The sequence below is a fragment of the Rhipicephalus microplus genome, chromosome 4 (genome assembly GCF_043290135.1).
Source record: "Rhipicephalus microplus isolate Deutch F79 chromosome 4, USDA_Rmic, whole genome shotgun sequence".
Lineage (NCBI taxonomy): Eukaryota > Metazoa > Arthropoda > Arachnida > Ixodida > Ixodidae > Rhipicephalus > Rhipicephalus microplus.
In genome coordinates, this window is record NC_134703.1 from 61,670,360 (window position 1) to 62,214,004 (window position 543,645).

The 543,645-nt window shown below is 44.3% G+C and overlaps 23 protein-coding genes across 31 annotated transcripts in view; 13 read left to right on the top strand and 10 right to left on the bottom strand.

Moving 5' to 3' along the window:
• Positions 1–8,247: 8,247 nt before the first annotated feature.
• LOC119172046 (acetylcholinesterase-1) lies at positions 8,248–23,392 on the bottom strand. The gene is made up of 3 exons (XM_075892853.1): positions 21,825–23,392; positions 19,394–20,929; positions 8,248–8,557 (listed from the first exon to the last, which is right to left on the bottom strand). Coding segments are annotated over exons 1-3 (1,698 nt in total). The 5' UTR covers positions 21,827–23,392; the 3' UTR covers positions 8,248–8,397.
• A 16,390-nt stretch (positions 23,393–39,782) lies between these two features.
• Positions 39,783–53,198, bottom strand: LOC119171407 (glutathione S-transferase 1-like). Its single transcript, XM_037422237.2, has 5 exons — positions 53,028–53,198; positions 48,695–48,787; positions 48,139–48,257; positions 43,144–43,248; positions 39,783–40,292 (listed from the first exon to the last, which is right to left on the bottom strand). Exons 1-5 carry the CDS (start codon positions 53,158–53,160, stop codon positions 40,131–40,133), a joined length of 612 nt encoding a protein of 203 aa, XP_037278134.1. The 5' UTR covers positions 53,161–53,198; the 3' UTR covers positions 39,783–40,130.
• A 16,210-nt stretch (positions 53,199–69,408) lies between these two features.
• On the bottom strand, positions 69,409–110,709 carry LOC119172047 (uncharacterized). 2 transcript variants are annotated; one of them, XM_075892855.1, is made up of 8 exons: positions 110,368–110,709; positions 108,674–110,120; positions 108,447–108,581; positions 107,997–108,170; positions 89,002–89,154; positions 87,781–87,975; positions 80,390–80,544; positions 69,409–70,319 (listed from the first exon to the last, which is right to left on the bottom strand). In XM_075892855.1, exons 2-8 carry the CDS (start codon positions 110,109–110,111, stop codon positions 70,164–70,166), a joined length of 2,406 nt encoding a protein of 801 aa, XP_075748970.1. In that variant the 5' UTR covers positions 110,112–110,120; positions 110,368–110,709; the 3' UTR covers positions 69,409–70,163. The 2 variants fall into 2 exon arrangements, with proteins under 2 accessions (XP_075748970.1, XP_075748971.1); XM_075892856.1 differs by lacking the exon at positions 80,390–80,544 and having other exon boundaries at positions 70,162–70,319.
• A 25,065-nt stretch (positions 110,710–135,774) lies between these two features.
• On the bottom strand, positions 135,775–181,736 carry qvr (glycosylphosphatidylinositol-anchored protein quiver). The gene is made up of 4 exons (XM_075892854.1): positions 181,582–181,736; positions 160,411–160,461; positions 158,899–159,039; positions 135,775–150,559 (listed from the first exon to the last, which is right to left on the bottom strand). Exons 1-4 carry the CDS (start codon positions 181,634–181,636, stop codon positions 150,288–150,290), a joined length of 519 nt encoding a protein of 172 aa, XP_075748969.1. The 5' UTR covers positions 181,637–181,736; the 3' UTR covers positions 135,775–150,287.
• Positions 181,737–188,018: 6,282 nt separating this feature from the next.
• LOC119172692 (cyclic AMP-dependent transcription factor ATF-2) lies at positions 188,019–220,018 on the top strand. Its single transcript, XM_075892858.1, has 11 exons — positions 188,019–188,537; positions 188,634–188,736; positions 188,821–188,978; positions 190,911–191,257; positions 194,149–194,341; positions 198,245–198,355; positions 202,017–202,141; positions 202,767–202,832; positions 207,307–207,424; positions 215,960–216,077; positions 217,016–220,018. Exons 1-11 carry the CDS (start codon positions 188,487–188,489, stop codon positions 217,174–217,176), a joined length of 1,551 nt encoding a protein of 516 aa, XP_075748973.1. The 5' UTR covers positions 188,019–188,486; the 3' UTR covers positions 217,177–220,018.
• A 6,554-nt stretch (positions 220,019–226,572) lies between these two features.
• On the top strand, positions 226,573–267,070 carry LOC142814290 (colorectal mutant cancer protein-like). The gene is made up of 16 exons (XM_075892857.1): positions 226,573–227,093; positions 229,175–229,419; positions 230,649–230,797; positions 230,887–231,143; positions 232,619–232,728; positions 232,878–233,020; positions 233,391–233,627; positions 234,308–234,502; positions 235,411–235,572; positions 235,700–235,922; positions 236,785–236,962; positions 237,686–237,917; positions 243,982–244,155; positions 250,810–250,979; positions 254,747–254,849; positions 259,984–267,070. Exons 1-16 carry the CDS (start codon positions 226,969–226,971, stop codon positions 260,071–260,073), a joined length of 2,793 nt encoding a protein of 930 aa, XP_075748972.1. The 5' UTR covers positions 226,573–226,968; the 3' UTR covers positions 260,074–267,070.
• Positions 267,071–268,704: 1,634 nt separating this feature from the next.
• LOC119172050 (FAST kinase domain-containing protein 2, mitochondrial) lies at positions 268,705–280,621 on the top strand. Of its 2 annotated transcripts, none has more exons than XM_037423020.2 (10): positions 268,705–268,850; positions 268,958–269,153; positions 269,242–269,371; positions 269,760–270,168; positions 272,343–272,519; positions 272,965–273,418; positions 274,273–274,512; positions 275,705–275,825; positions 278,573–278,687; positions 280,440–280,621. In XM_037423020.2, exons 2-10 carry the CDS (start codon positions 268,976–268,978, stop codon positions 280,554–280,556), a joined length of 1,941 nt encoding a protein of 646 aa, XP_037278917.2. In that variant the 5' UTR covers positions 268,705–268,850; positions 268,958–268,975; the 3' UTR covers positions 280,557–280,621. The 2 variants fall into 2 exon arrangements, with proteins under 2 accessions (XP_037278917.2, XP_037278916.2); XM_037423019.2 differs by having other exon boundaries at positions 268,969–269,153.
• On the bottom strand, positions 280,606–311,470 carry LOC119172693 (tetratricopeptide repeat protein 21B). 4 transcript variants are annotated; one of them, XR_012894901.1, is made up of 37 exons: positions 311,329–311,470; positions 311,130–311,259; positions 310,922–311,032; positions 310,770–310,834; positions 310,593–310,694; positions 310,403–310,485; positions 309,395–309,580; positions 307,586–307,670; positions 306,724–306,822; positions 305,368–305,560; positions 304,589–304,686; positions 303,857–303,964; positions 301,952–302,044; positions 301,650–301,779; positions 300,580–300,737; positions 294,445–294,565; positions 294,289–294,386; positions 293,617–293,855; positions 293,436–293,508; positions 293,226–293,336; positions 292,887–292,939; positions 292,692–292,780; positions 292,178–292,304; positions 291,644–291,709; positions 291,457–291,559; positions 291,267–291,377; positions 291,043–291,124; positions 289,985–290,135; positions 288,385–288,546; positions 288,014–288,074; positions 287,789–287,923; positions 286,718–286,831; positions 286,571–286,617; positions 284,483–284,539; positions 282,072–282,192; positions 280,960–281,027; positions 280,606–280,733 (listed from the first exon to the last, which is right to left on the bottom strand). XR_012894901.1 is itself a non-coding variant. In XM_037423843.2 (37 exons), the coding sequence occupies exons 1-37, from the start codon at positions 311,353–311,355 to the stop codon at positions 280,656–280,658; spliced, it is 3,942 nt and encodes a 1,313-aa protein (XP_037279740.2). In that variant the 5' UTR covers positions 311,356–311,470; the 3' UTR covers positions 280,606–280,655. The 4 variants fall into 4 exon arrangements, 3 of the variants coding, with proteins under 3 accessions (XP_037279740.2, XP_075748974.1, XP_075748975.1); XM_037423843.2 differs by having other exon boundaries at positions 286,571–286,624; XM_075892859.1 differs by lacking the exon at positions 306,724–306,822 and having other exon boundaries at positions 286,571–286,624.
• Positions 311,471–312,282: 812 nt separating this feature from the next.
• On the top strand, positions 312,283–313,248 carry LOC119172051 (thymidylate kinase). Its single transcript, XM_037423023.2, has one exon. The coding sequence runs from the start codon at positions 312,429–312,431 to the stop codon at positions 313,068–313,070; it is 642 nt and encodes a 213-aa protein (XP_037278920.2). The 5' UTR covers positions 312,283–312,428; the 3' UTR covers positions 313,071–313,248.
• A 730-nt stretch (positions 313,249–313,978) lies between these two features.
• Positions 313,979–328,494, top strand: Prp3 (pre-mRNA processing factor 3). Its single transcript, XM_037423024.2, has 9 exons — positions 313,979–314,262; positions 315,528–315,945; positions 317,451–317,544; positions 318,747–319,356; positions 319,947–320,046; positions 322,947–323,060; positions 325,012–325,205; positions 325,955–325,998; positions 328,147–328,494. Exons 1-9 carry the CDS (start codon positions 314,118–314,120, stop codon positions 328,294–328,296), a joined length of 1,869 nt encoding a protein of 622 aa, XP_037278921.2. The 5' UTR covers positions 313,979–314,117; the 3' UTR covers positions 328,297–328,494.
• LOC119172053 (protein KTI12 homolog) lies at positions 327,838–335,788 on the bottom strand. Its single transcript, XM_075892861.1, has 8 exons — positions 335,611–335,788; positions 335,411–335,462; positions 335,298–335,350; positions 334,667–334,722; positions 331,046–331,125; positions 330,821–330,986; positions 330,123–330,204; positions 327,838–328,420 (listed from the first exon to the last, which is right to left on the bottom strand). Exons 1-8 carry the CDS (start codon positions 335,750–335,752, stop codon positions 328,293–328,295), a joined length of 759 nt encoding a protein of 252 aa, XP_075748976.1. The 5' UTR covers positions 335,753–335,788; the 3' UTR covers positions 327,838–328,292.
• A 281-nt stretch (positions 335,789–336,069) lies between these two features.
• On the top strand, positions 336,070–343,088 carry mRpL9 (mitochondrial ribosomal protein L9). Its single transcript, XM_037423026.2, has 7 exons — positions 336,070–336,389; positions 337,451–337,613; positions 340,499–340,623; positions 340,929–340,976; positions 341,472–341,573; positions 341,854–341,955; positions 342,825–343,088. Exons 1-7 carry the CDS (start codon positions 336,318–336,320, stop codon positions 343,044–343,046), a joined length of 834 nt encoding a protein of 277 aa, XP_037278923.2. The 5' UTR covers positions 336,070–336,317; the 3' UTR covers positions 343,047–343,088.
• A 4,466-nt stretch (positions 343,089–347,554) lies between these two features.
• Positions 347,555–358,415, bottom strand: LOC142814291 (riboflavin kinase-like). Of its 2 annotated transcripts, none has more exons than XM_075892863.1 (4): positions 358,168–358,415; positions 351,370–351,521; positions 349,525–349,627; positions 347,555–347,870 (listed from the first exon to the last, which is right to left on the bottom strand). In XM_075892863.1, the coding sequence occupies exons 1-4, from the start codon at positions 358,283–358,285 to the stop codon at positions 347,728–347,730; spliced, it is 516 nt and encodes a 171-aa protein (XP_075748978.1). In that variant the 5' UTR covers positions 358,286–358,415; the 3' UTR covers positions 347,555–347,727. The 2 variants fall into 2 exon arrangements, with proteins under 2 accessions (XP_075748978.1, XP_075748979.1); XM_075892864.1 differs by lacking the exon at positions 358,168–358,415 and adding an exon at positions 354,121–354,309.
• An 822-nt stretch (positions 358,416–359,237) lies between these two features.
• Positions 359,238–365,454, top strand: LOC119172056 (serine beta-lactamase-like protein LACTB, mitochondrial). The gene is made up of 7 exons (XM_037423028.2): positions 359,238–359,685; positions 359,796–359,862; positions 360,240–360,430; positions 361,494–361,589; positions 362,614–362,713; positions 362,806–362,971; positions 364,702–365,454. Exons 1-7 carry the CDS (start codon positions 359,350–359,352, stop codon positions 365,234–365,236), a joined length of 1,491 nt encoding a protein of 496 aa, XP_037278925.2. The 5' UTR covers positions 359,238–359,349; the 3' UTR covers positions 365,237–365,454.
• A 1,835-nt stretch (positions 365,455–367,289) lies between these two features.
• On the bottom strand, positions 367,290–439,527 carry LOC119172694 (alpha-mannosidase 2). Of its 2 annotated transcripts, none has more exons than XM_075892865.1 (24): positions 439,392–439,527; positions 410,345–410,524; positions 404,714–404,956; positions 402,916–403,063; positions 400,620–400,791; positions 398,410–398,537; positions 397,934–398,107; positions 396,761–396,947; positions 394,836–395,013; positions 389,395–389,597; positions 388,490–388,675; positions 386,444–386,558; positions 385,377–385,450; positions 385,116–385,278; positions 383,223–383,353; positions 381,032–381,128; positions 380,069–380,194; positions 378,766–378,877; positions 376,345–376,481; positions 375,407–375,548; positions 373,940–374,073; positions 370,319–370,539; positions 369,148–369,262; positions 367,290–367,468 (listed from the first exon to the last, which is right to left on the bottom strand). In XM_075892865.1, the coding sequence occupies exons 2-24, from the start codon at positions 410,501–410,503 to the stop codon at positions 367,310–367,312; spliced, it is 3,504 nt and encodes a 1,167-aa protein (XP_075748980.1). In that variant the 5' UTR covers positions 410,504–410,524; positions 439,392–439,527; the 3' UTR covers positions 367,290–367,309. The 2 variants fall into 2 exon arrangements, with proteins under 2 accessions (XP_075748980.1, XP_075748981.1); XM_075892866.1 differs by lacking the exon at positions 439,392–439,527 and adding an exon at positions 430,381–430,515.
• A 28,005-nt stretch (positions 439,528–467,532) lies between these two features.
• LOC119172057 (uncharacterized) lies at positions 467,533–471,615 on the top strand. Its single transcript, XM_037423029.2, has 3 exons — positions 467,533–468,271; positions 470,112–470,260; positions 471,364–471,615. Exons 1-3 carry the CDS (start codon positions 467,595–467,597, stop codon positions 471,534–471,536), a joined length of 999 nt encoding a protein of 332 aa, XP_037278926.2. The 5' UTR covers positions 467,533–467,594; the 3' UTR covers positions 471,537–471,615.
• Positions 471,616–479,566: 7,951 nt separating this feature from the next.
• LOC142813921 (uncharacterized) lies at positions 479,567–482,471 on the bottom strand. The gene is made up of 3 exons (XM_075891877.1): positions 481,778–482,471; positions 480,596–480,744; positions 479,567–479,819 (listed from the first exon to the last, which is right to left on the bottom strand). The coding sequence occupies exons 1-3, from the start codon at positions 482,410–482,412 to the stop codon at positions 479,668–479,670; spliced, it is 936 nt and encodes a 311-aa protein (XP_075747992.1). The 5' UTR covers positions 482,413–482,471; the 3' UTR covers positions 479,567–479,667.
• A 1,312-nt stretch (positions 482,472–483,783) lies between these two features.
• Positions 483,784–487,364, bottom strand: LOC119172059 (uncharacterized). The gene is made up of 3 exons (XM_037423030.2): positions 486,666–487,364; positions 485,814–485,962; positions 483,784–484,086 (listed from the first exon to the last, which is right to left on the bottom strand). The coding sequence occupies exons 1-3, from the start codon at positions 487,319–487,321 to the stop codon at positions 483,932–483,934; spliced, it is 960 nt and encodes a 319-aa protein (XP_037278927.2). The 5' UTR covers positions 487,322–487,364; the 3' UTR covers positions 483,784–483,931.
• An 11,351-nt stretch (positions 487,365–498,715) lies between these two features.
• Positions 498,716–503,699, top strand: LOC119171409 (uncharacterized). Its single transcript, XM_037422238.2, has 3 exons — positions 498,716–499,531; positions 500,958–501,106; positions 501,883–503,699. The coding sequence occupies exons 1-3, from the start codon at positions 498,885–498,887 to the stop codon at positions 502,065–502,067; spliced, it is 981 nt and encodes a 326-aa protein (XP_037278135.2). The 5' UTR covers positions 498,716–498,884; the 3' UTR covers positions 502,068–503,699.
• A 2,699-nt stretch (positions 503,700–506,398) lies between these two features.
• Positions 506,399–511,484, top strand: LOC119172060 (oplophorus-luciferin 2-monooxygenase non-catalytic subunit). Its single transcript, XM_037423031.2, has 3 exons — positions 506,399–507,138; positions 509,727–509,875; positions 510,748–511,484. Exons 1-3 carry the CDS (start codon positions 506,480–506,482, stop codon positions 511,005–511,007), a joined length of 1,068 nt encoding a protein of 355 aa, XP_037278928.2. The 5' UTR covers positions 506,399–506,479; the 3' UTR covers positions 511,008–511,484.
• A 5,093-nt stretch (positions 511,485–516,577) lies between these two features.
• On the top strand, positions 516,578–520,151 carry LOC119172695 (uncharacterized). Its single transcript, XM_037423845.2, has 3 exons — positions 516,578–517,391; positions 517,976–518,124; positions 519,756–520,151. The coding sequence occupies exons 1-3, from the start codon at positions 516,739–516,741 to the stop codon at positions 519,920–519,922; spliced, it is 969 nt and encodes a 322-aa protein (XP_037279742.2). The 5' UTR covers positions 516,578–516,738; the 3' UTR covers positions 519,923–520,151.
• Positions 520,152–523,141: 2,990 nt separating this feature from the next.
• On the top strand, positions 523,142–527,477 carry LOC119172061 (uncharacterized). The gene is made up of 3 exons (XM_037423032.2): positions 523,142–523,872; positions 524,374–524,522; positions 527,208–527,477. Exons 1-3 carry the CDS (start codon positions 523,229–523,231, stop codon positions 527,408–527,410), a joined length of 996 nt encoding a protein of 331 aa, XP_037278929.2. The 5' UTR covers positions 523,142–523,228; the 3' UTR covers positions 527,411–527,477.
• A 4,474-nt stretch (positions 527,478–531,951) lies between these two features.
• The window catches only part of LOC119172064 (toll-like receptor 2), an 18,269-nt gene continuing 6,575 nt past the window's right edge, over positions 531,952–543,645 (top strand). The window contains exons 1-2 of one of the 2 annotated variants that reach the window (XM_075892867.1): positions 531,952–532,706; positions 535,291–535,439. In XM_075892867.1, coding sequence (XP_075748982.1) covers positions 532,039–532,706; positions 535,291–535,439 — 817 coding nt within the window. In that variant the 5' untranslated portion in view covers positions 531,952–532,038. Of the gene's footprint in view, positions 532,707–535,290; positions 535,440–541,826; positions 542,283–543,645 lie in introns of those variants that run through there. The other variant, XM_037423035.2, reaches the window with a different exon arrangement.

The window sequence follows — 543,645 nt, forward strand, 5'->3', positions numbered from 1 at the left end:
AAAAGGTTTAAAACATTAAAAATTGACGTTATGGCTACTATACGGTAGCCTTGTTCACAGTCTTATGAACACATGAACATCGTACTATAACTTTGAACAATGGTAATGTGTTCATTTAACCTTGAAGTGGAGCTTCACGGCAGTGCAAATTTTTCTTAAATAAACGTTTTTCACCGTCTAGCATTTCTGTAATGCAGTGAAACTATCTTTATAAAAGGTTACTGACAATTAAATAATATACATTCAAATAGGTGCTTTTACGGCCCACCCTTCCATTACTGCAGTGAAACAACTTTTATAAAAGGTTACATGCAAACTACTATCTGTTTGTTTGGATCAGTGCTTTCACGGCTTTGCAACCCTTCATTGCTGTGACATCACCTTCACGGAGATTACACGTGGACTAATATACATCTCTTCGTTCATTTCAAATACTTCGTTTCAAATACACAATGCCACAACTGGTACCTAGCAAAAGCTATTGTCCTCATCCCTCTGGCTCTGTTGCCCGGCTACTCTCAAGGCAAATCTGGCTGTTTGGACCAGAATTTTTTTTTTTTTCATTTTTTAGGTGACATGCACTTCACACTCCTATCCACCCATATTCAGCCTTACTTGGATTCACTTTTATACTCACGTATCCTCACACGTATTACAAAGCAGTACCTTTCATACACCATTTCAATTTTTATTGATCAGATACGTGAATTAGATATGGGGTTCCCATGACCTCGCCCCGGCAACTCTATCAGTGAAATTCTCGATAAATATACCTGATGTTGTCACCTCTTTCAAGAAATATGTTCTTATTTGCTTGTAACTCCCCATAAGTCGTATTCCAACGTACTATATCAAAAGACGCCAAGAAAAGTACCAATTACGTGAGACATTGGCATCGACTCACTCGAACCCACTCAGACACATATCGAGCCGTGAGTCTGAGTATGAGTGAGTTTGGGAGAGTAATATTTCGGTGAGCTTGAGTCCGAGTGAGTTCGGTTGAAAAACATTTTTGTGAGTGCGAGTCCGAGTCAGCTCGAAGCGCAAGATATATTTCCTGAGTGAGTCAAAGTGTGCTCCGCATTTTTTGCCGACCTGCCCTTAACAAGGTTAACTATTAACCTACATCACTTCAGTATTTAATGCGCACTCCGTCCTGATTAGAAAGCTGTGCTTTGAATGTTGCCAAAGCTTAATTACATGTGATCTTAGACCCTCTATCGCTGTGGGGCTCTATTTTCTTATGGTTTTATTCTTTTAGGCGGGCATTTCAAAGTGTCGAAGATTAATCACAAATAATGACACTGGCTTTACTTATATAATACACTAAGAGCATTTCTGACTTAATTTCAGGGTCACCAGACACAGAGCTCTGAATTGCAGCAAAAAGTTCCAGCCAAAAACATAGCAGGCCGATATCTTTCAATTCAAAAGTAACAGAAAACAAATTACATTTTAAAAGTATAATCTAAACTTCTCTGTTTGGCTGAATTGCAAAAGCTTTGCCAAAAAAATGAACTTTTGTTTAACTTTTCTAGTAGACCTGCTCATGATCAACACAGAATTCGCAGCTTGTTTGGTCACACTGAACCATTGTGCAAATAGGTAATGTTTTAATTTAGAGTGCAGCGTTTACTTTCCTGCGAAAAGCGGCCTTTTTATTTTTTGTCAACATTCACCATTATTTGCCGAGGTTGGAGACCAGCGAACTCAGCTAGCTTGGCTTTTGCTTTTTACATATTGCCGGGAAACACCCAAAGAACCCACCTCAGGACTCTCAATTATGAATTAGGCAATACTAAACTTGTGGCAGGTGATTGCACAAATTAGGTTCATAGAAAGTTTGAGCAGAATTAATTGATCGGTTATTGATACGCCAGCAACAAGTAGCGACATGCATCTGTGAGTGCAGAGAGACTTAATATCGAAATATACGACGCTATTTAGGCTTCAAACCACGTTCGTTCCCATGGCAAACTTAGCCCAATTAAAATTAATTAGTAATTAGTATCTGCTTACGCTTTCTCTATCTCAACTAATCGACATCTTCTCTGGTTTGACGTAAACAGAAGCCCAGAGTGACGTTCCACGCGTACTGCGAGTATTGTCGACGTCAGAGAATATTCCCTGTGCGCGCCCAATCATGCCCCGACTGGCACCCTATGAGAATATTGCGGGTCACCCCTCTCCCTCTGTTGTCGCGGGCTGCTCTCAATATGGTTTTGGCTGCTTACACCAGGAATTCTTCTCGTTCTTTTCTGAAGGTAATTCGCTCAAAGCTCTCGCATTGTTTCATTCTTCACCACCCGCGAATCCCCCGATTTGAAAACAGCGCGTTTAGCGTCACTGAAGCTTGAGCGCACGTGATCTCAGGCACTCCGCCGCTGTGGGGCGCCAGTTTCTTGTGGTATTTGGCGGGCGTTTCGAACTATTGCAAAAATGTTATGAATTACCGATGCTAGCAATAGGTATACGGTTCGTTTGAGCATTTACGACTCGATTTCAGGATTGCTAGAAGCAAACCCACTGTGCGCGTAAAATATTCGTAAAGCCAGTGCGCGATGTGCCATAGAAGACAACGATATCTATGGGGCTCGTGCGATATCGTGTAAGCGCGGCAAGTGTCGAGGGGAAGAAAAAAAAAGCATTTTGTGAGCGTAGCTTGAAACAAACGCCTTTTTATGTTGTATAATACATTATATATTATATTATATAATATATTATATGCTATGGTTGAAACCCACAGAAGGTCTCGATGGCACTTCCGGCTTATTACGTGCTCGCTGCCTTCTCTGGTTTACCAAGGAGTCTGCTGAGTTAGTTTGTTCGATCGATCACTTGGTGCTTCAGAAAACTCGTAGTGACTTCCCACTTTGTTTCGCGAGCATAAAATTGCAGGGGATTTGAAAGTTCTCTCATGATAAAACTAGAAGCTACGTTCTGGCTGTCAGATTCGGCTCTTTTTCTTATCTTAGGTAATAGGAAAAAAAAAACAAAGACGGTTCTAAAGGGTGAGTGGGGGGGGGGGGGGGGAGGTCAGTTGCATACAAATTCAGCAGGATTAATTAATTCAGTTCACATATGTATAAACAGATGTTCCCAGTCATCGTGGCTTGGATGCAGCGGCGCCCTGCTGCTCACAAATTCGTGGATTTGATTCCAGGCTGCGGCAGCCCGTATTAACAGGCCCGCTGCATTGCAAAAAAGGCTCGCCCGATGATGGAAATTTTAATGGACAGAGACGAAACTCAACTGGTCGAAATTATACCTGAACCCCCCATTGCGGCGTGCCTGTTGCTGCAAAGCAATGAATTATTCTAGCACAAAGCAACCTAGTGTATACATCGTTACAAGTTTGCAATTCAACTCGAACATATAAAACGACAGCGTATTGACGAAGGAGCCACTCTGCTAAAGCAATAAATATTCTAGCACAAAGCAACCTAGCATACATTGGCACAATTTTGCAATTCATCTAGAACATCGAAAAATACTGCGTAATCACGAAGTAGTCACGCTGTATTCATACACTTTTCTTTCTTATTCTTCTTCGGATTGGACGGAATAAATAAACAGGTAGGTACGTGAGTTTTAACATCCCATAACCACCATATGGTTATGAGAGACGCAGTAGTGGAGGGCTCCGGGAATTTCGACCACCTGAGGTTTTTTAACGTGCACCCAAATCTGAGCACACGGACTTACAGCATTTTCGCCTGGTGACACTACCGAGCCAATCGAGTACTCTCTGGCTTTCGCCTCCATTGAAAATGCAGCCGCCGCAGCCGGAATTCGATCCCGCGACCTGCGGGTCAGCAGCCGAATACCTTTGCCACTAGACAACCGTGGCGGGGCAGATTAGAGCGGAGGTAATGTCACTAGATTAGCTAATCTTGGGAGGAGTGGTGCGATGCAGATTGCCGCCACCTCATTAGGTGCAAAGAAAACCCAGCAGGAAACGGGAGCGCTAAGACATGGACACGAAAAGAGGGCTGCGTCCGCGCCTTGGCTTGCACTCCTGAGTTTTCACCAACACACTAACCTACAAGTCATCATCATCATCATCATCATCATCATCATCATCATCATCATCATCAGCCTGACTACGTCCACTGCAGGACAAAGGCTTCTCCCTTGTTCCGCCAGTCAACTCGGTCTTGTGCTTTCTGCTGCCAATGTATACCCGCAAACTTCTTAATCTCATCTGGCCACCTAACCTTCTGTCTCCCCCTGACCCGCTTGCCTTCTCTGAGAATCCAGTTAGTTACCTACAAATACTCATCCCGGCTGCGGCGGCTGCATTTCCGATGGAGGCGGAAATGTTGTAGGCCCGTGTGCTCAGATTTGGGTGCACGTTAAAGAACCCCAGGTGGTCTAAATTTCCGGAGCCCTCCACTACGGCATCTCTCATAATCATATAGTGATTTTGGGACGTTAAACCCCACATATCAATCAAATCAATTACCTACAAATACTGTTATGCTTACACAATATGTCCTACAACCGGTGCAACTTGACAGGACATCGATCACTCGCAGTACTGCAGCGCTTTCAGGACTTCCTACGCCTATGTCATAGAAACCGCGGCTGTTGCGCCTCTCTCATGAGAAAAACGAAGGTCCCAAGCGATAAAATGTTGCGTACAGTAGCAGGAAGTATCCCCGCGGTGCGAGCCTCCGCCGGGGTCACAGTCGGCTTATTCGAGGGTGTCGTCGTTTTGCCAATGTGGTGGTTCAGTTAGCATTAACGTTCATAAATCGATCTTTAGTTAGCACGACTACTTTTTGCTGGTGTTCCTGGTGTGTTTTGCAGCACGCTATCAGAACTCTTGCATACACATATCTAAGGGCTTTTTCTAGAGCCCGGGGTTAGCGGAAAGCATTGCACTACAGTAATTCTACATAACATAACGTATTTGAACACAACTCCTAGATGCTCGATGATACTTACGCGCAGGCGAAAGAGGAGGCACCGTTTTACGGTCCATCTTCAGGTGCGAAGCGCCGCATAGGAGCTAGATTTGTCGACCTCTCCCATTGTCATGGTGTTTCATGCAGTCACGGTCTATCATAAAGCTAACCTCACGTGGTCACGTCACCAAGTAATGGTGTCATGATGACACAAGGTTGACAAAACATGTGACGCATTATGATGTGATGATGGCATGACGAATCTTCTTATAAGATCTCGGGTTGTCGGCGTCTAATGTCGTCCTGGTGTGTCGCAGTCACGGTCCATAATAAAAATGGGCATACATGCGCCACAAAAGTTAGATATAAATCCCACATCCACCCACCGGTCTACAAAAAAAAAAGGAGGAAGAAGGCAACAGCTGTCCGAACAAATAGCCGACGACGTCAGTGTATCTGAAACACCCATGCATGCCATAGAGAGAACTGAAACCGGGCACGAAGAGAAGAAGAAAAAAATCATGCTTCACCCACCCCACGTTTAATGTTAGTGGAGCTTAAACAGCCTTCCCTACACTTCTCTACAACGCAGTTATTATTTTTTAGCATCCCTTGACATACTTCATTTACCTAGGCGCTTATGGAATCCTTAAAGCGTACAACACCCCTTTCATTCACCTGGGTTCGTGTATGGAATCCGTAAAGCGCACAACACCCATTTAAGGCTATGCCGTACATCAGAGACGGCTGCAACCTAAAGCGGAAACAAGGTTACGCTCTCAGTTCTTCCTATACCTTGTCTCGGCTATCAAAATCAAATCAAAATCAACAATCGAAGCAGTCTGTCACGTAGACGGCTCAAGCTCCGAAGTCGGCTGTCGGCCATCAGATGAAATGTAGATCACGCGAAGCGATACCACGGTTCATGTCGACCGCACCACGTGCGCCTTATCAACTTGGGTATCACCGCTTATAGTTTCCGCATGCAGCAACCAGGGTGTCATTTTAAAGCGCGGTAGCTACGGCACTATGTCGGCGGCCCCGTCAGTATTGGAGGCGACAGACACAGAAACCTTCTGGGCATCGAGATCGTCTGATCGTCTCACATGTCAAGCGACTCCAAAAGTCCGTGCCTATAAATATGCAGCCGGTACGGTATACGTTCGCCCTGCAGGGGTCGCCCACCGTTATCAAACGAGAAAAATGTCATGGCACGGAAAGCGTACAAAAAAGTTAGCGAATACTTACGGTGATGGTGTGGTCGCAGTCATCTTTAAAAAAGAACAGATAATTGTGATGATTCCACTTCTCACATTTCACCAAATTGAAAAGTGATGCCTAGGTGATTCGCGACGACATCTACTCGGTTTATTAACATTAGGTGCACCGCTATGCAAGCTAGCGAGACTTCTTGCAGCAAATGCGTTCGCATCTACCGCAACAAGTCTCGCAAGCGCCCGTCGGCAACCTTTGACTGCAGCGGATACCTACAAGCGGAATGACGCAACTTCGAGACAAAAAACGCGTTCCCACAGCGACTGATGCTGCGCGGGAAATCTGAATTTTCTAGACAGCGAACGTGGCTCTCACGCGCCAGCAACTAAAGTTGTAAACCCATTTAAATCAATCGCCTCCCGCAACACGATATTTCTTTGCGTTTTCAGGCATAACAAGAAATGGAGATGCTTTGTGCCTTGGACACAAACGAACTCGTTGTTTATATACGGTTACCAATATGTTCCGCTTCGCCTCTTCGTTTCCGCAGTGTGACCGCGATGAGTTCCGGCAGCTGGAGTCGATCGCGGAGGCCACGTTTACGACGAAAGCCCATGCGCGAGACGCGCCGATTTACACGTTTCGCTGACTGAACAGTTTCCGCGGCACCTTACTTATGAAAGGGAGTGTATAGTAAGCCCGAAAGGGGCTACATAGAATCATGCTGTTCACGCGCATATGCACTCCAAAGATTCAGTGTGAATCAATAATAATAATAATAATAATAATAATAATAATAATAATAATAATAATAATAATAATAATAATAATAATAATAATAATAATAATAATAATAATAATAATAATAATAATAATAACATATGTGAAGAATAATTCGCCGAGTAGGCACGGTGTTGCCTGGTGCTCTTTGCTTGTCCTTATTAATTATTTTTTTCGTTCGCGTTGCGGCTTCCTCAACCCAGGAAGCCGCTGCGTTAATGAAAAAAAAATAATTATTATAATAAGTAATTCACCAGAAGTCCTGTATTGGCCGTCACATAAGCGGGACCTTTTGTCCGTCCAACTAACTTGGAGGACATTTAATTAAAGTTATTCGCATGTATTCGGTCACACTGCGGTTTTAAATACGGAAGCTGGGCAGTCCACCGATCTTCCCGTAGTATCACAAAGTCTGCCAAAAAAAAAAGCAAACAACCGGTCATGCAAGAAGAAAGTGCTTCAAGTTAACGCACTCGTGATGAACTCGTTGCACCACTGCACACTCGCTATCGTAAACGGCACTGCGTTCCGGGGAACATTTCTGTATCTGCGCAGAAACCCAGACACAGTTTCCAGAAGAAGCCGATGTAGAAAGTTCTCTTCTGCCTCGACAAGGAGGAAGTGAGTCAAGATATTTTTCACGTCACTGTTGTTAAAGTATAATCAGTTCACTTATGACCGGGTATTTGATCTCTGTCGGCCAACACGACACCAATAGTGACTGCAACACGAAAGGGCATGTTTACCTTATAATGCAGGAGCTGAAAGCTGGAAATTTACCTAACCCTTACGAGCAAGTTCTATCCACCACGACGACAGTTTGAACACCATCTTATCAAAAAAGTACTGCTATCACTGGCGTAGCCAGGAAATAGTGAGGGGAGGAAATAAAATTATTTCCCGAAAATTTTCACACACGCTCGTATACAAACGCACCCTGGAACATACAAAAAGCATGGATGAACCCCCCCCCCCCCCCAACCCCACCCCAAAGGCCTCCACGCTCCGAAAAGAAATGCCAGGCTGCGTCACTCGGCTGATCACGCTGCCCGAACTCATGTCGCAGCACCAATAAGAGCTTGAAACTTATGAGCAACTTTGGGAGGAAATCCCCGCTTGCTGTACACTTTTCGCACTTGTCTTTCTGAGGAACAAAATTTGCTACCGCACCGGCGTCATGGTGCGTCTGCATGAGCACACAGCCTATAACGCACTCGGCCATTCTTTTTACAACCCCGCAAAAACAAAGGGGGTAGGGGGGGCAGAAAAAAAAGCATAATCAGACTCACACAGATGTTCTAAATTGCGTATGATGGCAACTGCGGTCTCATGGCGTAAGCCGTGCGGTTACACATTTGGTTTAATGTTTTGTACTTTACTATATATATTTACAGATTTGTAACAAGTTCAACGACATGACATAGAGCATGAGAGAAAGAGCTGTACACAGGATGGATGTGCGCTGGGGTCCGTTGAGAGTGAAGGGCCACGGTCACCAGTAACCAGTGGGAACGAGATACTTTCTCCAGAAGGAGCACAGCTTCTTCCGAAAGTCGATGCCGTGAGAGTAGTTCTTGAGGTTGATGTTCAGGTGGAAAGCGTGGTCACGAGTGAACCTCGGCCAAAGTTGGCCTCCCACAGTCGGCGGCTTCCTGAAAGTGGAAGGATGGAAGAGAAGGTAGTGAGCCATACATCGTTATAGCGTCGCCTCTGTCTGTTGTAAAGACCATGAAAAGCCACGTTGGCAGACGCGGCTATAAGAATGGCTGAATCGCGGGAACGTTCTGTTCATGGGCACGAAATTGCGTGTTCAAATATAGTCGCCGCGGTGGACACATACCCAACAGGGCTGAATGCAAGAACACTTGCGTTTAGGTAATCACACTCTTGCGCTCCTTCGTTCTCTCAGCCACACCCATTATATATATATATATATATATATATATATATATATATATATATATATATATATATATATATATATATATATATATATATATATATATATATATATATATATATATATATATATATATATATATATGGTATGAAGAAAGGCAGGAAGTTAACCAGAAAGCCAGTGTCTGGTTTGCTATCCTGCACTGGGGAAGAGGAAATGAGAGACAGAAAAGTAAGGAAAGGGAATGAAAGAAAGAGAGCGGGATAAAAGCGAAAACACACAAACACACTGTGGAATACAAAGGAACGTATAGGCTTGCGTTCCCGACACTGAGACTCCAATATAGGCGTTTTTTTTCTTTTGTTCGTTTTCTTTCTTGGGTGTCATCCTCGCTCTTTCCTAAAAGACTCTGTCGAGAACCACGAGATGTTGGGTTTCCTCGTTCCGGCGTCACAGAAGTTCATGTATTCGCCTTCTTCTATTCGACAGTCACACCGAATAGCACAACCGAACGTAAGGACTTGCGTACGCAAGCATTGTTGGCGTATCCAAATTAGAAGTCTCTAATAACGTCTATCTGATCAAACTTGATCTGGAATCTTTCACTAGAGATTTTTTCTCGCAACTAACTTAAGCTCAATATTCGCTTAAGCCGAGTATACTTTTTTCAGTGCCTGGACTTCGAAGCTTTGTATGCTTGTACTAGTCCAAGCGCCGAGCTTATATAAGGAAGCTATCTATAGGGTGCAGTCTGACAAAACGACAACTGTAAGAATAAGAATGTCGTTAACTTGTCCCCTTGCCACGCCCCCCCCCCAAAAAAAAAAAAACAAGCCAGCTAACGTACAGGTATAACGGGTTAACGTAGTTTACGCAACCAGCAAGCCAGGAAAAAAATCTCCGAGGTATAGACGTGTTTTTGTTCGTTTTCTTTATTGCGCACAATCCGCACTCTGCCGCATAACGACCGTAACACTTTGATTAGCCTATTACTTAAACGTAAGAAGTCTACGCGGGTACTTTATCACTAATAGTCTTCTTCATCATCAACATTGCAACGCATGTGAGATTATTTCCGATTCAAAGAGGCATCGTTCTGATAATAATTTTACTTTCATATGAAAGAGGCTATAGTATTGATATAAAAAAGGGAAAAGTGGAGATAGAAAGAAAATCAGTAAATATTCGATTGCTTTCGTAAGCTTAGAAAGGGGGACGATACATAAACAAGAATAAATGACAGCAGGTGCGAACGATACTTTAGACCATATTATACTTATATAACGCGCATTTTGGCACTTCTTAAACTTTTCGTTGGCATCATCCGCAAATGTTCACGATGTTACGGTGTATTTCAAGGTGTTCTGTTTCGTTGTAACTTATAAGGTTTATTACTTTGGCCGAAGTCACAAGAATTTAGATTTGTGTGTGATCTTTGCAATCGGAACACCGATTTCGCTGGCGATAATTCCAACATCAAAATGGGCTGAGTTGTTCGCTTCTGAACAAGTACAGCGTGAGTCCTACGCACTTGGTCCTTATTTAAGTACATGTTACAATGCCTACATTGCATTTTCACAGGGAGATTGGCCTGTAAAAAAAAAAAAAGAGCGAGAACGTCTTTCGAATACTGCGCAACCCGGCCGTATACGCAATCTGCGAACACCGCAATCAAATTAATTTCGCAAAAGGACCCCACGCGCACAGAAAGAAACGCACTCCGTTGTGCGCAAACCAACAATTCGGCGCTCATTAGGAGATTACGCGATGGATAATGTAGCCGTTAAACAGCAAATACCGGCGGCGCCATCATAATGAGAGCGTTTTCACGGCACGAAATGTGGAAATCGCTCGTTTTAAAGGCTTGTTCTTTCCGAACGATCAACTTGGTACATATACGACCACGTTTCCCGTATATCTGCTGTTTCCCCTCCCCCATCTCGCTTCCTCCCTGTACAGCTTTGCGGCTGTGGTCTACTTACTCGGAGATTTTCAGAGGCGGTATTTCCTGTCTGTGGCGGGGCAGTCGCCCGCCAACTTTTGGCTGCTGTTATAAAGCAACACTTTATGCTAGCCGCCGCAAGGGAAAGATGAAGAAAGATAAAAAAGAAATAAGAAATAAACGTCGCGGTCTGAAACGCAGTAGCGAAAGTAAAGCAGAACCCATCTGTGTACGATTCCGTCTGCAGGCTCAATCTCTCGTGGGCTTCCGTCTTTCTGGAAGAAGGAAATCTCGTCGCGGAAGTCGAAGCGATTCGCTCCGTCTGTTTTCCTCTCTTTCTTTTCGTTCTGTCATCTGTGTACGTGTGGGGACGTTTATTTTTTTTTTCAGCGAGCGTCCTAATCTGTAAGAAACCACGCTATCGCCCGTTCAACGGGGGTATCCGCAGTAACCCCGCGCGCATTTAGTCGGCAATAATTTTTTCCCTCTTGTCTCTAGATAGAAAGAAGCGCTGACCTTGAAACTCCAGTCAATCGAGCGTTTATCGTCTTCGGCAGCGGGACACTTGGCCCTCGTTGTTTCGGCAGCAATCTGACGTGACGCTTTATGCTAGATGCCGTTTGTTTCTCTTCTTGTGATATATATATATATATATATATATATATATATATATATATATATATGAGATATAACAGACAGTAATGCCAAGGAATGTACAGGGGAAGTTATTAAAACCAATGGAATGTAAATAAGAAGAAAGAAAAGTGGATGAAAAAATTACCAACTGTGAGCAGAATATATATATATATATATATATATATATATATATATATATATATATATATATATATATATATATATATATATATATATATATATATATATATATATATATATATATATATATATATATTGAAAGACGCAGGCAGACTAGGTACGGCGAGCAGGCAGGGCGAGCAGAAGCGTTTATTCTGCGATGTCTGGCTCGGCTCAGAACCACACCAAGAGAGAGAACGATGATGATGGGTATGTGCAAGTGAGAACGATGATGATGGGTATGTGCAAGTGAGAACGATCAAATGCTTGGAATGTGCTTACAATTTCCCCCCCCCTCTGCGAAGCGGCCAACCTGGCCGCCAGTCAGAGATCGGCCGAACGAGTAACAAAAGGCTTCATGCGTGAGACGTGAACTATTTGCGTGCTGCGCAGACGGCGGTCAGTGACAGACTGAAGCGGGGTGACGAGGTAGTTAACTGGAGATGTCTGTCGTACAACGGTGTATGGGCCAACATACCGGTGAAGAAATTTCTCGCAAAGGCCCGACGCTCGAACCGGGGTCCGTAGTAAAACCTTATCGCCAGCATTAAAGGCCACGTCGCGTCGTTTTTTATCACAGCGATGTTTTCTCTCCTTTTGGGTTGCTTCCGTGTTTTTGCGAGCAATTTCACGGCATTGTGTGACTCGGGCTGCGAACTCTTCTGGGAGCGAGGTACTGCTTGGAGCCGGTGCAAAGAAAAATGCCGTGTCGAAGACCGAGGAGGCAGATCGGCCGTACACGAGAAAAAACGGGCTGTAGCCAGTTGATCGTTGTACCGCAGTATTGTATGCGAAGGTGACAAACGGTAAAATGTTATCCCAATTTTTGTGGTCAGGATGCAAGTACATCGATATCATGTCAGAGAGTGTTCGGTGGAAGCGCTCGGTAAGGCCATTCGTTTGCGGATGGTATGTAGAAGTGGTTTTATGCACTGTATTGCACGCCTGCAGGACTTCATCCAGGACCTTGGAAAGGAAGGCTTTGCCACGGTCACTCAAAAGGACGCGAGGGGCTCCGTGGCGCAAGACGATGGAGTTCAAGAAAAAATTGGCGATTTCTGTGGCGGTAGCAGAATGAAGAGGTGAAGTCTCGGCGTATCTTGTTTGATGGTCGACTGCAGTGACGATCCAACGGTGACCGGAAGGTGTCAACGGCAAAGGACCATACAAGTCTATTCCGACAAATTCGAATGGTGTGGTGGGACAGGGAAGAGGCTGAAGGAAACCAGCAGGCGGGGATGTGGATCGCTTGCGGTGCTGACACAACGCGCACGAGCCCACGTATTTGGCCACCGTTGTGGACAAGCCAGGCCAGAAGCAGCGCGTCTTGATGCGATCGTAGGTCTTGTGGAAGCCTAGATGACCGGCAGCAATATCATCGTGGAATGCTTCCAAAACTCGAAGACGAAGGCAGCGGGGAAGAACTGGCACCCACTTGTTACCGGTGGGATGGTAAATGTAGCGCTTAAGCACACCGTCCTGAAGGCGAAATTGTCGAAGCTGGCGTCGCAAGCGGCTGTTGGGTGGTTTAGTGACACCGCGAAGGCGATCAATGAAAGACCGACAGTAGGAATCTGCCAGCTGAAGTGAACGTAAATCGGAGTTCGAAGATAGCTGCATTGGATCCAGCGATGCGAGCGATACGTGTTGTGAGGCAAGCTGGGTGTCAGAGTCATTCGAACGCGATGCGGTGGACGTATTGTCACGAGAGAGCGAAAGTGGGCACCGGGACAGCGCGTCGGCATCATGATGACATTTGCCAGACTTGTACGTAACTGTAAAGTCGTACTCTTGTAAGCGCAGTATCCAGCGCGCAAGACGTCCTGACATATTCTTCATTGATGAAAGCCAACAGAGTGCGTGGTGGTCGGTGATGATGGTGAAGTGCCGACCGTAGAGATACGGGCGGAATTTCTGTATCGACCATACGATAGCCAAGCACTCCTGCTCCGTGATGGTGTAATTCCGCTCAGCTGTTGACAGAGTCCGGCTAGCGTAGGCCACAACCTGCTCTTTAGAGGTGGAATCACGCTGCAGAAGGACTGCTCCAATGCCTTGTGCGCTTGCGTCAGTATGGAGTATGGTAGGCGCTCTCTCATCGAAGTGGCGCAGCACTGGTCCGGAAGTCAGGCGTTCTTTCAAAATTTCAAATGCAGATTCGCAGTCGTTGGACCATGAGAAAGGAGCACCAGTGGCCAATAACTTATTTAGCGGAGCCGCTAAGGTAGCAAAGTTGCGTATAAAGCGACGAAAATAGGACGCGAGACCAAGAAAGCTGCGCAACGTCTTTTGGTTGGACGGTCGAGGGAACTGTAGCACAGCTGCGATCTTCTCGGGATCTGGTTGGATTCCGTCTTTGGAAACGACGTGACCGAGGACTTTGATGCTTTTGCTGGCAAATGTACACTTCTTTGTATTTATCTGAAGGCCAGCCTTGGAGAGACATTGTAGCACCTCGTCTAATCGTTGAAGATGTTGGGCAAAGGTACTTGAAAAAACAACGATATCATCTAAGTAACAGAGGCAGGTCTTCCATTTTAGGCCACGAAGAACAGTATCAATCATTCGCTCAAACGTGGCTGGAGCGTTGCACAAGCCGAATGGCATTACATTAAATTCATAAAGGCCGTCCGGTGTGGCAAATGCAGTTTTTTCTTTGTCAGCCTCGTTCATGGGGATTTGCCAGTAACCTGATCGTAAGTCAAGGCTCGAAAAATAGTTCGCCCCTTGCAGTGTGTCTAAAGCGTCATCAATTCTAGGCATAGGATATACGTCCTTGCGTGTGATCTTATTTAACGCGCGGTAGTCAATGCAAAAACGAACAGAGCCATCCTTCTTTTTAACTAAAACGACTGGAGATGCCCAGGAACTCGAAGAAGGTCGTATTATATTTCGCGATAGCATCTCGTTCACTTCTTTTTCAATTATTTCTCTCTCTGATTGCGAAACCCGATATGGGCGACGGCGTATCACACGAGAACCGTCGGTTTCAATGCGATGTACAGCCGCGGAAGTCTGACTCAGTGTTGTGGTACAGCTATCAAAGCAGGCTTTGTGCTTAGCCAAAAGGGCCAATAGTGCTTCAGACTGTTTTGGTGTGAGGTCTGAACCAATGACAGGTCGAAAAGGGAAAGAACGTGAACCTGGAGCTGGTACTGGTGACGAAGACGGGCAGAGTGTCGCGATGGAGGTCAATGGAGAGAAGTCAATCTTTGCCACTGTCATTCCCTTGGGCAGCAGCACAGATTCTGCAGTTGTGTTAGAAACGGGCAGAAAAGCGCAGCCAGAGGAAAACCGGAGGAGGCAAGAGGCGACGAGAATTCCACGGGAGGTGCAGCGAAACGAAGGAGCCACAAGTGCATCACCGTCGGTTACTTGGGTAGATGCGACAGCTATCACGTGTTCGTGACCAGGGTGCAGGACGCAGTCTTCAACAATGACCAAGTTGGAGATCGAGGGTGATGAAACTGGAATGGGCGCATCCGTTGTATCCGTTATGTGAATGACGTTCTCTTTAAAGGATATAACAGCGGAAGCAGAATGCAGAAAGTCCCAACCAAGGATAAGTTCATGAATGCACGTGGGCAACACAATCATCTCGATGTGGTGACGTATACCATCAATAGAAACACGAGCCGTACACTGTCCGTCAGGTTGAATCAGCACGTTATTTGCCCCACGCAACACAGGTCCCACATAGGGCGTTCTGACTTTACGGAGGCGCGAGCACAAGTCACTACGCAAAACAGAAGTGGTTGCACCGGTGTCAACGAGAGCTTGCACAGGAATACCTTCAATAGTCACTGACAACATATTAGCTGGGCGAACAGGAGGTATTTTTGTTGGTCGACGGGACGCAGTTTTCCCTCCAAAAACTGCAATCCTTAGTTTTCCGAAGATTGGTCAACAGGACGGGAGATGATTGGACGAAGTGGCGATGCGGAGCGGCGATAGGGCGATGGAGAGCGTCGTCTGGAGGAGCGGTATTCCTGATGTTGACGAGGGGACACTGGAGGAGACGGAGACCGGTACTGCGCGGACGGGTAGGTGTCTGGAGCATAAAGATCTGGTCTTCGGAACCGGTCTCGTTCGAACTCAGCATAGCCTCGTCGTTCCTCTTGCTGGCGGCGACGGCAGTAACGAGAAATGTGGCCTCGTATACCGCAGTAAAAGCAAACAGGACGGGATTGACGCCACTGAGGATACAAGGGTGCAGCAGTCATTCCACCTCGCATAGCAGCCAAATGGCTACTAGCAGTATCCGTAGAGCTAGATGCCCCGGGAGCAGGCGGAATCGCAGCGATCTCCGCATATGTGGGCATTACCGTTTGAACAACCGGTGCTGCCGGTGTCGACCTGGGCGTCACATCGGCGTATGTGGGCATCGGGCGTGCTGGCGGAGCGACCGGGGATGTCGGTGTCGCCATTGCCGCTAACTCCTGCTTAACAAGATTCCGCAGGTCGAATGGTGGAGACGGAGCGGAGGCGACAGTGGACCGCTGCTGTTCAAGGTCTCGAAGTTCTTCCCGGATAATTGTGCGGATAAGGGTTTTTAATTCAGAGGGAGGCATCAGGCGTGGATCACTGTCTTGTTGAAGCCGAAGGGACTGCAACTGGTCAAGGCGTTGGCATGTCGAAATGACGTCGTTAACCGTAGCGGGATTGCCAACAGCCAAGGCGTTGAATGCGATTGGGCCGATTCCTTTAAGGATGTGGCGAACGCGCTCATCTTCCGTCATGTCTTTATTCGCACGGCGACAGAGGGCCAAAACATCCTCGATATACGAAGTGTACGACTCATGTGCCAGTTGTAGACGCACAGCCAGCTTCTGTTTCGCGGCTTCGGAACGACCCGATGAGCATCCGAATATTTGTCGCAGTTTGTTGGCAAAGGTCGACCAATCAACGAAGTCAGTTTCGTGATTAAAATACCAGGTTTTGGCTACGCTGGTCAAATAGAAAGGAAGGTAGCTCAGTTTCTCTGCTTCGGTCCATCGATTGGCTGAACCCACACGGTTGTAAAGGTCAAGCCATTCCTCGACGTCGTCACCGCGAAGACCCGCGAACACGGGCGGTTCGCGCTGAGGGCTGGTGACAGTAGATGAAGAGCGGGCAGCCGCCGGCGTAGGGGCTGTAGCGTTAGGGCTAGGCGTTAGGTCCGATGTCTGCATACCTGTGTGGGTGGCTGGGTGCAATCGGCGACCAGATCGGAGCTCCAGGTGGGAAATGAACGTAGGAGGACGTCGGGATCTTACCCCGGCACTTCCACCACTCTGAAAGACGCAGGCAGACTAGGTACGGCGAGCAGGCAGGGCGAGCAGAAGCGTTTATTCTGCGATGTCTGGCTCGGCTCAGAACCACACCAAGAGAGAGAACGATGATGATGGGTATGTGCAAGTGAGAACGATGATGATGGGTATGTGCAAGTGAGAACGATCAAATGCTTGGAATGTGCTTACAATATATATATATATATATATATAGTGGGTATGGACGGGGAACTAGGTGGAATGAAGTGGGCGAACGAAGTGGGAAAAGTGGCGGCAGCAGTAGTGGACGTGGCGCATATCCGCAATCGGACTTTTGCCTACTATGGTTAAATCTCACCGCGATCTACGATGGCCCCCGGCCATGAAACGTTCGACTAATAACAGCCTCGCTGTTAAAATTAATATGCAGCCGTATATCATTGCGAAACCTCAACCACTTTCAGCCTAGCATCGCTGTTACTATACCCTGAGCAAACAGATATCAAAGAGCCAGCTTCCACACATAGATGTAAGAGGGGTATAGTATATGAGGCAAGTATGGTACGTGACAAGAGATTATTCACATTGTAGATTACACAAAGCATTGTGGATCACTCGACCCAAATCTGTCCACCAGAGAGGATATACGCTGTCATACGTTTCCGTGGTGCACGGATCTTCCGCAATGTAATGTCGAGTTCACTTTTGCGAGCAAAACTATACTTGCACACGAAGGTATACAAGTGTTCGTGGAGGTGGGAAAAATATAATATAAAAGAAACTATACACGCAAGTGTTGGATGTCACTGCGGCTGGTGCTATACAAGTTAATCTATCGGGGTTACTGGCCATGTTCGTTGCTCGACAGTGAAATGAATGCGCCAATAACAGAGCAAGTGTAGAAAAAGTTGCATATCGAAGAACATCTCCGCTTGTTACATAAGGGTTGGTTACATGGCCAAGATGAAAACACTGCCCCCCCGTGCAGGACAACTAACAGGAACTAACGCCTCAACTTCCTCATTTCGCACTCCTTTTTCCTTTTTGCAGGCACACAGACACAGGAACAACACCGGCAGCGACCAAAAATAGAACGTTTCAAACATTGAATATACCTTCACTGAGTATATAATGCCACAATAACGCCACACCAAAAATGTGTGACGGCCACAACCGAAAGACCGTGGCTTCCATTCGTGTTTTATGCATTTCACGTTTTACTTAAACGCAGCTACTGGGCCGACTTGCGGCGATATATAGACAAAAAGCTGCGGAAGGGACAATGTCCTGCACGGCGTTCTCTCTATATATGTTTTCACTCATGCCAGCGCTATATTTACACCAACAAAGAATATGACGCTATTGTTTCATCGTGCTATGGACGTTACCTCGGTCGTTTCATATCATAACGGGGCCTTCTCAGCGCGGTTATGCGGTGCTATTTTATTCTACGCGCCATTGTTCTTCTTCCACAAGCGTTTCCTTTTCTTTCACTGCCTCCGGCTACAGTTATCTGGCATCCTTTCGAACACTGTAAGACCCAGCAGGATGATACTTCTTTAGTTCGGTATATACTTATACTGCCCCAGTAGCTCATCAATTACGGCATCTTTGCGCTGAATACGAGGTTGTGGTTTCGACTCCCTGTAGCTGAGGCTGAAATAACTTGGGACAAGCACTACTTCTACCGCACCTTTCGTGTACGTTAATGTGTCAGAGATATATAATATCAATCTGGAGGCCACGGCTTACGATGTATATCGTGATATGGCTAATTGTTCAATTAAGCAAGCAAGCAAGCAAGAAAGAAAGAAAGAAAGAAAGCAAAAAAGAAAGAAAGAAAGAAAGAAAGAAAGAAAGAAAGAAAGAAAGAAAGAAAGAAAGAAAGAAAGAAAGAAAGACTTTTTTTTTTCATTTTGATGGGCTAAGCTAAGTTCAGCGACTACAACCTTCTGCACTTAACAGGGCAGTTGTTTTGATCCCAGCATAAACTATATATATATTGAAAAGAGGTCCTCAACAAAAAACTGTTCTATCTTGCTTACCTTGGTTTTGAAAAATCTGGCCGCCTGTAGAGACACTGGAGCAAATATTATTATTGTGTCCGTGCACTGCGACGACCGAGACAATCGCCTGAGCGACAAATGGACATGATCTGCCGCAATCTATTAACGTTACGCAGCATGTCAGGTCTACTCCCTAACCATTCTCAACAGCGATGAGGTTTCGAGTCACTATTTAATTACCTCTCAGTTAATGGCCCAGTTAAAAAGCTTCAATAATGGAATATATTTCACATAAAAATGCCTAAAGTCACTTGACATCCTAGTTGCAAATATTGCTATCAGTTCCACTAGCACATTTTATACTTGTTCGTATTTTTTATTTTGATTGCTTTTTTTAAGTTTCCTCTGGAATCGTTTAATATCATACATCATCCCTACACGAAGTAGCATGCCAGCAGTAATATACAAGCCGGCAAAAACGTGCTTTTCTAATATAGGAGTCTCTCTGTCTATCAGCATCCTTAATAGCAGGAACCTCTATACTGAATCTTAATAAAAATAATGTATGTGCTCACCCAGTTCTCGCAAACGTCGACCATATGCGCATCATCCTTCTGGACAGGATCTTCTCTTCATCGGTCGAGTGTTGCGGATAGAGGAGCGGGAAGCCGAACACAAAGCCGAGCTCGTCTCCGTGCGCCACGCCAGTCCACGGCTGGTAGACGCTGAACGAAGGTCTGTGGTTGAATATATAGAAGTACACGTTGTTCTTGCGCTTGGCGTACGCCTCGGCGAACAGCTGCGATGGGCAGATGAGGCTGAAGTCTCCGACGGCGTCGGACAGACGGTTCAGCGCCATCCACGAGTCCGTCTCGTTCAGGTCGCTCAGGTACAGCTCGCGGATGGGCGCCGGATTCTTTCCCAGAATGACGCGGAACACCAGCAGGCTGTAGAACCATATCTCGTCCACGGTGATCTTGCTGTAATCCTTGAAGTTGAATATCTTCCAGAAGAAGTGGTCCACGATGCCGGTACCTTCGTTCCGGACGTTGCCGATCATGAGGTCGACGTCATGGAACTGACCCCTCTCTGTGGCCAGCACGGGCTCGAACGGCAGGAATTCGCTGTAGTATGCCGGGATCATGTAGTGCTCTTCGACGCCGAACACGTCTTTCATGGCCCGGTATATGCTTGTGCGGCTCCTGGAACGAATGCAGTCGATGACCTTCGTGGGTTCGGCCAGAACGTTGCCCCTTTCACCGACGGGACAGCCTAGGCCGACGGCCAGTTGCTGAACCTTCAGCTTGCCCGTGAAGGTGTTGTCGGGAACCTTCCAGTAAGGAGTACCGCTCTGCATGATGACTCTCTTGAAGAGGCCCCTCGTCAGCGGAGAGAGCAGGTGGTAGCCTATGGAAACTGAGCCGGCGCTCTGGCCGAACAGCGTCACTCGATTAGGGTCCCCGCCGAACATGGCGATGTTCTTCTGTACCCATTCAAGGGCCAGGATCTGATCGTACATGCCCATGTTTCCCGGTGCGTCGGAAACATTGGCGTTCAGGAAACCGAACACGTTGAGCCTGTAATTGGGCACCACCACGACGACGTCGCCGAACAGGGCCAAATAGCGAGCGTCGTAGACGGAGTAACTGTTGCCGCCGAACTGAAAGCCGCCGCCGTGGAAAAACACCATGACGGCTTTAGTTGTGCACAGTCCGATGTTGGGGTGGAAGCAATAGCGGGCGGCCGTCCACACGTTCAAATGCAGACAGTCCTCGGTCGTGTTGGAAGCGTCAATGGTGAATCCCTGCGTGAGTTCCCAAGACTTCTGCGAACACGGAGGTCTCTTGTGCGTGGCGTAGTAAATGCCTTTCCAAGGCAACGCGGGTCGAGGCTTACGGAACCTTAGATAACCGACGGGCGGCTCGGCGTAAGGTATACCGTAGAAAGCGTCGACGGGTCGGTGGCCGACGTTTAGGCGAATGCCGCGAACTAAGCCGGTCCTTGTGTGAGCAAACGGCTGGTTCGGATCGTCCCGTATCCTTGCCTCTGAGTGTGTCACAATGAGCGGCGAAAGCACCAGCGCTGTCACCGCGAGGATTCCGTGCACAAGCCTGAAAAGGTGAAGCGACGGGGTAAAGAACAAATAGGTCCACTAGAGGACTTACAGCGACCGTACGAACGCAGAAAATGGTTCTAATCGGCCGATTCCTAACCCAATTTTCCTTTAACCATGATTGAACTGGCAAGGGCGATCCACCAATTTTTTATGTTATATACCGCGGTTCTAAATAAGTGCGGTTTGAAAAAGGCGATGGTTCACCCGTTGGAGTGTAATAAAGCGCTAGCATACAGAACTTCTACGTTGAATACTTTAATTTCGCCTTTAAGCGTAACAACGAGGAGATAGTGACCCAACCGCGAAAGAAATTGTTGGAGAAATTGGGAGACTAATAGAATCCTACGCTTCGATGTCAACTTTGTTCCAACTAAATAATCAAATTTCAAGCGATCTATAGAAAGATAACTGCTCCGTAAGGAAATTGATCTATAAGTATACCTGCAAGCTGAGTTATTCTTGCACCTTTAAACTGAGACATAACAGAATACAAACATGCAAGGTTCAAGCACGCACACAAATTTCGTAACCTCATTATCATTTTTGGTCGCAACAAATTTACCTTTGCCTAAGAAATGAACGAAATAAAATCATACTGTGCAGGACAGTTAGCTACCAAGAAAGACAGTACATGTGACTCGCTTCAGTCATAATGCTGTGATACCCAAGTCGCCGTTTTAATTTCTCCGTTAGAAATCCACTCGTCCTAGCTGCTTACTTTCAGACTACGCACAGTTAGATTTGTTTCAATATGTTCTCAGTAACCTTGCATCCCCGCATTCCACTTCTAATCTCGAACACATTCAGACGCGACAGAAACACTCTGGCGCGCGCGTACATTGCACCGCGCGCAGTGAAAGCAGGAACGAAGAAGCCGTGCGCATACTCACATTCTCTTATCGCCGCACCGGCACACGAGAGTAGATGACTGGCGACGCCGCAAGGACAAGCACGACGGCACGGAAAGCGTGCGCTTCAGGTGAGAGCCAGTCAAAACGGGTGCACAGCCGAGGCGGCGGGAGCGTGACGGCTCGCCGATGCGGACGCCGGGCCACGCGCGCCGATTCGAGCGACGCACGTTGAGCGAAGAAGAGAGCAACTTGACGATGTCCCGTTAAGAAAACACAGCGAGAAATTAAGACGGAGCACCTTATCCCGAGGAGTTCCCCGCCAGCGTCGCCGCCTCCTCTCCGCGTGTATAGCCGGCTGGTCTCGGGCTATCTTCTCTGCCCACACAAAACTACAACAACGGCCCGTCCCGTACTCGTCCGCTACAACTGTGGCCCCTTTCGCACGAGATATGAGCGAGCGTGCGTGTGTTTTGAATCGGCCGCTCTCGGACAGCCCAGCAGTGGGTGACCCTTCCATGCCGCTCCTTCTCTGCGGCACCTCTCTCGCAAGTCCAGTGGGAGGCTGTGCTTCCTGAACCGACAGACCACAGCTGGCAAAGGCTGGCGGGGAGGTCGTCCACCACCCTCTCTCACTTTCTTAACGAGGAAAGCGAGATGAAAGAAAGGGGGCCACTAGTGACGTCGGCACCCAAACATTTCGTGGGCCGACGACATGTAGACGTGCTTCCAAGTTCGCAGTCTATCTTTTTTGTCTGTTTGTATGTTCTTGCCTTCGCTTTTCGTCGAATAACGGTGAAACCACCGTGGGAATTATAACGGAATATTGTCCGTTGGGCAGTTCGTAACAACGAAAGGTTTGTATAGCTCGTTCGCACACGCGAATTGCTGGTTCCGACCGTCACGTCCGGGACGCGGAAATGCGGTTGTTTGGTTTGGAATTTTTTAAAAAAGAAAGAAAAACGATACAGTGGGTTAACTGAAGAAATAGGCGCAGTGGGGCGGAAATTTCGCTTCGAGAGAGGCTTAGAGCGTGACAAAATTGAGGTATGCGCATGCACAAGAACGAATTCGTTCAAAAAGATCGAGCTGCTGAACGAGATCACGTAACACACAAGCGGAGAAGTACGGCCAAGTGAGCCCCCATTGTTAGAAGGCCAAATATCCGAGCCAACTTGAAGTAGATCGAACTTTCGCGTGCGACGAACCAGGCGGCAATGAAAGCCCTCACAGTAGCGCTCACAAAACGCTTAAGCCGTCAGAACTGAAGAAGCGGGTGTGTCCCAGAGCATTAAAAGAGGGGTATGAGCGTGCGAATAAAGCGATGTAATTGCTACGCCTTGAAACTGTCACCATATCTCTAGTTTCTCGTAGCCGAAAGCAATGTCATATGTTAATATCGTAGATTGTACTGAGACAGCTAACGGATCGGACCTTAGTGCAATCGAAATTGACACGTGTTCACAAAAACTGGGCAATGCTTCAAGTCCCCAGTTAACACATAACGATAGTACATTCAGATTGTTTGGAAATGTTCCTTTAAAATGGCAGTAACAAAATAAGGCTGGATAGTTGCAACATTCCCGACGCCTGTTTCAATGGAAGCTGCAGTGCTTTCTTCCATTTTTTTTTTGTCCCAGAGAGCATTTGAAATTTTGTCTAGACAAGTCCTCTTCCTTCCATCAAGCAAAAAAGTACAGTATATTTGTGATTATTTAACAAAGTTATAACTAATACATGAATAAAAATATAACCACAGCAAGACAGTTATGGGTGTGACCCTATGACAGTGCCCTTGATATATATTGGACAAGTCTACGAAGAGGTGCGTCGCATTGTGCACATAGTGCATGATCAGTCGTGGATCCACAGTGTATACTAATAAAAATTAGTATACACTGTGGATACTAATTTAAAAATTATGATATCGGAAGGTGTAGACACACCTTCCGATATCATAAATGAAGCGCAGTTTAATTTATGACATATAAGTCATAAATGGCATATATGACATATATGTCATTAAAGCTTACCGTATACGGTGAGTTTTAATGAGCGTATCTTTTTTTTTCTCCACTGAGTCTCATTGTACCTCCAATTTGAACAAGAGTGCATCATTTATTATTGAATACCAGTTAACTTGGAATGATCGCTCCCTCGAGGCAATATAGCATTTACTATCTGTTGACAAACTTGGCCCTTCACTGCCTGTATCTTCTGTGTTCCCGATTTCACGAGGTGTACTTTGTACTAAAAACAACTGTACCTATACTAAATACACCTTTTGAAATTTGGCTCAAACACCACTTGAAGTTTTCATCGCTTTTCCAAGTGATTCTTCAGTCGCCGAGGCCACGCCGATCTCCCGCGGCTATGCTAACCATCCGCCCAACGTAAAATGCAAGAGGACACCGCTGCAGGGTTCCCGGTCCTCCGTAATCTCGAACGCACGATCGACACAGTTCTACACTCCAGCGATGCTCGCTTTGCCGTCTTCTTCCGAATATTCGAACTCGTTCGAACGAAAGGCTTTCACTCAGAGGCACGGGCGGTGCTCTAGAAAGCGGGCATAGAGCGATGTGGATCGACGGGATGGCAGGAGACGGGCGACTCCGCCATGGCGCGCGCAGCGCCGGTGTGGGTGATGATGGTCGAGAAACAAATATAGCCGTCACGATCCGAGCTGACCTAGAGTGGGTCAGCGCGTCACGCATTCCGAGTTTACACAGCAGCGGAGGGCCTTTGGACGGACAATTTATGCGGCCGACGGATGCTTGCCGCGGGTCTTTGTCCGCGAGCCGCACGGTGGGCACACGCGCGGATTCAACGTCGTCGCTGCACTCAATGGTCGCGCGCCGTCATAGCTCTGGTCACCGTTGATGATATCTCGACGGTGACGACAGCAATGAGGCCCCAACTGGCTCGTGCTAGGTGAAGCATACACGCGCTCAGAAGAGGGTGGGAGAAATTCGTTTAGGCCTGCAATTAAAGAACGATTGCTTCCTTATTCTACGTGTGACTGGAGTCTATTGCTGAAAAGGAAGGTCCAAAAAGGTGATCATTTACACAGGAATCGTTTAGCTATAGAATGTGGGGATCGCCACATTATCCGGGCATGCAATCGTAATGTATACTGGCACAACTTTAGAGACAGCGGCAGGGAGAAATGCGGTTATCGCGAAGGAATGGCGGATAGGTCGGCCGTGTATAGAAGATGCACGCCTCTGTTTCGGCGCTTCGTGCAGGCAGAAACGAGGCGTCAAAGCGAAGTTATTGGCAGATTGAGCGGAGTAAGTACTATGGACTAACATGTACAAGAAGTAATATGACACCTACAGTCCGCTGCTACATGTATAGGCAACTATCCTACTCGCGTGTGCCTGGGATTCTGACTATGTTTTGTTCAATTAACACGGGTGTGCTTGAGCCTTGAATGAAGGCCGCTTACTTCAATGAGCACCGCATTATGGCCCGCGCACTTTCTGTGTCCATTTCAGGCTGCCAGAACCCATTGTTCTGAAAGCGGGCGACCGTATAAATGAAACAGGTTCAGCAGACCGAATCATGGATGGCTGTCTTAACGCTCTTACCTTTATTGCTTGCAAACCAACAATAGATCGATACGGCGATTCACTGTGGTGTGCCTTCACTGAGCTATCACCGCGTAGCAAAGGTCGAGGTGGTCAGAACGTAGTATAATTACGGTTCTTTATCGTAGCGGCCGTTGCCTGCAACAACTAATAACAATATCATCTGAATAATGATGTACAGTTGTCTTGCAATCCAGACTACCTCGCCATTTGGATAGGTAGTTTTGGGGGTCTTGGGCAACAAGATCTATAATACAAGTTCACTGCGAGTGCATGCATACGTCAGAGGCCAGCTAACAAGCACATTCACAAGTCTGTTCGTACCAATGCACCCGGCGTTCCACTTACCCCATTGATTGAGTTTGACAACAAAAATGCTATATAAACAATCCAGGCTAGTACACTTGGAACATATTTATCTGACCTTAAAAGAGCATATGGAGGGTGGTTCAAAGCACCTACTCAGTTCAGTGCGAAAGCCCGCGACGACAATATTCCTCTTCGTTGGGGTAGTCATGTTTATTGTACAAATACACGATTTATAATCGACTACTGTGAATGACGTTGACCCAAATACGAGTTCTTTTATGGAGGTGATGGACCCTTACTGGGGTTGGCAAAATATCCATCGTGCTTCGCAGATTCATTGTTGTTAGACGGAGGATCACGGGAATACGTTCTCGCGTCAAGCGTAGCATCTCATTTTGTAAATTATATGAGCAGACAAACCACAAGAACAAAAGGAAAGATGTCGCATCTATAGGCTGAGTCACCTCCTTGCGTTATTCGATAATATTTCATATTTAACTTTCACACGGAACCCTTCTTAGGCTTCAGGCAAGTTGCGGTAGCTACAGGCGTGTACATAGTTATCGAGAACATGATGCGAGTGGTCCGCTTGAGCGCCTATTGTATAATGTCCCCGTGGTGACACAGCGCATGCAGTGACATCAGAGTCAACGCCATTTCACCATCAACCAGCAACTGAACAGCAACCCAACATCAACGCCAACCACCATCAACCGAACGTCCACACCAAACGCTATCGGTGCCACGAGCAGCCAATCTCCCATCGGAACAGTGAACCACCGCACCCAAACGTCAACATCCCCACTAGGGCGTCTACAGAAATGCGATTTAAGTATTTATGGTCGCTACAGTGAATGCGATGAATGCCGGACGACATATACTCTCGACCATCTTTCACGTTTCCTTTTTCTCGCTCTCTGGATTTCGTGCCGACCGGTCGTACCCCCGCGATCTCCGACGACAGCGCAGCTCTGGCCGACTGGGCTCGCCTATACGCCATCTCCTGACGCCGACAAGAGCTCTCGCCGAGTGGTGCCCCGTCCTCGGACTCCTGCGACCGTGTCCATCTTTCCTATCTCCTCCTTACTTCCGTCGTTTGCAGTCGTTCGCTGTCCCTGCGCCTCGCTCTCTCCTTCCTCTCTCTCTCTCTCTTTATCTTTTAATTCTATCCATTTAATCCCTCCTTTACCGCCCTCCCCCATCGTGAGCTAGTATTGAGGTGCCCCCCCCCCCCCTGAGAGACAGTTACAGGCCTCACTTTTCTCTTCTTTTGATTTAAAATAACTCACACACGCGTTTCTGTTCTCACGCCCAGACGGCCGCACACGTAGAAGGAGCGCCATGCACTTTCTCCTTCAAGTGCTGATGCGCGAGCGCAACTGGGGCGAAGGCCGCTCGGCATCTGTTGGTCTAGACTGCCGGAGAAGACGAAGCCGTCGGGAGAAGAACGGGTCATTTAAGCGACCCGTTCGGTCGCCGCGTGTGTATCAGCTTGCGCGTAGACGCTGTTACGAAAGCAAACAGTCCTGGCCGATCTATTGTTTCAGCCGGGACAACAAGCGGTCATTCTTTTCGCTTTCTCCACCCCTTCTTCGCGTCAAGCGCCAGTTTGTTTTTTTTTTCCTTTTATTGCGTCTTTGTTGGCGGGTCGTGGAGTCGACGGCGATGACGCGTGAAGTCCTTCGTGCCGCGCCGGTGCCCAGGTATGCGACGTCGACCACGAAGAGTCCTGCCGTCGTCCCTCGGCCCGCCGCTCCCACGGTCCAGCGGCTTTGAGGGAAGCCCGCGCAACGTTATGGAACAGTATGTACCTGCGGAGAAAGTCGTCTCGACTTGGGAACACCAATGAAGTCGTCCTTGAAGTCTCTACTGGGAGGATGACGGGTCTTAAAAAACAGTTCGCTCTAAAGGAAGCAAGATACGGTATTGTGATAAAGATACAATTTATGCACGCAGGTCTTTTTCCTTACTTGACCGTGTCTGCAGGCCACGTTTTTACAGTGAAGCCGTCTTAGTCTGCCCTGCGCCATCGTCGTCGTCGTCGTCGTCGTAGTAGTAGTAGTAGTAGTAGTAGTAGTAGTAGTAGTAGTAGTAGTAGTAGTAGTAGTAGTAGTAGTAGTAGTAGTAGTAGTAGTAGTAGTAGTAGTAACTTTGGTCGCGTGACTAAAGGTAGTGAGTGAATAAATTAATCAAACAAAATTATGACTGGGGTGGTGATGGTTTCTTTTTATTCAAAAAAATAAAACTAGGAGTATTATCATGATGACTTTTTGTGTACGGAAAGCCATCATCATTCCTGCAGCTTCGCAGTCCGACGGTTTCCACGGCATAGAACTGGCTGAATAGTTTTTTTTCACTCTTTTCTTTCTTTTTTTTTTCTTACGGTGTATCCCTATTCAACTCTTTGAAATTTCTCTTTTTCTATAAGATCTGATTAGACCATAGACTTTCAAGCTCACTTGAATGCATGACTCTGCGAGTCCTCATTGGCATGGTGAAAGATTTCGACGTAACAAAGGACGAGAAACTGAATTAGCGTGGACACTTCCGCATAGGCCAACCACATTTTCTCACCCAGTATATACAGAATGTGTAATTGGTGTGACGAGCAATTCTAAGTACCCCGTATTTCAAGCGTGTAACACGTTTGTGGCCACAGCTTGACGAATACATTGAATTCCGATCGCACCATGAAAGTTTACCATGGCATATAAGTAGTGACTATACCGATGAATATACCTTTCTTTAAAGTAGAAGTGATGCGCCAGTTGAAATTATGGGCTTTAGGGAGCTCGAGTAGAAACCTAGTGTTTTTTTTTGTTTCTTTTTTGCTTCAGCTAATCGGTGCCTTTCACAGCCAGGATACGAAAGCAACCGCAGCTAGAGACTGCGACTTCCCAAAATAGCGAATATAATAAGTTATTATCTGAGTTTGCCCTGAAATAAGCAAAATACAAACAAGATGAACCCTCGCGCCCCTCATCCTATTGTTAGTAACTGCCGGCCTTTAAGCCGGCAACTATGTACTATGTGGAGCGCATTTCCTATATATTCTTTCGCCGTGTCGTCGACCTGAGTGCATGGGCGCATACATTGCAGACCATGTCAAAACTATACCCCACATTATTGTGAACCACAGCCCGGAGCATAACGAGAAGCGAGTCTGCGTCTAGTCGCCCTAACCTCGCGTGCATCCCGCCGCAGAATGCGAACCGAAGTTGTAAGAAAGGCACACTCGATGGAACAAAGGGGACTGTCATAAAGCCAGGGAAGCTCAGGCCCAGACGTCTAATGAGGCCAATTAGGGCCTTGACCCACCCGGACGCGTCGCTCTTGTAGCGGGCAACGAGGGGACCCCGAAATACCCCATGTGCCACCGCATGTCAGTTGCTGCGTGAATCTGCGGCCAAGTGCGACACGCGTGCCCGTTATAATACCGGGACAGCACCGACAAACGCGAGTATACATTCATTCGTTGCTGCCCGTGCGAGTCCAAGCAAAGAACTAAATAAAGTTGAAAAGAATGCCATAAACAACAAAACAAAAGCGCGATCACTCGAAAACGACCTCCATGTTTAACAAATGACCTAGACACGGGCGACAATGGAACATGCGGAATTATAGTGGTGGATCATGGCGTTCTGTATTCGCACGCAGTGCCGTATATACATTCCTACACACACACACGGTAGCCCCTCGCTTTCTTTACCTCGTGGCGTTGAGAATGCTCTCAACGAGAAAAAAAAATGAAACAATGAACGGCACAAAAACAAAGTGGGTCCCTCCCATCTTGAGGGCGATTTGCATGCGAATCGGACAAGAAGTGTGTCATAGGGCGCGTAGAGAATGGAGCTAGCGTGCGGGACAAGCGGTGGCATGGAATCAGCTGACCGTCTATGGCCTTTTGTTTTCCAACCTTTCGTGACCCTCTCTCCAAGCGCTCGGATTAGACCGCGCTGAGCAGGACGCGCTTTTTCGCATCTCGGTGAAAGGTTGCAACGAGTGTGATGACAAAACGAAGATGCGCTTTGCGGCCCGGTCGAGTTACTCTGTGCCAACCCAAGTATAAGCGCGTGAAACGTGGTGTGGTGCGGCAGTAAGTGGGGGACGTTCTCTTTTTCTATTGTTTCTTTCTATTTCTTTTTTCTGCTGACGATGTCGTCGAGCAAGCGCGTTGGTGTCGTTCACATCGCGGGTAGCATGCGTGCACCCACCTGTTTAAATGTGTTCGATTGAGGCCATGGCATTGACTAAGAAGAGAAAGTTTTAGGCTGGTCCAATTTATACCTCGTCAATTCGGCGTTTGACAGTCGGCTGCCATCATCTCAATAATCGGACGTCAAGACACAATCTATCCGATCGCCACAAATAGTGTCGCCAACATTGTTAACCACAACACACATTCGCTCCGCCAAAAGGGGCCGCAAAATGCAGTATAGGCCCATTTGCTCAGATTTGGGTGCGTTAAGCAACCCCAGGTGGTCGAAATTTCTGATGCTCTCCAATACGGCATCTCTCATGATCATATGGTGGTATTGCGACGTTAAGCCCTACATATAAAGCAATCAATCAATCAATTAATCAATCAGTCAAGGAGGCCGAAAAGAAAACAGGCTTGTTTAAAAAGTTTTAGAGCGGAAGTGTCGTACAAACTTGCCACAGAGATACGTTTTGTTAACAATGTCTGCTTACTAGAAATCTTCCATAAACCTTGAATTGTTTTCGGTTTATACTGCAGGGATAATTCTCACCTGCTTACTCATGTGCACCAGTTAGCACTTGAGTCACTGTACCGCCGTCGCAGCTACATATTATTGAAGTACGTAGCAGATGAAGGCTGCTTTGTTCAGCATCATGCCAGATCTCCATCTTCAGCTGGTGACATCGGCGTAGCATGTCGCGGCTTGACACGGCCTGAAGGTCACCTACAATGCTGATTTTTTATTTTTTAACTTTTTTAAACCTTTTGGCCTTCACAACACTATATGGTTTTTCATCAACACCATATCGCTGCAGGGGCGTTTTGCCATAGTGATTTACTTTAACAGCTGGCCAGCGCAAACGACATTGACTCCTTATTCTTGGTTATCTCACCCATAAGCGTTGTTTGGAAATAAATATTTTCAATCAATCAATTACTCAATCAATCTGCCTCTTATTATTTCGTGTTGTTCTTCCCGATATGTATTCCGACAAGCAGGATAGATATGGATGTCCTGGTGAGTAGTGTAGTCAGAAACTTTCGTCTCTGGGGATTCAACCATACTTCATTCCCGCTACCGCGTCCAGTTGTATGTGTGCTCGTGTACTGTGATGATGTGAATAGTGGTGCGTGGCCGTGACAGTACGAGGAGGCAGCTGGTGACGATGATTACCGTGTGGCCACAAGCAAAGAGCACATGATGATGATTGCGGTAAAGAAAGAGCACGGACCGGGAGAAAAAAGGAAGACCGGAAGGAGAGCGCGGGCGTCAGCGACGGTAAAACATTACCGTGCCAGTGAACCCTGACCTTTTCAGATCTTTAGAGTATGATTCGTAGCTATATCTGTCAAGAACAAGAGATGGTTTGACCGCTTGCTCAGCAACCATTTTTTTTGTTTATAGGCAGTTTTATCTCGAAACTAATTTTTTAAAATTGGTTTTAATTTCATTTTAGTTTTAAATATCCTGCCACTCGGTTTTTGGCCCATCCCCCTCTGTGGGTGAGCACCATCCATCTGAGGCCATCAGCATCAGCATCAATTCGTGATGTTCTCTGGTGCTCTAGTGGCCTGCTCTTCGAGCAGCCTGGTGTGAGTGTTCCGGTGGCGCCGAGATCCCACACTTAGTTCCTTGGTGCACCAGCGGCCTGCTGCCCTAGCGGCCTGGGGTGGGTGTCCCGGAGCGACCAGAGGCGATGCCGCAGCTGGAAGTGGCTGGCTAACCACCAGCCAGGCACGGCAACAACCTTCAACCAACCGTTGCGAGTACTTGCCGACCTGTCACAACCGGGGCGCACGCGGTGACGAGCCATCGCGACCTCTGTCGGGCCACGCAGCGACAGCTGATCGTCAGGCTAATGATGATGATTATGATGATGATGATGATGATGATGATGATGATGCAGCGACAGCGCCGCGACGACGACCACCACGGTGAAGCGACGACAGCGTGAGGAGGTGAACATAGGAGTGCGCAGCACGTCGCGGGAGTAGACGGACGGTTAATTGCCGAACAGTGAGACTCTAAATATTTTGTCGTTTCTAGTGTTGTCTATATAAAGTCGTCTGTATTTCATGTTTGAAGGCCCTGATCGCTGAGTCATCTTAATGAACAGATCCTGGGCCCACACCTAATTGCGTTTCCATCACATATACGCATGCGAAATTAAAACTTTTCGGGGGTACGGGTTTGAAACCGCCGACCCCATTCCCTCAGTTGCGCCAGTTATCGTGATCATTAGCTAACACTCGCAATATAGAACAATGACCGAGACTAGAATGGTTAAACTTAAATTGAAGTAATTCACAAGTGAACATCTTCCTAGCTTGCGATTCATGCAATCTTTTTCGGGGTCAAGCTCCTTTCATGCCTGAAGAAAATGAATTCACTGCAGCAGACCAGAATGACGTACGTGACAGCGATAGTGTTTTCCGCAAACTTTCTGCCACGGCCTCCCGGACATGCACACGCACTGGCACATATCATTTAACGTGTACGGTTTTAAAGAGTGGGCTGAAGTGCGTAGTGGTAGTGAAGCTTGGAAAATCGCTTGGGTGTCTCATTGCACTCAGTAAGACCGCCAGTCGTATCGACTCGCTATTGCTCGTGACTCGAGGGCGCCATTTCTTCCGAGACAGCGAATCGTAGGCATATATGCATACAGTCGTATTCAATACATACCGTCGGCTTCACTCAAATGCGCGACGCACGAGTTCCCCGCGTGGGACTTGTAAAGAGCACCGTTACAATAGGACTGCGCGACACTAGCTCGACACCAACGATCGCAACGATCGCGTGACCCACTGGTATGCAGCCTTGTTGGCACCGCCAGTCTCTCGATCTTGCACCGCTGAGGTTGTCGCAGCCGACGGCGCCCCAAGTTGCTGCAGTGCCAACTTGGCACTGCTGCCAAGCCGATGACAGCGCCATTTCTGCTGTCCTTCGATCGTTGGTGCGTGGTGGTAAGGAATCATTTACACTGTTTTTCATTTTCTTTTTTTTTAATTGTTTCGTTTCTCACGGTGCGTCTCACCGCGCTTTACAAGAAATCAAGTCACATTCTTCAGCGTTCCCATTATCGTGCAACAGGGCATGCAAAACGGCAGGTTTTGTGGGAGTGGCCTGTCTGTGTTTATCTATCTATCTATCTATCTATCTATCTATCTATCTATCTATCTATCTATCTATCTATCTATCTATCTATCTATCTATCTATCTATCTATCTATCTATCTATCTATCTATCTATCTATTTACGTCTGGGTGCTCTCGTGATCACCCCCTTAACTTAGGGTAAAATAAAATTAATTTGCGAGAAGACAGAAAATAAACGTTTATTAGTGTATTAGTACTGTCTGTTAGTAATTAAAGTGGGTGGGGCCTTCTTCTAGAGCTCCACTGGCTCTAGCGGCTCGCAGGGCCTGGTCCAGGTTTGCCAGTTCGCTTCCCGAGGCCGAGTCGCGCCTCCGACGACCAATGTGGCAACGTGTGCGCTTGTATGAGCGTCGAGTTTGCCGCAACAGGACGCGAGGGACAGCTGTCTGTAATGTGTGTAAGGGTTGGTATTTCTCCGCACCAGGGGCGCTCATCTTGATATTCGGAAGGGTGTATTTTACAAAGTGTGTGTAGGTTGGGGTACGTTTAGTTTCGGGTGAAGTGGTGCCATAGTACGTCGCTCCAGCCGTTTGGCTTCGAGAATGTCAGCTCGACCGCGTGGCCTGTCATCGCAGTCAGTGATTATGGTGTCCCCTATCGGCGCGTCTATCACGGTACGTACTTTCGCGAGCGAGTCGGCCGGCCCCTGCATTACGGGGAGCACCCGTATGTGTCGGGCATCAAATGATGCCGTGGTCAGATACAATGTGTGCGCCAAAGATTCAAAGAACAGTTCGTGGTATTGTGTAATGCATGTAAAGTCGACATGCTGGTAAAATGGCTTGACGAATACGGCTCACTGGTCTTGATATGAATAATGTGACATAATAACGTCATCAAACACTTTTCTCCAGACAGTGGTACATACCCACGGACGGGTATGTGCCACAGGCGACTGACACTTTATATGTACCCAGGACCGGCGAGAACATACATGGGTAATCTTGACATGAGCAATGAGAGAAAGCTGACAGCGGTAGCGTTGACCGGATGAATGCAAAGGACAAATGTCATTGTCCCAGCAGTAATCCAACCCTAACATTTTGCGAGGCAATCAAGCATTCTATTACAGAGCCACGCCAAGTCTCGTATCTACATTTCAAATAGATTTTCCACTATCAATCATCACGAAATGCCGATTGTGGTTGCAGCGCTGGCTTTCGAATTTTATAAATATTGCATGTGTACTCTTACCATACCATACAGCCGTCACGTCGGGTTAACGTCAATTGTAGTCAGGTGTCATCCGCTTAAGTCTATATATGTAGCAGTGTCCAGTGATACGATCCTCGCAAGCAGCAGCGCTTCATATCAGCTTACCGCTTCTGGTGCTGCTAATATCTATGTTGCTGTTGACATCGTTGCGCAACTGTAAACAACTGGTGATGTAAAACATATGTGGCCGTTCAGCGTATGTCTGTGTGTGCATTTGTACGCATCATTAACGCAACTTCGTAACGTTTCGCTCAATAAAAAGTTACTACAGAGTCACCTTGGATGCGCATGCTTCGAATAAAATCTATTCCCAAGGTTCGTGAAATCTGCCGAAAATTTTCAACTTATGTTTATTTATTTTTTTATTTTTAGTAGCCTTATTGTTACGCTTTGCTGCAAAATACAGTGAAATGTGGTAGCCCAGGACGCTAAATACCCCAATCTCTCTACAGCAATCAAGTTACATCAGAACAAAACAGAAATTAACAATGAAACATTGCTACAGGATTCTATATGGCCATATATATATATATATATATATATATATATATATATATATATATATATATATATATATATATATATATATATATATATATATATATATATATATATATATATATATATATATATATATATATATATATATATATATATATATATATATATATATATATATATATTCGTTTTCTTTTGCCTATAGTCTCATTAGGTTCTTCACGCCTTTAAACTGAAATTTGCATAGTGTTTTCCGATAAAAGAGAGATTCAGCAATGGAGTTAGCGGTGTTGTCACATTGTTTATTCAAGAAAAAAATATACAGACAACATCGGAAGCCAGGCAATCTCACAATCTCTGGTCGCGTACGGACATTACACTCTCGAATCGTGCATGTGCGCGCTTGCGGGTAACCTTTGACACGGCGAAAGCAGATGATCGTACAGGCCGCTACTCACTTGACAATGACTTCCGCGTCGTATACTTTCGAGGAACGATTTCCGCCATAGCGGACACGTTAAGTATATCTACAGTGATCTGGAGCAGCGAATGGCGTCATTATTTTCGCTTTAGTTTTATGGCTATGCATATCTATCAAAATCACGACGTGAAAAGAGCCGGCACTAAAGAGAAACAATGACTTGGTTTAAATTGACAGGCTTCAGAGAAATCTAATGCCATGTGTTTCGCTATCATAAGTTCATTATCAGTGGAAAAAATCGAGGGTGAAGTTTCATTCCTAAAAAGGCCCCGGAACACTTTTTCAAGCAACCATAGAATGGGTTCACTTAAAAAGCTTATTTCCTAACGAATATAACGCCGAAAACATTTTGAGAATGTGTCCAGTACGAGCTCAGTTACAAAGATTTGTCGCACGCTGCAATCGCATTCTCTCGTCCCAACGAAAGAGCCTGAAGCTAAGCAGCAGGGTCAAAGAAAAAACGTCACGCGCCTCGTGACCTTGAATACTTTTTTTCTTCGAATACGCGGCTTTTTCAGTGTGATCACGTGCGCACGCGTGGACAAGTCACGGCTTCCCACGGCGATCCCTGTAATGACCAAGCGCGTCATGTTCAAATCAGCCAATGGCCGACAGAAGGCCTTCTACGGGTGAGTTTGGAGCATCTTCCGTCATTTGTCGAGAGACTAAAAAACAATTTTCAGCTGACTTTGATCAGTTATTGCGAATTCCAGGCCAAGCGCTGCGCTATAATATTGGGATCGCGCATTCTCGGGAGCCTCTACTACCAATCGGTAGAATTTTCTGACCATGGTCAAAAAGTGTTGCAGGGCCCCTTTAAATTTATCGCCGAAATTGCCGCTCGTGACGTCAAAATTTCCAAAATATTTATTTCGTATTTTACTTTGTCTGGATTAAATTTCCTGACACTTCGAATGCTATAGGTCCATGGCAGCCACAGATGACGATGTATTTTATTTTTATCGATTAGAAGCTGCGCAGCACCCAGTGGACGCCTTCGAAATCTATGACGTCACGGTGTTTTGTGCGGGAATCTCAAGGTGGCGTTTCCACCCGCATTTTTTTTTCTTTTCGCGAGTTCTCTCGCTTACCAAGCGTCGTGTCGTGGTAAGGCTGGTGTTTTCGAGATTGTGAAAGCGTGCTTCACTAATACGAGAAAAATCGTTTTGCCCTATAGTGTCCCCTTATAACCTACGTACTTTACATTAAAGTGGAAACTGAGCAATAGGTGCGCACGCAATCCGCTTTTGTTGGTGATAAATATTACATCGACGTCGAAACTAATAAATGTCAATCGACCTGCTAATGCTGAGGTGTGTAGGTGGCAACGAAACGAATTATCAACAACATCTGTACATGCAGTGACGCCCCACAGCGACTTGTGTAGAGGAAATAGAAATTAACACTTCGTCGACGAAGCTTACATCTAGCCTATGTCTTATGCCTTAGATAATTTCACTGGCGTTAAGATATTCTTATTATGCGCTTGCCAACATACCGAAAACACAGTATAGTTGAAATCAGCTTAGATTTTTTTTTCGGTAATGCCACAAATGGCAAGGCATGCCCGACAAGAAGACGCTTAACAGTGCGACATCTTTTAATCGCATACATAGTGTTGAGTTTCAATAAAACGGTATAGAATCGGGCCATAAATTATTCGTTCGTTTTATCCGATATCCGTTACAACAGCAGAGATTAAGATCGACACTAACAAACGGGCAATATTACTCGTGCGAAAATCACGTATAAAAAAAGTGCGCATTTTGCAATGCTGCACTAGTGGCGCAAGGCTGAAACCAACAATGATGCTAGTGTTCGACCTAGCTATGTTTGCCGGTATTGCTAGTAAGCTTTTGCTAGGGATGCTAAATTTTGGTAGCAGTACTAAGTATGGCTACGCATGGTTATTGTTCTCCGGTTTCGGTCGGTTCCGGACTTTAGGCACCGCGTCACGTGTTTTTGGCGGGAACATGCCACGTGGCTATGCTACGTAGTGTTTAGTTGTGTGAGTGCTGTTACGCGATGAAAAAACGAGTTATCCTTACCTGTCTCCTAGTAGCAGTGCGAAATAAGTAGACCGGAACATGTGAAAAATTAAAATACAAAAGACTTAAGTTCATTTGACTGAACAGGCCGGCGCTCACCTTTATTTGAAGAATGATTCTATTGCGAGCTTGAAGGAGTATGGCTGTGAATTATATTTTAGTCACCTATCTTGCTTTTTATGCTACCTTTCGAATTTCGCGCCTCGCGCCAGCAATATATTCGCATGTTTTAAAAGCCGATATCGCAGCAGCTCTTACGTTTTCAGTTTCGTTTGGTAACTTTAGATGAAGAAGTGAAGTGAGACTTGGTCCCCATTGCACGTTTCTTCCTCCCTGGATATCAGAGATGCTATTCGGCGTCGAACATTCGCCCTGGCAATAGCGGCACTTCAAGCGAAGGCGAAGAGTGAAGCGACATCGCGTGACACGTGTGAGTGAATAAGAAGTTTGGGAAAATTGTAAAAGCTAGGAAATTATTACGTGCCGGGTCGTGCTTTAGGAAAACGACACGAAGAGCCACCACGTGTCCGTCAAACTGGCCGTATATCACAAACACTGATTTGCTGTACACACACTTATCCAACATTCTTCTCGCCCGCGTGGAAAAAAAAATCACGCGGCTCGATCAATATCGGTGAACAAAAGTTTCCAACGCTCCTATCCTACACAACCATCTTCGTGCGAGTGTTCGAGGTGAATCACTGATCAAGCTATCGCGTTGCATGCCTCATACTAAAGCCTTTCTGCATGTTTCGTTAATCTGTATTTGTCAAAGCTATCAGCGTCATCACCGCCATATTTAGGCGAAGAATGAAACTTCATTTGTTCGCGTTAATGACGTTACACATTGAGAAAAAGGGCGCAACAAACGAAGCACCTGCCACAAACATATCGGGGTGTTCAAATGCTTACCATAATGATTTACATATTTAGTGGGAGAGGGGGAGGGCTGCTTTGCTTCAACGGGCTGCTTTAAAAGGAAAATCGTCAGAAGCACATTTCAATTATATGATCAATGTATGGTCCCCTAATAGTTCGTCTGTTCATTTCCTCGGCAAGGGTGATGTCATCGATCGTCAACCTATCTGCAGAAGGCGGTACGTTGTGCTACTCCCTTCGGGCAAGACAAACACGCAAAGATAATTTGCTCACAATTTAACACTTCACGTCCGGTCTAATTTCGCTTTCCGCAGCGACAACCAAGCGCAAAGCAAGCAGGAAAGCTCCGGAAGTTGTTCGACGGAGTACTGCAAGGCATTCAAAGGCAACGCTCATACGATCGCCTCACTGCGTCATGTCCGCGGGGTCCGCTCGATCTATAGCAATTGTGGTGCGGCAACACCTGATCTCATCTACTCTACTTTCGTCTACATTCAGAGCACGACAATGCGACGTGGACAACTCAGTGTCGCGATGGATCACCAAGACTAGCGTTCATCTAGGGTTAACTGGAGCATCAAGTCCGGAGAGCTAAGTAGGAAGTGACCCTCTTCGGCTTATCCTATTTACTCGAGGATGCCGATGCTTCACTGCGATTGTGTTGATAGGCAGTCGTCATGCAACCGTTCTCTTGTTGTGTTAACTGTGCTCATAAAAAGCCTGTGCATAACGTTATTGCACCTTATCACCTTTTGAATACGCAGAAACGTGAGCGATGGTCATACAGCTGTGTATTGCGCTAAGGAGGGTGGGGAAGTCTCAATGCGTAAATGGGATTCAAATGACGGACCCTGTCGTGTCTCGCCTGTTTTTCTCATTGAACCTCATTACGAAGCAACTTCTTCGTGGTGTGGTAGCGTCGAAGTCGTTAGCAAGTTACAGCCAGCTAGGGCTAAGGACCTAACAGGTCTCACGCCAACCACTGGACTGTCAGGTCCACCGTGGTCTGGTCAAGCATAAGCGGTGACACGCAGCGCTCAGAATACAGCAATAACGGCTTCAAGCAGCGTCACTGCACGGCGAATTGTGCACCATCATCACCATCAGCACTCTTTCACTGATTTACAAGATTCGAAACGAAATTGACATGTCTAAGAAGAAAGTAACAATGCTCACTTTACTTACAAGTGAGCGTCATACCTCTCTAGTACCAAACTGTTCTTTATAAGCGTCTTCTTGCCTTACAATTGAAAGTCTTTTGGTTATGGTTTGTTTAGTGTGCTAGTTCAATGCACCTTCCTTTCAAAGCAATTAAAGTTGGCCTATTGCTACCAGTGTTTGTACCCACTGACGAAGTTAATTGTGACTGTATCTGTACCCTTACACACAGACCATACTACTGTTTGTATGTGCTTCATCTTATCGTTATCAAAACCTCGTTTACTGCCCGAGTCTTTATCGCTGCAATATTCTACGCTGAATCTAAGAAGTACTGTACAAATACAATATGTAAGGCCGGACAAATTGGGCCCAGTTGGCTCTGGCTGCCACGGTTTGGCGTCCGTATCACATGCATGACTAAGCCTGTTTACATTGTCCATTGCAATGACCACTATTATGATGGCAGACGTTCCAGCATTATGGTGGATTATGGTAATGGAAGCAGGACATTTCGGTAGATGGGCTTTCAGGATTATATCGATACCTGGCATTCCCATATTCAAACGCAGTTCAAGATAACAAAACCTCCGCGTGCTTCGCAGACATGCGACGCATGTCAGCGTCCGTCGTGAAAAGTATAAGAACGTCTTTCATCTTCCCGCTTCTCTGGTGTGACTGTTGTTGCTAAACCATATCCTTATTCTCGAATAACGTTTGCTTTTCCTTCGCTTTTCACCAATAATCTGTTCGCGCAACGCTGCGCGCGTAGACGCCCCTGTACATGCATAGTGTGCACAGTGTTCTCTTTGATTATGCGGCCGCCTGTTGCTGGTCGAGGAATGCCCGCACCAGGGGCAGGGCGGTGACACGCTCGTAGTGCGCCTTCAGATGCGCGTGGCTGTCCAGGGCCCCGTGGAAGCGCTGCAGCAGCTGCACGCACGAGAACGTCACCGCCAGGTCGGCCCACGTCAGCTGCGCACGTCATACATGCACCGAAGGTGCTGTGTCACGCACTGGTTGGTTGTCACTCGAGGCTGACGTACTTCCGCCATACATAGTTGTATATACATAATGGCGTGGTTTTATAGAACTATATAAACACTTCAGCATAGTACTATCTTTCTCGTTAAAGTGGTGTAAATGTACCAAGCACTTTTTAAACCGATGCTTACACACGTCACTGAAGTACAGTGTATGAGAAGCATCTAGTACACTCTTGCTAAAGTAAACTTCACTGATCGAGGACTTGGAAGCATCAAGCTTTACTATCACTATTGTGACGAACACACGCAGCTATTGAATTGATGATTGAATGAGAATAATTTCGTGTCAAGTATAAGTCATGTAACCCTAGGAAAAGAATGGCTTAGTTAGTTAGTTAGTTAGTTAGTTAGTTAGTTAGTTAGTTAGTTAGTTAGTTAGTTAGATAGATAGATAGATAGATAGATAGATAGATAGATAGATAGATAGATAGATAGATAGATAGATAGATAGATAGATAGATAGATAGATAGATAGATAGATAGATAGATAGATAGATAGATAGATAGATAGATAGATAGATAGATAGATAGATAGATAGATAGATAGATAGATAGATAGATAGATAGATAGATAGATAGATAGATAGATAGATAGATAGATAGATAGATAGATAGATAGATCCACGCATTATTTGATTGCGCGACAACTTGCACAGAAGCGCTTGCTGAAACTGACAGAATTCATTTCACATTCGTATGCTTTTTTCCTGTTCAGTGGGAAGGTGAAAGCAGTCCCTTAGCGTGTACTATTAATCTAGGAAGCATCCCCTCATCCTCCCGTGCTAACTCATTCGTGATTCAAGCAATAAGCACTTGGGAAGCACTTACTGCTATTATTTCAAGCAGTAAGCTCTTGGGAAACTTCTGTTCGTGCCACACAAGCTCGCGAGACGTGCAGCCTATCCGCAACCTCGGCTGTTCCTGAAGTTGAATCGTCGAAACGCCACCGCTGGGTCGCGAGAGCCCACCGGGAGCGCAGCAATGTTGATTCACAGCGAGCGTGCGGCGGCACTTACAGCCGTCTACGCCACGAAGAGCCAGTTCACGCTCGTGACGATATACGGCCGCGGTTTGATCCCAGAAGTGGGACGGGTCAAAACGGCGCCGATGGCTGCTAAATATGGAGGCTTCTTCTAAATGCGCACAACGGAGAACCCGTGTCTCACGCCACCGTCGAGGAAGAGGCCGCCATGATACGCGCGCTCGCTTACCGTGCCACAGCAAGGTGGCAAGAGGAGGCGGGGAAGGAAAGGGCCGAGGGTCAAGTGCACGCGCGAGCTCGCCAATGCTCGTCACGCTTCGGCCGCTTCCTCGGTGGCTCTTTGTTCATTTCACTTCTCGACGCACGCTTGTCTTTCGTTACATTCGCTTTCTCTTATTTCATTTTTCTCGTAGCACAGAGGCGCTTTGTTTATCTCCTCGGAACCAAACAACAATAACGGCCTTCACACGGCGGAGGCGAGCGCCATCTAACCCGATATACCGTCGTGACCGCAGCTGTCACTTAGAAGTGTGGCAACTTGGGCTAGTTGGTATGGAATGACGATAGTTATAACGCGAGAACGAAACGACGACAAAGAGACAAGAAGGATCCTTCGTGTCCTTATTGTCTCTTTGTCGTCGTTTTGCTCTCGCGCTGTAACTATCGCAGCTGTCATACCGAGGGGTAATTCTAGACGCCTAAAGCACCACAGGACGAAATAATCACATGAGAAAGAGCGTATATATTACCTGTATATATTTCCTGCGTTTCTCCTGCAAATAAATCAGTTGCGAGTTGACGCTCTTTGTGATTATTTCTTCCTGTGGTGCTTTAGGCGTCTAGAATTACCCCTCAGTATGACGAACCAACTAGCCCAACAACAATACTTCTAAGTTACTTTGCACCTGTCAAGTTGGATCCCGCAGTGCACAACGATGAACAGGCATTCTTAAGGCGCAGCGCGGATGCAGATTGAGTTATTTCAAAGCGTCACGTACGCGACTGACACCTGCTGAACGGAGAGCGTCCTTGACAGGCTGTATACACAAGCTGTATACTGTATATTACACGTGGAAGTCACGGTGACTGCCAGATGCAGATGAAATCGATTTCCGGCCATTCATTATACAGCTGCCCGGAAATGCTGTGCGAGGCGCCATACACGTAGAGACGAGATTACCTTGCAGTTTACGCATATCCCCTATATCTAAGTGTCTGTTTCATATAGTGTCGTTAGAACATACACACCTTATAAAGAACTGGGGACGTAAAATAGAATAAATTACCTATTTGAGAGATGCCTTAATTGCTCCCATGAAGTGCTCTGCAGTTTCGTCCACACGACCCTATAAAACGCGTCCATCTGTTCTCTACTTTTAGCCATCAAAAGAAGGGAATATCTTGTTCTTGCATTTATAATTTTACATATATCAGTCAACGTGTATATTACCTATGAGGGTTGAATTGCTTCGCTTCGGCAAGTAAGTTTTAAGATCTGACAGCTTTTTTTTTTTTTCGAGGTCTGAAAACACGTGAGAGCTTTCACACCAGATATCTATAGCACTGATAACTGTACACTTGAGTATGCAAACATGAACGTCGCGCCTCATTTCACTTTGTTGTGACGCTGAACCTTGACTACTTATTCGCACCATGACTCTTCCTATCTGAACTACTAAAGCATGGAAGTATACTACTCTGAAAAAAAAAACATATTTTCTTACCTAATTAACTGGTTAACAATATTCGTTTTCCTTTAATTTTCGCATCACTATAGGCAAGATCCTGCATCACCCACCTGGTCGCCTACGAAGTATTCGGTGCCGTTGTCATTGAGGAGCTTCTCGAAGTACCTCAGGTATCTCGGCACCTTCTCTCGTAAGTCCTTGGCTTCGGCGAGTTTCTGCGAGAAGAAACGCGATTGCACAGCTGAAGAATGCGCGCTGTATCGATGAGCACATGCCCTTGCATCATTGCTGAAATCGTTCAGATGGTTAGGTAGCCACGTTTGCGAACCAGTGAATAAAGCAAAGAATTGATTCGCCGGTCCTCGGAATTTCGTCTTTTGCTCTTCTCGCCTGCTGAGAGAAATGTAACTGGCAGAAACGTGCTAGCCTAGGCTAAATATTTCAAGAGAATGATCGAGACATAGTTAATATTTGCTAAGGCCTCGGACGCCAGTGCGGAAAGCCGTATTGAAAAACCTATAGAAATGGCACTCATCACAATGTCCCCAGACGACGCCTTGATGGATTGTTTATGGCATGATCGCCCAAATACAACTATAGCTTGATGTGCAAATCCTCCGTCAACGTTAGAAACTCTTACGCTGTCAGTGCAAAATCTGACAGGCCAGGGTTCTCATGTAATGAATTCTAAATAGAGGCGCATAAGCCACACGAAGCTATAGCGTATTCCGAATATAACTCTCTCCTTTTCATAACCTCAAAGCTTACGCTAATTCCCCAGTCAGGAAAACAGCGGGTCTACACAGAGAGCTGTTATTTTTCATTCTTTTCATGCAACATTATACAACCACTTTCTACTAGATTACCGAGGTTGACTTTTCTCCTCCTTTCTTTCTTACATTCCAACTTACCCTGGGTACGGGCCGAGGGCGTGTTGTTTTTTTTTTCTGGTTAACATTCTGCTTGTTAACATTTTGCTTGTCCTTTCCTTCCAACCTTGATGTGCTATATTCGGGTTAAACCAGCTATGCTGAGCCAACTAAACTACTACTACATTTCTAGCAATATTCATTTCAGTAATTGGCATGGCATCAGTCAACGTATCGTTATTCATAAATAAAACCGGCAGGTTGCCTTTGTTGATTAATATAATATCATTATCTTTAGCCGGTAAACATGGTCATATCTGAACGTACTATGAATCATGACCACAGCATGTTCCCCAACATATTCAGCTTTAATTCAGTATTCTCAACTTAGTCCGGTCTTGTAGGGTTCAGGCTCAAACACCTATATTTAAAGTTTATCTATATAATATAGATAACCTCTACATCTCTCGTTTCTCTCCATCTCAGCTATACAGCACCAGGGCCTTAGCCGTTCCTTTTTTTTTTTGGGGGGGGGGGGGGGCTGCGTAAAAATGTTGTGGGCAAGGGTGTACAGACAGCCCAATCCCCTCCTCTCAACGCCAACATGCAGTACTAAACCACCGTTAATTTGCCCTCTATATATCTATTACCATTAACCCTACCACTTTTTTCCGTTCTTCTATTGTTCCCTCCATAACCCTATAGAATTTATCCAAAACATTGTCCTCGTCCAAGTTTCCGTCGGCCCTCTACCCTAGAGCTTAGTACTTGTACAGCGCGTTGATTATAATGATCACCAAGATACAATGTGCTAAGAAGCGCTAAATGTGCTTGTAAAATTGCTCACCCTTGGTGACCTTCAAGATTGATTCGACCATGATGTTTCCAACTCGTTGCAGCCGGCACACCAGGAGGGTTAGGCACAAAGCAGCGCCACGTCGACCCAGTGCTTGGAACACACGCCGCGCTATTCCTAGCCTACTAATTCAATGAAGCCCTCCGAAGGCGCCTGGCCCTCACAGAGAACTTCCCGAAGAGCAGACTTAAGCGCGAAGAGCAGATCTTAAGCGCTTCGATTTTCATTAGGACGCCACCAGCAGTAAATAGACTAGGCAAAATTAATCGACGCTGCTACGCAGGTGAATAACGGTCAATTTACTTCTTGTACACTCAGCCTATGATGCAGGAAACTCGGCAGAATGAAAGAAGTTCAGAAAGCCATTAATTAAGTTCGATGCACTGCTTGTGCCGTATGGAAGCGCAGGCCTACGATTCTTGCTCGATGTCAACGAAGACAAAATGTCCCCCGCAACCTTTTTCGGCTATCTGTCTTTTTGTGTGTGTGGCTTTCTTGTTACTCAATAGTCGCAGACATACAGAGTTGGGGTATGCGTTAGAGTATATAGGCCATGCCGAAACACATGGCTAAAAAATTTTGACTGCGCAGTTCCTATAACCTCGCGCACACGCTGCACGAAAAAAAACGACACATCAAATTTACGAGTAATGTGAGCTATTAAGAAAAAAAAAAACAAAGCCAGGAAATGCAATGCACAGTTCGTTAATGATCAAGTGAAAGTTCAATAAAACACTACTACTTGCTAGACACACGAGTGTTCCTCTCACGTGGTCCATTCATAAAACGCACATTACACGCAGTTTTTAAAGTGTACTAGTCACATAAATGTAATTGATGATTTGATTGATATGTGGGGTTTAACGTTCCAAAGCCACCATATGATTATGAGTCATGCCGTAGTGGAGGGCTCCGGAAATTTCGACCACCTGGGGTTCTTTAACGTGCACCCAAATCTGAGCACACGGGCCTACAACATTTCCACCTCCATCGGAAATGCAGCCGCCGCAGCCGGGATTTGAACCCGCGACCTGCGGGTCAGCAGACGAGTACCTTAGCCACTAGACCACCGTGGCGGGGCACATAAACTTAATTGAGTACCTGTCTATCGGGATATCCTGTAAGGCAGTCAGGGCACATCTTTGTTTAGCGGGGTCTCTCTCATTCTGCAAAAGTGGGCAAGCCTTTGCTTCGACGCGTTCAGCATTTCAGCACGCACCGACATTGAGCAATGTGCCCAATTTTGATTGAACTTGGGTGTGTGTGTGTGCACGCGTGAATGTGCCCGGAGTTTGCTGTCAAGTCAAAATTTTTAAATGTTCTACCAAATAGCCCAACATTACAACACAGTATAGGAAATGGTTGCGTGCCTTCAGAGAGCCGTGGTCACCACCGACAATCGCGTTTGTTGGCACGTAACAAGGTTGAGCGGACGTTTCGAACACGGGTTTTTGAGCCGCATTCACATTATGAACGAAGTAGCAAGTGACAAAAATGTGTGGCTCTTGGAGTAAAAACAGTAAAGAAAACAACATTAGACCATCTCCCGCCAAAGAGAACCATGTGTATAGATGCGAAGCAGCGGGCGCTAACGCTCACACTGGCGGCGACGTTGACGCTAGCGCTCAACGTGCGGCACTGCGCAGGAAAGAAGACTGTGGAGTCGCAAAGCACGCAGTGATGGACCGGTGCTTCCTACTGGTACACGTCAATCGCTGCTGATGGGCAATGAAAAACAGAAGACTCCTATTGGACGCAGGAACCCGCAGTCCACGTTTAGTTAGCGCACACGCTGCGAATATTTATTTTTCAACATCTCCCACCGGCCCTATACCTATGGGGGTCAAGATCCAATGCCTATATATATATATATATATATATATATATATATATATATATATATATATATATATATATATATATATATATATATATATATATATATGGGGGTGGCCAGTGAACAGTTGTGCAGCTCGAGTAGTGGGTTTTAGGGGCGAAGCCCCTTACGCCATGGGTCGTATGTTCCGTCTCGTCGCATAGTAGTCGTAGTCGTCGTAGTAGCCAGTTGCATTCCATTGCATGTCAATAAAAGCGGTATCACAGCATATCCACGGAGTGAGTGATGACGAGTGGGGCGAAGCGTCCATCAGTCCGTCCGTGCTTCCGTCTATGTGTCCGGCCGTCCGCTTCCCCCCCACTTTTCATCATTCACCTCGTGGATATGCTGTGATTTTTTTTTTCAATCAAGAAACTTACTAGTAGACGTTGTCGGTGTTGCGAGGAGAGAGGAGGGAGTGTGGGAGAGGAGGGAGAGGACACGCGCATGCGCAATGGAGGTGTAAACGCCACGGGGAGGGATGCCTAAAGGAGAGACGCTGCTGCTTCGCATCCCAGCAGGGTCCCCTTTGAGAAGATTGTGTGAATATCTTACTTTTTTTCTCTTTACCATTTCTTAGGTATTTTTCCTTTCTCTATTCATATTTGTTCCTCTCTTTTTACTTATTTCATCCTCTTTCCTACACTTTCTATTGTTGTTCTTACTTTCTCTCTTTCTCTATTTCACCATTTACACGTTTTTTCTTTGTTGTAATGCATGGTTTTGTCCTCGCTACGTCAAGCGACGACAGCATACGACAGCCTGGGCCCCTAATGTGCTCCGAACCTAATATCAACACCATCACGGTGCTCGAAGAATGAGGGAAAAAGGAGTCCTCCTTGTCGCGAGCTCGCCCTCACGTATCATCGTCAAGGCGATAGAAATGCATGAAGAAGAAGGCGCGCCCACATCATTTTATTAGTTTCAGCGCCTGTGCGCCTCGATTTGTAAGGTGCGCAGTCAAAGTCACCAGAGCTCAATCAATCTATATTACTTGAGCGCACGTCCTCTGAGGCGCTTGCTTCCCCGCAGTAGGGTGCCAGTTTCTTACGATTTCAGATGCGCATTTCAAAGTAACGCCAATATATATATATATCCGTCATAATTAACGACGCTGGAATTACTTAAAAGATACGTCAGATAATTTACGATTCAATTTCGATATTACGAGACACAAGGCTAAAAATTCTAGTAAAAAGTCACGAACAAAGATTTTGCTGTCAGGGGTCTTCTAAAAGACATTATGAAGCTGCAGACGACTACATGGGCTGAAAAACCACAGAGAGACTTCTATAACTTTCTAAGGGTCTTGACAAAACTTCATATATAGTGCGTTTGAAAGATCTATCGAAGGCGTTAGCTGCAGCTAAATATATTGGTCGGGTTTTACTTCGGGAGTGTACATATACGTATATTCTTCCAGCTTTCCCTGTTTCTGATTACACCTGGAAAAAGCAATCAAAAGTGCCTAATCAAACTTTTTTTGTTCTTTCCACACACTCACGTCTTCTTCGGGAGCCAATCTCTGAGGCTTTGCATGACGCACGCTGGAGAAGAGAGAGGCGATGCCGGTGACAATGGTAGCGCACTTGGTAGCCTCCCGGGCGTCCTTGCCTTCGAGACCTGCGTGACGCACCACGCGTGCGCTGAAATGTATGCGCCACTGCTCTCGCATTTAGATACTATTACGACATGAAGGTTGATTTATTGATTTATTGATTTATTTTATGTGATTACGGAATTCAATACCGAATGCAACTATGAGAGGCCCAAGCAAAAGTTATAAAAGCAAGTGTACAGTCGGAGTAAAGACATTACAAAATATTTCAGCACTTTGTGACCACAGTCAGTCGAACTGCACAGTATAGGTTCACATGTTAGCGTATTCTTGAACTGGCTAGAAATAAAAAAAATTGAGGCAGCTTGTCGAAGGAGCGGGAATATTCGGCTTCGTCTTGCGACTCGTGGTTCGTAAACTTTAAAAGCTGACTGTGCATATAGCGCATGGCTATACAGTATGTGTCGAGTCATGCGAGGGTGTCCACTCAGCGGTCACTCACCGTACTGCCTGGCGATGTAGACGCAGATGGCGTAGTCTGCGCCCAACATCTCTCCGTCTGCGTACAGCACCGGCAACGAGCCGAACGGCGCGTCTGCGTGGGTCGTCCCCAGAGTTCCGCCGCCGTGAAAAGGAGAAAGAAAAGCAAATTCACTCTTAAAAGCTTCCTCATATTCCCCTAGTCATATTCCCCTAGTCTAGAAAACCTAAAGGTATTGACTTGCATTAACCACCGGCTTCTTGGCCAATCCCCCTTAGTGGGTGAGAGCCACAAAACAAAAGGAACAAGCAAGCAAGCAAGCTTCCTCACTAATCTCCAAGCTTTCTCGGTGTAGCCACAGTTTCGGATACCACCTGGAAAGGGAAAATACGAAAGAATACGAACAGCGCGTGCTCTTTCGTTTGAGCTATCCCAAAGTACCAACTATTCCGATCACAGCGTGGCTCAATTTACCTCGTTTGGTACATAAAGGGCTAGCTGTATCGCATCAGATGTCAGACAGCACGCAACGCAAAAAAAAAAGAAAGAAATAGAGACACGTAACTCCTCAGAGTTCACGATGATCGTAAATTTCGTCTGCAAAGCATTGTTTTCTGCGTGAGAGAAGGCGACAAGCGGATGTACCAACTGGGACCGCACAACAACGCACAACGTGTAGGAATGGCATACTGGGCGTGTTTATTCAGCATATTTTGAAGTGTAAGGTGAGGTTCGGCAACGGAAAAGATGAAAAGTCATACACACGGAGGCGTTCGTTGTGTATGTACGATCACCGTTCATTGTGCATGTATGATGTTCGGTCTCAGCAAGTTAGCTCTCGCTTGTTACTCTACAATGGGGAGGAGAAAGAAGGGAACGAAAGAGATATGAATGACGGTGGTAAGGTAGAGAGAGAGATGAGAATATAGTCCGGATACGCTAGAGTAAATCTAAACACACAACACGTCAAAATGTGCCTCTCTTTCATATAGTGCAGATACGCTAGAGTAAATCTAAACACACAACACGTCAAAATGTGCCTCTCTTTCATATAGTGCAGATACGCTAGAGTAAATCTAAACACACAACACGTCAAAATGTGCCTCTCTTTCACACGGAACCCGGCTATACGACTTGGAAGTCCGCTGCGTGTGTCTCTGGAAACGGTGACGACGCACCCAACAGGACAACATAGAGAAAAAAACGAGAGGAGGGGGGAGGCAATTATAGATTCCCCCCAGGCATGTCGTTATGTGACCTAAGCATAGGTTTCGCAACTCCATTCTCGTAAGCTCCCCAAGTCCAAAGAAAGTTCTTCTCCCGAACAGCAGCGTAGGACTTGCTTAAAATTAATAACATGGAGCCAGCGTTGATGCAGAGATAACGCTTTATAAAGCTGCCCGTGACACTTACTACGCTGCCCTCTACAAGTCATGGTGCGCTTCTCTACCCTGGATGCCTCCTAGTACCTTAAGTTATCACCTTAAGCTGCAGAGCGAAAAAACTATGATGTCCTAAATTTGCGCCCACCAGGAGCAACCGCTCTTTTGTGTATAGTAGAAGTCTGGTTTCTTCGATGATTCGAGATTCTTAATAGTTTGATGCTCCGTGGACTTTTATTGTCTCCGGACTTATGAAACTGCACAAAACTGAAGTGGCTTCGTAGCGTCGAGTCGGCTGCATACACCTTGATGACTCCCTGCACTGCAGCGTAGCCTGGCAGGGAGGGGGGCTACGCTAGTGCACCTCTCCCACCGAAAGTTTTCGATTTGGCAAGTGTATAGCATACAGCCACAAATAAAGCCCACACGCCGTCATGCTTAATGTATGAAAGTGCCCCTCCCCTCACCACCTGCCCTCCCCACCCGAAAAAAAATTTCGGCCTGCGCTAGTGGCTTCCCTGCAATACCGGTGTAGGTGGCAGGCATCGGGTAGACCATGCACGGGTGGGTGCCTCGGAAGTCTGCAAGCATTCGCGGGCGCCGCATCGCAGAAGGAAGCAGTCTGGCGTGAAACGCGCCGCGCCGAGCGAGTCTGGAGCAAATCAATTTCCTGCAGCCAGTCATGCTGGGCGGTTGCCGCAGCTGCTTAGGACGGCGTCCACCGAGACGTCGACGGTTACAAAAGGCCTGGTGCATAGAGCTTAGAGCGAAAGCAACGGCGAGAGGGTTGCCCAAAGCCCAGTTACACGACTCGTTTGATTCGGTTCCATATGCCACGGATGACATACCGCGGGGGAAACGGAAATTTGGTCGCAGCCATGTGGCCTGACCCGTTTACCGCGTAATGAGTGGGCAAAAAGAAAACGATACACGGAAGGAAAATTTCTTCGATGCGTTCGAGCTTTTTACGCCTTGTCATGCCGCTGTACGTGTCCCTCTTACGGCGAAACTATAGCGAGGTCTGTTTTAAGATCAGCATAGAATGAATATCTTTTTTTTATTTTGCGCATGAATTTACTCTTACTACCGTTATGTACCAAATAGAACATATATATATATATATATATATATATATATATATATATATATATATATATATATATATATATATATATATATATATATATATATAAGGGAAAGAAGTGTATACCTAAGGGCTCGTTTTTCCGTGTTTTTAACACAATAATAATGAGATATAACAGACAGTAATGCCAAGGAATGTACAGGGGAAGTTATTAACATTAATGGAATGTAAATAAGAAGAAAGAAAAGTGGATGAAAAAATTACCAACTGTAAGCAGGAATCGAACCTACGACCTTCGAATTACGCGTTCGATGCTCTATATATATATATATATATATATATATATATATATATATATATAATGAGATATAACAGACAGTAATGCCAAGGAATGTACAGGGGAAGTTATTAACATTAATGGAATGTAAATAAGAAGAAAGAAAAGTGGATGAAAAAATTACCAACTGTAAGCAGGAATCGAACCTACGATTCCTGCTTACAGTTGGTAATTTTTTCATCCACTTTTCTTTCTTCTTATTTACATTCCATTAATGTTAATAACTTCCCCTGTACATTCCTTGGCATTACTGTCTGTTATATCTCATTATTATTGTGTTAAAAACACGGAAAAACGAGCCCTTAGGTATACACTTCTTTCCCTTATATATATATATATATATATATATATATATATATATATATATATACTAACAGCGGTGCACAGCGCAGGCTACAATTCCACAATATTAGGCCTATGTGTAGTCGGGAAAGAAAACGAGGCAGAGAAAGTGCAATATGCTGGTGAAATTTCAAGCGATTCCCAATTCTTAATTACTGACTTCCCCGCAATTCTGTCTGTCTATCAGTCACTCGTCCCCCCTCCCCCTTTCGAATAGTAGATAACTCAATTAAGGCTATATATACGACGTTTATCATACAAATATTTTAAAAGCACACGCGGCATTCCACAGCTGCAGATTTGGGAAAGTTATGATCTGAAGCCGGTCAAGTGCGAGCCTCTTGCCGTGTGGAGGATGTGCACTGGTGGGAGTTCGCTGTTGTATGCAGTGCTCGTCGTGGTAAGTGAGAAGTGTGGAACCTTAGCTCCCGACTTGGTGTACCGACGCCTTTCCGAGGTTTGGCGCTGTCCCCACAACTTTTGACGTCACCAAAGAGTATCTTGAATTTTTTTTTTTTCAGTGCGAACGAGACGGTGCACAAAGAAGGGCGTAGAACACAAACAAGTGGTGTTTGTGTCCTCTTCTTTTTGCTCCATCTCGTTCGCGCTGAAAAGTTTTCAAGAATGCATCAGTTCCAGCTCGCCTGCCTCTACATTGATGCACCGTAGAGTGCACAGCTCTCCATTTCCCTCCCCTCCCACCAATCCTTCGGTCCACCCGTAATGAGAAGGCACCCTTAATTGCAACGGCGACGCCCAAAGTCTGCCGGGCGCTCGTTCAGCGCGCCTGAGCTGTCGCATAGGCGTCCTAAATAGAGAGACTTCCCATTTTCTTTGCATTTAAATAATAAGTGTTTTCAATTGTCATCATCTACAGCTGCATGCAATTTTTCATTTCCTAAAACTCTGATCACCATGCCGAAGCAAGAAAGCTGCTGTTCTCTACGCACGAGTCCTTTGACGTGGTGTCTATCTGTACCGCGACTGGCGTATCGACTGGTCACATTTCACTTGACGCACCTGTTTTCTCGAGTAATGGCCTATAACGAATGCTGCAGCAACCATTACGAAAAGCGCCAAAGTTATTAACGCTTTTCAAGCAACCCCGTACGCTATAAAGTGTAGCTCATTAGCGAAACTGCGGGCAATCGCGGCGAGTACATACGCAAAGCGGCGTTTGCGACAGGCCGGTAATCTCGTTTCGCTTACCGGCTTCAGCTTCGGCCGCCTTGGACTTCTCGAAGGTGACGTACTCGAACTCGACGCCGGCGTAGGTGAACAGCAGCGCCGCGAGGCGACCGGACGAGGGAACCTTGTAGTCGACCAGCTTGTACTGCGGCATTTCGGGGCCTGCGCCAAGTGGTCCGAATGACTGCGCTTGTAAAAGCCATTACGACGACGTGGTGCGGCGATGCAAGAGCCTCGCACGCCCGATGTGCGTGTATTCGGAAATCGGACCACCTGTCAATCAAAATGTGCAGCGATAGCCTAATAAAAAAAAAAGAGTATGTGTAGCTCCTTTCGCTGATTCCCGACTTCCCACGTACTATGTGACTCTTTTTAAAGAGACACGCTAACTCTCTTTCGGTTTTCCCGACTCCCCAAAGAGTGTACACACGTGTCTTGAGATAGAGTCATATACGTGATGAATTATGATTGAAATGACTCTTCTTCTTCTTTTTTAGAGTGTAGACGAGCTCAGGTTCCATATAATTCAGAGGAGGAACGTCTCTTTCCTTAGTCTCCGTGATCGGTGGAAACCAGTGATCCCCTATAACTTGCAGAAACCACGTGATTCCTGTTCCGTGAAACGTGGACTTAAACTTACATTCAAGTAAAGCTTTCGTACGGGCAAGTTGGCGCAATCTTGAACACACATTCGGGCGAAAAAAAAAAAAAAAACACGGGCGAAAATCTATAGCGATCAAGGTGAGGTGTATCGGCTCAGTCCACGACCTGTTGCACGAAAGTGCAATCGACATCCAACCTTGATCAGCTCTGTTGCACGGACTCCCCCCCCCCCCCGCCACGCTCGCGCGGAACGGGCCAATGAGAAAGCTCCTATGCTGTACTAAAAACGCGTTTTCAAAGTATGCACTATACTTACATTGTACGGCCATCCTCCACTGTTTCTCGAAATGAGCGAATTTCCTCTTGCACGTCTACCTAAACCCCGCGAAAATGGCAACTGGGCGGGTTGGTATGCACTCTTAATTACGAAGCACGCACGAGAGACACTGCCTTGTTTCGTGGTGCCCTTTCACAGTAATCGATCCCGCAGGAGAGCCAGGAACTTCAAAAGGTTTCGACAGACTGAAAACAAAATGCGCCGTTAGATATAAGAAAGAAAATATTAATTATAATAGTTTGGGTTTCACGTGCCAGAACGATCATGTTGATTAAGGTAAAATAAAGACGTGTACGTAAAAAACACAGAGAGCAGCGAAGGTACGCATGCCCTACATTTATTTATGCCATATAACTTCGTTGAGAAGTTGTTTTATTAGTTACCTATAACTAAAGCTAATAACAAATTATACACCGCAATGCACGTAAGTTTCTTGCACTTTTTTTTTATCGTTCTCACTTGGGAAATCGATCAAGCGCACTATAGTTTTCTGTATTTCGGGCAAAATGTCAGCTTCTCCCAATTTCATCGTCGGCCGCGGTGGTTATTATGCTCGGCTGCTGGTCCGAAGGTCGAGGGTTCGATTTCGACCGCGGCGGTCGCATTTCAATCGAGCCATCCACAACGGCGTTGCTTCCAATCATACTGCGATTTTGGGACACAAAGCCCCCGATAATATTATTATTTTCCAATTTCATATTTCACGCTCTTATAAAACGCGTATTTATTTCGTGGTGTAATATAAAAAAACGTCTCCAAGAAGAAGTAAAGGCGCAGCGCACGATCACGTGATGCAGTTGCGATTTATTTTTTTGACCACGCTGGCTTTTAGGTTCTTGGTCGCATTCACATGAGATCACGCGTTTACTCGAATGTAACACGAAAATATTTCTTTCTAGAGATTCTCGTAGCCTGAAGTGGGCCCTCACGTTCCATTCGAATTCACCAAGTTGAAGTGCAATAGCACATACAATTATTTTATTTTTGTTCAATTGTTTTCTCTTCCTGGACGCAATGAAAAATAACCCCTCGCGTTACAATAGTCGTCGCGTTACAATCGAGTAAATACGGTATATAAGGTTTTCGCCCTAATAAGAGCTTTATTTCACTAATAATGCTATTTATATACCAAGAAAAAATAAAGGACAAACGAGGCGCATGCTGTAAGAGCAAGCTGCATCAGGCCAACATGCTACTTGCAAATAAACTCTGTTTGGCATGGTGATAGGAGTTTCAAACTAAGGCGTTTAACAACGAGTAAGAGCACGGGCTGACCAAATTCCTGCCCCTTCGACAGTGTTGAGTTACAAAATTCACCCAGCTTGCTCTTCTGATTCATAACACGTACGCAGATCCTTCCTGCTGATCGTTTTGACTGATACACACGGCACGTTGTGTTGCGCCAACTACTATGATCCAATGCAGCCACTGTGAGCGTGCGTGCACTTGGGTGTTTCCGTTGACATTTTACTTGGTGTACTCTCTATGTTGGCGCAGCGCCGGGTCGCTGCTAGTCCCCAATAAACAAGCAATTAAGCAAAGTGATCTATATTATTTGCTATTTCGCTTGTGCCTACTTACCGCGCCACAACATGCAAAACGCTTCACATGCCTTGGAAAGGCACAAGCGCAGTTGACGCTGCAAACAGCGAGGATATCTGTCATCATACTCGACGCTTTCAGTATGGCGAAAGCCACCGTCAAAAAGTGAAAAGGTGCCAACGCGTGCCGCTCCGAAAGGATTGTACGCGATTTCGATCCGTTGGACACCCGAGAAATGCAACGCCTACCTTGAAAACGACGACGCCAGGGATGGCGCTCGCCCACGCCGTCGATGTGGCGAAGCCCAACTGCCCGTGCGAAGGGAGGATGCGGAGCGGTCGAACGGGAGAGGAGGGGATCGCGTCGTGGCAAGCCGGGCGCGTGAAAGGGAGAGGTATACGCGCCGCCGCCAGGTGCTCGGCTTTGGCCTCGGCTCCCGGTTTTCGCACCCCGTTTTCCCAGCAGCAGCGGATTAGAGACGCCGATTTCCGCCAGCGGCGCGCGTAAGGGGGGCTTCACGTGAAAGCTTTCAACGTCGCTCAAGCGGCAGCTCCCCCCCCCCCCTCCCTTTTTTTTTTTGTTTTGCATCACTCGCGTGGTACGTGAAATTCGAATCGCGGCAAATGCCTCGAATCGACGTCGCAATACGGAAGCGTGCCGTGATCGCAATGTGCGCCGCTCTTGCTTGCAGTTATTTGAAACACGACGAAACGCCTTGTTTCGTCGCGTGGGGGGGGGGGGGGGGGGGCTCATCTTATGTGTTTCATCCAGATATATGCGCCAACAAGCCCAACAGCGAGCACTAGTCAACGAATTAATACGAAAGGAGGGGTGGGGGCTATAACTGCTTCTTTTATTCTGTCAGAAGCAGAGCATTCGCTCGTCTATTAACAATTTCTGAAAACTGGAATTTTCGGCTGCACACTCGAGTGCTGTCGATAGCTTGGCAAAATATGGTCTACTCAGAACGAACTATTGCGGGGAAAGTACTCGACCAAGAAACAGTTAAAAGCGAATAGCCGCCGGTGCGCTGGACGAGACATTGCCTTCAAAGCTTGTTTATAAAATGGGTTGCGTGACACAGTGTTGGTGTGCAGGTGAAAAAGTTCATTCCGGTGAACCTGGCACTTTTTTTGAATTTCTAAATGTGCGAATTATATAATACTCTTTCCTATGTGCCTCAAGAGAGAGAGAGAGAGAGGCAAAGGAAAGGCGGGGAGGTTAACCAGATTGTACCTGCGTGTTTGCGCTTTACGAGGGGTTCAATACAAAGGTCATTGCAATTAACGAATCGTTTACACGCATCAATCCGGATACTGCAGTAAGCGCTGTAAACGCGTAGCACATGTTCGATCACTTATCTAAAGATCTACAATGAGTCTGAACTCAATGTATACAAATGGTAAGATGCCAGTGATATTGATGTAAACAGAGTAAAATTATCCGGCAGCCTTTTGAATCTCGCATGGTGACCGAACCTTACTCAGTCACTCGCGAATACGTGCGAGTACATACTCAACTTCCTAGCATTCCCGTGGATGGATGGATGGATGGATGGATGGATGGATGGATGGATGGATGGATGGATGGACGGACGGACGGACGGACGGACGGACGGACGGACGGACGGACGTATCCGACTGTGCCCTTTAGATCGGGCGGTGGCTCACGCCATCTAGCCATAAAGTTAAGTACTATCACTGTGTGTTTAAGGATTGAATTTCACTAGCGCCTCGATTGTAGCCACCAATCAGTTAGCCTCCTTCTGGTTATTTCTACCCGTTTAAAGTCTATTTTGCCTTCACTGTCCCTAAACCCCAATGCTTTGAAAAATTCAGCCCTATTATCTTCGACTGTAAGGTGGAGCCCTTTACAGAACATTATGAAATGTTCAGCCGTTTCCTCCACCTCTCCACACGCAGTACATACCGTGTCTGTGCCTTTGTATTTTGCTCGGTACGTTTTGGTTCGCAATTCCCGTTCTAGCCTACATGCCTGCAGGTGCGCCGCCATACAGCGAGCGCCGCTTTTCAGCGTCTCGTAATCAGGACCTCCTCTATATCCTCTATAAACTTACGACCTGCATGTCACCGCTCCCCATGTCGCCAGGTTTGCTTTTGCTTGTTTGTGCTTTCCTGCTCGGTGCGTGCGTGCATTGACTCGTTTTAGGAGCGAAGCTCCTTACAGCGGCACCCGTTCGTTCCGCGTAGTATGTAACCAGTCTTACGCTTTGACCTGCAAACATTTTGACCTCCAAGGTGGTGCCGGTGAGAGATTCCTTCTGTGCGTTGTTGAACAACAAAAAATAGTTCTCAATGTACATGCCAATAGCTGCTAATGGGGAATGAGAGACAGGAGCATTCGGCTTTTAGTTAACGTGCAAGCTGCGATCCCCATTAGCAGCCATCGCATGTACATTGAGCACTATCTGAAGGAAAGGGTTGCTACGTTATACCCGCTGGGTGTAACCACCTTAGTTTTAAAAAGGTTTAGCGAGCGTTGAGCCGCAGTGCCATGAATACAATGAACTAGTATATACCATGAATGAACTCGAGGTAGTTAAAGGTGGGAAGTAGATACGAAGTGCAAGCCGTGAGAAAGTAAAAGCCGAATTCTCCTGTCTCTCATTTCCAATGCAGCCATTGGCATGTACATTGAGCTCTATCTGCCAGGAAAAGGTTGCTACGTTATACTCGCTGGGCGTAACCTCTTTGGTTTTAGAAAGGTTTAGCGAGTGTTTGGCCGCAGTGCCATTAATACAGTGAACTAGTATATACCATGAACTCGAGGTGGTTAAAGGTGGGAAGTAGACACGAAGCGCAAGCTGTTAGAAAGTGTGCGTGTGCCACCTCTCGTTTAGTCGTTGGAATGTCCGCTGGATGGCGGTGTTTCTATATGGGGTAAAACGGGGGCTTAGGCAGGGGTGCCCCCTGTCACCCTTATTATTCATGATGTACCTACAAGAATTAGAGGCAAAATTAGAGGGAAGTGGACTGGGCTTCAACCTCTCTTTAGTGAAACAAGGAAAACTTATTGATCAGGCACTACCAGCATTAATGTACGCAGATGATATAGTGCTAATGGCCAACAACAAGGAAGATTTGCAGAGATTGATGGACATCTGCGGTAATGAGGGAGATAGGTTAGATTTTAGATTCAGTAAGGAAAAATCAGCAGTCATGATTTTCAATGACAACGAAGGTAGTGAGCTTAGAATACAGGTGGTCACGCTAGATAACAGATAAATACAAATATCTGGGCGTATGAATAAGCAATGGGACCGAGCACCTGAGGGAACACGAAATATACGTGACGACTAAAGGTAACAGGAATGCAGCAGTGATGAAAAATAGGGCACTGTGGAATTACAATAGGTATGATGTTGTGAGAGGAATATAGAAAGGGGTCATGGTTCCTGGGCTGACGTTCGGCAATGCGGTCTTGTGCATGAGATCAAAAGTTCAAGCAAGGTTAGAAATTAGGCAACGTGGAATAGGTAGGCTTGCTTTAGGAGCTCACGGGAATACACCAAATCAGGGAGTACAAGGTGATATGGGATGGACATCATTTAAGGGCAGGGAAGCTAGCAGCAAGATAAAATTTGAGAAGCGATTGAGAGAAGTGGGGGAGAAGCATTGGGCTAGGAAGGTTTTCAGCTACTTGTACATGAAGAATGTCGATACAAAATGGAGAAAGCGAACCAGGAAGTTGACTGGTAAATACTTAGAAAACAGCAGGTGGCCAAACCAAAAAGAACTATCGGTTAAGAAGAAAGTGAAGGAAACGGAGACTGACATGTGGAGAATGGGCATGATTAAGAAGTCCGCACTAGAGATCTATCGAACTTTTAAGCAGGAAATTGCCAAGGAAAGGATCTATGATAATACTCGGGGTAGTTCTCTGCTGTTTGAGGCCAGGACGGGAGTACTGCGAACCAAAACATATCGGGCCAAATACGAAGGGGTAGACACAGTATGCAGTGCGTGTGGAGAGGAAGAAGAAACTGCTAAACACTTGATAATGTTCTGTAAAGGGCTTCACCCTATAGTTCAGGATGATGGCGCAGAGTTTTTCAAAGCACTGGCGTTTAGGGACAGGGAGGGCAAAATAGACTTTAAGCGGGTAGACTTAACTAGAAGGAGGTTATGTGATTGGTGACTAAAGTCAAGGCACGAGTGAAAATTAAACTCTTCACTGCGAAGTACGAATCCTCAAACTCACTTTTTAAGGAAAAAAAATAAAGCTTTTGGTTCATTAAGTATTACAGCTTGGTGGCGCTAGCCACCGCCCGATCTAAAGGGTACAGCCATATCCATCCATCCATCCATCCATCCATCCAACCATCCATCCATCCATCCATCCATCCATCCATCCATCCATCCATCCATCCATCCATCCATCCATCCATCCATCCATCCATCCATCCACCCATCCATCCATCCATCCATCCATCCATCCATCCATCCATCCATCCATCCATCCGAATATATGATGAAAAGATGCGAGATGGTGGTATTTGGAGTGTTGAATAGATGGACGAACGGACACACAGACAGATGCATGAATGGACGCATGAACGGACGCAGGGGCGGATGCATGGACGAACGCAGGAACGGACGCACGCACGGACGGGCGGATGGACGCATGGACGGTCACACAGACTGAAGGAAGCAAGAACGAATGGACGGACGAATGCTTCGCCCCACTCTCTATAATTCACTCCGTGGATATGCTGCCAATTTTTTTATGCCATTTGAAGGTTAGCGTTTGTCAGGATATTTGTACAGGACTCGGGAACGTCAGGTTACGACAGGTACAGCACCGTTCACATAATAGTGTACTGCTGCGTTCCATTCTGCAAGTTGATCGGCCGGCGGTCAACTGGGATATCGTTTGACGAGTTTTCCGTCACTTAAATGCAACAGCGTCAATGCTAAAAGCTCGTGGAATAGAACAGGGGCAGTGCAAAGTGATTTAACCAGTTAGAACGCATGGTTTAGACTGATACTCGCGTTTCAGGAAACCATTATTCTCTTTACGGAAATGGAGCGCGACAAAAGCTGTTGTCACTTAATGCATTGTATTTTGCTGCTCCAGTGATAAAAGCTTGGTGACATCGCCGGTGATAAACACACGGAAACGCCAGCAGTGCTCGAACAGTGGCAATAAGTGCAAAGAACTGCTGCAGGTGCGAGAAATCACTGTAACAACATTGCGGTAATCCGCCGGTATTATTGCGCGCTTCCATAGATCGTTCGACGTTCGCCAGACGATAACACAACTACTCCCTTCTATTGTTATCCGTGAACAGTATCATTGAAGGACGATATGCAGGGCATGAAAACTTAGACGGGTCATCGCATGCGTTGTTAGTACCGTATGCGTCTTTATTTGCATCGCAGAAACTCCAATTTCAGGTTTCAACTCGTTACAAGATAACAGTCTTGCCCACGGATTAGTTATTCCTGCACCTTCTAGACAGCGTTTAAGTGGGGCGCACTGCGCAAAACAAACGGGTGGTGAGTCGCATATTGCTCGCGTTCGCCTGCGCTTAGACGAGGACACAAAAACGCGCGCTCGCACAGATAGAATTCCTATGGAGTTCCTGTAATGAACATCCCGGAGCCAACCACCATGGTGCTTCTCACAGCTAGAATGTTGCTTCGATTCGACAAGTCTGTGGGTTGCTCGATCGGCGCGTTATAAATAAGATAAAAAATCGCAGAAACGCGCGCGCACGAGTGCAGCGCGTCGTCTGCTATGATGGTAAGTCGTGGCGGCACCTTGCGGTATCTCTGGTCCCTACAAGCCAATTTTTGGGTCCACACGCCTCCATAGGTGTGGCGCCGGTGAGTAGGTCGTAAGTTTATAGAGGAGGTCGTGCTCGTAATACGCGTAGAATAAAACGGAAGTGCGTATGTTACAAAAGCTCCATGACGTTATAAGAATGAATCTGATGTATTACAAAAGCACACAAGGCCCTCCGTAGAAAAACGAACGATCCGACGACTGTTGCTTTTGTTATAGTGCCAAGGCTGGGCTAGCCGCCATAGCTGGGCGGCAGGTGATGCACCATACTCAAGGCTCTCTAAATTGGCGGCAATTTTAAATTATGTATATTGAAATTATGAACAGTACCTTCGATTATAGCCCTATAACTCATGCTAATTTATTGCTACCACCATTCTTCTGCTTCAGTGATGCAGCATCAGGAAAATGCCAGAAAACTTACCTGCACCCTGCTGTGAACATCTATAATTATGACTATTTTAATTTCATTACTTGTGACTTTTACAATGAAAATACCTGTGCAAAGTGAACACTTTGGATTGTACAAACAAAAGTTCCCACTCATCTGTAATGTAAATGCATCTGCAGAAGCTGCATATACAACTAACGCATAGCACTGCGACCCCTCCCCACCCCCAAACACATGCACACATCCATTCTTAAAACCCTAGAACTAAAACAAACAGCATTATAACCATGCGCAACCACGAGGCAAATGTCAACAAATGCAGTGGTGCCTGCATTCGACAAGATGCCTGCATTTGTTGGTGCCTTGACCCAAAAGTGGTGCCTGCATTCGTCGAAATGCCTGGACCCAAAGTAACAATAAGGACAACAGATATGACATTGGTGGTGAGCCGATCACATGAGTGGAATCAGCCACTGATTATGCGGTTAAAATAAAACGTAACTATACTTTCCATGAACGTCTCTCTCTATATTAAAAAATTTGTTAAAAGCATTTAACCAGCCCTTTTGCAAAAAGTTGTACATACTGACATTTGAAGCAAAGTGATGTGTCTGAAAATCGATTTCCAGATTCAGAGCACTTCCTCACAATGGCATATAAACTACACCTGTAAAATGTCATACGCTACATGCAGTTATGAGCAATGCAGAGTAGAGCATGCAGGTTCATTCAAGCATGGAAAACTCACAAACGTACAACACTTACACAAACACGCAACGACTGTGGGCAGCCAGACAAACATCCTGCGCGCTGCCCGTTACACGAGCAAGAAACGGCCACAATTACCCACAAAATGCAGACTTGCGTGAGGTATCCGACATCACAATCCTCATTTCAAGTACACGACGTTCACTTAAAGTAGCTTTGTCCTGGGCAAAAACTTGTTTTTGCCAAAGTATGGGACCTGCTGCTCTTACACTTACTTCATGATCTATTATTGTAGCCACCACCAGCCAGTTTGGTCGCAAGGATGGCTGCATGCCTGGGGTACGGTGGCCCTTACATATCTAGGCTGGCTATCATTTCAGCAATGGCAGTTTTAAGCAAGTATTTCATGTAATGTGGCCACTTGTTGCTCTGATTTTTTATTGACTTCAACCCACACGGGCAACTAAAGGTCTTGATCTATCTGGTTATGACAGTTCTCTTGAGAAGCATTAATTGTGGCTGAATCGTGTTGAAAGAGAATGTATTCCTCTAAAAAAAAAACCTCTATAAAGAGCTTCACATTGGCATCAAGCACACTGATATTGCTCATGGCATCAAGCACATTGCAGGTACAAAATAGCAGCAGCAAGCACAGGACCGAGTTGACTGGCGGATCATGGGAGAGGCTTTTGTCCTGCAGTGGACTTGTCAAGATGATGATGAAGATGAAGACATTGATATATGCAACCACACTATTCAATAGGAAGGCAGAAATTTCCAGACACTGCAGTCTGCAACCAGGCTGACAAAAACTGACATTTCATATCTGAAATCAAACTGCATGCTCATGTTGCTATGTCGATGCAAAATACAGTAAAAATACATGCATACACACATGCACATGTGTGCAATAAAATTGAAAAAATTTAGCAACACCTTGCAGACATCCCATAGCTATTGTCTATATCAATAGCAGGTAGTGCTCTCACGTACATCACGCATTATGAAGAAATTAAATAAATGAATGCTGTGGACATCCTGGCTTACAATACGTAAATAACATCAGAGTGGGAGTTATTTGTGTGCTATAGCATATATGCTTCATTATGGCAGTGGTGAGAAATTGAACAAGGAATGGCTCTAGAACAGAGCGGTTACGTTTCAGATTTGTTGCGTTCTTTGAATAGAAAATTATCATCATCATCATCATTAACTGGTACACATTCAATCACCACCCAAGCACACTGTACAGATGATTAACAAGAAAAGCTGAAACGTGCAGCCTCTGTGTTCGTCGCAGGTTTAACCATGACGGTTCCATTAAAGTATCCCTCAGCTAAGGCAGCGCGAGAACAGAGAAATACAGACATAGAAATAAAGAGAAAAGCTGAGAGAAATAAAGTTAAAGAAGGCAAAGATAAAAAGAGAAGGAATTAGCCACAGACGAAAAAGAGATAGAAAGGCACTAACTTAAATAAGAGATATCAAAAAGAATCGTATAACAAGGTGTACGAAAGACACAGGTAAGAGGGTAAAAGCTTAGCCAAAACAGGACCGGCTGGGTACCCACCAGCTCTGCTGTGGCCTAGCCTTGTGTGACTTAAAAGTCCATCTCACCACTGCAGTTCAGCACTACCAAGGCGGGACCAGCCCTACCAAGGTTCAGCACTACCAGGGTGCGAGCAAGCCGCACATTTGCTCAGCAAAACATAGTTCAGATATAATTAGCTTACAAATGGCAAGCCTGGGATGTGTGCACTTGTTGGGCACTTATGCCACATCGGTGTGCAACATGTTTATTATTCTTTGCATTAGTGTTGTATCTGTAACCAATGAAAATTGTGATAAATAGTCAACATGGCAGTGCACACGCCGACGCGACTGCCCGCTTTGATCCAAACTAGCGCTTGTTGTTCACCCACTGTGTTGGCAGCAACAAATAAATGGTGAAACCGGCCATCACTTTGTGCCATCTCATTATGCAGACAAAGCATCACGTACATTGTCGTTATTTTTGAGATAATCTGTTTGTTTGGCCATGCCTGCTAAGCTTAATATGCCGAGAATGTGATAATGATTCTTTCAATTGGTGCAATTTGTGCAAGAATGCATGATCAACGCAAATTGAGCCTCCCATCCCTAAGCTCAACACGTAAACAACATTCAGAAAAGACTTGTTACTACCCTCCAAACCAACGAAGAAATCCCCGCAGTTGACACTCACCTCCTACACTTGTGGGAGGCGCGCCGAAGCTTAACAAAACGTTGGAAAAAGCAGACGACTAATCGCAAATTACGTATCCGCATAGCCCAACTCACGGAACAGGCTGCACCGTATGCTGCCCAACTTTCAGATTCAAATTGGATAGCCCACTGCGACGCCACAGCTCGTCAGATGAGCTCGAAGGGGACATGGCGTCTCTTTCGCAGTCTCATAGACCCCTCTCAAACGAGAGGGGAGGCGCAGAAGCAGCTCCGGCGAGCTCAGCAAGGGTACCAAAACACTCCGGCACAGCTTGCAGATGCTCTGTGCGATAGGTATCTCTGTCGTACGGAGGACCCGCCTGGGCCGGCGTACACGTACTCTGGTAAGCCTAATCACCAACTCGATGCCCGTTTTGAGTTGCATGACCTTAAAGCGGCTTTAGCTAAAATGCGCAGGGGTACGGCTCCGGGGCTGGACCGCATAACAGTAAAGCTGTTGGCAAACCTCCCTGACACAGCCTACCTCCATTTATTCGAATACATGAACGAGATCTGGGACGGCCATGCGTTCCCTTCCGAATGGAAAACGTCACTTGTGACTTTTATCCCCAAAGCAGGCAAGGCCGTTAATAGGGAAAATCTGAGGCCCATAACACTGACTTCGTGCGCGGGCAAGCTTATGGAGACAATGGTACGGGATCACCTCTCCCCATACCTTGAGGGCAAGGGCTTCTTTGCAGACACCATGTTTGGGTTTCGCCCACACATGTCTGCACAGGACGTCCTTCTCCAGCTCCATAGGGCCGTCATACAGCCCATAACTATGCAACACAATGATAAAGCCATCCTCGCCCTGGATCTGAAGGGGGCTTTCGACAATGTTAAACACAGCAGCATCCTGGCTAACTTGAGTTCCACTGATTGCGGAGCTAAGGCCTTTGCATATGTCAGAGATTTTCTCTCTAAACGCCAGGCACTTCTTTGGATCGAGGACGAGGAATATGGCCCGTACATTATGGGAACACGGGGTACCCCACAGGGAGCAGTCTAATCACCGCTCCTTTTCAACATTGCTATGATGCGCCTTCCAAGCGAATTGGCCAGGGTGGAAGGCACACAACACGCAGTATATGCCGATATTACAATCTGGACCACTGAAGGGAGCCTTGGTGAAATGCAGGAACGCCTTCAGCAGGCCGCATCCATAGTCGAGGCGTATGCCAACGAGTGTGGACTCCAATGTGCTCCAAACAAATCAGAGCTTCTGCACATTAGAGCGAAGCCAAGACATAAGTGAGCCATACACATCTCCCTGTCTGGCGTTCCCATCAGAGAGGTGGAGGAGCTCCGGATTCTGGGCCTGTTCATTCACCACAGACTCAGACCGGACTCCACTATAGCGAAGCTCAAGAGAATAGGCGAACAGGTAGGGCGCATGATCCACCGCGTTTCCAACAAGCGGGGTGGTCTGCGGGGCAGGGACGCGCTTCGGCTCGCCCATGCCTTCGTGACTAGCCAGATCCTCTTCGCCGTCCCATACCTTTGCACTAACAAGCAAGAAGGCGAAAGAATAGATGCCATCATTCGTAAGGCTACTAAACGAGCTCTGTATCTCCCGGTGGCCCCTTCCAACGCCAAAGTGAGGGCGTTAGATGTGCTCAACTCCTACCTGGAGTTGCGGGAGGCCCACCTTATGAATCAATATACGCGGCTCGTGCAGACGGCTCACGGGCGCCACCTGCTGAACCGCTTACATATACAGCACACTTGCACTGCAGAGGAGGCGGAGCGTATTCCGGAACTGTGGCGGCATATGCTCTCGGTCTCTCCACTCCCCAGTAACATGGATAAGCACACGCACGAAAGCAGAAGACAGGCGCGGACTCGGACGCTTGAGAGGCAACACGGCTCCCGACCTGGTGTATTCTACGTAGATATAGCAGGGCCTTCGCCCACGGGATTTTACACGGCCTGTGTAAAATCCCGCCAGAGCCGCACCACGCTTACAAGAAGATAGTGCTCGAGCCAGTCCCTATTCATCGCGGTAGTCCCAGCTACCAAATGTATTCCAGCGAAAGTTCCGCGCTGGAACCACTCGCTGCTATCGAACAGGACGTGGTGACCAAAGAGGCGTCTAAAGGCAAATCGGCATACCAAGATATCAACGAGAGTATCCCGCTGGAGAAATTTGACAAGGATAAGGTTGATTCGGAGGACAACCCACCACAAGAGCTGAACATATTCGACAAACCTGAAGTAAAGTTATCTAGCTCAGATATGAAACATGAAAAGCTTCTGGGCCAGGCCGACGCAGGTGTCTCAAAACCGCTGCCTGACGAAGTTGCATGACCTTAAAGCGGCTTTAGCTAAAATGCGCAGGGGTACGGCTCCGGGGCTGGACCGCATAACAGTAAAGCTGTTGGCAAACCTCCCTGACACAGCCTACCTCCATTTATTGGAATACATGAACGAGGTCTGGGACGGCCGTGCGCTCCCTTCCGAATGGAAAACGTCACTTGTGACTTTTATCCCCAAAGCAGGCAAGGCCGTTAATAGGGAAAATCTGAGGCCCATATCACTGACTTCATGCGCGGGCAAGCTTATGGAGACAATGGTACGGGATCACCTCTCCCCATACCTTGAGGGCAAGGGCTTCTTTGCAGACACCATGTTTGGGAAAAGCATGTCAATGGGCTCTCGTTCCGAGCACAAAATGCAGAGCGCGCTGAGGAAGTCGCGATAGCGCTTGCTGCTGCGGACCCCAACTCGAAAGTTATCATCACGGACTCCCGAAAAGCATGTACTCATTACTTGGCAGGAGAGATATCCCCCCCCCCCTAGCCAGCCAAATTCTAAAACGGGCTCTCGCTGATCCAGCCCCAAAACGCATCGTATGGGCTCCTGGCCATCAGGGCTTACGAGGTAATGAGGCCGCTGACGCGGCCGCCCGAGCGCTTACCCACCGGGCTCCTCACCTTGGCTCTTGCGACTCGAAGGCCAATACACCGCTGCTGTGGTTCGAAGAAATTCTCACCTATTATCGAGACACTCACCACCTTTACCCGGCTCCTGCAAAGGGGCTGAGTAAGGCGGAAGAGCGAACTCTAAGGCGCCTGCAGACAGGTACTCTACTCTGTCCTGCAATCCTAAAACATTTCGATGCGAACACAGATGGGCGGTGCCCACACTGTGGGGAGACGTGTGATATCCTCCACATGGTGTGGGCATGCCTGAAAAATCCCCACCTACCCCCTACCCCTACGCCTTCCCGAGAGGCATGGGAGACTGCCCTCCTCAACTGCTCATCACTAGAGTCTCAACAGGCTCTGGTGAGACGGGCGCGAGTAGGGGCCTCGTCATGCGGTGTCCCGGACTAAGGACGCCGACCATGTAGCAGGGTCATGCTTTGGCCCCGTACCTCTCTTTTATAATAAATGTTTTCATCATCATCATCACACTCTCATATTGTGAAAAAACTGCTTTCAGGCTTTGCTATGGTCGCAAACGTTTTGGCTAGAAAAAATGCAGTTTCCAACATGAAGATCATAGTTGCGGCAGGGGTGGGGACTCAAAGCTGTTTTGTACCTGAAATTCGGGCTGACAACCTAAAAAGTCGAATGTTGAACATTTTTAGCATCCGAAATTTCGGATGTTCTCATATTATATTGACGTCTGTGAGCCAGATTAGGAAACTCAGACTCGAAGGGAGCACGCCCTTATCCGCTGCATCAGCCGAGCTTTCGCAGAAATTGAAAAAGGAGAAGAGGCTGAAGAAACGCTAACAGCTGATGATGATGATATGTAGGGTTTAATGTCCCAAAACCACTATATGATTATGAGAAACGCCGTAGTGGAGGGCTCCGGAAATTTCGACCACCTGGGGTTCTTTAACGTGCACCTAAATCTGAGCACATGGGCCTACAACATTTCCGCCTCCATCGGATATGTAGCCCCCGCAGCCGGGATTTGAGCCAGCGACCTGCGGGTCAGCAGCCGAGTACCTTGGCCACTAGACCACCGCGGCGGGGCGAAACACTAACAGCTTTGCCCTTCACGTGCAAAGTGTTGTCGCCAGCACATAAATACAATTCGGCCTCTGCATTGCCTCCTTCTTGATAAGGCAACTATAAAACACCACACTGCCACCGATTCATCAACTTCGCTAAAAGGAACACTTTCATGTTGCTATCTAATAAAAATATGCTTACGAATCCTCTCCAACTCCTTTTGTCCAATATCACTTCGATGTACATGAAAAATTTTCTAGGAATATTCTAAAAATATTTTACTCAATTCGATTCGCACTCACACTTTGCTATTCGAATTTGCACAGCACCTAAAATTTTACAATTCACACAGCTCTAATTTAAATGACAGAGATAGTGCAATTGAAATAAAAGTAATCAGTGTTTTGCATTTGCTTGCATTTCTTTGTCACAATGTCAAAACTATATGAGTAACATTCACAGCTTGCAAAGAGCTCCACAACAGCCTTCGAATTCTCATCAGCTGTGAAATGATGTTTCAATGTTTTGCATCTCTAGTAAATTTAGTTTGGTATGGTTTTGCAACAGATTGCGATCACTCAGGGCAGACTTCTGTGAGGAGCAATGAAAGCCGGGCAGCCCGAGTTCGGATTCACCGTTGTAGATACTGTGATGATCAAATCATTGGGAACTTTCCTAAAGAGCACAGGACTATGCCAAGAAGACCAAGTCATCAGTTCAAATTAAAAGTTTTGAATTTATGAACTTCTAATCAACGAGATTTTACTGTATAAAACAGTGGCAAAGGAATGCGAACATAAATGACCCATGCTGTCGTACAGGTTTATTTTCATTGGTTCTATGTACACGTATTTAGTGGCAATCATGCGTCATATACATTACAATTTGAGCCTCTAGCAAGAGCTAAAGGATCACTTGTTTCTCTAGTGTACGGCATGAAATGCTCTGTTGCAAGCTGGTGCCAGCTTATGCCATCTGCCACTAAGTACTCCGACATGTTGCTTTGCTGAAGTGACACAAGCACGTCACAGATCACAAATTAACCCAGGGCCACAATGAGACCCTGAGCATTGCAGAATACAGAAAAATTACTTTTATTTCCATTTGTGAAAGCTTCATTTTAAAGTAAAAAAACATACAATACACACATGGTGCTGAACCTGACTAGACATACTGCTTTCTTCAAAAAAAAAAATGTTATGGGGGGACACAACACTTAACTTTTTTTTTAATTTCTAGATCAATTTTCAGATACAAATACCCAGATTAAGGCAGCTTTTCCAGGCAGCTTTCAGGCTGCTTTCAGACACCCAGGCAGCTTTCAGATACAAATACTCGGACTAAGTCCCAACAAACATTTCAAATGATGTGGCGGTGGTGCAGGAAGGGCAAACCTTACATTAAGAGCTATCACCTCATATTGCAATGAATAAGGCACTCGTCACATGGGCTAAACCTTGCACGAAATTTCAAACAATTTTAAGTTCTGAATGATATTTCTCACCTCAAAACAAATGAGGCAGAAACTACATGACGGACAGTCATAGTTAAGTTTTTCACTCATTAAACTTGAGGTCGTAAACACCAACAGTGCCATGCAGGTAGTTTAACACATAAAGTTTGTTCCTATCCGATACAAAAATTCCTGAAGGTCGGGTGATTCCAGACGTCATCTTCACCACCGTGATGAACTTTCCATCAGCATCGAATGCCTATGAACAAACAAAAAATGAGATAGAGAAGAAAATATTAAGCAAGCTCAACTTATTCCTTTACACAGTTTTGCTTGAATTTCTGTGACAGAATCTTCAGCATCACACACAGAAAAACTTTTAGAAGTGCTTGTGCACTACTTTGAGCCTCTTTTTTTTTTTTCTGTTGCAGGTAACACTGTTTTCTGCAACTCCACAAAAACTGTAGGATATACTGAAAACAACACTGCTTGAAACAAAAAAACAACATTTAATGCAAATCACCACTAATTATTCCTTTGATTACAACAACTTTTTCCTAGAAGTAGCTTAAAACAGTGCCCCTTAGCAACTTAGTTGAACATGATTAGACCTAAATACATGTACATTGAAGCCATCAACATTGCCATATCACTTTGTTACACCCTGTTTACTTAAACCACAGCGACCTACTGGTTGTTCTTTAAATTAAAGATATTGGAAGAGATTTGAGCATAAGTTTCCTAATAATACACTATAGCAGTCGTTCTCAAATGGGGGGAACCCTCACCCACATTTTTTTAAAGCGTGACTGTGCCACGTGTTGATGCCCTAAACTGTCCAAAATGAAGCGATGTTTAACGTTTGTTTGATCCTTTTGGTAGCAATAAAAGGCACCTGTTTCACGACCCAGTTGTGTGAATTTACCTACGTACCCCCCCCCTCCCTCCCCTCTGCTGCAAGGGGTTCCTCATCACTTCCACCAGTCCACAAGGGGTCAACACCTCAACACATCCATGGCTGAGAACCACTGCACTAGAGAGAACTCCGGCGCTAGTGTCCATGGCAGCTGCAATGCATGGTGCTTCAGCAAGCATGAGAATTATGGGTAGTACACGGATTTGCCAACTCTTCGTACTGTACGTTCCTTTTGAGCGTGGCTTGAAGCCGCTTTGGCACGAAACAACAATCTGCAAATGTTCAGCAATTGCACTTCACCACCTTAACCTTTCAGGCTTACTGTTTCAAATCGGCTGATGAAGTTCAAAAGGGTTGGTTCTTTCATACTAAACAAAAATGAAACACAGCAATAAATGAAGCCACAAGTGCGATTTGCCCCCCACAAGTACGAAGACTTAGGCAAATCACTACACATCATTCCCATGGTCAATGAACGATCGCAACTCAAGAGTCTCCTCTAGCTAATTTTAGGAAACTATCGATCTGAGCAATAGGGAAGTACAAAAAACAAATTTCAACAACAAGAAAGAAAAACTAGAGGCCGCTTCAGCTTTGCCTTCAAGCGATAGCGTAATCGGGTGTTGTGCACATCGCATTCTGTCTGCTTTGGTTCTTGGTACATGCGTCATCCACATGATTAGTAAAGGAACGACTGTATATGTAACATTAGCCGTTTCAAAGTATCACTGAATGCCTATTCTAAACACAACTAAGTGCCCACTTCTTCACAATTTTTCCTTTTGCGAATCAGTGAAGGGCCTACTACGCATTCGTCGGGCAACCTGCAAACCTAAGCAAAAATTGTCTATGTTGATGGTTTCGCTGCTATGCTTTGTAATAGGTGGTGGGCTCTTAAATAACCCACTCGTTCAACTCGCATCTTTTGACAGCTGGCGCGATTCTGCGCTTCCACTACGCAATATAAGATGCATTAAAGAGAAACTGAAGAGGTTTCGGAATTCGATAAATTTTCATGTTTGGAAGGATAAACATTATTGCCGATGCTGTCATAATTTTTTTTGCGGTTTTAGCAGCAGGAGCTTTAGAACACCTGAAATGAATGCTTGTCTTGCTCTGCCCCGGCGTGCAAGCTGTAATTGTGGGCATGGAAACATACGTCATCTCAGTTCCTCTGTCCTGGAGCCGTTCTTCACTCCGACATAAGGCTCGGTCGCTCACTAGACATGTTTAGCCTTTGGTTTAGCTGAGCATCTGTTACACTCAGCCACATGCAGATGTAGCTTCTCGATACAGTGCAAGTATAGCAGCGCAGGGGACTAAATAGATTACATGCTTTTAATGAGCATGTTCCAACAAGACGTGGTCAGCCTGGCTGCAAAACGACGGCGAAACCCAAGGGAAGGCACCTTCACCCTCCGCTTAATTGACCTCGCAAGTGAATCGAGAAACACACTCTGTGTTCCGAGTACTAGGTGAGCAACAGTCTTTCACATCTTCAACAATGGCCTTCGTGACTAACTCATGACTGCTGGAACTAATCGAGGAAGCCGCACTTGAGCGGTGCTGCTGTTGCAGATGACACGGCATACCGGGCATGACGTCACTGAATTCGCTCAGCATTTCAAGAAGCCCAGTGGCCACAGCCTCTGTTTTTTTCACTAAAAAGTGCCAGCAACATGGCCAGCAATATGCATCAGAAAAATACCAAGTGCCCATACTCAACTCGGTGGTTAAATTGGCAAACAGCTATGCAGGAAGAATCCCTATAAGTATGAAGTGGTGCAGCATGAGGCATTCGGAAAAAAAAGTGTTTAGTTCCATAGTGAAATGAAATTTTCACTGTATACATAGGCTATTATGCTCGCTACATATATGTAATCAGTTTTATAAAGAGTTGCATAGTTTTTGTTTTGTACTATGACAATGTAAAATATGGTTCTTTCTGGACACACACTAAATTTATATGGCTCCGAATCAATAATGGCCTATATTGCTCCACATTAACTGTGGAATGCAAAAAACTAACAAGAAAGAGCGTATCGGTCATGCTAATGGACAAGAATTTTATGTTGTAATGCGAGAAGTCTTATAATGCTCAGACTATACCGATTGCTTACTTCACGTTCGCAGTAATTATATAGCTGACACCCAATTTTGAAGGAGATACTTGCACTCTTCACATGTTAAGAAACATGTGGGCACGATTTCATCTCATGCTGGCTATCAGAAGTACCAAAAACATGATGTCAAAACTCTGTAAGTTGTCTAAAATTGTATCTTGAGAAAAGCACACCTTAAAGATATAAATGAGAGCTCATCCATGCGACAAAGATATGTTTTTAAACATTTCTTTCATCATAACAGCTTGGCAATGATGGTTATTTTTAACATGTGGCTTTGGTGAACTGCTCTCATGAAAAACGACAAGCAGCAGAGGATTCAAGAGCCCCCTCAGTGGTGTCGCTCGTATCTTCTGCAACACCCACACATACCAGCTAACTTGAAACAGTTCTGCTCCATCATAAATTCAACTTAACACTGAACACTGCCGCAGGTGAACTGTTACCAGCAGGTGAAAAGAAACTCCCCTTCAAGGATTAGAATAATCCTGAGCAGCAGTCTTCTTTTTCTTTTAGGGCTGTTTGACAGCTTCGATGGCGCCTAGGTACAAATGCTGGACAACTGCTATAGTGTTAATAGGTAGAAACAGCAAAACCACAGCTCTAATGCAATCCAATGAGACTTGCATCAATTCATTCTCAAGGCCAACGATTTTCTGCTATTCGCTGTGAACAGTGGTCAATGAGGCACACATACTTTTCAAAGAGCTTTGCAGACGTCTATGCTTTTTTGTTGTTGCAGTGGATGACTCAAGACGGCAGTCATGCAGTTTTGAAGCACCTCGGCCTTCAAGCTGAGGTGATTCAAATACTTCAAATACACTCAACGCCAAGAAGTGAAAGTGTTGCGGTTCCTGAAAAGCTCACCCAAAATGCAACCAAATCCTGTCCTTGGCATGCTTGCTGCTAGTGCACACCCCTTCATTGAATGGAAGCATTCTGCTTAACAACCGTTAAAAAGCAGGGCACATTCATCCACGCTAAAGATATTGATGACCATGTAGTCCGTCAGACAGATTGTGTTAGAAAAACTAGCCACCCTATTTACGAGGTGTCTCCTGACAGGAAGAGTACCAGAGTCTTGGAAGAATGCTAACATCATCTTAATACATAAGAAAGAGGATGAGAAGGACTTGAAGAACTGCAGGCCGATCAGTTTGCTCTCCGTAGTATACAAGCTATTTACAAAGGTAATCGCTAACAGAGTTAAGAAAACATTAGAATTCAATCAACCTAAGAACAAGCAGGATTTCGAACAGGCTACTCAACAATTGACCACATTCATACTACCAATCAGATAATAGAGAAATGCTCAGAATACAGCGAACCCCTATACATAGCCTTCATTGATTTCGAGAAGGCGTTTGATTCAGTAGAAATATCAGCCGTCATGCAGACACTGCGGAATCAGGGCGTCGATGAAGCATATATAAACATCCTGGAAGAAATCTACAGGGGATCAACTGCTACCATAGTGCTTCATAAAGAGAGCAACAAAATACTAATCAAGAAGGGTGTAAGGCAGGCGGATAAATCTCCCCAATGCTTTTTATCGCGTGCTTACAGGAGGTTTTCAGAGGCCTAGAATGGAAACAGAGATAAGAGTTTATGGAGACTACCTTAGTACCCTGCGCTTTGCCGATGACAATACATTGCTGAGTAACTCAGGGGACGAATTGCAACTGATGATTATGGAGCTAAACAAGGAGAACAGAAAGGTGGGTCTTAAAATTAATCTGCAGAAAACGAAAGTAATGTACAACAACCTCGGAAGAGAGCAGCGCTTCGAGATAGGCGATAGCGCACTTCAAGTTGTAAAAGACTATGTCTACTTAGGACAGGTAATAACTGCGGAGCCTAACCACGAGATTGAAGTAACTAGAAGAATTAGAATGGGGTGGAGCACTTTGGCAAGCACTCTCAAATCATGACAGGTAGATTGCCGCTATCCCTCAAGAGGAAGGTGTATAACTGCTGTATCTTGCCAGTACTTAGCTACGGAGCAGAAACCTGGAGACTTACAAAGAGGGTTCAGCTTAAATTGAAGATGACGCAGGGAGCAATGGAAAGAAAAATGCTAGGTGTAACCTTAAGAGACAGGAAGAGAGCAGAGTGGATTAGGGAACGAATGGGGGTTAAGGATATCATAGTTGAAATCAAGAAGAGGAAATGGACATGGGCCGGGCATATAGCGCGTAGACAGGATAACCGCTGGTCATTAAGGTAACTTACTGGATTCCCAGAGAAGGCAAGCTGGTTAGGGGGAGACAGAATATTAGGTGGGCAGATGAGATTAAGAAGTTTGCGGGTATAAAGTGGCATCCGCAAGCACAAGACCGAGCTGACTGGCGGAACATGGGAGACGCCTTTGTCCTGCAGTGGACGTAGTCAGTCTGATGATGATGATGATGATGATGATGTAGTTTGTCAAAATGTGCCTTAGCTTTCCAAGTTTTCAACATTCTGTGTTAGTTATGTTGCCACTGGCATCTTCTACAGTTACGGTCATTGTGTAAACACCATGTTTTGCACCCTTTAGCCAGCTCATTCCTCGCACTAACTTGTTGCGGTTCAGCTATGTACGCATTAGGTGGTGACTTCTCTTGGCTTGAATGCAAGGAGCATTCCACTCGACAAAGTAAGAACAGCGTGTGTCTGCTTGTCCGGTGACGGCAGCGGGTATCTATCGGCGGGAAGACGCTACTCAAAGGCAGAAAATGCTTTCTGCAACCAATAGGGTCAATGGCAACTCAGGGCATCTGCCAAGTTGTGTTTCTCATTCGCGAAAAAGGCGATATGTGTTTTCCAACTTTAGTCGCTGGCATGTCATAGGCGCGTTCACCGACTAGTAAATTCATATTTTTCATGAAAGGCCGGTTGCTATGGGAATGCGGTTTTGCCTTGAAGTTGCGTTTTCCCTTGAATCAGCATCCGTTGCCGTCAACAGAGTGACGGGCACTCGGTGTTATTCATATGGCCAATCGCTTCTCAAAAGTTTCCTTACCTAAAAAGTATACATATTACACTATGGCCATGGAGCAAAAGAAAAAAAAAAAGGCCTTCTGGATAAGTAAAAGTCTAATGAAAAGGTTTTTTTTTTTCCTTGGCAGCTATGACCCCTTCCCAGTGGTGCTTCCTCCGCATTTGGAAAAAGTGAACCTTAACAAAAACAAAATTTTTTTCCAAGGGACTCCTTTTTTTGTTAAACACAAACGACCAGACAGTTGAACCTAAGAAAGCATAAGGAAAAAGTAACCGTTTCACCACAAGAGCGAAGGAATGAATGCGAGAGAAACAACTTGGAATATAATGCTGAGAACGACAAGCAGATTGAAACGTGCAGCGTGCTGCTCACGCACAAATGACGCATGAAAACAACACACACAGAACGAAAGCGAGCTAACAACGTAACAACATAATGTGCTGTTTAAACAAAAACAAAGTTGTTATACCTCGCTGTGTAAGAAAAGCGTGCTCATTTCACAAACGGGGCTCGGCAACTAACGAAATCATTCCAGTGAAAGCCCAAGGGACAGGATTCTTCTCACCAAAGCATAAGCGCGAGCACACAAGCATTCAACCCCCCCCCCCCCCACCACCACCACCAATTGTGGGGCGAAGTAAGCGTGAGAAATAAGCGCGCATCAGCGCATCGCAAGGAGCTGGGCATCGAGCATGAGTGGCTTTTCTTTTTTTCATGAGTGTTCATATATATATATATATATATATATATATATATATATATATATATATATATATATATATATATATATATATATATGTATACATATACGGTCAATGACTGCGTCGGCGGCAGAAAGCCAGCCGGGACTGTCCATATAATTGCTATCGCAACAAAATTATTTATTATTAAACTGTAGTGTACCAACTATGACAAGTTAAGGTGACTCAATGTGGACAAAAAAGCACCCTTTCCTTCAATGAATCCTAGGCCACAACCTTTGAATTACCCATCTAAAGCTATACCGATTGAAATATGGCAAAAGGCACTCCCCCATCCCCTCTGTTGAGTATTTCTGTGCATGCAATACCTGCGAGTGTCAGGCAGCGCCACTTGTAGCCAAGGAAGCGTGAATAAAACACTTTTTTATCCAGGCTGTATCACCTGGCACATCTTTCCACAAGGTGGCAGCTGACCAATAAGCTCTCTCTTGCTACCTAAAGGCATTAAAAGGTTCACGAAACGAAAATGAAGCTGCCTAGTTACAACATTTTCTCCTTACAAAGATGAAGCTGCCAGGTTATTATTTTCTCTACTTCAATGAGGATCAGATATGCCAATTATGGAATACTCCAGCAAATTATCCAGTCTACTACAGGGGCAGATCCAGCCAACTATATTATAAGGGGCGGCCGCCAAAAGTAACACTGGTGCGGGGGACGTGGTAATGACTTTTTTTGTTTTTACTAGCAGAAAAAACCCTTCAAAGCATATATACTGTTAACGTGTGTTCACAGAGATTTCACTAATTTGTCTTAATTTGCGATAGCAGGTGGACTACGACCACTGAAGTCGTACAGTTTCATACAATACCTAGAGAGGAATTTGGCACTGCGATCGTGTACCCTCATGGGAGTTATGGGAAGTACAGGCTTCAGACTGGATTACGTTAGCCAACGAACTGTCTACGGATCTTTTTCTACAGTTTCAGTTTTGTTCTTCGCGTAGTGTGGGTAGTGGGGTGGGTGCAAAGGACTGAAGCTGCGCCTTTGTTGTTCAAAGAAGCTGAAAACTGCTTGGCCTCTGAATTTACTGCAATGCTGGAGCTTTAAAGTCCCGTTTGACTGTTTAGGCGAAGCATCGTCTACTTACCACGTCGCATAGATGTAGCGTCCCATGCCAGTGCAGGATATTACATCGAGTTCACATTTGTTGTTAGTGTGTCTTGCCAAAGCTCGTTGAAATCAACTGCAAAAGGACGGCGACGCGAAGTAGACGCACCGCCCCTCTTTTTTTGACTCGACTTCGCAACAAAACGAGAGGTGCGTTGGGGGCAGACCACTTTAACAGACGCACCTGGCATCGCAGCAGACGAAACGTCAAGTGTTTTTCACTTAATACTGTGCTTCTATTTTCATAAATAGGTATTGCGTACTTTCGAGGGCAAAACAAGAACGTTTGTTTTGAAATGTTGTAAAGAATAATTCATTACACCTTGATGCTAAATCTGGAACACAATGGCAGAGCAATCCATACCCTGGTGGTTAACTTTGTCCAGGTTTCACTTCTACTGCCTAGTCCCGAAAATCTTTTGCATTAAAGTTTGCAGACAAAAAAATTAAACTAGTTTGAATTAGACACAACCTTATATCACTGTTTTACACTCAGCAAACAAGTGTCGTGAATCTCAAGAACGTTATTCATCCGAAGCAGATCCGAAGCCTGTACTTACCTTAATTAACATGGGGGTACAAGTACTGCTGAAGGAGCCCTCGTAGACACTAGCGACAGATTCCCCTCTAGGTATTATTGTATCAACTCTAAAGCTGAAGTGAAGAGGGGTGCTGACAGACTATGGGAAGGGGGGGGGGGGGACTGCTTTTACTGGCCCCCCTCTGGATTCGCCACCGCTCTACTATAGGTAGTGGCTCCATTTAAAATCGCAGTTTTTTCTGGCTCCTACGCGACCGTGCAGCCCCCCTACCGGCCACCATAGGCACTAACATGCAATGTCAGTGAAACGTCATGGTAAGAGAAGTAATAAACAGACGGTTAGCTGTTTTTTTTTTTTTTTGCTCCGAAATGATGGATGTATAGGAATCTAGGCAAGAAAAAAATAACAATTTTAACACTCTGAGCTTTGTATTCTGAAAAAGTACAGTGAGTGATCTGCTTAGTTTTGCTTTCAAGTACATCTGAGTTCCGTCATCTGTTGCCTTCACTAGCTCTGCGCAGAGTCTCAGTGTTCTTTTTAACTGGTTGGGTTAGGTTGCACCTAACAGTGTGTCTTGGGTGGCTTAGTCCTCAGTGTGCTTAGAGTGTGTGCCATCAGACTGTGCCGCACAACTTGCCAAAGGGGAAACAACGTTCGTGATAGCTTTGCGACGCCACAGTCAAGATTCAATGATGCTACGAACAACCTCGGTCAACTATGGCTACGCAAACATTGCTGCATTGCCATTTCTTGTCGGCCAAGGATTTTTCACTGACCGACTTTAAAGTGACGTCGGCTGTATAGTTGAGGAGCACGTGAGTGGGGAATCGAAATTGTCTTTTTATAGCTATTAAATAAACCCAGACGGTGAAACCAGTCAAGGTATAATATTGAATGTATGACCAGGATTCTTTAAACACATACAACTGAAAATTTTCGAAAACCAATTCATGACCCTTTCAAGTCTGCTGAGACAAGTCCTCGATATGAAAGAAGGGAACTCTGAGGTTAAAGGGGTGGTGCCACCAAATTTGTGGCATGCGTGTTCTTTGCTGTAAGCAAGTCCTTCCACTCCAAAAAGCATGATACACGCACCATGATTCGTGCATTTTCGCTAAATAATTTATTTTGTTCTACTTTCTCGGTTTCGTTTTCATGGCGCCAAGTTGGGCAGTGACTCCAGCTCCAAGAAGCATGATACACGAACCAATATTTGTGTATTTTTGCTTAATATTTTAATATTGCTCTACTTTCTCGGTTTCGTGGCGCAAATTGGGCAGCGACATTGATGCATAGGTGGCTTAGTCACGTGACCACACAAGGCTGTGCTGAGTTTGGTCTGCTCTCACACACACATGCCACACAAGCACCAGCAAAACACTGAATATCTTCGCAGGTTTGAATGCGTAGCACTTAGCCAAGAGGCGATCGAAACTAGGTGAGTAGTACAGCAACCGATGCTTTGATGTTTTGCTGGTACGTTAGGTACGCTCATTTCGATGATGGCGGAGGTCACTCACGTCACTACAGATCTGGTGTGACGTCAAGACAATTGCCGCTGCTTCTTTTATTCTGAAACGTCAGTGTTGCTGCGCAAGCGATGGGACTAGATCACGAGAGTGAGCATTCAGCTACACTTTTAGAAGTGAATTAAAATATATTCTACGCATTTGTTGTGTCCGACCCTTCGCGAGGAGAGTCCTTGCATACAGAGAAAACCCACAACAGGCTTGGGATAGCCTCGAAATTTGGTAGCATCACCCATTTAAGAGCTGTGTATTTAACCCTCAATGCTACAAATGTTCAGAACTTCCCAATCCTGCCTAATTTTTTTTTTCTCTTTCTCTTCACAGCTTTTCGTGTCACGTTTGCTGTACGATAGTCGAAGACTAACCTGCACCCGGTTGTTCTTGCTGTCTCCAATGAAAATGCAGCGGTCCGTAGCACTTACGCCAGACGGCTCAAACATCTTGCCATATTCCTTGCCCTTGGTGCCAAAAGTACACACCAATGCTCCCTTCAAGTCGGTCTTGTACATGCAGCTCAAGCCTGCAGTAGTGGAAAAGGTGCAATTTTGCACGATGCTCTCACTGAAATTACAGTATCTTCATTTCATGCAAGTATGGCACTGCAGAGTGAAGCATCACAGCAACTTTACATTCAGTGCAAGCTGCGGCAAAAGTAAGAAAAAAAAAAAAAAGCAGAGGCCGCACATGCCTTCATATATTGCATATTCCTTTCGAGACAGTATGCACATCTGAGAATGCATATAGATTTTGCCAGTTGCAGTTGGAGAGGTAGTAAAGAAAAGCGAAAGACTATTACGCTCTAGGTCAATCAAACCTCCTATGAAGCCAGTCTTAGTGTCCTGCATATAGCTGCTTTGGTAGAAGTCTGCAGACATTTTAAAGAACATCTGACGTGCTGCTAGCAAGAGAAATGGTAAAAGATTTCTTTTTCGTTTCTTTGATCAAAATGCTTTCAGTCAAAAGTTGACCTGAGCCTGTTTCCTTCGAGTCTGTGATCTAACTCTCTTAACACAATTGTGCAATGTGATCTCCTGCACAATAAATATGTCATCACTCCACAGTTGATGTGCTCCATAGAATTGTATACAAAGCAGAATCCTACTACCTCAGCATTCTTGCAACAAGGTGTCTAGAGCGTTGATATATGTCACTGGCGTTTTGGCGCCCTCATTCACAGACCCCCCATGTTTTGAACATTGTAACTTCACCACATGGCAGTAATCACCATCAATATTGCACACATTTGGCACATTCTTGTCAGAAAATGAAATACTAAGATGTGAGAAATGTTGAGTACACAATACTAAAATGGACTGACCCCAAGCATTACCACCTTCGCGACTGATTTGTGCAAAGCAAAAAAATAAAATGGCACTGTGTCGATGACCACAGTGTCGGGGAAATCTAGCTCGGCATTGCTCGACTTGCCACATGTGCAGTGAACACAGTAGCTTGTAAGATGCTCCTTCCGATAGTGGGATAAGCAGTGCTTGTTCCCCCAAGCCGGAGCATGTGCTTTCACAAGATAAGTATTTATTTGAGTTATTTTAACGTCGAAGCTGTTAAAGCTATTCATCTGTCATATGGTGTGAACAATAATAATAACATATGGGGTTTCATGTCCCAAAACCACGACATGATTACAAAACACCTTAGTGGAGGGCTGTGGTGTTCTTCAACGTGCACTCACATCACACAGTACACGGGCCTATACCATTTTGCCCCCATTGAAATGCAACTGCCGCAGCCGAGATAAAACCTCCTACGGTGTGAACAGAAACTTGGCGTAGCTAGCCTTTGCCACGTTCAGCCTAGTTAAGGGGAGACGCCACTCGAATAATTTTTTTTAATTATTAACCCTAGAGCAATGAAACTTGAGCTGTTCATAGAGCTTTTTATGCTGATTTCAAATTTTTGATTAGTTTTCTTCCAAGTCGCATACTTTTAGTTCTGCAACATGGCAAAGTGAGAGCCTTAATCATTTTGCCCTCCCCATTTTCCATCACTAAACTTCCATAGTTTTTTACCGTTGATATTTAATTACGTTTTAAAAAATGTGTAGAATGCAGAAAACTAATTAGGAAGTGCATACAAAATATGTAAGAGACGTGAAAATGTGCATATTTTTCTTACTGTTGTAATGGTTTACATAACATTATTATTATATAATAAAATATAGAAATTTAAACAAGATAATTGAATTTTTACTACTTTAGAAAAAACTTGAGCAAAATTTCATGCAGATCTGAGCACCAGAGGTACCCCAAAAAAAAGGGGGGCACATAGAAAAAAAAACAAGATCTGTGTTTTGAGAAAAATGTGTTTTAAAGCTAAAATTGAATGTTTAATTTATGAAAGATGTCATTAGGTGCAATAAAATTTGCAAAAAGAAAAATCCTTGTAGTGGCCACTACTACTAAAATGCGCCAGCACCATAAGCTCATCTTTCACGGCTCTCTTGAGCTGACTCCTCACAGACATTTAGTCACAGACAGGGCCATGAAATGCTTGCCAAACTTCTGCTCCATCTAGTAGAACCTTGTGCTGACTGCAAAATAGGGAGATGTTTGATAGGTCTTAGAAATCTAAACAAAGTGCAGTGTCGACAGACACAACAGTAACGATGGCACTGTGGCTATTGTGGCCGTGTCTGTGCCACGTATAGTGGTAATAATGGCAATGTTGTCCCAACTAACTTCCCTCACTGTGAGCTAGCTCCCTCAACTTCGCAAGATTGGCACATATGACATATATTGCCACATCACAAAATTTCCGGCTGATGGCTGTGAAATACTTATGATGCACTGGCTTTTGCAAGCCAAGAATTGCTGCAAATCGAGACCAGCTGCTCGTAGCCCATTCCTACAGAGCGCGCCGCCACAACAGCTTTCACGTTGACAGCAGAGCTATTGGGTGAGCTACGGCTTTTTTCATCCATAATGGAGATAAACCCACTGTAGTTTAGCTGCGCTGCTCACTGAGACATGGACTCTGCGGCAAGCAGGCTTCACAGCACATACAGGTGCGCAGCAGCCAATGGCGACCCCCTATTCGTACCACGTGATTTCAAAGCCTGCCATAGCCTTAGAAAAACATGGCAAAAGTATGCTTATTTTTGTTATTCTTAGCACTTCAGCAGTGCAGGAAACCGTCGTTCTTTAAAGAGTGAGGTTCAGCTCTTCCCCTTATGCGATTGACAATGGCGAGCGGCGGCGCATTATCAGTGGAAAGGTGCTCGAAGACAGCTCACTTTCGTTCTTTTAACAGCCACTTTGTGCTCCTTACACGCAATTTTGAAGCATTTCCAGTTGAGTCTTGCATAATTTTTTTCTATTTTTTTTTTTTCAGAGCAGTATAGGTACTCATAATAGATGAAAACAAAAAATCGGTTTTTTTTAGAAAACTCGTATTTTTCAGCCCGCATCTCACCTTAAAAGTTAGATGGGCCAAGTTGAACCAAGTTAAGTACGTATAGCAGGGGTGAGGCAACCGAAATTCAAATGAGGGCAGCTTGTTCAGAATCCAAATTTTGATTTAAAAAAAGAACCTTGATTTGGAACAGTTAGCAACATTTAATGTCATCTTAGAAGCGTGAAAAAAAAAACAAATTTGTAGCACCCTCAGGGTAAGTAAATATTTTTATCAGCTTAGGACAGAATACACAACACCAAAACAGCCTCTGGAGAAGGCTGCTTTAACAGCCAGTTGTGAACTACATTACCTTTTTACATACCACACAACTTATAGCCTGAGTAACAAACAACATGTAAAATAATTACAGGTTCTGTAAACTATGTTCTCTTTATAAGCATTTGCAAAAAAAAAAAAAACTGAAAAAGCATCACACTTCTAAAAAATAACAAAAATCGACAGCACAAGAATTCTAGTTACATAGCAGTAGGCTTATGCTTAGGATCGGTAATAAGATTTAGCAGACTACTGCTATGGCTTTTTGTAGGTCTGCTACTATTTAGCTCATCATGCTTCCCCACAGCTTCCAGATGGTCAGTATAACTTTTTGGTCAAAAGGAGATCCCGATAACCACCTTCAGCTATGTACTCTGCCACGACGTTGACAAAGCGTCCAGTACGCTATTTATTTGTTTATTTGTTTATTTATTTATTTATTTATTTATTTATTTACAGTACCTTACAGAGCCCTCGAGGAGCATTGTGTAAGTGGGGCGGTACAGATAGTATGTTAGAAAAATATACATATATATCTACACATACATAGGCAAATATTGAATATAATAGAAAATGCAGTCCAACTTATGAACATGTAAGCAAAATACATACTAGAAAAGTGAGTTACAGTATGTGAAGGTGAAATACAAAAAAAAAAATATTATGACAGTAACTACAACCTCGCAATAGTGCAAAAACATCGGCAACAGTCCTATAAACACTGATGATTACGAAGATGTGATAGAGCAGTTTTTGGTGCATAAGTATTTTTTAAGAGTATGATAGAACTTTGTGTGGTCATGTTCTGACGCAAGATAATCTAGCAAATCATTCCACAAACGAATAGCTTGTGGAAGAGCCGACTGGTTGAAAGAGTATTGCCGTACATGCGTGATAAGCCAAAGGTGTTATGTAGTCTGCTCGAAGTTCGATGTGCTATATTAAGGTGAACAGACGGCATCATCCTGGTGTGGATGAGTTTGTGAAATAGTGATAAAAGTGAGATGCCGCGGCGAATTTTCAGTGGCTTGAGTGCAAGGCTATGTTTAATCTGTGTTAAGCTGGACGGGTAGCTGTAATTACGCGCAATGAATAGACTAGCTCTGTTCTGTACACATTCTAACTTATCTATGAGGCTATAGCTATGTCAACCATGCTTTCGATAGGCAATAACAAAAGCGCGCTGCACTGCCATTTGCTGCCGCGTTGTGCAGAACAGCCATCAAGAGTGTCTCGTCAAAACACGCGCATATGGTACCGCAAGTGCTGTGCAATTTTAAGCATATTGCATGCTTTTTATTAGAGGACAACACAAACATGCTTCCCATTGGTCCGATACTGCTTTCTCGTGCAAAACTACTACAGCATCCTAGAGATGCATCGCATGCAGGAAGAGAGTTGTTGCCGCAGTGAAGCACCAAGACACTGGCCTAACCCATGGATGATATGACACGCAACGGTAGGAGCACTTTAACAGCAAAAGTGCACTTTGGTGATAACATGCAGCATCGAGGTGAGAACCACAGCGAACGGAGGGACAAGCTTTGCACAACAAAGAACATGAGAGTAAACCCCACTATGAATGCCACTCGATAGTTTTTCTTTTCCCTTAAGCAACCATATTGTCAGGACACCCCCTAGCGAGTAGAAGCGGCACGCTCAGGACACAGCAGCGCATTTTTGGTGGGTCATGCATACACTCAAACCTTATTATAACAGAGTTGCATCTTACAGGAAAATAAATTTATTATATAAAAAAAAGACATTATAAAGGTTTATTCTAACGCTATCTATCGCAAGACTACCTTTCATTTACTTCGTTATAAATCTTATTTCATCATATCCGAGTTCTTTATATTGCCGCACTGAATAAGCAGCACCAAAAGAACAACGAAGAGCACGCACAGCGAGAGAGAAAGACGAGGTTCTAATCCGATCAGTTTGCCAGTGTTCTGGTACAATTAAAGCGAGTTGTCCAGTATTCAACTGCTGCTGTTTCGGCAGCAGCAATACCGAGGTTTGAGTGTATTTGCAACAGCCCAGAGTAGATTATGACGGCACTATGGGAGCCTTCATTAAAAAGGTGCATAGAAAAAACATACTTGGGTGCATTTATGGCCCTTGTTCACAAAGCAACCTTAGTACTCATGTTTAACCCTTCTTACCTTTTTGGGCAGCACAAGGCATTTCATAGAGAAATATTATACTTATGTGTTCTTCAAACATCTCATTTTCTCGATATCCCTGGTGCTGCTAGACACTGCTTGGAAAATTATGTCAACTCAGCCTCTGCCCTCTACTGAGGCAAACGATGGGGATCAAATTTTTTTCATTTTAAGGCTGCTTTGCAGAAGTTTGGTGCAATTATTGCAATTTTTATGTTTTTGAAGCAGCGTTGAGAAAAAACGAAGTTGTATTAAATGTGCAATATATGCAGCTGTCCTACCCCAGGGATAAGCCATGCCTAATTAAGCCTGAATAAGCTTAATATTCCCAATGATAGCAACCATAATGAAGTTCAATTAAGACTACCTATTTCAACATACCTAAGCTTTCCTTTACCTTATTAAGCCATATTAGTCGATTTGACTATGGCGTCAAGGTCGAGTATATTTCATTAGTGTTCAGACTGACTAATTGATACTAATTAAGTAATGCATGAGTGAACCAAGCTCAACAGAGATACTTGAAATACATGTGGCCCAATAAAGTTAACTTATTCTGATTAATTGAATCCAGTGGAACCTAACATTGGCTTGTGATCGAATGACGGAGACTCGATCAATTCGAATCCTTGATGAGCCGTAACCAATACAATAGCAATCGACAGTACATTGATGCAAACTGACAATAGATCAGTAGCCAAATTTAGCAATAACTTTAATTGTGTAAATTAGCAAAACATAGCAATAAGATGGTGTAATTTAGCAAAACCTAGCAACTTAGCATAAGCCTGCAATAACTTGACCAAGCTAGGACTAGCTAAGAAACCAACAGCTCCACTGAGTGGCCTAGTGCTACGTTTTTGTTTTTGAGAACTGTAGCAGAATGCGATAGGGTTCATGTTTTGCTGCAGTTAGACACAGATGTGGAATATCAGCAACATTTTTTAACATCTCGTGCTCTTTAAGGAGTCCATAAACAGCCTCTGATAATTTTTTTTTAAGATTTCAAATAAACACATGCATCGTGCGCAGAATGCCGTTGCAATCAACGATTCTACACATGGCGGCGCTAGGAGCCGCTGACGTGCCACAAATTCCAAAAAAAAAAAGCAATCCCTCCTTTTTTCCAAGCCTCCGCGTGACGTGCTGTTCCATATCTCTGACGCACTGAGCCAAATATGCTTTGATTGGTCGAGCAAGAGCCTACGACTTCCGGTCAGTCTGCAAGCAACTGTCTGCGCTGCTTGTTGTTGTTGGTTGTGTTGCCTGCATGCGTGCACCTCATCTCGTGCGGAAGTTGTCTGGCACGGCGTGTCCCTGTAGGGGTCCGTAACGTTGGCGATCCTTTGAAGGTGCGCGCGCAACGCAGGGTCCATACCGACACGATTACAGCAGCCATAATTCGCCAACAAGCACGCAGAAACTACGCAATTGATGGATTGGACGGTCAGAGTCGCGCCAACCGAAAGTAGACGGTGTGTCAAATAGCACGTCAGCGATGACGTATGAACTGCAAGATTGGAAGGGGTAAAGGAGGGGCGCTCGGCGAGAGGGCAAAGCGGCTTGGGGGAGGATACCAGCGGAGGGATGTGCAAGAAAAAGCGAAATGAGTGATTGCCATGGTTTCGATAATCAAATGCATCATGTAACTCCACTATTACTGCACCGCTTCGAAAAATTCTCACGGATCCGTGTTGGTCGTACACTCATGCACAATTTCCTCACATCTGAATTTCGACCTCTGGATGGTTTACCGGCCCTTTAATGCACACTTAAATTCAAGTACATAGTCCTCTAGCATCTCGCCACCATCGAAACACAGCTGCCACAGTCGGGATTTGATCCAGTGACCAGCGGGTGATCATCATCTGTAGCACTGATGGCTAACTAGAGTTTAAACGTACCCAGGTCAGAGACAAAGATGTGGTTGTCGTACACATCCATGAAGCGGCACTTGGAGCCAGAAGATGGTGAAGGCGAGAGTGGTTCATATGCAACACACTGCTCAAAGTTTCCTGATGCGCTGAAGCACCGCAGCGTTGGCACAGAATCACCAAGAGAAAGGGTGAACAAATTTTCTTCTCCATGTAATGCGAGGCCTGTAATGCAAGGAATAGCAACACTTAGGTGAGCGGCCACAACGAAAGTCATCCACAAAGGCTAAACTATGTAAATACAAACAAGGCAGGATGCCTTACGAACATAACTCGAGGAATAGCATTAATGAAACTGTTCTCTAAGAGGCTTCGACTTTTACGACACCAGAGATAACTTTTTGCCCATCCTCTCTTTCTTCCAAGCACAACATTTTGCACATTAAGCATGCTACCTTTCTTTCTTAAAGCAATCAACACTAATTTGAATATTATAGAACCAAGGAGAGGTCAATGAAACATGTACAGTAAAAGCTCGTTAATACAAACTTACAGTATTCGAACTGACACCCTAGTTCCAGCAGCCTAGCCCTGTGTATTGCTACGGGAAAAAACTCCCAAAAATTCGAACACATCTGTATTCCTGATGATAAATTCAAACTTTTCAAGAGCTTACAGGTGATGCGTACCATCATTAAACTAAACTACACATTAAACATTCTCATGCACCCTGCACACTGCAGGCAGTTACACTCTGATTGAAAGTTATTCTGCTAAACCATAACAGGGCACCTGGCTTGTCTTATTTGGAAGAATAACGTATGCTTCTGCACACGTCACGCATAGAACCATCCTTCCTCCACTGCTTGTTATGTGGGCGCTGCTTTCATGTCTGTTTTATTGGTGAACACGCCTTGGTGAACTCACATGATCTACGCATACCGATTCTTTAGTCATGTTTGTTCACAATCTACCTTATGAAAGTTATGACAAGCCAGCAGAATCACAGATGCTGCCATAGATTAGGAGTGCTTGAAGCAGCCCCTCTAGACAGAGCTAGTCTTTCAGAAAGCAACTGTCAAGTGAGTACAGAAAAACGTTCTGAGCACAGTAGTAGCAGAAGCGCTGTATCCTCGAGTATATTAAAGGTGGCAGCACAGTTCTGTGAAAGCTCGCCGAGATTGCCAAGATACAAAGTAGGGCAGCTTCTGGTACTACGGGCAAATTTCTCGCTTCTTGAAAGCCCCTCACCATAAGGCCTGCTCAGGCTGCTTTTTCCAAGCGCCCGAATGAACTCTCCATGTTTGGAGAAGTAGTATATGCAGCGGTCATCCTTCACTGCATACGACTCGTCTTTGAAGGCAACAACTGCTGATGGTCGCCGAAAACACTCCGATGATTTAGCTGGAAAAGTATTGGGCAATTAGAAACGGGCAACAGCATGCTTAATGAACATTCAGCTTTTCTCACAACTGCAAAAAAGGGGCTTTCTCACAACTGCAAAAAGGGGCTAGCAATGCTTTCTAACCCGATACCCCACCTGATCTTTCACATGCAATGGCAGAAAAAAAAAGAGAACATGAAATGTGCTTACAAAAACGTAAATTCAACGTATTTTAGGGTTTAATATGTAAAATAATTAGGCCTACATGCTTCTGGAGTTATCTTTTCTGCAAATTTAGGGGGCGTTTTTGGAGTTCTTTTTTTTGTATATATTTGGTGTTTATAGAAACTTATTTTTCATAAATCCCAAATTTTTCAAATTTATTTTGGTGCAAGTATGACACTGATAGGAGTTTATTATTTGTCATGCCTGAATTCTTTAGAAGTCAGAGTTCATTTTTGCATTACTCTCAGTACTCCCATATTTTAGGTGACATGATACCTGAACATGAGAACATCGGAACACAAAGTGTATTTCAATTGCTGGAACGCTTGAACACACAAGCACATGCACATATAAACTGTAGTACTTGAATACAAAACACCTACACTAGTGCTTATCACTACCTTAAAAGTCGTTATATAGACACAAGCATACTTTACAGGGTGCGAATATTCGATGTCACCGTCTGGCAGACCTCAGTGCCAGCTGGTGACCGTATATCAAGATTTCTTCATCTTGCGCTTTCGAGGACCCCACATATGCTGACTTCGCCTGCTCTGTGCACAGGCCCTTTGATAAATATGCAATGGGTGCCATCTAGGATGTGCTATTGACGTGAGGTAATGTTTGCATCAGCTAAACTGGCCAATGTATCAGTGACCGCTTAGAATTTATCCTGAACTTCACTTTGAAACAACAGTAGACACGAACAAAAGAAAGGAAAACGAACGACACTGCACTCGCTCTCAATTTTATTGAAGAATTGCAAGGCATGTATATCTGTCAAGTATGAAAACCTTGACATGCACAAGACACGAAGATACCTACATCAAGGCAGCATTTCCAAAACTACATGTAATCGAGATGGAAAAGGGTAAACGAATTCCTTGCATCTTTCTGGCTTGCAGAGGTAGATGGTGGTTTCTGTAGGTACTCGTTGATTCGGACTCGGTTAAACCATTTCAACTTGGCTAAATGGAACCGGCGCTTTGGTACTGCACAGCCTTGCATATTGCCGTAAAAAACTATCGATAATTTGAAGGTGTCGGTATGCACGATTAATCTGAACTGGCAGGCCGTGGTTTCACCGGCCCAGATTAATTGCAGTGTTGCAAAAACAAACCAAACAAAATTTACTAGAGATGCAAAGCAACAAAACAGCACCATTTAACAGCAAATGATAATTTGGCCACTACGCTAGAGCTTTTGGGCTCAGTGGAAATAATGCTGATGGGGTCCTGACAGAAGCAATGCGAGCTGACGCAAATTACTAAATACCTTAAATTTTTCTTGCATTAACTTTGCCATGTAAATGAAAGTGTTTTGGAACATAAATAACATCCCATATATTAACATCAAGGCTCACTGCTCGCAGCATGAATTGTTACGCCCGACTCTATGAAATCTTTTGGCAGGTGTCATTGTTTGTGAACCTGTTAATCAACAGGTCGGAATGAGGCACAAAGCGCCGCATTTTCTTAAAGGTGGCTAATGACCGCGCGGTCAACCAGGCTAGGATGCAGTCATGGATGGGTTGCGAGCAAACAATGGGGATTTGTGAACACCCCTCTCTTTTGCAGTGTTTGCAGCATAGGGCGACAGCTTTGAAGAAAATCTTAGTAAACCACAGAATTCTTCTACTTGAGTGCAGACAAAAAGGTTCGCATCTGTTTGAGCGGGCTGTCTCCTCCGATGTCGATGACCTCTCCCTATCTCCTCCCCGGGAGAGATCTTAGGATCAAGCCACTCCAAGTGGGAGACTAGTGCATTGACCTTGCGCAGTACACTCGTGATTTGATAAGACGTCTTAGACTATACCTTCTTCAGGTGTATTGTGTGGTGCCTTCACCCTTCCTCGTAGGCTGGGCATCGAGACGGTAGGGCACCGTACTGGCGGGAGATGCTGACACTGGTTTGATCGCCTCAGTGTTGACAGGCGTGGGACTATAACACCGAAAAACCTTTTCTACTAATGTCTCTTCTTCATCTTTGTGTTTTATATACTTCTGTCTTCTTGTATCAGCACCTCTCCTTTCTGCAAAGTTGGACTAGGAATTCAACGAAAGGGGTCAGCTACCAACAACACCCGCTGGACCCAGGATCTGAACAACTGGTATTAGAGCCGAGATGCTGGTAACCACCGGGCCCAACTAGTGGAGATGCGGCTACCCAAGAACTCAACAGAATGCATGCCGGTGCTTGTCTCTCGTGTATCACTGACTAATCAACTAAATTGTGTGTGCTCCTGGAGCTCCATGAACTTTATTTATGGAATCACTTGCCACAAATAAGTAGTAACGCTTAATTTGCAATTACGAGTCCATAGGAGGCTTCTTTGAGTTTTGGCCGTGCGATCTATTTTGATGTCAGCTTATTCTAGCGTCCGTCCGCCAATTCGAACTCTGCTTAGAAAAGTTTTATAGTCCCCTTCAAGTTAGAATGAGCTTTTACTGTGTTGTATCTGTGCAAATAGTAAGTTTTAGGTTCGAAACAAATTGCAATTTGACCAAACTATTTTTAATTGAGTTTGAATGATATATATCACAAATTATAGAGGAATATGAGATTATTCAACATGACCCAACTAAGATAAGCTGAACAATATATTTTTAGAAATGAAAACAGCCATGTGCAAATGTCATATTCGTTTTGATTCAAAGGAAGCAGAAGCAACTTCTAATAGTAGCAGGATTTGACTTTCGGTAGAATGGAAATGGCAACCTGGAAAATACGTAACATTTAAAAACTTACTATATTGAAAGCACATAAAGTGTTTAACAAGCTTTCGAACTTTAAAAACTATGAATTGAAGTGAAAGTAATTTCTTCAGTTAACCTTGAAGTGCGGTTTCACGGCAGAGTGGATTTCTCATAGAAACATGTATTCACAGTATTTCACCCCTCCACTGGAAATTAATAACATTATCTTGGTTTTTACGTCTTAACATCACAATCTGATTATGAGAGACGCCATGGTGGAGGGCTCCGGAAATGTTCACAATCTGGTGTTCCTTAATGTGCACTGACAATGCACAGCTTCTCCACTGCAGTGAAAGCACTTTTACATACACCTATTCATTCAATTCAAGTACTTCGAAATTCCTAACAATTTAAACTCTGATTGAAGTCCCGAATCGAATACTGTAATATTCCTTCCAATATTCAATGTGCCTGAAATATCACACATGCCTAATGCACACGTCTCACAATTATTAAAATATCACTTGAGACTTAATGCAAAGTTTTGTTTTTTCGTTCATGTCTAGCGTTGTTTTTCTAATTAAGTTGAGGATCAATCCGAATCAACTCGCCCAACTTGCCATCTTGACCACTTAGAACACACTCTTTTCATAAATAATGGAAAAGAGCACCACTAGTCGTTTTACTGCCGAGTGTTTGTTGGACAACATTAGAATTCAATCTACCAAAGCAACAAGCAGGATTTCAAACAGGCTACTCAATGATCGACCACATTCACACTATCAATCAGGTAATAGAGAAGTGCTCAGAATACAGCCAACCACTATACATAGCCTTCATAGATTACGAAAAGGCATTTCACTCCGTAGAAATGTCAGCAGTCATGCACACACTGCGGAATCAGAGCGGTGGCAAAGCCTTGTCGAAATCGAGGCTAGCCTGCCGCCTCGAATCCCACAAGGCTTTGCCACCACCCCGATCCATGAGTCATGTCCAGACATGCATGACTCCCCTCCTCTGCTATCTGCTGTGCTGGGGGGATCGAGAAGTGACGTTTAACCCCTCTCACCTGGTAGCGGATGTCGACTGTGGCGCCGTACGCAAAGTCTCTTGAGGCGTTTCGCGCGCCCGCGCGTCGGGAGTGAGTCAGATTTTTCCGTGACAGCTGACGATGAGCACGCAATCTCTTTTCCGTTTGTCAACTCCCATAATTTGGGGCTGGTCGGATTTAGCAACGGCACCTCCCAGCCGCGGTGACCGCTCACTTTTTGTTGCCACTTGCGAAAGATAGGCCAAAGAGCGGCGCAGTGTCCTAGTGCGTGGTCAAACTGCGCCGACCCATATCTCTCCAAAGCCAACGCAAGCGCCTTTGCCCTCGCTCAAGCAGCCGGGCCTTTGTCCCGGTGTATTCGTGAATGACTCTTACCACGGAGACGTGCTTGCAGCACCCCTGTGTAGTACTTCTCGCCCGTGGCGTGGTAAGCCCATTTGCTTTCCTGCCACGCCTTTACGCCTTTGCGCCGGGCTCTGTACTGCGTTTTGATGTTGCCGTAGACAGTAAAGTGTTGTGACTTTAAGCAGTATAGGGTTTTCCCTTTGACGCAGTTAACGCGTGCCCTGCAGCTCGCTAATACCGCACCCACGCTAGTGGCCGTACTCCTTCTGGATACGTGTACACTACAGCAATATAAACGTCCTACAAGAAATCCACAGAGGATCAACTACCACCGTAGTGTTCCATAAAGAAGGTCACAGAATATCAATCAAGAAGCGTGTAAGACAAGGGGATACAACCTTCACAATGCTATTTACTGCGTGCTTACAGGGGGTTTTCAGAGGCCCAGAATGCGAAGAGTTGGAGATAAGAGTTAATGAAGAGTACCTTAGCAACCTGCGTTTCGCCGATGACATTGCATTGCTGAGAAACTCAGCGGACGAATTGCAACTCATGATTACTGATTTAGACAAGGAAAGCAGAAAGGTAGGTCTTAAAATTATTCTGCAGAAAACGAAAGTAATGTACAACAACCTTGGAAGAGAACAGCGCTTCAAGGTAGGTAATAATGCACATTAAAGTTGCAAAATAGTATGTCTACTTAGGACAGCCAAACCATTAAAGTGAAATAACTAGAAGAATAAGGCTGAGGTGGATCAGATTCGGCAAGCATTCTGAAATTATGACTGGTAGATCGCCACTATCCCTCAAGAGGAAGGTAAATAACAGCTGGATCTTGTCAGTACTTACCTACAAAACAAAAACCTGGACACTTACAAAAAGGATTCAGCTTAAATTGAGTGCAACACAGCGAGCGATGGAAAGGAAAATGATAGGTGTAAGCTTCAGAGACAAGAAGAGAGCAGAGTGGATCAGGGAACAAACCGGGGTCAAGGATATAACTGAAATCAAGAAGAAGAAATGGACATGGGCTGGGCATGTAGCGCGTAGGCAAGATAACCGCTGGTCATTAAGGGTAACCGACTGGATTGCCAGAGAAGGCAAGTGGGCTAGGGGGTGATGGAAAGTTAAGTGGGCAGATGAGATTAAGAAGTTTGCGGGTATAATGTGGCAACAGTAAGCACAGGACCGAGTTGACTGACTGAACATGGGAGAGGCCTTTGTCCTGCAGTGGACGTATTCAAGCTGATGATAATGTTCATTGGTGGATAAAACATGAAGCCCTAGAAACGATAGTCAAAAATACGATCTTCGACAAAAATATCATGAATATATGCAGCACTCTATGGATAACACACTAAGTAAACAATAAAAGATATTATGCAATAGAGAAAATGCTTCCTGTTTTCCTAGCAAGGTAATGCTGGGTGTAATAGATGAGGGGTCGGCGACCTTTTCAGATGGAGGGCCAAGTTGCATGAAGCAGACACAATGGGGGGCCACACAGAAAAGTAAGAGGGGGGTGGGCATTTGCAGAAAAAGCAGGAAATTTTGGCAAAACGGTAAACTAGTAAAACTGGGTTAGAAATCATGTTGATTTTCAGTATGCTTGCCACAAAGTTGCAATCAATCATCGGTTACAGGCGAAAAAAACCAATTAAGGTCAAAATGACCGTGACAACCTTCAGATAGGTAGTGGAAAAGAAAAGGGGTTCGACACCGAGTCTGGAGATGCATAATACTTTCACGCAGGCCACAGATTGCCGGCTCCTGTTCTAGATCATCACTGAAGCGACACACGCTACATAATGTTACTTTTTTTTGGAAAGCGAATGCAGTCACTTTACAGTAGATGTGACAAGTACTCGAACACTGGCACAGCATACGTTTGACAATGTATTTGTCAGCCATCGAAAGGCGGAAATTCATTTCATTACTGAACTTCTGGTGACTGCGATCAACAATACCAAAGGGTGTGTATTATCTAGACTTGCATTCCACAGTATAGTATATACAGTTAAAGCTATGTTATAGAATTGAGATTTAAGAATTTCTTTATCCAAAAACAACAACAAAAAAAATTTCCCAGCTAGTACCCATAGAGTTAGATGTCATCAAAAAGTACAAAACTATCACGGTGACAAACCCAGTTTATCAGAGTTCTTCCAGAAATAAATAAGAAAGAAAATGTGGTGATTTTCCTTTTATTTTGTCACAGATACCTGGTTTTCCCTTGGAGCTCTCTACCGCTGTTGTACAGAAGCATCTAGGCGCCTAGTCCTGGCTCTCTCGTTTTCTTTTGATGAGAGGACACATGTACAAAACAAATTTTAAGAGACACTGAACCAAATTTTCACACAGAAATTTTCAGCCAGACAGAATGATTGGTGCTGAAACTTGTAGACACAACCTCAATTACAGACAAAAATTAGTGGAAAACAATGAATTCAATGTTTTTCACACACTGCAACTCTAAGCGGCCACGCCATGAACAATGGGTTAATGCGATGTAACGCCAGTCACCAGGAATGGTCTGTCGTGCCAGCCTACGCCAGCATCTCTCAACCGGCTCAGCTCCCACAATGGCTCCTGGAACCTCCATGAATGGCACTGGCCACAAACAATGTTCCCAGGTGAGGTGAAACCCTCATAGAGTGGGGCACACATTAGCACCTTTGTAGAATGCGAAAGGGGGACGCCGAAGAGAAGTGTCGAAAGGGGACTAGCAACACAGGTAAACGCGCACCCTGCAGCCACGATCCTCCAAAACTACAGTTAAATGTTCCAAAATAGGTGAAAAAAACTTTTTGTCGAAACATTTACATCTTCAGAGTAGAATTTTGATGTTTTCTTCGTGTTTTCATATTTTGGCTCCGTATTCCTTTAGCAGACAGCAACATTTTCACGTAGAAAATGGCTATAGGGGAGGTGATGGTTTAATGTCCAAGTAAATCTTCTGCAGGAACACTAGTTACTTTCATCATTCCATGGTTTGCAAGACAGATGGCACTGATCATTTATTTACAACTTTCCTTGCTGGACCTGCTTTGCATGACCACCGGGCACGTTTTCCAGTATTTGCATTGCAGAAGCCTGTCGTAGCTTCACGTGATCATCTACATGACCTGCATCAACTAGACATGGGAGGTGCTATATCTGGGTTGACTTTTCTACTTTTCACAGGCTCAGGAAAGGCTCAACAGTACTTTTAATGCCACAGTATCTTCTGGGAGCCGCAATGTTACTATTTTAGGTTACAAAGGACCGGAAAATCCTTTTCTGGAGTGTACAATCTTCCCGGTCAAATAAAATAGTACAAGTGCAACCATCACTTTGTGAAATTGAGTTTAAATTGCATCACCGTTAGACCTTGTCAACTATAAGCACAATAAGAAGAGGACATCAAAACGAAAAGTACACCAGCATAAGCACTCCTTTGAGTTATTGTTAAATATTGTGTGAACGACAAAGAGCGCCACTATCATCATTAGGATTAGAGCAGAGTGTTCGGAATAAAAAAAAAGAGGTAATCGGGCATGGTAATCGCCATGGGCATGGTGGCTCGTGTTTTCCTCAACATTTTGGTGCCGAAACCCGGGAGGAAAGACCTTCGGAGGTGAGACGGAGCAGCCTTCACGAATTTCGACCGCAGTTGCAGCCTTAAGGACTTTTGTGAAGGCGCCGTTGGTTGACGCTGATGTGCGAAGTCAAACCGTTCCCGAGAACCAGATCAAGAAGCATGACACCTCGACATTGCTTGAGACTTCGTGCTGCAAAGCGTTTGTGACTGACACCACGTTGACTGCGACTTCACCTATTGACGCGACCAGCCAGTGATTTCTCATGTTTCTGACACTGGACTAGATAATGGAGGCCCTGTTCGCAAGGTGGAATGAAGTGCGCAAGGCCGTCACAGAAGCCATCGCCAACATTGAACGTCTAGTACACGTGAAGCGTCCGTCAGTAAGCGAGTTACGATATATTCGTTGTATTTTGATTGAGCACTACAAGCTTCTTAAAAAAATTTACAACGAAGTAGAAGACGCAGTTCATATCGATCATTTGGAAGCAGAGATGGAGGAGGCAGAGCTTTATGAACACCAGATCATTCTAGCCAAGGTCAGAGAGGAATACATATAAGATCACGAACGTATTAAATGCTCGACAATCTCGTTTGGAGGCCATAGGACAAAGGATTTGGACAGAAGTACAAGCTAACGTGCACTCTTCATCTGTGGTGCCGCCATCTAGCCTTTGCTTCTTTTCTCTCAAATGCCTCTTGATTTGCTTCTGTCAGACATTTCTACGCGTGGCTACGAGGACTGTGCAACTTATGAATCTGCTGTCCTTGGCTTGCACCCATTCTTAATATCCCTTAAATGCTCGTTTAGATCTTGAAAGGCTTCCCGCTTCTCATTATTAGAGCTTTGTCCCTCCACCATATGCCCCTTTTTTTTGTTATTCACACAATATTTAACAGTTACATTCAAGATGAACCAGCATTTTAATCTGCCATAGCTGTTCTTCAGTGACCAAATTTTCACAAGAGATATTTGGCCTAAAATATATCTGCAGCATTAAACAGCTGCAACAGAACAAAACATCCAATCAATTCTGAAATTTTCTGATAATCGTGGTGCTTTTTCATAGCTCATAGTTTCAAACACAACTTAAATTAACCTTCGGTTAATACTATTTTCAAACTGCAAGAAACTTGCTAGTCACATGTGTATTCATAAAAATTATCTGGATCTTTTCTTTTTTTTTTTTGTCAGCACTTGATGGGTCACCAATTCAGCCCTCATTGCACCTACAAGCAACAGAAAACTCTTACTAACTTGGCTTGGCATTGTTTTTAAATCAGAGCAATTTGTTGGTAATGAACAGCAAGTTCCCGCCTTCGTGAGTGCAGTTTAACACTGTAGTAGGATGCAACTTAGAAGACTCGACTTGCTGTACAAGCTGAAAGAAAAACAAGAGAGGAGACAGGAAAGAGTGCAGAGTACCAACTGTTTATCCTCAGCTCACAAAGTAAAACGATTGGTAGTCTGTGCTTTTTCATGTATCCCCTCTCATTTTTACTTCAGCTTGCACAGCAAGGCGAGTTTTCAAATATGAACCAACTAGTCTATGTAAAGTGTTGCTGCAACTTAAGAAGTCCTAGGCATTTCCTCCTCAAAGAAGGATGCACACAAGCATGCACCAACGGGCACACACTCCTGGCTGACGTGAGCCGGACGGCCGAAGACCTCGTCTTGAACATCAGCATGTGCACGAACAGGACTATTTTTTTTTTAGTCATACGGTGGTTACTGGTGCCGTGCTTCGGTCATTTGAGTGGGGCTTCTCTAGACTTCTTAAGTTGTATTCAACTAGAGGTTGTTTTGAAAGCATGGTGCCGACTCATGTCACTTCACCTTGAGATGACTGAAGTGTACGGTCAGACACCAGCAGGATAAACTTTTTTCAGTACTAGATTCATTTTGAGTGAATTTTCGCAGGACATTTTAAAAACTTCGAACAAGACGAAAATTGTAAACCTTAACGAAAATCCTGGTGTACTGAAAGAGTGCAACAACCATATACTCTATCTCAGAAGTTCCCTTGAGCACTGTGAAAGATACAGGGTCCTTAGCTAACAGGAAGGGTGATTAGCCCCTTCACCTGCATTCAACCGTGTCGCGTCATCTGCTCAGTGTCACCCTGGCATCTGCTCCCATGTGCAGGGCATTAAAGCGAACACACCACAAAAAAAAAAAACATGGCTGCACCCGTCACAGCTGGTGCCCTCCGCTTCGAATTTATTGTAACCACCGTGAACTATGATCCATAAGTTACAAACAGGTGCTTGCCTTTGCTTTAGATTAATGTGCTAATGATTTGACAGTGATGTATTCGTGACTGCATCAAATTTTTGGCACGTTCGGCTTAGCAGGCGTGGCTGATCAAACAGCTGACCTTGCAAATAATTACAAAATGTGCCCGATGCTTTGTCCTTAGCACGAGATGGCATACTATGATGGCTCATTTCGCCATTCATTTATTACTGCCATTGAAGTGAGCAAATAGCAAACACAAGTTCGGATGGATGCGGGCAGTCGCATATGCACGAGCGCTGCAATGTTGAATTGCAACTATATTTACCAGTGTGTACTAATACAGTAATTAGTAAATGCACACGACATCAATGCAAAAACAAATGAACATATCACGTGTTGATGTGATTTAACTTGAACCAGACAACTGGAAATATTTAAACCCTGTCAATTGTAAGGTAATTAAATCTGGAACTATCTTTTGCTGCACAAACGTAAGACCTGCTTACCACCCTATAACCTTAGTAGTGCTGAATGGTAGAGGTTAGACGAGGTAACACCTTAAGACAACAAGTTGGGCCAGTTAGTCCATATTCATCTTGAAATCAGTGCAACACTACAAACATTGACACAAGGAAGAAGGAAATGAACACGGCGCTAACTCTCAACTTTCTCGTGTCCGTGTTTTTAGTGTTGCACTGTTGACACAGTTCGAAATGAAGTACAGCCAGTCTTTTTTTTTTTTTCGTTCTCTCGCTCTGTTTTTATGCTAAACAAGCCAGCTATTACAGGTCACAAAGTTTTTAGGTAGGAGTGGTGAAAGATACGAGGAAATGATTTAGAGGAACACTAGAGTAAATAAAAAAAATTTATGTCAAAATGAAAGCTCTATGTATGACAACGTCTAGAGCGACAATATTTAACAGCAGTGCCCTACCTACAGAGAAATTGAACTAAATGTATGAGAACAAATGGGCTACAAGTAGGACATTTGCAAAATAATCCTTATGAAGTCAGAGTGACCGCCTACAATTAATCACTAGTAGTCAAACTAGCTGAACTAAATGAAGAACCTTCCGTGCATCAAGAGACGTAATAAAATGGTGCTCATTCGTTTCTGTTTGGTTCATGGAAAAAAAGAACCGCCGGACGTTACTACGGAGAATGGCATAAGTGGTTCGAAAGTTCAATTTTCGCCTGGCTAAACTGGACAGGTCCTGTCATCTAGCGGGGCCCAGTTGAATCAAACACGTTTGGCACCTCGGAGGTGATGGCAGGAAATTGTTCAATGGCTGTTGTTACTTCTGTGGCCCCCACTACTTTCACTCCTCTGCTACTAGTGTCGGCGGCCGTGCAGTACAGCCAGTCACTGTCGCGTACGGCAACAGTGACGTGAAAGTTTCCCCCTTGAGGTGGGTAACTTGAAGTGTGCTAACGCGATGCGGACCACTAAAACGTGTTTTTATTTCAAACTAAGCACTTCATTGGCACAAAAGTAGCACTATGAGTGTTTTGGGCCTCTATTTCAGCAATCAACATGGACAATATCTGCCTTTGGTGTCTCTTCAAGTAGGAGCTCTTTTCTCATCTGCTTCATATAATGCCACAAAATACTGCAGCATTTCATACCTCCACAGGTGTATTGACTAATGAACAACGTAGAGGGCACATTGTGATTTTTTTCAATAGCAACAGGTCTCCATTCCCAGCTACTATACAGCGCCTTGATATCCATGGCCGAACTATGGCTACTAAGCTTAGCAAGCACACTTGACATCCGTATGCGAAGCGGGCAGTATGGCTAAACCGCTGCTGCTACCTTTGCAGGCACTGACTTAGATCATCGCCGTGATTTCGTCAAGTAACGTGCGCGAGCAGTTTCCACTGCTGCTGCATGAATACGGAAACAAGACATCGGGACATCGTACTGGACAATCTTTGGTCGACAACGGTGACGTCAGCGATCGCAGGCGTTAAAGAGGGAGATGCTAGTCGAAGACACTTTTTCTTTAATATTCACCCTAGAGCAATGAAACTTGAGCTGTTTATGGAACTTCTTATGCTTATTTCAAGTATATAATTAGTTTTTCTGCAAGTTACACACTTTTAGCTCTGCAACGTGACAAAGTGAAACCCTAAACCCTTTTGCCCCCCCCCCCCCCCTCTTTTCATCCCTAAAACTCAAATTTTTTACCACTCATAGTTCATAATGCTTCAAATAAAGTGTAGAGTGCAAATAACTAATTAGGAAGCACATACAAAATATGTAATGTGTGTGAAAAAAATAGACATAAAAAGTCCATATTTCACCTACCCTAGTAAAGGTATACAATTTTTTTATTATAAATTAAAATATTAAAGTTTAAAAGATAATTGCATTTGTCATACTTTGGAAAAAATTTGGGCAAAATTTCATGCAGATCCGAGCACTAGAAGTGCCTGAAAAAGGAGGGGCACATTGGAAAAAATTGGCAAAATTTGTGTTTTGAGAAAAACGAGTTTTAAACTTAAAATTGTGTTTTTATTTATGAAAGATATTATTAAATCAGATGAAATTTTCACACCAAAAAGAACAATCCTTCGTGTAGTGGCCACTGCGACTAAAGTACGCCAGCACTATGAGTTTGTCCCTCTCGGCATTTTCAAGAGCTGACTCTTCACAGACATTTCGCTCACAGACAGGGCCATGAAACGCTTGCCAAACTTCCTCTCCATGTGGCACAGCCTTGTGCCAACTACAAGCTAGGAAGAAGTTCGAACAGGACTGCGAAATCCAAACTAAGTCCAATGTCATGCCATTTTGCAGCCATATTTGTGCCACATACTGTCATACATAATTGTCGTACATAATGGCAATGTCGTCCCTGCAAAGTTCTCTCACTGCGAGCACTTTCAACCTCTAAAGATTGGCGCTGACGTCATCCATTGCCGCATAACAAACTTTCCCGCTGACGGGTGTGAATGACTTTGATGCATTGGCTTTTTCAAGCCAACAACTGCCGCAAATCGGACCAGCTGCTCGTAGCCTATTCCTACAGAGCAAGCGGCACAACGGCTTTCACTTGCAAACAATGTTTTTTTTCTTTCATAACGGAGATAATTACACGAGAAAAGCATTGTTCAGCTGCGCTGCTCAACAAGACATGGACCCCGCAAATAGGTTTCACAGCACATACAGGCGCGCTGTGGCCAATGGCGGTCCCCGATTCGTACCATGCGATAAGCCAGCCGCAGCGCTCGAAAAACGCGCAGAAGAGCGATTCTTTTTATTATTTCTTGCTCTGCTTCGAGAGAAAGTGTTGTTATTTGAAGAGTGAGGCTCGATTCTTCGACTCATGCGATCAAAAATGGCTAGTGGCGGCGCATTATCGGCGGCAAGGTGCTCGAATACTGCACACTTTCGACCTTTTAACAGGCACCTTGTGCTCTTTAGATGAAATTTTAAAGCATTTCCAGTTAAGCCTCAACCTGCATTATTTTTTTCATAACAGTAGAGGTACTAATCTTATCAAAACAGGCGAAATTAAAAAATCGGTAATTTTGAAAAAAGCTCGCGTTTTTCGACCCGCACCTCCTCTTAACAACGGACACAGCGACGGCTACATCAGAGGGCATGGCACATGCCAAGCGGGCAGGATGGCTAAACCACAGCTGCTATCTTTGCAGGTTGGTGTACAGCCTTGTACAGCTTGTAGCAAAAGTGACAATAGATTCTTGATTGTTGTGCCGTGCCCTCGGCAATGTTGGTCCGTTGCGGTGGAGTGCTGGTTGTCATAAGTACTTTTGTTAACTTTGGGGGATGTAGAAGAAAATCCAGGTCCCGAGACTGCTGAATTGTTGCACCAAATTTTAGATAACCAGAAAGAATCTGATGAGAAGATAAACGCAATTAGAAAAGAAATTGCTGAAATGAAAAGTCGGAAAGAATGAACAGCTATCTTAATGCCATGCAAGATATGCAAAAGAAAATCGAAAGGTTAGAAAATATAGTCCAGCAACAAGCAGAACGACTAGTGGATTATGAAAACAGAAGCCGAAGAAATAATCTACTCGTGTTTGGGGTTCGCGAGGCCAGAAATGAGGTCGAAGCAGATTTGCGCGATGCCGTTATAACATTTTCAGAAGCAAGCTAGAGTTAGACGTTAAATCAGTAGAAAGAATTCATCGATTAGGTAAACAAAGACAAGACAAAGCAAGACAGTAATTATGAAATTCATAGATAACCGTGAGAAGGAGAAGGTAATGCGTAATTGCAAGAAACTAAGGGCTACTTCTTTCAGTATCAGTAACGATTACTCAAAAGAAACAGTTAAACTAAGAGAGAAACTATGGGAAAGTTTAGCGCCTGACCGAGCTAAGGGAGCGAGGGTCTCAATGATGCATGATAAACTGAAGATAAAAGGGAGCGTGTTTGTCTCGGATGATCAAAAAAATGAACCCCGTCTTTTTCAATACTAGAGTGACAAGAATGATAGCAAAGTTGAAGCGACGCCAGTATCGAGTGCGCATGACCGAAATGAATTTTTTTACTCTTACAGCTCTGCTGGTAGTTCAAAAAATCAATCCCAATCATAGCTACGAGTTCTTGTCCAAAATGCTCGTAGCATCGAAAATAAAGTTACAGAATTAGAATATCTTTTGTAGGCACATAGTCCCCATGTTGTATTATTAACAGAAACATGGCTACGCGATGAAATATGCAGTGATTGCATTATTTCTCCAGGATACAAGCTTTTCAGATGGGACAGAGATGACACTTCTATCATAAATTTTCTCGAGCTTCACTTTAATGATTTCGAGCGAGCATCACATTTCGGATCTGTGAAGCAATTGTGGCAGAGATACAAGGCCAACGTTGTAACTTGCGTTGATCGCTTTGTCTCTACTCGTATTGAGAAAGCACCTAAACGAAATCCCTAGATAACAAGCAGCATTATACATAATATGAAACGGCGAATTAAGAGATTAAGGAAAAGTAAAAAAAGAGCGGCGAAAGTTGCAGCTATAAAAATCAAGTTAAAAGAAGCTCTTGCGAATTCCAAAAAAAAAAAAAGTTCTTTGGCCAAACGCTTATGAACTTCCTTGAAAGTTCGCCATCCCAATTATGGCGTTACTTCAGTGACAGGAAGGAAAGAATTGAGCAAATCGAACACGAGGGTTGTATCCTAACAAAAGTTGAAGACTTGGCCGATACTTTTAATCTCTTCTTTCAGTCTGTTTTCCCAATAGAGCAGGGCAGTAAGATAGGGGCATCCATCAGTAACAATGCAACAACCGCAATTGAACCTGTTACTATCAACCACGAAGGTGTTTTTCAGTTACTGCTTGAGCTAGATACGAGGGAAGGGAGTGGTCCGGATAACCTACCAACAGAGTTTCTCAAGAGATATGCAGAATGGGTCTCCTTTTATTTAGAAATAATATTTATGAAATCGGTTGAGACACGATCACTTCCACAAGACTGGCGTAATGCAGTTGTAATTCAGATTTTTAAAAACGGTAACCATTCGTTAGTAAACAATTACCAGCCCGTATCCTTGACGTCGGTTTGTTGTAAAATTCTGGAACATCTAATAACAAAACATATTCTTAGTTTTCTTGATTCTAACGAGTTGCATTGTGCAAGCCAACATGGGTTTTAGCATGGTCTTTCTACTGTGACACAATTAGCTGAAACGCTCCATGATTTCAATAAAAACAGTGATGCCCTTCTGCAGACTGATGTAATTTATTTCGATTTTAGGAAAGCTTTTGATAAAGTCTCTCATCCTAAATTACTTTTCAGGCTTGAAAGATTAGGAATAAGCGAAGAAGTATTAAAATGGATAGAGGCCTATTTATCCGCACGTCAACAGGCTGTAAAAATTGAAAATTACACTTCAAGACCACTGGCCGTGTACTCGGGCATTCCCCAGGGATCTGTTTTAGGACCAATTCTGACCAATTCTTTTTCTGATATTTGTTAATGATCTATGTTCAATAGTTGATGCTCCTATTAAAATGAAACTTTTTGCAGATGACTGCTTGATTTATTCCCCAGTTACTTGCGAAGGCGACCAAATTAATCTGAACAGGCACTTACATGCATTAGATCAGTGATGTATAATATGGGACATGGAAATAACCTATAGCAAGATGACATTTACACATATTCACTCTAGTGGGCGTGAATTGTCATTCATGTATCACATCGGAAGTCACCCTTTAAACAATGCCACTTGTTTCAAATACCTAGGAGTTAGTATTATGCACACATTGAAATGGCGTTCACATATCAATAAAATCTGTTCTAAGGCAAACAAAAAACTATTTTCTAAAGAAAAAACTGGAACATGCCACACCGGATGTAAAACTAGCTCCTCACAAAACATTCATACGTCCTGTCTTAGAGTACGCTAGTATTGTGTGGTCGCCTCACCAGAAGGTGTTATGGACAAAAATTGAAAGAATACAAAAATTAGCAGTCTGTTTCATATGCGGTAGATACCGACGCACACACTCAGTCACAGCTTTGTTAAAGTCCTGTGAGCTTGAGTCTTTGGAATATTGCAGGCGCAAACATCGCCTCAAATTTTTTTTTAAGATTATAAGCGGGCAAACAAAAATAAATAAGGATTTATATCTTCAGCCCCCTGGAAGGCGATGTGATCGTCTTAATAATAGTAGAGCAATTCAACCTTATTTCACATGCACAAACGCTTTCCGCCACTCCTTTTTTTTCCCAGACACAATAGATATGTTGAATAGTTTACCCAATGCGGTTGTGCAACAAACAACATCAGTGAATTCGGAAAATGCATTAGACGGTTTTCTTTGTAGTGATGTGTGCTAAATTATGTTGTGAGCATTTATTATTTGATTTTTATGTGTATAGTCACTGTTTGTTATTTTTCTGTTGGTTATTCATCTCGTATTTCTATGTGCTTTTGAATTTTTCTTTTTTATGCGAACGTTATGCACTTTGTGACACCCTCGCTGTAATGACCCCAAGCACGGGATTGACAGTATCAAATAAATAAAAAAATAAAATAATTGTGGGTTTTTATGCCCAAAACCGACACGATAATGAAAGATGCCATAGTGAAGGGCCCCAGAAATTTTCATCATCTCGTGTTCCTTAAAGGGCCCCTGCCACCAAAAATTGAAACCTCAAGACATTTTGCGTTGCAAGATTCGCCAGTATACATGAGCTCTTTTGGCCATTCGTTAGTGGTGAACATTGGCACTTTAATTTGGCTTTAAAGCGAGCGTGAGTGCTCATATGAATTGGCAGCACCTCGCGACATCACCGCGTATATGATGTAGACAAAGGCACAATTGGTTTACAAGAAAAGAGTATTGTCAATGTTGCATATGATTCAAGAGGTGCACACAATGATTTGTCAACTGGAACACCCTCAACTTCTGTTGTCGTACTGCTCTCAAGGTAGCTTCCATCGCTTACAGAGAATCGCTGTTCTTTTTCCATAGGGGACATGCGCTTAACAGCCTAACTCGTATCAAAGACCCGCCATCATTTCATTCTTTACTGCGTGCAGGGCCGCCGTGATTTGAGAAGTGCGCTGTCAATGTCATCAGAACATGAGCACATGTGCTCTTGGGCACTAACGCCTGAGGAAGCACTAGTTTCTTACACTAGTTCAGCAAGCATTTCGAAGTGATGCTAAGATTGGTCAAAATTAACGATATAGCACTAATGAGTTAGATCGTGTATGATACATTAAAACATTTACGATTAGATTTGGCATTACTTGACCCGAGGTTATATATAAGTTACAGTAACGAATTTGCAAACAAAACTTTCGCTGTCAGGGCTCTTTCATGACATGCTTAGATCCGAGTGAACGGGCCTCTAGCATTTTGCATTCGTGGAAATGTGGCCATTATAAACGGGATTTGAACCAACAGCCTTCAGGCCAGCAGTTAAACAGAACAACCACCAAACTACTATGGCGTGTTGTCTTTTAGCAGCAAAGCTGTGTAAGCAGGATGTAGCAACTTTGGTGTGTGCAGAAAACCACAAGCGGGTATTTACCACAGGTATTGCACATGCCCTGCTATTGAGCACAGCAGGTACAAGCATTAAACAAAAGCTTTTGATCAGCAAAGTGGCACACATAAAACACATGAAAGAGAGAGGGAAAAAAGGGAAAAGGAAAGAAATTAAGAGAGAGGAAGGGATAGAAAAAAAAAAGAGAAGAACGGTGAGAAACAAAGCAAATAAAGACAAAAATATTGCAAGAAAGAAATACACAGAAAAAGAGAACGAAACAGACACAAAAAAGAATAAAAAACATACAGAAAAATAAAAAAGGAAAGAGGAAAATTAGAAACAAACAAATAGAAAGAAGCAAATAGAGAAAGAAAGGAAAGAGAGAGAAATAACTTTAAATAGAGCGTGAACGCAAGAAAAATAGGTGGGAAAGAAATCTAAAGCAACGGGTAAAAAATCAAATACACGAAAGAGCAAAAATAGAACAGATACAAGAAACGATGCGAAATAAAAAGAAAGAGAACGAACAGGAAAGTCAAGAGAAAGAAGGAAACTCGGCTCAACTTTTTTTCCCGAGACCTGGCACCACTCATGTGAACATGGCATAAGTTTCTTCTACCAATTAGCCGTACTATTTCTCGAGAGACACTGTTTTCCATTACTTCTTTCTTTTTTTCCCATTCCGCGCACTAGGAGCTTTCGCATGTTGCAGAAATAAGAAAGTGCGTGTGCTCACAAAAGGTGGCCTTGTGAAGATCGCGTCCATTAGGGTCAAATACCATAACCCTGTCCTGAGAAGTATCAGCAACGATTATGTTCCCAGATGCTGTGGCTGTAACGCCGATTGGGAAGGCCAACTTTGAGTTTTTGTAGGCATCGAACTCGAGTGACAACTTGGCACTGATTGTTCCTGAAATGAGAAACACCAAGGGGGCATTAGTAGTAGTAATAGTAGTAGAAGTATTAGTACATGAGCAAGTAGATGGTTAGCTAATAGAAAAAAACCTTCAATTTAAAAGAATCCGATAGTATCGTATACTTGACATCCTGCATTATGATTGGATTTTCAAGATACCTGCAGAACACGGCAATAACAGGGAATAGAGCTATGCAGGAAAAGGTGCTGCAGACACAGTAGAAAGAAGAATAAACAAACCTTTATTCTGGATAACAATGCAATGCTTACCTGAAAAACTAACAGGCTTTTTCTTGCAAGTTGAAAGTGGTGAAACCTTTGCACTCCGCCTTGTGGATGAGTCAGGAGCAATGGCTGTCACAACGTACGTTGGCTTCAGGGGCTCTCTCACGCATATTCCAAAATCTGCAGAACTTGGTGTAATGCAGCTGACCATACTTTTTTTTTTAGCAATACACATATCTCATCCAAATTAAAAAGTGGCCATTAAAACTCACCGGAGTATGAAGGAGATGAGCCTGGCTTGTCATAAAGCAGAGATGAACTGCTCAGAGAAGCTTCTTCATTCAAGGCGACAAGAGAACGTGTGAAACCCCCCCCAGAAGAACTCTGTTCTTTGGAGCTTGCCATACTTTGTGTAAATCCATTTTGAGGGCTCTTTTGGCCATTCAAAATGCCAGAGTTTGTTGCGACCGCCTCCTGGAGAGGGGGCTCGATTGGAGTGAAAAACCTACTAAAAGCATTGTTCGCATGCGGTTCAGGAATTTCGCTGGAGAGGTTAGAGGAGCTCGGTCCTGCCACAGTTGACAATAAGGTTGGTAATACTGGCTGCAGTTCATTCGTGGATGCCAAATCAACCTCGTAATGCTCAGGAGGATATGAAACCGGAAGGTCTTCTGCAACAGCACGTTTGGTCATGTTGCGATAAGTGGCGCTCCCCACTGCAGGACCGCGAATGTTTGCAGCCACTGCTCTATCACTGAAGCCAGGTACCATGCTTAGATCATTGTGATGCTCTTCAGGAGCAAGATCTGAAACCCGAAGGTCTTCTGAAATAGCAACTTCGGTCATATCGGCATATGTAGCATTCGCCGCGGCCGCACAGCGAATGTTTGCAGCCACTGCTGCATCAGTGAAGCTTGCTACCATGCTTTGGCCTTCATCCGCGGCGTCTGAGGATCCAGCATGAATCGGCAGCACCCCGTGCCCCACTGCACTCTGGTGAACAGTTATCCGCTGTGGGCTTCCACTGATGTCCCGGTCGTACAGCGCCACGCGGACTTCGTAAATTCCTTCCCGGCACACCGAAAACTCCAACAGATACATGCCATTCATGAGATCAGCATTCGACACTTCTATCTCTCCCTCGCCTGCCCCATGACTTACACGAGCTGTGATGTAGCGCATCAGACACGGGTCGCAGCCCTTCGCCGACAGGTAGTAAATTTTCACCACACTTCCGACGCGGTACACGTGCTCCTCATAGTTTTCTATGAAGTGCATGGTGTGCGGTAAGGCAGCAGAGCCGCGGATGTATGCAAAGGACTCGCAGGCGAAACCCTGCACGCGTTTCACTTCGAACGTGAACAGTGAGAGCAGTGAGTCCGAGTAGCCCGACTTGGCCGACTCGTCTCCTTGCGCGGCGACCCGTGCCTCTCGGGTCACTGCGTCCAAAATACGTAATTTGTTGTCGAGCGTACTTCGAACTTTGAAAACAAGCTCTTCGCGCAAACGGTGCAGCTCTCTATCCACCTGGGACAGCACTTGGCCTTCCTGAATTCGTAGCATCGTGCTGAGGGCTGCCACTTTGTCTTGGTATTCGTGCTCCGAGTCGCCGGGTTCGGGTACTAACTGTTTACACACGTCAAGCAATAACTTTTCATCTTGCAGAATTCTCAGGATTTCTTCCTCGCTCGGGACGCTGAGGCCGGCCATATCTGTAACCTGCGAAGGTTGAAATAAAAAAAAAATGCACGATTCCATCCACTTATATTAAGTTCAGTAGGCTTAAACGTTCAATGCAAATGCTCGCATACTGCATTGCTTGCACGCTCTGTGCAGCATAAACTGATAAACAAAATCGAGTTTACCAACTTTACGTTACCAGGGTGCGTTCAGAGGCGTGCACAACAGGCCGGCACAGTTCTCACGCAAGCAAACGAAGGCGTCTGCGACGCGCTTTTGCACTCACCTCCAGTTTGTAGAACCAGCTCGTTCTGACGCGCCGTGCGTTCTCAGCCTTTAAAAAAAAAAAATGAAAGCGGACCACCGCAGCCCACCTAGCACCAAACGCCAATGTTCCTAGAACGTTGCTAAACGCCGTAAACTATCGCACATCCGACTGAACTGAACGACAGCCCTCTTGCGGTGACGACTCACGTGACTGCTCTCACGTACGGAACTCGCGGACTAACTTAATTTCCACGTATCAAACGTGCGTGACCTGCGGCATAATCCACAACATAACCCACAGAAAAAAAAAATACCCATAGAGTTTCCTGTGTCATAAATCGAGGTTGTGTGCCTCTACGACTATTCACCGACGCTTTGCCGGAGCTGCTCGCAGAGGCCACGCTGTGGAATGTAGCGGTTGCTGCGGCCTAGCCGCCGCCTGGCGGTGGTGGTGTCGTGCTGCTGGCGTCTGCTTTGGACCACGACCATAGAGTTTGGAAACTGTGACAACGACCTCCTCGTCGCCGTCGAAACTAGTTTTACAGTAGTTCTTGAGAAGAGGAATAATTTCTGCAGTCCTTCAGGAAGCACGGCGCAGTGCCTTGTAGGGGGAGGAAGGATAGAAGAAAATAGGTGAAGAGATAGAGAGGGCAAGCGACGAGAAAAGAATGAGAAGGGAAAGTTTGTAGCTGGCCGAAAAAGTCCAAGGACGAGGCGCCACTCGGTGAAAGCTTCACGGCGTCAGGAGATCGTGGAGGGCACAACTGTTCATCTTGAATTTCTCTGAGCAACTCCAGGACTAGGGAGCCTAGTGTAACCGTATACATGACTCTTAAGAGAACCGTGCAGCTCTCTACTTTGGACCGCAGCAGTGGCCGATTGGTTAGACCGCCCGCGTCCGAAGCGAGAGGCACTACATTACATACGTAATGACTTATGAGTTTCATTTCCAGTGCCATCGGGCAAACTCCCGTTTCAAATGCGAATGCATTTGTTAGCCGGGCTATGTCAGGCGTCCGTCAGGATCCGTCCACCACCCTCTCCCATAACAACTGAAGCGCGTGCGCCCCTAGCAACCAGAGCCCCCACCCATGGCCTCCGAAAGTGCAGGCGTGTGGCGTGGTTCTCTCCGGCCGTCTCAGTTGCCGCGCTCCCCAGCAAAACCAGCGAATCTCGCCTCATGCGCCCAGCTACCGCTAGAGGGCGCGTTTAATGTGAGGTTTAGGGACAATGAGGGCAAAATAGACTTTAAGCGGGTAGAATTAACTAGAAGAATGTTATCTGATTGCTGGCTAAAGTCAAGGCACGAGTGAAAACTTAACCCTTCACTGCAAAGTACCAGTCTTCAACTTCACTATATAAAGAAAAAAAAAAGATAAATGTGGTTTTTGGTTCATTAAATATTGCGGCTAGGTGGCATTAGCCGCCACCCGATCTAAAGTGTACAGCCATATCAATACATCCATCTATCTTAGAGCAGCGGAGATCATGGCAGAAAGCAGAGCGCGCAGGATTTCAGCGTGCGTATGTTTCCTTTTTTTTTTTTTTCGCGCGTGCGAGCAAGAATAACCGAGAAATCTTCTGGCTGCACTTAAGAAAAGTATTTTTTTTTCTGTTACTGCTTTTATTTCGGTCCTATTGGCGAATAACAGCATGACAACGGCTGAATTTTTCTTATATAGATCATTGCAAAGAGGTATTATTTCGTCTGTGACAGAACCATTCAAGCATTCCCCCTTTCCGGAAACGCGTATATGGGTGAAAACTGGGCTAATCATCGTCGTTGAATTACATTGCCCTTCTATCTTTAGAGATCGTACTACTATTCTATCGCGTACCAATATTTATCAGGTGGTCAACCGAATTTCATTTACGCTCTAGATAATTAAGTGTCGTGATTGTGCCACTTATTATTGTGATGAGTTTTTTTTTTTTTTTTTGCAACGCAAAAAAGAAACAGTGCAGGCCGCATATGTGCTCAGTGACTCCGACCTTAACCGATACTCTCTGCGGGTGCCATATTGAACCACCCTGTGCAGCCCCTATAGGTGATGAAACTTGCGAATAGGGAAGACCAGTTGTGGTTGGCGCGGCTGGACGGCCAGCATGTTAACCTACGAAGCGAAGAACGATAAAAAAACGTCGTGGCGCAGCTGTGATCACATAAGGGCGTCTGGAAGAATTATCGAAACAGCGTTGCCATAAAAACCGCGCTAGTTCAATGAAAGCAAGAATCCATTCAATCGATAGTAAAAAGTAATCCATGGACGTTGAACGCTGCAGTCGTCTGAGCTCGCTTGCAGATCGGGCTGCCATTTTTCTTTCTTCTTCGCCGGTGTCCCCCCCCCCCCCCCTCCTTCTATACAGCTCGCGAACTTCGAAGTATAGTTTCGAGCACTTGCGAACCTCTTGCAGAGGCATCGCAATTTTAACTGCTCTAATATGGGCGGCGCCAATCTACAGCAAGATAAAAACCCCATTAGAAAATAAAACGCCCCAGCATTGCCTTTGCCCCTCGTACTCCTTGACCCTACATTCCCAAATGAGCACGAAGCTAGATAAAAGCGCAAAGCCAATTTTTCTCGTCACATAGAAGCTTCACCAACAGCGCGGCAGCCTTTTGGATGGATGGATGGATGGATTTATATGGCTGTACCCTTTAGATTGGACGCCGGCTAACGCCACCTAGCCGTAATACTTAAAGAACCAACAACTACATTTATCTTTTTTCCCCTTTAAATAGTGATGTTGAGGACTGGTACTTTGCAGTGAAGGATTGAATTTTCACTCGTGCCTTGATTTTGGCCACCAATCAGATAACCTTCTTCTAGTTATTTCTATTCGCTTAAAGTCTATTTTGCCCTCGCTGTCCCTAAACCCAAGTGCTTTGGAAAACTCTGCGCCATCATCCTGGACTATAGGGTGAAGCCCTTTACAGAACATTATCAGGTGTTCGGCAGTTTCCTCCTCCTCTCCCCATCATACACTGCATACCGTGCCTACCCCTTCGCATTCGGCCCGATATGTCTTGGTCGTTGAAGTATATATAAACATACTGCAAGAAATCCACACGGGATCAACTGCTACCATAGTGCTTCATTAAAAAAAAAAGCAACAGAATACCAATCAAGAAGGGTGTAAGGCAGGGGGACACAATCTCACCAATGCCGTTTACCGCGTGCTTACAGGATGTTTTCAGAAGCCTAGAATGGGAACAGTTAGGGATAAGAGTTAATGGAGAGTACATTAGTAACCTGCGCTTCGCCGATGACATTGCATGGCTGAGTAACTCAGGGGACGAATTGCAACTCATGATTACGGAGTTAGACAAGGAGAGCAGAAAGGTGGGTCTTCAAATTAATCTGCAGAAAACGAAAGTAATGTGGAGCAACCTCGAAAGAGAGCAGCGCTTCGAGATAGGTAATAATGCACTTCAAGTTTCAAGTTTTATTATTTCCAAAAACAAGGTACAAAATCTAAGATATACAGACGAGGGTCCCAGAGCCAGAGACTTTAGTGGAACCCTCGGTTTGTCGATACAAATCGACGGTAAAATTTATACAGAGCAACAGAAAATTCTTACAATATACAGACGTCAAAATGCACTTTTATATCACAAATCAAGCCAAAACACGCAACATGGTATAAAAAAACGAAGAACAAACGAGTCAAACAGGTAAACGATCACAAGTAAAGTTATTCGAGAAAATGATTTTTGACGGACTTTTTGAACAAAGGAATTGAAGTGCCACGCTTAATGCTAGAAGGTAACGCATTCCAAAAGGATATCGCACTGAAAGCGGAAGTTTTTTGCCCATAATTAGTATGAGCGGGGGGTGACAGGAAATTTTTATCAGCCGCAAATCTGGTCACATTATTATTCTGCAAAAGATCAGATGCAATAAATGGGAATGCGAGTTGATTATACAGCAGTTTGTGGAATAAGGTCACAAGATTTAACCAAAACAAAAAATTTACTGGCAAGGTATTGTAAGAGCGTAGTAATGTGTAGGCGTTGGATTGCGAAGAACTAGAAGGGACAATGCGGATTGACCGATTTTGAATGTGCTGTATTGATGATAAATGACAAGCATAAGTGTTGCCCCATGAGACTACACCGTAAGTAATATGACTATGAATGAACGCAAAATACAGCGCCAGTAGAGCTTCACGGGAAAAGAAAGGGCGAGCTTCGATTAATGCGCGGATACCAAACACTGTCTTCTGCTTAAGATAGTTAAAGTGACTGCGAAGGGTAAGGCATGGGTCAAAATGTATGCCAAGAAAGACGACATCAGAACAAGCAGAAATGGAATGAATACCAAGTTGTATTAAGGGAATAGCAGATAATGACCTCTGAGCACTTTTAAACACCATAAATTTAGTTTTTGTGGTGTTGATAACTAAGTGATTACTGCTGCACCAATTCATAAGGGCACTTAATGCAAGATTTAACTTTGAAACAAGAGCATCAATGTTTTTATCAGATGAAAATATTTTTGTGTCATCATCAAGTTGTAAAAGACTATGTCTACTTAGGGTAGGTAATAATCACGGAGCCGAACCACGAGATTGAAGTAACTAGAAGAATCAGAATGGGGTGGAGCACAATTGGCAAGCACTCTCAAATTATGACAGGTAGATTGCTACTATCCCTCAAGAGGAACGTATATAACAGCTGTATCTTGCTAGTACTTAGCTACGGAGCAGAAACCTGGAGACTTACAAAGAGGGTTCAGCTTAAATTGAGGGCGACGCAGCGAGCAATGGAAAGAAAAATGGTAGGTGCAACCTTAAGAGACAGGAAGAGAGCAGAATGGATTAGGGAAAAAACGGGGGTTAAGGATATAGTAGTTGAAATCAAGAAGAAGAAATGAACATGGGCCGGGCATGTAGCGCGTAGACAGGACAACCGCTGCTCACTAAGGGTAACTAACTGGATTCCCACAGAAAGCAAGAGAGTCAGGGGGAGACAGAGGGCTAGGTGGGCAGATGAGATTAAGAAGTTTGCACGTATAAATTGGCAGCAGCAAGCACAGGACCGGGTTAACTGGCGGAACATAGGAGAGGCCTTTGTACTGCAGTGGACCTAGTCAGGCTGATGATGATGATCATGATGATGTCTTGGTTCGCAATACTCCCGTTCTGGGCTCAAACAGTAGAGAAATACCCCACGTATTATCATAGATCTTTTCCTTGGCGATTTCCTACCTAAAAGTTCGATAGATCTCTAGTGCGGACTTCTTAATCATTCCACATGTCGGTCTCCGTTTCCTTTACCTTCTTCTTAACCGATATTTCTTTTTTGGTTTGGCCGCCTGCTCTTTTCTAAGTACTTACCCGCCAAATTTCTGGTTCGCTTCCTCCATTTTGTACCAACATTCTTCATGTACAAGTAGATGAAAACCTTCCTAGCCCAACGCTCCTTCCCCATTTCTCTCAATCGCTTCTCAAATTTTAGCTTGCTGCTAGCTTCCCTGCGCTCGAATGATGTCCATCCCACATCACCTTGTACTCCCTGATTTGGTGCATTCCCGTGAGCTCCTAAAGCAAGCCTACCTATTCCACGTGGCTTAATTTCTAATATTGCTTGAGCCTCTGATCTCATGCTCAAGATCGCATTGCCGAAAGTCAGACCAGGAGCCTTGATCCCTTTCCATATTCCTCTCACAACGTCATACCAATCGTAATTCCACAGTGCTCTATTTTTCATCACCGCTGCATTCCGGTACCTTTAGACGGTATACGTATATTTCGTGTTCCCTTTGGTACTCGGTCCCATTGCTTATCCATACACCCAGCTATACTTGTATTTATCTGTTATCTCTAATATGAACTCCTGTATTTTAAGCTCACTACATTCATTATCATTAAAAATCATGGCTGCTGATTTTTTCTTACTGAATGTGAAATCTAACATATATTCCTCATTACCGATAGATGGATGGATGGATATGGCTGTACCCTTTAGATCGGGCGGTGGCTAGCGCCACCAAGCCGTAATACCTAATGAACCAAAAATTATATTTATTTTTTTCCCTTAAAATTGAGTTTGAGGATTCGTACTTTGCATTGAAAAGTTTAATTTTCACTTGTGCCTTGACTTTAGCCACTAATCAGATAACCTCCTTCTAGTTAAGTCTACCCGCTTAAAGTTTATCTTGCCCTCCCGGTCCCTAAACCCCAGTGCTTTGAAAAACTCTGCGCCATCATCCTTAACTATAGGGTGAAGCCCTTTACAGAACATTATCAAGTGTTCGGCAGTTTCTTCTTCCTCTCCACACGCACTGCACACTGTGTCTACCCCTTCGTATTTTGCCGATATGTCTTGGTTCGCAGTACTCCTGTTCTGGCCTCAAACAGTAGAGAACTACCCCGAGTATTATCATAGATCCTTTCCTTGGCAATTTCCTGCTTAAAAGTTCGATAGATCTCTAGTGCGGACTTCTTAATCATGCCCATTCTCCATATGTCAGTCTCCGTTTCCTTCACTTTCTTCTTAACCGATAGTTCTTTTTGGTTTGGCCACCTGCTGTTTTCTAAGTATTTATCAGTCAACTTCCTGGTTCGCTTCCTCCATTTTGTATCGACATTCTTCATGTACAAGTAGCTGAAAACCTTCCTAGCCCAATTCTCTTCCCCCATTTTTCTCAATCGCTTCTCAAATTTTATCTTGCTGCTAGCTTCCCTGCCCTCAAATGATATCCATCCCATGTCACCTTGTACTCCCTGATTTGGTGTATTCCCGTGAGCTCCTAAAGCAAGCCTACCTATTCCACGTTGCTTTATTTCTAGTCTTGCTTGAACTTCTGATCTCATGCACAAGACCGCATTGCCGAACGTCAGCCCAGGAACCATGACCCCTTTCCATATTCCTCTCACAACATCATACCTATTGTAATTCCACAGTGCCCTATTTTTCATGACTGCTGCATTCCTGTTACCTTTAGTCGTCACGTATATTTCGTGTTCCCTCAGATACTCGGTCCCATTGCTTATCCATACGCCCAGATATTTGTATTTATCTGTTATCTCTAGCGGGACCTCCTGTATTCTAAGCTCACTACCTTCGTTGTCATTGAAAATTATGACTGCTGATTTTCCCTTACTGAATCTAAAATCTAACCTATCTCCCTCATTACCGCAGATGTCCATAAATCTCTGCAAATCTTTCTTGTTGTTGGCCATTAGCACTATATCATCTGCGTACTATAATGCTGGTAGTGCCTGATCAATAAGTTTTCCTTGTTTGACTAAAGAGAGGTTGAAGCCCAGTCCACTTCCCTCTAATTTTCCCTCTAATCCTTGTAGGTACATCATGAATAAGGGTGACAGGGGGCACCCCTGCCTAAGCCCCCGCTTTACCTCTGCAGGCTTGGATACCTGTTTTTCCCACTTTATAACTACCTTGTTACCTTTATAGATACCCTTTAAAAGATTAGTGACTACATGTTCCACGCCTAGTGTGTGCAGTATTCCCCACAATTCCTCTTGAACCACGCTATCGTACGCTCCCTTGATATTCAAAAATGCTAGCCACAGGGGCCTGTGTTCCTTTTCTGCTATTTCGATGCACTGCGTCAGTGAGAACAGATTGTCTTCCAACCTCCTGTGTTTCCGAAACCCATTCTGCAGTTCCCCCAGCATCCCTCATCCTCTATCCACGCCTACAGTCTTTCCTTTATAATCTGCATCGCCAGCCTGTAGACCACTGATGTCACCGTGATAGGACGGTAGTTGTTTATGTCAGCTTTGTCCCCCTTTCCTTTATAGATCATGCTCATCCTGCTAAGTTTCCATCAATCGGGAACTTCACCATCGATTATTATTGTGCTCACTGCCTCTCTCAAAGCCTGTTTAGACTTCGGACCTAATGCCTTTATCAGCCTAATTGAAATGCCATCTGGGCCTGTTGATGTACTACTAGGAACCCTTTTCTCAACCCTTTCCCACTCTTGTTGTGAAAATGGAGCCATTGCACCACTTGATTCGTCCTTGTCTATTGTGGTGCATAAAGTACTTCTTTGTTGAAATTTTTCTGTCACCCTTGTTCTTATATATTCAATAGCTTCGTCCCCTTCTAGCCTAGCACCTTGGGCTGTAGTTATAAAACTCTGCTCAAGGCTCGTCTCATTTCTTAGGGAGTTTAGATGGTTCCAAAATTTCACAGCTGCCTTTCTATCTTCTTTATGTACTTCTGCCAGCCACTGAGCTCCCTTCCTTCTAATCTTTTCATTGATCAGAAGGGATGCATCCCTTCTACAGCTTAAAAAGGTTGCCCATTTCTTCTTTCAACATCATCTGTCGGTTCACCCCGCTGCTTAGCATGTCTGTAATCCCTAGAGGCTTCCTGACGTTTTGCTATGGCTCTCTTAACTTCCTCATCCCACCAACTTTTGGGTTTGTGTCTTCTTTTCCGGGGTGACTTGTCACGCGTCTTAGCAAGCTCTAGCTCAAAGAGTCTAATTAGATTCGTGTATGTCCACACTGTCTTAATATCCTCCGTGATTACTTTCTCAATTTGTTTAGTGGCTATTTCAATTTGCCTTTCTGGATAAAAATTTTCCACTAGTTGCTCATCTTGTCTCCTTCCCACTTTCACTGCTCTTCCAAAACTTAGCTTGATACGTTTGTGATCGCTACCCAAACTTCTGGAGCCACTTTCATCTATGTGCATTCCTCTGAGCTTATCATACATCTTATGTGACATCAGTGCATAATCTATCGTCGACTGAAGCCTTCCTACCCCCCATGTTATTTGCCCTTCACACTTCTCGGTACTGTTGCAAATGATCAAATCAAGCCTTTCACACATATCCGTGATCATTTTGCCTGTCGGGTCGGTATACCCATCTATATCTTCTATGTGCGCATTCATGTCTCCTAGTATAATTATTTCGCACTCTCTTCCTAACTCCTGGATGTCCTTTGATATACACTCTACCATTGCCTGGTTTTCCTCTCTGACCTTTGCTCCCGTCCACAAGTACACGAAACTAAGGAGTGTCATTCGACCTGCCACTTTCCCTTTTAGCCATAAATGTTCCTTGCACTTCTGCTTGACCTTTTGCCAGTCTGTACTTTTATGAATGAATGCCCCAATAACACCCCCTTCTTTCTGCTGCCTTCTGTTCTATTACAATATTTCCACGCGTGGTCCGGATTGTTCGGAGGTTGTGCCATGTCCCTGAGATGTGTTTCTACAAAACCGTATACCATCGGCCTCTCTTCCCTTAGCTGTTCTGCTATCTCTTCCCACTTCAGCCTGTTCCTACCACCCTGCATGTTAATATACCCTATGTCTGAATTGGCTCGGTGCTCGTGGCTACGTCTATTTATGCTCCGGACTCTACCTATCTTAGATATTGGTGCCACTTTGGAATCGCATCTGTCCATACCAGCTGTCGAAGAGTCTCCCTGGTTGTTTTCCCCGTTACTAGCTATCCTGCGCCCCGAAGGGCTCGCTTGCCCCCCAAAAAAGCTACTGTGCGTCCTGCAAGTCGCCAACCCACCTCATGACCTAGCCGCCCATCGAAGTGAATTCTGTCTATTTGAACCCACCCCCCCCCCCCACCTATGCACCTCTTTGTTTATTTCCACCACCTCAAAGCCTTTCTCCCGACTCATCCGCCATATCTCTTGGTTTGCGTTGACCACCGCTCTTTGCAGGTTGCTATCACGCACCGGTACCTCCGGTATCGTGCATATCACTACCTGTACCTTAGGAGAAGTGGCGCGCATGTCATCGACGCCTTTCGCCAGTGTGGCTGCTAGTCCTGCTGCATCTTCATTTAGGACATCGTTTAAACCGCCTGAAATTATCACGAAGTTTCGTCTATCAGCTGTCGTTTTGAGCTTTGTACTCGCTTGCCTCATGACTGCTTCCAGCTTGCGTCCTGGAAACGCCCCTACTGCAACCCTCTTGTCACCTCTTACCCTCTCTTTGATGGCTTCTGTGCATCGATTTAAATTCGAGTCCCCGGTGATTATCACATGCTGTAACTTTTCAGCTGGAGCGTTCTGCACCTGGGGGCTACTTGCACCTGTGACGCCGGCTGCTTTGTTCCCTCCCTGCCCCACCACTACCTCGCTGAAGCTGGGCCTTGGGACAGTTGAACCGGCTAAACCTGTTTTTTCCAAACTTGCTTGCTTTTCCTTCTCCGCCATTCTGGTTGCCGGTTCCCTACTGTTCTCTCGGTAGGTCGCTTCTTTGTTCAGCTTCGCTAGCGCTTCCTCGGCGGACTTCAGTCTTTCTCCCATTGCCCTCGTTTTCTCTTGCTCTGTCGCCAACGTGGTCTCGAGGTCGGCGATTCTCATCAGCAGTTCACTCTGGGCAACCATCATTTTCTCCATTTTTTCCTCGACCTCACATTGCCTACACTTCGCGTCAGCCTCTTCTCCATCCGCTTCTACGCTTGGGACCACTTTCAAACCCACTCCACATCCTGAACACTTTACAGTCTTTTTAACCATGCCTTTCTGACACCGATTGTCCCTATACTCGATAATTACTAAACTCGAGCCCTGCACTACGAAATAAAAAAGAAAGTCTAAGCTCTACTACAAAAGTTTGCGTGTTCAATGTACGCGCACCTCCCCCACGGGGTGGCAAAAGAAAAAAACAACAAAAAAATTCAAACACCCACACCCGCACTAACTAATAAATACCTGGTGACTGGCCCCCGAAAAAGCCGTACCATAAAATAAGTGCTACGAAGATTTCAACTGCTGCCTTATAATTATAAAGACAAGCTCAAAACATGCAAAAACACTTATCTGCGCAGTCGATCCGGAGCGCTAAAAAACACGTTCATCCACGTTGACAGCCCGAACTGAACTCCGTCCCTACCGACCGAAAGAAAGAGCGCCGCGGTGCGGACAAAAGATCGGGCCCCGCCCACCTTTGGAAGACGTGCTCTCCGTGCGATTGGGACGGCCGGAGAGAAACCCGCCGTTCGCCCGCGATCTCGGAGGCCATGCCCCACCATGCCATGCTTCGGCAGCTGCCAGCAGCAACTGCGAGCGCTTATACTCGTCCCTAGCAACCAGAGCCCCCACCTTCTTACCTTGAACGTGACTTACCACCACTTCAATGCTGTGCCTCTGAAACGCATTTGCAGCGTTTGAGCTGCCAGCTTTTGTGTAGCGTTTGTGTTGATAAGACGCTGACATTATGGCCGTCTGGTACAATGACAGGTGCAGTGCTTCGCCGCTCCTTCTCTCGCTTCTCGCTCTCTCTCCACCCTGCCCCTCACTTTTTCCTCCGCTCCCGCCTCACTCTCAACCATTCGCTGGCTGAGAGCTTCTAGAGAACATGTAAAATGTTAAGGTTCCTAGGAACCTTAGCAAATGTGTGCTCAAGACACCGCTGTGAAACGCCGAGCCGAGAGCTCTGTTTTGTTCGCTTCAGAGTATTTTTTAACTGTGCACGCTATAGGCACCCGAGAGTGGACCAGAGGGCGCGGCGAAGCTTTCTGGGCCGCCTCAGCATTGTTGTTACCGGCCGCCAGGAATACCAAGAAAATTAAACTCTCGCTGAACACATTGAGACGCTGAAATGTCAATGCCTTTTTGGGCGAGTTTTCAAAGAACGCTTCCTGGGCGCTTACATACTGAGCCATGACCCGCCTTTTCCCAACTAAAAAAAAATGGCAGCATATCCACGGAGGGAATGATGGATAGTGGGGCGAAACATTCATCTGCCCATTCGTTCTTGCTTCCGTCCATTCATGCGTGCGTCGGTGTGGCCGCCCGTGCGTCCATCCGCCCGTCCGTGCGTGCATCTGTTCGTGCGTCCGCACGTTCATCTGTGCGTTCGTCCTAGCCTTCGTTCAAGCATGCGCTCCTGCGTCCGTCCATGCGCCCATCCATCCGTGCAGCCATCCGCGCGTCCGTCCATGCACCTGTCTGTGTGTCCGTTCATCCACCTATTCAACAATCCAAGTACCACCATCTCGCATCTTTTCATCATATATTTCTCATATAGAAGCACCGCCATCCAGCGGACATTCCAAGGACTAAACAAGAGGTGGCACACGCACACTTTTTTATACGGCTTGCGCTTCGGGTCTACTTCCCACCTTTAACCACCCCGAGTTCATTGTATATACTAGTTCACTGTATTCATGGCACTGCGGTCCAACGCTCGCTAAACCTTTCTAAAACCAAGAAGGTTACGCCCAGCGAATATAACGTAGCAACCTTTTCCTGATTGATTGATTGATATGTGGGGTTTAACGTCCCAAAACCACTATATGATTATGAGAGACGCCGTAGTGGAGGGCTCCGGAAATTTAGACCACCTGGGGTTCTTTAACGTGCACCCAAATCTGAGCACACGGGCCTACAACATTTCCGCCTCCATCGGAAATGCAGCCGCCGCAGCCGGGATTCGACCCCGCGCCCTGCGGGTCAGCAGCCGAGTACCTTAGCCACTAGACCACCGCGGCGGGGCAACCTTTTCCTGTCAGATAGTGCTCAATGTACATGCCAATGGCTGCTAATGGAGATCGCCGCGTGCACGTTAACTAAAAGCCGAATGCTCCTGTCTCTCATTTCTCATTAACAGCCATAGGCATGTGCATTAAGCACTATTTGTTATTGTTCAACAACGCACAGAAGAAATATCTCACCGGCACCACCTTGGAGGTCAAAATGTAACAATTAATACACACTACGACTACGAGGGACGAACGGGTGCTGCTATAAAAACATTCGCCCCTAAAAGGTTTTAGTACTTGCTAACTTTAGGGTAGCAATGGTGTATCACATATGTGACAACCCTGGTAGTAAGCGCAGTTAGTAACTGCGAGGGTGCTAGCAGTTACCACATTTGCTGTTACTACCAGCATTTAGTAACTGTTACTACCCTAGTCATTACCTCGTATGGGTAGTAACTTTTAAAGGTGTCAAGAAGAAAGGTCGGAACCGATATTACTTTGTTCATTATTTTGGCATATTATTTCTCCACTGCAAATGTTGCCCAATCAATGTCTCATCACTAGACAACTTCGGGTAATGAAGCGTGGTGTGCCATAAACGCGAAGAATATATAGACCTAACAAGTTCACTATTTTTTACACATACATGTTGTATGAAGTTTGTGTGGGGTATATATAGCCCCTGCTTTGCAGGGGCATGTCTGGCAAAAGGGAGCACTTGTGTTTCAGTATGAATTATAACACATTTTTATCTACAGCACTATAATATACCACCACATCTCGTGTGTTTGGGGACGTAGCACAAAACTTTTAATCAGGATTACTTAAAAATTATATGTCATATTTATTTATTATAAAAGGGTCACAAAAAGGCAATATTTACAGTGGGAGAAACAAGGTTATGAACTCATCCTAAGTGCCTTTGAATGCTCAACACGGCTAATATATCACCCTTTGAAAGGTAATATTCGTTTTCGGGCTTTGATGCGCCAAAACAATGATAATGTTTGGAGACACGCCGCAGTGGATTAATTGTGACCGTCTTCGGGGCTGTTTGTGACCACCTGGTTTTTTGATCCTCCGGTCTTGTTAATATGTGCTGTAATTTACTAAGTTTGTTGTAATTGTCTATTACAATGCGTGTAGCACTTCCCTGTGGTTCGTTAACTTGTACTTCTCCGTTTCGACAATATCAGAATGACGTTTACATGTCTCAGTTGCGTAATTTAAAACAAAATGTATTTTCTTGATCGATGGATATCTCCAGCGTCATTTTTCCGTTTCATGATAATACATCGAGACGATTCCTCTAATAAATGATCAGAGTCGCAGACTATTTTGCATTAAATAGTCAATAGCTGGTTAGCAAAAAGATATTAACGGGGCAAGAAAGGTAATAACGGCTGTAGTTACTGCCTATTTCATTCCTGTTACTATCTTTTTACTAAGGTAGCAATAAGGTCGCAAAAAGTTAGTAACGGTTGCAGCTAGTAACTGTTTACTAACGCAGATAGTATACAGGTAGCAAAAGTGTAGTAACGGTCCAAAAAAGGTAGTAACCGCTGCAGTTACTACATATTCACTCGCAGTCACTACCTTTTTACTAACTTTTTGAGGAGTGTAAGGGAAACACGAAAAAAGTGCCGCCATATCCACGAAGTGAATGATGATGAGTGGGCGAAGCTCTGGAGGAAAACCTGGTGAACCATGAGTCTTCCGTACATTTTGCCTACTCGATTTTATTACAATGCTCCCCCTAGCGTACGTCGCCGCACTAAATCGAACGATTGCCTTCCACCAATGACACGTGCCATATGTGACATCATTCTTATTTTATAACATCTCGCATCTTTCATCATCAACTACAAGTACCGCCGTCTAGTTTATAACATCTTGCATCTTTTCATCATCAGCTACAAGTCCCGCCATCTAGTGAGCACGGAAAGAACTAAACGAGAGGTGGCTACATGCAGGAGACGGAGCCGCCATCTAGTGAACACTGCAAGAACTAAACGAGAAGAGGCGACATACAGGAGACGGTACCGCCATCTAGTGGACACTGCAAGAACTAAACGAGAGGTGGCTACATACAGGCTACAGGGGACGCACAGCCCACGCCCTAAGGAGCTTCGCCCCTAAAATGACCCCCGGTACGAATGCCAATCCTTCTGTGCGGGAGACGACGAGTCAGGTGCGGGAGACGCCGAGTCAGGTGCGGGAGACGCCGGAGTCCACCCGAGCTCCCGCGCTACAGAGTTCATCGCCGCAGCTGCGCGTTCTCCATCCGACTGCACAAAACATCAAGCAATTACCACTCCTTCCCCCCGACGAATATAAAGTGACATTCCGCTCCCAAGGAGGTGGTGGTAGTGGTTAGAAGAGGAAAAATGCACCTAATTTCTGCAGCCCGCAGGGAGCACGGCACAGTGCTTGCTCCCAGGGTGGCCCTGACCTTACGACGTTGTAACCACGCTACCTCCTGGCCGCTTTCATGCAGGCCGCTGAGCTGACCGGCCCTTCTACGCTGACTCTTCGGATTCACCCCGTCAACAACACTTCCGCAGCGTTTGCGATGAATCAAGAGGGCACGCTCAAGCTTGTGCAGCTCCACCAAATAACGTACGAACAGCATGAGTATGCAATCATGACGGCATACATCGCACCACCCCCCTCTCCCCGATGGCTCGGTCCGGGGAGTTGTTACAAGCGCCTACTGCAAAGAATCGCCACAAGAACTACTCGTGGGCTTGATCGCCCGCAACCCTCACGAAACCATACTAGACGCTCGTCGAACGGGACTCACATGTTCAATTCTCATAACGTTTGGTCAAGCCACAGGTCCCCCGGAGAATCGTTTATGGTGGACTGCATCTGTGCATGCCCTACACACCAAGGGCCGAGACGTGTAGTAACTGCAGGACCATTGGTCACCACACAGATGTATGTATACAACCTAGGTCCCACAAATGCCCCAGATGTGGCCAGTTACATCCCAAGGAAGCAAACCCTAAATGTACTCCAGTCTGTATCATCTGCGAAGGGCCGAATCTGTCGGGTAGCCGGGAGTGCAAGCACCGGCACCTACCTAAGATCACCAGGCTCACATTAGAGCGTGAAGCACGATCCCAGGAACGAGTAGACACCACAGTACCAGATTCAAGCGCCCAACGCCCTGAGCAACCTGCTACCCTTCGAGACGGACATTCAAAAAGCTCCAGCCGACCTACATGGGCCGACAAGCTGAAGACGCTCAAGGGGACCACCATACCAGTGACCAACACGCCGCCTGCCCCGGACCTCCATGACCAGGAGCTCCGGGCCCTGCGTGCGGAGCTAAGCCATCTTACGACCCTCATAAACCAAAGCCCTGCTCCATCCTCATCACAGTTGCCCCCGCACCCACCCACTCAGACCCAGCCCATCACAGAGTTATCAAACAGGTCAGCCACACACACCTCGCCCACTCAAAAAAGAAGCGCTGTTCGGACTCAGACGATGATTATCACGCTGACCTCAGAAACTTGGAGGCCAAATTCGATGCCAAATTAGTAGCTCTGGAGGCGTGCCTCGATGACAAATTCTCAACACTAGCCGAGCAGCTGTCTAATCGTTTCGAGAAACAGATGAATGCACTATTCACACGCCTAACGCAAACCCTAGAAGGTAATTAACTTCTTTGGCGCAAACAATACGGAAAAAAGGAAAACAGAAGGCGAGGAAAGAAACAGATTGACGCCAAACTAACAACTACTTTATTCTTCACACAGCAACGCATATATATGCCGAAACCACATACATTGCATGCGCACGCACAGCTTCGTATCGTATACGTAAAAACGAAAAATTCCTAAACCTTAACACATCACACCACACACCTGAATGTACACGCGTGTTGTCATATTACACTTGTAGAACACGATATCTTAACCAAGATGAGTACGCAAAAATTCATATTCGATGGCATGCAAAGAAACGGAAGTATCACTGATACAGTCAGCTCCGCTTTTCTTAATATGATAAGCCTCCAAAGCAAGTCTTGCATCTTCATTCCTGCTCCTGCCCAGGATCATCGTATCATGAAACCGTGGCGAACATCCAATGCAGGATTGCAAGTGAGCAACAAGATGTGCCCCTTTGTCTACCTTGTTAACTATTTTTTGCGCATGTTCCCTAAGACGCTCGTTTATGCAACGTCCCGTTTGCCCGATGTAGATCCTGCCACATACCAGAGGTATGCCATATACCACACAGGTGATGCAAGAAATAAAGCAGACACCGTGTTTTATTTTGCACTAAAGCAGACACCGTGTTTGCACGGTGTCTTTTATTTTGCAATAAAGCAGACACCGTGTTTTATTTTGTGTGTTGGGCTTACAGTCCCCGTGTACAGAAAGAGCTGTTACATTTTAAGTCGGCCCACTCGAAAGTGGTTAAAAGAGGAATAGTCTCAACCTGCATAGATTCAGCTCTCAGAAAGTCGTGCGCTCATAAAATGCAGGAGAGTTTTGAAAATCAGGTACGCCGTATTTTGGCTGCAGGTTACCCTATGACGCTCCTTACAGCCGTAGCTGAAGCCCTGCTTCAGAAAAGGAAAACAAGAAAGAAGGCGACATGTGAACGTGATACGTTCAGGCCTGTTGTGATACCTTATTTACATAAGGTCACACATCAACTCAAGAGAGTTGCTAACAGGCATGGGGTCTCCTTGGTATTCTCTGCGCCCAACAAACTCTTGAAGTTGTGCTCCCGCACCTGCGGTAGTAGCAAAACTGGGTGCAAAATAAAACACGGTGTCTGCTTTATTTCTTGCATCACCTGTGTGGTATATGGCATACCTCTGGTATGTGGCAGGATCTACATCGGGCAAACGGGACGTTGCATAAACGAGCGTCTTAGGGAACATGCGCAAAAAATAGTTAACAAGGTAGACAAAGGGGCACATCTTGTTGCTCACTTGCAATCCTGCATTGGATGTTCGCCACGGTTTCATGATTCGATGATTCTGGGCAGGAGCAGGAATGAAGATGCAAGACTTGCTTTGGAGGCTTATCATATTAAGAAAAGCGGAGCTGACTGTATCAGTGATACTTCCGTTTCTTTGCATGCCATCGAATATGAATTTTTGCGTACTCATCTTGGTTAAGATATCGTGTTCTACAAGTGTAATATGACAACACGCGTGTACATTCAGGTGTGTGGTGTGATGTGTTAAGGTTTAGGAATTTTTCGTTTTTACGTATACGATACGAAGCTGTGCGTGCGCATGCAATGTATGTGGTTTCGGCATATATATGCGTTGCTGTGTGAAGAATAAAGTAGTTGTTAGTTTGGCGTCAATCTGTTTCTTTCCTCGCCTTCTGTTTTCCTTTTTTCCGTATTGTTTGCGCCAAAGAAGTTAACTTCTTTTTTTGTGCTATGTACCAACTAGACCCAACGCAAGTTTTACTGAAGTTCCTTTCTAGTACAGTGGGTCCTTCTTTTTGTGTGTCTCCACCATATTCTTCCGCGGACGTCAATGCATTGCTCGACCACATCATTCATGCAACCTGCAGAGCAAGAGTGTATGGTTTTTCCCTGCGCAAAGGATTGATTCCGGCAGATGTGAGTGCTTTGTTTGGGCCCATATGTCCCTCGTGGGCTCACACCAAGAGACTGTGTAAACTTCTACGGTCAGAGATGTGGCGACAAGTTCGTTTCTTCCGGGACTGGCTTTGGAATATGTGCCTTTCCAGTGTTCCCTACTGGCTGGCTCTTAAAAAGTACCGATCTTTGATTCGGCTTGCGGGCCAGCTCATTGAAGCTAGGTGGAAATGCCTTTTAAAGGTTTTGTGCATTGCAGCAAAGAAGGACAGTCCTAGGTCCAAAATTAACGTCAAAGTAATAGGTAATGTTAGCCTGCCTGAAAATGTTTCTCGTTTGTTGTCCAAAGGGCCCAAGTTTTGCATGCCTTCCAGTATTCCTGCGCATGAATTGGTGGCTTTCAATAGAAATGTGGCTTCAAAGGCACAGCAAGTAGTGCGCGATCGATGCCTACTTGAAGGGGTGGAGTGCCTAGATAAAGCTGTGTCCAAGCAAGGAGCAAAACGCATGGATTTCAGTGTTAAACATACGTTGTCCTACTTAAGGAATAATAACCTATGTCTTTTGCAGGGAGACAAGGAAGGTGGTTTTGTTGTAGTAGAAAGGGGGGCTTTTAATGAAAAAGCGTTACAAGCAGTGACAAAAAATTTTGTAGCGGTTAAGAAAAGCGAAATTCGCGTAAAATCAAGATTCGTGGAATTTTGTAACAAGTTGGCGCTCGCGCCGCTTGCGAGAAGCATTCAGAGAAGTAAAGCCAATTGTTTAAATGTGTTTTTCACAGCTAAAACGCACAAGCCTGAAACGCCTTTTAGAACCATTATTAGTGAGTCTGGGTGTTGGCAACACAACGTAAGCCAATTTTTGCAGAAAAAGCTGGGGTGGCTAAGTGTCAACGACCCGTTCCGCACTAAGAATTCTGAAGATATAGTAAAATTTTGTAGTGGGAACGAAAAAGTGGGCTATGTTTTCTCGGTTGATGTCCAGGATTTATTTTACTCTGTACCGCAGCAAGGGTTATTGTTATCTGTGCATGAATGCATTGAAGAAAACGGTGCTATCTCGTTTCAGAACGAGGTCGGGTTGAACGTGGCGAATTTTATGAGTTTGTTAGAATTCTATCTTAAGGTCACATTTATAGTTTTTAATGACCAGCATTTTATTCAGCGTGATGGCATTTGCATCGGATCCTGTGTTGCTCCTGTACTTGTCAACATTTTTTTAGCCCATGTCGATAGGTCTCTACAAAATGTTTTTAAAGTTTTTAAGGTTTTAAGAGTTTTTAGATATGTAGATGATTTTATTGTGTTTTTAAATATTGGCTCTGACTACAGTGATACGGTGACTGATGTTTTAAATGCTTTTAAGCAACACGGACAAGGGCTCACTTTCACGCATGAGCTGCCCCAGGAAAATGTCTTACAAGCTCTTGACCTTAGTCTAGAGGTATGTTACCGGCATGTGTGTTGGGCTTACAGTCCCCGTGTACAGAAAGAGCTGTTACATTTTAAGTCGGCCCACTCGAAAGTGGTTAAAAGAGGAATAGTCTCAACCTGCATAGATTCAGCTCTCAGAAAGTCGTGCGCTCATAAAATGCAGGAGAGTTTTGAAAATCAGGTACGCCGTATTTTGGCTGCAGGTTACCCTATGACGCTCCTTACAGCCGTAGCTGAAGCCCTGCTTCAGAAAAGGAAAACAAGAAAGAAGGCGACATGTGAACGTGATACGTTCAGGCCTGTTGTGATACCTTATTTACATAAGGTCACACATCAACTCAAGAGAGTTGCTAACAGGCATGGGGTCTCCTTGGTATTCTCTGCGCCCAACAAACTCTTGAAGTTGTGCTCCCGCACCTGCGGTAGTAGCAAAACTGGGTGCAAAATAAAACACGGTGTCTGCTTTATTTCTTGCATCACCTGTGTGGTATATGGCATACCTCTGGTATGTGGCAGGATCTACATCGGGCAAACGGGACGTTGCATAAACGAGCGTCTTAGGGAACATGCGCAAAAAATAGTTAACAAGGTAGACAAAGGGGCACATCTTGTTGCTCACTTGCAATCCTGCATTGGATGTTCGCCACGGTTTCATGATTCGATGATTCTGGGCAGGAGCAGGAATGAAGATGCAAGACTTGCTTTGGAGGCTTATCATATTAAGAAAAGCGGAGCTGACTGTATCAGTGATACTTCCGTTTCTTTGCATGCCATCGAATATGAATTTTTGCGTACTCATCTTGGTTAAGATATCGTGTTCTACAAGTGTAATATGACAACACGCGTGTACATTCAGGTGTGTGGTGTGATGTGTTAAGGTTTAGGAATTTTTCGTTTTTACGTATACGATACGAAGCTGTGCGTGCGCATGCAATGTATGTGGTTTCGGCATATATATGCGTTGCTGTGTGAAGAATAAAGTAGTTGTTAGTTTGGCGTCAATCTGTTTCTTTCCTCGCCTTCTGTTTTCCTTTTTTCCGTATTGTTTGCGCCAAAGAAGTTAACTTCTTTTTTTGTGCTATGTACCAACTAGACCCAACGCAAGTTTTACTGATTTTCCTAGAAGGTAAGTTCGCGCAATTTGAGACCCGCCTGCAGAGGCTCGAGACCACTAGCAGCTCATCACGTGAGGGGTCTTCTACCTATATCACACACACACACCCTCCCCCCTACCTCACATCCACTACAGCCACAGCAGCCAGCTCCGCCCACGCTTAATATGGCGGGTCGCGATAATTCTAACCATCTATCACTACTCCAGTGGAACTGCCGCGGCTTTCGGGGTAAGCGCGCGCCGCTCTAGCTTTTAGTATCTAGCCTTCCTGCCATACCTAAACTTCTTTTGTTACAGGACACACAACAGCAAGCTAAACTTCCCAGTTACAATGCAGTACACTCAGACACCACCGACGCTCCCCGAGTGCCAACACTCATTCCCTGCACCATTACTTACCAAGAACACACCATCACCTCCCCCACCCCATGCGGACTCATAGAGATCATCCTCACAAAACTCGACACACCTCCAACATTGAAAGCCAATATCTAGCACACCCCACGCCAGGAAATGGCCACTATCGATGCTCTACTGCAGAGAATTCACCGCATCGCGGGCCGAAACACCCTTCATATGCGGTGAATTTAGCTCCCAAGATACCGACTGGGGTTATCGGTACACCACAGCAAGGGGTCGCAGGCTTTGGACTACCATTCAAGACCTGCGCTTCACTACACATAACAACTTTCACACACCAACCCGAATCGGCAATAGCGTAACCATGGACGCTAGCCCAGACCTCACACTAAGCCGCTCACTCAGAGATATTTCGTGGTCCCGTACGCAACACACACTTGGAAGTGACCATTATATTATCACCATACAAATACCTTACACCCCACAGGCATCGACTACCCACCCACAACATTATTCGATGGGACGCTGTACGACCCGCTTGTCGGGAGCTCATCAATACCCCGGTACAAGACATTGATCATTGGGTCACGCCTCTCCTGAATGACGTTACCGCACGCACACAACACATTACCACACTACCCAACACTCTTCCATTAGACACACACGGCCTAGCCCACCTCTGGGAGGCGCACCACAGCATTCAGGAGAGATGGAAACGGCAGAAACCTAACAGAACGCTAAAACGCCGACAGGCTACGCTACAAACACAACCGCGCACGCCGAGGAGCTGTGCCGTTCCAACTGGAGCCAGTTGTGCAACAGCATAGCAGGCAACCTTTCCACAAAACGTGCATGGCACCTCCTACGGCACCTTATCAATTCCACACATTCACTCACAACGTCACAACATCACATTATACGCCTACTTCACAACTCTACGCTTTCCCCTGACAGTCTTCTGGACCATCTCCGCACAACACACATAGCATCCGGCACCTCCTTCCCTCTCCCACCCTACACAGGAGGCTCGAATGAAACTCTGGACAAGGAAATTTCGGAGCAAGAGGTTCGTATGGCCCTCCAAAACATCCGCACAAACTCTTCACCAGGAAAATACATGATTAATAACTCTAGGCTCCGTAACCTGGATGATCAATTGACTGCCCAAAGAACAAAATACTTTAATAGATGCTGGAAGGAAGGCACCCTGCCACAATCCTGACGCCATGCCAAGATTATCTTTGTCCCTAACCCTAACAAACCAGTTACCATATAAAACCTTCGGCCTATTTCGCTCACATCGTGTCTCGGGAAGCTTCTCTAACACGTTGCACTAAACAGACTAACTGAACACATGCACGACCACAATCTATACCCGCACATACGGTGGGCTTCCCCCCATGTCTCTCCGCTGAAGATGCCATGCTTCAACTGACGCACGACATCATTGATCCTACAATCCCCGCTCATGCTAAAGTCGTCTTGGCCCTGGACTTAACGAAGGCCTTTGATCGCGTACAACACCAAACGATCATGGTGGCTTTTCCCCCCTCAATGTGGGCGTTTGCATGTACGCCTACATACAATCCTTCCTCTCGGGACGCACAGCCGAGGTTTGTAGGGCCCCCATGCGTCCTCTTCATACACCTTCAGTTGAGTAGGCACTCCGCAAGGTTCAGTCCTTTCCCCTTTTCTCTTCAATGCCACACTCATTCGCTTAGCCCGTGCTCTTCACAATATCCCTCACCTTTACCACACCCTCTATGCCGACGACATCACTCCCTAGAAACACCCACGAGGCATACCATTCGGCTCGCCCCCCCCCCCCCCCCCCAAACATCCGGCTCGCCATGTGGAGCTGATCTGGGTGCCTGCTCACTCTGGGAATCCTGGCAACGAAGCCACCATTGACCACGCCCGAGGTCTCACCAACCGGGCGGCGGTGGACTCCGAGTCGGGCTCTTCCAGAGAGCGCATGCATTCCTTCAGCGAGATGACTGAAACATGCCGCGCGGAACGCCAGCTATACCCTCCACCAAACCGCACACTTCCCTCCCCCTATTTCCTTTCCCGCACCTACCAGGGAGCACTCAATGCACCCCCACGCTTCCCTTACCCACATCCTCCTCGAATGCGGGTGGACCCTTCCCCGCGGGGCCCGCGGCCACTGACCACATCGGAGGAATGGAAGACCCATTTGCGCTCGACGGACCCGGCCAAGCAAGAGTCCGCCACTGACCAGGCCGCCCACGTCATGCAACTACATGAACTCATGAACGCATAGCGCAGTGGGGGTCGTGCGGGGACCCTGGGCCATACGTGCCCGAATCCCTTGGCCAAATAAAGTTTTTACCACCACCACCCCGCTAATTGGGCGAGCAGTGGAACGGACGCTTTTGAGCTTGGTTGCGGCGGCCCTTTTGATGTACGCTGCCGTCAGCTGGAGACATCTCGCACAGCGGCACAGGCACGGCGAAGGAGATCCACGTTGGTGACACATGGCCGTGCAGTAGCATCGCCTCAATTTTGGATGTCACCCCGGGCCGCGCATGCTCGTCGCCCTCGCAGGTTATGCGTGATCCGTGATTGGACAGTGCCATCTGCACGCGTTTCCTGATATAGGGATCTGGAGAGAACATGCCCTTTATAATGAGCCACCCGGCTCATTCGAAGGAGAACCATGTAGAAGAGAGCCATGTAGAGGAGTGCCACGTTTGAGAGCTCGCAATGTACCAGAGCTCACCATGTACATTATGTAAATAAACCCTCTCTAATAAGTCAACTTCCTCCTGCCTCGACAACTTCATCCCGGATCTCCGGTGCCTGCGAACCCCTGTCGGAACACCTCGTCGCGCGGTGAGCGAGCAGCTAGGGTTCACCTGAAACATTCTATCAATATTTTTATTTGACTTATCGGGAACACGTGCATACGCTTATAGAAAACTACAGCTGACAAGTCTGTCAGTTTAGCAAGTAATGCGGCAACTTACTTGAGGTCAAAAATAATTACTCATCATTTCGAGCTGTCATCGGTTTATAGACTTAAGGAAATCTTTTCAAGCCGAAGCAGTGAGTGGCGCAGGCTGCCGGCGCGTACCTGAAAAGGACGCTTCATGAGCTCGGTCACCGTTTTCCTCGAAATACAGCTTTTCCTCCATCCACCCATACCAGCGGCGTAGCCAGTCTTCTTTTTTTTTCGGGGGGAGGGGGGTGTTAAAAGTTGAAAGTTTTCTGGGGGGAGGAGGGCGGCTCAGTCTCCTCCCCCCGCCGAGAATCGGGCTACTCTACACTCACCCTTCTCTTCCCGCAAGATCCGCGACGGTGGTCTATAATGGCTGGACACTCGACTGTTAACCCGCAGGTCGCGGGTTCGAATCCCGGCCACGGCGTCCGCATTTTTGATGGAGGCAAACGTGCTTGAGGCCCGTGTGTCTAGCTTTAGGTGCACGTTAAAGAACCCCGGGTGGTCGAAATTTTTGGAGCCCTCCATTACGACGTCTCTCATGATCATATGGTCGTTTTGGGGCGTTAAACCCAAGAAATTATTACTATTCCCTTCCCGCAAAAGACAGTAAGTTCTGGCTATATGCCTCGATGTCAAATATTTCGAACTAATGGTCAGTTTAGCGTGCCTCGATAGTGTCAGATTATTCAAAAGAATTGAATGGAATCAACGAAGCGGGTTTAATTAACAATTATGACACTTCGCGCGTGTTAGAACTTTAGAATTGAACATTCGGTTAAATAATTACTTTTGATTGCAATCAAACGTGGAAGGTAAGCCGAATAGTGTGTTTTCAACGGTGGAGGTCAATCTTCTCACCATACGCTTTGAGTGACGATGCTTGCGAAGAAGACAAGTGCGTAGCCAGACATTGTTTTCGGGGGGGGGGGGGGCGGTAGGGGCACCACCCTGATTTCGGAACAGGCACCCCCTTAAAAGGGCAATTTTTCGCTCTCTATGCCATGGCAAAAACAAATTTTGTGGAGGAGGTCCCGTGCCCGGCGTGCCACCCTCGGTTTACGCACCTAAAAGAAGCATCACCATACAAGGTTGCACTAATCTTGCCTTCGCAACAATTGAAATTGATTGATTTGTGGGGTTTAACGTCCCAAAACCACCATATGACTATGAGAGACGCCGTAGTGGAGGGCTCCAGAAATTTCGACCACCTTAGGGTTCTTTAACGTGCACCCAAATGTGGGTACACGGGCGTACAGCCTTTCCGCTTCCATCAGAAATGCAGCCGCCACAGCCTGGATTTGATCCCGTGACCTGCGGGTCAGCAGACGACTACCTTAGCCACTAAACCACCGCGGCGGGGCGCCACATTTGTAGCCATATGGGCTTATGCATACCCTGCCGAAGAGTAGGCAGACCACGTCGTACTGTGTGGGACGTTTAATTGATCACGGAGGCTCTCCAACTCACCTTGAAAAAAGCCAGATGTCTCCGCATCAACCGAAACTGCGAGAACAACAGTAAACAAAACGAAACAAACTGTTCTTTCGTTTTATTCTTTTTTTATTTCGAAAAAGGCTTAACAAGTCTTAATACAGAGCTGTAACAACCGCTCGCTGAACGAGAGAATGTATGAAAACACGCTGAATTATGGGTGAGAGTCGATCACACGGAAAGAACTTGCAAACTCTTTTCCAACTACTCTGCGCTTTCGTCTATTGCAGACTCCTATAATTTGAAATATATATATATATATATATATATATATATATATATATATATATATATATATATATATATATATATATATATATATATATATATATATATATATAAACGAACAGTGAAGAAACAAGCAAACAGACGTCCGTTCTTCCATTCTCTCTTTCCCTCCCACAACCGGCATCGTCTTTCATTCAAATGACTTGCATCTTTGTCGATAACTCAGCTGCAATGCCCAAGGTAACAATACATTCACTGCGCACACACTCATCACAACGTAAGCCGCGGCCATCGCGCTCATCTGGCAGCATCGGTGAAGCGAACAACTTATCGAGAGCTGCTGCACATACAAGTAAGAAGTAGGAGCGGGCAAGAGAAGCGCTTGGTGATCCAAGCTGTAGAGGCGCATTGCGAAACTTTAGGTTAACTTTCGCTCAATCACACGCGCTGACAGGTAGGTAAGCAACATTTCACGCTTATGCATACACATCCAAGCGTCCTTCTCATTTAACGCTGTAAAAGCAAGTGTGTGGTACATGGGACGCCACAATTACGGTTTATGAACCCATCAGGAATTCAGAATGTACGCAGCGAAAAAAAAAAAAAAAAACTGAGTCTCTGAACTGATGGACGTCACTGAGCGCAACAGTTTTCGCGCGTACTTGTAGCACGCATAATTCATACCTTTGTGCTGCTTGGTAAGCTATAAATAGATACTGAAATAAGGGATGGCGAGAAGCATCTGCCTTTGTATTTTTACCTTGCCTAGAGTGACTAGGGGTTAGATTGTTTTAAAGGGACGCCGAAGCGAAAAACCATTTTTACAGTATTAGTAAGTTACGCTCCTTCACAATACCTAAATCACCACGCTTACTGCGTGAGGACGTTTGGTAAGCAACAAAACGCACGAAAAGGAAATGCGGATGGCGACGCCATCTTGAAGTTCCCGCACCAATCACCGTGACACTATAGATTCTGTCGGCGTCTACTAGGCCATACGTATAGTTCCGAATTGTCAAATACAAAGTACGTTGTCCTCTCAGGGGTCAGAGGGCATACCGAGTTTCAAAAACAAGTTCACTCGCTGGGCCAGTGAGGCCAAAATACGAATAAGACGTTTTAAAAACCGTGACGTCACATGCGGAGATTTAAGATTAATATTTGTGGGGTTTAACGTCCCAAAACCACCATATGATTATGAGAGATGCCGTAGTGGAGGGCTCCGGAAACTTCGACCGCCTGGGGTTCTTTAACGTGCACCCAAATGTGAGCACACGGGCCTACAAGATTTCCGCCTCCATTCGGAAATGCAGCCGCCACAGCCGGGATTCGATACCGCGACCTGCGGGTCAGCAGCTGAGTACCTTAGCCACTAGACCACCGCGGCGGGGCTGCGGAGATTTAAGCGCGAACGGTTTAAAAACGAAACTTGACCGTTGATTTCTCTTATATTACTATGGTGGTGAAATTAACGACAAAGGAGTTTACAGAGTGTAAGTTGAGCAGCGCAAACAAATCCCATGTTTCACTTTATTCTCTGTTTAACCGATATAGTCAGTTCTATAAATGTGTGCACCACTCCCCTTTATAGGGACCAATGTCCACCGCGGCAACCACCCCTCTTCCCCTTACCAAGTTCTTTTCGACAATCTCCCGCTTAGTCCCATATGATTAGTGTAAGGTCAGATTGCAATAGGGGGAGGGGGGGAGCTCCACTGCGCGCACGATCAGCTTGTTTCGCGATCGTTCTAAATTTTGCCGATTCCTCAGGATTCTTACCATCCTGTCCGCATGTTCAAGATAAACTTCGGTTTTTATATGCGTGAGAACGACGTGTTTGTAAATGCCAGGGCTAACGTCCGTTTTAATAAGTGTAGAACAGACAATCGATGCTTCGGGGCGTCTCCAAGACATTTCTTTCTACAAGCCACAGTGAATGGTGCGGAACGCCCGTGTGCTCAGATTTGGGTGCACGTTAAAGAACCCCAGGTGGTCTAAATTTCCGGAGCCCTCCACTACGGCGTCTCTCATAATCATATAGTGGTTTTGGGACGTTAAACCCCACATATCAATCAATCAATGGTGCGGAACGAACGCATCGCTTCAAAGTAAGCGCCAAACTGCGGCAAGCTTATCGTATAACGGTCCGCACACTTCGAGACGTGGCGCGCTTGCAGGAAAAAGAACCAGAATAATAAGAAAGGTCAAAATGAAAAAAAAAGCAGCTCATGAAATTGATGTATTAGAGGTGCACATTTGGAGGATATTGTGTTTCTTTCAAAACACACACGAAAAAGAATCGAAATAAGAAAAACACCAGCACGTCGCTTTCTTTCCGAGATCCACGTGCATTGTTTAGCGAACGCTCGTTCATATCATCTAACGCTATTGGTGAAAAAAAAAAAAAAACAAGAACGTGTCCTATCGGCATAAGCGTATGCATGCGGCGTTGAACGAGATTCGAATCCACTGCCAGACGAACTGACGGAAACGGCGATTTGTAGTACACTGTGTACGGCGAACACACACCACTTCTGCCGTGAAATCAGTTTTATATTTTTTTCTGCCTCTTCGCGCCTCCATATGTCGACCCTTAGAACGGGATAATACTCCTTCTCTGCTACGTTTCGTTTATCGAGCTGTTTCTTGCTCGAGTTCCCGTAAAACTTTCTCAATGCAGCTGGAAGAGACAGACCAAGCTTTAAGCAATCCGCGTAAACCAAGAAACGAATAAATAAACAGGAGAAAATATTCATTCTGCGTCAGAACGAAGTCTCTCTGGCAGTGGGTGTACAGTAACGTATGCTGTCGGGCTAGTTGGTGTGTAACTGTGTAGGACATCGCTGGCGCAAACTTAAAAGACGTCGAAAGAAGAGACTCGAAGAAGAGACTGTGAACCGCTGCTGCACTGTACGAGAATATTGCTAAGAAGCAAAAACAAAGTGGCACGTGAATTGGCAGAGGCGATGTATATTAGACAACTTGGCGAACAATGTATCAGTGTTCCATCTCTGTCATTGTATGATAAGGAATTTGATTTTTCTCTCTGATAGATTGTGATTATGGTTGGTTGGTCTTGTGGTTGTACGCATGCGTGAGGGCTATATAAGACGAGCTTCGGATCAATAAAAGTCAGTTGCGAGTGTGCGCTTTTCCGAGTCTCTTCTTCGACGTCTTTTAAGTTTAAGCCAACGATGTTCTGCACTGGGTGTACACTCAATATACACACAGAAAAATTTTGTGGGCCAACGAATTTTTTTTTCGGATAGGCACGCGCATGCGTCTGGCACTAAACGGAACTTATAGTCTTCGGCAGACACTAACCTTAATAAGGCTTCAAGCCCACCGCGTTGAAACAAGGGCGGCGCCAGAACAAGTGCACTCCTTCCTTCGGGAGACGGACGCTTAACTTACGCAATGTGTTTGGACTGTGTTTACTCTAAGGAAGACAGGGGGGCAAAGGGGGTGTAGGTAGTGTAGGCGAGAATAAGGGAGGGAGGGGGGGAACCACTTTTTCGTATGCCCCCCTTCCTCTCTCCTCGAATGAACATCCCTCAAACGCGTGCGCTTACACGTGGTTTTCGCATGCGCCCACACATGGGAAGCCACAGCGGCGTGTGCATGCAACTCAATAGAGTTCTGTCATCCGAACGTATCACATGATTCCGAGAAGCACACATACGCATATGCAACGAGGAAATGCGTCCTCAGCCAATGCAGACGAATGACTCATGCCATATGGCTACATCTCAACATAGAACCCCTGATGCATTACTCGGTGCAGCATTTGGTTGTGTTCGACGCTCATAAACTTTCACGACGCAGATAGACAGAAAGTGGATGTAAAAAAAAAATTCACCCCGTGTGGTTGCGATTATTGCTCTTCTTTTTTTTTTGAGATCTCGTGAGAACTTGGCAATGGAAACAAACAAGACAATCCTGTCGAAATAGCAACCACCCCCCCCCCACCCCCTCGCCCTGAGTTCCACTAACCTTTACACGCGAGATACGCGCACGTCTTAAAGACCTCGACGACTCCGGCGGAGGCGTCCCATTGTAAGTTGTTGTGCCAATACGACGCACAAACCTCGTCGGGTGCGTGTAGATGCATCGTGAATGAAATTTAAAAAAAGAACAAAGAGCCGTTGCGTCACTTATTGAAGAGGCGGAATACGTCACTTGAAAGACTATTATAGGACAACGTGTAATTGTTACAACCTCACACGCCCTGTCTCAAGCGCACTCGCACGCATTCACACACGCGCGCTCCTGCCTTCCTACGTACTAATTATCTCACGATTATTAAAGCTCTGGTGGACAGCAGTATGCCGAGAAATGGTATGGCGCATTGAAAAAACACAACCAAGTTTGAAGGGCGGTCAAGCATTCGCGTTGAGTTTGCAATCGTCGATGTACTAATTCCTACAATAGTGTTTCAACACTTCGTCCCTATTGGATTCTACATCATTCTAGAATGTACTTAGCATAGATTTATAAGCCTATTATAGAGTTCGAAGCAGCCGCTGTGCTTGTTCCGTTTCTTAAACAGCACTGCTGGCAACTATGTTATAGAGATACGATCGTGAGATTAAAGCTGCGCCCAAGCACAGCTCTAATAGAACACTTGGTTGAACCATAACGAATTATATATTTAGACCCCTGGCCCAGATGTGCCCATGTGACGTAGCGTGACGCAGACGCCTGTAGCATAAACTCCCTAGAGACTTCACTGTGGGGACTTCTCTGTATCAGCGCTCGTAGGGACCCCTATAATGCCGTCCCTTTCAACCAAAACGTGCATATATTTTATTTATTGCGTTGACTGACAGTATCCAGCTAATCTGCGGTCGCAGACTTATTGGCATAGTCGTCAAGAAGCCATATTGCGTCCTTAATTGTGTCAAGATAAACGACACGTCGGCGTTGTCTCAGACCGTTGCTATGACAACAGGCGCTGTCGACAGAGGTGGTCGCCAAGCGCAATCGCTACCGCGTATCTGCTTCCTCACGGGTTTCTAACAATAAGCACAGGGCATATAAGAATCACTCGTATATGTAATGACGTCATTACGATGTATATAGTAACTTCTCGCGTTGAAGAGTGTTCCTCCCACTCTTCTCTTTTCGGAGCACTTGTTATAAGTCCCGTAAATGACTTATGTTGTGTAATTGAATAAGCTTAGCTCTCCTAATTTGATTTATTTCAAACATACGCTATATCAAAAGATGCGTTGAGGTCTAGAAACTACAAGAATAACTTCGTTGAGCGCCTAATAACTTTTTTTTCAGGGAGGAAGAGGAGGATCGAAAGAGGAAAGATAGGTTATAGCCGTTTTTTTTTTCGGTATTGCACACATAAATATGCAGCCGAGTTTGCATTTACTCCCTTCTCCCACCATCCTACGCCTAATTTAGTCGAAGCTACCACGAGGAATCGTCGTGAGCCAAAAGGTATCAAATATAGCGCCGAAATCACGAACCACGAACCTTGACGTTTGTATATACTGCCGTCGCAGTATATATGCAGATATCCAGCGACTCTAAAGACTACACGAAGTGGCCTACGCGGCCTCTGCACTATATCATGTAATATCATGTAAAAAGAGTCAGTGCGGTATACTTTTTTTTTCTGCCAGAGAACAATAGAAAGGTAAATTCATTTGGACGAAAGTTGGAGGCTTTCAGTATCGAAATGCCCTTTTCGCCAGCTTCACGTTGGTTCGGGACGTTATAGTTTTCCTGCTTCTCGTTTCTTTCACCTTTGCCATTGAGTTTAACTAACTGCGCACGGCATCTACTACAGCTTGTTTGAACCACTTTAGTGAAGTGGCCGCGGCGATGAAATAGCTAGAGCCATTGTTTACATGGAAGGACTGGCTTCGACTCCTGACGTGTGCTTGGGAGAGCACGCTTTATACGTGAAATAGCCGTGGAGATAACTGGGAGGGAACAATAAAATGAAACGCAGCACAAGAACTGGATCCGCTATAGGCATCACGACCTGCAATGTATGGTGATGAGAACCTAGAGTAAATACAGCTCGCTACCGAATTAGTTGACATGTTATGCGCTACCGTTGTGGGTCGCCACTGTCGCCTTTCATAGTAGACTGGTAATCGTTAGTTTACCCTTCTAGTTGGCGACGCAGTTAACGCAGACAAACAATTTCGCCCACAAATTTCTTTCAACTGCGTACAAGATCGTGGTATCGGTAAGTGTAGACGACGGGCCAAATATGATGGACTATTCCAAGCCTATACACCGTCAATATCCGCAGTAGCCGGTCGCTAACCCAATAAAATGTGCTTTGTAACCTAAAAGAAAGATAAACGATCAAGCCTTGATGTTCCGTTTACGATGGAGCGAGAGTGGACGAATCTGGAAATCACGAAAATCACGGACAAATTTAGGCGCTCAGCACGGTCGCATTATTGGTTGCATATATATATAGCCCTCAGCACCCTTCTAGCAAACCGTAGATATTACCGACTCCGAACCATAAATGCACCTGTTATAAGTAGTGCATTACTACTACAACAAGGGCTGGCGACACATATGGTGAAGTCGATGAATACTTAATTATGTTGCCGTGAAGATCCCTGAGCCTATTGACGGTTGACTGACACCATTAAAAGTATACACTTCGCCAATTTTCTGACCTCTTCACAATAATCAGCCCAAGTACCTGATAAAACAGTGATGAAATAGGACAGCGTGCCTTCTCATATCCGTCCACTCTGTCCTGCCTCATATTTGCCTTTTTTTTTCTGTAGCAGCGGTATGTGCTAGCACTCATTGTTATGAACAATGCAGCTCCAATCAGCCTTCCAACAAATTTTATTTAGCTAAGTGGTCACACGCCAACAACGTTTCAACCGCGCACCCGTTGACACAATCAAGCCGATTGATCTGCAAGGCCCAAAGAGCAACCATCTTCAAATCGGTGGCCTTACCAGCCCGCAAGACACTGCTGCTGACAATAGGTCTTGCCGAAGCACCTCGCCTGCATGGTTGAAGTACGGTGGTTTTCTAGACTGAGACGACGCGTTATATTGCTTGCATGGAATCTGTACACGTGCGATAGAGACGCTGCATTTAGGTTTGAAACCTAATTCGTTTACTTTTTTTGTAAGCCTACAGCCATTACTCTTACGATTCAGAACTTTGTCAGGACTGCCACAATCGCAGTAATTTTAACCACATGCTCTGTAGGTGCCCCTATTTACAGGGAAAGTATAAATAATTTTCCGAAAATGCCTTCAGTTCGTGCTCAACAGCCCGGTCCTCATATACAACAACTCAAGGCTGTCAAGAAGGCCCACGATGAGGCGAGGAGCCTAGGCCTCCCCGTCCCTACGTGCCATGGAAGCGGCCCGCGATCTTACCCCTATAAGACGAAGGTGGAATCCTTCGATACCCCGGAAAAGTTTTTCATCCATTCATCCACCGTAAAGGGAACACCGACTCGTTGATTTATTCCGTCTTAGACTTTAGTGCCGCAAGTTGCGCGTCTGTGTCAAGTAATACGGCGCCCAAAAGACGTCGCGTACGTGAATACACCAAGGAATGCACTTCACTTTGTATCGAAAGCATATAAGTACACGCAATACACAGTACGGTTCGCAAAACATTCTTTTTCATGTTCTTATATTGGAGCGAGCTGTATTTCGGGGCTTGCATCTGCCACCGAGACGCACAGACAGAACCTCGACAACGAAACGCACTTTTTTTTCACTTGAGCAGAGTTTGTACTATGTGAACATTACAGAATCATCGAGGAAAGATCTCGTGTCTCCCTGGCGACCGTGCTATAGACCCCTTTAGCACAAAAGGGTAGAGCTCGTGTCACCAGGAAACGTGAAAGGAAAATACGAAAATAAAGCAAATACGCACACGGGGCAGTAGTAGCGATCTAACGGTAGGAAGGTTAAGGTATAGAGTGATGGGCGACAGGAAGTCACCTCCCTAAATGTGTCGCCATAGACGTATATATCATGGCGGAGACGAAGTGGCGAAATCGCGAATGACCGCAACGTCCGCACTAGCAATGGAGGAAACGAATGAAGTGGTGACTATGGTTGATATATATATGTAGTTTCGATCGAGGAAAAGAAATGAATAACATAAACGTATGTACAAGTGAGTATGTGTGTGTCGTCAACTTCTATTTCTCTTTTTTTTTCGTTTAGAGGAGAATGAAAACGCCCTACGAGTACGCTATTTGATTGACTATAAGGCATGGCCATAGCACCCTACTGTATGTACACATCCGGCGAAGAATGAAAACGAAGAAAAAAAATAGAATGGGTCACCTCGTCTTGCGTATACATGGACAGAGAACTGCACAACAACAACTGACTTGACTCGCCTTGCATGTTCTGAAACTGATACGGCTTTTGTATCTAGTGTGTCGACTGGTACTTAGAACCAGTTTGACTAACAAAGATGCATATCTTGCGGCAGAATTCCACCGTTACTGTCAAGCGCTGCAATGGCAGCATTTCAAGCCAATCAGAGAGGCCCCAGATGTACTGCGGACCAGTCAGAACCGACAAGATGGCGGATTGGACGATGCTTACCTTAGCGTACGAGTTCAGCCCGTGGTTTTCTTTGCGAGTAGACTTCATCGTGGGACGCGGACCCTCGTAGTCGATTAGGTAACGAACTGTGGGAATTTTTTGCCTATGTGATTTTTCTAGCAGAAAAGATGAGTTCAGCCTATCTGCGCTCCCTGTATGTTTCGAAGCTTCCCGTTATATTCCTCAGCCGTAGAGTGAAACGCGAACGCAACCGCACAGATATTCTAGACGTATACACTGACAACAGTCTCTCGTCTTGCACTCAATTTCTCGCTTTATTTATTGCTTCGAAGGCTAGAGTCCTCGCCACTTCGTGTCGCGCAAGCGTTAGGACTTCATTGCTATAGTTATTTTAGATTGCAAGAGCGTTGATAGCAGTAATCTTGACGTGATTTGCTAATATTGCAACTTGGTGCCTTCCAGTAAAAACGCTGTTCAAGTAAATGGGAGTCCAGTGCCTGTTTATTTTAAGTGGAAGGCTTTGAACATAATTGGTGACGCAACATGCACTTTTTTTTTGCAATACTTGCTACCAGTTTCGTCATAACACTCAATTTTTAGTTGTTTTTCTTTTCATGAGTATTTGTCAGCTACAGTTCAAGCTGCCAGCTACCTTTCCAATAGTGCGATTCAACCACGTTATCTTTTACTGGAAAATTACCCTAACGGGCAAAAATTGTTTCGGCTGCTAAGCAGCACACCTTCGGTATTGATGTTTGCATAAGACACCGGAATCTACTAGCGTTCCGCAGCTTGCATTCATCCAGTTATTTATTTTACCAGACACAAAATAGCACTGCGCGACACAGGAATATATGCCTGTAGCGTTTGAGGCTGGCTATAACGTGTATGGGTGCTGTGAAAGTAGGCGTATATATATTTTTTTTTTCATGTCTTGCATATCGCCACGAACGAAAGTAATCAGACTCGCAAACAGCGGCCGTCACCGTTTCCAGCGGTGCTCAGGCGTGTTGCACGCGATTCTCCACACCAACGTACGTTGCCGTATACGTACATCCCGAAACGAGTTTAATCTGATATGTATTTGGTCGCAAGGTACCGCTGCTCTTCTTTAATGAGAAACTGCTTTCCCTATCTTGGCTACTTAAGCCCGGCTACAACAACATCGAATTGCGTCGAGATAAATGTGGTTAGCCTAGCCCTCAAAAATGCACGTGGTAGCGCAAGCATTAAGTCGGAATGAATGATGAAGTGCGGTAAAATACTGTTCGTCTAACTGGCAACGTTATGCGTTAAATTTTGCAGCACGTTCGGCGTGTTCATGCGGTCAAGTCATTGCACACACAAGAGAGACCATCAGAGCAGCTTTCGTCCTCATTTTTATCCTTTCTTTTTTTATCAACACATAGAAGCTTGCAAAAGTTGCTTCCTGGTCTGAAAGGCGAATCAGTTCGTTCTTAGCGCACTAGTACGTGTGTTGACGTAAATAAGTGCATGTTTGTTGTTGTTGTTGTTGTTGTTGTTGTTGTTGTTGTTGTTGTTGTTGTTGTTGTTGTTGTTGTTGTTGTTGTTGTTGTTGTTGATGTTGTTGTTGTTCCACGAAAATTCTTACCGCAGAAGTGAATTCAAGCGGGACAGTGTTATCGCATGAGTGGACCGTAACTTCACTATCTAATTTCTAATTGACTAATTCATTAGCATTAGCTTCATTAGCGTAACAAATGTCAAGCACTCATTAAATGCATGCTATGCTACGCGCTTATTTATTCGGAAGGGTAATCGTCGCGAAGTTCACCTTTGGATTGGCTGCGTTTGAACACACGTCTTTGAGTTATCGTATAGTACACAACCGCAGATAAACCTGTCAGCCCTCACCGGTGACTGGGTAAAATTTTTTGCTCTTCACAAATATATATATATTTTTCCTACTCGCGTCAGAAACCTACTTCAAAGGAGCACCAAGCATTTTTTTTCCCTATCCTGAGCAGTGACTCCTAAATCTATATAGCTTATTTATGTGTTTTAGAACTTCCGTGCGACGTCTATACGCCTTCTGTAGAAGCACAAGTTTCATCGGAGGCGGGCACATACGTACATACCAAGCAAGTCTTCACAAAATCCAACACCCGCACTACTATACGAGCACTATACAGCTAGAAGACCGCAACATTATAATATATTGAGCTTAAATAGTAGACGATATCTTGGACACACAATGTTCCCAAAGCGCCAGTTAAAAACTGGTAAGAAATGATAAAAAAAGACTGAATTCCATAAAGCGTCAATTATGTGAATCATGTAAACAAAAATTACATCATTCTAAAGTATGTTTTAGGCTAGCCGTACGTCGGTATCGGCATGACCACGCTTTGTTTCACAGCTGTGACATGACACACATTGTGCCCTTGATAACCACGTTCGTATCGGAGGTATCAATGTCTAAACGTTCCGTTTCGCGATAAATGACGGACAGTAGGGTGATAACGCTTTCTGAAGGCGTAAAACTTGACAGCTTACAAGACACTACCTGTCGCTCCGAATCCCCAAATACGCGACGTATTGAAAACACTAGAGTCGCTTCGCATCGCTTCAAACATTCCGAATTCGGCTCTTTGCTACAAGGCGATCGAGAAAAAAAAAACATTCGCGCGTTCAACGGCTATATCGCGACATATCATCACACCGTGCTTTTTATATATGTATACATACACATAGCCCGAAAGGTGGAGGAGTCGAAATGAAGTGAGCAGCCGAGATATCGAGCGGCGTTGCGTTTCGCGAAGACCGCGCCATTGCAAGGCTTTCTCGAATGACCCCTCTCGTGTAATAACGGGGCTTTTTTCTATAGACCAAGCAAACCTACGCGCGACTGACACGCTTTTAGTAGGCCGCGGTTGACTACTTTCCACGCACTCCCTATACAAACTATAGACTGGACCTTCAAACGCCGCCACCCGCATGAGACGTAGAAGTTCAATTTTCAGACCGGCTGATGGAGTCCTTGACGGCAAACCTCGGTGTGTTCAAGATGAACACCCTATTGATTTCTACATTTCCACGGCGACATCATTCAAATAAAGCCTTTATAAGCGAATCACTCCGAAGCTACGTTAAAGTTCGGTTTGCTTTGCATGCTTACCGATACTCCCTGTACAACAAAACTGTCCCGAAATGATATCAGCGAACCAAAACGAATGCTAGAAAAGTTCAACTTAGTACCAGCAAAGTCTTCCATAAATCTCTTTTTTTTTTCTTTTTTGATTGCCTGATATTGTATAAGTAATCTTGGTTAACAATTTTGCTAGAGGTGTACTGGTGGTCTTAACAAAACAGGTCAGCGTTTAGGCTAGAATTTTATCACAAATAAGTTTTTTGACGTTTTTCGCTTGACTTCTATTCAACCTTGCGTGGAACTTTCTTGAATAGACTTCAATTGCAGATGGTAGTGATGAGGTATTCTGTCCCGACAGCTGGCCCGTCCAACGACTAAATGCTGAGCTGCGTTGAGTGATTCTTGCGCTTTTCGTTATCAACAGGTAGGATCAAGTGTACCTGGAAACACGAAGAGAATCATAATAACTGCCAAGTTAAGAGGACATCTGACCAAGTCGATTCGCCAGAAAAGCTGCCGGTACGATTAACAGGTGCGTCGCGGTCGGATATTAACACGTCCCATTTCGAGGACAAACATCAGCGGCATTCGTTGCAGTAGGCACCAGCACAATCAACAACCTCATTTCGCATACGCTCAATTTCATGGGTGGGGTGGCGAGACGAGAACAACACACTGAGTATCAGGGCCGAGGTAGCAGTATAGTTCATCCGTCATGCGTTTAAATAGCTTCAGCCGTAGCATCATCTATAAATATCTGATATCGCAAGTATAGATTTCTCTAGTGGCGCGCACCCTGACGGCGTTTCTTGGAATGAATAAGTCGCGCAGTCTGAGCTAAAATGTACAAAGTGGCCTCTCCCCAATGTTTCGGGTACGACCAAGCACAACTTCGTGGTTATGAAGATACATTTCCGAGTTATTTGAAAGATCAAACTCTAATATAGTATACGGTATGACGTTTGAAAAGGTCTAACAATCGCTGAGCGAAGAGTCTTTTAGAGCAAAAAGCATGCCCGGGAAGTAAAGGGCGTGCGTTACCGCTTCACGGTTTGTCGCACATCTCGTTTCAGCCGTAAATACGTAATCGTATCCGTTCGAAAAAACGAAAAGCCATCGGTGTCCGCTCCGGTTATTGCAACCCTCTGGCTTATGTAGTATGACTGCTTATTTTCTTTTTTACTAGTTGTTAGTCTAAGAATATGTCTTTTCAACATCTATTCCAGAGGTTTATAAATGCAAACAACGAAATGAAGTCTAGGATAACTGCACGGAATCAAGATTTCCGTTAACTAGTTTGCGTGGATATCAAAGCTTGACTTACGCTTTGCCTCTATGAACTTTTCTATTATCTATAATAGTAGCAGTAGTAGTAGTAGTAAAGTCGGCCGGAGCGATCGTACGGAGTTAGCATACCTATAGTCCTTTTCAATATAGCAAGCTACTTCAAAGAAATGTTCTTCCTGAATGCTATCCCAATCATTGGCGAAGTTTCCAACATAGCAACAACTACATCATTCAAATATTATCGCCGTGCTACGTCGGCAATGCTTCCATCAATCATGTGACAGTAAAAAAAATGCACTAACTATATTTGTCAAGACAACTCGCATAACCACTCTCATAACACATGATGTAAACAATGGCGATGAAACGTTGAAAACATTACATTACTAGACGGAGCGATGCACTTAGTGAACACACAAGTTCAGCAACAGGCCTAAAATCGTTCTCCGCTGATCATAGCCGATCAACCCGAAAATTATCTGCGAGAACAGTCACGTCTGTTCAAAACGTGAAACAACAACAAAACACTCGAAATGTGAAGCTGCGTAACGGTGTGTACCATTTAAAGTTTATCACATCACATCCGTGGGTGAGCAGTGTCGGATATACCACTATTCGATAAACATGGCTTCATTTTCTTTGAGCTTATGAAGTGGGGATGCTAGTGAATACGCGGCTCAATGCTCCCCACGTTCCCCTCACACAGCGACGTGCACAAGCCACGGAGATTTGTTTTTCGTTATAAGTATCAATAATTTCCAATCGTATCCAAATATAGGTTTCGGCCACGAACAACGTGAAACCCTTGTTTGACAATGTCACAAACCCCACCCTTAGAACGCACAACGTGGGAAACACCCTTACGCTTCTTCGAGCCAGAAAAGTTTGATTCCGATACGGAAAGAGACCAATCAGAGCCAGAACTAGCAACAGAAGACGGATCAACACGGCTCTGAGATCGGTCAGCTAACCTACGGCCGCGTCAAGACTCTTGACGAAAACAGCATCACGTTGGACAAGTTAGAACGACACATATACTTGTTGTCAGAACTCTGTCTGGTGATGTGGACGTAGTCGGCCCTAAGTCACAGCCGCTGTTATGGCTGCGTTGAGCAGCCCCGGTGACACGGGTCGGGCTGCCTTTCGGGCGCACATCCCGAGGCCGCCGCCACCACTGAAACGCCAGAACCGGGGCTCGACGTTTCACATGGCCTCGAGTCTGGGAGCGCTTAGAGCCGCGCTCACGCAGGGGCAAGAGGATGATGTCCCGGGCGTCTATACGACATAGTGGACGGTGAAAGTCATTCCTCTATCTCTCCCTCGACGCCGCGACGGTGGTGGCCAGTTGTACACCATGAGGTCCACAGGGACCAGTGGACACGGCGAGGTCTAGGAAGTTCTCAGCCTCGCACGGGCCTCGGTCGTCGCCGACGTGGAGAGTGAGGTCACGAACCGCTGCACGGTGGCTAGCAGCAGCAGCAGCAGGACGACCATGAGTGAAGAGGCCGTGCTGTTGGCGGCCGTCGGAGCCGAGTTGCAGGCGTCACTCTCACAGAAACACATGTGGCCGCCACCGCCAGATTCGTACATGCACACGTGGTCCACTAGAAACATGTTGATCTGCAGCCGCTCGGTGCACGTGCGTCGCACCTCCTGGTCGTCTGCGGGCGAGATAACGGGCGAGATAACGAACTTTTACAAGGCTGCTTCCTCCGTTCTAATCAGCACTACATTACAACTTGTAAATCGACGAAAAAAAAAAAGAATCTTCGTGTGTATGAAAGGTTGCGCTCAGCTGAAAGCAGAAAACCACTAATTACAACGCAGACTATACTCTCTATATACCAAACGATTCCTATCGTTTCTTTGTCAAGTCGACAGACGATGATTAAGCAAACGAACACTTCGCAAAACTTCGCTAGAGTGACAGAGAATTCTAGGGCACTCTAACATCGCGGTCCATTGGACATAACGGCCTGAATTGACGAAAATGTTTGAACATAATGCAAGCCAGTCGAGATACAATACAATAATCAGGAGAAAGTGCCACCAAATAAATACATTAATTGCAAAAACTGTGAGCACTGTTTCTATTGACAATGTGGTAAACCTATGTGTTCCGTATATATGATGAGCATATTCTGATAAGAACAATCGTATGGAAAACAAACTGAAATGTATTTATTTATACAATGTATAAGCGAAGGCACATTCTGCAAACGTGTGATGATTGAACACATTTCTGATTTTTTGAAATTATCGTTTTCAGTGTTCTATTCTGAGAGCCTATTGTAAGGATTTATTGTAGCCTTTGCATATATTTATGCCTTCCTGTGCATCGAACTTGTTTTCATTGTTTCTTTATAATATTTAGATCTTGTTTTATATTCCTGTTGATATTTTTCGAGCTTCTGAGAATGTTGTAATTTGTTTTTTTTTTCATAGAACCACCACGTCTGTCTAGTAAGAGACTACTGGCCTAGTCAAGCTGTTTTCCAACAGCTTTCATCCAATGGCATCCGCCAGAACCCCTGTATTCCTTAAAATAAATCTGTGTTGTAAAGGTACGACTTTACTTTGTCTGGACTACTACTGCACACGTGAGGAGGAATACAGAAGAGAGTGCAAAAAAAATAAATACGGAAAGCACGAGTTCAGATGGGTGATTCAACTTTCTGCTTCACGAAAGAGACAACCGCAAGTGCGCAGCTCACTTGAGCCTCCTCGAGCGTGTTCTCTACTCATTAAGACGTGGAATTTACCACGACTATACAGACCGCATCTACATCACTCTTAAGTGCTGCAGAGCTGAGAGGGAGGGGGTGCCACCGTCTCCAGCGCCAAGCCTTCGTGACGTCAACTTTATTCTGGGTTCTCGGCAAGCCGAGTTTAACAGAGTGGCGCAGTTGAAAGAAACGTTTTTGTCCCTTGCCGTGATACACAAACTGAAGTACTAAAATAAGAACACGCTGCCTCTTTGAGGAAGAGGTTTATACAACATGGTGTGGCTCGCTTAGGAACATGCGACGCACAGCGTGTGGTTTCGGGTGTGCATACATAACCACGAGATCACTGGTAGACATTTCGAGACTCGCGCCCACGACTTCGAGCGCAACGAAGTCACGTAGTTTTGAGTAGTCTCCGTTACGTCAGCGCAATGCGTTGTTAAAGCAGTAGCTACATTAGTGCGAGGCGTGATAACGGAATGAGCATGGCGATGATGGTCAAACGTGGACGATATAGAGCGAGCGACTTCGCGACTTCGAAATCATGGCACTCATCTCTCCCCCAGCATCTTAAGCAAAACTCCGCTGCACTCCAAGTGTCGTTAAGCTGTCATAGGTTGGCGTTTCTATCCCCAACTCAAAATAACAGAGATTAGCTAGATGGTAGTTATTTATCCTAGAAGAGATAATGTGCAAACACGAACACAAGAAAAGAGTCAAGACACCACAAACAACGCGTAATGTCCTGACTGCTTTTTTTGTGTGTGTGTGTGTGCCCGTGCTTTAACGCCCCGTCATTTATAACCACCTATTCGAACTCCTATCGCACTGGAACGGTTGATTCACCCGTGCGCGATAACTGCGACTGTTAAGAGACAATCGATCACTTATACTGTGCCAGCATTCCGAGTTTGACAAGCGACGCCGTACTTTCCGGTGTGCCTCGACGATCGACCGTTTCCCGAGGAAAGCATCTTGGAATCCCATACACACAGCTTGTCAGGCCAGAGAGTTGCTGGAGCCCATGTGCAATACTTAAGGGCGACTGATTTAAGTGTTTGTCCGTAGCTACGATGTGAGGCGCACGTGACTCATTAAAACTCAATCTCGCTCTTTATAATCTCTTTGACACCCGTCCTCTTTCTTTATGTTTAGGGTAATACACTAGACTAACTCTATAGTTAACCTTCCTGCTATTCATTCGTTGATCTCTATCTCTCTCCGAGTCTCGGCCCCTTAAGTGACAGCAAATGAAATCTTTCACCGGAGTTAGCCTCCACGAACCATCTTCTTTCTGTCACCTCTACGTGGAACACACGGTGCCAGTCTGCCACTCATGTCTGAAGGTACCTAAAGAACTTATGCGCAAGAACGAGGCTCATCAGTGGCAGCGAGCACCAGTTTCTTGCCGCCGGATCTACACAAACAAGCGCGCTGTTCTGCAGCCGCGTGCTCGCCACTCAGTGCGTACACGTGAGCCCACTTCCCGTTGAGCGAAGGTGTTTGTTTTTAGCCCACTAGGCTCCTAAATGCGGGTGAGCCACGGCCAAAGTCGCGGTGCGAGGCGGCCGCCCTATTTTTACGTGTCGCGCCTCGAGCCTCCCTACACTTGGGGTGACGGTGGCGGCGACGCACTCGCGGTTCAGACCGCGAGGTATATCGCTGCGAAAGCGCACCTGCACCGTTTCGAACAGGTTGTTGTACTCCGCTCTGTCTCTCTTTTTTTTTTTGCCCATCCGAGATCAGGTCTTGTGGCGCACACTTTAAATGACCCAGTCGAGACGCCTTCGCTCTATCCCTTATAAAGCACAAATAAACCTCGCCTCACTGCAAATTGGGCAACCGAGCCGATTAATGACAGCTTTAAAAGTTGTCCGAACTAACCCAAGTTCACGTGTAAAGGGTCATAACACCAGGAGCGATGAGAGGATGCTCTGCGTAGCTCGCAACCGGAGCTGCAGCTTCGGAAAGTGCGCTGGGCAAGAGGGGTCGCTGAAGCACAAAGCAAAAAAACGAAGGAAAGAGGAAGGCAGGTAGGCATGAAAGGAAGGATGGAAGGAAGGAAGGAAGGAAGGAAGGAAGGAAGGAACAGGCGGGAAGATAGGGAGGTCAGCTGGTTCTTATACCAGCTGGCTACCCGGCACTGGGCAAAGAAGAGTGAAAAAGAATAGAAAATAGACACTATACAAAGAAAACAAAAGGACAATACAGCTTTTGTGCTAAAGAACGAAAGTTGCTTTTGTGTTCCAGTGAAATTCCCTTTTTCACATGATTCTTCGTGAAATCAATGAATATGATTACCCACCTAGCTTCCTGAATATTGTGCGCCATGGAAGGTTGACCTCGACGGATAGTCGATAGCTCTGTGAAAGCCGTGTGTTGTTCTAAGACAACCCGTAAAATGTTACTAACCGTGCTTGTTTTCTGTTACTAGCCGTGGTAGCTTAGTACGTAAGGTGTTGCTCAGCGAAGTTGGAGGGCGCGGGTTCGATTTCCAGCCAAGGCGGCCACATTACGAAGCGGGCGAAATGCGAAGGACACCCTTTAGAATGAGGTGTACGTCATAGGACCTCTGGTGGTGGATGTTAATTCGGAGTCCTCCACTACGGCTCGTAATAATATCGGGGTAATTGCACTAAAACTGCAATAATCGACGTTAATTAATATTATCTGTAAGACTTGTTTGAGTATACGTCAGGTGGTGTAGTGAGACAGCCCCAAAAGGATTATTGAGCGTTGGCGGGGGTGTAACTCTGCGTCATAGGCTGGTACTGGTGATTTTTTGTAAATTAACCTGGCAGAGTACCGAGAATAGACTAATTTTGTACTATAGTTTAGTTGTTTTGTAACACTATAGTGAACAGAACAAGGCTCACTATAGTTTCGCGAGCATTTTTGTTCATAAGTTAGCAGTACACTTACACAAAAGAGACAAGTACATTTATTTTGTGTGCCTTATAGTTCCTGTTAAGTACAGCTTATAGAATTTCGATATTACTTCCTATTCCCGAGTTCTGGAGCTGGAAATTGAATGCATTTTCAACTTTCAGCAGTTTAAAATTTTGACGGCCTAAAAAAGTGTGGTTTTTAAGTCGACTAGTTTTTTTTTACGGGAAGAAAGCTTTATTAAAATATATACGTTGGTCGTGTGAGGTTCCTCCGTCATGCTTTACAATCTGTTCACGCGAACGTACCATGCCAACGCCACCTGTACCCGATGCGTAGGTCTCGGCGTTCGCGAAAGCTAGCTTTCCTGCAAATAGAGCCTTTATGAGGTGAAGCCAGCCTCAGAAGATAGATTTGTTTTGCAAAAGAAAGAAGAAGGGAAAAACGCTGTAATACAAGAAGCACATATTATAGAAGAGCGTGTGTGCCTGCGTTTGTGCGTACGCACGTGTGCGTGCCTTGCAAACGACTCCACTTTTCCCAGGTCCAGTCTCTCCTCCTCTCCCTATCCCCGCTCTCTCTTGAGAGCCACTGCTGTCATTAATTAATTATAACGCCACTTAAAGAGGCATCTGTATGTTCCATGAGTGCCGCCGGTGACGTCCTCATTAGGCGATTCTTTTGAGGGCCGAGCGAACTGCGCCGCCTAAGACTCTCAGAGTGGGAAAGCTGATCGGCACACAGCACACATATATAATAAAGCAGTGGCCATTGCGCGGGCTGAGCTGCTGCCGCGGACGCACAGGCGAGGTATCGGGGTCATTTCGAGTTAACTAATGTCCGCGCGGGTTCATTTCGACTCCGAAGTGCAACGGTACGGCATAACAAGTGCCGCCAAACCCAGCGGGACTAAACGCGTGGCTGGGCGCATTTCCCGGGGACCGGCCGAGCACGTCGGCGCCGCCTGGCGGCTGGTCACGCCTGGCCAGCCGACCGCACGCGGCTCGATTACCGCGCCACCGAAGAAGGGTCAGAGGCGCGGTCGCCTTCGCCAAACCCGAAACCGCACAGAGATAGGACTACACGAGACAGAGTGCACTGCGCTTCCAGCACTCCATATGGACCTGTGTCGCTGGCCATCTTGCTTTCGACGAATGCGGCACCAAATAAGTTGCGGCGTAGTACGCGTGGTGGCTTGGCTCGGAGCGTTATTTATCACGGGAAATTCAACGATTTAACTGTTGGGCTGTAACTATTGTTATAGACTCTATAACAACCGGTATACAATATTTACTCTATATTATATACACACTCTGTAGATATATACATACTACAGAATATAGAGTATGTATTATGCATTTATTAGCGCACCTATTATATAGTGTAGCGTGCTTACTATGTGTTGTTAGCGTGCTTACTATGTGTTGTTAGCGTACTTACTATGTGTTGTTATGTCACGAACGAGATTGGTATGTGTTACGAGATGCTGGCTCGAATCATCGAATGCGTGTTACAAAGAGCGTCTAAAGAACACGTCATAACAACGACACACACTCGGGAAAGTGTGTACGGCTGTCGGGAAAACTCTTGGTGAACAAATCGAAGCACAAGAACTCCTTGCTGGCAGGCGAGATACGAAATCATCGCAAAACGGAGCGCACAACCAAACAACTAACAAGTGTGCGGTTCCTCTGAGTATAGTTTCCTAAATACATACCAGAGGGAACTCCGGCGCTAGTGTCTACGGGAGCTGCAACGCATGGCGCTTCGGCGAGTACGAGAATTACGGGTAGTACTACATGGATTTGCCTCTAACTTTACGTTCCTTCTGGCTTCGCGCGGCTTGAAGCTGTTTTGTGACAAAACAACAATCGGCAAAATACTCGCCAGCCACGCTTCGCCACCTTCACCTTTTAGGATTGACAATTAAAATCCGGTCACGAACTTCAAAACAGTTTGTTCTTTCATTCGGAACAAAACCGAAACACAGTCGTAAACAAAGCCACAAGTGTGATTCTCCGCCCGCAAGCACGAAGTCTAGGCAAACCCATGTCCTACCCGTCATTCCCATGGAGGCTGAACAATCGCAGCGCCAGAGTCTCCTCTAGTTAATTTTAGGGAAACTATATGCCTCTGAGCACACGAGACAAGCAAGCGCAATGCAGGGCAGAAATTCGCAACGTTACTAAATCTGTACTTATGTTCACAAGCCGCTGTTTGTCCTTATAGTCACATTTTCATCACCATAATCATTGCCAACAACAGCAGCAGCCCGACTACGCCCACTGCAGGGTAAAAGCCTCCCCCATGTTCATGGTAATAAGGGCTGCAGCGCGAGCACGAAGGTGCTAGAAGAAACGTGAAACGAAAGGCGAGGCAAGGAAAGCAAAGAGGACAACACGATACGCTTTCCTTGCCTCGCCTTTCGTTTCACGTTTCTTCTAGCACCTTCGTGCTTGCGCTGCAACCCTTATTACCATGGAATTTAACCAACTAGCCCAAATAGCCGTTCTTTCCTCATGTTCCGCCAATGATTCGGTCCTGTGCCTTCTGCTGCCTGCCACACGGTATACCTGCAAGCTTAATCTAGTCTAGCCACCTAATTTTCAGTCTGGCCTTCGCGCGTTAGCCTTCTTTTGGAATCCATTGAGTTACCCTTAATGACCAGTGCTTAACCTGCCCTACGCGCTACGTGTTCGGCCCATGTTCATTTCTTCTTCTTGATTTAAGCTATGATACAACCCGTTTGTTCACTGACCCACTCTGCTCTCTTCTTGTTTAGTAAGGTTACGCCTATCACTTTCCTTTCCATCGCTCGCTTCGTTGTACTCAATTTAAGCAGAACCTCCTTCGTAAGCCTCCAGGTTTCTTTTCCGCGGGTAAGTGCCGGCAAGATGCAGTTGTTATATACCTTCCTATTGATGTTTAGTCGTATATTACCATTCAAGATTTGAGAATGCTTGCGGAATGTCATCCACGACATCTTTATTATTCTAGTTATTTTCCTCTCATAGTTCGGCTCCGCGGTTACTACTTGTCCTGTAGGTAGGCGCATTCCTTTAAAACTCGTCGCGTTTCACATTTCCTTTTTAACACGTACATCAGCCACAGATGCCACTAAGGCGTATACACACGCCGTGGTCATGCTATAGTAAAACCAATGTCCATTCAGTGCTTTGCGGGCAAGAGTATAGGTGTCGCCCCTTCTGGCACTTCCAAGTGCACGCCTGGCAAAAAGCCAGTTTGGCAGCTTACGGCTACGAAATAGTTTGTAGATTTTCGTCCCTGCAGCGGGAAACTACCTTGTAAATAAGTTTAGGAAGTGTTGAGTTCACTCATAGGCGGACGCTGTAGCTTGTCGTACGGTGTGACCAATGCTTTCGGCGCTTTCAGTAACGTGACCAGCCTGCTTTCTTTAGGTCAAAGGCAACGCTGAGCTTGAAGTGTGCTTTTATATAGTAGTATAAACTTTACTGCAATCAATTACTTGTAGCCGGTTATGAATATAAATTAAGGCTTCGTATACCTAAATTATGGTGTTTACAGTCGAAGCACGACGCCAAGTTTTCGTGTCAGAAACTCTTTCATTTTTTTTTCCTGCACGCTGCAGTCCCGAAGCTTTTCGGCACGGCAGGTAGTAAGACACCGCATCACGAAATTGGATAATAGTTGTATGCAAAGATCTTCTGAAGGGGTCATCTGACGGCTCGCCGGCGCTGCAGTCGTGCACTGTTAATTGTGCGCTTCAGTTAATTAACCAGGTACATTTGCTTCAACGTGACGATGCGAGATTCATGAGTTTGTTTAGCACGAATGTGAAAATGGCGTTTCCATTGACTAAGCGTCGGTTTGAACCACGTTGAATTCAAAGATTTTGTTTCCGCTCGTAAGCGATGGTCGCTGAGATTTCGTAAATCATTAGACCCGCAATACCACTGAACATGCTCGCCTTATTTTCTGAGGTAAAGCCAACGAAGTGTGTTGGTAAAACACATAGCGAGCATGACAAAGGAATTCTTAGCTAAAGTAGAAGTACATACAAGCAACACGGTTCTAGATGTAAACAGAATATGCCTCTGCGCTAACCACACATGCCCCGATGTTTGTGTTGTGTGAACAAGTGAATAACTTTCTTTCACAGGAAGAATTAAAGTGTAGTTTGTATCAAACTTTTCCCACTAAAGAGGGACAGGTGTCTTATGATGGCTCCTATGTTAATACTTCGCGCTTAAAATATTTACAGGGTTTATGAAGTTTTAGGCTGTCAGTGCCCATGCAACAGTGAGCATTGACAAATGAACGAAAACGAACGAATGATACGAGTGAGTGAGTGAGTGAGTGAGTGAGTGAGTGAGTGAGTGAGTGAGTGAGTGAGTGAGTGGACATACGCTTTCCGTGCCTCTTGACGATCTTCACGCAGCATCCTTGGCACTCCCTCAGCGTCGGCAGGTTTTCCTCGCTGTGGTTGAACGGGTCTCTGCAGCGAGGCTCCTGTTCCGAGTTGCAGTCGTAGCACTGGATGCGCGAGTCTGCACATCGCCACGTCCAAGCAATCAACGTCACGCGAGGGGTTATAACAAATATATCTAAGGATTGGTGTGCTTCTTTGGAACCACGCAATGAAAAAAATGAAGATAAAAAGAGTATTTGAACGAAGTTCACTATCCAGCTGCGACGCTTAACGTTTAACTAAACTTACGGTCACTCAAGTGGCCGCGTCTCACAAGAACATCAGAAGTGCTTACACATTGCATATACCAACAACAGCAAAACGAATAACACAGATGTGGGAACTATAACATCCAATAACGTGACCTTATGTTTGTGAGCTTTGTAAAGAGGCTTGAATGACCCCACAGTATTTGAGCGCCTGAGTTTATGAGAGATGTTGGCTCTTGTAAGTTTTACTGTTCGGCTTAAAGCGAATTTTGTTTACTGCAGCTGTGAGCACTAAGTCGTTGTTATGTTACGTATTGGGCGTTTAATTCTACATTACGTTCTCAAAACAAATCTCGCCGTATACATAGATGATGTAAGTAGCTTTCAACCAGCTTCTTTCCTTTCTTTTTGTTAAACGTTCATATATTATGTAAAGGAGGGTAAGAAAGCACAAATTATATAGCTTGAAATTGATGACTACCGTTCCGAGTAAACAATAAATAAGCGCATGGCGAGATTTCACAACAATGTGGTTACGCGATCGTAACCTTCCGCTTTATGACAAATCTTTCGTCATTCTCGACATTCAACTCCTGAGTTTGAGTACGCGTTTATCAAGGAAACGAAAATTTGGTAATTTCCGTGTTTTACTTTCGACGAATATCAGTTGATATGATACCGTTGTTATGTGATAGCGCGCTACGATAAATGTCCATCGAGGACTGCCACCACCAAGCTTCCGCCTCTCTCAAAATGCTTTCAACATACCTTACGTAGTACATAAATCCAGTGTATACAGTTTATGGCCTAAAAGCATTTACTGATTTAACGAAAACAATGAGCAATGTAACTCGCGCACAAGCTTTCTAATAACCTGTCAAAGGCTGCTTGTGTACATTCATTGCAAACTTTCGGAAGCTTTCCAGAATACTGACCGAAACTCTCAGATAAAAAAAAAACTGTTATGTCTCGGCAGATTCGTGTCTCAATTACATGTCCCCGAGTTTTGACACAATCACAGCTCCCGCCGGCGCTCGGGGGGGGGGGGGGGGGGGGGGTACAGCCCGCAACTTTTTCTCATCCCATCTCGGTCTCTCGGGAACTGCGCCAGCCTGACGCACTCTAGCACAATTCCGCGTCAGCGTGAAAGAAAAAATAAAGAAGGTGAAAGAGCAAGAAGGAGAAGACGAAGAAGAACGGGGGTAAAAAAAGAAAAGAAGAGGAAGTTGTTGGACACTCACTCAGGCACTCTTCTTCGGCCAGGACGCAAGTAAACGTCGCGAAAAGCGAAGCTGAAACAAAAAAGCACACAAGTCAACACGGGGAGGGAAGTCCTCGGGACGGTCATCGAGACACACGCAGTGTCTGAGCAACGAACAAACAAACAGCAAGAAAAGTAAAAGATGTACAGCGCTACGAGATACGGAGCGAAAAGCGCGGTGGTCTGCGCGCCCGAGCACTCGAGCGAACAATCTACTCCAGACCACTCCCCGCTCCTCTCCCCTTCCACATCTCCTCGCTACTTCACCACTCTATTCAGCACCTCTCCCCACTAACCTCCTCCGCACCTTTTCTCCACTTCGCCGATTTCTTCCATTCAATGCTTGACCGGATTAATTCGACACGAACGGAATCACGCGAGAGAGAAGAGAAAAAAAAAAAAAACGTGACGACATATAGCTCGCGGATAGCAGAGGGCAGGAAGCGAACAATTAAGCTCGAATCTCTGCTCACGCTTCGGAAGGCAGGGTGCACCAACTACAAAGAAAGTTTGGCCTGTTCGAGAGCTGCGCAGCATAATTAATTAGCTTCCAAAGCCATTCGTTGCACAGCCTTCCGAAAGGCACAAGTCACTACCGCGTTTATCAAAGCTGGTGCGACGGTGTATCAAAACTAAATCCCACAAAAAAGAAAAAAAAATGATATACACGAAATAAACTTTTTAAGTGTTGATTGATATGTGGGGTTTAACGTCCCAAAACCATCATATGATTATGAGAGACGCCGTAGTGGAGTGCTCCGGAAATTTCGACCACCCGGCCGGGGTTCTTTAACGTGCGCCCAAATCGGAGCACACAAGCCTACAATATTTCCGCCTCCATCGGACATGCAGCCGCCGCAGCCGGGATTCGAACTCGCGACCTGTGGGTCAGCAGCCGAGTACCTCAGCCACTAGACCACCGCGGCGGCGCGCTTTCCAAGTGTTGTGCAATTGTAGCGAAGGAAATGCTGTTCAATCCCTTCGTTTGGTAATAATGACTATGCGTTAGGGATCTACGACGTCAAAGTCACTGAATCTGTCTGATCTTTCCGTCTGAATTTGTCTGGCGTCTATCTGCATATCTATCTATCTAGCCGCTTACGTCGGCTGCTCGCGTGATCAACCCCTTAACTTCGCGTGAAACAAAATTAGTAAGGGACGTTAAGATGGTTTGATGAATACGAGGCGTTGGTCAAGACATGAACGTCAAAATTCTGCCGCGAGCAGCGTCAAAGACTTCCCGCCAAACAGTGGCACATACCCGTGGGCGGGAATGTGCCACTGGTATGCGGGGTATGTGCTACAAGTGAATGACACTTAGGTATTATCAGCCCAGGAACTATGAGAAGACACATGGGCAATTTCAGCGCGTGAGTGTTAAGAAAAAACCTGCATCGATCGGCAGTGTTGACCCGACGAATGCAAATAATAAATGTCGGGGTCCAAGCAGGAATCCAACCCAAGCAGACTACATGGAAATCAAGCATTCTACCACAGAGCAACACCAGATCTCGGAACTTCTTTTCAAATAGACCCTATGTTCGTGAAACGTCAATTGTGATTGCCACGCTGGCTATTCAATTTTATAAACGTTACATATGTACTCCGACAATACAGCCGTCACGTCGGGTTAACGTCAATTGAAGTTAGGCGCCATGCGCTGAAGTTAAGTTATGTAGCAATGTTTACCCTCCCCGCGAGCATCAGCGCTTCATATCACCTTATCGCTTCTGGTGTTGCTAATACTCGTGTTCATGTTGGCATCGTTGTCTAAGCGCAAACAACTGGTTATATAAACATCCGCAACTCTTCAACATTTATGTCTGAGCGTGCAACATTTATACATATATTTAGCGTCATTTCATGAAGTGTCGCCTAATAAAAAACACATGGTCACATTCCCTCCACACGCTTCCCATAACGTAGACTCCAAGGTACATGAGATCTGATGATTCCTTTTTTTTTCGTTTTTTTATCTTACAACTATAGTCTAAAGCCGGAGGTTTCAAGTTATTTAAAACTCCATGTGGAGGCATTGCGGCATCCTGTTCATCTAGGTGGCAAGAGTAGCAAAACGACAGTCGAGTACACATCATGCGTTTGCACCACTAACAAGTGTAGCGCAACTATTTCATCCAAGGCAGTTTCCCCGAGAAAAGTTAAAACAAGTCGGCGTGCAAAGCTCTGCCGGTAATGCCCCAATATGCAAGTACGAGCTTGCCACGTAAATTAAGCACAAATTTTCGACTACCTCTCAAGGCATGTATACTCTCACACATCGTACTCTCACCACAGTCTTCGAGAACGAAAACGAACAGAAATTAAGTCATAAAGCAGATTGCGTGCAAGTTATATGCGATATTCAGTTGGATCTCAATAGCACGTAAAAGACATAAACAACACAAACAAAAAGTAAGTATATACCTAACGTTCTCTCTAACAACCTTTGTGAGAAAAGAAAGAACAATTACTAACAGCTATAGTGAACTAGTTCACTATACTACCAGCGCATGGCTGATTTAGGGCGACTAAACCTTTTAGCCCGTACCGGGCGCGTTTCGTTCGTTGCATTATATCTTTTCGCAGACAGGTTTTTGGTAGATGTAAACGACGCTATACATAAGGCATTTCATCACAACCTTTCCCGAATGATTAATCTTTTCCGCGCACACAACACTACTACATCTCTTCACAACCGGCTAAGTGCAGCGTTTGCTAACATTTGTGCGCTACACGTGTGCTTGTTTCACTCGCGTAATTTACGAAGCGCGTGCACACACTGATGAGTGATTTTATTGATTCATTGATTGGTTGGTTGATTGGTTGATTGATACGTGGGGATTAACGTCCCAAAGCCACCATATGATTATGATACGCGCCATAGTAGAGGGATTCGGAAATTTCTACCACCTAGGATTCTTTAACATCTATAGTGATTTGAATGCGCTGACGTAGTCAGCGCGGTGTTGTTCTTTCGTCGCTAACAAGCTAGAGCAGCTGAAATTTCAGGACTGCTAGCCCGCATGAAACGACGCTTAATACACGTATACGTCGTGGGTAAGAAGGAAGAGGGAATAAGGGAGATACTAGGAGGTGAACAAGACGGTTTGGTGTCCTTGTTTTATGAGAAAGGGTATAGCCTATTGATTGGTGACCACTTTATAGACTCTATGTTTGCAAAAAATACCTAGGAAACGACGCCGTAATTGAACCAAACATAGTCATAGTGGATAGTTGTGATATATTCAAACAAGAACGGGGGAGCTTGTATAGGTTTATCGCGAGTTAGCACCTGCGGGTGGCAACCAGCATTCACATTCCACGCGCTCGACCACTCGGCAGACAAGTGCGACACAGAGTGCGCGTCCAGATCCCGTCTATGCATATAAATGTCGCGTTCGTCGCGGCGATTGTCGACGCGCAAGCTGCTAAACAGGCAATTCGCTTCACCATTCACGAACGCATATAACAGCGTGAGACACGCGAAGATCAGATCCAAAGCCACAGACACGTCGCGGTCTGTAAATAAACGAGTCCCGCAGTCTGTGTGCAGTACGCGTGTTGTATTTTCGTGCAACGTGCTCTAAAAACACGAGAAGGTTTCGCTAACATGCAAAGATGCGCGAGCTCTTCTTTTCTTCAATGCAGATTCTACAGCATGCGAATTTCCCAGAATTAAGTTGACATTATGACATATAATAGGAAAGACATAAAGAGATAATAAAATAGCGGAAAGTGGGGAAGTCGACAAGGATTACGACGTCTGGTTTGCTACTTTATAATAATAATAATAATAATAATAATAATAATAATAATAATAATAATAATAATAATAATAATAATAATAATCACGGAGTTTTCTAATATACACTACAGGGAAATCTGGCGCTAGTGTTTATGGAAGCTGCAACGCACGGTGCTTCAGCCAGCATGGGAAATATGGGTATAGTACACGCATTTGTCTAATCTTCGTACTTCTGGCCTGCTTCTGGCTTCCTGTGTGTTCGTGTGGCTTGGAGTTGTTTTCTCACGTAACAAAAATTATCAAATGTTCAGCGGCCGTGCTTCACCACATTATTTTTTTAGGCTTACCTTTTCAAATCCGGTCCCGAAGTTTAAAAGGGTTCGTTCTTTCCTTTGAAACAAAACCGAAACACAGCAATAAACGAAGCCGCAAGTACGATTCGCCGCCCGCAAGTACGAAGACTAGGCAAATGTGTGTACTATACCCATCATTCCCATGGTCGGTGAACGATCACAGCGAAAGAGTCCCCTCTAGTTAATTTAAGGAAACTCTATGGTAGTAATAAGGGTAGTCATGGCGGTAAAGAAGCACTCGTCCAAGTGCAGCCAAGCAACGCCGTGCAGTTACGTCGTAACTACTCGTAATATTGCGCTGTGCAAATATGTTGATTTCCAATCACCAACTAGCCAAAGTATCTGTCTTACCACGAACGCGGAAAGCAGCAGCAGAAGCCTTTATTGAAGCAAACCATGTCAGAAACCCCTCATTTTTACCGAACTAGTCGACATCCCTATTCAGGGACGTCATTGGTCGAAGCCGCAGCTCGCGCACGCAGTTAATGGTCTCGACTTTTTACTGGAATAACTTGTACGCTAAACATCGCTGAACGCTCAATGTAGGCATCGAACAAAGACGTGTATCACCGAGCAAACGCAACGAAGGTAGTAATAATGATTGATGACCAGCAGCAACACTAATAGCGACAGTGAAAGATTGTGGTAACGTCCACCTTGCAAGGAATACAAGACGTAGCTGCAGATAGAAAGATGAGTTAAACAGCTTGACAAAAGTTGACCAATTTCAAGAATCGTCTATTTGTATTGCTTGTTTTGCTACGAGCTCGGTAACAGCATTAATAATATTTAAAACGATCAGCTAGAGAAAGTCATAGCAACGTTGGCGTGATAGTGCTACAAAATGTTACTTGGACGGTTTTAGTATAGTGTCGATGCCATGCTGAGTGCTATGACGATTATCGAATTTTCGTGTTAGCAGCTATGGATACTCAGCTCAGAAATTCCGAAAGCAATGCATAGCTGACACGTTTAATTAAATGATCTCTCTGATCGTTTTCTATCGACTGGCAGTTCGATCAGTTATTCCCTCTTTAATAACTTCGTTACCAGGCCACGCATGGTCCCAGGCGGCGGACACACAAAACCCGTAACTGTCGTAAGACAAATTTATGACCTAAATTTCGTCAGAACAAAACAAAGAAGAGTGCTTGGGTCAAGTCTTTATATTGCGTTGTCCGCAGTTTCCACAATATTCGCGCTAGTTAAAACCAGATATACCGACATATCTGAATTGCTTCTGTAAACATTCGCGTGAATTAATATGCATGCCTTTCACAACCACCTCGTCATTTATTCCCCCTTTCTCTCTTTTCCAGTATGCTTGTGTACAACAAGGAGGAAACCTTGGTCAGATAGAACGCCGGAAATTAACGACGCTTGGAAATAAATCCACCCCGCCTCGTGCTGCTAAAAATATTTCTTTGTGTTTCGTTCATTCTTTCTCATTTCAAGATAAATGGAAGAACTCGGCACGGAAACAAGCGAACAGCGCTAACCGAGGCAAATAAACAAAGAAAACAAACAACTACCTCTATACCGTCACCTCTCTCGTTCCCTTATCAGACGCCAAAATTACGGGCCTTTCGACGCCCAAGCGCCCTATACGGAAAAGGCCTGTCGACAACTGATCGCAACAACAACAGGAGAACCATGCGTGCTCGAACAACTGAGGCTATACAGGAGCAAAATAAAGGGAAAAGTACGCACAATAACACCAGGCGCGTAAGAGAACAGGTAATGATCGAACGCACGCAAACACATACAGGCGCACACGTTTACGCACGCACACGAGAGCGCTGAACGCGGTAAGCTAACGGGAACGTCCTCCCGACGTTATCTCGCGGCCCTCCAAACACACGCACGCGCTGACGCAGGCTCCACGCGCATACATGCTTATGTACCGTATACGCGGGAACCAATCTGGCACCGCTATTCCCGCGTCGACGATGATGGCCCGAGAGGAGAACAGCTTGATCGGTGCTCCCGAAATAGGCTCCGCTAAGACCCCTCCTGCTCTCTTTTCGGCGTGCGGGACGTTAATTTCTGCCAGAGACGATTACGCTAGAGCGCGGAGCCTTCGCTATACGAGACGTCGGCAGCACCTGTCCGGAGTTATTCGCCATACGCCGCTGCGGTTGCTTGCGTATAGCATAGTGCTCGGCTAACGCGGTAATCGGTAAACCACGGTGACTCTTATATAGCTATACCAAGCCAGACGATGCCAGCTGGCTTATAACAACAGCAAAATGATGACAGGAATGAAGTGAAAGGGTATCTGTTTGGTGTTTGTGTCCCACGATGAGACGAGGGCGCCCGAGGAGCCACAATAATGCCGCTCAACAATCGGCGCGTGAACGACTAATGGTCGAAATGCACGCTTTCCGAACAACTCTTGGCTGGGGCAACTGAGACTATAAGGCTATCACCTTCCTTTCGTTTTTATTTTTCTTTTGTTGAACTTGCATGAAACGCGAGCGGCGATATCTGTGAGCGATCTTCTCTATATTACGCGTAGGTGTACGATCAGGTTTAACTGTTGGTGCCATGACCACTTCCGTTTAGTAGAGTTATTGCGCGTTGTACTCTACTCCCTATAGCTAACAGAAAGAAAGAAAGAAAGAAAGAAAGAAAGAAAGAAAGAAAGAAAGAAAGAAAGAAAGAAAGAAAGAAAGAAAGAAAGAAAGAAAGAAAGAAAGAAAGAAAGAAAGAAAGAAAGAAAGAATACTGAAAGCTGAAGTGGCTGTGCCTATAGCCAGAAGCCGATAAAGATTGGGCCACTAAAATAAAAAAATTAAACTAACTGAAAATTCAGAAGATCCTCAGTTAGCATGATTTGCGCCATGAAATAATCAGACGTGAAGTACGATGAGTACTAAAACATAACAAGCTTTCTCTAAGTATAGCGATAGGAAAAGTTGGGAAAATTCGCTTTCAAAATGGCATTGATCCTTGAATGCATCACGATACCAACACGATATCAAGGGAAATTATAATTATGTTGTTTTTATGCGCCAGAACCGCGATTCAATTAAATTCAATACCTATTGGCAGGGTAAATGGTCAAGTATGTCCAGCTGTACTAACAACGAGCAATTAAAGTGAAGTGCCTACACATGCGCGTTCCTTCGTTTCGCAGACTTCGAATTACAGTTGCCGCTAAAAACAAAACCACGAGCTTGCGCTCCCAAAAGCGGAAGGTCGAAAATTCTGATACACTTTCAGGCGGATGTTAAAGGGCCCCTAACAACTCTGCGTTCGAAGACGAGGGAGTGGTTCCTTCCTCGTCTTCGCTATAACTCTTCCTAGCCGCTCATGTAGTGCAATGTAAGAGGGCCATGAGCCACTGAGCGTGCGTCTATCGGGATTTCGCGTTTGCCCGCTAAAAGCCGTCATCCCTACTGGCGTACTTGAAAGAAAAAAACACACACACACACACAAAGTGAAGCAAAAATCAGTCAATCGCACGCAATACTCATTAGGGACAAGGAAGAAAGGGTGCGTGGCTGCATGGCAAAACAGTGTATAGGAGACCAGTCACTTCTGACATTTCGCGTACATGAACCAATCGAGTGTATGCATTGTAATGACGTTACTTGAATTGCCGTTCCTGCGTCACGAATCGCACCAGAAAGACGAGACGCGCCAGAAGGGAATAACGCGGTCGTTCTTTGTAATGAAAGAAAGACATATGAAAAATAAAAAGGAAAAAAGCATTACACAGCGAGGTACAGCATAAAAATAGCAAGGGGTTTTGATTGATTGATATATGGGGTTTAACGTCCCAAAACCACCACATAATTATGAGAGACGCCGTAGTGGAGGGCTCCGGAAATTTCGACCACCTGGGGTTTTTTAACGTGGACCCAAATCTGAGCGCACGGCAGCATCTTCGCCTCCATCGAAAATGCAGCCGCCGCAGCTGGGATTTGATCCCGCGACCTGCGGGTCAACAGCCGAGTACCTTAACCACTAGACCACCGCGGCGGGGCGATAGCAAGGGGTGAGAAAGGCAAACGAGGGTAAGGAGGAAGACAAGGCCACTAGCTTCGCTGTGTCAACAGTATTCGCGCTACTAGTGCGTTGCTGTACCTATTTTTCTTTTTTTTAGGTATCGTTCTGCCAATACATTTTCAGCTGGTATTGATAACATAGCATTCGAGGCAAAGAAGGTAGCGCTCGTAAAACAGCTGCGGAAAATCGAGCAAGAAAGCTGACGAACGGCCGGGAGGGCCAATAGAGAGAGAGATTAAGGACGGGCAAATATATCGCACAATGCGCCGCTGACGGAGTGGAGTGGGGAGAAGCTCTGGGGAAGGAAGCGCGTGAATGAGACGAACACGGAAACGGCGGGAAGAAAAGGGTTAGCGGGAGGCCTTGCGCGACCGGGAAAGAGGGCTGCTTAGAAGGGAAAGGAGGCTCCCACATTGGGGGCGACAACCAGCGCGGCGACCGCGTGGCGGCGGCGTTGTCGTGTATATACTACAAGAAGCGCGGCTCCCCTTTCTGACGCAGTGCGAGGAGGCACGTGACCGTGTGCGTGGAGCAGTCGATGCCGATCACGGCCTGCCGAGCGGCGGCGGCACCGCTGGGCTGAATCGGGAGCACGGTTTCCTCCGAATCCCGCAATGAATCCCCGCCGACCGCATGCAGGACCTCCCCTTTACCGTTTCGGGATAGCAGAACGAAATTAAAGGGATAACAATCCAAGATGACCCAATATAATTAGGTTATTGTATAGTTGGGTTCAAACAAGGGATACGTCCAAGGAAAAAATCGCAGCGTATTCATGGAGTGAATGGTGATGAGTGGAGCGTTCGTCCGTCCGTCTATCCATCCGTCTGTCCGTCTGTGATACCCTAGCTGTGCTGGCTACGCCGGAGGTATGGACTATCCCTAGACCACAAGGAGCTTCACCCCTAAAATACACACTGAAAAGTAAATGAGGAAGTATAGGGTACTTGTGAAAGAGAGCACTCCAATTCAGTAAGAACAGTTAGAAAGAACAGTCACCCCTCCCTCTGTGGGTACTATTTATATGTAATAATTGTAGGATTTCCATGTCACCAAACCGCGACATGAATATTGGGAACACCGCAGTGAAGGGCTCCGCAAATGGGCCGGTGGCATTTTTTGCCACCGCCGAAAATGCGGCCGCCGCGGCGGGGATTCGACACCACGACCTTTGGGTCAGCAATCGAGCACCATGACCACTCGGCCACTCGGACGGGTGTGGTTGCTCTTCTTAAGAAGAGTTGCTCCTTCGCGATACTGCTCAAGGAAGCAGCGGTCGTTTTTCATGCAAGATCCATTTTAGGAGTCGCGGTCGACTTCTTCAACACCCGGAGGTTTATGCACGCATTTGATGACGATCCATCTCGAGACACCACATTTAGCAATAAACTTAAAAAATCTTGCTACAAACTCACGGGATTTGAACTCGCGACCCCTGATACGGCACGCACGTACGCTAAATGATGAAAAGTCTTCAAATAATTGGACCGCTTTTGTAGCCAATGTTTGAATGCGAAGAGGAGGCAGCACGCAGACGACTCCATCTTGTCAGAATCTTGACTTCGGCGACGTTATTGCATAGTTGTGTGAATTCTGAAAATCATAGAAAAAATGAAAAAAAATGTGGTGGCTTGTATTGGTGAGAAGTTGTCGAACAGGGAATACCACACAGCTGACGTTTCGGCGAGGGAAGTTGTTTTGCGAAGCTTAATGTCGTAAAGTTGGATCCGGTGGCATTTCTTGCACGACAATTTCATTCATTTATTCATTCATTGTTCGCGAATCTCTCTCGTCTCAAGAGGCTGATAAATTAAACAAGTTAGCAGAGAGAGAAAACTGGAGAGATGCAAAGAAGTGCCGGGAGGTTAACCAGACGCACGTGCGGTTCGCTGCCCTGCATTGGGGGAGGGGGTGAAGGACGAGAAGGTTGTTGATGACATTGTTCTGCTTATCACTGATTGTATACGCGTTGGTCTCTGTCATGCTCGCTCACTTGGCATTGTACAAGCGTTTGCTGCTCCTTCACTTATTCTTCAAGTTTCTTCAGTAATGAAGCAGGCACTAAATATACGCGTTTTTGGTCGTCGTTATATAAGATTTCGCTAATTCACTCGCGAAGTAAATCACGTGACACGTGCGTTTCTGCAGTGCCGCTAAAAGGCTTTGCATGTCGTTATGTAAGTTTTCGTTAATTAGTTTAAGATCGGTGCCGACAGACAGTTCAGTCAGTATTGCGCAACGAAGCACTGCTGGAGAGCTGATTTTATAAGACTACCTTTCATTCTGATCTTTCTTTTGCGACAACTCAGATGGAACCCATACGCAAACGCTACTACCACAACGCCCGCTAGCTTACAGAACGCTATTCGAAAGCTCCCTTGTGTCGTCGAGTGCGCATATTAGATTACTTTGCTAAATTAGTGATTAACTTTTTTCTTAATTGTCTGCAGTCGTTCCATCGCACAATCGTTTATGCAGCCTCCGGTATCGTCTCAGCCCACTACGTGTCCGTGTTAAGGCCTAATAAATGTTTTCACCAGCACCACAACGTATATGCTTGATTTAGGTGCGCCCACTCATCTCAATCAGCAGCGATCTGATGTGTGCTACGTTTAGTTAGCAACCATGAGTTTGGGTATACTGTTGCCATTTGCCCAACAGGCGGCAAGTTTAACATCGTATTCGTGGGCCAAGTTTATCCTTTGAACTGTGAACACTACACTTTATTAAATGAAATACGGTAAAACGGGAACTTGTGAGGAACATCTGGATTTGTACCACACGATGCTAGTTTGGATTTATGCAACTATACGTACAGAAATGTACAGACAAGAGGCAGAGTTATATAATCGTTAAACGACATCTTAGCTTAAGATATAGAACAGTTGAAGAACATGTTTGAACTTGATTGATTGATTGATTGATTGGCTTACTTACTGACTGACTGGATTTATTTATTGATTGATTGATTCCACGGCCTTCGGGTCAGCAGTGGAGCCCCATAACCACTATGCACAACCATGGCGTGTGATACACCATGAGTAGAAGTATGCCCACTTATGCTGTGGTGCCTCGTCGGAAACGCAGTTTAAATTCACGTAACAATGCCCTACTTATACTAGCACTCTCCGACACACTGTCTTCGTGAAAAAAAAAGAGTCCTTTTTTGTTATGATTCCTCACTGGCCACATACCGCATGACTCTCTTCAAAGAGGCACCTGAACTGTCTCTTGGGATCGATATACTATCGTTGGGGTGTCGTTTGATCCAAAACATAGTTAACATGTCTCCTTTAAGGGGGTCGTATACGTGGGAACCCAGTACTGACCGAAGGGATTAACAAATATCCCACCCCTCACCTTCACTTTCTTTTTTTTTCTTAGTATGCAAGCGAATTTGAGCTCTTAGCTTTTAGCAAACATGTTAGCAAAAACTAAACGATTGTACTGTCATACATTCTGACGGCTAGTTCAATTTGCAAAAACGTTTTCCGAAGCGCGTTCTTTCCGTCGCGACTCGCTTTGGATTTCGGCCCCTCTTTTGAAACATTCATATATATTCGTGACTTTCGCCACGAAATGCCAGCGGCGACTCAAAGGCAACTGAGTGGCATTTATTTATTCATTGGAATTCCTTAGGGTAACGACCAATTTACAAAATTACCATTTTAAATACATCTTATGATTTATTAAACACATTTGCGCGCAGACGGTGAAAAAAGTACATATTTACTAAAGCAAACAACAATTCTCATCCACGTTTGAATTATTTATGCTGAATACCAGAGCCTCAGCGGTCCCTTCCCTCTATGACTCCCTCCTCCTCTTTTTTGCCCGGGAAGTTGCTCGATTGTTTCTTAACCCAAATTCTCGTCGTTTCCCAGACATTTTATACCACTTGCACAACGTCTTCTGCTCGCGCTCTTCACAAATTCGCGCAACGGGCACTTCTTGCTTTTGTGTCTATTGCCCTCGAGCGCATCACGCGAAGTTAGGAGGAAACTATTCCAAGTGCGCACGCCGCCGAACAATGGTTTCTATTCAGGGACAGAATGTGGCTTCCGCTCATCCTACGCACAGAATTATTACTCCAATTCACAAAGATACGGGACCATGACACAAGAAACGCTCCGCACTTCTAAAGTCGCATAACGTTTGCGACTACATTCGAGCTATAGTTAGAAATGAAAGCGTTCCAAGTCGTTATATAAGCTTGCAACGTGAGTAAAGTTGAAATAGCTAGGCAACAAATAGCTGAAAGTCGTAATATATAACACATCTAAGTCTTAATTTGGCCAGTTAAAAGTTACGCAGCAAAAAAAATGAGAATGTCGTGCGGATTGCAATATTACTAAAGCAACAAAAACCGACGCAATAAATTTCGCTAACAAAACTATATTAAACCACTGTTTTGTTGACGTTTCCAGTTGAAGCACCAAGAAACGTAAGTTCCCCGTCAACGATGCAACTTTCAAATGGAGCTTTGGAGCTTTGTAGCAAAGCTACAAAACCGCATTTGTGCCGCGACTTTCCAGGTTTGCATGCACGTGAATGCCCCCAAAAAGCGGGCTAGGAGACGAGCACCATTATAGCTCATGATCAAAGCACCGGGCGCCTAATCCGAATGTTTTTTTTTATTATTTACAGAGTTCCTGCAACGCCATAGTGGCATTACTGCAGGGGGTTTTACAAACAAAAAAGAGGTTGGATTACTGCCGGTGGTAAGTTGCCTTTTCGTCCACCTCACTTGCCACATATATATATGGCAATTAGTTCGATACACTTGAAACGCCAGAGATAACTGCACCTTTCCTGGTTTTATTATCTGCTGGTTTTCATTAACGTTGCGTCAAACGGGGATCCAAGCGAGCCCTCAGAACTTTATTTTCCTCATTAAACCTCAAACATATTGGTTCAAAATTTAGAAGTATAGTCACCTCCCGCTATGTTATCCTCATTTTGTTTTTGTTTTTTAAATAAAACATAAAGAAATTGTGCGCGCTGACTATACTGTCGCAATAACGTTCAGCTTCTCTACTTTACAAGAGTGCTGACGCCATTTTGAGGCATCCCAAAAGGCACATTCTTATTTCCCACGCCGCACACTAACGACGTTCTCCACACGCAGGAATATATATATATATATATATATATATATATATATATATATATATATATATATATATATATATATATATATAAACCTTCGTCGACCAGCATCTGCAAGACAGCTCCACCTCAACTGACATCATTCCAACATGGCAACGCAGTTCACTGTGTTTGGGAACTCGGTGACCTGCACGCGGCCTAAATCGCAGAAATTGCTGTCAGAGTCTCTGGACGACGATTCGCTCGTCGTTTTTTCACGTGAAGCACGTGCGACTGACAGCCAATTGACAGCTGTCACTTGAACGTCGCGGGTTGTTGTCTTCTCGTGAAGTCAGACGTGAGTTGGCACGTCACTACGAAGCCACTCAGCGCGATACCAATACCTAAATTGCCGTTTTCAGCTAGAGGCATTGAAAATAAATTCAGTGCATTTCTAAACTGTACAACATTCTTTTTTTAGGATTCTCGACATCCGCGTTCTTATTTAGAGACCCGAAAATATTTCGAATCCACGTCAGTATACTCCTTTAAACGCATCATAATCTGCCACGAACGGTACAGGACAGCTGTTTTGTGCAAGACAAGCTGCGTTCTTGACGTAGTTGGTGAAATAAAGAAAGTTATGTTGTATGTTGACAAGGGCAGCAAGACTGGCAATGCACTTTGTAGTTTGATATATGGAATACTCATATGTATGCGCAAATTTGGTAGATACCACGTACCATATGAGAATCGACGCTGTGCGAAGCATGCGGAGAATAGGTGGCTGTGGGGTAATTTTTTTATTGAGCGAAACGTTAGGAAATGAAGCTCAATATATGTACAAACGTTGAACAATCACGCACGTTTTAGATAACCAGAGTTTTTTTTTTAGAATAGCGTAATGATGCCAACAGCAACATGGGTACCACGAATATACTAGAAGAGGTAAGCTGACATGTAGTGCTTGTGCTTGCGAAGATGGTAGCCGAGGATAATACTACGTCGATCAACTTCAGTGGTTGGCGTTTTAGTGTTCAAATGACGTTAACCCGACGAGACGTCTGTATCATAGAAGTACAAATTAAATGTTTATAAAATGGACATAACCAGCTCTGCAAGCACAATTGCAGTTCTTTCCAAAGCAGTTTAGAGACCAGGCATGGCTCTGCTGTAGAATACTTGACTGCCATGCAGAATGCTTGCGGTTCGATTCAGACAGACAGACAGTATATATATATATATATATATATATATATATATATATATATATATATATATATATATATATATATATATATATATATATATATATATATATATATATAACTTCAAGGAAAGGCACGATTGAAAGAACTTGCAGATAGCACATTTGAAAAGGAAATCGTATTTACTAACGTTTCGGCCGTGGCACGGCCTTCGTCAGTGTCCTTTTCAAATGTGCTATCTGCAAGTTAATTCAATATATATATATATATATATATATATATATATATATATATATATATATATATGTGTGTGTGTGTGTGTGTGTGTGTGTGTGTGTGTGTGTGTGTGTGTGTGTGTGTGTGTGTGTGTGTGTGTGTGTGTGTGTGTGTGTGTCCTGTCATTTACGCGCGTAATACGTCAGGGGATTCAGGAATACGTTCAGGTTGATTCTCACTTCTACTTCACTAGCGTGACAGCATACGCGAAAGGCAAAATAACATTACGTTGGAGACTTTGTAAAGCGTGAGGGAGAGTTGTGCGCAGTCAAAAAGAATGAAAACTACAAATACAAAAAACAGCAAATTCAGTCGCCATCTAGTAAACACAAAGTTCTTGCTGAGCGAAGATATTTCACCTCTGGCGAGGAGGAAGAAAGAAAGGCCCCGAGAAACGGAGCGGGGAAGAAGGAAGGGCCGTGTATTTTCCAAAACATTCTTCATTAGTGAATGCGAACAGAAGTAAAAAAAATTTAGGCAGTGACACACCGAGTACAAATTTTACTTGATTGAAGTTTAGTGAAAACTCGAAACACCGCTGTTCCTCCTGCTAATGGCGTATTCATTGACAGCTCGTTAGGGACACTGCCCGCTGAACACTCACCCCAAGTCTTCGCGGTGCGATAGAGAGGAGGAGCCTGCAGCAAAGCGAGAAAAAAGGCGGAGGGAAGGGGCGATCCTTTGGGCCATCCCCAGAGGAAGCGGCCGAATATCAGTTCTGAGAGGTATAGGTGCCACCTTGAACAACAACCGCATGCATTGTGCCAGCTTAGTACACAAAACATTCTGCGCAGACAGAGAAGCTTCTGCGGAAGATGTTTACATATACAGGTTTTGTGCAGAATAATAAAGCCCGGAAGAACGTCGCCAGCATGCCGATAAACTGGCAAACGATGCGCCTCTGGGTGTAGGTGTAATCGGTAGTCAGCCGACACCATGATGGCAAAAGAGCATGCACAGCTGGGAAAGGAACGTGCGAAGATCACATTCACCACTGGTCCTTCATGTTTGTAAAATACCGGCCAGTTATCTGAACAAAATTGAAAGAAAAAAAAACTTATCATATTTCTGATCTATCTTGTGTTCTCATTGTTCGTTACTAAATGTGTCTGTATTCACGCGCCTGCTTACCCTACAGCAACGTCGAAAATAAACTTTGTTAAGTGTTTTTTAAGTGTTAACAGGGTGGTTGTGACGTAATACTAATACGTTATGGCAATTTTCACTGTCACTTTAAGGTGTCGTAACACTGACATCGCGCACTTGGACCATTTGTCAGTGGTAGAGGCCAATCAACAAAATTTGATTAGGCTTGCTGGAATATAAATGAAAAAAGTGAATATAGAACAATGATCTGGTGACCGTCAGAAGTGAACTTTTTGTTTCGGACATCTTTGCTTTTATTTGAAGATATGGAAAAACGCGTGATTAAAGAAAAGAAATCGAACATATGAATTTTACAACTTTGTAACATAAGTCGGAACTGACAAACGGTGTCACAATTTCGAAATTCGTGTACAGATACAAATTAAATTATACAAAATCGGTGTGTTATACACTGCTACGAAGTGTGCCTTTAAACCGAGTAACACTTTCGAAGAAAAAAATTTAGCGTAATCTGTAAGTAGTTGTACCCAATTTGTCCAATTTCAGCGCTATAGCAGGTGTACCTCACACACACACGCACACACACGCACACACACACACACACAAACACACACAAACACACACACACGCACACGCACGCACACAAACACAACTTATACTTCTCTTGATGGAACGTCACAAACTTGTCAATTTAATTTTCTATTACAGAAATTCTGAGTGATCAATAGAGACCTGCTTATAAAACCTTGCTATAATTTAACTATTTCGCTCAAAAGCAGCAAGCAAGCTTCATTCAAATCGGTGCAGTGGTTGTCTCTAAAAATATTTACGCATCTTGCACGTATTTAAACGCGCGTCATCAGAGTTGGCCCCGAGTTTATGTAGCATTGGTTAGAAGCAACCCGAATTGACGACGTACGTCAAGTGAAGTTGGTTGTGGCTGTCGGTGCTACGAAACGACGCCTAGTAAACGACGGCTAGAATTATAATACCACATAGGTAGTGACAGTGCGCAGACAAACAAAATATTCACTGTCGATAATGTGTTTTAGATTATAAATGTACGAGTGAATCATGTAGAACGATTTATATAGCTATCTTGGTGACATTTTGTGGTACAGATGATTAAACCGTCATTCTTCTTATAATTATCATCATTCCGGCCTATACCACAACAAAGCCACTACAATTTTTCGTTCCTGCTGCGTCACATGGTGACAGGCCAAACCTTCTTTCCACTGCATAGGGCTGGCTGGTGTACTTCAAAACTAACCTGCCATTTCGTCTAACAATAGGCACCTACCGTGGAATGTCGAGTTGCCTTGTGTAGGCGATGCTACATTTGTCTCGCCTTTCCTTTTTTTTGTTTTGTTACCATTACAGGTATTTTGTCTTATTGAAGCATGTAGGTATCCGCTGTTTCTCTAACAGTATGCGCCTACCATATCACGTTGGATTTTTCTTTGTGTACGTACCCGATGCTACATTTATTACTTCTCTGTATTTTGTTCGATTTGATTTGTTACCAATTGCATTTATTGGAACTGTTTAGAAACCTGTGTATGCCCCCCCCGCCCCACCCTCATGTAATGTCTTAGGGCTTTTAAGGTGTATTAAATGGAACGAAATTATTATCGGCCAATGTATGTAGGACACTGTCGGAGACGTTGGAAATGCAGAGTCATAAGCGTCTATACATACCTGGCTGCACTCCCTCTCCCCCTCTAAAAAAGAGTAGTAGTCGCATGCACAATGTCCCTTGGTTTTGATATTTACATGCACGCTAAGCTACTTCCGCTCTCTATTTATAGAATTCTGTAGCGACTCACAAAAAGAAAAGCCAATAGAAACAAACGAACGAGAGCGATAAGGGATCCACCGCACGGTCTGTGCCTGAGAAATATCGCGTGAACCTCTCCAGAGGAAAGGCACCACACGCAGCCACTAAATGAGAAAGTGGGCTCGGGAAGCGGGCACTGTTTTAATAGAGGCGAAAAGCTGGCGCGGCTCCGATCGCTTTCGCTCGTTCGCTAATTGTAATCGAGCTGGACAGTCGAGTTGTTCCGTGACCATTTAAACGGGGAAATACCGGCAAACTGAATGGGAACTCCGCAAAGGAACTCTCAGTATGCCCATAGTGTCGTACGGTCTACTTCATTATTTCTTCCGTAACTTTATACATTTTTTGTCTGAAAAGTTCACCGATACGCAGAATTAAACCGCATTACTATTCAGGCCCGAAAAGATTCAAAGCAAGAATGATTCCGCAGAGCTAGTTGGCTCCATCTTTTCTTATCTGCACTGGGTGTGCATTGTTATTGAGTTATCAATCTTGCTCCTTTAAGGCTTGTATGGTGGTATAATTATGATGAAAAAGTTCATTCATTCATTCATTCATTGTAAGAGTCGGTATGTTGCAGGAGACAAGGAGGGAAAAAGCTGGTGAATGAGCTTCAGGGTGTAGTGCAAATGGTCGTTACAAAAAAAAATGCATACACGATATATTGCGCATGACTTATCAACACGAAAGAAACGTACTTGCACAGACAACGTAATGAAACTCTTTCGAAGATGTTTCTTTCACAAACAAAAACAAAAACAAGTGCACGGTGATCTTTTTAAAGCGAGTTTATGGCGAGGATATTGTGATTCACGAACGCTATTCAATGCATTTACACATTATGCATTGCATAGCGTTCGTGAATAGCATCTGTGACCAGTCGGAGGAATGTGCTTTTGCTTATAATCATCTGTACGTGTGTGTGGTGTATACGCAGTCCTTCTTACATGAGCATTTCGTGTATAGACCCAACGACAGAAGCACATCGACATTGCCATCATCAGCTAATATCAGTCAAAATGAACTCGACAACGTTCGCTACTTCCTGCATCAAATTCTACCCGATTTTTCGTGTGAATTTTTTTCTGAGACGACATATGACGTCCCGTGGTTTTGGCAGAATTAACGTAAGGTTTTCTGCGCGTATACATTAGCTCGTACTTTCTGTCGTAACCTACGGCGAACTAGCTAATTTAACTCACAAGGCGCCGGGTTGGTGTAGTAGATGGTTATGTACGTACGCTCATCTTTCCGTGTTTTCAGCGTTTGTGACCCCCGTTGGAGATGTAAAATGCAGAGAACACACAAACGTGCAGGTAAAAAAAGCCTGTCTGTCACCTATGGCCAGTGGCGTAAATGCAGAAAAGTTGCAAGGGAGGACCCAAACGAGATCATGGAGGCCATTTGTTACGGGTTGTATTTTCACTTACGCAACAATTAAATAATGGTTGGATATAAAATTCAAAAACGACCATAGGGTCCGAGTGCAATTACTGTATTGTTTTAGTCAATCTTCTTCGAACCGATCGAGCGGCTTTCGCTCTTTCCATAGTCCCACGCAGCTGGTAGGTATTGAACACAGGTAGCACTAAAAATAAACAGCCCTAAAAAGTTCAATGCTCTATGCTGAATTGTCAATTGACTCAAGTGTATATTGTGCTAAAGCTAAACGTAATGGGGGTACATTTGCAAGGGGTGTCACCCCCCCCCCAGCCATATTACAAGGGGGGTCCGGACTCTCCCACCCTGATTTACGCTAATGATTATGATGTTACCCAGTTATTTCGACAATGTTTCGCAGTACCACTACGGACCATTAAGCACCAATTAATCTCAAGTTATTCAGTCTTGCATTAACTTTGTTCTCCCAGATGTATAAAAAAGGGTTATGCTTCGCGAGTCATTACCATGCTTACTTGTATACACCAACACTTGCGTAGTACATCACAAAACGAACGTTCGAAGGGACGCACACATTAAGCGAAAAATGAAAATTCCTGTACAGCCCGAGTGCAAAGCGAGCGATGTCACGAGGTTCACAGAGAAAACGAACGGTGCGAAGGCTATGTACCACCACAAAGGAAGAAGCCTCGCAAATTGAGAGCCATGCCGCAGAAGCGAGCGCGCACGATACTAGCATCGCACGAACTGAAGGGCGGCCGGAAACGCGTCAGGTTGGAAAAATCTAAAGCGTTCGACCAGAGCTCCGAGTGCTTTAGTGTCAACGTCTATCTCTTAATGAACGTGTATAGTACCAGTTGTTGATGAAAGAATGAAAAGGTCTAGTTCTCTTCTTAACGCTGTACGTCCTCAAAGAAACAGCGCACCAACAATGCGCATAACAATGAAACTGTATTTCTGAAATGCCCGTACACGTTGTCGTATATATACACACTGCAATGATCGACAAAGTGCCGTTAGAGAAGCTGCGGCAAGACGAAGTTAACCGAGTGACCTTGTTTCGCGATCATCGCAAGCTGTCCGTGACGAATAGCTGCGTCGGACTCTATAGGCACCGCGCCTCAACCGAAGGAGGTTGAACGGAGGTACGTGCACTGCGTCGACCGGAGGCTCGTTCGACCTTCCTCGGGTACCTCGCCCGGAAGGTCACCAACGCTGAAGACAGCATCAGCTAATGTAAAGAAAAGCGAGCCGCTGGTTGATCAACATCATCACTGAACTGAGCTGGCCAAGGTTTCTGGTAAATCGAAAGCAAAGCCGTTCAACGCGGGGGAGGGGGAACTTGCTCACGGTGATTTCAGTAAAGCAACGTTTCAGCTGCACGCTGTAATGAGTGGATAACAACCACTCGCTGCCGATCGTGTCGACATTGCTCGTATTCACCGCAAAAACTGAACGGCAGAATGAGTATCGCGTAAGAAGAACGAAAAGAAAGCAGTTCCCTGCTGCTGCAGAGCGCTCGAGTCGGAGAGGCGAGCGCCGCAGGAAAAAATCACGGCTACGAGAAGCGAGCTCGAAACTAAGGGAGTGCTTACTTACATCGATAGCCGCGCACGCTATTCTGATCCGCTTCGGCTTGCATTTTCAGTATCGTGAAAAAGAGGGGAATGGGATTGAAAAAAAGAAGAGAATCGAGGGCGACGACGAAGAGAGGAAAAATAATACGCCGGTGTCAAGGTGAACACGGCGTGCTGCAGTTGGGTGCCTGCACTTTTTGGCGCGCGCCTTCGCTCGAACATCCCCAATACCGCGCGGCCTGCGGAAGCCCCACGCAAGTACACACTACGTTTCTCGCGAATGTTTCGACTTAGTGTTGGCGCGGAAGATCATGCAAAGTCGTTGGGCGAAATCAATGCGGAGCTTTTCCTTCGAAACGGCTCTATCTAGTAGAGAAGCCGAAACGGCTTCTCTACTACGGTGGCGCGCCAGCGCACCGCACCGCGCCACTGTCTTGGCGGGGCTCGCTGCGAGCACAGCACGGACTAGCGGCGCTCGGAGTCGCCGCAGCCACTGGGGTAGGGGTTCAAAACGCGTGCAAGACGCAGAGTGTGTTGCTGACCTGCGGCCCAGGTAATCCATGCGGGTGACGCGATGCGCCTGGGGCGCGCTGCCATCCGCCGCCGTTTTGCAGCTGGGCCGGGGGGCTCGTGCCCTGGGCTCGCCGGAAGGGCTGCCTCGGGATCGGGCGGCCGCCGGCCTTGGCGCTGCCTGCTGCCTCGCTTGCTGCTACATCCCCCTCCCTGCCTCGGAGAGCGGTGGAGTATCGTCACGTGACTCGGCGCTTCGCCATCGCGACCGGAGCGACGCCCCACACCGACGGAGAGCCCGGCCGCAGAGCGCCCGCTAGCCAGTGCCCGACGGGGAAACGGCACAGCGGCACAGACGGAAGGCTAGGGCGATACTGCGCCAGCTCATGCGGCGCCGGTAGGACAGTTGACGCTATCCTGCTGTGGCGTGCCTGTCCGCGATCAAGAGAATGTTTTCTCCTGGTCAAGTAGTGTCGTTTGCTCTAAAATGTGCGTGAAAGTTTGTAAACTCGGTCTGAAGTGTGCTCAGTGCGTTGTTACTGTACACTTCCCATTGAAATGGGGCAGAACAAATGAGGAGGCGGAGAGGAAGAGTCGTATGATAAATGTTGGAGCACTAACCAGAACAAAAATACTCAGTAAGCTGATCGGCAGGATGTAGCGGGTAACGGGAGACGTAAGGGCAACAAAAAGGAGAATACCAAGTGGAAATATGATGAGAGTGGGAAGGGGGGGGGAGCAGGTTAAAACACACAAAGAACGCAGGAACGTGAGGGTGCTGGCAAATTGAAAAAAATACTGGTCATCGCATGAACACTTTGCAGGCCTGGTGTTCACAGCATTTCAGTCGGGCAATAAGAAACTATCACGCGGCTAGTGCGATAGTTTTTTGTTGCTCTTATTATCTTATATCTTATTATTATGGATGCTAACATACGGAAAGCTTTGATGTTGTGACCGGGCCTGTTCTGTTCTAATTCACAAGTAATCCCCCGCCATGCTCGTAATACCCTAGTAGGGTTACTTAAGAGACAACAAGTGATGTCGACGACGACGCCGACGATCTTTGTTTATCTTTATTTTTACGACCGCGGAGAAATCTGCAAGCCGAAACAAAACTTTCATTGTGAACGGCAATGGCACTTCACCTAATCCACGCATGCTGTGCAACTAAGATAGCTTTACAGGGGCTTTGCAACATGGTGTTGCCGTTTTGCAACGTTTACCCTGAAGACGCACTAAAAAGAAAGTGGCAGTGCATTTCTTTCTATTTCTGCCTTAGATGTACGAGCATTTAGACGGTGGCATGCAATCATATTTATTTTTATAAATATCATTAGAGCTCCCTAATGATTACTTGATATGGGATTTCGTTTTCGAATTTCGACTGCTTCAGTATGTAGAGCGAAAACCAATATCTGCATTCGCTCGTACACGCGGGGGTAGTTTATTTATTTATTTTATTTACGAATACTGCCTGCCTTGTTTGGGCCCAAGCAGGAGTGGGTAACAAATGTCAGTGACAAAACAGAATATAAAAATATAAGAAAATACAATACTTGGTACAAAAATAAGGAAGTTCTCAGCATCAGGGAGAGTATAAATAATACATAGCAATAATGGCATTCATACTGAAATACAAAAAATCTCAGCACTAATGAGGAACATAATATATTGCACAATAAACATCAAGTGTTAGGTCATTGACGAGATGGGCGAACGATGGGCGAAGTTTAGTAGGTAAGGTGTCGCATAGCTAAATTAGAGGACGAGAGCCTGATTTTCTGGCACAATGGTCGCATTTCAAAGGGGTTGAAATGCGAAGAGCGCCCGTGCGCTTAGATCTAGGTGTCCATTAAAAAACCGAGGCAAGGTACCTGCACGGGCTAGTTAACATTCCATGTTATACTTGCGTACAGGTGGAAACTTAAGAACTCAAGGTGTCTTAATTAGTCCGGAGTACCCCGATACGACATATCTCGTAGTCCTAAAGTTTGGCTAGTAATCTTCAAGAAATTATGATTGTGAAGTCGCTCAAAGAGTGAGACATATGCTGGTACCGTTTCAATCTATACACAACACTAGCCTTACAGCACAAATCTAATACACATATGCGGACAAAGTATTATGTCTTAGGGGCAACACTTATGGAAATAATGAAAAGAAATTCAAGAATAATTGTGACGGTTCAAACCGGCCGAGTCAAATCTAGTCAATTATGAACAGACACCACATCCGTCAATTCGTAGCGGCACGGTGCATTGAATACCCTTTTTTCGGGCATCGTTATTGTGAGGCTGTAAGGCTATATTAAGGAGTTCGTTACAATACGCCTGATAAGAACACATTAATAAAACATAAATGAAAAGTTTTCAGTGTGTGAGAATGCTGAGATACAAAAAGAAGAAATGAGCCTTGTGTAGCAAACTCAAAAATCCATATTAAGCCACCTGAGAGAACGGTATACTAAAGAGGTGCATTAACAACATTTAACTTTGCCGCAACTCAAAAGCAGGCGACGTTGACAGCCAGCAGCTCTTTATTGCGCACTTTTGTAATGGCGAGTTTTGACGCAATATAACTTGTACAGCGAAATTTGCGGCGGTGCGTAAGCGAATCACTAAAACCCGGCTGGATTCGATGGTAAATTGACGCGAGAGGGAAGTGGGCCCTCCCACGCACGTTTCTCTGCTGACAGAATTCAGTGCTTTATCGAACTAAGGCTCGTCTGAACTTGGAAATGTATTGCTACTCTATATACACTTCTCTGTCTTTCCCTCTTTCCGTGTCGAGTGCAAAGCGGGCCAGAAGCACCCAAAAAGGCTTTAACCTCCTCGGAAGCACCCGACAGAAGCTGGTGCGCTTCGTTTGTGTAGTCTTCTCAGCAATGCGCGTGTCTCTGATGGCACCGCAAACTTCCGCTAAGTGCAACATGCAAGAGCTCTCAGATATCGGGACAGAGTCGGTCGACTGTTCGTAAGAAAGTGATTGATGAGCGCCCCAGCTGTTTTTTTTTTTTCTCGCTTGCAGTAAAGAGTGCCTTGATTGCTCTCGCCTTTTTGCCGCGTGTGTTAAAGTTTGCTCATAGGCCACAAGGTTGCTTTTTTTCCCCTTCTTCAAGGTGTGACGTAACCAGGTAGGGCGATGAAGTCAACAAAATTGAAGAGTTTAAAAATGTGACATTTTCTTAAATTCGAGAAGCAAAGCGGGCGACGACAACTAAACAAAAGAGTTGGAAAAATTGGTAAAAAACAAAATAAACTTAGTTTTCTCGGTCTTTTTTTTAATGTACAATTGAGGCATGGACAACGCCCATATATAGCGAGCCCATAATCATGCGAACTTGGCCTGCTCTAGTTCATACAGAATAGTAGTACATCATAGTTGATTGTTGAAAGCGCAAAATCAAACTGTGAACAAAAAAGAATTGTCGAGAAAAAAAAACTTACTTCACGAACTGAGAAGCCCCTCTTTTAACAGCCCGGAGGAAGCCCCCCGTACTCTCCGCGTATGCCCTATATGCTGCTTTAACTCTACTCGCCGCCACTGCAAGCGACAATAGCTACATCTATTGGTGGAAACAACCTGACCGAACTCGCTGCAGATGACGTAAATCTGAACTGCTGTAACATGCAGGAAGTCGATAAAGCGCAGAAAAAAGCCGCGCACTTGTCACGCACATGCATTTGCAAATATCTTCAACATATCTTCAACAATTGAGGTAGTAATAGTGCCGCAGAAACCCTACTTGTGTACCGGCGTCGTCGACACTTTGGTAAACTGAGCCGTGGAACTCTACCAACGGCAATCACTGGCTTTCCGCGCTACGCAATTTATGCGGGCTTCAGAGTAGTTTATCTGCAATATAGTTTTAAGTGCGAAGCAGCTCTTTGACTAGCCTGTGTAACGCTGTCCCTCCGTCCCCACCGTTCTTCTCGCCGCAGGTGTTGGAGCGATGCCAAGTAGCTGATGCCCTCCTAGCAGTGCGCGGTGACTAAAAAGCTGATGTCTCTCTCGCTCGTCTGCCGCGCGCTCGCGACGTGTCGGATCTCTCCAACACCACCTAGAGGTGTCTCGGTGGCGTTGATCTCTCCCGCTTCACGCTCTCCACCTTTCTCCACCTGTCGGCAACAAGAAGCAGCGAGCCGGTGGGTGCGCGTGTCTCCAGAGTCTCGATCGCAGTGCCGACTATTTGGACAGCGCGCCGCTGTCTGCCGCGCGATCGCGCCGACGGGCGGTACGTCGTCGCAGCATGCTTCCCGCAAGTGTGCGCGTACCTTTCCCGGCTGTCGCCACCGTTGCGAGCGTTAGCGAAGCCGATCGCGAATGGCGCCGTCAACACCCACGAGGCGCGAGCCAGGGAAGCCGAACGCAAGCGTCGGCAGTGGAGGACCAGCGACAACGACGAGGCGCGAGTCACGAACACCGATCGCATTCGAGAATACAGACGGCGCACGAGTAATACCGTTGACAGGGAGCCTACATGACCGCCTGGTCATGTCCTGGTCATGTAGGCTCCCTAACCGATGAGACGCGAGCCAAGGAAGCCGAGCGCAAGCGTCTTCAACGTCCCGCCTCTCGTGTCTTTGCGTTTCAAACAAACGTTTAGTCGAGTAGATGCTACGCCGAGTTTCACTTCAAACCGTTCTTCCAGCACCCGCGTCGACGCCCGTTTCAACCGGGCTAGGGAGCCTACGCTCCCTAAACCAGGTCAACGCTATGCGCATGCACCGCTGCTGCTTCGCATCCCATCAGGGTTCCTTTCGGAGAGATGGTCCCTAGCTTTTTTTCTTTGTTTCTCTCTCGCTTTTTCTCAAGGTAGGGGTGGTCATTTACCAAGATAGGTAGATAGCGATTGTGGGAAACGCACTTGGATACGTAACACGAGCTCCTCGTAACGTCACTGATTATGGCCCGTGAATTCGATCGGTACTCCACCTTCGAATGCATGTGCCACGAAGCAAAATGGAGATGGAAAGGAGGTGGGTATCGTCATACGCTCGCAGTAGCCCAGTTTATTTTATGCAAGCTTTTTTTTCGACTAACCTCACAAGGATGGCTCAGTGGGGTACGTATGGTAGGAACACAGGCGGGTACAGTTTTTTATATTTTTTTAGGTCCGAAGCTTTTTAAACCGGCACCTGTTCGCCCCTCGTCGTAGTAGCGTAACCAGTCTTACGTTTTGACCTGCAAAGTGGTGCCGGTGGGAGATTTCTCCTGTGCGTTGTTGAACAATAAAAAATTCGCAGCGTGCGCGTTAACTAAAGGCCGAATTCTCCTGTCTCTCATTCCCCATTAGCAGCCATTGGCATGTACATTGAGCCCTATCTGACAAGAAAGTGTTGCTACGTTATACTCGCTGGGCGTAACCTCCTTGGTTTTGGAAAGGTTTAGCGAGCGTTGGGCCGCAGTGCCACGAATACAGTGAACTAGTATACACCATGAACTCGAGGTGGTGAAAGGTGGGAATTCTGTAGACACGAAGCAAAAGCCGAATTCTCCGGTCTCTCATTACCCATTATCAGCCATTGGCATGTACATAACCATCTGCATAAACAACTACTTTCGAATAGGAAATGGGACTGGAATGTCGCCAAACACAATTGAGCACTATCTGACAAGAAAGGGTTAGGGTTGCTACGTTATACTCGCTGGGCGTAACCTCCTTGGTTTTAGAAAGGTTTAGCGAGTGTTAGGCCGCAGTGCCACGAATACAGTGAACTAGTATATACCATGAACTCAAGGTGGTAAAAGGAGGGAAGTAGACACGAAGCGCAAGTTGCAAGAAAGTGTGCGTGTACCACCTCTCGTGTAGTCCTTGGAATGTCCGCTGAGTGGCGGTGCTTCTATATGCGGAATATATGATGAAAAGATGCGAGACGGTGGTACTTGGAGTGTTCACTAGATGGACGAATGGACACAGAGAGAGATGCATGGATGAGCGCACGGATGGCTGCACGGACGGATGGATGCATGGATGGACGCAGGGGTAGGTAGATGCATGGACGAACGCAGGGACGACCGCAGGGGTAGGTAGATGCATGGACGAACGCAGGGACGGACGCACGGATCGACGTGCGGACGCGCGAACAGACGCACAGATGGTCACACAGATGGACACATGGACGAACAGAAGCAAGAACGAATGGACGGTTGGATGCTTCGCCCCACTCTCCATCATTCACCCCGTGGATATGCTGCCCTTTTTTTTTTTTTTTTCACCCTGACCCCAATTGCGTCCGTTGTATCCTTTCTGAGATAATGAACGGATTTGAAAATTCATCACCTATATGGGCCTCGTGTGTTCCACAACATTGTACTAAAGTCTGTAAAACTTCTCTGCATAATTGAACGCGAAGCTCCCTCAGCGAAAAGTGCCGTCACTTCCTTCTCATTTTAACATTATCATCATTAACGTAACGGTACTACTAGCGCCAGCAACGGTGAAAAAATTCACTGCTTGAGTGGGTGGCTCCGTTTGTACACATTCTCGATCCGAAAGTCACAGGGCTTTTGTTCATTTATGGGTTTCGCTGCAAGTATGCGTGGTCTGCCGTTATGTGTGTTTTGGCCGTTTTGGCTGAACAGCATGTGTGTTTGGAAAACAACATGAACGTTTCACCGACCGATAATCGAGTGCAGAACACTGTACATTTCATTTTCAGTATAGCTTGAAACTGTTTTTCCTGGAAATGCATCGCCTGGTCCGCGTTTCGACCGACGCTGAACTTCGTGACAGTAGATGCTGCCCCAGTCTTTCTGCTGCCATACCCATTCAGTGTATGAAACCTATGCTTGTGCGGATGCTCGCATATGAGTGATTGTTGGGTGACTGTGCTAACGTTTCGTGCCCGTTCGTTACGTCCACTATTCCCTTCGACGAGAGACGGTCGGCGTGTTGTGCTTTGGCATTAGCATCGATCAAACAGCAGTACAAATGGCCGAGACGGAGAAACCGTTCGCTTGCGATGTGTCTGGCTGTGGAATCGTAAGTTGTTACGCGCTGTGCATCGTTAGTTATACTTGTTCACAATTGACGTTGACGCACCTCCTTCGAATGTCCTCTTCTCTCTCTTCCCGACAGAAGTTTGTCTGCGAAGACAAGCTGAGGAGCCACAAGAGAAGACACAAGATGATGCTGTCATTAAATGTTGCGAACACAGGCGCCGGCCCAAGAAACTGCATTGGTGTGTGTGCAAATATGATCGGTTTACGGTGTCATGTGGGCATTTTCTCGTTTAACACAGCTTCGTCGTTCTTTTTACTTGCAGAGCAAACTCCAACGCCCACGAGATTTATGGAAATAATCGAAGATGCAGGCCTGTTTCAAGAACTACAACCTGATTTCACTACCCCTGAGCCTGTTCATTCGGTCAATCCATTTGAGGCGGACTTTCGCAGGGCTTCAAGTGGGGAAATCGTTACAAAGGTAAGCTGGCCATCGTGCACTTGACGATTGTCTCTGAAATAACACATCTGTTAGAGCATCACAAGTTGTAGCACTGTTGCACTGTCATAATGGTTTAGTTTAAGCCCACACAAAGTGGCGCTCGGTGAAGCCAGCAGCTGTGGAATCACAACACTGCATTTCAGAAACATTGCAGTGTGTTCGTAGTATATACAAGCAGTGCAATCGTTGAAGGAAGCCATTGATGACAGAATATATGCTTCTAACGACTCCAGGATACAGATTTGTTGTTTGCATATAATAGTATGCAGGTGTCCGAAAAGATTTTGTGCCTTCTGGACAAAACAGTCTGAATGCATTGAGAAACGTGTTGCTTTTATAGCAGTTTGTAACATGCCACGACAAACTTGCGTCACACATGCAAAGTATTTGGTACGAATAATGTTTATGTCCGGGAGTACAGCTGTGAAACTATTGACGCGTTGAAAGTTTTTGTCTCTTACATGCATTGCAAGTGGGATACTAGCTAATAGTGTGTACTGATTGCATACATGAATATGTGTACATACAGCTAACTCACTTATGCAACTAATGTGAAACTGAGGCAAATAGAAAACTCCAACCAATAATTTCATTATAAACCCAACATTTCAAAGCCAAACCAGCTTCTTCCTCAGGGGTAAGGAAGACAGAGATGTGCAGCACTGATATATGTACTCGCCTTGTGTGAGAGGCTTGCCGCGACCTTGTAAACCCTGGCAGTGAAGGGAGGGTAATGTCCCCCATGAAGCAGTTGATGTTCCCCACTGTCTGCTGAATGTGCCCGAATTCGAGGAGGAGTCGCTGGCGGGTGTTCCTTTCTTTTTCCAGAATCACTGCATCATCTGGGTGGATGTGGTAGTAAAACTTCTTGCAGTGTTCTGCTACTGCATTCGGTTGGCTGTTGTTCTTGATATGGATATGTGGGGTTTAACATCCCAAAACCACCATATGATTATGAGAGACGCCGTAGTGGAGGGCTCCGGAAATTTCGTCCATCTGGGGTTCTTTAACGTGCACCCAAATCATAGCACACGGGCCTACAAGGTTTCCGCATCCATCAAAAATGCAGCTGCAGCAGCCAAGATTCCATTCCGCGACCTGTGGGTCAGCAGCTGAGTACCTCAGCCACTAGACTAGACCTCCCCAGTGGGGTATGGAGGTTGTTCTTGCGCTGTCGCATTCTTTCACAGAAGTTTTTTGTTTGCCCAATATAGGAAACTCATTTTATTCCCAACCAGGCAGACTTCTGTCAAATGTTCACCTTCGATTCAATATGAAATCGCGTCGACTTTGACAGTAAAGATGCATAATTCATTTTCGCTTCGAGCCTCCAACTTCTGCTTGTCAAATAATGTATACCAAATGTGTAAGGTATTGATTCACATGGATGCAGCAAAAATCAAACAGGATGCTCATAACAGAGCCGGAAAAAAATTTTTCATATACTTTTTCAAACCACACTCTGCACTCTTTTCACACCATTAAAGAATGCAACAAAATGTATTACAGTCAGGATAATGCATAGGTAGGCAGTTCAAATTCGAGTTCATAATGATGTTTGGGGATTGCTACACGATGAAAACTAAAGCAACAATTTAGTAGTGTCTTGTCAAATTACTTGCTCGTTTTATCATGTCCGTACTGGTGCCCGTGCAGTTATAAATCACCAGTGTTTCTCGTATACCCTGTAGTTACTTTGAGAAAGAGGTGAGCAAGTTGGTCTGAATTTACAGTGCAGAGAGGCAGGCATGCATGTAGTTTTTGTATTGTTCTCATTTTTCTCATGCTTGTGTTGTGTAAACACACCTCTTCGTATTGCACAGGCACTGCTGCAGTTGCATGTGCATACGCGACATCAGAATCAGTGTAGTGTCAACAGTAGCAGCTAACTGCTGCTGTTTGCTTTTGCAGGAGCCAAGCCATATCCCTAGCACGAGCGAGCCGCTGAACACGCCCTGCATTATACCTGTCACTGCAGACCCCATTTCACTGCGGGCTGAGTTCACTCCAGGTGCAGCTGTCATTCCCGAATTCAGACCAGCCCTTTTGCCCACTCCCAAAGTGGAAGTATCCAGTGACAGTGCAAGTACACCTTCTAGTGCTTCGATTGCTGGTGATAGCTGTAGTTCACCTGAAGAAGCGAAAGTGGTTACAGCTGCTGCTCCCAATGAAAATAAGTTGTTGTGCACCACAGTCGGTGACAAACCTGCCGTGCTTCAGGTGAACCAGACCACCGAGGCACAACATACTGTGACTGGGTGAGTTAATTTGGATCAGAGAACATGATGTTTTAGTTCTCTCGTGTTTGGTATGTTGGCTGTAAATACATTTTCCAAAAAAAAGTATGGTGACGAAAATTCGAACATAATTTTACTACTACATCATCCAAAACTTGAATTTCTGCACAAGCTAAAGGAAAACGAGAAAGGAGACAGAAAAGAGCGCTGGAACTCTGCTCTTTCCTGCGCTCTTTAAGTGTGAATCAACTAGTCTGTAAAGAAGTATTACTGCATCACATTGATGGAAACATAGAGGTCCCACCTGTACAACATCAACCAAAAATGTTGCTTAAACTGTATTTTAATTGACTTTTGAAATTTCTAAAAGCACAGAATCAGAAACGGAAGAAAAAAAGTGATAAGGTAGTTGTGCGGGGCTGCTTTGTAAGAAGTGTACGGCACGGGTTCTGTTCGTACATATCAGAGACATGTACAAGATGGACAGTGCCGGTAGCGGCACCTGATGATGCAGACAAAGCCTAACGAGAGACCTTCACACATAAAACTGCAGTGACATGCCCACTTACTAGCTTGGTTTAAAGCATTAATGCAACAAAATATGACACTACCGAGAAAACAAACAGAAAAAATATTGTAACTGGTGAAAACGCCACAAAGTGTTGCTGCCAGCTCTGCTGCTGCTGTAACGTCTCCAGCAGCCGAGTATCCGCAAAAGTTAGGTTGTCCACAGACAAACTAAAGCTCTCTACTGCTTGTATTATACAGCATAGTGGACAGGTATGCAACAGCTTTGGTACTATGAAGTACGCTCGTGGGATTTGTGTACCTTTAGAACAGAACATTGCCCAATCTACGTACAAGACAGCAAAGCATACATCATGCCACTTACATGCTATGAGTGCCAACGTGGTCTCACTATTTCCTTCATCACTTCTCAACGTGCTACTTCACAAATGGTAGGAGTGAAAATGTTTCAGCACACCTAATACTGCGGCAGCTCCAAGGCCCATGAAAATTATCACTTCAGTCAGATGACAACACCAAGAACAAACTCGCAGCCACCGGCGAGATTGGTGAAGTAAATTGAGCTTTTCTGGCTGACTTTTTCACTTTTCCTTGCTCCTTCATCAATGACTGCACTAGATGCTGTTTGACGAACAAGCACTGGCATCACTCTACACAGCAGACGAAACAGCTGTGCTGACAACATCGCAAAAGATGGCCATGGCATCACTTGTGTTCACGGTCATCTGACAGTATTTGTCAATAGGCCAGCTATGTCATGGGCCCCCAGTGCTTTTTGAAATCAAAATTGCCTCAGGTGGTAACGTAAAAGCATATAAATAAACAATTGTCTTGCACTGGGGCCAATAAGTTTTGTCGCTGCTATTATTGAGTCAGCAGGCACTGGTTAAGAGCGGAAAGCAGAGGTTCCCAGATATTTTGTCAAGATTTTTTTATATAGTTCATTGTGAACTGTGTTTGCCTAGGAGCTTAAAAAATCTGCATAACGGCAAGTTTTTTCAGCGTTTGAACATTGGAATAAAGGACAGAGTAGACAGAAAGGGCACTCTTTCTGTGTGCTCTGACCTTTTTCCTATGTTCACGCACTGAAAAAACTTGCCAGTATGACTACATACCAAGTAGCCCAAGCTTCCACTCTTGTAAGGTACATCTACATAAACGGCATTTGCATGACTTACCTTGCCCTCTGCGACTGCACCTTGACAGTCCAAGTGTTGCTTTGTGTCTTAGACCTATTGCAAAAATGTGAATTTTATGAAGAATTTGGTGGTTTATGGAAGAAATGGTGATCTGCAAAATACATTCGCTAATGTGAACGTCTTTCGTATGCACATATTTTTATCCTGTTCATTGGGTATCTTTTTGCAGGCAGTCAAAACAGTTGTCTGGTAGCGTGGCCATGGGTGATTTTGTTTAGACAGTTGTTATAAAGATATGTGTGCAGAGTATCACTCTGCTGCTGTTCGTGGAGAAGGTCAGGTCACCTTAAAGGGTTGGAAACGCATTCTATGTTTGTTGATCGTTAAACGACCATCGACAGCAAAAGTTTTATTCACAATTTTTTTTACAGTACTTTGTTGCTTTGCATCTGGTAATCCTAAAATTAAATCATAAATACTCTAACACATCGTATAATGAATGCTAGTGTCGTTAAAATTCAGAACAATTTCGCCATAAGAACGAATATCATTAGAAATTATCATTCCACAGCTGTAAAGTTCCCGAGACTTTGTGCACTCAAGCTTTTGTGTCGCTCAACACGCCTACCTGCGGTACTACCTGGGGTATCTATAGGTAGTGAAGAAAGAAACGATGTGGGTGCTTTTAGCGTGTCCTTCTCGGAAAAAAAGAATTCCTGGCGTATGTAGCTGAAACCACTTTGAGAGCAGCCCTACAACAGAGCGCAAGGGGTGATGAACAATAAATAGTCCTGATCGGGTGCCAGTCCGGGTATTGTGCGTGCCTTGCAAATGTTCTCTCGTGTCAACATTATTCGCTTTCCTCGTGGAACCTCGCGTGGAACCTCTGTCTACGTAAAACCAGAGAAGACGTTGATTGGTGCTGATAACCGAGATAGCCCATATTTTAAAGCCAAATTAAAATATCTATGCGCAACATTTGTAACAAATAATTGGTCAGAAGCTGCCCGCATGCAGGACACTAAAACAACACAATCACCTTGAGTTTCTAAATTTGATTTCAAGAGTCCTTTGTGACGCAAGCAGGAAACTTGCAAGCATAGAAGTCAAGCAGGAGGGGCAACAAATTGACAGTGATATTCACCCCGTAGTACACAAAATTAAACAGGCTGAAAATTTTTATTGTATGAACTTATTCTGTGACAGGCAGCACTGTTGAGGTAACTTTCTTGTTTCTTTTCTCAGGCCAACTACTGCTAACAGCATTCTAGCTGCTACTAGCCCTGTTGTTCAAGTGCTTCCAGGAGTTTCTCGAAACCACGTGACACCGGTTGTAGCCCCTGTCATGGGAACACCTGTTACTCCTATCGCACCGTCCATAAACTCTCTGCCTGGCTCCAAGGCGACCACCATCATTACTCCTTCTAACATTATTCAGGTCAGCCCATTGTTTACTGGGTCTTCACCATAGTGAAGAAGTTCACAATCTGCCTTTTCCATGATGCCATGGTGCATGCAACATTCCCTAGCGGAAAAGTCGTGTAACAACTCCTCGTCTCGGAGGCCTTTGTTCTAGCAATGCCTGTTCTCCCATTCCCTACCAAACCCTACCAAAACGCCAGAGAGCAGCATTTTTCCCCGAAGCACACTGCACTCATGGACAAATGAAATGTGAAAAGGAAGTTGCAAAGTAGAATATACTGCTCAAGTAATAGATAGTGCAACATATTCACGAATTATCTCGTACCATTATCTCGCTGTGGTTCCCGAAGATAGCGTTGGCCTCATATTAAGGGGAGATGCTACTCGAAAAACGATTTTCTTTAATAAGAGTCTGAATTTAACACAAATTGGCATGATAATAGAGTTTTTTCTCCTCTTTTCAAATATGTCATTTATTTTCATGTAGATTGCTTGGTTTTCTTTCTGCAGGTCAGATACTGCAAAATTATGGCCATTGTTATGCAACAATTCTGACCTATAAAAATTTGAGTTAAAGCATGCAGATATAGCTGACTATGATCCTTTGGAACTGTAGAGTGCAAAAAACTATATAAATTTTGTGTGTAAAAAGGTGAAATACAATAATAAAATAGAAAAATTTACTATGGCTCTAGTTGCCAAGGGCTTTCAATGTTATGTAATTTTTGAAAAACATAATCAAGCAGCACTGACAATCTGAATAGATACTTGCACTCTATGGGCCTTCATCATGCTATGTGCAAAATTTCATAGAGGTAGGACAATTCTAAGTATACGAACTAGCGTGTATAAGAAACACAGATCACACAAAATGCAAAAGTAGAAAAACGCTTTTGAAAGTTTGAAACCTTTTTTTCTATCACAGAGTTGTTAGAAATGCATAATCTTTGGCCATAATGTTCAACAGAACTTTGAAAAGCACTGCAAGTTACTAGAACTGTCCTGCAGCATAGGTTGTGCCCTCACGGTCCTTGCGAGTACTCTCTTCTAGTCGTGCCCTTTTCACTCCACGACGACGGTGGGCCCTTGCTTCTGCTGTCAGACGCTCGGACATTCTCTTGATGCGCCTCGCATCGCGGGAATCACTGAAAGTAACTAGATCTCTAGATGGCAGTATGTCCAGGATGTGCTCGAAAGTAGCATGACCCTTGTTGAACCACAGGATTGCCATAGCTGCGGCAGTCTCGACAACCGTTCGGGAGACAAACTTAGTCTTGGGGCAAAGTAGCCAAATTTTGCTGTTCAGGGATTCCGATGCGTTCTGGGTTTTCCCTTTGATGCATCGAGCAAGGAGCTTCTCATCCGTTAGCCGCTTATAAATGGGCAAAACAGCCAATCCCTGTGCTTTTGTCAGGAGAGGTGTGTGGCGTGGTGCAGGTTCACCAAGTGCTTCAGCGCGTTGATGTTTGCACCACGACTCTGTTCCTGCAGGGCAATAACTCGTGGCTGCCAGCATTGTCAGTAGAGCATGAGTGGAAGTACGAAGCCCATACTCCAGTGTACATATCCCGTACACTCCCCCTGTTGCTTGTTATGGCAATCTGATAGTATGTTTGACGCTTCTGAATGGCTGGCTCTTTCATTTTCTGCCCTCGTGGTAATGGCACATGCAGCTTCCGTAGCGCGGTTCCAAGTCTCTTGGCCACATGATTAGTGCAGTCTTCTTTTTCTATATCGACAGCACCATAGACTTTTGACTCTGCAACTGCACTATATGCTTTGCTGTCACCGTCACTCAAGAATGTCATGAAATGCAGTGGGGTGTCATAAGTCAATGTTCTCTGCCAAATGCGCATTGCAGCCTCCGTTTCCATGGCATGGGAGGAACAGTCTGCATTTTTTTCACAGACTGGGCCATGGAATGCCTGCCACACTTCCTCGTCTGGGCCCATATCCTTGTGCCTACTGCACGTCAGGCAGTAATTTGATATGACCTCGAAGTCTAAGCAGAGGCCAGTATCTAAAGAGATAACTGCGCCAGTCCCGTTGTGGCTTTTGTGGCCCCTCTTCTGCCAAGTGCCGTCGAACATAACAGCCACATCAGTTTCGCCTGCTACTTCTTTCGTCAACTCTCTGGATCGGCGCAAGTTTTCACTCACAGCTGCCATGGCAGCGGTGTGCACCTTCTTTGCTATCGAAAAAAATCCTCGGTGGTGCATTGGCTTTGGGAGTCCAATAATGGAGCAAAATCTCGACAATTGCTCATGCCCAATGCCGACAGCGCGTGCAGCCACCACCGCCTTCACATTTACAGCGAAACTATCTCGGGAGCTCCCACTGTCGTACCGTTGGCTCACTCGGCTGCTGCTGTCCGCCGTAACACGCAGTGACGTATAGGAGCACGAAAGAACAGTCGCTGAGCATTCGCTGTTTTCGCAATGAAGTTCGAGGAGCAACGAAAGTCCCTTGCGCTTTTCTTCCGGCTCCCGAACGGCAAGTTTTTGAATACTGCAAGCAGGGCATGCCGCACCTGCCACAAGTGCCGTCAGCAAGAAAGTGTCGTTGCACAAACCTCATCGCGCTGTCTTACGTCTTTTTCGAAGAAGCCGAGCTTCTTTTCCGAAGCACTGATGAAAGGGAGCGCAGCGTCAATCCCTTCATCGCAGCTACTGTCGCTTGCGCACTCGTCGATGCCGCCGTCAGGCCTAGCACACGTAGGCGCGTTCTCGTTCGTCGCCGTCGTTCGGGGTGCTTTACGCCGCCTTCCCTTGAACTTGTGCTTCGTTCGAAACTTCTGCGGTCTCACGTTGCACTTTTTCGGGCTTGTCATTGCGGAAATATGCGTAGACTCGCAGAAAAGCAGACGGACCAAATGCCGATGGCCGCCACCAACACAGCTGACAATGACGCGGTAGCCAATGGCGATGCGGCTTAGGGTGCCGCACGTTTCAAACAGCTCAAACCACGTGATAAAAAGGCCTCGTTTTTTTATTTTTTTTTTTTGCCCACATACAAAACTGGCGGTCGTCGGAGCTGTAAGAAGAAGGCCGGACGCAACTTTCCCAACCGATCGCGATGGCGGGCGGCACTGCGACGGGGAGCAGCGCGCAGTCAAAGATGGCCAATATCGGCGCAAATTCACGAAATTTTGAGCCACCGCGATGCCTTCATACACATTTTTTTGCATTTTGCGGTTCGAATTTAGTTTTGAAATTTTCACAGATGAAAGAAGAAGGTTTGAAGATTACAATGCAATAAAAATCAGAAATACGAGAAATTTCGTTAAAAACGCGATTTTTCAACTCGCATCTGCCCTTAAGCGTGCAAGCTAAAATAAGGCTAATTCTAAGCTTACTTGCAGGAATAACAACATCATAGTAGATAAATAAAACAAATGTATGTTTTCTGTTTTCATCTAGACTAACGAGTTAGGTTCGTGCTTGCTAGCCGGCCTCTCCTATTGTTATAACACCTGCTTCTGTGTTATTTTTTTCTAATGTTTAATGAATGCCATCAGTATGATGGGATATGTCAGAACATGACTGACTACACGATCTTGGCATGCTGTCAGTGTCTCGCTGCTCGTCAAGTGATGTGCTTCCCTTCATTATTATTATATTCTGTTGACTTCAAGCATAACCTTTGGGTACTACACAAGTTCAATGTGGAAGTGTCCGACTTCTAGCATTCTGCAACACACAAACCAGGATTGTATGTCCTGCCCCCCACCCCCTTTGAAAGCTTCTGTTTGTTGTTCCATGCAATGTATGGCTCACAACAAAGTCGTAAAATACTTTCCAGCCCAGCTTTAACTATATTGTTCAAATGCCTCCTGAAATACACAAAAAGTTATGCCTTGCTGCATTAGTCCTTGGAAGCACAAGGTGGGTTGACCATGTTGCATTGATACCTTCTGCAGATTAGAGACAGTGTCCAGCTGTTGATTGTTGCCAACTCTGCTCCCGCCGGGGGTGCAACAACGCTATTGCCTGCTGCGCCTGCTCCTCTCCTGCAACAGAATGTCGAAAGGGTTAGTAGGATATTTTCGTAGTCAACTCGTAGTAAGATATTTTCGATAACTGCACGGCCTGAAAGGGGGGCTTTGGTTCTCAGTCTGTTGACTTAGCATGTACAGTGGCTCGAGAATCTGGCACAACAGAGTCAATTCAGTGGCATAGTACATCAGAGCACTGTTCGAAAGCTTCACAACAACACAACAACTAAGGTAATGATGTCGATGACTTCGAGTAACTTCATTTTTGACCTGCAGGCAGCAGACAATGAAGAAAGATGAGACGCTGAAGGGTGCATTTTACAGCGACAGTTGCATATGGCTAGGCCAAATGAAGAACCGTTCGTCACGAATTTCGATAATAGTCTTCATTGGCAATGTCGTTAGTGCCGCCATTCGTAATATCCAAGCATGCGTGCCATTGGCTGTGCAGTTAGTGATGTCGTCCATCCCGTCACCCAAGTTGCTGAGTCCGCACGCAGCAGTTACAACTTGCAACTTCCACTGGGGGAGGGCACGGAATATACGAATTCCTGAATAGTAGACAATTTTCCAAGGACAGCGCCGGCAGCTGATGTGTGTGAGAATTCATGGAACCTGAGTCAGTGAAGCAGTCAAGGCACAAGAACATGTCCAAGTGCCGAAGTAAAGCAGCAACTTAACACCGAGAATTTGGCAGCCTTGAGAGCCGAATGCAAACACCGGCGAGCTGAGAAATCAGTGTCAATGTGGTAATGTTGGGAACACGTTCACCGTTGACAAAGGTATACTGGAGAACGCGCGAGAGAGAGGGGAGACGCCCATGCCCTCTGCTACGGCGCTCATTGGCTACCACCGCTGCAAACCTCATTTCCACGCGCGCTCGTCTGTCCTCGCCGCCGTCACCGCGGCCGCGCTCGCGGGGTGAGGAGCGGGTGATTGCGGTGCTGCGTTGTGTCCATATGTTAGTGATCCGACTGCTTTGGGGTTGTTTCCGAACTACTGAAGCCTTAAACAGTGTCTGGGCTGACTGTGTAGACAGGCAGCATCTGCACACTCGTGGCATTACGACTAGTAGTAGACGGACAAGATTTATGCTTTGTACCGAGACGTACGGCCGTGGCCGCGGGGTTTCATAGCGTGGGGAGCTCGTTTTTCACCACGCGTGTTTTGCTCATGCCCAAGTTTTAATCCCCCATAGTTGTAGTTTCAATCCCCATTTTAACGGCAGCATCTAACGGCCGTACGCTGCTGTTCATGTTTCGAGCAGTTTGCAGTGCTTGCTTGTACTTGCGAGTTTTAAACAGATCAGTACCGACTTGTCTAAATCCAACATTTTGCAATGTACAAACCAATCGGCCCAGTTCAGTTCGCTAATTCAGGTGAACTTTCTTCATTCTGTTTCTGAAAACACTGTTTACACTTGAGCGCAGCTTACGTGTTCAAGTCAATATATGCCAAGTTTATTAAAACAGTTATGGAAGAGCTCTATTGCAAAAATATTACATTAGCAGGTCCCAGAGTTCAGAAAAACTACTGGGAGCCTATTGTGAACATGCATGTTGTTTGTCTGAAGCCCTCCACATGAAGGCAGCAAAAGTGACTCACAGCGAAGGCTTAATGTGGAAGCATAAAAATAATAAAGTGAGTTGGTTGCAATGAAAAAAGTTAATTTTTTACTCCCTTCTGCGATGCCCTCAGGCGTAGGAAGTTATACAAATAAAACATCTGGCATAAATAGACATACTCTTGCAGAAATTTATTGAAAACTAAAGTCACCCTTCACCGTCACTCAGTTTTTTTTTGCACCATCCTGCCTGTGAGGTATCTTTTTTACATTCATCATTGTAGTAAGCTACTCAGTGCCATCACAGTGATACAGTTGGGAGCCACGCACATGTTGTCAAATCTGGTTTTTGTTTTGCACTGCAACTACCTCATATCTCCCTGATTTTGCTTCGAATATTACTCACTGTCACCTGCAAGTTATACATTTGCAGTATTTTGGAGAAGGACTGCTGCACAAAGTCTGCAAAACTGCGGTAGGCATCACAAACTGACACTGCAATGTCAAGTAACTGGGCAGTTTATTTTAAAACAGGACATACTCAGTGAGTGAACAACTGTTTCCTGTTTTTGCGCCGCTCTCGCTGCTGGTAAAAAACTGACTGGGGCGTATTATGATAGTATAAACTTGCAATTACTAAGAATATGCATCGATCGTGTTGGCAAAATCGTCCGTAGCCTCGAAATCGCTCAAAACATGGAGGGTGATGTGCAACCGTACCTGCAACAGCGTAATAAGCCGACCGGAGTAAAATTTGACATGTGTTTAACAGCCGGGACGAAAATGCTGCGGGATCTACAGGAAAAAGTGAGCCCTAATGCTAGTGATGCTGCGGCAAACAAATGTGTCTTGTGGGCAGTCTGTCTATGCAATTTGCCCGAAACTGTTTACTTACGGTTTCAGTAGTTCGGAAACAACCCAAAAGCAATCCGATTCACAAAACACACTCACCATACAGCTGCTCTCATTACACCCCGACGCAGTTTGCTCGAGACTGTTTACTTAAGTTTTCAGTAGTTCGGTAAAAACCCAAATGCAGTCTCATTCACAAAACATACCACACACAGCTGCTCTCAGTACCAACAATACTGGCGAGTTTGCGGCCTACTTGGCTGCTGGCGCGGCAACCGCGAAAAAGAGCAAAAATTCTAACTGAATGCGGAAACGACGTTCATGGTAGCTGCTGCCAATGAGCGCGGTAGCAGAGGATATGGGCGTCTCCCCTCTCTTGCGCGCGTTCTCCAGCATACGGTTGTCAAACACTCCACCAGGGCCAACACTCACTTGCAGCAGAGTTTCTCGAGCGGCACTCTGGAATTGGCTGTGACGTCTGTGACCACTTGTGACCACTCATTTCAGATTTGCTGCGGCTTGGGCAGGTTGACAGAGTGCTTGGGTGGCTTGACGCGGGTATTGACGCAAGAAAAGAGTTTTCTCGTGTCCGTACATTTGCGACCACAATGGAGCCTGATAAGTAGCTTCGCTGTAATGCGTGAGTGTAATGGGGTAAAGTATATTGAAAAAAAAAAAAAAACAATCTGAAGGGTTAATGTCAAGCGGGATGGTGATGGTATTTGTATATGGGAATTCGAATAGTAAAATCCCCGTGCAAACTGAATCAAATAGCTAACAGTATTAGAAAATATTTGAAAGTTCGAATAGCAAACATTATTAAAAAAATATTCAAAAGTTTGAATATTTACACACCGTAACTTTCGATTTATTTAGCTCCTGTGCTTAGATTTACTTGTAAAGGTGTCATTTTTAAAAATTCTTTTTACAAGAACCTACTTACGATTCTCATTATTAAGGCACAAAGAAGCGATCATTTAAATTCTGTGTGTTTGAACTTGCGACATATTTGTAACCATAGCCTTGAAAGTTAATGTCTTGTACTTCCCAGGTTACTAAGTTTCCTGTGGGTCACAATATGCTAGAAGACATAGAACAGTTGTCTATTTTGTTGTTGTTGTACTCTTGTGAAGAAAATGTTCCACAAATCGTAGCTTTAGTTTCAAACATGTAATCCGTGCACTGTAATGCCAAATTTACCACAATTATTGTTTCTCCTTTAACCTAGCTTGCTGCCAATGTCTTTTTTTTTTTTTCATGATATTCTTCGAGAAACTGAAGGACCCACTGGTTGTCAAAGGCCATAGTAGTGTCACCGACAAACAGAGGGCAAAAAAATGTACGCTTTCCACGCCTCGTAACATTAAGCGCCCGATTTTGCCATCACGCCCAAATCTGAATGACAGGTAAGTGGGAGAATCACCTTTGGCAGCAGGCAACATTTCTAGAAATAATTTCTAGTAACTACCATAGAATCAGATTTTTTAACCAACCTACCCATGACACAGGTTACAAAGCAAAACACTTGTGTTGTCTGTTAGTGTAACTATTGTTACCCATGTACGTTACCCATTTCAGCATATGGCAATGCATATCGTGTGCTCTTTGTGTAACCTGGTGTGCGCTGCCGTTTGCTGTGATGTCTTACCAACTAGCCCGCCAATACATTTTAAGCATGTAATGCAAACTTCTTGCTCTTAATATTTTACCCCATGTAATGCTGTATTATGAATGTATGCTATGAATGTGAAGCGAGATTTGTTTTGCTCCTTTGATATCTGTATAGGAGTTTTAGTTACAACAAGACTATAGAATTGGCTGAAAAACATCATCAGCTCTCTCACAAAACTTGACAATTTGCAGTAGTACATTCTCATTTTAATTGTCACAGCGTTTTATTCAGGAGAAGCTACATGTGGTCATACGCATGTGGCCTGGTATTTTTTCAACTCTGCATTGAATTGGAATTTTGGTTTCTTGTAACTTTTAGGTGCTCACTATTTTTGCTTATATTATTTTTTTTTCCAACAGCAACAGTAACTGTGCAAACATGATCATTGACGAGGAACGGAAGAAGAAAAACAGAGAACACAACAGGTGATGTGCTTATGTTTTTTTTTTTTGTCATGTTGCTCATCGTTAACACTTATATCTGTTATTCAGCTCTGCATAAGCAGCTGCAAATCATGTGCTGCATGCCCCATTCATGTGCAGAACATTTGTGTCGCCAGTGCTAGCTAACTCTAGCGTCTTGCTTCATGCCCTGCGTGCCTTTTTTAAGATGTGAAGCAGCTTATGACAGAGTTGAATCCGGTGATGTGCGGCGTGGCCACTCTTACCGCGCATGCGCAACAGCTGGCTCGAGCACTGCCATAACGCGCGCATGCGCTAGCGTGTTTGGGCCTGTGTGAGGGGCTGGGTAAGACGTCGTGGCCTCTTCCACTTACACTCTCTCAGCAATCATGTGATGGCATCTAGAAACAAGATTCTGCAGACGCACAATGAACCAACGCGTTGTATCTTGCACACTGCTTCGCATACTACTCCTGGTTCCCTTTTAAAGCAATCTTATTAGTGTCGCAAGTTATCAACACTTTGATGCTGCAGCTTCACCTAGCAATACGCAGCATCTCCAACAATTGCAGCAGAACTTGTTGTTGAGCTTATTGCTAGTGCTGTGTTCATCTCACTCTAGTAACAGATGGGGCCGTCACAGCTGCTGGTAATATGGCCCAAAGGAGAAGGGAGGGTGGGTCATTATTTGTAAATTATTGGTGCATTCAGCTGGTCAAAACTGAAATGCATATCCTCCTGGTTAATCCAGAGCATTGCACTTCAGTTCAATACTAGAAGACATTCACTTTTTTCCAATTTGGCAAATTCTGACAAAATTCTCGTCACGTTGCTCCCATGTTTACTCGGAGAGCAGCAGCCTAACATTCTGCTCAGAAGGGCTATCCTTATACATAAATGTTGAGAAGGCTCCACATCGCTGCAATGAAACCTAATTTAAGATTATTTAGCCCTTGACCATTCAGTATATCTAACCCTTCTGTTGACATTACATACCTGGCATCGTTGCTAGAGTTTATTTGCACCGTATAGCAGAGAAACCTGTAAGTTCTATGTCTTTCCAGGCACCATATTCGTATACGATTCTGTAATAGCTACTCCATGCTTAGCGGTTACTTTTTTGATTATGTGCACCTGGTGGTAAACTAAGTCGGAATGTGCAATCGGCGACTGCAATCAGATAAAACTGCATCGTCTTGCCATCTGATGATGAGCATTTAGTGTTAACACGTCTCAGTGCACATCCTTTTCACACTGGTAGCCATATGTTATTACTCACTTGATTATACAGCCGAATCTCGATAATTCAATCTCGGAGGGGCCTGAAAATTTATTCAAATTAAAGAAATTTAAAATAATGTAAGGTAAATAAACGAAGGGCTCTCCATGCAGTGGCACATGGAGAGCCCTCCACACACAAGGGGGAAGTTTCAGAAGACTTACGTTTATTCACAAATCACAGGACATCCTTTATTAATTGAAGTAATCGGTGATGCGTGTCTGCACATGTTTGCCTTGCAGTGAGTCAATAAATTTCGCATGCAGCTTGCGGAGCATTTCTACTTCGGCTTCAGCATTGTCCTGGCAAGAGATGTTGCTCGTGGAAATGTCCAGCGCCGACACTTTCTAAAGACGACAACAACAACGACTGCGTAGCAGAGCATGGCCAGCACGTGACGAGAAAAGAGGAGCGTCGTCACGCGGAGAAAAGCAGATCAGCTTTCGAGAGAAAACCAGCACTTCTTGGCATCTTTTTTTTTTTCTCTCTCTCTCTTCGCGCGCGTCAATGAAAGGAAAAGGGTTACGTGGCAGGGACGGGAAAGGGGAAGCATGGCACCGGCGCGTGAGAGACCCCACTCAAGGCACAGAGCCGTGCTCCCACAAGGGGCAAGGGCTGCAGAAGATAGTGCCTTTTTTTTTTCCTTCAACCACACATTCATTCAAGCCAGCGACAGCTTTACTTTTTTTTTTTTCCTCTCTCTCTTCGCGCGCGGCATTGAAAGAAGGGTCTTTACGTGGCAGGGACGTAAAAGGGAGAAGCGTGACACGGGCGCATCGCAGATTGGCATTTGAGAGGGAGCAAACATTCCACCGCAGCCTTTTTTTTCCTTTTCATTTCCTTCGCTGCGCAGTGCAGGTGTCGCAAGTGCAGCCGCGGGATCGGGCGGAGTGCTGAGAGCATTTTTAGAGCATGGTATGTTCGAATTCCGTCGCAAGTACTTGCGCGTTCGAATTACTGGGCGTTTTCGCCCATTGGAATACACATAGCGTTGACGGGACCTCATCGTGAATTCGAATCAACGAGAAGTTCGAATTAAGCATGTTCGAATAAATGAGATTCAACTGTAGTACACGTAGCGCACTGTGGTAAAGGTCGTTTTTTTTTTCTCATTCGGTCATGCACTCAGCTCAACAACAGCGTGGTAGGGCTGAAGCCTATGCAACTCACTTTGCCCTTATCAGACATAAGGCAGGTCATCTGGGCCTATTGTTTTCTTTTAGCAGTCACTCACCTTTTTTTCTTATTTATTCATCACTGCCTGTCCATGTTCCTGTTACTCTCTGTAACCATGCAGACTGCATAGCGATTTCTTGCTCTCTATAGGCCAGCACTAGCTCTAAAGGAATGCAATCACAAAACATAGTTTCGTAGTCGTAGTCAAGATATGAAGCGTCATGATTCTAGATCAGAAACAAGACATGCAGCATTAGATTTCCTCTCCAAAACGTTGCCGATCAAATTTTGAGGGTAGCCATGCCAAACTATGGTTTGTCTGCTGTCAATGACAACTCAAGGCAATGTCGACTACTGAAGCTGATGAGTTCTCTATTAGCGAGAACACGTTCCTCACTAAAAAGCTGCATGCCTCGCTAATCTTCACGACTATTTCTTGCAGCTATATCCATGAAAGTGTTGATAAAACAAAAGAAAAGTATGAAATTTAGCCAGAGGTGCACCGTGCTAGCATAGTTTGTCTACATAATGAATTGGCTGGTTTTTGGTATGTCTGCTAGAATACTGTTGTCATGCCATTCCGGCCCAGCCGCGGTGGTCTAGTGGCTAAGGTACTCGGCTGCTGACCCGCAGGCCGCTGGATCGAATCCCGGCTGCGGCGGCTGCATTTCCGATGGAGGCGAAAATGTTGTAGGCCCATGTGCTCAGATTTGGGTGCACGTTAAAGAATCCAGGTGGTCGAAATTTCCGGAGCCCTCCACTACGGCGTCTCTCATAATCAAATGGTGGTTTTGGGATGTTAAACCCCACATATCAATCAATCAATCATGTCATTCCTTTATGTTTGCCCATTGATCATGCATTTGGGCTTCTCGTCAGGCAGCGATACTTATTAAAGGCATGGAAATTTCAAGCACAGAACATAGTTCCACAGCCCCATGCATGTACAACTTATCTGGGGCAATGACAGACGCGGCGGTATGGAACACCATTCGTGAAGAGTGGTATGCCATTCTATCTAACAGCGAATGTGTTGCCTAACTTTACAATTTTATGTTGTGGGGGATGTCTGAGATAATTTCTTTTAACATATAGTAATGGGAGGGGGGTACAGATGATAGATTTCCCCGATGCTATATTTTGCTGGTCCTGAGCCCAAGTTGCTTTCCTTTTCGTTCTTTCATGGCCCCAATGCAAAACCTCACCAATAACTGCTCACATTATTTTTTACTCATCTGCTTGCCTATTTCGTGCCATGTGCAGGACGACCTTTCCATCTGTCAGTAAACCGAAGCATTTTTTTGCAGCTCAATGCCTCATCATTTTCGGTACCATTGTTCATACTTCCATACGACATGGTACATTTGAACTTAAGGAACATGTAAAGAGGGAAATTAATGCTGTATGTGGCACCAGTTTATCACTAAGATGAGATATGTTATCTCTCTAGGCAGAGAAAAGAGAGAAGCACACTCTTCACGCCCACCGTGACCCCTAGAACTGAGTGTGTGGTGGATTGAACAAAGAATGCAACCCCTACCACTAAGTGCAGCGTGTAACCAACTATTTCACTCCGAATAAAAGGACATGGCTGCGAGTGTAAAAGAACGTGCACGCACACATTGATGCCTCGACATTGAGCGTTCCTTGTCAGACAGCATGGCGGTGCAATTTTATCTGACTGCGGTGACCGCTCATACATCCCAACTTACCTTGCTGCAAGGTGTACCAGTAGACCTGTATAGTGCTTGTGTGTATGTGTGCACTGACGTGTGTATTTAGCCTAGTTAATTGTATATAAATGTGCCCGCCTGCCTTGCCAGGGCTGTGTTGTTGTCTTCAGAACATACCAAATAAATAAAACTAAGTCAACAAAGTCAATACCTATATATGGGAACCATTATAATGCAACCTAATGCAGTGCCAATGCAGTCACGCTCAACTATGCTCGTGTTAGGCAGTACGCATGGAAGAACTTCAAACAGGGCTTTAAGAGAGGAAACAATGACTGACAGTGTTGGTCTCCTTTAATTTCACTTGTAGGTATGCTGCTCAGAGATCCCGACTTAAGAAGAAGCGCCAAAGTGAGGCCATGAGAAAGGAATTGGACGACTACAAGAAGCTGTGCGCTGATCTCACTGCACGAAACATGGAACTGATGGTTCGTGCTGCACCTGCCATGATCCTGAACAGTTGCTTGTAGCGTAAGGAGGTGGGGGGCAGTGAGCATGCAACACTACAGTGTAGACATCTCAAAGTGCCTTTTTACTCATCCTCAAGCAAACTAAACAGTGCGATAATTGAAGCTCTACCATATCTTACCAAACATCACGGAATAAGCCTTTTTAGTTTAAGTAGAAAGATAAATTTACATGTGCATAACAAAGGCACATCTCCAAAGATATCTTCACCACATGGTTGTATGAGCAAGTAAACATTTAGGTTTACTACATAATATCTACTTGTCATTATGCCCATGTTCTTTCATCAAGGTTTTACTGTACCATTGTCATGGTGTGCTGTATTTTTGCATAAAGAAGCTGTAACTTGCAGGGTCTCTTGTACTCACATGTGGGTTATTTCTGAAGAGATTTCATGTTAGGTTTCAAGAAACATAATATCTACTTGTCATTATGCCCATCTCCACAATGATTGAAATCTGGACACTAACTTTGGAATACAGAGTTTTCGTTCTAAAGTGATGCTTCAACTCACAATGACTGCATGAGGTGCCTCACAAAAAAAGAAAATGCTTGAGAGCACTTTGAAATAAAGCATTATTAATCCCAGTAGGTGAGAAAATAATGAGAGTACCATTCAGCAAAGTCACAGCACTTTCATTTAAATGCGAAGGCGCAGGGCACTAGCAAGCAGTCCTTGGGGCTACTTGTTTGAGACCGCTTCACTAAAGGAACAACTTCAATCACCTTTTATATGGCTTTAGCTTCACCAGTACAAAAATGTCCTTAAATAAAATAAAGACAAGCAGTTATCAATGTAGCAGAGCATCCTTCCAGAACTTTTTAAGAGGAGCTTATCATAAAGAACAGCTGCAGCAATTAGGTAGCTATCTCAAACACTTGTTGTAACTGCGTAGCAAGAGAGAGAAAAACATACTTTTGCCTGTCTGATTGATGAATTTAAGGCTGGCATTGGAAAAAGATTGCGGTGGTTTATTAGCAGCACATAGGTGTGAAATGTGGAGAAGGCAGTAAGACTTAACATGCAAACACTTTTACTACTGCCTCTACACTGTGTACACAGAGCACCTTTAATATCACTGCGGGATGCACCCGATCTTAAATATAGAGTCTTTGTTACCACAGTGATTATTCATCTTGTATTGACTGCATAGGGTTTATTCGTTTAATATTCGATTATTAATACCTCGAGGGTCCCGAGGGAGATTACATGAGGGGTGGGCAAAAAAAACATCAAAATAGATGAAACAAAAAAGAAAACAAATTGGCACAAACAATAACAAAGTGTAGAAAAACAGCAGTAGATCATAATTAGTAAGATAAAATATAGCTTTTTACGGTGTTTTTAAATTGATCGAACTGAGATGACATGGTTATGTGGGCGGGAAGGTCATTTCAGTCATGCGATGCCTGAAGGAAAAATTACTATTCGTTTATTAATACCTAATGAGTCCCGAGGGACATTGCCTCATGTTTCAACTGGCAGTGTCAGTATAAAGGGACTATGTCAATTGACATGTGTAAATTTGAATACGGAAGTTTTCGCATCAGGTTGGCACTGTGGCTAAACGTGCACAATTGATTGAGTGATATTTATTTATTTATTTATTTATTTATTTGTTACTGTCAACCCCATGCTTGGGGTCATAACAGGGAGGGTGTCACAAAGTGCATAACGTTCGCACAAAAAAGAAAGATTCGAAAGCACATATAAATACGAGATGAATAACCAATAACAGAAAAATAAGAAACAAACAACAGTGACTATACACATAAAAATCAATGAATAAAGGTTCACAACAGAATTTAGCACGCATCACTACAAAAAAACTGTCTAATGCATTTTCAAAATTCACTGATGTTTGTTGCACAACCGCATCGAGTAAACTATTCCACATATCTATTGTGTCTGGGAATAAGAAGTGGCGGAAAGCATTCGTGTGTGTGAAATAAGGTTGAATTGCTCTACTATTATTAAGACGATCACATCGCCTTCTAGGGGGCTGAAGATATAAGTCCTTACTTACTGTTGGAAAGGAAAAGGAATAAACGTGAATAAAAGAAGAAGAAGTTGAAAGCGAGAAACGGCGTTCAGTCTAGTTTCTTTGCCGATCGGTAGTTTTCCTTTACATCGTGGTGCCGAAACCCTTGTGCGGACACGTCTCCTTCATCGCACAACTCGAGGAGACCTTCTACTCGACCGCGTCATTTTGCGGGCGGCGAGGACTGCAACGATTCGTTCCTGATCGGCGTAGACCGGACTAGACTCCAACAACGGATCCGATGGATCGCCTCAAGACCAAGTGCTCCGCTCGACGAGCCCAGAACACCAAGCTCCTGCAAGAGGCAAGGTCACTGCTAAGTGACCCTACCGCGGACAAGCCCAAACTCACAGGTATTTACGACCATTTGTCAGCGAGCAACAACGAGCTCTGGAAGATCAATGATGCGCTCGAGGAGCACGTAGCGGACGAGGAGCTCGAAGCTGAGTATGTCGCGGCAGCAGAGTATAACGACAAAGCTATAAGCATGCTCGCTGAGATTCGCTGCAAGGTAGGCGGTTTGCGACATGGAGACAGTACAGCAGCGGCTGCTCCTCAAAGCGCAAACACATCACCTTTTGACGTGCCGACCGCAATTGGCCCAAGGCTGCCGAACCTTGGCATGCTAACATTTAGAGGTGATATACATGAATGGTCGGCTTTCTGGGAGCAGTTTGAGCAAACTGTCCACCTGAACAACGCTTTATCAACAACGACGAAGTTCTTCTATCTACGTCATTATCTTGCGGATGACACGGCAGCTGTGATATGTGGTTTTCCGACTTCCAAAGCCTGTTATGCAGACGCTATCGAGTTATTGAAGGAACGCTTCGGAGATCGAAAACGGATCGAGCAACACCACCTATCAGCGCTTCGCAATCTACCTCACACCAAATCGGGAAGCGACGTCCGCGGCCTTAGGGGACTTTACGATGCTGTGCAGCTGAATATCCATTGTCTAACTGCACTAAATGTTCCTACGCTGAGCTTTTCTGCTGTGCTGATTGACATTTTACAGGAAGCCCTACCGTACGACATCATTTTGGCTTACACACGTGCAAAGCGCAGTCAGGCACTAAGAGAAAATGGGTCTGCTGCCAATGTCTTTGAGCCAAGCATGGCAACTGCTACATCTGATGCGGAGTTAGAGGAGCTGCTCACCTATACATGTATAGAGCTAGAAAGTCGGAAGCAGTGCAAGCCCTTTAATGATTGACTGCTGGATGACCGTGCACAGAGGACTCGAAGCGGCAACACGGCTTCCGTACTACACAGCGCATCGAGCAGCTGGGTTGAGTGTTTTTTCTGCAAGTCGAAGAAACATGGCACCCGTGCTTGTGACGCAAACCTTGCCATCAATTCGAAGAAAGGAATGCTTGCAAAAGACAACCGCTGCTATCGATGCACGTCCCGAGGACATCAGGCAAGTTCGTACCGCGTCAAACTCACCTGCTCGAGTTGCAACGAGAGGCACACATCAAGTATGTGCGACCCGCACTATACATCGAACCAAATAGCGACACCTTCTCGTCCAGTTGACTCCTCCGGGAGCACAGTAGGAATGGTGTCGTCACAATCACTTATGCTGTGTGAGAAGGATTCACTGAGCGGGGGCACAACTAATCACAGTGAAGTATATCTACAAACTTTTTGCGTCTTTGTCATCAAAAACTGCAACACAAGGTATGTCCGAGGGATTCTCGACGGAGGGAGCCAGCGATCTTTCGTCACGGAAGATCTCGCCAAGACACTACACCTACAGGTGCTGGGAGAAACACAAACTGCGCTGAATACATTTGGCTGTTCGTCGCCAAGTACTGTGGAAAGACAGCAAGTGGTAGAAGTTCCTCTGCGTAGCCAACACGGTTCTGACACCTGCACGTTGCGCGCAATCGTTGTTCCAGTTATCTGCCACGATATTGCTTCCCCGAAAGCTGACAGCCATTTCGTTCAGAACCTGCGTCTTGAAGGCAAGGTCATTGCGGACGAAAAGAAGTTTGACGCGGAAATGGAAAATAGCCTCAGCTTGTTGATCGGCGCTGACCACCTCTGGCAAATCATGTTGGGACGTATCGTCAAAAGTGCAGAAGTTCCAGGACTGGTAGCATTGGATACAGCTTTTGGATGGACGCTATAGGGACCCAGTCACCAAAAAGCCTTTCTTGACTGCAGCTCTAGCCTAATGGTCTGCATTCTGAAAGTGCAAGCAATTGGTGATGACGAATCAAACTCGCAGACCTTGCAATCTTTTTGGCAACCAGAAGCAATGGGCATCGCAGATTCAACGGAACCTTCCTCCCATGAGTCTGTTGCACGATTACATGAAACCATTAGCAAGAAAAGCGACAGATACACTGTGGCGTTGCCTTGGAAGGAAGATAAGAAACCGCTTCTAGGGAACAACCGGGAAATTCCGCTATCACGTCTACAAAGATTAACACGGAGGCTATCAAGGATAGAAGGAATGTTGCAGCGATATGACAGAGTAATCCGGCAATGTCTGGAGTTGGGTCACGCAGAAGTTGTGCCTAAGGATACTCCTCGGGATCGAGATCACATCATATATTATATGCCACATCGGGAAGTAATAAGAGAGGAATCAATAACTACCAAACTGCGTGTAGTGTTCGACGCATCGTCACACACCCAAGGTGTACCATTCCTTAACGACTGCTTGGATAAAGAAGTGAACCTCAATCCAGAATTGCTGCAAGTCCGTCTTCGCTTTCGGTGGTACCCCGTCGCCATCAATTCCGACATCGAAAAGGCAGTCTTACAAATTAAGATACATGAGACTGGCCGAGATGCATTCCGGTTTTTCTTGTTTGACTCTATTTCCGTAAGCCAACACCGTAAGCTCGTTGAATGGCACATGACACGGATACCGTTTCGATCAATGTCAAGCCCTTTCTTGCTCATGGCAACTATTCACTGCCATTCAGATAATGCATGTAAAGATAAGAAGCTCGCTTCTACATTAAAGAAGGCATTTTATGTCGAGGATTTATTGGTGGGTGTGGAGACATTCCATGAAGGTCGGCGCATCCATGAGCAGTCGAAAGAAATTATGAAAGACGCTGGCTTGAAGCTCAGAAAGTGGAAGACCAATGACCATCAGCTGCAGAACATTTTTGACAATCAGGAGGAGCAAGTAGAAGGAGCATCCGGAGAAGCAGCTGCGGTCTTGGGAATGCAATGGGATATAGAAAATGATTACTTCAAATTTTCTTCCAAGTCGGTGACCCAGTATTTAGTGGCTGGCCAGCTCGACACGAAACGTACCCTACTGAAGGTTGCTTCTCCAATTTATGACCCACTTGGCATTCTATCGCCATTCACCATCACTGCGAAGTTTTTGTTTTAACGCCTTTGGGTTTTAGGCCATTCCTGGGATAAGGAACTGCCCGCGGAGATCAAGATGCAGTGGGCAGCCTGGTGGGCAGATGTAATACAGCTCGGCCACATAAAGATTCCGCTTTGCATGAGAGGCGGACTGCATGGAGCACTCAAAGAGGCTGAACTGCATATATTCGTCGACGCCAGCCTGAAGGCTTATGGAGCATGTGCCTATTTGAGAGCATTTGATGAAGGTGGAAACTCCGCTACCTCTCTTATAGTAGTGAAGTCAAGAGTGGCACCTATTAAGACATTAACGCTTCCAAAGCTCGAGCCTATGGCTGCGGTAGTGGGAGCCAGATTGCTAAAATACATTTGCTCCTCGTGGGATTTCAAGCATTTTAATTGCGTCATGTGGACGGACTCCATGATCACACTGAGCTGGATCCGCGGAAACCATAGCAAGTGGAGTCAGTTTGTAAATCACAGAGTGACTGAAATAACGCAAGTTACTGAAACAGCGTTATGGTGCTACTGCCCTGGAGAAGACAACCCAGTGGATGTACTGACTAGAGGTATACCGATAAGGACTCTACGTGCATGTCGCTATTGGTGGTATGGACCTGAATGGTTGTCCCAGCAAAAATCAGGCTGGCCTCCAGAACCCAACCAGTACAAACCGATAAACGAAGAGGCTGAGATTGAGACGCAACATGTATTTCTTCAAGTGTCTTCCAGAAACTTACACCCGGTGATCGATATAAGGAAGCATAAAGACCTGCATAAGCTCCTGCGCGTCACCGCCTGGGTCTTTCGCTTTGTGAATCGATGCCGTGGACTTCAAACTTTGCTCAGCGAAACAATTTTGGCACAGGATCTAAGCAAGTCTGAAATGTTTTGGGTCCAATATGTTCAGCTGGAAGTATTCACGAAGGCCGTCGAACAACTGCAGCTTGCACACACTCTCCCCAAACAGTCTATACTTGTTGAGTGAAAGCTCAAGACGGTAAGTTTTTCAGAAAACCAGTGCAGAGATTGTACAAACTGGAATTGAGCGACGCTACTGGGGGGCAGGAGTATGTTGGAAACGAAAGGGAATAAACGTATGCAGGCTAGTACTGCAAAAGAAGAAGAAGTTGAAAACGAGAAACGGCGTTCGGTCTGGTTTCTTCGCCAATCGGTAGTTTTCCTTTACTTACTTTCATTTGCCAGCCTATAACTTTAAAAAGAAATTTGAGGCGATGTTTGCGCCTGCGATATTCCAAAGACTCAAGCTCACAGAACTTTAACAAAGCTGTGACTGCGTGTGTGCGTCGGTATCTACCGCATATGAAACGGACTGCCAATTTTTGTATTCTTTTGATTTTTGTTCACAACACCTTCTGGTGAGGCGACCCGACCACACAATACTAGCGTACTCTAAGACAGGACGTATGAATGTTTTGTGAGCAGCTAGTTTTACATCCGGTATGGCATGTTTCAGTTTTATATTTAGGAAATACAGTTTTTTGTTTGCCTTAGAACAGATGTTATCGATATGCGAGCGCCATTTTAATGTGTGCATAATACTAACTTCTAGGTATTTGAAACAAGCGGCATTATTTAAAGGGTGACTTCCGATGTGATACATGAATGACAATTCCCGCCCACTAGAGTGAATATGCGTAAATGTAATCTTGCTATAGTTTTTTTCCATGTCCCATATTATACACCACTGATCTAATGCCTGTAAACGCCTGTTCAGATTACTTTGGTCACCTTCGCAAGTAACTGGGGAATAAATCAAGCAATCATGCAAAAAGTTTCATTTTAATAGGAGCCTCAACTATTGAACATAGATCATTAACAAATATCAGAAAAAGAATTGATCCTAAAACAGATCCTTGGGGAACACCTGAGTACACGGCCAGTGGTCTTGAAGTGTAATTTTCAATTTTTACAGCCTGTTGACGTGCGAATAAATAGGCCTCTATCCATTTTAATACTTCTTCGCTCATTCCTAATCTTTCAAGCTTGAAAAGTAATTTACTATGAGAGCCCTATCAAAGGCTTTCCTAAAATCGACACAAATTACACCAGTCTGCAGAAGGGCATCGCTGTTTTTATTGAAATCATGGAGCGTTTCAGCTAATTGTGTCACAGTAGAAAGACCATGCCGAAACCCATGTTGGCCTGTGCAAAGTAACTGGTTAGCATCAAGAAAACTAAGAATATGTTTTGCTATTAGATGTTCCAGAACTTTACAGCAAACTGACGTCAAGGATACGGGCCGATAATTGTTTACTAACGAACGGTTACCGTTTTTAAAAATTGGAATTACAACTGCATTGCGCCAGTCTTGTGAAAGTGATCGCGTCTCAACCGATTTCACAAATATTATTTTCAAATACAATGAGATTTATTCTGCGTATCTCTTGAGAAACTCTGTTGGTAGGTTATCCGGACCACTTCCTTTCCTCGCATCCAGCTCAAGCAGTAACTGAAAAACACCTTCGTGATTGATAATAACAGGTTCCATTGCGGTTGTTGCATTGTTACTAATTGATGCCCCTATCTTATGGCCCTGGTCTATTGTGAAAATGGATTGAAAGAAGCAATTAAAAGTATCGGCTAAGTCTTCAATTTTTGTCAGGATACAGCCCACGTGTTCGATCTGCTCAATTCTTTCCTTTCTGTCACAGAAGTAATGCCAGAATTTGGATGGCAAACTTTTAAGGAAGTTCACTAGCGTTTGGCCAAAGAACTTTTTTTTTGGAATTCACAAGGGCTTCTTTCAACTTGTTTTTTATAGCTGCAACTTCCGTCACTCTTTTTTTTATTTTTTCTTAATCTCTTAATTCGCCATTTTATGTGGTGTTTAACGTACCAAAACCACCATATGATTAGTATGAGAGACCCCGTGGTGGAGAGCTCCAGAAATTTTGACCACCAGGGGTTCTTTGATGGGCGAACACGCACGAAGGCCACACAGAACAAAACAGGTTAACATCTGGCGTTTTTCCTGTTTTGTTCTGTGCGGTCTTTGTGTGTGTTCACTGGTATTATGGAAGCATTCTTTTGCTACCACCTAGCCCAACTCAATGCATTAACGATGTATTTGCATGCTGGCCTTTCCAGAACCAGAGGTCTATGTCGAGAGAGACAGAACTTAAGTACAAGGATGAGATTTTCAAGCTCAAGAAACAGCTGGCCTTGCACAGCAGCTGCTCTGTTACTTTGGAACTACAAAAGAAAGGTACATTGTCATAAGCCTCTTTTTTTTTTCTTGGGGTCAGTTTCGAGTGGCCGCGGTCTGCCGTGTACTTGTTTTGGGGCCTGTCCACTGAAATTAAATAGCGAAATTTGGGCAAGTTAAGATGCTTTAGTGGTGAAGAAGTGCAACAACAACTCAACGAGAAGACACAAAGATGAAAAAAAAAAAGGCAACGCTTGTGTTCACATCTTCTTTCATGTTGTTGTGCGGCTGTTGGACTGGTTTGCCAATGGCATTAAAGCTTGAGGCAATACAAAGGACGTCTTATTGGGCATGGTATGGGTCACGTCATTGTTTACTGTTTACTGTCATGCAGAAGCAGTGGAGCAGCTGTTCATGCTCTGTGAACAGCAGCTCCTTTCGCACATATTGCTGGGCAGGCAGTTGTCGAAATGTAGGGAGACTGGTATGGCAAGCTTTTCGAGAAAGTGCACGTCCTTTTCCCCATAGAAATGTTCTTCACCTGTCTTCATAGGTGGTTGCAGCAACTGTAGCTTTAGCGGTTACCATTTGTTACTATATCTCACTAGGTATGTTACTGGAAAGTGAAAGGGCCACGTTGCTCTGTTTTGGTTATATAATGGAGAATTGACTTTTTATTTTTCTCGTCAATGGTGTCTAATGTTTACGTAGGGACAGTGTGTTTCGCATGTTTTCTTGTCCTTCACTCCTCACTTTCTTGAGCTTATTTTTTGAGTGGAGTCTTCTGAAGCCTAAAAATTGGTTTCTTTTTGCCATAGCATCACATATTGTTGTCTTTAAGTCAATATAGCTCTCACCCCTGTTGCTACACAACACACTGTGCTTTGAATTTGTCCTGTCAAACAAGTATGTTATTATTGGCTAATAATTTATATAATATTGTTTTCATGAAGTGGCAAGCCTGATAAATTTTGCTATTGTCTGTCGTTTTTTTGCAGAGGAAGACAACCAGAGGAATCAGGCAAAGCCAAAAACAGAAATTGTTACTCAGATTCCTGCCCCTCTGACATTTCAGAGAGCATTGGCATTGCCATTGCAAACTGAGATGTCGCTCATCGTTACCACAAAGGATCCACTGGCAATAAGTGTTTTGAAGTGATGAGTGAATAGAAAAAAAAACAATGCTTCCATTTTGTGCTTTCCCAACCCTTTGCTGGATAATCGACTTGTCAATTATAACTAGATAGATGACCCATTATTTGTTGAATCCTGCTGCCTTGTGTCCTATTATGTAGCAACAGAAATCACATGAACACACAAAATTCCCTCTCATTGTCACCGTGATGTCTCATGTTATTCATTAATGTGTGGGGTTTAACATCCCAAAACTACCATATGATTATGAGAGACGCCGTAGTGGAGGGCTCCGGAAATTTCGACCACCTGGGGTTCTTTTTGTGCACCCAAATTTGAGCACACGGGCCTACAACATTTCCGCCTTCATCGGAAATGTCTCATGTTATCCAGACCATACGATGAAGGTCACGTAATTCTGCTGTGTGTGCGAAGACAAGCCAAGTAAACTGGTGCCCGCTCGACTTTCGGGACATTTCTGCATGGTCAGAGCTTGAAGTCGTGTGATCTGCTAAATATTGGAGGCGATGCCCTGAATGTTAACTTTGGGCAAGAACATCTGCGTCCAAATGCCAACGGTTTTTGTCACGCTACCATTGTGCCGACGAGTGTGTGCATTCTCTCACAGTAAGCTTAATGTTTGCGCGTTTTTAGGCACATTTAGTTGGCAAGCATCTGCTGAATTTTACACTGGTCATGACGTTATGAGCCTAAGTTCATGTAATATTTCCATACTTATACCATCGTCATCAGTGCTTTACTCATAGGATGAGACAACTTTTTTTTTTTACATTGTGTATGTAAAAGTGGCCTGGCTTGTCCTCCTTTGTTTTTTGTCGTGCAGGTACATGCCGTCGTCAGAAATTATGACCTATCTATATGTGTTATTCAATTGTTTGGGATTTTGTGAAATTTTGTTTGTTTCAAAGCTACAGAGATCTTGAAAATGTTTTCACTTCATTCTCAAAGTTATTGGAAGTGCTTGTACACTCTGTATCATATGGTCTTTTAAACATTTAAAGAAGGCTACACCTAGCTGTTATGAGTCGGGACCCAAACAGCAGCTGTATCAACACCATACAACTTTCAGTAATAGTAGCTGTATGCATTTTATAGTTTTAGTGCAAAAGCATTGCTTGGCTCATTGTGCAACTTCGCTGTCACCAGAAAGCCGCAACGGAAATGTGGGACATAATCTTTGGTACTGCATCTGTGGTTTGAAAACCAAATGTTCAAACATTAAACTTTAAAAAAATGGAACTTTGGCAGGCAGTTGGCGAGATGATGCCAGAGTCCATGACAGCTTTGTATTAAGTCAGGTTGGAGTAGTATGCAGACTGAGACAAATGTATAGACATCTTTGTTTGTTTGTTTGTTTGTTTGTGTGTGTGTGTGTGTGTGTGTGTGTGTGTGTGTGAGAGAGAGAGAGAGAGGGAGGGGATATGATACTTTTTCTGTAAAGCCCTACAGTCTACGGCAGCAGGGCTGTATTTTTTAAAGCATTGGGGTTCAGGAACAGTAGAGGCAAAATAGAATTTAAGCAGATAGGTATTCTAATTAGTGACTGAAATTAAGGTAGATGTGAAATTTCAGTATGTCACTACATAAAGTGAACAAAAGAGAAATTTTGAGGGCTTGTTCTTCAGTGTATACACAACATTAATTAGGACTAACATACAAGAAAGCCAAGAAAAGCATAGAGGATATTCCTTAGCTATCTTGTCGGTTAGTTCTAATTATGAGTTATGGCTTGGTGATGCAAGCCACCACCTGATAAGAAGGGGACTGCACCATTCATCTATCCATCCAAGCAAAAGGCAAAGCAAGCAGCTGCTAAGAGTCAACATGTGGCTACTGTAGGTGGTCACTTTGCTCACGCCACCCAAAACCCATAAAGAACGTGCAAGACTTAAGGAAATGAAGAGCTTGTATAGCGTCCTTCACTCGTAATCTGGAAAGCGCTGTCTACAAGCTTAGCAACACTAATTACCACTCGCACGATGACTTGCAATTTCATCATGTTTGTGCATCATACGGTTGCTTAGGTGCTACCATAGTCTTTCTGATGTCTCATTGTCTCTACCTTTAATGGCTGTTCATGAACTGTTCACCATTTTTTCTGAAAACCGTGAAATAGAGAACTGCTGTCACCAACACATACATCTTTATGTAGCCGAATCTCATTATAATGAAATTGCGTTCAAACTGAAAGTGTATATTTAGTATGTGAAAGTATATTCAGTATGACTATAGTTAATAACTAATAAGGAAAGAACGATCTTCATTATATTTACAGGCTTGTTATATGTTGATACTACAATGCTTATCGATTCCAAGTAACATTATGAAGCATCTTTTTGATGCACAAAAGCCTGTTTTAAAGCCACAAGAGTGCCAAGACATTGTCTGAAATCAAGCACAGCATACACATGAAAGTTTGTTATCAGAATAAAAGATCACTTGAAACACTTTTCTCTGAAAGTAACTGTGCAAATATACAAGGCACTGTTGTGTTGTCTAGGCAAAAAGGGCATTTTGTGGAGTGAAGTTGCAGTGTTTTGTTGTTGAGCCCTTTGGCTCTAGCTGTTACCTACATGGCTGCTTTTTGTTGTATAATTGTGTTGTTCAGGACTTGGTCTTAAGCTGTAATCACCACAGCTGCTTTTTTTTTTGTACAGAGTATTAAGTGGTTTAGTCACGGTTCTGTTTTATTTCTGCAGCTGTAATTTACATAGTTGCTGTTGTTCAGCACCCTCATTTCGGTTTTAGTCTGTACATATATTGCAAAAGCGACAAGCTGCTCAACCTCAGACTTGCTGATGCACTTTTCATGTGCCTTCCAAATAAAGCTATTTAATATAAACATATATATTTTGTGAAATTACTTGTTACTTGACCTTGCCAAATTTCTCATTCCTTATACTACTTTTGTAAAGGTCACACATCATACCACTTCCTGTAGAGGAGTCTCAGAACTTTCATCAAAATATAACATTTAAGATGAATGATGAAATAGACCATCATACCATGAGTTATGATGTATTTCTCAGTCATCATATCTACTGCTGAATTTGAACAAGATGTGCAAAAGAGTGATTCCTGTAGTTGTGCAGCAGGACTCTCTAATTGTGTAGTCATTGTTAATTGACTAATTAGGCATTGGGAACACATTATTTATTGGGTAGGCATCGTCCTTGTAATATTATTTACAGTAGTATTGTGTCTAACAAAAAAAAAACTGGCAGATCCCACGCATTAGGGCAATCGATGAAATGCTAAGCAAACTAGCTGTACATTACATGAATAACATGATTTGCATATGTTAGGACCTGTGATTAATGTTCATCATACAGTTACATCGCACGATACCAATGTCAGTGTATGCACACCACGAGCATGGCATGTAAATGTTGTGCATGACGTGCATGTCATCATTTTCATTATACCATGTGCCATTCATGTTCGTCATAGCTACATCACGTGATACCAATTTTGGTGTACATCAAGCCACGAGCACACTGTTACGACCGCCATCGGTAGGCGCCATGCTGTCGCTGAGAAGCGTAGCCAGGCCGCGTTCCCACGCCTGGAACCCAGGTTTTCTTGAAACCAGCGTCGAGAGCTGACGGGGGAGCGGCACTCTTTTAATCCTCAAACAAGTAGCCGACTCGCCGAATGCCTATGCCCGCCAGGTATTGTCCCTGCTAGCCGGCGGATGAGACGTCATGTCGCCACAAAGCTGTAAGCCGTTCCATAGGGGACAACAAAGACAGCGTATTCCTTTGAAGAAACGGCGACCGCCGCCACAAAGTGCCCTGCTAATTGAGCGGACAGATTGGCGGACCGTTTGATGTCTGCTGTCCGAAGCTTGGGACCCCTCGACCAGCGACATACACGACGAGCAAGAGCCTCTCTGGCGCCACCTTTCAGTGCAGTGATCTCGACTCAAAATTGGATGTTCACGTGCGCCGTGCATGCTCGTACCTTTCACCTGTTGTGTGTGTGTGATTGGTGTTCCCCGCAAGAAGGAGGAGCCCGACAGGGCTTATAAGGACGCCGCCGAGTGCGGGACGTCGCTCTGAACCAAGTAAAGGTTCAACCACCACGTTCGTAGTTTGTGAGGCTCTGAACTGTGTAGCGGTTCAACCACCACGTTCGTGGTTTGCGAACTCTTAACCTCATGCTGTAAATATTTGTAATTAGTGCCATAAACCTGTTTGTTTTTCGTATCCCCATCTTGTAAGCGGTCGTTTCCTCAACCCGAGGCTACACCACGCTACCACAGCACCCCGGGATCACAACAACTGGTGATCAACGGTGGGATCACAACAACTGGTGATCAGCGGTGGGATTCGAAGCTACAAGGAACAACAACAGTCGGCCCAAGAGAAGCAGCTGGCTCGAGACATGGATCACGTATGGGTGAGTGCTTGGCTTTTCCTTTGAGTGAACCAGGTTCTAAAAGAGGGTTAAATTTTAGAACTGGTAGTTAACTTTGCCGAAAGACTCAGTTTCGCCGTTTCGGAAAGTTATTTTTGGAAGTAGCGAGCACTCAGTACGATCATGGACTTACGGGAGCTGCAGAAGTCAGACTTGTTGCTGTTGTGTGAGGAATTGGGGATCGATACAAAGGGTTTGGCACGAAAACCCATAATCATTCAAGCGATTAATGATTTGGGGGCTGATGATGAGGAACTAAGTGAAGAATGGGACCTCATCATCGAACGAAAACTAAGAGCAGCTCAGATGGAAGGAAAGAGTGAAGACGAAAGAGAAGGCCTCAAGAGAAAGTTTTTCAAACAAGACTATGAGTTGAGAATGAGGTTGGGACCCCAGCAACGAGTACTTCTCGAAAATGAGGCAGAGTTCCAGATGTCTAGGTACATGCAGCCATATGAAGTATCATGGGATATGGGCCTGTATCTTAGACTGTTTGAACGAAAGTGTAGTCAACTGAAGTGTCAGCGAGACACCTGGTCTCAGAAGCTACTCACGGTTCTGCCCTGCGAGGCAGCGGATGTTGTTGCGCGACTCAGTGAGCAGCACGCGAACAACTATGATGTTATTAAAGCAGAGCTAACCAGGAGATTTGTAAACTCTGTTAGCAAAAAGGAAGAAAGACTCAGGCCGAAGTCTGAAAGCGAGGCGCGTCGCAAAGCGCCAGAAATTGAGGCGCGTCATGAAGCGCTAGAAACAGAGATCGCGCCAGAAAATGACCCGCAAATTCCTGAATGCATCAATGTAGAGCATGCAGAGAACGAGGCTGTGGCCGGTCTGGAGGTGGGGACGATGTCGAGGGACGCTCCTTGCGTGGATGAGGAGGGTGCCAGCAGCCCTAATGGGCCCAGTAAGGAGCTGGAAACCTTCTTCGTGCCTCAGGGGCATGTTTCGACATCGTCAAATGTAGGCATGGTTAACGCAGTGGCAGATGAGAGCAAGAACGCCACGCTTCAGCAGTGCAGCGATAACACCGAGCAGCTTTGCAAACATCGCAGAAAAAGGAAGAAGCGGAGGCGTTCGTCACTGCGCAAGCCTAGGTCGGCCCCCACTCCGTCCCAACAAAGAAAGGGTAGGCCACTAATTCGTTTAAGGAAACGTCAATGGTGGCGTTCAGGAAGACCGAAGCGGCGAGCCAGATTTGGAGGGGGAAAAGAAGGTGCGTCACCCCAAGGAAAGGCGCGGTTCAGTTCGACGACTTCGGGAAAGCGGCCTTGCCCGAAGGGTCAAAGTCGAAAGGACAGAGTGGCTAAATACCGCGCAGGGGTGAATACAAAGAGAAAATGGCACAGGCTCCCCCCCCAGCTTCTGGCGTCGCTGTCAAATTCCTACGGGGAATAGGCCGATGTGTAAAATGAGGTGGGACGGCAGTGCACTGCTTAGAGTTTGTGCATTTTGTAGCTTCTGGCGTGCTCGAAAACTGTCGGGACCACGACCCCATAGGGTGCGATTCAAAAGAATCTAGTTGAGAAAGGGGGAATGGTCAGTTCGAGTAACTTTTGCACAGGCGTGTCAAATATTGTTACTCAGTGTTGCATTGGAAATGCCGATTTGAGCCACTTTAATTTTGTAAGTAACGTAATGCGGTGTAAATTTTTCAGAAGGAAAACCGCCGAACCGAAGGCTGAAAGTTAACATCGATTTGCTTTAATCATTAGGGCTAATATGTACCGAAGGTAAAAACTGGAAATTTGTTATTTTTCTAGTATTTTCAAAGGCTGAGAGTAATTTCGTATGCCTTCACTGTCATGTGGATTTGTCGTGAATTAGCATTTGGGGAAGAAGTTACCATAGGCCGAATAATTTGTAAATTGCTTGAATTTGGCGCGACACGGTGAAGCTGTCGTTGCGCGCTATGAGAATTGAGAACCATTGGTGCATGGTTTTAGCATTAATTGTTGTGAGGTGCTTTTGTTGAGTACTGCACCTAGGATTACTTTTATGTCGTTCACTGTGTGTTACAACGTAACGTAAGAATAAGTCGTTAGACCAACTGTGAGGGATTATGGTTTGGTTAATAGTACCATGTAATTTGCAACGCTGTAAAAATGGGAGTAATTAAAGAGCTCAGGCGAGCCCAGTGGTTTTTTTTTTCTACTCAGAAGTGTTCGCATAAGCAGTAACTTTGACCAAATGAACCTTCTAGAAAGCAGTGTAATCTCCTCAGTTTTGTTGGTGTTTTCTTTGAAGAATGATTGATCGAGTGACCATGAACAGATCATCGGGCTTTCCCGAACCATTGAGGTAGACCGTTAGGTCACAGTTTCGGTTAAGCTTTCGGGAGGCTGGTGAGCTTCATGTCTCAGTGGTAGACAATTATGGGCGGCCGTAAACAAAGACGGACGTTCGGACAAAAGTAGCGCTCACTGAATCCGAGTTCCTGACTGATGCTCTCAGCGGGACAGAACCGATGAAAGTAGTCGGCGATTAAAAGGAGGAGGCAGCCTTCTTAAGTGAAGAGGCAATACTGATCGTCATGCGGGTTTGAAAGCTTCTGTTGACTACCAAGAATTAACGGTTCGGTGTTATGTGAGAGATCGAGGCCTAGGTGCCGTTCTATGTCAGGACGACAGTGGTAACAAGCAAAGCTGCGCTTTACTTGAGCCAGAATTTGGGCTCTCGTGAGATAACGTACTGCGCTTCAGGAAATGAATCCGCTTGCCTTGTGTAGGCCATTGATCAGTTGCAGCGTTATCTCGGAGGTGCTAAATTTAAATTAGATACAGACCATTGTCCCATTGGCTGCAAACCGTGACATCAAAGAACAGTCGCCTTGTGAGGCGGAGCTTGATTCTTCTAAAATATCATTTTGACATTAGGTAAAAAAAAGGGCAAATTGAATGGTAACGCTGACGCGCTCAGCCGCTTTTTCTAAGCCATTCTGGGGTGCTCTTTATGTATCAAAATTGTTACTTTAGTTTTTTTTTTTCGTGCATCTTATATAAATTTGTAAGGTAGCACGTCTGGTTTTTCAGCTCAAGTGAGTCCTGAGAGTTTTGAGTGTGAGCTTCTGTTAAAGCTAGTAATTAAAATTGGTTTGCTATCCCTCTTTTGGCTTGGTTTGTTCGAAGGGGGCCGAGTGCTTGCTTGTACATGTGGTCGAGTATCAGAGATGCTGACGAAGATTCGGCGATCACCCGGACCATGCCACAAGCGAAGGCCAGTTCTTGCCATTAAACTACTGACCCTTTCGTCGTCCCTGCGAGCAGCAGTGTTGACCGCTGCCCTCCGTGACTCATCTGGCGAGGGGAAGCTGTTACGACCGCCATCGGTAGGCGCCATGCTGTCGCTGAGAAGCGTAGCCGGGCCGCGTTCCCACGCCTGGAACCCAGGTTTTCTTGGAACCAGCGTCGAGAGCTGACGGGGGAGCGGCGCTCTTTTAATCCTCAAACAAGTAGCCGACTCGCCGAATGCCTATGCCCGCCAGGTATTGTCCCTGCTAGCCGGCGGATGAGACGTCATGTCGCCACAAAGCTGTAAGCCGTTCCAGAGGGGACAACAAAGACAGCGTATTCCTTTGAAAAAACGGCGACCGCCGCCACAAAGTGCCCTGCTAATTGAGCGGACAGATTGGCGGACCAGACATGTCCGAAGCTTGGGACCCCTCGACCAGAGACATACACGACGAGCAAGAGCCTCTCTGGCGCCACCTTTCAGTGCAGTGATCTCGACTCAAAATTGGATGTTCACGTGCGCCGTGCCTGCTCGTACCTTTCACCTGTTGTGTGTGTGTGATTGGTGTTCCCCGCAAGAAGGAGGAGCCCGACAGGGCTTATAAGGACGCCGCCGAGTGCGGGACGTCGCTCTGAACCAAGTAAAGGTTCAACCACCACGTTCGTAGTTTGTGAGGCTCTGAACTGTGTAGCGGTTCAACCACCACGTTCGTGGTTTGCGAACTCTTAACCTCATGCTGTAAATATTTGTAATTAGTGCCATAAACCTGTTTGTTTTTCGTATCCCCATCTTGTAAGCGGTCGTTTCCTCAACCCGAGGCTACACCACGCTACCACAGCACCCCGGGATCACAACAACTGGTGATCAACGGTGGGATCACAACAACACCAAGAGCGGGGCACACGGAAACCATGAGCATACGGGAATTGATGCCATGTCATCATTTTCATTTTACCATGTGGTATTTATATGATCATTATTTCGTCACATAGGCCAGTACCAAAATAGGTACATCTCAAGCTAGCTAAGCTGCCACTAACGCACCATATAACCATGGCATTTCTGCGATGCCATGCGTGACATGCATGTCATGTGAATCATGCCGTTCATGACAAGTATGACATGATCTTCGATATAATTAAGACCTGGCATTTATGTTTTTCATGCAGTCATGTTATGCCATACCATTTTTACGGTCAGGAGAACCTAATGTCGTAAATGAATAGACAAGTTAGTGCACAGCAGAGCAGGTATGTAGGCAGGTAGGTGAAGGTAAGTGAGATAAGGTAAAGTAGGTAAGGAAAGTAGGTAGGTAGGTAAGGAAAGTAGGTGGGTAGGTAGGTAGGTAGGTAAGGAAAGTAGGTAGGTAGGTTGGTAAGGAAAATAGGTAGGTAGGTAGGTAGGTAGGTAGATAGGTAGGTAGGTAGGCAGGCAGGCAAATATTTCGCATCTAAAACCAGCCCTTATTAAAATTCCGCTTCTTTTTTTCAACTCATAACGAACAGAAACACAAAATCACCCAGCACGCACTCGGATTTCTATAAATGTGCATGTGTTGGTAAACTGAAAAGTCACACGCGGCGAGTGCAAGGAGCAAATCAATTGTATAAAAAAAAAACTATGTCCAAGACATTACTTAAAAGTGTGCGCGTCAAGCCAGTTAGAGCTACTTACTACCGCGAGCTGATTGCTCGCTTTCTCTTTATTTTGTTAACTATTCAAGTAGAGCAAACTTTTCTTAGCGCAAAGTTTCGGCCACGTTCATCCCCAGCTACGCGCTATTTAGCGTCGCCGTAGCACAATGGTCTGGCAACACAAGTTACTGTTTCGGGAGGGGAAATGTGTTGTGTTTTCATATCAATGTAATTTCGGTCTCAACCTTTGGGCCGAGCTGATTATTGTTTATCTTTCACACTTTCGCGCCTGAAGTCACGACGTTTTCGATCGCTAGAATATACAACAGCTAGAGTCGGTCATGCGGCAAGTAGCTACGGAAGTATCTTGCGCGCACCGAGCTATCCGTGCGATATGGCATCGCCGGAGAGGGCCCGTCGGCCTAATGTAAACAACCGACGTCCTGTTCTGTGAGCTTCGGATCGCTGCTGGAACTACGAGTCGAAACTTTTACGGCGGCCCATGGGTGTAAATGCACATGGCCAGTGACGTGAACAGTGAATCTAGTGGGAGTGATTCCGGCTCAACTCCGGAAGAAGAGCGCATCCGACGACTCTTCCAGACTTGCGATGGCAACGGGGATGGATACATTGACAGGCTAGTGAAGCTCTGATCGCTTTTCTAGCTGCAGTTCCGCTGAACTTGTCTGAGATTTGTCACGAATAGGCCAAGTCCCGGGTCAAAATCATTGTAGTTCATTAAATAGAATACGCTGCGGATATGTAGATCGAAGGGCGTTAAATGGTTTCAAACGCCACCAGTCGCCGAAATGTTCCTTAACAGCGAATAAATTTGCAGATATCTTTTCCCCTCTCTCTTTAGTTTACCCCAAAGTGTAGATGACGGTTCGTATAGTTTCCATGCTCCCATAACACTGTTAGGAAGCTTCTAACGCGTGTTAAGTGCGCGAAATTTATGCCGATGAGCCAGTTCGCATTAAGGCTATCACAGCAAATTGCAGAGACTTCAGCTAATTATTTCATCAGCACTATTAAGGGTGCATTCCTTGATGTACCCCGCATAAAAAAGTGTCCTTTCGAATGGTGGTTATTCTGATCACGCCTTGTTGGCATAGATCGGCAAAACTTGTGCTCACACAGACTCGTGAAGTATATTTTGCGCTTAAGGCTCACTCGGACGCACCAGTATTGACCCGGACTCGCTCGGACTCAAACTCACTAAAACATTTTTGATCTGGACACACTCAGACACACGGCTTAATCTGGGTCTGAGTGAGTCCTAGAAAGTCCACTTGTGGGTCTGTTAGCCTAGAATCAGCTTTTTCGACCACGGTGTTGACGCTCTGTAACACCAATAGCTCATGTAATCTGTGCTCTCCTTGGCGCCTTTTGATAAAGTACCATTGAATACGCGTTTATGTGCTCACACAGTAAGGTCATGTTTCTTAAAAAAACATGACAACAAAAGATATATTTATCAATTACTTTCCTGGAAGAATTATCAAAGAGGTGGTCAAAGCACCCCCCCCCCCTAATAATTTGTGCCTCTGATCAATAAATATCAAAATGAAGTATGAACAACACTGCTTTGGAAAACATGCGAGTAGATGTGAGTATATATAAATGTGAATCCAAGTAAGGCTGACAGTAATGCTGAAGATGAGTAGATAAAAGTTTCATAGGTCAGCAAAAAAAAAAAAGTGGAACTCGCAGTCACTCAAGAAATTTATCTTGCGCTTTGGACTCACACCGACTCAGAGCCGCCAAAATTTTGGTGAGCCAAACTCACTTGTACTCACACTCTTGAAAATTTCCTTCAACCGGGCTCACTCGGATACATATTCACCAACATATTACTTATCCAAGCTCACTCAAACTCTCAGCTCTATTTCAGTCTGAATGAGTCTACTCGTGAGTGAGTTCACCGACCAAAGCCTGTTGGCGAGTTGCACTCTGTGCTTGAACACTAAAGGCTGGAAAACAGTCCAGAAAATATTTATGAAGCATCACTTTCTCATATTTCCCTTGCAAGATGATTGACTAAACAGGTAATATAAGTGCAGGTTAAATGAACAATAGGAGCTTGTATACTTCATTCCCATTTCTCCTAAAACTGTTGAAAGGATTCAATACATCGATTGCCTACAGCGTACGTGTCTAGTACCAATACATGCGTCATATGTGGGCTCAACAATTGCCCCTTCTTATGATGTGATCCATTTCTCAATAATAGGTACACAGATACCAAGATTTAGTGTATTTATGTTTTTATGCAGGAATGTCACCTCAATGTTTTTTATTTTTCTTCTGCCTCAAGTATCATAATAAAAGAAAATTTTGCTTCAATTAATTTTTTGTAGCTGCAGCCAACTACTTAGTTCTTGCATCTGCAGCAGATGCTTGCCATCTACTGTGGACATGGCCTGTGTACGATGACCAAACGGTGAAAGTGCACTTGGTTCTGTGAAGTTGATAAGTGCACAATCTAATGATTAGGGACCATGGCTTTTACACTGCACATTATCTTACAAGTCACGCTTTAAGTATCTGCATGAAACAGACCTCGGATGTAATTTTATTCCAATAGTATGCCACTTGTAAACCTTATTGAACTTGGAAAATTATGCGTACCCTTGGAAGTTTAGCGCAGCAGTACCGATCGACAGAGTGATCTTCTTAACATGCCGTCTTTTTTTTTTTCTTGTCACGACAACTTAGCCAAGACCTGTTGGCAGTGTGCCGTCAGCTGAACCTTGAGCACAGTGTCGCTGAGCTAATGGAAGAGCTTGGAGCTGATGAAGATGGGCGCATCTCATACGCTGTGTTCCTTCGAAGCCGCATGCAACTCATGGGCGAGATCAAAGCCCTCACACATCAGGAAGAGGAAAAGGCGCTGGAACACTGCCCCACTACATCAGCGCAGGCTTCGTGTTCCTGGAAGGCCGGAAGTGATGCTAGTCAAGGTACGGTGCTAATATATGTTGATGCCAACAGAAATCTTGACAGATATAATGTGAATATACTTCTATAAACCAGTGCGTGCCATTGAGAAAGAGCATCTTCTCCATAACATCAAAGAGTTTTAGTGGTGGGTACCTAACCATTGAGTTATTTTGTACTTTTCCTGTGGGCTGCTGGTGAACTGAAGAATGCAAGGCACTTGGCACCTCAAGCACTTGGGGGCCACAACACTAACTTTCTCATTTTCAGAAATACTGTTTGTAAGACAATGCATGATGATTCAGTTTCATTAAGCAAAAATAGGGACTTTAAGCTAAATGTTGCATATAGTAGTGTAGCCCTGAGTACTAGCAATGAAGTCTGAACACATTTTCTTTTAAGCTTGTGTTGTCTGAAATTTTAATTCATTAATGAAAATTATGTGTGATAAATCCATTTACTGTAAATGGACTGACAACTAGCCAGAACGTGTCACAAGACACTGTTTGAAGTGAAAATACTGTGAATTATCGTGACAAAATTGAGTACCGTACTCTTTTTCTATATGTAAGTTGCACTTAAAATTCACAAAAATCAGTACATCGTGTCGCTTGGTGACAAGCCTTGGCACTGCACAGATGAGTAGTTCGGATTGCTATACCTAGGAATACTGTCATTAGGTTCATCACAATTCCTGCTGAAAAATTATGATCTATATATTATTTGGCATTCTTGCTTTGTTCTGCCTCTTACTGCGAAGTAAAAGGTGATGACACTGAGAAGTGGTGCTTCCTTCACGGGAACTATTGAAACCAAGTCCATCTGTGGCACATGCTCCCAGTGTCCATACATGCAGTGAACCACAGCACACAAACACAAACTGCTATAGCACTCATGTACTGCTGTTTGCAGCATGTGTTGTGTGTACGACTTATTCAGCACTGCAGATCGAAAAGTTTTGATCCCAGATGTTTCACAGTGTTTTTTGCCTTGCCACTCCATGACTAAACCCTCTGACTAGTAAACTTTCTATTTAACTACAGAAAACAGGCACCATAAAAAGTGGTCATCAGCCCCTTTAAATATTTTTCTTGGGTCTCATTTGAAGCGATTATATCAAGCCATCAAGCCAAGTGGTTTCAAGGATGGGCATAGTCCTTTGATTCTATATTGCAACAATTCACAGCACATTTCCTTTTATTCTGCCTTAAGAAATTGTCAATTATATTTTACTGTTCCGTGGTTGCCGCAGGAGCGCTGTCCGAACGGCATGAAAGTTGGGAGTTCGACTCTGGCACCAGAGACTTGAGCCCAGAGCCTAACACACTACAAAGGTTGATGGAGGCTTCTGGGGGACCCATACCCAGCAACACTACCGACTTGCTTGAACTGGCAAATAAAGTGAGCGAACAAGCTTTTCAGTACCTAACATAACGTTCCAACATGTTGGGATTTTTTCGCTCATAACACTGCACTTCCTTTCCCACCAGTTACACTTGGCTGCTATATCATCGCTGAAAAACGAGGTGTACGACCTCGCCGGTCGGCTGCAACAAGTGTCCCAGGAGAAAGATGCTCTGGAGAGGAAGCTGAGTAAGCGGCAGCTCCAACGCATGCAGGTTGCCCGAGACCAAGAAGACCGGCTAGAGCAGCAAGCGCAGCGTTACGAGGAGCGCATCACAGAGCTCCACAGCGTCATTGCCGAACTCTCCAAAAAGCTTGACATCCAGAGAGCTGCAGTGATCAAGTCAGTATCTGTCTCCTTTGGCTGTGCGCTCATTTCACTCACGCTTTTTCTTTTAGGTGCGAGGCACCTTTGGAGATTGGCTTGTCAATGCCTAATGACCTCACTGTGTGTCATGTAGCCACAATTTATCATAAACGGTATGCGTTGCAAAAATTGGGTACATCGCGCTACTCGCCACCAGTCTTCTAAAAATGTAGAAGGCAACAGTGGCCCAACAAGTAGTCGATGGCCTAGAAGAACTTTTCCCTACATGCCATAAGGCATGTAGGACAGAAGGAGGAAAAAATAAAAGCCCCTGTCATTGGGAAAGCTGCATTCAGACACTGTTTCCTAATGACATTGGTCGAGTGGAAACACTCTTCACTACATTCTCAGTTTCAGGCTTGGTACCACTAGTGCCTGATCAAACAGATCTTTCTCAACACACTGCATACATCACCCCTCCCCAGGTTTCACGTTAGTGGAGCACCCTCCCCAGTTTTTTTTGTTTGTATACTTTAATCAGGTTCCTCTAATAGTGAGCAGGCTTAACGTACTAATAAAGTACGTTGTGGTCGCCGCTTATTGTAGCTCTATTTTAGTAACTGCTTAGTATGCACGATTGTTCTATATAACCACGTCATGTTGCGATAAATCTGGTCTCTCGTAATAGTGTTGGCTCCGGTCTATGCATCCGAGTCAAAATCATGCCGATACGAACTGAAGATGGTAGAAATGAAAGTATGTGCATCACTTAGCCCTAAAGTGTCCAATTTCAATCCACAAGTGAAATTGGACTCCTATATTTACCACAAGTACACTCATCACTGGACAGTGGGAACAACAATAATCATGAGTCAGAAATACATGGACATCACTGAAATACCAGTTGACTCTGGCTTCAGATTACCTGGACATTGCTAAGTTCAATTACAGTGTGCTTATCTTGTTTGTCTGTATATGCACGTAGCTGCACTGAGCCATAAGTGAGGTACAACCAAACTCTAGCATGCTTGTGTGTTTGTAGCCTAATGTAACACAGAAAATTTGTGCATTAATTAAGCTTGGTATACAAATGAATGAAGGTTCAGTTGTAAAAAGCATTATCTTGGAAACATTATCAGCACTAATGTGATTTCCAATTGGAGTTTCGGACTTTACATTTCTTGGAGTGGTAATCGCAAAGTGAGAAAGGTAATGAGGAATGTGATCCTGGAGGCGTGATAACGGGCATGTCAACTTGCTCTGACACCGCCAATAATGAAGGGATTTAAAAAAATGCCTCCCTTATACGTTTCGTAATGAAGCCTGAAGTACGGCTGTCTTATTTACATATAAGGCTCATAAAACACACATACAGATTTCGTTACACTTGTGTACATCTTCACTGACATCTATTCATCCATGGTGCCTGTTCAAAACAATGCCGTGATTGACACAACGAGTCATTACATTATGTAAACAATTATGCTATCAATTTATGCTTTCCCATCTAGGGAAGAAGATGAGTACAGTCAACAGTCGGGAGATGAATCAAGAATCAGCGATGTCCTGAGCCACTGCACAAGCAACGAAAACTTAGCTACGGAGTCCATCAGCGACAAAGGTAGCCGCTGCATCTTGCTTTATGGACTTATACTTTTTCATGTTTTTTTGTTGTCTTCGGTGATACTTTTACAGCGCATGTTGCTTGCACTGGTAGAAAGGCAGAAGACCCCCATTTTTTTTCTCATCTTTTCTTCTGTTTAATTTCAGACAACGAATCACCGCCAGAGTTCACTGATGTTATTTCCGGAAAGTGTGCCACCACGGAAGTGGTCATGCCGGTGCAAGCTCACGAAGGAGAAGATACCAGTAGTGGCCTTGGAGACAATGAAAGTTTCGACGAGAAGCCCCAGGTATGGCAGTGATGCCCCCAGAAATACCCGCATGTTTGTGTGTTCAGCCTTTGTGCAAGGCTTATACCAATCTTACTGTAGCGCACTGGGGATGACAGTAAAAAGTGGAGAAAGACGTGCATCCTAAGAACCCCAGGTGGTGAATGTTAAATACAGTCCTCCACTGAAGCTCAATGAAGTCTCAATGGTGTTTTGGAATGTTAAACCTCGCAAAGGAATCGATTAATCGTACAAATTTCTCCACAAGGGCCGAGCCACGACAGTGTCATTATCTGCTTGCACGTCTGAACAGTTGCGTCCTCCCTGTTGCTGACCAGTAGTTTCAGCAATGAGTTGGTCCTGCTGCATGCTTGCAAACGTCCTTGTGCAGGGCTTTCGAAGTAGCAGTAGCAGCCACGGAGTACGGGGTGGTCACGTGACAAGCGTGGAGCACCGTGCCACATCGTGCCAGAGCCTACAGGCATCTCAGATGCAGGAGGAAATGGCGGCCCTGCGGTCGCAGAATGTGAGTCTTCAGGAGCGGCTAGCACGCCAGGAAGCAGACTTGCAGAGGGCAAGGGCTGCTACGGCTGCGCTACGTGAGGACAGGGACCGCTTCCAGCGCAAGGCGAGTTTTTATTTTCGTGTCCGACAAACAACAACTTCGTGCAGAACTGAGCATCGACCCTGCCCACTTTTGATTTGTGCCTCACTGATTTTTTTTGCTCAAGAGCAAATAGCTGCATTCATGTAAATTCACGTAGTAGTGAGGGTCTTCTGTTGCCTTGGCACCATTCATCTCCATTGTCACAAATCCCGCAATATCCCAAAGGGCTGTTCTGTTTCTTGAAGCTTTCTGAACGAACATTGCTGGTCCGATGGTAGAGCAAACCTTTGTCTCTTAGCACAACGGTTTGACACTGTAGCGATCAGGCCAGATTTGCACAGATGCTTCCCGTGCGTCATCTCCAGGTATCATTTTAAGACAAGAATGTGGTGCCATGTCACATAGCATGTGTGCTCTAGAGAATCATCAAATAAATTATAGCAGGTGCATTCGACTTGCATAGTTCTTTTGTAGCTTGTAGAATTAGAACATAGTGGCTGAATAATGAAGGAATTATAGAGGTTTTCTGAATGTGCTGTTGCATCGCAGCACTCAAACATTTTAACTAGGAAATAGAAAACATTTCACTCTGTAGCATATGTAGTAGAACGTAATAATGCAAGCTTTCGCCTGTGAATGGGTAGTAATTGAAGAGAAGTTTGCAAAACTGACCCCGAAGTTTCAACTGCCAACTTCCTCAGGTCCGTGACCTCCAGCAACGTGTAGCCGCGAGTCCCCAGAGTAGCTGCAATCAGATTCCAGGTGGCAGCGCATCCCCATTAACTGAGCAGGCAGCGCAACCTGTGGCCAAGATGGCTGAGCGTGTCCGATTGCGCAAGACGGAACCCCCTGCTTCACCGAGGCTTATTCTTGGATCAGAGATGGCAAACCTAGGGGTGAGTAGAGTCTGCAGTATTTGAAATGGTCACATTTCTACCTTTAAAAGCCACTGGTCAACTGGATAGACACAACATGGAAGACAGTTACTGACCGATTATTCAGATGGCTTTAGACCAGCTGCCATTTGTCCCGTGCATCACCCTAGGCTTCCAACAGTGCTCTGTCCTCTGCCTGCATGACCATGTGCTAATTGTGTCATCATCATCATGGCCAGAAAGAACAATGCCTTTATTTCTGAACATTGCCAGCATCTAGTTAAAGTTGAAAGTATCTAGCCTAGTCTAACCAGTTGTCACATTCTCCATGCGAACTGTTGGACTAGCCTAGCCAAGTTGAGCAGCTGAGATGTAAGACTGCAGCTACGTTTGTCGTGCATTTTTACTTGTTCAGTGTTTTTTTTTAACGGGCTAATTAAATAGCAATACATAAGTGATGACCATTTAATTTGTGCATTATTATGTCACGTACCGAGCAGTCAACAGAGCTTTGTCAAGCGACAAATGAAAACGTAGGGTGTTTCTGTCAGACGAGCTCCCAAAGAGAGGCATGCATCATCTCTCGGCGAGCGACAGTGAAGCTCGAAAATCTAATGGGAACGCATATTGGGTCGAGCAAGATGGCCACTACTAATGGTGACTATTGTAATCATCGATGTGGGGTGTTCTAGTTCGCACGGTGAGCACTGTCCTCACATTGCTGCGCTGGTCAAGGAGGCTGGACACCATACACAACACATGTGCAAAAAAAAAATCAAGGTAAGTTCAAGAGAGTCAACAGCCAGTTGCCTGTTGGCTCTTTTGACAACAACAAGCAACAGACAGCATTGCTAGGCGTTGGACAAATCAGTGAGAGAAATAGTAGCCAGCTGCTGTATTGATCTGTGTGTGCGGCGCCCTTTATGCAGATCTCCAGCAGCAAGGTAGCTGAACAGCTCGTGCAACAGCTGCAAGAAGAGGCACACACCCAGGAAGCCATTGCTGCCCAGCGGCTCTGCTCTTCGGGTTCTCCCCTTCCCGAGGGCCGTGTACGGGAATTTGAAGTGGAGATAGAGCGTCTAAGCAGCAAGGTATGTGAGTGTGTGCTAATGTGTGCTCGGCATTGGGCAACCACATTCTATGGCCATGTGACACATGTACAAGTTACCATGGAACTTCATTTAGTCGCGAAACTCATGCACTGTGTGTTATTTCAAGGTGGAGCACCTCCGATGTCAGAACGACCTCCTTCAGTTGGCATTGGAGGAGAGCCGAGGCCAGTGCGACCGGCTCAGTGTACTCCTGGGAAAGCACGAATCAAACCAGACCGCATTGCAACTGGCCCTGGCCTGTAGCGATCGAGCTCTAGAGGCATTTGATGCGTTGTTGGCTTTAGCTGACACCGGTCGACCTATGGCAAACTACAGAGCAGCCTCTCCTTGTGAGTAGTTTTTCGCATTGCAAAGTCGCGACAATAAATGAAAATTGGCAGGCTGTGGTGACTAATTAACTACGGCATCGCACTGCTAGAGAGTCATGAAAACAAATACCCACCGCAGTGGCCACATATAAAATGAAGCTGAAATACAAAACCCAACCATTGTACTAACAAAAACTGAGTATTTGAGGAGTATTTCAGCCATACAGTTATCATAACCTGCTTTGCATACTTTCATTGCATTATCACTTCAGTGCCGGCACTTCCTGGTCACAAACGGTGTGTGCAATATCACTGTGACTTAGCATTCCTCAAAGAAAAGTGGCAAGAGCCAAATATTCAAGAAAAAAAATGCAAGCAGGCCAGATAACAATTATAGTTGTGTGGCAAGAATCCAGTCCCTCCCACTGTGGCATTCTTTATAACTAGATGTTGATTTTTATGAAGAAAGCTCTGGAATCCTAAAATTCAATTTTGTTCCCAGCCATCTCCCAGCTGATTCAAGTGACTATTCTCAAAACAACGCTTTATCATTCAAGAGAAGTTCAGAATGGCAACAAATAACAATGCTTACAAGTCATCTCGCATTTAGGAAAACCAATTGTCTTGAGAAAATTCAACGAAAGAGCTCACTGGTGCACGTATTTGTGTGCTTTCTAATATGGAAGACCTCAGTTATTTTGCATGCTATGTTATTTCTCTGTGGAAAATGGAAGTGAAATGCCACAAGAAATGGAAAGGTGGTGACCGATGTTACAGTCGTTACCAAAGTACTAATGGTGATAAAGTGATTGGAGATGCTCTCTTAGGCAATTATATGAAGATCAATTGGGCCTGCGTAAAGCAAGTTTTGAACTTTTTTCAGTGGAGGAAGAAGAGATGATGTGTCGCGCACAAGAAGAGCGACGGCTAGCCGAGGGTCTAGCCCGGCAAGTCCTTCACCGGCTTGATCGACATTGTGGGGGTGCCTTGGCAGTGACCTCACCAGGATGTGTAGCAGCCAGCCCCTGGGAGGACCTGTCCTCCCACAGCCACACAACCAGGTATCTCTTTCTCTTGCACTTTCATCCAACAGTAGGCCCCTTGTAATGCTTTTTCTCTCAAACACATTACATTAAAAGTCTAATATTAATTCATCTCTGGTGGCTGTATGTCAATAGAGAACAGAGTATAAAAAAGTTAACGTAGTGAGCGTCTTCTGCAAGAACCTCTGTTGGCCTAAATATGTTTACCCTTCAACCTGGAACTAGTGTTTTAATGAAAAGGCTTGGGTAGTCACAGAAGCCACACAAATGCTTAAAGAATGCAAAAACATGTCTGATTAGATATTAATGTTATGAAAAAAAAAACACACATGAAACTCAGTTTAGTATATTTTGGTACATTGTTTATGGAAAAAAAAAACACAGTTGAAACTCAGTCCAGTATATTTTGGTACATTGTATGCACAGTTCCCCACGGTATAAATTACATAAAAAATATTATTTTCAAATTACTACAATTGTTGAAGCCACACAATGATTGTATGTTTTGAGTTGAATGTTTCACAGCATTTGCAGAACCTAGAGGTCCCTGGCTGTTCCTGTGCTATTGTACCAAATGTTAAAAAGAAATACTTGAAGAACCGAGGTATTTGGATAAAACAAGTGTTGTGAAACCACGACAAAAGTTCACACTAGCATGAACATCACTTCTCTTTAGCACTTTGGCAAACTTAGGCAGCATGTGTGTTCGCTACTGATGTTTTCCTGTCTTTTTTCCCGCAGCACAACCAGTTCAACTTCTAGCAGCTGTGATGGCGGTGAGCTGACCAAGATGGAGGAGCAGCGTCTCCGGGAGCATCTGGTGCAGCTACGCGAAGAGCGCGCAGCATTGAGAGCCACACTGCTGGAACTTGAGAGTGTGCACATAGAACCGCGCGGTGCCACGACCCTCTTGGACGCCCACAAACTTGACCTTGAGAATGCTGTGCTCATGCAAGAACTTATGGCCATCAAGGTCAGTCTTCTGGAAATCCAAATCTACTGGTCCATTCTGTTAGTGATGTTAATGCAATTGTGAAAAAAAAAATAAATCAGTCAGTCTATGTTCTACTTGCGGACTGCACAGTCAGGAAATTTAGTCTCCCATGACGGCCAGGACAGTGAAGAAGTTTGGAGTGGTAAAGGGGGGAGGGGGGCTATTTGAAGAAAATTTCAGCTAACGCTGCCAAATGAAAGAGTGTTTTTCGCTCGTCTTGTACATTAGCCACTTCTGAAGGAGATGAAGTGTGAAAAAACCAAGAAACGTATCAATACCAACCTCCAAAATGACAGAATTATGGATGCTGATTTTTAAATGTCGGTATGGATTTTAAATGTCGGTTATGATTTAACATATGGTTACCTCATTGGGTGCCTCATAAGCAAATGCTCGTAACCAGTAACGTCTGTGTAGCTCAGAAACATGTACTCTTATGGAAAAGAAAAATGAGACAGACACAGACATGTGTGCGCCAAGCCACAAGTAAAAGGTCTGCAGAATGCGTGTTCAGGAGCCTCGATGATATTGATATTGATGATATTGTAGCAGGCACATTAGACAATGGGAGGAACGCCTGCTTATCCATATTTGCAGCTTTTCTTAACCATAATTGAAGCTTAATCTTCCTCTCCTTTCACTTTCAGCCTACTTCTATGCACTGTTTGTTTCGTGCAATGTTGTCCATTGCAATATCTAGCACCAAAAGGAGGCGAGGTTGTTTACCAAGAAGTGTAAACACATGGAAGCCTTGAAGTTCATAATAAGGTGGTTGATGCATTTGAGTGATCATAAGTAACAATATTATCACCGTTATTTTACGTAGTGTGATTTGTTCGTGCTTCTTCAAAGAGCGCAGACACAAAAATTTTGCATCTTGCTTCTTCTGCTGCAATATGTAGCTGAGGACTTGCATATCACGGCTGGAAAGCTCTCTTCTTTGAACGCACGATGTTTAATCATTTGGGAAGAACTTTATACCACCTGGTTGCAGTTGTGCTTTCAGAGAGCGCGAGTGAGACGGGACCTAGACTACAGGTTTTCCCACTCGCTTTAATCCAAGTGCCAGCTTAAATAATCTGCATGCCATGGAAATAATCTGAGTGCCGAGCTATTTAATCCTTGTGCCAAACATTTAATCCAAGCGCCAACATATTTAATTCAAGCACCAACTCACTCAGGCCGCGTGCCATTGAGTTTAATCCAAGTGCCACCGTGTTTAATCCAGTTGCCAACGACTTTAATTCAGGTGCCAGTCAGTTTAATCCATGCACAAAAACCAGAATACGGGGCGTAAAAACGGCACTGCAATTGAAATGCAGTTCCTACAGTTTAAAAGACAATAGTCGAAGAATAGAATAAAATCTTATAATTTGTATTCGCCGATAGTATTCGTGGAAAAAAAAAAGTTACTGCCGTGGTTTGCTTGAGCTGTGTTTGGAGTGCTTATACTTTGCTATGTGCAAGTTTGTATAATGAGTGCTTGGCCCAGGTGAAATAATTTTAATGAAAACGAAAAAAAAATGCAGGAACATATTACTGGATATTTTACAGTGCAATGAAATTCAGTGTCCGTCACTAAAGCTCATAATTGGCTCTGGCACATACTACAACATTACATGACTAGGACAGGTCATGTAATGCGAAGGACAGACTATGTTTATTGGAGTGCCGGAATGCATGCCAGGATATTGAAAACCTGGCTGTGGGAAGTGATGGGTCAAAGGCAGCTACATAATCAAGAAATTAGGAGGGCATCGTGCAGCACTGTGAATTAGAGATAATTCCAAAATGCTTTTGTCCTACAGTGCACATAAAACGTAAACTGATCATCCTGACGTGGCAATGGAAGTTTTATCTTACAATAGCGTTTGCTCTTATCTTTTCATTGAAACAAAGTTAAATGTCTCCAATAATACGAACAGTACTGATTGTTCGTTAAGCTTGGTAGTTTCGTGACGTACTTGACCAACGCGATGAAACGAACACAGAGGAAACAAAACGATAATAACACGCAATTGACCTTGGGCCCAGCTTTCTTTTTTTTTCTGTACGTGTTTTTTTACACGGCATTATGCCTCTCATCGCACATCGCACATTGGAAGCTTGCGGATTCAGTGCAATCACTAAATTATTTGTTCTGTCCCCCCCTCCCCCCTCTCACTCTCTACACACACACACACACACACACACACACACACACACACACACACACACACACACACACACACACACACATATATATATATATATATATATATATATATATATATATATATATATATATATATATATATATATGGAAAACAAAAGCACTTTCTACTAATTATTCAAGAAATGCAACATAGGCACAGGTGAACGTATTTATTAAAACAGAACTGTCTCATAGGGCTTGGAGACGGACGTTCACAAGTCATCTTGTGAACGTCCGTCTGGCAGGCGCTTAATGTAATGGAGGGAGTTAGCCAAGGCTGCCTGTCCTGCTCGAGCGTGAGCAGGTGCATAATCAAAAAGGAATACAGCTTCGGTATTTGGCTCATCACGTTCTACGCGGGCCGAAACATCGCTGAGGAAATCATTAAAAACAACCCAATGAACTTTGTCCACCACAGTCCAGTGAATAACTCCATTTGCGGACATGCATGCTATAATGTTCAAGTTCACTCCCTTTGTTATTGTGGTCATGTGCACAGCTGGTTGTCCTTTAGCTGCCCCGCCAAATTTCCTGGAACACCAGATATTGAAGCTAGTCTCATCGAAATAGAAGCGGCAAACACGCGGTCCATCAGACTGCAGCCATTGGGCGTACAGCATGCGGCTGTGCTTGATAACGTCACGGTTGCGATCTGTAGGCCTCTGTGTCACGAGCTTCATCGAGTAGTAGTGGGCATTCAGCAAGCGATCGACTGTGCTTGCACTTATTGTTACTCCTGGCATTTCTTCTTCCAGGGCCTCCTTTATTAGCTTTAATTAATTTATTCATTGTTTTCGTCGACAATTCGTCTCAAAGCACTCACGATGTCATCTGCAAACTTCCTTTTTGAACCCCCACTATGCTTCAATCTTTCTCTGTCGGTAGCGGCAATCTATCTTGCTGTTTTAATGTTGATGCCAAGAGCGTCGGCCAGTTGCTTTAAGTCACCGCCACGCCTGTAGACGTGCACAATCCTAGCCCTGTCGACCACCGATACTCTGCTGTTTTTTCGACGAGGTTCATCGGGGTTCTTAAAGTGTGGTCCTCGTTTGCATCCAGTCATGACTTCAAGCAAACTCTCTCTTCGTCTGCAAATGTGCCTGTATGAAAACACACGTTTCAAGCAAACACGCTTCAGCTATACACTAAGCGTCGTCTGTTACATGAAAACAGGAGTATCTCCTTTGATGCTTTCATAACAACCTATTTCCACATGAACCCGATTAAATGCAAGTTAAGTGGTTATTTCTGATTTCAAGAACGAATGAATAACATCTGTCGGTCACTGTTCTCACTGGGCTGAGCAGACGAATGCGTTAGCCTCAGCGAAAAAGTAGCCAAATGCCGTCTGCTAAGCAGACGACACTAATGTATGCATATGCGATGGTGTAGATGGTTAGCCGGAATGAAGCAGTAGCGATGAAATAAAGACTAGCATAGACTCAATGAGCAAATACATTTAAGTACCCATAAATGCAATTACTACCCACTCACTATTTTATTTTGAAGCTATGGCACCAAAACACCAAAGTAGCACTGCGCACTTCATTTCGTAAGCGCTACCATGTATAGCCGAGGGAAAGGTTCTTCCTGTGACGTCATATTTACGTTATTCTGACATATATACCATATAAAGTGGCTAACTGTGTGTTTCTAGCACGTAGATTAAACTGACTGGCACCTGAATTAAAGTCATTGGCAATTGGATTAAATACGGTGGCACTTGGATTAAACTCACTGGCACGCGGCCTCATTGAGTTGGCGCTTGGATTAAGTATGTTGGCGCTTGAATTAAATGTTTGGCACATGGATTAAATAGCTCGATGCTTAAATTATTTGAATGGCGTGCAGATTATTTAGGCTGGCACTTGGATTAAAGTGAGAGGGAAAACCCGTAGTTTTCGTGTAAACATAGCTGGCTATGTGAGCACAAAGAACCTCATTAACGTGAGCACCGCGTTGACAACTCTTTTGAACGAAGGCTACCTTCGAGACGTAAATATGAGTGCCCCTCAGAGTATGTACTGTCAAGGCAAGGACATCAGCCTTTGTACTCCTGTGCAAGCCTGTCCCCACTTTCCATTGAAAAGGTCTGCTAGGAAAGAGTACTTACAAGGATCACGGCAGCCAACAGAAACTCGTGGTGCAGGTGGTGGTTGGTTGCTGACAAGGAAACCAGAGGCGGGTTTCTCATGCGGTGTCGTTGCATGCACATTTAAATTGATTTTGGACGTGTTCTAGGCTATATTATTCATTCATGTCTTGTAGATGATGTGTATGTGTCTACACAAATCTGTCCCACAAGTTACATATCTCGCCTTCAAAACTTTGTGCAAGTACTCCTTATTAACAAAGTTTCCATAGCCACCAGTGTTTTGGAAAGACTCGGAGGTTTGCTCTTACTGCTGGAACATTAGAAATCTCTCAAACACGGACCCTTACATTTTTAAGAAAACTTCAGAATGTACTCCTCCACTTGCATTAGATTTGATCTGCCCAGAGGCATTTGCATTCAAACAAACACTGACAGATATAGAAGCAGAATTTATGGGCTAGTTCCGACAGCCATGCAAGCAAGGAACTCGCACTTCATTGTAGTGATGCCCATGCAAAATACAACTCTGCCTTGAAGGGCCAGTAAATAGGCTTCGGCCTCCCAAACTGCAGACAACTGAGACAATCACATTCTGCAAATATCATAGCACTTCGTGCTGTGCAGGCACTTGATCTTGAAAAACGATCTCCTTACCCCTCTCCAAAGTTTGTCTAATCCTCCTTGTTGGTGTAGTGATGCAACCTTGCCCATGGATAACTCCACATGTCACTGATTTCTTTAATTGGTCTTCTTCACGCTTCGTCAATGGGCCCTCTGCCTTGGCCTTGTGGTGATGTGTCTTCGGTCATACATTCGCTATGCTGACTCTAGTGCTGCTTTCATACAAGCGTCTGCGAAGGAAGTCTTGCTCAGTCATTGACTACGTGCCCGTGAAGTAATTGCTGATGTCTTGTTACATCACCAAAGTGGGCATAATCATGACAGCGAGCTGCACCTACCCCTCTTGGCTGCCCAGAAGCGTCGGAAGAAACTGGCCCTTCTCGGCAAAATCGAGCAAGAAACTGAAACCTGCTGAAGCGAGTTATTTTATACTCTGAAACTACCTTGTGATGGTGCTTATGCATAAAATTATTGTGGCAGCATGTTCACTTGGTAGAAGTGCGTAGTTATTACTTTGTCACACATCTTGGACCACAAAGTTGTTTACTGGCTCTTTAATATTGTCTGCGAACTTGTTTTGACCATTAATACCTCAGTAGTGAGCTCCCATCATCTGTCGCCATTTTGTAATTCAGTTTGTGCTCACAGCAAGCAGAAAGTTTCAGTTATACAAAACCCTTTTCTTTTTTTTTAAGATTCAGCTGACTTTAGAAAGTGAAGTGATAGCAGTCCAAACGAAATTCTGAGATTTATCCTTAATTAATGATACTTTATTGCCAGAGTTAGTAATTGTCTTGAGTTAATCGTAGTTTTGAGTGTCACTTGTGCAGAGAACAAGCAGGGGTAGCTGACATTGAGAGAAAAAAGTGTGCATAGGCAAGTTCTGTAATGCGAAGGAAAGATAACCAATGGTCAGCTAGAATGATGGAATGGATGTCAAGGGCTGAAAATGGCACAGAGCTTGATGAGACAATAAAATTAAGAAAATTGCAGGCATAAAATGAAATCGGCTCGTGCAGGACAGGGCAACATTGAGAACATTGGGAGAGGCGCTTGTCCTGCCATGGACATAATATAGGATTATAGGATGGTGATAACGATGAACCATAGTTGAGTCTGACATCTGTTTACAGGAGGAAAAGGCTGAGCTGAAGGCCCAGAATTACCTGCTAGAGAAAGAGAAGGCCGCACTGGAATTCCGAGCTGGCAGTTGGGAGGCCCGAGAGCAAGCCTATCTGATATCCATGGAGCACCTCAGGACACAGTTGGTGGATGCACGGCCATCTCAGCAGCCTCCACTGAGACTGGCAAGTGATTTTCAGAACATTTGAATTTTGGAGTTTTACATGGCAAATTTTCAACATTATTATTACTTCGGGTGCCACCATGCACGTAAGTTTAAGCATGCTAGTGTGACGTCCCCGCAAACACGGACTGAACCCCGCTCCTTTCAGAATGTTTTCGCTCGTTTCTCAAACCCACGCATAAAAAAAAGGAAAAGAAAACCTTCGGTGTAACGAATTGGCTTTCCGGAGTGGAGTACCTGGAAGGATTATTTCTACTGTTTTCACGGGCCCCCCCGCGCAAACACGAGGACCGGGCGGCACCTTGTGGCCTACAGACAGTGCGACAGTGTGCAGTGGAAATAATCCGCGCGCACCCTTCAGATTAGTGGCATGGGGGAGCAGCAGGGCACCTTTTGTTGGTTCGGGGAATGCGACCCTGCCGCAGCGCCTGTACCGGGTCCGACCTGACTTTTTGTCAGCCTCCGTGGCTCCAGGGCTCATTACTGCGTTCTGCGCGGATGACCACCCGCGGCGTTGAATGACGAAAAAGCGGCGGCTACGGAGAATTTCGCGGGAGACATCGAGCTGCATGGAGACGTCGTGACTCGTTCTGGACATCGGCTCGTCAGAAACCGGGGCAATCGATTCGGCCGAAAACTTTTCAGCACAACACTGCAAACTCCGGACGTCGGCCATTACAGACGACGCACTTTGTCGGAAGCATCGGGACCATTGTTCGCCCGTAATTAAAGTGTCTTGGCACAGCTCGCCCACCTCTCTCTCTGAGGCTTGAGTTTGTACATTGTTACTTGCTCGCCTTTGTTTGGGAGAGGGTTTTCTACTGGCATGAGCCGCGGGGGCGGCCGTCGAAGATGATACACTCTGACTGACAAGAAAATATGCCGCGTTGATAGTGGCGATTGGTTTGGGGCCCCAGTAGGGCGGAGTTGGGTCCTACAAAAAAAAAAGGGACTACGAGACGATACGAGGGGAGTCAGAGATATACGATGCGATGAGCTCGAGAAGGTAGAGAGACCGAATGGAAAAGGAAGATAACAGTGCGAAGAGATAGCGATGAGAGGCGATGAAATGATGACTGTGGCAAGGACGGTATGATGAAGAATGAAAGTTAGGGATAGGAGGCGAGTGAATGGAACGTTACGAGAGAAGGCTAAGAATGAAATCGCTGAGAGGCACGACGAAGGCGACGATGACGAAGACGATGAAGACGCGGACGAATTGGACAATGACCCCAGGAAGAAGCCCTGAGCCCCGACTCGAACAGCCAGCTCCAAGGCCCCCGTGAACATGGACCTTTCGTGAGACGGACTTTATGCACCTTATGTAGATTAGCTTTGCGGGAAGGGAGGTGGCGTGTTGAGACATTGCGGGTTTTGGTAACTGATAACTTCATCGTGTTTGTGTCGTCATGCGTTTACTTTGTATGGTCATGCCATTTTATTGTCAAAGTTATTTCCCTTATGTATCCTGTGTCGAATGTCGCGAGTGTCTAAATCATGTGTTATAATTTTGTGTAGTGGTTGATGTATGCGGGTATACGATATTTGCAGTTAGTAATAAATTAAATGAATCAGTAAACAGAAACAGGTCGTAGCGTCTCTTACTTCCCGGCCCCAGCGCGAATCCCTGTACGTGAGAAGTGATTGAGACACGTAGCCAAGAGGGAACCGGATAGAAAAAGGGTTGAGTGTTCTTTCTTCTCTTTGGCAATCAGTGGCGTAGCGGGGGACGTCTCAAGTGGTGGCAGCGGTGGGATTACTGCTGGGGCAACAGTGCGAGATTTTACCCTCGTACTAGGGAAGGAGAGGCAGCAAAATGAGCGAGCAGGCTACCAAGATGACCGACAGAGACGACCCACTAGAAATGAGCGCGTTAATGTTAGCGGACATGGTTCCATCGTTTACAGAAGGTGATACGGGTCCGGATGTTGGGGTCTTCTTGAAAATTTTGGAGCAGTTTGGTCGCTTGGGTGGATGGCGGGATAGTGAGCTGGTCTCCATAGCACGATGTAAGATGGAAGGCGCGGCGCACGATTTTGCGTGGTGGGATGATGGCGTCGCTGCGGCTTCAACTTTTTCTGAGTTCAAATATTTGGCCCTCAAGAGGTTCGATATGGAGCCACTTATCTTTAAAACGGAACGGTTTTTAAACGCGAGGCAGAAGGCAGATGAGGAGGTGAGGTCATTTGCAAGTCGCTTGCGCATCCTCTGGACTGCCACCCTGGCGAGCTCCGATAGTCAGGATCCGGTGAAAGCTTCACTGCGCCGCGAAATTCTAGCTGAACAATTACTCTCGCGATTTTTATTAGGCCTGAGGGATCCGGTCCGCAGATTTGTTCTCTCTCGGGATCCAAAAACATTTGACGAGGCCATTGCCATAGCGGTTAAGGAGCAACAGAATGAGAAAGTGTCGAGGAGCCATTCGTTACCCGATTCGTAGAAGAGAACACAGATGTTCATGAAATGCATAGCCGCCTTGACCGCATCGAAAAACTTGTGGAGAGCTTGGCAGTACGCAATAAGATGAAACAAAATAGGCAGGAATTCCCTAAGCAGCTCCCTTATCCCGGCGGGTGCTTTAACTGTGGCAGAATTGGTCACTTTTGGCGAGGATACCACCGGTACCGACGAAGAAAGTGGAATCCGACGGGTGGCAGCCGCATTCACAAAGGCAAGGAGATGGTGGGAAAATCCGAACCTGGAAACCTAGACGCAACTCCTCCTCATGACGTTGACGTGCGGAGGTCAATCGCGGTCATAAATATTTGTGAGGAAACAAGCTCCTTGAAAACGAGTCGCGGTTCACCTTGTGTGGATGTGGTTAATGTAATTTCCGTGATCGAGGAGGATGTTCCGCCATTGAGCGGGTGTGTGTTTGAGGGGAACGCTCGTGCGCCGGTGCCACTGGGTGAAACAAAAGCTGTCGAGGTTGCTAGAGCGGATACAGACGGTTTAGCTGCGGTTTCTATCACGAAGGTCTCACAAGACGATGAGGCATTACCAGTAGGAGTAGCAGATATGGAGTTGGATGAGAATGGGTTCTCTGAGGGTGCAGTTGTCGGAGTCTTGGTCGACACGGTGGTAGACCAAACGTTAGAGAGAGTAGATGAGATTGAGGATTGCCTAGATCGCAACGGGGTGGTTTTTGTGGGACCAAAGAGAAACTGCAGCACACCCGATGTACACCGCACCAAACCCGGGCATGCGCAGCGTCGTTGGTCTTATAAGATAGCTTCGCACATGCCCAACTCCGCGACTGAGTTGAGTAGGTGGAAGTTCTGACCATCCAACGAGGGTCCGGGACTCGGAGTCGGGGAAGAGGTCTGCATACAGGTAGACCCTGAGCGCTCAGCGATCGGCTAGGGTCATAAGAGTCCACAATGTTGTATGCCATTTTATGTTCTATAATTTCTACTCGGTCATTGTGCATGTTACTTTAGTAAAGACCTTCTGTCGAAGTTTAAGTTTTTTTATAGTTTTGCTTTGGCTTGTACACTTGTTTTATCTTGTTGATTTTGTTTTGAAATGAGGCCAGGCAGGAGATGGTACGCGAGGGTAATTCAGTGTTGCTGCCTGTATGACCTATGTTCTCCCGCCATCCCGCTTTTCATTTGGTTTGAAATGTTCGATAAGGTCTTAAAATTTTGTGCATGTGTGGAATGAAAGCGTATTGAAATGTGTGTATCCTCTGTTCGGTTGTGCCGAGAGTGGACAGTGCAGGCGAAGTGTGTGATGTGCTCGCATGGTAGTGAACCTTCCGCACACATGACTGAACGCTGCGTGCCAAACCATCCGACGAGCAGCTGTGACCAGTGTGCGTCTTGTCCACGCGTCATCCACGAGTTTCTGCGGTGATTCTGAAGGTTTCAAGTGTGTTGTGCGCGGTAGAAACACGGAATCAAACTGCTTCGTGGTGAGTGATGATTCAGCGACAAACACAGATTGGTTCCTCTCAGTGACGCGCTGCCGCCAGGGCTAAATCACAAGTGTGCTGTGTTCGCATACCGTATGCCTAAGACTGCTGCAATGTCTCAGTTTTGCTGCGCAACCCGAAGGCGCTATGCGCCCGCATTTCTCGTGTTTGAATTTCCCCGCTGGGAAAATTCTTCTGCAAGATGAAGGGATTGTGACGTCCCCGCAAACACGGACTGAACCCTGCTCCTTTCAGAATGTTTTCGCTCGTTTCTCAAACCCACGCATAAAAAAAAAGGAAAAGAAAACCTTCGGTGTAACGAATGGGTTTTCCGGAGTGGAGTACCTGGAAGAATTATTTCTACTGTTTTCACGGGCCCCCCCCGCGCAAACACGAGGACCGGGCGGCGTCTTGTGGTCTACAGACAGTGCGACAGTGTGCAGTGGAAATAATCCGCGCGCACCCTTCAGATTAGTGGCATGGGGGAGCAGCAGGGCACCTTTTGTTGGTTCGGGGAATGTGACCCTGCCGCAGCGCCTGTACCGGGTCCGACCTGACTTTTCGTCAGCCTCCGTGGCTTCAGGGCTCATTACTGCGTTCTGCGCGGATGACCACCCGCGGCATTGAATGACGAAGAAGCGGCGGCTACGGAGAATTTCGCGGGAGACATCGAGCTGCATGGAGACGTCGAGACTCGTTCTGGACATCGGCTCGTCAGAAACCGGGGCAATCGATTCGGCCGAAAACTTTTCGGCACAACACTGCAAACTCCGGATGTCGGCCATTACAGACGACGCACTTTGTCGGAAGCATCGGGACCATTGTTCGCCCGTAATTAAAGTGTCTTGGGACAGCTCACCCACCTCTCTCTCTGAGGCTTGAGTTTGTACATTGTTACTTGCTCGCCTTTGTTTGGGAGAGGGTTTTCTACTGGCGTGAGCCGCGGGGGCGGCCGTCGAAGATGATACACTCTGACTGACAAGAATATATGCCGCGTTGATAGTGGCGATTGGTTTGGGGCCCCGGTAGGGCGGAGTTGGGTCCTACAAAAAGGGACTACGAGACGATACGAGGGGAGTCAGAGATATACGATGCGATGAGCTCGAGAAGGTAGAGAGACCGAATGGAAAAGGAAGATAACAGTGCGAAGAGATAGCGATGAGAGGCGATGAAATGATGACTGTGGCAAGGACGGTATGATGAAGAATGAAAGTTAGGGATAGGAGGCGAGTGAATGGAACGTTACGAGAGAAGGCTAAGAATGAAATCGCTGAGAGGCACGACGAAGGCGACGATGACGAAGACGATGAAGACGCGGACTAATTGGACAATGACCCCAGGAAGAAGCCCTGAGCCCCGACTCGAACAGCCAGCTCCAAGGCCCCTGTAAACATGGACCTTTTGTGAGACGGACTTTATGCACCTTATGTAGATTAGCTTTGCGGGAAGGGAGGTGGCGTGTTGAGACATTGCGGGTTTTGGTAACTGATAACTTCATCGTGTTTGTGTCGTCATGCGTTTACTTTGTATCGTCATGCCATTTTATTGCCAAAGTTATTTGCCTTATGTATCCTGTGTCGAATGTCGCGAGTGTCTAAATCATGTGTTATAATTTTGTGTAGTGGTTGATGTATGCGGGTATACGATATTTGCAGTTAGTAATAAATTAAATGAATCAGTAAACAGAAACAGGTCGTAGCGTCTCTTACTTCCCGGCCCCAGCGCGAATCCCTGTATGTGAGAAGTGATTGAGACACGTAGCCAAGAGGAAACCGGATAGAAAAAGGGTTGAGTGTTCTTCCTTCTCTTTGGCAATCAGTGGCGTAGCGGGGGACGTCTCATAGCGTTTTTGCCTTTCAGCCCCACCAAAATGTGGCCATCAAGTCGACATAGTCCTTTACAACTTGAAGTGCACTATTACCTATCTCGATGCATTGCTTTCTTCCTAGGTTGTTGTACATTACTTTTGTTTTCTGCAGATAATTTCAAGACCTACCTTTCTGCTCTCCTTGTCTGATTCAGTAATCATGACTTGCAGTTCGTCCCCCGAGTTGCTCAGCAATGCAATGTCGTGTGCGAAGCGAAAGTTGCTAAGGTACTCTTCATCAACTCTTATCCTTAACTCTTCCCATTATAGGCCTGTGAAAACATTTTGTAAGTATGTGGTGAATAGCATTTGGGAGATCGTATGCCCTTGTCTTACACCCTTCTTGATTGGTAATTCCGTCGCTTTCTTTATGGAGAACTATGGCAGCAGTTGAGATTATCCAAGTTATCTCTACACTAATCCACAGGTTGAAGATGGATAGGTGGAAGGAAAATTGTCCATTTTCACAAGCTTTGTATGTATGGCATGCAAGGACCCATTGACTTCTCTACACATATACAAAGTAGGCTGGTTACTCTAAACCAAATAGATAATGGCTGCTGTCAGTCCCGCTAGCCAAGATGTGTTTCGTGGATGTGTTCAAGCTCCTATCGACCTATACATCTAACCTCTCCATAAAGAGGCTTTAATAATATCTTATTCTGTGCCCTGTTATGACAACTGGGGCTATTACAAACATGTTCTCGCAGTCGTGTAGAAGAAAAAGGAAGTTTTCATGCAATTCATATTTCACGTGAGAAGGAAAATTGTATTTGTAGCTCCAGCACTTCCACTGTGCAGATGTGCACAGAGAACTTTTATGCAGTTTGAGGTGCTGTTGTGGCTCGATTGCTAAGCTTCACACTCCCTTGCAGGAAGGCACCAGCCCAGAGATTCAGGAGCTTGCCGAGTCCCAGAAGCGGGAGAAGAGCCTCAAGGCACGCGTCGACGAGCTTGTTGCTACCCTGGAGAAGATCACCAAGAATGCCGAGCTCCGCTCGCGGCAGTCAGCAGAGTTTGTCGACGACCTCAAGAGGGCCAACAGGCAAGGCCTTTGTCACACTTGTGTGTTTAAGGCTTTCCGTTCTTGTGGACAGGCCACCCCTCGGACTTGGTGAGAATGTCCATCCTTTGGGAAGCAGGCACTGCTTTGAACAGCTCCGCCAAATCTTGTAGCCGTGCATGGAAAGGAGCGTTTATGAGGGGGAGCATGGAGTTGCACCTTTCCCAAGCGTGCTCTCTTCATACAGCAGATTGCTGCCATTGGTCGACAGCTGACGTAAACCCGTGGCGGCGCTTGGATCAGATGCGCTTCTTGCCACAAAGTGCTGCCACATGCCGACGCCACACTCCGTGGCCAGCTAAAATTACACAGTTAGCCACACTCACACACAGGAATCACAATGGGAGAGAGCGACCACATTTCATCACATGTGCTCGAGGTTATGATGTGCGTTTGTTAAGTGCAAGCAAATATTTGAGCACTTCGAATATTTGAATTCGAATGAATGATACAGTATTAGAATTCGCTTCAATTCAAAATTAAATTATTGGAAATCTCAAAGTATTTGAAAGGAACGAATAGCAATATATTAACCTGGTGGGGATCTTTCACATCTTGCATAGGCAGCTCAAAAACGCCATTGATACTGCGGTAATGTTAAACCTTACTGTCCCAACGTCAGAGCTGCCTACGTCAACATAATGATTGATTTTCAGGACCTATATAAAGTGTACCATACTATGCCATATACAATCAGTCAGGGTAAGGCTGGTTTCACTTTAGTGAATGGATGCTATGCCGTGAAACCACGTATTCAGAAGAAATCCGAACTGCTGCAAAGCTTCACAAGATTAAATGAACATACTATTACCTTGAGATCGATTAATCATTTTTAGGTTTAAAAGCTTGTTATACCAGCTTATATGTTCTAAGTATAGTAAATTTTAAAACGACATGTTTTGCAGGTCATCACTTGCACTCTATTGAAAGTCAGTTCCCGCTACTATTCAATGTTGTTTTCACTTCTTTTGAACGAAAAAGAATGAAATTTTCAAACACTTTGTCTCAATTTTTAAAAATATTGTGCAAGTCACCTGGGTCATGACAAGTATGCCCATTTTTCCCATTAAAAAAATTATCTGATGGTACTATTCAATTTCATTTCGAAATTATCTGACCAAATCACCATTCGCTTGGAATTTGCTTCGGACCTAAAATTTACTATTTGAATTAGCCTAATCATTCCCCCGCCCCATCCTTTCCAGCGTGGCTTCCAGCATGATCACCAAGAAGAGAGTAAATTCTGAAAGCGTGCAATAGACCCCTGAAACTTTGCTCATTCTTAACAGATTCAAGCAAGTTTTTTGCATCAATCAGTTCGTGAGATAATAAGCTCCGATTGTCCTGCAATGATTACTTGGCAGGGTGGTTCGGTACCGTTTTAAATCTTTTTGTTCAACTTGAATATTAGAGCTCTAGCAAGCCTGGCACCCTATCTGTATTAGCCTCTAGATCGAACAGCCAGCACCTAGTGCGGTAAGGCGACGAAGCCTCATAGTGTGGATGGCGCTTTGTATCATCTGCCAGCTGCACTGTTTCCACGTGTGTGAACATCATGCACGTCCTCGGGGAGCTGCTTATTCTATCGTGTTGGCACAGTGTCAAATGCTTGTACGTATGCCTACATGATATACTCAAGCATTTTGTCTTCCGAGGCTTGTGCCCTCTCTGATGAGTGAGTGCGTGTACACTGTCGTGTTACCGTGAAAGCATGTGGCCTACGCGCTGCGGCGGCTGCTTACATCACCATCAATCAACACAGCTAAAGAAAACGCATTCACTTTTGGCCGCACCGCCCGTTGCGATACCGGAGCGGGAGCGTAATCTTGCATCACTTCTAAAACAGCCATGACTCGTTTTGTTTTCTCACAGATAACGCTAAAAGCGGTTGTGCTTTTTCTTTAGTCGTCACTTGATGGGGCTGTAGCCAGCCGCCGCAGCATGCAGGCCGTGCGCTCTCATGTTGCCTATCGTAGAGGACGGCCCCGCCGCGGTGGTCTAGTGGCTAAGGTACTCGGCTGCTGACCCGCAGGGCGCGGGTTCGAATCCCGGCTGCGGCGGCTGCATTTCCGATGGAGGCGGAAATGTTGTAGGCCCGTGTGCTCAGATTTGGGTGCACGTTAAAGAACCCCAGGTGGTCTAAATTTCCGGAGCCCTCCACTACGGCGTCTCTCATAATCATAGAGTGGTTTTGGGACGTTAAACCCCACATATCAATCAATCATTATCGTAGAGGACGAAAGTGTGCGTGTCGGTATGGCACCAGGTGTACCATCCATTCTCCGAAATTATTTGAATGTAGGTGCCACTTTGTCGGTCAAGTACATCACGTAGTGCACTTGGAGTCATCCCTTTTCTTTCCACCTATCTATCTTCAAAGGTCAATAAATTTGAGAAATGAAATGAAAAAGTGTGAATGCAAAATTTTAGAGAGACCATATCGTGAAGTGTTGGCGATTTCAAAATCATTGTGACACCACAAAGCACGAACTAGCATCTGCAAATTCAGTCAATGGTAAAAAAAGAGCTCAAGTCGCACATTTCTATGGCGATGCGCGTAGTCACGCAAACAGAAAATCAGAGTGCACAAAGGTTTACTTCAACACAATTAGTATGCAGAAATACAGGCTCTGTGTTTTTTTGTATTTGCTGGAGTAAAAAGTAAATATTTAATTGGCTCAGTCATCCAGCACCATTTATGTTTTGGCATAGGCAGAGCACAAGCTAAACATATACAAATTAAACAAGAAGAAACATCGAGTCTAGTGCAAATTGCAACTGTCACTGAAAGCTAGCACCCATTGATTGGCAGATTGTACATCTTTCAAACATACCAGAAACCTTAGGCCAGCTTGTTGTACTAATGTGGCAATTAATTAACGATGTATATCACAATCAAGCTGCAGTCAATGTGCTTTCTTTGCCAACAATTGGCTCAAACTGCTCTCAGTGAAGTGCTGCTGTGTACATTTTCGTTTACTGCAGCGCTCAAACCTCATTATATTTAAGTTGCATCTTACATGAACATTAGTTAGTTATATCTGGAAATTCATTATAAAGATATATTTATAACACTATTGCAAGACTATTTTTCATTTACTTCATTACAACTGATATTTTGTTCCATCGAGGCTTGAGTGTATATGCGCCACTGTCCACCTATCCACACTCACGCTGCTATGATGCTGCCACTTGTAGCTTAATCTTATGGCGAATAGGCTAGAAGTGCTGACATATTATGTTTCTCTCTAAATACCTTTATGACAGGGGAAATTCGGTCGAACTTTGTTGTACTATGTTCAGCCTTCTGAATATAGAACTGTAGACTGAGAGGTGTGCAGTATGTTGCACATTTTTCTCCAGCACTGAGCCCGACTTTTTTTTTGTTGCACAATGCCTGTCCAGCTAAAACAACTTGATTAAACTATTATCGTTATCAACTGCTACATTTGATGCTACATTTTATTGAAGAACATAAAAATTTGACCTGGTTTTATAACATTCTGCTCAAATATATTTTCACTTGCGATTGTGGAAAATTCTACCGTGGACAAGGCATGGTAGAGTGATGACAACAACATACTACAGTGTACTTTGTTGATAGGAATATTTGGGTAATCAAATTTAATTTGCCCAGAAGTTTTTTTAGACCACTCTCATGCTACTAGAAATGTTGCTTTTGTACTTGGTTATTCTTAAAAGTTGCTAGTGCATCTTCGAGCATTTAATTATGTTTCTTCCAACTGTAGTGCCCTGGTGTCTGCATTTGAAAAAGTCAAGAAGAAGAATATGGCCAAGCTCAGGAAAGTGGAACTACAGATGGCTGCCATGTCGGAACGACATAACTCGCAGGTGTGCATTTTTTCTTATTACAGTTGATCCTGGATGTACCGTATTTACTCGCGTAATCCTTGCACAATTCTCACACCCCCCACATCGCCCAACAAAAATACGATTTCTTTTTTTTTCTTGAGTAATTATCGCACCCCTGAAAACTGCCGCAATAAAGTCGTCTGCTCGTTCCAGCCAAAAATGATGATAGCGCGCGCCGTCTCTTAAGCATCAAGCGTACTATTGCACGGATTTTCAATCCGATCTAAGCCAAGCCCAAGTGGCCAGTGCGCGTTGCGGTGTTTTGTATGTTGTGTCGGTAATTTTGACACGTTATGGGGTGATACTGAAGCTACACGGCTGCTTCAAGTTGCAAGTGATAGATCATGCACTAAACAACGGCAACAGGGCCGCCGTTTGTCTACGAGTTTTGTGTTAGCTACTGGTGACGGCAGCTGAAAGCCACCAAGACGCATTGGGCCTGCCGTATGCCTAAAGCTGGGATTGATGGTAAACTTTATTTCTTTAGAAGGAAACTGCGGACGATTCTGTTAAATACCTATCAGCCCAATAATGACGTCCTACGCTTACCTTTTGAGGGCTCCTGTTGAGCGACGAACACTACCACTACGCCCGTAACGCCCATAAGCGCTGTGTATGGCATTCTAATTCTCGACCATTTGCTTCCACTTTTTGTCTCTCAAATAAATCTTGCCTTGTGTTGAACCTCTGCTTTTATTGTTGAGATAAGTTTTAATTAGTACTTCCTAAAGCTTGCTGTTAATTGCTGGTGTGAGAATCCCGATTTGCGGCCACCTTGTTTTCTTTTTCGCTCTATACGTTTTCATGGAAAGTTTTCCCCCTGTAATTCTTGCACCCCCCAACTTTGCATCGGTTTTACTTTGCATCGGTTTTACGGCAAAAAAAGTGCGAGGATTATGCGGGTAAACACGGTATCTAACTCGAAGGGAATCGCAAAATATGCATATTTAAGGCCTAAAAAAAGCATTTCAGGCCTCGGAAATTGTTGCAAGCGCTAATATAACGATTCGCTCACAGTATAATAAAAAACAAGGTGTGAACTGCAAGTTACTGCACTTTATTTCCCATGAAAATAGTCTGCGAAATTGTCTTGGTTCTTGCGCGCCATAAAGTTCCAGTCGTCCTAAATATCATTGAAGCTTTTTAAATAAGCGAACTCAGCTCCCTCGGCCACAACAGTGTTGATTGACACGGAACGCTGATGCAAGCTTTGTAGCGTAGCAAAAGGATGGTTAGCGGCGGGAACGAAGGCGTTGGTATATTATAACCGCATGGGAACACTTATGCGGCACCGGCAATGAAAGCCATGAACTCAGCATCGATGCGGTCAGAAACAGCTACATCAGTATCTGCACCACTGAAGTTGCTCATTGTCCGAGATAGTGGCCGGAAATGCTGATATGTCATAGAATTCACTGAGGCACCGTGCGCTATTGTCGGCGGTCATGGCACACCCGAAGTCCTCATCTAGACCGCAAGGAAAGTTTATGACGGTGCTTTACTTGGCGTCGCTCCAAGCACCAGTCATAATTTTTATTGCTACGTGTGGGTCAATGTTCTGTTCAACTCATAAATGAAGATTTATCAGGAACATGGTGAGAAGTACACAAGTTCACAAGGCACAAAAAACAACACCGAGTTTCCTAAGACATGTTGGCGATATTGATGTCACTTGTGGCTTTGTAGCTGGCAGCCGCTGCTTTCAGCTCCTTTGATGCGAAAAGCTAGAAAAAGTGTGGCCTCCGAGACATAGGTTTTAAAGCTGAAAACAATAAAATACGTCACAAGGTTGCACATCTCAAAGGCTATGCTTTTCAAGCTCGCATGCCGATGTGCACTAACAAACAAGGAAGGGAATGCGAACATTGCAACGAGATCGCCGAGTCACTTCGCATTCTCATTTTGGTGTCGTCGGTAATCGGTCTTTTTGAAAACAATGTGCCCGTGCGTTAAGACCTGCAGATCACGTATTAAACATACCAGAGCACTCGCAAACGCCACGCAACGAACAAGATTGGTGCGAAGGAATAACACTGCCTTTTCCCCACCTGCGCGCAAAAAGGGATCGGAACTTCTTAGAATGCAGCCAAAAATCGATCATTATGTGCTAGGAAAAACACATTTTCTGGGCTTTGGCGCAGCGCAGCGTTAGGCATAGCGGATGTTCCGCTGTGCGGGAGTTTGATATATGGGTGCACTGGTCCTATACTTCTGCATGGGAAATTCGAGAGGACTTCTCAACTGTTCAATATAGCCAATAATTCGATACATCCGAGTTTGATATATTCAGGATCGACTGTAATAAAGTCTGGCCATTTGCAGTATGTGCTCTTGCTCACTTTACCCGACACTTAAAAACAGAAAATGTATGTATACCTTGCAAGATTTATAAAAAAAAAACCTTTCATGGCGTGCAGCGTTTTATTTTATCGTATATTCACTAAGACTTGTGATTTTTACCTGTTGCTCGCCTATCGATTTAAGGGTTCACTGTGTTGCATGCCTCAACTAGTGGCACACATACCAATACTCGGCAGTCACACAGCCTCTCATGAAAAATGAATTGGCAGTCGTGTTAGACATATTTGTGACATACTCGTTGGTGTCATATTGCCTGGCATCTTGCGTCCATTCTACTTGTGTCATGGCCATCCTATGATACAGTGTCAAATTCTTACAATGTACTAGTGAGGCGATCGATTGAAGCCACTTCGGTGCAACTTCTGTAGCAGTTAAAATCTCGCTTTGGAGCAGCACAACAAGCTTTTGGAGCAGTTACAATACCAAAGAAACACTTTATAATGAAAATATTTGCCTCTAAGCTTGATCAGTTGTACTGCATTTTTAACAAAATTGATATATGCACACATACATACATCTTTACATAGAATAACCAGAAAGATGAAATTATGGTACAGCCCGTGGTTTTTATATAAACAACCCTAAGTTTCTTTGGAGCCGTTACTTCAGGCCCCCCAGCTTTTTACCAGAACCCACCTCGTATTTGTGAATGAATATGACTTTCCCTAATGCTTCAATCACAGTACTGAAAGTACAATCTGTGTGGAGTTTCTATGCACTCTGTTTACAATCTAGAAAGACTACTCTGATGACGTTCGTACTTTCAGAACAACTTGGTGCTTTGCTGCACGGTGATCTGCCTGTGCTCGTGCTTTTTAAAGAGAATCTTGAGAATCATATTTCATAGGTGGTTCGTAATAAACAGGGTTTTATAACTGGCCCTTTGCGCTCCATGAAATTTGCGGTAATACAAGGCTTTGTATATAACTGGCAAGTTTTCAAACTCAGACTGTCGTTGCGGTTGAGTAACAGAACAAAGATACCGGAATGCTGGGACACCATGCTATCTCAGCAAAAATTTCACAATCAACAGCAGCGAGTGATATTGCTAATAAAGTACTATTATTGTCTGGTCAGGTGTCAATTATAAATTAAGCACAGGACACAAAATTTAAAGAAACGATATCAAAACAAACAGTACACTTTTTTGTAAAACATACCAGCTATAATAAAATAGTCTTTTCAAACATGTGTGGACTGCTCAATGTAGTTACTTTACGGAGCTTAATGATATAATACAGTATTTTCGAGTAGTAGCAAAAAACTTTATATATGCAGTATGGATCACTTTAGATTGTTTGGTAGGGTTGCACCAGCAACTACTTCAATACATAGTACATGTCAGTACGATCCAATGGCCACTCGAAATTACAGCGGGGGCTTAAATATGGTTTGCAAGCACGCTCAGTCTTCTTTTTCACTGAAAAACCACAGAATGACGTTCGTTCGTGCTCAACACATATAAGAATTTTTTTTTTAAATGTAGCAGAGAGATAGAGAAACAACTTCATTTAAGTGAAAAAAAAAATTCACAGTGGAATGGCAATCAGGCCGTGCCTGGCCGCCACCTCCTCAGCTCGCTGCATGGCCCAGAGCTGTACTTCTGGGCTCGTATCTCTGAATACTTTTTCCCATTCCTCGAACGAGGGAGTGGTCAGGAGATCAGGCGGGGGTGGATCCTCGCTGCAGTCCCATAGTATATGAGAGGGAGGCGATGGAGCCACATTTTGAGCAATGAGGATTGAACAGATCGGGGTAAATGTGTGCGTATACCCGCGGGCACGGGAACGAGTTCGTTTGGAGGCGGCGCCATGTGAATTTTTGTGGTTTCATGAGTTTGGGATGCGGCGGTGGTTTTGTTCGACGTGCGAGGCGATAGTGCTGAGCAATTTCATGATAGGATATGAGGGGCTCACCGACGTTCTCTGGGTTCGTGGCGGGGCCCACCGCTCGGTTGACGAATTCTCGAGTTTGTCGGTAGGCGGCCTCGTTCCCCGAGTTTCCTGCGTGTGCTTGGGACCCAGATAAGAGATATGGGAGGCAGATCCTCATCTTCGAGGTAGGCGAGGAACTCAAGGAGCTGTAAGGTACAGGGAGCAATGGTACGGCGATCAAAATGGGAGATGGCGGTTTTTGACTCGTTTGAAATGTAGCAGGATGTAGCAGGTTTTACCTCTTGGTACAGTTTAGCGCAATCGGCACAGCTATCACGTCACTGCATGTTAATAGTTTCAGCCCCATTCTTTGCATACCTTGAAAAATAACTTAATATTCAACATGGTGTCACCTCAGTACAATAACTAATAACATACTTATCATAGTGTTAGTGTTTGTTGTATTTATTAATTAATTGCTACCGAGATGGCAAAAACAATAACTATGAAAATTCCTCGCTCTGCTGTTTGATATAACGAACTTCGCTGGCAGCCTGTTTTTCACTTCCTATATGGCCAAGAAAGCTTATGAAAGTGTGGCTGCTTGGCAGTTGCTTGGTATTAAAGCACTGCGCTCATGAAGTAGCTGTGGATTTGGCTCCCACTTGTAACATGTTACTTGTTATATTGCCTCTTGAATAATTTTATGTTCACTTTTTTTTACTTGTTATAATTATATTTGAGGTTGTACACCACAAGAGAATTGAACTGAATGTCTTAGTTCTTTTTATGCATCTTGCTCACAAAAGTAGTGTGATGCCCTAGTCTGTTATTTTTCTCCACAGCTCAAAAATCTTCACCCTCTTTTCCTTCTCCAGGTGCAGATGTTGAAGCAGCGAATCGCAATGCTTGAAGGTTCTGGTCTGCGCCATGCTTTGCCTCTCTCAGGAAGCGAGACATCCCTTTAAGGTGCTGCACGGATGAAACTCGGATGGATGAGTTGTTGTTAGCCATCGAAGTGTTATAGCTTTCTGTTTAGTTAATCAAAGTTCTTGTAGCATTTGTATGACAGTCAAACCTTGATATTACAAATACGGATGTAACGAATTACCGGTACTATCAAAACAATGAATACTCTTGTCGTTCATATAGCGGTATTCATTGAAAGTGAGTTTTTGGCTATAAAAAACTGTTTTGTGTCAAATGCAACTTTCTTAATAATGAGGTTTTGCTGTAGTCGTGCAGTTCCTTTGTGTACTCATATCGTTGCCAATGTGTTATATATCAAGTAGTACAACGTGTAGCACTCAACGAAGTTCCTCCTTTTCCTGTTTGCAGTTCCTTCAAGAATGACTCTAGGCATGTTACCGTGTAATATTCTGTGAGAATAGGTAGGAATTGTGCAGAAGTCACTGTCATAAGTGTGCACTGTAAAGAGTGTGGTCGTGACAAGATGGTCGCGACTTTTCAGGCGGTACTGTCAGTAAGTGTGAAAGTTTATGGCAGACGTGTGGCAGCTGCTGTTGTGTTCAATCAAGAACCATTTTGCCCAACAAGTGTGCTTGATATCTTGTTTTATTCTCTACTTTTGTTAGTTTTGTGTTGTGAAAAAGCTGTACTGTGCAACTGCCAAGCTCAGTGTACAGCTTTATTGAGGGAAGTCGGCCATGTTAGAAGGAAAACTTTGAAAATAACCCAGGTTCTCAAGCTTTTGCTCGTTCGCAAATGTCTACTTAGTTCACTCTGGTACCAGCTGTTCCTGATCCCCGATTCCAAAACACTTGTCGACAACTGCCTGCACACACTTATGAGCAATATGGCAGGAAACGCATGAAGCTTAAAAGACTATAGTAGCTAGATAGTCATGCCAAATGCACATTGGTAAAGCTCCTTTGTATGTATTACTAGTACTGTGCACCTAGCTATTTAATAAGCCCTTTGCAACATCAACATGTTACCAGTGTAACATTCACTTAAAAGCAGCTTTTGTGTTCCCTTTCTTACTGCTCATACGTGTAAATATATACTGCAGTACCCATATCACATGCTCCATATCTGGAATGTATTCTGTATTGAATACATTCCAGATATGGAGTTTCAAATCTTCAGCGCGGTGCAAAAGTGCCGCCTCAAATGCGTCATGTGCTGTTCTGCGCGTATGTATTGCATCGCATGTGTGTTCCATTTATGTATGTTATGTATAACTTCGAGTTGCTGGTCACAATAATACCGAGAAATTATCTCGAGACCTGTACGGTACTTCTGTTTTGCAAATAATTGTTTGTACTTCCACCCTGTAACGGCCCACTTCTGGGCTAACAGTATAAATAAATGAAATGAATATGAATCTGCACATGGTATGGATCAGCCCGTGTATGCCTTTTGAATCCGATATGTAATCAATCAGCTACCCGAGGCCGTTCTTGTGTCAGCAAAAAGACAAGGACCCAATAGCATTACATATAGTAACTGACCAGTCATGTTTGATTTGGTAGAGTTCTATCAGTATTGTTTTGTTTTCGTTTTTCGGAAATGTGAGCTTGTTCCTTAGGACCTAGTATAAGTGGTGCCTTTCATAAACATGTTTCTCTTGCACGTGATGTTGGAGGTGTCACGCGTGTTTCACTCGCAATCTCTTGTATTTTTGTTTTGCTTCAGCTAAAGACCAAATATCAATTTTTACATTAGTCTCGCAACAGATGTACTGGTTGAATCTTGTGGCATTATATTCCCTTATCTATTTCACCGGAGTGTACAATATCCTTCTTGGGGCTTCATTCAACTGACTTGACTCGGTGAGCGCCTTTACCAGCCAGGTACAATTGTTTGTAGATACAAGCAGTAGTAAAGCATCATGGCATTTGGTGAAATGTCTGTGCACACATTTGTACTTTTCCAAAGGCATTTAACTGCATTAAATGCAGAATAGTCAGAGTTTGTGAGGTGCTTAGTCCCACCCAAACCACATTTCAATTCTTGCCACTGAAATGTGGTGACTTAGTCATCTGCCTCCACCTTATCGTGTTCTGATGATGTGGGACCAGCCTTTATTGAATCTCACAGCTGCTTAGAGTAATCAGTGTCCTGAAACACCGTTCAGAGAAGAAAGCTGCTAGGCTGTGCCTTGTTCAAGGCTGATAATTTACCCCAAGTACCTAGTCATTAGAACTGCTTGTCACAGCTACCTAACCTCAGTCATAGTGGGAACATTCAGTTGTGATTGAGCCAAATTTGAATTGAAATTCTCAAATATGATTGGCTCCCTTGCCCAAGCTGTCAAAGGGAGCCGATTACAAGCTGTCTTGATATTAATCACAAATACCCTCATTTGACCTCCGTACAATTTGTCTTACCGAGCTTTGCCTAGTGCTTTTTCTTTTCAACTCTCAGTAGCATTAAAGCTCAATAAGTGGCCAGCGAAATTGCAGGTTTTTTGGTGTACAATGAGAGAAACAAACATCGCGTAATTTAGCAACTTCACGAAGTGTGTTCGGTGAATGTGTGTGTGTGATTTATTTACATTTTACATCTCTATACCGCAAGTTTGAAGGGATATTACAGTGTTTTAATAAGCAGTCTCTTTTTGTGGTCACACTTATTGATGAAAAAGAAGTTTCTTTTTTCCTCACTTGTTTACTCTCTAGGGGGCATTAAACGTTATGTTCTGAATGTGAAGCTTAGGTCCATATAAAGCAGTGACGAATAGCTCAAATAGTTGATCTGCTGAAATGGTCTGCTGACGTATCATATTTGGAATGGACATAGTAACATGGTTGTTTGGAAATATTGCTGCAAATACAGCTCAAAAGTTTTTTTGTGTGTGTGTAAGCAGTCTGAAAATGGTCTTAGTATTATACCTGTAATAGTCACGTTATAGTGCTTTAAATTTAATGAAATGTCCCCTCACTTGCCTCCCTACTTACAATTGGCTGCTATGCACCCAAGCATTGCGGGGTAAAGCGCAATGTAGCAAGAGATTTTAACCTGCAGATAGTGAAAACATATCAAAGGGGAGTGGCAAAGTGTAATCCAACTGAGGGAGCATATCTGTGAACTTTTATGACCAATGGCTCTGCCCAAATAGTGACAGCTATCTATGTGGCCTCGCTAAACAAATAGCAATGATGGTTGTGCGTTAATATCTCACTGATCAGTGCTCTTATAATATTGTACAACAGCACGGCTGGAAAACTGTCATTGCAAGACAAGCACTGCAATAATGCTTACTATATTATGGTCAAGAAGTGTTAAGTCCACAACGATAATAATTAGTTTGTATCAAAATAAAAGTTTTTTTTTTACTAGAGTTAGATACTGCAGCTATTCGTGGTTTTTAATGACAAAATAATGCGTTATTTTCAACTCTTTATCTTTGTAGTTAAATGGGGTACCGCTGCTTCTAGACTTAAAAAAAAAATACTTGAAAGCATCATAACTTAATGTAATAGCTCTTATAGACGATGTCCTAATATTGATTCTAGTGCGTCATGACATAGCTAGACAGATGCCTAGCATAGCGACATTTTGACACTCTCTCTGCCTCGGCCACTTGACTACACTGTTTGTTGCAACTGGTGTCAACATAGGAAGAGACCAAGCAAACTGCAGCTATTGAAGCAATGCAACATCCCAGCTGTCACATAACCATGTTAAGTGCAGAGCCATCAGACACTATAGCTTTTCTAGCGAACAAAAAAAAAACAACAACCAAGAACTGGCTGTACAAAAGTTATATGTTATTTCCTTTGCACAGTATCCACCATTATGACAGCTATAAGCTTTCTCACATAACATATCACTCATTGATAAATGCAGACAAGCTTTTCTTCACGTCCTTTCACTAGTCTAATTGCACACCAGATATTGAACGTGATTATCCTCCTTATAACGAATTCTGCTTTGGCCTGTTACATATGATAGCAATGTCACCCCAGCTGTTTGTACAACATGACCAAGTTAGCATGCGCCAAAGTTGGCCAAATTGGTAGCAGTAACAGCACAGTGGTAGTAGACACGAACTAAAGCTTCCTTGTGGCCTTACGTAAATGCTGTAGTTATTATTTTGCCTCTTGAATACAGCTTCGCATAGAGTGAACATGGAATCTTCGAGTCATGGTAACGGATTAATTACTCCATCACACTCGATAGAGTAGTTTCTGGCCCAGTGTGGAGCAGATTGTGAATCTCATCAGCCCAACCACGTAGCCAAATTGAGATATGCAAGATGCGCATATATTTCATGCACTTGTACTTGTCATGTGCTTGCTGTATATTATTTCTGTTTGAGAACATCCAGAAGGTGCTTTGATCAAGCTGATTAGCAGCATTGGCATGTGTTTATTTAAACTTCTTTTTAATGATCGCCTTCATATCGGTGTGCTCCTGTTACCACAGGCTCTTTTCCATGTGTTAACAATGGTTTGACTTCTGTTCCATATTCAGTGACTTCTATTCCATATTATCATTACATATTAGGTGTGAATGCTTGTACGACTTGCATCTGGCCTCTCAACAGGGTTGCTTAGCGTTAAATATTTGTGATGAGTGGCATAGAAATATATTGCATTTGTACAACACTTCTATATCGTACGCATGTAGACATGAGTGCAGTCTTGTAGTAAAGAAATATCTTTAACCAGGCTATGCATCAAATATACTTTTACAAGCAGGGTCACAATATTGAATCCCCACATACCCTTTTCTTTTTTTCTCATACTTGCTTTATCATGCTGTCTACGTGACATGGACTGTGCCATGCTTCATTTTATTTGTGCCTTGAACAGTATGGCCTGCTGCTAAGGTACGGCACTGAAAATGTTGGTGCCTGCCCGGCAGTAGCAATGAACAATTATCCCACCAGATGGCTGCCTGGTTGGAGCTATATGTGGAAATGTAACTGCCATCAGTGTTTGGCAAATGGGATTGCTAATGGTGCACTCAGTGCAGTGTACAGGAGGTTAGCATGTGTGTATGTGTACACTCCTGGCTCTTCTTAATACAATGTTAGTAGATATTGCAGGAGGAAATTCCAGTGCTGCTGGGTATCTATAGCATGGGTATTCCCTTAGGTTGTAATGTCACCTTGTACTTTCTTCTTAGAAATGTAACTAAAGCGATCATTACTGTTCATATTGCTTACCTTGCGGGGTATCTCTGTTAATGCATATGTTGTGGCTCGTTAACTTGCCAGAGGCGTCTGGACCTATCTTTATACAAGTTCTTGCAAAGTATGTCAGTGTTGCTGTGTCACTTCATTAGTATGGTTTGCCATGTGTTGCCAGCTGCCTTTGTTAGTTTCTGGCCTGGGTTTCCATACAACCTCAGCTTCAAGATGTGAACATACTAAATGCTTGTGAAGACAAAGAGTGTGCATTTTACTGTAACCATATTCCATTAAGCATACAGTTTCATGCGAAGATAGCTAGGTGGAATTTCGCTGCTGGAATTTTGCTGCTGGAGATAGCTAGGTAGAATTTTGCTGAAGAGATGACAAAGCGCAAATCAGCGCCTTGTCTTCCTTCTTCCGTCTTTGTCTGTATTTTTGTGCTGTTCTTTACATCGAAACATGAACTATCAAATCATGAATCCCTACTTTTGCTTTAGTGTTTGCAGCAATTGAAAGAATTGTGGATCAGCCAGGCTGGTAATGGTGGTCAATTCAAAGATCTGCTCCAAATTCGCTCTTCTGGCTGCTAACATTGTAGTGACTATGTAAAATAATTACTTTTAGCAAAATCTTTCATTATAACCACCGTTCAAGATGATGTGTGCGTGCAGATTGCGTTCTGCTTTCAGAAAATAAGATGGCTTCAAAATTCAAGCCATTAAAGATGGAGAAAGTGTAGTACACAAAGCTACGAGAATGTCAGTAAGCCAAAAGCATGAAGTTTAAGCCAATCCATTTACTAATCATCCACCGCCATGGTAACGTTGTCATAGTTCCATCTTGTAGTGTTAGTAGAAAGCTTATTGTTATTAGGAACTTCTTGATGGTCATGCCTTGTACTATTCATTGTTAATTCCTTTTGTTGCATGCACTATATCTTTAGAGAAGGTTGGTGTAGATGAGAAACGTGCGTTTTGAGGAGGTATGCGTGTCCTATGAAGTCTAGACCTTCAACAATAGTTAAGCAATGACATTGCCTAGTAGACAGTGTTTCTGTCTGTATGAGATGGGCGTGATTACATGCAATAGATTAAGCATACCTTGCAGCTGTCTATGCACCTCTTTGAGAGGGTCTTTTTCTTTTCCCTACGTACATCTATTCAGTCACACATCAGATCACATGGGGTGCTTATGGCGTGATACCTGACTACAAATTCACCATATGAACTGAGGTTTCTCTCGTTTCAAAGTGGCTTATCAGGGGTACACCTTAGTAACGACTCTTTCTACGTGTGGCTTTTTTTTCCATGTGTATTTGAATATGTCTAACAATTATTCACTGCCATGCTTTATTTCGTTTAGTCACTTTTTTTAAACTGATTTTATCTAGCGTGCTGAAATACATATGGTAGTTCTTTAAAACTTTGACGAAGTGTCATGCATAAGTTGTCATATTCGGGTGTATTTCAAACATCAGATGTTTCTGAGCCAAATATTTCCAAAACTTAAGTTAGTACAAACTATAGACATGAACTCCTGTATAGTTTGCCACTCTGATCTGCATTGTGTTCTGCATTAAAGGTGCATGGCCATATCAGGTTTTTATGTTTTGCTAGGCCTGATATGTTTCTACTGAGTGCACAACAAAATGTGTAAAAATGAGTAGTTTACGGCACTGAACTGTTTATGATGGTTCACAATCAAAACAGTCTTGATTTTTAAACCGTGTGCCTATTTTACAAGGTACATTTTATCAGTGGTGTCATGCTTTACTATATCAATTTTTTTAAGGGGGCCGTGTTGGCATCATATATTTACAAGTGTCTTTTGTTCAAATAAAGTCAATGTTTTATCTCTCAGCTTTGGTGTCCAGTTATCATGCCACTTGATTGTTCTGTTAACCTCAATATACTTATATGTCCATTTGTTTTTGTAAAATGCACATATGTTTCTTAGCAATTACAGTTAAAAGTTAGTGATGCTGGTACATTAAGGTTGTGTTCGGTCGCCCGCACTGGCAGGCTCAAAATACCAATGGCTACTGGCATTTAAAAGCCAGATGAAGAGGTAGCCTCTTTTATTCATGATGGCAATAAGACTACTTACACTATCAGTAGTTGCAGTATATTGTTGCATAAATATGTTCAGTAGACTGCATAATTATGTTTATACCACACCAACAGCCAAAAAGGTTACCTTAGCCCACACCTCCACTGAATTTTGGATGAAGGGGCATGTTTTGGTAAAAATAAATAATAAAGATACAGGTTTCTCAAGGCCTTCAACAAATGCCCCCACTCCCGAAAAAGTTACTAGCTACGGGCCTGGTTTATATTGTGAAAATTACGGCTTTAACATTATGTCGGACAATTGAGGAAGATATTAGGAAGTCCCGGAAGTAGTTTGTTTACTGAACCTAACAATGCTACTTTCAATGTGCATCTGAAATCTCTACTGCATTCACACTTCATAAAATTGCAGGAATATAATGGGTCCTCGTTTTCAGTGTCTTTGGGTAGCATTGGCGGGATCGAAAATGCTCACGCACAAATGTCGGAGGTCACATATACAGATTGAATGTAATGAACAATGGCACACATGCCATGTATTCACAATGAATGGGAATGGAACAAATGAATGGGGCGACAAACTGAGGCGTTGTCAGCTTTAAAAAAAAAAAAGACATTTTCCCGCTGCTTACTGTGAACTCCACTGACATAATCCAACAAGGCATATTATTAGGTTTTTGTTAAATTGTCTAAACAAAAGTAAGTTCACTTTCACCTATGCTCAGTGGCGTATGGCCAGGAGGTGGCACATTGGGTCCGTGCCCCGCCCCCTAATTTTTTTTTTGTCATGGCATACAGAGCGAAAAATTACCATTTTGAAGTGGTGCCCCTCTCCTTTCTCCCCCCCCCCCCATTCCCGAAAAAAAAAATTCCGCCTGCGGCTCTGCCCGTGCAATCATGCATAACGCGAAAGGAATGCCAAGACCGCGCGATGCTTCACTTAAAACTTTTTGCGCATGCATTTCTTGTGTTTTTCAATATCAAGGGCGTGAATAGGAAGCCCCATTCCAAGTTAAGTATGTCAAATAGTGAAGAAATCTGTCTCAAACTCACGATACACGTGCTCTTGATGACGTCTTGCAAACACGACTTCTTTGCAGAGTTCTGAGCGAGTTCAACTAGATAACCCCCGCCTCTTTCGAAGACTTTGCAATGTCCTAAAGAAGCGAGCTCGCAAGCGGATTTCAGTGTGAAAAATTTAGGCTGCAGAGAGTATGGCTTGGCGGACTTGGCACTATGTTTACGTCGACAGCAGCGTAGTTGAAAATGACAGCGCGCCTAAATAGAAACCGAAACCGCAAGTGCTGCCTTGCATTCGGCTTTTGGATTTGCGATCGGCTTTTTTTTTATATAGTCTCCTTTTATATGGCCACCATGTGCGAAATCGGTTGAAGATCGAAGAAATGAAAACTACAGTACACTGTATGAAAACTGCGTTCGCGATCGAATCTCCCGTGTTCGCTAGCACGTTCGCCGCTATGTGATTGCCGGCACTGAAACCGAACATCCGTGAAAAAGTTTGGTTGGTCTAAAGAGGAAGTAATATATCCGTTTGGTCACAATATACGAGGTGAGTGAGCATGGCACGAAGGCTGAATGAAGTGCAGCGAAAGCTCAAAGCAAACAGCGATCGTGTGCATGCGGTGGTATCCTCTCAAGTCGCTCACGGCTTACCAGCGTACTTGCAGGTGCAGAATGCTGAGGCGAATACCGTCTGTATTGTTCCGGGGCATAGCGCAGCAGTTCGTAGCGCCTAGACGGCTGCCAGCATTTAGGTCACTTTCGTCCGATGTATCGCCAAGCGACCAGATGATCACGACTACGGCCACACCGAAGGCTCCTATTACACCTAGCGCACTTTCAAAAGACGCAGGTATGCTGATCCGCGCTATTTTCCTCTGTGCGCGCTTTGGCGGCTCGACGCAAACAATCTGCGACCTGAAGCTTCGCGTATCTTTCAGATATCCTCACGGAACAACTTCAGAGGGCCAAAAATGTTGACAGACTTCTCGATGTAGTCGGCCAGCACCACCGAGTAATGAACAATGCGCAAGTGCTGACGGCGTTTACATGCCTTCACGATGTGATCAAGTAAGCAATTATAGTTGCTCCAACAAGCGTGTTGTTGGAAACTGTGGCAAGAAAACTTATTCCAATTAACAATATGTACATCGTAAAGTTGGTGGCTCAACGTTATGAACAACAACAACAAAAAGATAACTAAAAGTTATGCAGTGCATTAAGCATTGAAAATGAAGCATAGTATACCCACCAAAGTGAGCTGATCAGCACCCGCTGTACTTGGTCTAGATAACTGGAAACTGCTCAAATAGTAATTGCTGATAATAACACGTGTGAAAATGGGTACATTCATTTGTGCGTGAGTTTTTGGAGGAGAATTAGCTGTAAGTCTAAGAACATGAGCGTTGCTTGTTGTTGGTCTGCCGAATATAATACCACAGCTGTTATTTCGTTTCAGGCAACAGCCTAAACAAGTGGACTTCAAGAGCTTGACTTCTCATCCAGGCTTCCGAGAATTATGCAATCGGGCGTTAAAGCGGATGCGCTTTTACGAGACACAAGAAGTGTTATCGTTGCTCAAATTCTCCACACTTTTTCAGATTCCTGCCAGTACTGCTCTTGTCCAGGCCATGGGACAAATGCTAAAGCACAGCATCAACAGTTTATCGTTGTCAGAGCTCATATTTCTTGACATGCTCCTTCAGTGGCAGAAGTCAAGCTCTTCAATAACAGACGCATTGAAGATAGCTATTCCTCTCGTGTTCCAAGCTCAGCTTCCCATCCAGTTGGACTTCACTAACGTTCACGATGTAGTGCGCTGCTTCAAGTTTGCTTATACGAAAGAGCTGGACTCTGCCCTTGTTGAGGTATTTCCCTTCTTGTTTCATATAAAAATTTTTCCCCATACTGTGTCTTAACTCTTGCTCTCTTATGATGCCAAAGATATTTACTAATAATTTCAAGTTTAGAAAAAAAAAACATTTTGAACTAGCACATAGCAACATTAACTTGCCATTTTTTCTTTATGGTTACATTCATTGCGCGCTTCAGTAGATGATTGAGTTGTCTTAAACTTAGTGACAACTTTTCTTGGCAGTACTGTGGAAGCTACAAAACCAAACACGAGCTTGCTACCGCACCCAAAAATAGCTCTTCAGTTTACTGATAATTTTCTCATTTGCCTCGCTGAAATAAATACTGCTTATATATTACGAGATTCAAACAGTTACTGGAAGTCGTAGATAAAATGTACGTAGTGTTTGGTTAGCAAGAATGCCTTTCTTTTCTTTCCATTTCTTAGACAGCACCACCTTTTCAGCATGCCTGTTTTCCAAAGTTTTTTCAGAGTAAACATGGCGTCCATGATGTGAGTGGGTCAGTGTGCAACAGTGTTATGGACTGGACAACCCATTCCTATTCCATTCTGAGGAATTAAAACTTGCCACAATTCCGTTCGATTCAAGAAGCAAAAACAAAGAAGTGAAGGGTGAGGAGACAGCAGGTAACTGGGGCACCGCCAGGGATAAAAAAGGTACAAGGCGTAAGTGGGGGTATGCTACCGCTGTAGCTTTGCACGATGGATAACAACGGCACAGAGCCACGGTTACGTAAAAAAATAAGACAAACCTCGGACCAACACAGTCTATATAATTGAAACAACTTTTATTTGGCCCAGTAGGACGCGATGATGTCGCGCACCCGGCTTAGTGCCACGTCAGAGGGGACAGAATTATAGTAAGTGCATTATTTATAAATTTACCATGCTTGTAATCAGTTAAGCCATTTAAAAAATACTATTTCATTGTTAAATTCGAGGCTCTGACTTGCTAATGTTTGGAGTTTGAAAAACAGTGCATAGACACAAACGTGCTCGGTTTTCAGAAAAAGACCTAATTCCATTGTGTGCAAAAGGTGCTTAATTCCATTCCATTCCTAAAGGTTATGCGCCCATTCCGATTATATTCTGGGGTTGCAAAAATGTGGAACGATTCCGGAGTTGCAACATTGCTGTACAGCCATGAATGCGCTGTTTAGTTCTAAAAAAATATGCTCGTGATAGGACACCGAAATGCACTCTGAACAATCAAATGTCTTCCATTCACGCATATGTTTTTCAAAACTTGTTAACGATGCAAGCGGCAAAGTCACCTGCAAGCTGCCACACTATTTGCAGAGAAACACGAGTGTGCGGAACCCCACCTCCATTGCCTTTGCTCCACTGCCAACACAGGTTGTCGCCAAGTATAGTCTATTACAAGTTATTTGTCAATAATCGAAACAACTCTCTGTAGACCACTTTTTGATAATGATGAATCATTGAATAGGGAAGGTCGCCAAAGCCAACGTTTCTCCAAGACACGTTTTCTTTAGGGGTAGCAACTGCTTTCCTTGGAATTTTTATGAAAGGCAGATGCCACCCTGATGAAGACAAGTGTACTTGTCCAAACTATGGCTCCAGCGACATTCCTGTTCAATCATTTCTCATGACATTAGCCTTCATCCTTTCCTACATTTATCTCTTGTTTGTGTTTTAATATTGGCGACATACATTTGAAACGTTTTGCAAACCTAAGTGTATTTTAAAATATTGCAGTTTTTGTATGACAGTTTTTATGTATCTCGACTGCATTACAGCAGGAAATAGGATTTGCATATTCTCGATATGGCCCAGCTGCTCTAGAGATAAAGGGGATAGTGCCTTGTAATTTGCTGCCGTTGTACATGATGCTTTGCTACAGTGTTAAGTGCTTTAGCAATAATGGTTATACTGAATAGTATATTTGAACAGACAAATGCAATTATCATTGTTGTGTTAACATGCTGCACTATATTATTAGTGCAGAGAATGCTTTCATAGTGAAAAGTCGGCTGGAAGTTATACGAAATTATATTGCAATGTAGTGCTTGTCGTTTGTCTTGTGACCTCCACATGTAATATTGCCGAGCAGTCTTGTTACTGCTGGAATCATTACTTAGCAAGGGCTATGTCAACTGAAACCCTCATTTATGTCAATTTTCATTTTTGTTCCTCCTTCCAAAGAAAATGGCCATCAGCCTGCTTTCAGCACTCCCAAATTTGGACCCAGAACAGGCAGCCACACTAGTCATCACTGTAGGCATGAGTCCTTCAATTTCCTTCACGGTACCCTCTGTCAAGGAATTGGTGAGAGGATGTGAACAGATTATGGTGGAAAATTTATCGTCATATGCACCCAAGGTATGTGCCTCGCTTTAACTTGGTGCTAAAGGAAGTGCAGTAGGGGGCATTCATTTAACCTCGCTATACAAGATGTACCATTTTCTGTGCACTCTTAAAATGTGATTGTGTTAAAGAGTCCACGCACATAGCCATTGTTTCAACACTTGTTTCAATTTCTATACATGCTGGTTCATGTTAAGCTTCACACTGCCATTACTGAATAAATATTTTAATCGGAGAGAAAGAAAAGAGGCAGAAGTTTTATGGTCCTTCTTTACAAAAACTGGACATTTCTAAATTGCCATGTGAGATTTAACAGCAATATTCATTAAATTGTGGTCAAGTTCTCAAAGATAATTACATCTACGAGTAATATGTAGCAGTGTACAGAAAGCATATTGATGATTATTGCTTTTTGTTCAATAATATTGGCTGATCCTTTTCTTTTCCGTCAACTTGCTAGACCATTAGGGCTGTTCTTGCGAGCTTAATGCGAGATGCTCGGAAATCATCTCTGCTCGAAGCCCTCATTCATCACAGCACGGATAACCACTGGCCTTTGTCGGAGCTGAGCCTGGTGCTCGACTGCTGCTACAAGCACGAATACGCCACACCAAGCCTGTCGGAGTATGTGGCGCAGCGCATTGTCAAGGAAGAGGAAAACGTCATCCAAGACAAGAGGGTCTCTGTGGTGTGCCTTGCAGACTTAGTGGCTGCATGTCCAAAGCACACAGATCTGTTTCGCGAGGCTGCCCGCATTCTGGCCTCGTGTCAGGAAAAAATTGCCACGGTGGAGCTCTCGGCACCACACGTCTTCGCGAGGCTGGTGTCGAATCTGGCAAGGCTGCACTGTTTCCCAAAGGAGTTGCTGGGGCGAGTCTTTGACGAGCAATTTCTCAACAAGGCAAGGTTCAAGGGTGAGAAGCAAAAGTTTCACTCATTGCTCGTGCCACAAAAATAAAAAGGAAATTTGCACGCATAAACTTAAATCAGTCGGCAAGTACGACCTGCGTATGTGTAGTGCGAATAACCTGCGTAGTGCCGTATCACGTTGGCGCATAAGCATCTGCAAATTAACGCGTCACTTTTCCTTATATGTGCCAGCGAAAACAAGGTGCTTGTCTGCAACCTTGCCTTTTCACTCCGTCTGTAATTTTTGCCAACCTTGGAATCGAAAAATGCTAAATAGGTCTCACCGTGTGTTGCCAGTGACTCGATGGTGTTTAACAACAGCTGTTCAAGACAAAGAAAATTTAAAATGCAGCAGAAGTTTTACAATTCAAGATGTTGACATTTATGATCAAAGTTCACAGTTATATTTCTCTTATGAGTGCTGTGGACTGGTACTCTGCTATGTAGCCATAGCTGTAGTGACCTCAATTGTAGCTAGGACATGTTTCACCACTCCCTTCCACATGCAATGGCTTAGCAGTGGGTAAGAGAGTGCTTAGTGGCTAAAGTGTCGGGCTGCTAAGCTCGTAATATGGTTTCGATTACCTGCTACAGCAATTGTATTTAGATAGGGGTCAAAATGCAAAGGCACTAGTATATGTTAAACAACATCACGTGGTTAAAATTAATTTAGGACCTTCATTAGTGTATATTAACTATGAATTGCAAAGTGCTCCAGGGCTACACAATAGAGAGCGCCAAGTCTGAGTGACCTCGCGATGAGAATATGTTGGTTGTGCGTTTCACCTCGTGGCCACTTTAGGTTTAAGTTCGGTGTTGAGAAATTAAGCAGCGCTCTTTGTCATTTCATTTTTGGCAGCTTCTGGCAAAAAGTGGCCAGCTATGCTGACCAACCTGCTCCAGTTGGAACAGTGTGTTCGCATCGACCTCAAGGGGTACCAAGGACCGGTCTTACCCGACAGGCTGCGAAAGGAAGCCGTCGAAGTGGCAGCCGAAGAGAGCAGCTTGCTGGTTCCACTGAAGAAGAGTCTCGAAGTTGCTCTCGGAGGAGCACAGTTTGTCGCGGCAGGGCTGTGGACAAGGCACGGCTACTTCATCGGTGAGTCGGGAACGGAACGTTGAACCCGTTGTGGTAGCTCAGCAGGTGTGGTAGCGTGCCACTAAGCTTCAGGATACAGATTCGATCACCAGACAGGGCGGCATTTCAGTGGGAGTGAAATGCAAGGTGATCAAAGTTAACCCAGAGTCCTCTTCTACAGCGCTCATTATCATATTGTGGTTTTTGTGCATAAAACCCCCGATTTTTTAAAAGTAAATTTTGTTGTAAGTGCTTACTTTGCAGCAACAGCTTTCAGAGTTTTGCGTAACTCTTGGCTAAGTTGCACATAATCAGGTGCATTACATTCCCTTGATACTATTATTTATTTGATTGATTCATCAGCTGAGAGTAGCAAAAATGAGTAAACTGCCCATAGCTACCTTATTTGTTTGTGTGGTGAACTCTCATTAGACATTAACTACCACATTGGAAATGTTTTCTGAAGGCATAATTCTTCCACAGTATTATCATAATTTCTGATAAGTTGCGCTTTATATTAAAAATTGCACAAAATGTTGGCATGATGGAAATGACTCATAGGAGCACTAAGCCAACACCCTCAGGTATATGAACCAGAAATTTAAAAAAAAATGAGAGAGAGAGAACTATGCCTTAGTCATTTGATATACAGTACACTCTCATTAAACGGAACCTAGGAAGGCTGGGAAAATGTGTTCCATTTAATAGGAGTTCTGTTTACTGAGAGGTGAACTTGGTTGCAGCATTCAGGTATGAAACCAATCATATCAGAGGCAGTTGCTCCATTTAAGCAGCGCTTACATTTAACATATTTCCATTTACTGAGAGTCCACTGTACTACAGTAACCTGTAAGGGCAAAGTAAACATTGCTTGTAGTTGTAGTATAGTTTTGAAAGTTGAAGCTGAATGACACTCATAGACAGTTCTGTAAACACAGGACATTTGATGACAAATGCGTACGGGCCGTGAACTCTCCCTCACCATAACGTTCTTGACCATATCAGACTGTTCCTTTGGACTAATAGCACATCATCCATTATTGTTGCATATTGAGACATCTGAATTTTAATATATCGGCACCCAGCAAGTAGCATTTCATATTTTCAAGTGAATTTCATAAGCTGACCAGGTGTGCTGAATTCATTTTGCTAGGTCACAAGAATGGAGACATTTCTCGCATCCCATTTGCATTTTTTCCCCCCATAAATTCAGATTTTGCTGTGGTCATGCGAAAAGGCGAGTATCCTGTGGCCATAAACACCCAACTGGCATCAGCATCTGATGGCGGTTACTCTTACGTCGAAGATTTAAAAGTACCTGAGGACGCCAAGGTGTAAGTTCTAAAAATTATATTTGCAACTTGACATTTTTTTCATTGCCCCGTTGCATGTGCTGCAGTACAGTTTTGACACTGTTGTATATACTATTGATTCTTTCAGCTCTTGAAGTGTACATGAACGCGGGCTTTATTTTTGTCTGCTGTAGACATTCTGCAACGATCGTAGTAGTCTTTAGATACCTGTGTGGAATGGGTTGTGATGTTTCCTTGGCAGTCATAAAGTACCAACTATAGGAATGAAGATTTCAAAGACAAACTTGCTTTCTGAAGCCCCATTGATGTTGCCGTAATGATGAGGTCTGTATACAGTATTATTAACAGTATCGTAGCAATCCACAAAAAAAAATGGAGCACTGAAGGCCAACTACAAGGCAACGGTACTTAAAAGCGACTCATATCAGAGGAAGCAAATGTAGTGTCTGTTTTCTAAACATATTACTACACTTCAGCAGTCTGTCGTGGGTCTGCAACTTACCATTTTTACAGCGGTCTGGAAATTATGGTAGTGAAGGGAGTCCAAAATACATTCTCAGTTCCACTCACCATTATAAGCAGAATCTGACTAAAGTTTTGTCGAAAGTTGTCATAGCAATAACACAATTGTAACAAGTTGTATGGTCCAGCTGTTGTGTCGTTTGTGATCATGAGAATAGCCCCACTGTTTTTTTTTTTTTAATGCTATTGAATGACTGTAGCCAAATTTTGTCGGACTTGCAGTTACCAAATATTGTGTGTTGAATTACTGCCATCTCCCTCATAGATTATATTTTTGAGGCCCAAAATAGTACATGTCACTGTTTTTTCTAGTCAACAATGGTAAAGGGTTTGCCGTATAGATATGGACGAAATTTCCAGATAGCCCAAGCAAGAGCGAGTCATTATTTACAGTGTAAAAATTCAAAGTTATACCCCTCTAGTATATTTTTCTGTAAAAGCATGTCTATTTTTTTACATGTGGTAGTTTCTATAATGACGGTGCTGTTCTTTTCTACCTGCAGAAGCTTAAAAAGAAACATTGACATGTACATATACTAACAGTGTTTGTAGTGCAGCATTGTCAAATTGTGATGTCTCACTCAGAAAAGTTCACACTGTGCGAAATTCTGTCACATTTACAACTCTGAGCGCTGAAAAATTTTTGGAGCTACATGCAGCGTCGCAGTGCTGTCAATAACACTTGGTTTGACAGTTTCAGGGTTCAAACCTAAATTTTTAACAAACAGTGGTCTGGTAGTTAGTTATCTAGATCTGATGTGCATGAGTGATTGTATGCATGGAGCAAGCTTGTTACAGTATTGAATTAAATTAGGCTGCTCATTCAATTTTTTTGATGGTCACATTCCAGTGTAGCTAGTGGATCGCTAGTTTTAATAGATAAATGAAGTTGTGTGGATAAATTGTGATAAGAAAGGATAAGTTGTCGATAAATGAAGTTTTTTTTGACCCTGGTGAGAGTGTTATAATTAGGGTATGCCTTTCGGATTTCTGTAAAATTATAAAAGCTGAATGGGTACCACGGTTTAACCTCGATTTAACGAAGTCACCGGGACCCACGAATTATATTGTTGAATCAGGAACTTGTAAAATCGAGAATGGCATTCTTTCGTCCTTACAGATTTAAAATTGTATAGGAGAGACGCACAAAAGCTACCACATCAGTGTATTTGTCATTAACACTCACCTGCGCGCCTAGAAGGCATGCAGGTGAAAGTTAAGGGGACCCTGCAACACTTTTTGAACATGGTTAGAAAATGCTGCCGATTGGCAGTTGAGGCTCCTGAGAACATGTGAGCCAAATATTGTAGCACAGCATGCGGCCTGAAATTTACGATAAATTCTCTAAGTCGGCAAGAAATCACATTTTTTTTTTTGTCTCATTAAATGATGCTGTTTACTCAGAAATCATTGCGTCACAGACCCAAGTATCATACCATTCGCTGTTTTGATCATAGCGCACTGAGAAGTTACTGCAACTGCCGTGGTAGGCTGGAATGTGTCCACAAGTGCACATTCGAAGAAAAAAAGAGCAAGTGAGTGAGAGAAAAAGTGCTCAAGGTCATGAGGCGAGCATGACGTATCTTCTCTGCGCTTGCTATTTCTCCTTGCTCAGCTTCCAGTGCTTTTGTTTGGACGAGAGAAGAGAGAAAGTTATTGCAGCACGCAACAAATATTTGGAACTCTGCTCGTATTGGACGAATTAAAAAAATTTTTGCAGTAGTCTATTCATGAGGCAATAAGCTCCTTAAGTACGTGAATCCATTTCATGGCTACTTGTAAAAGTGTTGCTGAGCCCTTTTACTGTGCACTTTTGCCATCTGGTGAAACTGACCCTAAGCCTAAAAAGAAACGTGCAGTCCATCGTTCCATGCAGTTTCTGTTTGTAGTTTCGTAAAAACCAAAACGGGAATGCCTCTGCTGCATCCATTGTGCCCCTCCTATACTGGCAGCACATTACCAGACAATCTAGATGCCATAAATTTGAAAAAACCTCTTCTTCTATGCATCTTTTTTTTTTCCGAACTGCTTCAATTAATATGGTTTGGCGGGGAAATTCATTTCTTTTTATTTTCAATTTATAAACGTGCCTATGGGCAACTGCAGGGGGAATCCGAATTTTTTCATAAATCAGAAAATTTATGAAATTAGGCCATTTAAATAAAGTTTTAACTGTTTTTTTAAGACAGAGCTGCCTGTGCTTCTGGTGTCCTTAGATATGCTTTGATTTCTTTTCCATCTTTTAGATTGGTGGTTCTCACTGCAAATCACAAGAATTATTGGAGACACACGTCAGCTCTAAAAGGAAGCGTCTCAACCAAATTGAGGCATCTTGCATCACTTGGCTACCAACCACTTTTGGTAAATTTTCCATCTCGCTTTCGAATCCATAGTTTCTTGCTAAACTTTGATCACAGTGAAACAAAATGATAAACATTGTTGTGTAAACAAGCATTTTACCTACCAAGCATGTATGTCTAAAGGTCATGCTGCCGATCAATGCCATTTCACTGGGTTATATTTTTGTGAGAATGGTCTCATTGACAGCTGCCATACCTAATTCTTGGTTACAGGAATGGCATGTCTTTTTACAGCTTTTGTAACACTTCAGTCCATACAGCAAATGCTTACTTTAATAATGACATGCATAGCAGAAATATTTTCATTATCCTTTTGTGGGTTCATCAGTATTTTTCGCATGATAACAACAATTATTCCTGCTTAATATCTAAATAACAGGCTTAAAAATGGTATGACGTAACAGAATTAATTGGCGGGCAGGTTAGTGTGAATCAATACTGCTTTTTAGCACAAAACAACAGCACAAGTGGCACTGTGTTCTGTCTTCTTTCTTGTGGTGTCGTTTTGCTCTAAAAAGCACAATAGTATGAAGTGATTTTCACCAAAATACAATCATCAACCTACGAGATAGAAATAAGACCCATATGTTCCATTGACCCGTAAAGAGTCTTTGAAAAAGTGGGACAACAGCTGTCCCATTGTCTCATGGAGGCACTAAGCTGTAATCCTTTTGCCTCATTTTTTGCCCAAAAACGCCAGATGCAAGTACCGTTCAGAGAAGGTACTCATCAAAAAGTATGTAAAGAATAATTTGTGGTGGACCTCATTTCCAGATGTGGTAGATAATCTGTGCCTGTCTTGCTATGCCCAGAGGCTCTGTCTAAACTCTATGCATGCACAACCATTTTAGCTTCTTTCTGTCTCTTTTTGGTCTCATTGTCAATGCTCTCATAGTGGTGAAAAAGGATAAAAAAGAACTTCAAAATTTTCTATGTAATAATACACTGTCCTTTTTAAGGCACTAATGGCCATCAAACTTAAAATCCTTATGCATGCCTGCTATATAGATTTGGCTTAGCAAAAAACATGTTTCATGTTTTGTTCCAGTGCACTTCTGACATTTTTGATTGACATATTACTACAATTTGCAAAGCAAATCTACAGTTACATGCTAGAATTACTTCTTTAAAAATCCAGAAAAGGAGAAACATAGCAAAATTATGCAATTATTATGTAATTATGCACGCAACGAAACATCAGTGTAAGAAAAACAGAACAGAACAAAAGAAATTAAAACTCGATGTACCACCTATGCAACGTAAATATGTGAAATATATTTTATTGGTTTCCTGTATGTTTTCGATACATTACAGCAAAAAAGCATTAGCGATAATTGAGGCACGTAGCGGCAAATAAAGCTTTTACTGAAGAAGAAAAGGTGGGACACATTTGTCCCATTATCCCTAAAAAAGTTATGTCGTATATCTACCGCAACCAAGAAGCACTTTAGATATACTTCAGTACATGTCTGCTAATTTAATAGAATCATGTTCTGATAGTACCAGGCTGTCTTTAGTACGGTTGTCTAATTATCTCCTTGAAGTTGTCTTACATACGTGCCACCTCTCCTGAATTTCAATTCACTGCAACTAGTTGAAAATTTTTTTAATTGTGCATTTCAAGATGCACAAAGTAGAAATTCAAGCTCAACCGCACGATTCATTATTCACGCTAGCAGTACACAAGCGCTACATCCACAAACTAGGCGCAACATTTCCTTTACGCTACTACCAAGTTTCGCTTCTCTTTCAGGTTGATGTCGAGCAGTGGAAGTCGTTGCCCGATTACGAGAAAATTCCGTACGTAATGAGAGAAGCAAAGGCAGTGCTCAGCGAAGGAGATGCCTCGTGGAGCGCTCATGCAAGGTAGCTGTGCTCGGTGAAGACATCGTACACTATCTTAGGAAATAAACAATGCAAACAGTTGCCGGTGAATTACGGACCAGCTTTTTTGACAACGCCGAACGCCTCAAGTGCGAAGGTTTGCACGTGCCTTCTCCAAGATGTCCTTCTTTATCTTTGGATAGCTTGGGTATTTAGCCAGAACCTGCAGAAAGTGAGCTTTAGTGCCATGTTTAATGATATTGTTTTCAGAAAAAAGGTCAAGTAATAAATAAAGACTCAAATATTTTCACTTAGGAAAGCTTGTTATTTCAACTATTTATCTTCCAGGTTAGAAGCTCACGGTGTTCAATAGTGCAATGTAAAGAGTAAGGACTTCCACAACCCACATTAAAGTTGCATGACAGCAAATAGTAAAAGAAATTTCTTACTATATGGCAGACGTCAATGGCATCTGTGTATCGCTTGGCCTTGATGTAGTTGAAGGCTAATTTGTAGCCTGTGAAAAGAGAAAAATAATTATTGGCATTAGCCAAGCAAACTACGGTCAAACTTGTTTTTTCTGTTATTTTTTCTCTTAGAGCATAAAATGCACTTGGTAACCTACTTCCAGAAAATTTTTTGTATTTCTTATGAGGTGTTGCTCAGAGGCAGGTTATTGCTTGTAAGTAGACTAGACTTTAAACTTTTGCTGGAGCAGAAGTAACAAAAAATGCTTTATAAGGAGATCGCAGACAACTCTTGCCTATGTAGCGATGCAAGATATGATACATGAGTAAAGGGGATTCTAAACAATGTGGTGTATTGAGCTCTCAATTAATATTAAGCCATGGAAGAAAAAACAAGCATCTTATTTACAAATTCAATATTGACACGATGCACTTGTGTTAAAATTTAGTGTATTCGTGAATTTAAATGCAAGGATCTATGGTTAAGCACTTTACTTTTCAGCATATACAGCTCATGTCTTGTCGGCGTAATTTTGACTTAAATAGTTACGTTAGAGCTAACATGACCAGTCGTAGCCAGATTTACAGTGACATGACACAGTTACGACGAGCGATTGCTCATAGCATTCATTATACTAAATAAAACAACGTAGTGTATCACCCTGTGAGTACTGTACTTTTCTACATCACAATTTCATGTTCAGGCCTCATGTGCCCAAGCACATGCAAAACTGCATTCACAAAACTGTCGCTTATAATAACCATTCTTATAAAGCTATGCCGACCTAGTGTGCTTTCCAAGAGACCAAAAATGCTACTGGATGCTTCCATAAGACAGTGTAGTAATAAAATTGCAGGAGCTGGCAGTTTTTCCTTCAATACAACAGAAAGTTGTCCTTAAAGAGTGTCTCGGTGTCGGTGTTGGAGCTAACATCCTGACAAGGGGACTTTAACTTCAGATATTTCTTTATTCAAGTGATATCAGTTACTTTGTTTCTATTATATTATGAACTTCCGTATTGCTTGGGTTACTTAGTCTCGAAAACTTTGCACGACAGTCCCTAATTAGGCTTCAAAGCCAATCACAGGATTACCAATGGCAGGGTTGTTCTGACTTCCTTGTTTCCAAGCGCTCTCGTAGTACTGAGCAGCATCCTTATAATTCTGCTCCTTCTCCATGATGTAGCCCATGTATTCGTAAGCCTTTGTGCAGGACTTGGGATGTCATACAAAGGGGTAAAAAAAGCGAAGCACACATGAGAGTTTGGTTACGAGTTGTATCATTCTAACTCACCCGAAACAAAGTGCAGGCTCTAGAGACAAACTTTTCATTACCATCGTGAGGTATTAGCCAATTATTTACAAGTGGTTGTCTATGTAAACTACACTAAAAAGTCACATCTAGGATTTGCAATTCTTTGTTGTTTCGGTGGAGCAGCTTAACTTGTCAAGCAAGTGCTTACATTGCAATTAGAGTTTGTCGGATTTTGTCAGATCAAAATCGCCTGTACAAGACGATGCTTTGCGTTGGTCTCTGTAGGAGGTTACAGATATAGCAGGCGAAATGCTCCAGAACATTCGGATGAATTCGTGTTTCAGTGGTAGGACACGGAAGAAGCAATTAACTAAAGAATGTTGCAGTTGATCCTAAATGATCTGTATAACAGTTGAACCTTTTCGGAATCGATGAATAAAAAGTTAACACTGTGGTACAAACAAAGAAAATATGCTTTCTGTGAACCAAAACAACTCACTAAGTTTGTGTGAATCATGATTTGGTTTGAATGATTTCGAATCGAATTTGAATAGCACATATCACACATTGTAAAGAAAAATGAACATATTTGTCATGGCCCAACTAACCTTCGCAATAATTTTTTTACATTGAAACAAAGCATATGTAACTGTAATTCTTGTTGGTTCAAAGGAAGTGGAAGCAACTTTGAAATAGTAGCAGGATTAGACTTTCAGTAGAATGCAAGTTATAACCGGTAAAACATGTCACTTTTCAAAATTTGTGTTGCTTAGAGAATATATGCTCGCGCAACAAGCTTTTAAACTTGAAGAAAGGGAAAATCTATGTGAGGGTATAATGTTCATTTAACCTTGAAGCAGGGCTTCACGGCAGCGTGGATTTTTTTTGGAAAGACGTATTCACGTTACAGCATCCCTTCACTGCAGTGAAACCACATTTACAAGGAAGTTACTTGTAGAATAATATACACCTACTTGTTTATTTCGAACACTTTGAAATTTCCAATAGTTTAAATTCTAATTTGAAGCAAATTCGAATACCTGAATATTCATGCGTACAAGCTTACAATTAACCTTTGGTAAAGTCACCAGCAGAAAATGGAATGGAGAGATCAACCTATGCTTAATCGTTGGTCATGCCCTTCCTGATATTTTTCAGTCCAGTACTTGTTGCAGTGACTCACATTAACGTGCCAACTAATAATGTGAAGCAACTATTCTGTGTTTAAAAGGGCATGCTCATCCTACATTCGTACTCGGTCATCGATCCTGTCTTGGTATTTGCTAATGATTTGTGTGCTGGGGGGGGGGGGGGGGGGGGCTTGTACATCGAGGCATTCATATTTTGCTAAGTCTCCAAAACTTGATTAATTTGTTTAACTTTTATGATTGTAAGTTGCAGACAACTAGACAATATGCTAAAAGCTATCAGATATTATCATTCCATGCTTCTGATTTTGCTACACGCATTCTTTTCTATATTTTATATTACCGGCTCATTGTATTTGTAGATACTGCGCAAGAGAATGTTTGGGGACATTCCAGATCATTTTATGATCATCTGTTCGGCTTGGGTGTGCAAATGTGAACAGCTGAGCTTATTCTCGAACAAACGCGGCCACCAGCGGTAACGCTCGAATGTTCGATGCCACATTTAATAAATGAGAACGCTCCCTGTCATAGATCAGATTATCAATGGCTGGTTGTTGTTCACCACTATAAGTTTATAGAGTGTGTTGCTTGTAGTTTGAATTTTCGTTTAGCGGGCAAAGGTTCACCCTTATAAGAAGTTACATCTCGAACCCTTCTTCACTGCTGCCTTCGTCAACGTCACAACCCTCTGACAATGTGTAAATATGGCACGTCACTGCCATCACGATGTGCAAGTTTTAAACCAGTGAACTAACTGTGCAGGCATGTCTGGTTCTGCTTTTGAGTGTAGTACTTGTTTAATAAAAAAAAATGCTAGTTAGGAGTATTGTTTGCAGTGTTCTTTTTTTTTTCCCCCTAATAATGATGCCAAATAAGCTAAAGCACGTGTAGTTTACACTTGCTGGTGTATGCAGTAAGAAAAAAAAATAGAAAGAACATTGCATTGCTTGGGAAAACAAATAATTTTCAAGGTTTTCTACTACATGCTTTAGTAAATATATTTGTTCAGCTAATATATGCAGCACATTAACCTTCCATAGAACAAATAAGTAGTTTATCAGCACATTTTAAATTCTTGTTCAGTTAATAACATGCTCACCTTGTTGTACTGCAGAACACGTTTGAGGAGGTCAGTAGATACATCATACCTTCCAGACTGAAACGTGAGAATGGACAACACGAATATGTACTACGAGCGATGGCGGGAGGGGCACGCATGCGCTGTAAGGGTGGTCACGCTGCACACCAGATTAAGCTCAACCCCAAGACGCTTCACATCTAAAAATTAATTGTCACTGGTGGGAGTATACCAAAACCCCCTGTGTTGTATGTGGAAGACACTTCAAGCGCTCATGTCCTACGTCGATCACCATTATTGCTCATATTATTTTGTCGTCAATACTTGGTTTAATATCAACACAAATAAATTGCATTAAATGTGTGCCCACACTGAAATGAGCATTCATCCTGGATAGGGCTCACTATTGTGAGCATCACCACTGTCAATTTTCAGCAAATATCGTTGTTCACACAATGGATAAGATGATGCCAGAACAGATATGACTGCTTTAAATGTTATGCAAAGAGATTGTTAAAATGATGCAAGACAAATTTGAGCCCACTGCAAAATAAACGGCTCCTTTGGACATTCCTGATTACTCCCGTCTTCCACCGGCTGACTTTATTTCATACTTCCAAACTTTCTATTTTATTGCAAATCACACTGCCTAATGCTCTAAACAAGAAAAAAAGTTCACAGGAAGACAGAGGATTGAAGTGATGAGAAGTGGTTGAACAGGAAATGTTGCTGGAGCCAACATTATAAAAGGTGACAACGTTTCAATGAATGCAAGCCATTTTGTCAGAACGTTAGCTCCAGTGACATTTCCTGTTCACTGATTTCTCATCATTGTCTTATACCCTGCCACTTTCAGCACTGTTTTCCATTCTTTTGGGGCCATTCTATGCTTGGTGTTCATTCTATGTTTACATTGTAATAGAAGCCCACCTATATGTTCTGTAATTCGACCTGTCTAGCTTCCATTCATTTCTCTCAATCTTAACTGGAAAAAATTCTACAGATCCCACGTACCTTGGGAATCGTTGTTATGCAAAGCATGCATATGGAAGGTGAATGTGTTTTATTTTTCTTTTTATTGAGCGAGACGTTATGAAGTGATGCTAAATATATGTACAATCCATGCAGACACATACGTGAAACAGATGCATATATTTTATACTAGCAGTTGCTTACAGTTGTGCAACCATGCCAACAGCAGCATGGATATTAGCAACATCAGAAGTGGTAAGGTGATATATGAAGCGCTGGTGTTTGTGCTGCTGCACGGGATGATTGTAGCTTTCAACACTACAAATCAACTTCAGTAGATGGTGCCTCACTACAATTGATGTTAACTTGACATGACAGCTGTATCATAGAAGCACATATGCAATGCTTATAAATCTGGATAGCCAGTACTCCAACCACAATTGACGTTACACAAACATTAGGGTCTACTTCAGAAGTATATTTGAGGCCTGGCGTGGTTCTGTGGTAATATACTTCATTGCCACGCAGAATGTGCCATTGCCATGCAGAATTGAACCATAGCAGAATGCTATGGTTCAATTCCTGCTGGGGCATGGTTATTTTTGTTTGCATTCTTCCGGTCAACACTGCCTATGGCAGCTTTTTTTAACGCTCAAGCATTAAAGTCGCCCATATGTGTTTTCGTCGATCCTGGGTAGATATAAAATGTCTATCACCTGTGGCAGATACCCGCTTTTCCCAGTGGCACATACCTGCCCCCTGGTATGTGCCGCTGTTTTTTGGAAAGTGTTTGATGACGTACATGACGACATTGTGACATTATTCATGTCATGATCAGCGAGTCGTATTTGTCAAACCATCTTACCCTCCCGTACTAACTTTGGTGTACCCCAAGTCAAGATGTTGATGGCTAGACAGACAGACAGAAAGGCAAGGCAAGAAAGCAAGAGGCAAGGCAGATGTCAGAAGTGCTTGCAATGCACAAAGAAATGCTTCGCATTTGAAAACCAGCGACACCTTTCACTCTCTCAAACATACCTGGATGTAGGTTGGTACGCACATCTAAAGTGCTTGCGGTAGGCAAGGAAATGCCTCGAATTTAAAAACCAGCCACACTTTTTGCTTTCTCAAACGTACCTGGATGTAAATGTCAGCAAGAAGAACCCAGCATTTCTCCAGGTATTCTGCATCCTTCAAAAGAAGTAGGGACAATGTTGCTTTCTTTCAACAATGGCACACATTGCTGTAGTCAAGCTGTGTGCAATCTTAATCATTCACACTGACCCCAAAGTTCCAGGGAGCTTTCATCACTCTCTTGAGCTGATTTCTGGCCCTGGGCACCTGCTTCAGGATCATCTGGGCTGTCGCCATGCCCAATATGGCTCCCACGTGGTCTTTCTGGAGTAAAGTAGAGAGCTTGGTCAAAGCAGCGACCAGGCTCAAAACAAAGTACAGCATTTTGCACTTACTTCAGCATCACAAGGAAGCTTTAGCTTCATACTTTTATTCACTCAGATGCTTAAACTTCTAGAACAGTCTTGTTTTGGGCAACATTGCAACCAATGTGAATAACATGCATCAGTTCACATATTTCATGTTTCTGTTTAACAAAAAAGAAAAAGTAATAATTCCATTTCAGTAATCCTCAAAAATTCACCTTTTATTAGGACCTTTAACTTGTATTACATTTTTTACCAGAAATAGGAATCCTTCAGAAAAAAAAAAACATGCTGTTCAGTTTTCTTGAATATTTGTGCATGTATACTGGAATAATTTCATAAGCATTTAACCTTACAAATATTCACCAGCACTGCTCATGGCCGGAGCAGCAAGCAATATAGAATGTGTAAGCTCAGCTTTCATCAGAGGTAAGCAGTTACACTTTTGTCCACTCTTACTTTTTAATTTATCATCTAAACATGACAGCTGCCTGTGTGCTTCCTCTATCTTTTCTTTTTTTGTGTGATTGTGAGCTATAAAAACACTGAGCCCCTAGCACCTGGACCTGACCAGGCATTTTTGTTTATTGCCAAATTTAATGGCCAATGAAATTATAAATCACATTCTCGCTTATTACACTAAAAAGTATGGCTTGGAAAAGATACTTGATTTAACAAGTGCATAGTCCTGTCTCCGTAATAGACCACCCTGTTAGTGCTAATGTTTATTGTGATTACGCGCCAACTAGCCTAATTCGATGTGCTCTGCTGAATACATCTCACTTTAGTAACATTGCCTGATAAGACAGTCATAACTGCAGCTGCTTAGTGCTTTCAAGAATGCTGCATGTGGCTACAAGAAAAATGCTATACCTTCGTCGTACAATTCTGGCTTTTTCAGAAATTTTTCGCTTACATTTCGTTCTTCAGAGCTGAATTGCAGAAACTCGTTCAAGGCGACTTCGGCGTCAACCTTTGACTTCTTAGCCAGGAGCACAAAGTTACTCATGAGACGAAAGTCAGAGTCATTACACATCTTTGGTCTCAGCTCCTAAAGGTGACAAAAAAAAACATGCTTTGGCTTTTTGTCTCAAAATTATAAGATAGTGAGGCAAATCGGGCAAGAAGGTTAGGAACAAACATTAAGAAGTCTCTCAGCAGTTTGAATTGCTCCTTCGTGGTAGTGTACTTTAGCATTGTCACTGCAAGGAACAAAAATGGGGAAGGGAACAAAGGGCAAGATTTTTATATGTTATATTGTCTCATATTATTCACTTCATTTTACAGGTGCAAAGTAGTCATGCACAACAGGGCCCTTCAGGCGTACTGTACTGTACTGTGAAGAACAGTTACCTGATGTGCATTCAATAATATGCTAGGGATGGCAACACATATTGTTGGGCTAATAATGTGAGTTATATTCAACTTCTAGTAATCGTAAAAACATAGAGCAAAAATATAGCTGTTTCAAAACAGGGAACTTCAAACTTGATCAAACTAGACATGCCTTACCCTGCGATGATTCCACCATTGTCGAAAGTTTCACCGCCAATAGTTTCGTTGTCTGGATTGATGCATATCTCTATCATGTGATAGGTTGATATGAGACCCCAGTCTGGATCATAGCGGGCCTTGTTAAAGCTCTTCATGGCTCCAGCTGGGTTGCCCGTGTACCTAGATGGACATAAGCATGCAGTTTCACACCAGCCTCACTTTTTTTAGCATTTACCGCATCCAGCTTTCTGTATTCAAGTTCCTCGGGACTTCGTAGCATTATTATTGCAATAGCAATTATATGAACACTCTCAACTGGATTTTGCCGTCGGCGCCGGTGTCACTCACCATATTTGTATACGTATCTATATATATGAAAACGCAAGAAAGAAAAAATTCAGAAAGAGACTATAGCGCGTGGAATCGGAAGGTGGGATCTCCGCGTCGTGAATGCGAGGCGTTAATCACTGAGCAATCGAGGGGCACCTCTTTCAACGTTCAAACGGCAAGCTATTTTTATATACCACTTACCGCTGTTGGCAGGCATCTCGAGGAGAACTATCGTGTTTTCAGCATTATCAGCAAGATGGCGCAATGAGCTCGTGGTGGCTCTCATCTCTCACGCCTACTTTGACCCGAGGAGAGGAGGGGAGTGGACGATCTCTCGCGCATCCTTATCTCCCGGTGGGGAGGATCATACATCTTGGCTGGCGTTCGGCTTGCACTGGAACGATTCTGTTGTAGTTACGGGGCGCACAGAGGTGACTGCAGTTGTTGCACAGCCTCCATTTGCGAAAAGGGCGCGCTTTTCAGACATAGCGAAGTAACAACTGAGACACTTATTCGCATGCATCTGTACCTGTAAGTACGTTTTGTGCGTTATTTGTGTGTCATTTGTGTGTGAGAAATGCAGGGCACGTTTCGATCTGCTTTCCATTCTGCGCGTGACCTTCTAGTTTGTTATTATCACGTTCATTGCTTCGCCTTTGCGGCAAAGCTGTGACTTTTTGTTTTAACTTTACATGTACTAAAAGCTTTAATTGTCTGAACATTAAAAGAATGTGATTCAGCACTAAAACAATATTTGTTATGAACAGGCATGTACACTAGGCCTATTCTATGCACAGTCGGCTGAACCTGAAGCAAAGTTAGCCGGACAGGTTGCAGTTGGTTGCTCTATAAACATGTGACTTCTAGATGAATGTAACTTTGCAAGCTTCATTTCAATTACTTAATAATGTATAAAGCTGGTTTGACTAAAAGTAAAATGCTAATTCTTTTAGATCTGGCTTTTTGCTCTTGGTTCCTGATGTGTTTACAGATTGCACTTGCAACCTCAGAGTTTGTGTCTGTTCACAAAACTGAATTTTCTGCCCCCCCCCCCCTAAATAAAGGTGTTTTTCAACATAGCAAACATTTAGAAAATTCATAAATAAAAATTCCCTGTTATAACTTTCCCTTTATTTTTTTTACCTGCTGGGTTTCTCAATCTTAAAACGAAATTGCAGCATCTCAAGCAGAGTTCTTCTACATGTGTCTGATTCAAGCATAAATGTAAATATTTTAGGTATAAACTGTCCCATCTCGAGTGTAACAGAGTGTTGTAGCAAATAAGCACCATTCATGGAGCCCTTTGCAGTAGAAATAGCCTCCATTGACTCCAGAACGTGGCAGTAGATCAGCAGCCTTCTTGAGAAACTTTTCAGCTTGGTCCAGTTTGCCGAGACGTCTCATGGCTTCTATAAGCCTGGCTAGTGCAGGGTAATAGTCTGTAAAGGGATTGGCATCAAGTGTCATTCTATTTCGAGATACAACTGCATATGCTTTAATTATGGCTAAAGCAACCTTTTGATATGACAGAGTTACACACTCACACGTAAAATAGTGTAGAGACTAGAGCATGACTTAAAGGTTCAAATTTTTTTCTAGAACAGCCATGTCACATGAAAGTGGCTCAGTGCTCCAGAATGGTTGAAATTGCTCTATTAAAGCTGTACCACTTTGATTATGCCTACTTGACGAAGCTGCAAAGAAGAAAATATCTTCTTTCGTAGCCTGAGTGGTTTTGTTAAGTTCTTTGTTTTGATAGTATGCAATCATTTCACTCTACGTATAGGACATCACATCTATCTATGAGATATTTCTCATGTAATGAAAATGCCATGTGACACGCTCTTTCTGTTATCATCAATATGAATATAAAGTGAAGTTTCATGTGTTTATCTGTTTTACTATGAGAGCTTCCAGTCTTGAATATTTAATGTAAGTGTCTACAAATCCTGCACTTTTATGTTAAAAAACCATGATGTGAATATGAGTCATGGCATAGCATGGAACTTTAGGTTAACATTGACTACTTGGGACTCTCTGCCCTTTGACTGCCTTGAAATGCAGCAATCTTGACCATATGTTTTTTTGGCAACCTCTTGCTAAGCTGCACCATGCCACAGGGACCGAGCCACCATGGTGGGTAAACTTTTCAATCTTTCTTGTTCACACTGCTCACACTATATTCTGTTCATGCATCCTATGATGACGATATTAGCAGGTATTATCTTTGTATTATGCACTCACGTGTGCAGCGTGTAAGTAGCAGGTACACTTCGTTTGATGGTAGAGTGTGCTAATCCTTTATCAAAATAAATAAACTAAGAATATATGTCTCTATGAGCTCACCTGGTTTCCTCTCTAGCAGCTGCTGAAAATGAAACATGGATGATTCCAAGTCTGTTTTTCTGAACATGAGGTCTGCCATCATCTGTGATTGAAGAGAATCACAAATGTAAGAAAGAATGAAGTTTAAGATGCTTCTGACAGCGTGCGCCTGGTTTCTACTTCAAAACAAAACACTAAAGCGAGTTTTTGTGTACGGAAGAGTATGTCCAGAACATACAACGCACCAATGTGGCAGTGTCGTTATTCTTTTCAAGCTGAAGAACTGTGTTGCAGTACTGCTTTGCCGATTCAAGGTTGTTGGAGGTCATCTCCAGCTTTGCAAGAGCCAGGAGAATCTGAGCATTGGAAAATAACTGTTGTAAATAACCGCCGCATCACATGCCACATGGGGGTTGTGACGACGTCAACGCGCACCTCTATGTTAGCAGAATCGTAGCTGAGTGCCTGCTTGTAGAACCTGGCTGCTGGAACATAATCTCTCTTGAGCTCGCTATGCTCAGCAAGGCTTTTGCAGATGCTGTGAAAATTAACCAGACAATAAATTTTATGAGAGACTGATACATCAAGTGGTGCCGTATGCAGGCGGGAAATGAAAACGTACACAATTGCGAGTTGTCTCTGTTCTTGGAGGGAGTCTGGTTGCTCTTGAGGTACTCGAAGCATTACTCTGAAGGAAAAAGAAAGAGGGAGTAAGTTTACATACTAACATTTTAGGCAATGTCATATTTAATATGTGGCCTTGCCTGAGATATGAGACCGGCAAAATCTCATTCTACAATAGTATTCCCGTCACGGTTGTATAAGATTCCGGGACTTTGTGAAAATATTAAGAACAGATATTTCTGTAACATTAAAGAAAGGCCAGAGCATCAAGCCATTATATAAGGTATAGTACTACGTAACACTCAGTAGCCCTGTGCATCAACCTGTATATTTTGTAGGCACCTAAGCTTGATGATGAGTCATCTAATACTAGCATTCTCACTGACTCAAAGTTAGTAAATGCCTATGTTATTGTCTACATTTCAACTAAGTCATTATGTACGTACATGAAAGCTGACAATTACGAGTACAGCATAAGGTGGGGGCCTGTGATTAGCAGAAAGTACTGAAGACAAATACAAAATACACTTGCCTACTTTGAGCTTCAAAAGCCTTGTTGAGATCTTTTACTGATGCATCGTCCTTGTGATCATTTTGGTGAACTTGAGCGAGTAACAAATAGAACTTGGATTCCCACTGCAAGCTTGTGAGGTCAGGTTCTAAGATAAAAGATAACATTCAAGCCTAAATATAACATTTGGCAAGTCATTCAGCAATACCATGGTGTACATGTGATGTATAAGTAAATAAAAAAGAGAGCGGAAGAAAAAAAGAATTGTTGAGGTGCATTTGCAGGCGTCATTTTTATGTTACCTCGCTACTGACTGTGTACAGATCTGGAACTTGCAAAACATGCAGTGTGAAGGAAGACCATCCAGTAAGTTAGAATGTGCTACATTGCACGAAACTAAGATCGGTACAAAAGGAGTTATTGGGCTAAGCGAAAGTACTTTGAAATCTGATTGCCCTAGAGTGCAGCACTATTTTCGAAACTCTTGACAAATGCCATTATTGACCCACGGAGTTTTCACACAAGAAGTGCATACCCTTTTGAAGTGTTCCAAAAGCAGCATTGATGGCATCCTCTGCGTCCTGATATCTCTTTATTTTCGCCAAGAGTTCAGCCAAGTCATACCTTCAACAGAATGGTGCAAACAGTGGAAAAATAAAGCATGCCACACTGAGCTACAGCACAAAAAGTTATATTGTTTAATTTTTGCATGAATACCAAGTGGACTCACTTCATCTGCGGTTGTCCTCCAGACTTTATTGCAGCCTTGTAGTACGTAATAGCCTGAAACAGGTGAAAAATAAGGCTGGCAGTAATTTTCCTTTTTACGAACATAGCAGCACACATTAGTACTCGTTATCAAAAAGCCTAAATTGTTGCCCTGTTTCGGTTGGACATATGCCACATGTAGCACTTTATGCGAGGGTAGCACAGCTTAACCAACAGGAGGCATTGACCAGAAATTCTGCTTTTTGAACCTACAGAGACAGCCACTGTCATTTGCAATCTGGAACCATAGGATGGCAAATTGCAAAATATTGCACAAGGCTGGACAAATTGTGGTACCTACCCTCTCAAATTGATGTGTCTTGATGAGTGCCTGCCCAATCTTTCTTGCGACTGCACTGTCCTTGGGATTTTTGCGTAAAGCTTGCTCGTATGCCCCAATGGCATTGTCTGGCTGGAAAAGAAATATTTTCACTGATGTTGTTACAGGGCGAATTCACGATGAGATAGACCACATTTTGAAGACTGATGTACATCTGCAGTTCACACTCACCTCTTGTATTTTCATGTAAGCATCACCAAGCATTAGGTATGACTGTGGGACTGGAAACTTCTCAATAATTTCTCTAAACAATTTTGGGAAGGCCAGAGGGCAAAAAAAAGAATGTGAGGAATGCATCCAAACTCCCAGTAGCAATTTTTTACGTAAAGGCCGTGTTATGTGTTCAACACACCTATAGCAGCTTGCATACAGGCGGGGGTCTTTCCTGTAGTTCAAGTAAATATCGGCCATCTTCTCTCTGGCCTGTTGGAAGTAAGGTTGGTCTGGCCCAATGTTACGCAACAGGGACAGGGCCTCTTCCACGTCACCCCTTGCAAGAGCCAGTTCAGAGCTTGCAATGCTCACACGTGTTTCCTCCGATGTGCCTCGAAATTCGTTGGCAGCTTCTTGCATCACTCTTACTGCCTCATGCTGTTGAAGTGACAGAAACACAAGATAAGTTCAATTCATGTTCAACATCAAAAGACAATGACCTGTGCAGTAGACAAAATGTCGACCATCCGAGCCCTCACTTTTATGTAAAGCTGAATGATGTATGAAGTTGACAAAAATTCTTTCACTGGCTGCTTCAGTGTGATCAATTGTGAATTATTACCTCAGTGGCTCCAGTTATATGGCTCTTATCTGCCGTTTGGATACCAGAATGTTAGGTACCACTTGGGCTGTGGTGGTACCTGGTGTATGGTACCAGGCTCTTGATAGTCTTTTGTCCTGGTACCACAACCAATAGCCAAAACATCATTCCTTTTTGCTCTTTTGTGAAATATTTTTATATCAGAGTAAGTTCAATAATGAAACAAGATATTTTTCTCTGATTAAGTGCCAGCAAAGATTAAATGCTTACCTGCTGGTCTAGCTTGCCATACACATCGGCAAGCTCAAGGTATAAGGAGAGCTTGTCGCTTGAAGTCAGCTCTTGCTTCCTGTTCTTGCGAGATGTGGCTACAGAGTTGAAATTTTATCATAGTGAATTTACCAACATGCTTCCGAGTCTACTTACCTGATGCTGGTGCGGTGCATAGTGTCATTGCAGCATTCAACAGCTGCACTGCCTCCTGGTAGTCGCCTTGTTCTTTCAGTATCTTAGCCTTAATGATGTGAAATATGGGTTTTTCCCTCACCTGGTGGAGTTAAGCAATGTGCTTTTAGCATTTCAATGTCATAATGTATCCACCTTGCACAGTTAGTTCAGCGTTACCAGCAACAATATTTCTTGTCGCTTATTCCTGTGCTACGAAGGACAGTTGTTCTGCCACTGAAACTTGCAGATGTTCATTCCATTTGTACCTCTGTAGATTACATATTTCTTTGCTTGTGCCTTCACAGTGTAACTTATTACTGCCTCTACTCAGCAATATGCTAAGGACTAAGGCTCAGGCACATTTGTCGTGTTTGGCAAGCATAGTTGCTTCATATCTTTGCATATTTTATTCTGATAATTTCTACAGTTCTCTCATTCCTCGTTGCAAAGCAGCCTCTTATCTCTAATTAGGGCAAAACCCTGAGATGCCTCATCAGACACGAAAATCGACCAGCATCTCACGTCAGCATGTTTCATTGGCATCAAATTGAGGGGTGCAAAAAATAATCACGTGATGACATCGCCACATGACGTCACCATGATGTCACAGATCGCTGAAATTTGTAATGCCACTATGTCGCCATCATGATCTCACATACCGTCATCACGTGGCATCATAGCCTGGTAGGTCTATCTTAGAGGCAGAGCAAAACCAAGTGCAGTGCCTCCGATTCAAGAGTCAATGCTAAACCACGTTAGATGTAGAAAATCTTTTGGAAGGTGGCACAGCAAGAACAATATGATTGAGAAGAAAAAGAAGCCTTCCAGTAATCTCAGCTGAGAGCATAATGGATTCTATATCCCTTCTGTCTCACATATTTTATTTTATTTCTCTTTATAACTGCCATAACAATACTACTACGAGCTTTCAGCATTGTGTAATCTGCTCTGTAACTTCAACTCTGTAATTTTCAAGCAAACTGCTGCAGTTTTGCTGAAGGTACAACAGCTATCAATCTTTGCTCCAGAAAGTGCATACTGATAGCTACTGCGCTTCCACAATCATTACAACATTAAGTTAGTCTCTACCTCTAAGCTTGCACTATTGGATAATGTTATGCCTGCGAGTCGACAGCGAACGTCCGTGCCTCTGAAAAAGGCAATCTGTGTCAAGGCCAGCCCGCCTGACGCGAACAACTCAACGGCGTAAACACGCGCGGCGCCTTTCTGGCGCGCACGTGCAGTGAGTCAGCGCAGCCGCGAGCCCGTCGAGTAAACAACCGGCGTCTTCCTGTCTGGCGGCTGACGCAATGCGCGGCGACGTCACTCGTCCTTGGGTGCAGCCACCTGCAGCGCAGCCTCTCCAGATTCGATGAGAAAGAAGAACGCGGCCCAGCGGCGACCTCATTGGAGGATTCTGACCTGACCAGCGGCGCTTCGGGTTGGACATTTGGGTTGGACCCGGGGCATATAAAAGAAGCCCTGTGGCGCGTCGAGAGAGACCCCTTTGACAGCGGACCCATTTGAGAGTAGAGCTATGTGTTAGAGAGAAGAGCTCGGCTCTTCGCGTCTCTGTCGGCCCCAGTGCCGAATTTGTAACGTCTCTGCATATATGCTGTACATAAACCTTGTTTAACTCACCGTCGTCTCGTCCGCTCGTCAATCAGCTCTGCGCAGAAGCAGTCGCGAGCTGAGAAACCTACGCTACCAAACGGCTGGTGACCTTCCCGGCGAAGTTCGAAGCCGTGGCGCCTTCGGGACCGTCTTGGCGTCGCCGTCTTTCGAAACAGTGGTTGCAGCGGTGAGATTTCGAGGCGCCCTTCGTAACGTCGTCGGAGGTGCGCGTTGTAACAGTGGCTGGCAGCTGCGGGATCGGCCGGCGTCAGCGACATCGATGCGGTGAGTGCCTGATGTTTTCCCCTCAGTTCACCAGACTACTCTAGCTCAGGTTGTAGTAGTTTAGAGAAGGGCTGTGTGAAGCATTGAAGTGAGCTTTGATCGTTTCAAGCAAAGTCCAAGTGCTTTGAAACCAAAGTTAATGCGGAGGGGGTAAACACGGGAGTGTGAAAAATTGCTTGCGCGCCTTGCTAGTTGACTTATAGTGGGTACGGCAAGTAAATTGTTAACAGGGGCAAACAGCAAGAGGCTAGTGTGAACGATGGAGAACCTTAAAGTGAAGGAACTCATCGAAATTTGTGAGGAACTCGGCATTACTTTGGGCCGTGCGAAACGAAAGCAAGCGATCCTTGAGATCATGAAGGATGAGGGAGTGTCGGCTGAGGAAGTCGATGAGGCCTGGGTGGATGTCAAAGCACGCCGCGAGGAGGCTGAAAGGCGAGAAGCTCGCGAACGTGAAGAAGCTGAAAGGCGAGAAGCTCGCGAACATGAAGAAGCTGAAAGGCGAGAACGCCGCAAGGAAGCCGAGAGACAGGAACGCCTCGAGTTGAAACGAATAGAATTGGCAATACTACAGTGTTCGCAGGCGCCTAGCGTAGCTTCTCCGACGATTCAGGTCAGCGGTTTTAGAATTCGGGACCAACTGCCACCGTTCGTAGTAGGCGAGGACATGGCGAAGTATCTCGTCAAGTTTGAACACGTCTGTGAGCGAAACGCTTTGGAGCGGTCTCTTTGGGCCCGGAACCTGTTAGCACTTCTTCCCGGCGAAGTGTCCGACGCGATAACTTGCTTGTCGAGGGAAGCGTTTGAGAGCTATGACGAGGTTAAGGAAGTGCTTTTGAGACGTTATAAGTTGTCACCCGAGGCTTTCAGGCAAAGGTTCCGGTATGCTAAAAAGGGGTATGAGTCGCACGTTGACTTCGCGTTTCGTCTTAAAGCCGATTTAATTGAATGGCTCAAGGGCGAAGGTGTTTATGACGACCGCGATAAAGTGGGGGAATGCGTTGCATTGGAGCAATTCTACCGCTGCATTGAGGAAGATGTCAAACTTTGGCTGCAGGACAAACTTGGTGAAGTACAGCTAAACGAGGCAGCAGAGTTAGCTGAGGAGTATTATACTCGCCGAAAGTTGCATAGCAGGGCAGTGCGCGTTGAAAAGGATGAAAGGAAAGAGGGCTTTTCAAAAAAAACCTGATCAACGGAAACCCGCTCCGCACCGTAATTTCAAGAAGGACCCGTCTCTTACGAAGGACAGTGTAGGGGAAGGGCAAACAAAAGCGGAAAAATCGAGTGAGGTTCCTAAACAACGCACTGATACCACACGAGCGTTTGAATCACGGAAGCCGCTAATCTGCTACAACTGCAAAAAGGAAGGGCACATCGCGATAAACTGTAAGCAAAAATTTGCATTTGCAACAATCCGAGAATCAGAAAAGAACATGCGGTTGTTTGAGCCGTATATCTAAGAAATTAGTGTGAATGGGCAAACGTGTCGAGCACTTCGTGACTCAGCGGCAACCATGCATGTTGTCCATCCTTCATTGGTGTCTCTGGATGACTTTACAGGAGAATGCGCGTGGATCAGGCAAGTCACCGAGGAGCAGAGTGCTTGCTTACCAATCGCCACGGTTGTCATTGAAGGCCCGTTCGGTGAGCTTCACATCAAAGCGGATGTGTCTGCCGCGCTTCCCGATCGTTTTCCTTATCTTTTCTCCAACAACTCAGAGCAGCTTCTCAAAGAGCAGGGTAAATCGTTCTTCCCCAACTTAGCATACATGGCCCTCACGCGATCGCAAGCGCGGAAGCTTTTGCAGGAGCTTGATCTTGTTCAATGTGGTGAACTCTCAAGTGACCTTGTTGGCAGGTCGACGAAACCCCAGAGAGGAAATTTTCCGCGTGAGTCATGTGAGCAGTCACGCGAGCGGCCCGTCGCCGAAGCGACCGGCGCGGTTTCCGTAGCAAGGGGAGACGACATGGCGCCTTTGAATCAAAGCGAGAGGGGCGCAATGCTCTCGCCTATAGCGGAAAGTAGGAGTAAGCTGTCGAGGGTTGATTTAGAGACGCTCATTCGAGAGCAGCGTGAGGACCTCTCGATTGAAGCGCTAGTGGAAAGCCACATGAAAGCTGCACAAGTGTTGTCGAAGGAGTATAACGACAAATCGGCGAAAAAGCACGCTTTTCAAGTAGGAAGTCAGGTAATGCTGCTGCAGCCGTCCAAAAGGAACAAGCTTGAGGTTCATTGGGAAGGGCCCGCCAATGTAATATTGAAGCTTTCTGATACCAAATTTAAAGTGAAATTAGGAAGGCGGCCGAAGAAAATTTACCACAGTAATTTGATGAAACCATACGTTCAACGTCAAGCGGTCGTAGATCGTCTGTTGAATGCTTCAGAGGAAGAGGGAGCAGAAATTTTGAGTTCTAGTGATGTAATCGAAAGGGGATCGGAGGTAATCTTGGAGCAGTTGAACCTAGAGACTAGGTTAAGTGAAGTCCGGAAGGAGGACCTGAGAAGGATTGCTTCCGAGTTTGGATACGTGTTTTCAGACCGTCCCGGAAACACGACGGTGATCGAACACGATATTGAGCTAACTTGTGAGGAGCCAATCTCTAGCAAGCCGTATCATTGTTCCCCTCTGCAACGTCGCAAGTATGAGCCGCTCTTGGTACCGCATAGGTATCGTCGCTTAAAAGTGGCCAGTTACTGAGATGGAGCATGATACTCCAATTGCACAACTTTGACGTTCGCTAAAAAAAAAAGGAAACTAAATGCTAATGCAGGTGCATTGAGCCGTGCGTTCGAACTAGAACCTTCTCCACTTTTCGGTTTCTCGCTGGCGATTCGGGGCAAAATTTTGACCTCATCACGACCTGAGCTGAGTGCTCTCGTCCAGAGTGAGCTCAAGGAGCCAACTTTATGTTGTATTCTAACTCGTTACGTTGTTGTACGTGAAAAAAATTTGAGTTGTCATTTTAAGAGTCTTGTGTCCCACATGTGCCTCTTGATGTAGAGGGAACGAAATTCCGATAGACGCGTAGCTAGGTATATGTTGTACTATACTTTGTCTGGTGTTCTGTCGGGTGACCGAGGGCACTTGCTTGTGTCGTGTGTTGTCTGTTGTCGATCCGTTCTTGGCAAGTTGCAGAACCATCAGCAAGTGCTGAAACCAAGGATCGTCAGAAGAGACGAGCGAAGCTGGACGGCAAGTTGTGGCGACAAGCCAGTGGAGCTCAGATCCGTCCTCAAGAATGGGATGTGTTCCCTGAACAGAGTCTGGAGCTGCATTCTCCCCATGGCCCTGGAGACGAACCTGCGCCTGACATCCGAGCCGCGTGGAAGCAGCTCGTCTTTTCGGCGCATTGTCTGGCGGTGGGGGTGCTGTTATGCCTGCGAGTCGACAGCGAACGTCCGTGCCTCTGAAAAAGGCAATCTGTGTCAAGGCCAGCCCGCCTGACGCGAACAACTCAACGGCGTAAACACGCGCGGCGCCTTTCTGGCGCGCACGTGCAGTGAGTCAGCGCAGCCGCGAGCCCGTCGAGTAAACAACCGGCGTCTTCCTGTCTGGCGGCTCACGCAATGCGCGGCGACGTCACTCGTCCTTGGGTGCAGCCACCTGCAGCGCAGCCTCTCCAGATTCGATGAGAAAGAAGGACGCGGCCCAGCGGCGACCTCATTGGAGGATTCTGACCTGACCAGCGGCGCTTCGGGTTGGACATTTGGGTTGGACCCGGGGCATATAAAAGAAGCCCTGTGGCGCGTCGAGAGAGACCCCTTTGACAGCGGACCCATTTGAGAGTAGAGCTATGTGTTAGAGAGAAGAGCTCGGCTCTTCGCGTCTCTGTCGGCCCCAGTGCCGAATTTGTAACGTCTCTGCATATATGCTGTACATAAACCTTGTTTAACTCACCGTCGTCTCGTCCGCTCGTCAATCAGCTCTGCGCAGAAGCAGTCGCGAGCTGAGAAACCTACGCTACCAAACGGCTGGTGACCTTCCCGGCGAAGTTCGAAGCCGTGGCGCCTTCGGGACCGTCTTGGCGTCGCCGTCTTTCGAAACAGTGGTTGCAGCGGTGAGATTTCGAGGCGCCCTTCGTAACCTCGTTGGAGGTGCGCGTCGTAATAATGACTATGCGTGGGCTACACTGAACATCATTTGGCATTTATGACATGATGACATTGCACGGCTATTTAAATTATGTGTCTTGGAAAGCAAGGACTCCTACCTCGAAGTCGTAGCTCAGTGCTGTTTCTAGTAATTGGCTTGCAATCTTGATGTTCCCTTGGTGGATATGCATCTGTGCCAGCAGCAGCTGTGCACTTGTGAAGCTGGAGTACTGTTGTGTGCACTTTGAGAGCAGAGACTGGGCCTGTACCAAGTCATCTGGAGTAAAGAAATGATTTAATGGACAATCGTACCTTAAGCCACTGTCTGCTCACCATGTTACGGAATTCTAAGATTTTCCAGCATGCAGTGATCATTAGTTGTCACAGTGCAAATTTTGGTTTCTCGAGCTGTAGTGAACGTAGGGAAACATAACATTGTGATGTGTGAGACCAGTGAAGTGGACAACATTTTGTGACAGGCACAAGAAATGAAGGCTTATAGTATTAAGTCACTCTGCTTCTCTATCATGATAATCATCGATGGCGATTTCTTTAATAGGAATGCTATGTAACAACTGTGCATGCCATAGGTTCATAGGTACCAAGCAGGGTATTTTATTTAATACTTTGGCAATTGAAACTATTTTAGAAGTTATATGATATAACACACTAAACTACATCCATTGCCTACTGAAATTAAGCAATGACACACAATAAATAACAAGAACATATGATCAACAGCCTTCACTATATAAATGTATTAGCTTGCAATGTCATATGAAGCTATTAGATGTCACACTTATGATTAATAAAGGCATTTCTATACTTGAGAACTGGGAGACTTGTCATAGTTTTTAGATGCTACAATGGCAGCTATACAGGGGTCATCACATCACAGCTTTCTCTGCTAATCTTTTTTCTTATATGCCATACACTTCACAAGCCCCTGGACAAAATGGAGCATAATACATTTCACGAGTTTCATGTCAAAGCAATGCCACTGATGGCATCCGCGTGACCTCACAACTTTTACAATATTGCCACACATTCATGCATCTCATTTGTCTATAAAAAGAACAGAGAGAACAATTCCAGCGACCTAAGTCATCATCTTATATTGAAGATTCAAAAAGTATGATTGAACAATCTAGCTTAATTAACCTAATGATTACTATGCAGGAACCCTTACTTGACAGGTACTTGAGCTTTCCCATCCAATAAACTGCCTCTACAGATCCAGGACAACTCCTTAGAACTGGTTGAAGCACTGCCTGTCCCCTCTTGAGTGGCTCGGGTATCGTTTGTCCAGACTCAACAGGCTAAAGGGCAAAAACAAAACCTCGAGTGGCTGTCAGCGTTCTCATAAATGTGTGTAAACACCAATTTATGGTGACCTTGCCTATTGAGTCACTTGCCTCAAGGGGGAGACCATCCCGAAGACGACACTTGGAGAATAACAAAATAAAAATGTTTATTCTCTCTCTTACTTGCCTTATCTGGAGCATATTGCAGATATAGCTTCACAACTTCAAATATGAAGTCTGGATTCAAAAGAAGCAAGTAGTCCGCTCCCAGTGGAAGGCCCTAGTCGTCCAGGCAGCAGACAGAGAGAGGTATTTGTTAGTCATAAAATTCATTGCTGGGAACATTGGTTGACGACTACGAAATGTATGGTAGTGTTACAAGAAAACAAAGGCATAATATACAAAAAAAGAAAATGGTCTAAAGAAAGCCCACTTCATAGTTTCCTACTGTCATTTCAAGCTCTTTGTTTTCTTGTCATGCTATCATGCATTGTTTTTTTTGTTATAGTTAGAGCTGTGCGAATAGCAGAATTTTGGGTACGGAGCAAATTCGAATATTGAAGTGTGAGTGCACATCGAATCAAACATTTTAAAAATATTTCTAGGATATTTGTCGAATACTTGAAAGCAAAATTGCAGAAAGATATGTTGGAGAGGAATACGAAGTATATTCTAATGAGATAGCAACCTAAAAGTGTTTCTTCTGGTTAGATTTATGAAGTGCTGATGGGGTGGTGTTTCATATTTTTATCAAATATGAGGCAATTCAGAGGCCGAATTGTATTTATGTGCATGATTAGGTGCAACCGAATTGTTGCTGACAACACTTTACAAGTGAAAGGTAAAGGTGCTGTTTGCTCAGCCTCTTCTCCTCATTCGAATTCCGTGGAAGTCCAACTGATGTGTCAGACAAAGGTGTGCTCCTTTAGAGCCCGGAGTTCCAAATCTGCCTCGTAGATGTCTATGTAAAGAACATCTGAAATTTTGGACGCTAGAAATTTCTGGCGTCCAATTTTCTGAGCTTGCTGCCTAAATTTCGGGTCCAAAACAGTGTTAACTGAGCCCCTTCCTCTGCCACATATGCCGTCTTTATGTTGGCACCTACGTTTTGTTGGGTCAATACATTTGCAATCATAGCAAAGCCAAAAAGATAGCTTTGCTGCAATACAAGTTTGTAATGGGGTGGAGCATATTAAAAACCTAAAGGGGTCATCGTCAATTGACGTCGACTGTATGTCTCCGGGATGTACGAATATTTCGAATAGTAAAACTCTGGTGCAAATTGAATAGAATATCGAACACTATTAAAAAAAGGTATTCAAAATTTCGAATGTTTGTACACCCCTATTAATAATTTCTTACACCTTTTAATATATATTATTGTTAAATAGAACTAGCAGACAATTATTTCAAGAAAAGTATACAGGATGCTCTTGTAATAATTATGATAAAAATTTGAAGAAAGTAAATTGGGCACAAGCATAACTTGCTACCGGCAGGGAGCGAGCCTGCAACCTTTGAATGCTCTACCAATTGAGCTGTAGCGGCAATTTTTAGAGCATTGAACCAAGAAAACTTGTAGCCATCGAATGCTGCAGGTACGTTTGCAGGTGGTGGCAATTTATCTTTTCATACTATTTACTTTCTTCGCTTTTATGTCATAATTATCACAAATAACATCCCCTATAGAGCCCTGGCATTATGGCCGGTCTCAGTTCTTATTAATACTGTGCCTAAAAAAGAAAAATAAGCCCTTAAAATTGCCATTCTTTCTTTTTTTCTATACTGTGTTATCCTATATATACTGTTTTAAAGAGAAAGTATTTTGACAATAATATTATTGTTACATTTTTGTTCGTGATGTATCTTTATTTAATGATTCACAACTATTATTTCCAGTTCTTTATCAAAATATAGTCAAATGCATCTACAACAAACACCACTTCTCTGAATTGACGAATAATTTTTTACAATTTAGTTTTATTCTGACCATTACGGTATAAAATCAAATGAACATAGTGACCTCTACAATGAACCATTCTGAAGGTCCTGAGGTCTTCATTGTAAAGGCATTCCACTGCTTTGTTCTTACCTCCAGTTTTGCAAAATGGTTGTCAACAGATTGTCCTAGGTAATTAAGGACCTCCTCTGGCTTTTCTTGCATCTTTTGTGCACACAGGGCACATAGGTACAAGAGCTCCTGCATTGACCACATAAAAAAAGTAAGTGGTTCCTTAATTTTTGGTTACATTGATATTGAACATGTGGCACTTGTGTGGCTGCACACATTTAGCAGCAAAGCTAGATACAATGCTTATGCATTTATATTATATCTTCTATGTAATTTAAAAAGAACAGTGCAACTGGTAATGATTGATAAAAGCAATAAATAATGTGAGCACTTTTTTTTGCCCTCTTGTGAGCTTCCATAGGTTTCAGTTCCAGTGCCTCTCAGTGTGTTTTAAATGCTGACTGAACAGACGTTTAAGTAATGTAACAATCTCTGAAGATAGTGAAACTTCTGTGCTATATCTGGTGGAATGTATATTGGCCGTTTAATGAATATTCTCTACAGCTAGGGTGCATGACCAACTAAATGAAATAGGATAGCAAGTTGGACTATTTGGTCAAGTTCAAATGAACATATATTTAAGCACACTGTCACACAGACGAGACATTTCAAAAAGTATACAGTGGGGTGCATCACTTGCAATTGAAGTTACGAGTAATGTGGTTGTCTGTGTACACTTTGACGGGTTTTTTCCACGTGCTTGTGCATTTCAATGTCTTCTCGATAAACAGTACGGCCACAAAAAGCACGAACCGATGGCATGCTGGACGTCTTATGAATTTCCTTGAGGAGTTCGAGCTGCTGATTTGCAACATCATTCTGGCCCTCAAGCAGCTGGCACCAAATTATTCCTGCATAGAAATACCATGATTAATTGTATAACTATCAACTTATTTTTTTATATCAGATGACACTCTAACACAGCTACTGCTTGACACGCAAAAATATTAAAGCCAGTTTGATGTCTCTACAATAAACAGCGGAGCTGGCGAATGCATATAGAGTTCTTTCTTCATCTTATCTTTCTTCTTCATGTTCCCACCTTTCTTTATCCCTTTCTATAATGCCTTCTGTTTCTCCTTTACGTCTTCCTAACTCTCACATCAATTTCCTTTCCCACCCATTGCTGTGCCATACTGTACCTGGTTGTGCTATAATTTACCCGCTCACCTCCTTTCCCTTCGTCTCACTCTAGCGTCAGTCACTTTCACTTCCCTTTCCCATCCGCCTCGCTATACTGTACATATATGGAGATATGCCAGGAGCGGCTTGGCATGCATGCACTTTCTGTGGCGCATATCCGCTTTACCCTTTTCTATTTCCTCATTTACTTCCTCCTCACCCAACTTCTCTTTCCCACTCCCATGCTACACTTTACTATGCGTGGCTATGCTATGCTAGGAGCTTCTTGGCACATACGTGCTTTCTGTGGCGCACACCCGCCGAGTTTTGTGTGGACATCAACAGCTTTACCTCCAGCCTAAACAGCTCCACTGTTAAAAATGGAAAGGAGAAATAAATAAGACCCTTACCATTAAGAGCTATGATACTAGCTTCATCGGCCTTGAGAGCAGCCCTATAGTGCTTGGTGGCTTCCTTGGTTTTACTCTGCAAGATGAACTGGTAGCCAAGCTCAGCCAAGTAGTCTGCGTTGGCCGGTTGCAAGGCACATGCCTTTTCTATGAGACCTTGTGTGTGCATCACAATGCAGTTTTGCCTCGAACTCTGCCCCAGTTACAATGAGAAATATGTGGCATTAGTGACCTCAGGCTTTAGAGTAGTACTATGAAGCCTGTACAGCTACTACACAATAGTGCAAAACAGTTCTAGTTATTTCAGGAGCATGGTTGTTATGGTATGCTATGACAGGTAACATTGTCTTTTGTATATATTATTTTAACCGACAGCGACCATCAGATTCATAGTGCACAAATCTCTGATGCCATGCCCGGCTGAATAAACATAGGGAAAAACATGTCTACTCCAAGGCACTGAAGTCCGAGATCTTTGTCATAGGGTTCTGTTTAGCCCAGCATCTATCAACAAATCTCATACACTCTATATACAAACTACACTGCCAGAGTGAACAATAAGCAAACCGCTATTTTGCTCCCTTTCGTCTTTGCTGCCGTCAATGATGTCCATCCTAGCTATCAGTTGCTGGTGAGGCAGACAATTCTTGTGCATACAATCGCACTGCCACACATTCTTTTGTGAGCACTGTTTATCGCAATGGTCATGGTGCGCACTTTTACAAATGGCCTCATAGTCTCTCCACCAACTGTGAAGATCCATCTTTAGCGTGGCGCAATGCCTCAATGTTTTGCAACAATTTCATGTTCACTTCGTTTTTCGTCCCTTCATATGGCAAGCTTTTCTTGTATTAGAAAGTCCTGACAGATGGCAGAGCCACTTCAAAAATAGCCAGTGTCATGATTCAATAATGTTGTTTGTAACATGTGTAACGTACCTTAATTTTCAGGCACATTTCAGATGAAGCAAGTTTGCCTTGGCTCATATTTTTTTAAGCAGTTAGCATGAGATAGTGGCTTGTAAACAGTATGTTTACTTGTGCTGCCTGTAACATGTTGTTCATAAATTTGTACTTGCACATCTCTCACATTGTCAACAAGACACAGGTTATATTTTGGTCGCATGCGACGTTGCCTTATACTCACATATTCTACTCGCAGCTGTATGTCCTTGCAGCCTTGTGATAGTACCCTACATCGTCCATCTGTGAACTGCACTAAAGCTTGACACAGATGTCACACGAGGTACTTGATAGAAACAACATAACAAGGAATGCACTCACAGTGCTTTTTTCTTTAAAGTGCAGTTCTTTTCCCCAATTAAAATTTTAAATGGCATAATTCTGCAATACTTACTATTCGTGACAGTAGTTGAGCTATCCTGTAATACAAAACTGCGTTGGTCGGTTCTACTGCTTCAAGCAGTGAAACCAGCTCCAACAACCTGTCAGATGCCTAAGAATAAACAAAAAAGAAGGAAGAGACAATGGAGTCATCAGCATGTCTTCAAGCTGTTTTCTTAATCATCTTGAATAAGCTTATGTGCACAATGCTTGCTTACAAATGTGGTTTTTGTAACTACAAATATACTATTAAAAAAAGAGTCTTTATATTATCTCTACAAAACTATGTGAAGTTACAGATTATAGTCAGAAGCAACTTAAGAAGGCAAGGGAGGCGCCACCTAGATGACCCAAGCACGACCACCAATTGCTGACGAGGCTGATGAAATGGTCCCGCTTATGAGTTGGACAGTGCATTCAGAGGCCATCTAGCTCACGACATCAGTCTGTGAGCGCGCCTATTAGTGCTGGCTCATAATCGTGTACCTTTGAGAAGGAGATGCTGCCTTCTAAGACTGTATCTGGCTATGGCCATATTTGATTCTTTTGTAATTCAATGAAGAAAGACATGTCCTTCTACTCAGTCACTTATCCCTCACCTAAAGTCTCTTGTATGATGCAAAGATGACTGCAACACACGACATTTTGAAAACTGAGCAAGGTCTGCAGAAACGTGCGAGGTAACTGTGTCGGTTTATTACAGCAGAGGCATGCCTATATGGTACTGCTGAATTTTGCAGTGTCTCTTCTTAAATGATGGTCTTTGAGCTTTCTGAAGCCATATTTTGGGTAGGGCTAATACTTGTATCAAAATAAGTACCATGAAATAACTGCTCCCTGTTTTGTGCCCGAATTAGGGGTGTTCATATTCTTACCTCTTTGTAGTCTCCATTTTTGCATATCTGGTTTAATATGAGGTGCAGAAGGGCGTCAATGCATTTTGAGTCTTGTGAGAGGCACCTGGGTAATAAATTCAGTCACACCTTTTTATAACCAAGTCGATTCTGAATTCCTTATGTTCTTCTATCTGACTGATATTCATTATAGGCACATATTCATTGCACATTGATAATAATGGGCAACAACTTATGTTTGCTTGGTTATATTCAATAATTGGTTATATTAAGGAATGAGTGAACTGATAGGGCATCTTAATAACAGTCGTTTATTTTTCCATAACTCATAAATATATAGGATATAGGCTCTTGATATTAAGAGTTTTAATGGAGAATTGAAGTGAACGATGTATACCAGTAAATGTATGAACTTGATTAAGATAAAGCACAAATAAAAATGAACGGCTGAATGGCGTTTCCAGCGTCCATGCCATTCCCCTGCTTAGACCCGCTAGCAATGAAAAAGTTTAAAAAATAGTTACAGCAAGATGTTTCATAAATGGTGCCTTACATCATCTAGAGCATGATCAAAGTTCGTTCTGGCAAGAGCAACCTTAGCATATAATTTGTTCCTGGTGTGTTTTTATGGAGAAGTTTAAAAAATAAGCAAGACTGTGAGGAACAGTGCCAGTATAAAGCAGAAGCATTTGTAAAACCGAAAACATATTATTGAGCGCTAGCAAACAGGTATAGAAGGGATATGACAACAAAATGCAATAATTTCAACATTATTGTTTCCAGGAAACACCAAACTATTTATTTTTGCACAGTGAATCCATGCACAAGAAATAAAATTGTTGAAGTTAGTTGTTGTCATCCTTCCGTCCCTATTTCCTGCGCCTGGTATGTTTTCAAGTTCCATTTACCAATATACCCCCAAAAAAGTGGCAATGCGTTTGTAAAGCTTGGTGAATAGATAAATTCAAGAATGTTATAAGCAATCAATTTTTGAGACCCGGAACATCCCTTTCCTTAAGTTTTTAATTTTCGGTTGAAGATGTCTGTTAAACTGTTGTAACAGTTTTACTTAGTGAGCACTCTATACTTTATGGTTTTGGCCTACACTAATGATAAAACAAATAGAAAATAAAAATTATTTACTTGCATAGAAATTCTATATCATAGACTTGATTTCAATAAGAGCTTCGCTACACAGTTTTCAAAGAGCACCTACAAGCACAATTTTTATTATACTTGAGGTACCTTGTTCAAAGCGGTGAACATTACTTGTGCAAGAAGTGGAAATGCAAAAGTAAATGAATGAACTAATGAACTAGCTCAGAGGACTTTTATTGCATTGTCTACCTTTTTATGCAATCCATGCTGTTAAGAAATTTGAAATTGTACTACTGTCGCAACTGATCTAAAAAAATATTGTGCAGAGCAATCTATAACTCACAATATATTTCTGAATTGCTTCATCTATGAAGTATATTTCTTACTACAACCATTGTGTGTTGGCAGTTTAATTGGAATTGACACAACACTCGAAGGTGCAGGATTGAATCCCAGCTGCGGTGGCCCCATTCTAATAGAGGCTCATCAAGATATCCACGGTGGCTAAAATTGCCAGAGCTCTTCACTACGGTGTCTCTCACAGTCGTTATGTGGTTGGGTTAACCCCAATAGTTATTACTGCGGGTCAACACTACAGCACATTTTGTATATACATACAGTGAAAAGAACAACAAAACAAATGCTTTACACTCCTGTAAAAAATAAGAGTGATGCAAGCAGCTTAACAGGGTGTAAATTTGAGAGAATGCTGTGTGATTTTTAATGGCTTACCTGTTGCAAGAGTCCACCATTTGTTCCCAGTCGGAGAGCGCGAGGTGAATCTTCATTTTCTCAAGTAGTGCGGGGACAAAGCCAGTGTACAGGACCACTGCTTGGTTGACCACTTCCAAGGCTTTCATGAGTTCTCCGCTGCACTCAAAGCACTTGGCTTTCCCAAACAGTCCTTCTGGGACAGCACTGCCGCAAGAAACGGTCATTATCAATGGCATTCCTTGCAAGGCCATTGCCCTTTAAGTAACATGCTCTGATAGTCTATCAACCAGTCGGCTCACAAAAACTTTTGAAGAATATTGTGACAAGCTGTTCAGTAAATTAAAGGTAATGCTTTATTTTAGAGAGACGTAGGATAGAAGTAACATTTAAGAATTACTTTGAGGAAATGGCTCTTAACAGTTTTGATGGCTTGCTGTTAATATAACCTGCCCCGTTTGCTTCTGGTTCATTGATGACATACCTCGATTGCTATATAGAAAAAATATGTACAAAATAATTCGTAATATAAGGGCTAATTTTTCTTTGTTGGACACACAGTGATGCTAAGGAAAGCACAGAGGATGTTACAGATGTAATTGTAATGTAAATGTAAAGAAAAAAAATGTATGAAAAGATAACTTGCCACTGGCAGGGTGCAAATCTGAAAGGATGCTGCAAAGTTTTTACCAGAGGCAAGTTATATTTTCTTCTCCTGTTCTTTCTTCACATTTAAATTACAATGACTATTGATATGAAGCGTGGAAGCTGCATATTAATAATATATTAATACTATTAATAATGCCCCTAAACTTCTCTTGGCATCATTGTCTGTTACTGCTAGGAAAAGTATGCACAGGGTAAATGGATATATGTATGTTTTCTTGTTAGACTAGAGTAAGATCAATCATACTGATTTAGCAATCCAATAATCCATAGAATGTTTTCTTGCAAAAAATTAATTGTAACCTAGTCAAAAAGAAACGATGTAGTTTTTTTTTTCTGAGCATAGGTCTTGGCACAACTTACACTCCAGGTGACTCAAAGAACTGGATTGCAGATTTTTTGTCCCTCGTGCTGGCAATTTCATTCCATCCTTTCAGTATAAGTCCCTTTAAAGAAAGCCAGGGTTCAACCATCAATGATTATAGAAGTGGTGTGAGTAAAGAAATTAAATTAAATAAAGATGTGTGCAACCAAACTAATCTGCAGAGCTCACATCACGTGTCGGTGGTGCCACCTTGAGCATACGGTCAATGTATTCTCGTGCCTTGTCATATTTTCCAGTGAGAAACAGGAACAGCCCAGCATAGTACAACACCTGTGACCAAGTCGAGGTTTTGGAACACCAATCTTAGTGAATATACGTGCATATGTATCGCACTGAATATATTACTTTTTCTCCAGCTTGTTTTCTTGTCTCTTTAAGCTGCGCATCAAGCTGAGCTACGGCCTCCTTGTCTGGGTGGAAAAGTTTCAAAAAAATTAATGTTCAAATTGGATTTTTAAATGTTAATGAGTATAATTGTACAGAGGTCCTCAACTCACCAACGACGCTACATTTCCTATGAGCGAAGATTAAGGCCAAGATTCCTCCGAGGGATACATCCTTGCTCTCCCTGACCACATCCAACTCTCGAATTCCTTCTTGGAGACGACCTTCAAGGCGTAAAGGCAGCATTAAAACATGAAAATGAAACATCCGGTGGCGTATATTCACAGTGAATAGTCAGTCAAAGAAAAAAAAAGACGATACTTTCAAAAATCAATGACATTCCGAAGTAAAGACGATAAACTGGATCTCCCGAGTAGCGCTTCAGGCCCTCCACCGCAGCCCGCTGCATGCTGCGGAAATGCTTCTCTCGACAGTAGTAGTGTATCCGTGTCTGTAAAAGAAAGGTTGTTGTGTCATCTTTGCGGGGTGTACTTAATTATGTGCGTTAGGGAGGACTCGCCTTCAGCAGGAGCTCTGGTTCCGTCATAATTGCGCACGTTGTCGCCGGCTGTTGAAAAACGAAACGACGCGTGCGTGTTTCGGTTTCGGTTGCTAGGTGACATCGCACTTTCGTCGCCTAGCTGCGCAACCTCCATGGTATGCAATCATATCCATAGAGAAACTCTATGCAGCGCACATCACAGAGGAAGGAAAGGTGCACATGGTTGCTGTGCATAAACGCTCCATGTTGCTGTGAAATCCCGCAGATGTCGTTTTAACCAGCTGGCGATTCAATATATCGACATCGATTTGTTAAAAAAAAATAAAGTTGCAGAAACAAAAAAAAAAATGTATACAGCGAAGATTATTACTAGTTTGATTACGTACACTGCAGGATATATCAACTGTCAAAAGTAAGCATGATTTTAAATGAGACGCTAGAAATAATATACGGCCCCGCCGCGGTGGTCTAGTGGCTAAGGTACTCGGCTGCTGACCCGCGGAGCGCGGGTTCGAATCCCGGCTGCGGCGGCTGCATTTCCGATGGAGGCGGAAATGTTGTAGGCCCGTGTGCTCAGATTTGGGTGCACGTTAAAGAACCCCAGGTGGTCTAAATTTCCGGAGCCCTCCACTACGGCGTCTCTCATAATCATATAGTGGTTTTGGGACGTTAAACCCCACATATCAAATAATATACGACGCTTTGAGTTGCTGCAGCTCGCAGACTTGCACAATTTGCACAAAATTTCAATATTTTTATCCACAACAACTTTCAGAGAAGCAACAAGCACTTTAAGACATATCTGAACTCTTAAAACATAACTCACCTCCTGCACAAAGCGCTACGTGCGGCAGAATCTAAACAAAGGTGTTTTTTTTTTGTAACATTTGCTTGCAACACTAAGCGTTTTTTATTTCGGTCCCCGGTTTCGTTTTGTGAAATCATGTTTGTGGTCCGTTTGCTTGTAAGCTTGTAATTATTTTTTCCCGCTTTTTAAACTTCAAATTGATGGTGTCTGTAAATATGCGTATTACAAGTGCGCGCGTAATGTTTTGGCGGGAATTCAACGCCGCTCAACGCGCCATTTTCGTATTCTGAAACACGCAGCTGCCGCGAAAATGTCGACCCGTCGGGGCCTGTTCATCGTGTTCGAAGGATGTGATCGGACGGGAAAGACCACTCAAGTCAAGTTGCTCGCGGAGGCTTTGGCGGGCTTGGGCCACAAGACCGAATCCATAGCGTTCCCCAAGCGCAGCACCGCCACCGGCAAGCTGCTTGACGCTTATCTCTCAAAGGGCGCCAACCTCGACGACCACGCCGTTCACCTGCTGTTCTCCGCCAACAGATGGCAGGAGGCCGAATTGATACGCCAAGCAGTCGCTCAACAGAGGACGGTGATTTGTGACCGTTATGCCTACTCCGGGGTCGCCTTCACGGCCGCCAAATCTCTCGATTTCGCGTGGTGCCAGCAGCCCGACAGGGGACTGCCGGAGCCGGACGTCGTTTTGTACATGAGTGTGCCGCCTGACGCGCTGAACGCCCGTGACGGCTTCGGCAATGAACGGTACGAGAACGCAGAGTTTCAAGCCAAAGTTTGCGCGAACTACGATCGTTTGGCTGCGCTAGACAGCGGCAGTGGTCGTTGGGTAAATGTCGACGCGACACAAAGCATTGAGGCGGTTCATCTCAACGTCCTCAAAGCTGTGTTAGATGCTATGTCCAGAGGAGTCGGCGATCTGGGAAAGCTTTGGTGGAAATAGCCACGGAGCCGTTGTGATGAAGCTGCTAGAAATGCCGTGGTTGCTGTCGTTTTGATATGTGCTGAAATACCAGAGAAACTGAAATGGCACGCTTCGCCTCTAATATTCTGCGTGTAAAAGAAGTGTTGCTGTATGTACGACAGACTGACGAATATTTTCATTAAAAAGAATGCATGAATATGTGTTATTTTTCCTTGGCAAGGCAAAACGCCCCGTCTCGGCGGTAGAAACGCAGTGTTCTAGAAATGCTTCTAGCACAGCATGAAAGAAGGAAAAGCTCATTCTTTCTCCGTGTAGCACGGCAAAGCAAAACAAAATCATGTGCGAGCGATTTGACCACGAGCTACTTTTTTCTACGAAATCGTACGTTGAAGTCAAGACCGACAAACATACGCACACGTAAACAATATAGACATGCGTCACCGTTCAAAATTTTCGCGTACAAAAGGTCACACATATGGACAAAATGTCTATTGCCCGAATCCACAGATTGTGCCATGCATTCTACGAATAAGTAGCGTTCAGTGTCTCTGAGGCTCAAAAAGTTTCGAACACGGAAAAAAAGAAGTGGTTTCGAAGGATACACTTTCGTGGTAGAGTATGGACCATAACTGCATTCACCGACGTAATGGCTGCCATATTGTACACATAGTACGTGCAGCCACGCAACTATTCTTGTAAAAATCAAGTGACAATTTCGTTTGCTGCAACCGTAAAATGTCTGATTAGTTCAGTAAAAATTGTCTAAAACAGTAAGCGTTTTTTTGTGTGTGTGTTGAAATACACGTCACATCTTTAGTGGCTGTCTTTTTTAAGGTAAAGAGTCAAGTCAAGTCAAAGACAGTTGTAGCACGCTTGTTTTGAAAGTTTGCGTTGTGGTTGCGTTTTGTTGTCTGGTTTCTCAGTTGTGCACTTGATTTCACAGCCTCTGGAATCAACCACGAGTCGCACGGCTGTGTTGATATATTTCTGTATGTTGCGAAAGTCGTGTTAGTGTTTCTAGACTCGTAGATGTGTACGTGACAGCGTCCGGACTGAAGTCGAAACATGGCCCTCACTCGAAAGGAAGCCGAAGAGCTGCGGCCATGGGTCGACCGGACAGTGCACAAATTTCTCGGCTTCGAGGAACCGACGCTGGTGACGACTGCTGTGAGCTGCCTGTCGAACGGCTACGACAAGGCAGAGACGACAAGTAAGGCTGCAGATCGCTCGTAGAACGGGACGGTTAATTGCGTCCGCTCAACGGGGGATCTATGCATAATTAGCGAATATTAAGTGCTCTCTCCGGTGAACCAGTACAGAGTGAAGCTCTTCTGTCGGTGTTGAGGGAACAAAGTTTAGTTTTTGTAAACTGCATTGTCTAAGTGTTATCAGTTTTCTCGGTGAATGCATAATCATTATTGAACGTGTCCAAGGCAAAGCTACTCTCGGAGCATTGCTGTGCATGTGTTGTGCATTGAAACTTTCGCAGGCACCTATCGTGCATTGCGGTGGCATTCCTGAGCTTGCCACGTATTCACCTACCTGAAACTTCACTTTCCCGGCATAATATTCGTACCATGTTTGATTACGTGGAACGTTTCTAGTTATGCGTTTAAGTTGAGTATCGAGGGGCGTAGCCGAGATGTGCGTTTCATTGTCATAACACCAATGAATAGCTGGAGTTGCAGAAACAGCTGGTAGGAAGGCGGAATGCACGCCCGAATAATGTTCTAACAAAAAAAGTGTTACAAAAATAAAAAGACCACTGGCTGGAATTTTAACTAAGTCCCGAAAGTGAAGCCATGCCTCAGATCTTGCAAGGTGCGCCAAACACCTTGGTTTACAAAGAGGAAAAACAAGTGCTTATCTGAAATATTAGGACGTGACCAAAATAGACAACAAAATAAAAGAAAGGGGACTGGATAGGGTGTCTATTATTTTAATCTATTTGGGTCACATCCTTGATAATTTTTTAGTATGATCCAACAATTTGTTCTAGGAAGTGTTTATCTTTCTGACAGATGCTGTTCAATATATGACACTTGTTTTTGTATAGAGCCCCAACATACTGTTAAATTTTATTGGATATCAGGCCATCAGCACTAATCTGGACATTACTTTTGTTAAGAACTTAGATCTCTCATGCTATTAATAGCACTTACATTAACACAGCAAAATTACTTCCTCTGTAGGCAGGCAATACCCGACAAAATTCTGTTTCTGAAATTAGAAGGGGGCAAGCGGTGACTTACCATTGCTAGTCAGAAGATACGGGCGCTTGCACTCAAGCAACTTCTGTTTTTTTTTTTTTTCTGCAATATCTGGATTGGAGGTGACTGCAAATTGTAGAGAAATGATATAGACAGTCATCTGCTGCTCGGCTGTAGTTGTGGCTGCAGCAGCCATTCTTATTACCAGACAATCTGTTCTGTTCAGTAAAGCTGTTCCACAGTGGCTGGCCGGCTTTCATTGCAGAGAAACTGTCATCGTTGCTGGATGACTCCAAGGCAGCCTCCCTGGCGGAGCAGCTGTTGACTGGTGCCCAGGAGCAGATTCGAACGAAGCAGCAGCGTCAGTCACAGGCAGACGAGGACGGTCCACGCAAGTCTCGCTTCTCCGAAATGCCGTCTCCAATGCTGAGCCAGCCGAGTCCCGGCCAACTGACCAGTCTGCAGATACGCGAGATGATGGCCAATGCACAGCGCATGATCGAAGAGCGCAAGAAGGCTCTGGGAGGCAGCGTGCCGCCTGCCGTGGTACCCGTCGCCGCTGCTGTTGCAGACAGTCGCAACCGGATCGCTGAACTCACAGCCCAGATCCAGGCTAAGCTGGGTAGTCGGCCTGGCTTTCTTCAACAGCCTATTGCAACCCCTGCTGGTGCCACATCTGCCACGTAAGAGATCATCACTTTCTTTTGTAGTAGCATGTCATAGTGTGTTGTCGGTAATTAAAGCCAATGTCAGCCAAATAAAAGGGACACTAAAGAGAAACAATGAATTGTTTTAAATTGATAAACTGCACTCTGAGAACTCTATTGTCACAAGTTTCACTGTCATAAGTCCATTGTTAGCAGAGAAAGTCAAGGTTGAAGTTTCATTTTAAAATTTTCTATTGTAATCTCCACGCGAAACGAAAGAAATCCCACAATGTATTTTTCGTATTTTCGCGACATTGGCTCAATAAAATTTTCTGAAACTTCATATGCTAGGTCTATGGCTCCCGCAGATTACAATGTACTTCAATTTTATCTATTAGACGCTATCTACGTGGGACCCAATATACACCTTCAAAATTCTATGACATCACATTGTTATGTGTGGGATGTTAGTCCTCGTTGATGTCGGGTGTTACATGTAATATTGAGCAACGAGGAAATCGATTCGGGACATGTCAGATGCCTGACACGCCCGCGGGTCGTAATCAAAAGCCGATGCTTTTGCGCTCGGATAGTAGCTGCAATCATCACTAAACTTGTCACTGGTAAGTTCAGATAAGCTGGCATAGCTTGATTCCGTGTCGGATGACATCGCCAACTTTCTTTTAGTGCACCAGAAGAGGCACTCGAGCTACGTTTACGCCCTAGCCAGCAGTGGCAGGGTGTAGCGGATTTCGTGACGCCATCGGTGACGGATTCTCGTGACGTCATCCGATACCCATCATGCATGACGGATCAACTCCCTGTTTCTGTTTTGATTTGTCATTTATTGCTTAATTGAAATTATTGACAAGTGCCTGGGCAAAATGAACCACACTAGCTTTTGTAGGACTGTCAATACTGTTTGAAAGCAGCATTATTTCTGTATGATTAAAAATGCACTAAAGTTCCCCTTTAAGAAATGCATGAAAAAGTCAAGTTTTGAAGAGTACAAATATGGTGGTTTTTCAAACTGGGCTTCAGTGTGGATTAATCTCAGTGCAATGTTTTTTTTTTTGCTCGAAATACAATGGGATGCTTTATAAAAAATTAAGAAAAATGGATGTTTGCAATGTTGAACTTAAATAGAGAAAATTTCATAGTATCAGTATATGATGCAGAGTCCAGCATGTTGAGAGGCAGCATGGTTCCTCACTATGATGTGCTCAAATTTGCACCACCAGGTAAAGCCATCATGTGCTTAAATACTATCAAAAAAGTGACATTGTTAAGCTAATTATGCAGTTAGTATCTGGCTTTGCCAACATTGAATCAATACTATTTATAATACAAGTTTGGATCCCAAAGTAATATTGCCATGATTGAACATAAATGAAGTGGTAACTTAAGACAGCTTATCCAGGTATAAATATGCTCTTCCGGCTTAATCTCCATGCATTGTATAGCAGGATGCATGGCTTCGAATTCGGTATGGCTCATTGACCCTTTGTGCACCTACAACTGCTTGTTTCACGTATTTTCAGGCGGCCAACACCCCTCATCCTAAATGCCGAGGGCCGCACAGTGGACTCGACAGGAAGGGAAATTCAGTTAGCCCACCACACACCTACACTCAAGGTAAGGCGTTGCACACCTATTCCAGATACGGAGCAGCAAAATACTTCGCCACTTTTGGTCATGTCATGTATTGGTTAGCTCTCGTTTCTGCAGTGTGTTTCTAGCCATTTGTTGTGAAGGAAGACAGAGGTTAGAGACTACAACTAGTTGGCTCAGTAAATTTAAACTATTACCTCAAAAACCATTCAGGTGGTGTGATTTGCAGTAGTTACAAAAAACAGGCATACTCAAGCTAGTGTTGGAATCTATAACACATGTTTCATGAAATCGTTAGGAGGGTTTCCGAACCGAGAGTTCATTGATTCAACAATCAAACATGATGTGCTATATAGGACGTTTCAAATGCCATCGCGTCAATTGTCTATCGAGTCGGCGGAGCACCCCACAACTCTGTCAGAACTTCAATGGCCATTCAGCGAAAGAAGCAGAAACAGCGCGAATGTGCTCTCTCGATTAGAAAAAGAAAGCTTTAACCAATGTGTCTTAAAAACTGTATATATGATTATAATGAATTACTTTATAAGGTAGTTTTGCCACTTGGAATGTGTGGACTGCACACACACTAGATACGGCAACGTGCTTATCTTCATCATGCTGTCTTGCCTACCTTACTCACACCAGTTTCGCAGCTCAACAACATGAGAACTAATTATTCATTCATAATTACAAATAAAAAATTTATTGAAATGTTTAAAACAATAATAACAGACATATCTGTGTTTTGAAGTGGATTTTTTTTAAATCTAAGTTGTGGTGACTTGAGTACGAAAATGAAGATCGGCAGTGCCACATAACTTTTGCAAGAAATGCCTTCACCCCTCAACAACCATTTTAGACATGGTAAAGATCCTAGCCATGGTAAAGCCCAAAATACAAATTCCACTGCACAACACTGGTGCCTTCCACATTCTAGGTGTTTCATGACTTCAAAATAACTATACACTATTTGTAGTTTTTTGTTGAAGATGTAGAAAAGCACTGCTAGTTTTACATAACTACAATGCTGGAGGCGCTCGAGCTTCGCCCAGACCCGGGCGAAGCTCGAGCGCCTCCAGCATTGTAGTTATGTAAATATGAGGTTCCTTAGCTCAAAGCTTTTCCTATTTCCACCTCTAAGCTTGTCAACAAGATAGATTAGCCAGTAGCTGCTTGATCGAAACCTTGGAAACAGCACTGAGAGGTGGGCACGTCACATGGTGCAGGCAAACATCCGAGCCCAAAAGCGGGAGCAGTTCAAAATCCACCAGGAGAAAGTCAGCGAGGATGTGACTGAGTTGAACTTCTTCGACCAACGAGTTGGGGCGAAGCCCGTACAGCGTGGCCGCCGGGCCTTCCGCTTCCATGAGAAGGGCAAGTATGAGCAGCTGGCCCAACGGCTGCGGACCCGGGCGAAGCTCGAGCGCCTCCAGCAAGAAATCGCCCAGGCGGCGAAGAAGACGGGCATTTCGTCGGCCACCAAGATCGCGCTCATGGTGCCCGCTGCGCGCCAAGCCAAGGAAGGCAAGGACGACATACCCGACGTGGAGTGGTGGGACACGTTCATCATCAAGGGCGAAAGCTATGACAGTGTGATTGATGCCGTAGTGGTGGGTGGAGAGTCGCTTGAGAATCTGCTAGAGGGCGTCACAAATCTGGTGGAACACCCAATCCAAATGAAAGCGCCCACGTTACCACCCCGGGGACCGGCCCCACTGCCGGTCTTCCTGACACAGAAAGAGCGCAAGAAGTTGCGAAGGCAGAACCGTCGCGAGGCCTGGAAGGAGAAGCAGGAGAAAATTCGCCTGGGTTTGGAGCCCCCGCCCGAGCCAAAAGGTGTGTGGCATGCCCTGCACTGAATGATCTTGGTCCATTTGTCTGGCGTATCATCCGGAGGACCAAGTACATATAATGCTTGAGGACCAAGTGCATATAATCTGTTTTCTAAGATTTGGCATACATAAATGATTAGTCATTGCTCCACATTCTCTTCATGGGCGCTGTTCCTCTGCTTTTTGTATATTAATACACTTAGGTAAGCAGTTTTGTTGCTGACCATAGCAAGGCCTTTAAGAAGATGCCCACAGGGCAGTGTGTGCATGTTGGTAGTGACTTCATCCACCATAATGCTACCAATGAATGTTAAAAAAAAGTGTCAAGTCCTTTCTGCATATGTTGTGAGTAGCTTCAGTAGATATTTAGGGCTCACCTTTGACAAAATAATTCATTGTTACCTTTAATACCACATAGCCTTCTTTCTCCAAATGTATAATTGATTTGGGAATTGTAATTGCTGTCAGCAGTAATTGAGTAAAGGGAACCTAGGAACTACTACTGTATAGTAATATTTTTAAAACACTGTCCAGCCTACAGGCTTGTGGACAGTCTGGTTAACACTTGACTAGTGCACGTGTATATATTTTCAGTTCGCATGTCCAATCTGATGAGAGTTCTGGGCAGCCAGCAGGTACAGGACCCTACCAAGGTTGAGGCGCACGTGCGTGAGCAAATGGCGAAGCGGCAAAAGTAAGTGACACGTTTCACCCTAAGGGTCTGGGAGACTGCCCTGCTTGGATATCAGTATGGCTCGTTGAGAAGTAACCGTTTATTCTTAAGAATAGTGCATTCAAGGCAAGGAAGAATACAGGAAGAAAACCCATGCAAAGCACAGGCTTACCTTTTGTTCTTAGGTATAACAACTGTGGATCGCCGAGCATGCGCACTAACCGGAAAAAAAATGGTATTTTACTACGTTCAGTTTCACGTGTTGATAACAATGCCTTGGCATATTTCTTGTGTGAAATCCGATATAGGCCGTACCAGAGGCTCAGAATAATGTCGACTTAGTGGCTATAGTAGTGCTATTACAGCAAATGACAATATTGGTAGTGTTTAGTAGCAGGTAGGAACAATCATCAGTGGCACAGGAAATAGAGCAAATAAAGTAAGGTGATGATTTTCTCCTGAATTCCTCAAAACAATGTAATAGTCTTTGAAGAACTTTTTTTACAGCAGTACCTCGTTAACTCGAACCTGCATATTTTGAACAATCGGCTAAGTCAAAATTTTCCAGGGCACCAAACATTTTAATACATGTGCTATGTATATTTTTCCTTCTATCTCAAAGTATTTTTGGGTCAGATTGCAGATAAATCGAAATCTTGGCTAGGAGTAGAATGAAAATTTCGCCACTGAACTATTTCACGAGATTCGCGCGAGACTGCCATGCCTGAAGTCCGTCGATTTTTTTCTTATTTAGCCACGCCTGCCACTACGTCGATGCTTTCCGCGAATGCGAAGTGTGCCAAGTCTCAGCCTAGCAACATATCAACTTTGTAAAGCAACCCTGTGGCACATCATGTGACACATGCGGTGTGCGGGGAGGCCCTCTGCCCACGCTTGGCGTAGTTTGTCGCATTCGCTTTGTGCAGTGCACATGATTTTACCTGAGGTGTCGTTTCCATTAATCTGTGCAAATCAAGCAGTACGAATTTTTCGCTGACTGTGAGAAGCGGCAACTTAGCGTAAGTGCGGCAAGCATGGCATCAAAGCAGTGCAAGTCGCTAACTCTAGAAAAGAAGTTGCCCTAATTAATGAAGTGGAGAAAACAGGCCGAACGAAATGGAGCACCATGCAGGAATTTGGGATCCCTTTGTTTACACTTTCAAAGCTGTTGAAAAACAAGCAGAAGGTGGTGGATGTATTTCAGCAGAGCTTCTCCAGCCAGTGGAAGCGGGTTTGAGAGTTGAAGTTCCCAGAAGTCAAAGCGGTGTTGATGGTATAGCTACGAAATGCCAGAGCGGCCAACCTTCCCCTCACCACCGCAATAAAGATGGACAAGGCAGACGCTCTGGCCTTACAAATGGGGCACACGATCTTCAGTTGCAGCAGGTCTAGTTTTCTCCGCTTCAAAAAAAAAAAAAAAAAAGAGAACAGTGTGGTGTTCAAGTCAATGCACAGCGAGAGTGGCACTGTCCACGCAGCCTCTGCACACAATTGGCACAGCGGCTCGCCGAGTTGTAGGAGAATTACGCCGACAGTGACATTTTCAACCTCAACGAGGCAGCACTTTTTCATAATATGTTGCCGAGTCGCACCCTTCACACCGATGGGTGGAAAGTGCTTGGGAATGAAACAACGGAAGGGCACGGTTATTCTCCGTAACGCCACAGATGCAGAGAAGCTGCAGTTACTCATAATTGGCAAAGCTCTTTAGCTTAGGTGGTTTAGAAATACACAACTGCCCAATGGCGTCATCTATCTCGCAAATAGAGCAGCGTGGATGACTACTACTTTTTTCGAAGAATACGTTTGCGCTATAGATAACAAAATGGCCTAGAAAAACAGAAAAGTCCTATTTATTGTTGACAACTGTCCAGGCCATGGCAAAATAGAGAATTCGGAGGGCAGTAACAGTAGAGTTTCAGCCTGCAAATATGACTACTGTGCTGCAGCTAATGGAGCAACGTGTCATCGAAGTGGCCCGAAAAATTTACCGAAGGAGCCTTCTCCACGGAATTTCGATGTGTTATGAAAACGGCAAAAGCTATGAAATTGACCTGCTGGGAGCAGTACACCTTCTCAGCAGTGCTTGTCAGCAAGCCCGTGCAGCGGCTATTTCCAACTGCTTTGCACATGCTGGGTTATCACGTGCCGCCAGTTTGCCAAAAGCAGAGGTGTCACATACAGATGACTTCACAGACTGTGAGGAACTTTTTCAAGAGGTCATTAGGCTTACAGGTAATGGTGCTGCCGAAAGTGACGTGACTTTTCTAGAGTACGCGCTGTGTGAGGAGGATGTGGCGGTATCCAGAGAAATGACGAACACCAAAGCCGTTCAAACGGCGACTAACATATTGCACAACGGAGACAAAGGCAATGATGAACCATCTCGAGAGGTGCAAACATCTTTCGAGATGAGATATTTGCTGCACTTGCTTTGTAATAAGGTCGAGTGCAGCGGTGGAGAAGATCGACTGATGCGATGTGTCAAGCAGCTGGACGCCTTCCTAGGCCCAAGTATGACCGCAAAGCAGATGAGCATTAGGCAGTTTTTCTCTGCTAATAAAATGGCAGTGCGGCAAAACCCAGCCGGTTAAAGTCTGTTGTATGTTATTTTTTCTCTTATAAACCTGCACGAGAAGAAAGATTAGAAACTGCCGCTGAAGAGTCGGTCACCAGTAGTGATATTTCTGAATAGCGTTCCTGGCGAGTAGCGCAACTGCTTATCTCGAAAATCCATTTGTCTTGGAATTTTCTGTGGTTTTTAAAACTTTGAGTGAACGAGGTATTACGGTAGTATTTACAAAGATCAGTCACTGCTTTCTATGTCTGTGTGTGCCAATCGTGATCGTGCTGTGCTTAAATAAGCATTTCTTGAGATCCTGTCTGGGCTTTCGTGTACACGCTTGCTTGCGTTTGTGCAGGGCCCACGAAGAAGCAAACGCATCACGGAAATTGACCACCGAACAACGGCGGGACAAGAAACTGCGCAAGCTTAAAGAGGATACAACTCGGGGCGTACATGTTTCTGTCTACCGGTCAGTGTGCTTTTGTGTATTGTTTGTGCAAAATAGTGAGTGAAACAAGTTAACTTCTCTTAAGGGAAAAAAAGTCAAGGAGGGCAGACGCTTACTTCATATTTGAGCTCAAGATAGGAATACTACAACATTTTGACACTTTGTGCAGCCAGGTTTTGGTGTCAAGATATTCATTGTATCTTTTTTAAACAAAAACTCGGTATATTTCAGGCTTAGTAAATGTGGCATTATGGATTTCTTATGGCTCAAAAAAGTAGGGAAATTTTAAAGGCTCGTTTTTTTTTTTGTTTATTAGACACAACATTAATAGGAACTAACAGACAATAAAGTATAGGGGATGCCATTTGTATTAATTATAATACAAATGAGAAGAAATTAAAGTGGGTGAAAAGGTAACGTCCCACCAAACTGATTTTCTACTGCATGTGTTCCTGCATGTTTTCTTATAATGAAAGTTCACACAGTTGCTCCGCATTTTATGCAAGGGTAGTTCACATCTTGCAAGACATTATTCCAGTCTCCCATGACGACATTCATGCAAGCTTTATACTATTGAATGCTACATAATAATGTTTTTGCTTTGAACATTAATATTGTTGTTGCTATGAACATAGATAGAATTTTTAATTTACTTTGCCATGTAAGGCAATTTGCTATATCACTTATCACTGCACAGCATTGAGCATCTTGTTTACAATTATTTTGAATATTTTTTGTTCTGAATTTGCCCAACCCACTCTTCGAAGGCTTTGGAAGTATAGTATCGGCATTCGGTATTTATGTTGCCTGCTGCAACACTTTATCATGAGTCATAATCAAAATCAGCAGCTGGTTGCAGTTCATGACATTGAAGTGGGGATGTGCGAGTATTCGAGTGTGGAATCTGAATTGAATGACACCCAATTGAATAATTCAATATTATTTTCAAATAGTTTCAAGTAACTTGATTGATCGATATGTGGGGTTTAACATCCCCAAACCACCATTTGATTATGAGAGATGCTGCAGTGGAGGGCTCCAGAAATTTCGACCACCTGGGGTTCTTTAACCTGCACCCAAATTTGAGCACACAAGCCTACAACATTTCCGCCTCCATAGGGAATGCAGCCGCCGCAGCAGGGATTCGATCTCGCGACCTGCTAGTCAGCAGCCGAATACCACCGCGGCGGGGCAGTTTCAAGTAACTTGACAATATGAATATCTAAAGTGTGAAACAGGCCAGCGGTGCTATTTCATTAGAGTGGGGTGAGTGAAAGTAACAGTGATGTCTCTACAGGAGGCCCCTCGTTAAAACTTCCACCAATATCCTAGTTCAAACACAAGCATATGCTTATTTTATAGGAGATAAATATAGTTACACAACCTCACTTCTGGAAGAAAGGCACAGACTTCTTGAGTAGTTTGGTTGCATATACTGCAAGCGCTGTAGATCGTCCTGACTTTGGCCCGCAAAACCATCGGTGATGGGTTTCACGCGTGAAAATTTTCTGCACACTGTCGCAATCGTCTGCCACTGTCGCATTGCACCACTAATTCAGAAACTCCCATCGTATTGGCGGGCAGTTGAAACACTGCTATGTACTGGTGCCTCAAGATTTTTGGGCCCAGAGCATTCAGGATGAAGAAGCTCAACATTGCTGTTCTTTCTTTTAATTTTCAATAAAATCTTGTATTTAATATTGTTGGCCACTATTCAGCACTATTAGATTCGATTTGAAATGAAATTTCACTATTCCCACGACCATACATAGAAAAAAAAAAGATCTAGGGATTTCTGTCTTTTGCTTTTTTTGGGCACGGATTACACATCCTGTTCGACTTTCCCTATTCTCTCAAATACCATCTACCTTGATTTCATGCTTAACCGCATGCTACCATTTCTTTCAACATTTTGTCTTATTATTTTCTAGCACTGTATCAGGTACAGTAGCTTCCATTACTACTCACGCAGGGTGCTAAGCCTGACAAATCCAGCGAAGAAGTTCAAGGTGGAGATGAATGCCAAGCAACTGTTCCTGACAGGCTGTGTGGTGTTGTACCGTAACGTAAACCTCGTGGTGGTCGAGGGAGGCCCTCGACAACAGAGCAAGTACCGCCGCCTCATGCTCAGCCGAATCAAGTGGTCTGAAGACACCATACAAGGAGGCAAGCTTGTCTTTCTGCCTATGTCTGCAGGAATAAGCGGCATGTGAGATACAGTAGACCCCTGTTAAAGGAAACCTGAAGGCACCAGGAAAATGTTTTTTATAAAACGGCAGTTTTGTTTACTGAGAGATGAACAGGGGTGCGAATTTGGACACAAAACCTATCTTACTAGAGGCAGCTATTCTGCTTGAGCATCAATTTAGTTTATTGAGAGTCCACAGTACTTATGAAAAGGGGTTTGCAAACATCTGGTGCCTAAAGTTATCAATGTACAGAAAGATGCAGCACGGAATTGAATAGAATGCTACTGCGTTCGTTGCATGTGCAAATGAGCAAGGCAGACAAAAGTGACATCGTACCGACATAAAAAAAAATGTATTGATTCTTTACAAACAATGCCTTGGCAACACAGCTGTAATATTAGAAGAGCAGCCTCTGTTGGACACCCATGTATACTGAGATTATTTTTTCGTGTGTTCTTATTACTGCTTCTGCACGTTTCCTTATAATGAAAGTTTGCACAACAGCTTTGCACTTATTGAATGAGTAGTTTATATTATGAAAGACACTGATTCAGAGTTTTCCACGACAGCATGCTTTGTTGTCATATTGTTTTATTGTGCAAAAGCGCAGAATTTTCGGTTGTAACTTTTGCTCATGATGCAACCGTCAGGAGCATGGTTTTAACCACAACTTTCCATGTTTGGTGCTGTGTACTGAAGCCAAATCATGGTCGATTCATTTTGCAGAAGGTGAGAAAACGGAGAAGAATCAGTGTCAACTTGTATGGGAGGTGAGTACATTCAAGTGCTGCCTTTGGCCCAGAAGGGAGCCTTCCGATATCCATCCAGTGTACAAGATTCCTTTTTACATTAAAACATTGTAAAAACAGCACCCTATATTCTTTTGTGCTATACTGTTACTAATGAAACAATCTTTTTGGCAAGGGAAATTGATAGTTGATAACAATCCACAAGTTGGTTGCCAAGTGTGTAAAATGCTTCATTTGACGGTATGCAACCTCATGGTGCACATCACGAAACCTACTGTATTTACTCACATAATTTGCGCACTTTTCTTTCACGATTTTGGGGCCCCGAGAAGGAGGTGTGCAAATTACGAAAGGATTGCGCGAGCGTATATGAAATATTGTCACAGTTTTAATGCGCATAGTATATACACTAAGAAAAAGAAGAAATAAATTGAAGCACAAAGTGTACTTGTTAATTTTTAAAAAATTGGCAAGTACTTTAACCAGTCACTGATCCAGTCACGCAAAGTCTAGCGGCATCACTGATTGCGAACTCCGATTGGGAATCATTGTCACGGCCTCACACACCCCATTCTCCCTGCAACTAAACTTGCTAATGCAACGAAACTTGCATTAGCACGCGCACTCTTAAGCTTTCTCGCGTACCGATCGTGCCGATCGTCACATTGAAGTACGTCCCCTTGAAATGCTTCGCGGCGGCACGCTTCCCGTTTTTTTCGGCGAAATTTACAACAGCGAGCTTCAATTTTGCCACATATGTATAGTTACTGTAGCACATCGCAAGGAAACCATCAAAACGCATCGGCCGGGTGGCGAAATCTAAACTTCTGAAACAGACCAAGCATGCGTTGCAATGCGGAAGCAGAGAACGAATGGAACAGTTGGCGCGACAGGCCCTCGCATGCCTCTGATGCAGAAAGTTGTCGGTGCCGCGACGCTAGCGTGACGCGATTCTTGCCATTATCACAGTGGTAGATATCCGGAGATGGGGGAGGCAAACGCTCGAGCAGTTCCGGCGAACCAGGTGCAGTATTATACTAGGGACCCTAGTTCGGGGGACGTCCATGGAAGAAGGGGCTTCGCACTCGCGGCCTGTTTGACTGCGCTCGTCTGCTCGGCGAGGCGCGCACCTGGCCGAAGTATCGAAATGTCGAAAGGTGCACGCGTCGGCAAGCTGGCTCGGGCGGGTCAAGGAGCATGAAATATGCCAGTAAATATTTTTTTTTCGATAAGCTGGCAAAATATGGTGGAAAAGCTGGTGCGCAAATTATGGGCGTAAGTACGATATTTTGTTTCTCCGTTTGGGCTTTTACATGTCTTTTCCCTATTTATACGCTGGAAGGTTCTAATTATGCGAAGGAGATTTGCAAATTGCACTAATATTTATCATGTGTTATTCCTACAATCTATATCAATGTGCTGTTTGTGTACACAAGTACACTCAAAGCTCTAACTCGGATATAACAAAATATCGGTAATAACAAAGTAAATGAAGAATAGTCTTACAATATAAATAGTGTTAAGAATATACCTGTATAACCAATTTTTTGGATACTATGTACTTGTTTTCGTGTAAGATGCGACTTTGTTATAATGAGGTATGAGTGTTATGTACAGTCAGTTTTCTTTTTACAAAGAAGTCATAAATGTACTTTCACTATGTCTGATATCCATTAAAACTGCTCATATCAGTTAGAGACATGTTAATGTCACTGCATTGTATCTGGTAGTAATTAAGTCCTCATTTGTTGTTGGTTCATTAGATACGATATGTCCCCACAACCACAACCATTATATAGCCCGAGGTGGGCGTCGGTGTTCTTGCGGTGACCTGGGGAAAATTTGCTTACACTCCAGCCATCTTCGCCATAAGCTGCTTTATTACAGATATAGCGCTTAAATTAGTGTATCAAATGTGCCAGGGCTTGCTGCGATAGAGGCCCCTGTAGCCTTGATGTGCAAGGCACGTGCCTATTGCTTGCTTGGGAAGTGACTTTGCAATTTGCTTTTTCCGACTGCCCAAGATATTGCACCATTGTCACTGCTCAAAAGCAACACCTCAGGCAATATTCAGTAAGTAGTCTTGGGAAGACAGGAACAGCGTACTAAAGATATACATAAGGACGCACCCACTGTTTGCAACAAGGGAGGGATCCTGATGTGTTGCAGGGGACAGTCAAGTCACGGAGCTTTGGCGAGCTCAAGTTCAAGGTATGCCCAACGGAGTCACTCGCCAGGGAACACTTCCGCAAGCACGGTGTAGAGCACTACTGGGACCTCGCGTACAGCAGTACGCTACTGGAGTTAGCCGACGCCTAGCACTGGTCGCCACCACTCCGCACGTACTGGTCGAACAGCTGTGGCAATTCGGACAAAGGCTGTGTCCCACTCCAAGCCAAGAACTGCCGTCGCAGCCTGTGCAGTTTGCCAGCGGGTGGCAGCGTGTGCAGGTGGCATGTCAAGGACAATAAAAACGGGGAGAAGTTCCTCTTACATTCATCACGACAACATTTACAACGCTGCACTGTCTCTTTTTTCATAAATGTAGCATGCTACAGAGTTATAATTGAAGAGGTGTTCCAAAAACTTTGTTATTGCTAAGTGCCTGGCTTAGCAGTAATTCAGCGCCACGATTTGACACATGAAGTAATTTGCATGCAAGGGCAAAGCAGAATGTTAGGTGGGCAGATGAGATTAGGAAGTTTGCGGGGATGACAGGGCTGCAGCAAGCACAGGAATGGGTTTGTTATCGAAACATAGGAGAGGCCTTTGCCTTGCACCAGGATGACGATGATTTGTGACAGTGGGAACTGTAGCTCCCTGAAGAAGTTCCCACTGGTGTGAACGCTATGAAAAAAAGGTGGTGCTGACATCACAAAACATGAATTAACCACATGAACAGCAAATAGTGCTGCTTAGCTACATGCTTAGGCCACTCCAATAGCCTGAGCATACACTTTCTAATGAAATTTCTCAACCTTTTTGCATGTCTTGATTGATATGTGGGGTTTAACGTCCCAATTTTGCAAGTATTCATGGCTATCCAATTGTTTTAGCCTACCTTAGAGGCTATGTAATTATGCTGACGAGCGTGAGGTTCTCGGAGTGATATTCAGCAACACGTTACAGTGATGCAGAATACGAAAACACTCGCATACTTCCATTTATGGGCATTCCGAAGGATTCCAGACACTATATTCAGAAATTATTTGGTTTCTGAAGAGCTCACTTTGCCAACAGGTGATTGGGCGATGCTATCGTCACAACGCTGTAGCGACGGCGTCGCCCAAAAGCTCATTGGCCAAGCAATCTCTTCGGAAACCAAATGTCAGAATACAGCCCTCTCTTCAACTTGCCCAAAGCTCACCCCTTTCTCATTTTGAAGCTGTCCCTCAGGTTATTCTTCAGCTTTTAGAATGTTTTACTTTAGTACACATTTCATCACCTTTAGCACCTTGCCTTATGCAATTCTATGAAGCAACAGTGGTGTTACTTTTTTTTTTTCACAGATGAAGGCTACACTTCCTTTGCCTTCAACCAGGCACACAGTAGACAATGTGAATGCCGTGTCATGGTGGATACGACTGCATGACTTAGTCTTATCGTCTCTCAAATACTATAGTATTGACATTAAAAAGGCTCAGTGCTGCACTTTTTTTCTATTTTTCAACGTATGCTCCCTTTGATGTGCATTGCAGCACAAAAGGAGTTCCTCCTAATCAGTACCGAGGATGCAGTACAACTGCACGTGGCTGTCTTAGTACCTTGGGTATTGCATCTGCTGCGGCATGATCCGCTGACAGCATTTTGTGTTTGCATTTAAGCATGAAAGGAAACAACAGTGTGAGGGAAAGGGTTAAAAGCCATGTGTTCAGGGGATGTTACAAAGCCCTGTAAGCCATCATTTCATTTAATATAATTAGGTTGTTTCTGTGACCTCACATGACACCTGCTACTATTATAACAGTCTATGTGTTGGCTGAAAAAAAAAACAGGCTAAGAGGCAAAAGTAAGAGACCTTGTTAGCTTTGAGCAGTTTACGATACCTCAATAAACTGCTCTTTGCCAGTGAAATTATAGTTAAGGTGATAAATGAAACCAGCAGCCACCGCCGAAGACTACTTTTCGGTTGCAGCAAAAGGATATTGGGTCGCCAGACTGCAGCATTGTCTGCACCAAACCGAGTGTCAACTGGTCACGCTCATGGAGGTCTGCAACCAATGGTGCCTGTACAAGGAGACCATGAAACACTGATAAGAGAAAAGTACGTGCTTACGATTACTATCAATTTCATGTAACACAGTCTGTCTGTTATTCAGTCACATTATAACGTGAAACCAAAGGTGAAAGTTTTATTCTTGAAGTTCCCACTGAAAAAGTAGAGCACAAGTGTCACTGTGAAGTGACGCACATGTCCAGAGTTTTCCACCCCAGAGTGCTTTGTAAACACGTGATTTTGGCACATAAAACTCCTGCTATTGTTACCAAGCATGATGTCACATATTTCAGTCTTTTCGTATTATGGCCATATTGGCTTAATGAAATTTCCTAAAACTTGGAAGGTTTTTGGATACCTTGGAGCACAACACAATAATATTTTTTGGATTTAATTCCCATACCAGATGTCAGGATCCACGACGTTGTGGTAAGTTGACATGAGAACTTAATTGGAGAGTGGTGTCACGACCTGTACTTCATTCATGTGCGTTTTGTGGCTCACTGATTGCCTCCTTACAAGAAGTGGTGCTTTTGGTGCCTTGGAAGGGCAGTTTGCTCACACAAGTATAACTGTTTTTCTGTTTAGTCTTACTTTAATACAGAAGTGAGGTGGCACTGTCCTTACATTTTGTGTGGAACGGTGTGGTGGTAGCGGCTGATGGTCGGACAGTGCGTTTTCAACCTCCTTGGCCGCCTCTGAGTCGTTGGTGTCCCAGGACAGCTGAACCAGTGGCCGGTCCCAGCGGTTGTTTGCGTCGGGCGACTCTAGTCTCTCAGCCAAGGCAGTCATTCTGAGAGAAATAAACAAAATTTCAGGATGCCTGGCCAACCACGGGGTGTGCTCGCCCACACCTCCTGTGTGTACTGCTGTGATTGAGGCCGCTCTGCGTTCCACTGCTTGCATTGGTCCTGGGTAGCCAGCACTTGCACCTGTGTAAAGACCAAGAGACGGCGTGCATGTGTACATTTTGCTGCTGCTGCCGGCACATGCTGCATAACTATTGAATGGCACAAAGGAAGAAGAATTTATCAACAACTCGTTTTTCTGGTTATATACAACTTAAGGAACCAGCAGACAATGAAGCCAAGAAAAGCATAGGATCGATTATTTGTAGCATATAACTGTAGTGTAGTAATTATGATTTAAACATAAATGAATTGAAGTGGACCAAAAATCAACTTGCTGCTGGCAGGCACCAACCTACAACCTTCAGATGATGTATTCGATGCTCCGACAAGCGAGTTGCAGCGGCAGTCATCCCCCAAGCCTTTTCAGTGGGAATATCTGGGCATGTAGCGCTGGAGGTGTTCGCTAGCGCAGCTAATAGCCACGATGGAACACAAACACTATGAAGCAAGCTTGAACTTGTCAAGAATTTAATGCAAAAACGAGATCCAAATGAAAGAGAAAAGGCATGGCATTGTTGTGCTAGTGTCTCACTTTTGGGGCCAATCTTTAGACAGGAATTAATAGATGGCTTGCACTAACATCGCTGAAACTGCTATCTTGGTGCACTGCATGGTAGGACGAAAGGTTTGTGAGATTGCGTTAATGTTACCTTTACGTATTGCGACGGCGAAGACCGAAACTGGCACTCTGGCACAGATGCGCATGCTAGGCGAGTAAGGAAGAAGAAGCAGAATAAGAACAGCTGGCCCAAAATCGGGTGTTGTCTCTTGTTCTCTGTCTAGTACATTACAATGGCGCAGCTGACGAAGAAAAAGTATTACGTCCCGGCTTTGTCATCCAGGACAGCCGCGATAAGCGCCACTTGAGGACGGCGTCAAGGCCTCCTCGGCAACTGTTCACCTGCCGCAACTGTTCACCTGCCGCCACTGCCACCACCGTTCGGGGACGGCGTCAAGGCCTCCTTGGCAGCTGCAGTACACGTTACCGGTACCATTTCACAACGGACGCAGTCCACGCGTCCTTGGCTATGGATTCTGCCGTCAGCGCAAGCCGACAAGTGAACGCTCTGTGGGAAGCCACCGGTACGTGTCTTCGTGGTTCGTCAGCAGTGCGGGCTTCTCCATCGAGGAACGCCATTCACGCTTCCTTGGCAATGGGGTCCCACCCGCCGCTTCAGCTACCTTTCAAACCACCAGTGGACGGCGTCCAGGCCTCCCCTGGGGTTGTAGGGCATGACCTTATTGACACCCTGCCACCGTTTCGCGGAAGGGATACACACCGGCTCCTGTCCTCTGGGAATGCCGCTCACGCTTCCCATGGCCTACATTCCCGTTGCCACACTCTTTCAACATACGAGCTGCCAGGGAATGCCGTCCAGGCTTCTCTGCTCGTCAACCTCACCGGCGCGAGTGCTGCAACTGCTACTCATTCGAAGACCAAGATCACCAACGCTTCGGACTTCACACATGACAGCGCCGCGAACCTGCGGCGTACCATCGCGCTACTCCGCGTCAAGACTAATGAATTGACAGCGTCAATCTCCGAACGAGCTCCTACAATGTTGCCAGAATTGCGTGCCACTAACGCCGTGTTGGACATAGCTGCCTCGCACGACCTTGACGCAAGCCCACTGGAGCAACGCAGGCAGCTTTGGGGCACCCTCCTGCAGCACTCGACGGCGTTGCCTCAGTGATATCTGCATTCTCACGTGCCGCCCCACCATCGCCGTGCACCTACGAACTGCCAGAATTCGACGGGGTCCGGAACGACGCCGACAGCTGGGTGGCAACCGTCAACTCGCTAGCAATGCGCGCGGCCTGGACAGAGAATCAGAAATGGTATGTGGCCATAGACCGTCTTCGGGAAGGTGCAGCGGCGTGGCACCGGTATAAAGGTTGGAAGCAGCAATCATGGGCGGAGTGGAGCGTCAAGCTCATAGCTGCTTTCCCGACCTAGAGGATGCGATTCGAGCCCCTACCATCCTATCATCTCTCGGTGACCAAGATGTAGGGAACAATCACGATCGTGTAACTCTGCCTTGCACAGGCATTTCTGCTGTTGCATTTAGAGCTCCTGAGGAGCACTGGCCCAACGGTGCAGCTGTGTCCGGCGGGTCCCAGATGGCAAGCTTTGCGCAACGCTCCGCAAGAGGCCCCAACGCAGGTCGTCCGGTCGACTTAGAGGCACCGGCCCCCATCCTACTGGACATTCTACCACCTGATGAGACAGGTCTTTCGGCTGAGTCTAATAGCATCCCATCTGACCAGACGGAAGAGGATGTGCGTGCGACGCATGCACTGCCTGAACCGGTAGAGTTCTCGATTTTCGGAACGGCTTCCGTCGAGGGTTTCCCGCCAGTGCACAGCGTGGCTTCAAGAATCGCTGACTTTACAACGTCCGGGAGCCCTATAGCGACAACGCTGCGCAAGTCACGGACCACGCAAGTCACGGCGCAGGAGCCACGCCACAGGTCAGAATGAAAACTTCACCCCAAGTTCGTGCAGATGTTTAATCGCTCCGAAAAACATCTCTCGATCCGCAGAAAATTGCGCACACGGCTGCATAAGATGCTACTCGTTTCATTGCCGGATCCACCATTTCCTGCCCTGTTTTCTAAAATGTGGTGGGACAAAGGAAAGCGTTCTGTTATCAACCTGTGACCATGTCGATCCAGTCGGGGCCGCCCGCCAGAACCATCAAGAAAACCACAACACCGCAGAAAACTTCTACCACGAGAATGCCTGCTCGGTCCACCAAAGGAAAACTGGACGCGAACTACTTTCTCTGAAAAGTCGCAGCGTGGCTGAGGCGGTAGATTGCCACGCGACAGTCAATGTCGTCCCGCGGAGTCATCAACAAAGGGACCAACCAGGACTCAGTCCCCACCACGACAGGGCGAACGACCCGGGCAACATAGCCAGTGTCGGCCGCCGGAGCCAATTTCGACAAACTTCCAGCATGGTCGGGGCCAACCACGACGATGCAGCCAACCCCGCCCACCTGAAGCAACGTCAACTGCTGCAGCTAGCCTCACCCACATGAACATTGTCGTGTGGCCCATCGACAATGTTTGCAGTCATGGCCGAGTGTGACGACGAAGACGGAAACTGGCACTCTGGTACAGAGGCGCATGCTAGGCGAGCAAGGAAGCAGAATAAGAACAGCTGGCCCAGGATCGGGTGCTGTCTTTTGTTCACTGTCTAGTACATTACAGTATCTTGAAATTTATTTTGTTACTGAAGTAAAGACGCCAATAACGCTGTGGCCGCATCATTATCAGATTGAAGCAGGTAAAGTGCAATGTGAATATGCTGCCTTTACTAAGACCGTCATATTGATAAACCAATATGCTACGAGGCTATGTCTATGACGCCACCCTTTTTGTTAACTTAGTTTTAATGTGTGGTTTTGCACAGGACATTTGCAAGAATGTAACTAACGTTCCACCCTGCTTCTCGCCAACTGATTTTAAATCCTGCATAATGGTTGATTGATTGATATGTGGGATTTACCATCCCAAAACCATCCTGCATAATGGTACGAACCTCACAAGCAACTTACCACACAATGGTTTGTTCGTGCCCCACGCACCAGGCAATACAACTCGTACCGGTAGCCTGCAAAGACATGTACAAGGCTGGGTGAAAGTTCTAATCACCAAAATAGTGAAAATTCTATGTTAATTAGGTGCGACAGTACTGGATACTCATTCCGAAACTTCCTATATTGACTGTGTAAGAGGATGCAGTGGTATGTTGTCTCTCTCCGTTGCTCACGAAAACTAATTTACTGGGGGGGGGGGGGAAGTTTGTTGGCAGATAGTTTATTACATTGTATCTAAATGCACACAGCTGTTTTTCGTTGACACTGTTGGGGAGAATGAGGCAGAATGTTCGGTGGTTCATCATCATCAGCATGACTGCGCCAACTGCAGGGCAAAGGCTTTTTCGGTGTTTCGCCAATGGACCCGGCCTTGTCCTTGCTGCGGGCACATCACACCCGCAAACTTCTCAATCTCATCTGCCCACCTGATTTTTTACTGATTCACTCATCTGCCCACCTGATTTTTACTGACCAAGGCTAGCTCTTGGTCCAGTCTGTTCTTTGGTTAGTGGCTGTCATATTTTAAGCACAGGGCAGCAAGCTTTGTTTTGTGTCGTGTAAAATTCGCTGAAAAAGTCGTAGGTCAAACCTTTAATATAGTTTGGAGCATCGAGTATCACCAGACGGTCTCGCGACAGCAACCTGCGCGGAGAGGACAGTCATTCGCTTGGAATCCCTTAGTGGGAACTGTGTCGCACAAACCTTGCCACGTCCGACTTTAACTGGTCACGCAACTGCTTCTCCCGTGCCGCATCTGCAACCACAAGCATTTGCCATGTTGTACATTATACAGCCGCTCCATGTTCCCCAAGCGCTACCAAGGAAGCGTGTTTCACTGACCATCGATGCGTGCGCCAAAGCGCGCATCCTAACACACAGAAACTCGAAACATCTAGCAGCACCTGTGTAAACGTCGTTCCGCTCGAGTCCTTCGTCGTCCGAGACAAGTTCAACTGGCCACGTTCCCTTCAAGCGCTCCTTTAGCTGTCGCGCTCGAGTTGATTTGCCGCTGCAAGGAAGTCCGCACATAACTACGAGAGGCATCGTGTGCGAAATGTGTCCAACTTATCACTCCCGCAATTAATGAGCTCCATTTGGATACGACTTGCACGTGGCTTGACCAGAATTGACTCTGAACAAACATTATGGGCAGGACACAAACAAAAAGACATTGAGACGTAAACTTAAAATAACAAAACAATTTCACAATGTTTTATATAGTTTTTCTTACAATATTTTATTTGTATTTTTTCGTTCGTGTTTTGAGCAATGAAGTGTTAATTTTGTTCTCTAAATTTAGCAGAAACAGCTTATTTGTTGGGAACGCCAATGCAGGCGGCCGTGTGCGTTCGGATATTGCAGTGAAACCATGGAGTTTCGGTGAAACAAACTAAAAGATCTTTGAGACCAGTTTAATTAAAAAAACGACACCACTGTGCGCGCAGTTCACGGTGCATGATTAGGGTGTTTTGAACATTGTTCAAGTACAACGTTCCTTAAATAAGCAGCAAAATTATAATGTGGTTAGAAGAGCGATGCTAGCTTGTTCGCCTGTGCTAGTAGGAATCGCGAATATTTGCTCTCTTTACTTGGCAGCATCCGAGCCAAAATGCTGAAAACATCTTCCGCGAGTCTGAGTTTATTAAGAAACCTTCGATCACCACTCCACCAGGAAGTAAGGGTAAGTTGTACACTATGGGCCAGCTACAAAGAAATAAAAATGCTTTTGATATTCTGTTACCGCTCGCGAATGAGTCAATCAGATTTATCGAAGTTCTGGTGAATAGCCGGTACTTTTTAAGAAAAGATCAATACGATCAACTAAATTAGAATCAATAAATCAACAGACGGAAGTGCGGCTTGTACGAGACCAGCTCGAAACCAAGACGTCTTAGCAAACTGCGTGAAAAAAAAATAATAATAATGATAACTCTTGTGATAAAAGCTGTATGTGCAACGGTATACTGCGACCAACGCTTTGAAAGATTTTCTTTAAAAAAAAGTTGGGCAAGCCGTAGAAAAAAGTGACTAATAAACGATCGCCTTCTCTAACATCCTGGTAGCTCCTGTGTATCGCAAGATTTCGTAGACCTCGTTGCTCGCAGATCACTGATTTAACTAGAAAGTGTCACAAAGCCAGTGTTTCAGCCGTATGTCTTTTCTCTACCAGGGCAAAGGAAGACAACTGCACTGGTTAAAGCGTTGGCTCGAGTGGCATTCCTTGCTCAACCACAATAAATCGCTTCATGCCCTCTGTTTCGCTCAGCTCACACGACACTGGAAAATGTCATAGTTTCGTTTTTGAAGCCCAATCTCGAAGGAGCCTCGAAGTGGCTCATAGCAGTGCCACAAGGTGCACTGATGGCTGCAACAAAGCCCCATCAGCATCACATTTCTCGACGTTGGTGGGCTTCATTCTGCAGCTTGCGTAGACAAGCCAATCACAACAGAGAAATGCAATTGGCATCAGGCCCGATTTGAAATCAAAAGTGACTGTATAACACTGTGATGAGTGTCAGTGGAAGCTAGTTGAAAGTATCTCTGGTTGAAAGTTGGTTGAAATTCTCGAAATTACTCACATTGAAAGGCATGCTGATTAGCTGCTGGAAGATCATCATCAATTGTGATCTTGGCACAATATTTATATAGGAATGGGCCAACAAGCCGACACTGCTAATTGACGGAGAGATTATATAAAATTGGGCATTGCCATCAAAACATATCCTTGTTCTTCTTCTTCAGGCAACCCAGATACTCAGGCGAGTTGTCCATCCCCTTCTGTCGAAGACCTGGTACAAAAAGCCTCGATCCTTGACAAAAGAGAACTACATCTACGTCTGCGAAGAAGAGACGGAAAATAGGAAAAAACCAAACATTGATGTCATTCTGACGCAGTTTGTTGAAGGTGACTCGGTGCACATTTTTTAAACCTCCATGGTTCTGCTGAACTAACTAGATAAATTTGGAAGTTGGTAGCTTTGGTAAATGGTCTAAGTGCACAAGTTGTGAATTTTTGCACTTAGCTTGCCACAAGTTGTGAACTTGGCTTGCCTTTCAAGTTTTTACCTGACAGTTGAAATAGTTACAGAACAATTGACTAATGTTTTGGTTATCCAAATGCGTGTTGTTATGTGTGGTTTTTAGGCAGTCGATGAGAAATAAATAAATGAGCTCACACTGCTATTTCTATTCTCTCTAAGTACGCCTTTTGTAAGTGTTGCCGTGAGAGGTTTGTTACTAGGAGAGAAGGTCATTAAAAACTAAACTCCCATATTTTTAAAAAGGATAGTCTCTTGGGATATTTAAGTGCAGGATTATTGGTCTGTATGTCTGTGATGATTCAGCCCCCCACCCCCGGCCAAAGTTTAAGCACTTGCTCAACACCCAGCCATCTTGATCTAGTGGGTGCATTCATTGTTGTGAACATTATTTATCAAAAAGCCAATATTAGACGTATCTGAGATGTAACGTCAATACATAAGTATTAGGCGGTGTGTTTCTTTACACATAGATTTGCAATTCTAAATACCCAAGTGTTCCTTACGCTACACTGAAAGTGCATTGCTGTGCACGGAAAAGCGGGCATTTCTTGAGCTTCGCTGAAAATACAATGACATGCACGAAAAAGCGCTCTGCTGACAACATGGTGCTGCCACCTCGCAGTGGCCCCTTGGTTCTGCACAAGCTCATGTTTCCTGATGGCACTGCCAGATGGCATCCATATCTCATGCAGTGCTTCCCAGACAGAGGACTGTCATCTTTCGACGACATTTTTTCTCTTAGAATTCAGACTTAAACACTTTCAAGTAATACGTACGGTATACTGATATTTTTCTCTTATTAGGATCGTGTTAATACTCACACTCCCAAAATTAAGTCCTTTATATCAGATGTTTTTCGAAGTGGGTTTCATGTTTCGCAGGTTCCTCCTTGGGGTTTCACAAGCCACTGATAAATTTTCCCTGGTTCTGCATTTGCTCACTGAACTCAATTAGATGGCGATCCCGAGGTGTGATCGATCTAGGGAACCTCCATTACTCACGCCCAACCATCAAAAGCACATCTCAGTGCGTAACAGAAATGTGCGAGCTGCACAATAAATCCCGCCAGCAGTTTGTAGCTATTGACACGTCAGTAGTTGACACGTGTGACACGTCAATAGTTTTGCGCATGTCTGAGTTTCATTTTTGTGTTTGTTGCTTGATTAAATATGCATTTTGAATGCCCTCAGTTTTTATTTGTGGTCTTGTGACTAGGTGATGCAGTGTGCTTTGCGCATGTGTGGTGCGGCTGTATATTTTTTGCGTTTCTCCTGCAAGTAAATCAGTTGAAAGTTGACGCTCTTTTTCTGCATGTCTTTCTTCCTGTGGTAGTTTAGGCGTCTAGAAGTTTCCCTCAGTTTGTAGCCAGCCAGGCTCCAAAAAATGGGACTCGCGATGGCTTATATCTCGGGGGCCTTATACTACCACCATGCGCATTTTGGCTATTTGAAATAAGTACCCCACCTCTGCTACGCTCGTTTGCCCACTACCACCGTTGGTTCCGCACACGCTGCCCGCTACGCTTAGCCCTCTAGACAAGATTGTGCATCATTCAACATGAGAAAGAATGCCAGATATAGAGCGTACTCTGAAAGTTTTTTGCAGCACAGATTTTTAATTTTAATTTATTGAAAATAAAAATGAAAAATGAAGAAAGTTCGTCGGGGGGAGGGGGGGTGTCCTTAGCGCTTAATGTAGCTTAGCAGGGCTCTCTGGCACCAACGTGCTTGAGAACGCCTGCTATTGATTAAACTGCGGTTAATATTTATTTGACGTAAAATTAACCTTGCCTGATTAGTAGAGATGTACAAATAGTGCAATGTTATCTCGGAGAATCGAATAGAGATTTTATTGAAGATTTAAAGAAAGAGCAATGTCATGAGTGCCCTCGGCCCAAAAAGCCTTCGGGCGCCCATTCACAGCAGGGTTTTAACTGACACCGTACCGACAAGTGTTTCTCGATGAGTGGTGCACTGTGGCAGCAGTGACCGCACGGTGTGAAAAAATTTTCACTTGTGAAACCATGAAGGTTCTGTGGGTCGAAATTGAGACATTTTATGTCGCTTGCGGCATATGCGACTGGGATACTCAAGAAGTCCGCATTTTTACGTTTCGGGAATGAAGTTGTGAAGGGCTCGTCAGCTTTTCCGTGCATGTTTTTTTTTATGTGAAAAAATTACAATCTCTTATAAAATAAACATGGGCTCAGTTTCGAACTAAGCTATCGGTGATTTAAAAAAAAAAGCCTGCTGTAACAATGTTAGTGTTAGTCACCTGACCCTATCTAAACCGCACCATTGGCTTCTGTTGCACAAGATATCCAAATATGAATTATACAAAACTTTGAGTACTAGCTATTTGAAAGTCAAGCCCAATTACTTGGTTAGTTTTTATTTAATTCGAATTAAGAACTCTAGTATTTGCATACCCCTGTTGATGCTTTCAAAATTTATCATAATATAGCGAGAGGGTGCAGGAACTTGGTGCGACGCCACCAGTTCACTCACTCCCCCCTTTTTGTGTTTTGGTCTGATGCCTTTTGTTTTTCCTGTCAAGCTATGGACGAACGCTATATCATAGGAAAATAATTGGGGGAGGGGGTGGGCATTGTAAAAGTAGTGTACTAATTTAGTGCAGCTCTAGATAACAACTAAGCACCACAACTTTGATGGAAAATAAAGAAAAAAAGAATACATGTCTGAACAGAGCCGAATGCATTCCTCTATATCTTATAGAATATTTCTTCCAGGGCTTGGGAACAAATGGGACGTCGTGTCTGTGAGGCCATTTTACGGTCTGTCGCACTTGATTGTCCCAGGATTGGCCATGTACGCCACACCAGAAAATTTGAAACTCCGTGAGAAAATGAGGGTGGTAAGTCATCTGTCTCCTCTCCTGCATAAATACGACATGCGTATCACTCATATGCAATTCTTATTGTGTCTCTACTGTCTTAGCTTCCTTGCTTTAAATAGGTTGCATGTAAGGTGTCGTTGAGACAGTGCATGCGTAAGCTTCCTGTGCGAGGAGAAGTCCACATTTTTTGTGCAAATATTTTAATTTTATTGTCTGCTGGTTCAATATTTGTGACATTGGCTAAAAACAGGCTGAGGATGTGTATTGCGGGAGTTGAAGTAGTAGTTTATTTATTTTTCACTGGCTAATTAATTTGTCTGCAGAAAACAGAAGACTTGGGTCCAGTGTTCAGTACCCGTACTTCTCCGGTGGTAAGTAAAACATTAAGTTAAGTTTTATCTGCAAGATTACATCCCAGACAAGTGCACTAAATGTAAATGCTGAATTGGACTTGATGGATTGTAATGGTGTTGAAACTAGGCTCCCAGTAAATGTTTACATGTTTGTAAATTATGTAATGCTTCAAATTTGTGCACTTCTACCCTAAACTATGGTAGCCACAATGTACAGTGTAGATATGGAAATCTTGCAAAAAATATTAATAACACTGCTGCTGAAGCAGTAAGCAGGGTTGTTGGTTATTTAACTGATCAGTGGCCTCTCGTTAATTTACTCCCATGCATTTCACAGTAGCATCCGGGACGGAACCTGAGTGCAGTTCGCTACTATGAAATGCTAAGTGAAGAAAAAGATCCTGAAGTGGGCAGTGATGTATACTGCAATGGTTCTACGCCTTTGTAACAAGACGCATAGATTAGCAGCATTATGACTGAACTGTATTCTAATTATTCCCATTGTTTTGCCAGATGATTCGCATGCTGAAATCTACAATCATCAGACTTCCCATGAACAGGGATGAAGGATGGACGGTGGAGCCATGGCATCTTAGGATTGCCCTTCGACAAGCGGTCAGTTCTGTTCTCAGCATGCCTCGGCTTGTGATTTGGTCAAGAGATTTGGCTACGAAAAAAATCAACCTAATGCAGATTAATGAACTATCTTCTTGCATTTCCTTCTGTGTAGTGATGTCCTTTTTGTGTAAGTGGTCGATTACTGAATATCTTGATGAGCTTTTGAGAGAAAAAAAACAGTCCTTATATTTACATGCTAATACATGAAAATTATACATCCAAGTGTAAGAGGAATTTCATTGTCAGTGCAAATATAGTTCATGGCATTATTTTTCAGGGTATTACTATACCAGAGGAGGCCATAGAGCTTCCTGAAACACCCATTACTGGACCAGACTATGCTGGAAAAGAGAACAAGGTGTTCTTTGCCACCATTTATGTAAGCAAAATGTTTACACTCGCAAGTTAGGAGGGCCTTGTCAGGCACAGTTGGCTTACGGTAGACATCAGTACTACTTCAATGGCACGCTGTGATGTATGATATTAGGTGGTGGTTTGTTTTCCACGTAATGTAATAGTACAACATGTTCACCACGAAGTAAGGAAAAAAGATGCTCAAAGACTCGAAATTTAGCTTCCCTGGTACTTCCATCAATAGTGTAGATGAGGGAGGTTTTTCTACACGTACCTACTAAAACCTGCTCCCCCGTAGTTGTCGTGGGAACTTGTCTCTGCATCGTGCTTTTCTCACTCTCAAATGTCAGTACTAAAAAATGTTTTCTCCCTTTCTCCTCTATATAGTATTGCCCATGGGGCAATTCGTAAATAGACATAATTTGCTCTTCAGCCAATACAGTAGTATGTGATCATAAGTAAAAAATTTATGCTTTTCATTTCATGCTGTAGATAGCATGCTTAATGCGAAAATGCTCAGAGGCTCGTGCTCTAAGCCTGTTTACAGAGCCTGCTGTTTCTATAGTGAGTTGCAGCATTTTTGTTCTGCTAATTTTTTATGGGTATTGATAATTTTCCTATGTTCTGAAACCTTATGGGGCCCCTAAACCGCCTGGAAGCTTGATATTAGTTTGGGCATTGCTTTGTGCACGAGATAAAACACGTAGCTGTGATAGCGGTGCCGCAATAGTGGAGTTGCGTCCAGTGATCGAAATATGGCCTCAACTCGTTTCGCTGTTGTCTACAATACACTCCATCCGAAATGTTTAGAAAATATCAGAGGTGGCTTGGAGGCCGTTCGAGAAGAAAGAACGAAATCGTTCCTGCATGTTTGACCTTGCCTTCTTTAAACAGGTGAACAAGGTGGACAAAGGCATGGTCCCCTTTCGGATCCAACACGTTGGCAAGGCTGTGCGAGTTGATGAAGGTACGGAAGTGCCCTTCGAGAAATTGCCAGTAGAAGCTCTTTTTCCAGAGCAGGAGGCGACACTTCAAGAGTTCTTCCCGGAAAGATTCAAACCGCATGGGCATGCGGGCAGCACGAGATCACCGACAAAACCAACCGACTCTAGCTAGCTTGCTGTAGACCTTCAAACACTAAATGTCAAGTTTAGATTATATGTGTGATGTCTTTTTCACAGCAGTGGCTTATTTTTGCTTTGCTTCGGAATATTGAGCCAAGGTGGAGTCACGTGCGCTTAACACATTCATAACATTGCAAATTGACCTTTCTGTTACCCTTTGAACTTTTCCATTATATTGCGTGAGCCTCGAAACAGGTAGCAGCCTGTCACTAGTTGAAAGTTGATCACAGCAGCATATTTAGCATAGATATAGCATGGTCCAATCGCTCATTCAACCATTTACTCATTTATGCATGTTTAATCTTGTGCATTGCAGTTATGAATTATTTCATCACGATAAGGGTCCACTCACTATTGGTGCTCACTGGTGTCAAGTCTTTGATGTTTAATAAGGAACACACTGGTGGGTCTGCCAACAGAAGAACTTTTCATTGGACAGGAGATCTGTTTAGTAGCAAACTTAATTTTTTTTTTTTTTTGCAAATAGACGATTGAAGTTCAATGCACTTCTTTGGTTTTATTTATCCTGAACAATTAAATAAACACAAGGCACCCCGCAATGGGGAACTTTGGGATCTATTTTGAGCACCTTTAATTCTTTAATGTGCACCCCAATTTAGGTACAAGGACACCCACCATTGCCAGTATTCAAACCCACATATTCATGTTTAAGCGCACAAAAAAGCAACATTTGGAAGTTGTAAATAAGCTACACTGAAGCTGCTTTTTTTTGCTCCCGAGTGTTGTTCGATCATGGGTTACAGTAGAACAAAGGCAGCAGCACCGTATTTGCTGCTGCTTTGAAGTCTTACAGCGAGAGCTGTTACGAGATCACAACAAGGGTGCCGTAGTTGTCCGCAGCCGCCGGAGTCCGTAACCGCTCTTGCGCGAAATAAGAAAGAACATCCTGGATCAAACGGGGTTCAAACCTGGGCCCTCTCCGTAGCTGCCCGGCATTCTACCACAAAGCCATGCTGGTGTGCAAAGCTGCGCACATACACGTTGTACAAGTGTTATGTCGGGAAGGAACCACGTTAACATACGTAATATGTCGGGGTAAAAGAGCAAAATAGCAACCAGGCGTCGCAGAAGGCGAATCATGTAACCAAGCGTCGCACAATATAAAGGACGTAACTAGTGGGTCATTAAATGCTTCCAACCCATCACAAAGAGCTCAGCCATAATTCATCGTCATCAGCCACTAAATCAGTTAATGTAGCAGTGAGTACCTTGCTAGCGTATTTGTATTAGTAGCCCCAACAGAGTTTGCAAAGAGTTCTAGAAATGGCATTCTTCCAGCTTTCGCTGTGACTGTACTGCCCTTTCCGTGCAGGCCTGGCGGTTGTTTCCCACCTGTGAACCTGTTTCAGAGCACTCTGCGTGGCTTATTTTCAAGGGGCGCACCTTTATTTGGGCAGTCTTTTTTTTCCTAAAGCCGCACGTTTCACTTGGCCAACAATTCATGTACTATGCACATATATTATTGGCCAGGTAACACGTGCGGCTTTAGCAAGGTAAGGACGGTGCAAAGAAATGTAAGGCTTTTGGAGAATAAGCCACACAGAGTGCTCAGTCCACATCAGTTAGCAGTCCTGTCCACTGTGTTTGCGAGGCCTCAGCTACTGCCGAGTGCTGCATTTCAGTCTCCCAGACCTTGCACAAAACATGCATTACGTACCAATGAGAGTGTGGATGGCTACTCCCGTTATTCCTCTTAGACTTTTGAGCAAACCTCGAAAATCTGAGGCATAAAGGAAGTAACGAGCCTCTCTTTCACTGGTAACGAGTGTTTTGTGCAAAATGCAGATGCAGTCTTTGTAGTTACATCTAACAAGCAGGCTGGCTTTCATGAAACATTAAAATCATATTTTTGGACCCCTTTAAAATGCGCTATGCATCTAAAACATTTTTAACAAGTTTAAAATACTACTTCTCCCAGAGACTGTGAGAGTTGTTGCTCCTAAAAATTTTTATGGGTATCAGTAGTGCTAATAAATTTTCACCAAGTTGTTTCGTGAAAAATCTATACAAGAACCACAGAAACAAAGCACACAACTGTAACTCCTTTATTAAAATAACTGCATTTGAATCGATACATATAAAAAAAATAAAGTAGTGCCAATAGGTCAGATCTCTTTGTAAATGCACCAAGGTGGGCCTTTTCATGCATTAGAATTAAAAGATAGCACATCAGGAATTTCCAATAAAACACATGACACTGCCCAAAAGTGATGCTCAACAGCAATGGTGATGCTAGATTTGCGTGATAAAAAATGAGTTTGAGTGCCCACATCTCGCCAGTAAAACATTGTAATCTCAGAAGCTTGCATCTACAAAACGATAGAACGCTGACACAACAAGACCGCTCTGAACATTGTACAACGTTTGAAGGAAGCAGAGAAACCAAAGATGCGAATAAATTAACAAATTAAGCACATGTGCTTGAAAAGGCCACCCGACACCTTGATCCCACAAGACACACTACAACATAAAAAATCGGCTAACGATTGCAGTAGAACCTAACACATCGTCGTAATGTACAGATGACATGCGACACAAACCTGCTGCCTTCTCATAGGCTTCAGAAACATCGTAACCAATATAACTTATGAGTAAGGAATGTACTAGCAGAGTTCTACTGAACAAGTGTAACAAGTACCTTATTTAAATTACACGAGTGCAAAAATAAAATGAAAGCAGCACTTGTCAAGTCGTGAAGCTTGCTTAGTACAGTAGCATGCTTATGCTAAGCTTGCCTGCCCTGCTGCTACCTCAACAGTGAATCGTCATTGTTTCTGCAGAGCTTTCATGGCAAGCTGAAAGACTACAATCACAATCGGCCTGCATAAGCCTGATGCAGCACAATTGCTCTTTTCCAGGGGTAGTGAATCACTCTCGTCACGTGCTAGCTATTTTCCTCCTGCAATGTTTTCACATTGTCTCTAATTGTTAAGGTTTCTTCTGCCCTCAACAGTGTTATCCTCCTCTTGTGTTAATCCCAACAAATAAATAACCGGCTTTGTAAATTACAAGAAATGAACAACTCTGCTTCATATCCCAAATATCCACCGGGATGTTGGATACTGGCAATTCTTTTCTCACTAATACTGCTGACTTGATGTTTCTTCGTGTTAACATTATCTTAGTTATGTTGACTTCTTTTTCAATTTCTTTTCATACTTTTTAAGCTTTTTTTGACCCCGTAACTTAGCAGTTGACATATGTATTCATTATTCAGCCTTCCCTTCAATAACATCAGTAAGCTGCTATTCCTGTCATGGATGTATAACTAATAAGCTCTCAATTGCATTGTCAGCAAACTTCTTACTCTGCCACAAAATTTACCACACATGCTTACCTTAACTTTACAGGATCGATTCCATGCAGCAAGTAGAGGCTCTAGATGATTAAATAGCTATTAACTAATGATGCAAAAAAATTGTTAGTAAACTTTTTCAAATACATAAACATTTTTTCACAATCGCAGAAATGATTTAAACAAAGTGCCATCCAATTCAGGCATAAAAAGTATGGTACAGCTCATTGGAAATGTTCACAGTCACTTGGAATTTGATAGTCATAATTTCAAAATTAAAAAGCATGGGAAATTTACATTAGAGTACTTGCATGTCAACCATGACAGTAATAAGAAATTAACCTCCAAAGTTGACTATTTTACTCAGTGCGCTCCTATGCAGCATGAGGGAACGCACTCGCAAGGTTTAATATCTTGACTGAACGTGAAATAGAAGGGCGCCGCACGACATGCGAGCATCGCCTGGCTTATCTTTGCATGTTGAGGTCATAGCAATGCCAGTAGAACTGTGTTCAGTCATCGCTGGTAAAACTCACCATTGCAATCCCGATGTTTAATTTTTTGTCTTAACACATCTAATTTCTCGTCATCATGGGCTGAATCATGATGCGCTAAGCTTTCTCAGGGCAGATTAATTAGCAGAATGACACTGACAATTTAGCACCTTAGCCTTCTAACTGCTTTGAAACTTCCACACACAACACAGCATTTACAACTGCATCTGCAGTTAGTTCCCTCTCGCATATTGTTGGCCTAGACAACAGTGGAAGGCAAAAACGGACAGCGACACTAAAGCACTTTCGACTGCTTCTTTCAACATTGCACAGGTAACACCGGTGTTTGAAAAAAACGCATGCTTCCACTCATAACCTAGGATTTAAATACTGTTTCTAAATAATCACTTGTTCAAATGCAACATATACTAACAGTAGGAAGCATCTTACTAAACCTGCGTTTAGAAAGAAGTTCTCAAATGCATTATTTAGATGCTTTATCATTTATGCTTGAGTTTGAACGAACAACAAGAAATGATGCAAATAATTTAGTTTCTATGGAGACAATCGATGCAGAAAGCTGGCAAATTAGGTGCAATATTTCTGCAGGCACTTTCCATTCTTGTACCTGCTCAGAGTCAATCTCTTCAAGAGGAGGCCAAAGAGTCTTGCAATACTAACCCACTCACATTCGCAACAAATACATTTTTATAAATGCACTACACCGGGGATGAGGAATGTGCTTGAATTTTGGACAGGCGATGAGAGAAATGATACAAATAAGTTAGTGTGCATTGTCGCGGTAAGGAACGTAAGAAAACGGTGGTGGGGACAATTGTAAAATTTCTCTAAGAATTCCAGGATCACGTCTCCTGTCGCACGACGTCAGTGCCATTAGCAATGTTCTCGGAGAAAAACTTGTGGCTCTTGTATTGCTGCCACTCCTCACGGTCGAGGTTTTCGTTGGCATTCCGTATGTCTGCTTTGATGGCCGAAATTAGCTCGTCTGGACCAGATGAGCGATGGGTGTTAGCAGGGTGGAAGAAAGAAAGGTGAAGTCAGTGGGGAACAATTGATCATAAAACAGAGCAGAATTCACAGAACCTGCATCCTCCTACAGCTAATTAGACTAAATGCACAATGAGAAACAGAGATGTCAGTAATAACTGTAAAAAGCACAAGTACTTTTTTCAAATATTAAGCTGAGAATGTACAGCTGTCAGAACCTTTAACTCGAACGCTCCGCTGCGTGGCTTCAGCTTGCTTGGACTGAAGTCAGCGCAGCTAAGCTTTAAAAATAAAGTACTTGCTGCAGTTAACGATAGATGTAGCGCGTGTGGGTTTCACTAGTAAATTTCTGTTTCCAGTCTGTGTGACCAGCGGGTCAAATGCACTCACTTCGCATCCTGTTTTCGCCACATTTTGCTTGTGGCTACATTATCGCGCGCACCCATGATGTTAGTTGTATATACTTATCTCCACAATGAACCATTCCGTGCGACAGCTTACACACATTACGAGTTTTATATGTTTTTGCATGTTCTCAGCAAGAAATACGCATGGATATAATGCAAACAAAGCAATTTTCGAGTGTGGTTTTTGCATAAAAGCTTAAATTGTCATATTATCTTATAATCAAATTATGCTTCTGCATGGGGTATTAAACCCCACATATTATTACCTGCACAAATGTTGCGCTCCAAGACCACATCTCCCATGCAGCGCCAACTGAGCAGCAAGGCACACTTTAAATTGCGAGAACATGCAGTTCAATTCACACGGTCTGAAAATTATTGAATCAGGACATGAAAAACGCCACTGCATTTCAGATTTATTGTGTCACTTTTAGAAATGCCATGCACGTGCTTTTGCTCTAATTTTTATACATGGGATTCCTTTTGAGCAGCAGCTACGAATTGAAACTCGAAAGGTACGTAAGCTGCCGCACGTAATAGTTCATTGACAAGATAAGTATTCGATAACGAACACCATGGATGTGTGCTATAAGGTAGCCACGTACAAAACGTGGCGAAAACAGCATGCAAAGTGATTGCATTTGACCCGCCGGTCAGGCAGACTGGAAACAAAAATTTACTAGTGAAACCGACACGTGCTACATCTATCCTTAACTGTAGCAAGCATATCATTTTCAACGCTTGGTGGTGCTGACCTCAGTCGAAGCGAGTCGAGGCCACGCGTAGGAGCGTTCGAGTTGAAAGTGCTGATGGCTGCACATTGACGTAGTAAATTGGCATCTTATTTGTGCAAAACACGATTAGTGCCTTGTATATATGTTATGTCATGGGAACTTTTCAAATCAATAATGGTTAGCACAACGAAAATTCAGAGCAAACTTTACACGGAACCACTCTGCATTCAGTTTTGTTTTATTATCAGTGCTTTAATGGTAATGTACAATCTATTTTCGAACTACCGCATAAATAGGTCCTAAATCATCAATGTGTTTGTTTTTTCTAACTGCTTTCTAGGACTACAGAAATTACACAGGCAAGCTCTAAACTTGCGAAGTGAGCCCGCAGCAGCTGTTGCTGTGTAAGCATCAATATCAAATCAATTCAAAGGCTACTGTATGCACAGTTCAATTAAAGCATGAAGAAAAAAAAAGGCTGTACTATTAATAGAATGATCCAGAGGCTCACCTAGAGAGCTGAAGTTCTTTTCAGGTCTCAGAAAGCCCAGCACCACAACTTTGAGCATTGCTCCATAGAAGTCTTCGTCAAACTTGTGCATGATGTGAGTTTCCTACAGTTATCAAATGAGGGTATTGTTAAGAATGTGATCGACATCTTAATGCAGCCTTGTGCTGTTTGTTTCAAGGAGTGAAATCAACCCAACAAAATAAATGTTAGGATAACAGCTCTGTCAGCAAAACCAAACAATGTTGCTGACAAATAAAAAGTACTCAACAGAGCTTGGAATGCATGCTTACTGTCTTGCTCATTGCTATTATCTTTGGAAAAACTAACATTTATAAGTAAGAAGCTTAAGAAGCTTAACAAATAAATAAAATCCAACCTAATTTTAAACCCACTACGGTCTACTCAACATATCATACAACAACCTCGATTTTCTTTGAAATGTATTGATTACAATAAAATAAAGTGACAAACACATAGCCATGGGTTCTTTCATGCCTTACAAGATCAGCTATCTACCCAAAGCCAGAAAAAACTGCACAAAACATGTACATCATTCAGGGTTGTCTATGCGTGGTCACAGTTGGCTGTTTTGTTCAGGAAAGGTCCTGAAATGACAGTTCAATAAGAAGCAATACACTTTCTATGTGACACTCAATAAATCTATGCATATCAGCATAGATTAACCTTACACTGTTTTTATCAGATAAGCAAAACATTTGCACTGAAGAGTGATTAAGCTAGAATGAATTTTTCAACTACTACCAAAAAGTACTACCCGTAAAGGAAGATCAAAACAACTTTTTCACCTCTGTCACTGCTCATGAAAAATATAGTTGCACTAAGAACAAAAGTGTTACTTGAGTTCTTACTCAGTAAAATAATTAAATAAATAGTGTTTACTAAACAAGCCACAACAGAAAAGTGCTCTGGTGTGTAAAAATGATACTATTGTATTTACTTCATACTTCCAGCCCAATACTTCATATATACTTCATACTTCCAGCCCAAATTACCATGAGCCAATGGTACACTATGTTAGGAGGAAATCGCTGCTAAGCTCAAACAACATGGCATTGTATGCACACCTCAACGCTTGCCTAAGAAACAGACTACAGCAGCACTACCTACCGAGAACAAGGAAAAACTGCAGCTGAAAGTTAGGACAATAAGACTGGCAGCTGCAGCTGCAAGTGGGATAGAGTGCCACATATTTCACAGTCCCTACAGTGGGTCTGGCAGGTTTTTCGTACCACGGCAGCTGTGAAAAACACATTTATCTTGGGTCTGACGCGACGTGCCGCGTGGCCTAAAAGAGAGCGAGCTTTTGCAACTCTACAGATGATGAAAAATTCATGAAAACAAAGTGTTGCCGGAGCTGACATTTTGACAAGTGAAGTTGTCTCATTGAAGAATGCAACCGACAGATGAGTGTGTCAAGAAGGCATTAACTTTACACCTGTATTATAAAATTTCTTCTACAGTACAGAAGTGTAACGAGATACCAGCATCAGAAACTTTTGTCATATCACTTTATCATGAAATTTTCAGCTCTGAAATGAATCATAATTGTCACTAAAGTTGACATTTGGGTAGCACGTCACTGATCACTAGGCAATCATTTTTTTTTTAGTTTTCATGCAACTTTTCTGCTGAAAGTATCAAATGTAGCCTAATAGCACAAGAAAGAGACTGATTTCAAACGGTCGTGTAGTGATTACAGCATAATAGCTTAGCTTCGATAACTTTACCATACAGATCAATGGCGATGCTTGACGGCTTGGTCACCAAATTAGCAGCAAATGATGCCAGTAGAAACACTAAAATGTTTTTTCCCTGGCACCTTACCATAGACTTTTTCTCATTCTTGTAGTACGGGTTCCAGCCAACACTCATCACCATCTTGTTGACGGGCCCGTCATTGACGGAAGCCCAGCCGTAGTACACTCCACAATCCAGGTCCCCCGGGATTTTCGACACAAGCTCTTGCGAGAAGTTGGCTGCAGCAAAAAATTAAACGTGACCCTTTTCAATCACGCTCCACTTTTTTTCCTCGCTGAATATTGAGTACAGTAGCCAAGAATTTCAAGTCCCCGCAGTGCCAGTCACAGAAGTAAACAAACCTCAGTCACAAAGACTAAGCATTTAAGCGCTAATGTAACAGACACCATTTTCAAGTAAGCAAACATTTTTTAGTACTCTGGTACAGCTGGAAGTTTGCATTTTGTAACACTGCACATGCAATGCCAAAACTCTCTTAGCGACACCTATTCTATTCTGTGTAAGTCCTGGCAAAACACATGCAATAGCGATGACTAATTGACATGAATGAAATGTTCATTGTCTAGAAACTTACAATATTAATGCTGGCAAGTTGCAACATACCTCTAGCTGAAAGCACCACGCTTATACTTCCAAAAACATCAGAGGTTCACGGTGATTTGGAGTCATATCAATTGTAGCAAGTGGTGAAGATGATGAAGATAAGTAATTTACAATGCATCAACGCACGAGTGCCTGGCTTTAGAATGACCTGGAACAGCTTTTCAGTGTAGTTAGCAGCTATGGCGTCAATTCCACTCGCATGCCAAAACTTCAACGCAGCCAAGTGCAAAAGCTCTCACGTATTAAGAATACTATAGTTAATGCTGAAGAGCCTCGTGGGGCTAAAATACATCCACGGCTCTCCAGTAAGGCATATCTTCCATGTTTTCAATTTTATAGTTTAACCTTGAAGCTGGTATGCTAGCGCGAAGACGAGGATTTCAAACTTTTGAGTATGCCAGTTGAGAATTTCTTGAAAATCGTTAAGGTTATTCTTTGGCTTTTTGGCATAAGTAACAGTCAACTTTTATCACATAGAATTCAAATGAAAGTGAGCAGATATGATAAAAAATATCATTCCCCAGCGGGTAAAGGAACTTTAAAGATGCACCTCGTTTGTCTTTTGTATTCTCTTGTCTTCTAGCCAATCAAGCCTTTTCTCATAACAAAAGTGTGTTTCTTAGTACTACACAAAGCTAATATATCTCAAGCTGTCTTTCTCCTTATTGGCCCTTTAAAACCTAGTTAATTTGGGTTTTGGCATTTTTTTCTTTATTAAGTGAACCACAGCTTCAGAAATCATAAAGATAGATCTGCAGGCTAATCAGTACTATGCCATGGAAACGCGTTGCAGATAGACGGGGATGAAGGAAGAAACATTTCCATCATTCAGACACCAGCCACAACAAATAATGCTTAGTATTATTCCTTATTTTGAAGTAGAGATATAATATGGACTACTGAGGATGGAAATGTTAAGTTACAGCAACCAGAATGTATTTTTTAAGTTTCCACTGTTCGCAGTTCATGTGAAGTTTAAGATTTCAGCTTGTATTTTTGTAATAAATACCTACAGAACCACTGATGTCTGAAAATGTGTAGCCATGCAAACATCTACCAATGGAATAGCTTTAGCATAAATTATTTAGCAAATTCGTGGACGAATGCCATTAGTCCATGACACCCCGAGAAAATCTTGATGTCAGAAAGATTCTTGGAATAGATGACATTTGAAATGACCTTCTCACAAAGCCATGACGTATCCATCTTGAAAAGCTATAAGAAAAGGTTAGACTAAGGTACGACTAGTACCGATACACGAAACCTTTAATGCTACACCTTTATAATTTCAGAGTGGTAACAATATAGCTAATTGGACACACTTTAATGCAAATAAGGAAAAAAAAGTATATTCGTAAATTGTCTCAGAGCTAAGTACGAACAGACTCATCTTGTATATGCCCGTGACTTAGCCCGTGACAATATGAGGTGTTAAAAGTCTATATAGTGGCAACAGTAAACAAAGTGGAATTAAAGATGAAGTACACATGTTTGACGAGAGAACCATTGTGCGAGATGAATCATTGTTGAACAGTTGCACATTCCTGTGCCCAAGTTTTAAAAATCAAGAAGCAAGAGAACCCTATTGGATCAGCGATTAATTCATGACATTAATAGCCAGAAGTGTTTGCTAGTCAAAAGAATCATGTCGACAGTGATAAAAACGAACTATGAAAAAAAAAAAGGCATTTCAGACATGTAAAAACAAACAAAGCAACAACAAATTCACTATAACGAAGTGGCTTATCTGAAATAAATATGACATTTCACACTTGTTGTCATGAGTTGGGACAGCACTGGCAGAAACAAATTCTTCAACCCTGACAACATGCTAACTTATACTGACATTCGACCAGAGCGGGAACTCTGAAAGCTAGCTATCTACATACATACACATTGTGAATGTAACCAGCATTTTGAAATGGCTGAGCAACACAGCACCTAAGGTGACTGCGTAAGAAAACAAAGTGCCTCAAAAAATTCTGATGGACACAAACCTCATATTTAGGTGAAATGTAAATATTTGATTCCTTTCCGTTTGGTTTAGATGTAGCAAACTCACAATAAAAAGTAATACTGCATGACAATGTAGAGCTCACTTGACAAATGGAAAATAAAACTTAGGCTCCTTTCATAGTTTACGTATATAACATTACAATGAACCTAGCAACACAGCAGCATTTTCCAACACTTTAGAGCAATAGGGACAGTCACCTTCAAGTGAGGCCTGGAACAGGATCCTCATGACCACAAGCCTGGACGCCCAGCTCTGGGCCATCAAACGCGCTGACGAGGTGGCGACCAGGCATGGCCCGACAGTCCTTGCCACTTAGGAAACCGTCAGCTGCCTTATAGTGTTGTTTACTACTCCTACCTCCTTTCAGGAGTTTTCATGGTGTATAACTGCCAGAATATAACGATAAAATGAGACTTTCTCCTCTGAAGTCTTTCTTGAAAAGCTTGAAAAACTGTCAGAACTGTATTCGAAATACTGCAAATGCTGCGGTGACCAAGAAAAAATCGGCTAGTGTGTAAATATTACCGAGCAGACAAAATAATCGTAGAAAAGGCAAAAAACATGCAATGAGAAGTGGTAGTTTCCAAGCACATAGCTATTCATGACTATATTCAATTCAATTAATTCATATTGACAGAAATGAGACTGTGTCACTGAGATCAAAATTATTAAACTTATTTTCTTGTGCAATTACCACAGTTTGCTTGGTCTTTTTCTTGTTGGCTTGTGTACTCGGTGACAACCTACAAATTTTGTACGGGATCCACGCATCAAAACCGTGATGAACACCTGTCTTTCATCTGCATAACAGTTGTGCTAGCCTAAGCGTCCCTTGTATGCTAATATGAGCCCTATAACATAAATGTGAGTAGATTTTAGCTAAAACATTATTGTTTTTGATTGGCCAGTGAAATCTGAATCTTCTATAAAATTTACTGAGACATTCCAAGTATATGAGAACATTTGACACGCAGGTTTTTAAGGTAGAGTGAACAGCATCGCCCAGAGAAAGCAAGCGGGTGAGGGGGAGACGGAAAGTTAGATGGGCGGATGAGATTAGGAAGTTTGCAGATATAAAGTGGCAGCAGAAAGCACAAGACCGGGTTGATTGGTGGATCATCGGAGAGGCCTTTGTCCTGCAGTGGGCGTAGTCAGACTTATGATGATGAACAGTATCAAGCACTTGACGTCACATCCTCATCAGCCCCACAATGCCCACTGCAGTACAAAGGCCTCTCCCATGATCCACCAATCAACCCGGTCTTGTGCTTTCTGCTGCCGCTTTATACCTGCGAACTTCCTAATCTCACAGGCCCGCCTAACTTTCTGTCTCCCCTTAATGGGTTTACTTTCACTGAGGATACAGTCAGTTAATGACCCTTAATGACCAGCGGTTATCCTGCCTACGTGCTACGTGCCCGGCCCATATCTTTTTCCCGATTTCAACTACGATATCCTTAACTCTGGTTTGTTCCCCGACACACTCTGCTCTCTCTTCGTCTCTTAAGGTTACACCTATCAATTTCTTTTCCGTTGCTCACTGCATCATCCTCAATTTAATCTGAACCCTTCCTGTAAGCCTCCAGGTTTCTGCTCCGTAGGTGAGTACTGGCAAGATGTAGCTGCTATATACCTTCCTCTTGAGGGTTAGTGAGATTACCATTCATGATTTGAAAATGTTTGTTGAATGTGATCCACCCCACCCTTATTCTACTAGTTATTTCACTTTCATGGTTCAGCTCCGCGGTTACTATTTGTCCTAAGTAGACATTCCTTCACAACTTTCAGCGTCTCTCCACCTATCAAACAGTACTGTTTTCTGCCGAGACTGTTGCACATTACTATAGTTTTGTGCATATTAATTTTCAGACATACTCTTCCGATTTCTGTGTCCAGTTCAGTAATCATTAACTGCAATTCGTCCCCCGAGTTACTCATCAAGGCAATGTCATCAGAAAGTCGCAGGTTACTATGATACTCTCTATTAATTCTTATCCCTAACTCTTCCCAATATAGGGCCCTGAAAACCTACTGTAAACTTGCAGCAAATAGCATTGGAGAGATTGTGTCTCCCTGCCTTACACCCTTCTTTATTGGGATTATGTCACTTTCTTTATGGAGAACTACGGTGGCTGTGAATCCACTGTAGATTTTTCCAGTATGCTTAGTTCGTCAATGCCCCGATTCTGTAGTGCCTGCATTACTGCTGATGTCTAGACCGAGTCAAATTTCACACAAATGGGCCAATGTAGCTCGCTCTAGATCACTGTAGTGTTGCAGTTTCCTTGCCTATAAGCGAAGCCAGTTGCATGTCTTAGGTTGTCATAAAATGTAATGAAATTAGCTGATTGCAGGTGAAAATTAAATTACAAAAGATGTATATATTCGATACTTGAAATACCAAGAAAACTTTCAGGCCAGTATAAGATAGCCTGCAAAGAAAGCTACGGTTTACAGATAATAAAAAAAGAAAATAGGAACAGCGGGATAAAATAAAAAGGTGTGGAAGTAATCGCTTTAGTGAAAATGTTGTCGCTAATGTGATTAGTACAAAAGCACTCTATTGATAGATCATATCACTACAGCTCCTATAAGTTGTGTACGAGGCATTGACTGCAGCCAGGCTTTCCTCTCACTTCTCTCATGGGACGCTGCACCGTGAAACAGTGTTGCTTAAAAATCCAGACATGTTGTGTCCCTGAATATATGCCTTCAGATAAGGGTCTTTAAATATATATGATTCAGGTTCCATTCTACCACACATTGAATAAATTTTTACTCGAGAAAGAAGTAAACGTTTATTTGAGAACCAGTCAGAGAGAGAGGGGTCTTCTTTCTTCTCAGTCACATGAACCACTTCATTTGAGGCATTCTATCTTGAAACTGTTTAGAAGGTAGACTTTCCAAGCCACTGTAACATGATATTCTAGGAACCTGTGGGCTCTTAATTGCTGCCACGCTAGCTTAGTCCACCAGCTTTTGCTGGTCCTCCAAAGAACTTTCTTTTGTCACATGAAGACTTGTTCGAGTCTCCACTGAAAATATTAATTAAAGCACAGTGCATATCCAGTGGGCTCCGTTTATATACGGTAACTGATTCTAACCGAGTTCTCTCAGTACAGCGGCTCGACGATTCGTGTATTGGACTATTGACTATTAAGAGGGCCAAAAAGAAAGAAAAAAAGGTTCAATACAAGAACAGACAATGCAAACTGGAGAAATTCAAAAGAATTCCGATCTCATTAAACAAACTTCGGGCAACGCCAATAAAGAGTGGCTTATTTTTCGAAGCTCGAGATATTGCCAAAGTGTATGTAGTCCAACTATCTCCCCCCCTCCCCCCACCGGGCACCAGAATGTTATTCAGAAGCTTTGTAATACAGTTATAACTATATAGCTTTTTTAATGAGTGTTTAAAATTATAACATAATTACATATTTTTGATAGCTATAGTAGAGTACGGCAAAAGAGTCTGACGCCTAAGCTCAGCTAGGTTGCGCGAGGCGAAACGACTGAAGTGGTAAAGCACCCTTAATCACGACTAGTTTATTCATTCAAGGCCCATTAAGAGCTTATTTCCTTCCGACCTTCCCCAAGCTCGTTTAGCAGAACAGCATTAAACATGCCGTGCGTTGCGTAAACCCAAGGGATAAACGAGCCGATGGAGCGCAGTAAGAGAGGTCAATCAAACGAGCGTAAAGACGGCCATGTGCCAGCTCTCCACGTGAGTGCTAAGATCCTACTGCTATAAATTGCGTCTACGTTCATTACGAGAGGCAGTACGACAGTTAATCGACAGCAGAAAGATCTCGCAAGAATAAATGAAAACAAGAAGCAATGCGCCAAACCAAGGATTGCTCGAACGACGCAACAAATGTTTAATGAGGTCGCGCCAGAGAAGAGAGCCGCACAAATACTGTCAAAGCCAATATCTTGCGTAAGCTACATACAGAAAGGTTCCTCTCCATCGTCTCGGCACGGCGGAAATCTTATAAGGAAAAACCTCTGGCACAAAGGCTTCGTATAGCGGCACCAACGTGAATCCCGTACACGTTGCGTGACGCTATATATCAGAATGCCGGCTCGGGCATCGAGCGCTTGTAATCAGTGGCGGTATAGTGCGCAACATTACAGCAGGTATCAGATAGCGCCAGTAAGAACCTCTTTTTCTTTAAAAGGTGCTCGCCTTGACCGTACCTTGACATCCATTGAAATAGCGGCGGAGAGTAACGGAAAGTACTTACCGGTGGGTATGCCCAACTGCTTGCTGCCTCGACCGAAACCTTTTACCACGGTGCCGCGAAGAAACAGTGGCAAACACTTGATGCCGTTGGGAGACAGTTTGGACGGAAATATAGTCATTGGTGGTTTATGGGTTGCGAGTGGACAAGTACAGAGCAGAGTAAAGCGTGGGGGCAGCCGAAGCTAGCGCGGTTTGCCACTCCACCGACCAAGAGAAACCGAGTGTCGCCGAAGCGCGCAGACGACCCGTTTTGTACCGTCTCTTGACGGATTGGATCGGTGCTTAGTCGGCCACGTCCTCGGAAAACGAAACCGAAAACATTTGAATCTGACCATTTGCATGCCATTTGCTTATCCGTGGCTCTGAGAGTCAATTACGGATAGCTCTATGTTAAGGGACGAACAAATTTGCACAATATCAGCGCCACATAGGGAAGAAGGAATACATGCGTGAACATTTTTGTGCTAGCACTTCACTTGTGCGTTTGGAGGCAAATTCACACATCTATATGCAGCGTTTTTGGGACAACTACTTTTAAAAAAAACGCAACAGACCAACGAGGTTTAGAAACAGTTTCACTCAGCATCTCTCGACAGTGTACAAAACCCCGTCTCCTCTGCAGCATCAGGGTTCAAGGTGGCACAGACCATGTACGGACAGCACAGAGTTTCTCCGACCCGGCACTGGAAGTGAAGAACATCTCGTTAGTGAAAACATTGCGAAGTAGGTGGCCGGCAACTGTCCACTTACTGGGTCTCCTTCCAGACTGCAAGGCTTTGACCCAAACGAGTAATCGTAAAACATGGGATATAAACTTGGATCGTATTCAAACTCGTTGTGAACGCTTGGCGGGTTCACATCCGGGTCTTGCGCATTAGATAGCTTGTTAAGGAACAGCAAGATGATAACTGTAATGACAAGTATGGGTCATACAACGTTCTGTAATTATGATGAGATAATATCCTAATTTGTGTATTTCGCCTACTTGGTTAACGTACTCTGAGCCATAGAGTTTCCTAGGAAACTTTATGCTCTGAGCAGTGCGACAAGTGGCATGGACATTAGCACCAATGTTTAGTTTCGTTATCGTCGGTGTTTACGCTTGTGAACTTGAGCAAGTTTATGCGACTTTTCCGACGCCTGAATTTCACCAGCCGATTCGTGTAAAGAGGAACAAGTCAGCATGACAAAAACTTTATGTTATTATATACGTCAGTCGCTAGCTCGCCGCATCGGTGACGCTAGATCGTCGGCGCAAAGGCGGCTACATGGCGATACACGAAGCAGTCGACCTCGCGCTGTGCTCAAAACTTTGGCGATTTGCGGTGGGGCAGTTTGCGCTGGAATCGGTGGTTACAAAGCGTGGACTCGTCAACCTGCATTTACCCAAAAGGTTCTCGCTTCTTCTCCTAATGCAATGGAATCGCCCGATGCGAGCGATTGCTCAAAAGTTTCGAGACTGCAAGCTCAACTGGAAAACGCGATCAACTACGCTCACGAACTTCTCACACAAAAGAAGGTGTGTGGCCGCAGATCTTGGTCTGGCAGACTAGAATATGCCACAGTGACTCTAATTACTTCCCACGTTTTAATTAGGTATGAATTTTTTCTTCTTTTATTACATTCCAGGATGAATGGGGTGTACCCGGCATCGTCGTGGCTGTGAGTGTTGACGGCAAGACGGTTTGGAGCGAAGGTGTGCTCTTACACAACACTCAGCTTCGCACTTGTTCCGATCATCAAGGCTTGCACACAGATTCAAAAGCTAGAAAATAAGTTCCCTATGACATAACTTCATACTTAGACAAGTGTTAATCGCAAAAAAAAAAAGTTAGTTTCTCTTCAACCTTAGTGCGTCTGGCTTTAATCACCTGAAAATTTGAATTAAAGTTGACGTTTGCATATCTTTTAAGCCTCTAGAACATGGTCAATCAAAAGCTCTCTACAGCCAAAAGATAAAGTGGACGTCACGTGTGGCACTGGTACAGACTTTGTGATTTAATTTTGTGCATTTGTAGATAGCGATTGGCTATTGTTTGTGACAGACAAGTGCTTCTGCTCTACTACACCTAGGTCTTGGCTATGCTGATATTGAAAACAGGGTGCCATGTGGAAGTCAAACAGTGATGCGTATAGGCAGCATCAGCAAGCCAATTGCCATGATGACAGTTGCAAAGCTGTGGGAAGAAGGGAAGATCGATCTGGACAAGCCAATTCAAGACTACGTGCCAAGTTTTCCCAAGAAAACCTTTGATGACAAGCCGGTAGGTTAACATTCCCATTTTCCTTATCCTGAAAAATGAGCTTATTTTTAGCAAGATGGTCGATCATCATGATGCAAGGAAGCATGCACCCCAGACAGAGATACATTGGCCCTGGTGCATTTTTCATGCTCACATATGTGTGGCTGTTTCTGTGCTAGCTGTTGCATTGCTGCATGATTTTCATTACATTTCATCAGGAGCGTGGCCAGGGGGTGGCACACAAAGCCCATGCCCCACCTGAAATTCTTTTCGCCCTGGCATAGAGAGCGAAAAAAAGACCATTTTGAGGGGGTGCCTTCCCTAAAACCAAAAGGTGCCCCCCACCTTCCTCAACGAAAAAAATTTCTGGCTACACACCTACATGTTATATGACTTGTAGAACCTGCTAAATAAAGGCATTAATACTGACCAGCTGTGATACCTGAGCAGTTTATATGTTGTGCTTAACAGCACAACATTTGAAGGCGCATGAGGGCGTTTTCATTCTCAGCTACGGTCATTACATTTCGACATGGACAAAATGCACATGTACCGATTTATTTGTATCATGCACTGTAAACAACCGCAGGTGGTCATAACCTATGTGGAGTACTCCACTATACTCCGCCTCAATATATGCTTTGGCATGTAATATCTCAAAATTTAATATTATTTTTAAGCCCTAATTGCTGCATTGCCTTATTCGCTTGGTGAATTGCAAAGCGTGAGCACGGAAACTTTAACTCAGACTCGAGTGACTGCAATGTCCTAGCAAGCATTGATTTGTGTGATTAATCGAACGTTAGTTGATAAAGACATTCCATCCCGTTTACTGTTCTTGACCCTTCCTCATAGCTTGTCTCACGAGGATATGAAAAAGCTGTAACGGTTAAGTTCTATTACATGATGTCGGAACTGAATGTTGATGTTGTAGAAAGAGAGACAGGTGCCCATTGTGTGAACTGAAGATGTTTCTTTTTCCATTGTTCATGTAGAAGCTAACTTAATAGTGCAATTCTTCAATTCACTGAAGTCTGTCTACAGCGTGTACGTTTTGTAATTAATAAGTGCTAAATGACTGCAGGTCATAATCACCTTGAGAGATCTGGTTTCTCATGTTGCTGGGATACGCCACTATGCCAATTCCAAAAACAGCTCACCTACAAAAGATGGAAACAGCGTAAGTAGGTGCACACTGTTGCTTCAACACATCGCGGTAAAATATTCAAAGAATGCTGCTATCATGAGGTATAGCGCTGTCACAAAAGTCCTTTTGTGGTCATTTCACAGTGCCATTCTTTCCTATGCGAAATTTTCTACAGAATAACAGCTTCAGTTCTTGCAGCTTGTAGACTTATATTACTATGCTGAATAATATTTTAGCACCTTGGCAGTTCTAGATACCGTTATATTATTTGGCATTTTGATTGTGAGCAAAACTGCTTTATTGCAACTTCTGGCTAACAGAGACATGCAACTCTGCTCATTTAGTGTATAAGTTTGCATCTTTTGTTCCACGTAATGGTTACATCATGCTGTAACATGAAAGCATAAGCCTTGATGCTGTCTTGATTGCAAGACACTTCTTTAGGTCTTTTTTTTTTTAATGTGACACAATATTTCTGTATTGCGAGCAGGGAAATGTGTCCTCCCAGCCTTTGTTACACTGCTTGCTGTGTAAAACACATAGGATGCATGTGTGCATTTAGAATTGCACAAGCAGACTCACCTGTGAATTGAAACTAGCTAAAATCTGTTCTGTGTTATGAATGAGCTTTAATTAGCTGAAAAGAGAGCAAGTTCTCCGAGATACGTTTAAGCTAATTGAAAACTATAACTGTATGCGAGCGAAGAGCTCGACACTTGACTGACAAAGGATTTCAAAGCGCTACAGACTCCTTTAATGTTTATGCACAGTCCTCTAGGGACAGCCTGCTTCATTTAGTGGCCACAAAGAGACGCATTGTTATAGTAGACAGTCCTCTAGGGACAGCCTGCTTCATTTAGTGGCCACAAAAAGAGGCATTGTTATAGTAGGCTGGCATTCAAGTAATGTGCCTGTAGACAATATCGTACAGCTATTTTTTTGTATATAATTGGTAAGCCACATGACTGGATGTTTTTCGACATCAGGAACAGGCTACTGCCTCTGAGCAAATAAAAACAAAAATGTCTATATGTGTTGATTGCTGGAACTATTGCAGAAAGACACAGAGTTCTCAGAATTTTATAGCAACAAGAAGTTTAGCACTACTGAAGAGGCTTTGCAGATATTCAAGGACGATCCTCTCCTGTTTGCACCAGGCAAGTTTCATCGCTGGCAATGGGCATGAAGCTATTTGCAAAGAGTGGGACGTGCATGAAGTAATCTGACGTGTTACGTCTTTGATGAACAGGTACAAAGTACCATTACACCACATATGGCTGGACGCTCATTAGTGCTGCAGTTGAAAATGCAAGCAAGGAGCTCTTCTCAAGCCACTTGAAGAGGTTGCTGAAGGTGCTTGGCATGGATAACACGTACCTGGACCAAAATGAGCCCATCATCTACAACCGTTCAAGGTGAGTCAAGCAAGCAGAATGAATTCATGATTGATTGTCAAGTTAACTACCGTTATTTACTGGCAAATTGAGTTCCAACTTTAGAGTGCCTGCTTGTCTTTGTGCTTGTAATGTGTACAGTATATGGATGAACAAATGTCATTCGCCCATTTGTTGCAGCAAGTTGCAGACTGACGGATGAAATTTCGTTGACTTACCTCTACCTTCCGGGCTTACAGATACGATTTAGCAATGCATACTGCAATTCTCTGGTCTCGAAAAACACCAAATAATGTTAGCAAAATGCACTTACACTGTGTCCTGTCCTCTTTATGTAACAGGTTTACTTAATACTGCTGTATTGTTTCCTTGATACAATTTGCAATTATATTACTCTCGGTAAACTGACGAGAAGTCCTATTGAAGTCAATAAAAGAAATACTATTTTGCTTCTCTTAGGCAGGAGACTGAAAAGCCTTGTTTGAGGTCTTCAACTGGGCTTATACTAGCGAGAGACTAAATAAAGAAGGAGAATCTCGAGCGTCATTTGTTCTTGCAAACAACCTCGTGCCGTTGCCCGGCGCATTCATAAAGCCGAGTGATGAATCGCAGATTAAGCGAAATGTGCTGCGTTACGAATTTACGACTTGCTTTTATGTCCGTATAAAGAGTACACCACAGAAACCTTTTCAGTTCGTACCACCTGCAGAATTTGTATGCGAGCTAAGAGAATTTAATATTGACATCAAAAAAGATACGGTGCAAGTAGTGTGGAGTCCAGCTATGCAGATACTCCTACAACAGGCTGTGTGGGCTACAGCCCCAAATCACCCACAAAGCTGGCCTAACCCAACCCGGCAAAGAGAAGTAACATGCAGCACGACCGTAAATTTCCGTTGTGTTCTAGCTAGCTAGCCGTAGTCTAAGTGGGGCAGTGTAGGCCTAGCATGTTTCACTTGAGGTTGAAACATACGAGTGTGCACGACAGTTATATACTGACAAATTAAGTTTACTTCACTGCAGCATGGTTAGTTAGGTGATGAAGCATAAACAAGCTATTGAGATAAAGCTCTTCTAGAGTTGAAAGGAACTATTGGTAATTGCAAGAGACGACATGCGTTCTTTCGTTACGTGTGCTGCCATCTCCTACATCCGCACCAGTTCCTTAATGTCTTAATAACTTTACTCACATTTTTAAAATGTTGCTTGTGAGGCTGCAGCAATTCTTTTACAGACACAGGGATACCAGTTAGCTGTAGTTTTAGTGATTTAGAGCAGTTACAGGCATTTTCAAACACAGAAAATGAAAGAGTAAACTTTCTTAGTCTTTTATTTTTGCAGTTCGGAACATAATTCTGCTCTATTGTGGTATCGCACTAGCAGCTATTAGTGACTATAATGGTACCTAATCCAAAGTAGCCTTTTTATAAGCCCGCCATTTCAGTTTTTATCAGTCAGGCCTTCATTGTGCATTTTCAACCTGAACTACAAACAGCTTGCTATGAACAATTTTACGCATGGGTTTCAGTGCCACCATGTTGGACTGTTAACCTTTGTGTTTTGTATCAACAACTAAAAGAGTATTATGGCTTATACATGTGCATGAAAATGGTTGAATTGGTGCCTACAATGTTTCACAGCCTTATTAATACATTGCAATGTACAAAAACAAGAAAATATCGACTTAACAGCCCAAGATGGTGGCAATCACATGTCTTAGGTAAAATAGTCTATCACGCTTGCTAATGCAGATTCTACACTCGCGACAAGTCGGGCTTGCTTATGAACACGCCCAGCGTCGACTGCTCCTACAAGTGGGCAGGCGGTGGACTCCTCTCCACCGTGAACGATCTCCTGCGCTTTGGCAACGCCATGCTATACTGCGCCCAGGCTGACGGCACCAAGTACAAGGCCGGCTACCTGCGACCGGAAACCATACGATTGCTGTGGACTCCGCATGCCAAGGTGCACAACAACTGGCAGAAAACCTACTTCCAGAGCTACGGCATGGGATGGGCGCTGACCGAAACGGGCGAGAATCCCGGAGGCTGCGTCGAGTGGCCCGCATTTGCGGCGTACCACACTGGAGGGTCGGTTGGTGGCACGTCTGCGCTCGTGCTGCTGCCTTCGGCATGGAGTCCCGAGGAAACTAGCGACACCACTCGGGCAAACTCTCCGAGCCCTCCCAGAGGCGTGGTTGTTGCAGTGATTGGCAACATTTCGAACGCCGGTTACGGGAAGATGGCTGTTGGGATTGCTAGGAAGTTTGTGGAGCTCTGCTCTTAGGAGGATGTTGTGCCGACTTGCTGTTGCAAAATGTGCCAAGAATGAGTCTGTGAAAAGAATGCTTCGCAGATGACCTCGATCTCCAGACTGACTCTCAGTGTAGTCTTTTCTTCAAGTGTGTGAACGTATGCTGTATTTAGTAACGATTTATTCATGCAACAAATGTTTATTTTTTTACAAGTTAAGGTCTTCCTTCATCCCATATGTAATACTATTAAGATGTGTTGTATAAACTAGGGACACTTAAGCATTTGCTAAAATCAGACTTGCTGAACGAATTGTCAAAGCTTTTTTAATGTAAATTGAAGCAAGCTTTGTGTTGGCAAATTTTTACTAGTGCATGTGCTGGTAGTTATAAAGTTATTGTGTGTCGTGTGATTAGCTGCTGCATTATAGTTTTTCTCATTCCATAAACACTTCAAAAAGATTCCAAAACTGATGTATCAATGGACATTTACTTTTGACAAGATGTTTTCCTGTTTACATTATTTTGCAATATTTTACGAATAAAAAATAGTTAATGCCAAAGCCTGTGCGATGCGAGCTGCGACACGCAAGAATACATACTAACATAAAACACACAGTACGGAATTTGAACGCCTTTTATTTTTGCATGGCTAGTGCTCTCTGCACTTGCATCCTCTTTTGACATGATTAAACTATTCAGTTAATGTTATTTACAAAGCAAAAAAAGAAACAGCCCATCATGCTCAGTACGTTGCTTTTTCCTAAAACGCAGCGCTATGGAATGGTTGCATCGTGGGCCACACGAACACTGTATACTTACTTTGCCTCTAATGACTCACTGGCAAGATTGACACAAAGGACACAGTTTCTCCCTTGCTTCTTCTAATCACAGAAAAAAAATTAAGAACAACCTAGCTAAATCCACTGTATACACTATTAACAATTGCTCTGTTATCATATAAGTCACAATTCTGCCTAAGTTCACATGCCACATTGGAAGTAGTAGCTCTTTGGAACAGCTGCTGCTGCTGTTGCCTTCGGGCTGCACACTGCTACATACGTACAAGCCTATAGACACCCTTGGGCTATGCCGGAAGGTGTCAACGCACTGTCACATGTCTCGCTTCGGTAAAAGTACTCGAGTGCCATTGAGTGTTCAGAGGGCTAACAGTGCGTCTGGTGCAAATCACATATTTTTCACCTTTCCTGGCAACACTTAGCACTCTTTCAAGAAGGAAGACCGGCAAAAGGCAGACTGCCGATAATTCCAGCTGCCTTTTCAAGAGTGGGCACCTGCACACACTGTTTGTTAGTGCCAAGTGCCAAACAGTCTTGCGTCACTAGTACTGGTTCCATTAGGGTCATCATATGTATGAAATAAAATAATTTATATTTAAACATAAGTATAATAGATCAACACTAAAAGAAACTCATTTCTGGCCTCCCAGCCCATACAAGAATTTCTCCATAATAAAGTAGTTTCTGGCAGGTTAAATAAGCAGCTTGCTTTAAGCTTCCTTTCACAAGTTACAGTCAACTAGATGGTCGCCACATGTGAATGTGTGTGGCAACTTCACAGTCAAACGAAACGTGAATTCAATAATTCTACGGCTTTACGTAACATATAAATAGTTTATAAGATCTATCTGGTAATAATAATATTTTTTGGTACATTGAGGCACCTTATTTTCGAAGGGAAGTATAGAATCAAATGCAACACGAATATGAAGTAAATGGGCAGAAAATAAATACGACTGTTCGGACAATAGTGAAGACCAAACAAAAAAGAAAAAATAGTATCACTGAAGAAAACTCGGCAGGAGTCCAACGTGGTGAAGGTAGACTGGGGAAGACTTGAGCATCGAATGGCCAGCACGTACCGAGCACTCCCTGTCGCACACACATCCGTTGACGCTTGCTTTGCCCGACAGCAAAACATGAAAGTAGTAGCGTCGTATCTGTCAACTTGTCTGCGGAATATGCACACGGTGGTGATCAGTTTTGGCCATTCCTAAGCAAAGGGAGCAGATTTCTCCCCGCATCTTTTTGTTTTGGCAAGTAGATGATGCAAAAAGGGAATGGTTAATCTAGGGAGTAGTCGGGTGTTCACCGCCGCTGAAGCTTGTATGCAGCCATCTCGGCAGGTGAAGGCAAGTTCAGACGGGACGTCTTGGTGGACGTTGACGAGATCGTTCGTAGAAGTGAGAGCGTGGTTTCCTCCACGCTTGGTCCAAAGTATTCGGGAAACATGTCCGCGAGCGTGGTCTGAAACAAACAAAACAGGGTATAGTGGCCCTCGGCAACAAGCAGCACTGGTCAGCTTTAATCAAGGCTTGCTACAACGGCGAAAACGACAAAACAGAAAACTGCTTAAGGGAGTGGTCCTAGGCGCGTTTCCAATGGGTGCACTTGATTCATGCAGGAGTAAAACAACCACATCAAACCAGGGCCTGCTAAACAAAAAAACTCGACAACATGGAATGTAATAGAATTCACGGACAAAAACATTGTTAAACTGATGTACTGTGAATACACGCATGTATGATTCCTACATATGTGTAAAGAATTCACACCTGCTACATCTCATACCAGTCGCGCTTGTTCCCTAGAGAAAGTTTTCAGCCAGTGCTCAACAGCAAAATGTCAAGTGTATATTTATCGCAGTTAACCCACAAAAGATCATGGTTTTCAATATCGCAACCAAAAGTAGTGCAATGTGTGATAAAAAAAAATATTGCTTTTCACAGCAACTAAGTAAAATGACCGAGCTTTTAACAGTAGAGATGAAGGTTCTCCGGCTTAGTGGAACGTTGTATTTCCAACACCAATTATTCTCAAACTCTAGCTGGATTGATATTTTGCAACATTGACATGGACTCCATTTCAATGTCAAGCAGCCACTGGGCATTTAATATCAGCGACATACAATAAGTTGCAGGAACAATATTTTTACATGCCTTTCATTTCCATACACAATTTCAATGTAGAATAAGCTTCCCAATATGCACCACCGAACAGTGCCAGGTAGTGGTGCCAGGAGAGTGCGAAGTTCGTCATTAACTATATCACTACTAGCGATGATGTTTTCTCATACTTTTTTTCTTGTTGCTTTCAGTGTCATTATCTTGTTCTTTCCCATTCATTACTTTGTTTTGCATGTTATGCATTATATTGACATCACAATCATAAAGTCTCAAATCGCCAAATTTATGATGCTATGACATTACATTGTTGCTTGCTCAAAGGAGCCATTGCAAAAACATGTAAAGTGCAGAAAGGTTTTAAAGTTGGGAGAGGATCAATACATCAACTGAAAAGAAAGAGAAGATGAATTTCTCCTTTTAGTCATCTTAGACCAATGTGTAAGGAACCCTGTGAGCTTTCACATTCTCAGATGGACGAAAACTCTTGAATTTGCTTAATTATATTGGGGAATTCATTACATGCCTGTTCATTAGAAAGCTTCAACATTATGACACCTTTAAAAAGGTGTTCTAAGTGGAAAGCAAAAGAAAAAATGACACCATCTTGCGCTAAAGGGAACCATGTGTGGAAGCGAAGCAGCAGGGGAGCAGGGAGATGGTTTACTTGAGTGGGAGATGGGGTACTTTATTGAGAGCTTGTGTTGACACTAACGCTGACACTGGCGGTAGTGTTGACGCTGGTGCTCATTGCAGCGTTGCGCCGGAGCGAATGAAGCGCGAGCGCTCCGACATTTTTATACCGCTAAACTACCGTGACGCTCTCAGTGGAGTACGCAGCTTTCACACCATCCGTCGTGGGCGCCGCTTCGTAGAGTAGATGATTCCTAGAGGAGAGAGAGGGGGGGGGGAATGCGCATGCGCAGTAGGGGGTTGACGCCGCTGGAATTATGTGAGGGACGGATGGACACAGGCCCCACCATAAGCTGGTTCGCATCTAAAACATCTTACTGCTCTACGCACCATAGAATCGGTCTGCAGGGTACACCGCATGGCATATGATCGCAGCCGGCAGTCATGGGGCAGGCGGTGCAAGAACATGGCTGTTGTGTTGCTAGGGGTCCAGGACAACTCTGGTCTGTTTGAGAAATGAAAAGTAAAGTAAAAGTAATGACGTAGAAGAATCGAAAAAAAAAAAAAGCGGCACAGTTAAGGTAACCTTACAACAAATACGAGATCTCCTACGTAATGATTTCCATTCATAAATTGCTCATAAAAGCAAGATTCTAAGCTACTCCTATGACAGTTTCCTGTGTTATGCTACCTTCATTATGTTAAGGCCTGATGCTATGCGGCAGATATGACGATGCAACTGTTTTGCCGATTGTATATGTAAAATATCATATTCCTGTAAACATTAGCTGTATTTTATAACTATAATTATAAATACAAATGAAATTAACGACAGTGCACCAGTATGTGACCAGAGTATGTCGAATAATGCAATGAGTAATGCAACGCAAACAGACTGCCAGGTGCCCTGTATTGCATGCAAAATCGATGTAAGTTTCTCCCTCAATATACGTACATCCTCAAAGCAAGATTTAACAAAAGAAACGCTATAAAATGAACAGACATCTGTCATGGCTAAGAAAGCTTTTGGCAGAAGCCAATAAATGGGTGTGCTTTATGAAGACAAATCTGAACAAAATCGCGAAAATTTACTTAGTTTCACAGTACGGTGCCATGGAACCGAGAAACATGGACAGAATGTAGCACAACGAAGAAGTAAACGGACCATGCCGCCTGACTGGAGCCCTGCATAAATGCCAATCACAATATGGTGATTGCAGGGAAGCTTCTAACTATAATACTATTTAAATGGTGCTTTTGGAGCCTATTACTAGCAATCTGTTAATTGAAATAGATACTGCAGGCAATGTGTGCGGACTTCTTCACTCACAAGAGACTTAGCAGCTTGTAAATGCACTAATGCGGAGTGTTATCACTTGGAAGTTGCAGAGCCTGTTCCTGCACCAGAATGACCGAATCACCAGAAGGTACAAGGAATACAAGAGAAGAGACTACTCGATAAAGAACTACAATAGAGAGACTACACGAGAAAGAACTGGTCAATATAAAATGGAGGCTATAAAACCAAGCTTTATTTTTAGAGAAACCTATGAGAACTTACTTGGCACCCACTGGGCCTGTGCTGGGTAAGGCCAGCGTGCGCAGATTCATGAGGTGTAAATCACAGGGCAAGGGGCCACCCAAGGGTGTGAAGACGCTCTTGAGGGGCGGGTCAGACATGCGTTGAGGCCGACTGTGGATCAGTGTGAACAGCGGATGCAGCAGGCTGAGGGATGCATGGTGCGCCAGAAGAGACGGATGACTGACTGATGCAGTCTCCTTCTGTTCACAGGGAGAAAAAAAAGAGAAAAATGCGAGTTTATTCCACCCATTGTTTGTCTCGAGACGATTCCGACGGCTGTTGCAAATGTCATTTTTCTTCAATTCGTAAAAACAATGTTTACTTGGTTTTATAAACTAAAAAATTCACGAAAGAAACTAAAAATGACTACTACCATGAAGTACAGTGAAGATGGCTGTAATCTGGCAGTCTGCTGGTGAGCACCTTGTACACAAATACAAAAATTAATTACAATTGCAACAGTACTTGAAGAATGAGTAGGTTGTGGTTGCAGTACGCAGCTGTATGATTGCGATGCCTTCTGGGTATGCAGGCATGCAAGCTCTGAGCATGTCTGAACAAACAAGGTCACGTCCCAGAGTGAACATGCTCGTGAACTTCGCACGTGAGGGCCCGCCACATTCCATCTTTCTTTCTTAATGTGGCATAGCAACAGCAAAAAGGCTATAAAATGCCCAGTGCCTGTTGGCCATTACAACAACCAAGGGCTCTCGCCTCTAGCTAGCTCACGTGTCATACATACCCCTTTAACCCAGTGGCTCGAGTCAGCTGCCAGAAGAACTTCTCGAATGGTGAAACGACGCTTATTGAACTTGCGTCTTTTCTTGCCGCCTCCTTGCTTGTGAGCCCTGAAAAAGGCCTTCGGCCCAAGCTGAACGCGTGTCTGTCGTTGATCCTGTTCCAAACACAATGCCAGACACGCATGGCTCAATTTGAGAGCACGGACATATCGCACTAACCTGGCTCTAGACATTAGTTCATGGTATACTTTCCTACTGCCACTGCCACTGAGCTCGGTTCTCGCCAATGCCGCACGGGCACTTTTCTTGAGTCTGAGAGTGCTTCACGAACTGCCATATGGACAGAGTATAACATTTCAAGGTTACCTGTTAAAACAGTTGCATCTTGTTTGGAATGCATTTTTTTTTCTTGAGTAATATAATAGAAATTTATTTTGTGTGACTTTTCTTGCTTTAACACTGCCAGCCCAATACTTCCACAACACAAATGTTGTGTGCGTTATTAGTGCAACATAGCAATTCTTGACTGTGAAAGAGCAAACACTGAGTTTTTAAGGAAAAGAATGCAAGCAAGCCAGATAATGACTGTCTGTGCTATAGCAAGACACATTGAATGGTGCTTGCGAATCAAGTTACCATTAACATGCTAAGCTCTTTTACTGTTAGCACTCTCTCCCTGCAGCTACTGAATGAGCTTTGACTTTAGAAACATGCTATGAGCAGCGAAGCGGATCAACCCACACGGCCTAAAGTGTTTCAACTTGTGAAATGCTTTAAAACGATTGCTACTCAGTCAGCAAGGTACTCTACCAGTGCATATAGTGCATGCAAAATCTGAAGCACGCTATAACAAAACCAAAAGCAAGCATACTTCTATCGTCGATAATAATTTTAACGAAGAAGGTGCTGTGAATAGTAATGGGAACAAAGTACCACGTGACAACTTACTGGTTTCTTTTGTGAAGCAACCTAGAATTTCGAAACAATGTGACAGATAATATAGACACACGAAACAATACACAGAAAAGGACATGCGATAAAAAAATTTTGCCTATTAACGAGACAATTTTACATTGCAGGAAAGTAATCACTGCTTGTGCCATTGAACTTGCTCTGGCAATAAGACTAGCTCAGAAGAGGTAAATCACCACACACACAAGAGCCAGGTGTTGTTTTGGATCAACAACTAAGTAATCAAATGGTTTTGCTAATTGTTACATTTTGCCATTGTATGTGAATGGCGATTCTATGAATTTAAACCAATGCTAAACTTGGCACAAAGTCTGAATACTGAAATCCCTTGGGTGTGTTGAAGAGCATGCACCGTTTTAACACATTAGTGAAATTTTGCAGTAATTTCTGTGTAGGCATTGTAGGTGTCCTTGCTTGCGAGCGTAAAGTGCAGCACTGTCCAGGAACAATAATTCAAGGTACACGCGAAAATAAAAATAATAAAAAATCTTCGGTTCAAACTGGATCTGCGATTTGAACCTGCGATCCTTTGCTCGACTGCATGGTGCACTTAGCCGACGTGTCATCATGCATAAATCCTCTAGCACAGTGGTTCTCAAATGGGGGTCTGCGAAGCTATTTCTATGATGTGCGGAACTCCCACCCACATTTTTATTTAAGCGTGACTGTGCCACGTATTGATGAACTGTCCAAAATGAAGATGTGGCACGTTTGTTTGATGCTTTTGGTTGCAATAAAAGGCACTTGTTTGACGCTCCAGTTATGTTAACTTACTTACGTACTTCCCCTCCCTCCCCTCCGTTGCAAGGGGTCCCACATCACTTCTGCCAGTCCCCAAGGGGTCCCTGACACATCCATGGCTGAGAACCACTGCTCTAGCATACTAACGCCAAGCTATTCGTATACACCACTTAGCATTGGTCATGCGCACATCTAGGAGGTTCTTCAACGGCTTGACAGAAAACCCACTACTGCACAAGGGGCCCACAGGTGGGCTTTCCTTTGTTGGTTTGTAGGTGTCGGCCAAGTGAAGCGAGGCTATCAACTGGGAAGGCGATACAAAGACGGTCCGATTATGCCCAAGTGCCCTGCAAGTTTTATGCACGAGCATAAAGCGTGTGTGCATGACATGGAGCCTGCTCTTCCCCTTGGGATGCTCACCCCTTTGTCTAGGGTTAACTGCCCAGCTACTGGCCCCTGAGGCTTATTAGACACTCGCTTCCTACTTGGACAAACATCCTTATGCTGCTCTTTTAGGGACATTGCTTCCCTGTAATAATAGATTGAACGTCTGTCATTTTTTTCTTCTATGCTATACCCTCTACTCGTCTGCTCTGTCAAGCTCCAAAAGTGGCCGTCTGCATTCGATCCACCTTGTAACAGAAGATAGTAAACAGTGTGCACTACTCGTCAAAAGAAACTACGTGCACATATTCCGTGAATATTATCGATACATTTGAAAACATTAACTCGTAAGGAAAAGTACTATCGAGATGGGAAGAAAGGTGAACGGAGGAAAGCGTGGCTATTGACACAGTCATACTCTGATATGCCGCGACTGTAGTTTGGTAATCCTGTGCTTTCAGCCGACACCATCCGTAGCACTATAATATTGCTCCGGCTGGAGCAATCTCGCCGCAGCTCCTTATCATCCACTAGTTATGCCTGGCACTCTGAACACATGGTGTGTGACAGTGCCAGCCGAAGCGAAATTCTAGCATTATGGTGATGCTGGCTGAAAACAGATTTGCGCAGAAACAGTGAAGACATGCTGGTGATTATGCCGAAAGCCATGCTTTACACTGTTCGCCTTTCTTTTCTCTGCAACAGTACAGAAACTGTTCATCAAGGGCAACCCAGAGATGCTCAAGCGCTGCAAGACACTGACCTGGGATTCAGTGGAAAATCTCTCCACCAGAAGCCGGAACTGACTGGGCGTCTTGAGGTTATCCATGAGGCCCTGTTGCAGGCCACGCTTGTCATCCTGGTTTAGACGCCGATCCAGAAACACGTCCACAAGACCTAAACAAGCAAAATGTGGAGTGCGAGCTTATGTGTGTCTACAAAAAGAGGTATGTTACAGTAAAACTCTCTCTTCCAGAACATGACTCTAGAGTATTCAATAAGAGGAACGTATGAAGATACTAGTACAAGCACACGCTGACAAACAAGAGGCACAGCATAATTGTTCAAAGAATGCGTCATTAAGCCTCTGATCCTTCTTCACGAAGATGATCATCACTCACAATCCAGGTAGCGGTCTGCTTCTGCACGCAGCTGCATTGTGTGTAGGTCTTCTACCATATGTGCCCTCTTGCATTGAATGCTTGCATTGAATGCTTGCCTTTCATGCACCTTATGCTTCCTACACGATAACTTGGCTAAGGTATACTAATTGCCATGTTGTAAACTGATGTGACAGTACAGAATACTCGTATCATACCAGAAAATCACAGCGGTGTGACCGAAATAAAGTTGCAAAAGTAAATGTAGCCGAGTAACCAAGAACTAGCAGATTTAGACAATTTAATACTGTAATGTTTTCTAGGAAGCAACCCTTGTATTAGATCATAACACTGCAAATAAATAAATAAATAAATATGAAGAAAAATAAAGAATAGGTTGCCATGCTGCCAGTGGTAAAGCGATTCCCTCTGTGTGAGATATGGTCCCAATAGCCTCTATCTAGCCTCTATTGACTTTTGGACTAGCCTTCTGCATAGACTCATGCCTTCCTGCCACATTTCATTGCATAAGCATTTCTTGCAAATCAGTGAAAACCATGTCTGGTTTAAACCCACTGGCATAAAACATCCTTTGTGTGTTCATTTAGGAGTACTTGACTCATTTCGCATTAGGCTGACTGCATTTAAAAATTGCAACCATTATGTAATAAAAACTACTACAGTCGCAGCTACAAAATAATAAAATTTGATAGTGCTACTTATTATATAATTATATAAATTAAATATGTTATATAATATAACATATTATATAAATATAATTATATTATATAATTATATAATATTATATAACACTAATGACTTGCAGAAATTATTTTGCAGGCAAACAGCACGACAGGCACTAGCAGCAACCATAGCGTAAAAACTTTTTATAAAGCTTATTCAGTTATTTAAATAGCCACAGGCAATTTTAGCTGCCTTGTACATTGGTTTATCAAGTAGACGTCACCGGTTCAGGTAATTTCAAATAAGAGAAGAGATGGTCAATACAACAAATACGAATAAAAATCAAGCATTTCATAACACCATCAATTCTGTTTGCCAGCCTAATATGCCTACGTCAGACAAAGCAGAATGAATAGAGTGCTACATAGGACGTTACTGAAGCTCACCAGTGTACAGACTAGTGGTACCCAGAGGCTGGCCTGACAGTAGAGACAGCCTTGTGCTGTTATCTTGAATGAACATCATACTTGGCATCGGATAGACATTGCCCTGCAGCGTGAGCTTCGCCAGGGTGTGCCGCCTTGCCATCTAACGGAAAGATAAAAACAAAACTGTTACTGGATGTACACTAGCCGCTGCAAAAAAGGGAATGGATAAAGATCAAAGGCAACGAAATTTAGAACTTTGGACTAAGACAGCAGAGCCACAGAACAGCTTTGACATAAAGAATTTAGGCCCGAAAACCTAATAGAGCAGCTATGAAACACTTGCGAAGGAGATATTTAATAGGAAAAGTGTAACAGATCAAACACCATCATTGTTCATCAAAAGTGACCCAGGTCTTGGATTGTGCGGCTCTCCAGCATCACCTGGAATATTAGGCTCTGCATGTGGCAAGCCAAAAATGTTTGACAGAGATATGTTCATAATTAGTTGCAGCCACGAACAGCACGGTACATGAATCGTCAGTTAATGCACTAGTATTTTAAGGCTGCTAATATGAAAGTTTGTAGTATAGCTTACAAAGATTACCCTCAGCAGTATTATACGCAACGGTTTACACGTCTTAGAAAATTAAAGCGATTCACTAAAAATTAGGAAGTATACAAAGAAAAGTTAAATGAATATTTGAATTCTACGCATCAAGACACATGAGTAGAGCAAGTGTCATCCCTTAACGCTAAGACACTGATTAATGAATCATTTGGATTCCAACATCCTTCTATAAAGCGATGTAAAAACAGAAAAAACAAACAGGCTTAAGTACTTGACTGAATGTGTACTCCAAATGAGGTTTCGTGCACATAAAGATGTGACTATGTCAAAACACAAAAAAAAGGCACACAGAATTTAGTAAAAAACAACCAAGTGAATAGACACAAACCAGAAGCCCGTTGACATCAGTGTAGAACTCGGGTCCCACGTTGTGGACACCCGTCTTAAGACGCATTACCAATTCCTCGTTCACCGATTTCCTTATGTCCACAACGTTCTTGATGTCAAGGCCAATGCCATCGATGCCTACAAAAGAACAAACAGCTGCACAGTCAGATTTTGTAGCCTTAAATTCCATACTTTTTACTAATGGTAAGTCACTCATTGACGGATACCTACTAGTAGAACTTAGCAAGGTACATTGAGATTTGCGAGAAAAATCCACTTGCAGCCGACCACTGTCACTAATCTGTACAGTGTCGCACACATTTTTTTTTTTTTTTACGAGAGAAGATGCTCTTATGTAAACTGTGTCATTTCCCTCATATACCACATGTCAATGATATCTGCTATCAAAAATGTGTCATTTGCTGTGCTCCAATACACGCTTGCATGTTGCTGTGATGTTGAAATACTTTAGATTAGAATGTTGTTGAGATACCGCAATTACTCGCGTATTGAACACTTTTTTCTAGAAAAACCGGAGCACGAAAAAAAAAAACACAAGCTAGGTTGCTTAGCCTAACGACACACACGTACACTGTTTGGAAACAGTTTCTTTGTTGCCCTTCACTCCTCTACCATAGCTGAAGGAGCCATCTTCTTAAAGCTGACTCTGCGCCGCTCACGCACTCCATGAAAGCGTTTTGCGGCTTTCTTTTCTCGTACTCACTTAACCAAAACAGTGGTATCTGCAGTGATCTCAAAGGACACCCAGAAACGTGCACCCAGAAACGAACTTTGCTGACTTTATGGCAACCGCGAATGACGACCACGCCGCCACCATTGATGTTGCAGCAAGCTGCCACTGAAGCATGATAAACCACCGGTCACAAGATTAACAACAAGATACAACTGTCGATTCGCTGTTTACAAGGGAATTGTTAGAGTAGAAAAGGCGTTCCTTGAGGTATGCATGGATAACAAGCATGAAGAGCGAATTGCAACCCAAGCGAGAAACGAGGGTGCTACCATGTTGCAGAAATCGTCACAATCTTTTCTGGGCATCAAGCGATTTTTTCGGGTTTTTCAGAAACCTGCAACGCAACGGCGACGATGGCCCTTCGCGACAGCCATGACGACAGCAAATCCTGCTGTCGTCGCTTGAAAATCACAGGCATTAGGTTGGGCCTTAATGTTTCGTTTTTGTAGGAAGCGACTGCCTGGTGGCGTGGGCAGTTAACCTTCGCTCGCTGAGTGCTAATCAGTTGTGATGTCTTTACACTCACACCGTTCGTGAACCCCGCTGTGGTGCACAGATAATAAAGAAAAAGGCAATGGACATGCTGCACGCAGATAGAGATAACAATACGGGGCGCGGCAGCAGGCGAAGGGGGAGAGGAAGGGAGCGAGATGAGGCGGCTGAAGGGAGTCGGCATAATAATAAAAAAATGAAAGAAACCAACGGGCAAAGAGGCGCCAGGTGTCGGCGGGACTGCCGCGGACGAATGTAGGCGGTGCTTTTATTACACAGGAGATACAAAAAGCCAGATTTTGACTACTGAAGTTGGGGGTGCATTTATTATGAGAGTGCATTCATTACGCGAGTAAATAGGGTATTTATTTCTCAGTGAAGCAGTAATGACTTAGCAAAAATATAATTCATTTTTGTGAAACATTCAGTAACAATGCCTTTTTCTATATTCTTAAGTTATCACTTGAAAATACCTTTTTTAGAACCACAAATGGACAGTAAATTGCCTCACAAAATTGTACTGGGGACTTTCGCAGAATTTCGGCACCGGACCATATGGCAGTGGAAATGAATGCACCTTTGATTCTTGTTGCTCTTTAATTACCTCGCTCGAGCATAGCACCTAAGCTGCTTTTCAAAACAAAATTTGACCTTGAAATCCGATAACTCGAATGCTTCTTTTTTCATTCAAGGCATTCACATGCCACCACAAGAGATCAGTTAACACAGTCGTTCAGGTATTAAAAATAACACGAAAAAAAAATTTCATACAGGACAGCGTTACAATTACTGCTAAGTAACTTCATTGCAGGAAACTAAGGTGTCCCCAACTGCAATCTGAAATTTCGGCTGTGCTTTATATTTTCTCTAAAAATAGTGTGGCAAAAAAACTGCACAAAGCTAAACCAAGCATGCCTTCTTACGATTGTTTATTTTGGTCCTATTTCTATATTCCATTTTGAAGCAACAATATTTATGATCATTACCATGTATTATAAACATGTTCCACTGAGCAACTCTTCTTGCACAAGCAGGTTAGATATACTGACAAAAAAAAAAAAATGTGGAATGTGCTGCATTCAATTGCATGTGGGGTTATAAAAAATGACATGCCAGAGTGTTTGGTACTCCAAAAAATTCACTAAAACATAGGTACACCAAAGTCAGGAGAAAGACCTGGAGAGTTCTTGACCCTGACAGTGAAGTCAACATTCGGCAGGAACACCACGACTTCGGAAAAGAGCACGCCTTCAGTGACACGAATGTAAGGTGGATCGTAGACCAGTTCCTAAAAGAAAACATAAAACAAGACGTTTTCAGCCGGTAACCACGATGTCTTCATTACATCTGTTTCGCTGATTTGTATTCTCCTCATGTTTTTTCCTTAGTTGCGATTTGTGCTACATTTTTATACATCTCATAACAGACACCCCTCGCAGTTCTTAGTTTGAGACCTCGTTCTGCAGTATCACACTTTGTATTGGTATTGCAGTCTAGCAATGATAAATGATTGATTGATCCATAAACACAGCAGGCTGCCGCAAAAGTGTATGAAAAAAACACCAGAAAAAGGGAAAGTACACGTTCTATTTGTGCTTTGTATCATGCAATCACTGCCACAGATTATGTTTTCAGGGTGAAAGTACTTCCAATACACATGAGCTTTGAAGGCACGAAAGGAAGGCTTCTGAATTCTTGCTGCAGTGAAACCATTTTTCTACACCTAAAACAATTTGGCAATGATAGGAGAATCCAGCGCCCCCTTTTTTTCTCTATCACCACGGAGAAAAAGTGTGACCTATGAAGGGTCTCTATTTCTGGCTATAAAAATCCCGAGAACCGGTCAAGTTTCGCCACATGCGGAAGAAAAGTGGAAAGGTACATGCAAGGTCACAATGAGAACATCATGGAAATACTCTGCCTAGACGCATTTATTCGAAGAAATGATAACATGGTGGAATATAAGCAGTTTTTTTGTAGTGTCATGTTGCACATGGCTCCGCAGCAAAAACTACAACAACAAGCCTCAAGGTAAACACAGAAACTAAGAACGAAGAGAACTGGATCAAAGGCTTGTTTCTTTGTCAGACATAACCAAATGAAACCAATAAACATTGAAGCAATGGAAAGTATAGAAGACGTTAATTGGCATGTTTTACTGTAGCGTATAAGTAACAGAAAAGAAGAAGGGATAACATGTGGCCATTATAAGCGAAATTCTTTCCTGCTCAATTTTGTGAAAACTAAGAAGTATTGAAGGGACAATGGAGATGAAAGTACGTAAAGTGCAAATCTGAGGGAATGTTGCAGCAACATATCCACATCTACATCCGAAAATGACGCTTATTCGACCAAGTAATGTTCGCTAACAGTAATGACACTCCGCAAGTAATAAAGGTAATCACAACTAACATACAGATTGGCGATGCCTTCTACCAATCGAGCGTTTCAAATGACTTGAAACAAACATTTTGCTTACCCTGGCCTTATCATCAGGGAGGAAGAGGTAGGCTCCACTGCGATCCTTGTTCTTGGGGCGAGTGCCATACTTTACAAACACGGACTCAACATCTAAGCTTATATTCTGGTCTTTTACTAGAACATGCTGAAAAAAAAAAAAGAAAGACTGTTTAGTTATCAATGTCATTGAAGATATCAATTTACACTCTACTTTGAATCACAGTCCAGCGTTTCTATATGAAAACTTCACAATTGTGAATTTAAGCAACACTGCTGCAAAATGCTTTCATGCATGCCGATTGCGAACAATAAATTAGCATTGCAAAAAAAAAAAAAGGTTTAACAGCCATTGCATTTGTATATTTGAAAGAGTTGACAACAAAGAAATGCACTTAAATACTGCTAAACTCAGCAGTGAGCAGGCATTGTACACAGTAAGCATCACTATCAAGTATGCATAGTTCGATGATGAACATTGAGCTTGCCACATTGTAATCAACTTTTTCTATTTTGTTCTGAGCAGTAGCAACTTCCACACACAAATTATTCATCACTGAAGTTATGCTCGATACTCATACATTCACACAAGTGTATATACCGTACCATCAAACTTGGATATATTGAACCTGAAGGAGATCTTAAAAGAAGTCTAGAGATATATAGGTAATCCAATTTATAACAAATGTTCTATATTGAAAATAAATTCAAGGAGATTTTACAACTCTTTAGTACACACAATAATTCGTTTATGTAGGCTTAACACATATGGGTTCGACCGTCTAACTGAATCTCACTACAACATAAAAAAAGCTGCGACAAACAGGGATATTTTCCCTGAATGTGCCTTTTGATCTCTGGCTACAAATGAACTCCAAAAATACAAAATTTTAGTTGTAAAGATTGTGGCTCTATGCGTGAAAAAAAAAAAATTAGTGTGGACAATAAAAGTCAAAAGTATTCCCAGGCGAGGTAGTTGACATACCTTTAGCATTCCTGTGATGGGTGAAAATGTGGCTGCTAGATACGGTGTTTGTATACGAAAATCTTCCCTCGATTCTGAACGTGCTATTGGGAAATATCTGAACAGAAGGAAAGACAGAGAAAAGAAATTGGCCGCAATACACAGTTGACAAAGTAAGCCCATCACACGACCATTTCAGCAATCCTTCAGCATTTGTAACAGCCCTGAAGACGTACACTATGGAGATTACATTATTTTTACACACAAGATCTTAAAATAAGAATGCTTAGGCTTTCAACAGTAACATAAAGCAACTCATAAAGAAGTACGGGCAACATAACCTGAATATTATTGTTTGTATATGATTAAAAACTATAGGAACTGTGTCATCGCAGATCTTTCATGGATGCTGGTAAGTAGAGCGACGTAAATAGCAAAACTTCGAGCGTGAAGCGAATTAGAATAATAAAGTCTGGGTCTGAATGGAATCACATCGGAATATTTTTCAAATACTTCACAGCAACATTACAGAAGAAAAGTCGCAGAGGATCCCCAAGCATATTATTAGAAGATAAAAACATGAAAAAGTTTCTTTGGGCTACGTTAATGAAGAACTGAATAAATTGCATTTTCAGTTTATTGTAGCCCATTTCCCAGTTAGAAAATATCCCAACTGAAAACTACGTCGAAGTGCAATGAAAAATGTCGCACCTGCTGAGATGGCAAAATTATTCCTAAAATCACAAAAAATTGCATTAAAAGAAAAATTATAGCTCCACAATGGTGCAACAAGGTGCCATTTTAAGCTCCATCAAAAAAAAGCATTTCTCGGTCTTTGAAGTTCCCACTTCAGCTAAGTCCCCCATTCAGAAACAAGCACACAAAAAGCAAATGTCTGAAGTTCATTTTGAGGGGGGCTCTGATTGGCTATGTCCATCTTGCTGCTCCAGCACATCCTTAATTGGTACAACCCTTGTTCCAGGAGAGCGTCGTCTGCAGCTTGCGAGTATTAGAATCCCAGCTCTCAAAAATCACGCTACTTAGTGACACGTTCGCACTCAATCTGTGTTCACTGTCTGATGATCACTTAGCTTGACACTCTAGTTACGTAGCTCCTAGCGCACAAGCTCAATGATGAGACTGTATACGATAAGGCACCTGCGCTCTTCACAACTGTCTCGGACTGACCGTTCTGCATTTCACCACTTCGGACTTCATGTATAGTGATCGAGCATGACGTATATTGAAACATCAAGCACCACGACCATGCACACCGCGACTGAGTTACTGCTTGGAGTCGTGGAAAGGCCTAACTCTGTTCACGGCACTGATGTACAAGAATCCAAAGTATGTAGGCAAGAGCAGTGCGCTAGTGGACATGCAAAAGTGCAGAAGCAAGCAACAAAGTGCGTCGCCCGGTGGCTTCTCAGAACCATGGACGGGCATTTTGCGCATAAGCCATGACCAACACCGCCCCTCAACCAAGCTCGTCGCGCAGTGACCGCTTGGAGCACTGGTGGATGCGGCTGGCAGTGCCACACTTCAGTGCCCCAAAATGCAAGACCATGCATGCTGCAATGCTATTCATCTTCATTATATTTGTTTCCTATTATTATAAATAATTGTTTATTATCAGAAGTTTGAATACTTCATAAAGTTCTGGTGTGAATCAAATTGAATAGTCAACTACTAGAAAAATATTTGCAAGTTCAGCCCCATTTCGCACACCCCTATTTACAAGTGCTTTGTATACGTCTTGCGCCACATACCAAACGATTTCCAGAGCAAAGATCAAGCTCATTCAGCATCTAGCCTTTCGATGCTTTCTCCCACAATGACACTGCTCGATCACTTGTAAAAACATGAAGTGATGGGTTGTTAACAAAAAAATGTCATCGAAGCCACCTACTGTCCCACTTATCACTTATGGCCTATATTTTGCAGTGAAAATGAAAAGCATCTAGCATGAAAAGCATGGAGGTACAAGAAGTCGAAGATCACTACTTGGCAGGCACGACGTAGAGAAGGCTTCCACTAATGCCGGCAAGGATCTCGGGTGAAAGTGCAGGATGAGCGTTCTCATGGCATGCACTCCATGCACCAGAGAAGGGTACATTGTGCGTAGGTTTGTGGATGCAAAGGAATGTTATGCCCAGCATGTGGCCAAGCAGCGGCCCATACAAGACAAAAATGTCGCGGCAGGTTCACTCACAACGTGTCGGGACCCGAAACGGTATTGTAGAGCGTGACAGAAGCGCGGAAGACCATGCCGCTGATTCCCTCGATGTGTTCCACCCGGTACGTGGCCAAACCAAGGGGTGGGACGTCGACCATAAAGGACAGCTGCAACAGAGGCACAGGGATTGGATAAAGAACTCAAGAAAATCCAAGATAATTCTTTAAGGTTTCCGTACCTTTATACACTCTAATCATACCTTCATATTCGCATAACTCTTCATCCAATGCATATTGTGATTATTCACACACTGTCTCATGAAATTTAGCAAAGTGATTATACATGCTTTACTTTTGTTCTTTTGCCGGCTTGTGAACATTGTAAGGGTGCCAAAATGTATGGACCGGAAATGAGTAAACAGAATTATACTATGACAGAGCTACCAAAAAGTCACGACTATCTAGCGTAGGAAGCTTTCAAATGCTTTCCTATGTTCCTTTCAGTAGACTAAAGCACCACTCCCACCACTGAGAATTCACTGTGCTCGAATTTGTGCACTGTGAACTGCTATGTTACAATGTTGCAAAAGCCCAATCGATGGTGCGTAAACTTCCTCACTCATGATTCCAAGCCTACTAATTGATTTCTGTGAAAAGTCCAAGTCAAGATTCAAGCTCACTCGTCTTCCCAGTCCATTGATTGACTTCTCAAATGACGCAATACCTTCGCAATTTTTTGGTGTGAATATCACTGTCAATAAATAAATACTAATAGACAATAATATTCTTAATCCAGTTCCCATCATCAGTGTTCAAGAAATATGACATCGTCAACAGCAGTCATATTAACATGCGAGCACATTTAGTGATGTATGGGATATAAGATACATCATTGAGAGCAGCAATATTAACATGCAAGCATATTTATCAATGTATGAGACATTAAAAAAATTGGTATCTTTCATACATTGAAAGAATTGTTATTCAATTTTTGTGAACATGAATCCTGCATGTCAGTGCTAATGATATTCCAGTTTCTGATTGGGCATCAAACACTGAAAGCATCTTTATTATAAGAAATTATATACATGTCTTTTCTTTATTGTCTGATATCGGATCACAAGCTTTTTGAACTGTTGTAAGCATGTGTAGAAAGAACAGGGTCACACACTGTTGTAACCATTCAATGTAGAATTGAAGAATAGACTCATGGTTATGGTTTGCCTTTGTATATAAACAGTGGAGTAACTAGATAGGGCAGCACCCATGGCAAATATATTTCCACGCCCCTAATGATAATAACTATCATTATTATTATAATTATTCGTTGTGTGCAAAACAAAAAGATGTTTTCGGCAAGCAAATGAGCGACCTCTTGGTTGATTGGGCACTACAGTGAACTAAAGCCATCTTGCACATCATATGACTCTCCAGAAGTATGGGGGTCCTAGTTTTTAATTAAAAGCTGGTGACAAAGTACCACCTTGAATACTGAAGTAACTGCTGTATTCAGCTCTCAGTTAGAAAATACTTCCGATGCTCTAGCCACTACAGCATGCGAGCTTATCTCTGTTTACATAACTGTGGTATATGAATAGTAGTTAAAAAAAAAGCTGTAGAATTCTAGGACTGTTTTGAAAATAGCTGCCTTAATATTTGAAAATTATTCTATACGTACTCTATTTGGTTCTAATTTTCACTATTCGCACACCCCTGCTATGAAGTACAATTGTGGGCTTACTAGTGAAATATATACATATACATGTACCGTAGCTGGTTACTGTCTCATCTACCTTGTAAGCACAAGTTGAGTGGATGAAAACGACATGCAGTATCACCTCGTCTAAAACCATAATATAAAATACTATAATAGATCCCCATGTCACTATTAATAATTGCTATCTACGGTAGTTTCCACCATGCTGCTTACCTCAAATGTGCCTCTGATGAGCTCCTCCTTGTTCCATACAGGAGAAAGCTGGCTCGGAACGACGCTTCCGTTGGCATCGATCACCACGACGGACGCAGTTGACACTTGTAGGCTGACTATTTCGTTTCTTGGCACAGTCAGGGAGTTATAAAATACGACGTACCTGCAAGACAAACATATGCAAGACAGTGCCTCAAGATCGGCTAAAGAATCAGGGTTATTGTAGGGTGATGCTAAAGTATGCCAGACATCTTGCCTCACCTAATTCGCCCTTCCCTAGTAAAGGAGAGAAGCTGCTTGTGCGGCATACCGTCGTGAGTGTCCCGAACGTCGTCCTAGAACAAAGCGCGACAGCCGTGTTATGGCACGTTTCACTTCAGTATTTCAACCAACTCTCACATTAAAAGAAAACTACACAGGAGAACGAAGAAGAAAACAATGCAAGACCAATACAGCAGACTCTGACATGTAAATATGAACGGACATGTCCAGGGTGTGTTGCACTTTCAAGCGTTGTTATCTTCTGTGACAATTAATAAATAAAGAATGCATGATAGCACAACAAGAAATATAGAGAATAAAGGATATGAAATGAACAGAACAGGTGTGGGTCTGCATAGTTCCAATTGACTTTGTAATATGTCCACTTTCAAGCAGACACAATATACATTATAACTTTTTAGCGCACAGAAAAAACAGGACAAGAAAAAGACAGACGAGCGCTACTATCGTCTCTTTCTTGTCCTGTTTTTTGTGCGTGCTAAGAAGTTATAATATGCACACATACCAACTCGCCCAGCGATCTGTTCTACTGAGACACGAGCTAAATAAAATGAAATCAAGTCATAGTGCTTGACACTGAAGCAGTACATGAGCAACACGAGATGGTGCAGTGAGCAGGGCTCTACATCAAGTTCAACTACATGATGTGGGGCCAGATCATAAATTGCAAAAGGGTGTCTGGAAAGGCCAGCTGGTACAAATGTGTTCCTCGTTTTTAGCCACATTTGTTCACTGTTCCCTTGCAGATAATAAAACGGGAGTGTTTTAGCATTGGTTCCTACCCGAATGCACCCATCGTGGTATAACTGGGTATTGAACCCACTACATTACGCTCAACTTCTGCAACCCTCTTTAAACTGTTGAGACGTTTATCGGCGGACACTCGGCGATGGTGCACGACAGCGACAGTCAATGCGGGGACCGACTCCCAGCACGAGCTGCTTTTTTTTCGAAGAGGGCGACCAACTAGAAGGCGCTGGAGAGGACGACCCACTGTTCGAAGGCTTCACTATAAAACGTTCAAGACATGAAGACACAGTTCTTACCATCTGGAGGACAAAGAGGTCGTCTTCAATGCCACCTTGTGAAGGTGCATTGAGAAGCATATACAGTGAACCCTTGGTGATAATATCCCTCAGGTTCTGCAGGGATTTGAATAACCTACAAAGAAAAGTGAATGCATAAATAATAGAAATAATAAAGAAAATAAATTAATAGACAGTATTATAAAGGGGTAATATAAATAGGAAACAATTTACGTGCATGGAATCTGAAATCCATAGAAAGAGGCGTAACACTGCTTCCAACTAAGCTATGATCACATGTTGAGTGCTGTTCACGAACCAAAAGAAATGAACAAGCACAGAGAAATTTTTAGCCATCCCTCATTTTCTGAAGCTTCAGTACACAAACATGTTCCCTCTTCTTTCAGCTCTGTTTTTTTCCTAATACACAAGGTGTCTGTTTCTGAACTGTTCATACCATTACCTCCTTTTAGTCAACAATCACTTAACTGCTCTTTCACATTATTTCACTTAATGGCTCTTTTACATCATTCTTCAATGCCCAATAATGTTCCATAGGCTGACATCATTTCCTCCTGCCATAATTGGCCTATTGACACTGCTTTCTGCCAACATAACTTTTGTGATAACTACATTATCAGACCATTTATTTATACTTTCAAGCCTTTGCTGCATGTTCGGTACTTTGACTTATTCCATAATCAAGTTCAAAATATATTTGTTCTTCAGTCACTCTGCATAGAGATGCACACATTTGACAAAGTCCATACTAAATTACAAGGCGGATAAAAGGATTGGATGCAAATCTATTGCACGAAATATGTTAGGTTCGCACACTACAGCCATTGCGCATGCAACGATTGTAGTTCATGATGTTGGCAACATAGTGTTCACAGCTTATGTCGTCACCAAATGGAATAAAAAGCAGCCACAGCCAATTGCTGCAGTTTATTAAGGCAGAAGCTTTAGATTCTACATCCAACAAGAAGAGTGACCATCGGTGTCAATAAAGTTATGCGAAAATGACTCCTTCTGATATTGTAAAGACATCAGTGAGACTGCACATAACGCGACGTCACATGATTATGCTGATTATTATTGTAAGTGAGGTCTAGAAACCTTGCGATGCCACTGATCCTAAAGGCAGTGCACAGTCACATCAAGTGTACACAGCTTCAGGGATAACTACACTACACTCAAACCTCAATACAGCAAGATATAAACTAAAACAAAGTAAACAAACAATAGCCTTGGAATAGATAGTGTTAGAAATAACATCAGGTGTACACAGCTTCAGGGATAACTACAGTACACTCAAACCTCAATAAAACAAAATATAAATTAAAACAAAGTAAACTAACAATAGACTTGCAATAGATAGTGTTGATTTGTGGGGTTTAACGTCCCAAAACCACCATATGATTATGAGAGACGCCGTAAAGGAGGGCTCCGGAAATTTCGACCACCTAGGGTTCTTTAACGTGCACCCAAATCTGAGCACACGGGCCTACAACATTTCCGCCTCCATCGGAAATGCAGCCGCCGCAGCCGGGATTCGATCCCGCAACCTGCGGGTCAGCAGCCGAGTACCTTAGCCACTAGACCACCGCGGCGGGGTTGCAATAGATAGTGTTAGAAATAACCTTTATAACAAATGTTTTGATATAATGTGCTTGTTTTCTTGCAAGATTCAACTTAGTTATAATGGACTGTAGTAAAACTGAAAGGCAGGCGAGTTGGAACTTAGCCATCGTGGGCAGCACACAAGATTAAAACACACAAGAGTAGGAAAAGGGACAAGTGCTTCTCCTGTTTCGTTTTCTTGTGTGTTTCAATTTTGTGTGCTGCCCACATGGTTGTTATAATGGGCTTTGAGTGCAGACCGGGAACAACCATAAGGCCTCCATGTTATAGTGATTTAGGTGAACGTGTAGGGAAACTCACAAGCACTTTTAGGCGAGTCATAACTGTTTGTCGATGCGTCATTGCTCCCACACTAAAACAAATTACTACATTTTTAAAATGGACCTTCAAGAATCAGTAAGGAACGGGGCCACTTAGTCTCACCTGAGTGCATAGTCGAGAACGACGGGGGTCTTGGCGGTGCCAGTGATGCCATCATGGTGCTGAAACAGGCCTAGGTTTTGGCGAGCGTAGACCAGGCTGTTCATCATGCTGTTAACTAGCGGCATGTAGTCATTGGAAATGTAACCCATCCGTGCCCACACAAGAGAGAACATGATCTCAGCGCCCCTGCAGAAAGAGGCAAAAACGACACAGTGAAATCTCGAGCGTGCATGAAATCGCTGCTCTATGTGACGACATTCAGCACAAATAAGCTTTCATTAGCAAAGCAAGTATAAATAAGGCACATCGACTCTATAGCAAGTACAAATGACGTTTGTTCACAAGTTTTCCGTTTGATTTTATTATAGAGCATAAAAATCTAATTTTCTTCAGAACCATCTTAAGCTCATTTAAGCTACAGTAAACCCAATTAATTTGCCTAGTTTGTTCAACATGCTTGAAATCAAAATGTTGCGCGAAAATACGACATGTTCACAAGTGAAGGCATGGGGAGGCCACGAGGTCCCAATGCCCTCCCTAGCGAACTTCTTATTTTCGCGAAACCTTTTGATTTCAATCATTTAAGCTCATTCATGTTTTCCTCTGGATGCAATTTTTACCGTTATAATTGAAAAAAAAAAAAAACGTACCAGATCTATAAATATGCAGCATATGTACCAATAAACAATACATGAAAGCATTTTAAGCTTTGTGTAGGCAACATACTGAACCCTATGAATGGCAGGAAGCGAGGTTTCATACATACGTTTTTATGTAAGCTGCATCACAAATTCATTTGACTTTGCACAAAATTATGGGAAACCCAAGTAGCTTGATGCCTGGGTGTGTGTGTGTGCATGAATGTGTAGTGTATTTGCGCTCAAAATAATTTTTTGAAAGCTCACCGAAGGTGTGCCTCTACGATGCGGTCCATGTTCTTGTAAAAGGGTCGGGACGTGTAATACCCGCTCCAGTAGTTGTCGTCACGATCAGCGTAGGTGAAGAAATCCCCGCTTAGTGACGGGAAACCTATCGGCATGTTGCTGCTGTCCACTGTGCTTTCGGCACGTAGTGCGGTGAAGTAGTCTTCAAGGGTGCCAAACTGGACCTGTTAATGCGCAAACAATGTCTTTGCACTGACAGCTTCATCAAGCCTGCCCAAGACCGCAGCTACTATATTTACAAAATTGTAGGTCGACCCATTTTACTTGAATTTTAAATTCTAAATTAACGGAGGTCGACTAGCAATCGAAGCCAATACCACCAGTCACGACGGGACAAAGCAATCGGGGACGCTGTGGCATGCTTACGACATTGTGTTTGTGTCTCGGATCTAACTGTAACATATACCATATTTTATGGCGCATAACCCGCACTCTCAGCAAGGATTCACAGAAAATATACAAAGAATATGATCCCCATATATTGCCACAAAGTTAGCTTCTCTACATAGCTGTGAAGAACTGCAGCGAAGCCATCTTTGCACACCAGAATTCACATTTTTGTTTTTACTTTACGAAACAGATTGCAGAGCTAGTGGAGATACAATACAACCGATAGTTCTTTAGCGTGACTTTTTATGAGAACAGGACAGAGAAATGTGGGGAAGGACAGGTGGCGGCTTGAATTTTAGAGTCGGTAAATGTGTTGTCAGTCCAGTGCCTACACAAATAAGTTTCCTGTCAATGTGCTCACGGATTATTCATTTATTGATTTAATATTGTTTCTGCCATGCTATTTTCGATAGTGACAGGGATCGACCTGCAATCAAGTTGATTTTCAACTGTGTAATATGGTACCTTGGCGTGGCAGAGAGTATTTTGCATTACGCAAGTTTACGCAGTGCTCTGTACTTTAACTTAACTACGTAACAAATTAATAAAGTAACATCATTGAACGTAGCTGGACAATACAAGTAGACAACATGTTTAAATGTAGCATAGAAAACTGGGGGAGTTCGTAGGTGTAGGTTTTTAGTGTGCATGCTGAGAACTTCACATAATAGACAACATAGTAGCCCCGATAGCAAAAATGTGTAATGACACTGCAAAACACTAGAACCGAACATAAATAAAAGACGATACAAATATAATGAAGGAATGATGACAAAAACAGGGAACAACAAGCATCATCGCAGAGAAAGGCACCACGAGATCGGTGCTCGAGCTCCACCATCTTTCTCGTCCTGCGGCTATCTCGAATCTTACACCTGCCCGTTAGGTTCGCCCAATAAACCTCTTTACATTTGGTGGATCGTGCTGGGTAACCACATCGCCTACACCCTGGAACTCCGATCCCACACCCTGTCGTCGACCATGCAAGTTGACGCTGCCCAGCAAACAGTACCTATCGCGGTCGCTACTCGCCCCGGCCCGGTTCACCAGCGAGACCCCCCCCCCCCCCCCGATGTTTGCGGGCACCGAAGACCAGGATGTCGAGGACTGGCTGTTGTCATACAAAAAAGACGGTGGACCCAACAGGTGGGATGACGCTGCTAAGTTCGGCACTGTCAATTTTTATCTTACCAACATGGCCAAGCTTTGGTATACGAACCACGAAACCGAGTTCGCGAACTGATCTGCCTTCAAGGAGGCGATACGTGCCGTTTTTGGTTGCCCTGCCTTACGGAAGCTAAGCGCCGAACAACGTCTGCACACACGGGCACAGGAGCTTTTCAATTCATCGATCACCGACAGACTATCGCCATCTGAACGCTCTGAGCTACTTCAGCTGCTCTAACAGTTCCGTGCATGCTTTGACGTTGCTCAACCTACCCTTGGCGGAACTCCCAGTTTTTTTCACTGCATCAACACAGGTTCCAACGCGCCAGTACGACAGCGACCATACCGTGTTTCCGCCGTGGAACGTCAGGTTATCACCTAACAGGTTGACAATATGCTCAAGCGCGACGTTATCCGACCTTCCCAAAGTCCATGGGCATCCCCTGCCGTTCTTATTAAGAAAAAGGATGGTACAATTCGCTTCTGCGTTGATTACAGGCGCTTTAATAAGATCACTCGCAAAGACATATACCCTTTGCCCAGGATTGACGACGCCCTTGATTGCTTACAAGGTGCCGAGTTTTTTCGTCATTAGATTCGCGTTCAGGGTGTTGGCAGGTGCCCTTAGCAGATGCTGATCGTCCAAAAACAGCTTTCGTAACACCGGATGGGCTATATGAGTTCAATGTCATGCCCTTCGGCCTCTGCAATGCGCCGGCCATATTAGAGCGCATGATGGACTCGGTTCTGCAGGCTTTGAAATGGAACATATGCCTCTGCTACTTCGACGATATCGTCGTCTTTGTACTTGATTTCGCAACACATCTTGTACGTCTAAAACATGTCCTCACATGTCTGAAGAATGCGCAGCTCCAACTTAATCTCAAGAACTGCCACTTCGCTGCTCGAAAGCTCACCATTCTCAGTCACGTCGTATTAAAGGATGGCGTTCTTCCCGACCCGGCTGAACTACGCGCTGTCGCTGAATTCCCCAAATTGACGACTGTAAAACAGTTACGTAGCTTCGTAGGATTCTGCTCCTACTTTTGTCGGTTTCTGCGCAACTTTGCCTCCATAATTGCCCCTTTGACCCAACTTCAAAATAGCGCGAACGACATCTCGTCATGGTCTTCCGAGTGTGATCACGCATTTATCACTCTTTGCCGTCTCCTGACATTGCCGCCTATATTGCGCCACTATGATCTCATGGCTGCAACTGAACTCCATATAGACGCCAGCGGTGTCGGTCTCGATGCAGTTCTTGCTCAACGCAAGCCTGGATCACCTGAGTATGTCGTCGCCTACACCAGCAGAACGCTCAACAAGGCTGAGGTAAACTACAAGGTTACCGAAAAAGAGTGCTTAGCCATACTTTGGGCGATTGTCAAGTTTCGCCCATACTTATATGGTCGCACTTTTGCTGTAGTTACAGACCATCATGCCTTATGTTGGTTGTCGTCGCTGAAGGATCCATCAGGTCGCCTTGCTCGATGGGCTCGGTGAGTTAAAGAGCATGACATCCGCATCGTCTATCATTCCCACCGCCAACATGCCGATGCTGATACGCTCTCGCAATCACCACTGTCCGCTGAGGCTGCCTCTATATCTTCTATAGAACACGCGCTGTCAGCTCTTGACATCGACACAATGTCCTCTGCACAGAGCGACGATCCATGGATAACTTCGCTTCTGGACTTTTTATCTGAGGTACCGACACTTCCAAGCACTCGAGCAATGCGACGCCAGGCTTCGCACTTCACCATTCGAGGTGGCCTCTTGTACCGGCACCATTACTCACCAGACGGCAGGAAGTGGCTGCTCGTTATTCCTCGAAATCTGCGCTCTACAATCCGTGCATCATTTCACTCCGACACGCAATGCGCTCACGCCGGTGTCTTCGAGCCCTACAAACGTTTAAGGAAGCGGTACTACAGGCGTGGGATGTTAACTTTTGTTCGACAGTTTATTCGCGGCTGCCACGAGTGTCAGCAACAGAAACAGCCACCGAATCCAAGATCAGCTCCACTACTGCCGCTTGCATGCCCCGACCACCCATTCGATCGCGTCGGAATTGACCTTTATGGACCACTGCCATTGACCACAGCAGGTAACTGGTGGGTGATCGTTGCTGTATATCACATGACACAATATGCCGAAACCCCTGCTCTTCCTACGGCGACCGCTCAGGACGTCGCAGCTTTCATCCTCCATTAATTTGTGTTGCGTCAAGGCCCTCCTCGCGAACTCCTCAGTGACCGGGGCCGTGTATTTCTATCCGACGTAATCCAAGCACTTCTTCGCCAGTGCCACATCGTGCTCCGGATGAGTAGTGCTTACCACCCTTTGACAAATGGCCAAATTCGGACCCTGGGTGACATGCTCGCGACGCATGTGGCATCTGACCAAATGAACTGGAACCTGGTTCTTCCGTTTCTGACCTATGCGTAGAACACCGCTACCCGAGTCACCACGGGCTTTTCCCCATTCTTCCTTCTATACGGACGTCAACCATCGCACATAATTTACACTTTGCTGCCATACACACCAGATGCATCTGAGTGCACAACCGTGTCCGAAGCCACCCGTCACGTCGAAGAATGCCGCTAACTAGCGAAGCAGTTTACTACGGCTGACCAGCAACGCCAGCAAAAGGCCCGCGATGACGACCACCCTCCTGCCGCAGAGGTCGCCCCGGAACCCACCCTGTACCACCCTGTGCACCTGGTTTGTCTACCACGCTACTTTCGAATTACCATGGTCCATACCGCGTGGTAGAGCATACATCACCCGTCAATTACGCCATTGAATTGCTTACGCCGCTCGGTGACCATCGTCGGCGTGGACACGATATTGTTCACATGGGCCGCTTGAAGCCATACTTCGACCCGCTCGTTTCCACCTGTTAGATCGCCAGGATGGCTTCATCTTCCTCGACGGGGGCAATTATAATGAAGGAATGATGACAACACCAAAGAACAACAAGCATCATCACAGAGAAAGGCACCACGAGATCGGCGCTTGAGCTTTACCATCTTCCTCGTCCTGCATATATCTCGAATCTTCCACCTGCCCGTTAGGTTCACCCAATGAACCTCTTTACACAAATAGAAATACAGAAAATTAAATCGCATACTGCCTCTCTTTCACCTCTACATAATGCACACAATTGATTGAATAACATCCAAACAGTCAAACTTAACCAGCGTGCAAGTACAGGAAACCTGCAGTGCTCAAGAGTACAGATATACTGTGTCACCACCCCTAAAATACTGAGTGCAAATATATATCAAAAGGCGACCGAGAAACCTCATTATCAATGCCCAGGGACATTTAATCTCAGTGCATGGCACATGCAATCTTTAATAATATAGTGGCTGTCCTGCATCAATCGGCACAAGAGTAGGCTTCCAAAGTTGCCTTGTAATAGGCATTTCACCACTTTACGAATTTCTTTCCAGGATAAATTCGCCAAAAGGCATTCTTTTAAAGTATAGTGAACAGATGTACATATGTACACAGACACATGTTAACAAATAAACAACTATGCTTCTGTCACACAACATTTCTCACGTCAGTTCAATCAGCTAGAAAGAAACGGCACCCTTTATGGTTAGCTTGCTAAAAACAAGTGAACTATCCCACTTCGAGTCCCTCGTCTCAAACAAAACATCTTACCATCGTTTTCAATATCTAACACATAGTGCCTGTTCTTTACAATTCAAGACCATTCTCAGCAATCTATTCCATCAACTTTTGCTGTAATATGTAGCTTTCCTTCTATTCTGCTGTTATCCAACATTGGATCAAACTCTCGATTGCTCAAAGCAGCAACAATTGGCTAATACCTCTGCGTGCAGACGTTCGTTGGTATTGATGTAGTTGAAGAGCTTCTGGTAGTTGTTGAACTGGTTGTCCCATTCCGAAGGTTTGTCGTATCTGAAGTCGTCTCCAAGTGGCACCAGCACGACGTGCGATCGGAAGAGTAGAGATTTCTTGCGGTACTGGTCCAGAAGCAGCATGGCTCTGTTGGGCAGAGAGACACCGCACGATTGAAATGACCATTCATTAAATCTACTCCATAAAACTTCTTCGATACACCGCCACTTCCGACAGTCAATTATTTCATAATTAAATTCATGCCTTCTGAGGAGAAACTTGGACATGAAACACAGAGCAGCCAGTTTTTCCCTTGAGATTGTTCAAAAGCTTTCAGGTTGTCGAAGTGTCAATGTTGTGTCAAGGCATATGTTAAAACAAGACGCAACAGGCAATGACAAACTAAAGGCTATTTCAGACCACTATGAGTCCTTTGAAGTTTAATGTGCACCGGAGCCCATCAATATTTTTTGCCTTCTATCAAGTTTATACATTCCTATACAATGTTAGAATAAACATCCTTGTACATCCCAATGAAGAGAATTTTGGTACAGTAAGATAATGCTTTTGTCATTTCTATTTTCCAGGTATACATTTGATTGCATTTTGATACAACTAAGCTACAATTTTGATTAACTGAAGTATCAGCTGTAGTGAAGTGCTCAAAAAACCCCAAAAGTGATGTGTTAATGCACATTGAAAACTTTGAAGGTCTTGTTAAAGGCTACTCAATAAATACGGTAGACTCATAGAAAAAAAAACCTCGAGGCACCAGGATAATATGTTCCGTTTAACAGGACTTTCGTTTTCAGAGAGATGAGTAGGGATGCAGAATTCAAGTACGAAACCAATCACATTAGAGGCAGCTGTTTCATTTAGATAGTAATTCCGTTTACTGAGAGTCAACAGTAATACTGTATTCACACATGTTTATACCACAATTTCGGCAAGCGACTGTACACTATTGCTCAAGTCATTGCATTGAAAAGGAGTACCGTATCCAAGGAATTCTTGGTATTGTATACTTTTCAGCAATTGCAGATATGACAGCTATCAGTAAATTAGAGCTGCAGTATGTGAAAACCAACAATACACCCCACATCATATATTGTGTGATGTGGGGTATTTTGTTGTACATAGTACACACCATTGTTGTTGGCAGGATTTTATGTAGGGAAGTGCAAATCAGTGTCACATCGTGGCTGGTGGAAGGGGAGAGCAATGGTGAAGGATAAGGAGAGGGTACTTACCTATGCCCACGATACATACTTAGTGGAAATGTTGTAGTACATTTAAAAAAATTCATTCTGTTCATTACTTTGACCAGTGAATGACAACTTCAGTGCAGAATGGCAACACAAACATTACCTAGAAGCTAAGTTACAATACACTAACCTCAATAATTTTAGCACAGAGCTCCATAACTACTAAAAAGCCACAGCTTGGAGTCTACGTCAGAAACTCCACACACGAAACCTTTCGCTCAAATGTCTGCAAGGGTTAAGTAATGCAGAAAACTGTGAAGGTTGATCATTAAAATAAAATCCAGAGGTTTTACAAGCTGAAACTACAATACAATTTTGAAGCATGACAACTTTATTATTTTGACCACTAGGGCTTTTTTGACTAGCACTTAAATCGAAGAACATGGGTGCTTTTGTGTTTCGTGCCCAACGAAATGTAACCACCATGACTGTGATAAAAACTGTGACTCTGAACTTAGCGTAATGCCGTAGTTTCAAAGCCATCATGGTGAGTGCCATTAAAATGCTTTTCTGCTGCGGTTGTCGCCTTTTACACAGTCAATAGTGCATGATCACACGGAGGCTCGTAAACAGAGCAAAAACATAATATACAACCAAGGAGAAACAAGCAAAAAACACAAGGAGCTCACCGATCAGCTACATTGTGGTCGGTGATCGACACCGGAGGCACTTTCCAAGGACAGTTGATCTTGTTGCCTGGAAGCCGCTTGAAGTCAAACTGGCAGCAGATCTTGGGGTCCGGTCCACACGTATGTGGGACATCGTAGCTGTAGAACGGCATCATGTGGCACAGGATGTCTGTTGTCTTATTTTGATCTGCAGCCACAATGAAGGGAAAACAGCACTGCACAGGGGCCAGTCATTTCACCACAGCTTGGCATACTATTACATGATCGCGCAGATGAATGAAAAATACAGGGAGGTGGCAAGGCTACATGCACGAGCTGCATTCAACTGTATAACTGCCCCCTCGACTAAACAAGTGCTAGATGGTGTGGCATTAGATGGCACAGTTCTGAAGCTAACTGTAAAAAAAACCCAAACAATTAGTGAAATGAACAGTAGACTATAAAGATTTATCTTTAGGTTTGGTGATAAGAAAGAAGAGAGAGAAAGCTACCCAATTCCTACTTGTGCAACTTCACTGATGCCTTTACTGATCAAATTGTCAATACTGCTAAGGAGTGCAAAAGGTAAAAATATAAGAATAAACTGACTTGATCTTTAAGCTGCCTTGATCTTTAAGAATAAAAGGCCAGTAGAAAAGCTTCAGGCACTATGGGTTTTCACCCTGGCCTAGCTAGCCCCAGCAGTCAGAACCATTTAAAGATTTAAAAGAGCTCAGAATCTCACTACTTGTATAGTTCATAGCATTTGTCGAGTTATAGTTTGTACGTTTGCTGTTTTCCATAGCACGAAACCAAAGGACATCGATGCAACACACTAATGTTAAAAATATCTTTTCTGAGGGGGGGGGGGAATAAATACCTTACAAAATACCTTACGTAAGGTATCCACGTAAATAAAAACCATTTTTACGGGGTCTGGATCAAACTGTATGTGCTAGCGCATTATGCAAGTCCCAACTCCCATGTTGTTTACGCTTGATTTATAATGAACAACGCCTAGGAAACAAAGTGTGTCATCAGGATGCCAAATCGAATAAATTAACAGAGAGAAATATCCTTACAAAGAACAAGTGCTGCAAAGTACCACTCATTGCTTGAAAAGATCAATGGCACAGGCACGCTAAGTAGAAGCAATCCTTTTTCCAAGATAATTACAACAGAAAGTGCACACACCCCAAGGCTGACGCCAAATGAACTCGAGAGCCTTTTCCCGAGCCATGTACTTCTTGATCGAGTAGTGGACCCTCTGCACCACCATGTTGGCAAAACCCATTCGCTTAAGAAGGTATGGCATTGTGGAGGACAGGCCGAAGGGGTCAATGGCCCAGCCGTTCTTTGGACGAATCCCTGCATTTCAAGCGAGTCGAAATAAGAACCCTATGAATCCATAAGGCAATGCTTAGTACACCTTGTCAGTATCCTTGTCAGTATAAGGTCATAGTATTCACTGTGTAACACTGAATGTATCATTGATTGATATGATATATAAGAAGATGTCAGCACACAAGTAAGGTGCCGGCTACTCCTCGGCCCGTGATTGAACGTGGAACACATATCTTAAAGTACACATATGCAAAAACACACTCATACCCACATATCAAACAACACTAACACAAAGACAAATTCCTAGCTTGCATGGTCTACATTACCTAGGTTTTGCTCCACCCACTGGTGTCCTTCGACCATCTGTTCCACCATTGCAAACACATGCGTGTTAGCTTCATCGTTCATCACCCAGCCACCCGTAACAATCTCCAGTTGGCCAGACTGCACATAACTGAAAAGAACAAAAAAATGCACCAAATGCTACCAATAACTACGACACACCCACACACACAGGCAGAGTCAAGATCAATACAGAACAATACTGCAAAACATTTGTGCACATAGCTGAGCCCTTGTGGAGATCTATTGGCCAATAAACATTGAACTGCAAAAGGAGGACAAAACCTTTAAAATACATACACATATTGTCATATTTATTTATTTCCCAGTTCAAGTATCACTCAGACTATACTCTTCAGTAGACTAGACTAGACTATAAACTAGACTATAATCTTCAGTACACTGACAAGAATCCACAAGCAGCTTTCAAAGTTAGTTCAAGCAATATTTTGAATAAGACAAATATTAAGGGCCAAAAAGGGAAATGCAGCTGGGGGCTGCTCAGGACAAGCTGCAGTGATTACATTAGACAGATCATGATTACTGCAATGACTAAGTTGGCCCAAGTTAGCCTCTATATTGCAATGCAATAGACCGTAATGTCCTTGCAATATTCCTCATTAAGTCTTTCTTACAAGAAGAAAACATGCCTTAACAGCACCCGAGATACTTGTACTCCTGCATAAGAGAAAGAGCAAAGGGCACCAAAACATTTTCAAAAGGGACGTCATCTGGTATTCTAGAAGCAAGAAAGAAAAACAGACAACTTTTTACTTACTGCAAAAGACTAGTTATTGCTTTGACTAGTACCACATATGTTCTGCAAACTCCTGAACAGTCATGGCTGCTTGGACATTAAATGCCAAGTCACAACAGATGCCAAAAGACAAGCATCAGAATCGCAACAATGCCCGTGCCACAAGGGCACAGAAAGTGACATTCACTTCAATGCCATTTGTCACTTAATGCCTTTGCTAGAACTCAGTGACATTCACTTTAATGCCATTTGTCACTTAATGCCTTCGCTAGAACTCATTCGACTGAAAAATGTGTACTCTCAACACGAAAGCTTGCTCAGTGCAGTATGCAAAAGACGTTTGAAACAACGCCAGTCTTGCAAAAATATTTTATGCAAGACTTCTAACAGAAACCATGTTATTTCGCCATTGTACTACATAGAAATTCACATTGGAATTGCAATGATTTCAACATGACAGGTGCCCTGTTTGATTCTAGGCTTTAAATTTTACATGCAATAGCTGAAGCGGCTGTGGTCGATCGAAATGTTCTAAAAGGCAAGAATAAATCCAAGCTATTGGCAATATAATAGCTTATTTCTACATTTCACTATTTCCGAAAGCAGGTTTGAGTTGGTAAAATGCAAGTTTATATTTTATTATTACTCCAAAATTGCACATTTAAAAAGTCACTGTTATCGACATCGTCAGGTCAAATCCCATGAAATTTACTCGTGTGGCAGCTCGGCTAAAACAAATGTAATTCAGGAACTTAATGTCCCAAACGCTGAATGTATTTTTTTGTGCCTATGTGGCAAGGATATAAGGCATGCCGAGAACATTGTTTCTACTGCATGACTGCTCTTGGGCAAAGCTTGTTCTTTTTGCATTGTATGAAAAGCGAAACTTTCAGCTGGGATAGGGTGTGCAGGCACCGCAAGATCAATATAAAAAATATAAAAGCAGATTCTTAAAAATGCGGGAAAGACCAACAAAATGGTATTTCTTTATCTTGAGTAATCAATACAAAGCTGAACCTGATTCAAGTAGAACTCTTTGTTAGGCTAATTGGTACATGGTTTATGGAAGCAATAAGGCACAAACGAGACGAACTCAAAAATAAAAGACACTGAAGCATCTCTTCCATGTCCATGTCTCTTTTTGTATTTGTTTCAATTGCACCTTATTTCTACCGTAAAGGTGAACCTGATTCCTTATAGGCTTTATATATTTTCTCTGCACTTGTTTTATATAACACACAATTTTTCTTTGCTGGTTTTAGGAGTTACTAGGTTTTGATTGCTACTTTACCCGCCTTGAATATGCAAGCTATTATACTACTTTAATCGGACACCTAAAGTATCTGTGTGGGCAACTTTCCTGAAACCAAAAAGTGGTTGCCACATTAAAAAAAAAAATAAACAGGTACACCTAGCCAGCAAGTGCCCCATGCTTACCCCCGCACTTTGGACTTGATCTCCTCGCTTTGCTGGTCGAACCAGTGCGAGAGGTAGGAAGTCTCGGCCCAGATGAAACGCCGCCGTTTGTCCACACCGAGCTTAGCGGCCATGTTATCCAATATGTGCCGTGTTTGGTCAAGGTAATACTTATCAAACGTTTTAAGCCAGCCTAGCAGAACAAGACAAAGAACCATGATCATTACTCAATGCCACATCAACAGCCACAATCTTTTGCAACAGAAAAAAAAATTCGTACTCTAACACTGTTACTCATGACTCGTTGAACAGTGTAGGTGCATTTGCTTTAACATCACTACTTGTTTCCAGAATAAATTGGTTTTAACACTGCTGCAAAAAATGTGCAAAGCAGTATGAAGAAACAAATAAACAAGAAAGAGTGCCCCACACCCTTTTTAGTTCAGTCTTTCTTTTCATGCCTTTCCGCTGTCGTGCAGTGTGTTAACAAACACACTGCTCGTGGACCTTCATTCCTGTTGACTGTGAAGGCTTACAGAAGACTAGGCAAACATATTAAATGCAGCCTGTAACTTCACTGTGGCGGTGTTCAGTCACAGTGTTCCTCAAACCTGGCTGGAGAGGAAAGACGACAAAACGCTTCTTCAGAATTCAAATACTTTGTCAAACGCCGCAGTTCACTTTATATGCAATGCAACATAGCCGTATCAGCAGGGGGGGGGGGGGGGGGGGCAAGGGGACCTCCTAAGCTCCTTCTCACTGAAAGAAGTGGGGGGGGGGGGGCTCAGCCCCCCTAGTTTGACAGTGGACACTGTCCGATGCACGCTGGCAATAACAAAATAACAAGGCAAAATTTTCCTTCATCACTGTAATCACTCAATTGTATTGTTACGAGAAAAAGAAAATATTACGATGCCAGGGTACAATGTAGTGATAATTTTTCAACATGATAGCAGTGAAGATTTTCCTTAAAGACTTTTTCCTACGCTTTCCGCCCTGTGCAGTAGCACTGCAGAGCAGGCTAGCGCTAAACAGGTGCCCTATTAATTACAACACTTGTGCATGTTTTTATTCTGCTGCAACTGGCCAATGCAGTCATAGATGGGAACGAACAAACTTTTTATGGACCGGTCAAAACATTTGCTGCTTCAGGAAAATTATTTTCTTTGATCAAAAAGGATTACCATCACCGCTGCTCTGTCGAAGCTGCTGAGAGCACATGATTGCGACTAATCGTAAGAAAGGTTTCCGCTTTAATTTCCAATAAATCTGATCAGCCTTGCTTATAGCAACTTGGAGCTATGAAGGCAGCTTGCAATGTGGTGAAGAATAAAGCAGCAGACTCAAGCTCAGTGGTAAGCTAAAATAAGTAGATAGAAATGCTCAAAATACCTATGGTTCCTCAAGGAGTGCTTCACATTTAAAAACTGAATTCTTCGTGAGCTGTTTTTAGTCATTAAAATTTCAATGATAAATACTTACTGTTGAGGAGGCCGCCACCAATATAAATGTATTCATGAGGGAAGTTGTAGGGTATGCAATATATATATATATATATATATTGCATACCCTACAACTTCCCATATATATATACGTACCCATATATATATATATATATATATATATATATATATATATATATATATATATATATATATATATATATATATATATATATATATATATATATATATATATCGGCTGACGAGTGTGGCAGGTTAGCCCCCCCCACTCGCGAAAAAGGAAAGAGTTGGTAAGCCACTGCATCGCAACTGGCTCTTTAAAACTGCACGGCGACAAGTGGTACCTGCTAGGACCTATTTAAGGCAACACGACTTGTGGCACACATGCTTATACGCATTCAATGCAGGTGCCTGCAGATCTTCCGAGAATTAGCACAGCTTTTTCAGAGTTGCTCTTAGATGAACACAGCAGTTTATCAGCGCAACTAGCAAAGGAAACAAAAAGATGTATAGCCCTTGACAAAGATGATCTCGTACGATCACCTGTACAGTGCCGTTCATACTGTTAGCCTTCGAGCTGATATCTCATCACAAATAACCTACGTGACAGCGTTAGAAAATGCACAACTATAAGATAAGTTAGGAAAATAAAAAAGTGTTGAACGTCACTAAAGTGTGAGCTCTCAATGGGCATTCTATTGGACCAAAAAATTTAGCGCACTGCTAATTGTTTTGAATGCTATAACAGCTAGTGAATATAAGTAGTGCCACATACAACTTGCACGGTTGTTTAGATACGCGTGACAGATTGGGACGCAGAAAAGCAGTGGCACGACTGTTCTCCAGCTTCATACCTGGGTCATTGTGGGAATGAGGAACTACAAACACCCTGAGTTTCCGGTCTTTCGTCCACATCGACTCCTCGTATTCAAGTTTCCAACCTTGCTTCCACACCCCGCCGTCGGGGTTGTCAAACGCTATCTTCTCATATAGGTCATACACCTGGAAGGAAAGCAAAGCGACAAATTAATATGCAACTAGTGGATTGCTTGTTTGGATACATATTCACATTTTCTCGGCCCATGGTACACATAAAAGTAGAATTAATACTAAAGTAGACAAGGCAAGATCTGAGCCCGTGTCAACAGCTTCAGTAGCCGCGCACAACCAATGGCTCTCTTCTTCCTACAACCCCCTGCAATGAGCCATGCTGTGTGCTTCACTATGCTATTCAGCGATCCATTTTGCAACAATTATTACAATCAGTCTGAGACATAGCGTAACTTTCGCGTAAAATTTTAGGTTTGAGCTAAGAGTATGTGCATTGCAAAATGAGTGAAGATGCTTTAAAGATTTTTCCTATACCAAAACAGAAAAAAAAAGCTGCTGCTATAGGTTGCACTATCACGAGTATGTGTAGGTTATTGGTATGACATTATAAATTAAACGACACTTGCTGCAACTGAAAAACCTTCAACACACCGTGCTGCAACCTCTATCGTACCCACTTATGCTGAAGTAACTGTATGATCAGCTTATGTGCTTTTTTCAGGGCTGCGAACAAAATGATCGTGCAATCACATGCCGCACAGCTTCCCAAGATCAGTTCAACTGCATGGGGATCTTATTTACGTATAGCCAACTCAGCCAAAATAAAATATGATTGCAGAGACTGAAGATTATGAACTGCAAGGGGAGATACGTGTCAAAAAGTGCAAGTTTTTTATCCAAAATTACATATTTTTCATTCTATTTGCGTTCACAAGTTTAGTTTCTCTAAAGAACTTTAATACTGTAATTAAACTCAAGGTAGGTTAAAATTAATTTTAAGGAGCACAAGGTGGCTACTAAAAACTATGATGAGCTCATTGTCTAGAGTCAAAAGTCCGCTGGAAAATATCACCTGGCCACTTGCCACTGCATTTCGCATTAGCAGTTCACTAAATCCACATGATCAAAATAACCGAAATTCCAAAGCTCTCACAACAACAGAAATAATTTTAAAAAATCTTTTCCCTATAGATAAACTTTCACTTACACCTTTACAATTTGATTTGTTCTCATGATCCAAATTTGGCCAAATTGAGTTTGGAAACCATGTTTTTGGTATTTATGGTCATCAGTTCAGGATAAAATTCTGCCCACATATTCCTTACCACGTGAACAGTGCCAGTATCACCTTTAGTACTTGATACTTGATATCACCTATATAACTATTACGAACCTAAAGTAAGCAATCAGTAAGCGCTGAGCATTCTAAAACTTCTCACATTATAATTTTTCTTGTTGAAATGTTTTCTACGCTCTTTCTCGTTGGTTATTTGCATTCTACAGTTAATGAAAAGCAATATGAACTAAGAACCATAAAAGCTTAGTGGCAGGAAAAGTTTTTCAAAACTAACTATATTTGACATATCGTCATGGTACAAAACAAAAACTATGCAACATTTTACAAAACTGATTACATGTTTGATATCAGCATAAAGGCCTACAAATTCGGTGAAACTGTCATTGCTCTAGACTACAAATTAAAGAAACTTTTTTTTTTTTTTTCGATCAGCATCTCTCGTAAACTAGGCATAAGGATAAGATGTGGCTCTGGAAACGGTGAACACGAGACGTGCAGAGTACTGAACCCTTGAAAAGACTCACATTGTAGTCGGTAATGGCAGGAGGGGAGCTGCAAAAAGCGCAGTCGGCTGGCGAGAGCGCAATGGCTGTCCGCGATACATTCTGCAGTGCTGGTGGTGCCTTTGGGATGCCTTTCCAGCCTAGACCGGGGGCCCCAGTGAGGAAGTTGCGAACAGTGTCGCGGATCTGGGTCAGCATTATGTGGTTGTTGCGAAGCTCCTTCTCCAGCCGCTGAAGCCTCTGCTCCAGGGCGGCCATGTCCACCTAAAGTTTTGAACACCAAACTCCATTACATGCTGAAAAGATGCTACAATGCTATTCATGGCGACGACCATGGATGTCCTGTGTTCAAGATATATATGGTGCCCTAATCATTAGGATGATTTTTTTTATACAGTTTTCGGTCAGTAATTAGAAGTGTTGCATGCTCAGCAGAGAATGGGGTCTTTCTGTGAAAGGTTCCCTTACTTCTCTAAGCACAATATAAGTGACAAGACATTACTCTCTATTTCACATTGTTTGATGAAATATTAGTTCTATAAGCATTCTTGCCTCATCTAGGAAAAGAAAAGTAAAGGAGAAAAGACAGAAACATAGACACCTGCAAGTATGCCTCACTTCTGAAGGAGAAAGCAGATGATCTAATGTTTACATCTGGGTGATACCCAATAACCCGGGTGGAGTGTCATTTATAATAGGTGCATACTTGACACAGACAGTGGGAGCAAAATACAGATTCTACATGAACGAAAATGGACACACATGTGAAAAAACACTACTGCCATCATAAAATATACAGTACGGCATTTAATTTTATAATTTAAAAAATGTCCAAAAATATCCTGGGGCAGCCATCACTACTCTATATTTAGAGTCCGATTACTTCCAGAAGTGCACATACTTTATTATAGGAAGTCTAAATGAACTCATGACTTGTTAACAAAATATTGAGAAACTCATTAAAATTATTTTAATGATAAAATGAAACGGCCTGCATATCAGCAAACATACTGTACAGATGTGGACATGTGTATATAAAAAAAATTTAAAAATGGCAAGCTTTGCTTTTGTATTTGATTTCCACCTCCAGGTATCGAATTTCTTTAATGTAGAAGGGCAAGGCTCACCGACACATTTTTTGTATTTTTTTGTGAAATCTTTCCAGCAACAAGCACACTTGCCCATTGAAGGTATTGCTATGATTTCTCGCTTTCTGAAACCATGGCTCGAAACTGCAGGAGCTCACAAGCTCTAGCATATGTGTGCATCAGCTCTTTCGTATTTTCAAGGCATCACTTGGGAGCTAGTCATTAGCATGTCTCAGGAGTATGATTAATTTATGTATCCCACAGAACAATGGTATGTTGTGTACCGCTATTAAAGTGCATTTCATCTATATTGAATTGTACATTTCCCAACCCTGCTTTTTATTGCCTAGAGAGGCTAAATGGGACAAAAAAGATTGCTGAAAAGAGTTTACATTACACAAGAAAAGAGTCATGTCAGTATTCGCTCACTTTGTATGCCAAAGAAATTCGATAACTTGAGGTGTATACAAAAAGAGAACAAAGCTTTCCCATTTGCCTTTCCCTTTAACTCATCTGTGCACGCATGTCCCAAAGGGCAAATCTCATGAGCGCATTGTGGATGACTAGTTGCGAGTAGCACTCATTTACAACACTGCCTACCCCGCCCCCCCCCTTCTGAGACCAATTTTGACAGACTACACTGGCGCTTAGACAAAATGGGTTTGTGCAATGACTAAGGCTGAGAAATTAGTCAGGTTTGAAGACTGGCTTAATGACCCATCGTTAAAAGGTTTTTTGTCACAACATACCAGAGGAAAAATGGAAATAACACTCTTATTTTATATTTGACTGGTACTTCAATACACTATTGCCATTAAAATTTTGATCATATATAAAATGACACAGGACAACGACAACCGGTGTACACGTTGTTGCGATAATATTTCGGTTTGATCTTTGCTCTGCTGTGGAATATAATTTATGGGCATGCACAACTGACGTGTAATCAAGCAACATTCATTTCTGTGATCTCGTTCATTGTACTTCTACAATGTTGAATTATGTTTATATTGAAGTTATTTTCTAAGTAGGCACAGCGTATCGTGACATGAGCTATCAATGTGTCATGCACGTGCTCTGTTCTCAGAATGACGACTTTTAAGCACTACTTAAACATGTCTGGATTATTTATCAGAAATATTATGTAGCATTCACTGATGGAGAAATCTTCCTCATTGCCACTGGAACTTGTTTAAATGTGCAGCAAAGTTTCCATCACTGCTGTCTTACAAAATATCTGGGTCTACACGAGGCAACAGACACAGTTTGATTTCACACAATCAGACATAAGGTTTAGCACACTGTGACGCATCAAAGGGAAGTCTACTAAACTGCTGTACAAACAGGTCCCTTGTGCAAAAAGCTGACAGATGGAAAACCATACTTGTCTCGCAACCTTATATATATACATTGTAAGGACGAGAAATAAGACACAACGCCTTTGCTGCAGGCCGGCTGTTCTTATTCTGCTTCGTCTTCCTCCTCTTCCTTCCTAGCATGCGAGTCTGTGCCAGAGAGAGTTCCAGTTTCGGTTTTCGTCATTACACTCGGCCATGACTGCTAGCATTGTCGTTGGGCCAAACGACAATGTTCTGGTAGGTAAGGCTAGCTGCAGCAGTTGACAGTGCTTCAGGTGGGCGAGGTTGGCTACATCGTCGTGGTCGGTCTCGACCACGCTGGAAGTTTGTCGAAATTGGCTCCGGCGGCCGACACTGGCTATGTCGTCTGGGTCGTTCACCGTGTCGTGATGGAGACTGGGTCCTGTGCGCGCGCGGAGCTGGCGGTAAAGTTTTTGGTGGGTGGGCTTGACTTTGTCGCCGTGGTCGAACTCGTCCATGATGCAACGTTTCCTGACAACTCGTAGAATGCAGTTCAGGTGGACGGCCCTGACTGTTCCGGCAAGGTCGCAGAGTAACCTGGAAACGCTGGTGTTTGTCCCACCGTCGCTGGTGGACTGAACTGCAGCGGGATGCCCTGCGAGGCAGCCATGATGACGTTTGGGCCATTTCTTGAAATGAGATGGGACGCAGCTCATGGTTGGGCATAAATACCACAGCAGAACTCCCAGACGTAGTCGAGCCGGTGGCTTCTGGCGAACTGTCATGTGCAAACATCGTATGCTGGGAGGAAACAGCAGGAGGGCTGGTCCTCGGCAAGTTCTCGATGGCAGTGGCCTCAGCGTAGCTAGGTATCTGGGCTTTCTCGAAGGAAACGTTCCTTGGTAGCCGAGTGTCTGCGTGGCTGAGCATGATCGTGGTCTGGTAGGGTTCAGTTGTGTCTAATACAATAGGATTGAGTGCCTCGATGTCCTCAGACGACGAGCGCGAGGGCCGTATCTCCGGACGAAGGTCTGGTGGGGGTATTTTCAGGTCGAATACCGATGCAGAGTCCGGGACCTGTAGTGTAGGATTCCAGCCACTTCGGTCAGGGTCAGCAGCAGGGAACTCCTGGCAGCATTCCGTTGACGAGCTGCAACGAACGATTGCAGCCTCGAGGCGGGGCGCTGCCTGGGCTCCATCCTCGGCCTCGGGGAAGATCGAGCTGGACTTGCTGGAGTCACAGGAAATCCGTCCGAAAGCGGCAATCAGGGCTGCACTCCATTCTGCCCAGGACTGCTGCCTGACGCCTTCGTACCTGTGCCATGCTGCGGCAGCATCCCGCAGGCGATCTATGGCCATGTCCCACTTCTGCTCTTCAGTCGTTCCGAGAGCGTTGACGGTTGCCACCCATTCCTCGGCGTCGTCCTGGAAGCCGCGAAATTCCGGTAGCGCGAAGGAAATCGGCGATGGCGGGACGGCGGGCAGAACTCCGAAATGTGCCCCCGCCAAGCAGTTCACTTGCTCCGATACCTCCGCGAGAGAACGCCGGAGATTGCGACGGTTCTCGGGCGAGCTTACCTCGAAGTTTTGTGCGGCGGCCGCAGCCAACATGGCATTGAGTGCGCACAATGTTGGCAAGATGGCAGGACATAGCTTGGAACTCGACGCTATGAGGGCGTTGGTCGTGACACGGAGTTGCGCGATGGTATGCTGCAGCTCCGCTGCGCTGTCGTGTGATCCGCACGAAGAGCCAAGGCCCGCCTCTGCGGAGGATACAGTGACTGCGGTATTCGAGGTGGTACAATTCTTGACCAAGGACGCGTGGACGGCGTCCCTTGGAAATCCAGCTGTGGTCGGATTCGTGGACATGGGTTCCAGAGCGCTGGAAGCGTCAACGACGTTCCCAGGCAAGCGGAACCCGTGTGATGAGTTGTGACCTGGTACTGTGGCGTAGATGAAGCGGTCTTGCGCCGCCGGGTAGGCCTCGACGCCGTACACGGTGGGTGCTTGAAGCGCCGACAGGTTGCCAGGTATGGAGGAGGCATGTACGCCATCCCTAGGTGAGAGAGGCCCGTGCGCATGGTTGCCGCGACGTGTCGCGTCCCAGGACAAGTTTCCCGGAACCACAACGGAGGCCTGGACGCCATCCGTCGGTGCTGGGATCGATGCTGGCCGCGACGGACGCCTTGCGGGTCCCATCAGCGAAGAAGCGTGACGGCGAGGAGGCCTTGACGCCGTCCCCGAACGGTGGTGTCCGTAAACAGCTGCCGAGGAGGGCTTCAAGCGACGCTTACCGCGGCTGCACGTCGGCGGGCGTTCTGGATGACGAAACCGAGACGTAAGCCGTTTTCTTCGTCGACTGCGCCATTGTAAGGACGAGAAATAAGACACAACGCCTTTGCTGCAGGCCGGCTGTTCTTATTCTGCTTCGTCTTCCTCCTCTTCCTTCCTAGCATGCGAGTCTGTGCCAGAGAGAGTTCCAGTTTCGGTTTTCGTCATTACAACATATATATATGCTTTCTCATTTGTTTGCTCATGCTCATCAACTACAGAGCGTGGCCCAGTGCCACGCAAAGACAGAACGTTTTAGAAGTAATCAAAGCACAGGCGACATTTTTGCACAGTGCAATCCCAACAAATTGAGTATGGCATCAAAAAGGCAACGATGCTAATAGTGAGCTATAAATCAAACGCAACCAATAAAAACGCTGCTTAGAGAGCACGTGCCTGCTTTGCCGCTGAAAGCTGTGTTTTAAGAGGCTCCGGTTTCACTTCAAAATGCTAGCTTAGCATTTCGGTGCAGCAGGTGGAAAAGACCACCTGATCACACAGAAAGCCTAAATTCGTGAATGTAACCCTCTACAGGCCACATTTAATTTTGTTTAGGAACTGGGACCGCTTGCGTCTTTATTCGCGTAAAAGAAAACCGACCCACACAAGACCGGGGACACTACCCCACGTAACGCTCACTGGGATCAACAAAAAATTTGCGTGTTTCGTTACATGTTATTGAAGAGGAACAAACCTTGCCGACAAACGTGACCGAATCACATTTGAGAGCACGGGCGATCCAATATTGAGCATGCAATACGAAAGTGGTGTACGCGGTCGGAAGATCGGGATCAAAGGTGAACGAGTACGTGGGAACACGAGACGGAGTGCATCCCACTTTCTAGGCCAGTAGGTCCGACGTGCTTTAGCGCGGTGTTTACTATTACCGAAAGGTAAAAGAAGATTGTACGTACCTTGCCTGGAGGCCATCCTGTCAGGCCAGTAGAGCTCGGTAGGAGCCTGCTGAAGTAAACGTAGACGGCTCCGAAGCACACCAGCACACAGGCGGCACCAATGCACACAGCCGCTCTTCGTACTTGTAAGATGGTAGTCCCGAACCGCAGGCGTATCATAGCGCCCGTGTCATACTGCCGCTGCGTTGTTCCAAAGACAAGTCAATGAGCCGCTTACGCTGACAACCGCACCAGTGAGACAAACAGGTGCTAAGCGCAACCATAGCAGAACGGTGTCCCTCAATCTAGCGCCGCAAGGGTGTATGTAGTGAGCTAGCTATTGTAATGGGACCGTCACAGCAGGCTCATTACGGCGCGGAAACCACGCCGGCCGTGCAAATAACACGCCGCGGACATTCCTTTTCAGTGAGCGTCGCACTGTTTTTGTTACGGACGGTGCTGGCCACCGCGCAAAAACCACCTACAACAGCCACACGCAACTACACACGCAAAAACGCCGACGCAATAAAAACGAAAATAAAAAAGCTGGCTACGAGAGAAGCTCGGTGGGAAGCGCGAATGGTTACCCTTTCCTTCACCCCATGCCCACCGCTAACGCCACCTGAGCAAAAATACAGTTTCGGTTTCAATGGCGGAAAGATTTAAACACATTTATGACATGTCGCGACCGACACAAATTTTTCGACACGGCGCTGCAGTGTTGTGTCAGCTGTGAGCCAGAGTAGTGTCCACGAAATCAAGAGCTACTGCTGTAGTGTTGAATTCAACTATGTGCGCTTAATGCGAATGCGAAGCGACTATTGATCTCCTCAAGCAGCACTGTGCTCAGTTCGACGAACACTGCATACATCAGTGTGCCTTGAGCTGATCGGCCTTTCACTGCGCAAAAGGTCTTGGGAGCCTCGTTTCGCAGCTGTAGGATACAACACTGAAGAAATAAGAATAATAAACACGATTTGATCTTGAGGAAGGTTGAGTAGAAATATCAGCCGTCATGCAGGCACTGCGGAATCAGAGCGTCGATGAAGTATGTATAAACATTCTGGAAGAAATCTACAGGGAATCAACTGCTACCATAGTGCTTCATAAAGAAAGCAACAGAATACCAATCAAGAAGGGTGTAAGGCAAGGGGACACAATCTCCCCAATGCTATTTACCGCGTGCTTACAGGAGGTTTTCAGAAGCCTAGAATGGGAACAGTTAGGGATAAGAGTTAATGGAGAGTACCATAGTAACCTGCGCTTCGCCGATGACATTGCATTGCTGAGTAACTCGGGGGACGAAATGCAACTCATGATTACGGAGTTAGACAAGGAGAGCAGAAAGGTAGGTCTTAAAATGAATCTGCAGAAAACAAAAGTAATGTACAACAAACTCGGTAAAGAGCAGCGCTTGGAGATAGGTAATAGGGCACTTCAAGTTGTAAAAGACTATGTCTACTTAGGGCAGGTAATAACCGCGGAGCCGAACCACGAGATTGAAGTAACTAGAAGAATAAGAATGCGGTGGACCACATTTGGCAAGCACTCTCAAATTATGACAGATGGATTGCCACTATCCCTTAAGAGGAAGGTATATAACAGCTGTATCTTGCCGGTACTTAGCTACGGAGCAGAAACCTGGAGACTTACAAAGAGGGTTCAGCTTAAATTGAGGACGACGCAGCAAGCAATAGAAAGAAAAATGGTAGGTGTAACCTTAAGAGACAAGAAGAGAGCAGAGTGGATTAGGAAACAAACGGGGGTTAAGGATATCATAGCTGAAATCAAGAAGAAATGGACATGGGCCGGGCATGTAGAGCGTAGACAGGATAACCGCTGTTCGTTGAGGGTAACTAACTGGATTCCCAGAGAAGGGAAGCGGGTTAGGGGGAGACAGAAGGTTAGGTGGGCAGATGAGATTAAGAAGTTTGCAAGTATAAATTGGCAGCAGCAAGCACAGGACCAGGTTAACTGGCAGAACATAGGAGAGGCCTTTGTCCTGCAGTGGACGTAGTCAAGCTGATGATGATGATGATGATCTTGAGGTACACGGACGTCAAAAAATTTCGCCTCCACCAAAAATGCACCAGTCACAGCCGGGATTCGATCCCGCGCCTGCTGGTCAGCAGTCGAGCACCATAACAAATTGCAGAAAGTCTAGTTAACTTCCCTGCCATTCTCGCATTCCTGTTTCTTTTTCTGTCTCAATGCTGAATTGGGAAACCATGACGAAACAATATTTCTAGACCGTTAAAAAATCAAATAGTAAGCAAGAATTATGAATGGTCGAAATGTTGTGTGAAAAGTAAATATCTTGCTGCGATGAAAACAAAAAATGTCAACACGCGCATTATGGTTCGCTTATTTGCGCAGCCAGTTAGCAATAAAATAGCATCATTCCAAATACATTAACAAGGCACTACAAGAGCGCTTATTTTTCACGGGAAATTTGTAAATGTGAGCAGTTTTCCAAGAAAATGTAACAAAGTATGTGGACAAGTGAGAACACTGATGACAGCAACATCCTGCGATGCGTTTAACCAAATTTAAGCGGGTGTATATCACTTCTACAGCTTAAAGATATAGGAGCATATACGTCAGTATAACGAAGACAGTTTTATCGCATATTTTCTCTTTAAACATGAAGCAACGCGGTATAATAAAAAGGCCGTAGCACGTATATTATCTTGACACGGTTAATGAGATGGCAGAAATACATCAAGAGGTTTTTTTTCTTCCTTCTATATTAAATGAAAATATTCCGGGGCAGTATACCACTCTCTATAGAACGTTGAGGTTAACGTCCGCCATATATGAAGCGCAGCTACTAAAAACACCTGCTATTTTCAAATACGCGTTAGTGTCATTACTTCAGTGTACACCTGAAATGACACGTCTGTGCTGCGATAATTAATTCTCGATCTCTAAGGCCACGTCAACCAAACTCGCAAACCAAGAGGCAAAAAGACTATGCCGTGAGAGCAGCCGGGTATTTGGAGCGTTTGACTGACCTTCACGCTCACATAAAAGTATACGCCTAAGTGTACAGCAAGCGCAATTAGTGTTATAGGAGACTGAGCGAAAAAGAATAAGGGAGAAAGAAAGAGGGGAGGTGGCAGCAGCAAGACTGACGGCGTTTTTCCTTTTTTCATGAAAACAAAGTTACGAGTTGTGGTTTCATGTAGCGCTGTATACAGTAAGGCAGTGGATGGATGGATGGGTGGATGGATATGGCTGTACCCTTTAGATCTGGCGGTGGCTCGCGTCACCAAGCCGTAATACTTAATGAACCAAAACCTAGATTTATTTTTTCCCTTAAATAGTGAGGCTGAGGATTCGTACTTTGCAGCGAAGGGTTTAATTTTCACTCGTGCCTTGACTTTAGCTACCAATCAGATAACCTCCTTCTAGTTAATTCTACCCGCCTAAAGTTTATTTTGCCCTCATTGTCCCTAAACCCCAGTGCTTTGAAAAACTCTGCGCCATCATCCTGAACTATAGGGTGAAGCCCGTTACAGAACATTATCAAGTGTTCGGCAGTTTCTTCTTCCTCTCCACACGCACTGCATACCGTGTCTACCCCTTCGTATTTGGCCCGATATGTCTTGGTTCGCAATACTCCCATCCTGGTCTCAAACAGTAGAGAACTACCCCAAATATTATCATAGATCCTTTCCTTGGCGATTCCCTGCTTAAAAGTTCGATAGATCTCTAGTGCGGACTTCTTAATCATGCCGATTCTCCACATATTGGTCTCGGCTTCCTTCACCTTCTTCTTAACCGATAATTCTTTTTCGTTTGGCCCGCTGCTGTTTTCCAAGCATTTACCAGTCAATTTTCTGGTTCGCTTCCGCCATTTTGTATCGACATTCTTTATGTAGAAGTAGCTGAATACCTTCCTAGCCCAACGCTCCTCCCCCATTTGTCTCAATCGTTTCTCAAATTTTATCTTGCTGCTAGCCTCCCTTCCCTCAAATGATGTCCATCCCATATCACCTTGTACTCCCTGATTTGGTGTATTCCCGTGAGCTCCTAAAGCAAGCCTATTCCACGTTGCTTAATTTTTAATCTTGCTTGAACTTCTGATATCATGCACAAGACCGCATTGCCGAACGTCAGACCAGGAACCATGACCTTTTTCCATATTCCTCTCAGAACATCATACCTATTGTAATTCCACAGTGCCCTGTTTTTCATTACCGCTGCATTCCTGTTTCCTTTTGTCGACACGTACATTTCGTGTTCCCTTAGGCACTCAGTCTCATTGCTTATCCATACGCCCAGATATTTGTATTTATCTGTTATCTGTTATCTCTAGCGTGACCTCCTGTATTCTAAGCACACTATACCTTCATTGTCATTAAAAACCATGACTGCTGATTTTTTCTTGCTGAATCTGAAATCTAACCTATCTCCCTCATTACCGCAGATGTCCATCAATCTCTGCAAATCTTCCTCGTTGTCGGCCAGTTTACACTCTAAAGGTGCTTGCCGTGTCTATAACTATGCACCCTACAATAAAGGTGTTTTGACCATGACCTCTTCTAAAGACAATCTATAGAGGAGGTCATGGTTTTGACAAGACAGAACAACACCCATTATATCGGTGTATCGGTGGATGCTTTAGTTTGTCAAAACACCCTTATCGTATGGTGAGACACGGCAAAGCGTCTTCATGGTGCATGCTGGTTTGCAGTGTGCCCGTATATATATTGTGGGGTCTGATGGTGGTGAGCGCCACTACGCTCTTGGACAGTAGACACGGTCGCAACAAACCACACAAACACATTTTATTTAACTAATTTAAACGACGATATCGTCAGCCGAATTATTATAACATCAATCGTGATCAACACGCTAAGACATCCTCACACATTATTAAACAACACTCAACAACAAGACAAACAAGGCGGTGTCGCTAACGCCCGACTCACCACGTGGGCCCACCGCCACCACTGCAGGCAACCGTCCGGGTTACCGCCCAACGCCACAAGAGCCCAGCTTATTTCTCGCGCGCCGCGACCAAGGCTTGCCGCCAAGTGTCACCATTGGCACTAAACCTTTGCACCTCTGCAGATCTTTTTGACAAACAGGAGCATGTTCATCAAGCGTCTGTGAGAGCTGTTAACGTGTTGCGACGGTGGAGTTTGTGGAGGTGTAACCGGTTTGTTCTAGTGCGCGAACTGTGAAAAGCAGTACATGTGCCAGCGCTGACATTCACCAACTCCGTCATCTGCCTGTCCGCCGCAACGTGCCAGTGGTTGGAGAGAGGTCAACGTGAGGTTGGGCGACTGGCGCTGGCGTGTCACAGGCGCGCAGCTGTTGAGCCGGTCCAGGGTGACCTCGGATGGGCAAGATATGAGGCACAAGATGCCAGGAGCAAGGCCGCCTACGAAGGCCGTCTTCGCCTCATGAACAATCAACGATGGGCCCCGCGTGTATACTACCATAAAAGGCATCAGTGCACAATGGAGCAGGCATCTTTACAAGCCGTGTAGAAAGTTCTACCTATTTACTGACCCCGTCCGGGAGGACAGTGGGGGTACGAACCCGAGTACAGGAAGCGGAGACGTCGATGTGGCAGGCGGCTATGGAGAAAAAACCAAGCCTGGCCTTCTACAGAGCGCACAAGATGAACATCTCAGCCGAGCCTCTAGGTGACGTGTCGGCAGCGCCCTGCTGTTTGAGGTCCGTGCTGGAGCGCTCCTAACTATAGAGTGTGTCGACGTCACTTTGACCCGTCGTTGGCTGACAGTACTGTGCAGTGCAGGGCACGCGGGGAGGACGATGAAACCATTGAACACATTGTTCTGTCACCTCATCAACCAGAGGCCGCTACACTACCTGAGGCACCTGGCTTTGTGGATAGCTGCGACACACCGGATCGAAGTGACAGCCGAGACACCAATGTGCGCCCCCTGGCAGCATCATCAATACCAAAAGCAAGACTTTTTTTTGTGGTGGTGGTGGTCAGGGGGGGAGTGAACAGTTCTAATGTTCATGGACCCGTTAAACCTGGTGATGTGCGATATTTGTGATAATTCATTTACTTTATTGTTCCAGTCAGGACACCGCAAGGTGCCCATCCGATACAAAGTGGACGACCACAATCATCATCATCGTCATCATCATCACTAACCATGATGATGATGATGGTGGCATCAAATGGATGGATGGATTGATATGGCATACCCTTTAGATCGGGCAGTGACTAACGCCACCTAGCCGTAATACTTAGTGAACCAAATACCAGATTTGTCTTTTTCTTCCTTCAAATAGTGAGGTTGAGGACTGGTACTTTGCAGTGAAGGATTTAATTTTCACTCGTGCCTTGATTTTAGCCACCAATCAGATAACCTCCTTCTTGTACTTATTTCTATTCGCTTAAAATCTATTTTGCCCTCGCTGTCCCTAAACCCCAGGGCTTTGAAAAACTCTGCGCCATCATCCTGAACTATAGGGTGAAGCCCTTTACAGAACATTATCAGGTGTTCGGCAGTTTCCTCATCCTCTCCACATCATGCACTGCATACCGTGTCTACCCCTTCGTACTTGGCCTGATAAGTCTTGGTTTGCAATACTCCAGTCCTGGCCTCAAACAGCAGAGAACTACCCCGAGCATTATCATAGATCCTTTCCTTGGCAATTTCCTGCTTAAAAGCTCGATAGATCTCTAGTGCGGACTTTTTAATCATGCCGATTCTCCACATGTCAGTCTCCATTTCCTTCACCTTCTTCTTAACAGATAGTTTTTTTTTTGTTTGGCCCCCTGCTTTTTTCTAAGTATTTACCCATCAATTGTCTGGTTCGCATCTTCTATTTTGTATCGACATTCCTCATGTATAAGTAGCTGAAAACCTTCCTAGCCCAACGCTTTTTCCCCATTTCTCTCAATCGCTTCTCAAATTTTAGCTTGCTTCTAGCTTCCCTGCCCTCAAATTATGTCCATCTCATATCACCTTGTACTCCCCGACTTGGTGTATTCACGCGTGAGCTCCTAAAGCAAGCCTACCTATTCCACGTTGCTTAATTTCTAATCTTGCTTGAACTTCTGATCTCATGCACAAGACCGCATTGCCGAGAGTCAGACTAGGAATCTTGACCCCTTTCCATATTCCTCTCAAAACATCATACCTATTGTAATTCCACGGTGCTCTAATTTTCATCCCCTTTGCATTCATGTTACCTTTAGACGGTATACGTATATTTCGCGTTCCCTCAGGTACTCGGTCCCGCTGCTTATACATAAACAAGATATTTGTATTTGCCTGTTATTTCTAGCGTGACCTCCTGTATCCTAGGCTCACTACCTTCATTATCATTAAAAATCATGACTGCTGATTTTTCCTTACTGAATCTCAAATCTAACCTATCTCCCTCATTCCCGCAAATATCAATCAATGTCTGCAAATCTTCCTTGTTGTCGGCCATTAGCACTATATCATCTGCGTGCATCAATGCTGGTAGTGCCTGTTCAATTAATTTTCCTTGTTTGACGAAAGAGAGGTTGAACCCAAGTCCACTCCTCTCTAACACAGCCTCTAATCCTTGTAGGTACATCATGAATGACAAGGGTGACAGAGGACACCCCTGCATAAGCCCCCGTTTTATTTTTGTGGGCTCGGATACCTGTTTTTTTTTCATTTTATAACTACCTTGTTACTTTTATAGATATACTTTAAAAATAGTGACTCCATTTTCCACAGCTAGTGTGTCAGTATTCCCCGCAAGTCCTCTTGAACCACGCTATGGTACGCTCCCTTGATATCCAAAAATGCTAACCAAGGAACCTGCGTTCCTTTTATGCTACTTCGATGCACTGCGTCTGTGGGAGCAGATTGTCTTCCAACCTCCTGTGTTTCCGAAACCCAATCTGGAGTTCCCCCAGTACCCCCTCATCCTTTATCCATGTCTGCAGTCTTTCCTTTATAACTGCGTAATCTGCCTGTCGACCAATGATCATAAAGGATGGATGGATGGATATGGCTGTACCCTTTAGATCGGGCGGTGGCTAGCGCCACCAAGCCGTAATACCTAATGAACCAAAAACTATATTTATTTTTTTCCCTTAAAAAGTGAGTTTGAGGATTCGTACTTTGCAGTGAAGAGTTTTGTTTTTACTCGTGCCTTGACTTTAGCCACCAATCAGATAACCTCCTTCTAGTTAAGTCTACCCGCTTAAAGTTTATTTTGCCCTCCCAGTCCCTAAACCCCAGTGCTTTGAAAAACTCTGCGCCATCATCCTGAACTATAGGGTGAAGCCCTTTACAGAACATTATCAAGTTTTCGGCAGTTTTTTCTTCCTCTCCACACGCACTGCACACTGTGTCTACCCCTTCGTATTTGGCCCGATATGTCTTGGTTCGCAGTACTCCCGTCCTGGCCTCAAACAGTAGAGAACTACCCCGAGTATTATCATATATCCTTTCCTTGGCAATTTCCTGCTTAAAAGTTCGATAGATCTCTAGTGCGGACTTCTTAATCATGTCCATTCTCTACATGTCAGTCTCCGTTTCCTTCACTTTCTTCTTAACCGATAGTTCTTTTTGGTTTGGCCACCTGTTGTTTTCTAAGTATTTACCAGTCAACTTCCTGGTTCGCTTCCTCCATTTTGTATCGACATTCTTCATGTACAAGTAGCTGAAAACCTTCCTAGCCCAACGCTCTTTCCCGATTTCTCTCAATCGCTTCTCAAATTTTATCTTGCTGTTAGCTTCCCTTCCCTCAAATGATGTCCATCCCATATCACCTTGTACTCCCTGATTTGGTGTATTCCCGTGAGCTCCTAAAGCAAGCCTATTCCACGTTGCTTAATTTTTAATCTTGCTTGAACTTCTGATCTCATGCACAAGACCGCATTGCCGAACGTCAGCCCAGGAACCATGACCCATTTCCATATTCCTCTCACAACATCATACCTATTGTAATTCCACAATGCCCTGTTTTTCATTACCGCTGCATTCCTGTTACCTTTAGTCGACACGTATATTTCGTGTTCACTTCGGTACTCGGCCCCATTGCTTATCCATACGCCCAGATATTTGTATTTATCTGTTATCTCTAGCGTGACCTCCTGTATTCTAAGCTCACTACCTTCGTTGTCATTGAAAATCATGACTGCTGATTTTTCCTTAATGAATCTAAAATCTAACCTATCTCCCTCATTACCGCAGATGTCCATCAATCTCTGCCAATCTTCCTTGTTGTTGGCCGTTAGCACTATATCATCTGCGTACATAAATGCTGGTAGTGCCTGATCAATATGCTTTCCTTGTTTGACTAAAGAGAGGTTGAATCCCAGTCCACTTCCCTCTAATTTTGCCTCTAATCCTTGTAGGTACATCATGAATAATAAGGGTGACAGGGGGCACCCCTGCCGAAGCCCCCGTTTTACCTCTGCAGGCTTGGATACCTGTTTTTCCCACTTTATAACTACCCTGTTACCTTTATAGATACCCTTTAAAAGATTAGTGACTACATGTTCCACGCCTAGTGTGTCCAGTATTCCCCACAATTCCTCTTGAACCACGTTATCGCACGCTCCCTTGATATCCAAAAATGCTAGCCACAGGTGCCTGTGTTCCTTTTCTGCTATTTCGATGCACTGCGTCAGTGAGAACAGAATGTCTTCTAACCTCCTGTGTTTCCGAAACCCATTCTGCAGTTCTTCCAGCACCCCCTCATCCTCTACCCATGCCTGCAGTCTTTCCTTTATAATCTGTATCGCCAGCCTGTAGACCACTGATGTCACTGTTATAGGACGGTAGTTGTTTATGTCAGCTTTGTCCCCCTTTCCTTTATAGATCATGCTCATCCTGCTAAGTTTCCATCCATCGGGAACTTCACCATCGATTATTATTGTGCTCACTGCCTCTCTCAAAGCCTGCTTAGACTTCGGACCTAATGTCTAAACGCACACAAGCGCAACGCCACCTACTGCTGAATAGTTGTGACCCCTAAATGCAGCTTCTGCGCGAGACACGCGGCGCAAGCGACCTTAGAAAAGGTGTCAGCACCACCCAGTAAATAAATAAAATGAATACACACACACACACACACACACACACACACATATATATATATATATATATATATATATATATATATATATATATATATATATATATATATATATATATATATATATATATATATATATATATATATATATATATATATATATATATATATCCGCGTGGTATCCGTTGTTCATGCAGTGGCTGACGACGACGAGGAATTGTGCGTGAAGCGTGCATGCACCACAGCTAATAGGCGAACAAGAAGTAATGGGTTGGAGCATTGGACACGACCCACTGGTTACGCTATTCGCATTGTGTGACGCCTGGTTGCTATTTTGCTGTTATAAAACGCCTTATTACTCACAATAACGCGATTAATTTCCCGACATCAAGCCTGCCTAAGGCAAGTTTGCCAATAAGTCCCAAGCACGGGCGTGGCTCAGTGGTAGAATACTGGCTGGCACCAGCGGACCCGGGTTCAAGCCCCACTGAGTCGTTGGTACTAGGTCTTTTTTTTTCTGATTTTGTGCGTTGTGGTTACGGACACCGGCGGCGGCAGCGGACAACTACGGCAGCGCGCGACCTCAGTTTTGGTCTCAAAAACAGCTTTCGCTGTAAAAGGAGCGAAATTCAGAAACCCTCTGGTAGCTCGGTGCAGACGTGCGTTAGAAGATACCCAGGTAGTCAGAACTGACCTCGAGCACCGCATTAGGACCTATCTCGTCATCGTTAATTACATTCATATGAATAAGGAAAAAAAAATGACAGTCATACTATGTGAAACATGAGGGAAATTACCCGTTATGGCCAAGTGAAATAGAGAAATAGGAATGGTAAAGTAAAGGGGTACTAAAATTGTACGAACAGACAGATAGAACGCACGGAGAAGCAGATAAATCGCACTCCACAAGGTCGCACATGTGCGCTCGCAGGGACGCACTTGACAAACATACACACGCGCAGACACAAACACAAGCATGCACTCACGGATTATCCTCGACGTCCGCAACACACACGTGGCAAAATGCTGGCCGGCAAAGGATACCAATCTGCCTGCTCGTGTCAGAAGGGGGCTTCGTTTATCCGAGTCAATTCCAAGCACTAGCTCGGAGTCGCGCGTAATAAACACGCCACTGATTCGCCGCGGCCGCAGCTTGCCGACATCGCGAACGTTTTATTACTCAGCGAGTGCCTGTGGCGCGCACAGTGAGTAAAGAAGAGGCAACTCCAGCTGTGCCTGTATGATTAAACAAATAAATAAAAGGGAAAATGCCTATATGTAATAATAGCACACATTGCAAATGAGAACAGGAGGGAAGAGGGAGATAAATGTAGATACTTGCATAATACCTTACATCATGCTACGTATCAATGTACTTATTTATTTATTCATTGTCTCACCGAGGCATTGTGGGGGTAAGAGACGAAAGAACAATGTAGCATAACATCAAAAACAACGGCAAGTAGAAGAGGTGGGCGTACAGAACTAGCGATGTCGCGTGCTCCCAGATATAATAATAATAATAATAATAATAATAATAATAATAATAATAATAATAATAATAATAATAATAATAATAATAATAATAATAATAATAATAATAATAATAATAATAATAATAACGGGTTTTACTTGCCAGGATCACCATAAGGTTATGCATGAGGTGCGCCACAGTGGAGGGCTCCGGCACTTTCAAGGATTTGATGTGTGAATTTAACGCGCACTGACACCTGTGGATGGGCCACTGGCATTTCGCCTCTATCGAAGTGCGACCGCCGCAGTCGGAATCGAACCCGCGACCATCGGCTGCTCAATCGAGCACCGCAACCACTGCACCACCTGGACGGACAACCACTTTATGTCGTTGCACCTCCAAATTTCTCACGTTGGAAAAGTATAGGTATAGTGCATTCTTCGGGAGACTCGCGCGGCGCTGGAGAGGTGGCGTTCAGAAAAGAGGGGCACTAGCGGGTTGTCGCGGCATAACTGAGCCGCTCGCGCAGATGACCGGTAGCAGTGTGTACCGCTGCGAACACTCGCACATGCACCGTTCCTCTGCTTGATTTAGACACGCACGGCTCGAGCAGCCCTTGCGTCCGTAATGCGGTTCACGTTATCACTCGACATCATTTCATCTTGAGGCTACTTGCACAGGAAGGCACTGGTAAACAGAGAGAAGCTCTGTAAAGCGGAGTACATCAGTGGGAGCGGCGGGAATATGCACGCTTTGGCCGTCAGGGTGAACGCAGAAACTCCAGTGCTGGTAACAGCCAAAAAGTGTTGTATCGGACGACGTTCCAGGAACTAGTTCCTTTTGGCAGAAACGGAGGAACGCCAACGTTCCATTCACGACACCGCAACGTTTGACAGGGAATGGAAGAGGGAACGGTCTTACTTCTGTAAAAGCTCCATGTGATTGTACAGATCCGGGCATGCAACACATCATACAACATTGGGGGGATGGGCGACCACGTGAGGCGCGAAAATGTACCGCTCGCATATCAGGTGACTATGATTCATCCTGGTTAACACTTCAAGGCGTCCACCGGAGGCTCAGAGAAGCGCGCGACGCCGAGGCTGACCACGTGTGACTTTAACCGCTGTTTCTTTCGCACCAGAGCTGTTATGCTTCAGTTTTCTTGTGTGTCGTAGAAAGAAAGGTAGCATTATTATGAAGCGCCCCGAGGTGATTGGTCCGGCATAGTTTGCAGGGCCGACGGAACGAGTTCAGAGAAAGAGATGAAAGAGAGAGAGAAACTTTTTAAAGCAACCGACAACTGACTTTTTTACGATGCAGTTTTTTCCTGCGCGACAGAAAGCTTACTTTTCGTAGTGATCGTAGCTGCAGTAGTTAATCCCAAGAGCTCGTATAGACATTTTATAAGCAGTATTTTTCGATCTGAAAGGCTCTGAACATAGACTTTCCTGAAATTAACTAGAGGGGACTCTGGCGCTGCGATTGTTCAGCGACCATAGGAATGATGGGTAGTACACACATTTGCCTAGTCTTCGTACTTGCGGCTTCGTTTATTGCTGTTTTGGTCTACTTTTGAAAGAAAGATTCAACCCTTTTAAACTTTGTGACCCAATTTGGAAAGGTAAGTCTAAAAGAATAAGATGATCAAGCGCAACCACTGAACATTTGCTAATATTTGTTTCGTAAGAAAACAGCTCCAAGCCACACGAACACACACGGAGCCAAAAGCAGGCCAGAAGTACGAAGATTAGACAAATGTGTGTACTACCCATCATTCCCATGCTCGCTGAAGCGCCGTGCGTTGCAGCTCCCATAGACACTAGCGCCAGAGTTCCCTCTAGTGTATATTAGGAAACTCTATGGCTCCGAACAATCCGGCACCGGCAACGCTGAGTATTGATAGTGATGCCGGTAGCCTTTCCGGTGGCTTATGCATGCTGTCGCTGTTCTTATTTCGCAGGATTTCCTGTAACTATGCTTAACTACGTTAATTCCGCACTTTACAACTATTTTTGAAAATAACAAGCCGTTACAATGAGACGGTGTGGCTCTATAGAGCTTCCCTGCATTTGTACCACGTCGCCGAGCCAAGTAATCGAAAACGGAACTGCGCATATGCCACGCAAAGGCAGCGCCACTTTAATGCCTACTACTAACGCAAGCTTACGAGTACACTTTTATAAAATATTTTTTGCTATAAGGAATTAAACCATATTTCAGTAAAAATCAATAAATTGTTGACCGTGTACATTAACGCATCATCACGTGACAGGGCAATTATGATAGTTTATGTTTTCGCCACCAGAGACGCCACATGCTATTTTTCACAATTTTCAATGAAGAAATAAAAATAAAAATTCACTTCTCACGAGAAAAACGGGGTTGGTTTGAGTCAATATAAAGGACAATCTTTCCATCCGTGCAGTCATCTCATTTCATGTTATGGGCAGTAGTAGGTCCCTTTAGCTAAAAGGAATTTTCGGGTAGGTGAGATTTTAACCTGCGTAACCACGATCCAAAGCCGAGCGTCGTAGGCAGTCGGCAATCCAGAATTTTTTATTTACGTTCATGGTATTTATTCAACATAGGTATCACACTTGGAAGCAGCTCGATATGAACAGTAAACTCATACGATCATTCTGTTCGCATTAAGAGACTATTACGAACACGCTGCCAATAATTCAAATCGAACTACAGAGTGAAATCATCAAATGACAGTCTTTTCCGATTGCACAATACAATGGCGCAACAGATAAACACTGGAGCGAAACAGCGCTCCAGTGTATCGTACTGCACCTCGCTACGGTGGTCTAGTGGCTAAGGTACTCGGCTGCTGACCCGCAGATTGCGGGATCAAATCCCGGCTGTGGCGGCTGCGTTTCCGACGGAGGCGGAAATGTTGTAGGTCCGTGTGCTCAGATTTGGGTGCACGTTAAAGAACTCCAGGTGGCTGAAAGTTCCGGAGCCCTCCACTACGGCGTCATTCATAATCATATGGTGGTTTTGGGACGTTAAACCCCACAAATCAATCAATAAATTAATGTATCGTACTGACGTGGCCAATCAGCCACTTTAGCAGATTACCTCATCAAGGCAATGCATAATTCTGGCCGACTTTTTATTTGCTCGTGTCTCTTAGCCGAGTGACCATCCTAATGAAGTGGTCGTTTAGGAAAATTATTGGCTTTGCGCTTATTAGCACCATGCGAGCACGCTCACCGCATATAGCATGGCCTAGTAATGTTTAGTGAAAAAGGGGGTGTAACGGGTAGTGGAAGTGAGGATGAGGAGAGAAGTTGAAAAAGCGACAGAGAAAGAAAGATATATGCATGAAAATGAAGAGAAATGGGAAAAAAATGTGAGAGAACGAGCGAGGATGATAGATGCACGGAGAAATTGAAAAATAAAAAAATGAAGCGAAAGAAAGATAGAAAGACAACGAAATACACATACATGTTGACTGACTGCGGACAGGGGACTCCAATAAGTTGCAAATGTGTATCCTGGCCATTATTTTCTACTCACACTGAATCAATGCTCTCTAAACGGCTAACTATTCTCCCTTTCTATGCGGTTTCCTGAGCTGGTATTTTAATTATATTAGAGCATTGATGAAAATTTCTATTTGAATAGATGAAGCGCAGTATCCCGACTGTGCCTTTGAAGGCCGACTTGAAAAGTGCCACATGCGTGGGACTTGAAATTGACGAGCGCGAAAGTTGCACTTAGACGTGCTTCTGTTAAGGCCGGTGTTTTCTAAAACATTCCTCTTGGGGCGTTTATTTAGACTACTTTGACTACATACGATCTGCTGTCGGTGATATGAAATTCGTCTAACATATGCAGCAGCTTTAAATTGCTCCTTTTATTCCACCTCAGCATTATCCTACACTACAAATTTATTAAAATTCAAATGTAACGTTAATGCAACGACACGTTCCAATTTTCGAAATGTAAGTGTAACGATTTTTTTTTGCATTACAGAAACTTGTAACGCAAACTTGTTCCAAAATTGGATAGGAACGGGCTTTCGCTACTGTTTAAGAGGAACGCGTATGTTGCACTGCAACCGCACCGTCCGTCTCGCTTTCCCTTCTATATCACACAAATAGACTGATGTGCAGGTCGGTCCACTGTTAGAGGGAACAGGCAAGCGCGTGACTTGCAGTCTGCAGCGGTAGAGTTACTCTATATGCTACCTTTAGGTACACGCTACCTAAAGTAGGGCCTAAAGCCACCCTACCTAAAGGTAGCATATACAGTGCAGCGGCTGCCTACAGCACCACGAGCCGACAGCTAAGGAAAATGCGTGCGCTATTGGCGCCGTCTATTGCCAGCCAAGATAACCATTCATGGCCAGTTGACGAGCGCTGCTAGGTTACACTTTCTCACTGCTCGCGCAACTACCGGCCATGACTCGTTCTTGTGTGTGCCAATAGATGACGCCAAAAGCGAAACGTGTTTTCTTCAACTGTCGGTTGATGGTGCTGCATGCAGCCGCCGCAAAATGCAAGCCACGCCCTCGCGTGTTCCCTCTAACAGTGGACCAACCTGTACATCACCACCACTACAATGAAATGAAGATGTGAGAGACAAACGAAGCTTCGATTTGATGGATTCGCTGCGTAAATTATTGGGGAAGCAAGGAGCACGTCTTGCGAACACGGTGCACGAGCTCACATCACCCTTTCAAGCTTGTGGCTGAATGTAACTGTTGGATGACTCATTGTATTTAATGCAGAGTGATTGTCGTCTCCCGTTGCATACAGTCCGGTACACCTTTAAAGGGAACAGTCGGTAATTAATGAAATCAACGTGAGCGAACATTATGTAAGAACACCTCGATAGGATAAAGTGTAGGCATACTTTTACATACAAAGAAATTACTTCAAAACAATATCAGCAGCAGTTAATAGCTGAGGGCAAGCGGTATGCAGAGGCCAACAATATGTATAGCCAACAATACCGACAAGTTTATGCAAGCGCGCGAGAACAGATGTTACAAGCTATGCTGAAATGCCTATGAAACTTCTCACACAGGGTTCTATGCAGTATACAGTACTTGACACGCCCTCTAGTCTTTGAAAATTCCATTAGATTAGTACAGTGGTCTTTGAGAATGTTATCGTCACTAATTTCATCAATAAGACTTTATAAAAAAAGGATATCTCGGTCAAAACATCATTCTAAGTTTGCGCACATCACGATAGTTTGTGCAGCTGTGATCCTTTAAAACCTGTGCAAACCGACCGCACTCTCATTCAGCCATGGACCTTTTACCAGACGAATAAAATGGGGACTGAAAAGGGCAAATAAATGAATGTATGTTGTGACCTATACACGCTAGCACACATACAGTGTGCTAGCGTGTATGCATTAGTGCCCATACCCGTTCGCAGCGAACATCACATGCATCTTACATTTAAAAAACAAAACAAAAAAACGGATATGTTTCGCAGTGCTTGCTCTCCCTGCTTTTGCTGCAAACTTGTTGCTTCTTTTTGTTTTTACATGAAAAAGACGATGTCATTGACGCTATCTTTGGGATGGTCCCCGATATCGGTAAAAATGCTACGATGAAAGCTTCCTAGTCGAGTACAGCAGTTTGAACTGGGTGGTTTTGACCTAAAGGGACACCAAACAATTTTTTGAGTGTTATGGTAAAATATGCTTTCATAATCCCGAAAACACCACTGTTCCTGCGATACGACATTCGGTAAGTGAGAAATTGAGGGAAAAGAAGATACACGGGAGGGGGGGGGGGAGGCAAGACGCCACCTTGAGATTTCCGCACCGTGACGTCATAGATTTTGAAGGAGTCTACTGAGCTTCACGTAAATTCTAGTCAATGAAAATGAAGTACATCATCTGTGGTTGCCATAGACCTCTAGCATAAGAAGTTTAAGAAAATTTCATCGAGCCAGTGTCGCGAACTGAGTACAAAAAATACATTTCGAAACTTCTGACGTCATGCCCAGATGTTTCGGCGCGAAATCTAAAAATTAAACTGCAACCTTGATTTTCTCCGCTAAGTGTGAACTCATGACAGTGAAACATATGGTATTGTATTAGAGTTATGAGAGTGCAAGGACGGACCCCGGCCTAAACGTAGGATATAATAAAAGTTTTCATACGTTCGTCCGCTGAAGCCAATCTCTCTTTCTTTCTTTCTTTCTCTCTCTCTTTATATATATATATGTATGTATGTATGTATGTATGTATGTATGTGTGTGTGTGTGTGTGTGTGTGTGTGTGTGTGTGTGTGTGTGTGTGTGTGTGTGTGTGTGTGTGTGTGTGTGTGTGTGTGTGTGTGTGTGTGTGTGTGTGTGTGTGTGTGTGTGTGTGTGTGTGTGTGTGTGTGTGTGTGTGTGTGTGTGTGTGTGTGTGTGTGTGTGTGTGTGTGTGTGTGTGTGTGTGTGTGTGTGTGTGTGTGTGTGTGTGTGTGTGTGTGTGTGTGTGTGTGTGTGTGTGTGTGTGTGTGTGTGTGTGTGTGTGTGTGTGTGTGTGTGTGTGTGTGTGTGTGTGTGTGTGTGTGTGTGTGTGTGTGTGTGTGTGTGTGTGTGTGTGTGTGTGTGTGTGTGTGTGTGTGTGTGTGTGTGTGTGTGTGTGTGTGTGTGTGTGTGAGAGACGTAGAAAGGCAGTGACTGATGGTAGAGGCTGATGAAGAAGAAGTGAGAACGGAATAAGCATGGCGTATGAGCCAGGCCACGTCTCCCATTGATCATAGCGTCACACGAGTCGACAGGATGAAGACCTGGCCGTTGATCACCAGCCTCACATCATTCACGAAGCCACCGGCAATACGCCTCAACTGAATATAGACCACAGAAGAGGTGATCTCAGGTGCATGCAGTTACCAGCATCATGACAGAACCATCGACTGACCTTCCCGTCCCCAAGTACACCGGAGCAGCGGAAGATCTACCTGTACAAGACTGGTTCAATCTATTCGAGCTCCAGCTACCGCTGCATCATGGTCGGAACAGGAGATGGTTACACACTTCAGCAACTTCGTCACCGGTGAGGCATACAAATTTTATCTTACCCACATATTCAATAACGACGAATCGTGGCAAAAGATCAGAGAAGAGATGATTGCCCGTTTTAACGACTACGACAAGGACTTCCTCATTACCAACCGTCTGGAAACAATCGCACGTGGCCGTCACAGTCCACGACCTTTACTCAAAGGACATTGCTTTCCATCAGGTTTGTCTTCCGGAAAGCCGGTATTTTCAAAGTCGTCACTCCAGCATACGACACGAGACGTTGCTCACCCACCTGATGCCATTCATTCTTCATCTGGCATACGTGGTCAACCACGCGGTTTTCCATCACACCGCTCTTCAAGCGCTCCTTACGCTCACCGGTTGCTTCATAAGGACTCCGTGCTCACTATAGACGAGCTGACGCATCGAGAAAATACCCTGTCGAGCCATGCTCCTGCCGCACGGGCTCATGCTTCACCGTCCGGTGCATACACACTCGACAGTCGAAGCAAAACAGAAGGCTCAGACACATAGATTGTCACACGCTGCCAGACACAAGAGCCACTCGTTGTGAACAGCGTAGAAGAAGCTTCTGAAGAGCTTTCTGTCAAATGTGAAGCATTAACTTCATTGCCCGAACTGCATGACAGCAGCCCACAGACTACAAGCTGCAGACTAAACACCACATCAAGTTGTCAAGAAAACTGGCGCGATGTTCAAGAAGGGCTCCCACTGCAACACGTTTCGCATCAACATCAGCAACGTCAGCAAAAGCAAGTCCAAGACCATAATGAAGATTCGATTACAACCAGCCATATCGATGCATTCGAATTCCGTAATCACCGTCATAGGCAGCCTTCACGAATTCCAGCGCAGATCAGAAGTTTACAATTCCCGTCAAGCAAAGTCAGCCATCTGCTCATGGAAAGACATCCTGGCCGTTTTTCTACAAGGTCCAACCTTCCACCTGGTTTCCCATTTGCACAAATATCGCCAACGCTAACCTATTCCATACTATACACAAATCAAGACATTATTCAAGCCCCCAATGTACTTGACTCTTCGTCTTGCTTACGCAAGCCACCATCCGGTTTTGCGTAGCTCTTCTGGTACTCGTCATTCTCATCGCACGCCTCAGGATATCGCTCTATACGCAATAGACCACCTGAAATATCGGCCAAATACCTTGTGAAACCACTGCAATTCCAAAACGGTTATACTTCAGGAGCGTTTAGCTCAATTCTTCCTCAAAGAAACAAACATACGAAATCGCAAGCACATCAAGCCTTGTTAGCGGCGATGTCAACGTCAGGAGCTGAACCAACCGAAAGTAGAAACAGTACGGAGTTACCATTGAATGCAAGTCTCACCGATAAAAACGAAGTGGTATCTACTGCTTTCATCGACAAAAATCAAGCCTGCACCCCCCACATAAATAACACTGGGACTACCGAAAGCGTCTGCTTATTCAACGATGATGACCACCCACAATTTTCACAGCGCCATCACCAAACAAACAAACAAAAAAAGACGACAACGAACGAAAACTTCAATGAAAGCAAACTCACGCCTTGAGCAACATCGAAGAATAAGGTCTTTGATCCAAGGACCATTTCAAGAAGTAGGACTTTTCCGGATGAAGGAACCTTGCCACAGACGCTTTCTGCGCCTGCGGTTACACAGACGACAACACCATGGAAAACGCCAAGAAAGACGTGGAAGCACTTTTTGCACACCACTAGCACACTTGCCTCACGCCGTCACCATCTGTCAAGAAGCACGCATTCTAGATACAATGCGTCTGTCGATTCCACGACTCAGAATCCAACGCATGAGACATCTGACCTTTCAACGCTACGAGGACTCCCAACATTGTTCGTTTTTCGCTACTATCCAGGCTGCGTCATCATCATTTTTTACGTCGAATGCATACTTATGCTGTCCCGAACGCTACAGCCAGCCTCGCCCACCAGAGTTCTCACTGATGTAACCGGACTGCTACCCTCTCCTGTGAATTTGTTTGTGTGTTCTAGTTTATGAAACTGCCTTGTCACAAGGAAATACTTCGTGTTTGGACGTTTTCCGCTTAAAGACTCGGATTCTTCGTGTTTTGTTGGTTGTAACACGCGCATACTTTCGGGGGGAGGGGGAATCCTGTGACGTAGGAAGGCAGTGACTGATGGTAGAGGCTGATGAAGTGAGAATGAAATAAACACACACACACATAAATAAATAAATAAATAAATAAATAAATATATATATATATATATATATATATATATATATATATATATATATATATATATATATATATATATATATATATATATATATACAACCTGCTTTGGCAAGGGACCTCATGCTCAAGGCTCATGTCGATGTAACGTCAGTTGTAGTTTCGGTGCTGGCTCTACAATTTCAAAGTAAAAACACTATTTGCGTACTCTTATCGACTATTATAAAAGTAGACCCAACACTCAACCAAAATTGGCTTTGAGCCGACGTCTTGCAAACGGCACGCAATGCCGATTTTGGCTCAGTGTTGGGTCCACTTTTATAATGGTCGAATAAACATTGCATATGTACTCTAATTACTCGATCTATTGCTCGACCCGGAAGCAATACGTTAATTTCGCTTTTATCGTAGGCAGGCATTGGTGCCTGTGGCAATAGGTTTTCGACACTTTTTGTTCCAAGTTTCGTGACCCATATAATTTGACCATGAGTTACCGTTTAAACGTCGGTGTATTCGACGTGCCTCGTAGGTGCACGATGCACCATTAATCTATTTACAAAAAACACAACGACCACCCAGGGGGAAAAAAAAACAGCATACACAGCTATACTCGCCGACTGCTTCGCATGACAGTGATCCTGACAATGCGTGGGGTAGCCTTTTTATTTTTGTTTTCTTTAGTACCCTCACGACCAGTCTTGGCAATGTTGGGGTGATAACTTTGCAAAGTGCCCATATATAAGCGTGATGATACTTATGCAAGATTGCATTTTTGTGGCAGTTTTTTTCTGCTGCTCGTTTCTCAACATCGTGTATACAAGCGTGAGCGCAGAGCACGTTGAGGATTTCTTTCGTCTGTTCTACGAGACATCGGCTAATGTGGCAAAACGAATCCGGCAACAAAAAATATGCGCACGTCGCCTGACAGCAGAGTTGCTCAGCTGCCATGCGACCGCTCCGCGTTGTTTGCAAGTTTTCTCCCTTTTACATACGTCGTCAGAATAAAGCCAAGAGCACGTACTTAGCCTTGCGACGTCCGTAGCTCGTTGTTTTTTTGCATGGGCGAATAAAAGCGTCTCATCTATCCGCGTGCACTTCTATATGTCGCCGCAGTAAACAGCTTCACCTTCCAGAATGCCAATGAGCAATTCATTATACGATAAGATCACTTCGAGTGACAGCAAGGAGACAGCTGCTTCTCGGTTTGCTTGCTGACGACATATCGCTAAAGTAAGGCGTCGCACGGCCGAGCTCGAGGGCGTGGATTTGCGATTTGCTGCATGGCCAAGGCGACGGCATTTCGAGGGGGACAGCATGCAAAGAACGTCTCTGTGCTTACATTTAGGTGCGCGTTAAGGAATACCAGCTGGTCGATATTAATCCAAAGTCCGCCACCAAGGCGTTCCTCATCGTCACACCTCGGTTTAGGCACGTAAAAAGACCTCAGAAATTATTCTTACGTGTTGCTTATCATTACCCTGTATTTTCTGTAAGAACGATAAAGCGGATGGTTCACACTCAATAATACAATATCGGAAGTTTTACGTGCCAAAACTACGATATGATTGTGAGGGAGGCCGTAATGAAGGGCTTTGGAAATTTCGACTATCTACAGTGTTCTTTAAGGCACTACGACATGACAAAGTACACGGGCATCTATTTCACTTCCACCAAAATGCGACCGCTACAGCCCGGTTCGAATTGGTGACCTTCGGGTCAGCAGTCGTGCACCGTGACCTCTGACCGACCGTGGAGGACTGGTCTTCACTCTCGATGCCGTTATCGGCTAACAGAACTGCACTTTGGCAGAAAAAAGAAAAGGACAGAACGAGGAGGAGAGGGTAGAATAACCAAAGTAACAAGGTTGCGTGAGAACGTATACGAAAACATTTACCTTATAGCGAGGCATAGGAAAGGAGGAACGAACACAGAACTTCGAGACGAGCACTAATTTGCCGCACGCCGACACAATAGCGGAAGGGACGTGGTGCTGAATACCGACTGAAAGTCTAACTTCGGTAGGGCAAGGATATATAAGACCAAGAACGAGATAAAAAAACTAAAGAAAAGCCCAGGGAAACAAAAAAGGCATCTGTATATTGTGTCACATCTTCGTCGCGCATGTATCAGCTTAGATATTGCTTTACGCGATGTATGTTTATTACATCATATCTGATTTGAATACTTACCATCTGGCTTGAATGCCGTTCACTCGGCGCCTTCGTTATCATGGCGCATTTGCGCAGTGGTGTCGATGGCATGAAAAAAATGGCTGCCACTCATCGATCTCTTGCAGAGTGAACGGCATTAAGTATAAAGCAAACAGGATACCTCGAAGATAACACACACACACGCACACACACACACACACACACACACACACACACACACACACACACACACACACACACACACACACACACACACACACACACACACACACACACACACACACACCACTGTTGATTGAATGATTGATATGTGGAGGTTAACGTCCCAAAACCAGAATATGGTTATGAGAGGTGTCGTAGCAGAAGGCTCCGGAAATTTCAACCACTTGGGGTTCTTTAACGTGCACCCAAATATGAGCACACGGGCCTACAGCATTTTCGCCTCCATCGAAAATGCAGCCACCGCGGCCCGGATTCGATACCGCGACCTTCGGGCAGCAACTGAATACTTTAGCCACTATACCACCGTGGTGGGGCGCAGCATATACTGTATCGAGGTTACTAGATTAAGAGTTTATTCTAGTAACGTTGCACTGTATAGAACCTGGAGTCCTCTTTTTCTTCTTTTCATTTTGGTAACTATCCATTGTTTTTTTTTCGTGAGACGTGATTTTTTTTCGCGTATAGTCCCTTCAGTTGCGGCTGGCCTCTGGCGAGAGACATCGCTACTTGCAAATTTCCTTAAATCCTGTTAATGATAGCGTTAAGTAGTATAACATTTTGATTTGTTGTTATCGCAATCAATGCTTCACCCATGCAGCGAATCCGCTACCTCTATCTTTCTTGCCCAGCTCGAAGTATGACCGTCAATATGGAGTAAAACCTCCTCAGGAGCATGCATCCTTTCTGAAGTCCTGAGGGACTTCAGAAAGGATGCATGCCCCTTCAGATATATATATATATATATATATATATATATATATATATATATATATATATATATATATATATATATATATATATATATATATATATATATATATATATATATATATAACATGGATGAATTGCTTCGGCTAATGTTCTTGAAGCCAGCACAGGAACTGAGACCTAAAGAAAGAAATCGCACGCGGTAAATGTTTACACGTATACAGTCATGCTGCAGCCGGAAACACTTTCGAGAGGCCGAAAAACACGGAAGCTAACAGCTCCGCGATTGAAAACGCCAATTACATGGCAGATGTTGGAGAAAAAAGGGTAATTGTTTCTAATAAACTAGAGCTCTGTCAACGTCAGCGAAAAATCGATCGACGTGGAACCAACATAGCGAGCGCTTCCTTTCGAATCCTGTTTGTATCAGCTGGCGTTTCAGCCTATGGTGTAAATTTCAGTGTAAAGCGAAGCAGGAATAACGATAAAATAACACTAATCATAACAATTGTGCATGCAGGTATGTGTGTGACGTGTATAGTTGCTCGTTAGCTAGTGTCGAAGCACGGATTTCTAAGCGGCGATACTGTGCGATAAGGAGCTTTGTTTTCGCAGAATGCGCGTCGTAACACGTCTGTGTCTCGTATAGAAACGATATATATCATATATACGCATACAAAACATGAAGCTGTATTAGGTCAACTTTTGTTGAAGCTACGTTGGGGAAGTGGTTCTAATTAAAAAAAAATACGACTGATAAAGAACTGTCAGTCGATGACGAAGACAGCCACGCATGTAGGAAAGCGACACGTGAAAAATGAATAAAACCTGCCAAAGCTGTACATGCCGCCAATTTTGCGCCTTTTGCCGTTACATGGACGCTGGGAGATGTATACAACACGCGAAAAATGCCTCTGTAAACGCGCCCCGTGGAGTTGTTGGCCTGAAGGAATTAAAAAGAAAAATACTAGCCAGTATTTACGGGTGCTTTGCAGACCGGGACGAACAGCAATAAAAAAAAACAGTCCTTTTGAAACAATTCTATAGGTGCGACCTCAATACGCTCTTGTCCGACCAACAGAAAGCACTGTTAATTCTAGTACTTTGCGCGAATACCACGTTTGTCCTGAGATGCGGGTATAACAACAGTAACAAGGTGACCGAATTCAGAAAGTCATCCAGGGTACATTGTTCTGGAACAACGTTTACGCAAACGATACATTGAATTGAATGGCGGCAATTTGAAGACTGCACAAATTGGTAAGCATCACACCGCGACCTACACGAGCTCAAAGGAAGAAAACAGGAGACGGAGAACTAATTTTTTACAGGTTGTAACGTTTCTAAGGTGCCACACTAACTAGTGCGCCAAGCGATCCGCACGGATTTGATTACGACGTGATTACGACAAAGCCAGACGACTCCAAACGCTTTGCTTACGAAATTGTTTACATTATTCGCGTAGAAAATAGGATGTAGGTCAGTGGTACGAGATAGAGTTTTCTTGGCGTATTTCATACGACCGAATGCGCAAGCATTCCTGTGCCGACTCAATGAGAAAATGTCCATTTATATATCGCATGTATGTATAATACGATGATCACTACAAAGTAAATACCTATAGAACAAAATAAATTGCATTGTCAGTGCTGCATGCCATATAGTTTCTCACATTTTTTTTAACTCTGGCACTGCGATCGTTCCGTCACCATGCATGGCATAGAATTGGGAATGATGGATAGTAGACAGATTTACGTAATTTTCACGCTCGCGACTTCGAATGCACTTGAGGCTTTGTTTGTTGCCCTGTTTTGGCGTTCGTTTCGGATCAAAAAAGTTGATAGTGGTGAACTTCGTGAGCCGATCTGAATTGTTGAGCCCAAAAAGGTTGAGGTAAGAAAGTGGAACTGCTGAACATTTGCTGAACTTCGTCTTGTGATAAAGCGCCCTCAGGCACACATAGAGCCAAACAGAGCCGAAAGTACGAAGCTTAGGCAAATACGCCTTTACTACACATCGTTCTCATGCTGGCTGAAGCACCACGGCTTTACTACACATCATTCCCATGCTGGCTGAAGTGCCACGGCTTTACTACACATCGTTCTCATGCTGGCTGAAGTACCACTGCTTTACTACACATCGTTCTCATGTTGGCTGAAGTACCATGGCTTTACTACACGTCATTCTCATGCTGGCTGAAGTACCACGGCTTTACTACACATCGTTCTCATGCTGGCTGAAGCACCACGGCTTTACTACACATCATTCTCATGCTGGCTGAAGTGCCACGGCTTTACTACACATCGTTCTCATGCTGGCTGAAGTACCATAGCTTTACTACACATCGTTCTCATGTTGGCTGAAGTACCACGGCTTTACTACACATCGTTACCATGCTGGCTGAAGTACCACGGCTTTACTACACATCGTTTCCATGCTGGATGAAGTATCATGACTTTACTACACATCGTTCCCATGCTGGCTGAAGTGCTACGGCTTTACTACACATCGTTCCCATGCTGGCTGAAGTACCACGCATTGCGTTATACATAGACAACAAGGGCCAGATTTTTTCCTCTGGTGTATTATTAGGAAACTATATCCCGCATGTCCCAGGCCCTGACACACACATCGTGTCCTCCTCAACCATTGGGCTAAACACACACATGCTTGTGGAATGCTAATATAAATAAACTATATGAATGATTTGTACCCGTGATGCAAAAAATAATAAATTATAGAGAAGGAAAGGTAGGGAGGTTAACCGGTCCGGAATACGGGGTTTGTTATCGGTAAAGTGATAGCGCCTGAGAACAACGTGGTATATATACAAAAATTCGTGACCTACAATAGAATTCTACGCTTAGGTATAACAAAGGTGTATGACAATTAAATATGACATTTTATATGAACGAACCGGCAACATAGGGGCTCTATTCCTGCATAGTATGTGGAGTACACACATAGCATGTGGGTTCTCATCAGAGCACAATCTCTTAATGAGGGACGCTGTAGTGCTGGATTGATTTTAAGAACCTGGGGTTCATTAAAAGCACAAACGTATAGATCTAAGAACACGGCTGTTCTAGACTCATCTGTATGCTGTCGCTATATGGGAAGGTTTGAGGTCGCGACCTCGACCCTATAGTTTCACGTCATTCGAGAGTCTCACGAGTCACACGCACACAAAAGAAAGACACGTGAACTGAATATACCGTATGTGCTTACGTCTACCAACAAGCGCGAACAACAATGTTACAGTATCGTCATAACCAATGAGTGACCATGATTCGTTGCGAAGGGGAGTTCAAGGAAAGCTGTTTTATTTGTGTCAGTTGACGAGTCTTGTTTGTCGGTGGTCTGCGTATACTAGGTTGTATTCTTTCTATAGCTTAAGTCAATGACCTTCTTTACTCAGTAATCTCTTACTTTGGCATTTGTGTTGTGCTGTTTGTTCCCCTCTCTTGAGTCCGTGTCATTGACTTCTTTTAAGATCAATATTCGCCGCTGACTTGCTCCGCTTTATAAGGATCAAACATAGGGTTCTCAGCAGATGATAATGTTTTTTTATTAATAAACTGCGAACCTGATATCGTTTCACAACGTTCACTTTAACTATATAAATAATTTTAGGGATACTCGTAATCTATAAAGTATAATAAAATTAATCAATGTTTGTGTCCTTTTTACTATTCAGGCCCTCTCCAGCTCGCACCACATTCAGCTTCGAAAGTTCTTATTATGTTTTATAAATGTATGCCCCAATAGCTCTACGCTTCCCACAATCCACTTGCTGACGAAAAGGAGCCACGAATTTCGCGTGAGTCACACAAAAAATCATATTTCGTCGGAAACGCGCAGCCGCTTGGGCACAGTCGCTAACTCCCGAAATCACATATTAATGAACTTAAGCTCTACATACATTAAGGTAGCAAGGTATACACACAGTACGCGGAATGTATAAAATAATAAAAAAAATTCTTCTGACAGTGATTAGACATGTAGTGATGTCAAGACGACAAAATGTAAACGTGAACAGATGTTACGCCGACTTTTTTCTTCCTGTTTGTGTAACACTGCAAGGCTCACTGCGGCATATCACGAACTCGACGCGCCTGCTTGACGCGCTGAGAAACTACTGCTACTTTGAATAAAAAAAAATAGCTAAGCTAGTTGGTTTAGGTAATCATGTTAAGGAGACCACGTGTACAAACACGGACACGACTCAAGAGACTACAAACGCCGACTCAAAACTAATATATTAAAATCTTAATTTTTACGTCCCAAAATTACGTTATTATTGTTAGAGACGTCATAGCGGAGGGCACCGGAAATTTCGACTGCCTTATGTTCTTTTAACGTGCGCCGACCTCGCATAGCAAACCGGACCTCTGTAGCCTTTCTCCTCCACCGAAATGTGACCACCGCGGTGGGGATCGAACTGATAGCCTTCGGGTCGCCGACTAAGAACTGAAAAGGCGCACAGCGGCGAGAAAAGGTGGTACGCACAAACGCACCTGCGCGTGACCAGGCAAGAAGAGATACGTCCCAATCCGGCATGTGTGGTGGTTACATATAGCGAACACGTGAGAGATAACAGTTCCCCCATTTGATTTCTTCTCTATGCAAATTAACGGATAGACGGCTAACGCGTGCACTATGCCGCTGTTACCGCGCATGCACGGCCTTAATAGTTAGACGCTGATTGATTGATTGATTGATTGATCGATCGATATGTGGGATTTAATGCCCAAAACCACCATATGATTATGAGAGATGCCGCAATCGAGGGCTCCGGAAATTTAGATTACCTGGGGTTCTTTAACGTGCACCCAAATCTGAGCACACGGGCCTACGACATTTCCACCTCCGTCGGAAATGTAGCAGCCGCAGCCGGGATTCGATCCCGTGACCTGCGGGTCAGCAGCCGAGTTCCATAGGCACTAGACCACCGCGGCGGGGCTCAACAGTTAGACGCGTTTCTCCTCGTGTAAAACCGCACCCACACCGAGTTTAGGCGCGCACTCACACTCTCGACAGTATAAAGACAGACAATATGTGCCCCCGGTTAGCGATATGTTATGCAATGGTCTCCGGTTAACACTGCAACCTGCCTGTCCTGCACAGAAGCCACCACAGCTAAAAGGAACCATACAAACAACGCCTGTACGACAGTCACTGAAATTCTTGTTATGTTTTACGAAAACCTTAGCTTGCTATGCAAAGAAAGCGTGTTTCCTACCTTGCCTTACAAGAATAGATTGGATGACCGAGACTCCTCGATATTCCTCTTCCGTTTGGACAGACAAAATGAGGCAAGTATGTACAGAATACAAGGGGCGAACGAACAAGCAATGAAAAAGGTGGAGAGGAAGAACTGATGGGTGAGCGTGAAGCTCGTTCGTGCACGTCGCGAAAAGAACTGCGGTACGCGCACGCGTCTTGACGCGGATACGGCGAACATTCATGACGTCGCAGATGTCGCTACAGCCACTGCAACAGCCGTAACAGGTGCTTTCAATCGTGGCAGAATGTTTTGCGGTGCGCAGCGCGATCAACACGTGTGTAGCAATGCCGAGAAAAAAAGGAGAGAGGGAAATCGTAAAAAAAATAAACGTGGCAGAGCAACAACGGGTGGCATATTGCTGTAGCAGCAGCAATTTACAAACAGACAGAGAGAGTGCCGACGTTGGCTTCTACTTGAAAGAAGTGCATCGCACCTCGCCACCTCACTCCATCTCTGTCACCGGTTTCTGCTATTATACAGCAAGCTTCGAGCTGTGAGCCCTCGAAGTGTAATTGTTTAGAACCAAGAAAGTATGAATGAAATACATAAATAAAGATATAGACAAAAAAACAAGCAAACTAAAAAGAAAACTGAGAGAAGGAGATACAGGAATATAAAGAAAGAGAAGAAAAAAGAAAACGTGGCTGATCTTCCTATATAACGATCGTCGAAACAGGAAAGTGAAACGAGTATTCACAAAGGCAGTTTAGCGTACATTGTGCATTGTTTCAGCAACAGCTACAAATTGCATGCCAAGTCATGTCAGAACGGCAAGCAGCTCGAAACTTGCAGCGTGCACCTGAAGCAGAAATCACGCATGATACGAGCGCGGACTAACAACTCTCACAGCTCGGCCCTCCAAGCGCGCTGTTCAAACAGAAATATGCACGAAACGAGCGCACAAATATGAACACGACACGAGCGAACAAGTGTCAGCAGCGCGCTTCTTTCGTAAACGCAGCCGCGGCAGCGGGCGAAGTGACCTTCGTCCTCTGCTGAATTACTAGTCCGATAAGCACGCGCGCAGGAGAGGCCACGCTATGAAGACAGCGCTTCGTGGAGTTGGAGGCAGTGACCTTCAGAGCGCGCCAAGCGCTCCCAACGCAATCCTGTCACGCTATCGCGCCTATAATAAGGAACGTGCTAAAGTTTCGAAGCTCTGAGGACCGCCAAATGGTGTATGGTGTATATATGTATATGACTTGCCCTTTCGTTTTGTTTATCTTTTCAATGTACTGGTATGTGTTTTACAACGTCATATCTGTGACGGAAATACGTCAGCGGAGTCGTTATGGACCCTGGCATAGAACACTTTCGTGTTAATGAGAGAGAGAAAGAAAGAAAGAAAGAAAGGAAAAGAAAAGAAAGAAACAAGGAATTCCTGGTAAAAAGAGAGAAAGAAAAAGCATGCATAGGTCTGCCACAAAAACATCAGCACAAGAGACCCATGACCACACAACCAAAATCGCGACTAGCAGTCAAAATTGTGCCGAAGGATAGCCTATTTCATTCGTTGGGTTGACGCTCTGATGTCGGGTGTGCTTAACGCTCACGAGTTAAAATTGCCCACGTGTGTTCTCGTCATTCCTGGGTGTATACTAAGTGTCAATCACCCGTGGCACATAGCCGCATACAAACGGCACATACCCGCCCGCGGGTATGTGCCACTGTCTGGCGGGAAGTGTTTGACGATGCACGCAACGGGAATGAGACATTATTCATGTCTTGACCAGCACGTCATGTTTGTCAAATTATCTTACCCTCCCATGCTTATTTTGGTTCACGGCAAGTCAAGGGCGTGACCACGAGAGCCCCCTAACGTAAGCGGCTAGATAGATAGATAGATAGATAGATAGATAGATAGATAGATAGATAGATAGATAGATAGATAGATAGATAGATAGATAGACAGACAGACAGACAGACAGATAGATAGATAGATAGATAGATAGATAGATAGATAGATAGATAGATAGATAGATAGATAGATAGATAGATAGATAGATAGATAGATAGATAGATAGATAAGCTCAAAGTCACCGAAGTTCGCTAAGAAATGCTTCGCATTTAAAACTAAAGTAACTCTAATTATTTGTTTGGTGAAATTTGCGATAACGCGAACCTTTCGTTGATTACCCACATGCTAACGACTACTATTCGCTTGGTAGTCCCTTCATTGCGCGAGCAGAAACCTCTGTGGTATTAAAACATTAATTTAAGGTGTTCATGCTCCCCAGTTATCTCATTATGAAGCATAATATACGTTGTGGAGGACAGTGAGTTAATATTGACTAGCTGTAATGACATACCTACATTTCAGCACACGAGCGTTCTTTATATTTCTCTCCAGCCGAAATGCATCTCCAACGATTAACATAAAACCATTACGTCGTGCTTTAAAGAGGTCCTGCAGCACTTTTTGAGCATGGTCAGCGAACGCTGCCGATCGGTAGTAGAGGCTCCCGACAACACGCGAGCCAAATAATATAGCACAGTACGCGGCTTGGAATTCACAATAAATGATCAAAGTCAGCTAAAAATTGCTTCCTCTTCTCTCGACAAATCAGGAAATGTGCCCAAAAATCACTCGGTAGAACCCATCTATCAGCCATTGGCTCGTTTGAACATGGCGTTGGCGTGCTTGCTCGTTACAGAGATCGCCACGGGAGGCCACTACTTGTCCACGCGTGCACACGCGATCACACTGAAAAGCTGCGCATTCGAAGAAAAACAAGAAAAAAGAAGTGCTCAAGGTCACGAGGTGCGCGTGAGGTTTTTGTGTGGTCCTGCCATCCCTTCCTGCTTAGCTTCCAGTGCTTTAGTCGGGACGAGAGAAAAGAGAATGCAATTGCAGCATGCGACAAACCTTTGTAACTTCACTCGATGTATTCTGAAAATTTTTGCGGCATTGAATTCGTGAGGCAATAAGCTCCTTGTGGTTTAACAGCTCGAAAAAACTTACTGGGGCTACAAAAAGACGGAACAAGCGCTGACTTTCAACTGAAGGTTTATTGACAAGAAGCTCTTTATTTTACTGATAAGCTCTTCCAGTGAATTCACTCCATGGTTACTTGATTGATTGATTGATATGTGGGGTTTAACGTCCCAAAACCACTATATGATTATGAGAGACGCCGTAGTGGAGGGCTCCGGAAATTTAGACCACCTGGGGTTCTTTAACGTGCACCCAAATCTGAGCACACGGGCCTACAACATTTCCGCCTCCATCGGAAATGCAGCCGCCGCAGCCAGGATTCGAACCCGCGCCCTGCGGGTCAGCAGCCGAGTACCTTAGCCACTAGACCACCGCGGCGGGGCCACTCCATGGTTACATGAAAAAGTGTTTCAGGGCACCTTTAAAGCGGGTCTTTAAGGTTATACGTATGCTACAAAAAGAATTTAGGTTACTTCGCGAGAAACCGGCCGCCTGAGTATTCTATGCAGCTTGGTGGTGCGAGAAGAGATTACATTTTCACGGCAAATACTTCTTTTTCGACCCTGATGAAGAGACCATGTCTGGCATTTCATGCTTGTCAGGACACCCTTGCTTTTTGGCGCCTCTCTAGACCATGGGATCAGCGTACACATCATACATTGCAACAGAACGAGGATTTTGCCAGATTTTGGCGCGCAGACAAGGTAGTTAGACTGTTGCATACAGAAACCGTGATAATTTGCATACTTGGTCCACCGAGACGTAACAGTGGCTAGGGTGCTGGGCTGCCGACCTTAAGGTCACGGGTTCGATTCCGGCCGTGGCGGTGACACTTAAGTGGAGGCGAAATGATCAAAGCCCGTGTGTTGTGCCATGTCAGAGAATGCTAAAGAACACCAGACGGTTAAAATTTCCGGAGCTCTGCACTGTACGGCATCAATCATAACCATGTAGTGGTTTTCGGCCGTAAACCCTGAGACATTATTATTAATATCATTGTATTTTTCGCGTGAACAACTGCAGGGTCACCGCGCTGTAATACTGTCTGGCTGTTACACCCTGACTGGGCCTTCCGAACGGTTCGTCTTTTTGTTTGTTTGACGTGGCGTGTACTGTGATCAGCGGATCACAGCATACAAAATGACGAAAGCGGATGATGGCAAACGCTTCATCCATTCCGCAGAACAAACTGCGTCAACACACGGACGAATGCCCGAAAAAGAAGTACAAAACAAACCTGAAGACTGCAGAAGTATGTTGTATATAGCCTTAAATTGACATGTTTCATTATGTGAGCACAGTACAACATGGTGGCCTCGACGCCATAAGGGCCATGAAAGGGTGAAGGGCAAAACGGGTTGAAAAAATTGATCTTTCAATTTTCATAGCACGATATTCCCGCATTTCTGACGATTGCTTCTGCGAAGTGTTGTATTTTTATGCGCAGCGGAAAACATTTAAAAATGGCCCCAGACACTCCTCATCCCGTGACTGCACAGCAGTAACTCGAAATTCCGATGGAATTTTCTTCAAACACTACTTTTCGTCAGCAAAAGAACATTTTCTCTGTAACCCACTGCACCGATTAAGTTCAAAGTTTTGTAACTTAATTCTGAATAACGTGCGTCATTACCGAAGCAAAAGAATGGTATTGCCGGCATAATTATACTTTTACAAAAGTTTAAAAAAAATGCCTATTTTTGTCGTCAAGCATATAAATTTTGAAATAAAGAATGGTCACGCCTATATATATTATTTTTGTTCGATAGCATACCCTGTGCACATGTAATAAGCAAGAAATATTCCACCATTTTACATGCAAAATCATGTTTCATGAAAAAATACAAAAGTAAAATGACTAGAATTTTATTTTTAAAATGGCTAAGTAATTTTTCGCCAAATTCAGAAAACATCTAGTAAAATTTTTATTCAAACAAGTTGTAAAATTTTGTGAGGTTTGCTTCAAGAATAACTAAGTAATGGGCAGTAGTAGTAGCGCACCTGTACTTGCTGGTCGAGGTAAACAGCGTAAGAAAAAAAAGAAGACTGAGCAAAAGAAAGACACAAGACGAGCGCTCTGAGAGTTGAGGATAAGAGTTAGTATCTTAGTAACCTGCTATTCGCTGATGACATTGCCTTTGTGTTCTGTTTTAGATGCGGAAGCATCTTATACTCGCGCCTTGTAGTGCGCCGTCCGCACCGCTTCTCGAACATTCGACAGCTGACGCGCGCGCATGCGCCGTCGCGCCGTCGCCCACCATCTGTGTACTACGCAGAGTGGACGTGCTTTGCTTCACCGAGACGTGGAACGCCAATGACGTCGACGTTGCGGGATACGCTTCGGTCGCGCGCACGCACGGGTTCCAACGACCTGCGGCCGGTGTGGGAATTTACGTCAAGCGTGACGTCGACAACGACTCCTTCATTGACCTCCGACTACAGCCCGGCGTTCAACAACGCGCCAACGGCGAGCACTGCGTTGCTACCGTCTGTGGCGTCGACGTCATGACGATGTACCTCGCGCCAAACCTCTCTCGTGCCGCCGTAGAAAAGTACGTCGACGAGGCCGTGCAAGATTACAGAAAACAACAACCGCAACATCGACCGTTCATGCTAGTTGGCGACTTCAACGTCGACGTCATCAAAGACGATTGGATAGTCGAATACATGGCGTCGCGACACTCGCTGAAACGCGCAACGCACGACGACTGCAAACACCACCAGCCGACCACCATTCGCGGAACCTGCATCGACCACGTCTTTGCAAATTTCGACCTACGACCGATGCAACCCGATCCACTCACTCTTTACTTTACCGACCACAAAGCCATCGTCCTCAAAGTTCGTCGCATTTAATAAAACACCGCCCTTTCGCATACGTGCCGTACGTGTTCACTCATTTAACACCCCATTTCACAACCACATTAACCAATTTAGCCATCGACCCAAGTAAGTCGCAATTTAACACCCGTTAACCAATTACATGCTTCCGCATCCTCCTCAGTGTTCCCCCGAGGGAAGCTGCGGGCAATTTTTTTTGCTATTCATCCCCCTTGACTGCATACCACCTGTGTGATTATTTTCATTATCCATATCCCCCTAATTAATGCAGAGATGCGACAATTTGTCTCGAGGGATAAGAAAAGAGCGGTCGCACGAAGGCAAACTTTATACTGTCCACGTCACATCCGTGCCGAATTGTCTAGTCTCGAACGTTGTCCCATAAAGTGAAATAAAGACAAAGAAACTAAAAAAAACCTCTTCCAGCTGCATAGCTTGCGGGGGATCGAAGCTCGCGTGCTTAGGCGAGTCTCAAGCCGTACGTCAATAGCGTGTCTAGAGAAGATGACGACTGTGCTGACATTTAGGAAATACTACGAAATGCATTTCCAAATCAGGAGAACGTCTGTGTGGGAGTCAGCTCACCTCGAGGCGCACTGGCACGTGGACGTCAATAATGTTTCATTTGAATATATATATATATATATATATATATATATATATATATATATATATATATATATATATATATATATATATTTCCCTGTCGTTAAAATTACAACGAAAACACACGCCCCGTTAAGAAAACACCACGCGGCACGAGCGGTGGCTATCAAGGGATGTATTCCTTCGTACGTCAATGCGTATATATGGCTGTGGCAACCTACCTTACCGTGCATGCCCACACAGCAGCAGCTCTAAACAAAACAAGTAACAGGGAGGATAGTGTATTAGATATGTATTCTTGTCTAGCATTCTTGTCTGTTGGATGTCATTGATATTGTGTGAAAAACACAGAAAACTGAGCCTATACATTGGTTTCGTTTTATTTATATATATATATATATATATATATATATATATATATATATATAAATGAGATCTAACAGGCAGTAATGCCAAGGAAAGTATAGGGGAAGATATTGGATCAAATTGCGATGTATATATGAAGAAAAGGGGGTGAAAAGAAAACTTGCCATGGGCAGCATAACTGCCCACGGCGAGTTATCTTTTCACCCACTTTTCTTCATATTTACAACACAATTTGGTGATGTAAATCACCAAATTTACAGAACCACACTTCCTGCATGTGGAACAAATCTGCACAGTTTCGTAGACAAAAAAAACACAAAAGAAAAGGTTATACAAGCCCCTTGTAACTAAATGAGTCATCGCGTGAGGCTTGAACACATACGAGACTGGACCAATCTCGGGAGAATTGTTCAAAACCGTCTGGGTAAATAGGAGGGGCCTCTATAGCGTACCTCTATATAGAGCTAGCGCGCGCTGAACAGTGCGGCTTCTGAGTAATTGAAAATGTTATACAAATACTCTACTTAGAGTGTTAGAAAGAGTTTATAAGGCAGCATTCTTTGTTGCCAAGTTGAACAAGCGAGATTAGTGCCTGCCGAGAGAAATTGCAGCTGACTCCTGCTCATCCCACGTCCTACCTACCTGTTCCCTCGTTGTGCTGTATACAGAATATGTTACTCCTGCTGGTTGATGACCCAGCTCGAAGGACCAAACAGAAGTAGCTATTTGCCTCTCTCTAGCTGAGGGGCTTCTCTCCAGGCTCCAGAATCTATAAATTATGGGCCGACTACGAGAAGACCGTCGTAAGCCGCAGAAGCCAGCAGCCGTGGCGTATTGCGCATAAATCATCGCTCGCAGCATGATGAAGTATTTAACACACTCCCCGAATAAGAGTATCGCGCCGAGTGCAGCCTCCTGTAAGAAAAAGCGTCTTGTTGCTTTTCGCTTCACTCTTTACCTTCTAGAACCACTCCATGCGAGGTCGCTTTAGGTTCGCACAATAGAGGTATCATATGGCGTGTCACACAATCGCGTGTGCCCATCTCTCTGCCGGCTACTCGATGCGTTCTCAATGAATGAGCTAGTGACGAAACGCTTTCCTCCAATGTACAGTGCAGGTGTATGCTATAATCTTCTGACCCCTTCGTATGCCAGATCAAAGCGTCAATTAGATATAAAGAGTTCAGTAACCTGCGCTTCGCCGATGACATTGCATTGCTGAGTAACTCAGGGGACGAATTGCAACTCATGATTATGGAGTTAGACAAGGAGAGCAGAAAGGTGGGTCTCAAAATTAATCTGCAGAAAATGAAAGTAATGTGCAACAACCTCGAAAGAGAGCAGCGTTTCCAGATAGGTAATAGTCCACTTCAAGTTGTAAAAGACTATGTCTACTTAGGGCATGTAATAACCACGGGGCCGAACCACGAGATTGAAGTAACCAGAAGAATAAGAATGGGGTGGAGCACACTTGGCAAGCACTATCAAATTATGACAGGTAGATTGCTACTATCCCTCAAAAGGAACGTATATAACAGCTGCATCTTGCCGGTACTTAGCTACGAAGCAGAAACCTGGAGACTTACAAAGAGGGTTCAGCCTAAATTGAGGACGACGCAGCGAGCAATGGTAAGAAAAATGGTAGGTGTAACCTTAAGAGACAAGAAGAGAGCGGAGGGGATTAGGGTACAAACGGGGGTTAAGGATATCATAGCTGAAATCAAGAAGAGGAAATGGACATGGGCCGGGCATGTAGCGCGTAGACAGGATAACCGCTGGTCATTAAGGGTAACTGACTGGATTCCCAGAGAAGGCAAGCGGGTTAGGGGGAGACAGAAGGTTAGGTGGGCAGATGAGATTAAGAAGTTTGCGGGTATAAATTGGCAGCAGCAAGCACAGGACCGGGTTAACTGGCGGAACATGGGAGATGCCTTTGTCCTGCAGTGGACGTAGTCGGGCTGATGATGATAGTGATTATGATGAAGTGCAATAGAACATGGTTACGCTTTAACGTCCTTTTCTTTCATCGGCGGTCCTACTTCGATAAGTCGGTCGGGCTCTTGACGCCAACTCGGCTTCTGGAGTTCTATACACGCACACAGCAGAGCTCCGTGGTGTGAGCGTCAGTTGCGACACCGTCGAAAGCCCAACGGCATAGCATCAATCGATTTTATAACCGTACACGCGTGCGTCAAGCACCACGGAGACACGTAGGCGCATGCGCAGGTGTGAGGCGCTGCTCATTACGCCATTGTAAGGTTCGATTGCGTCCTTCGCGTTGTCGCCATTCCACAACTTTGCGACGACAAATGTCAAAGTTCATTCGCAATGCCTCAGCCAGCAGACCTGCTTGACCGGCTACGCCGGTGAACGGCTGTTTGATCTTACGGAAAATGCCTGATTCGCGTAGACACATTTACGAATTTAACATTTATCAGCAACCTTAGTGATCTGCAGTACACATACCATGAGAAGGAAAACGTAGAAGTTATCTTTATGGTATATAATTAACCAGAAGTAATTAGCAAGTAAGATTATCGTTCAATTTACGTCGAAATTTTGCGTTATACAAAAAATAAAAGGAACAGAGAGAGAAGGAAAGGGTGGAATACTACTTTATGCCACCTACTTTCATTCGCGTTATTCGACCGATGTTGAATCATCTAAACTATGGTAGCGCCTACTCCATCATCATTTTCCTGCGTTTCTAGGCATACTTGCTTCAAAATAAACATAATATTTAACACATTTATTAGACACACGGAAGATTACGCTTGAGAATTTTAGCCAGCGGCACCAAGCATCATGATGGCGAACGTGGTGCTGTCGTTCCTTAAAACCGCATAGTATAACTCGGTATGTCATCTCGCTAAATGGTCTACAATGCTACTTGGCAGACATTACAACTATAATCTTTAGCCGTGGTTGTATTTATGCAGTGAGAAATATATAAATAAAAAAGTGCATTTAAACTGATTCTTGCATTCATTTTTCAAGGCTGTTAAATTTTACGCTATAGCGAAGTTTAACATTTTGCACGCGCATCTCTCTCTCTCTCTCTCTCTCTCTCTCTCTCTCTCTATATATATATATATATATATATATATATATATATATATATATATATATATATATATACAGAAGGATAACTTCGGTTGCCGCGAGGTTATAAATATGAAAGTAGATGCGCTTTCACATAACTGTTTATTCTGCCAACGTTTCGACGGGAGCCCCGTCTTTTTCAAAGCATTATTTATTTATTTATTTATTTATTTATTTATTTATTTATTTATTTATTTATTTATTTATTTATTTATTTATTTTTACATACTGCAGCCCGAATTGGACTATCGCAAGAGTGGATTTGCTATACATCAGCACAAACAAGAATACAACTCTTAACAAACAGGAATAGAACTCTTAATAAACAAATTCCGAATCAATACATTCATGCAAGAAATTACAACTCTTAATAAACAAATCCCAAATCAATACATTCATGCAAGAAATCTTTTAAAGGCAATGATCTAGTTGACCCAGGCAATACATTCCATTTTTCTATAGTGTGCGGAAAAAAGCTGAATTTAAATAGTTTAGTACGTGGATGGAATGGTGTCAGGTTGAGTTTGTGGCTATTCCTTGTGGGTTTCAGTTTATCAGGAGACAGATATTCGTTAGTTAATGCGTAGCGTGGGCCATTAACAAGAAAGTGCAGCAACTTTAGGCATTCGCGCTCACGTCGCTCGGACAGGGTTTGTAGACCTAGCGTAGCAAGTTGAGAGGAGGGCGAGCAATTCCAGTAGTAACGGCGGAAAATGAAACGGGTGGCTTTCTTCTGAACGGATTCTAGTGTGCTGATGTCCGATTTTTTATGAGGGTTCCATACGGGGCAGGCATATTCGAAGATGGGACGGATGAGCGATTTATACGTTAGCAACTTTGTTTCGGGTGGAGCATCTTTTAATGTACGATTTAGGTAGCGCAGTTTCTTTAAAACTTTATTGCAAGAGTATTCGATATGTTTAGACCAAGACATTGGGTCTGAAGATGAGGCCTAGGTACTTATATTCGGACACACGTGACAGAGAGGAGCCATTGAAGGAGTAATCGAACAACGAAACGGAGCTGCGTTTATAGAAGGAAAGAGCAACTGTTTTAGTAAAGTTTATGTTCATTTGCCATGTGTCACACCATCTGCCAAATTGTGCAAAACAATCATTAAGTAAATTGTGGTCATTATTGGTATTAATTATATTATATAGGACACAATCACCAGCGTAAAGGCGGATTTTCGCTGACACATAATTGGGCAAATCATTTATGTACAATAAGAACAAAAGTGCTCCCAGGACTGAACCCTGGTGGACTCCGGATGAAACATTCACAACAGACGAGTTTGAGGAATTAAAAGAAACAAACTGAGAACGGTTGTTTAAAAAGCTAGCAATCCAGTCAACTAAGGAATAATTGTTAAGAACAGCGTGAAGTTTGTGCAGAAGTTTAGAATGTGTAACAGTGTCGAATGCTTTTGCAAAGTCGATAAAAATTGCATCAATTTGGTAACCAGAGTCTAGAGCGTTCGAAATGTGAGAAAATTCTGCAAGCTGGGTTGTTGTACTAAAACCTTGGTGAAAACCATGCTGGGCATTACTTAGGATGTTATTACTTTCAAGAAACCCCATGATATGCTTAAAGATTATGTGTTCTAAAAGTTTACTTGATTGAGACGTTAATGAAATCGGGCGATAGTTTAATGGTGACTGTTTGCTGCCAGATTTATGCATAGGAAGAATTTTCGCTAATTTCCAAGCTGAAGAAACAGTTGAAGTGCTTAAAGACTTTTGAAAAATTATGGTCAAGTAGCACCTGGTCCACTCACAATATCTAAGAAGAAAAATATTAGGAATGCCGTCAAGACCAAGAGCTTTCTTATTTCCCAGGTGCAAAATTAGGTTCATAACACCGTCGAGAGATACGGAAATGTCACTGATTAAGTTATTTAAACCATGGTGAAAGCTATAGGGATGTCTAAGTTGTCAGTTGTGAATACCGATTGGAAGTATTCGTTGAATGCGTTAGAAATGGTTGAGGGGTTACTGCAGGGGACGTTATTTATAACAACTGTATTTGTGGCAGCTTAGGTGGGTCAAATAGAAGCCCAATTTTTTTTAGGTTTGCTTTTCATAAATCTTGCAACGTAACTTTGAAATAGAAATCCTTCGACGAATTAATTTTGATACGAAGTTCTTCTTTGGTGAAGTTAAATTCCTGTATTTTAAGGGGGTCACTATTTCTTTTTAGACGTCTCAGTCTGGCAACCTGACGCGACAGGTGAAGTATATCACGCGATATCCAGAGAAGGTGGGGGTTTTTCTTTCTCGTTTTTATTGGGACGAAGCGCTCAATACATGTTGCCACAGTCTTTTCAAAAGGAGCCACCAAGGAATTCACATCATTACATTCACTGAGGCATTCGAAATCATCAAAAGAATCTGACAAAAAATCAAAAACAGACGCGTCATCGGTTCGGGAAAAATCGGGAAATGTAGAATAGACAAAATGGTTGGTATGTACAGGAACAGAAACAGACTAGAACGGCCTTGTGGTCTGAAATACCATCAGCAACTTCGCATTCATAACCATGGTCTAAGAGGAAAGGACGAACAAAAAACTAAATCTAAAACTGCATCCCCTCATGTGTTAGTTTCAACAACCTGTTTTAAACGAAAATAGAGCGAGAAGTCTAACAGAACTTTGCAGATTTCTACGTCATAGCCTGTGAGCGATAGAGATGGCCACAAAATACCTGGAGTGTTGAAATCACCCAGGCAGATCAAGTTGGAAGTAGATGAGAAACGCTCGTGCATAAAAGTTGTTAAAGCGAGCAGCTGATCTATGTTTGATGATGGCGAGCGGTAGATTACGCCAGAAACTATAGAAATGCTTCCAAAAAAGACATCGCACCAAACAGATTCGGTATCAGGTGGACTAGGGATAACTGAAAATTTAAGATCAGACCGTAAAAATAGTGCGACACCCCCTCCCCTGCCATGACGTCTGTCAGTTCTGATAATTGTAAAACCTGGGGGTGTTACTTCGCTATCGTATATATGTTCATTTAACGAAGTTTCTGTTACGCCAACTATATGCGGTGAATGGGCCGTGATAAGTGAAAGAAAATTTGGGAACTTGTTGACTAGGTTTGTGGCATTAACATTTAAGATGCGCAGGGGCTCGTTAGTATCATTCCTGAGGCGTCAGGGAGCTTTAGTGGTGACATTAGAAGAAGCTTTTGCTAGGAGAGAATGAATCATAATGAAGGTGATAGTGTCATCATTCCAGTTGTACCTAACTTGATCTATAAACACATGATCAAAACATAATGCATTGAAAAAGACGGGATCCCGTCGAAACGTCGGCAGAATAAACAGTTGTTATGTGAAAGCGCATCTACTTTCACATATATATATATATATATATATATATATATATATATATATATATATATATATATATATATATATATATATATATATATATATATATATATATATATATATATATATATATATATATATTGACCTGGGATTGTTGCCATCATATCGGCACTTGTCGATTGTAAGCTTTGGTTCTAAAAGTTCATTCGAGCGCGAATACAAGACGTGATCACTCACACACGCGCTGTGTGTGTTTGATGCCTGGGTGTGTGCGTGTGTTCGCGCTCGAATTAACTTTTAGAAACGTTGTACCAACTAGCCCAACAACAAGTTTTTTTGGTCAACGTGCCCGACCAATTCGTTCGTGGTAGCACGTATGGCGTTGCGTGCTTCGACTACTGCAGACTAAAGCTGATATGCGAACACCGCACTGCACCCAGAAAAACCGCAGTCTGCGTTTTGAAAACGCCTTTGTGCGCTTCGAACACGAAAGCTGGCACACGCTCCACTTCAAAGACCCTGGCACGCGATTTCCGCTTGCAGTACGTGTTCCGTGATTGTGTGTTTGTACAAGCAACAGGTGCGATGCATTCGGCGCGTGTACTCATTCTAGACGACACGGATGAGATGGAAGTGAAAACAAGCTGCATGCATGTGGTCGCAAGGTGATATTATTAAGATGGATGTCAGCTATAAAATGTAAATATTATATTAAGTTGGACACCAGATAAAGTGCATGCGCACGCACGTATTGCAATGAAAGAGCAGATGAAATGGCAGACTTGGGGGACCTTTGAACGTGGTGGGCGTGCGAAATCATTGCCTTGTCTTGTGCTATGAAATGAAACGCAGGCGGCGAGAAATGTGCGCACTCTGTGCGGACGTTGTTCGGTATAAGTGCCAGAACTGGCTTATACTCGAAGTCGTGTATTACGGACCCGCGTCTTTTCTTATTACAGAGGTATGTGAAATTGTAGGTATAGCATTGATACTTCGAGCGATTAATCTGCTGATCAAAACCATCTTTCTGGACATACAAGACGCTTGTTCTCATGATGTGCTTTGAAACGTTGATGAGCCGTCAATCACGGACTGCTGCGTACACTTTTCTAAAATAAAGAGTATTCCTAATCGTTCATATATAGTTAATTTTAAACAGTGTTTTCAAAGCTAAGTTGGCGAGACAGCTTACTTCTCTCTCATTTATATTATATGGCGTGCTCAATATTCTAAATCAGGAGCCGTCAAAGTACAGCCCAGGGGCCAGTATTATATATGCAGCCTCCCGCACGACATCAACCACTCTCTTCTGTTCCTTATCACTTCCTCTCGGAAGACCGATATGGCAGTTTTGACCTGAAATGAGATTTTCGTTTGTAACCTGCGTTTGATTACAACCTTGTAACATGCGTGCTGTAAATATACATGGGGTCTCATCTACTTTCAGAAATCATTGTCAATTCAACTAATGTTTACCCCTTTGCCTGCAAAACACCCCCCCCCCCCCCTTTTTTTTTTTGGCCCCCTGCTGTGTCGGTTCATGCAACTTGGCCCTAAGCCTAAAAAAATTGCCGATCCCCCCCTCCCCCCTTTTTTTTTCTATGCGCACTAACACACTCCCAAAGTGTGGAAGTTGTTTGCTGCTGCGCACAACAAAACAAACTACGTTATTCTACTTGATGTACTTTACGTAGAAAGACACAGTAACCGTCATAAATTTACAAATGACGAAATTTACAAAAAACAAACAAACACAAAACTGCATATATCTGCACAGTCTGACATTCATGTTCACATCACTCTGGCCGCATTTATGAATTTATACTAGCATGTGCGAATGCCCACAGTCTGCAGCATTGGAGCCGCACATCTCACGCATGCGTGGATCGAGATAGATGATGGGGACACTGCCCATGTGTCGATGGCATTTTCATTCACCTGAAAAGCAAGAGGTGTACCAAACCTAGAGCTCTGCACAGAGATCGCTTGTCACTTGGCATTATGCTCGTGTCACGACCTATTTCAGACTGTGCCCATGTCGTACCTCTGTGTTCCCGTACTTTCTGCCCGCTTTAGGTGTTAAGATGGAGATTCTCCATTTTAACAGAGATATTAAGGTCACACCATTTCAGACCTCGCTAGAAAGACGGTCGTTAGCACGGAGCAAATGTCTCATCGCTATATGCATCTACGTTGTGACTGTCATCAAATCCCAATTATAAATGTACATTGATGAATGAGTGCAAAAAAGACAGATTGGCACACGCGTAGAGACGACACAGAGAAAGGCATGTGCTTGTGCTCTGCGTATTTTGTGCGTTGCTTCGTCAATAGCGTGACTCACAAACTAGACCATTGCAGATTAACTAAGTTCAAATGTTAATTAGATGAGAGCAGACAAGGGCAAGCATTGCCCTTCTGTTTACGTCGTTGTATCCCAGTCATTGTGTCCCGAACTGAAATCGCGTGAAATGCCGTCTCGAAGAATAGTAGTTCGTGTTACTTAGATGCGTGAATTGTGCACTTTCTCGATAGGCCACTGAATAGTCATATAGATTTTTCTAAAAGTCCTAAATGCCTTCACGAGCTCTTATGTTTGAAAAATGACATTTTACAATCGTATCACGGTGATGTGTAATGGTATAAAACATGTACGGAAGAGTAAGTTCCCTGGGAGTATACGTTTTCGACCAACGCTTGTTGACGTAAAAACATTTGACGATGCGCACAAATTTGCACCGTTCGGTGGAATGATTAGAACGATGTCTGAAGATCATGCCTGCGTCTATGAGATACGTACTTTAATTTAAAGTCATACAAAGCGACCACTTCTGAAGTGATGGTAACTTTTCAATCGGTGTAAGAGAAGCGGTTGACTATAGGTACCTGCCGGAAATTTCTCCGAGGTCAAACCGCAGTGATCGTCACACACACATGAGTGCCCGATTGTAGATTACAAGAGGACAAGAAAAAACTGTATTGAATCGAACTAAATTGAGCTGGTGTTTTTGCTGTCATTGTAAGTGCTGTTTTTACTGAGTGCCATCGAGTCGCTGACGACTCCTATGCTTCGTAGCGCCACAAGCTTGTGTATACAGCATCTACATGCCTTACAGACGTTCTCCGGTGGCCTCCGGATTTACCACAAAACCATTTTGCGGTTTGAAGGTCTCGTATCTCTTCTACCTTTCACTTAGGATAACGTTACTTTTCGCGCCATTGAACCGACTACTCGCATGACGTTACTGTGTCACTGTGTCATGAAATTTTGAAGACCTTAAACGACGCGAAACGAAGCTATTATTGTTAAATCCCCGCGTCATACAGCTCCGCACTCATGAAGGAAAACTATAGCTAATCACCTATACGCAAAGAGATTTGTGTTTGAAATTTTACTCGGTCGGCCCTAGTTGTGTCGTTTTGTTTGTTTTATCACCGACGAACACGGTATCGGCCACATCGTTCGTTTTCACTTCGTCTGCGTCAGTAGCGGTGTTTTTTACAACATTACTGTACTATGTTGCAGCTGTGTGAGTGACACCCCCAAATGACGTCAGACAAGCTTCTACTTTCGTCGCCAAGGCAACTTTTCAGGCGTCGCAATCTCAAGGCCATTCGGGGACAGACTACCAAGCCATCAACAGTGAATGCATGCATCGCTATAAACGTTATCGGAGAAAATGAGTTTACGGGAAAAAATGCATATCGAGAAACATGTACGGTCTGAAGATGTAGAAATGTAAACACGTTGAGCAAGAAAGCTACAGTTTCCACGATACCTCTTGCACTTTCTTCTGTACCTCTATTACATTAGATTTGCGTGTCGGACTACTGAAATTATATTCGTTCACAAATCAGCCTTTCGTGGGTTGCGTAGACCTCGCAAAAATACGAATATCACAGTAGGATTGTAAGAGGTTAGTAAGGCAACACCATGCAACGACTGCGTTACAGAGCTTCACGGCGTTTTTTTTTTTCTTTTAGTTTCGGTGCTGTACGCAAACTTTGTCACCGCATATGGACGAGAATTAGATCGTCTGTGTGTCACTAACACCATGACTTATCAATCCCCCACCGCGGCGGTCTAGTGGCTAACTCGGCTGCTGACCCACAGGTCGCGGGTTCAAATCCCGGCTGCGGTGGCTGCATTTCCGATGGAGGCGGAAATGTTGTAGGCCCGTGTGCTCAGACTTGGGTGCACGTTAAAGAACCCCAGGTGGTCGAAATTTCCGGAGCCCTCCACTACGGCGTCTCTAATAATCATATGGTGCTTTTGGGACGCTATACCTCACATATAATTAATTCAACCATCACTTCTCAATCAATGAATCTTTATTTTTTGTCAATTTCAAAATCACACTGAGGTGTGGTAAATAAAAGTTGTCTTTCGACAGCTTGAGAAGCCTGCTGCCCCAAATACAAGGATTTACAGGAGCACAGTGACAGTTGTGCCTTACAAAAACTTTCAAAAAAGTACATCCCCGTAAAAAAAGTACATTGCTAAGATGGATTTGATTGAAATAAGAACAACAAGCGTAAAGTAAAGAGATAGAAAGAGAATGATTGGTTTGATTGATATGTGGGGTGTAATTTCCCAAAATCACCGTCTGATTATGAGAGACGCCGTAGTGATGGGCTCCGAAAATTTCGACCACTTGGGCTTCTTTACCGTGCACCCAAAGCTGAGCACACGGGCCTACAGCATTTTCGCCTCCATCGTAAATGCATCCCGCGACCTGCGGGTCAGCAGCTGAGTACCTTTGCCACTAGACCGCCGCTGCAGGGAGAGAGAAAGAGAAGATGTACATATAGTGAGCACTTACAAATTTCAAGCGTAACTCACCTGACGCATAAGAAAATAGATCAAAATTAGTTCTAACAGAATTTCGGTTTGACTTGTTCATAACTGAGGATACTTTCAGCGCCCAACCTTTTCTTTGATGGGTATGTGCTCTCGTTCAGTTTGCGCCATAATCATGCTCAGTTAAGATCGAAACTTGTCGAGGTGTAATGATGATAAAACAAGGCAAGGTATGGCACAGCGTTGTAACGATGAGTTTGAAAGCGTGGTACCAACTGTTGCTTTAAAACAGCGGTTGCAAATCGTATATATATATATATATATATATATATATATATATATATATATATATATATATATATATATATATATATATATATATATATATATATATATATATATTCAGTGTCAGTAGTCATCGACGATGACAGCTGTAGGTGAGTGCACGGTTGTGAGCGTGCACTAACCTCGGCACGTGGCGCCTCCGACCTTTTGCCAAGTGGTCGATATTGAAGCTAAACTCGGCGGATACGCGGAGCGTGCGTAACGCACACTTCATTTCCCGTGCTTCTGACCAACGTTAAAAAAAAAGTAAAGATCGATATCGGGATATTTGCGTTGCCGAAGCTGCTGCTGCTGCTGCGCTATCGCCATTACAGTGGCCAAGTTATACATGACAGCTGTGTGGGCGTGCCGGTCCCCCACCTGGGAGAACTAATAATAAGTACCACGCGCTCGAGAAGGGATCTCAGCCGGATGGCTTGTCATTTGCGCGCGCGTGTGTGTATATAGGGGTGGACAGCTTGTGAACGTGTGGAGTGATTTGCGAGCCGACTTTTTAGGTGTTTTTTCTTGCTAGGTAATTAACTGTACCACCTCTCTTTGTGATCACTTTACGCGGGAGTGAGCAAGACTTCAACAGGAGAAGATCTAAACACGAGGAAATTAACGCTTAAAGCGGTAAAAATGTAGGTTACAGCATACGGGTATTAAGGGGAAATTAATGCAACACCCCTCCCAATAACCCTGAATAAATTCGAAAAGAAAAACCTTAATTCAGTTTCATTTTATTCAATATCGTGCGTAAACAGAGAGAGAGGTTAGCTGGATCTGTTTTAGGCAAAGTTTAAGTTGACAGTGGAGGGTATCATACCGGTCTTTCTCGATTGGTCAACATCCCTGGCTTTCCTTCCCTCCTTCCTTCCTTCCCTCCTTCCCTCCTTCCCTCCTTCCTTCCTTCCTTCCTTCCTTCCTTCCTTCCTTCCTTCCTTCCTTCCTTCCTTCCTTCCTTCCTTCCTTCCTTGCTTCCTTCCTTCCTTCCTTCCTTCCTTCCTTCCTTCCTTCCTTCCTTCCTTCCTTCCTTCCTTCCTTCCTTCCTTAACGTCGGAGTTAATGTCCCAAAATCACCATAGAGTTTATATGAAAGGCGCATTAGGGAGGGGGCTCCGGAAATTTTGTTTATACGGTATTCTTTAACGTGCCCCTAAATATAAGCACGCGGGTATCTAGCATTTAGCCTACATCTAAGTACGACCACCAGTGCAGGTATTTGATCCCGCGACCTACGGATCAGCAGTCGAGTACCGTATATATAGACTACCCTGGTCGGTCATTTCTCCTAATTATGTTTCCTATTTACTGAATCGTCGAACCGAACGGAACCACTAGGCAATCATCTAAGCAAAGGTAAGTGTAGGAGACATAATTTGCTGCTTTCAGTTGTATCCCAATAATTAAAACATAAATTGAAATGAATTAAAATGGGCTAACAAACGCCCCTTACGCCTGCGGAGGGCGAATCCACAACCTTCGAATAACCGCAAGCAAAAGGAAGCCAAAGAGATAAACATTAACGAGTCCGTGCACACGGAGTAGTAACACCGTTTCAGAGCGTAACAGTAGCCGTAATAATTGTCCGGCAACGGATTTAAAAACGAAGAAAGGTCCTACCTTTTTTCGACGTGACAGGAGCGTCCTCGAACTTGTAGTCCGTCCTCGTATTTCATGAAGGACAGTGGTCTTGCGGTCCTGTCCGTGCACGTACACCTTGCACTTTTGACAGCGCAAACGCCTTGGCAACCAACTTCAACTCACGCTGCAGGAGTCCACGTGGAAGTGTAATTGCCGCATCGATCCTGCCTCATCGAGCGATCTTCACATATATCTCTATTCAGGTCACGGTGTTCCTTATCGCTTCGATAAATCCAGCATGTCTCAGCTATCGGCGTGGCAAGGCAGATGCAGTCCTTTGGGGAAGAGAGAGACAGAGGGAATCATACGCTGGGATAGTTGTGAGTGTCATTAACATCGGACACACACACACACACACACACACAAGCTTAAAAAAGACTAGTCGGTGGTCTAGTGACTAAGGCACTCGGCTGCATACTCGCAGGTAACGGCGGCCGCATTTTCGATGGAGGCAAAAATGTTTGAGGCCCGTGTGTTTAGATATAGGTGCACGTTAAAGAACTCCAAGTGGCCGAAATTTCCGGAACCCTCCGGCGTCTGTCATAATCAACTAGTGGCTTTGGGACGTTAAACTCCAAATATTATTATTAATAAACAAGCCTGCTTCCCATATCAACTGCCCGCTTAAAGTGCAGCATATTAAGAAATCGGCGCTTTGTTACTGTACATTTTGGCCAAGCATGTCTTGCACATTTTTGACGCAACCCTGTAAAGCATCAGAATAACACATTTTGCTTCATTGCAACCACAGTCTTTGTAGCTCGGTCTCTCTCTGTCTTTTTTTTTCAGGGCTGTTCAGATAACGAACTGCAATGACCTCTATATATCTGCACGCCATATTTTCTGATTAGATTGTTGAAATTGCACGTGTAAACTCGAGCATGGCAGTTACAGAAGAAAATAATCATTCTTGGAGATTAACGTCCCAAAACCACCCTATGATTATGAAATACGTCGTAGTGAAGGACTCCGCAAATTTCGACTACTTGGACCTTTTTAACGTGCAAAAGAAAGAAAGAAAGAAAGAAAGGAAGAAAGAAAGAAATGTTACCCGGCACGCAATAGAAAAAAAAATCCTAGTGGTTTCGTCGCTGCTGAAGAAAAATTTGTCTGAAAACCATAGCAGCTGTAGTTCTATACGCTCCGACTTTATCAGTAAGCAAGCGAAACATTTGGGTGAGGGGCCAAATTGACTGACAGCTATGAGCCCAGAGAAATGAACATGAACAACGTGTCTCATGGTACTCTGCAAGGATGATTAGGATTAACGAAATCGAGAACTGTAATTCAAGCAGCGACTGTCAAAGGCAAAACCATTGGGTCTTCGGCTACATACTTACATTCACGGGAAAAACTGTAATGGAGTTGAGTAACTTTTTGTTCAACTTCGCGAGCTAGCGCAGAACTGACTCGTCAAATCACTGTCACCGTATTTCGTTCAGTAAATGAGCTTACCTGCCTGAGCTACGTAGAGATGAGTTTCAGCTAGCGGGTGTAAGGGCAGCGAGCGGCAAGGTCGGCTATACCGGCACTTGAAAAGAAGCGCTCTTGCAACATGCCGAGACCAAAACACGACAAGGAACGTGCAACACTGCGGGGACAGATCAATATTACACACTTTGTGGCTCCACCTGTCGTTCGAGAGCGACATTGCACGAGCGTTATTAAACTTGCTTTGACTGGGCTGTCGTCGGCGATGAACAGCAAGCGCTGTTCCGTGTTGTGTATCTATATTTAATCTTACGTCGAGTGCGATAATGACGGCTTGAACTGTGAGAAAGCGATGCAACGCCTACCACGATCGCCGTAAGACTGATAAAAAAAAAAAACACACGTTGTCTCTGAGATAAGGTGTTTCAAGCTCTGAAAGGTGAGTTTTCAGGGTTTCAAGTGGAATGAAAGGCGGGTTCAGTTCTCGTTCGGCGCGCTCCATATCGTTTCAGTTCGGATAAAAAATTAAGGCAGCTTCGAACTAGGAGTGTGGAGCCTGAAAAAGTGTAGTGAGCAGCTTGTTTGTTTCTCCTCGTTATTTTCTCTTTCTTTCTTGCTTTTCTTTTTCTCACCTCGTGTTTCTTTCGAACTTTTTTTTGTCTACTTACTTCCATTTTCGTCCTCCTCCCTCTTTATCTATTTGTTTCTTTTTCTTGCTTTATCTATTGTTCATCCTATTCTTTCCTTTCTTCCTCATTCTTTCTACTCCTTGCTTCCTTTTTTTCTATCTATATACGTGGTTTCGCCTGCGTTATTCTATTGTCAAGCGATGACTACATACTGTGACAACGTACGACAGCATACGAGCCCAGGCTACTAAAGTGCCCAGCGCTTATAATAATAAAAATCGCGAACCGCTTCGCAACACAGAACCGGTTTGTGGGTCTATTCAGCGCTGTGAACTTATCACCAGTACTCTGAAGTGTGTTGCTGACGTAAACGGGCTGAGCTGAATCACGTCAGACAGAGGGTCTCAAGTCATCATCATCATCATCATCATCATCATCAGCCTGTCTACGTCCACTGCAGGACAAAGGCCTCTCCCATGTTCCGCCAGTTAACCCGGTCCTGTGCTTGCTGTTGCCAATTTATACCCGCAAACTTCTTAATCTCATCTGCCCACCTAACCTTCTGTCTCCCCCTACCCCGCTTCCCTTCTCTGGGAATCCAGTTGGTGACCCTTAATGACCAGCGGTTATCCTGTCTACGTGCTACATGCCCGGCCCATGTCCATTTCCTCTTCTTTATTGCAGCTATGATATCCTTAACTCCCGTTTGTCCCCTAATCCACTCTGCTCTCTTCTTGTCTCTTAAGGTTACACCTACCATTTTTCTTTCCATTGCTCGATGCGTCGTCTTCAATTTAAGTTGAACCCTCTTTGTGAGTCTCCAGGTTTCTGCTCCGTAGCTAAGTACCGGCAAGTAACTTCTCTAAAAAAATTCGCCAAGTCATGCCTCCCCCCCCCGCCCCTCACAGATCACCTGTCTTTTCTTCTTTCATTTATTCATTGTACTTATAGCACATGGTACATCCACAATCATTGACAGAAGGAGAAAGGAATAGGTCCGTTAGCCGATCGGAAGGGTGATCACTGTTTCGCATGAATATCAGTTAAATTTAGTTGAGCAGAGCTATCGCAGGCACACCAATAAACATGGCCGTCTTATAAGCGCTGCGTTCCGTGGCAAGCGTTTGCGTCCATCATTAAACTTGCCTCTTTCTCTTGTTTCATGCGCTGTATTTGCAAAAAGCGTACTCGGTTAGCATCTGGGTGACGGACATCTCTACATGCGACTCCAGCGGAACCGAAGAGACAATTGAACCCGTCATGCGTAGCTGCGTTCGCTATAGCACCCAGCGACGCCCTCTCGGGATGCTTCTAAAGCATCCGGACTCAATACCATTTTCGGTAGCCTAATTTATATGGCACCGTGTACCTCGAAAGCACAGAAGGCAACGAATAGTTACTGCTGTACTAAAGCTCAACAGGCCTGTGTGACTGCCTGAATTGACTTGGCGTGCTCCTCCAAGTGTGCGTATGATTTGGTATATCCTTTCATTTTATTATTACTATATTTTCATCCCTTTATCCTTTCGCCCATGCAGGGTAGCAAACCGGATGTGCGTCTGGTTGATCTCTATGCTTCTGCCTCTTTTGATTGCTAATCATACGTTCACTTAGGAACACACGAACCTGTAATAGCTGCTGATCACTATGATTTATTTCACGCGTAAAGCAAATGTATACCTGCCGCCACGTGCGATAAATCACATCGCGTCGCGCACATCTCTACAATACACTCCTTGCAATCAGAGCTTGCAATCGATTTCATTTGTACAGAAAGGGTCGTTGGGCACTAAATGTTACACACAGCAGAGACTAGCGCCTAGCACAAAAATTATGTATGCACCCAGCCTGGCCACTCTGGTAAAGGGGTGGACGGGTTCTCGATATAATTGGCACGTCTGTCCGATGTACTAAATACGTACGCATTATGTGTATGCTCAATACAGACCATCCGGCACGACCTAGAGAGCTTATTACGGGTTCACTTATGACACGTACATAGGGATTCTAAAGAAAAATCTCGATACAAAAGACAGTTGCTTATATACACCGTAAAACGCGACATAGCGTCAATTTAAGGCACCATTTGTTCGTTGTTTGTTCCAATATTTAATAAAGGTATAAACGTACCATTACCCTTTTCTTTTCTCCCTTTCCGCAACCATACAATAAGGCAAGTTCCCACAACACTAGTCTAAAAGCTAATACCTTGCGTAGTGTTTCATTTTGCAAGCTAATTAAGGTGGCGTGACGCTGTTGTTCCGTTGTATACCACAAAATGAAAAGACTGGTTACAGATAGCGGCATAAAAACAAATTGCGGCCCACAGACGAGAACCGATGACAGTGCTGTTTAAATATGCGACAAACTGTCATTAGGTAATGTCTAATTGCTTTGGCGGAAGAGAGAGAGGGGCACGGCAAAGGCGGGAAGATTAACAAAGTTGAGCCCCGCTTGCGATCCTGAAATGGAGAAAGGGCCTATAAGACTACTGAAAGACGAGGAACTTAGACGCAAACAATGCTCGCGATATCTGTACTCCAAGCAGTCGTTTTTTTTTGTTGTTTTTTTTGACAGAACACGCAACAACCACCACACTTCACAAAGCGCTTCCTCAATTCCAAAGCCGATTGATTGATATGGGGGGTTTAACGTCCCGAAACCACCATATGATTATGAGAGACGCCGTAATGGAGGGCTCCGGAAATTTCGACCACCTGGGGTTCTTTAACGTGCACCCAAATATGAGCACACGGGCCTACAACATTTCCGCCTCCATCGAAAATGCAGCCGCCGCAGCCGGGATTCGATCCCGCGACCTGTGGGTCAGCAGCCGAGTACCTTAGCCGCTAGACCACCGCGGCGGGGCGAATTCCAAAGCCGAACAGCTGCACGTTTTCCAAACATCAGCTGCACCTGTTACGCGACAACGGCTTTCACAGGCACGACATCGTGGCACCCGCAGTATGAAGTCCTCTTTTTTTTTTCTCTGTATTCTGTTGCGACAAAGGTCAGCGGGAGCAAGAACGAGGCCTCACCCTTGGTCAGTGTCGCGTTTCAAGAGCGTCAAAGGGCCGCAGCTGAAGGCCAGCGTTGCCGTGGAAACCAGCGACGCACTCCAGCGAGCACCGGCTCACACGCCACCAAGGGTCACGCACAAGTCCGGCTATGCGGAAAACACTCAGTAGTGTGGTACTGAGTGTGCACGTCGGTAGTGTGGTACATATACGGCTGACCTATTATTCCCGCGACGTGCGCTACACACACAATGCATGATGCGTATACGTACCTAACGCATACGTCACGCTTTGGGACCGCAAACGTGCTGGCAAACGGTGTGCATGATTGCGACACGGATTTTTCGTTTGGCTCTGTGTGCGGGAAACGCTGATTTTACCGTATTTCGCTTCGTGAAGCCACGAGAAGCCGAAAGTCCGACAGCTGTGGATTTTACAGGTGCACCTGGATGCTCGTGATACAGGTGTAAAGAGCCGTCATCGTGAATGATCGTGGGCAGTACACTACTCGCTCGTACAGCGATTTCCCATTGTTTGCTCGTGCCTTTTTGAACAAGTTAACTAAGTTACACGGTTTTACCAACTGAAAATACAATATGTACATAGTGGGCGGCTATTGGTGACCCTGGATGACGGTGACCTTATGGGTTTAACTAAGCTGCTCAGCATTTTTTTTTCAGTGAAGCTGTATTCCTCTGTCATACAATGGTTCTGTCACCGCGAAAAGAGGGGGAAGGAAAGAGCAAAAAGAAGAAGAAAAAGAAGAATTTTTGATTGACCTTTAGAGCGGCCTTGTTACGTGGTATTTTTTGCATTTCAAGTTGCGGGCATTTGAGGAAAACAGTAAAAAATGACAGATATAAAGCTCGAAACTGTTTAACCAGACGCTTTGCAAACCAATGAACAACTTTCTCATCAGAATGTATGGCCCATTTTCATTGCTTAAAAATTTAGTTGATAAAGGTGACCTAATTAGGCAATCGATCAGAACACAAATAATAGTCTGACTCACTCCAGGCAACAGTAAGCAACATGCATTTGATCGCGTCGTCATTGCGTGTGTCGACATAATTCTAAAAAATCTGGCTAAAGAAAGCTGGTGCACCCAGTATAGATTGAGTGAAGCGCGCGCCTCACTCTCGACCGTTCGCAGGCTGATGAATGTGTAAATGAACGGTTACGGTACAAATCATTGTCTAGTCAATAATTTACGTCATTAAAAGTACTACGCCGTTTACTCTCGGCGCAAAAAATGCATTCGCATTTCCTCACGATTAACTTCGGGGAGGGGGGGGGGCAATTTTTTTTGAAAGCTTGCTAGTAACACTTGGTACGATTAATTCACCTACAAATTTGGCTCACGTGGAAAGTCCAACGGCGTGGGGCGAAACGGTCCGTGAATCGAGCTCTCAGGTAAGATGGCCGGCCAAGCCCGAGGCCTGTTGCACGTAGGTGGAGAAGACAGCTTAAATGGAGGCATGTAAGATCCCCCTGCGAGAGCTTCGCAGTAATATTGTGGATTGAGGAATAATGAAATGAGCACGACACACCATAAGAAGCACGGTATAGTGTTGCGCTTCAAGAGTGGTCGCTTCCACGAGTTATGTACGTAATGAACGAAGTGGTCTTAATCGCCTCGTTAGCCTGTTTTATACGAACCGGCTAATGCATTCGGTCCGCCGCAAACACTTTCCAGTAGTTTGCAGGCTAGCCACGATGACATTTTAAATAGACGAGCTTCTCTGCGAATCACGGAAATAGTTGAATTTTTGTCTTCGCAGGGCCCGTAAGGGCAGAAGAACGCAGGTAAAAAGTCCGCATATGATGTCACTCTCGACATTCATTGGCTTTCGGGTGGATTCGACTGGTCTGCACGAGAAAGGCATCATTATTTAGTGCCTTTAATGGCCCCTAAAGCACTACCGAGTCCAAAGACAACCAAGTGGCTCCTTTCTCACTTATGTTGTACCCTAACCACTGGCGATATGTCATCCTCACCGCTTATGTCCCCATAAAACACGTTGGCAATGTCAGCACCGAGCTTTGATAGATAACTATGGTTGCGCACTTAAAACACAAAGACATGGACGAGCGCGAACTTACGAATCCCAAGTCCCAGAAAAACCACTGGGCTGCAAGCGAAGTCATAGTGGAAGGACCTGATAATTTCGGCAACCCGCTCGAGATTTTTAAACGTATGCTGACATCACAGAGTATACACGGACCTCTAACATTTCACCTACACCGAAATAAGACCACCGCCACCGGAATCGAACTTGCAAACTACAGTTGACTAGCCGAGAACCAACAACTGTGGTGGCGACTCAAATAGTGTTGAGATTGACCACATAGCAAGTTTTCTACTTATGTACGAAGCTGTTCAATCGTTCGTGATTTCAGTGTCTTGACGCTTGAAGGGTGAATATTAGGGACATTTTAATGTAAAAATGTTGATTCAATACGAGTCGATGTCCTGTGTAGTCAGTGGTTTAAGGTATTCAATCCGCTATATTTTTAATGCTTCGTTTTATGATGATAATTTCGCCAGGATATTTTCCCAACTTTGACAATTATCATGCGTGAAGAATAAATTTAGAAAATGAGGAGGATTAGAAAAAAAAGAGCCATTGGCTCCAGACTATGCACCAGGCAAGTAAGATCACCCTCTGCTTGTCTACTTTCGTCAGTTTGAAATGACTGAAATCTAAACCTAGGAGATGCTTTATCATTTCGCACAATGTTTCACCTAACAAGAGAAAACGTATTTGCGATGACCAAGTGTTCTTACGTGTCCTATCACGCTGCTCTTGGAAAGAAACCTAGAACTACAGAAAAAAGAAAAAGGGAACGAGAAAATTTTTGCCCTAAGTTCGTAGATATCTCGCAAGAGCCAGATAACATTTGTACGAATGTGTACTGCAACTCCGAAGCTGTCAAAGCGGGAATGCCCCGTACCCTGCCTCAGCCACAGGCGAAACCCGAGAGGCTGCAATCTGTTTTCAGCAAAACTTCGCCCGCCCTTCTTATCTTGACTTAAGGCTCGCTCGGTCTGGTCCGCCTCCGGTGCTTCCGCTGGCGAGAAAGTACTCGATGGCCGTGCAGAAGATGCAAAACCAAGGGGGCCATGACTCCGAGCAGTCGAGGAACATCGCACGCATTACACGGGTTGCTGCTGTTGTCATGGGTGATACAGTGGTCTTCCTGCGCGCCATCTTGCTTTTACAGCACAGGGCCCTCTGGACAGGTGACCTACACTTGCTCGGAACTTCGGTCTTCGGCAGATCTCTTGGACAATTTCAAGCCCAATCGAACTGCCGGCGAAGAGGGCCACATAAAGCTGCTGCTTGAAAACAGCGTGTTGGAACGCGTCCCTCAAGGTCTCTTCGATGGTCTGGGTGTCTCGACTTTGCAGCTGGACAACGTCGAGCTGACAGGTAGCTGGAGTCCGACAGAGCCGACTCCTCTGCGCGGGCTGGAGTCCACCTTGCAGAAAGTGGTGTTCAGTCACAATAGCACCGTTCCCCGCGATTGGGCCTTCTTCTTGGCGGGCATGACGGAGCTCGTCGAGATGGTCTTCTTTGACATGAGTGGTCTGAGGTTCACGTCCAGTTCACAAGGAGGCCTGCCGAGAACGCTGCGAAAGTTGCACCTGGTTCGGTCAAGCATCGCGAGTGCGGACGACTACTGGCTCTCATCCCTGGTGGACCTGCAGACGCTATCGCTGCGTCACGTGAACCTTACGGCGTTCGCGAGAACAGTGTTGCCAACGGTGGCCGCCAAACTGGAGACGCTGCTGCTGGAGTAAGGCGCCTATGAAGGCCCTCTTCTGTTGCCTTTTCTTTTTTGGTCGAATATGTTAGTATGGCAGCCGTGTACTATATACTATATGAAATCTGAGCTCTGAGGGTTTCTAAATGGACATATTTATAAGAATAATAATCGGGGGTGGCACGTGTGTTGAAATCAGAGCTTGCTTTGAAGAGGTAAGTTCTGGCAAAAAAAATTATGCAGATGGCTTGCATTAGCGCGTTGGAGAACCCGCAAGTTGGGGAACCAACGCGGCGACCAGCTAGCGGCATGCGCGATGTTATGCGAGAGCGATCTCCTAAAAAGGTTAGGGCTACTTTAACTTAGCCGCCTTGTTGGAGGACCAGCTCGTTGATGAGCTGCCCACTTGACGCCATGCGCTATACACGCCATAGCGTTGACGTGACACGTACTGCCATCCGTACGAAAGAGCGAGATAAGAGCCACATCTCTTTGCTGAAGCGCTTGCTCTGAACACGTTATCCTGCAGTAGTCGCTGTAAGACTGCACCAACACAAGTTTACCAGCATGTTGCATCGTTTTGACGGTGTTTCAACGTAGGTGCTGATAAGTTCATAAAGTTCATTCAGATTTTTTTTCCAGATAGTAATTGATTTCATAATTGGCCTGTTGCGAGACAGGGGGTCTACCGAACACGTCTCCGCTGGCGTGGTTTGCCCAGACGTCAGGGTTACATCGGGCCCGGGCTCTTGTGGTAGCGTGGTGCAACTTCGGGTGGAAGAAACGTTGCTGACAAGCTGGGGAATCTAAAAAAAAACAAACATGTTTACTGGCAGTATTTACAACTATTTACAGCATAGAGGTTAAGAGTTCCACAAACCATGAGCGTGGTGGATGAACCGTCAAACCATCGTTCAGAACAACGTCCAGCACTTTGCAGCGTCATTTTAAGCCTTGTCGGGCTCCTTCTCCTTAATTGAAGCACGAATCACACACAAGACACCACCCTCCGGGGCATCAGTCAATAACACACGGTCGCCAAATAGGGGTTGCATCTCCTGACGCAATGCTCCTTCGGTCCGAGTTACACTGAGGAGAGGGCAGATGAATTTCTTCCCGGAGCAAGTTGGCGGTTAGGTTGCTGCTGCCATCTTTCCCTGGAAGGGCAGCCAAGGAGTAGAGACCTTATTCCTTAGACATGATCTGCATAGTAGGTCTGCTTCGCCGTCTCACCGAACAAGCCGTTAGGAAGAAATGCTCCTAGGTGTATTGGCTCACGAACATTCGGAAGTTGCCACATTCTAATCCCTTTGTTACTTCCCGCCACTTGAGGCTCCTTCCGAGAGAATTGAGCACTGGGGCTTCCAGACGCGGGAACGCCGCTTGGCTCTGCTTCTCATGGCCAGCATGGCGCCCACGGACGGGGGTCACAACAAGTCATTTTTTGGTATTGTCATTCATTATTATATTTCTAGTGTTCTTTTTAGGCTGTGTTCGCCGAGAGACAGTTCTCGCATGATAGCAATACCGTTATTTGAAATAAAGGGGAGGCACGTCAGCTTCCCTATAATGGAGTACAACCCTCATGAATTCAAAAACGACATCAAAATTTTGAGTTTAACCACTGGGTCTGCCCGATAGCTCAAGATCCGGCGTCATGTAGCTACGAAACTGACCGCTAAAGACTCCGATGTAAATCGTCCCGACGCAATTACACCGATATGGTATGAACTGAGGGTGGGGAAACCAAAAGTACGCTTATCACTTAGCCCTCAGATGTCACATTACACTACGTGAGCATTGTACACATAGCAGAGACACGATACTGGAAGGAGTGGTGATCATTTTATCTTTTTTTCTTCTTTGTATTTAGGGACTGCTCGCTAACAAGCTTTCCTTCGGGCCTTGACAAGGGACTCCCATCACTGAAATACGTCGGCCTTCAAAAAAATCAAATCGTTCAACTTGGCAGCGATGACGTTAGCCCTCTGATCAACAAAGGCGTCGTTCTACAGCTTAGAGGTACGTCATCAGTTTTTGTTTTCCCTGTACTCAAATTGTCGACTTCTTTCACTCGGCTTTCTTTCAGAAAGTTCATTACCAAAATTTTCTTTTCGCCTTACGGCAGCACGTCTACCAGAACATGATGCATTTTACAGAATGTCATCACTTTTTTAACAACGACTGGCTTCCGGAACTGTTATATTTCATAATATTTTTTGTTGTTTTGGGGCGTTAAAGCCCACATACCTCGCGAGTGATATTTACAGTCTGTGATAAGAACTGTGGACAACATCGATTAGAAGCTACTTGCTCCCCTTCTCACACAGAGTTGGAGAGTCCACTCTAACTTTGAGAGAAGGATAGAGAGACAGGGTAAAAGAAAGGCTGCTACCCTTCACTGGACAAAGGGAAACGAAAGGTAGAAAAAGGATGAGAGAGAGAAGGACACACACACAAATAAATAAACACACACACACACGCACACACGCACGCACACTTCTGCATGCTTGCAGAAACTTGAGCGACTCCGCATTTTTCTTATGTAAAGTTGGCACGTTTCGGCATTTCCAAATTATTACAATAGTTTTTTTTGTAAAAGCGGCTGATTGTCAGCTGCTTTCTGCCGACCACTGCTATCTCTGAGAGCTGTAGCGAGGACAATGATAGAGGACGCACACAACAATCAGTGCTGCCTCTCCGGCCACAGGCAGCATTGTCAGCCAACTTTATTTTATTATTTATTTATTTGTGGTGTTTAACGTCCCAAAACCACCATATGATTATGAGAGACGCCGTAGTGGAGGGCTCCGGAATTTTCGACCAGCTGGAGTTCTTTAATGTTCACCCAAATCTGAGCACACGGGCCTACGACATTTCCGCCTACATCGAAAATGCAGCCGCCGCAGCCAGGATTCGATCCCGCGACCTGCGGGTCAGCGCCGAGTACCTTAGCCACTAGACCACCGCGGTGGGGCTGTCAGCCAACTTTAGGCGTGCCGATGTAATTTCTGCATAGTTTGATTAGAATTAATAAAAAAACAGTGTTTACCTTTTTCACACGTTTTTTTTTCTTCGCTCCGGAAGCGCCTTGATTTAGTGAGTTTTATTTTGTATCCACGCAGGAAACCCTTTGAGCTGCGACTGCCACCTGCAGTTTTTGTTTGAAAACTCCAGACGGCATTCCGTGTACGGACAATGCGACGCACCAACGGCCCTGAAGGGGCGGAGTCTGAGAGCTCTCTCGGAGCGAGACATTGCACTTTGCGCCAGGCGACAAGCTTCTCAGTCGCTCTAGATTCATGATGTACATACCCATCGAATTTAATAGCTTTAATACGTCATCTTTACGAAGCAATAAAATTGTTCTAAAAGTACTCGGATCATACTACTTGCAAGTTTTGAACCTCTTAGTTTTGGGACACATGACAATGGCACAATGCGCAGATTGGGCCCATGAATTTTTCAAAGCGGCGGCAATTGCAGCATTTTCTACCATTGCACTCGAAACTACCCGAACCAAGCGGCCAGACCATATGACACGCCAATTGGCCGAATTACGCTGTGTATATAACCGTTCGTGCACACACCAATCCATGGGAAGCTTACATGACAGGAAATCGGCTTTCAACGAACTGATTGAAAACGTTATACAAGTGAATGATGTGCTACCATCAAGTGACCAATGCCATTACGTATGTTCAATGTGAAATACGAATATATCAGCAGATTTTTATATTGATAGGGTAGCACTGATAAGCTATATGTGACACCTGTTTGTTTTTGCGGCTTCCTGTCGGGCTTTGTGCATTGATAGCACCTACAGAAGTGTCTAAGCGAACTTTCATGCGAACAGCTGCAAGCTGTCGCCGCTTTGCGCGAACCTCTCCAAACCCGCAGCGCAGGTGCCGGCAAAGCAGCCTCGTTACAGCTGGCCACTATGTTGCCTCGTGATGATGACAATGGGGAACTGCGAGGAACAAGTAACAGCATTAGCAAGCTGTTTAGCCGCATTGTGTGTTGGCATGCATGAGGGACATTTCTCGTTTTCGGCATATTACACGTTTCAGTGCCTAAGTCGCATACGTATCGGGCTATTTCTTTTTGAATTAAGAGGTTGTCGTTAAATTTTACGAAGCGCATATTTTTATGTTTTTGGGACTGTGGCTGTTATGGATTTCCAAGAAAATTTCCTAGAAAGTGACGGGTCTCAGGCCCGTGGTTAACTGAGACAGAGCGAAAACAGCGCTTATAGAAATACCATAGATGGAAACGCACTGACGTTATTTCATTTGTGACAAGGACTTCAAAGTTGAGGTAAAGCTAAAGTGGGGTGGGGAGGACCACTTTCTGGTTGAGGTAGTGGGAGACTTCTTTTTGTTTGCCCCTTTTTGTTATAATTGATGTGTAAAAATATCTGTTACTTTTTAATTTAGTTAGTTGTAATCTCATGTTGTTATTTAAGAAGTCTCGGCATTTCTACACATTCCTTGTTTTATTGTCTGAAGAAAAATATTACACTACTAATCAGGTACTACGGACAGGTCTCGAAGTATCAGTGTTTTCCTAACGATGTTTTGTGAACTCTTATGAAAAGTGTGAGACTGTCGCTGCTTGTTTGTTTTAAAGGGTTTTAACGTATGTACATAACTGCCCCTTGTGTGCCTCTTTGACTGGGGCGAGGGACGGCACCCTGTCAGGATTTAATTGGCATTTTTGCCTACTCTGTCCCTTACATGTCACCATGCACTCTGTAACTAATTTAATATTGATGTATAAATAAATAAAAAACTGTTTCCTTCAGATCGTGGGAAAGTACCTCCTTTCAATTCATATTTTCATGCATAATTCACGATTCCAGCTGTATACGACTTTCTTATCGTTCCACCTGAAAGTTCTGTCGTTACTGGCGGAACTTGTGAAGTCTTGGAAGTTGACAACTACGACAGAAGGGACGACGCTGAGAACTAAAACGAACAATACCTGCAGCTGACGTCGTCGTAAAAGCGCCAATGAAAGACTTCTACAGTGGGAGACTTATTGAAAGCGCCAAATGACAGACTTCAATGGCATCGGTGTCACTGGTGCTTTGTCTTGTTTTCTGTTGCATCTATTTTGAGAATACCACGTGATCCAACCGACCGTAATTTTTCAATATGAATCAAGCTGCGTCGGAAACAATCTATGATCATTGACTCAGTTGGTCCCAACTGTTTTTTTTTATTTACAAATACTGCAGGCCTTTCTCGGGCCCGTGCAGGAGTGAAAACAAAGAAATACATTGACAGAAATTCGACAAACAAATTGACATCAGTGTTGCTTGACGTAGTTTTAAAACGTACAGCACACATAAGGGGAGGCGTAAATATGCTTACACAATCGCGTGTAAGCATACGATACGGTATGCATACGGTAAAATAACATAATGATAATGTCTTTCAATTTTGAAACGACACTTTAACTAAAGCTTATATTACAAGTAGGCTGAGTAAGCACCTCTAATGACACAAAGTTGACCGTCTCTTCAGGTAACATGTTCCAATAAGAAATCGCTCGAGAAAACAAAGAAAACGTATGCAAATTTATGTAGCTAATCGGTTGCCTAATAGTCTTACCGTGATGAATTCTCGCTGACAGTTTGAAATGCTCTTGGATGTAGTGTTTCCGCGACATATTGAAGTGACCATAGTAAAGCTGATAGAGGAATTTTAATCTAGATATGATCCTACGCTGCTAGAGTGTTTGAAAGTTTGCCCTATTACGTAAAGTGGTTACACTCGAGTGATGCGAATAAACAGAATAAATGAAGCGCAAAGCTAAATTTTGTACTCTTTCAATTTTACTTATTAGGTATTGTTGGTAAGGGCTCCAAATGACATCTGCATACTCCTACTTAGGTCATACTAGTGCCTTATAAGCGTTTAATTTCACAGCAGGAGGAGTACTGCGCAACTTGCTTTCCACTTTCTTAAGTGCACCGTGACAAATGTTATCAATGTGTGTTTACCAACTGAGGTTGCTTGTAAGTGTGTAAGTGCCTAAATATTTAACCTTATCAGATATGTTGAACGTAGCATTACCTAAAGAATAAGTGAAGCCTAGAGGCCTCTTTTTGTTGCTGAATGCAATAGAAGTTGTCTTAGTAGCATTTGTTCTTAAACCCCACTTTGCACACCATTTCTCAATTGAGTGCAAGGCATTGTTTAATTTAATGTGGTCATCTCGGGTTTTGATAGCTGTGTATACCATGCAGTCATCCACAAATAATTTAATATGGATAGGGGGTTCAAGAGTAAGATAAATATCATTTACGTATTTTGTTTTTTCTTTGTTTGTTTTGTTTTTTCTGTTTTACGTTTCCTTTCTTAGTTCTTGACACGTGTTTGTTTCCGGTTGTGGGCGCGTGCATATTCTGTTATATCACGTTGTTGATGATGATAGGGGAAGTCGGGAATGACGTACATGCGTGCGATGTATTTATTAGTGTTCGCTTCCAAATAAAATTTTCAGTTGCTAGTAAGCACTTGTCTGTGACCTCTCTGAGTGTGTGTATTTTTGCGCTTGTTTCATCATGAACCTTTACCAACACGCCCAACTGGCAGTCATCCTAAGTCATTTACATAGACTAAAAAAAGTAGAGAGCCCAGTACAGAGCCCTGCGGGACTCCAGAGTACACATCCAACTCTTCAGAGATACACTCATTAATGGCGACACACTGTGTTCCATTTCTTAAGTAACATACTATCCAAGCGACTACTTTTCGTTCAACGCCAATCGAGAGAAGTTGTGTAATCAGATTGGGATGAGGGACGACATCGAACGCCTTTGACAAATCTAGAAATATAGCGTCGGTTCGACCATTAGTATTTAGTGTACTAATTAGGTCATCAGTTATTTCAGTTATATACACAGAGGCTTCGTTGTACATCCCATACAAACCTTTGTAAAACAGTCGGGCACATGCTGCAATTGTAGTCATCCTGCAACTTCACGCGACTCCGTTCTGGTCACTGCTTCATGATCCGAATTTGAAAAGCCACACAGGAAACGGGGCATGCATGTATAGACAATACTCAGTGGTGAAATAGCTGCAAGACCGTTAAACCACCGCGGCGGGGAGCGGAGCTCTGAGTCGACGCATTTTACGACAAATCGATACTTCTCGTCGTCCGCAAATCACGTCATACAGCCGAGGACTACACCAAGGAAGGACGCTGATCAGCAAAATAACGACCGAGAAGGGCATTTTTGTCGTAAAAGCGTTTCTGTCTTAGCTCTTAATGCATGGTGTCCGCTTTGATTCCTGCGACATTGAAGGAACAAAAACAGCTAAGCATGAGGCACGATGAGCTGCCTCAATGCTGCGTCATTCAGGCATGCAACAGACGTGACGAGCAGAGTGGGTTTTTAGGGACAAAGCTCCTTAAAGCGGCACCCGTTCGGCCCTTGTAGTAGTACATAACATGTCTTAAGCTTCGACCTGCAAGGTGGTGCCGGTGGGAGATTTTTCCTGTGCGTTGTTCAAAAGTAAAAAATTCACAACGTGCGCGTTAACTAAAAACCGAATTCTCCTGTCTCTCATTCCCCACCATTAGCAGCCATTGGCATGTGCATCGAGCACTATCTGACAGGAAAAGGTTGCTACGTTATACTCGCTGGGCGTAACCTCCTTGGTTTTAGAAAGCTTTAGCGAGCGTTGGGCCGCAGTGCCATGAATACAGTGAACTAGTATATACCATGAACTCGAGGTGGTCAAAGGTGGAAAGTAGACCCGAAGCGCAAGCCGTAAGAAAGTGTGGGTGTGCCACCTCTCGTTCAGTCCTTGGAATGCCCACTGGATGGCGGTGCTTCCACGTGCGGAATATATGATGAAAAGAGGCGAGATGGTGGTCTTGAAGTGTAGACTAGATGGACGAACGGACACACAGACAGGTACATGTACGGACAAACAGATGGCTGCACGGACGGATGGACGGACGCAGGGGTGGATGTATGGACGAACGAAGGGACAGACGCACGAATGGACGTGTGGAAGCACGAACAAACACGTGCACACACGGACAGACCGATAAACGCATGGAGTCTCACACAGACGGACGCATGGACGGACGGAAGCAAGAACGAATGGACGGACGGATGCTTCACCCCACTCTCCATCATTCACCCCGTGGATATGCTGCCATTTTTTTTCTTCCTCAATAGACATTTTCAAATAAGAAAGCAAGCACCTCCTTCCAATAGTGTATACAGCATGAAAGTACAAAAACTGACTTCTCCGCCTTAGCAGGTCACCTTTGTGGGGTAACCCATACCTACAGCTCAAATGGGATTATGAAGGGGCTTAGAGAGCTTTCGTTGAAATTATGCGCCGAGTTAAAACATTGCGTGACTGACTGCGACGCAGACAAATACAAAGGACGGAAAAGAAGAGCTGCGCTTTCAGTCCATGATGTTTCCATTAGCCTTTGTAGTAAAAGATTTAAATTGGTGGCTTTTGTGGCTCTGCCCCTCAAGCCACCAATCGTCTTTGGCAGGCCTAGCCACTTGTACTTCTTTATTTTATGAAATAGAAGACACATTATTATTATTATTATTATTATTATTATTATTATTATTATTATTATTATTATTATTATTATTATTATTATTATTATTATTATTTAGGGTTAATGAATTCAGTAATATTAGCATTTTTATAGCGTATACACGCTAACTTTTCTTGCTCACACTAAATTGTACTGTCATGCGAGGCCTTCATTCTCTCTGTTGTGTTTGTAAAATCTCTCGAGAATCAAGTTCTCCTGCAGTTTTCCAGAAATTGTACACCGCAATATGTCTTCCTCAACTTGAGTATGCTTCCGGGGTCTGGAATGGCACGGCTAAATCTTGCAGTGACGCCATTGAGTAAGTACAGAAAAAATTCATAAGCTCTTACAACCATCGTTGTGCTTGAAGTTACTCTAGATTTCGTTTTAACACTGCCAGACTATTGCCATTGCCATCACTTCCCTGCTGTCGAAATCACGCTGTCCACGGCATGATATCCTGCCCTTTGCTTTGAGATGTGTAAATTTTCGGATTCTGCCTAAGTTAACCATGAGATAATCAACCATATCATGTACTTGCCAACTTGTTTCTATACTCTACCGGCCCTGCCGCGGTGGTCTAGTGGCTAAGGTACTCGGCTGCTCATCCGCAGGTCACGGGATCGAATTCTTGCTGCGGGGGCTGCATTTCCGATGGAGGCGAAAATGTTGTAGGCCCGTGTGCTCAGATTAGGGTGCTCGTTAAAGAACCCCAGGTAGACGCAATTTTCGGAGCCCTCCACAATGGCGTCTCTCATGATCATATGGTGGTTTTCGGACGTTAAACCCCACATATAATTTTTTTTCATATCATTTTCATTTTATTATACTGTCAGCCCCATTTGGGCTATAACAGGGGTGGAAAAAACCAATATACATACAAAAAATAGGTACTCCCTATACAACTTCTATTATACATAACAATGAATGACAAGAAATGGCCAAAGCACTCTGCTCTTGAGGACATAGAATAAGCAAAATATAAACTATACATCTTTATACACGACATCCTTTAGGCCCTTTAAGAAAGAAGGTACACATTCCGATAAGACAGTGCAATTCGGCAGCCTGTTCCACTCACTGATCGCCCGTGGAAAGAAACTGAACTTAAAACAATCGTTGTGTGATCTGGGAGGGGGGATGTACTTGTTATGCCGGTGCCTTGACGTTTTGCCAGTTTTTATATACATATACTTCGATTTGTCTATTTTTACTTGTTCTTTAATGATTAAAAAGAGTAATTTAAGTCTTTCATACTCTGTCCTTTGTTCTAGTGATATCAATCAATCAATCAACACTCTACCGTTCACAAAATTCAAAGTCTATAATGTCAACTTTCAAGATCTTGATGTTTTTCACAGTTCACAGCCATTCCTTTTATCTCAGCTTTGCACTGTTTTGAGACAGTTTTTCACAATGTACAGAGTGTTCTCTTTTCCGTTCTTCAGGAAGCCTTTCACATATATAGTTGTGTATATTTCCTTATTTTTCACTGCCATTCCATGATTTTCATCTTGTCTTTTATTCTTCCCATTTTGAGCTAGTTTCTTGTTTTCCGGGCGTTTTCACTCTATTTATTTGACTTTTTTTCTTATTTTGTAGATTGCATTGTATTGTTTATTTTTATTGTTTTGTTTTTGCGTGTGCCTTCACTAGGACCTCAGCGTTTTTACAGGGCACGTTAAATAAATGATTGACTGATTATTATTTTTACTACTTTTCGTTCAGTAAAGTGCTATGAATGTAATAGACGTGTTGTTCATTCTAAGACACAGCGGGCAAGCCTAGACAACCACAAGACAAAGTATAATGGTTCGTACACTCGTAATATGGCCGATGAACGTGGGACGTAATGAGATACTTACCACTCAGCCTTTCAATAAATGAGTGAATCAATGTTTCACCAATTAAAATAAAAGCTCACAGGGCACATTATATATGTTCTCGCCTAAAACAAAACGAAGATAAAAACCAACATCTTTTCCTTCTCGATTGATGTACTGAGCCTTACACACACACACCCGAAAGCTCTCTGCACTTTACGTGATTTCGTACTGCCTTCGAGATCGGAGGCGTTGCAAGCTTTTTACGCATCTTACCCGGTTCTGCACTGCCTCCATTATCGGCCAACTTATGACCAAGCGACTATGTCATGGGGTAACGTCGTTACGTCACGTCACGTTCTGTGACGTCACATTAACGTTTCGATGAGTTCGTGGTTACTTCGCAGGTTTTTGCTATGTGTGCCGTCATGATGACGTAATATAGCGATGTCGCTACGTGATGACAATTTTTTTACATCAGTGTGGTGGCGCCAGCGGTATCGACAGTCATTTCTCGCGTTTGATAATGACTGATATGTGGGGTTTAATGACCCAAAACCACCATATGATTACGAGAGACGCCGTAGTGGAGGGCTCCGGAAATTTCGACCACCTGGGCTTCTTTAACGTGCACCTGAATCTGACCACACGGGCCTACATTTCCGCCTCCATCGAAAATGCAGCTGCCACAGCTGATACTCGATCCCGCGACCTGTGGGTCAGCAGCCGAGTACCTTAGCCACTAGACCACGGCAACGGGGCTCACGTTTCATGCGTTGTTTAGGGCTTTCACCTCAATAAGTTTTAAATCGTAACATCAATCCCAACAGCCAGCCAGTCAACCCCCCCCCCCCAAATCAGCGCGCGACGCCTCTAGGTGTGCTTCACTTCGAGACGAATGGAAATAAAATGAAGGAATGAAGTAGGGCAATATTTGGGAAATCGGACTTTCACTCAAGCGCACCGGTTTGCGTGCTTTGTCAGGGTAGTTGGCCGCATATACCATCCAGCGGCTGCTGTTCAGGTGGTACCCTGGCACTTGAGTTGCTTGTGTTGCAGGTTGCTGGCGTAGGTGTTCTTGATATCGCGAGGAGCGGCGCACGTGAAGTAGTGCCACGATGTGGGGTAGTCCAGGATGAAGGACACGTTGCAGTCGCAGTGAATCGGGTTGACTGCGAGGGGGAGGGAATGCGCGAGCGTTATAGACGCAGGAAGTATACAGACGAGATAAAATGAAAGTAACAACAATGTGCTCTTTTTAACATCTCAGGAAGAACAATGAGTTGAACATTTGATGGAGAGAAAGGATGAGAAGTAGGCTGAGACATCTCTATGACCTGCTCATAAGCGCGCGCAGGGTTCCACTGAAGGGCGGTGGTGCGATGGTTCATCGCAAAGCACCCCATCCCAATTACTTTAATGTATTAGGATGACTTATTCCCCCCCCCCCCCTAGTCACAGCGCCGCCCCTCCTTATTATGTCAATGCGTGGGACTGACTTTATGCCGCTCGCCTCTTAGGGGTTGGGGGGGGGAGGGGGGTGGTCGCCCCTACTTCCTGCTCCCCTCATGCGAACGTTTATGGGTCTGCTACTCTTCATGCTGGGATAAAGGGCAAAAGGAGAGACAGAGAAAAACGGAGATGTTATGACGAGTGACCGTGCCATAGTAGGCGCGTTGCCAACAGCGTATATATTTTTTGCTCTGCCACTTATGCATACCTTTCTGATTTACTGTAAGTGGTCCTATAGATTGCGAAAGTATTCACTATTCTTCTACTTACTTCAATTAGAAGTAATTTGAGTTATTGGAAGACCTCATCACATTAACCATCACTTTTAGCTAGAACTCGTTCCTTGGGCAATCTGTGCGGCAGATTTGTGCCTTTTATACTCACAAACGAAATCTTATTACGATAGTAGTGGTAATCGTACGTAGCAAACCCTTACACATCAGGTCGACGACGGCCACCTTCTCTCGGATGGGTGCGAAGTCCTGTTCCCTCAGCGTCGTGATGAGGTTCTTGAACACGCTGACGTAGGTGAGGGCTGGCAGATTATCGCCCATTCCTTCAGGGAACGATGTCAACTTGTTCGTCCTGGGCGCAAGCGGAGTACAGCAAAATTCAGTGGATTCGAGGCTTGGCAAAGTGCGCACGTCATCAACGAGTCTTAAAGAGCTAAAGAACACAGCAAACGCAGTAGATTTAGCATTAAATGTGATAGCATTAAAGTGCTCGTTTCGCAGAAATACCACTGTCACTGTCGGCGTCGTTGGTGGTGAGCGAGAAATCATCGCTGTACGTGAGCGAAAATATGGAATAGAGTCAAATAAATATTAAAAATGTTTGGTTCGAGTGGGAATCAAAACCACGACTTCTCCGCGCCAAGCAGGTGTTCTGCCACAGAGCGACGGCAGTGCTTTGAACTGTGTCAAAAAGAAGAAATATACAAATGTCACGTGCGACATTAAGCAAGGTACACCAAATTCAACGTTCCACAATAACGCAAAGAAAAATAACTAGGAGCTATTTTAACCAGGACTGCTGCTGCAAACCAGAATAGATGTTCACAGAATCTACGAGCGCAGTAAGCATCGTCGTGGGTAGCATGACTTGGGGCTGAATTTGCGAGCCTTCTTTTTTTTCCCACAAGCTCGATCGTTTTCTCATTTACCAGTCATTTTCCCTAATAAGTTCTGACAGTACTCCTTTTCCTATAAACTAACTATTCTAGTGCACGAGCCATTTAGCGAATTCATGTGGGCCGTGGTGTTTCTAATCAAGCTGAGTCTATACAGTTTCTCACGAGTCAGTAGTTATACGCGCACGAGTTAACCAGCCCTTGATCTGACGAGACAGGGAGTGTGAAAAAAAAAGAAACAGTACGCCTGACGAAGGCTGTATTCGACAGCTTTCAACGTCTTGTCACGCTCCTTAGCAGAATTTAGAGCCATAACAGAGGATGAAGCGTACAAAATTCTAGCATCTCTCGCACTGCGCAGTTCTTTGTCAGCCTGCGTAATGTAACACTTCCCGAGCCAATGCTCTGTTTCGCTCACTATAAAATAAGTTCTCCGAGCTCTGGTTGGTCATGTTGCAGAGCCCAGGGGCGTTCTCATAATATGCTCACGGCAAGTCGAGACTGGTGAAGCGAGGTGCCGGCGAAGGCAGCCAGTTCCTGTTAAAACTGGCCAGATCTGTGCCACGGAATATGAGGTGCTCCAGGTTGACCAAGTCGCTGATCCATCCCCCCTCGATAGACTCGAAGGAAGCGTCTGCGATGAACAACGTCTTCAGGCTCTTGGGAAGATGGTTGAAGTCACGCGTCAGCCTGAGGCGCGCGTAGTGCACGATGTCCAGTTCTTCCAGACGTCGAAGACTGGACAGCAGCAACCAGGACGACGGCATGGTACCAAGGCTGAAGGTGAGCTTGCGAAGGCTGTCCTCAAGACTGGCGAAAGGGCTCTCGGTCTGACTCGGGTCGAGACGTCCCAGTTCTACTGACCTCAGCTCCAGGACCGTGACGTTGAGTCCCGCGAAGGCTGACGGAGGCAGTGCCGAAAGATTCGACTCGTGCAGGGAGAACCACGTCGGCTTCGGAGACGGCTCGCGCGGAACGTGCTCGGCGAAGTGGCTGGCCGTCCGAAACTGGCGACACGTGTAGCGTCGGTAGTCGCGGGCTTCGAAGACCTCGCACGAAGGAACGGCGAGCGCTACGGCCACCCATAAATACAGCACGGCCACTCGAAGTAAGCCGTGCGACATGGTCACTCCTCGAGATTCGCCTGTCTTTGTGAGAAAAAAACGTTAAAAAAAATCGAGGTGACCGGGCCCGCCTACAGATACATACTTTTGCGAAATTCTTTCACACAACTAAATCCTCCCGATTCTCCCCGTATGCTTCTAGAAGGACCCCACGTGTCGTCTCAGGGTGTCAAGCTACTTATGTAACCCGCAGATAAGACACCCGGAGCTTTTTATATAGAAGGCCTCGGACGGGCACAAACAGCGCAACTGAAGCTAGTGGCATGCTCGTGTCGTGTTTTTAGGCATGTCTGGCTACTATCTTGAGGTCAGTCGCGCTGCTCATCTCTTTATTTTTGTGAGATTTCATAGCCCCTACGCTTCCCCTCTCACTCTTCCTTCCTTCCTTTCTTTTTTTTCTCATCTGTCAGAAGAGAATATTTCGTGCAAGTGGAGCCATTTATTGTGGTAGAAAACTGGACCAAGTAGTGAAAATATCGTCGGTGTAAAAGTGTTGTTGCGTGAACCAATCGGTGATGATTTCAGCCAGGCTATCTCGTTAGGTGATCTACAGAAGGGGAAAACGTAACCCGAGGTACACAACCAAACAAGGACGACTTGCATGGGAATGAGAAGCACGCGTTTACCGATGAACGCAGAGTTGGCATCCTCGTACGCAATGGCTTATCGACCTGTTCGGTTGCACTGCAGTTTGTCACCAGCGCCGCTTCGAAGTGTGCGCAGTAGCCAATCACCAAACTGGTGTTGCCAATCTCATGGACATTGCGTCACAATAACACCATGGCTGCTGAGGTGAAGATACGTTTTATGAGTTCCTTACTCAAATTTTTGGCAGCGTCGTCATGCTTTTCGTTTGACTGTTCTGCACATGCAAGTGTCACTGTCAATGTTAGGTAAAATCAACCTTGAGATTCGAAAGTACAACAGGATTCCTTACACGCAAGGGAGACAGGTATTTCCGAGGTAGTTTCTTTCTCGCAGAGTTTTGCCTCGACTGTTTAACTACACATATCTTGATATCTGTGTCATCCCTCTGGTACTTCTGAGAGTGCAGACAGCTACAGATGTTCTGCAACAGTTATAACACGAACAATTCATCTTGGCCTTCATGTATGTTTTACGACATGTTCCAAACTTTGCGCCACTAACAACGTGTTCAGCGAAGTTACGTGCCAACTCGCCCAGAAAGAAGTTCTTTCAGAATACACTTCCCTTTCCACAATGAGAAATATAGACAATCAGGCTCAGCTTATAGGTTGATTTTCAGTCTTCTCTTACATGCTTCTCCTCCTCTTCTTTCTACCTGACCTTCCTTTTTTACTCACGCGTAACTACGGAGTCCGTTCGAATAAGAATACATAACGAACAGCGTCAATTGATCTGTCGTGTGAACCTTTATTAGACTATAGACGCGTAGAAACAGTAAACAGCGACAACGAGAACAACAAAGGTGGAATGATGAGCAATAACGATCAGCTTTTCAAACAATATGAGTGTTCACAGGGCCGGTAAGGGTGCCTCAAGCGTTGCCCTGCTCGCACTGAAGCTGCTCTTCGGTAAGGTGCGTGATGTAACTGTCGGCCACATTCCCGGGCGTGGCGCACAGGAAATAGTGCCAGCGAGTCGGGTAGTCCAGGATGAAGGCCAGCTTGCAGTCGCAGTGCACAGGGTTGACTGCATGAGCATGCGCCAGAACACGAAGTATAAGGCGAGGCACATTCACAGCCCATGCCGAGTTGGGCCATGCACAATAATTACTACATGTGGAATAGCACAGAGGCCGGTGGCTTAAGCAGGCTTACGTCGCGCTATGCGCGACTTTTTCAGTCTGCCCGTGCTTATACTTAAAAACAAACAAGCGAAAAAAAACATTGTACCTACAATTAGCAAAGAAAAAACTGGGCGGGGCGAATGCCTGCAAACTATGCAAAGCTAGATTCGCCGGTTACCTATACAACATCCTAATCCTAATCCTAAATAAAACGCGTCATCATTTTTTAGTATAACGGCTGCTGCGAACGATCACTCGGGACAACCGCGTCATGTAGGGGCAAACCATGGGCACTTAAGGTAATCTTTTCGTTATAATGTAAGTGTCCTAATCAAGATTGCGTCGACATGACACAAGCTGTCGAAGCTGGACGTGAAAGTACGAGCAATAAATATACGGGAGTGCTCTACAGCGTAGTGTTTTGGTAAGCAGAGCATTATATCGACAAATTAAGCCAGCACATTTTGTGTGTCTTTCTGCTGCGCCTTCGTCTTCGAATAGCCTGCTATACGTGGAGTGGTTTGACGTTAGCAGAACTTAAAAGGTTGAATATTTATTATTAATAGAAAGTTTAATAATGCGGACTGTTGTATCCCTTCGTTTAGACATAGGCATGTTTTCTTGTTGATGCTGTTTCAAATCGTTCTTACACAAGCGATATATTACTAGCTACGAAAGGAAGCCTCCGGTCTTAAGTCTCTTTTTGAACAGTGGGCCCAGCACGCAGTTTTGTAAAAATGTATTTTGGTTAATTTTGCGCCGCTTTTGACGTTCGCCGTTCGCTGTTGCTTCGGTTCGCCCATCGCAAAAATACCGAAACCGAATAGAATGGTCCATCACTGCGAAGTCGCGGTACTGTCCGACCGTCAAAAGCCCCTGTTCCGACCAATACAGGTTTTATTGTCAAAGCGATGACACTACTCTACAATAGGGTGAACATTGTCACGTTTACCGGCTGTTCCACCACTTCAAATATCGGTGTTCCTGCAAAACACTGTCTTGTTTTCACTTGTGCTGGCAGGTGCCGTGCAGGAAAGCATACGACAAGACAACGCAACTCTAAAAGTCTGCAGTGATTCATCCACGCGTTCTTTTCAATCGTTGCATTTATCGCCATGCTTAATTGGGAGGGGGGGTGAGTGGCCGGAATGGACCATCTTCCACGAGTCATCTCGAGGGAGGTGCCAAATCTGCCCTATAATTATAGTCTGGCGGACGTCGTCTGCATTTCGTCTGCTTTTACGATTTATAGCGACACGGCTTTTTTTCCCTATAATTGCAGTCGAGGGACGTTGTTGCATTCAATGTTGCGTTTCAAGAACTCGTTTCTTCGCCCACCTTATTCCCGGAAAGTTAGGGAACAAGGATGTAAGGTTGTAAGGAGTACGGCATCGTTTCGCTTGCATGTTTGCGTCCAACGCGAATCTTGTTATCTTTCGGGCTCGACCACCGCGGGGGAGAGAGGGGGAGGTGAACGTTGTCCCCGCTCATGGTTATAACCCCACGCACGCCTATGGTTGCAGCCAGACTCAGACGCGGTTATATGTCGCCGTCAACACCCCCAACGTGGTGACGCACGCCGGACTTCACGGACATAAGAATGAACCGGGCCATCCACAATGGTACTCACACATTAAGTCCACGAAGACCGGCTTCCCTTTGAGCGGAGCCAGGTCCTCTTCGTGCACAGTGGTGATGAGGTTCCGCTCGACACTCACGTATTTCAGTTCGGGAAAACCGTCGTCCAGATTGGCGGGGAACGAGACCAGCTTGTTTGTTCTGCCAACAAAATGCACGAGTGCGTTGAATTTTAGCCGCGGACATTAGCTGCGCCCACCTATAATGATACATTGCATTGACGGTAAGCTCTGGGCCACCTTACCTTAGCTAAAGAAATATTGTATTTGCACCCGTTAAAGAATATTTGTTAGATGTCGCTATGATCGGGTTGAAATTGAATGAAAGCAATTTTAGCCAGCTCGGATAAAAAATATTAGTCGACGATAATTAGGACTGATTGCGTGCGAATAAATATGATAGTTCAATACGGTTGAAAATTATTGTGAGTGCGTTGAAAAGTAAAAAAAAAAGTTACCCAGACGCTGTCTCATTAATTCGGTGTAGGACACATTGTACTGGCGTCTTTTCGGCTTATGCGTATGGCGATTTCATTCGTGAAACGACTTCTCATCGGAATGCATATAATTTGACACTGTAATTTACCTGCGCTAACTAACAAATTATCGTTCAATTTGAGTGATGAGCCTTGTAAACGTTTGGATCCCTCTTTACGAAGCCCTCATGGCGGCGAGAACGAAAACAAGACAGAAGAATAGAACACAGAATAGACGACACCGGTGGTTTCTCAGTATCGTTTGCGTTGGCTGTCATGACAATGTTGGAACACTCCCAATTAAACACGCTACGAAACGCCTTCACTCATTCGAAGCATAAGAAAGAGCACCATAGTGGATGTACTTACGGAAGGTCGAGTGTAGTGAAATGAGGTGCCGGATTAGGCAACCACGACCTAGTAAAGTTGTACATGTCAGTCTGGCGCACAACCAGATGCTTAAGGCCATCCAAGTGAGCTAGCCAATCGTCGTCGATTTTCTCGAGTGTACCATCAGCAATGTAAAGAGTTTCCAGACTCTTGGGAAGGTTGTTGAAATCGTTGCTGAGGTGCATGTCCTTGTAGTGGATGAGTTTCAACTCTTCCAAGTGCTCCAGGTGACCGAGGATGGACCACGAGGTCGGCAGTGTGCCCAGGCTGAACATTAGCCTGCGAAGAGTTTGCTCTAGGCCGTGGAACGGGTTTTCTTCTCCGTCGGCCGGCTCGAAATGTTCGACGATGACACGTCTGAGCTCCAGCACTGACACGTTGAGGTCCTTGAAGGCACCCCCAGGAATCTTGGAAACTTCACTGTCCCACAGGCTGAACCAAGTAGGCTTTTCGGAGTGGGTGTCATGGACGATCTGCTGGAAGTCTTCCACGGAGTGGAAGTTCCGACAGGTGAAGTGGCGGTAGTGAAGGCCCTCGTGAATCTTGCAGGAGGGTGACGCAGGTACGGCGGACGAAGCGCACAGAGTTGTAAGGAGGGCCAGCAGGAGGCCACACGATGTAACTCTCGAACACATTGCTCCCTAAAGTTTCACGTGCACTCTGTTTTACGTACTCTACGAGTTGCGCCTTCTTATATAGGACACCTCTAGAAACATTGCGAAAATCTTGGACTTGCCCTTGAAAGTGGTGGCGTGTTCGTACAAGTGTCTGATTGCTTTATTTCTTCTCGGCTTTTGTTTTTTTTTCTTTGGTGAGCTAGAGCGCTTGACTTATAAGGTCATCGCGGATTTGGCATGCCACTGAAAATTGCGGTACCCAACAGTGGCGTATCGCAAGCCGCCTGTGTGTCTGACGTGTCTAGAAATGCTTCGTAAGTTTTGCGTGCTGATAGCTCTCATTTTCGCAACGTCCCGCTGTCTGCACTTTATCCGCCTACTGGAGATAACAAAGAGCTGAGGCTATGTCAACTTCCGGAAGCCACAGCCGAGATTCCTTATAAAGATCACACGCCGAAGTACGGGCTGTGCTTGAAGAAAAATGCTCGTAAAGGCGCAGAAGTTCTCACTTCTGAGCCTGTTTAGCGGGACTGGCCGCCTCTCAAGGACTGGTCATTCTCAGAACAGCGTGCGTCTCTTCTCGCTCGGTATCGGAAAACGGAACGGTCAGATTTCTCTCTACGCAACGCGAAGAGGGCTTCCGATAAAGAAAGCTTGCTTCCATGGTGTGCAATATGCAGTTATATCTTCAGGACGACTCGCTTCAGTGCTACTGGTAATGTATACTGCAACAGAAGCAGAGAAAGTGATGAGTGAAGAGTACCTAAGGAAGCTGGGTGAGATTAGTAAGCTGTTGGAGCAGTAAGATAAGTGCAGTGTCAGTTGTTTGTGGTCTGTTTGCGCTTGGTCCGGTTGTTTTTGGTTATGTCATGACTTAATTCTTCTCCCTTGCAAGAACACGCGATTTTCACGTTACAAATCCGCGATATGTACAAGCCTGTTTCGAGGATGCTCATGAACTTGTCTACCTACATATTAACCAAGGTAGCAAGTTTATTTCTATCTTTTCATCATTGTTTATCGTCGCAGCTATATAAATTGAGAATATGTATAGCAAGTTCTTATATAGACAATATACTTTGGTTTATGAAAGCTTTATTGCTACCACTGATGTTCTAACTACGAACGTTCATCTGCCGAGACTCATATGCAAGCGCGTTGCCCGTAGGAATTCCAGAAAGCAGCAGCAGTAATTGAAGCTCCGCGGTTATTTCTGTCACACCAACATAAACATAAGCTTCGAAGAGGGTGTAACAAGCATTGAAGACCACGTGGGAGTGGTGACGTGACAAGACTTGGGTTAAGATTTGCAGGGCGTATGATAAAACCTTTGTTTTGGTGACAATGGCGCCTGCAGACCTTTTAACAAACAGCAATACTTCTGGCTGTAGAATGATTTGCGGGGCTATAATTCAACCAGTGACACAAGCTGAATTCATATATATGAATAATCTGAATGACTATATATAAAGGTATTCATATAAATCCATGTTCAATCTTATATAGATGCCCCGCCGCGGTGGTCTAGTGGCTAAAGTACTAGGCTGCTGACCCGCAGGTCGCGGGTTCGAATCTCGGCTGTGGCGGCTGCATTTCCGATGGAGGCGGAAATGTTCTAGGCCCGTGTGCTCAGATTCGGGTGCACGTTAAAGGACCCCAGGTGGTCCAAATTTCAGGAGCCCTCCACTACGGCGTCTCTCATAATCATATGGTGATTTTGGGACGTTAAACCCCACATATCAATCAATCTTGTATGGATGCTTCTATATATAACCATATGTAGATTGTTGCGAGGTATGACTATATATATATAGCAACTACCATAAGTCGTATATCAGGTTGTATAACGCCCACATGTAGCTACATCAGGAATCGGGCTTATCAGGTTATATAAGGCTCATATATAGGGAATCCGTATAAAGTCTGATATGCCCAAATCCTGATGTATCCAAATATGGGCACTTTTATATAGGTCCATATACAGGATTTTCATAAGGATAGACCCGTCTGCGCACACGTACAGTGTCGTACTTTCTTAACGCATGAACATTATTACATTTTAGGAAGCTTAATAAACAATCCAATTGTTGCGATTTTCAAGCAGAGGAGTAACATAAAAACCCACAAGGAGGCGAATCTTAGCAGCTATTCATTCAATTGTTTGCTGGGTACCGTAAACGTAGGAAGCAAGTACATGTCTCCGGCTTCTCGAAAACGTGAAATTTTAGAATGAACGTTAGATGACAGTTAGATGAAGTAAAACATTCTATTGGTAACCCATGGTGTTCTTCTTTTGTAAACAAGAGTTCAGTGGGAACAAATTAGTTGAACAGCAAGTAGCGTTGTTAAGTGCTCGAACAACAGCCCTGTGCATTGGCAATGTCTTTGTACTCGGTTTTATACATCAGGTGCAACGCTATAGAAGCTAGCGAGACTTCTAGCACTAGATGGGCTCGAACCAGGATATAGTGCGATCACTTTACTACCACTAATGTATTTATCCTTTTCGCTTGTAGACTAAGTAATAATTGTATATTCTTTGTGTCTGAGAAATAAAGAAACCCTATCTTTTATATGGTTGTCTATAGACGAGAGCACTCCTATCTCGAACCCAGGCGCCATCGGCGGTGTACCCTCGGTCCCAGTGACGCCATAATTTGTGTGCGACTGTCAAGGCGCGCCTCGCTAGCATGGAATGCAGTGGCTCTGGGAGTTTGAAATGCGAAAAAGCGCCCGTTCACGCTGCGCCCACTTATAAAACGTCATCTGGTTACCACTGCGCTGCCATCTGATGTGACAGCAACCAAGAGGAAGAGGCAGATATTGCTGAGCACTGCCTGTGAAGTTCACAGCGCATCGCGGGAATCGTGCCGGTGCGGTGTTTTGCGATTGCACTAAGTTCCGTCCACAACGAAAAACGCCGAGCTCCACCGCCTTAGTATATAATCGCAATCAGCAGGAAAAACTACGAGCCCTGTGGAGTGTACGAGTAAGTAAACTTATTGTGTTTATTCAAGCGTGACTACAGCTGTTTCACTTTACAGCAGCGATTTGCGTGCAGCCTGCCTGTAGTATGAGGCACAAAATTAGTACCATACTCTTTCGCAGGCCGCATGTCAATAATAGGATATACGTATTACGACTCACGCGTGGATGCATGCACCAAGAATGTTTAGTACAACCGTAACGACCTAATATCGCGATGCGTGAAAGGCGCGCAAAGCATAACTTTCAACCCGGTCGAAGTGCAACATGCCTTGACTGTCACTATATACATGTGCTTTCGGCCGGCGTCATTGTAGCATTTTAAAGTCTTGTTCTGGCTAGCACTTTTGCACCTCGCGTGTGTTCCAAGTGCCCGGCAAGACTGCCAATCGATACACATGTGGTGCATGAGCGTAAGTTGGAACAAGATTTTAGCGCTACGTTGACGCTGGCTTACAGCACAAATTCTTTATTGTCAAAGCCAAGGCCCACTGAAGTTCGACTGAGTCGAAAGCAACGCTTTCCGCTGTTCGCATTTCTTTCAATCACAATAGTACGTACCTGATGAAGCTGCTTCCGTATAGTCTGCAAAGCACGTGCTGCAGACATTCCGGACTGTCGAGGAAGGTCTCCTCGACGTTTCGCACGACATCAGCATAAACTTCCAGCACAGGAACAGCGCAAAACATGCTTACAGCCGGACTCGAGTTGTGAAGTTTCGCGTTTGATTTACCGAGCGTCTGCTCGCCTGGCAGTTGGGAGTGTTGCTTCGCCGCGCTTGCAACAGAAGGCGCCACACGCTTTTCGATATGGCAGCAAGCACTGAGCTCGCTGTGTTCTGGTGTATTGGTTGTTCCGGATTTCTGAGCATCTCTCCGCGAATAGTGCCGGCAGCGCCCGGATGGGGCCCATCGCGGAGGTTACGGTTATACTAGCGCGAGACACGCGGAGTTACACAATTTGCCGACCGAACTTGCCTAGCTTCCACAGTGCTACACCTAATGTATGAAACAGAGCATAGTCACCCACCATCTTTCGGACCTTGACAACGTTACGCAAATGGCACATGAAAATTATGTCTATTGACCACTATATGAATATAACCGCGCGTGTGTTTGTATGTGTGCTTCTATATACGTACACACACGCCAAATGAAAAAAAAAAAGATGCTGAAGGAGGAGGGTCAAACACATAAACCCTCCACACCCCTTTGTGGTAGCACCAAACAATCTAGCTAAATATCTCACACCGTATTCGAAACTGACGCATTCCTTTTTCTGTAGATTCCATATTATTGCCATTGAAATCGGTTTCCAAAATTTCTATATACAAGCTACTTCGTATTAGAGAATATTTCCATTGATTCTGACTTTATTGAACAGCCCGATGCCTTTAGGGCAGACTTGGCTGTAATAAAACTATTTTTGTTTTTACACTTCAAATTACTTCCGATCAAAAAACCTAGTAGCATGCATTGTTTCCCTAACGTCGCGCAGTATTACCTTCTAACATCGCCTGAACTGGTTTCGAACGTCCACTTTTAACCGCATTACTGCTACGTTCGAAAGGAGCATCTTCGCAAGGTTGACGAAGCATTTCTTGCATCGCTTCATGCAAGTTTTTACCCGCCACGGTAGTCTAGTGGTGGAGGTTCTGCTGACTCGCAGGTCGCGGGATCGAATCCCAGCTGCGGTGGCCACATTTTCGATGCAGGCTAAAATGCTCGATGCCCATGTGCTTAGATTTAATGACGCACCAGATGGCCAAAACTTCCGGAGCCCACCACTACGGTGTCTCATGTAGTGTTTTTGAAATGTTAACCCCCAGCTATTATTATTATTATTATTATTATTATTATTATTATTATTATTATTATTATTATTATTATTATTATTATTATTATTATTATTATTATTATTCAAAACCTTCAACGAAATAAGTAGCTGAGTATGTTCACGTGTGTGTGCTTGTGTGTTGAACATTCTCCGGCGCAAAGCTAAGAACATGAAAACGGGAGAGAAAGGAAAGAGACAGAGGAACGCCGACATGTCTCTTGTGTGCATATGAAGCGTGTTAGCGTGCGAGCGCGTACGGTGCCCTTCACTGATTCGCAAAAGGGAGAATTATGGCGTAGTGGGCGGTTGCGCTATCGCTTGTTGCTCCTGAAGGCGAAGCTGACGTGTCCTCCAAGCTTTCAGATGGGCAAGCAGAGATATTTTAAGCTTGTTCGTGCCATCAGTTTTGCAGGGAATATCCAAAGTAGTGGCGAATGTGTTTCAATCATCTGACCGATTATGGGCCGACATCTGCCAACATTTGACAACGTTGCTTTAACGTAAAAATGCAGTGTTACCACCTCATCATTGGCGCAACAATTTTCAACGTTGTTGAATGTTAAGCAACATCTAGATGAGCAGAGGTAGGGGACAGTTGGTCGTACGAAGTGTAAACTCTTGCTCGCTACAATGAAACAAATTCGAAGATAAAAGAAAGGAACGGTGCAACACAAGCGCGAACAAGCGCGAACTAACAACTGTTTGTTTTTTACAGAATCACGACACCATATGTACACAAAAGAATAGGAAAAAAAAGAAAATAAAACCGAATGAAAAGAAACACTCACACATACACTAGAGCTACATGACGATAGGCGCTACCCTCAATCCGGCACCCACGGATCTCGACATCTGTCAATATCCGTACCATGAAGAAATGATATTTGTGAGCGTTTATCTTCATTCGCCCCCCCCCCCATCTTCTTTGTGCACATATATGGTGTCTTGATTCTGTAAAAAATAAACATTTGTGAGTTCACGCCTGTGCTGTCCTGTTACTTTCCTTCTTCTTCAAATTTATTTCATCGTAGCATGCAAAATTTACACCACGTTAGTCAACGTATGACAACACTGATACAATGTCGCAAGATGTTGGGTGATATTCAACAACACTCACGGGATTTAAGCAGCATTGCGTCAACAATTCGTACTACCATAAAGAAAGCACGTCCGCTTTCTTAGTGACATAAGAGGTCATCAGTAAAGGAAAGAAAAGCAACAAAGACAAGTTAATATGGGTGCAAGATCCTCAAGGGGGGGATGTTGAACAAAGATCTCTGAGATTTCATTCTGTACGTGCTGTGTACATATGAAGTGTACATATGAGCTGCGATGAATGCTAAACTTTTGTTAAAGTAATTGCAGTGTAACTACATTACTTTCGTTAACGAATAATGATTTAATGAAATTACTTTCGGCCATATGCATTTCGTAATGTAGTGTAACTATGCGCAATAATTTTAGAAAGCTGATTGGTGATGTAGTTCAGTTACATTTTAGAAGTAATTTTACCATGTTTGCTGAAGATTTTAAGCAAAGATGAGAAAAAAAAAGTGTTGGGTCTCACACAGCTGTGAGTGTACAAACAAAGTCGCAGATACGCGGCGTTGTTTGTATACGCTTGCGTGCCTTCTATAGACGGCACGAAAGCATTTGTTGTAAGACCAGCTCCACTTCTATTGCTGGAATACATACTGCCATCTGTTGGGGACACGGAAAAGAAAGCTACATTCGAGCTTACCAGCAGCAGCATCATCGTGAGAGCTTTCTCTCTCTCTCTCTCTCTCTCTCTCTCTCTCTTATTTTTTTGCGCACGCGTGAGAACTAAAAAGTAATGGACATGACGAAAATAAACATCACAAAAAACATAGTGGGCTTCGCTGAAACGCGTGGAACGTTATGATGGAAGAGGGCATTTCGATTCGGGGAAAAGGAGGAGTCAATTCGTCCTTTTCGTGTATCTCATTTCCAAAGCACTTACGTAGGTAAGCACAAGCGTGCGGACGGAAGAGGGGGAGAGGATAATAAATTACTAAATACCTTAAATATACAAGGCAGACTATTTGAGTCAACGTTTATTACACAGGGATGTGGTTACGCAAATTTGTTTACGCTAATTTGATCAAGGACGATGCATGGTGCATTTAAAGAACTTTTTACTTCGCACCTGTGACCCGGAGAGCCCGAAATCAATGAAAAGCCTTTGTGAGGCGCACGTTATCGCTTCATTTTCCGTTTTCAATCAATCGAAGAGTTCGTTTTACTTTCGATTCAACGTGCGAGGTCCCTTTGAACACCTGTGTCGGTGAGACAAAAGCATATCTACTACCTACTTCCTTTTAGAGCGCTGCAACTATTTCATTTACTCGGAGATCGACATCGAAATGGAAGCGGCGTTCCGCAGCCTGCAAATGGGTAGTCTAACGCTATGTTCACACTACGGTCGTAAGGCGTCGATTTTTCATAACACGCGTAAGCGGAAGCACAACAAGCGTATGCGTCTAGTTCAGTCTGTGAACGTAAAGGTACCAACGTTCGCAACGAACGCATAAATCGTGGGTGAGAGTGTTAAAGGTTAGGCAACTTTTACGACTGCGATACCACGACCGTTCGACACAGCCAATGACCAATCAGCTTTCGGTTTTCAACAACCGGTCACGAGACCTGACAGGACTTCCGTCCTCCCGGCTGCAGCAGCATCGCGGAGGCGATGGCGGTAGCTGCCGCCGCGGGAAGTGGTACTTCGCCATTCCGCGGGGACGATTGGGTTGGCTTTGTTTGCTCGCAACGTGCGTAAAAAGTTGTTCCGCGCTGCCTGCCGTACTGTCTTCATTTGGTGTGGTTTAGTCGTTGGACATTTCTGGGAAGTGAAAAGTGTGCGCAATGGATTCGCTTGCTAGCGAAGGTTTATTAATAGAAGAAGTGCGCCGGCGACCGTTGCTGTACGACCAGAATGGAGATGTGTTATCCGAACCTCGATGAGTGGTCTCACTAAGTTCTCAAGGAAGTCGAACTGCTGGGGCGACATGCGCATGAAATTATGAAACATCGCAGCGTGTCCAAGTCGGAGCTTGACGAGAAGGTTGTGAAAGTCACCATCCACGGCCCCGTCGAGGAATACTTGGCGCACCCAAACTCTTCTCTGTCGCCTTCGCCGTCTTCGGGCGATTGAATACACGACTATAAGCTCATTTTGAGCGTGAATTTCTTCCAACTCGGCCAGCGCTCGCGTGTTGATGGGAGCCATATTGGACCGCTAGTGACGTCGATTCTACAGCGACAAAAATGATTGGCCTATCGTAAAAATCGTAATGTACGTAGCTGTAAATGTGAACAAAGGTATCGGCATAACTGCGGTAACACTTTTTATAGCCGTTGCGTTCGATATGCCGAACGAGCTGTTACGCACGTTACGACCGTAGTGTGAACATAGCTTTAGGCACCGGACATTTGAACATGTCTTTTTCGAAGGTCTCGAGGCAATTTGGAAAGTTTGCAAAAAAAACTACTGCGCATGCTCAAGCGTGCCTCTCGCGAGCGCCCCCTATGTGGTTGGAAAAGTAGCAGACGACTCCCCTCCGGCTTTGGCATTTCGATATCCTGAAGGGTCCCATGAGGCCGCTCTTATGAAAATAAATTTTAAGTCTAATGTGCAGCTAATGTACACCTAATGAGTCATTAGATTGACATTAGACCTGCAAAGCCTAATGTCTCTTAGCATCAGGTGTGCGATAGAGACTCAGATGACAGCATGCACCAGGATTTCTGATGATCAAAGTACGCAGATTTTCCAGAGCGTGTCCTAATGTCAAAACACAGCACAATTTAAAAAATTACGTTAATATTTTATAGCCGACAAAAACTCAACTTCTTAGTACTGGCACCACAACTGAACACTTTGTCGCGTACGGATGCACAAACTATCACCGCAAGGGCAACGTCAGACGTTTTCATTTTCCGTCCGAAAAGCGGTACCCACCACGAAGAGAAAACAGCGCTAATAAACAGGATGAATAAAGGAAGCGCCGTGATTTGTGTGCTTTCTTTGTCCCGCCATTAAGCGCTGTTTTCTACCGTACAATTTTATTTATTTTATTTACAGGGACCTTACAGTCCCTTGGTTAGGGCATTGAGTAAGGGGGGCTAACAAAGACATGTACAACAAGTAAAAGGGCGAAAGGTGCCAAAACGTAAGCTCAAGACATGAGTAACAAATAAATAAGAAATAAGTAAGTATAAATTGACATCATACATCGTTACCAAAAAACTAGAAAGATGCAGTTCATGGCACGCAGCAGTTAGGAAGTGTACAATACGTGTAAGTAAAATGGCACAGATTGTGGTATAATACACTGGGAAAATCATGAAAGCGCTTACAGGAAGTGTGAACAGTTCGTCCTAAGCAAACAAAAATAAAGCACAAAAAATAAGGGGGCAATAAGCACATTAGAAAAAAACTTTTTGCACAGCATTATGAATGTCATATACATACAAGAACGAAACTGTGAACATGAAATTATCAACCGAAATGTAAGACCAATTTGTTGCAGAAGGAAACAGGATTAGTGTCAGATACCAAGTTATCGGGAAGATCATTCCACAACGTGATGGCACGAGGCAAAGCGGATGCGTTAAAAGTTAAAGCGGATGCGTTGACTAGTATAGCTCAATCACTCCAAAACATTTCTACACAGTATTGAAAAAAGGAGATATGCTGCAATCATTTCTGCAGCAACAATACATTGGCACAGCACATGTATACGGGACTCTTTTTCTTTGGTTGTCTTGTCTGCTACGCTCAGAAGTGGTCCAGCAACATGCATAAATGATTGTTTGAGTATGCAGATATAAAAAAATTGATATACATTACACATTTCAACATCAGGCGACTCGTATAGAGAGTTGAGCTAAGGCTAAACAAGTAGTACACAAAGCAGTGCACATGAATTTACATTGCAGCAATTGTAAGACAACCTTTAACATTACAAAGAAAGCGCGACCTTGAATTTTATTGCCACATAGATTTAGTGAATAACAAAAAATATGAACACGCATTTTAATGTCTTGTCGTTGTTATGCCTGCAAAAAATCAATCTTCACTATCAACGAGATCATATGCAACGTTACTATAAGGGGGCAACTGGCTCACTAGTATTTTTAAGTTAATATACGCATTCTTAAGGGAGAAAGGGGGGGGGGGGAATATGCTACTACAAAGCAGGAGCGTAGGAAGGACATATAAAACCGGCGCACTGTATGTTCGTGTAACAGGATTGTACAAGTGAGACAAAATCTGCTCTTACGCATTTATTTATACTTTAGCGTGACAGCACGGAGCTGTGTACACGATCCACTACTTTGCCGAGGTGGAAGCAAAAAGTGCATTCCAGACAAAGTACAAAGCAAGCATGCTGCAATGTTTCACATGACTTGAGAGGCGCCTCGCCGACGCCATAGGTTAGGCGCAGCAGATTTATTTGGCTCTTTCAGGGGCGAAGCTCCTTAGGTCGTGGGCTGTGCGCCTCCTGTATGTAGCCGCCTCCCGTTTAGTTCTTGCAGTGTTCACTAGATGGCGGTACCGTCCCTTGTATGTAGCCAGGACCCACAGGTTCTAGCTCAAGTTCAAGGGGTTGTCTCGGCAGCGTCGACTCGGCGCAATTGATGATTCTTGCGCCGGCGTGACGGGCTGCATACTTTGGCCCCGTAAGTGATCGTGGTTTGGCCTGATGAGGAGGAAACCGAATGGTTAATCATTATTATCTAGAAAGACATGTTCTACGTTGCACTGACGTGCATGCAATATCTAATAAAACGTACCACAGGCCACCAAGAAATTCGTTTTAGGATGTACTATACAAAAAACCTAAGGCTCGTGTGTTCAGATATGGGTGCTCGTTGAAGAACCCAAGGTGGTCGAAATTTCCGGAGCCCTCCACTACGGCGTCTCTCATAATCATATGGTGGTTTTGGGACGTTAAACACCACATATCAATCACAAAAAACTTAGTTGTTTATTCTGCATATCAAAGCCTTTAAGTTCCACTCTTTCTAGTCACAAGAAGACAGCGCTAAGGGACATTGCGCTGATGCTATCGGGACGCCACGCAAGCTTGAAAGAAGTTCAGTCGCTCCGCTCGTGCGGTGGTGTTGAGGGATCCGAAAAGCGAAGGCCCTGGTTTTTCACAACGGCTTGAATGACGGCGAATGGCCAAGAAAACTTTACGTCTGTAGCGCGTATTTGGCGGCGGTCGCCATGCTTTCAATGGAACGGAGTGAATCGACTTCCACGATTCCACGATAAGAAAACCTAGACAACTCGAAGTGATAACGACGGCGGGAGCGTCCTTGTTTGCAAGAGTGAAATGGCTAGTCTGTATGACACGGTTGAAGTCAACAGATCGCGGTTATCAGGGTGCTTTGAAGTAAAAAAATAACGCTGTACGTTCTCACAACGAGAACGAATCTGCTCAGTACCAGGAATAAGTGTCGGACGAAATCGCTGGTGCCTGTCAGCTTCATGACCTTAAAGTTCCTTGTCGAGCTACGATTGCGGAAGCACTCGCGCTCCACAACCTACGAGAAAGCGTCGAAGTCAGCACGCGTTCACAGAACGCTGGCAAAGGACGCTTCTCAGAAAACAGTCTCCGTAGCATCAATATATATAACGAACCCTGCACTCAAGTGTGTGCATGTGTGTCTCCGAAGAGCTCTAACGCTTGTCGTAAAAAACAAGGGCACCAGCTAGCCGTTCCGCTGCACAATGACAGCACCCCAACGTCTCTTGGTGGCGCAAGTGAGTGCCTTTCTGCTGTGCCTGACAAAGGCTCATCCGAGGTGTTACCCAGGAGATGCCACGTACAACTGTTATTACTTCTGCGAAGCCTTCACGAGTGCCCGGCACTTTGCCATGATAGACCGATACCGTGCGCGGAATTGCGCTCACTTCGTCCTGAAGGACAGTTACTTGGACCGCTTGCCCTCGAACGCTTTCGCTGACACCAGTGTCTCCGTGCTGCAGTTCAGTAACGTGACTGTAGGCGCTTACGGCGATCAGCAGAAAAACGCGACCAGTCCGTTCGACGCCCTCAAGCACCACCTGCGCAAGTTGATCTTCAGCGACCAGCCGAGGGCCCTCGACTCTTGGAGCCTATTGCGTGGGCTTGATAGGCTGGAGACACTCCTGCTGTTGAACGTCAGAGAGGTGAACCTGACGACCGATTTCAACTCACTTCCACCAAGCGTCAAGGAGATCCAGATTCTGGGAGCACACATAGACCGAGTCGATCAAGACTGGTTGACCACGCTGCACGGCTTGAATGCCGTCATGGTCAAAAAGACGAACCTATGGAGGATATCAAGATCGATGCTACCCAGGCCGGCACCGAGGTTGATGATGGTTGACCTGGCGTGAGTTTCAAAATGAAAACGCGAAGCGGTTGTGCATACAGCCGTCAATAACGTATACGTAATAGTCTATCAACAAATGAAATAGCGGAGTTGTACTGCACGGTATCGTGATGATGATGGGAGTGCCACCATATTTTCATGTCTTTCTCTGCGTGTCTCTTAATGTCACGTGTCATGGTTAAGGCTTCAAGCCCTATTCTAGTGGGAGCAGTTCTGAGCCCACGACATGAGAGCTGGTTAAAGTTCTTTGACGTTGCTAGACATGGGCGCTCATGGTAGACAGAGACACAGATAACCTTAACCTCACTCATACAATACAGCCTTCACACAACCTTCACACTACCTCACTTTTGCGTTTTAAACGTATGCACTTGTCACGAATGAACGCTCCCCCCCCCCCAGTGAAATTCAATGTCTGTGCGTTTGTAGTCTTCTGTTCCGCTACAATGAAATAGGAAAACGCCAACTTCTGCTGCATATATGGTTCGTGCGAAAATATGTTTCTTGTCAGGCTTATTCCAATTTATTATTTCTCAGTTCGGCCACTTGTGGCTTCGACCTCGTCGTAACACAGGAACCCTTATACGAAAGCAGCGTGTACGATTTCGGTTATTTAACGATGTGGTGGCAGCGGTGGTTGCAGTAGTGGTGGTGGTAGCGGTGTTGTAGCAGGCGGGGCTAGACTGGCCTACATGTTCGGTGGTATGGTTCCATCTGAGCTTCCCCTGGATTGTAAGTGGCTGTCACCACGTGTTGAACAACCCAGTGCCAGTGCTTCCAGGAAGGCCATCAAAATCCGAGGCACGCTCCTCCTCGTTGCCGTTGGCCCTTCAGGAAAAATGAAACCTTTAAATGTCCGGTGCATAACTTTTGTGCAAGCTGCCTACCATCACTGCTTTTTCTCTATCAAACTGCAAGCAAAGCCAACAAAAAAGGTGTTTAATGTCGCTAATGTGACTGCCGAAGGCTCAAAGTAAGAAAGCGAATGGTGCAGTCTTGAGTGACCCCGCCGGGGTGTATGCGGAGTACGTTCTTATGCGGTACAACAACGTCGTTTGTGCTCGAGAAAGTCCACAGATTACCCATGCTTTTGGACAGTCCTCAAGTGATTGCGTATTACACCTTTGTTATAGTCAGCAGCACCATGAGCTATTCTCAGAACTCATGCCCAAGTTTTGCGTGCAAGAACATGCCCCTTTTCATTGCTTTCAAATCGAACGCGGGAGGGGATTCCCTGAAGCTTTACATTAAATCTCCTGCCGATCAGGCATTGAATAAGCGCCAGAGATTGTCTCTAGAACTTTTCTCGTGGTAGGCCATGATGCAGTCGTTAGTTGAACTCTGAATTGTCTACAGTGGGATGTGATATCGAAATGCTGATGTATGGCCCCGAAGATATCTCGAATTCGGTGTATCTTTAACGCAGAGAAAACCACCTGACATCGTTGCCTGAGGACCTCACCGCGGATATGCCTGCATTGCGACATTTGGACGTCGGATACAATGAGATCATGACGCTGCATGAGAGCACCTTGGCGCCACTAAAGAGCAAGAGAGGCTTCGTCAGCATGACTGGTGAGATGCACCGAACTCTTTCGCCCTGTTCTGCACCACAAGCCTGCTTCTGCTTGTGATGCGTTAGCCTACTACGCCACAAGTGCGTATCACAAGCCGGCTTCTAGCATTACAATGAACACTGCACAGTGTTCCATGCAATGTGAATGCAAACGCTGAACTACACAGTATACGGTGACTGCATTCTTCTCCACAGAAAGTTTTTAGGCCTGTACATGTAGAGAGTGGACGTAAGAGAGCGGGAATACTAGAAATTTCATTTACTTGAGATTGGGTGACGGAATTTGGGAAACTGTAAGAAATGGAAGCTACAGGGAACTTGCGTTGCAGCGCTAGCAATGGAGTTAACAATCTTAGAAACCACAAGGCCACCTTTTTATACTTACATAACCAGGTGACGGGAGGCCCGGCTCGCTGGCGTTGGAGGGTTGCTCTTAGTTGGTTTCCTCAGGTGCGCAATGCAAAAGGGTTGATCAGAGTGGTGGGCGGTCTATCGAAAGCAGTGTCTGATGAAATAAAGAGCTGGGCGGTGAAACAGACGAGTTCGTATATGGACGCTTGTGAGGTCATCGGTAGAAGTTGGTAATTTAACATGAGGCCTCAGTGTTATAATTGGAACCGGCACGCTTGCTATATAATAGTGCACATCACCGAACGTATATTCTGGTTGCGTATAACTTCTGATTATCGCACCTATAAATGGACGTCTACATCATTGACCAGCTCCGTGGACTGCTGCTATCATTATAGAAGCTAAGCTAATTCATGTCGTGCAGGAAACCCGATCACATGTGACTGCCGGCTGGCGTTCCTTCTGACGTACCCGAGGCGTTGGAACTACTACGTTTGCGCCAACCCCCCGTCCCTGGCCACCAGATCCATCCAGTCTCTCAGAGAAGCGGAGCTATGCAGTGAAGTCAGCGGTCGCGGCCTGAGCAATGACGTCCCGGCTGAGAGCTGAGCTGAGAGCCACGACGTTGAGCCGAGAGTCGCGACGTTGAGCTGTCAACCTGCCACGTCAATGTCGATGGCGAGAAGGAACGCTCATTGTGGTCTTTGAGCAGACGACGACAGGCTTTATATTGTAACGAGGCTTTAGAAGTTCAAGGGTCCTTCACAAGACCACTCGCTCCTGAAAAGTGCGTCCGTCGCGGCTGACTCTCGTCAGGTGGCTCTCGAGTGGAGAAGCGCGAGTTCTTTTTTTTTCCTACAAGGCGAGAACCACTCTCGTCCTTGACCCATGACATGTGGGCATGGTGAATACTTCATAATGCATTGATTTGATTGATTGATTGATTGATTGATTGATATGTGGGCTTTAACGTCCCAAAACCACCACATGACTATGAGAGGCACCGTATATAGTGGAGGGCTTCGTAAATTTCGACCAGCTGGGATTTTGGAACGTGCACACAAATCTGAGCACATGGCCCTACAGCAGTTTCGCCTCCATCGAAAATGCAGCCGCCGCATGCAGCCGGGATTCGATCCCGCGACCTGCGGGTCAGCAGCCGAGTACCTTAGCCACTAGACCACCGCGGCCGGGCTACTCTATAATGCAAGTGCCAATAATGTAAAATCGGCTCTAGATATATAACGCTGTAGGTGTAGAGTTTCTCGGGGCTCTACCAACCGGATGTCTTTCTGGTTAACCTCCCCGCATTCTCCCTTTGTTTGCTTCCTTCCTTCATTTAGAGGAAAACACGAAGTGCGGCGGTGCTTTTTTTCATGCACAGAAGTGCAGAGAAGCGGAGGCCTGTAAACCTGTTACTTTGATGTAGTCCGTAAGACTATACTATAATAGGCATAAGTACTCGGTGTATACAGGGTGTGCTATAATGTGTAACCTGAGCAGCGCCACTGAAATTTAACCAATTTAACAAAATGGACAGGTCCAGCGCGCAAGGTGGCTTTTTTTACAATTAAATGCTTTCGTTTTCTTTATTCGCTCATTGTGCCCTATGCTGGCAAAGTTTGACGAAAGGTGAGTTTCACTATACCGCAAAAGGCAACCGCGCATGTGAGTGATCCTTCTATCAGCCTGTACCGTGTAGACAAGCAGTTTTTGGCTGCACATGTACATTTCTCACATTTCTTTCTATTTCCTATTTATTCAGTGTTACCCATGAATAAAATAGTGGGAGTTTGCGCTTGTGTCTGTAATCTTTTTTTTTGTGAACGTGTTGTTTTTAGCGCAACCTTTTTATTTCAATCTATTATTGGTGAACTAAGGCTTTTTCAAAAAGTACGCGTGTAAGGAAGCTTTACTGCGCAGGCGTAGCCATATTTCAGCCCGAGCCAGTTTAAGCCTTGATGAATTTTTATAAATGGCACTGAATATGAAAGCTACCATTTATTTCGAGAATTATCGTGCAAATATCATTCATTTTATTCAGTTTTCTTAATGTTATAACCATACTGGGAGTGATAGACATATAAATTTCAGCCTTCCAGATTTTTTCGAAGCATGCGTTGTCTAATGCTGAAGCCAGAGAGGAAAGAATTTGGCATGGAGTAAGTGCTGTCTGAGTACTTGTAATCTCATGTCTACGCTGTAACATCATTCCTGTAAATAAAGCCTTCCTACCTGCAACGACGTCATTAATGCTAAAATGATGCTTTTTATAGCTGCTGCTCTTAATATATTGATCATAACCCTCTGCTGCTTTTTACTTAATTTCCCAGGGTATCCTTTGAGGCAAGCATCTGTGAGCTACGAATGTCTAATTGAAATAATTGAACAAAACGAGAATTTCTCTGTCTGTGCCCAAACGATGTGTCGCAGCCTGCTTGTGGGATCATTCCTGCTTTGATATACTCTCTGAAAAATACAGCCGTCATACCATGCAGTAACTTCACCCAACATCAAGCTTTAACTGAGAGAGTCGATTTCATAAACATTATTCATAATTATACGTCTTCCTACACAGTTCCTTAGAATGTAATAAAAGATTGAGACTCCAGTGACTGACAATTTTATCTCACATGCAATCTTCGACAATCAATGAATATACAGTCTGCACAATCATGTTAATTATCGCTCCACGCCAGTGACTCACGTTAATGTGCGCGACGCTTCAGATATGCCACGCGGTTCAATTAGACATCATTAGCTACGCGTTCATAACGATGCCAAAAGTCATGTGCAATGCGTACACACTAAGGTAGTTTTTTGTTTCGCGAAGAAGCAATTAGGTCCAAGTGCATACCTCGGCAAGCGAGAGAAGTCTCGCGACAATTAGTGCAGCCGAAGGTCATTTGTCGCTGAGCAGAATGATGCCTCAATGGCGCTTCGACATGCTGCACAAATACACGTATATCTACCGAGTGCCGTCATCTTCTATGATTAAATAAAACTTACAGTGCAAATAAACAACGCGGGACTAAGAGAGAGGGAACAACTTTATTTAAAAATAAAAGAACCCCGGTCCGGGTCTACTTAAAAAAAAAAACCTATCCATCAGACAGGCCTAGAAGTTGCAAATGCTGGAGCAATCTCTTCATGATGTCCGAGAAGGAGTCCGCCAGCCACACCAAGAAAGAAAAGCACACACCACAATCACTCCTGGTGTTTTTTTTTCTTTTGTTGGTCCCGCGTGGCTAATTTGCGCTCAGGGTTTTACTTAATCGAGGGAAAACAACTAACCCACCCAGCTATCCTGTCCTTTTCTTGTTAGGCGAGCACAGCTTTCGCAGCACACAGATGACAACCTCATAACTTCGCTGGGAACTCTCGGAAAGCTTGTCCTTCAGCTAGTTGTCGAACTCCGCCAACGCCCTGGGAGTAACAGCTGAAAGTGAATTTACGAAATGAAACAGCCACACTTTCCATTGACTTAGGCAAAAAAGTCCAACTACTAAGGTGAACGTTAAGTAATTGCAAGTGCTTGGAATCAATACTTAGACAATAATACGTCGCGCCTTTCAATTAAACTTTGATTACAGCACGTACAACCAGATAACTTAAAGGTAATGTCAAGTTGATGAGGAAAGTGCAGTTGCGTCTCGTGGGAAGAAGGAGAGGGGGAAAGGAGAAGGAAGGAGAGAGGGGAAGAATGTGAAATAGAGAAATGCTACGTCAACCAGTTTACGGTAACGATCATGTGAGTGGTTGCGCTGGCAGCTACAATGTAATACGTGTAAGGAGTCGACCAACTGTGTAGACAACAAATGTTTATCAACTTGAAACTATACTATCACACAGTTACTGGCGATGCAAAACAAGGTTACCCCCTTCTCTGTTTCCTCAGTTCCGCTTCCTGTGCTTTAACGCGCTTCATGTTCGTTTGACGAACACACACTTACAATTTACGCTGCGAAAACTTAGGCTGCAAGCCATGGTGAACGGCTTTCCTTACTTCTCAACCTCCTCCTCTTCTCGACGCACTCCTTTCCTCTTGCCTTGCAGTTCGCTTTGCAAAGAGAGAAGTTATACGACCACCATAACGGCGCTATACCCTGCCACCCGAGTGTCGGATGATTCAACGGTGCCACAGTCAACGCAGATATGGGTTGCATAAGCTATGAGACAACGGAGCAGCATCGAGGTCCTGTCAGCTTACGTTTAGCCCATCGCCACGGGCCGCAGCAAGAGTGACAGCGCCCATAACGCCAGGACGCGAGTACAAGACAAAAAAAAAACTACCAGTGCAATACTGGGCACGCCGACGATTGTCGTGACACCATACAGTTTATGCCTCATCTACCTGGACCACTGGCTGTGAGCGGGAAAGAACGAGTTTATGTTGTTCTTCGTTGCAGTAGCAAAGACCGCGCGTCTTCGAGCCAGCTCGCGTACGCGATTGGTACTGCGCGAAACAAAAGAACGAGAACGTATATACCGCAGCACAGGCGAGCGCGTTCGTGGAGAGGCCAGACGGCGAGAGTTCAAGAGGCCGCGGAAGAGACAAGTGATGACTCGTCTAGCCAGCCAGGGCCTATTAAGACCAGCGCCACGAGACGCCTCTTTCGACGGCCTCGGGAAGGCGCGCCCACGTCCTTCACAAAAGCTTCCTTGTCATCTCTAAGCTCCCGCTGCGGTGTGGCCTTGTTGGGAAATTCGAAAAATAAAGGAGCAGCGCGACAGGTGTATAGAAAGACCATTAAATAAAATGGCACAAAACACATCACGAGTGCTCGGCAAGCTCTTAAACAGACCGTCTTGGAAACTTGACTGGGCAATGTGCATACACTCATAGCAACAGCAGCAGCATTAGGGTTGTCTTTTTCTTCTTTTTTTCTCTCTCTCACTGATGGTTTTTCTCTAGACCGACCGCATTTATAAGAAGTGGCTCCGTCAGCGCGTTCCCTTTAGGCACGAGACAGTCCGACGACGCGGAAGGCGATTCCTCCGCTTACGAAAAGTTGTCGACCATGGCTGACTACGCGGGCAAAACTCCCCTCTTGCACACCGTGATGTTCTTCGCCACGGTTTTGTCCTGGGTGTCAGCGGAACCCTTCTGCCTCGAAATCGACGGCCACAAGTACCGGCGCATAATCTGCCGAGAGTTCGAGTCTCCCGACGACTTTCAGAAACACGTACCGCGAAGCGAATCTCCCAAGGATACCTGGTTCCTCCTCATCGACAGTGTCATGGACCGCCTTCCTCCGGCCGCTTTCGCGGGTCTCAACGTATCGGAGCTGGTTCTCAGCAACGTCGTCCTGAGCTCGCTGGACGCGCCGGAAGGCGGTGAGGGACCACTTTCTGGTCTCGAGACCTCACTGCAGAAGATGGTCTTTCGCAGGGACAGTACGTTGCCTTCGTCCTGGTCGCAGCTGGGCAACATGACCGCTCTGCGAGAGCTACACCTACAGCGCTACCTGAATCTCAACCTGACGCGCGACTTCGGCAAGCTTCCGCCAAGCCTGAAGCTCGTGTTCGTGTTCGACTCATCGGTGAACAGGGTGGACGACGACTGGCTCGTGGATCTGACCAACTTGGAGACGGTGATCGTGCGCGTCACTGACCTGGCGGTCTTCACGCGCTCCATGCTTCCGAATCCTGCGCCCAGGCTGAGCACTCTGGATTTGGCGTGAGTGGTTCTTTTGCGCATGATCTTTCTTGTAATGGCCACGCCAACACCGGTCACACGTGACAAAGATTCAGAGGACAACGATGACTAAGTTAATCGATGGACGCATAAAATTAAAAAAAGCATGTCAAGGTTATGCAGATTACAACATAATGTTTACAATACTATGCGCAACGCGAGCCATCTAATGCGCACACAACTGATACAAGCAATCTAAACACGAGAACATGTTACCTGCGGGTTATCCTCGGCACTTAGAAGGGAGAGAGAAAGTTAAGTGAAAGGCATGGCTTTGTTAATTTATCAACGAGTTACCTTCTCCGTCTCCGATAATGTTGTGTGCTAAAACATTTAAATTGAATTTAAATTGATGATAACTACAAACAACGTCATTATAGCCAACTTTTGTTACAAAAATTAGCAAACAAACAAAGGGTTTCACCGCTAACCTAAGAAAACATACTAACTGACCACCTGGTATCGGTTTCTACGAGACGCCTGTAGCAATTGTGTTCCCCTCAAACCATATGTCTACGCAGAACCATGTGTACATCGTTTATTACCTCCAAATAAAGCTTACAGATGCACAATACGATGGCGACTAGCGAAAATAAGGTTTTTTTTACCCCCCCCCCTTTCTCTTTTTCCGATTCTAAATTAACCTAAAGCAGGGAATGTGTAGATTGTTCGCGTCTCAGGCGCATCAGTTTAACTGGTTGGTTATACACAGGACCATGGTGATATTGACATCTAGGATACCAGTGTATGCTCAGTTTATATAACAGTTAGTCGCCAATATGTCGAGCTTTTCGATTACCATAATTATGCGCGATTGCGCAATTCAGTTAGCGAAGAAAGTCGGACAGTTTAATTATGTCTGTTTCAATGAGACACTAACTTAGGATGTAACAAACGCTTACATTTGAAAAATGTGTGCGTCATTAGATTCGACGAAAAAGCGCGAGTGGGAGGTCAAAGCCTTGACGTTACCCTCAAGAGACTGCTCTTCTGTCTCTCTTAATTTTATTACGCTGAAATAGAGTGCTTTCTGCCGAATTCGACTTGTTAATTTTTTGTGTAGCTAATTCTAAGCACATGAAGCCGCCATGGCCGGAATTTCACTGCGCGGGGTTTTTGGGCTCGCCGACAAAACTTACGGAGTATCATATATCTTCTTCAATATCCCCTGCAGCGTGATAAATACGGCACAGAAATAAGCACTGTGTTAGTTAATTGGAAGGATGCCGAATATGCGGGCGGTGTGCTTTGGAGTGCGATCGAAAACCCATGGTTGAAACATTGTGTGAAATTGAATGTTTTTTTTCGCAGTCTCATTCCACATGACGATAGTTATAGCGCGAGAACAGAGCGACGACAAAGAGACAAGAAGGACACGAAGTACACGAAGGACGAAGGTCTCTTTGTCGTCGTTCTGTTCTCGCGCTATAACTATTGTCATGTCATACCAACTAGCCCAAGTTGCCGCACTTCTATATAAGTTCATTCTACAGTCGAGTGATTGGCCACGCTTCACGAGTTACCGGAAAAAGCAACAGTAGTAACGATTTGCTTCGCTTTGCTGTTGTACAAAAGAACTTTCCGAGTGCATATGTTGCTGCACACGTGCAAAAAAGACGAAGTCAAACCTATGTTGATAAGTTACGTGGCGTAATTCTGGCGGTGCACTCCTTAAGACTTAATTAACAAATTAGTAACAGTGTTGTGAAAATGACGTGTTTAGCTTTAGCTTTGTGTCGCTGAGTGGGACGTTTTATACCGGACAACGACATGCTAAAAAAGTTGGGTTGCATTACGCTAGTTCAGTACGCCAAACAAGACTAAAATAGTGACTTTATTAACATGTCTATGTGCTCTACATTTGCGAAATTTTTGTTCTTGCGTTTGTCGTGGAGCGCGAAAATGGTGGAAAGGTGCTGCACTGCTATAAAGAAGACATTTTGCTCCATAATAAAAATTTCACGCATAGTTAACGCAAAAAAGTACGAAAAAGATACATCGTAATTTGCTGCATTTTATTTAAATCGTGGGAACTTGGGCTTCGCCTTATAAGACATGACCTACACAGCATTCGCTACCCCTAAAAAAAGAGAGGAACGTTTGAAAATGACCACTGGTCAATTCGAACACTGCTGCACGTACGGTATCAAGATTGTGTTATTTTTTCTTCCACCTGTCACAGAAAATTGTTTCTGTCTCTCTCTCTTTCTCATTTTCACCAGCAAGAACTGATTCAGATGACGGTAAGCCAATAGCGATTGTTTTAGGTACTTCATCCAAGATGAGGCATGCGAAGTGCTTAGTAGGCTCTCGTTTAACCACGTCTAGCTCACCCATTAAGCGAACAATTCACAAACCACAAAATTGTTCCGAACCAGGAGGTTTCGTGATTCGAATGCGAATCTCCCTCCAAGATGTCTCCGCATAGCTGGGACTCGTAAAGTGGTCATCGGATGCCGCGGCAATAAACTGCTCGGACGCTTTCGCAGAAATACCCGAGGCCGAGATCACGTACGTTGATTGCACGTTGCCTTTTCTTTTTTTCTTTTCTGCATATTTGTCTCGCACAGCGAGAACCAGCTGGCAGCGTTTCCGCGAGGGATCGGCGAGGACCTTCCGGCACTGCAGTTCGTCAACCTCGAGGACAACAGGATCACGACCCTTGACGAAAAAGAGGTTGCACCGCTGCACAGAGACACCGTGCTTCTACGACTCATAGGTAACGTCACTCCGTACCGGCGCTTTGTTTTGTTGGCTTATTCGCCGCGCAGTGGTGGATGCAAACATGTTCTTGTGTGCAAATTTATGAGGCCGTTCGGGTAAGCTAAATTTTTAGACACGTGCTAGGAACAAGCTTGAAAAACAAACAAGCAACGTAGTCACTTTAAGAAAGGACGCGGGTTGATGGCCGCGTCATTTCGATATTTTTGTCGAGAGAAACTTTCGAGGGAGAAAACACCAAATGCGTCCTAGGGATAAGAGCACACGGCTGCTTTCTTTGCCATTGAGGAACTTAAAATTGAGACTGAAAGAAAACCTAGCCTACCTTACTAAATCGTTTGGGCTTGAAGTAGTTCCTTATTGATTATCGACAATTTTACTCGATATATTAACTAGAGAATCTATAAAAGTGATACCGCACAGAACTTAACGGAAATATAGATTGATTATTGTGCCAATCTCCCGCATTGGGTACCGCATCTGTCATGGTCATAGGACAACGACCACGTAAACAAAGATCCTCACGTATTCGCGTTTCAAGGCAGCTCGCGAATTGCACAACCAATGCTCATAGAAAAAGAAACAAAAAAATGCTGCACGACGACTGCGTACAGAAGCTATATTTGTCGGTTTGTCAGACTGCGAAACGCGCGCGCTTGACTAGTTAACCAGTTACGCAGCCTAAAGTTAACCTCCCAAATCCGATCCGCGAAGAACGACACGGGGCCGCCTCCTTGACAGCCCGTCAGCGAGAAGCGACGCAATATGGTGGTTTTGGGACGTTAAACCCCACATATCAATCAGCGAGGAGCGACGCATTCGGTTATCATCAGCGTATCGTATTTCCTTCCCGTCTGGACGTTCTCGCAGGCAACCCGATGTACTGCGACTGCCGGCTGTGGTTCCTTCTGGACTACACGGACAGATGGCACTACTTCCTGTGCCAGGCGCCTGAGATCCACCGGGGTCGCTACATCAAGATGCTGTCGGAACCGGAGCTGCCCTGCGGATACGGGCCGGCCCCGGAGCTCGGCATCGTCGACGAATCTTCACCGCCCGCAGCCAATGCTTCGCAGCCTGCCACTCAAGTCACGCTTTCGCAAAATGCCTCCGCCTCCTCCACTGCGTAATGAACAAAGTTGTTGTAAATATCAATTAAGCCAAACAATATTCGCGCAGAACCAGCTCGAGTTACTGTCCGTGTGAGTACGAGAACAACAACTCAATGATTTGATTGAGGGTGAATGGAGATTGGGTTGCTGTTATAACAGTGGACACATGTTATATACTTGGAGGTGCTTTCTGTCGCATATATTTCCTTTATTTAAGGATAATATTACTATTTAGCATATATTTATTATGCATCAGATCAGATCAGGTAACTTAATTGAGTGCCCTGCAAATTGCTGGTATGGGCATGGACCCCACCTTGGTTTCGGCCAAGGCTTGATGGCCCTTGGCGGCTACCACGGCTAGCTGGACGGCCCACAGTTGGTGCTTCAGGTCCTAGCTGAGCAACGCAGACTGCCAGCGCGCGCGGAGGCTGTCGTTGTTAGAAACTGCATTACGGCTATTGTTTATTAAAGCCAGGATGTATTGTCTCTTGATTTTATTGCTTCACTTTTTCTTGTTAGTTGGCACTTATGAAAACGGCACGTCTTGCCCACCTTCTCATCCTCTTCCTTCTCATACGCTTAGTGCAACGCAATAACATAATGAAATGGGAACACGATGGAGAGATTTGTTTAAGAAAATTTTATTTCTGAAAAAAAAATCATACATACACAGAAGACATTTATGTGTTACATTGTTCGTTCTCAAAACATTGCTAATATACTTTAATGTACGTTCAGATGCACAACAGGAATTGTTTGTACCTGTAAACAGAAATTCTAACGTGCATAAAGAAAACTATGCTCAGAGGTACGTACAATTCATGAAAAGGAGCAAAAAACAACATTTAAAAAATGCGTATAAGAATAAATAAATACTTATACAATACTAAACGCTGGCTCATTGAAATTCCAAACACTAGCCTACCTTCTCAGTAATGAAGGCAAGGCATGGCCACTTCTTCTTTCTGAGAAAAATCAATCGTGTTGACCACCACAGGAGCAATTAAAGCTTCCTCCCAGAGAATTAATAACTGTTCGTTCAGATGTGTTAACATCATGGTTCTTAAGCGATGTAGCAGAGGCCCTCTGAGGGCGTTCCCGCAGGCATGCCAGTCCCCTCCGCTTCCCCAATACAAAAGCACCAATACTCAACAAAAACAACTCATCAACTTAACAAAAATGTCTCTGTGCCGCGACTGCCATTGCATGCTGACTTGAAGCATACTGGTCACCAAACGCCAGAAAGTACGTGCCGCAGGACATTCGGGAAGTAAATGATTTAGAGTGTCCGTCCGTCCGGCCGCACTGCGGACATGAGGCGGAGGGCACCACACCGCACGCCGCAAGGCGGTCGGTCGTTGGCAACGCCTGCCATTCTCTCAACCAAGTGAAGTCTCGGACTTCAGCGGGTAGGGTCGTAGTTTTCATGAACCAGCGTCGACTTTTGCGGCATTTCTTGCGCTGATCATCGTGCTTATCTCTATAGTGAGTAAAAAAATGGGGCGAGCTCTGGACGAATCTATTGCGGTTAGGTTAGAGTTATACCACGAGTCAGGCGAAAATCCAGACAAACAACACCAGCTCTCCATTAAAATAACAACATCTCCCCCTCCCGTCACAGCAAATTTGAAGGACCACTATGCTATGCTCGTTATAGTTATATTTCTTTATAGCCGCAGCAGGTACTTACTACAAGTATTATGCTCTGCACTTACCGAATAGCGGACGATATAGTATATTGCCGCACGGTAGTACACAACAAAATAACCGCATTCCGGAGATAAAAATAAATGGTCACGGCCCTATTGCAGTTCAAAATACAAATATCGCATTTTAAACACACTGAGCTGCAAAGTGGTCCGTATTTGGACGTCGAAGTATCTTTGAAATGCGCATAGTATGGCGAAGGGTTCCCCTACCGAGGAGAGGAGGGGAGAGGGGGTAATCGCAGAGCACTCCTCCCTATTAAGTCAATGTATGTGGCAGACTTTGCGCCCCCCCTTTCCTTATTATGCGAATAAATTGGTGCCCCCCCTTCTTACGGCTTTCTATGTGCACGTTTATGCTGATGCGAACGATAGGCTACACCCAACACGCCATCTACGCCACCCTCGTGAGCGCCGATGCACGTCTACAGCGTCTATACTGCCGCCAACGCCATCGGCACGTTCGTCTCTTGTTCGTTGAAAAAAACCATCCTCATTGGTCGGTTCGTTCCCAGCACACACTATGTCATTCGCTCTGCCAACGCATGAGCGACAACGAAATACAGTTGTCGCAGCGCGCATCAACGCAAATAGGCGTTGCGAACAATGGGAAAAGCGATTACGGGGATTGACGGCTGGCCAGAAGGTCGTGGGTTCGATCCATGCCATGGTGATCGCATTTCAACGGAGGCGAGACGGTAGAGGCCCACGTACTATAAGGTGTCGGAGTGCGTTAAAAAACACTGGAGATAGTCGAAATTTCCGGAACCCTCCATTACGGCCTCCCTCATAACCGTACACCGTGGTTTTTGGGACGTAAAAACTCGAGATATTTTATTATTTAAGCATAAAACATCCGCGTTATTGTTGTTACGGAAAATACAGCCTAATAACAAGCAATACGTAACAACAATCGCTGAGGCTGTTACGTGCCAAGACCGAGGTGTGATGATGAGCAGCGTCTAAGTGGGGGACTAAGTGGGGATTAACATCGACCACCTGGTATTCCTTAACGTGCTCCTAAATTTAAGCACAGAGGCGTTCTTTGCACGCTAAAGAACACAAGATGGTCGAAATATTCGGAGGAGAGCCGATCACTACGGCGTTTCTCATAATCACATCGTGATTCTGGGACGTTAAAAGCCCCCATATTATTCACTCAATATTTTATTTCCAAGCTAATTTCTTCATATATTCCAGGTTAGTAGGTAAATTTTACCTCGTTAAGAGGACGTCTTAAAGACGTTGATATCTATGGTAACTTCCAGGGAGAAATACGTAAGATAATGATTTTATAGTTAAATCCATTATTTCGTTATAGCCCGTCCTGCTAACGAGGTTAGACGCGTACACAGCTACCCTCGAGTGAACTCAAATATCTGGTGACGATCAACAAGTTTTTATCTACGTTAGCTTCTAAATTATATACAAATAAATTTTTGCTTGGAATCGTACGCTGTCATAGCAGGAGTTGATTGCTGGTACGCGCAGTTTCAACATCACAATAATATGGGAAGTTGTCAAGATGGAGACATATATCTGAAAGGCTGTATTGCATTTCATTACAAAAACGAAGCCTGGATAATGTTCTGCTGTCCATCCACGAGCTGTCTTGCACTCGTGCATAGTCTAAAGGTAATAACTCTCGGTCAAAGTTACGTGAACTATAGAAATGGGAATAATTTTGCTTCATGGCTTGATACAGTTCATTCTGCTGCGGATATAACGCGGGATTTTAGACTAAGTAGCTGATAAGCATAATTTATGATTAATAGAAGTGTCGTTGGTTCTCCAATGGTAATGAAACGCTCACGTACGAAATTATGGCACTAAGCAAACATGTAAAAAATGTCTACGAAGGTTTCTTATTGTCATTGGTTATGTAAGTACTTCGGGATTGAAGGAAGTGATTACATATGAACAAGGTCATTGACGCGGCTAGGAAAAAAGGCCACTGTTTTCCCTTGTCGCTCTATAGCACAGACACTATATTGTACAGTTCCGTATCCTGGCACGCACACCCGATTGTTAACAGAGCGGAACACGTCAGATGACACGATCTAAGACCTTCGCAGCAACCCTGACCCTTCGGCAGGATTTCAACCGACGTGATAAATCACACACGACGGGTTCGTTTAGGAATGACCGGCCTCACGAGAAAGAGGAAAGGGGGTATTGAGAGAGGGAGAGAGTATGAGGCAGAGGAGGCATGGAGGTTAACTTTATCACAGTGTCTTGTTCACTACCCTTTGCTGAGGAAAGGGACATGCAATATAAACGTGCAAATATAAACGAAAGGAGAGAGAGAGAACTTACACAACACCCGGGATGTGACACTGGGGTGTGCGCAACGTATGCGGCGGTGATTGGGGCATCAACCACCGATCGTGATATATACTAAATTTAATTTGCGAGGCAGTCGGCAACCCATTTCGACGACACGGCAGTCGCCCGCAGCTGCGAGACGGCACCAGTGGAACGTCGTGCCTGTCGATTGTTCACCGACAAGGGAGCGAACGTCTCTATGTGCCTTTTCGGGAGCAGCCGTAGGCAGAGTTTTCATATTCCCGGAGAGGGCGTAGACTTGTTCTTCGACATTTCTTCTCTCTCGGTCGCTTTATATATTCATACGACTAGCATGTACTTTCAGAAAAAAATCACTGAGCTAACTATGAGGTATGTAAGAGTACAAGCATTTATGGGAGCACTTCCTTCAAAGTGGTAAACTCTAAGTTAATGTTCACTTTACGCTGTGTAGATATCACTGTGTTCTATTAATGGTTTACCTACCAACACAGTGCTCAGCGCGAGCAGTAAGTCGGCCAAGTTCTTCACAGACTGGGAAGACACCGCACTTTCAACGCACTGCACGCCTGCATGCGGTCGTATCAACCGGTGACCACACATTCTAGTGAAGCCGCGGGATTCGGCTTTCTAGCACGCAGACGCATAAGCCCCACGTGCACAAGAAAAATAAAGACGAGATGGCGCCGCAGTGGAAGTTTCCACACCGGCCCCAGGCGGGAGCGTGCTTTGTTGCCGTCGTCTATTTGCCGCGGGAAGGCGATAGCTCCGCGCATCGACCGATTGCGCGAGTTAGACCCATCGTTCCGAATCCCTTGTGCAAAACTTGCGCCGCGGGTGTAGCACCTGCTTTCGTCGACCGCTGCATCTTGTTTGCCTTTCTTCGTCCGAGAGATGAGGACCAAATGAAGAGATTGCGGCATGCACCCGTGGATCATCTGACGGCCGCAATACGCAGTTACAGAGGTCAAAGACCGGTTTCTGTTTGCCAGCTGCACGTTTCCATAAGAGCCGGTTCTGCGATCTAGTTGCGTGCACAACTATCAAAAACGCCTCTGACGGCTGATAAGCGGGTCAATGGAGCCTAAAAGTGGACGCTCAAGAGTGCTGCCTTTAGTCCTTTTATTTTTTTTTTTTGCTTACGGCAGGTTTCTTGGATGTAAACATCGAGCAGGTCTCAAAGGGGTGTGGGAAGAAGTGGCGTTGCGATTCCGCACGTTGCGCATACCGTGCTGGCAGTGGTATCAGAACTGGTTACCAGCTTTACCAGCAGATGCCTAATCTCTACTAAAGAAATATTACCTAACCACGCATTGCATGGACAACCGTGGCTCTTTGGTTTGGCGATTTATCTCAGTACGCGCGCGCCTGCAGCCCCGCAGAGCAGTTAAAGAAGAAAGCCTCCCAAGTTCACCTCACTCGCACTCGGGCAAGCCGGTAAACAGGTGTGAGCCAAGTGGACCCGTCTCGGGGTTAGTGACACGGTCGGAGACCTCGTAAAGAAAGGAGGGGGTGGGGCGAGCGACGCACAATCAAGAGCCCCCAAAAACCAGTCCTGGAAGGGTCCTCTCTGAGGGCTCGGACGTGTTTAATCCGACACACGCATATCGCGTGCATATAAAGCCCGTCTCGGTCCCATCGGCGTTCACATTCTCGCCACAGGGCCCGCCGCAGACTACCTTAGTAGAATCTAAACAGCTCAGCACTTCGGGGTCGGCCACACGGAGAGCACCGTCATGACGTCGCCTATTTTAGGGCTGGCCATAGCGCTCGCCGCCTTCACCAGCGTTGCCATCGGGGAGCCTTCGTGTACGCAGACAGAGGTCGGCAACGTCCGCAGGGTCGTCTGCAAGCACTTCATGTCGTCCGAAGACTTCGCTAAGTACGTCAAGCGCGGAGTCGGAGAGGACCTCACCAAGAAGACTTGGTTCAAGCTGGAGGACAGTCGTCTGGAGCGGTTCCCCGACAGGGCCTTCGCCGACTTGAACATCTACAAGCTGGCCTTCTACAACGTCTCAGTCATGGACTTCGCGCAGCAAGGACCCACGGGAAATCCTTTTGAGGGACTCGAAGACACGCTCCGTGAGGTCGTCTTCCACAGTGGAAGCACACTGCCTCCTTCCTGGTCGGTCTTCCAAGGCATCCACAAGCTAGAGGAGGTCTGCATCGACGACTACGAAAACCTGCGGCTGACCACGGACTTCAACAAGCTTCCTAAGACGGTGAAGAGCATCTACGTGACCAAGTCAACTGTGGAGCACGTGGACCCCGACTGGCTGACGTCGCTGGAGAACCTAGAAGCACTGGTGCTGCGCAAGACCAGTCTCAAGGTTTTCTCCAGAGGATGGTTGCCTATGCCAGCTCCAAACTTCTTCCTTCTGGATTTGCCGTAAGTTCTTAAACGTTTTACCTTAACCTCCCGAATTTGCGCACGTTCCCGTTTGCCTGGGAATGTGGCCATGCCAAGGCTGAAGCACATTCATGTAGATGACTAGAAAAAATTAAGGTGCCCGCTAGATAGTAAGTTAGTAAGTGAAAATGAATGATTAGAGGAGTTATTTTTGTATGTGTAGCTTACTTAAGTAAATACAACTTCTTATTTAGGATCCTTACGGGGTTTCACTAGACTATAGACTTTTTATCTCAACCTATTATATTATTCCACAAGTTTTTCACTTTCACTCCTAGATCTTTTTCAAACCCAACCTCTGGTGAAGAGCGCGTGCCTATAGCCAATAACGAAATTACGCAGCAACATACAATTTCAAGCAGTTCGTGTAACCTACAGTACAAGCATTTATCATGCCAAGTAGCCCTGAGAAATTGTAGCAGGTGAGCTGAGGAGTGTCGATAACCTTCAGCATGATCGTAGCGTTAAGACAAATCAGAGACGACAGTGTATAGCCGATGTTGTCAGATTTAGAAATGATCCAGCTGCTGGAATTGTGACAAATCCTGCTGTTTTCATTTCAGTGACAACCAACTGGAGGCCTTCCCAGAAGGACTGGCCGATGATATGCCTCGTCTCAGCGTCGTCAACCTTCAGAGGAACAAGCTGACCACTGTAGACGAAAAGGCTGTGGCTCCGCTCAAGGACAAGACCGTATTCGTGAACTTCGCCGGTAAGCTTTCGATGAACAAAGACTGACCTTTTGTTCTCCATAGAAAAAAAAAATATATTGTTTCTATTTACTCACGCAGAAACCTTCGGCAACTCAACTTTCGAAATGTTTATCTGCCATGCGTCATGCACAATTCTAGATTGTCATTAGCTCAAAGTAAATTGCTCACGAAAACGCCAACCAAATGCATCTTTTTGCTTTCACAAATTGTTTAAACTGAATTTCTGCAGTATTATACCTAGGCCCTCATTTTTTCAGGCTGACTTCTCAGAAATGTCAATGTGTATGGTAAATCACGATGTTTTGTGAACTAATTAACGTTATCGAATCAGTTGTTTCTTTTTACAATTGTTTAGAAAAACATCAATATGTTCTTCTAAATCAATTCGGTTTATCAGCAGTGGCTTCAATATCTGTTTTTTTTTTATATTCGCACGAAATTCATTGTCAATACAGTTGCTATATTTACGGGGAAAATATAACACGCGATCATTACTGCGCAGCTGCATTTCTACAGTAGCGATTCACGTAATATAAACATTTATTTGGAACTGTTTCTTAGGGGAACGTAATTGTTGATGAAGATGTTTAACATCGCCATGCGCGAAATGTACCAAGAAAATTGAAGGAATGACAAAGAATATTTCCAGTCTGTTAGGAGAACATAAATATGATCGGACGGCATAGAAAAGTCACGGAGTGTGTGGCAGGTCATATAAAATACTCCGTGCGCTGCATGGTAATCAGTGTTGAGGTTTCTGGGCACAGTACTGCCGAAAAACTGTGTCATTCTATTTAAAGCTTTCACTATAATGGGCTAAGGAAGAATACTTTCTGGCTATTTCGAACAATAAACACTTATTCTTCTTTCTACTTACGACATTTCATGTAAAAAATATTCTATATTATATTTACCTGCAGGGTGAGCAATAACACGTTTTTTTTATTTTTTGGTGGAATAAACTGTACTCAATGTTCGCACTTATTTACTCAAAATTTCACTAAAGCCTGTGAGCGTGTCACATGTCCAGCCACGGCAACTATGGGCTACAGGAAAGAAAAGCAGCTATCTGCATCGTAAGCAAGAGTTGTCCTGCTCAACTAAAGCACGTTAAAAATACCACAATACCATGTCACGTAGAGTTACTGTATATGCTCTCTTACACAGTAACTCTACTGATACTCGGACACGTCCCAAAGGTGCTTAGTAAAAAAACATACTCACGATTTATGAGTACATATAGGCAGACACTACGTATACGACAGCAGCACCACGTGTTCAAGCCAGACCTGAACTTATCTTTAATAAAAATTCATATTCGGCAATGTTGGCAATATCTCTTCGAAACATTAGAGCGGTAAAAGAGACATCCACATAGGACGAGAGTATTAATTGAGATCAAGGACACATATAGGACATTCACATATAAAGGGAGATTAGCGCCTGTCTTGTGTTTCCCGGCTTATGTGAATGTTTTTTTTTCCTTGCACTTTGACGTTCCCAAAAGCATCGCAAATTCTTCAGTCACAGCTGTCTAGGAAGCACTAGTGTCTGTTGGTGTTTTTTTTTTACTTAGGAAGCTAAAGCGTCAAGCGGCTTTGACAGTTGTATGTCTGATCTCTCACTGCAGACAACCCTATGCACTGCGACTGCCGGCTCCGCTTCCTGCTGACGTACACGCACCGGTGGCACTACTTCCTGTGTCGCACCCCGCAGTCCCTCTTCGACCGCTACTTCCACCGGCTCACCGAGGAGGACCTGCAGTGCAGCGCCACCGCTCCTCTTTCCTCCGCGTAGACGACGTCCCCGACCGAGACCACCACCCGCTTGCGCTGTGCGCAGTTCGCCAAAGCACCGCCACACCACCACTGCCCCGGTACAATTCCCGACTTGACGTTGAACGTCACGCGACGGAACTTTCTTCGTATACATTGCTGTCCCCTTTCTGCACCGTGTTCTTCGGTCGCCCATTCGAACCGTGTTGTCGTACCTGTACGCCCTTAATAAAAAGAGCCCTGTCCGTGCACATGTGGTAGACCTCTCTTGATTGATGAGCTGCTCTGCTCAACTCTGCCCACAGCGGTCTGCCTGACTGTGCGGGGGCGCCACGTACCACGGAGGCACTATAGGTAGGTGTTACCGTACCGTACGTCTGCAAGTAGTCAGAGATGGAATTAGCTTTCTGCCTGCACAATAAAATGAGAGGCAACGTCCGCAGGGTGTTTGTACAAAAAATTTCTCTACTTACGAAACTAAAACGGGCAGCATGCATATGCCCGTCGCTACTATATACCTATCATCTCATGGTTTTAAGTTGCCTAGGTGACAGCTAGGCGCTCGCGGGTGCCGGCTAATCGTCAAATGTAACAACAACAACAACAACAACAACAACAAGGTTTTAACAGCACGGTGTGACGGCGCATGCGTATACGCACTGATCCACTAGGGACCATTGGTATAGCATAGCTGAATGTGTCGATATGGCAAAATAATGTTTGCCTCTCAGTCCTGACACATTGGGTAGTTTGAAGATCTCAAGCCTGTTGGCGCCGTAATTCCATCATTGTCTTCAGCTATCTCCTCGTCAACTAAAAGAAAACACCGACGGCTTCATGGGAAAGAGAAGCCTAATAGGACGAGAGGTGGATAGGTCGTCATGATGCGAAACTCCTCTGGCGGGCTACTCTGTGAGTAGGAAAAGGAGGCAATGTTACAGCAGTGGTGACAAGCAGCATAAGTATAGTACCACGCATGTTATGTCAGTCTACAAAAAGTAAAGATGCTTATCACAATTACACTCTTGGCCAAAGCAAAGTATAACAGGATTGCTCTATCGTGACTATATACATTAAGAGCGGTAGCACACATTTCTTTGTTCCTTTGTTTGCTTCTCTCTCTAAGAACTATAATGCCTTCCGTACTTTGTATTGTAGCCACAGACCTTCTTTGCTTACTGCTCACGCACCGTGACAGCGACACTATAGGTCACGAATACAATTCCCGTGTACTTCAGTAAACAAAAGCGATGTATAAAGTCGTTCCTGAGAGTCAGGCTCCTGTTTTTTGAGCTGAACCAAAATGGAGAAACGATGACAGCGCAACAATATCGTGTGTTTATGCGGGACGTTATTGATCGCTTCCGGCTAAGTACACAACTATGACCGTGCTATCAATAACTGAAGGAGGTATAGAAGCACGCTATAAGTGTTTTCTGAATATGGGGGGAAATGCTACTTCTACACGTTAGGCAATCCAAATATGCGTGCGTTAAACGGAGTGCCATTAGGGTACGCCTCTCAACTGCCTATAGCGTATACCTTGATCGATGAGTAGTTTTGTTGCAAAAACATGCCCATTCTCATCAGCATATTTTTATGGCCCCTGAAGAACGAAGGTCTGTGTCAGCGACACCCATTCTTCCTGTATTGTGCGAGCTGATTCTACATTACGTCTGCTAATTGCTTAATTTTAACACCCCTGTACCTAACCCTCTGCCGTCCCCGGCCACAATGGCGTACGCATGGAGGGGAGGGGAATGGGCAGTGGGCCACCAACCTTTCATTGTCACCTAGAGAAAGGGGGTGCAAAATCTTCTAATACATTGGCTTACCAAGGTGCTGCGATAAATATCATGGGAAACACTAAGCCCGCCTACGCTCGAACGCGTTTCCTTCCTCTTGGTATTCATTCCGTCCGACAAACTGACCGTCAGTTATCGTTTCCACGCGTCATGCAGCCTGCCCAGGTCAACTTTTCTCCTTTGAGGCAACGCGAATATCAGTTACCCCAGTCCGTTCGCTTATCCATTCTGCTCTCTTTCTATCTCTTGATGTTACGCCTATCATTCTTGGTTACATCGCCTCGTCCTTCCGAATTTTCGTTGTTGTTCACCAAGCTTGCGCCCGATATGCAAGCGCCGGCAAAGCGCAACGACTGTGTGCGCTTTTCCGCTTTAGGAACCGGGCTAAGTTTCCAGTCGAGATTTTGGAATGGTTGGACCATACGCGTTCCAGCCCATCGTTATTCTTCAGTGAATTTCGTTTTCGAACAGCTTAATCCGAAGTCATTAGCTTGGATATACGAACTCTTGCACTGATTCTAGGGGCTGGTTACGAATTACGTGTTCTAGCTCTCTTGTCAGACTGACGAGGTTTGCCTCTGTATTTTGCAATTATTTAGCCTCATCTTAACCACCTCTATGTTGATATTCATAATCATTTGTTGCAATTTATTTTCATCATCTCAGAAGAGCAATCTCATCAGCAGACTGCAAGTCGCTGCGATTATGTCCGTTGATCTTTATTTTTATATTTCCTGAACGCTAACGTTTACAACAACATTTTGTGCGGCCAAACAGCCAAACGCAGGTCCGACGTCTACACTGGCCCACACTTGTTCCACATATTAGGGTATATATTCTCTGTTTCCGACTAAGATTCCTAGTAAATGTGTTTTTATGTTATACTTAAAGAAGTGCATGCTTGTAACCTCAGAATAACATAGTGTAGGCTGAAACAGATAAAAAATAATGTGCTTGTTTTTCTACTGACGATTTCTCTGGAACCGAACCGCCTTATTGCATTTGTGAACTCAACATGTACACGACATAAAAGTATTCGACGCTGTTATATAGAGCTCGCTTGATAATTCTAAAAAAACTCCTTTTGCCTTTTAATACAAGGTGAGACTGAGAGGCTCATGTGAATTTCATGAATGGAAGACAGCCACACACGCACTACCTCTTCTAGCAAACTTGGCAATCTTTTCGCACCGTATACACGACTAACTCGAGATACAGAACAAAGGTGTCACAACGTCAACACTCGTATCAGTGTGCTGTACGCATCTACTTCTGGATACAGTCGACACCCCTTCATGCAGTTTTTAGCAAAAGGACTTCCTTCCGCTCGTGCGTTTGTTTCTACTCATGCAGATAGGCCGGAGTTCAACGACTCGTCAACACGCAACCCAAGAACACCCACGGGGTCGGCTCTTATCAGGGTTTCATTTAGGCGGAAGCCAAATGTTTACTAACAGCCACGTACTCCTGCAGCGAGCTCGTATAACAGGCAGAATTGGCGGCGTCTGACAGGCGGTCGAGCCATGCTGTCCGGTGAACTGCTGGTCGCCCTTGTGGCATTCGCCTTCGCGGGGGCAAAGCCAGCGTGCGACGAGTCACTCAGACAGTCCCATCGGGTGCAGCAGTTCTACTGTTCCGGCTTCGACAGCCCGGAGCAACTGTGGAACGCCGTGCCGAGAGACCTGGACTTGCCCAAGACGAGACTTGTACTGCGGGACAGCGTCCTGGAATACTTCCTCCCTCAGACGTTCGCCAGAACCAATGCCACGTACCTCAAGCTCAGCAACGTCACCGTCGGGAGATACGTGCGAGGCTGGCTGCAACGGTACTATCCGTTCGAGGGACTCGAGGACACTCTGGAGGTCTTCGAACTGGCGGACGACAGCACGTTGCCGAGCAGCTGGAGCCTGCTGAGCGACATGCGCTCGCTAACAGAACTCAGGCTGGTCAACATGAACGGCTTGAGACTGTCGAGCAAGTTCGCCCAGCTGCCGCGTACACTGAGCCACGTGGCGGTGATAAGGTCGACCATAGAGAGCGTCGACGACGATTGGCTGGCGTCACTGACGAACCTTGAGAAGGTGTCCGTGATAAAGTGCAATTTGATGAAGTTCTCGCGCATGATGCTTCCGCGTCCGGCTCCTAAGCTGTGGAGACTCGTACTCGAGTAAGTGGAAACCTTACCATAGGAGGTTCTAATGAAGTCCTTCTTTAAAATTAAGAACTTAGACACCTTGCATGGTACTTTTATGAATGTATTTAAATTCACTCATAGGTGCACCACGTCATCCCTTTAGACCCAACTCACTATGGTAACAATATAAACCGCAGCATATGAACTTTCGTTTCGCATAAAATCGTTCATATTTCTGATCTGACCATTAGCTTAGGTCCAAGTAACCTATCTTCTGGGAAAATCTCCAGCAGTACTTTGTAGTGATTACACACCACAGTTCTATACTGGCGATATTATTTTCCACCTCCGTTTCTTTCTATGCTTGTCCATTTTACATTCCACTATTTCCCATACCCGTGCAAGGGTGCAGAGTAGAGAACCTGAAAATCAGCTCAGGTTCCCTACCAGATAAGAATGTGCCCTTTCTTTTGGTGTTCCATTTGAACAATGCGATTCTTCACCATGTCTGACGTGGGTTTTCTTGTTGTGCAGCCACACCAACATGACTTCGTTACCGCTGGACTTTGCCGAAGAGCTCCCGAAACTTAACGAAGTTGGTCTGCGACACAACTTCATTACATCTTTCAGAGCCGCTACGCTTTTGCCATTGGCTCGAAACGGAACAAGAGTCAGCCTAGTAGGTGCGTTGAATATGTTAGTTCATTTGTGTGGTTTTGGCATGCTTATTTCTTATGTTCGTGACGAAACAAAGTGAATAAGAACATAAAAAATAACACAAAAAAACATATTGAACGATAGTTGGTACAAGGAGCTATTGTAGAAGTGAGTAAGGTGTGACAGACACGGGCTAAGTGCCGTCTCTCTTGTGTCCATGTCAGTACACATTACTCCCTCTCATACAACAACAACAACAACAACAACAACAACAACAACAACAAAAGATGGCTCGCGCACTCCAAGTAAGTCACAAAGGTGTATGCAAGAAACGAGCATGCCCGTTTGTGTGCACCAACTGCACTAAAATAAACCAGACGGAGGCTACTTCGCATATTTACAGAACGGTTCACTGGTGGAGGGAGCACTTGAGTGCGTGACTAGTGGTCCGTGGAGAGCAAACTGCAGGCGAGATTTCAAATTATGGCACCTGCGCATTGGTTCACCAAGGTCGTGTGTGCCCCGCGTCGCCTGCCACTTCTCCGCCCATTCACTCGGCGTGCACTAACTAGCGAGCCATCGCCCTTCCCCCTTTCCATTTTCGCACTGTAAGTCAACTGATACTAACTTGGCCATTCGCTTCTTTTTAAGCCAATATTTCATGGTCGCAATAATGAAGTTAAAATGTTCACAGCATATACTTTAATAGCCTCATCTGTTACCAAGTATGGCCACTTACAGGGAGCAGTATGTTAAAGAATATGACGGCCCTAACGGCGAGAGCTTGCGAAAAATCGTGGGAATAATTTAAGTCATAAATATTTTTGTGCTTGCTGGAAAATCGAGGAGCAGCAGGCAGAGTCATAACTAGATAAATTGCACCGTAAGACACTTACAGCATATCCCACTACTTGTGTTTTCATTTGATTGATTGATATGTGGGGTCTAACGTCCCAAAACCACGATATGATCATGAGAGACGCCATAGTGGAGGCCTCCGGAAATTTCGACCCCCTGGCGTGGTCTCTGCATCTCTGGGGTTATTTACCGTGCACCCAAATCTGAGCACACGAGCCTACAACATTTCCGCCTAAATCGGAAATGTAGCCGCTGCAGCCGGGATTCGATCCCTCGACCTGCGGGTCAGCAGCCGAGTACCACAGCCACTAGACCACCGTGGCGGGGCTATATTCATTTGTTTTACTTGTGTTTACATTTGCATGTTTCCGTGTATGCTTCGTTTGTGTGTGCAGTTGTGTACATGTAGTCTACCGCTTATGTTACCCCCCCCCCCTTCATATGTGTGTATTACCATGCGTGTGCCGTAAAGTGAACTCCCAGCGCTGCTAGGCGAGTGCAACGGTGCGAGCGCGCACAGAATGATATAAAAGCGCACAGCTGTGGCGGAAAGATAAGCGGGAGAGGAGAAAGGAAGTGGAGGCAGCGCTCTACCACCTCCTCTACACCGCTTCCTTGCACCGCCTCACGCTCACGCGAGGGGAGGTCCCTCGGACTCTCATCGACCGTCCACTCTCCCACTGCGCATGCGCCAACTCTCCTCCTCTCCCACGTGAGAGCGAGGAGAGGGGGAGAGTTGGAGCATGTGCAGAAAAAGTGGTCACGCCGCTCACCGGATCGAGCTCCGCGATATGCTGCTTCGAATCTGAAATACGGAAGCGCATTCCAACGCTTTGGTGCTCCAGATGGAGAAGTAGCAGACGAAACGGCACGCGCCGACCTAATAATTCTCTGCGCATGCGACGCGTTCACAAGCCTCGCGGCCATTTAGCGCAGCGCTGCCCGACGGCCACGAGCTTGCGTGTTCCCTCTAACAGTGAACCGTACTGCACAGTCCTCAAGGATTTGCCGTAAACTAGTAAACTCAAGGATTTGCCGTAGATAAACTAGTTCTGTTTATTTATTGCTCGCATAAGCATCGTGGCATATTCTAATAACGTGTTAACGCATATTTCCAAGCTTCTTTGGCTTGTGCGTGCAATTAAGGATCATAAACTACTCAAAACTGTTATGTGATCGAGGACAGTTGAACAAGGAATGTAGCCGCAACCAACGTGTCTACTATGCAATTCGATCGTCTACGTCGGGGTTCCTGACAAAGACGAGTTTTCCTTTCGAAAATTTGTATTCTGCCCACTGGCATATAGTTAGTCGAGAAGCGCGTTAAACTCTCTCCCCTCCCCCCAAATTTGCAATTTCGTATACAGATGAATATACACGTACGCATAAACACACATGCGCGAAGCTATATAAAGAGTTTTTGAAACCCCTACAGCGAAAAGAAATTGTGCCACCAATGCCAAACTGCCGGCCCACTCCGCGAAATAACGTTTTCTTTCTTCTGGCAACGCCCTTGTCGTTGCCCATTCCTTGTTCGATTACATTTCATCGCTCCAAGCTTCCATTTTCCTCAGAAATTTTCTTATTTGAATTGTCTTACTTTTGTTTTTTTTACCTCGTGAAACTGTTACACGTCTGCTCAATCAGTGACTTTTTTCTCGTCCAGTATCACTTTTCTTCTCTCTTTCCCCTTCCCACTGCAGGGTAGCCTATCGGGATGAGCCACGGTTAACCTCCCCGCTTTCCTTCTTATTCTCTCCCCCTCTCTATTTTCCTTGTTTCTTACAACTTTTCCCCAGACGAAAGGTAGTGTATTCAGGCAACATATCTGTCACGTTCTTCTTCTGCTTCAGGAAATCCCTTGACTTGCGATTGCGAGGCTGCATTCCTCCTCGACCTGCCGGAAGACTGGCACTACCCGAAGTGCGCCGCTCCCGATTTCCTTTCGAACAGGAACATCAAGGAGCTGACGACTGGTCAGCTCGGCTGCGACGCCATCGCCGGAGGTCCTTCGGCTGAATCGATCTCTACGGAAGAAGGGAACGAGACTTCTTAGCCCGTATACACGTAACTCTGGCGTATTGCTCCGAATGCGTCTTAATAAAGGAAAGCTTAAGCCAGAAGAGGCGTGACTTTAATGTACCGCCAAACGCGCGGTATGCCGGCTGTCAAGTCTTACAACGACGAGCAGGAACTCATTTCACTTATAAGTTGAGCAATCGCTACTGAAGCTGGATCACGTGGCTCTTCGCGACTGCACTTGTCAAAGCTGCAAGCGGGTGGATAAACGAAACGCCTTCATGGACAAAAATCCTTTCGTGCCGAAACACTCTTAAATTTTTTCAGGCCTAGAGCCCTATATAGAGTAAAGCGCCCTTTAGCGGAGAAATTTGAGGAGCCATTCCACCCTGTTAACGTGGATGAGAGAAGCTGCACAGCTCATGCAACTAATGAATTTCGAACCATAGTTGATCACACAGCTAGCAACTAACATACGAAATACCTGTAAAAAAGGCTTCTCTTGAGTTCAACGTATGCTCTTTTATTATTATTTTTTTCGTTTCAACTTTTTGTACCTATCACGTTCCTCTCGTGTTTCGTGCTCCATCTTAATTGGTGTTTGCCACCCGTTGGTTCCTTTTTTTATTGATGAGCTGCATATAAGGAGAAGTTGGCGCACAAGTGCACAAGTAAGGCACTGGCTACTGCTTAGCTTTTGAGTGAATACTGAACGTGCATCTTGAAAAGGAAAAAAAAACAGCAGTACATGGAAATAAACACGCTCACACAGACACATATCAAACAACACTGTCGCAACGTAAATGAAATTGTCTGAAAGGCAATCAACAGTGTATGTGATCATGTTTATGGTCATCATTGAATCGAATTGGCTAACGTAGTAGTGAACACCTTGTCTGGTCATTAAGGAGATGAATCCGCACGCGTGAACAAAACAGTCGACACCTCAGAATACACTCATAATGCGTGCCATGCGACAGCGCATATAACAAGAGACGTACAAATTTAAGGGTTCTTTTTTTTGTTAGACATAATATTATTGAGAACAAACAAGAAAGAGAGGAAAACTACAGGGGATGTTATTTGTAGTAATTGTGAAGTAAATGCGAAAAAAATTGATTGGACGAAAACAACTTACAGCAGGATTGGAACCCGCGATCTTTGAATAACGCGTATGATGCGACTGCAATTACTTTTAATGGCATTCTCTATACTTTCTCCGGCATTATTGTCTATTTGTTCTCATTAGTATAGTGCATTAGCGCACATAACAAGTAGTAGTAGTAGTAGTAGTAGTAGTAGTATTTTTTATTTACAGTAAGCCAGATACAGAGCTCACTGCAGGGGCAAAGGGCTAAAGGCGAACAGCCTGACAAAGGCCCTTGTCCCTCCGCAGTCCGTGACAGTGCAAAGCTTAAACAATATATATATTCAATACATTCAAGCAACCTGAAATTGTAAACACAAAATTCAAACATAAATAACATAAGAAGTTTACATGACACATTTTAAGAATTTGAGGTCGCTCTCGTTATAATTTACAACTAAACAATATCAATGAAACAACTCAAAAACAGACATAAGAAGCATGCGGATACAATGAATTCCGCGGTATACACTCGTATAATTGACATATCAGTTTATAAACAATTTAAGCACTTGCAGAGGCATGAGACTCCATTACATAGTTTTGATAGTGTAGACCGGTGGTTATGAATAAGTTCTTTATTTGTTTCTTGAAAGTCGCACTACTAGCCCTAAAATTCAATTGATCTGCAAGGGTATTTAAAACCTGAGGTACCTGGTAAGCAATACTTTGTTTTCCATACTGGGTTCTTGTTCTGGGAGCTCGCTTCCTTTGTTCTCGCATACTGTAGTGTGGTCTTTCGGTGAAACTTTCTTCATATAGCTTAGTCTTTTGTATTAACTGAGTACAGCCGTGGGCTGTACGTCCTACTTGTTATGTGCACGTATGGGCACGTCTGTGTAGAGTGCTCGAGCAGCCGGTTTTCGTTCGGCGGGCCAAAACCTTGAGGCAGTTTCGGGCTCTGAAGTGGTGTATCAGGAGCATGCACGGTCTAGTTGTCAAGCTGACCACGTCAGAGCCTGATACAGCCCCAGGGTTTCGCCTGGCAGAGCGAAAACCGGCTGTTCACGTGCTCTACACTGCTACGGCTGTACATACGTAATATGAACGTAATTTTCGTTTCCAGTAGACTAGTAGTCAGTAGTGGACCAGATTTGTCCAATTTCTCTTACTTTTGCCCGGTGTCGATTTATTTATATTTTAGCGAAAACGTTGCCAGCGGCGGGATTTCGTTTAGTTTCACTGCCACATGCGCTATGCAGTTTCTGCACACCAACGGACAAACAAACAAGTTCATTAGTCTTATGCAGCTTCGCTGTAAAATAGAAACCTTACGGTATCTCCTTCCCAGTGGAATGGCAAAGTCGGGCCCAACTAAAGTTGGGCACTCAGGGACACACGAAAGTTTGACACAAAATTTGACAAAAATTACACGATGACAAAAATATCGATACAGTAACTCCAAAATGATAACTCTAAAAAGTTTGCATGTAATCAATATTGTTTTGTTATTCGCCGTGCCTATCTTCGAAAATTGTTTCTGAACTGTAACCCGGACAAATGTTTTGCTGGCCTTTCGAGGTAATTTTTTATTTAAAAACACCATGAGAAATCAAAGCAGAACTTCTTTCTTGTCTCTGGGATTTATTCAAACAAAAGGTTAGTATAATAGCTTGATCAAATTTGTCAAGAGCACATGCACGCAACAAGGCTGCGTCTCAGTTTAACGAAAGCCGTTGACACATTAACCTTTAGAGGACCTCTGATTCCTGGTCACATAGGTGTGGGTCACATAGGTGTGTAGTAGTCGTGAACTCATTCATGGCATAATTTTTGTTGCCCACTGGACGGCTTTATGATGTCCCACAGTAGTGCACCAAGTACGCTAAATTGTTAACAACGTTTTCTAAACACACTACAAGTTTCGGTATCTTAATGACGAGGAGTTCTACGAATCTCAAGTTGTTTGTCCAGAATGCCCCAAGAGGAAGTCGTGAAGGAGGCCTCATAATTATTAGTGCACGACGCGTACACGTATGGCAACATTCATTCATAAATGAAGGACCACACTTACAAAAAAAAAAATCAACGTGATGCGCAAGACTCAGAAATACTAGACGATGACTCGTGCAGTGTCGTCGCCTTTCTGTGACACGCCTGAAAGGTAAAGAGAACGTACGACGACAGGAATACGTAGAGCCGGATTTAATCAGACAGCCACTCAGGGGCGTAACCGACATAGTCGGCTAAGTGCCTTATACTGCACACTTTTGCAGTATTTTATGTTTTGTTGCACCAAGAAAGAACTCTCAATGACGAAGACCGAGCACTTTTTGTGGTCAGACAGCTAGCAGCCTTGTTAGCATAACTTCACGTTGCGGGAACTCCCGAGAGTGCAATGCAGTGGAGTAGCCAGAAATATTTTTCCCACAGGGGGAGGGGAGAGGTAGCCACGCCTTACGTTTGCTCGTGCGTGGGTTTTTATATGTGGTATGTGCGTGCATTATACACATGCGAAATAATTTCGAAGCGAGAGGGGGAGTGGCGGAGAGTTGAATCCTGCTCCCCTCGCCACACCTGTGGTACGAAGAGCATGTGTCGAAGATCAAAGCCACCGATATATTTCCCTCCTTAAGTTTTGCACACAAATAACCCATACATAACAGATCTGTCACAGTACGAGAGCCTTGCTAAGTCTTGCAAATCCTGATTTCAGCAGCGCTTACAGCATTGACCTAGCGTATTCTATTTCGCTTCAGAACCACACCCATCGCAGTGCATCAATTCGAGGTATACGTTTAGTAATTGCCCTTAAGAATAACAATGCGCCTGAGGGGGCCCTCGAAAATACTCATTGAATAAATGATCAAGTTAGTCTTATTATCTTCTTAAGATCAAGAAAAGTTTCAAGCTCGCGCGCAACGCCTTCTGCCACTTCCTTTCCAGCCTCCCAACATCGCTTGCTGCCGTGCCAACCGCTCATGCGCAATGTTTCTACGGGCGCCAAAGCAACGGCTGCGAGCTGCGATGAATGGATACTTCTAATTCCACTTACCATTAGCAAGGTGCGCCCGTGAACGGAGACGTTTACAGTGCACCGTTATTTACGTACAGCGCCCACTCGTAAAACATAGTTCCGCGTGGCGCGCTGTATACTGTTGTGGGCTGGGTGCGTGGTCTACTGCACGAGCTACCAAGGAGCGTTCCCGACTGTTTGGCATTCAAGTCCTCACGACATTCTTTCCCGATGACGGCAGCTACCCACAACGCTCTTCTCCAGAACCGGTAAAAAGCAACCAAAAGAAAGTAACGGTAAACGAAACGCCCATTACAGCTTCATTATCGTTTCAAGGTCCTCTCCCCCTTCCTCCTCCAAACACAACGCTTTTTTATTACTCCCGACCAACTCTCCGCATACCGTTCACGTTTTTGTTTGCTTCACTTAAAACCTCGTGCCAAATGCGCGCTCAGCGACGCTATTTAAACGCAGCGCCACCTTTTTTGTCCTTGTCAGAGTCTCGCAGTTCCACGTGTTAAACGGTCGACGTCGTCGACTTTCTGTCAGCGAAGTATCCACGATGCCTACCAATAGGCGGCCAAATATCCGCGTACGGGCGGCTTTGTTTATCGCAGTATGCTCCGTCGTCGGCGTCGCATGCGACCCCTTGTGCCAGGAGACAACGCCGTTCCATTACGATCAAGCGCAGCTTACATGCTCAGACTTCACCAGCGCCGAACAACTAGAGGCCAACGTACCTGACCGACCGAATAGCGACAAGCTTGAGCTCCTGCTCAAGGACAGTCGACTCCAGTACATACCGCGGTCGGTCTTCCAGAGAGTCAAACCGTCGACGCTGGTGCTGAGCAACGTGACAGTGAGAAGCTACAGCACGCCTGATTCGGACGCTTCCGTGTTTGCCGAACTTCGAGACACCCTGGAGAAGTTGGTCTTCCACAAGAACAGCAGCCTGCCGGAGACGTGGAGCTTGCTCAAGGATAACCGACGGCTCAGTGAGCTGCTACTGTTCAGGATGGTCTCGCTTAGACTGGGTGAGGACTTCGACGAGTTGCCGACCAGTGTTAGGGACGTGGCCGTAGTCCAAAGCACGATCTCTGGCGTAGACGCCCGTTGGCTGTCCTCCTTGAGCAACCTGGAGAGCCTCCGCCTTGAAAAAGTTGATTTGGGGAAGTTCGAAAGATCAATGCTTCCGAGACCAGCATCTAAGCTGAAGTACCTAACAATATCGTGAGTAGCGGTTTTCTTTTATTCTGTGGCACTATTTATTTTGCCTCGTGAAAAAGTAGTGTAGCTGTCTTGGCGTTTACAACAAACACTTCAAGTGTAATGTTTGTTTCACTGTTTGACTGTCGTGCGAAATTCATAATTAATCCGCAAGTACGTATTACGACCATTTCCACATTCCATGAACTATAATTGTTGGTGTTTTAAGTCCCGAACTCCCGACATGATTACGAGAGACGCCATGATAAAGGGCTGCTGAAATTTTGTCCACCTGTGGTTATTTAGCGTGCACCTAAACCTAAGTACACGGACCCATAGCATTTATCCTCTGTCGAAATGCGGCCGCCGCGGACCGGATTCAATCCCGTAACCCTTGGGGCGGGAGTCAAGCGCCATGACCAATATATCACTGCGACGGGTACTTCTGTATTCCAGTTGTGTACATGCAGCATGGATGCGTAAAATCAGTACGAGCAAGTGGCGAACGTTCGCCTATGAACAGCGACAACGGTAAAATTTAACGCTTGGCCCTGCAGAACAGTGATACGGCGCCCTCCTCTTTTCCATTACCCTGTGTAGGGTAATCAACGAGAGAGAGGTTTTTCTCGTTAACGTCTGTGCCTCCTCTGTGTCGCCTTCCTTCTTTCCTTCATTCATGTTGCATGTAACGTGCTGGCTCGGATGTTCACACAGTATTGCCAGCCTTCGTCCTTAACCACTCACTAGCATGTGGCTCATTTACAAAAATTTTCAATTATTTCCATTCAGGTGCCTCTTCATACGTACAACCCGGCCGTGGTGGTCTATAAGGCACTCGGCTGCTGACCCGCAGGCCTCGGGATCGAATCCCGGCCGCGGCGACCGCATTTTCAATTGAGGCGGAAATTCTTGAAGCCCGTGGGCTTAGATTTATAGTTGGTCAAAATTTCCGGAGCCCTCCATTATATTCGGTGTCTTTCATAACCATAAGGTGGTTTTGGTGCGTTAAACCCAACAATTATTATTATTATTATTATTATTATTATTATTATTATTATTATTATTATTATTATTATTATTATTATTATTATTATTATTATTACATCTTTATACGTACACTTTCAACAAATCAAACTTTTTTTATGAAAACGAATGGTTGCGAATTTCTAGGGTTGGTTTAGAGTACGTTAGGAGCATCATAATTATTTAAACTGATGTTGTCCTTCGCCTAAGAAAAGCTTTCTTCCTTAACTATCATTTTATCATACGTGGAGTTTTACATCCCGCCACCGCGATATCAGTGCGAGGCACGCCGTTGTGGAGGGCTACTGAAAGTTCGACCGCGTGGTGCACGTTAACGTGCACTGCCATTGCACAGTAACAAAAAATCTAACGTTTCGACTCCACTGAAATTCGACCACCGCGGGTGGGATCGAACACGCGACCTTTGGTTCAACAGCCGAGCTCCGTAACCGCCGAGCCACCATAGCGGGCACACTTTTCTCTTGCCACTGAGTTGGGTCGCAGTATACCTGCAAGAAATCACGCTAAACGATGCCTTCTTTGGGCGTGGAGAAGCATTTTCATTGATGGATGTTGATCCGAAAACTCCGAGGTTCACATTCTCTTCGCTTTTTACACGTCGGGCGGCTTTGAAGCTCCGAAGTTTGACGTCACACGACAGGATACAGTGCGAAGAAAATTCGTTCAAAAGCGGGCTGTCTATACAGATGTTTCGTCGCACACCTGGTTTACATTTTTCCTCGATTACTCTCGCATCGTTATTTGCAGTTGTGTTAAATTGCTCAGGACCAGTTAAAGATTAAACAAATTCATCAGATATTAAAGGTTTCCATACCTCCACTACGCTGCTACTTATTGTGAATTCGAACCACATGTCGACAAAATGGGAATCCGGGGTGCTGTTACTTACAAATTTTATGAATGTGCGTATATTGATAACTTAATTAGCGTGCACACCAATTAAGCTATAGATATACGTGCATTGATATACGTGGGTAAGACAGGTGAAATGCTATTGAAAGACCATGTTGTGACATATATACTCACATAACACGTAAGCGCCAATTATACGAAGAGTGAAACGCACTGATACTTCGTTATGAAACGTGGATGCGCATGACCCATCTCGGCGCAACTAGCCATGCAAGTAGCATCAACTTCCCGAGTCGTTAGCAAGCCAGTTAATATGAGAATACACACCACAACTACATTTTTGCTCCTTCCCATGCGAAGAAAGACGTTTCCTTATTCCAATGAGCCTAACATATGCGCAAGAAAGCGAACTTATAAAAGCAACTAACTAGTCATCCACTCATTCGAAGTAGATCACTCACTAATGAGCTCCAACCAACTCGGCAGTGACCGCTTGCCTGTTACAACTCATTTTGAGCTAAGTTAATTACAGTCTATAGAGCCTAATTAAAATCATCCGGTCTTCTTTCGCATCGGATCCTGTGAAACGGCTCGTCTAATGACGTCAGAGGGCCTCTATAGGCAAGCGGCCAAGCGGCCACACTGGTCGAGATTTCAAACTGTCCTTTCTGTACACCTAAACATTGACGTAATTTATCCCGACGCTACACAGTGGCACAGACTTATCGGCTCTACCCGAAGACTTCACAGAAGATATGCCATCTCTGGAGAAACTCAACCTGGGAAGGAACAAGTTCACCACATTTCAAGAGGCCACGCTGGCGCCTCTCAAAAGCCGCAATGTCATCGTCGAACTCCAAGGTAAGAGTCTGCAGTAAGATAGCACAGAAGTCTCTTTGCCTTCCAACACATTTTAGTAAAATCCCTTAAAAGTGCCGGCGAAATCAGGTAAGTAAGGACGAAATACCCTGCAAAACAATTAATTCTTGACAGTTGGGCTCAATACATGAAATCGTCCGATTTAGCGATTTCTCACTCGTTTATCAAGCCAACCACAGAATCGAAGGTCATACCGTCAAAGCTTTTTGTTCATACAAGCATTCTTTTTTATTCGTCAGCTACCAATGTGCTTACGTTCACTAGTGGTTGGTGTTTACTACGAATAAGCAGCCTAGATTAAGAAGGTTTAAAAGTAACGTGGCCCCATGCTTATTACTTAAGAATATAACATTGTTTATTTAGAAGAAGTAAATCAGAAATGAGAGTGACGACAGTTTTTATTTCTTTTCGCCCTCAGACTTATACAGAATCGAGATGTGGTCTAGAAGTGGCCACGCCTCAGCGAAAATTTCACATCCAGCTCGCACTGCCAAGGTAGCTTACTACGTTTTCCCGTGTGGTTAAAGCGTCACGGAACCTATAAATGATGCCACCGAGGCCAGACATGTAGTCTCCTGAGCGTTTGCATAGCACTATTCGTAACCTAGATTTGCTAACTATTATTGTTAGCCAGCGACCATGAAGAACGATAGACTTCGTAGACTTTAAAAGTGCAACAGGCAGACAGACAGACGGACAGACAGACAGACGGACGGACAGACAGACGGACAGACAGACGGACAGACAGACAGACAAACAGACGGACAGACAGACGGACAGACAGACAGACAGACAGACAGACAGACAGACAGACAGACAGACAGACAGACGGACAGACGGACAGATAGATAGATAGATAGATAGATGATAGATAGATAGATAGATAGATAGATGATAGATAGATAGATAGATAGATAGATAGATAGATAGATAGATAGATAGATAGATAGATAGATAGATAGATAGATAGATAGATAGATAGATAGATAGATAGATAGATAGATAGATAGATAGATAGATAGATAGATAGATAGATAGATAGATAGATAGATAGATAGATAGATAGATAGATAGATAGATAGATAGATAGATAGATAGATAGATAGATAGATAGATAGATAGATAGATAGATAGATAGATAGATAGATAGATGTTCACGAGTTCACGGAGTTCCATGACGTGAGCTACCCGGTTACTGGCTATCTTCTGCCAGGCCCGGTCGGTGGAGCACGGGAGAGAGTACACCGCTGGACAGTATACAAAGCCGTCAGTAAACGGCCTATCTTTTGCTTGCGACAGCGGCAGAATTTCGCAGTAACAGCAAAGTAAGTACAGAAGCATGCATGCATGTGAAATATACGTTTCACATTTCACTTTTCGCCGCAATCTGTTTATTGCTGCTTGAAAACTGCATGTATAAATCGTAAGACGAGTTCACAGGCAAAGAAAAATACAGTCTCGGAAGCCACTGACAGATAGGCGGTCTTTGCTCCCCGCGAGCACGTGTGCTTTTTGTCTTTTCTCCCCTCGTTGTGCGTGTGTGTGGCACCCCGAGTGACCGGTTCGTGCCTTCTCCCTCGTCCGCTCATTTCCGACGAGGCGCGATTGCTCGATTGGCCGCAGGAAATCCCCTGGAGTGCGACTGCAGAGTCGTCTTCCTGCTCGTCGGCTATCCGGACAGCTGGCAGTATCCCAACTGCGAGAAGCCCGCGACGCTGGCCAAGACGCCACTTTGCCAACTTACGCCATCCAGCCTGGGTTGCGCTGCCACTCCTTCCACCAGACGCGAAGAATAAACAAATAAAAGAAACACACACGCGCAGGTGCGCGAACTTCTCTGCGTGTTTGGCTCGTGTTTCTAATATGCAAAGCGGGCGATGCACGACATCGGTTGGTTCCGGCAAGCGCCTCTTTCTTTTGTGTTTGTGTTTGTTTTTTTTCTTTCGCCCCTGTCTTATCCTTTTTTTTTTGCTATTGCTTTAACGTTACTCAATAGACGATATACTTCTAAACCGCCAGAGTCACGAGAAGGGTGAGATCAACGAGGCTATTTAATAATTCGGTGCAACGGAGTGAGTTGCCCGATGTCGATTCCTGAGAAATGAGAAGTACGACCCGGCAGCGAATACGTCTAAACACGTTTAGAAGACAACAATGCGTATTCATTTTAGATGCCTTGACTAAGTTGCTGATAATTTTCTTTGTTTCATTCGTTTGCGACATTGAGCTTTGCGTTGTTTTGCCGTTGATATGGCAAGCAAGCACGCATATGCACGTATGTATGTATGTATGTATGTATGTATGTATGTATGTATGTATGTATGTATGTATGTATGTGTGTATGTGCGCTATGAAAGTGTGAGCAAAGCGACTCTACGGTGTCGTTTTGCGAATAACAGTATAAGAAAACTGTGAATTTTGTACGCAGAGACGTGTGGCCCCCCTCACACATCGCTCCTGATGGCCACTGACCCTACTTTACCGTCACGACAATTGGCCTACCTACAGTTGTCAACATTGCGATTGCAGCTACTAGTCGATCGAAAGCATCTTGCCTACAATGTTATTTGTTGAGGTGTACTCGCAAGGTAAACAGTCCAAATAATAACATCAGCTATAATAACACACTGCACGAGAAGAGAAAAAAAAACATTTATATTGTTCATGGTCCATCAGCAATTGATTTCTTATATTAGAAAACATATAGTATCGTATGGACAGTAACTCCACTATTGCTTACAAAAAAAAATAATGTGCAAGAAAGAAGACACAACAAAAATCTCCGAACGTAAAGATGGCTTCTCGTCTTCTTCGAATGAGCTCACGCGCTCGCTGGCACAAAGCTTGTCCTTCATCAACGCCGGCAGCACAATGTGGTTATAACTAAATTCACTTGTAACCCGCTTAAGTTTGGTAACTACAGCACCTCTTCATGATCGCATTATATAAGGGAGATGAACTTTTTTACAATGTGCAAACGTTTCTTTTGTGTTCATAACATTGTCGCGGACATTGTTCATGACGTGAGAAGATTCCTTTTAAAAGGACACTTTCATGCGTGAATTTTACAATACGTTACCGTTATTTACAAGTTCATGGCGCAGCGAGGGAATACAAGTAGCCGGAGCCATGTATAGGCGCCAACCTTTCTTACAACACACTTATTACAAAAATAACTAAAGAGCCTAGCTGCATGAGCTGTAGAGATAACGCTAACGTCACATCACTAGCTTCGTGTTCTACCGTTCAAATACTCCAACGGCCAGGTTTTCGTGACGTCAACCCGAGACATCTCTACAAAGCACAGTGATGCGGATGTTCTGTATACGTCCGGCACACTGGTCATGCTGGCTGGCTTCGCGGTTGCCGATGTCGCAAGTTGCGTCCATGTCGCTGAACGTGCACAAGCACCGGCAACTTCTCCGAAGGCCGGATTCGATGTTCTCGCGTGTGGTTGCGTTACCTGCGACGTGATCAACTTTGCACAATTACGTCCCACGGAATCCCAGAACATCCTTCTCGTGATCACCTTTGAGCTTCGAGGCGTGACGTTCGGGGAATCGAGCGAGTCTTCGGTTGCGCCCCTTTGCCTCCTACACCGAAGCTCCTTCGAAACCCTCCTCAGCGTGACGCCTCCCACTGATTCCATCAGCAACTATTCGATTACTTGTTCTACCATAATGAAAGCTACAATTTTCGTACGCAGTAAAAAAAAAGAAAAGAGATTAAGAAGGTCTCACGTGCACGTCAACTGTTATATTCGTTCGAAGGCAAACATCTTACTGAAATCAAGCTTGTTGAAGATGACCTTAAACTGGACACTATGAACCGGATGTCTCAAGCGCGCAGCCCGCAGACCTTTCGCTAGCGGCCAGCCGCCTACGCATGACTGTCTTCAAGCCTAGATTTTTTTTAATCGTCTTAATGATATTGGTGAGCTACACATATATAACTGGCCTCGAGCATTTGTTTTTAAAATTAGGATGTTATAGGTAGCCGGCGGATACAGCCTTGCATAGTTTGCAGGCGATTGCCCCGCCCGGTTCCCTCTTTGTGAATTGGAGCTTACACCAACAAAGAAGGCTCCCAAAGACAATCGGCGCATTTTACGAGAAGCTCTCAATAAGCATTTTCACTGGTTGTGGCTGACGCCTCACCAGCCATGTGTGACAAAAGTGCTATCAAGAGAAGAGGCCTGCTTGCTTCATCGCATTTGAACGGGATCAGCGCGTACACTAGCATGTCTTCACACTGAGATCAGACTCTCCATGACGCCCTTGTGCCCGAAGTGCAAAGAATATTGTGACATAGCACAGTATTAAGTGTAGTGAGCTTAAGAAGGAACGGCAAGGTTTACTCGAGGAACTGCAACGTTTAGGCTCGCAATGCGACAGCGTGACTGATATTGCGTTTCCACGTGATCACTCGATCTTCGGGAAACAGGTATCGCGACTTCTTTTGAATTTTTTTAGGAATGCTAATGACCTCGCATGTGAGTGGTGATAAGTGACAATTATGTTTGGGGTGTGGTGCAGAGAGATAGAGTACCGGCACCATACTGCATGTGGAATATAGCAAGGCCGCCGGCTTGTGCAGCCTTTTTCATTTTTCCTCTTGAGGCACACCATATAGTCACCATATATGTATTTAAACACAAACGAAAAACAAAACGTCTATATTCAGAATCGGCTTTCAGATTTAAGTCATTCTGTAGGTCGGCAACGACGTGTGGCTGGAATCTTGGCGACAAATTCTCTGCACATATCCCCGTATATTATATAAGGGGAGAGGGGAGTGCCGTCTTTCAAACGGCAATGTTTCACGGCAGTCACCTCCCCCCCCCCCCCCGCCGCTCGTTCTTACCTTCTTCACTATTCCGGTCATACTAATGTAAGTATGAGAGCCTCATGTAAACTATCACAGACGCGGTACATTTAGTATTCTACAAAGAAAAAATTGAGTATGTTACTCGTCTCGTGAGTCCTGATTTGTCCCGTATCAGCTCCTTTATAGAGACACGTTAATTTTCTTTTGAACCCGAAGACTCTCCGACGAGGATAAAATGGCCTCCTGAGAGTTTATAGTATGCTTCTTTTTTTTTCTTGCAGTGTAACCATATAGTTCCATTCCGTTTTTCTTATTTTTTAATGTATGGTTTTAATAAACAACAAGAAAAAATGTATGTGAAGAAACGTAGGCATTCAGGCTGTTTTTGTTGATCCGGCTCGTGACTCTAAGGAGATAATCTTGTTTTTATTTTCCTCTGTGGACGGCCTTGCGGAGGTAGTGCATATAAGAGGGCGAAAACTTTATCAATGATTGTTTCATTCTCCAATGCCAGTGGTCTGAATGTGTTAGAACCAGAAGTAGAATCTTTGCGTCTTGGCCTTATAATCAGACTTTTTCATTGTCCATTTTTGTCTTTTTTTCGTGCACTGTTAATTAAAGTAGGACCGTGACGGAATGAGTAGTGACAAAGACGCTTTCAAACTTCACGTGGCTTTCGTAATGTAAAATTGGCTTTCACGCAGACAATGATAACAGGGCCTGTGCGAGCAGTCACTTGCTGAGTCATTACATATTTTTCTCGCTGAATTTACGAGAGCACAGCTATATTGAAGAACTTGGAAATTACCACTGCTCCTCTGCACAGATATACGGCGCTAATTAGAAAGGCTCTGTGCGACAAGTAAAACAGACGCGGAGCATCTGAACGGGTGAATAGCGCCCTGAGTTCGTACAACTGCTTTTCAGTCACAACTTGTAGCAACTCCCATGAATATCAGAAAGTGTGCGCCTCTAGAATGTCTATCAATCAATTTCATTGCTTTATCCATATCGTGTTCGTTCCCCACTCAAACTGACTCAGGGGACACTCGCACCTAGTCAGTTGTACATTACTGGTTCCTTTCAGAAGCCCCTGCTCGAAAGCGTCATGGCCGAGGCCGAAGCTTTGCGAAAAACACTTAGCGATCGGACACAAGACGAGCAAGGCGAAGCCGCGTGGTACAAGGCACGCGACGACACGGAAGCAGCCGTCCCCGTATTTATAGCGACCGCGTCAGCTCTAGCGCGCATCGCCGTGAAGGTCTCTACCTGTCAGACCATCCGCATAGCGCAGCAAGAAAGAAAGAAAAAAGAAGATCCTGTATAACTTGAGTAGCGCTGCCTCACAAATAAGAAAATGAAACGAACAAAAAAGGAGCCTCATTTGCGTAAGTTCGCGAACCGTGCCGGCACCAAGGGCGGCTGGCAAAGCCACCCACACGGCCGGGTTATTGCAACAGAGGACCAGAAGCCTTCTCGCTTAACCCCGTCCACCCCCTTCTCGTCACTTAATAGGCTCCGAATGCTGGCGCCTAGTGTCGATCACGGCGGCGCGGGGAAGACGCTCACACCTGGCTGGCGGCCTCTTTCTCTCGACCTGACACCAAAGACGACCGACCGACGACGACTGCGGCGAAACGCGAACGTCCGCAGGGAGGACCCGATCGACTGTGCACCTTACGCCTAGAAGACGCCCGAGAAGACACCGTCGATAGACCGAAGCACCGGCGCCAATACGCCTCGGTGGAACACTCATGGAGATGAGGATCGTTAGTGCCGTCGTCTGCTGCATTATAGCGTCCGGCGCCTCGGTCGGCGTCCTGTGCGACGAGCCCAAGTGCGAAGACACGACGCGCCGACACGCCATCGTGGCCGAGCACACGTGCTCCGGCTTCACCAGCCCGGATGACTTCGCGAAGCACTTCAACAAATCCACAGGGTCCAGCAACGATCTATGGTTCGTACTCAAGGACAGCAAGTTGGACTACATTCCCGCAGGTACGAATATCGCGTGTTCCGTTGTTTCTCTTTCGCTTTTCTAGCCCAAATAGGCCAAATTTAAGATCACGCTTCACTGCTTTAACGACGAGAAAACAGAGAGAAGTGACGCGAAGGACACCCATGCAAGAACACCTTCCAAGATACTTCTCACTTGCTAGTACATCCTACAGGTCGAAAGCGTCTACCAGGCGATCGGTGACCCCAAAATGCTTTCCTTTGGATGCTCTTTGAAAACAATGGCCGTTCATGGCGCGGCTCTTTGTACATGCGACAACCACAGCATTGAGAAAATTATGGTAATGATGCTCGAGTAAGGAGGCAGCACACTAGCTCTTATGAATGGGCGTTCTATTGCTATAATTAGACCTAGATATGACAAATCATGTAGGAAAAAATATGGGCTGTGATGAAGAAGACATCCTCTACCCATCCACATGCGTCATGTACATGAAAGACATACGCATGTCATACTAGATGAACCAGTGGACGTCGGAGGGAAAACAAAGCGCACATGTGAATTTAAACTACCGGCTAACACCACTAGATCGCGCGCAATCATGCCGGGTGCACTTGACCATCTGGTTAGTCGCGAACATAGGTCGGCAAACTCCCTTGTGAATAGACTCACTCAGTGCATATCCGGCCGTGAGTCACAGTCTGAGTGAGTACAGGTGAGTAATGTATTGGTGAGCTTAAGTCCGAGTTAGTACGGTCGCGCGAAATTTTAGTGAATCTAAGTCTGTGTGAGCCTGGCTGAAGAAAATTTTAGTGACTCGGAGTCTGTCGCGTTATAAAAAAAAAAAAACTTGATGGATCTCAACCTGAGTGGGCCATATGCGAGCACGAAATATATTTTTAGAGTGTGTCTGAGAGAGCTCCGCCTTTTTTGCCAACCTAGGTCGTGAACATAAAAAAAACAGCACAATACATGGATGACGTCTGTTTCTAGAACGACATGCTTTTTTTTTTGGGGGGGGGGGAGAACAAAGAGAGAGAGGGGGAGATTTTAAGCGGACATTACATATTTGTAAAACATAACTCCCTCTTTCGGAAAATTCCTGAGCATATACTGAGAATTCAGCCAGCTGCGTGTGACCTAACATAACCTAACTTATAGCTATTGTTATTTTTTATTTCAGAGTACAAGTGCAAAACTAGCCCCACAGTGCATTACCGTTTAGTCAGACGCTGTGACTTCGCTGAAATAAGTTGCGAAGTATAACTACAATTAACAACACTAATAAACGCTCGGACTATCACATGCGCTTTAGAAAGAAAGCTCATTCGTTAGCATGGACCACCTTGTGTACAACAAAATGATTGATTTGTGGGGTTTGACGTTTCAAAACCACCATATGAT

Coding starts and splice junctions, on each gene's coding strand:
- LOC119172046 (XM_075892853.1), bottom strand. Junction 8,558..19,393: donor TCGACGTTTGCGAGAACTGG/GTGAGCACATAC, acceptor TTCCACTTTCAG/GAAGCCGCCGACTGTGGGAG.
- LOC119172056 (XM_037423028.2), top strand. CDS start 359,350: ATGACAAAAACTTTATGTTATTATATACGTCAGTCGCTAGCTCGCCGC. Junction 362,714..362,805: donor TCCTCTCCTGTTTGCACCAG/GCAAGTTTCATC, acceptor TTTGATGAACAG/GTACAAAGTACCATTACACC. Junction 362,972..364,701: donor ATCATCTACAACCGTTCAAG/GTGAGTCAAGCA, acceptor TTGCTAATGCAG/ATTCTACACTCGCGACAAGT.
- LOC119172692 (XM_075892858.1), top strand. CDS start 188,487: ATGGCCGAGACGGAGAAACCGTTCGCTTGCGATGTGTCTGGCTGTGGA. Junction 188,737..188,820: donor CGGCCCAAGAAACTGCATTG/GTGTGTGTGCAA, acceptor TTTTACTTGCAG/AGCAAACTCCAACGCCCACG. Junction 216,078..217,015: donor TTTGGAACTACAAAAGAAAG/GTACATTGTCAT, acceptor GTTTTTTTGCAG/AGGAAGACAACCAGAGGAAT.
- LOC119172060 (XM_037423031.2), top strand. CDS start 506,480: ATGGCTGACTACGCGGGCAAAACTCCCCTCTTGCACACCGTGATGTTC. Junction 507,139..509,726: donor CTGAGCACTCTGGATTTGGC/GTGAGTGGTTCT, acceptor TGTCTCGCACAG/CGAGAACCAGCTGGCAGCGT. Junction 509,876..510,747: donor CGTGCTTCTACGACTCATAG/GTAACGTCACTC, acceptor ACGTTCTCGCAG/GCAACCCGATGTACTGCGAC.
- LOC142814291 (XM_075892863.1), bottom strand. CDS start 358,285: ATGACTATATTTCCGTCCAAACTGTCTCCCAACGGCATCAAGTGTTTG. Junction 351,522..358,167: donor GCAGTTGGGCATACCCACCG/GTAAGTACTTTC, acceptor TTTTTGCTGCAG/CCAACTTCTCGCAAGAGCTT. Junction 349,628..351,369: donor AGAATGAGAAAAAGTCTATG/GTAAGGTGCCAG, acceptor TGATAACTGTAG/GAAACTCACATCATGCACAA.
- qvr (XM_075892854.1), bottom strand. CDS start 181,636: ATGGCAGCGCGCCCCAGGCGCATCGCGTCACCCGCATGGATTACCTGG. Junction 160,462..181,581: donor ATGGATTACCTGGGCCGCAG/GTCAGCAACACA, acceptor TTTTTGTTTCAG/CTTCGCTTTTCGCGACGTTT. Junction 159,040..160,410: donor GGCCGAAGAAGAGTGCCTGA/GTGAGTGTCCAA, acceptor GGCGATGTGCAG/ACTCGCGCATCCAGTGCTAC.
- LOC119172053 (XM_075892861.1), bottom strand. CDS start 335,752: ATGCCTCTCGTAGTTATGTGCGGACTTCCTTGCAGCGGCAAATCAACT. Junction 331,126..334,666: donor CACGAACAAACCATTGTGTG/GTAAGTTGCTTG, acceptor GTCTTTACACAG/GTGCAAGTGCTGGCTACCCA. Junction 330,205..330,820: donor CACACCGTTCCACACAAAAT/GTAAGGACAGTG, acceptor CTCCTTGTACAG/GCACCATTGGTTGCAGACCT.
- LOC119172047 (XM_075892855.1), bottom strand. CDS start 110,111: ATGGCCGGCCTCAGCGTCCCGAGCGAGGAAGAAATCCTGAGAATTCTG. Junction 89,155..107,996: donor TCTTCACAAGGCCACCTTTT/GTGAGCACACGC, acceptor ATACTTTTCCAG/CTAAATCATCGGAGTGTTTT. Junction 70,320..80,389: donor GCAAGAACAACCGGGTGCAG/GTTAGTCTTCGA, acceptor GTTTGTTCATAG/GCATTCGATGCTGATGGAAA.
- LOC119171407 (XM_037422237.2), bottom strand. CDS start 53,160: ATGCCGCAGTACAAGCTGGTCGACTACAAGGTTCCCTCGTCCGGTCGC. Junction 48,258..48,694: donor CTACATCGCCAGGCAGTACG/GTGAGTGACCGC, acceptor TGCGTCACGCAG/GTCTCGAAGGCAAGGACGCC. Junction 43,249..48,138: donor GATTGGCTCCCGAAGAAGAC/GTGAGTGTGTGG, acceptor TTCTTCTCGCAG/AAACTCGCCGAAGCCAAGGA.
- LOC142813921 (XM_075891877.1), bottom strand. CDS start 482,412: ATGTCGCACGGCTTACTTCGAGTGGCCGTGCTGTATTTATGGGTGGCC. Junction 480,745..481,777: donor TTCACCAGTCTCGACTTGCC/GTGAGCATATTA, acceptor GCTTGCGCCCAG/GACGAACAAGTTGACATCGT. Junction 479,820..480,595: donor GGCCGTCGTCGACCTGATGT/GTAAGGGTTTGC, acceptor TCCCCCTCGCAG/TCAACCCGATTCACTGCGAC.
- LOC119172693 (XM_037423843.2), bottom strand. CDS start 311,355: ATGACGGAACCAGAGCTCCTGCTGAAG. Junction 309,581..310,402: donor TTCTTTGAGTCACCTGGAGT/GTAAGTTGTGCC, acceptor TTCTTGCGGCAG/TGCTGTCCCAGAAGGACTGT. Junction 300,738..301,649: donor AAAGCTCAAGTACCTGTCAA/GTAAGGGTTCCT, acceptor TCTTTACTCCAG/ATGACTTGGTACAGGCCCAG.
- mRpL9 (XM_037423026.2), top strand. CDS start 336,318: ATGCTGAAAACATCTTCCGCGAGTCTGAGTTTATTAAGAAACCTTCGA. Junction 336,390..337,450: donor CACTCCACCAGGAAGTAAGG/GTAAGTTGTACA, acceptor CTTCTTCTTCAG/GCAACCCAGATACTCAGGCG. Junction 341,574..341,853: donor GGATTGCCCTTCGACAAGCG/GTCAGTTCTGTT, acceptor ATTATTTTTCAG/GGTATTACTATACCAGAGGA.
- LOC119172695 (XM_037423845.2), top strand. CDS start 516,739: ATGACGTCGCCTATTTTAGGGCTGGCCATAGCGCTCGCCGCCTTCACC. Junction 517,392..517,975: donor TTCTTCCTTCTGGATTTGCC/GTAAGTTCTTAA, acceptor TTTTCATTTCAG/TGACAACCAACTGGAGGCCT. Junction 518,125..519,755: donor CGTATTCGTGAACTTCGCCG/GTAAGCTTTCGA, acceptor CTCTCACTGCAG/ACAACCCTATGCACTGCGAC.
- Prp3 (XM_037423024.2), top strand. CDS start 314,118: ATGGCCCTCACTCGAAAGGAAGCCGAAGAGCTGCGGCCATGGGTCGAC. Junction 320,047..322,946: donor CAAATGGCGAAGCGGCAAAA/GTAAGTGACACG, acceptor GCGTTTGTGCAG/GGCCCACGAAGAAGCAAACG. Junction 325,999..328,146: donor AGTGTCAACTTGTATGGGAG/GTGAGTACATTC, acceptor GATGTGTTGCAG/GGGACAGTCAAGTCACGGAG.
- LOC119172059 (XM_037423030.2), bottom strand. CDS start 487,321: ATGTGTTCGAGAGTTACATCGTGTGGCCTCCTGCTGGCCCTCCTTACA. Junction 485,963..486,665: donor TTCACTACACTCGACCTTCC/GTAAGTACATCC, acceptor TTTTGTTGGCAG/AACAAACAAGCTGGTCTCGT. Junction 484,087..485,813: donor GGTCTTCGTGGACTTAATGT/GTGAGTACCATT, acceptor ATGCTCATGCAG/TCAACCCTGTGCACTGCGAC.
- LOC119172051 (XM_037423023.2), top strand. CDS start 312,429: ATGTCGACCCGTCGGGGCCTGTTCATCGTGTTCGAAGGATGTGATCGG.
- LOC119172061 (XM_037423032.2), top strand. CDS start 523,229: ATGCTGTCCGGTGAACTGCTGGTCGCCCTTGTGGCATTCGCCTTCGCG. Junction 523,873..524,373: donor CTGTGGAGACTCGTACTCGA/GTAAGTGGAAAC, acceptor CTTGTTGTGCAG/CCACACCAACATGACTTCGT. Junction 524,523..527,207: donor AACAAGAGTCAGCCTAGTAG/GTGCGTTGAATA, acceptor CTTCTGCTTCAG/GAAATCCCTTGACTTGCGAT.
- LOC119171409 (XM_037422238.2), top strand. CDS start 498,885: ATGACAGCACCCCAACGTCTCTTGGTGGCGCAAGTGAGTGCCTTTCTG. Junction 499,532..500,957: donor TTGATGATGGTTGACCTGGC/GTGAGTTTCAAA, acceptor TCTTTAACGCAG/AGAAAACCACCTGACATCGT. Junction 501,107..501,882: donor AGGCTTCGTCAGCATGACTG/GTGAGATGCACC, acceptor CATGTCGTGCAG/GAAACCCGATCACATGTGAC.
- LOC119172057 (XM_037423029.2), top strand. CDS start 467,595: ATGACTCCGAGCAGTCGAGGAACATCGCACGCATTACACGGGTTGCTG. Junction 468,272..470,111: donor CTGGAGACGCTGCTGCTGGA/GTAAGGCGCCTA, acceptor CTTTGTATTTAG/GGACTGCTCGCTAACAAGCT. Junction 470,261..471,363: donor CGTCGTTCTACAGCTTAGAG/GTACGTCATCAG, acceptor GTATCCACGCAG/GAAACCCTTTGAGCTGCGAC.
- LOC119172694 (XM_075892866.1), bottom strand. CDS start 430,425: ATGGTCCTTGGATCAAAGACCTTATTCTTCGATGTTGCTCAAGGC. Junction 378,878..380,068: donor TCCCTGATGATAAGGCCAGG/GTAAGCAAAATG, acceptor GTTTTCTTTTAG/GAACTGGTCTACGATCCACC. Junction 374,074..375,406: donor TACCACTAGTCTGTACACTG/GTGAGCTTCAGT, acceptor TTGCTTGTTTAG/GTCTTGTGGACGTGTTTCTG.
- LOC142814290 (XM_075892857.1), top strand. CDS start 226,969: ATGCACATGGCCAGTGACGTGAACAGTGAATCTAGTGGGAGTGATTCC. Junction 229,420..230,648: donor CGGAAGTGATGCTAGTCAAG/GTACGGTGCTAA, acceptor TGGTTGCCGCAG/GAGCGCTGTCCGAACGGCAT. Junction 234,503..235,410: donor CAGAGATGGCAAACCTAGGG/GTGAGTAGAGTC, acceptor CCCTTTATGCAG/ATCTCCAGCAGCAAGGTAGC.
- LOC119172050 (XM_037423020.2), top strand. CDS start 268,976: ATGCTGAGGCGAATACCGTCTGTATTGTTCCGGGGCATAGCGCAGCAG. Junction 269,372..269,759: donor TGCCTTCACGATGTGATCAA/GTAAGCAATTAT, acceptor ATTTCGTTTCAG/GCAACAGCCTAAACAAGTGG. Junction 270,169..272,342: donor TGGACTCTGCCCTTGTTGAG/GTATTTCCCTTC, acceptor CTCCTTCCAAAG/AAAATGGCCATCAGCCTGCT.